This window comes from Mustelus asterias, chromosome 10 (assembly GCF_964213995.1).
Source record: "Mustelus asterias chromosome 10, sMusAst1.hap1.1, whole genome shotgun sequence".
NCBI lineage: Eukaryota > Metazoa > Chordata > Chondrichthyes > Carcharhiniformes > Triakidae > Mustelus > Mustelus asterias.
Genome location: NC_135810.1, coordinates 89331212 through 89882864, shown reverse-complemented (window position 1 = coordinate 89882864; position 551653 = coordinate 89331212). Strand labels below are relative to the sequence as shown.

General features: G+C 41.7%; 2 protein-coding genes across 2 annotated transcripts; one reads left to right on the top strand and one right to left on the bottom strand.

Moving 5' to 3' along the window:
* The first annotated feature begins 168642 nt into the window (after positions 1-168642).
* Positions 168643-498569, top strand: atp8a2 (ATPase phospholipid transporting 8A2). Its single transcript, XM_078221449.1, has 31 exons — positions 168643-168707; positions 173715-173784; positions 174342-174469; positions 179947-180058; positions 190895-191060; positions 195360-195487; positions 196233-196310; positions 197503-197591; positions 199616-199660; positions 203923-203995; positions 210809-210914; positions 215920-216002; positions 216406-216455; positions 219574-219643; positions 220549-220633; positions 223829-223968; positions 227137-227275; positions 229946-230010; positions 302397-302569; positions 378898-379081; positions 381161-381271; positions 404247-404321; positions 406322-406444; positions 421921-422005; positions 427814-427869; positions 430056-430112; positions 431193-431300; positions 458069-458157; positions 466975-467079; positions 482385-482473; positions 496578-498569. Exons 1-31 carry the CDS (start codon positions 168688-168690, stop codon positions 496673-496675), a joined length of 3000 nt encoding a protein of 999 aa, XP_078077575.1. The 5' UTR covers positions 168643-168687; the 3' UTR covers positions 496676-498569.
* A 7768-nt stretch (positions 498570-506337) lies between these two features.
* On the bottom strand, positions 506338-518498 carry LOC144499754 (protein shisa-2-like). Its single transcript, XM_078222151.1, has 2 exons — positions 518016-518498; positions 506338-509091 (listed from the first exon to the last, which is right to left on the bottom strand). Exons 1-2 carry the CDS (start codon positions 518350-518352, stop codon positions 508529-508531), a joined length of 900 nt encoding a protein of 299 aa, XP_078078277.1. The 5' UTR covers positions 518353-518498; the 3' UTR covers positions 506338-508528.
* Between the last annotated feature and the right edge of the window lie 33155 nt (positions 518499-551653).

Genomic DNA, 551653 nt, shown 5'->3' with positions numbered 1-551653 from the left:
GACTGAATGTGGTAACACTGCACAGTTTAGATCAGCTCAGCCTATTGAGTGTTATTTCTGCTGTTTGGGATGCAAATAGTCCTGTGTCGTGGCTTCTCCAGGTTGACACTTCCTTTTTAGGGTATGCCTAGTATTGCTCCTCGCATGCCCTCCTGCACTCTTCATTTGTACCCCCTCCCCCTCACACCCACCCCCCACCCCAACAGCTTGATGGTTATGGCAGAATGCTGGGCTGTGAGCCTATCTCATTTAGCGCCATACAACACGATGGAAGATTGTCATTGTCATGTTGCTGTTTGTGGGATATTATTCTGTGCAAATTGGCTGCCATGTTTCTAACATTACAACTGTGAATATACTTCAGAAGTACTTCATTGCTTTGAGATTTCAGGTATATAAATTCAAGTCTTTTGTTTTTAAGTATCATCATTGAATCTCCATCATCAACATCCTGGGTGTCACCATTGACCAGAATTTTAACTGAACAAAAAATACTGTGGCTACAAAATTAGGTCAGGGTTAGTATGCTATGGCGAGTGACTTACCTCCTGACTCACCACATCTTTTCCACCATGTATAAAGCACAAATTTGGGCTATGATAGAATCCTGGATGAGTGCAGCTCCTATAACATTCAAAAAGCTCAACCCCATCCAGGACAAAACAATCCACTTGCTTAGCACCCCAACCACCACCTTGAACATATACTCCAAGTGATGGAAATTGAAGTCCTCCACCCAAAGTGCATTCTGTTACCTTATTACCCTCAATGTTTCTGTCAATTGGTGTTCAACATGAAGGAATATTGACTTATCAGTGGAAGGAAGACAGTAATTCATAGAATCATAGAATCCCTACATTGCAGAAGGAGGCCATTTGGCCCATCAAAGCTGCACCGGCCTTCCGGAGAGCATCCCACCCAGGCCCACACTCCAACCCCATCCCCACAATGCAGCACACCCACCATAGCTAAACCACCTACACACTAGGGACAATTTAGCAGGAGTGTTCTTTGTTCTGATTCCATCAGGATTCATAGATTCCAGAGTCAATTTTGAGGACTTCCAGGGCCACTCCTTTCTACTGTATAATGCCATGCTGCCACCTCTAGTGGGTCTGCCCTGCTGGTGGGACAGGACATAATACACAGGCGTGGTGATAGAGGAGTCTGATTTTGGTTGATGTCTATGATTCTGACGATATCAGGCTTGACTGCTCTGTGGGACACCTCTCCCAATTTTGTTAGAAGGCCTGACATGTCAGCGTACTCAAACAGGTGCTGGAGTGTGGCAACTGGGGGATTTTTACAGTAACTTCACTGCAATGTTAATGTAAGCCTACTTGTGGCACTAATAAATAAAATAAATAATAAAATAAATAAATCTGCTCTGATGAGGGGTCGTCGGGACTCGAAATATTGGCCTTATTCTCTCTCTCCACAGATGCTGTCAGACATCAGCCAACATGATGAGACTCCTCCATGGCCATCCCTGGGTATTATGCCCTGAGATTTTCCAGCATTTTCTGTTTTTGAAAAATACATGATGCAACTGGGCAGTTTGCTTGGCCATTTGAGAGCGCAATGAGGGCGAACCACTTTGCTGTGGGTCTGGAGTCACATCAGTGACGGGTGGACCAGATGGAGATGTCAGATTCCCCTCCCTGAGAGAGTGATAAATGAAGGAGACGGGCAGTTCTCTGCCAGTCCGGCAGATGGCGCAGACACTGACACCTGCCGAGCTGTTGGGGTTTTCTTCTCGAGCAGTCAGGCTTGAACTTTGCTGCTGGGTTACCGCAGGGGGGCAGCGAGAGACTGTCCTGTCCCACTGTGAGTCTCTCATCTTATGTTTAGGGCACAATCCATCATACGGTCGTTATTTTAACAACATGTAAATAGTACATTGACTAATTAATTTTGGTGTTTGACATGGAAAATAGTTGTTCGACTAAGTGAGGGAGAGAGAGAGGCTGGGGAGGGGGTTACCCAGCAACTAGTCAGAGGAGACCTTTAAATTGGAGGTTTCATTGGTTTGTCTTAAAATTGAGTTCCCAAATTCCCTATGTTGTACCATAGGAGTTAGGCGTTTTGGATTTGCTGCGAATATTTTGTATCGAATTGTCTATGTTCTCACTCATCTTAATTCTCTGGAAAATTTCCTCAATGATAGATAGTATTGTTTTGGAGCTGTGCAACTGTTTTGACCTTGTCGCAAATGCAAGGTATCTTCTCTCGGAACTTTGTACGCCCGTGGGAGTGGCAGGTGCTGTTTTTGTTCATTTCAGGTTTTCCCCCTCCTCTCGGGATCCTTTCAACAAACTTGTCTTATTGACTTTTTTTTAAGGCGTCGGTTTGAGTTAGATTTAATAGTGAATATCCAATGCGGTTGCTGCAAAAGTATGTCAAACTGTGCCATCAACACTGCTTCCTAGAATATTCATAACTGCTAACAGTGTATAGGTGTTATTTTTCAGACAGATGTTGTCAGGGTTCATAGGAAGAATCAAGATGGCTGTTGAGTGGCCTGAAAACTCCTGATGTTTGTTTGTTTATTTATTAGAGTCACAAGAAAGGCTTACATTAACACCACAATGAACTTGCTGTGAAATGTGCAGATTCATAGAGTCATAGAGGTTTACAGCATGGAAACAGGTCCTTCGGCCCAACTTGTCCATGCCGCCCTTTTTTTTTAAACCCCTAAACTAATCCCAATTGCCTGCATTTGACCCATATCCCTCTATACCCATTGTACCCATGTAACTATCTAAATGCTTTTTAAAAGATCAAATTGTACCTGCCTCTACTACTACCACTGGCAGCTTGTTCCAGACACTCACCACCCTTTGTGTGAAAAAATTGCCCTCTGGACACTTTTTTGTATCTCTCCCCTCTCACCTTAAATCTATGCCTTCTAGTTTTAGACTCCCCTACCTCTGGGAAAATATATTGACTATCAAACTGATCTGTGCCCCTCATTATTTTATAGACCTCTATAAGATCACCCCTCCGCCTTCTACGCTCCAGAGAAAAAAGTCCCAGTCTATCCAGCCTCTCCTTATAACTCAAACCATCAAGTCCGGGTAGCATCCTAGTAAATCTTTTCTGCACTCTTTCTAGTTTAATAATATCCTTTTTATAATAGGGTGACCAGAACTGCACACAGTATTCCAAGTGTGGCCTTACCAATGTATTGTACAATTTCAACAAGATGTCCCAACTCCTGTATTCAATGTTCTGACCAATGAAACCAAGCATGCTGAATGCCTTCTTCACCACTCTGTCCACCTATGACTCCACTTTCAAGGAGCTATGAACATGTACCCCTAGATCTCTTTGTTCTGTAACTCTCCCCAATGCCCTACCATTATGGATGATATTGGAATAGTGAAGGTTAGATGGGCTTTAGATTGGTTTCACAGGTCGGCGCAACATCGAGGGCCGAAGGGCCTGTACTGCACTGTTATGTTCTATGAACTGAGTAAGTCCTGACCTGGTTCAATCTACCAAAATGCATCACCTCGCATTTGTCTAAATTAAACTCCATCTGCCATTCATCAGCCCACTGGCCCAATTGATCAAAATCCTGTTGCAATCGGAGATAACTTTCTTCACTGTCCACTATGCCACCAATCATGGTATCATCTGCAAACTTGCTAACCATGCCTCTTATATTCTCATCCAAATCATTAATATAAATGACAAATAACAAAGGACCCAGCACTGATCCCTGAGGCACACCGCTGGTCACAGGCTTCCAATTTGAAAAACAACCCTCTACAACCACCCTCTGGCTTCTGTCAAGAAGCCAATTTTGTATCCATTTAGATACCTCACCCTGGATCCCGTGAGATTCAACACAGACAATGGGCCAAGCTGGGAATCGAACCTGGGTCCCTGGCGCTGTGAGGCAGTAATGCTAACCACTGTGCCACTATATCGTCCCCTAATGTGCATCTTTATGTCAATGCGATATCAACCTTCGCCCTTTCTTCCCCAGTCTCTTTTCCACTTTTTAAATTCCCTTGGCTCTAATAGTTGGATGCCTGTTCAAACAGCTGCCAACCGTCTCCCAACCATGCTTGCTCCTTCTCTTAAATTAAGCTTCCAAATTATTTGCCTTCTCTGGACATTAAGACGATACTGTCTTTGATCTGTTGCACTGTTGCTTAAATTTTCAAGTAACTTTGATTTTCCCACACCGCTGCTGAGCTTGTGACTGGCCTATTGGTTTATCAGCTTTAGTTAGTCTGGTTCCTGGACAGAGAATAGCTTTGGAATCGTTAGTGGACCTCCAACTCTGCTGGGTTTTTTTTAACCTTCCCTGAAACTGATTCTGCACATCCCTGGATCTTCATTCCTACAAAATACCTTCATCAGTGAGTCTTCTCATGCTCTACCTTTTCAAATACCTTCTGGACTTCACTCATTTGCCACACCTGTACCTGAACATGTACAAAAGTAGTTTGCTCCTTGCTAGCTACCCTTCTCCCCTCACCCCAGCCACCATGGCACCCCAACCTTTAACTCTGAACTGCCTCATTTTGTTGCATCCCTGTTCCTTAATCCCTGTTTACTAGCAGGATGTGTGTATCCTAAGGATTGCAATGTATCTAGAACAAAGAGAATTACAGCACAGGAACAGGCCCTTCGGCCCTCCAAGCCTGTACCGACCATGCTGCCTGACTTAGCTAAAACCCCTACGTTTCCGGGGACCATATCCCTCTATTCCCATCCTATTCATGTACTTGTCAAGAAGCTCCTTAAAAGTCACTGCCATATCCGCTGCCACTACCTCCCCTGGCAACGAGTTCCAGGCACCCACCACTCTCTGTGTAAAAAATCTGCCTCGTACATCTCCTTTAAACCTTGCCCCTCGCACCTTAAACATATGCCCCCTAGTAATTGACTCCTCCACCCTGGGAAAAAGCTTCTGACTATCCACTCTGTCCATGCCTCTCATTATCTTGTAAACTTCTATCAGGTCTCCCCTCAACCTCCATCGCTCCAGTGAGAACAAACCAAGTTTCTCCAACCTCTCCTCATAGCTAATGCCCTCCATACCAGGCAACATCCTGGTAAACCTTTTCTGTACCCTCTCCAAAGCCTCCACATCCTTCTGATAGTGTGGCGACCAGAATTGAACACTATATTCCAAGTGCAGCCTAACTAAGGTTCTATAAAGTTGCAACATGACTTGCCAATTTTTCAACTCAATACCCCGGCCAATGAAGGCAAGCATGCCGTATGCCTTCTTGACTCCCTTCTCTACCTGCATTGCCACTTTCAGTGACCTGTGTACCTGTACACCCAGATCGCTTTGCCTATCAATACTCCTAAGGGTTCTGCCATTTACTGTATATTCCCTATCTGTATTAGACCTTCCAAAATGAATTACCTCACATTTGTCCAGATTAAACTCCATCTGCCATCTCTCCACCCAAGTCTCCAACTGATCTATATCCTGCTGCATCCTCTGATGGCCCTCATCGCTATCCGCAAATCCACCAACCTTTGTGTCGACTGCAAACTTAGTAATCAATCCAGTTACGTTTTCCTCCAAATCATTTATATATATATATATATTACAAACAGCAAAGGTCCCAGCACTGAACCCTGAGGAACACCACTTGTCACAGCCCTCCATTCAGAAACGCACCCTTCCACTGCTACCCTCTGTCTTCTAGGCCTATGGAACTTTAATTTTTCCTGTGCCCATTCATTTGCAGGTTTTTATTGTTGCTCTGGATCTTAGCCCATCACTTCTATTTCCACTTTTTCTGCATTTCTAAACCACTTTTTCCTTTGCCTCTCCTTTACCCCTCCCTCCTGTCATTTTTGCTTCTGTTCATTTTATTTCTTGCATATGCTGCCTGCCAAATCAGCTTGGTATGGCTCCTGCTCTGACCAAGACCGCAAGAAACTACAAAGAGTTTTGAGCGAAGCCTAGTCCATCATGCAAACCAGCCTCCCATCCATAATCAAGGACTCCACACCCCAGACATACTCACTTCGGCCTCCTTCCATCAGAAGAAAGATACAAAGGTCTGGGGTCAAGTACCAACTGATTCAAGAACAGCTTCTTTCTTGCTGTCGTCAGACTTTTGAATGGACCTATCCCTCATTAAGTTGATCTTTCTCTACACCCTACCTATGACTGTAATGCGACACTCTGTACCCTCTCCTTTCCCCCTCTATGAATGGTATGCTTTGGTATAGCGCGTAAGAAACAATGCTTTTCACTGCATACTAATACATGTGACAGTAAATCAAATCAAAATTTTGATCCTATTCTTCTGGTGTCATGTCAAAGTTTTAAGTTTATAGTCTATTTATTAGTGTCACAAGTAGGCTTACATTAACACTGCAATGAAGTTACTGTGAAAATCCCCTAGTCGTCACACTCCAGCACCTGTTCAGGTACACTGAGGGAGAATTTAGCATGGCCAATGCACTAACCAGCACGTCTTTTGAACTGTGGGAGGAAACTGGAGCACCCGGAGGAAACCCACGCAGACACGTGCAGACGCTGCACAGACAGTGACCCAGGCCGGGAATCAAACCTGGGTCTCTGGTGCTGTAAGGCAACAGTGCTAACCACTGTGCCACTGTGCTGCCCCAAGCTTAACTCTTTCTTGGATAAGGTAAGAGGTCTCACAACGCCAGGTTAAAGTCCAACAGATTGTGATCTGTTGTTGTGAAACTTCTTATTGTGCCCAACCCAGTCCAATGCCGGCATCTCCACCTCATGGCCTTGAGTGAGGTTACAGCTTCTCTCTGTGTCTTGCTTTGCATCCTTGTAAAAGCTTCCTGATAAGCAGCAACCCAATTTCCCTGTTTTACTCTCTTGCCAACCTTTTTAACTATGCCCACCAGCGAATAATCTTGCTAGTCTCCTCCATGTCTACCCACCTACCAGAGCAGACCCAGTAGGCTATCTGCTCTCTCAACCTCTTTCTGTAACTCTCTCTACATGTCCATTCACTTGTGAATGACCACTTTCCATCCCTGAGTCCATTTTGAATGTGTAGGGTTTTTTTCAGAGGCTAAGTATTGAGCTGAACTTTGGCTAATACAAAGACTTGCGACGACAGTATCCTGGTGAAAGACGTTCTTTATTGACCAACGCATGCTGGGAGAAAAGTGCTGGGCATTCCAACACTTCCCTAAAATTACATCACATTGGCAATATAATTCTACAATTTCCAAAAGTAATTTTACCCACCCACTGGTACATCCCAGCTGGACCTGAAGCAATCATTATTTGTAAATGTCATACACCTTGGCCAATTACATTTATTCTCTGACAGCATGGGAACATTGGTTACGAAGGATTTCTGACTGTCTTTCCTATGGCTACCTGTTGCTCACCCTAGAGCCTCTTATCTGGTTCATTGCTTTGTCTATTCATTAAGCTGCCTGGAATCACAACTTCGTCCTTGGCTGATGAATATTCTATTCATGAGGACAGTCTAGAGCCTATGTCAATAAGAGCTATGCTTCTGTGAGTGTATTGTTATAAAGAATGTGGTTCACTTTACTTGATTATTTTCCATGATGCCTTAGAACTCTGTGCCATTAGCCAAGATGTGTGGTTTTTCAATAACATACTTTCAGAAATACATGTTTAAATTCTCTAATTGTTGTTATATGTGTTTCTATGCAGACAGTACCTCTGTAAAATATATGTATAAAGCAGTCTGTGATTCTTATCCTAAATTAATCCACTCTTTTTTAATAGTCTTTATTAGTGTTTTAGTCCCAGGGTATTTTGAATCCCTCTGACAGAATGATTCGATTGATATCTTGGTCTTAATAGATACCTGCCTGAGGAATGATGATGACTCCTTTCCCTTAAATGAAATCTCTTTACCTTCAGACACTTAACCTGCCCAGGCCATCGTAATGGTGATGTGACTCTTATTACCAAATTATACCTTGGTCCTTCCCTTACGCATTTTCTCTTCCTTTTGAGTATCTCACCTTGTCGGCTCCTCTTGCCTCTCATTTAAAATCCTCATTCTCCGACGCCCACCACTGTTCTGAGAACATTTTCTCACCAAGATAACTTTACTGCTTTCCTTCCTTGGCCTTTGCAACAAATGACTTCTTATCCTTGGTGATTTCAATCTCATTTCTTCATGTTCTCTCTCCTGGGTTCGCTGCCCTCTTACCTTCCATTAATATCTTTCCCTCCATCGAAACTCCCCAACCCATATTCATGCCCTTGACCTTGTCATCAGATGGCGGATTGGTGATTGTTCTGCAGCTAGAGGGGGAGGAAAGTGATTGTTGAAGCCAAGAAAAGAAAGGTACAGATGTCCTTAAGATGCCTTTAACTGGCGTGATAGTCATTTGACCCAGAAGTTGAGACTTGGGGGCAAATATCCAAAGGTTGCATTATTTCTTTGTGGTGAACAAAAGCACTGCGGAGAAAAAATAAAAGGTGATTATAAAAATAAAAGGACTGATTAGTGACAGTCAGCATGACTTTGTGAGTGGAAAATCATGTCTCACAAATTTGATTGAGTTTTTTGAAGGTGTAACCAAGAAGGTAGATGAGGGCAGTGCAGTTGATGTTGTCTACATGGACTTTAGCAAGGCCTTTGACAAGGTACTGCATGGTAGGTTGTTGCATAAAGTTAAATCTCACGGGATCCAGGGTGAGGTATCTAAATGGATACAAAATTGGCTTCTTGACAGAAGCCAGAGGGTGGTTGTAGAGAGTTGTTTTTCAAACTGGAGGCCTGTGACCAGCGGTGTGCCTCAGGAATCAGTGCTGGGTCCACTGTTATTTGTCATTTATATTAATGATTTGGATGAGAATATAGGGGGCATGGTTAGTAAGTTTGCAGGTGACACCAAGATTGGTGGCATGGTGGACAGTGAGGAAGGTTATCTCCAATTGCAACAGGATTTTGATCAATTGGGCCAGTGGGGTGACGAATGGCAGATGGAGTTTAATTTAGACAAATGCGAGGTGATGCATTTTGGTAGATTGAACCAGGGCAGGACTTACTCAGTTAATGGTAGGGCGTTGGGAAGAGTTACAGAACAAAGAGATCTCGGGGTACATGTTCATAGCTCCTTGAAAGTGGAGTCACAGGTGGACAGAGTGGTGAAGAAGGCATTCGGCATGCTTGGTTTCATCGGTCAGAATGTTGAATACAGGAGTTGGGACGTCTTGTTGAAGTTGTACAAGACATTGGTAAAGCCACACTTGGAATACTGTGTGCAATTCTGGTCACCCTATTATAGAAAGGATATTATTAAACTAGAAAGAGTGCAGAAAAGATTTACTAGAATGCTACCGGGACTTAATGGATTGAGTTATAAGGAGAGGCTGGATAGACTGGGACTTTTTTCTCTGGAGCGTAGGAGGCTGAAGGGTGACCTTATAGAGGTCTATAAAATAATGAGGGGCATAGACAAGGTAGATAGTCAATATCTTTTCCCAAAGGTAGGGGAGTCTAAAACTAGAGGGCATGGGTTTAAGGTGAGAGAGGAGAGATACAAAAGTGTCCAGAGGGGCAATTTTTTCTCACAGAGGGTGGTGAGTGTCTGGAACAAGCTGCGAGAGGTAGTAGTAGAGGTGGGTACAATTTTATCTTTTAAAAAGCATTTAGATAGTTATATGGGTACGATGGGTATAGAGGAATATGGGCCAAATGCGGGCAATTGGGATTAGTTTTGGGGCTTTAAAAAAAACGGGCGGCATGGACAAGTTGGGCCGAAGGGCCTGTTTCCATGCTGTAAACCTCTATGACTCTATGATACTACTCACAGTCTGTGGCCCACAAACTTGCAGCCTAGTGAGAAACCTAACATCACCAGCACAATGTCCTTTGATCGAATAGTGGGACTGATGAAAGACTATTTTAGCCCCTGACCTTCAATCATCATGTTGAGGTATAAGTTTCATTTGGCTGTGAGGGAACCAGGGCAGATGGGCTCAGTGTATGTGGCCAGACTGTGACATTTAGCAGAGCACTGTGAATTCGGTCCAGCTTTGGGGGAGATGTTGAGAAATTGTTTGGTCTGTGGGATTAACGATACAAAAAAAGTTGCTGGCTGAGATTAAAATCTCTTTGGAAAAAGCTGTAGAGATGACCCACGCAACTGACTGCTGAGCAAGGCATGAATGAATTACAAGGCGTGCCCAACAAGGTGAACCGTTTGGCAGGAAATGGCTACTGCAAAGAACAGCCCGAGTGAGGGTGCAGCAGAGCCCGAGAGACCATAAGACATAGGAGCAAAATTAGGCTACTCGGACCATCGAGTCTGCTCCGCCATTCAATCATGGCTGATATTTTTCTCATCCCCATTCTCCTGCCTTTTCCCCATAACCCCTGATCCCCTTATTAATCAAGAACTTATCTATCTCTGTTTTAAAGACACTCAATGACCTGGCCTCCACAGCCTTCTGCGGCAGAGTTCCACAGATTCACCACTCTCTGACTGAAGAAATTCCTCCTCATCTCTGTTTTAAAGGATCGTCCCTTTAGCTTGAGGCTGTGCCCTCTGGTTCTAGTTTTTCCTACTGGTGGAAACATCCACTCCACGTCCACTCTATCCAGGCCTTGCAGTATCCCGTAAGTTTCAATAGGATCCCCCCCTCATCCTTCTAAACTCCAACGAGTACAGACCCAGAGTCCTTAACCGCTCCTCATCCGACAAGCTCTTCATTCCAGGGATCATTCTTGTAAACCTCCTCTGGACCATTTCCAAGGCCAGAACATCCTTCCTTACATATGGGGCCCAAAATTGCTCACAATACTCCAAATGGGGTCTGACCAGAGCCTTATACAGCCTCAAACGTGCATCCCTGCTCTTGTATTCTAGCCCTCTCGACATGAATGCTGACATTGCATTTGCCTTCCTCGCTGCCGACTGAACCTGCACATTAACCATAAGAGAATCTTGAACAATGAGTCCCAAGTCCCTTTGTATTTCTGGGGTAGCATGCCAGGGAGACAGAGCGAAGCATACTTAGGAGCTGAAAAACAAGATACCACCTGACGGGATAGTCCTTATGGTCAATGGCAGACCTCTGAAGATGGAGGTCAACACTGGAGCCACAGCCACGATCATAAGTGAACAAGTGTTCAGATAGCTCCAAAAAGTCTGCAACCCTTGAGGTTGAGTTGATCCAATGCCATTTTATTCAACCTATACAGGAGAGTTGCATTACTGGTATCTTAGGAACCGGGCAGCACAGTTAACAGTTTCAGTGATTGACAGTCACAGACCTTGTCTCATTGATCGAGGCTGGTTGAAGCAGATAAAATTGGACTGGCTCGAAATATTGAATGTCAGGGATGAAGGTTTTCAAGAGATCCTGTGCAGATACTTAGAGGTCTTCCGGAAGTAATTGGGCCAAATATAAGGGGCAAAAGCCAAAATTTGCTCGAATCCCAATGCCACACCCAAATTCTTTCAAGCCTGCCCAGTGCCTTTTGCACTTCACCAAAAAGATAATGTGAGGATGACATGTTATTCTGGAGGGGGGGGCGGGAGCTCGTGTTGTACTGCCAGCAGCTTTTACGACAGAAGCTGCATGATGCACATCCTGGGCAGAATAGGATGAAGGCACTGGCGAAGCTATGTCTGGTGGTTGGGCACCGGCAAGGAGATTGAAAGTGTGGTCAGTCAGTGCCCGACTTGTCATACCCAGCTGTCATTGTTGCCACCAGCAAATATGCAGTGGAAATGGCCGGGCTGGCCATGGTCACTTTGCACATAGGTTTCTCAGGGCTGTTCATGGGCATATGTTCCTCATCTTGATTGATGCACGTTCAAAATGGCTAGATGTGCAGCTAATGAAGTCTACCACAGCCACAATCAACAGGTTGCGGCAGATCTTTGCCATCCATGGCATCCCTGAGGTCTTAGTGTCTGACAATGGCACAGCATTTACAGCTGAGGAGTTTGGCCAGTTTTTCAGGTCAAATGGGATACGCCGTGTTTGGTCAGCCCCTTACCACCTAGCCCCAAAGGGCTTGGCAGAGCGAACCGTACAAACATTTAAAGCTTCTATGAAGAAGCAAGCTCAGAAGCCATTGACTTTACATTTGTCAAGTTTCTTGTAAATTATTACGCCAAATGCTCCCACTGGGGTTACGCCAGCTGAATTATTAATGGGGTGCCCGCTTGGATTTGGTGTTTCCAGATTTGTCGGCTTGGCTAAGGCAAGCCTCCCAGAAAGAGCACCATGACTTGAAGAAAAAAGACAGAGCATTCGAGGTTGATGACCTAGTCATGGCGAAGAACTTTGGCGGTGGACCAGCCTGGGTGTCAGGAAGAATTGTAGGGAGATCGGGACCAGTTTTGAAGTGCAAAGTCGCTGTGTGAAAAAACATGTGAATCATTTGAGGAAGAGAGCTGGGCCTGATCCAGAGGATGGAACAGGTGTGCCCCACTGTGGACTCGTGTACCAGCTACAGAAGCAGGGATACCTGCGACATTGTAGTGCCAAGGCATTCTCTGGCTTCTCTTGCTGAGGAAGTAGAAGCCACTCCGGAAGACATCGACGCAGAGCTGATGAGTTAGCCTTTTGCTTCTGCAGGAACAAATTCATTGGTTGCTGAAGGACCCTGTATAGAATTGCAGCATTCCCCAAGAGTCCGGAAGTCTCCGGAATGATTGACTTTGTGAATGTGTCCCTAATGTGATATTGTCTCTGTGCGCCTATGTCTAATGGTCTTTTGTTTTCGATCAGAGGTGATGGGGAGGAGCCAGTGGATGTGGCTTATTTGGATTTTCAGGAGGCTTTCGACAAAGTCCCACATAAGAGATTAGTGCACATGGGATTGCGGGTAGTGTATTGAGATGGTTAGAAAACTGGTTGGCAGACAGGAAACAAAGTAGGTATAAATGTCATTTTCCGAATGACAGGATGTATGTAGTTGGGTACTGTAGGAATCGGTGCGAGGACTCCAGCTATACACAATCTTTATTAATGATTTAGATAAGGGAGCTAAATGTAATATCTCCAAATTTGCAGATGACACAAAGCTGGATGGAAGGGTGAGCTGAATCTCCCTGCTGAAGGGCACACTCCAACTATTCCTTGAGCAGGAGAATTTATTTTTATTTTCAAATAATTAAGTTGCATTAAGAGTGCTGTGAAATGCAGGTAACATCAGTCAAGGGCATAGGTTTAAGTCAAAGGGGGAAGATTTAAAAGGGACTTGAGGGGCAACTTCATAGGCTGAATATTTATGTTCATTTATTTGGTTGTTAGATCCCACACACATTTACCCTGTATCTCAGAAAAGCTGTAAATTATATTCATTGATGTAAGATTTTTCCATGTAATGGGATGAGTTGCTCGAGCTGCTGATGCTCAGCCTTTTTTGATTTTCCTGCCTTCTATTGTCTAGGCTGACCACTTCAGGTAGGCTGGGTAAGTAACTGTATGATAATTTGTATCATGTCTTTCCAGTCTATTTAAAGACTGCATACAAATGATTGCAATACAAATTGTGCCAGTTTATGGAACAGAACACCACAAATGTATATTTGAATTGATGCAAAAATGTGGATTGTACATATTAGTGTCAAAGTGAAACATATTTTAACCAGATATTTGTTGACAATTTTGTGTTTACCATTTCACTTTCAGAAATGGGAGAGCCGGAGTCTGACAATGAGCTGTTGGAATATTCTGAAATGGAAGAGAGTGGTGAGTATATCTGAGTTATTGGCATGTTTTTGATTACCTTATCCCTTTCAGATAAACAGCTAGAATGTTGGAAGTAAAACTGTACTTTTTGTGCATAACTCAACCATTGTCACAAATTCGTGTGGGTCATTGATTACACTCTAAATACTTAATTATAGAATCAGCTGGTCCAATATCATTTACAATGAAAATGTATTTGTATCACGCCTTTAACATAATGAAAGGTCCCAAGGCACTTCACAAGAGCATCATAAAACAACACATGATTCCAAGCCACATAGGAGATATTCGAAATGACCAAATACAGAAAGGGGGTTGGGTAGGGAGTCCCCCTGGGGGACCATGAAAGTTGGGAGGAGGGTTGTCAGCAGTCTGATTGTTTGCATTAGTTACCCAGCAGAGGTTGTAATTCTTCTAACTTTCTTGGAGTAACTATTGATGTAGTCCTGGCAGAACCATCTGAATTTTCTGATTTTGTGCATTTTCAGATGGTTCGTAGCACAACGTAATTGCTCAGAGGAAAAGTTAGCACAACTGTCCTGTAGAGAAGGAAATCTGCTATCACGGTAGCACAGTGGTTAGCACGGCGGCACGGTAGCACAGTGGTTAGCACTGCGGCTTCACAGCTCCAGGGACCTGGGTTCGATTCCCACTCGGGTCACTGTCTGTGTGGAGTTTGCACATTCTCCTCGTGTCTGCGTGGGTTTCCTCCGGGTGCTCCGGTTTCCTCCCACAGTCCAAAGATGTGCGGGTTAGGTTGATTGGCTGTGCTAAAATTGCCCCTTAGTGTCCTGAGATGAGTAGGTTAGAGGGATTAGTGGGTAAAATATGTAGGGATATGGGGGTAGGGCCTGGGTGGGATTGTGGTCGGTGCAGACTCGATGGGCCGAATGGCCTCTTTCTGCACTGTAGGGTTCTATGATCTATGATCCTTACTTGGTCTGGCCTACGTGTAACTCTAGCCCCACAGGAATGTGGTTGACTCTTAACTGACCCATGAAATGGCCTCGCAATCCACTCAGATCAAAGGCAAATGGGGATGGGCAACAAATGTTGGCTGAGCCAGAAATGCCCACATTCCATGAGATTTATTTTTCAACTTCCAGGTAATTGATGTGCAAAGTTCCAAGAGGGATTCCCTCGTGCCTCTTTGGGGTAATTTGCAAATCTGAAGTTGGGGAGTCCAGATGTTATGGCCTTATAATTTTGCAGGTATAAGAAAAGCTCCACTTCTCTGCCTCAGGTGGCTTTTTCTCGATGGGATCCTTCCTTTTGCTGGGTGAAATATATTCTCTCTGAGGTTCTTGTTCCAGGCTACCTTCTCTGGGCTGTTCAGATCTCTGCCATCTCAAACCAGTTTCTGTCAGATGTTCACAGAATCAATGCTCCCATTATCTACACAAATTATTTGATGGCATTGGCCATGTCACACAATGGAGAATTAATAGTGGCCATTCAGACCTGTTTGTGATAAAGTGGTTCCTCTGTACCCCTTTTTGTTAGATTTGAAGTTTGCAAACACCCACGTCTGGGTGACCATTGAATTTGAGTTTCTGTAAACACCCAGACAATAGTAACTGCTAATTCCATAAGTTATCTGTTGTATCCTGATGTTCCTTCAACGGAAGGCCCTTCAAAGAGATGGCTACATTTTCAAGACTTTTGAGGCATGTCCAGACGTGCAGAAATCTCTCTGGAGTCCATTTGCTCAAAGTACATTATCTATATTTCATGTTGCACTTTTAAAAGTAACATATCTGCCTTTCTAATGAGTTTCATGGGCAGAGGATAACAGTAACCAGGAGGGTTCTGGCAGAAAATAGCTGAGATGGGGTGAAGTGATGCATTCTTACAGAGGTGGAAATAAGCATTCTTAATGGTGGCAGGAATATGAGGCTGGAACCTCACCTCAGGATCCAAAGTGACACCAAGGTTGTGAACTGATTTACTTAATCTCAGATAGTTGCCTGGGAGAGAGATGGATTTGGTAGCTAGTTTGGAGCCGGGACCGAAACAGTGTCTTCAGTCATCCCAATATTTAAATAGTGGGAATTTCTGCTCATCCAGTACTGGATGTCAGATACGCAGCCTGATAATTTAGCAAGAATGGTGGAGTTGAGAGAGAGGATGGTGAGGTAGAGAGCTGGGTCTACATGTGGAAATTAATGTTGTTGGTGATTCTCTGGCTACAATTGGCTAGATAATGGAAGCAAGTGAGAGCATTTCCATCCAGCAGGTGTGGTCAAACCTGTCAAAAGTTGCAAAGATCGAGAAGAAGAAGGAACATTTTCCTTTGGTCAGAGTCACATAGGATGCCATTATTTGGTTCAGTCCTCTGTTTCAGTAATCCATTGTTGACAGGTTATTTGAGGAAGCAGGGGGGCTGCAGAAGGACTTGGACAGGTTAGGAGAGTGGGCAAAGAAGTGACGGATGGAATACAATGTGGAAAAGTGTGAGGTTGTGCACTTTGGAAGGAGAAATGGAGGCACAGACTATTTTCTAAATGGGAAAATGCTTAGGAAATCAGAAACACAAAGGACTTGGGAGCCCTTGTTCAAGATTCTCTTAAGGTTAACATGCAGGTTCAGTCGACAGTTAGAAAGGCAAATGCAATGTTAACATTCATTTCGAGAGGGCTAGAATACAAGAGCAGGGATGTACTTCAGAGGCTGTATAAGGCTCTGGGCAGACCCCATTTGGAGTATTGTGAGCAGTTTTGGGCCCCAGACCTACGGAAGGACGTGCTGGCCTTGGAAAGGATTCAGAGGAGGTTCACAGGAATGATCCCTGGAATGAAGAGCTTGTCGTAAGAGGAACGGTTGAGGACTCTGGGTCTGTACTCATTGGAATTTAGAAGGATGAGGGGGGATCTTATTGAAACTTAGCGGATATTGTGAAGCCTGGATAGTGTGGATGTGGAGAGGACGTTTCCACCAGTAGGAAAGACAAGAACCAGAGGGCACAATCTCAGGCTAAAGGGATAATCCTTTAAAACAGAGATGAGGAGGAATTTCTTCAGCCAGAGAGTGGTGAATCTGTGGAACTCTTTGCCGCAGAAGGCTGTGGAGGCCAGGTCATTGAGTGTCTTTCAGACAGAAACAGTCTTTCAGATAGATAGGTTCTTGATTAATAAGGGGATCAGGGGTTATAAGGAAAAGGCAGGAGAATGGGGATGAGAAAAATATCAGCCATGATTGAATGGTGGAGCAGACTCGATGGGCCGAGTGGCATAATTCTGCTATGTCTTATGATGCTATCAGTTCTATCATATATGTATACAGTAAGTAGTCTCACAACATCAGGTTAAAGTCCAACAGGTTTATTTGGTAGCACGAGCTTTTGGAGCGCTGCTTCTTCATCAGGTGATCACTACTTACTGTGCCTACCCCAGTCCAACGCTGGCAACTCAACATCATATATGTATTAATTATACTAATAATAGTGTTAAATGTATTTTCTCTAAATATTTGAATGGAATGATGGTAAAAATCTCATTCAGGGTCATAGAGATTTACAGAGTGGAAACAGGCCCTTCGGCCCAACTTGTCCATGCCACCCCTTTCTTTAATCCCTAAGCTAGTCCCAATTGCCTGCATTTGGACCATATCGTCTATACCCATCTTACCCATGTAATTGTCTAAAGACAAAATTGTACCAGCCTCTACTACTACCTCTGGCAGCTTGTTCCAGCCACTCATCACCCTCTGTGTGGAAAAAATTGTCCCCCTGGACCCTTTTGTATCTCTCCCCTCTCACCTTAAACCTATGCCCTCTAGTTTTAGACTCCCCACCTTTGGGAAAAGATATTGATTATCCAGCTGATCTATGCCCCTCACGGGGTTGGGGGTAGGGTGTTAGTGGGGATTGGCTATCCGACAGGAAGCAGAGAGTCGGAATAAATGGGTGCTTTTCTGGTTGGCAGATGGTAACTAGTGGCGTGCCGCAGGGATCGGTACTGGGGCCTCAACTATTTACCATTTATATAGACGATCTGGAGGAGGGGACTGAGTGTAGGGTAATAAAGTTTGCAGACGACACAAAGATAAGTGGAAAAGTGAATCGTGTGGAGGGCGTAGAAGGTCTGCAGAGAGATTTGGACAGGCTGAGTGAGTGGGCGAGGATCTGGCAGATGGAGTATAACATTGACAAATGCGAGGTTATTCACTTTGGAGGAAATAATAGCAAATTGGATTATTATCTAAATGGAAAAAAATTACAACATGCTGCTGTGCAGAGGGACCTGGGGGTCCTTGTGCATGAGACGCAGAAACCCAGTCTGCAGTGCAACAGGTGATCAAGAAGGCAAATGGGATGTTGGCCTATATCGCAAGGGGGATAGAATATCAAAGCAGAGATGTCTTGCTGCATGTGTACAGGGCATTGGTGAGGCTGCAGCTGGAATACTGTGTGCGGTATTGGTCCCCTTATTTGCGGAAGGATATATTGGCCTTGGAGGGAGTGCAGAGAAGGTTCACCAGGTTGATACCAGAGATGAGGGGGTGTTGATTATGAGGAGAGACTGAGCAGATTGGGTTCGTACTCGTTGGAATTTAGAAGGCTGAGGGGGGATCTTATAGAGACCTATAAGATAATGAAGGGGCTGGATAGGGTAGAGGTGGAGAGATTCTTTCCACTTAGAAAGGAAGCTAGAACGAGAGGGCACAGCCTCAAAATAAAGGAGGGTCAGTTTAGGACAGAGTTGAGGAGGAACTTCTTCTCTCAGAGGGTGGTGAATCTCTGGAATTCTCTGCCCACTGAAGTGGCGGAGGCTGAATATGTTTAAATCACGGATAGATCGATTCCTGATCGGTAAGGGAATTAGGGGTTATAGGGATCAGGCGGGTAAGTGGAACTGATCCACTTCAGATCAGCCATGATCTTATTGAATGGCGGGGCAGGCTCGAGGGGCTAGATGGCCTACTCCTGCTCCTATTTCTTATGTTCTTATTATTTTATAGACCTCTATAAGATCACCCCTAAGCCTCCAGAGAAAAAAGTTCCAGTCTATCCAGCCTCTCCTTGTAACTCAAACCATCAAGTCCTGGTAGCATTCTAGTAAATCTTTTCGGCATTCTTTCTAGTTTAATAATATCCTGTCTATAATACGGTAACCAGAACTGTACACAGTATTCCAAGTGTGGCCTTACCAATGTCTTGTACAACTTCAACAAGACGTCCCAACTCCTGTATCCAATGTTCTGACCAATGAAACTAAACAAGCCGAATGCCGCCTACACCACCCTGTCCACTGTGACTCCACTTTCAAAGAGCTATGAACCTGTACCGCTAGATCTTTGTTCTATAACTCTCCCCAATGCTCTACCATTAACAGAGTAAGTCCTGTCTTGGTTCAATCTACCAAAATGCATCACCTTGCATTTATCCAAATTAAACTCCATCTGCCATTCGTCAGCCCACTGATCCAATTGATCAAGATCTCGTTGCAATCCGAGATAACCTTCTTCACTGTCCACTATGTCACCAATTTTGGTGTCATCTGCAAACTTACTATCCGTGCCTACTAAATTCTCATCCAAATCATTAATATAAATGACAAATAGCACTGGACCCAGCACCGATCCCTGAGGCACACCACTGGTCTCAGGCCTCCAGTTTGAAAAACAACCCTCTACAACCACCCTCTGTCTTCTGTCATCAAGCCAATTTTGTATCCATTTAGATACCTCACCCAGGATCCCGTGAGATTTAACCTTATGCAACAAACTACCAAGTGGTACCGTGTCAAAGGCCTTGCTAAAGTCCATGCAGACATCAATTGCACTGCCCTTATTTACCTTCTTGGTTACCCCTTCAAAAAACTCAATCAAATTTGTGAGACATGATTTTCTACTCAAAGCCATGCTGACTGCCCCTAATCAGTCCTTGCATCTCGAACTACATCCTGTCTCTCAAAATACCTTCTAACAACTTACCCACTACAGAAGTGAGGCTCACTGGCCTGTAGTTCCCAGGCTTTTCCCTGCAGCCCTTCAATCTTCAGGCACCTCACCTGTGACTATCGATGATTCAAATATCTCTGCTTGGAGACCAGCAATTTCCTCCCAAGTCTCCCTCAATGTCGTGGGATACACTTCAATGTGTCCCAGGGATTTATCAACCTTGATGCGCTTTGAGACTTCCAGCACCACCATGTACTTGTATGTACTTTCCTCAAGACATCACTATTTATTTCCCCAAGTTCCCTAACATCCATGCTTTTCTCAACAGTAAATATTGATGAGAAATATTCATTTAGGATCTCCCCCATTTCTTGTGGATCCGCACATAAATGACCTTGTTGATCCTTAAGAGGTCCTACTTTCTCCCCAGTTACTCTGGGCTCTGATCATTTGAGCTTAAATCCCCTTGGAGAAGCGCTACCCTTAATGGTGCAGTGGAAAGATTTCAGGTCAATGACCTTGAACCAATTCTTTTGAAAAGTCATTGACCTGACGCGTTGGGCTGGATTTTCCGGCCGCGCTCACCCCAAAACTGGAAAATGCCACCTGAGAACAGCGGATCTTTGCATGGTCCGCCCCCCTGCCCGCTATGATTCCCATGGCAGGCGGGACGAGAAAATTCCCCCCATTAACTTTGTTTCTCTCCATGGATGCTGCCTGACGTGCTGAGTAATTCCAGTTTTTATTTTTGTATAGTGTTCACTTCCTTTTAATATTTTATTCGAAGTGGTGATTGTTTTGTAAGTCTCTTATAGAATCCATAGAATCCCTACAGTGCAGAAGGCAGCCATTCGGCCCATCGAGTCTGCACCGACCACAAGCCCTATTCCTGTAACCCCACACATTTATCCTGCTAATCCCCTGACACTAGGGTTAATTTTACCATGGCAAATCAACCTAACCCGCACATCTTTGGACTGTGGAAGGAAACCGGAGCACCCGGAGGAAACCCACGCAGACACGGGGAGAATGTGCAAACTCCACACAAACGGTGACCTGAGGCCTGAATTGAACCTGGGTCCCTGGCACTGTGAGGCAGCAGTGCCAACCACTGTGCCACCATGCTGCCTTATGGCCATTATGGAACAAATGGCAAATGCATTTTTGTGGTAAATTCAAACACTGTGATTTCACATCCTCTATTTCTAAAGCTCGGATTCAAATGTAGCTCAGATTGAAAGTTTCATATCTGTGTGGGCTGTCAGCATTTCCCGTCAGATTACATCGTTTGAGCATTCTTGGTTTGGTACCCAGAAATTTCCAGTTCCACTTACAGAATTGCTGTTGTGGGAAGTGGGATAGATTCACACCGATGCATGGGGCAGAGCTATCTAACATTGTGAAGTAATGGGCCAGACAGTTATGAATAAGTTAATTAAGTGACAATGTTAGCATGGCAGCCCCAATGTCAATGGTATGGTAGATGTCCCCTAATTTTCTGCTCCTTCATTTCTGTCACTTCCCCAATTTGGTTTTACTTGTTTCTTACTCTTTCTATCTTTTTTTCCTTGTCTCTGTAACTATGAGTCAAGGGCGGACTAGAAGTAGCGGCAGTTAGAAATAGCAAGCTCAGGAAGATTGTAAACAGACTAGAGGTTTTCACCACAAAGTGAAGATTCTTGTTAGAAACATTGGTATTCAGCTAACTATTGAACTGAGCAAAGAGAAGCTTTCCAACCACTGGAATTCTTTGTTAGCTCAGCTAAACAAGGTATATTGCAAAACTGGCCAAGCACATGAGTCACAATCACAAAGAAAATACTCACGGTCTTTTAAATTTGACCCAGATTTATTTGTACGTGTACCCATGCTGCTGGCATCACCATGGTGCATCTGCAAGGTTGAGAGTTTCATGGCCCTACAGCCTTACGGTGTTCAGATAGAGAGGGAATTGAATGAGTGATTGCCAGACTGGAGCAGGAGTCCCTGAGTACATTGTGCGCTCCAACAATGGTACTCGGTTCTGAATATTTGTGAGAGTGTTGGTTGTTCTGGGGAGTGCAGCCAAAGCCAAGTCTACAACACTATAGCTGGCTCAGTGGTATGCTGGAGCCAGCGTAATTGGGAAATCAATAGCAAATAGGGGATTTGGTATTTAAGGAAATAGATGGACATATCTGCAGCCACATATATGAAACCCGGATGATTTGCTGCCTTGTCAGGAAACAGGTAGTTTTAAATAACCTATATTTTTACTTGTGGGTATTAGAAATAAGGCATAGCCCAACAGAGACAGGGCCAATTTCTTTGTGGGCGATTTATTCGTACTATTGGGGAGAGTTTAAACTAATTTGACAAGGGTGTGGGAACAAGAAGATAATGTTCGCAAGGCAAGAAGAGATACAGAGAACTGGGAAAGACAGACATCGAGCATTACATTAGGAAATAGTATTGCAAAAGCTGGGGTGAGAATAGGAGGGAACTAATAAGGCCTAAATTAGGTTTACTGTGCATGTATGTAAATCTCGGAGTGTGGTAAATAAGGTTGGTGAACTGTACCAAATTTTGGGGTGGGGGGGATAGTCAACAGTGAGGAGAACTGCAACAATAAGCTGAAGCAAATAGTATGGATGCATTTAAGGGGTAGCTAGTCTTGCACACGTCACATTACTGACTCGTCCCTTGTGTTTTTATGGTGATTCCTTTCCAGCAGTATTGAAACCTTTAAGAGAAATTTTCTGAGGTGTCCATCTGGGGGGTCTTGTACTTAATTGACCTCACTCAACCAATACAGAGACCATGAAAGACAGCATGTAGTTCAAGAACAAAAGGAAGTTTATTGCTAATGCATACATCAGGAGAAAAGATAGTCAGTGCCAACTACCCTCTCTGATGTAACAGTACATGTGTGAGATTGATATACTTTTTCTGAACACCTCGATCTCTCGCTCAGCCTGTCGCCCAAACAGGAGTGTCCAATTACAATATTACATATTATTTACCATAGCCAATAACACTCTACCGGCCAGCAGGAGCTCATTAGTCCAGAACAAAAGGAAGTTCTTCCCTCGTTACGAAGAAACCTAACTACATAAATCTGGTAGATTCAAGGATATTCTCTGACACCTGCAAATTTTAATTGGTAAAGGGAGTCAGTTCTCTTGCCTGAATCCAGCCCCCTTTATCAGCATGAGAAACTGTACCAGCCTTGCTCACCAGGAGTGAATGTACTCCTGTTCAATCCAGACCCCCTAATTAACTTGCAGCTGCCTAACCCAAGTTAAATATGGAGAACTGCTCTCTCTATAGTCCATTGTCTCAAAGAATTTGGTCTGTCCACTACTGCCTACTTCCTGTCATGCTGAGCAGTTAGATCATCGGTTGGCCAAGGTTCACAAGGCACACAAGAATACAGTTTAAGTTTGTAATACTTGGTTAATTTGTGCTTGTACAGCCGATACCTTTGCATATATTGCATTCGGCACATGGTGAATCCTTATTCTATATATAAGGCACCTTGTAATCTTCACCTTAACCTAGTCTACTTATTGTAGTAAATTTAAAATGAGGGCCTTTTATACTAGGAGTTTTATACTATCTTCTTTCAAAGCCAAATGGGGCACTTTAAGATAATGCATGCACATTGACCACATTTGCAGCTAACTGGGAAGAGAGAGATTGCAACCTGAAGTGTACACATTAATAAAACTGTCTAGTTTGTTGTATCTCCATAGCCTCCTAGCCTCAATCCTGTGAATACCAGACTTGTTGATACTGGTAGGAAACATGATGAAAACAATGAACAGAAAGAAACAAAGAAAGAACAGCACAGGAACTGGTCCTTCGGCCCACAGATGTCTCTCTTAGCTAATATTTTCTTGCCTCTATATGGTCTAATATTCCTCTATTCCTTGCCTATTCATGTATCTGTCCAGATACCTCTTGAATGTTGTAATAGAGTCTACTTCCACCACCTCCTCTGGTAGCAGGCAAAGGAATTCATTGTGATTTGCTAGAGAAATGGCTGGTCTGATACAGTGGACTGAATGATCACCTCAGTTGCTGTAAATGGGGGAGACAAAAGTGGAAGTGGAAGAGGAGAGATAGAAATGGTTGAGGAGGATAAGAAAGATGGTGGGGAGAAAGGAGGACTGACTACGGAGGAAGAGAAACAGTGGCAGTCGACTAAAGAAACAAAAGAGACTGAAAATGGAGGAGGAATATGTGTAATGGAATTGGTATTGGTGGTGGTGAAGAGAGTGGAGTGCATTTTTTTGCAGAACCGTGAACTACCTGTTTCCTTGGCTGTAGAGGTGGAAGAGTCTGAAAGTGGGCTTCAACTGATAAGTTTTGAGAACTGATGAATCGGATGATTTTATTTGAATTTGTTATCAAGAGCACAATTGATTTGAGTTTGTGTGCGTAGGCAGGACATGTTTCGAGTAGGGCCTCTATTCTTCAAGCAATTTGTCAATGGTTACTACTATTCGTCTACAGTTCGCTAAAGTATGAATAGTCACAGTAATTACTGCTGTTATCAGAAGGTGTCTTTTATGTTTTTCTTATACAGATACACTTGATGGCAAGAGTAAATGGCGAAGGTTTTGGAAGCGTTGCATTGATCATCTTGGTAAGCTCTGAGCTATCAGCTACCAGCACAGTGCTAATGATATCATTCCCCTCTCCAACTTCCGCTATTTGGTAAATACTAAAATGTTCTTATTGTGAAATACTTGTTTGTTTGAGCATGTGACATTCTCAGTTGAATATTTTGTTTTCAATGTTAGACACAGTGGAACAAAAGAGCATGAGCAATTTGTAAAAATAGTGACGATTTAGACTGATTTGTCTTTCAGTGGGTTACTGTGTGTGATGGTACAAATGGGTGAGGATTGTATTGAATCATTGTACTTCAAAAGGTACATAGGGTTGCGAACTCTCCAGGATCGGCCTAGAATCTGCAGGAATTGAAAATGAATCTCCAGGACACTGCCTTGTGTAACACTGGAAAAAACCCACCGAGACAGAGAAAATATAACTTTTTTTTGTAATTTTCTTTGAATGTTCTCTTTACCAGATAAAAAACAATATTGAATAGGATGGGGAGGGAAAGGTTGTTTGGCAGATAGTCAAGCACCATACAATTGGGTAATGAGTCTTTTTGCTTTCCAATTGGCATAGGAAGACCATATGTCACAAGGATGGATGTGTTGGCTACTAATGGCTGGATTGTCGGGGGGGGGGCAGGGGGGAGGGGGGGGCACGTCATGTGATGAAACCTCGAGGAATACATTTAATGACTATAGGCAGCCCTAGAGGTGCTATTAATGTATTGGTATTTAATTTTGAACTAATCAAAGGGGTCCATTAAACAATAGAGCTGCTCCAGGCTATATGTTGCTGCATCTGGCCTTTCTATTCCTATTGAGAAAATAATACTTATGCCAATCCACCTGATGTAAATTCAGATGGGCCTAGACAGTGTTACCACCATTCATGGAGGTTGATCAGTTCTTTCATTGAATATGGTTCAGCAAATATAACTAAATGTGTGAATTGTTATTTATAATTTCAATAATTGGTTTGTGGTGACTAAATGAAATTGATTTTAACACATGAAGCTTTTCCCAGTGTTTTGTATTCTGCACTTCCATTTGCTTGTTGAGCAATAAATTGTTCCATTTTTTTGTCACATGGAATTACAATATTCTCCGGGACTCTTTTTTTTGCATCCTGCAACTCTGTTTTACAGTTTTAAAAACCGCACACTCATGACCTTGCTTGTAGCCACATCCTGGGAGATTTCTTTCAGAACATCTTGTGTCCACCCACACGGTTATTATCATGCTTCTGTGGTTACAAATAATAATGTTAGCACCTTGTAAATTGCTTTAAATTGCAAGACAAAAGCCAGTCAGACTTTTGGAAAATTTGGGGCAATGTAATTAATGAAGTTAAAATTACAGGGTTTTCACAAATTTTTAAAAAGAGCTGAGGGAATAAAGCAGATGTGTAAGTTACCATAATGGAAACAAGATGGGCCAGAAAATGATAAAGAAGAAATTCAGTGTTTTAATTTGCAGATTTGTAAACTAAATATTCATAAAGAAATGTGAATAGTATTGGTAATAGTAAAAGTACAAAGTGTTTGGTCTCTTTTTCATTTAAATGTTTTGGCAAGCTTTTAACGAATCTAATTGCAGATGGTTCCTTGATGCTGCCTCCTTGAAATGTATTAATTTCAGACTCCACTTTTTAACACTTCATAACTTCCTATCCACATCAAGTTTACATGATTATATCTCATTATTATACCACATCCTGAACCTTTTCACATATCACTTGGGACAAGTTTCTGAAGGCAGATTAGTTATTATTAGTCCTGTTTTGCAGTAAAATATTACATCTTGCTTCCTTGATACTTTGGGACTATAGTTGGTTTACTTTAAATGGAACAAGCTTTGTGCCATCTATCTGCAGTATTTCTACATTAAATAAATTAATCGTCATCAACTTAAACAAAGTTGCAATAAAAAAATAATTGAATACTGAAGCAGATTCATATAAGCACAATAGAATCTCTTGACAGTTAACTGCTTGTGATTTTTTTCAGTCCTTAAGCCTAGTGCTTTTCAAATCTGTAAATCTTTGGCCTATTGAAGTCCTTAAGAGGAAGGGGATGGGATGGGTCCCTTATGATTAGGCATCCACTGGTCCATGGAAAGGCATCACAGCTGCATGCTATCCCCATTGGAAGACTCTTCTTTCTTTGCCATTTAGGATCTCTGGAGCTGAGAAGGAACGTTACTATTGTGGGAAGAAGATTGAACAGCATATTCACTTCTGCATTTTGTTGTTGGTGTGCAACTGCTATGAAGTTCCAGCATCTCTCGTGGTTTTGGCATGCTGGCTGGAAATTGCTGTGCACAGTGGTTGGTGTCTACTGACTGTACCATCATCATAGTTGGAGGTATTTGCTTCTCAGACTGTTGATCCTTCTCTGGGACCACTTCCATTAAAGATGCAATGGTAATCTTGTGTGCAGTAGGTTGGTCTGCCCATTGGGTACACTCTGGAATCTGGAACAATGTTGGACAAATCTGCTCCATGAAAAGAAAAGAGAGATCACAGGTGAAACCAGATCTGAATACTCTTTAGTGTTTGAGGATTCAGTACCTGTCCTATTCTGGCCGGCTAATAACTGTAAAGTCTTGGCAACTTCTGGCAGCTGTAGGAGATTGAGGGCTATGCTGGCATCTCTGCTCAGAGAAAAAGAGAGGCTGATTGCGGATGACATACATCCGCTCAAATATTTGTTTGTCACCATTCCTCAGTGGTTCAAGGATCCTGCTGATGCTGGAGAGTTGGACTCCCTCATTCCATACAGTGGAGTGTTTGTCATTCGAATCCAAAGTTCTTGGAGCCATGGTTCTTCATCTGTCAGGACTGTAATACTGGCACCTGAATCTAATTAAAAATTTGTTAGATGATTATTATTAATTCATTTCATGGGATGTGGGCATCACCGGCTGAGCCAGCATTTGTTGCCCATCCCTGAGGGCAGTTAAGAGTCAACCACATTGCTGTGGATCTGGAGTCATGTATATGCTAGACCAGATAAGGACAGCAGATTTCCTTCCCTAAAGGACATTAGTGAACCAGATGGGTTTCTACAGCAATCAACAATGGTTTTGTGGCCATCATTAGACTTTTAATTCCAGAGTTTTATTGAATTCAAATTGCAACATCTGATGCGGTGGGATTCAAACTCAGGTCTCTGGATTACTAGCCCAGCAACAATACCACTATACATATCAGTGTTCCCAAATGAAGAACTGCATTGTCAGGTGTCCCCCAAGAAGAATGGCAATGGCTGTGCGTTGTCTGAGTCTTCGGTCTCAACCTTGTGGTTGACCTTTGGAATGTCTGTGCAGTGCTGGGATTTTGACTTAGATAGTTTACTAAAACGGCCCTGTCTGTTGCAGTGGAAGCATTGGTTTGTACTTGCAGGATACTTATCTAACTTGTGAGGATGTTTCACATCGCAGCACACAAAATCACTCTTATGGGTGGTTCTGGTGTTGCTCTCCTGACTTGAATGGTCCCTGCGATTTCTTTTACATGATATGGTGGACTATGGGTTAGTTTCTGCCTCATTGTGTTCTCGCCCCTCAGATAGTTCTGTGTTCACATAGCTAAGGCTGTCTAGCTCGCTGGATAGGCTTATTGAGGTAAGGATCCTGTAGGAAGCCAGAGAGTGAATCATCTGCAACACCCACCATTATTCTGTCTCTGATGAGCTCCGTCTTTAAATCATTGTATACACATCCTTCTGACATCCTACAGACATCAGTAATTAAGGAATAGACAGGTTTCCCAAGGAGCTGGGCTGTCTTATTAAATTTAGCGCGCTCTCTCTCTCGTATTTTGTTAGATCTCAAATTGAAATAGATGTTGAAGGATGTCAAAAGATCATCAAATTTGGCAGGTGATTCATCAGTAACTTGTCATGCAGTGATGTTGTCTGCTATTGGCCCAATCAAGTAAAGAAGTGTATTAACTTGTTCTGCCTCTGATTTTTTTTATTTAGACTTGCAACAATAACAATCTTAAAAATCATGTCCTCCAAAGGCTCCCATTCTGTGACTGGTCTGGGCCATGGGTGAATCTTAATGGAGTTGCAAGAGTGAAATTGCAATCCATTTTTGATTATTTAAAAAAGTGTGGGTGTAGCTTTAAGAGTTTACAGGCTTCCAAAGTGAATCACTAGTTTCCACTAAACAAAGGACCTTCTTGCCCTTGCTGGTTTTGGCAGCTTTTTTCAAAATGGCAGCCTGAAGAAGAAGGGACCACAATGGCGGTGTAGGTCAACTGCTGCTAACGTAATTCATTTAACGGTATTGCGTTAGAAGTCAGGACTCATGGAAAAGAAATGTGGGTTTGTTTTGTAACTTGGATGTTTGTGAGGTAACCGGAATGGACAAAGTGAATTATTAATGCTTTTTTTGCCAGACCAGGAGCGACATGTTGAAACTCTGATTCGTGACTGATTGCTTTCAAGTGGCACTTCTGACTGAATTACCTAATAAAGATTTCTCAGGACAAGCCGGCCTAGAATTTACAAACATTTCACACCCTTGCAAGCTGCGAGGTCTGCTTGCTGAAACTGGACTTCCAAGGGGGATGCAATGGAGTCGTCTGCTTGAGTAAACCTTTAAATTTTGGTTTGCTTCCAGGTTCTTCTGTCTCTGGAGCTTTTTCTTTATTTTTTTATCTAGTGTGTTTTCTCAGCGTCTGCAGCTTTAGTCGTGAGTTAGGTTCATTACAGAGTCAATTGAAGCTGTCCTTTTTCAGTTTCTTAGCATTCTTGTGAGAATTAGGATTTTGATCTCAACGTTGACGCCATGAAATAGACTTTGTGGTCTCGGGTATGTTAACAGCAAGTCTTTATTAACAACTCATAACTATGTACATACTTAGAATGGAGTATGCAGGTATGGAGCTCACTCCAATCTAGGTCTTTACCATTCTCTGTTCATCTCTGGACTGACTCTGGCTCAGGATTATATGTCATCTTATATGTGGGCAGAACTATACTCAGTTCCACGTTAATCCTTTTATATATCATACCCAACTGCTACACGCTGCACAAAGGATCCCAAATGAATCGAGCCATTTAGATTGCATGCTCTGAAGAAACAAGGTGTGATGCCTGAATGTTTAATTTCCCAAACTGAAAGCAACAAGAACGAAATCTGGTGTATTGGGACTCTGCGTACATTGTTTCACAAAAATTGTGCTGTATCTTCTTGGCAGATTTGGAACAACACCTCAATCTTTAGTTCAGATGCCACCTAAATCAGTGTACCCAGATTTGGAGTTACCTTGGCAGTGAAAGCAACCAGAACCCAGAACTTCTGTTCCTGTGAAACTATCAAAAAACTATGGTGACATATAGTAGCCTGCAATACACTTGATTCCCAATCCTTTGGTTCAACACTGTAAACTGGGAATGAAGCCTCTTTGAACGCATGAATACTATTACAGATGGAACTTTTTTAGCAATGGAAAACCAGATCATGAAAACTAATGCTGGAACTCTGAAATTAAAACAAAAAATGCTGCACAATAGGTATGGCAGAATCTCCAGAGATTTACTGAGGCGGAGTTAACTTTTCAGGTTTGTGACCTTTGATCAGGATCCCTTCCAGTCTCATCCCTTGCCTTGTATTTGTGATACTCTGATCGCCCACTCCCATGACCCTAAACGATCTGTCCTTACCAAAGGCCTCAGTTTCATCCCCTTAAACGCTCACACTTCAATGAATTTCAAACTCAGCACAAAGCTGAGCTTTTCCTGTTACCTTTACCTCCATTCTTACTTCTTTAGACAGGAGTCTTTCTCCTGCAAACCAGACTCTTTTACAAATCTCCAGTATTCTCCCTTCATTTGGATCCCTCCCATGGGGGTGCGTTAGCTTAGTTGGTTGGGTATCTACAGTGTAGTAAAAATGATGTCAGTGGTGAGGTTCAATCCCTATACCAGCTGTGTTGGTTCATGGATGGCCTTGCTCCTTGCCTTGCCCCATGCTTGATGCAGAGTGATATCCCTCAAGCTAGAAAACCACTTGCATATGGTCCTTTGTGGACTGTGGCCAGTCACCTATCCCTCTACTCTTCTGGCCTCATCGAGAACTGCTCGTGTTGCATCGGCTGTCTCAATTTCTTTGATTCATTCACTTTAACCTACCTCTCTCTGATCCTGCTGCACTCTCTCCTCTCAGGTCCAACCCTCACTTTGTCAACAAATCTGCTGCATGTGGTGGTAGTATTGTTATCTGTTGTACCACTTGACAAAGGTTGAATGCCAACTCTTTGACACTTTCTCCTGTCCAATGTCCCCACCTCCAAACTTTAAATTATTGTTCCAACGACAGTCACTGACCTCCTCTTTGGAGATTTTCCTATAGAACCCTAAAACTAAAATCCACTTCTACCACCTTCACAAAATTCACAAATAGGATTGCTCTGGTGGACCAATTGTTTCAACATAGTCCGGTCCCATTGACCTGATTCCTTCCCATCCCGGCTGCTGCTTTTCTCCCCCAGTCCATGTTGTTGCCCTCCATTATTTTAAGTTTCTTGTTTCCTGGCCTTAACAATCTCTTTCTCATGGATGTCCAGTCTCTCAACACTTCCATCCCCCAGCTTGTTTTAAGGTTCTTTTGTTCTTCCTTGAACAAAAGGCCAACCAGTCTGCATTTGCTAAAGCCCTCCCCTCAACCTGGCTGAACTTGTTCTCGCATTGATAACTTCTCCTTTAACTCCACTCACTTGCTCCAAGTAAAAGGTGTTTTTATCGGTGCCCCCATGCATCCTAGCAATGCTTGCCTTTTATGGGATATGTGGAACATTATATTTTTCCAGTCCTACTGTGTTCCTCCCTTACCTCTTTTTCTGGTAGCCATGATGTGGAGATGCTGGTGTTGGACTAAGGTGGGCACGGTAAGAAGACTCCCAACACCAGTTAAAGTCCACCAACTTTATTTGATATCACAGGGACGGCACAGTGGTGAGCACTGCAGCCTCACAGTGCCAGGGACCTGGGTTTGATTCCCAACTTGGGTCACTGTCTGTGCAGAGAGTGCACGTTCTCTCCGTGTTTGTGTGTGTTTCTTCTAGGTGCTCCGGTTTCCTCCCACAGTCTGAAAGACGTGCTGGTTAGCTGCATTGGCCATGTTAAATTCTCCCTCAGTGTACCCGAACAGGCGCTGGTGTGTGGCGACTAGGGGATTTTCACAGCAACTTCATTGCAGTGTTAATGTAAGGCTACTTGTGTCAATCAATAAATAAACTTTTAAACAAGCTTTCGGACCAAGAGGAGCAGCGCTCCGAAAGCTCGTGATACCAGAAAAACCTGTTGGACTTTAACCTGGTGTTGTGAGACTTCTTGCTCTTTTTCTGGTACATTGATAGCTGTATTTATGCCGTACCTTGCTGTTGCCTTAAATTGGAGAATTTAATCAACTTTGCTTCTAATTTCCACCCCTCTCTTACTTAGCTTTATGTGGTTTATCTCTGACTCATCCTTGACTTAATTGACTTTTCTGTCTCCATTTCATTCACTGTGAAACCTCTTGTTTTGGCTGGTGACCTGTCAAGGAGAGAAGTTAGTGTTTCAAATGATGGGGAAAAGTTGTTGCATTTCAGGGAGCTGAAATGAATCTGTCCCTCTCCTTGGGGTAAATTTTCAGTTTCTGCCTGCCTTGGGAATCATTGGTCTGTCAAATTAACGCATTGAAAGGTCCCTTGACCTCGCACAGGGATTTCTGGTCTTGGAGCGGACGGGACTTGAAAAATCCCACTACGTGCCCCAATTGAGAAATTAATGAGATTAATCTATAGAGGACTTGTGGACTAATTAAATGAGAGACATTTCTGTTCTAGAAAGGCTGTCAAATTGAAAAATTCTCCAGCTGGGGCTGAGTTTGCAAAATTTAAAATTGTGTGTGTGTTCTGGTGCCAAGAACAGAAAACACATTTGAGTTAACAAACTTGGTATTGAATACTTTTATTCTAATTTTGATGCTGTTAATGTAATGAATGCAAGGTTTTACAGGATGATTATATTTTGGGACGCTCCCTTTAATCCATAGTACAATGGAGAAATGAAAAGTGTTGTGTGATCTGCTTTGAATTCTGCCAAACAACAAGCCTGAGTGCTTAGTTTTCATCAAGACCGGGGCCTTGGTTGAGACTTACTGTGAGCAAGGTGTCAAATGTCACACAGCTTCAAATTTTTAGGTGTCCACATTAACCAACAAGCTGTCCAGGTACCCCCATGCTGACACTATAGTTAAGAAAGCCCATCAACGCCTCTACTTCCCCTGAAGACTAAGGAAATTTGGCATGTCACCTACGACTCTCACCAACTTTTATAGATGCACCATAGAAAGCACTCTTTCCGGTTGTATCACAGCTTGGTATGGTTCCTGTTCTGCCCAAGGCCGCAAGGAACTACAAAAGGTTGTGAATGTAGCCCAATTCATCATGCAAACCGGCCTCCCATCCATTGACTCTGTCTACACTTCCCGCTGCCTCGACAAAGCATCCAGCATAATTAAGGACCCCACACACCCCGGACATTCTCTCTTCCACCTTTTTCTTTCGGGAAAAAGATACAAAAGTCTGAGGTCACGTACCAACCGACTCAAGAACAGCTTCTTCCCTCTGCTGTCAGACTTTTGAATGGACTCACCTTGCATTAAGTTGATCTTTCTCTGCACCCTAGCTATGACTGTAACACTACATTCTGCACTCTCTCATTTCCTTCTCTATAAACGGTATGTTTTGTCTGTGTAGCGTGCAAGAAACAATACTTTTCACTGTATGTTAATGCATGTGACAATAATAAATCAAATCAAACCTGAAAACGGGTAATAGCAACTGGATTAAGTACAGAGAGACTTTTGGTCTCCAACTTTTGGACAGAGGAAGTGAGAGAGAGGTAACACAGAGGCAAAAGTCTACAGCTGGTATGGTCAACAGGGAGAAGAAACTTGTAAGTCCTCTATGAGGTACAAGGTCGAATGCAGGAGGGACGACAGTCTGTGGTTGAAGATGTCATCTTGTGGCAATCTGAGGATTTGCCCTGGTGAAGATGGGAGGAGAAATAGTTGGAGAGGATCTTCCAGCCTGTCGGTTTGGAAGTTCTCTGAAAACGGAGGCAAGTGCCCTTTGACAATCACTCAATGTAATAACTCAGTGAAAGCGTCTTCCCAATGGAACAAAGAACAGTACAACACAAGAACAGGCCCTTCGACCCACCAAGCCTGCACCAATCACATTGTCCTATCTAGACCAAACCACCTGTATCCCTCTATTCCCCATCTGTTTATGTGTCTCTCCAGGTAAATGTCGCTAACGTGTCTGCCTCAGCCACCTCACTTGGCAGTGCATTTTAGGCGCCACCACCCTCTATGTAAAAAAAAACTTCCCCTGCACATCTCCATTGAACCTTTCCCCCCACCGCCCCCCCCCCCCCCCCCTTACCTTGAACTAGTGCCCCCTTGTAATTATCATTTCTGCCTTGGGGGGAAAAAGCTTCCAACTGTTCACCTTATTTATGCCCCTCACAATTTTATCAGGTCACCCCTCAGCCTCCATCTTTCCAGCGAGAACAATCCCTGGTCACTCAATCTGTCCTCTATAGCTAATACCCACCATACCAGGCAACATCCTGGTAATCATTTTCTGTACTCTTTCCACCGCCCCCCCCCCCTCCCCCCCCCAAAGCCTCCACATCCTTTTGGTGGTGTGGCGGCCAAAATTGGACACAGTATTCCAAGTGTGGCCTGACCAACGTTTTATATAACTATAACATAATTTACCAATTTTATGCTCGATTCCCTGGCCGATGAAGGCAAGCATGCCATATGCTTTCTTCACCACCTTTTCCACCTGTGCTGCTACTTTTAAGGATCTATGGACCCCTGTACTCCCAGATCTCTCTGTGTGTCTATGCTCCTGATGGTTCTGCCATTTATTTTATAGCCCCCACCTGAATTGGATCGATTAAAATGCATCACTTCGCATTTGTCCGGATTAAATTCCATCTGCCATTTCTCCACCCAATTTTTCAGCCTATCTATATTCTTCTGGTGTTCTCTGACTATCTTCAGCACGATCCACAACTCCAGCAATCTTAGTATCATCCACAAACCTGCTAATCAGACCAGCTACGTTTTCTTCCAGATCATTTATATGTCTTACAAACAACAGAGGTCCCAGCACTGATCCTTGCGGAACACGACTCGTTACAGACCTCCATTCAGAAGTTGACTGTGGAATGTTTCCTATAAAGACTGAAATCCTGTTTAAAGCGTGATAGAATACGACATAAGGGTTATCAATTGCATTAAAGTATTAATCAGGGTTAACTTTTCTCCAGTTTAGATTATTCCCTTACAGTTAATATTTAGTTGATGTGGCTTTTAGTTGGTTTGTTACAGTAAAAAATCTCAAAACTTGAAATTTTATTCTGCAATTCCAATAAGTTGGCCACTGGGAATTGATAGGTCTCTGGGGATCATAACAAAATCTGGGGGCTCTTGTGGGATATGAATCCAGAGGCTGGAAACAAGTTCAGTGGAATTTGCCAGAGTTTAAACGAACAAGATTTTACAGTTATTTTTGTCTCCATTTAAAAGCTACATCTTGAAAGAGAAGACCTATCTGTGAATGCCTTGTGACACTTAACAAATAGCATAAAAATTAGAAATAGAATTAAAAGTAGGAGCTAAAAAGGCAGAAATTGTTGAGGTATTGGCTCAACACCTGAACCTTCAGGAAGAGAAAAGTAATCCAGCTAGCATACAGGTTCATTAGTTGGAATTAAATTTAAAATGAAGGTACTTGAATTTGAGAAAGAAAGATAGGAAAAAGAGAAATGTAAAATCTTGAATTAGAATTCAAGAGGAATCACTGAATCCAAAGGGTTCTTGACACGGAATTTTTTCTGGGTTTGTGATATATATCTGCTGGTACCTAAAGGCCAGAGAAATTATCCAAAATGAGCAATGTTGTTCTTGACAAAGTTGAGCACACAGAATCAAATATCCAATTTTCTAACCTACGACATGGACAAGCAACATAACCTACACAAAATGAGAATGAAGATTTGCTATAACAAATACTGGAAAGTGAAGCTATCCATAGTAAAACTAACTTTCATTCGGAAGGAAATTTGAATTCCAAAACCTCCTATAAAGAACAATACAGCACAGGAACAGGCCCTTCGGCCCTCCAAGCCCACGCCGCTCCCTGGTCCAAACTCGACCATTCTTTTGTATCCCTCCATTCCCACTCCATTCATGTGGCTATCTAGATAAGTCTTAAACGTTCCCAGTGTGTCCGCCTCCACCACTTTGCCTGGCAGCACATTCCAGGCCCCCACCACCCTCTGTGTAAAATACGTCCTTCTGATATCCGTGTTAAACCTCCCCCCCCCACCTCACCTTGAACCTATGACCCCTCGTGAAAGTCACCTGGGAAAAAGCTTCCCACCGTTCACCCTATCTCTGCCTTTCATAATTTTATACACCTCTATTAGGTCACCCCTCATCCTCCATCTTTCCAGTGAGAACAACCCCAGTTTACCCAATCTCTCCTCATAACTAAGCCCTTCCATACCAGGCAACATCCTGGTAAACCTCCTCTGCACTCTCTCTAAAGCCTCCACGTCCTTCTGGTAGTGTGGCGACCAGAACTGGGCGCAGTATTCCAAATGCGGCCGAACCAACGTTCTATACAACTGCAACATCAGACCCCAACTTTTATACTCTATGCCCCGTCGAATAAAGGCAAGCATGCCATATGCCTTGTTCACTACCTTCTCCACCTGTGCCATCACCTTCAAGGATCTGTGGACTTGCGTATCTACACTCTTTATGGTTCTGCCATTTATCGTATAGCTCCCCCCTACGTTAGTTCTACCAAAATGCATCACTTCGCTGAACTTTTAATCCTAATTGTCACATGAGATTGATTATGATGTGTTAAGCTTTATATGCTGCAGAGGCAGACTGTTTAATGATGAAATGCGACAAGGCAGAGAATATCACTTGTACTGTATATAGTAACTTTGCTAAAGGTAATTACAATGGTATATTTTGGTAGTGTTGTAGAAAATTATTATTGTGGTAATCCTTTGGGGGAGGTGCGATGAATTCAATATTTTATAAGACTATTATGGTTTGGGACTCTCTTTAATTCAAGATAAAATGGAGGGGCAAAGAAAGTCCTGTGATCTGCTTCAAATTCTGCCCAACAACAAGCCTGGGTAGCTTATTATGGAGTCTGGAGCAGGATATGAAATGTTCACACCAGAAAACAAGGCATGAGCAACTCTTGAGAGAGGGGGAGAAGTCTCACGGAGACAAAAAGCTGCAGCTGGTATGGTCATCAGAGAGAAGAAGGCTGCAAGGCAGAATGTGGGGGTGGAAGCATGTCTTACTAAAGAGACACATCCTGTCACAAACCAAAAACTCTGGACAATTTGCCCTGGCAAAGAAATCTCTTCAGTGGGTCTTACTGTTGTAAGTTGGTTTGGAACTTCTCCAAAAACTGAGGGAAGGACCTTTTGATGGTCACTTGATATTACAACTTGGTGAAACTGGGAGATGTGAACCCGTTGGATGCTGGGAGTAGCTGTGGACTGTTTCCTCCAAAGACTGTCATCCTGTGGAGAGTGTGTTGCGTTGTTATGACCAGGATGGGAAACCCATCTAGACCAGTATCTATCCCCACCACTCCATAGGTCATACCATTAGTTCAAAAGTATAATTTATTAATGTTAAAGCATTAATAAGGGTTAACCTTTTTTGGAGTTTAGAGTATTATTTGCTTACTTGGTAATATTTAGTTGTGCTGATTTTAGTCAGTTTGTTACAGTAAAAGCATTAAAACTTGAAATCTTGCCTGCAATTCCTTTAAGTTGCTCACTGGGGATTCAAATCTTTTGTTTATAGTTATTGGTCTCTAACAGGATTGTAACATTCGCAAGAAGGTGAGTTTCATTTCCCTTGGGTGTCTGTAAGTTTTACTCGTAGGTGACATTTGCCAGTAGTAATTGAGTCTGGGAAAATTGAGAATTAGCAGCAATGATCTATAAATTGATGGTAACAAACAAAATCTGGATCATGAACAGAGTGGGGGAATTAAGCATAAGGAAGCTGACTGAGGCCTGAAATGCACTGTGGGTGGGGTTTTCCAGCCTTGCTCACCCCAAAACCAGAAAATCCCACCCCTGACCTCCCATTCCCGTGGCAAGTGGGATGGTAAAATTCCAGGCTGTATTTTCCAGTTTGGCCCAGATCATTTCACTGAGTTGAGGAAATCAGGCTCATTGGACTCGTATAAGAGGGTTCCTAAATTCAGTCTAACCTTGCATCAATCTGACTGTTGCTTGAAATGTGGTTTATATTTTGTTTATATGGCTAAAACTGACAAAATTATTTTCACAGTATATTAATTCCTCTAGCGGTTTTTAGTTATCGTGCACATCTATTCCTGTGCACTAATTGCACTGAACACTCAAGTCTAGTCAGATACATGAGCATAAATGTTTCAAATCAATCCTTTCCAGAAGTAGAAATGGTGTGTTTATATAAACTGTATTTTGTGTCTGTACAGCAGAAATATATTACAATGTATATACATATTTATGTAATTTACACGTATTGACTGCCAGTTGGCACTTAGGCATTTAAATGAGGAGATGTCAGGCATATGTGAAGTATGCAATTTAAATTGTTTAGAGTTCCAGATTAGGAAAGATATTTGGGGATAATGGATGGTAACGCAAAGTGCACAAGCAGTGGGGTGTGGCAATAGGATAGAAAATAGAAATTTAGAATGTATTGTGAAGGTTACAGAGTATAAAACTGTTTCAATTATGAGACTTAGAAGTCTTAGGATTTGCTTCGAATTGAGGGCAAAATTTTAAAAAGTCATGTGACTTGTTCTGAATTATGCTGGACAGCAAGCCTTGATGGTTTGATTGTTAGAAATTAAAGGGGACCCAGATTATTTTACTGGGAAGAAAGTGTTAGAGACAAGCAGCAGTTAGTGTGCTAACAGCAGAAAGACTGAGATTCTCCAAAGTCCCAGAGAATGTCAGGTTAAAAGCAATTGTGCTTTAGACAGTTCATTTCGTTCAAAATGAAAGAGAGTTGTGTGCTCAAGGACAGCTAATCAGCTTTTCTACCTGAAATAAAGTCCATGTGATTCACATTGCTATGAGGCTGGGCTTTGAGAGGGGAGGGCTTCTGAGGAATCCCTGAAGCTCTCATACACGGTTAGTTTGCCAGGATCCCAAGGCCGGAATGTGGGGATAAGGAGAGAAACTAGAAGCAAGAGTGCAAGTGGGAGCTCACATTTTAAACAAACAGACTGAATTTGTGAGAATTTAGAACAAAGCTGGAAGATTCGCCTAGCCTGGGCTAGCAGAAGCATTTCCAGTGAAAACCCCCACAGGAAAGGACCATTCTGGGGATCAAAGTTACCAGGCTGGAAAAGAATGAATGTAAATCCTCGGGTGCTGAAGGGTCACTTTGGACCGGTTCCAGGAAAATTGAATATTGACTAAAAGGACACCCATGAAATTTTTTTTTGGATATGTTTAAAGGAAAAGCGGAGCTTAGTTTTGTAGTATAAGGGATAGGCTGCCTATAAAAGTAGTGTTTCATCAGTAGTGCTTTGTTTGTTAGCGTAAAAGTCTTAAAATGTGAACTCTAGTCATGTCATCCTTTCTACTATTAACTGGATGTTCAAAGTTTATTTCAGTTACCAATCTCTGCCAAGATTGTAACAAAATAAGGAAAACTCTGACTTCATCAGACTTTGACACAACAAACTTCAGTTATTGAGTTCTGTTGTGGTCCCTGTACACAGTGAAGTATAGTGAGGATGTGCAAAGCAGAATTATCAGGTTGAGAACCCACAGTTATCTGAATAGATTCCAGGTTTCAGGTCATTTACATTTGACAAAATGTTTCTCAGGGTTATGATTCTGCTTTTCAAAAGGGTGAAATGATTGGATTCAGTCTGGCTGAGCAGGTATTTTAAGCTGAACAAAGATGGTGGACTAAAGGCACACATGTAAAATTATTAAGCAAATGGGGTAGATACCAGAAAGTACTTAATTTCACAGTCATAAAACTATAAACGTTCAGAGAAAGCCAATCTGTGCCTGTACCAACTTTGCTCGAGCAATCCAAAACTAGTTCTGAAGTCCCATTTCTTCCTTTGCTTTAAGTATTTAACTGCTTTTCCCTTGAGATGCAGTGGTCCCTACCTCAACCATTGCTTGTTGCAAAACAGTGCATGCTCCGAAAAGCACTTTTATGCAAAGAAACATTTCCGAATGTCTTTCCTTACTCTGGTGGATTTTTAAAATGTAACTTGATATTTTGTTATTGATATCACTGATATCCCTGCTAAAGAAAATAATTTTTCCCCATTCACTCTATCAAAACATGTCAGAATGTTAAAAATCTGATTAAATATGCTCTTGGCCTTCTCTGCTCTGGTGGCTACAGGATCGCTCTCCTCAGAAGTATGGTTTCCCATCCCCAACATCGTTTAATCATATACTTGTTAAGGTTCTTTAATGGGATACCCAAAACTGCACAAGCACTCTAACTGTACCTTAACTCATACCTTTGGCCTCTGAAGCACATTATCAAATTATATAGAAATACGGTGTTATTGCACATCTTTGAGAAAGCAATTGATATATTCGTAACTAAAAAGGATATGTTGGTTAGATGAGATAATGACTAATCAACTAACATAGTTTCAGTAGTCTACTTGATTATTTTACAGGGTAGAGAAGAATTTTCCAGTTTTTTTCTGAATTGATCATACCGTTTTTAAAATGTCTACTGTATGTTTCAAGAATGGTAAATTATTCTACTTTATGTGGAAGGGAGTAATTAATCGACCTGATGATGCCCCTCTGTTTTTTTTATGTTCGCAAATTGCTTTTTTTTAAAACTAAAAATGAAATAGCAGTGATATAGACTCTCTGCTTTGCAGATGTCATTTGCTGCTGCTAGACTTAATTGATGTGCATGTCCCAAAGATCTCCTCCCATTAACCACCAGGTATTCGCTTTGTTCCTGGTCCCTGTGCGACTTTCTCCATTTTGTCTCTCTCCCAAACATTTCTCTCATCTTATGTTTCTATTTAATGTTTTTGATCACACTTCCTTTCATGTTTGAGAGCTATCACTATGTCACTATGTCACTATGTCACTATCAACTATGATCAACTAGTCACTATGATCGCTACAAATATTAAGTTTTTATATTATTGTTTTGTTTTGGGACGGTTTCTTTAACTTAAAGTAACATGGAGGAATTTGGGGGTGGGGTGCCATGTGTTCTGCTCTGAATTCTGCCTGACAGCAACTGAACCACCCCAAGCTTTTTATGGATGTGGGGGGGGGGGGGGGGTTAACCACTCTGCCACCGTGCTGTCTTTGGTATTAGAAATGTCAGCTTTTAAGCAATTAGACTTTGAACTGCTCATCTCATTCCACTACAAAATGGATTTGGGGGCCCAGAGGATAACTAATTGGCATTTCTATGTGGATACAAGGTTCATATGATTCACTTTGGCATGGGGATGAGCTTTGGGAAGGAAAGAGTTCACAGCAAGCCATTGTAGTATCGAGTGACAGGGTTTCTAAGATATTCCTGAAACTCTTAAACAAGTTAATCTGCAAGAATCTGAGAGAGAAGCAGCCAGCATAATCAAGGACCCCACGCACCCTGGACATACTCTCTTCCACCTTCTTCGGTCGGGAAAAAAATCACAGAACTCTGAGATCATGTACCAACTGACTCAAGAATAGCCTCTTCCCTGCTGCCATCAGATTTTTGAATGGACCTACCTTATATTAAGTTGATCTTTCTCTACACCCTAGCTATGACTGTAACACTATATTTTAACATCCTCTCCTTTCCTTCTCCCCTATGTACTCTATGAACAGTATGCCTTATCTGTATAGTGCGCAAAAAACAATACTTTCACTGCATAACAATATGTGACAAGTCAAATAAAAAGAGAAAGAGAGAGCAGCAAAAGCAAATGCTGATGCTATTGTTCACTATGCAGAATGCGGGTGGGAGTGAATTGAAAAGGCCACATTTGTTAGGACTTCATTGGGGATGGAAGACTGGTCTATCTTAGGCTACAGGTAGGAACTACCTAAGTTGTGACTCTCGAGGCGAAAGTCAGTTCGGGGATTAAAAGTTATCTAACGGAGAAAGGCAGAAGGAAGCAGGCAATCAGGAGTGGGGAATAGCTTCAGACTGGTTGTGGAAGAATTACGTGCCCACTTAAGGGACGATGTAAATTATAAATGTGGCAGGGGAATTTTGGCATTTTAAAAAGCTAAATGGAGAAACATTGTTGTAGTTTTGAGTATGAGTCGCCCAAATAGTGTTTCATAAATGTTTTTAGTTTGTTTAATACAGTAAAAGTCTTAAAACATGAAATCTTATGTGATCTTTCAGTTGGTCACTGAAATTCAAATATCATTTTATAAGTTATCAGTCTCTATGAAAATTGTAACATCCTTGGGGAGGTTGGAAAGAAAGTGTACCTGGTACTTTGGCAGTCAAGTTGGCTCCATGATGATGTGTGGTAAAGAAAGACTGGAGTACAATTAATTAATACCAAGTAAGTCAGTTGTGATCCTTGGGAGAAGTCTGTTGTGGAATCGAGAATCTATTGACAGGAACGTTTACAATGTCTTGCCAAACTAAATTGTCATAATTAGCAAAGTGACACATGGGAGAATCCATTGATGAGCCAGACAGACCCATTCTACTCTGGGGTATTGTTAATGATGAATTGTTTTTCTTAGAAGACCTGTGAAGGCTGGAATTCTTCTCATTTGGCACAATAACCTTACAATTCAATGCCCTAACTGTCTTAGCTAGGCAATTAGCAGGAAGTTTATTAGTCCTATGTTGGGAAATTGCATGGTTTTAGTTGGTTAGACCCCAGCAGGACTACTACATTTAGTTGAGAAGTCCTTCAGCCTGCCAATGTGCACTGAAGCTCTTTGGACTAGTGGGGAAATTATGGTGTCAGAATGTGCGCTCCAGTTTAAGAAAACAGAAAGACTGGGTCAAATTTTCCCTGAGGATGCTGAGTAAACTAGTGTGGGAAGGCTAAAACTGCAGATGTGTGGATCTGCAATTTCAAACTTGTCAGGCCATTCCTGTTGGACCCCATTTTCCCCAGGATAGGAAACATGGAGTTGGCAGACATGTATTTAACGTGATGTTGGGAATGCCATTTCAGTGCCTGTTCCAAATACAATTTACCTTGAGGTTGGTATTTTCCTTCAGATGGGCAGGTTCCTGAAGGTTGTGTGAACCATGCCAAGTCAGTTTGTTATCCTTGGGAGAAGTCTGTTTGGAATCGAGAGTCTATTGACAGGTAAGTTTACAATGTCTTGCCAAACTAAATTGTCATAATTAGCAAAGTTACATTTATTTTTAATGCAAAGATTGATCATGGGGCTCTGTCCTGAGGTGAATGGGCATGGAAAGGTACTGAGGACAAGTAGGGAGTATAGAGGGGCAAAGGGAACATGAAAGTTACAAGGGATATGGAGGGAACATGGGAGATATGAAAGGGTATGATGGAGGCATGGGAAATACGAGAGAGAATGGAGGTGTCAACGTGTTGGATAGGAGGCTGGGGCAGGTGAGGCCTAGAGGCCTAACAACCATGTGGGCTAATGTCCCAGTGAATAGAATTAGACCTTCTAACCTGCCCACCTGCATTACCACCTTGCGCTTCATTGGGAGGCAGTAACTGCAACTCCAGCCTGAGCCTGACACTTGGAAACCCAAATTCTGGGTGAGTGGGCAGACTTTCTGAATTCAGGTACGTGGCTCTGAACTGAAGACACTGCTGTCTCATGTGGATTTCTCAGCTGCTACATTTGCAGATCCCTATCTGATGATGGATTATGGATTTTGGACATTGCAGTAAAGTAAAAAAAATCCATCCACTCCTGATATGAATTTTCTGTTCATCCAAATCATGTTCTTCAGCAAATATGCAAGTTAATGGTTGTTTTTCATGTGGTAAGTTGCCTTACCCTGCTGAGCTGAACATTGTGATTCATGTCTTTTCTTTCCATGTTTATTTCTTGTAGTCATTTACAGAGCTAAACTAAAAGAACAAATGTAGGTCACATTGTATTTGTCTTCATTGTAGGAGATGTGGCATTTGCATCAGTGCAAACTGTCCACAAAAGCCAACATGACAAAGTTACAGAAGAGATTCATAGAGTAAACAAATGTCTTGACAAGAAGAGTCCAACATAGAAATGGGTGGGACCACCCTGAGAGGCTGAAACCTTGTTCTATAGAATAGGCTTTTCTGGGAGCTCTATATTTTATTTTGATTAGCATTCCAGCTATTTAATTGAGCATATGGTATTCGGCAAGTGAACAGTATGAAACCTATTTGACTGACATATAGGACATTCATTGACAAAAAGTAGTTTTCAGCCTTGCTTTTAAGAGGACAATTTCAGAACTACATATAAACAACTTATTTTAATTTGCCCTTTACACCTTTACTGTGCCAAAGGTAAGTTACTTTATCCTAGTACATTCTGAAAATACCGGTGCTCCTGATGAGATCACTTGTCTTGCAATGAACCTGTTGATATGTTCATAAAAAATCAGGATTACCTTCTCCCTTGGGATTATGCTGGTCTTCACACTTGTGGACATCAGTTGATTTTAAAAGAAAACACCAAGAGCCCTTTTTTCTCTGCGATTCAGCCAATTTCCCGACTATGAATCAAAGTGTTAAAATCCTGAAAATTGGCAGACCCAGAGAAATGCACTTGGAGTACTGTGTGCAGTTCTGGTCCCCACATTACAGGAAGGATGTGGAGGCTTTGGAGAGGGTGCAGAGGAGGTTTACCAGGATGTTGCCTGGTATGGAGGGGAGATCCTATGAGGAGAGGCTGAGGGATTTGGGATTGTTTTCGCTGGAAAGGCGGCGGCTAAGAGGGGATCTTATTGAAACATATAAGATGATTAGAGGTTTAGATAGGGTGGATAGTGATAGCCTTTTTCCTCTGATGGAGAAATCCAGCACGAGGGGGCATGGCTTTAAATTGAGGGGGGGTAGTTATAGAACCGATGTCAGGGGTAGGTTCTTTACCCAGAGGGTGGTGAGGGATTGGAATGCCCTGCCAGCATCAGTTGTAAATGCGCCTAGTTTGGGGGCGTTTAAGAGATCCGTAGATAGGTTCATGGACGAAAAGAAATTGGTTTAGGTTGGAGGGTCACAGTTTTTTTTTTTAACTGGTCGGTGCAACATCGTGGGCCGAAGGGCCTGTTCTGCGCTGTAATGTTCTATGTTCTATGTTCTATGTTTGTAAAGAATGTGTTTATTTGTTTTCCACTCATAGAAAATATTAAAGCAATGAAAGTTGCATCTGCTGGAGCCTTGAGAGTTGTTACAAATTGCAGCAGTACTTGCTCAGCCTGTCAGTTTGACTGAGGTCAGGTTTGGGAGTTTCCATATGTAGCTTAGCAGAATGACATTGAATGAGTTCTTTACTCCCCTGATGGTCTCTGCATTTGTTTACTTTCATAAATCTGACCTATCCCCTATTTTAACTTTGGTTAGATATTGATGTTTGGCTTTCCTTCCCATCAGCATGTTTTATCTGTCCATTTCTTGGTGGTGGGTCTGGATTGTGGTGGCCTTGGATGTTCCTTTTTCTGGACTGTTCTTGTAGTTATCTTAGATTTAATTAAACGGCTGGTTTGTTGAAAATTGTTCATTTGATTGATCATATGCTTTCTTCATTTTGCAAAAAATATCACAAATTGAAGCAGGATGTGGTCTTTCGTGCCTACTCCACCATTCAATACGATTATGGTTGATCTTGGGCTTTCTCACCCATTGCCCACATCTCCTGATTTCCCGAGAAACCAATATTCTGTCTTTCTCAGCCTTAAATATATTCAGCAAGGAGAATCCACAACCCTCTGGGGTAGAGAATTCCTGAATATGTTATTTTCCTTGACATGTTTTTGTTCTTATTGTGTTGGTATATGTACATTCCACATGTTTAGGTCCTGTGTATATTTGGGAGGGAGAAGGAGACAAAAAAGTGATGGAATGGGTAGCAACAAGAGTTGCTCTAAGAGGCACTGCCTAATTATCCGAGTGGAGAACCAGTTTGTTCGGGGAGGAAAGCTTACTTTTTGGTGGAAACAAGTCATGATCAAGGCAGTGGTTTTAAGTAAGAACGAGTCATTTGTGGATTAAGCTCTTTGATGCCAGGGCGGGGGAAACCCTGTCAACCCTGTCTCAGCATTGATTATGACTCACACGCAGATATTTTGGACTGAACCCAAATAATAGCTTTGGTTAGGCTGGAAGTCCAACACGCTTTGAATTTTAAAAATATAAACGCAGGGAAACCTGGATTACAGGGATTACACTAATCTGTGCTCCCTGCAATGCTCTTTTATTTTCTACATTCGAATCCATTGTAAACAAACAGGAAAATGACAGGGCAGGGGATTGTGTTCCACTGATAATCCCTTTCAGTTTAGCTGCCTATCAATGGCTAAATGTTTTTTTCCCCGTGTTCTCCCCACTCGCTGTTATCCAATAATGATGCGTAGGTCCCATCAGAGACATGGCGCTGCTGCCTGGCGCCAGGGACCCAGCCATTAGCCCCAGAGAAGGGAAGCCGCAGAGAGGCCACTTCTGGAGGGCAGGAGCATGCCACTGACTGCCAGCATCAGCAGCACATCTCCTCTCGCCGCCGCCGCAAGATGTCTTTCCCCAGGAAATCCAAAAAAATCCATTCGACAGGAGGTGAGTGGGGAAAATCGGAGTAGGTGGGGCATCTTTCATCTGACAGAGCAGAAATCGATTGAGTCGTGATGGCTCACCTTGCAGGCGTCTGTTTTATTTTTATTAGCATTTGCTTTGGACCGAAGAGGTCGAGCAGTGATGCCTCAGCCCGAGACCCCTTTATTATTATTACGATTCTTGTTATCCTTTTACCGATCACTTTGGTCACGGATTCGCCCAGTGTTTGTGGGTTGGCAGCGTTAGCAGCTGCCGTCCTACCTGCACAGTGCCAGTGACATTCCGCCTGTGTGACAGGCACTCTGATACATAGAAATGCTTTGAAATGGTGCAGTGCGTGAGTACCGGAGATCTCCCTGGTCGGTCTTAAAAAGACTCGACTTTAATCCACTTCTGCTGCCTTCAGGCTACATACAACAACACCCATCCCCCGCTCCATCTGCTGTTAACGTCTCGGTTTCAGTTCCACGCCAGCTTTTTGTTCCTCCTTGCCGCCTACCTGCTTTGTTCGGTGGCTGTGCGGTGGTGTGGATACAGCGGATCTGTTGTGTCAGCCCATGCCCTAGTTTATGCAGTGTAATAAACTGGTTTGCGTTCTGATTCAAATGTCATCCTACTTCTCGGTCAGCTAATGAACTGGCTTGGTTTTTATCTGCCTCCTAACCATGAAATGCCCCTGGTTTCTATCGCATTTTCATTCGAAACAATCTGAGTGCAAGTCCCAGGCTGAACCCCAGTGTCGGAAAATTTAATCACGAGAGGAGAGCGGAGGAACTTGCGCTGCCTATCCTTGAAAGAAGGCAACTGACCGACTTTATAACGGCTTATTCGAAACAGTAAATGTTGTAGAAAAGGTAAATTCGGCGCAGTAGCTCACACCATGTCATGAACAAATGGGGCACAGGTTCAAACTGGCGAAGGGCAAGTTTTGGGCAGGTGGAAAGTTCTTGGTTCTTATTGCGAGCAGTTAACATCTGGGTACAGCAATCAAGGTCAAAACCTTGGAGTCATTTAATATGAGAGGGGTATCGGTTTTTGAGATGGGCGGGGCAGGATGGCACAATGGTCTTCAATGTCTATTTTTACCTTGTAATGATTCAGTTTTGCATTGGCGTTTTGTAATATTGCTCCTCAGTGGTGATTGCAAAGATTATTATAATTTCTAATCCAGTAATTAGCAGTTCCATACTTTCAATTAGGAATCATTATACCAAAAATAGTGCTTTCATGAGCCTGGTAATTAGAAGAGCAACTTCAAAATACATGTCAAAGGATTCAATAGTACCATTACCAGTGAGCTGAGATTGCCAACTCAGCTGACTCAGGAAAATTCACATTCTACCCCCATTAAATGGTTTTAATTTTGCTTCTCTGATTTTGCAATCACGGTATTAATTTTCTTGCAAATTATACATATCAGTGGCTCGTTGCTGGTCTATGTCTTAATATTAGGGATGATGGTGAATAGTTGGAGTCTGCTGTGAGTTACGGTGAACTCGATTTTAATGGTCGCAAAGGCAAGAAATCAGCGATACATCAGTGATATTATCTAATAGATGATTGGTATATAAACCAAAAGTGCTGGTAATATTCAGCAATCAGGTAGTTTGTGTGGCGAGAGAAACAAAGCTGACATTTCTGGCTGGTGGCATTTTATCAGAACTGAAAGTTTTACAGATGTAACAGGTTTTAAATAAATCCAGAAGCAGGGAAAGGGGATGGTGGTGGGCTGGGGGTGGGGCTGTTGGAGAGTATTGGGAGGCAGGAATAGAAGAGTAGGTTTGTGTTAGAGTGGAAGTAGGAGTAATTAAATAATAAAAGGGATAATGGCTGAAGACAAAAAAAGGCAGTGATGAGACAGATGAAGAAAGAAAAGATGGATCTAGAGAAACTGTAAATGGCAACAGCAGAAACATTATGAGCACCCAAATGGGATCAAAGCTAGGATTTGAAACAGTTTTAGTTATACTTTAATTTCAATATACTGTATTTGTTGCGGTTTCCTTTGCACTGGGGAGATGAAACACAGTTTGGGAAACTGCTTTGTTGAGCACCTCCAGCAGTATGCAATGTGTCCTTGAGTTTCGGTTACCTGCCATCTTAAGTCGCTCCTTGTCCGCCTACTTGGCTCCAATGAAGATCAATGGAAGCTTGGTAAAGCACATAATGTTTTGATTAGGCACTAGACAACTTTCCAGACTTTACAAAGTTCAGCTATTTCAGATCACTTACCCGCTCCTCCATTCTTCCCTGCCTCTGAGCTTTCCAAGGACCGACAGCATCTGTAAAAGTTTCCAGTTCTGATGAAAGATTATTGACCTGAAATGTTAACTCAACTTCTCTTTCTGCTGCCTGATCTGTTGAATATTTCCCAAATGTTCAGTTCATCTTTCAAACTTCCAACAATCACAGTACTTTGCCTTTGTAACAGATGACTGGTTGTGCATCATAATGGTGAAATATGCTTTGAATTTTTGGCCGAGCAATTTGATTGCTTTCTGATTTTTGTTTGGTTTGATGGGAATGAGAAGGAAAGTTGGATGCAAAAATTTCTGTTTAAATCTTATTGCTGAAGTTTGTTGCTTTTTACCAAAGGATTGAGACAGAATGGAGCATTTTACAGGGATATTGCGTGAATTACACAGGTACAGATTCTGTGGTGACATATATATTCTTTGACCAATTCTACTCAGAGTAAGCTTTATTGTAAAATCAGAGTGAACAGCTTAACTGAAATGTGATCTATCCTCTCTCAAAGAAAAATGTTGGTGAATGAGTTTTTTTGCAAAACGAACATGAAACTGCACACACAGGCAGGTGATAACATGCCCACTAGCACGAGAGGCAGATTTAGAGTACAGGAACAGGGATGTGTTGCTGCAATTATACATGACCTTGGTGAGGCCACACCTAGAGTATTGTGCGCAGTTTTGGTCTCCTTTTCTGAGGAAGGATGTTCCTGCTCTTGAGGGAGTGCGGCGAAGGTTTACCAGGCTGATTCCAGGGATGATGAGACTGATGTATGAGGAGAGATTGACTGGGTTAGGATCGTTTTCGCTGGAGTTCAGACGAATGAGGGGGGATCTCATAGAGACTTACAAAATTCTAACAGGACTAGACAGGATAAATGCAGGGAGGATATTCCCGATGGTGGGGGAGTCCAGAACCAAGGGTTGCAGTCTGAGGATTCAGGGTAGTCATGATGTGGAGATGCCGGCGTTGGACTGGGGTAAACACAGTAAGAAGTTTAACAACACCAGGTTAAAGTCCAACAGGTTTATTTGGTAGCAAAATATTTGCTACCAAATAAACCTGTTGGACTTTAACCTGGTGTTGTTAAACTTCTTACTGGATTCAGGGTAGACCATTTAGGACGGAGGTGAGGAGACATTTCTTCACCTAAAGAGTGGTGTGCCTGTGGAATTCATTACTACGGGAAGTAGTTGATGCCAAAGCATTGAATGTATTCAAGAGGCGGCTAGATATAGCACTTGGGGCGAATGGGATCAAAGGTTATGGGGGAAAAGCAGGATTAGGCTATTGAGTTGGATGATTAGCCATGATCATAATGAATGGTGGAACAGGCTCGAAGGGCCAAATGGCCTCCTCCTGCTCCTATCTTCTATGTTTCTATTTTTTTTTAGAAGGTAATAAAATGAATGGGTTTTTACAATCCACTCAGTTTGACTTTGGCAAAGATTTAAATATCTTTACCCAATGAGAAGAATATGGAGCAACTGGATAGAAACAAAATAAGAGGAAGATGGCCAATCTGTGTTTATGATTGTAAGTCCTTGCTAGTCTATTGCTTTTCTTTGAGGGTGTGATGAAATAACTTATTAGTGGTAAAGACAGTGCCCTTGGATTTCAGTAAAACATTCATGCAGTTATTCTGGAAAGGCTGGTACAGAAAATAAAATGGAAATCGGTGAATAATTCTGTACATTTATAGATAAGCTTACATATCTGGGTGATACGGATCAGTATACCTGACTCCAACTTGTGAGATGCATTTTCAAGATAGTACAGTTAAGTATATTGGTATCTTTATAAATAAAAGAATGAACTTGCATTTGTGTGACAACTTTTCACAACTTCACAATATCCCAAAGCTGGCAAACTATCTTTGAAAGTAGTTAGCACAGTTGTGTCATACTTGTTGATTTTTTTTCCCCCCCTCAAATAACTAAGTTTATTTTAAAAAGTTGTCTCTTGTATTCATTGATTCCTGAAACAGGGAGCTTAAATGCTTACAAAAGATATTTTGAATGATTCAATTGGTTTGCTTTCTTTTCCTTCATTTAATTGTAGCTGCTTGGTTTTCCTATCTGCTTGCCTTTTGTTTGTTGAAATGTTTTCTACTTGTTGAGTGATATTTCAAATAATTAGCATTGTTCGTTTGTTTTTTTGCTTTTATATGATTGATATTTGAGTTAGGTAAGCTAATAGGATGTGCAAATTGCATATGTCACATTGAGTATTTTGGGCTTTCAACTAAATTCTCTGCCGGTCACTTTTGTCAATGCTTTGTGAATTGTTTGGTGCGTGATGAGTGAAGAGGAAGCTGGTTAATTAACTCTTTCATAATAGGATTGAAAGCCATAGGATAGGCAGTGATGATCAAATACATCCTCAGAGCACAATAATTCATAGATGAATCATAGATGAAATGTTTATAGAAAGCAACTGACCAGAAAGTGCTGAGTAACATAGAAACTTTGCATCTTTGTTTCCTTTTATGGAGCAATTTCATAGAGGATAACCCGTACTTCCATTGGAAGTTCTATAGGTTGGGAGAATTCATGACCAAGCAAATTGTTTGTCAGGTGCTAAGGGACCTAGCCTTTTCCGATTGCTTTTCTCAACATTCTGTATGACAGTGTTTTAGCTTGTGTTCTAACATGTTCTTCATGTAATTTATTATGTTTAATAACAGCAGCAGCTTGTCAGACATTGACTTTAAGCAAATACAATAGACCAATAGTAATCCAGTTTGAAAATAATTTGGAACGTAGAAATTCCCATTAAGATGTTAAGTTATTGTTTCAACTTCATGGGAGGTTACTGAGGAGCCTACCACATTCAGATGTTCACAAAGCACAGGGTATGGCTTGATACTTTGTATTCTCACACCATTTTTTGTCAAGTTACTCTGTGCTTCAATGAAATGGATACAAATAGACAACAAAGTGAAGTATAGAGTATTAAAATGTTAAATTGTAATCTATATTATAATCTCTGTCTTAAACTAGATTTTGTCATCCTTTGATGAAGGAGCAGTGCTCCGAAAGCTTGTGGCTTGTGCTACCAAATAAACCTGTTGGACTTTAACATGGTGTTGTGAGACTTCTTACTGTGCTTACCCCAGTCCAACTCCGGCATCTACATTTCATGCCAAGAAGTACATTGAAAAACAATTTAAAATTGTCATTTGGGCTCAGCAGTGTGGCTCACTTAGAAATCATAGAAATCCTACAGTACAGAAAGAGGCCATTCGGCCCATCGAGTCTGCACCGACCACAATCCCACCCAGGCCCTACCCCCATATCTACCCACTAATCCCTCCAACCTACGCTTCTCAGGACACTAAGGGCAATTTTTAGCATGGCCAATCAACCTAACCCGCACATCTTTGGACTGTGGGAGGAAACCGGAGCACCCGGAGGAAACCCACACAGACACGAGGAGAATGTGCAAACTCCACACAGACAGTGACCCAAGCTGGGAATCGAACCCAGGTCCCTGGAGCTGTGAAGCAGCAGTGCTAACCACTGTGCTACCGTGCCGCCCGACTTGAGCATGCTAGAAGCTACAAATATTCACATGCATGACCCTGTCCTTTGCACTCAGAAGGAACAAAAGCTTAGGGAACAGTCATTCCCCAGGGCAATGCTTTAACCAATCAGAGTTGATTTGCCTGGTTTGAATTTGAACAGTGTTGGTAGTTAATTGTTCAATGCTGCATTCTCTCTGTCAATACTGCCACCAATCAGAACCTACTTGTCAATCATTTTGCACTCTCTTTTCATGCTGTATTAATTGTCATTCCCCCATTACAATTAGTAATTTCTTGCCAGCTAACCTGATGAGTGCAAAACCAAACGCTTGTTGATAGTGTGTCTTTTTGTGTTATAATTAGTTTTTTGTTCCTAGTGACTTCCGGGCTTTCAGTTTAAATACTAATTCAATATTGCACAGGTACTGTTATTAAACATTTGTGTACATAATTTAAGCAATTTATAAGCCAGTGCCTCAAAGAGTTGTGTATATGTGGAACAGAGTCAAAACTAAAACAGTTAATGCTAAGTATTTTTGCCCCTTTAAGAAACAAACTGCTCAGTATTGGTAAAAGCAAAATGCTGGAATCTGAAACAAAAACAGAAAATGCTCAGAAATCTCAGCAGCTCTGACAGCATCTGTGGGGAGAGAAGGGAGCCAACGTTTTGAGTTTGGATGACCCTTCGTCAGAGTTCTAATGAAGGGTCATCCAGACTCGAAACATTGGCTCTATTCTCTCTCCACAGATGCTAACAGACCTGCTGAGATTTTCCAGCACTTTCTGTTTTTGTTGGGTAAGTATTGGATTGGGGTTAGGATATGTGGTCGTAAAGACAAGTCAGAGAGTCATAGAGTCATATGGCACAGAAACAGGCCCTTTGGCCTATTGTGTCTGCGCCGGCCCATTGGATTGATAGGACATTAGAAATGTTCAAATGCTCTACTGACTACGTTGGTTCCTGTTCTGATGAGATTATGGACCTGTCTTCTGTGCAAAAGAGCTCTCCTGTGTTGAAAATGCAGATTGTAAGTTGATTGAAATTTGTTGGAAGCAGCATTAGAGAAATTTTGTGCAGAAAGGCCATAAGCAAATTGAATATGACCTCAGGAGAAACTGTGTTAACTGCCAAGCAATTTTGATCTTTCTCCCATGCTTTCTTATTTTATAAAATGGCTAACTTAGTCATAAAAACACAATGAATGGTTAGTATGGTGAGTGTAGAGATGTGGGTGCTTTGATCACATGTACTTTACGGGCAGACTTGAGGGAGTTTCCATTTTCTATCACCAGGTCAGAAAAAAGAGCTGATGTTTCGAGTCCAGACGCCCCTTTGTCAAAGCCCAAATTGGATTTGACAAAGGGTCGTCTGGACTCAAAGTCAGCTTTTTTCTCCTCACAGATGCTGCCAGGCCTGCTGAGATTTTCCAGGATTTTCTCTTGGTTTCAGATTAAAACATCTGCAATAATTTGCTTTTATCCGTTTTCTAACAATTCAGTTAATGTGATTCCTATATATAAAAGAAGAAATAGATCAATTCAAGGATACCATTGACCATTAGTTTAATGTAGTTGGTAAGAAAGATAATAGAAATCTCACTGTTATAGCGAAACTAATTGAGTTGGCAAGTATGGATATCAAAAGGGAAGGTCCTGTTTGATCAAATTTATTGAATTTTTTGAATAAGTAAAAAAGTATAAATATGTGTAGTGAAGTAGATGTGTTATATTTGGATGTTTACGTAAGGAACCACATGGTAAATTCATAACTAAGCTCAGAATATGTGGAATCAACAATTTGTATTTGTATTACACCTTTAATACAGTAAAATATTAGCAGAGCTGACCAAAAATGTGGTTAAAGAGAGAGGTTTTAAATAAGAACATAAGAACTAGGAGCAGGAGTAGGCCATCTGGCCCCTCGAGCCTGCTCCGCCATTCAATAAGATCATGGCTGATCTTTTCGTGGACTCAGCTCCACTTACCCGCCCGCTCACCATAGCTCTTAATTCCTTTACTGTTCAAAAATGTATCTGTCCTTGCCTTAAAAACATTCAATGAGGTAGCCTCAACTGCTTCACTGGGCAGGGAATCCCACAGATTCACAACCCTTTGTCAGAGAAATCAGAGAAACCCTACAGTACAGAAAGAGGCCATTCTGCCCATCGAGTCTGCACCGACCACAATCCCACCCAGGCCCTACCCCCATATCCCGACATATTCTACCCGCTAATCCCTCTAATCTACGCATCCCAGGACACTAAGGGGCAATTTTAACGTGGCCAATCAACCTAACCCGCACATCTTTGGATTGTGGGAGGAAACCGGAGCACCCGGAGGAAACCCACGCAGACACGAGGAGAATGTGCAAACTCCACACAGACAGTGACCCAAGCCGGGAATCGAACCCAGGTCGCTGGAGCTGTGCAGCAGCAGTGCTAACCACTGTGCTACCGTGCCGCCCAGTGTGAAGAACTCAGTCCTAAATCTGCTTCCCCTTATTTTGAGCCCTAGTCCCCTAGTTCTAGTTTCACTCGCCAGTGGAAACAATTTCCCTGCTTCCCTTCATAATCTTATATGTTTCTATAAGATCTCCCCTCATTCTTCTGAATTCCAATGATTATAGTCCCAGTCTACTCAGTCTCTCCTCATAAGCTAACCCTCTCAACTCCAGAAACAACCTCGTGAATCTCCTCTGCACCCCCTCAAGTGCCAGTATATCCTTTCTCAAGTAAGGAGACCAAAACTGTACACAGTACTCCAGGTGTGGCCTCACCAGCACCTTTTACAGCTGCAACATAATCTCGCTGTTTTTAAACTCCATCCCTCTAGCAATGAAGGACAAAATTCCATTTGCCTTCTTAATTACCTGCTGCACCTGCAAACCAACTCCTTGAGATTCCCGCATAAGGACACCCAGGTCCCTCTGCACAGCAGCATGCTGCAATTTTTCACCATTTAAATAATAGTCCATTTTGCTGTTATTCCTACCAAAATGGATGACCTCAGATTTACCAACATTGTGCTTCATCTGCTAGACCCTCGCCCACTCACTTAGACTATCTATATCCCTTTGCAGACTTTCAGCGTCCTCTACACACTTTGCTCTGCCACCCATCTTAGTGTCATCTGTGAATTTTGACACATTACACTTGGCCCCCAACTCCAAATCATCTATGTAAATCGTAAACAATTGCCGTCCCAACACTGATCCCTGAGGCACACTGCAAGTCACTGATTGCCAATCAGAAAAATACCCATTTACCCCCACTCTTTGCTTTCTGTTAGTTAACCAATCCTCTATCCATGCTAATACATTACCCATAACACCGTGAACCTTTAACTTATGTAGCAGTCTTTGGTGCGGCACCTTGTCAAATGCCTTCTGGAAATCCAGATACACCACATCCACAGGTTCCCCATTGTCCACTGCACATGTAATGTTCTCAAAGAATTCCACCAAATTAGTCAAACATGACCTTCCCTTCATGAACCCATGCTGCGTCTTACCAATGGGACAAATTATATCAGATGTCTCGCTATTTCCTCCATGATGATAAATTCAAGCATTCAAGAGTAGCATCCTAAAGCAAGAGAGAGAGGTTTTGAGAGGAATTTTCAAAGTTTAGAGCCTAGACAGTTGGCAGCATGGCCACGGACAATGGAATAATTAAAACTGGGGATGCACAAGAGGCCAGAGTTGAGGGAATTCAGAGAACAGGGAGAATTATAGGACTTATAGATGGGAAAAGGTCCGGCCAAGAACAAGCTTGAAAACAAGAGTGAGAGCTTTAAAATCATTCCATTCTTTGATGAGGAGCCAATGTAGGTAGGGTTGTGAAATTCAATGCAAATTATGGCACGTGCAGCAGAGCTTTTGAATGTGTCCAAACTCATGGAGGGTGCAACATTGAAGGCCAGCTCAGAAAGTGTGGGGCTGTCGTTTGGTGGTACAGAACTTAATCATTGCTGAAAAAAGACATTTTGTCAAAGCTTTTCATCTTGCACTCATCAGGACAATCGGAACAATATCAATGTCAGGAGAAACAACAACTTTACACTGTATGAGCGGAGAGTACCAATGAGTTGACAAGTAGATTCTGACTGACAGAAGCATTACCATGAAGAATGCACCAGTTAATGGTGACAGACAGTTAACCACCAAGCGTTGTTTGAAAATTTAAGCTCGAGTCTGATTGCTCAAGGCATTGCCCTGAGCGATCAGTTAGTGAATGACTCAATTATGTTGTTTCGCTCAAACAGGTGCAATGTGTGTACATGTTCTTTCTGTCTGCAAAGAACAGAGCCCTGTTTATTAGTATAGGTAGCTTCTAGTACACACTTCAGTGGGCCACTGAGAGCCCCATAATCTTAAATTAGCAAATCTTTAAGTGTTGGATGGTCAAGTGTAGAGGTAACTAAAGCATGATGAGCAATCTATAACTAAGGGTGGGTTGGAGACCAGTGATGTTACAGAGTGGAAGTAGATGGTTGGTGTTGGAGAAGATATAGGGTCAGAAACTGATCAACTAAGATGCAAAGTTTGCTAACAGTCTGGTTCAACCTCAGGCAGTGGTCAGGGAGAGCGATGACGTTGGTGGCAGATACTGAAGATGGCAGGCTTTGTCCTTCCCAATATTTGGTTGGAAGGAATTTCTGCTCATCCAGTACTGGGTGTCAAACAAGCAGCATGACAAATTGGAAACAGTGGAGTGGTTTTCAATAGTGGTGGTAATGTAGAGCTGGCTATCATCAGCGTACACATGGAACCTGATGTTTTGTTTCCAAATGATGTCGCTAAGGGACAGCAAGTGTTGAGAAATAGATATTCAAGGATACAACTTGGGGAGCTCCAAAGAATTCCACAGTAACTTCATTGCAGTGTTAATGTAAACCTTACTTGTGACTAATAAATAAACTTTAAATAAACTTTTAACTTGTCTTGTCACATTTTTACTGTTCTTCAGTACTATACTGAAGGTGGAATGATGGTGGTAATATCACTGGACTAGCAATCCAGAGGCCCAGGCTAATACTCTGGGACATTGGTTCAAATCCCATCATGGCAGCTGATAGAATTTAAATTCAAATAATAAAAGGATCTGGAATTAAAAGCTAGTCTCAGTAATAGTGACCAAAAAACTGTTGTTAATTGGTGTAAAAACACACCTGGTTCACTAATGTCATGCAGAGAAGATGATCTGTCGACCTTATCGGGCCTGACTTACATGTGACTCCAGACCCACAGCAATGAGGTTAACTGCCCCTGAAATGGCCTAGCAAGCCACTCAAATTTAGGGCAATTAGGGATGGGCAACAAATGCTGGCCTTGCCAGTGAAGCCCACATCCCAGTGGTTAGTACTGCTACCTCACAGCGCCAGGAACCCACATTCAATTCCAACCTTGGGTATCTGTCTGTGTGGAGTTTGCACGTTCTCACCGTGTCTGCATGGGTTTTTGCCGGGTGCTCCGGTTTCCTCCCACATTCCAAAGATGTGCGGGTTAGGTTGATTTGCCATATTAAATTGCCCCTTAGTGTTGGGGAGGGGGGGGGGGGGCGGTAAATAAGTGGGGATATAGAGAAAGGGTTTGGGTGGGATTGTTGTTGGTGTAGGCTCAATGGGCCAAATGGCCTCTTTCTGCACTGTAGGGATTCTATGAAAGACTACATTTTTAAAAAAGTTAGCTTGTGTTATTTTTAAACATGAAGCTTTTTTCCAAAATTTCAGAAGAACACAATTAACAATCTCCTGAATCATAATTTAATCATGAGTCTGTCCTATGTAGCTGATTTCCTGGATAGTCTTGGCACAGAATTCTGTGGCGTTGTGACCTCTGCGTACTTCAAAGATAAAATACATCCAAAATCTCACTCTATTTGCAACAAACTGCTTAACAATAGAGCTTTCCGTTGTAAGTTTGCAGTAAACGAACTTGCAGAGCAGCAACAATAACAGAATTATGAAGAATGTTTTTTTTTACAGGAGTATGAATGTAAATGTTGAATTTAGTTGATGTTTCTATTTGCATCTCACAGTACATACAAATTAAGTGTAATGCAGAGAGAGCTAAATTGACCAATTGCAGCAACATGGTAGTTCAGCCTTCATCTCAGAGAATTTGCCATCTTCTTCGTCAGTCTGGCCTTTCCACTTCCTCTGCACTTGAGTTAAAAGAGGGATTACTGTTTGTAGAGTCATAGTCTTTACAGCACAGACAGAGACCATTTGGCCTATTGTGTTCATGCTGGCTCTCTGACGAGGAATGTAGTCAATCCCATTCTCTCACTGTATCCTCTTAGCCCTGTGTTTGTTTCCCTCAAGTGTCTATCCAATTTTCCTTAGAAATTATTGAGAATCTCTGCTTCCTGTTGGCAGAGTGTTCTAGGACAATACCATTACGTAAAAAGTTCTTGCTTACATTCCCCCTGTATTCCTTGCATAAAATGTAAAATCTATGTTGTCTAGTCCTTGTAAGGTAAGATAATGGGAATTCCAATTTTTAAATCTACCTTACCTCTACAGATCTCTCCTGAAGTCTTTTTTGCTCCAAGGAGAATGCCAGTTTTGATTTGATTTATTATTGTCACATGTATTAACATACAGTGAAAAATATTATTTCTTGCGTGCTATACAGACAAAACATATCGGTCATAGAGAAGGAAACGAGAGAGTGCAGAATGTAATGTTACAGTCATAGCTAGGGTGTAGAGAAAGATCAACTTAATGCAAGGTAAGTCCATTCAAAAGTTTGACAGCAGCAGGGAAGAAGCTGTTCTTGAGTCGGTTGGTACGTGACCTCAGACTTTTGTATCTTTTTCCCGACAGAAGAAGGTGGAAGAGAGAATGTCCGGGTTGCGTGGGATCCTGAATTATGCTGGCTGCTTTGCCGAGGCATCGGGAAGTGTAGACAGAGTCAATGGTTGGGAGACTGGTTTGCGTGATGGATTGGGCTACATTCACGACCTTTTGTAGTTTCTTGCAGTCTTGGGCAGAGCAGGAGCCATATCAAGCTGTGATACAACCAGAAAGAATGCGACCTAACAGCTTCTCATACTTTAACTTGTAGCTAAATTCCCTCATTGAATTAAGGCCATTCAGCTTAGCCTGTTCATGCTGCCTTTCTACAAGCACAACTGAGCTCATCCTACTTGCCTTCCTTTTTTTCAGCAATGCTGCAAAATGTCTTCAGTGTCTCCCCATCTACTCTGTCCTGACCCCCTCGTGCTTTTAATTGCCTCTATCGAATCTCCCCTCAAACTTTTCTTTTCGAAGGAAAAGATTCCCAGCATTTCCAGTTTGTCTTTGCAGCTTAAGCCGCTCATCAATTGAGACATTGTTTTAAATCTTTCCTATTTCTCTCTGCTTCCTTCACATTTTCCCTCAAGTGTGGTATCAAGAATTGGACATAATAATCCAGTTGAGGCAGAGCCAGTGTTTTTAAAAGGTTAATTATAATCTCCTCTATACCTATTTTTAAAACCCAATATCCCATATGAGTTATGTGCCTTTCTTAACTTATGGTGCCATAAGTTATAGGAGCAGAATTAGGCCATTCGGCCCATTGACTCTGTTCCGCCATTCAATCATGGCTGATACGATTCTCATCCCCATTCTCCTGCCTTCTCCCTGTAACCCGTGATCCCCTTATTGATCAAGAACCGATCTATCTCTGTCTTAAGGTCACTCAATGACCTGGCCTCCACAGCCCTTTGTGGCAATGAGTTCCACAGATTCACCACCCTCTGGCTGAAGAAATTCCCCACAGTTTTAAAGGAGCGTCCCTTCACTCTGAGGTTGTGCCATCGAGTTCTAGTCTCTCCCACTAGTGGAAACATCCTCTCCACATCCATTCTATCTAGACCTCTCAGTATTCTGTAAGTATCAATTAGGCCACCCCCAACCTTCTAAAACTCTTATCAAGTATGGACCCAGACTCCTCAGCCGCTCTTCATATAACAAACCCTTCATTCCTGGGATCATTTTTGTGAAACTCCTCTGGACCCCCTCCAAGGCCAGCACATCCTTCCTGAGGTAAAGGACCCAAAACTGCTCTCAGTCTTCCAAATGGGGTCTGACCAGAGCCTTATACAGCCCGAGTATTCTAGCCCTTTAGAAATGAATGCTAACATTGAATTTGCCTTCCTAACTGCCAACTGAACCTGCATATTAACCTTAAGAGAGTCCTGAACCAGGACTCCCAGGTCCCTTTGTGCTTCAGATTTCCGAAGCCTTTCCCTATTTAGAAAATAGTCTACGCCTCTATTCTTCCTACTGAAGTGCATAATCTCACACTTTCCCACATTGTATTCCATCTGCCACTTCTTTGCCCATTCTCCTAGCCTGTCCAAGTCATTCAGCAGCCTCCCCACTTCCTCAACACTACCTGTCCCTCTACATATCTTTGTATCATCTGCAAATTTAGCAACCATGCCCTCAGTTCCATCTTCCAGATCGTTAATGTATATCGTGAAAAGTTGTGGTCCCAACACTATTCATCAGTTGCCATCCTGAAAAGGACCCCCTTATTCCCACTCTCTGCCTTCTGTCTGTCAGCCAGTCTTCTATCCATGCCAATACCTTGTCTCTAACACCATTGGCTCTTAGCTTATTTAGCAGCCTCCTGTAAGGTACCTTGTCGAAGGCTTTCTGGAAATCCAAATAAATCCCGTCCACTGGCTGTCCTTTGTCCAACTTCTTTGTTACCTCTTCAAAGAATTCTAACTGATTTATCAGACATGACGAAGTCATGCTGACTCGGCCCTATTTTACCATGCATTTCCAAGTATTCCGCAGTTTCATTCTTAATAATGGACTCCAAGATCTTACCCACAACCCAGGTCAGGCTAACTGGCCTATAATTTCCCATCTTCTGCCTCCCTTCCTTCTTAAACAGGGGTGCTACATTAGCCTTTTTCCAGTCCTCTGGGACTTTCCCTGACGTGGAGATGCCGGCATTGGACTGGGGTAAACACAGTAAGAAGTTTAACAACACCAGGTTAAAGTCCAACAGGTTTATTTGGTAGCAAAAGCCACACAAGCTTTCGGAGCTCCAAGCCCCTTCTTCAGGTGAGTGGGAATTCTGTTCACAAACAGAGCATATAAAGACACAAACTCAATTAACATGAATAATGGTTGGAATGCGAATACTCACAACTAATCAAGTCTTTAAGAAACAAAACAACGTGAGTGGAGAGAGCATCAAGACAGGCTAAAAAGATGTGTATTGTCTCCAGACAAGACAGCCAGTGAAACTCTGTGGGGGTTACAAATAGTGTGACATGAACCCAATATCCCGGTTGAGGCTGTCCTCGTGTGTGCGGAACTTGGCTATCAGTTCCTGCTCAGCGACTCTGCGTGTGTCGCGAAGGCCGCCTTGGTGAACGCTTACCCGAATATCAGAGGCCGAATGCCCGTGACTGCTGAAGTGCTCCCCAACAGGAAGAGAACAGTCTTGCCTGGTGATTGTCGAGCGGTGTTCATTCATCCGTTGTCGCAGCGTCTGCATAGTTTCCCCAATGTACCATGCCTCAGGACATCCTTTCTTGCAGCGTATCAGGTAGACAACGTTGGCCGAGTTGCAAGAGTATGTACCGTGTACCTGGTGGATGGTGTTCTCACGTGAGATGATGGCATCTGTGTCGATGATCCGGCACGATGCAACGGCCTCAGTGCTCACACCAAGAACAGGAAACTTGAGAAACTCGACATCACCACCAGCAGCAACCAAGCCTCCCCCGGTACCACAGTAGAAAACAGTACCACTGCAGGGAAGTCCATTGTCAACCTGTCCGACTACACACTTCAACCAGATGAAATCGAAGTTCTCAGCCGAGGGCTTAATTTTTGCCCCACCACCAAAATAGACCCCATCAGTCTCGCAGCAGACACAGAGGAATTCATCAGGTGAATGAGGCTGAGGGAGTTCTTCCACAAACCCCAAGAGGCCAACAACGAACACAATGAGACAGCCAATGAACCGGAACAGCCGACAGAGAGATCCGCAGTGCATCCGAAGAGGAAAGAGTCGAATTGGACTCCTCCGGAAGGCCGCTGCCCTCGACTTGACATGTATGCCCAAGCCGTCAGGAGGTGCGTCAACACCAAATTCATCAGCCGCACTCACAAGACAGCCCCGAACATCACCCAAGCACAACGTAACGCCATCCACGCTCTCAAGACCAACCGCAACATTGTCATCAAACCAGCAGATAAAGGAGGGGCCATCGTCATACTGAACAGAACGGATTACTGCAAAGAAGTGTACTGACAACTAAACAACGAAGAACACTACAGACAGTTAGCTGCAGATCCGACCAAAGAACACACCCGTAAATTCAACACTCTGATCAAGACCTTTAATCCGGACCTTCAGAACACCCTCCGTGCTCTCATCCCACGTACTCCCCGCGTTGGAGATCTCTACTGCCTCCCGAAGATACACAAGGCAAACACACCCGGCCATCCCATCGTATCGGGCAATGGGACCCTGTGCGAGAACCTCTCTGGCTATGTCGAGGGCATCCTGAAACCCATTGTACAAAGAATCCCCAGCTTTTGTCGCGACACGATGGACTTCCTACAGAAACTCGGCACACATGGAGCAGTTGAACCAGGAGCGCTCCTCGTCACAATGGATGTCTCGGCACTCTACACCAGCATCCCCCATGACGATGGCATTGCTGCAACGGCCTCAGTGCTCAGCGCCAACAACTGCCAGTTTCCAGATGCAATTTTACATCTCATCCGCTTCATCCTGGACCACAATATCTTCACCTTCAACAACCAGTTCTTCATCCAGACACGCGGAACAGCCATGGGTACCAAATTTGCACCTCAATATGCCAACATCTTCATGCACAGGTTCGAACAAGACTTCTTCACCGCACGGGACCTTCAACCGATGCTATACACTAGATACATCGATGACATTTTCTTCCTTTGGACTCATGGTGAACAATCACTGAAACAACTCTATGATGACATCAACAAGTTCCATCCCACCATCAGACTCACCATAGACTACTCTCCGGAATCGGTTGCATTCTTGGACACATGCATCTCCATTAAGGACGGTCACCTCAGCACCTCACTGTACCGCAAGCCCACGGATAACCTCACGATGCTCCACTTCTCCAGCTTCCACCCTAAACACGTTAAAGAAGCCATCCCCTACGGACAAGCCCTCCGTATACACAGGATCTGCTCGGATGAGGAGGATCGCAACAGACACCTCCAGACGCTGAAAGATGCCCTCATAAGAACAGGATATGGCGCTCGACTCATTGATCAACAGTTCCAACGCGCCACAGCGAAAAACCGCACCGACCTCCTCAGAAGACAAACACGGGACACAGTGGACAGAGTACCCTTCGTTGTCCAGTACTTCCCCGGAGCGGAGAAGCTACGGCATCTCCTCCGGAGCCTTCAACATGTCATTGATGAAGACGAACATCTCGCCAAGGCCATCCCCACACCCCCACTTCTTGCCTTCAAACAACCGCACAACCTCAAACAAAGACCATTGTCCGCAGCAAACTACCCAGCCTTCAGGAGAACAGTGACCATGACACCACACAACCCTGCCACAGCAACCTCTGCAAGACGTGCCGGATCATCGACACAGATGCCATCATCTCACGTGAGAACACCATCCACCAGGTACACGGTACATACTCTTGCAACTCGGCCAACGTTGTCTACTTGATACGCTGCAAGAAAGGATGTCCCGAGGCATGGTACATTGGGGAAACTATGCAGACGCTGCGACAATGGATGAATGAACACCGCTCGACAATCACCAGGCAAGACTGTTCTCTTCCTGTTGGGGAGCACTTCAGCAGTCACGGGCATTTGGCCTCTGATATTCGGGTAAGCGTTCACCAAGGCGGCCTTCGCGACACACGACAGCGCAGAGTCGCTGAGCAGAAACTGATAGCCAAGTTCCGCACACACGAGGACAGCCTCAACCGGGATATTGGGTTCATGTCACACTATTTGTAACCCCCACAGAGTTTCACTGGCTGTCTTGTCTGGAGACAATACACATCTTTTTAGCCTGTCTTGATGCTCTCTCCACTCACGTTGTTTTGTTTCTTAAAGACTTGATTAGTTGTGAGTATTCGCATTCCAACCATTATTCATGTAAATTGAGTTTGTGTCTTTATATGCTCTGTTTGTGAACAGAATTCCCACTCACCTGAAGAAGGGGCTTGGAGCTCCGAAAGCTTGTGTGGCTTTTGCTACCAAATAAACCTGTTGGACTTTAACCTGGTGTTGTTAAACTTCTTACTGACTTTCCCTGACTCCAGTGATTCCTAAAAGAGCACCACCAATGTCTCCACAATCTCCTCAGCTATCACTTTCTGAACCATGGGGTGTCGTCCATCTGGTCCAGGTGATTTATCCACCTTCAGACCTTTCAGCTTCCCTCGCACCTTCTCCTTTGTGATGGCCACTACATTTACCTCTGCCCCCTGCCTCTCTTGAAATTCTGGCATGTTACTGGTATCTTCCACCATGAAGACTGGTGCAAAGTACCCATTCAGTTCCTCTGCCATTTCTTTGTCCCCCATTACCACTTCTCCAGCCTCACTTTGCAGTGGTCCAATGTCCATTCTTGCCTCACTTATCTTTTATATATCTAAAAAATCTCTTGCTATCTTCTTTTATATTGCTAGTTACCTTACCCTCATATTTCATCTTCTCCACCCTTATTTTGTTTTAAGTTGTCCGCTGTTTGCTTTTAAAGGCTTCCCAATCCTCTGGTTTCCCACTATTCCTGGCCTCATGGTATGCTCTTTCCTTTGCTTTTATGCTATTCCTGACTTCCTTTGTCAGTCATGGTTGCCTCATCCTCCCTTAACATGCTTCCTCTTCCTTGGTATGAATTTATGATGTGCCTTCTGAATTATCGCCAAAAACTCCTTCAACAGTTGTTCCAGTCTTTCCTACTGGCTCCCTTTCCAATCAAATCTGGCCAGCTCCTCCTTGTAGTTTCCTTTACTCAATTGCAGCACCATTATATCCGATTCCAACGTCTCCCCCTCAAACTGCAAGGTGAATTCTACCATATTGTGGTCACTGTCCCCTAGGGGTTCCCTCACCTTAAGTTCCCTGATCAAATCTGCCTCATTACACATGAGCAGATCCAGAAGTGCTTGTTCCCTAGTGGGCTCTAGCACAAGCTCCTCCAAAAAACTATCCTGTCGACATTCCACAAATTCTTTATCTTGGGGTCTGCTATTAACTTAATTTTCCCAGTCCACCTGCATATTGAAATCCCTCACGATTACTGTAATATTGCCTTTCTTACATGCCTTTTCTATCTCCGAATTTATTTTCTGTTCGACATCCTGAATACTGCTAGTGGGCCTGTACATAATTCCCATCAAGGTCTTCTTCCCTTTGCGATCCCTCAATGCTACCCACACAGATTCTACTCCATCCGACCCAATATCACTTCTTGCTAATGATTTAATTTTGTTTCTTACCAACAAGGCAACGCCAGCTCCTCTACCCATCTGCCTGTCCTTTCGATAGGACACACATCCTTGGATATTCAGATCCCACCTCTGATCCGCTTGCAGCCACGTCTCTGTGATGCCCACAACATCGTACCCTCCAATTAGAGTGTGTGCTTCCAGGTCATTTACCTTGTTCCGTATACTGCATGCATTTAGGTACAGCACCCTCAGTGCTGTATTGACTGCACTTCCCAGCACAATCTGCAACCTCATGGCCTGATATGTTCCCCACTCAACAATTACCATCAAACCAGGAGATCAACCCTGGTTCAATGGAGAATGCAGGAGGGCATGCCAGGAGTAGCACCAGGCATACCTAAAAATGAGATGTCAACCTGGTGAAGCTACCAAACAGGACTACTTGCATGCCAAATGGCAAGAACAGCAAGTGATAGACAGAGCTAAGTAATCCCGCAACCAATGGATCAGATCTAAACTCTGCAGTCCTTCCACATCCAGTCGTGAATGGTAGTGGACAATTAAACAACTCACTGGAGGAGGAGGCTCCACAAATATCCTCATCTTAAATGATGGAGGAGCCCAGCACATCAGTGCAAAAGATAAGGCTGAAGTATTCGCAACAATCTTCAGCCAGAAGTGCCGAGTGGATGATCCATCTTGGCTCCTCTTGTGTTCCCAGAATCACAGATGCCAATTCGATTCACTCCACATGACACCAAGAAATAGTTGGAGGCACTGGATACTGCAAAGGCAATAGGCCCTGATAACATTCCGGCAATAGTACTGAAGACTTGTGCTCCAGAACTTGCTGCTCCCCTCGCCAAGCTCTTCCAGTACAGTTATAACACTGGTGTCTACCCAACAATGTGGAAAATTGCCCAGGTATGACCTGTACACACAAAGCAGTTCAAATCCAATCCGGCCAATTACCGCCCAATTAGTTTGCTGTCGATCAGTGATGGAAGGAGTCATCAACAGTGCTATCAAGCAGCATCTGCTCAGCAATAACCTGTTCAGTGACGCCCAGTTTGGGTTTTGCCAGGGTCACTCAGCTCCTGACCTCATTACAACCTTGGTTCAAACATGGACGCAAGAACTGAATTCCAGAGGTGAGGTGGAAGTGAGAGCCCCTGACATCAAAGCCGCATTCGACAGAGTGTGGCATCAAGGAGCTCTAGCAAAACTGGAATCAATGGGTATCAGGGAGGAAACACTCCGCTGGTTGGAATCATACCCGGTACATCGGAAGATGGTTGTGGAGGGTCAGTCATCTCAGTTCCAGGACATCTCTGCAGGATAGTGCAAGGATGTCCCTCAGGGTCGTGTCCTAGGCCCAACAATCTTCAGCTACTCATCAATGACTTTCCCTCCGTGATAAGGTCAGAAGTGGGGATGTTTGCCGATGATTGCACTATGTTCAGCATTATTCATGACAACTCAGATACTGAAGCAGTCAATGTTCAAATGCAACAAGATCTGGACAGTATCCAGGCTTGGGCTGACAAGTTTTGATTCCATTACCTTTCCCTTTTGAACGCACCCAACCTGTACTTGAAACATTTGTTTAAAGATTACCCATTGTTCTGTTCAGGTTTTTTTGTCATGCTTTGTTTTCATTTTACCCTGGTTATATCTCATGACATCCCTTTGAAATAAGCCTTTTTCCAATATAGAAATTCTACTTAAGATTGTTCCTTGCTCTTCTCTATTAGTAATCTAAATCTTAGGTATATTGTTTACTCTTACCCAAGTAACTTAGCCCAACAGATTCTTGGTCCACCTGATTCCCCAGCACCAGATCCAATGCCTCCTTCCTAGTTGGACCATGAATATACTCAGCAAGGAAGTTGTGAATGGTGGTGGACAACTGAACAACTAACTGGAGAGAGGCTGCTGATGGGAGAACTTAGCATAAGTGCAGAAGACAAGGCTGAAGCATTTGCACCACCCTTCAGCCAGAAGTGCTGAGTGGATAATCTTGGCCTCTTCCTGAAGTCCCCAGCATCACGGGTGCCAGTCTTCAGCCAATTCTATTACCTCAACATGATATCACGACTTGGCCAAAGATACTGCCCCATTCACCTACTCTTGATCATCAGCAAAGTGACAGATTAGGCCATCAGCAGTGCTATTAAGCAACACTTATTCAGACACAACCTACTCACAGTCAATTTGGATTCCACCAGGGCCACTCAGTTCCTGATCAAATAGCAGCCTCGTCCAAAGACGAAGAAAAAAGCTGATCTCCAGAGGTGGGGTGAGAGTGGCTTCCCTTGACATGAAGGCCACATTTGACCAAGCAAAACTGGAGACAGGGGAATTGGAGAAAACTTAGCACAGAGAGGATGATGGTTATGGTTGGTAGAGTTCAATCATCTAAGTTCCAGGATATCACTGCAGATGTTCATCGGGTAGTGTTCTGGGCCTTCAGCTGCTTTATCAATGACCTTCCCTCCAGAAGGTTAGAAGTGGGGATGCTCAATGTTCGGCACCATTTGCGGCGACTCAGATATTGAAGTAGTCACTGCCCATTTGCAGCAAAGCTGGACAAAGTTTGGACTTGTGCTGAAAAGGTAAGTAACATTTGTGTCACACATGCCAGGCAATGGCCATCTCTCATTGGAGAGAATCCAATCAGCAGTGCTATTAAGCAACACTTATTCAGACACAACCTACTCATGGTCAATTTGGATTCCACCAGGGCCACTCAGAATCCAATCCTCACTGAGTTTCCCAGTATTGACATCCTCAGGATTACCACTGACCAAAATCTTAACTGGACGAGCCATATAAATACTGTGGCAAAAGGAGCAGGTCAGAGGCTGGGAATTCTGTAGTGGTTATCTCACCTTTTGTCCTCTCTACTTTCCTGGATAAGTGCAGCTCCAACAACACTTGAGGCTCAACACCATCCAGGATAAAGCAACATTCTTGATTGGCACACCAGCCTTCACCTTCAACATCCACTCTATCCACCAACACACAGTGGCAGTAGTGTGTTTCATCTACAAGATGCACTGCACCAACTCACCAAGACTCCTTTGACAGCACCTTGCAAACCCACGGCCTCTACCACCTCGAAGAACAAGGGCAGCAGACATATGGGAATACCACTGCCTACAGGTACCTGTTCATGCCACTATCCTGACCTGGAATTATATCGCTGTCCCTTCACTGTCACTGGGCCACTGATAACTGTGTCGCTGTTCTATGTTTACAGGCAACAGGCCAGGAATATTCATGTCACTCATGGACTTCAAACAAATAAATTTCCCTATCTCCAGTCACACCTGTGACATCATTCAGACCCCTGCCATCAACAGAATTTCACCCATTTTTCCCCATCAGGGAAACCTTAGCAACAGGAGGAGTCATCGTCCAAACATCCACAGTCAGGATATCTTAGGGGAGGACCAGAATCTCCTCCTCCCAACAGGATGGTGCACTCACCGTACATTCCAGGATTCAAACTACCAAGTAGCTACTGTCACAATCCATGCAGCCAAGGAAAATAAAGGAAACCAACCCAAAAAAGGTTGGTCAACCAAGGATTGACTCTGTCTACACTTCCCGTTGCCTTGGCAAAGCAGCCAGCATAATTAAAGACCCCATGATCCCAGACATTGTCTCTTCCACCTTCTTCCTTCGGGAAAAAGATACAAAAATTTGAGGTCACGTACCAACCGACTCAAGAACAACTTCTTCCTTGCTGCTGTCAGACTTTTGAATGGACTCGCCTTGCATTAAGTTGATTTTTCTCTACACCCTAGCTATGACTGTAACGCTACAATCTGCTTTCTCTCGTTTCCTTCTCTATGAACGCTATGTTTTGCCTGTATAGCACACAAGAAACAATACTTTTCAGCCAAGGTACAGAGGGGGTAGGTTTTCATTCCATTTTTGTGAACTTGATTCATTTCTAGAACACAGATCTGACAGAATATTTTGTGCTACATGATCATCGGATATTAGTTTATTAATGCAGAAGCAAACTAATGCGGATATTGGAAATCTAAAATAAAACAGAAAATGCTGGGAATACTCAGCAGGTCTATGAGAGAGAAACAATTAACTTTTCAGGTCTGTAACCTTCCATCCAAATTCTGCACATTTAGTTGTAGTTAGTTCTGTTAGTTTATTAATATTTACTTTGGTAGGAAGAGATGGAATATGTGCGCTTGGTTGGATTAGGAACCTGGCTGCTTAATGAATGCTTCTTGGTGGCTCTCGTTCATAAAGTTAATAAGGGGGAAGCTGTTATTCCTGAAGTTATGTTTAGCATAAGGTTTACTTAGTTGACAATTATATCTTCTCATTTTCCTTGGTGGAGCACTGATAACTTCTCTGCATCAATTTCCTTCATGAGTTTAAAAACTTGAACTTCTGTCCAATGAGAGACAGTTTAGCTTCTTCACTCTTTCTCTATAAGAGGGATGATTTTTAGCGAGACAGTATCATACTTCAGAGCCTTCTGGGAACATTTCTTCAGTCTTTTTCTGTAAGTACAATAACGTTGGTTACAGTATATCATGTGCTTTCATCTATGTTTTATGAACTCTCACCATCATACCCATAAACTTGTCATTCGTGGATACTTTGACTTTGTAGTTCCTCTGGCAAATTAGAATTGTGCACTGTGATAATGCTTGGGATGTTAGATCAAATGAAACCCTTGTTTCTACACAGGCTGAACTTCCTGAAGTTAGCTGGGGTAGGACAAGGTGTTGGAATAAAGCTTCCACAATGGAGAAAGGAGAAATTAGAGAGAAAGACATTCGTTGGTCGTCTTGGTCATAGTGGACAGTGATGTGTGGTATTGGGATACCAGGAAGGACTTTTATTTATACTGTGTTTATCACATCCTCAGGGCATCCCAGTACTTCACTGAACATAGAATGTAAAGGAAACAGGGGCTGACAAATACATATTTTTTATCATAACTGTTTATTGTGTTCTGAAAAAAAAACAACCGCAAGGAACTACAAAAGGTCGTGAATGTAGCCCAATCCATCACGCAAACCAACCTCCCATCCATTGACTCTGTCTACACTTCCCGCAGCTTCGGAAAAGCAGCCAGCATAACTAAAGGCTGGACATTCTCTCTTTCACCTTCTTCCATCAGGAAAAAGATACAGAAGTCTGAGGATAGGTACCAACCAACTTGAGAACAGCTTCTTCCCTGCTGCTTTTTGAATAGACCTCCCTCGCACTAAATTGATCTTTCTCTACACCCTAGCTATGACTGTAACACTACATTCTGCACTCTCTCCTTCTCTATGAACGGTATGCTTTGTCTGTTTAGCATGCAAGAAATAATACTTTTCACTGTATACCAATACATGGGACAAATCAAATCAAACAATTTTAATAAGGAAAGAATATCTCCCATACATTGGGTCAAGCTCCTTGAGTTTTTCTACAGTTGTTAAGTGTTTTCCATTACAAATCCATTTGTGTATATATTTTATGGTGTAACATAAATATTTAACAGCAAATTACACAACTCAGTAAGGAAAGCATTATAAATGCATGTTGTTCTGGCGAACTAGTCACTGTTGATTACCTTAAACTGTGATGTACAATGTGACGCTTGTTCCTGTCAGTGTAGATATTTGGTTGATATTTAATACTTATTGTATTACTTCTGCCAAAAGTGAATGGGTTAAATGTTAATTTCAACCTATATTGTTTGTTAAATTCATTTGGATAATAAATGCCATTTCATTGGTGGTTTGTGCACCCTCCAACTACCTGTTCTGACATCACTTGAATGAGTGAAATTTCCTTCAGCTTAATATTGACCCAGTCAAAGTGGTTCATTTTGGTTTCTGTTGGTACATATGGGCTGGAATTCTCCCATCCCACCTGCCACAGGAATTGTAGCAGGCGGATGTGTGGACCATGCAAAGCCCATTGACCTCGGGTGGGATTCTCTGGTTTTGAGGCAAGCGTAGCCGAAGAATCCCGCCCTACGTCTTGTACTGTTATCCTCTGAATATTGTGAGTCCTCTAAATGTTGTGCCCAGTTCCCTTTATCTTGCCAATGACTCCCTATTTTTGAAATCTCATTCAAGCCTTTATCTTTGGTTATGTTCATTAAATCCCCACAGTGCAGAAGGAGGCTATTCGGCACATTGAGTCTGCACTGACAACAATCCCACTTAAGCCCTTTCCCAGTCACCCCACGTATTTACTCTGCTATCTCTCTAACCTATGCATCCCGGGACACTAAAGGGCAATTTATCATCGCCAATGCACCTAACCCGCACACCTTTGGACTGTGGGAGGAAACCGGAGCACCCAGAGGAAACCCACGCAGACACGTGCAAATTCCAGACAGGCAGTGACCCAAATCAGGAATTGAACCCAGGTCTCTGGAGCTGTGAGGCAGCAGTGCTAACCACTGTGCCACCGTGCCTCCCTTGTTTAAACCCTAGAAAAACACTGTACTTTTCCCTTTGCCCTTCTTATTGTTTATTGTTTTGCCTTCCTAATATTTGACCTGTTGACTTTTTTAGAAGTATGGTTTATCCTCAGTTCGCCATTGAAGCAAATTTATATTTGTGTATTTATTACTTTAAAACATGCAAATCAGCAGCAATACCTTTCTGGTTTTAAATGGGAAGATGGTGGCGTTGTGGTATTGTGGATTGGTGGTAGGCTTGTGACCCAGAGGTCTAGGCTAATGCACTGGACACATTCCAGATAAAAGCAAAATACTGCAGATGCTGGAATCTATAACAAAAACAGAAAATCCTGAAAAATCTCAGCCGGTCTGACAGCATCTGTGGGGAGAGAATAGAGCCAACATTTCGAATCTAGGTACCCTTCGTTAGAGCTAAGGGCAAGGAGAATCAGCAGAGATTTATACTATTGGGGTGGTGGGGGAGGGTGTGTGGAATTGGGTAAAGGGAATGTAAATGAGGATACAGATGGCTGAGAAGGTGCTAAGAGTGTCCATTAAGTGATCAGCAAGTTCGGGAGGAGCTTTTCATTGATCTTTTCATTAAGAACTGTCGGCGTGACATCAGCTGTTCTCAACTTCTCCACTTCTCTCAACCACTCTAACTTGTCTCCTTCCGAACTTGATGCACTTCGCTTTCTTCAGATCAACCTTGACCTTGTCATCAAACCCGCTGACAAGGACAGTGCTGTTGTTGTCTGGCGTATGGGCCTCTACCTTGCAGAGGCTGAGCGCCATCCTCAGATGCTTCCTCCTACCCCACCCGGACCACGACCCGACCACCGAACGTCAAGTCATTGTTTCCAGGACTGTCAATGGCCTCATCTGCTCCGGTGATCTTCCCTCTACAGCCTCCAACCTCAGTCTCCCAGGTGGTGGAGTTCTCGGGTATCTGCTGCTCTTGTTCTTCTAGATGGTAATGGTCATGGGTTTGGAAGGTGCCGCCTAAGGAACCTTTGGTGAGTTCCTGCTGTGCATCTTGTGGATGGCTTGCACAGCTGCCACTGTTTGTAGGTGGAAGAGAGAGTGAATATTTGTGGAAGGGGTAGCAACCAAGCAGGCTGCTTTGTCCTGCATGGTGTCAAGCTTCTTGAGCATTGTTGGAGCTGCAGTCATCCAGGCAAGTGGGGAGTATTCCATTGCACTCCTGATTTGTGCCTTGTAGATGGTGGACAGGTTTTACTCACTGCAGGATTCCTAGCCTTTGACCAGTGGACGTCTTAAAGCACTCACACCTAATTAAGTAGTTTTAAAATGTAGTCACTGTTGTAGGAAATGCGGAATACAGTTTATGCATAGCAAATGCTTACAAACAGCAACGTGATCATGACCAGATAATCTGTTTTTGGGATGTAAAGGGATAAATATTGGCGAGCAGACTGAAGATGATACTCCTACTCATTTTGGAAAAAGTGCCTTCAGATCTTTTATTGGACAGCTGAGACCTCTGTTTGAAATCTCATTTTAAAGACCATTCCTCTGATAGAGCAACACTTCCTCAGCACTGCACTGGAATGTCGGCTTTGAGCACATTTCCAGCACTAACCATTTTCTTTCTTTTTGTCCATTTCCAGCGTATATTTTCCCAGTGGTCACTGAACAAAAAGGCACACGAAAGGGATTGAGTGGCTTGTTCTTTATCTTTGCTCAAAGAGTAGTTCTGAGTAGTTGAAATAAAGCTAGAATGTACGGTATTTCTAGAGTGTCATCAGATTGTATTAGCAATGAGGGTCGAATGGTCAGATGAATTGCATTGGTGGCTTTTGTTTTGGGAGGGAGAAGAATTCACCCGCTTTTTGTATTGATCTTTAAAATGTTAACCTAAATTGGAGGCCAGATCTGGGTTTTCAGTAAATGTGTTTCTTGGTAACATGTCTGACACATGTAATAGTCCTTTTGCCTGGAGCGCAAAAGGGAAATCATTGTTATTTGTGAATTTGCTTCGACAGCAGATACATCAATGCATTTTTGCAAAGCTCTGCAAATGTTACCAGATCATTTGACAGCTCAGAACAATGAATAAACTGTCAGTGATACTGGTGAAAAATTTACAATTTTCCATTGCAAGTGTTGGTTCTGCAAAGCCTGTTTTACTGCCTGCAATGTTGATTAAACTATACATTGCTACACCATGATATTCTTCGGCCGGAATGAACATAAATATAGACAACATGACTATTAACGTAATTAGAGCACCAGAATTATGCACCACCAGAGAACTGATGGATTGGTAAATGAAGTACTATATGAAATGGAAATGGTGTAGCTATTTTACCCAAAGACCTCACCAAAAGTAGAGAGAGAAATGGCATGTGGGGTTGTTTTTTGCTGGTGTTAATTTAGGGAGGAAAGTGCCACATTGTCAGAAGTGTTTTTTGAATTAAATTAGTTTTCCTCCCACCTCTCAAATTGGTAGCTATGTATCCCTACCCCGACCAATATCTGATCTATGACTGAACCTTGTTCTCTGCAGCCCATAAACTTAAGTTTATTTATTAGTGTCACAAGTAGGCTTACCTTAATGTTGCTGTGAAAATCCCCTAATTGCCACATTCTGGCGCCTGTTTGGGTACACCTGAGGGAGAATTTAGCACGGCCAATGCACCTAACCACATCTTTCGGACTGAGAGGGGAAACCGGAGCACCCGGAGGAAACCCACACGGACGGGAAGAATGTGCAGACGCCGCACAGACAGTGACCCAAGCTGGGAATCGAACTCTGGTCTCTGGCAATGTGAGGCACCAGTGCTAACCACTGTGCCACCATGTGATGCCAAAACTTGTTTCTGACCTGACTCTTAGAGGAAGGAGTGTTTTTGCCTGGTGACTCACTGTTGCCAGCAACACCAACAAGCTGCCTGAAATATCAACCCTCCAGTTTTTCGGAATGTGTTAACCAGACAAAACATGATCATATTGCTGCCTTCTGCTTGGATTGGATTCTTTATTGTATACTTTTGGAAGAATTGCTCTACTTTCAAAATCAACCTTGCAAATATGGTGGTAAAGCAAAGATAGGATCCACTATCATAGAATCCCTACAGTGCAGAAGAGGCCATTCAGCTCATCAAGTTGGCACCAACTCACTGACTATTTTACCCAGGCCCTCTCCCCCACCCTATCCCTGTAATCCCACACATTTATCTTGGCTAATCCCATTTAACCTACTAATTGGGGCAGAAGAAGAGATTTTAAATTTCAGTAATATGCTGCCTTCCGACACTGGCCTGTACCCTACATTGAGCCCTGCAACAGAGCAGCACTTAACAGACATGTGAAAATAGACAGATTAATTGGGCCTTCAAGTTTACCATACATTCATGGTGAAGTATTTGCACACCATGACTTTCAACGTTTTCCCCAGCACAACAACCAGACCACCATGCATTTTCTTCACGGAGAGGCAAAAAGCCAGAGGAAAAACCTCATATGTTGCTTACATTCTCTTTTGAACCTTGAAAGGTGATTACACAAGTTCTCGGATTCTTTCTTCTCCTGTAAATCTCCTTGGACAGTAAATGTTAATATATACACCCTTTATTGATTTGTTGATTAAAGCAAAATCCTCCATTTAATTCCTCTCTTGATGATGTGGCCTCTCGTGTTTAGTTTTCAACTAATTTCAACAACCAGCTGACTTCTAATGGTGTTACTCACTCTTACTCCGCAATATGCGCTGCTGTGACGGAATAATTGTGAACCCAGATTGTCCCCTATAAGATCACAACTTGGGTGCTCCGTATGGTGGTGTGGCCTTAAGGTCCATCAGAATTCCATTGCTATGTGCAGAGCAAAGCTTTTAGGTTTCTAAGTTGTTTCAAATTTTCATCTCTCGTAAGACAATCATATTCATTTCTTAAAATAATTTTGATTTCTTGGAGTGCAAGTGATATTTGGAAAACCTTTATATAATCTACTAGATCTCATATAATCATGTGCTTGGTATGGTAGAGTTATAGAAATGGGAGTTGATATTTATTGAAGAGTTGATTTAAAAGTTAGCTGGAGAATTGTTTTTAGCTAAGATTGGAATTGATAACTGGCATTAATGCGAGTAGAAAGATTCAAATGAGTCAAAGTCCATAATCATACTCAGTGAAATAAGTTATATTTAGGTAAAGCAGGGTCTAAGTTTAGATTGGGTTGTCCTTTATTACTTCCGGGAATAGAAGTTTTATTTTGGAAGTGCACATTATCGTTCATGCCAATCACACGTCTGTTGATTTTGCTCCTTCGTCTGTGACTAAGGTTCAGAGCTAGTTCCTAATGTGAAGGTAGTCCTTCACTGCAAGATAAGGTTGGCTTGTTAATATTAATGGCTACGTAGGTATGTATAGTAGAATTTTCTAAAATTCCAATCAAGTTCTTGTCCATTGGCTTTTGAACGGAAATATCTATTGAATGAAATTAAAATAAAAATGCTGGATGTGAAGAATCCATAAGGCAGTCAGCATCTGAAAAGAGAAAAGAAGAGTCTATGACATTTCTAATGTTCTCTCCTAACATTTTTAGTTTCCATGTTGTATTCTGTAAAACTTTTGTATTTTATAAGTCCTTTTTTTAGCCTCACGATCTGCAATCACGTGAAGACTGATTAATGTAAAGCATGGAGAAAGTATATAAAAGTATTCTTGTCAGTTCTGACAATAGATCAAATGAAAACTAAAATCCTGCTTGAAGAAGGTGGTATAGTAGAAATAAAGGCGAAAGCGTCAAATGAACTGATTGAACACAAATTGTCAACAAAAAGATCTTATTTTGAAGACTAATAAGACTAAGATATTTTGGAAGAAAATCAATTAATTATACATTTAAATTTTTGTCAGGCATTGCTAGTTTTTAATTTTAAATGTTAGAGACTGTTGTCTCTCAAAACCTCTGATCTGTGATTAATATCACCCTACCTCACATAGTCGTGTCCAGGATACTATTTTAGTCCAGTAAACCAATTACTGCAAGTAAGGATAACCGTTAATCTTTGGATCATGCAATTCAGCCTCTTAATTTCAGGGAACTAGGTCAGTAACCTGGTTAAGGTTAATTAGGTAAATAGACTAAGAGGCATGGAGATAAATTAATTGTGGAAACAGTTAAAGAAGCAATTCAACATGTGCAGCAAAAATATGTTCTATTGAAGAATTAAACCTCAGCAAGAAGCATCCATCCATGCCTCATTCAGGAAGTTAAAGATAATTTTAGATCAAAAGAAGCAATTTACAATGTTGCAAAAAAAGAGCAGAAAGTCTGAGGATTTAGGGAGTTGTAGAATGTGTATTCATATACATATTGCCTAGCAACCTGTTCACCATTGTGATGTAGGGGAGGGCGCTGGAAGTGCACTCCCTCATGGCTGCAGTCACAGTAGGTATAAGCTGGAGAGTACTTCAGTCATGAAACCATTTAAGCTATTACCTGTGTTTTAATTCACACATCACACATGTTTCTATAGTTGAGGCCAAAACGTTGTCTGATTTCAAGAAGAAATTAGATATAGCTCTTGGGGCTAAAGGGATCGTGGGATATAGGAGGAAGGGGGGGAATCAGGATATTGAATTTGATGATCAGCCATGATCAAAATGAATGGCGAAGCGGACTCGAAGGGCCGAATGGCCTATCCTTCTAGTTTCTTTGTTTCTATAACCACACAACATTACATGGTGTCAGGAGCTTACTGAGATGGCATAGAGAATTCAATGCCATTGGCCTGCTTATTTTTAATAAGAATATCCCCGACAATGGGGAGATGATGGCCTAGTGGTATTATCGATTGACTATGAATCCAGAAACTCAGCTAATGTTCTGGGGACCCAGGTTTGAATCCTGCCACAACAGATGGTGGAATTTGAATTCAATAAAAAATGTCTGCAATTAAGAATGTACTGATGACCATGAAACCACTGTCGATTGTCGGAAAAATCCCATCTGGTTCACTGATGTCCTTTAGGGAAGGAAATCTGCCGTCCTTAACTGGTCTGGCCTACATGTGACTCCAGAGCCACAGCAATGTGAGCAATGTGTTTGACTCTGAACTGCCCACCAAGGGTGACTGGGGATGGGCAATAAATGCTGGCCAACCGGTGGTGTCCAGGTCCCATGAATGAATAAAGAAAACCTAGAAGGGATAGTGCGACTATTGGTTTCCTGGACTGTCCAACAAGTCAAAGAAAGTCCAAGCCCACTTGTTGCTGCACCTGACGGGCCCGGAGGCTGTGGAGAAATTGGAATATTTTGTGTTCCAGGAGGGGAAAGATCAAGAGGATCATGAAATTTCTGAAGAAATTTGAACAAATCTGTGCGTCTGTGACAAATATAATCACGGAGAGGCACACTTTCAATACTGCTCGTCAGAAAACCAGTGAATTGGTACAGTTGTATGTCTCAACACTGAGAATTCTGGCAAAACAGTGCAAACTCGGTGGTCTCACTGATGAACTTGTTAGAAACCGTGTAATGTGTGGAATGCACAGCGACAGTGTGTGCAAGCAGTTGCTCTGTAAGAAAAAAATGTTGGAATCTGCTATGAATATTTGCATACTAAATAAACAGTCCGAGAAGAGCGCACACAAATTGAGAAGCTGAAGTATTTTCAGTACAAAACACACCCGACTCAAACTGCAGCAGAAATGCATTTAGTGAGCGCTGTAGTAACTATGGTAAATGGAATCACTTTGCCAAGTCATAGAAATCATAGAAACCCTACAGTGCAGAAGGAGGCCATTCGGCCCATCGAGTCTGCACCGACCACAATCCCACCCAGGCCCTACCCCCACATATTTACCCGCTAATCCCTCTAACCTACGCATCTCAGGGGCAATTTTAACCTGGCCGATCAACCTAACCCGCACATCTTTGGAAGTGTTGCCGATCAAAGCAGACTGGCAGCTATGAGCCATATCAACCTGCTACTGTCACAAGACATGCTGCAGCCAGCTACCTTCCCAAGACTCAGCATGTGCATAAAGTGAATGAGCTGGAGATAAAACTAAACCTTTAGTCCCTGGAATCATTCTACTATCAAAGTGTGAACCTCATCACTGAAAAGGGTGGAATGTTCACAACACTCAATATTGTTCACAACAATGTCAGATTGAAAGTCAACATTGATAAGGGGGCAAAATGTTGAAACTGCTGCTGAAGGAAGTCGAGCCATGTGCTTCATTCAATTCTACAAACAAAGTGAACCTTATTGCCAAGGTCAACCAGGATGTTAAACCGCTGCTGGGTTTCCCTGACAATATTGCGCTAGGGTTTTTTTCTATTCATTCACGGAATGCTGGTGTCGCTGGCTGGCTGAACTGAGTGCTGAACCATTTCAGAGGGCATTTAATTAGTTACTTATCTGTTATATTGCTGTGGGTCCGGGGACACGTGTAGGCCAGACCAGGTAAGGATGGCAGATTTCCTTCCCTAAAGGACATTAGTGAACATTAATACAACAATGGCTTCATGGTCATCATGAGACTTTTTTAATTCCAGATTTTTATTGAATTTCACCATTTGTCTTGGTGAAAGTCGAACCCAGGTCCCCAGAGTGTTGCCCTGGGTCTCTGGATTATTAGTCCAATGACAACACCACAATGCCACCACTTCCCCTGTGGATTAATCCACTTTGGGCAGACTGTGATTAGTCTTTTTCAATTTCAAACTTTTAAAATTGAATTCAACTGCCATGGTGGGATTTGAATTTGCCCTCTGGATTATTAGTTTAGCCCTCTGGATTGATTGCTTGTCCAATACATGACTCTACCCCTAAATTCCTCACTTGATCTGTATTTCATCTGACGTCCTTTGTTCAGATAGTTGCAACTGTGAAATGCCAGTGTTCACTTGGAAGTTACTGTGCTTTACTGGATTGCACTTTTCATACTGTAATTAAATTCTGGTTGTCAAGAAAGAGGCATATTAAAATGTCAAAGGTAGAAGGACCATGAATTTGGGTCCCAATGTCAGGGGTCTGACTAATGAGGAAAGACTGAAAAAGCCAGAACTTTCTAGAAGCCAAAATAATAGGTTTCCAATGGGTTTTATAGAATTATATAAGATGGCTGGGAAAGTGAGAAAAGTAAATCCCGAGTATTACCTGTAACTAAATTGTGTGGGTAGGACGCAGGTTCAAACCAATGAGTAATGAACACTTTCAGAGAGAGTAGCTGAGACGTTTATTTGGATCTGACAATGGGAGAAGTATATCAGCAATAAGCTGCGTAATTTACATGTCTGGCACAAAACAAAATGTTAAATTGATTTCTGAGTTTTAAAAATGCCTAATAAAGTTAATTCACATTTCTAAAATGTATGGAATAAACTAGTAATTGTTAAAAATGCAGCAATTGTTCTGTGCTTCAGGTGCACATGAATTTGGAAAAATAATAATTTTGTTTTGTCTACTTTTATGATCTATGAATAGTTAACAACAGATAAGTAACTAATTAAGCCTCTTAAAGCAGCAGATGTTTCTAATTGCATACATACTACAAATTAAGCTGATTGAGAGCTGTTGAAGGCTTTTGTGTGAGGAGCGGGTCAAAGGACTGCCTGCTCGTAAAAAATATTCAACACTATCAATGAGTACAGGCTAACATTTAAAGTAACAAATGCCAACTTTTGATTATTTGGAAATGTTTTGTTTTTTTGTGCTAACCAGTTTACAGATTTTAACGATAATAAATATTTCCAGATTTATAAAACTGATGAAACACTTCGTTCAATTCTGATCAATTTCCAACCACAGCTTTGCCAAACAAGATTATCAGTGGCCTTGTAAAATGTTCTTGTTTGTAGGCGTTTGTTAAATAATTTACAACTGCCAAAGCTAATTTTAAGTTATAAAAAGTTTGTATTATAATTCTAGGTAGTTAGACACATGCTGTTATAATGTGGCATAAATACCATTATTGCATTGGTATATGTACTAAGCGAGTGTTACATCCTACAGCACCATTTTTTTCCTTTGTATTCTTTGTTGTGGCCCAACTCTCTTCAAACTAATTTATTTTCCATGATGGATTTTAATGGATGCAACCCAAAATTAAGGTTTGGAATTTTCCCCTCATTCATAATGAATGAGAGGAAAATCCTCATCAAGATATTGCATCTTTATTGATTCAATCTGTCAATGGAGCCTGACCCCTTTTAGATGCAAAATATCTAATTAGAGTGATGCATGTTGTGACAGGTTGGATATGTGATTCCAAACTATCTAATTAGATTTTCAGATACTCACTGCCGGGTTAAATTGATGAAGGTATGTGCTGTTAATGGATGATGTGAGTGTTTATTGTCTTAATATATTTCAGCAATCATTTTTATTTCTGCTAAAGTTCAGTAAACCTAATTAATGATAATACCCCTGTATATAGCATTATGTTGGATTTTTCATGTTGGTTAAGAAGAAAGCAAAAATATACAACTAAAAATAATAATTGAATGTTTAATACTCCTCCTTGTGGACATGTACAGAAACCAAAGGTGGCTAACGGATCTGTACTAAATAGCTCATTATTTTACCGCGGGACATCTTTCAGGCTGGTTGTGTGACAGGGTCCGATATTGGCACTAATCAGGTATGAAAAGAAAATAACTTGAGCTTGGTCTAGGAATTACAGCAGAATGCAAGATGTTTTAATTTCATACTCTGGAAACTGGGGAAATCATGGAAGTTTTGAAGACTAGGGGGGTTGGACTTAATGCAGTTCAAGTAGCAACAGTGCGAGTTTCAACAACTTGAAGTTGATACAGGGCAAAATCCAGAGATTGGAAAGGAAAACATTTCATTAGCTAAGAGATAACTCAGCACATTCACCTGAACAAAAAGCTTATTTTCTTTGTTGTTCCTGAAATTACATACATGAACCAAAGATTGGCAGGCAATGGAAAAAAGGATCAGTAGCAGCACAGATATAAAATGGTTGAGTGACAGGATTCAGCATGGTGTTGCACAGTTGTTTTCAGACTGAAGGAAAATTTATAATGTGGTTTCCCAGGGGCTTATGTTAGGACTGCTGCTTTAATGACCTAGACTTGTGGTTTGCAGGGCACAAGGTCAAAATGTAAGGATGGCACAAAATTTAGAAGTATTGGGAATTGAAAAAAATAGGTTATGGACAGGCTGGTAGAATGAGCAGACAAGGGGCAGATTAAATTTAATGCAGAGAAGTGCGAAGTCATTCATACAAATTAATTTTGGTAGAAAGAATGAGGAGAGCAATATAAAATAAAAGGGACAGTTCTAAATAGAGTGCAGGAGCAGAGGGATCTGGGGCTATAGGTGCACAAATTATTGAAGTTAGGGGTTATGATCTCGGTAGAGCAGTCACTTTTTAAAAGAAATTCAAACTCCCAGTTTGCTGCTACAAGATTCACATTTTGAAACAAAACATTTACTTTACAACACTTAAACAAAATAAATAATGCTGCCTTAATTGACTTGTACATTACTTTACACACAAATCTCAACAGCATAGACTCATAGAGGTTTGCAGCATGGAAACAGACCCTTCGGCCCAACTTGTCCATGCCGCCCTTTTTTAAAAAAAAACCCTAAACTAATCCCAATTGCCCGCATTTGGCCCATATCCCTCTATACCCATTGTACCCATGTAACTATCTAAATGCTTTTTAAAAGACAAAATTGTACCCGCCTCTACCACTACCTCTGGCAGCTTGTTCCAGACACTCACCACCCTTTGTGTGAAAAAATTGCCCCTCTGGACACTTTTGTATCTCTCCCCTCTCACCGTAAACCTATGCCCTCTAGTTTTAAACTCCCCTACCTTTAGGAAAAGATATTGACTATCTAGCTGATCTATGCCCCTCATTATTTTATAGACCTCTATAAGATCACCCCTCAGCTTCCTACGCTCCAGAGAAAAAGGTCCCAGTCTATCCAGCCTCTTCTTATAACTCAATCCATCAAGTCCCGGTAGCATCCTAGTAAATCTTTTCTGCACTCTTTCTAGTTTAATAATATCTTTTCTATAATAGGGTGACCAGAATTGCACACAGTATTCCAAGTGTGGCCTTACCAATGTCTTGTACAACTTCAACAAGACATTCCAACTCCTGTATTCAATGTTCTGACCGATGAAACCAAGCATGCCGAATGCCTTCTTCACCACTCTGGCCACCTGTGACTCCACTTTCAAGAAGCTATGAACATGTACCCCTAGACCTATTTGTTCTGTAACTCTCCCCAATGCCCTACCATTAACTGAATAAGTCCTGCTCTGGTTCAATCTACCAAAATGCATCACCTCGCATTTGTCTAAATTAAACTCCATCTGCCATTCGTCAGCCCACTGGCCCATGTTCCTTGTTCTACTTTTATTTCCCCCAAATGACTATACTTTGCAGGATCTTGGAGGTTCCTAAATTTCTCAAGGGACAAAGCCAAGGTATACCTCAGCTCTCGGTTAATTTCATGCTTTAGTGTTCCTGTTACTCTCGAGATATGAAATTTCTTTGGATCCACCCACTGGCATCAAGCTAGATGGCTCTACAATTCTCCTTCAGCATTTCATGATTCTGGGCTCCCCAGATCAAGCATCGGCCTTGTTCAGTGACTCCAAATCAGAAAACACTCTTGGTTTCTGACATCCCTCTGCTACTGGTCGGAGCAAATTCTTTCTCTGCTTTCCTCAAAGCTGCTCCAAAGCTGACTCAAACTCCAACTGATCACACAGATGAAAACCCAAAACCAAAAAAGCTTCCCTGTAATCTATCGCCATGGGAATGTGACATCCCTGAGACACCCAATAGAAATTTAAACTAATTATTCCTAACTTGAAACCTGTCACTTGATCTGATAGGTATATGGATTTTTAAGACTTCCCTTTGTTTACTACGAGCATTCAAACTTTTCTTTGATCGAGAAAAATTACATAAATTATGTAAACTACTTACTGAAACAGTTGTAGACATCCAGGCTCTATACTGAAGCATAGAATAAGGTCACCCATTGTTTAGTGTTTTCACATTTCCAATTCTAACCTTATCAAGTAAACGTAGGCCTCTAATTTGTGATTACTTTAGGTCTGTTTACTGGCTTCTCAAACTAGATGTATTCATTTAGCTTTCATTCAAAAAAATTGAATCTCCAAACTAAAAATCGCATTCCTAAAACATATGAATTATTAATTAGCATTTGAAGCACAGGGCAGTTTGAGAAAGCCATTAACGCATATGGGATCCTGGATTTTATAAATAGGGACAATAGAATACTGTACAAAAGTACGAACAATATGATAAACCTGTATAAAATAATGACACAGGCTCAGTTGGAATATTGTGTCCAATTCTGGGCTTCACACTTCAGAAAGGGTGAGAAGGCATTAGATAGGATACTGCAAAGGTTCAGGAGAGTGATTCCAGGAATGAATAACTTGAGAGGAGATTTGGTAGAAGTGTTCAAAATCATGAGTGATCTGGCAGAATAGATGGAGAGAAACTGTTCCTGTCGGTGGGAAGGTTGAAAACCAGAGGACACCGCTTTAAAGTTATTGTCAAAGAAGCAATATTGATATGAAGAAAACTTTTTTATGTAGCTGAGGTTAGGATGTGAAATTAACTCAGAGTGTGGTGGGAGCTGATTCAATCAAGGCTTTCAAAAGGGAATTAGAGAATTATATGAAGAAAAAAAGATTGTGGGGTGAAGGGGTAAAGGAGGGGGGAATGGGCTAAGTTGAATTGCTCCAGTAGAAAGCCTGCATGGCCATGATGGGCTCAATGGCCTCTTTCTGTGGTTTAACTATTGTATAGTTCCATGAGCTTACAATTTGTCCAACATCTATTATCCTGCTTCCCGAATGTTCTTGCATTTTCCTTTAAGTCTTTGTTCCAAAATGCATTGCATTCAACATTTTTGTCTTTGACTATAAATGGCTTCACCTTCTTGTTGTATCATATGTCTGTAATCTTTTCCAGCCTTGTGCCTTGGTGTGTACTCTCCATTTCTGTGATTTTTCACCTGCTGTTCACCCTCCCTCTCTCTGGTGCATGTTGTCACAGAGACTTGATTCATTTCGATCCCTGATTGAAGAATGTATCTCCAAACTACTAATTGTTTATTTAACCTTTATTTAGCTAGGTGAGTCTGTTAAGCACAGTTCTCATTTATAATAACGACTTGGCCAAGAGGCTAGCATCACAGCAACAGAAATTACACAATAATACAATTCATTTAAACACTAAAAGCAACAAAATACAAATCAGCACTGAAAGACAATTGACAGTTTAGCAAGTACAAGTATCAGTCGCCAGAAGCTTAACCCTTTGGCAATAGTCATCCACAGTAATAAAATTAGTTAGCTTTAGTTGTACCTCGTCCCAGTCATTGGCAGCCGCAAACTGAAATTAATTACAACCAAAGGATGCTCACTCTTGGAGTGACCAATTTGATCAAGTTAAATGACTTCTGATTATAAGAAACAGTAAAATGTAACAAACTTTTCAAGTAGGCAGACATTTTCCCGAGCAAGGTTTGATAAATTAACAAAAGCCAATGGAGTTGGTGTGCAATGAGGGCCAGTTAATCAGGGAGTTGTGGTGAACCATCGTTGGTTCCCACCAGGTAGTACTGAGCCAGGGTCTGGCCAGTACTATGAGTCTGTATATATGTTACTGTTGGGGTTAGGGTTGGGCTGTTCTACATGTTACTGTTGGGGTTAGGGTTGGGCTGTTCTACCTGTAATATAGTTATTATGGTACATCCCAGTCGGGCTCCGCCTCCTGGGAGAGGTATAAAGGTCACTGCTCTGTCTGGGACCCTTCAGTCTGGGATCGTGTATTATATATGGTAGCTCTATTGTAGTAGTCAATAAAAGCCTTTATTTCCTCGAGCATCTCTAGCCTCGTGAGTTATATCGCGCATCAGGAGTGTAGGTTATAATGATAGGTGTAAAAAGGGGCACCAATCACAAATCTAATTGCAGAGTTAAAGAGGATGTCTAATTTATCAAGAGAGATTTTGGAGGCCATTTTATAAATGAGGCCACCATAATGAAAAAAGGGCAAGATAGATCTGAACCAAGGTGCATCTCATAGAGCGAGTAAGCAGGACTAATTGTGAAACAGAAAACCAAGACTAGCCTGAACCTTGTAAAATGTCTGTGTGGAAATTAAAGGTCAAAGCATGGTCCAGCCTGGTCCTGAGATATTTGTAAATGGAAACTTGCTCAAGTTCAGCATCATTAAGCATTAGCGTTTTGTAATCGCTGGTAAAGATTTTTTTCCTATGAAACAGCATAAGTTGAGTTCAGCAGAAGGTGAGGACCGAAATAATTCCTGTTGTACATTGGCAAAACTGAGTTGCAGAAAAGGAATGGATGAATCTACAGATTTAAGATTGTGGCATCTGCATAGGTGGACAAGTGAGCTATCTATTGCTTAATCCTCATTGTTTACATAGAAAAAATAACCGGGCCTAAAGTAGAACCCCGTGGGTCACCCTTTTTAACGGCAAGAGCGCCAGAAACAAGCCTGTCTGACTTGACACACTGAACACAATTTGAAAGGTAGTTCATGAACCATGCAAGACTATCTTTATTAAAACCAATGTATTTCAATATTTTCATGTGAGTAGAATGATCAACAGTTTCAAATGTTTTTGATAGATCAGTAGAAACAGCAGCACAGTTTTGTTTCAGAGAGCATAGAACATTACAGCGCAGTACAGGCCCTTCAGCCCTCAATGTTGCGCCGACCTGTGAAACCAATCTAAAGCCCATCTAACCTACACTATTCCAATATCATCCATATGTTTATCCAATGACCATTTAAATGCCCTTAATGTTGGCGAGTCCACCACTGTTACAGGCAGGGCATTCCACGCCCTTACTATCTCTGAGTAAAGAACCTACCTCTGACATCTGTCCTATATCTTTCACCCCTCAATTTAAGGCAATGTCCCGTCGTGCTTGCCATCACCATCCGAGGAAAAAGGCTCTCACTGTCCACCCTATCTAATCTTCTGATCATCTTGTGTGCCTCCATTAAGTCACCTCTTAACCTTCTTCTCTCTAACGAAAACAGCCTCAAGTCCCTCCGCCTTTCCTCATAAGACCTTCCCACCATACCAGGCAACATCCTGGTAAATCTCCTCTGCACCCTTTCCAATGCTTCCACATCCTTCCTATAATGCGGCGACCAGAACTGTACGCAATATTCCAAGTGCAGCCGCACCAGAGTTTCGTACAGCTGCAACATGACCTCATGGCTCCAAAACTCAATCCCACTACCAATAAAAGCTAACACACCATATGCCTTCTTAACAACCCTATCAACCTGGGTGCCAACTTTCAGGGATCTATGCACATGGACACCGAGATCTCTCTGCTCACCCACACTACCAAGTATCTTACCATTAGCCCAGTACTCTGTATTCCTGTTACTCCTTCCAAAGTGAATCGCCTCACACTTTTCCGCATTAAACTCCATTTGCCACCTTTCAGCCCAGCTCTGCAGCTTGTCTATGTCCCTCTGTAACCTGCAACATCCTTCCGCACTGTCCACAACTCCACCAACTTTAGTGTCATCCGCAAATTTACTAACCCATCCTTCTACGCCCTCATCCAGATCATTTATAAAAATGACAACAGCAGTGGCCCCAAAACAGATCCTTGCGGTACATCACTAGTAACTGAACTCCAGGATAAACATTTCCCATCAACCACCACCCTTTGTCTTCTTACAGCTAGCCAATTTCTGATCCAAACTGCTAAATCACCCTCAATCCCATGCCTCTGTATTTTCTGCAATAGCTTACCGTGGGGAACCTTATCAAACGCTTTACTAAAATCCATATACACCACATCAACTGCTTTACCCTTATCTACCTCTTTGGTCACCTTCTCAAAGAACTCAATAAGGTTTGTGAGGCATGACCTACCCTTCACAAAACCGTGTTGACTATCTCTAATCAAATTATTCCTTTCTAGATGATTATAAATCCTATCTCTTATAATCCTTTCCAAAACTTTGCCCACAACAGAAGTCAGGCTCACTGGTCTATAATTACCAGGGTTGTCTCTACTCCCCTTCTTGAACAAGGGGACAACATTTGCTATCCTCCAGTCTTCTGGCACTATTCCTGTAGACAATGACGACATAAAGATCAAAGCCAAAGGCTCTGCAATCTCCTCCCTCGCCTAGAGAATCCTAGGATAAATCCCATCCGGTCCAGGGGACTTATCTATTTTCACACTTTCCAGAATTGCTAACACCTCCTCCTTATGAACCTCAATCCCGTCTAGTCTAATAGCCTGTATCTCAGTATTCTCCTCGACAACATTGTCTTTTTCCTGTGTGAATACTGATGAAAAATATTCATTTGGCGCCTCTCCTATCTCTTCGGACTCCACGCACAACTTCCCACTACTGTCCTTGACTGGCCCTAATCTTACCCGAGTCATTCTTTTATTCCTGACATACCTATAGAAAGCTTTAGGGTTTTCCTTGATCCTACCTGCCAAAGACTTCTTATGTCCCCTCCTGGCTCTTCTTAGCTCTCTCTTTAGTTCCTTCCTGGCTAACTTGTAACTCTCAAGCGCCATAACTGAGCCTTCACGTCTCATCTTTACATAAGTCTCCTTCTTCCTCTTCACAAGAGATTCAACTTCTTTAGTAAACCACGGTTCTCCCGCTCAACCACTTGCTCCCTGCCTGACAGGTACATACTTATCAAGGACATGCAGGAGCTGTTCCTTGAACAAGCTCCACATTTCAATTGTGCCCATCCCCTGCAGTTTCCTTCCACGTCCTATGCATCCTAAATCTCGCCTAATCGCATCATAATTTCCTTTCCCCCAGCTATAACTCTTGCCCTGCGGTATATACCTATCCATTTCCATCGCTAAAGTAAATGTAACCGAATTGTGGTTACTATCACCAAAGTGTTCACCTACCTCCAAATCTAACACCTGGCCTGGTTCATTACCCAGTACCAAATCCAATGTGGCCTCGCCTCTTGTTGGCCTATCTACATACTGTGTCAGGAAACCCTCCTACACACATTGGACAAAAACTGACCCATCTAAAGTACTCAAACTATAGCTTTTCCAGTCAATATTTGTAAAGTTAAAGTCCCCCATAACAACTACCCTGTTACTTTTGTTCCTATCCGGAATCATCTTTGCAATCCTTTCCTCTACATCTCTGGAACTTTTCAGAGGCCTATAGAAAACTCCCAACAGGGTGACCTTTCCTTTCCTGCTTCTAACCTCAGCCCATACTACCTCAGTAGACGAGTCCTCATCAAACGTCCTTTCTGCCACCGTAATACTGTCCTTGACTAACAATGCCACACCTCCCTCTCTTTTACCACCTTCCCTGATCTTACTGAAACATCTAAACCCCGGAACCTGCAACAACCATTCCTGTCCCTGCTCTATCCATGTCTCCGAAATGGCCACAACATCGAAGTCCCAGGTACCAACCCATGCTGCAAGTTCACCCACCTTATTCTGGATGCTCCTGGCGTTGAAGTAGACACCCTTCAAACCACCTTCCTGCCTGCCGGTACACTCCTGCAACCTTGAAACCTTATTCATGACCTCACTACTCTCAACCTCCTGTACACTGGAGCTACAATTCAGGTACCCACCCCCCTGCTGAATTCGTTTAAACCCTCCCGAAGAGCATTAGCAAATTTCCCCCCCAGGATATTGGTACCCCTCTGGTTCAGGTGTAGACCATCCCATTTGTAGAGGTCCCACCTACCCCAGAATGAGCCCCAATTATCCAGGTATCTGAATCCCTCCCTCCTGCACCATCCCTGTAGCCACGTGTTCAACTGCTGTCTCTCCCTATTCCTCTCCTCGCTAGCATGTGGCAAACCAGAGATAACAACTCTGTTTGTTCTGGCTCTAAGCTTCCATCCTAACTCCCTGAATTTCTGCCTTATATCCCCATCCCTTTTCCTACCTATTTCTTAATTAAGGCAGTTATAATTTAAAGCTGTTAATGCAGCTGTAATCCATGTCCCGAGCAAAAACCAGACTACGTATCTGACAGTGTTATTAGTGTCTAAAAAGAAGCTAGTTGCTTTTATATAATCCTTGCCATAACTTTAGACAAGTATAACAAAATGGAAATTGGTCTGCAGCTGTTTGGCTCGGAAGTATTACCCCCTTTAAAAGGGGGTAGGACAGTGAGAGCTTCCATTCTAAAGGAATTTCTGCTGTTAAATATATGACATGGAGGGACAGAAATTACATAAGCTGCCGTTCTGACAAAAAAGGGCCCAGGTCATCCGTACTAGTTACTTTGGTAGGGTCCAAGCTGAATAGTTCTATATGGGGTCTGTCTTGTCACCTTCAACAATCTTCCTTTTTTTAAAAAACGGGAATCTCCTCATTTTGTAATGTCTTTATCTATGCCTCTGGTCAGCTGCTCTAAACTCCCACCACTGCTCAATTTCATTTCTTGAAAATGCTTTACTGTACTGAAAGCACTATATAAATGCAAGTTGCTTTTATTGGCTTTCATATATTAGAAAATCAAATTCTTGAGCTTTATGGTATAGTCTTCAGCTTTTATGTCGCACAAATAATTTAGCCATTAATTGCCCAAACTGGATCGACCACATTAAGTGCAACTGGGACTGATTCTCCTCTGGTCATTACTCAAGAATCATTCAGAATGTAGTGATAAGCACAGGCTGCTTTTAGGCACAGACAGTCATCTTAAACCTCTCTCTTTGGCCTTCTATTTTTACCTGTAACAACAAATACCATGAACTTGTATTTCTTGGTTACTGAGATTGTAACCATCTGGTCAGCTGCCTCTACTGTGCATTTTTCTTGTTTTTCCCTTTGCCAACAAGCCCAACCAAGCTTCCCTCAATGTCCCTAGCTGCCCATGGACTGATTGCACATCTTTCTCCAGTTTCCATCCAATCTCCCCTATACTCATGCTTTATCCATGAGACCTACTCAAACTGTCTTGACGATATCCCATTAAACTGCTGGCCACCCAACTTCTCTTCCTCGCGCTCATGCTAGCGGGCATTGTAACTGGTTTTCTCTCCTCTGGTTCTGTTCCCCTTCCTTTCAAAGCTGCTCTCGTCACCCTTCCCAAAAAATAATCTTTGACTCCTTGAACATGTCTCTAATCGCCCTTTCCTCCCTCAAATCCTTGAATGTGTTGATGTTTTCCAAATTTTTGCCTGTCTTTCTGCAAATACAATACGTTTGAACCTCTCCCATCAGGTTTCACAACACTGAAATGGCCCTAATTGAAGTCACAAATTGCATCCTATTTGATGCTAGGGAGTCCTGTCTATGGTGGTGGCCCTCATCCAATCCTGGATGTTGGGCCAGCAGCATGACAAATTCATGACATCGACTTCAGGAAGCGTGAAGGAGAACATGCCCCTATCTAGATCAACAGGGAAGAAGTAGAAAGGGTCGAGAGCTTCAACTTTTTAGGTGTCCAGATCACCAACAACCTGTCCTGGCCCCCCATGCCGACACTATAGTTAAGAAAGCCCACCAACGCCTCTACTTTCTCAGAAGGAAATTTGGCATGTCAGCTATGACTCTCACCAACTTTTACAGATGCACCATAGAAAGCATTCTTTCTGGTTGTATCACAGCCTTGGTATGGCTCCTGCTCTGCCCAAGACCACAAGGAACTACAGAAGGTCGTGAATGTAGCCCAATCCATCACGCAAACCAGCCTCCCATTCATTGACTCTATCTACACTTCCCGTTGCCTCGGCAAAGCAGCCAGCATAATTGAAGACCCCACGATCCCAGACATTCTCTCTTCCACCTTCTTCCTTCGGGAAAAAGATACAAAAGTTTGAGGTCACGTACCAACCGACTCAAGAACAGCTTCTTCCCTGCTGCTGTCAGACTTTTGATTGGATTTACCTTGCATTAAGTTGATTTTTGTCTACACCCTAGCTATGACTGTAACACTACATTCTACACTCTCTCGTTTACTTCTCTATGAACGGTATGTTTTGTCTGTATAGCGCGCAAGAAACAATACTTTTCACTGTATGTTAATACATGTGACAATAATAAATCAAATCAAAAATCAAATTCGAGATAGTGTTGTTTGCGAGAGGTTGTGGTTAGGTAGACCTGTTCTCATCAGCCTACACGTGAATCATAATGCGTTGTTAGGTGCTTGCCTCAAAGAAGCCGACAACTGGATAGATAGAAATGGAATTGTGCAAGGACAATCCCACCCAGCTGGACAGTGGAGGAGTGGGTTGGGTAGGCTGGTGTGACCACTCATGCCAAAGATGGGTTGAAAGGATGAAGAGGGATGGTTTACCTCTTTCATAGTCACATTGGATGTCATTTGAAATTTCAGTGCGTTTCACTATGGCCTGGGAGGAAACTTGATTGGAGAGGTTCAAGTATAGAATAGGAAAGACTACTACAGTTGAGGAAAGTGACGACACATTTAAAAACTTTGGATAGGAAATGGAACATGGAGGTATGGTGGCAATTTACAGGAAAACTGAGATGCTTAGAAATCTTCTGCTTATCTAAAAAATACCTGCTTTAAGATAATGCACAATTTATAACGGGGAAGAAAATGTTCTGTCAGCCTTCGTTCTCTTTATAACTGGTCCGATTTGATTTGTTTGTAGTTACTGGAAAGATCTAATTGACAATTCCAGCGAGAAGGCAGTTTATTTCCCTTAAAATGCTAGTGATTTACATGTATGTTTAAAGAGTCAAGATAGTATTTAAGTATACTTTTAGAAGCCATTAATGCAGGTGACTACTTGCTTGATTAAGACCCAGATTGAAAATAAAATGAAGAAAATTTCCATTTTGTTGACTGAAGCTCATCGGACTAGTATTCCAACTTTCATTTCACAGCATGCATTGCATTTTGAGTCTTCCTTTGCTCTATCACCACTTCACATAGCAGATTATTCCATAATCACCTACATTTATATGGCGCCTTTAACATAATAAAGTGGCCTAAGATGCTTTGCAGAAAGATTATAAAATAGAATTGGACACTGGGCCACATAAGCAGCAATTTGGTCAGATGACCAAGAGCTTGGTCAAAGATGTAGATTTTACTGGAATCTTAGAATCCCACAATGCAGGAGGCCATTTAGCCTATCAAGTCTGCTCCGACCACAATCGCACCCAGACCCTCTCCCCATAACCCTATGTATTTACTCTAGCTCTATCCCCGACACTAAGGGACAATTTAGCATGGCCAATCCACCTAACCTGCACATCTTTGGAGCGTGGGAGGAAACCAGAACACCCGGAGGAAACCCACTCAGACACAGGGAGAATGTGCAAACTCCACACAGACAGTGACCCAAGCTGGAATTGAACCCAGTGCTAACCACTGCTACCATGCCACCCATTTCATGGTATTTCTGAATATTTGTTTCCAATTTATCTTTCACCAATTTAAAACGTGTTGTTCTTTTGTACATTGTTTATATTTCTGGTATACAAATACACTCTTAACAATTTTGTTGTTCAGTTGTTACGTTGTCCTGTGTTTTTCACTAAATTTCTCTAGCCTTTAAAACAGATGAGAATGTTTCCACATAATGCTTTGTCAAAGGCTTTCTGAAAGTCCAAATAAACTTGATCCTGGAGAGTTTGATAAATTACTTTATAGGTATCATCCTCAAGGAAATCAAGATGCATCATTCAGCATCTTCCCCTTCTAATCCATGCTGCTTATCTCTCATTATTATTTTGGTATTTATCCAGCACATCCCCCTTAATGTTTCCGTATTTTTATTGACCTTGTGCTTAAAGATTTGATAATCTAGAGGGGATATGTGTTATTAAATATGTATGATATTTTGTCATGAAATATTATTAATATTTTAGGAATTGTCCGCTGAGTGATGCTAGTACAGTTCCATAAGTTGTAGTCTATTGATGCAGCATGTGCAAAGTGAAGCAATTGCCTTCTGATAGTTTGTTACTTGCTTGAGTCTCTTTGTTCCAGTGTTTTGATACTTACATTACTTTGAGACTTGACTATTCCAGTGTACTCCTGGCCTGTCTCCTACATTCTTGGCCCAGATAATAGTCTTCGGATTGTCGAAGATCAGATGTATGACTGAAGATGTGCATCAGGACCCTGTGGGAGTCCTGATGTCCTGACCTCCAGGGGAATTGTCCAGAATGTTTCACTCTCTGATGGGCAATTACTCTGCTGCCAAGGACCCTCTGTGGATGTCTCCGACTATACTTTGGACAGTTTTGATGTGTTTACCTGGATAGTTACTCATGAAATGTTAGACAGGTCTGAACCCTTGTCTTCAAATCCCTCCATGGCCTTGGCCTTCCCTATCATTGCATCTCATCCAATCCCACAATACTTTGAGATATGGGTGGCATGGTAGCAGTGGTTAGCACTGCTGCCTCACAACCCCAGGGACCTGGATTCAATTCCAGCTTGGGGGGTCACTGTCTGTGTGGAGTTTGCACATTCTCCGTGTCTGAGTGGGTTTCCTCCGGGTCTTCTGATTTCCTCCCACACTCCAAAGATGTGCAGGTTAGGTGGATTGGCCATGCTAAATTGTCCCTCAGTGTTGGGGATAGAGCTAGGGTAAATGCATAGGGTTATGGAGATAGGGTCTGAGTGGGATTGTGGTCGGAGCAGACTTGATAGGCTAAATGGCCTCCTACACTGTAGGATTCTAAGATTCCATTAAAATCTACATCTTTGACCAAGCTCTTGTCATCTGACCAAATTGCTGCTTATGTGGCCCAGTGTCCAATTTTATTAATCTTTCTGCAAAGTATCTTAGGCCACTGGGGCGGCACGGTAGCACAGTGGTTAGCACTGCTGCTTCACAGCTCCAGGGTTCCGGGTTCGATTCCCGGCTCGGGTCACTGTCTGTGTGGAGTTTGCACATTCTCCTCGTGTCTGCGTGGGTTTCCTCCGGGTGCTCCGGTTTCCTCCCACAGTCCAAAGATGTGCGGGTTAGGTTGATTGGCCAGGTTAAAAGTTGTCCCTGAGATGTGTAGTTAGAGGGATTAGCGGGTAAATATGTGGGGGTAGGGCCTGGGTGGGATTGTGGTCGGTGCAGACTCGATGGGCCGAATGGCCTTCTTCTGCACTGTAGGGTTTCTATGATTTCTATGATTCTACTTTATTATGTTTAAGGCGCTATATAAATGTAGGTGATTTGGGAATTGGTAAAATTGTAGACACGGGCTTCTAATATAGGCTTGCAATGAAAAACTTTCTGAATATACTTGGAACATACAAAATCAGACTGTAGATTGTTACTTTGAATTGTTTTCTAATTTTAGAAACCTATTTATTGATATTTTATAAAATGACATGCCAGTAAGGCAATTTTTCCTTGCTCTTGTTTATTGCACTGTTTTTTCTGCTACCCTTGGTAATATGCTCAACCTCTTCACACTCTTTTCTGCAGATTAATGTAGCCTTTTATTTCCTGTTCTTGTTTTGATATCGCAAAATGTTGTGACCCTCTCTCTTTCTCAACACAGTATATCTATCCACATGTCTTCTTCCACGCACATTATTTCCCTCCCAAGTCACTCCTTCCTCTTCTGGGGAGTGTGATTGGAAAGGCGGGAATTTATTCCGATTCCTTTACAAAGTTTTTTGTTTTCGCTGACAGTGGTGTAATGGTGGAGGTCATAAACTCATAACAGCAGAGGTCCATCCCTGGTGATTATGTTTGAAATATCTGGATGCTTCTCATTAACTGACTGAGGATTGCCATATCTTCATTATACAGTAGAGCTTATTTATAGTTATAATTGCCTATCTAATAAATACTTGAACAGTACGTTAATAAGATTTGCAAAACTTGCAGGGTTTACTTGTTTATACTGTTATTCAAGCTGTGCTACTATTTCTTTTGGGAAATTAACACTGCTGTTGCCTTTTGTCTTATTAACATACCTGAGGTTCCTGACTGCTGCTTCCTCTGTGCCACTGGCACCTCTGTCTTTGAACTACTTCTGCAAAGCAAACTGAGCTTTATGCACTGAAGTAAACCAGCTCTATGATAACAAATTATTTTAATCCCCTCCTGCCCCTTTCTGCGACTTTGTCATTTTATTTGCAACTGAGCTATTTTGGCTTTGCGAATGAGCCATAGAATCCTTACAGTGCAGGAGGCTAGAATGAAGGAACACAGAACCCCAGCATTTATTTTATCTCCATCACCTGACTTTTAGCATAATGCAGAAGGCAAACAATCAACAGTGCATTCAGTGAATCTCACATTTGGCTAATATTTTTTGTGGCAAATAAGAGTTCATTATGTGGTATGCATAAGGTATGTTAATACTGTTGCCTGTAAACATTTATAAATTTTGTTTTGTAAAAATAATAAAAAATGATACGAGTTACAAATAAAAATAAATTAAGGGTATTGACAGCAAAATGTAAATACTGTTGTCAGCTGCAGTTAAAGAAAGGCCAGTACCAGCCTCATTTCCTCTGTAAATGAAATAGTCCTTACAAAAGAGTTGAGCATGAGCACATTCCCCAGGGAATTGCTGCGCATGCTGTCTGTCTATGATGCAATTAAAAAGATCCTGGAACCAATGTTACCTCCCTTGTGAATTAAGCAGTGTGTCAGTTCATGCATCGCCATACTGATCACCCTAAATCAACTTGAGCCTGTTAACCTTGCCACCAGATGGCTGGGTTTCCCATGCAGAGACACGTGTTGATTAATATTCATTTAATATCAAAATCAAAATGGTTGAAAAGTTCCAAAGGTTATAAGAGCCTATTGCATTGCTTCTGCTGTGGGGACGAATGACGACATGGAAAGTTATTTGAGATTGACTGTGAAACTTGTATCTATTCAACTACTAATGTCATGATTTTTCTTGTTAATCAAGTCAGATATAGATGTCAGTTCTCCTAGAAACCCTGAAGGTGTATAATATTCATTGAATGAATAGACTTCAATTTTCCACGATAATATGCTGTCACAGTTTGATATTTGTAATTCTGTCTGCACTTTATTTTGTAATTGGTGGCTGATGAACATCATTGTCCAGTGGGATTGCAGCTGCCAGCAGCACATTAGCAGTGCACACTGCTAGAAATTACACTGTTGTAAGCTCATTGTTTGTTTTCTCGAATAAACTTGTAATGTGAGCAATGTTAGGGCGAGCTCCAAGCTGTTGAGTTACTATCTCAGCTGCAGTGCTGCAGAAAATCACCAAACACAAAGTTCCTATTACATTTGGGGGAAAATATTGAAACGGCAGAACTGTTAGACAATTTTTGGATGGCGAGAATTTCTGGAAGCCAGTAAGCAGATTGCCTCGTCTTTCCATCTGCAGAACCTAGTCCAGAAAGACAAATGGCAAAAAAGTGCAAGACACCACGTGTAAATCACTGCAAAGAAATCAGTAGCCAGAGCACAGAAAACATTGCTTTTTTTTCTTACCTTGTCCAGAGCAATACCAACCTATGTTGGTATGGGATGAGTTCAAACCTATTCTGCAGAATCATTGGCCTAGACTTTCTGCAATGTCTCGATAACCCATTGATATTTTCCCTTTCTTCTGGGATTTTCTTCTACATCCATTTGACTTGCCATCCCCAATAACTCCAGTCAAATATTTATTAGCCTTTTGAAAGATAATTCACTTTTGGAGAGAGTGCAAAGAATGTTCACCAGGATGTTGCCTGGTCTCAAGGGTGTTGGCTATGAGGAGAGGTTGAATAAATTAGGATTGTTTTCACTGGAAAGACAGAGGCTGAGGGGAGACCTGATAGAGGTGTACAGTATTATGAGAGGCATGGGCAGGCTGGATAGTCAGAGGCTTTTTCCCAGGGTGAAAGTGTCAATTATAAGGGGTCACAGGTTCAAGGTGAGAGGGGAAAGTTTAAGGGGGACGATGTGTGGGGGATGTTTTTCACGCAGAGTGGTGGGTGCCTGGAATGCGCTGCCAAAGGAGGTGGTGGAAGCAAGCACATTAGCAACATTTAACAGGCACCTGGATGGGTACATGAATAGGGATGGGAAAGAGAGATACGGACCGAGTAAGGCAGAATGTTTTTTAAGTTTAGTTAGGGCATCATGATCGGCACAGGCCTGGAGGGCTTAAGGGCCTGTTCCTGTGCTGTACTTTTCTTTGTTCTTTGATCTGAGCATTACTTTGAAGGTTTGTATAGGGGTGAGCTTTTAAAAAATTCTCCCATGGGATATGTGCATCGCTAGCTGGGCCAACGTTTGTTGCCCATCCTCCCTAATTGCTCTTGAACTTAGTGATTTGCTAGGCCATTTCAGAGGGCATTTAAGAATCAACCACATTTCCATGGATCTGGACTCGTATGTAGACCAGACCAGACCAGGCAAGGACAGCAGATTTCCTTTCCTGAAGGACATTAATGAACCAGGTGGGTTTTATGATGATCAACAATGATCAACCAGTTTCATGGTCATCATTAAACTTTTAATTCCAGATTTATATTGAATCCAAATTTCACCATCTGCCATAGTGGGATTTAAACTTCGCTACCCAGATTACTAGTCCAATGACAATACCACAACGTCACCACCTTCCCTTACTACTTCCCCTTTCTTGAGCCTTCCACTTGCTTTTGGCAAGGTTTTTCCTTCAAGCCTCCTCCAGCCTTCCCAAGGTTGGAGACTCCTGGTTCAACATCGGCATTACTAACATCTTAATCACCTCATACCATAACTATCCTGGTCCTAATATTCTTTAGCTATGGAGTCTTGCATCTAAAACTCTGCACCCCTCTCTGAGATTGTGATGGAGGCTGGTTCAATCGAAACATTCAAAAAGGGAACTGCTATCAGAAAAGAAAAAAATGTGCAGGGTTGTGGGGAGAAGGTGGGAGAATGGCACTAAGGGAATGGCTCAGTTGAAAAACTGGTGCAGCAGTGATAATTCTGATCCTCCCAAAAGTGAAGGTTTGAAATTGATGTTTTTGTCCAGTGCAGGAAATGTTAACCGAATTTGGATTATGTAATATCGGCTTTGACAGTGCCCTCGGTTATTGTTTAAAACTGTTAATACCAACTTCAGACAAATTTCAATTGTTCCTTTTGGATAATGTTTCTATTCAGGCGTTTTCTTGAAAATGAAGGTGGAATCTGGGTGTTTTCTTAAATTCTCCCATGGGATATGTGCATCGCTAGCTGGGCCAACGTTTGTTGCCCATCCTCCCTAATTGCTCTTGAACTTAGTGATTTGCTAGGCCATTTCAGAGGGCATTTAAGAATCAACCACATTTCCACGGATCTGGACTCGTATGTAGACCAGACCAGGCAAGGACAGCAGATTTCTCCACATCATGTTTTCTTAAAAACAGAGGTGGAGTCTGGTTTTTAAGCCTAGTATCTTAACTCCTTGACTTGTTTGTTCCTCATTGGTGAAACACACCATGAATTGATCAGTGACTGTGGTGAACCATAGATGGTTACCACTATGGGTACTTGTACATATGTTACTCTTGTTACTGTTGGGGTTAGGGTTGGGGTGTTCCACCTGTTAGCATTGTTCTGTGGTACACTCCGTTTGGCTCCGCCTTCTTACAGGAGTATAAAGGTCACTGCTACTTCCTAGTAACCCTTAGTCTGGGATAGTATTGTTAAGCAGTATGCTCTATTCTTGTTGTGAATAAAAGCCTTTATTCCCGGGTACGTCCTAGCCTCCCGTCTGAATCAATCGCGCATCAGTGACCTAACCTTCATATTCACTGCCACTTTACGTAAGCCTCGTCATTCATAGTCCCTCAAACTCCAGGTTTGCCATGCACTGCAATGCCAGATCCAAAGACTATCCTATCCCGCTGAATGCCCAAATATCCCACCACAGTACTGGTAAACTCCAGAAACCTTATCCATGTTCTACCAAACATCAGTACCATTCCCCTCTTCTGATAATGCCCAGGATTATCCCTTTGTGTTGCCAAAGCTCAGGACTACCAGAATGCTACTGAAGCTCAGTATGTACAAGAACAGTCAGTCTCCATTCCTCATGACTTATGCCAACCCTTGATTCTTCATCCGTGCTCCCCTCAGTCCATGATGCTCCTTTCTCCCTTCCGCTGCCTCCATCACCCCCTTGCTTCCTGCTGCACCTTGCCCTCTCGCAGCCCCTTAATTCCCCTCTACCTTCTGCTTGCTATCTCCCCCTCTCTCTCCCTGCCCTCGCTCCTTCTCATACATCGACTCCTTCATGACCCTGCCCACTCCTTCACAATCTTGTCTACTCCCTCTTGACCTGCCTGCCCCATCGCAACCCTACCTGTCCTTCCTGACCCTGCCCCCCCTCCCCCACCCACCCTCTTTCCCTCTCACTGTCCTTTATCCTTCTCTCTCTCTCTTCCTCTGTTTATTGCCCCTTCTCTCCTCTATCTGTCTCTCTCCCTCCCTCTCTCCTTTCATCCTCTTTGGGAGGAATGTGCCATGATCAGTTGTGATCCTTAACTCTGAATGACGAATTTCAGACTGACCAAGAGAAAAGAGCAAACCTGGAAAGACATAAAAAAGCATAATATTCATTAATGCATTTATCCTGATATCAATTCTTTACTAGCTGAGAAGCAGATTGTTGCTTGCATTGTACAACTGAACATCAGATGCAATTGTTTGAAATTTGAGCCAGTATAATCCGGTAAGTCTGAGTAAGGGAAAATTATCTCGCAAGATGGATTGATGACCTGTAATTTCCATGTACTTAGCCAAAAGGGGGGGGGGGGGGGAATCACTCTTTGGTCAATATAATTTTACCTTTATATAAAAAAACTTTTTTATTTGTGGAGATTTGAAGCACGGGTCAGTCACTTCACTAATATAAACTCAAAACAGAAAAGAGGCAGAAAACAGCAAGGCAAGAAATTAGCCATAAGCCACGCAAGCATTCGGGCGATTATATAAAATCGTGCATTTCAGAGTATTTAACCTTTTTTATTACTTTTGTTTTGTAACCTAGTTAATACATGCTGGTACAATGAGAAACCAAGAACAAAATTTAATTTGAGACCCAGTTTCAAAGTATAGTATCTGAATTGACTTTCTGCATACAAACATTCCATCTGGTTTCACACCCTGTGGAATTCTCCACTACTCCTTCAACAGATGAGAGAATCTGCTTTGAGAGGAAAAGCTTTCCCATCTTTCCTTGTAAACAACAATTTTGCAATCATTTGTAACTGTGCTTTGTGCAGAAATGTTGTAGGATCAGAGCAATCTGGTGAACATTGACCATAAGTTAAGAAAAACGAATAGTCCCATGAAACTGAAATATTCTGCCATTATAATGGTCAATATTTATTGCTCAACAAATACCAACTGAAATATACTCTCTGATTGTTTGGAACTTTGTTGTGTGAAAATTGAATGCAATGTTTTCCTACATTTCAATAGAGACTGTGCTTCCAAAGTACTGCATTGGCTGTATTGCACTTTGTGTTATCCTTGGGACACTACAAGAACAGTATAAATGCAAGTTCGTTCTTTCTTAACTTATTGATGTACAAGTTAATGAAGTATAAGATCACCTTATACTTCTGGCACAGTGGTTAGCATTGCTGTCTGTGTCAGGGACCTGGGTTCAATTCAGCCTTGGACGACTGTCTGTGTGGAGTTTGCACATTCTCCCCAGTCTGTGTGGGATTCCTCTGGGTGCTTTGGTTTCCTCCCACGATCCAAAGAGTGTAGATTAGGTGGATTGGTCTTGCTAAATTGCCCCCGAGTGCCCCACGATGTGTAGGTTAGATGGATTGGCCTTGGGAAATGTGTGGCTTTACAGGGATAAGGTGGGGGAGAGGGCCTCGGTGAAATACTCTGTCAGAGAGTCGGTGCACACTTAATGGGCTGAATGGCCTCTTCTGCACTGTAGGGATTCTGTGAATAAGATCACTTTCCAGATGGCTCCTTGCCAATGTGAAAATCCCAATTTCTCAAGTCTTTTTGTATAACTTTTAAAACTAGGGTATTGATATGTAGCTTTATCTGTAATGTTTGAATATCTGTTTTTCATCTCAGTGTGGTCTGACCAGAGCACGGTACAGTTTTATTTTGTAAGAGTTTTAACAACACCAGGTTAAAGTCCAACAGGTTTATTTGGTAGCAAATGCCATTAGCTTTCGGAGCGCTGCTCCTTCGTCAGATGGAGTGGAAATCTGCTCTCAAACAGGGCACAGAGAGCAGATTTCCACTCCATCTGATGAAGGAGCAGCGCTCCGAAAGCTAATGGCATTTGCTACCAAATAAACCTGTTGGACTTTAACCTGGTATTGTTAAAACTCTTACTGTGTTTACCCCAGTCCCACACCGGGTGCATCTCCACATCAGTTTCATTTTGTCAGCCTGTAACTGTTTTGACCAAGTGGTCCAATTTATACTGGTTCTGTTCGTGGTTACTTTCTGTTGATTGGACATATTTAGAATTGAGTAAAACTCTCTGGTGTCTTTAATTGATTTTTGTAGTTTTAACACCATTCTTAGGTATATGTCTTCCTTATTTTTCCTTATTACATGGAGTACCTTGCACTTGTCTGCATTCAAGTTCATGTGCCATTGATATATGCTTGTATTTATTTCTGAGCTGTTTTCTCAGATTCCAGTGCCGATACAACCATTAGATTTGACCACATTGCATTGGGTTTCTTGATGCTCATTGCTTGCTATCTTATCGTTTAGCCACTCTTGCACATTTCTTAGCTCCCCCTGAAAACCCAGACCTTTGAATTTGACCAATAGCCTTTCACGTGGGACTTTGCTCAATGCCTTTTGATGAAAGTATTCAGTTAAAAATATGCCGACTATTTATTAAACATCAACAAATGCCTTGGTCAAGACGTGGAGGAATTGTCAGTGTTCCTACCCAATCAGGAATACACTAATATAAGCACTTAATGCTATTGTAGCTATCTTTTTTCCCTACAAATTTGACGATTGTATATTTTTGTCCAAAAAAATATTTTGTCAAAATTGTTGATATCTGGTCACATCACTATTATTCATGCTGTCAAGTTCCAATAAGGCAATCGCTTCTCTACATTTTAAAGAATAAATGGAGCAAACAGATTATGAATTACAATTAAAAAATTGAAAATGATTTCACAAATCATTTAATAGAAAAGATTGTTAATGTGAAATAGGAAATTGTAACTGGAAGTAGGGCATGTTCTTAATCTAGCATTTACATAACTGTATATAGTTACTGAATATTGTATATCGAAATGTCTGTTTTAATCATGGCTCCAGATTGTATTAATTACAGTTAGTATGTTACAGGTGTTGGATTAACTGCACTGTCACTGTTAATTCACAGAAGACAGATATTTGAACCGCCCTTAAAATTGTGATCATAGCTCTACTTGAACTTATTTTATTTCCTGAACGACTTATTAACCTAGAATCCTTCACGAGTAAACCTGTTAACTGCTTGACTCCTGTTTCTCCTTTTGATATATGTAACACAAGGAACTTCATGAATCATGATCAGAAATTTAACTTGACTGCCTGAATATGATAGAAGCTTGTCAGTCAAACTTGTATTTTCACCTTTTGTTTCATTATTGAATGATACTACTGTGTGGTTAAACTGAGTTAAAAGATAGCAGGGGACTTTTCCAACCGTTTGCGCCAGCGGAGTCTCTGGTCTCGCTGCAGTGAACAGAGATTTGGCTGAGCGCCAATTTCTCCGTCCTCACTTGTAGCGGCAGCGGGGTGTGAATGGCTGGAAATTCCCCCGAACATTTCCAACTGGAAATTAATTTTGGGTAAATCTGTCATCAAGGAATTGAAAATATATTTTCTCCTGAATAATGATTTAAATGTAAAAATGGAGGTGAATATACCGATGTGCTCTAACATAATTAACTTTCTGATTAAAAGTTAAACTTGATGTTATTTACTATTGTCACATGTGTTAGTATACAGGAAAAGGTATTGTTTCTTGCGCGCAATATAGACAAAGCAAACCATTCATAGAGAAGGAAAGGAGAGAGTGCAGAATGTAGTGTTACAGTCATAGCTAGGGTGTAGCAAAAGATCAACTTAATGTGAGATCGGTCCTTCAGAAGTCTGATGGCAGCAGGGAAGAAGTTGTTCTGGAGTCGGTTGGTACGTGTCCTCAGATGTTTGTATCTTTTTCCCGATGGAAGAAGGTGGAGGAAGAGAGAATGTCCGGGGTGCATGCGGTCCTTAATTATGCTGGCAGCTTTTCCAAGGCAGCGGTGTAGACTGTGTCAATGGATGGGAGGCTGGTTTGAGTGATGGTCCGGGGCTTCGTTCACAACCCTTTATAGCTTCTTGCGGTCTTGGACAGAGCAGGAGCCATACCAAACTGCGATACAACCACAAAGAATGTTTTCTATGGTGCATTTGTAAAAGTTGGTGAGAGTTGCAGCGGGAATGTCAAATTTCCTTAGTCTTCTGAGAAAGTAGAGGCTTTGTGGGCTTTCTTAACTATAGTGCTGGCCTGGGGAGACCAGATGTGGAGATGCCGGCGTTGGACTGGGGTAAACATAGTAAGAAGTTTAACAACACCAGGTTAAAGTCCAACAGGTTTATTTGGTAGCAAAAGCCACACTTTTGCTTTTGCTTTTTTTTTGTGGCTTTTGCTACCAAATAAACCTATTGGACTTTAACCTGGTGTTGTTAAACTTCTTACTGGGGAGACCAGGACAGGTTGTTGGTGATCTGGACATCGAAAAATATGAAGCTATCGACCATTTCTACTTCATCCCCATGGACAGGGGCATGTCGTACAGTGCAAGGAGGCCATTTGGCCCATCAAGTCTGCACTGACAACAAACCCAGGCCCTATCCCTATAACCCCACGTAATCCCCCTGACACTAAGGGGCAATCCCACCCAGACCTGTTCCCTGTAATCCCCACTAATCTCCCTAACCTATACATCTTGGGACACTAAGGGGCAATTTAGCATGGCCAATCCACCTAACATGCACATCTTTGGAGTGTGGGAGGAAACCAGAGAACCCGGAGGAAATCCACGCAGACATGGGCAAACTCCACACAGACAGTCCTCCACTACGTTTCCTGAAGTCGATGACTATCTCCTTCATTTTGTTGACATTGAGGTAGAGATTGTTGTTGTTGCACTGGTTCACCAGATTCTCTCTCTTTCCTGTACTCTGTCTTGTCATTGTTTGAGATTCAACCCACTATGGTGGTGTCATCAGCAAACTTGAAAATCGAGTTGAAGGGGAATTTGGCCACACAGTCATAGGTATAAAAGGAGTAGAGTAAGGAGCTGAGGATGTAGCCTTATGAGGCACCGGTGTTGAGGATGATCGTGGAGGAGGTGTCGTTGCCTATCCTTACTGATTGCGATCTGTGGATTAGGAAGTCTAGAATCCAGTCACAGAGGGAGGAGCTGAGTCCCAGGCCACGGAGTTTGGAGATGAGTTTCGTAGGAATAATGGTGTTGAAGGCTGAGCTGTAGTCGATAAATAGGTGTCTTTGTTATCTAGGTGTTATCTAGGCATCTGCTGTAGACTTGTTGCGGCAGTAGGCGAACTATAGTGGATCCAGGCAATCTGGGAGGCCGGAATTGATTAATGCCATGACTAACCTTTCAAAGCACTTCATAATGATGAATGTCAGAGCCACTGGACGATAGTCATTAAGGCACACTGCTTGATTTTTCTTTGGTACTGGGATGATGGTCATCTTGAAGCAGATAGGAACCTCAGATTGTTGTAAAGAGAGGTTGAAGATGTCTGCAAATACCCCCGCCAGCTGGTCCGCACAGGATTTGAGTGCTTCTCTGGGTACCCCATTCAGGCCAGTCACTTTCCGTGGGTTGACCTTCGTGAGGGCTGCTCTGACATCTGCAATGGTGACTTTGGATACAGGTTCATCCGAAGCTTCCAGGGTGCAGGGCGTGCTCTCGCTGACCTCTTGCTCAAAATGGGCATAGAATGCATTGAGCTCATCAGGAAGGGATGCGATGGTGCCGGCAATTCTTACATGCCTTCATCTTGTAGCCTGTTATGCCTTACAGACCTTACCAGAGTCGGCAGGGGTCCCTGTGGCTAGCCTGGGACTTTAGCTTGGTCTGGTACCATCTGTTGGCATCTTTGATGGATCTCCTTAGATCATATCTGGCTTTCTCATATAGGTCAGGGCCACCTATCATAGAAATCATAGAAACCCTACAGTGCAGAAGGAGGCCATTCGGCCCATCGAGTCTGCACCGACCACAATCCCACCCAGGCCCTACCCCCACATATTTACCCACTAATCCCTCTAATCTACGCATCCCAGGACTCTAAGGGGCAATTTTTAACCTGGCCAATCAACCTAACCCGCACATCTTTGGACTGTGGGAGGAAACCGGAGCACCCGGAGGAAACCCACGCAGACACGAGGAGAATGTGCAAACTCCACACAGACAGTGACCCGAGCCGGGAATCGAACCCGGGACCCTGGAGCTGTGAAGCAGCAGTGCTAACCACTGTGCTACCGTGCCGCCCTGATTTGAATTCCTCAGACCTAGACTTCAGCAAGCAGTGGATATTCCTGTTCATCCATGGTTTCTGGTTGGCAAACACGCGGATTTGGTACTTTGGCACACAGTCTTCTACACACTTACTGATGAAGTCAGTTACTGCAGTGGCGTACTCGTTCAGGCTGGTCGCAAAGTTTTTAAATACTGACCAGTCTCCTGACTCTAAGACTCTAATATATGGGGGAATGGTAAAAAGATCCAAAATAAGAGCATAGTGAGTTCTGTAATTGCATATCGCTATTAGTATTGAGTTTATTTTATACCTGTATAGTTCTAACTGAAAGTAGGTGTTCAATGGAACACTTGTCACTGCAATATGTCACGTTGAAAGCTAGATTTGTAAACCAATAAGTACCTTCAAATCAGATGTACAAGCACAGTGACTGTTTCTTGACATATGTTTCGTCTCAAGTAAATTGGACTACCTGGTGTACGGTTTCTTTCCTGTGATTATATAACCAGAAAGCATTAGGATTTGATGAAGACTTCATCAAAAGTTTGAAATGTTATTCCAAAACAACATCTCTTGTGCCATAGATCAATTTCTCTAAGCAAAATAATGGGAATTTCCTGGTGCCATCTGTGCAATAAGTTGCTTTGTTCTGTTGCCATATGGTGTTCCCTGCTGTTTGCAAATAGGTGACTCTTGCAACATATTTTGTGCCTTGTATGGTTCGTTTCCTCTTTCAGGATCAATGTTGGTAATAATGAGTGCAGCTGTGTGTGTAATTGAAAGATTCAATTGAGCTGTTGTCCCACTAGAATAGGGTAATATTTATCTCAATTGAAACCATAAAATAAATTTTAAATTCTCAATAACAGCAATGGTACAATGATCAGACTATCTGTTTTGGTGATGTTGCTTGACCTGGACACCAGGGAGAAGGTCCCTGTTCTCCACACAGTGCTTTGCATTATTTTCATTCAACTGAAAGAACTGAAAGTGGGCGAGATTCTCCAGCCTCTTCAGATGGCCTGAGGAAATGCCTCTGAATGGGGCATTGGCCAAAAATCAGGATTCCCGATGGACTTCAAGGCAATAGGGATTCGCCTGCCCCGCCCTGCTGGCTCCAGTCGAGTTCCAGTCCAAAATGGGCGGTAATCCAATTAATATGTGAGCACACTAATTGTAGTACAATTAGCAGGTTCGATGGGCAATTCACTGATCCCCTCCATTCACAAGACCCCCTCAGCGGGAACTGCACCGGGTGGGCTTTGTTGCTGGTAATCACAGTGTGGACCTGGCGTGCTAGACACCGAGGGTCTATGGGAGCACCACCAACTCCTTAGCATAGAGGGGCAACTTTACTCCACCCTCAAATAACAGCTCAATACATGCACGCTCGCTTGCTCTCTCTTTCTTTCTCTCTCACGCTCTCTCACACATTCACACTCTCGCACCCATTCACTCTCTCTCGCACCCATTCACTCTCTCTTGCACCCATTCACTCTCTCTTGCACCCATTCACTCTCTCTCACACCCATTCACACTCTCTCACACCCATTCACACTCTCTCACACCCATTCACACTCTCTCACACCCATTCACACTCTCTCACACCCATTCACTCTCTCTCGCACCCATTCACACTCTCTCACACCCATTCACTCTCACACACACCCACTCATTCTCTCACACTCGCACTCTTTCGCGCGCTCTCTCGCGCGTACATTCACTCTCTCGCACACACATTCACTCTCACTCTCTCTCGCACGCACATTCACACTCTCACTCTCTCTCGCACGCACATTCACACTCTTACTCTCTCTCGCACGCACATTTACACTCTCACTCTCTCTCGCACGCACATTCACACTCTCTCTCTCGCACGCACATTCACACTCACACTCTCTCTCGCACGCACATTCACACTCTCACACTCTCTCTCTCTCTCTCTTGCACGCACACTCACACTCTCTCTCTCTCGCATGCACATTCACGCTCACACACTCTCTCTCTCTCTCGCACGCACACTCACACTCTCACGCTCTCTCTCGCATGCATATTCACACTCTCACACTCTCTCTCGCACGCACATTCACACTCACACACTCTCTCTCATACACACATTCACACCCACACTCTGCAGGCGTGAGAGTGATCCAAACTGACCTCAGAACCCCCCCCCCCCCTCCAGGCAGCTCGTACCCTGCCATCCACCACTCAGCCCCACCTTCAGGCCAAGTGCCTTGCCAGTGTATTGCCCCCTGGCTTAGTGTCTTTGGCCTGAGGGAATTGGGGTGTTTACCTCCCCATTCTCTTCCTCTTTTGCAGACTACTTATTCCCTTTGAAGAAACTGGAGCTGTCAATCAGGCTGACTCCGTGCAGTTAGGAACAATGAAGGTACTTTAAGGGTGAAGTTTTCAGAGATCTAGAAACCAATTGCAAATTGTGATTATTTTATATATGATAATCTGCTAAATGAAATGATTTGAAGATGATGAAGGGAATGCACAATGCAGTTTACTGTTTCAAATTTGAGTGGGGAGGAGGCCAAAGGAGCAGAAGGTAAGTGTGACTGAAGAGATTGGACAGGACAACTATTTGCTCACTCAACTGAATTATTGAACTTTGAGAGTTCTGAAAGGAGCAGTATTGTAATGGGTTCTGACAAAAGGTCACAGACCTGAAACGATTCCTCTGGTGCTCTCTCCACAAATGGCGCCAGACCTACTGACTATTTCCAGTATTTCCAGTTTTTGTTCGAGTTCTAGCATCTGCAGTTTTGTGATATTGTAGTGGGTTTATGATGGGCCTGTTTTTTTTTCCGTAATTCCATCTATCAAGTTCATGTTTCATGGAATCAACTGCAGGACAATCATGCCCAGTTGCTATTTGGATTGGTGACATACAAGTCGTTTTTAAAATAATCTTCTGAAAATCAAGAAAATATTATTCTATTTGTTTCATTAAGGAATTGGTCAACTTTTTTTTATTCACTCAAGATATGGGCTTTGCTGGCCAGGGCAGTATTAATGACCCATCCCTAATTGCCCTTGAAGGTGGTCATGAGCTACTTTCTTGAGCTGCTGCAGGAGTTGCAGGATTCTGACCCAATCGACCGTGAAGGAACAGCAATATATTTTCACGTCAGGATGGTGAGTGGCTTGGAGGGGAACTTCTAGCTGGTGGTGTTCCCATGTGTCAGCTGCCCTGTCCTTCTCGATGGTAGTGGCCTTGTGTTTGGAAGACATTACCTATGGAGCCTTGGTGAATTCCCTGCAATGCATCTTGTAGCTAGTCCATGCTGTTGCCACTACATGTTGGTGGCGGAGGGAGTGAATGTTTGCGGATGGAGTGTCAAACAAGCAGGCTGCTTTGTCCTGGATGGTGTTGAACATTTTGAGTACTGTTGGCGCTGCACTCATTCAGGCGAGTGGAGCACATTCCGTCAAACTCCTGACTTGCACCTTGTAGATGGTGGACAGGCTTTTGAGAATCAGGAGGAGAATTGCTCACCACAAGATTCCTAGCCTCTTGACCCGCTTTTGTAGCCAGAGTATTTATGTGGCTGGTTCAATTTCTGATCAGTGGTAACTCTAGGACATTGATGCCTATTTGTGCATGCTGTTGTGATTGGGAGTGCACTGCTTGAAGAAGTAGTGAAAACAGATTCAGGGAAAATCAATAGATACTTGAAGGAAAGAGATTTGTCGGACAGTAGGATTCATCAAGGAATTGCATAAGTCACAATGGGTGGAATGGCCTCCTTTTGCATGGTTTTGCGTTCCATACTATTCATCACATAGCCACTTTCCTCTGACGCTCTGCTTAAGCTACACTGATGATCACTACATGCCTCTTGAATGCCACTATTCCAATCTAGGAGTCCACTGCCATTTCGTTCCTCATTGATCATAACCTTTTCTAGATTTTTTTTTAACTTCATGAGGTAATCATAACTCTTGTACAAAAATGTAACTAATTATCAGCACCTGTGTTATCTATCAAAGCAACAGATCTGCTGGATGATTTAGCTTCTAGTTCTGTTTCTGTTCATATGGTTTTAGCTTGAAATCCATCACATGGAATAACTGTTTTATTTGTCCTTTGTCTGAGCATGTTGATCCTGCATCATGCTTTGGAAGACAATCAAATGATGACATCAATCTCTACTTTGGAAGATTAAAATTCGCTTGCTCAAATACCAATAAACGTGATCTTTTAGGAAAGCAATTACACTGGTGGTCAGAAACTGTTGCATTTGGTCATTCTGGTTTGGTATTAGCTGCAGGTTCCTTGGCAAAAATTGAAATCATGTTTGAGTAACATTCATCAAACATTGGCGGCACGGTAGCACGGTGGTTAGCACTGCTGCTTTACAGCTCCAGGGACCTGGGTTCGATTCCCGGCTTGGGTCACTGTCTGTGTGGAGTTTGCACATTCTCCTTGTGTCTGCGTGGGTTTCCTCCGGGTGCTCCGGTTTCCTCCCACAGCCCAAAGATGTGCGGGTTAGGTTGATTGGCCGTGCTAAAATTGCCCCTTAGTGTCTTGAGATGGGTAGGTTAGAGGGATTAGCAGGTAAATATGTAGGGACATGGGGGTAGGGCCTGGGTGGCATTGTGGTCGGTGTAGACTCGATGGGCCGAATGGCCTCTTTCTACACTGTAGGGTTTCTATGATTTTATGATTCCAAAATACTGTTGATTTAACAGCATTCAAGACTTGAATCAGCATTGGAACATAGGGACAGGGGTAAGCTACTCGAACCCTTTCACATGTTCCACCATTCAGTTAGATCCTGGTTGATATTTACCTCAACTCCACTTACCCATCTTTGTTCTGTACCTCTCAATAGTTTTATCAATCTGAAATCTATCTGTTTCAGATTTGAATTTTTCAATTGACTTAACCTTGACAGATGTAGATTAACCAGAGCTTTCTATTACTGCAGCATAACTTCCAGACCTCTGTATTCCAGTTCTCTTAAGATAGAGACCAACACTTCTTTGAACCCCTTCACTATCTTTAAGTGATTCCTATATATGGGCCACTAAATATCTCTGCTCCTTCAGAGTTCCTGGTTTCTTCTTGTATGGAAAATGATCTGATCTGTTTTTCTTGGATACAAAGTGGATGACCTCACTGCCCCACCATGAACTCCCATTTTGCCCATTCACATAATCTATCAATGTCCCACAGTAGCTTTCTTCCTCCCATCTATACTACTTACTCTGGCATCTAACATAGTATTGTCAAAAAATATGGATATATGACTCTCTATTCCTTTATCTAAATATAGTGGTAAGCCTGAGATAATAGTGCAGATCCCTGGGAATGCTGTAAACTGCATCTCTTGAGTTAGGGTACATTCCCATCATTCCTACTCCATCTTTCACTTTCTAGCAATTCTCTACTTATCAGAATTTGCTTTTGCTCTTTTACAAACGCCATACAACAAGCCCTGGTCAATGGAATAGATAGACCACTTCATCGTCTGAGCTGATGTTATTCAATAGGAATTGATTAACAATCACCTAAGTTGACCCTCTATCCTCAGTTTTCTCCAGCTTTCTCAACTCTCTGCTCAGCTGAGATTGAGAAGTTATTGTTTGGAAAGAACAGCTTTAGTCATGGGACAGTGTGTTGATACACAGCTGGATTTATTGTACCATATTTTGTCATTTGTTCTTCCTGAACTAATCTTGTTTGAGCCATTACTCTGATCATATTTTGAATTAATATTTACCATTGCAATGAAAAAATTCTTGACTGCTAGGGATTTTAGATGTGTTTACTGTCGTAGTTGCTGATCCATTATTTGTTAGACATAATAGAAATGATTATTGAATCAGCCCCATAGCTCAGTATAATGCTGACAGATGGGCTGATTGGTATAAGCTGCAACAAGGTTACTGCCTGTGGATCCCCAGATACTGGGAGGGGAAATCCTTAATATTACATTAGTTGTCTATTTAAGTATTCTTTATCAGCCTGCATAATTCATTACACTCATAGAGTGAAAAAGTATTTGGTCAGGCATGCTCTTGCGAAGCGACTATTTATCTGGCATTGACACTGGCAGTCCGCGGATGCAGCTTGCACTTCCATCAATGCCAGCCTTCCCATTGGTCTGGCAAAATTATCTCTTTTGCATTAATAGCCCTTTTGTTGCCCTGAAGGTTATTTATTTTGGAAACCTGAAAGACTGCTGATAGCTATGTGTGTGTGCCCCACATCCATTGAACAAAGCGTGCCCGTCAGTCATTGTTTACAGAGCATTGTGCCGCTCTCGGCAGCTTAATTTATTGCAAGTGCAGCCCTGCTGTTTTATCAAACTTTAAACATCTGCCATTGGCAAAACATAAATTCTGCTCTCTCCAAGTTACTGAGTGTTTCTTTTCTGGTCTGAACACTAGGAACTGGTTGCTCATCTTCGGGCTACGAGAAAGCTGATGATGAGATGTCTGGAACTACATCTCCAGAGCCAGATCAAGCAGGCCGAGTTATTAATATCAACCTGCCTCCGATAACCAAATTCTGTGACAACCATGTCAGGTAAGGAAATCTCGTAAACTTATAAAATTCTATATGTAAAAGTAAGGATGTTCACAGTCATATTTTAAGGAGAGAGCTTCATTTCTTTCTCCACAGAATTGTAGAGTTTGAATTATTTATTGACTTTGTGTGTGCCTGATTCTAATATGCAGTGTTAATTAACAGAAAGAAGTAAGACTTTATGCCTGAGTGGAGGAAACCTAATTCCATGTTCTTCAAGGTGTACAAAATTAAGCTTGGTATGAAGATTGTTGAGCCAAAAAGTGATTTTAATGACTGAAGGAATGTCAGACGTTGCACTACATTGAAAGATATACGTTTGCATATTACTGAATTTCTCCCTGCCAATATGTACTATTTAAGTAAAATGTAACAGAAGGCCAAAGTTGCAGATTGTCCCCGAACTCCGTAATTATCAGATGTTTTAGATCAATTCTGGTTTGCGTTTGGGTGCAGTTAATTCTGCTATTACTTGGAGCACTATTGTAGGGAAATAGAATTGTGTTCCTTTTTTGAACTGGGTTATGGGGCTCAATAAGCATGTAATGTACTGTGAGCATGCTTGGAGAATTCTCTTTTTTTTACTTAGAAGCATGTTGTTTCTGTTGCTGAATACTCATTTCAGAAGATTTTTTTGGTAGTAATTCCTTTGAATAGCCTATGGTTGGGACAGGGAGACCTTTGAAGGTGTGTTAGTGTTGAAAGAGAGTATTACACGTGCAAGTCTCAAAACCACTGTTTTATGTTTACTGTGAATTGTGTTTTACGTTTGGTGAGTTTTTGTTGGAGATAGCAGGAGGAGCAACAGCTTGCTGTGGAAATGGGTATTGAACTGTAGACCTTGAGGCAACGGAAACATTTCAAAAGATAGATGACATATTGTAAGATGAGTGGAAATCTAAACACAAGGGATTTGCATTGTAATTTCCCTTTTGCAGATCTTTGAATTCCAAGTTCAGATTCATTTCCTTCAGTGGGAGACAGGCACATTTTGTTTCTGTGAGATGCTCAACAAGTTCTCAAACTTCTGATGCTGCACTTAGATATCTCCAGAGAGCAAATAGAATAACTTAGGTTAATAATTAAAGTTATAATGCTTGGAAAGGATTCCAAAAGTCATGAAATATAAATCCTCAAGACTAAGTCATAGGTTCCATGCTTTTTCTAAGTGTTAGATTATGTGTTGTACAGGGGAGTGAATATGCCCATAATGTGGCTTTCTGGGAATGATTACAATGCATTTAGTTGATCAAAGGCAAAAAGGGAAATCAAAATTACATTTATACAGTGCTCTTATTTCCTCTATCTTCAGCCAATAAAGTACTTTAGAAACATAGCCACTGGTGTAATGTAGAGAAACATCGCAGCCAGCTTGTGTACAGCAACGTTCCACCAACCACAGTGTGAAAATGACCAGATATGTTTTACTGGTGATGGTGGAGGAATAAGTATTAGCCAGAACCATCCTCCTGTTCTTTAGAGCATGTCAAGGAATCTTTGATGTCCACCTGAGAGAGTAGACATGCCTCATTTTAACCTCTCCTGAAAGACTGAAGCTCTGACAGCGCTGTACTGTATTAAAGTACTAACCCAGATTTTGTACTTAATATCAGGACTGAGGCTTGAATCCACAACCTTCTCACTATAAGGCAGGATTGCTGTCACTTAGACACACTGACACCTTATAGCTCAGTTTAGGCATTAGAACATATTGGTGCAAAGCATTTGAGTTAGAAACATCTAAATTGTAAAATCAGATTACAACCTTGACATTGTTTTCTTGGTGAACCTCATTTATCTTAATGATTTTATTTATTTGTAATTCATTTTAAAAAAAAGTCAGTTTCACCACAGCAAAGGTTCCAAAAGCCATATCTTTCTCCTAATGTGCTAGCAACATCATTACACAAGGAAATGTTCTGCACTTGTTCAATAAAATTCTTGGATGTGTGAATTATAAATATTTTAAAATCTGAAGATTATCAACTAAAATGAACCAGTACTATGTAATAAATTAAGTCCATCAAACCAATAGCAGTATAAACAATAGAAGAACTGCATAGAACTGATACATTACCAGAAAGGCATCCGTGACATCTCTATAAAAACCCTGTACTAAGCAGTTTGTTGCAGGAATTGGAGATGCTCGTAAAATTAAGTGGAACTAGCCTGAAGGAGTTTTAATGAGGAAGTGAACTGTGAAGTTGGTTGTGCCATTGATGATATTAGAAAAGCTAATGGTTTAGGAAATGGAAGTTTTGATGCAATCACTTCTGATTAAGTTGAAGTTGAGAGATAATGATCACATTATGGGTGCTGCGGTGTAATCACTTTATTTCTACAGTAGTTACTGTACAATGTGCAAAAGTGGATTCTCTGGAATTGCATGATTTACTAGAACTGATTTTAAAAAGAAAGGAACATTGCTAAATCCTTTATCAGCATTTGCCATTGCCTGTTCAGCATACTTTGATTTGATTTATTATTGTCACATGTAATAGCATACAGTGAGAAGTATTGTTTCTTGCGCGCTATACAGACAAAGCACAACATTCATAGAGAAGGAAACGAGAGAGTGTAGAATGTAGTGTTACAGTCATAGTTAGGGTGTAGAGAAAGATCAACTTAATGCAAGGTAGGTCCATTCAAAAGTCTGATGGCAGCAGAGAAGAAGCTGTTCTCGAGTCAATTGGTACCTGACCTCAGACTTTTGATCATTTTCCCGAAGGAAGAAGGTGGAAGAGAGAATGTCCGGGGTGCGTGGGGTCCTTAATTATGCTGGTTGTTTTGCCGAGACAGCGGGAAGTGTAGACGGAGTCAATGGATGGGAGGCTGGTTTGCATGATGGATTGGGCTACATTCACGACCTTTTGTAGCTTGTTGCGGTCTGGGCAGAGCACGAGCCATACCAAGCTGTGAGACAACCAGAAAGAATGCTTTCTATGGCGCATCTATAAAAGCTGGTGAGAATTGTAGCTGACGTGCCAAATTTCCTTCGTCTTCTGAGAAAGTAGAGGTGTCGGTGGGCTTTCGTAACCATAGTGTCTGAAATCAAGTTTTAACATTTGATTTATATCTGATTTTTTTTCAAAAGAACTGCTGTCACTTTAGAAAGAGTAGAAAATTGACTCAATTTGTTCATTTTGAAAGCATTGGTTACTTTGTATGTTTTGAAGCCATGTTTGTTTTGCAACAGTATCTATATTCAGGAAGTCCTGGTATATTCTTTAGATAAAGTGGCTTTAATTTTTCAGCGCAAGTAGTTTTTATTGTGTGTACTTTGGGATTAGCTGAACGTCCAGATATGTTTTGTAACACTATATAAATTCAGTACTGTTTTCCATAATCTGTGTCCTTGTTTCCACAGAAAATACTTTAGAGAATTGGAAACTCTATTGTGCTTGCACCTAGGCCCATAGTATCACCCTCAATAAACAAGGCAACTCAAAAGCAAATCTTGCTGAGATTCTAGTAGGAATGGCTAGAAAGAGTCACATATGGTTGATTTTCCCAGCCTTATTGAAAACCAGCAAGTCTATTGGTGTCACTGGCAATAACCTTGAAGCAATATAAAAGCAGTTAAACGTCACTGCCAAGCAGGATGGTTGAGCTCACAAGTTAACCGAGTTGCTTCTACCATTCCACGTATGTTGTTAAGGGATAAGTCGCCCCGGTGCTGGTGACCGTTCAAGTGGGGCACGGAGGTGGGGGTGCACAGGTTACAAAATTTAAGTGGTGGTGAAGCTTCAGAAATGATGATTATGGACAACATTAATTGATTAAGGATTAATTAAGGAAAGCCCAACACAGATTTGTTGAGGGCAAAACATGTTTAACAAACTTACTTGAGTTTTTTGATGAGCTGATTGGAGCAAAGGGACTTGGGAGCTGTGCTGCAGATATCATTGAAGGTGGCAGGACAGGTTGAGGGAGCCATTAATAAAACACACGGCATCTGAGGCTTTCTTAATTGGGGCATAGGGACAAAAACAAGGAAAGTATGTTAAACTTGTATAAGACACTAAATTGGCCTCGGCTGGAGTATTGCGGTCATTTCTGGGCACCACATTTTCGGAAGGATGTGACAGCATTAGAGAGAGCACAGGTTCACAAGATGGTTTCAGAGATAAGGAACTTCAGTTACATAGAAAGATTGGAGAAGTTTGAACTATTCTCCTTGGAGAAAAAAAGGTTGGTTGAGTGAAGATTGGAGGATTTCAAAATCATAAGGAGTCTGAACAGAATAGTCAAGCAGAAACTGTTCCCATTATGGGAGGCTCGAAAACCAGAAGACACCGATTTAAGTTAATTGGCAAAACCAGCAATGGCAACAAGAGGAATATTGTTTTCACACAGCAAGTTGTTAGGATCTGGAATAAACTGCCCAAGAATGTGGTGGAGGAAGCTTCAGTCAAGGCATTCAGGAGGGAATTGGATTATTATCTGAAAAGGAAAATATACAGAGCACAGTTGTGTGATTAGGTGAATTGCTCCTTCAGAAAGGCAGCATAGATATGAGGGGCTGAATGGCCTATTCCAATGCTGTAACCATCCTATGATTCCCAGTGACATTGGTTGGCAGAAAATCACGTTACTTAAGAACATAAGAACTAGGAGTAGGCCATTTGGCCCCTCGGGCCTGCTCTGCCATTCAATAAGATCATGGCTGATCTTTTCGTGGTCCCGCCAGCTCACCATAACTCTTAATTCCTTTACTGTTCAAAAATCTATCTATATTTGCCTTCAAAAACATTCGATGATGTAGCCTCAACTGCTTCACTGGGCAGGGAATTCCACCGATTCACAACCCTTTGGGTGAAGAAGTTCCTCCTCAACTGCATCCTAAATCCGCTACCCCTAATTTTGAGGCTACGTCCTCTAGTTCTGGTTTCACCCGCCAGTGGAAACAACCTCCCTGCTTCTACCTTATCTATTCCCTTCATAATTTAAATGCTTCTGTAAGATCTCCCTCATTTTTCTAAATTCCAATGAGTATAGCCCCAGTCTACTTAGTCTCTCCTCATAAATCAATCCTCTCATCTCTGGAATCAACCTAGTGAATCTACTCCGCACCCCCTCCAGTGCCAGTATATCCTTTCTCAAGTAAGGAGACCAAAACTGTACACAGTACTCGAGGTGTGGCCTCACCTGTACCTTACACAGCTGCAACTTAACTTCCCTATTTTTAAACTCCATCTCTCTAGCAATGAAGGACAAAATTCCATTTGCCACCTTAATTACCTGCTGCACCTGCAAACCAACTTTTTGTGATCCATGCACAAGGACACCCAGGTCCCTCTGCACAGCAGCATGCTGCAAATTTTTACCATTTAAATAATAACGTTTGAGGGGCTTGAGACCAGCAATTTCATCCTGTTCAAAATTGTTCCCAAATTACACTGCATGTGGCTATGTGAAACATTGTAGTTTGACGGGTAATTGGCCACATTACCTTCAGAATACGTTAGCGAGAAAGATAGAGGGGCTGAGGAGGTCCAAAGCCCTTCAGCTGGTTGGGTGTTCTCTTCCCCTCCTCACATGTCATGTTGGATCTTATTGAATAAGAGAAAGATAGCATCTATACTGCTGCATGTATTATTTATTCACACAGTCCTTCAGATATTTTCAGATAATCTACAACAGGCAAGTTTGGCTATAAAAATACTCTGTTACAGCAACCTTTTTATATATTACCTCAAGGCCCTATCCCCATAACCTCAATACTAATCATCAGGGACAATCCTTCCAGCATTACTCTGCCTTAACCCAAACTCCCCTGGCTATCCTATCCACCCGAACACACTTTGCTATAATTCTTCAATTTAAATGAGCAATCAAAGAGCCATTTCATACTGGTCATCTTTCTGGGCCTTCCAGCATCTAGTTTCACCATGCGAATAAATGTGCTCATATTTACAGTCACTTTTTTAGAGGGTGTGTGTTTTTTTTATATTATGTTGCATTGTAACTTACTTCAGCCATGTGGCAACGACCCCTTCCCCAGCATTGTTTTGTTAGATTCAAAGAATCAAACCTGTCAACCTCTACTTTGGGTTTTGATTGCTCTCTGTGGGTTCCATCTGAAACCACCTTATGGATGAAGGCGGGAGCAGTGAGGCTGTACATAAATGTGAAATACAAGCAGGGAGCTGTAAAACGAGACTCGAGTCTAGGCAGACTGCCAGCTTTGCAAATATGGGAAAAATACCATGCTGTGAAGAAAATATATAGGACACGGCACAAGCAGCAAAATTAAGGGAACAATCACCCTAGTTCCTAATAAGGGATGTTTCCCATGTTGTTTGGCTAAGATTCTCTTAGTACAATGAGGTTCAAGTCAATGGATAAAGTAAGCCATATATTCTCATCCATTTTCATTGAATAGTCAGTGTAACACATTAGAAAATATCCAAGATATGGTCTGGAAGTCATAGAATCTTCCAGTGCAGAAGGAGGCCATTTGGCCCATCAAGTCTGCACCAACCGCAATCACACACAGGCCCTATCCCCATAACCCCACATATTTACCCTAGTTAGTGCCCCCGACACTAAGGGGCAATTTAGCATGGCCAATCCACCTAACCTGCACATATTTGGACTCTGGGAGCACCCGGAGGAAACCCACGCAGACAGTGGAGAGAATGTGCAAACTCCACACAGACAGCGACCCAAGCCGGGAATCGAACCCGGGTCCTGGTGCTGTGAAAAAAAAAGAAAAAAAAAAAGTTGATTTCTGTTCGGGCTGTTCCCCCTCCTTTTTGGGTAGCTGCCCCTTTTACTTTGTCCTGACTTAATCTGAGTTTGTTTATTTGGTTTGACCTAAAAAGAGGGCAGCAGTACTAACAGTACAAAGAAAATTTACTATCAGGGTGGCTGCGTTGTCAATATTTGTGCTTTTCAAAAGAAATCCTGAAGCAGCAAGCAAGCAAAAGAAAACTTGCGATAGTGTTGGACTGGAGCTGAGGTAGTTCAGGTATACCTCGGCACAGTGTTGAGTTGTTTTTCTTTTGAGAACAATTCTGTGATGGAGACAAAATAAATACAAGTTCTACTAAAAATGCTTTCAGCTTGAGCAACAAACATTGGCCAGAAGCAGTTTTAAACATAATCAGGCAAGAAGCCGTGAACTTCGCTGTGAAAACTACCCTGCTTTTTCATCAGATCAGCAACATTTCATTGTGCAGTTTTTGGTCTAACAGAACTGTCACATTCTCACTGTAATGGTATGGTTGTTACTAGTTTGGTGGTTCTGATTTGTTGAAACACAAAGGGTAACTTCATGCAGCTACTGTAGCTGAGCAATTACTGCTACTCAAAGCAACAAGGTGGTATGGTGGGTCATCTGAGGGATTCTAGCTGGGTGGGGTGGAGGAGTCTAGAGGGGGTGAAGGGTCTAGCCAGGTTGGGTCGAGGGTCTAGCCAGGTTGGGTCGAGGGTCTGGGAAGGGCCATGTTTTTGCGAAGGGGGGGAGGGGTGGGGGTTGTGTCTGACTGTGGGGGAGATGAGAGTTGGACTCGCATGTTGGAGGAAGGAAGAATCTCGAGGGTGAGGGTTGTGGGTCTCTCGAGGGGTTGGGAATACCGGGGAGGATGGTTAATCAGGTGTCTGGGGGTGTCCTCTGGAGTGTCAGGGTGTGGGAGGGGTCTTGTGCAGGAATTGGTCTGGGTCTTTAAAATAGTTACATAGTTGTGCTGAAGTTTGACAAGGTTTTATTTCTTTCAACTTTTTCTCAGTAACTATTAGCATAACCCTGGTGGAACCATCCAAAGTTAGCTTTTTCTTATGGTTCTCAGCACAGCGCTGTTGCCCAGAGGAAGTTTGCACAGTTAGGCATTGCTGTGCAAACCCATACTTGGGAACCTGAGAGGGGGATTCTCCAACGCATCTTTGAGGTATTTCCCAAATCCAGTGCTGGTGAACCTGGAAGTTACGGCCTGTTGCCTCACTTGCATCACGTCATCTTTTACAGAAACCCACATTGATGCTTTTGTAAACTTTAGGTTCAACCATTAAATGGATATGAAGCTAAATTCCCAAATTCTACCCTGTAAACTTGGAAACTCTGCATTCCATGACATAACTTCCACAAAGTTCTGTTCACCCATCACCCCTGTGCTTGCTATATTGGCTCCCAGTTAAACAACTAGATTTAAAAAATTATCCTTGTTTAGAATCTTTGGTATTCTTCACCCTAGAGTCTGTGGATGCTCATGCATCGAGTATATTCATGGTTGAGGTAAATAGATTTTGGACTCTAATGGAATTGAGAACATAAGGAATAGGAGAAGGAGTGGACAACATAGCCCATGGAGCCTGTCCTGTTGTTCAGTATGATTATGATTTATCTTCTGCCTGAGCTCCATTTTTCTACCTGGTCCCCATATTTGATTCCCTGAAACACCAAAAATCTGTCTATCTCAACCTTGTATGTATTAAATGTTGAAGCATCCACAACCCTCTGGGGTGAAGAATTCTGCATATTGACAACGCTTGAGTGAAAAAGTTTTTTTTTATATCCAATTCAATCCAATCAAAGTCTCAAGTGAGACATTCCTGATCCAAGCTGACAAGACCGGCTCACCACTTCCTGTCTTGGGCTTGATGTACATGATCCAAGCTGATTGGAGCAGGCATTGCACCTCCTCCAAGGCTTGATCTCATTTGCATGTTAACCAAAAGGCCGAGATGCCACTTGTGTAACCTCATGACTTCAATCAAGTGCAAGACAACAAAACTACACTTGATCTTAGCCAAAAGGCCGAGAAAAGATTTTACTTCTGCTCTGTCCATATTGTTTGGTCCTGACCTGAGATTTGGTCCCTATCCAATTCAATTCAATCCAATCAAAGTCCAATTCAAAGTCTCAACAAGTGAGACATTCCAGATCCAAGCTGACAAGACAGGCTCAGCACTTCCTGTCTTGGGCTTGATTTACATGATCCAAGCTGATTGGGGCAGGCATTGCACCATCTCCAAGATCTCATTTGAATCTTAGCCAAAAGGCCTAGATGCCGCTTTAAAAAATTGCTTCAAATGAAGCCTCAGTGTAACCTCATGACTTCAACCAAGTGCAGGACAGCAAAACTAAACTTGATCTTAGGCAAATTAGGGTCTAAGATGTTTCAGGGAGACTGCCCCTCGTTCTTATAGTTTCCAGAGAGTTTGGCCCAATTTACTCAGCCTCTCATCCCATGAATCAACCTGGTGAATCTTGGCTGTACTGCCTCCAAGGCATATGTATCCTTCCTTAAACGCGAAGATCAAGGTGAAACCTTATTCCAGATGTGGTCTCACCAAAGGCCAATACAGTTCTAGCAAGATTTCTTAATTCTTGTACTCCAATCTCCTTGCAATAAAGGCCAACTTGCAATTTGCCTTCCAGTTGGTTGCACTGGATGCTACTTTTTGTGTTCCTTGTACAAGTACACCCAAGTTCCTCTGAACAACATTGGGAACTAAATTACATGCCTTTTGCTGTTGCTCAAGCTTGTGTTGAGTTCAGCAATTTTAGATCATCATCTCTGCCTCCATTTTGTTTCTGTTTGTTTGCTGATTTGTATCTTTATTCCTTCACATTGCATTCAGATGGCTGTTATACAGCCATTCATAACTCATCTGGAACACATCTTTTGTTTCTTTGTCACTCTTTTTGGCTTTGGTACAAATAAACCTTTTTCTCATTTAATCTCACCTACTCTCCACCCTATCACAGGCCTTTTGTTAATCTACACCCTTCCATTGCTGAAAGCCCGACCGCAATTCTCCCATCGCGACCCGCAACTTTTCTGGCGGGTCGCTGTGGGATTTGCGTGTCGCTGGCCTTGTACCGGGATTTGCGTATGCGCCGTGAATGCATGCGCATCTCCCAGAGCCAGCGAATAGTCGCCGGTCAGACCATGCTGGAAACCGGCTGGAAGGCAGGTAAGTTAATTGAGTCTTTTTAAAATGTAATTTAAATATGTTTAGCAGGTCATTATTGGGAATTTTCAGGTCCCAATTGAATCTCCCACCCCGTCAGGAGTACTTCATTCCAGCAGGGTTTAGACTAGCTCCCAACGTTCGGGGAACTAGCGGGAGACTCCGCCAGAATGAAGGGGGGGCAATCGGGAGCCACCCAGGGGGTTGGGCGGCAGCGGGTGGTGCCCCTGGGCATGGGCACCCTGGCAGTACCAGCCTGTGCCCCCTGGCATTACCCAAGGGGCAAAGTCCCCGTGCACCTTGGAACTGCCCATCGAGCAGTACCAAGGGGGTGGGGCCTATTGTGGGCAGGGCCTAGGGGTAATCAGTGGGGGGTCCTGCTGCCACTCTGCAGACAGGATCGCTCTGGGATGTAGGAAGGACAGCTATTGGGGCGGGCTGGGGGTGTGTGGTCTGCCGGGGTGGGGAGTGGGGGGCGATCTGACTCTGGGGGGTTGGGGGGGGGTGAGGGGGTAGGGGGATTGCCACTGCTGGGGGTGGGGGGGGGGTGGTGCTGGACTGTGCATCGGGGCGCTCCTGGACGGGTCGGGGGGGGGGTGGTGTCAGGGCTGGCCCGGGAATTATTGTGGGGGCTGGGATCGGGCTGTGGGGGCAGCAGGGTGGATGCTGGAGGGCAGCACTGTGGGGGTCCTGGCTGGCCAGCGATTGAGCCCCCCCCCCCCGGGTTTTTAATAATTTTCACGACTGGGACCTCTGCAGTGCACAGAGTGTGGAGATTCAGGTGAGACGCTGAAGTGACAAAACAGTTGGGATTTCGAACAGTTTTCCCGCCAATTCAGCACTTTTGGGAGAATCACGGCTCCCATTACATTTCTGATTTTCTTTAACTCTGATGAAAGGTCATCATGGCCTAAAATGTTAATTCTGATTATCTCTACATATGCTGCCTGACCTGCTGAGTACTTTGAGAATTTTCTGTTTTTATTTGAGATTTCCAGCATTGACAATATTTTGCTTTTGGCTAAGGTAGTGCTCGAGTTTCTCTGTCTCTTTCAACATTATCCCCGTTACCCCAGCAAGTTTGTGTTGCTTTCTGTCATTCTTTTGATCCCCCTCAGTTTGTATTGTTCTCTTTCTCTCTCCTAGCTTGTCTATGTCTCTGCCCCTCTCTTCCAGTCGTATTTAACTGCCTCCCTCCCCTCCTGGTTTGTGCTATTCTCTTTCTCCCCCAATTTCTCTCATCGGTCTCATGGAGTTTCTTGGTGTCTTTTGTTGGCACGCGTGCAAACCTGATCAGAGAGATTCAAACATGGGAGTTTCAGAAAGATGGGTATGAATTTGGAAGGTGACAACATGGTCAAAAACTTTGGCGAGGAAACACAGGATTAATTGGTTCTTTTGCCACCATTTTTCTAATATTGACAATATATTCTTACAGTTGAAATAGTTTCTTGGAATTTAATTATGTTAAGAGCAATGAAAGGTAATAGTCCAATCCTCTGACATGTCTCAAGGCATATCCTTCTGGTGGGCATCCTATATGTGAGACACATCTAACAAAACTCTTTTTTAGAATGACTGCTCTTTGAAATCGAAAAGAAATCTGAAGATGGACCCTGCATCTGTTAGCATTATTTTTTTGATGAAAGAATCAGGATTCTTTCTTTTTTAATTCATAGTTTCAGGGCTACTCATGGCCACTTTGACATATTATCAATTATAACATGCAATCCCAACAAATCCACATTTTGGACTGACCTTATGCAATGATAAATTTCATATGAGCTTCTGGACATGAATGTTTAGAGCCAATTTACTGAAAGGCATAAAGGATTTGGCTTTTAACACAGGTGTTAATCTAATTAACCTTGTGTGTGTAAAAAAAAAAGCACATTGAAATAATGACAACAGCCAACTACTTTTTTGCCCTAAGAAAGGAAAATACTAAATTCCCACTAAACAGGTTGGTTTGCTCATTAATTGTTTCCCAATTTTCTTGCCTTTTAGCTAAATGTCTGTTACACCCTTTCTATTTTGCTGATTTCTCACACATGCTGGTGTGCAGGGGAAGCTTACAATGGCAAATAAAACTAAAATTAATTTTAGATGAATATGGCCGATGGGAAGAAGTAAAGAAACAAATATAAAAAACATTTTGACAGGAGGCAAGGGCCATAATGTGAAGTATGAAGCAGCGGCTGACAAAAATGGGGCAAACTGAAATAAAGGAAGAATATTCTGAAGATTTTCTTAAGTCCTATGCAGCCTGTGAATTATTTTTGAAAATATTGTCACTGTTATGAACACAGACAATTTACCCACAGCAAGGTACCACAGAACAACAATAAGTTTTCTTTGAAAATTAGTTGGTGGATAACTGTTTGTCAGGACAGAAGAAATCACCTGCTCTTCAGACTTTGCTATTGACTCTTTTGCTTCCAGCTGAAAACTCTCAACCGTGAAAATCCATGGTACAATTCAAAGTCATAAGCATCCAATATGGAACACAACTGTTTATAAAAGTGCATTTTAAGAAGATAGGAATGGGTCATGCCCCAACAGTATCTCTGTTCAGGAGAGTGGGACCAGGAAAGAGGAAGGGAAACAGTGACCAGGAAAGGGAACAAGGAGCAGCACTTGGGAGAGGCGACTTAGAGGTGGAACAATCAGGAGAATGCATCAAGGAGTGCAATGGAACAGAGTATGACAGAAATGCCATATTGGTGAAAGCATAAAAAGATATCCAGAGTTCAAACATGATTGATGTCATGTAACGTAGGGCTATCCTCAACACACTTCATGCCACCACCCACAGGAGTTGGCCAGAATAACGGTAAGTTTTATTTTTGAAAAAAACCTTAATGCAGAGCTGGAAGGTACGGGAGAGCTTCTCTCCTCTTCACTAAAATGTGGAAGATGGTTGTTGGTTTTTTAAAATTCCAATTCAATCAAATCAAGTCCAATTCAGAGTCTCAACAAGTTGAGACATTCCCGATCCAAGCTGACTAGACAGGGCTCTCACCTCCTGTCTTAGGCTTGATCTACATGATCCAAGCTGATTGGAGTAGGCATAGCTCCTCCTTGTTGGTTTTTACTTAATTTCCTGATCATCCCCTTCCTCCTCGTGATTGTTCCACCTCTAGGTCGCCTCTCTCAAGTGCTGCCCCCGTCCCCTTTCCTGGTCACTGTTTCCCTTCCTCTTTCCTGATCCCACTCTCCTGGTGAGATGGGGCATGACCCATTCATATCTTCTTAAAATGCACTTCTATAAAACAATTTACAGTCAGCAGCAATGTGGAAGAACTGGTATAATTAAATTGTTTTGTACCTAGCATATCTCCAACAATTTGACAGGAAAGTATTCCATTGGTTATTTATAACACTGTTTGGATGATAGCATTGATTTTGGTGACTGCCACTGACCTCATTAGCATATTCTGCACATTGCACCATATGGACACGGTGCCAGTAAATTCATATTTGAGAGAATGAGTCAATACTTGCAACCCAGATAAAATGTACAAGATCTTTACCATTATGTAAAAGATCTAGAAGATTTTCTCTTGTCTGGATATATTGTATTCATCATCATTATTTCATGCAAGGAGTGTAATTGGATGCTACTTTGTCAGGATCACAGGGTATAAAATTAAATGACTCCTGAGCAACAAAGTAGAAGGAGTGAACCGCATCAGTCTTCACTATCAGAAACATTGGAACCCTTGCATTTCTGTGTACGATAGAATTTTTAAGAAGTCAAAGACTGTATAGTTCACAATTGTACTTGTTTTTTTAATCAGTAATCTGCTGATTGATGCTTCTCACTACAATACATTTTCAATATCTATTATTTATGATATTTCAATACCTCAATAGAAGCTATGGGCACCAAGACAGAGGGGAATAATTGGAAACTAGGCAAAAGGACAAGACTAAAGTCGATGGAAAAAATCTGTTGAGAATCATGTGCATTTTATAACAGGTCACTGATTCACTATGGGCCCATTGCACATGTCTTGGCAATTTCACCCCACAAAGCTCAGTAAACTTCCATTAGCAACAAAATAAATAGAATTCCAGCCATGGTATCATCTTCTGCTCACAACATAATTATGGATGGCAATGGCCTTTTATCCCAGCTCATTTGATCCATCCAAAAAACATATGATCATATACGTTAGGAGCAAGAGAGAGTCATTTGGCCCCTCGTGGTACTAAGCCTTAAAAGTGACCCCATCCCAGGCCACATACGCACCCACCCTCCACTGCCTCACCACCCCTTCACATCACCCTCCACACTTCACCCACACTTTCTGTATCCACAGGATGTCCATCTCTTCAATAGACTTGTTGTCTGAGGTTTTGAAAGAGCATGCAATTGTTTTATTATATTGTATTTTTTAGAATATGCAAATTTGCATTGTGCTACTGTTGAATTGACACTCCCAGGAAGGGACAGACTAACTGTTTATGGATCAAACGTATGGGGGAAGAAGGGAAGGAAGGAAAGGGAGAAATTATTTTTCAGTGCTAACCTCATTAATGATATCTTGATGACGATGGCAAGTTATTTATATGCAGAGTGTTTTACATTATTGTTCAGAGATTTCCTCTCTGGAAATAACAGGGATCACAATAACTGAATAGGGAGCGTGCTTTCTTCTTGTTGCCTTATCTGGAATTTCCACTGCTGCTGCTACTCGGTATTCTCCTCATGCTGCACGTTTTTAAATACCAGTCATCAAAGTTCATATAATCTTTATCCCACCAGTTATATGGTAATGCATTTTATTAAAAGAGTTTCACATGTGGGCAATCAGGAGCTGATTTCTTTCCTGTCTGGCAAAGCAGACATTAAAAGCAAAGGCTTGTGGTATCTTTCACGACCTCTGGATGTCCTAAAGCACTTTGCAGTCAACAAAATACTTTTCGTAGAATGATAGAATCCCTACAGTGCAGAAGGAGCCATTTGGCCCATCGAGTCTGCACCGACCCTCTGACCGTCATACCCAGGCCCATCCCCCTGCCCTATCTCTGTAACTCCACATATTTACCCCGCTAATCCCCCTAACCTACACATCTGGGACACTAAGGTACAAATTAGCATGGCCAAGCAACCTAACCTGCACAACTTTGTTCTGTGGGAGGAAACTGGAGCACCTGGAGAAAACCCATGCAGACAGGGGAGAATGTGCAAACTTCACACAGACAGTCACCCAAGGCTGGAATCGAACCGGGTCCCAGGCGCTATGAGACAGCAGTGTTAATCCCTGTTGCTGCTGTTATATCGGCAGCCATTTAGCACATGGCAAGATCCCAACAATAGCAAAGCTTAAAGTTTATTTATTAGTGTCACAAGTAGGCTTACATTAACCCTGCAATGAAGTTACTGTGAAAATCCCCTAGTTGCCACACCCCAGTGCCTGTTTGGGTACACTGAGGGAGAATTTAGCGTGGCCAATGCATCCAACCAGCACGTCTTTCAGACTGTGGGTGGAAACCAGAGTACCCGGAGGAAACCCACAAAGACACTGGGGGAACGTGCAGACTCCGTGCAGACAGTGAACCAAGCCGGGAACCGAACCCGGGTCCCTGGTTCTGTGAGGCAGCAGTGCCAACTACTGTGTCACAATCACATAAGGGCAAGATAATCTGTTTTAGTGATGTTAGTTGACGGATAAATATTGGCCAGGATTCTGGGATAAATGTTGTTGCTTTCCTTGAAATAGTGTGGTGGGATCTTTTACATCCACCTGAGAAGAAGCCTCAGTTTAATGTCTCACCCAAAGGACAGCACTTTGGGCAGTACAGCATTGCCTTAGTATTGCACAGTGGTGCCAGCCTAGATTTGGTGCTCAGAACATGGAATTGTACTTAAACCCACAACCAAAGATCTCTGTAAGCTGAGTGTCTGTACACATGATGTGGAGATGCCGGCGTTGGACTGGGGTGAACACAGTAAGAAGTCTCACAACACCAGGTTAAAGTCCAACAGGTGTATTTGGTAGCAAATACCATAAGCTTTCGGAGCGCTGCTCCTTCGTCACATTTCCACTCCATCTGACGCAGGAGCAGCGCTCCGAAAGCTTATGGTATTTGCTACCAAATAAACCTGTTGGACTTTAACCTGGTGTTGTGAGACTTCTTACTGTGTCTGTACACAGCCAAGCAGTAACCTGAAAATGAGAACACTCACAAGCTGTTCTGCTTATTGTGTGTTCACACAAAGAAGCTATGCATAGCAGGCACTCAAATGCGCAATCCACCACCTTCTGATTCAGAGGTGATGAGGCTAATTTGTTGCCTGGGTAAGGTCAAGCATGAGTACAGACTAGGAATTGAATCTGAGACCTTATGATCTGTAAAGCTTATTCCACTTTGCATCTAACAGCCAGAGGTGATTGAACTAGGAAAATGCTTAACTGCAGAAATAATGGGCGGAATCTTATCAGAAAATGGCAAAGTGTCAGGATCTGGAACAGGCAGGTTTTCTCGCCAGATCTTACGACACTTTGTCAAACAAAGGGGGTTTGGGGTTGGGGGTGGGGTGGGGGGGTGGCATGTTTCATGCTGTCAAATTACAGGATGGACCTAAGCACACCAGTAAAGCTGGCTGATTAAGCATGGGGTGCCCCCCGCCCCCAAGTACCCCTGTTTTACAGAAACAAGAAATTACTTTAAATTCATGTACGTGAGTAAAAAGGAGATTGGTTTAGCTGAGACCTTTATTCAGATATTTTCATCAGCTCTGATGAAAGTACCTGAAATGTTGCCGAATATTTCTCCTTTTCATAAAAGCATTTACTGCGGATGCTGGAATCTGAAACAAAACAGGTCTGACAGCAGCTGTGACGAGAAAATGGAGCCAACATTTCAAGTCTGGATGATCCCTCATCAGAGCTGAAGACAAAAAAATAGGATGAGATTTATACAGTCAGGGGGTTGGGGTTATTGACAAATTTTCTTTGTCTTCAGCTCTGATGAAGCGTCATCCAGATTCAAAAAGTTAACTCTATTCTCTCTCCACAGATGCTGTCTGACCTGCTGAGATTTTCCAGCATTTTCTGTTTCTTTATCCTCTTTTTCATATGGTGGCATATTTCGGGTAATATTTTCTCAATGCTAAGACGGTAATGGTCCTTGGTCTTAGTAGATTGACCGTTTTCTACTAAGGGATTACTCGAGTTGTAACTTTATTAATATGATGTGATTTTTCTAACGGATATGACAATATTCTTCACTTTATGATCAACAGCACAGCAAAATACAGCCTGATAACATTTCTGCCTCGCTTCCTGTATGAACAAATCAGAAGAGCTGCAAATGCTTTCTTTCTTTTTATAGCCTTATTACAAGTAAGTCTAACTTGGAGACGTTTGGGTAAGATTATGCTCTCATTTCATATTTCTATAGATGTTTTCTCCATCATTGTGTCTGAACTTCTGTATAAATTGCTCGTGGAAATGCTAATGATAAAAGGATTGGGGTGTGGTAACATTTTACTTAAGATCATTTTGTCATCACTTGCCATTGCAGCCAAACATGCTACTAAAGGGTGACTGGCTAACAATCAGAACAGGCAACCCCCAAAGGAGAGTACTAATATTCTTATCCTTCCCACTGACCCCCACCCAACTAAAGATTTTGAAACTAACTCTCGAGCACGGCTCACCAAATGTTTGAGATCAACTGATGCAGCAAAGTGGGATCTCCAGTAATTTAATGAGGCTAAAGCGGGGTTGTTATTATCTCCACTTCTCATGTGAAGTGAGCAAATTCAGAAATTAATTTTCCTTTCCTCTTTGGACATTGAAGCGTTTTATGATAGAAGCTTAAATAGTTCTGAAGGAAAGGTAAACTTTAATAGTTCTGGTGTGGGATTGCACGTCTCTTCTACTAGTTACCATTTCTTTTTCTTGAAATTGTGCTGAGTGCTGAACAATTTGAAGTTTTGAACAATTGGGCATGCTTCTTGAGTTGTATTTTTTTTTATTGAGAAGTGCTGATTTCCAGCAAGAGGGTTATGTCCACTTATCACTGCCTAACAATGGTTTGGGTTTGTGCTGATGTGAAGTGGCCTTTAACAACACTCACATTTATGATTATTGCTTTGAAAGCAGAGACTGAAATATGATCTGAAGTAACCTGCTATGTTATTGTATGCTCAGCAGAATTTTATTCGTGATCATTGTAATATCTGTTATTGCTCTTCTCTGTCTCCGGACTAGTCTAATTATGATGGGTCAGTCAGCATCTTAACAAAAAATACATGGATCAGCACTGAAAATAAGCATTATGATTTATGCCAAGTCACTCCAGTAAGATTGCTAAGGAAAGGATGTTTGGTAAGATGAGATGCTAACTCTCATTTGCTCATGTTGTTGTCTCTGTTGGGGCTTTTTTGCCTAATCCTAATTTCTTCCAATTCAATTTTTAAAATTGAGCTGGATAGATTAATAGATCCTTCATGAATAGCAATCAAGCTACCTCTCACTTTTCTTGCTCATTGAAATGTCTTAGTCATAGAAACTAGAAGCAGGAGTAGGCCATTCGGCCCTTCCAGCCTGCTCAGCCATTCTTTTTGATCATGGCTGATCGTCTAATTCAATATCCCGATTTCCCTCCCAAAGCCTGATCCCTGTTTTAAAGACAGCACCTTGGGTGGAGAAAATCCATAGGTAATTGACATGTATCCCCAAAATTGAATGTCGTCTCTCATGTACTTGTAAGTTATGCGCAATAAATTGGTGAATAGTTATACAATTTTGGACCAACATTTCTGCTCTGCATCTGAAATATTTTCTTTCTTGGCTGGAGTAAAAATGCATTAACCTCTTCTCCCTTTTCCCCCCTGTACGTGCAATTTAGAGGAGGCAGTGGCATAGTAATATTGTCACTGGATTAGTAAATCCAGAGACCCAGGGTAATGCTCTGGGGACCCGGGTTCGAACCCCACCATGGCAGATGGTGAAATTTGATTTCAATAAAAATCCAGAATTAAAAGTAAAGTTAGCTGATGGCCATGAAACCATTGTTGATTGTCATAAAAACCTATCTGATAATGTCCTTTAGGAAAGAAAATCTGTTGTCCTTACCTGCTCTGGCCTACATGTGACTCCAGATCCACAGCAATGCGGTTGCCTCTTAAATATCCTCAAGGAAGGGCAAGGAATGCTGACCCAGACAGCGACACCCACATCCCATGAACGAATAAGTAAAATTGCTTCAATTAACAACAAAAGAATATTTACAAACAAATCACAAGTTCGTTCCTAATTTTTTTTTACTTCTGATAGTTGTTTCTGATTCGGAATGCAACCTGGAAATGACAGTAATAAACCAAATCCTTGCTTCATATCTAAGCAACTTACGGGCGTGAAGTCACAGAAACTCCTGCCATTCCCATTCAACACTGACAGGCTGGAAATGATTGATTGAATAATCTCCACCACGGGGTTTAATAATTGTCTTGACTTTTCTTACAAGTTAAACTGATTTATTATAGTTTTTTGAGGGAGTAACAGGCACGATGGATAAAGGGGAACCTGTAGATGTGGCATACTTGAATTTCCAGAAAACATTTGCTAAAGTGTCATATCAAAGGTTATTACACAAAATAAGAGAACATGGTGTCATATATTGGCATGGATAAAGAATTGGTTAGCCAACAGGAAGCAGAGAGTTGGGATAAATTGGTCCTTTTTCCAGTTGGAAAGCTGTAATTAGTGGAATACCACAGGGATCAGTACTGAGGCCGCAACTATTTACAATCAACATCAATGATTTGGGTGAAGTGACCAAGTGTTTTTGATTTGATTTATTATTGTCATATGTTTTAGTATGCAGTGAAAAGTATTGTTTCTTGCATGCTATACTGACAAAGCATAACGTTCATAGAGAAGGAAAGGAGAGAGTGCAGAATGTAGTGTTACAGTTATAGCTAGAGTGTAGAGAAAGATCAGTTTAGTGCGAGGTAGTTCCATTCAAAAGTCTGTTGGCAGCAGGGAAGAAGCTGTTCTTGAGTCGGTTGGTACGTGACCTCAGACTTCTGTATCTTTTTCCTGATGGAAGAAGGTGGAAGAGAGAATGCCCGGGTTGCGACCTTAACTATGCTGGCTGCTTTTCTGAGGCAGCGGGAAGTGTAGACAGAGTCAATGGATGGGAGGCTGGTTTGCGTGATTGACTGGGCTTCATTCACAACCCCTTGTAGTTTCTTGCAGTCTTGGGCAGAGCAGGAGCCATACCAAGCTGTGATACAACCAGAAAGAGAGCCGTAGCTGCCATGCCAAATTTCCTCAGTCTTCTGAGAAAGTAGAGCCGTTGGTGGGCTTTCTTAACTATAGTGTCATTTGGTAGCTGAATTTGCTGGTGATATCAAGATAGGTAGGAAAGTAAATTGTCAAGAGGAGGTAGAGAGTCTGCAAAGCAACCAGTTAAGTGAGTGGGCAAAAATTTGGCAGATGGAGTATAATGTGGGAAAATGTGAACTTGCCCACTTTGGCAGGGAGAACAGAAAAGCAATATACTGTTTAAATGGAGAGAGATTGTAGAACTCAGTGGTAAAGAGAGATTTGGGTGTGCTGGTACATGGATCACAAAATGTTAGTAAGCAGGTGATTAGGAAGGCAATTGGAATGGTGGTGTTTATTTTAAGGAGAATGGAAGTTTTATGGCAGCAATACAGGGCCTTGGTGAAATCACATCTGGAAAACTGTATACAGTTTTGGTCTCCTTATTTGAAAAACATATAATTGCATTAGAAGCAGTTCAGAGACGGCTCACTCAACTCATGGAATGAAGGGCTCATCTTATGAAGAAATGTCTAGTGGAGTTTAGAAGAATAAGAGGTGATCTTTAATAGATAAATTTCTGAGGGGATTTGATATGGTAGAAACCAGGAGAACATACCCATTTGGAGGGGGGAAGGGAGACTAGAACTCCGGGGGGCAGGTGGTGGGGTGTGTTATAACTACCCTTTCATTTCTATACGATTCCTTGCATATTTCTAGATCTCAAACACTTACAGCATATTATACAATGGAGTATCAAACCAATGGGTAGGTCTGGTAGTCATGTTAGCTTTTTCGTTTGTTTTGTATAATATCAGTCAACTTAAGGAGCTAATAATCATCCACATTTTCATAATGCGTCAATTTGTTCTAATTCCAATTTTGTCTTTAAAAATTATTTACACATCACATGCAAAACCAGGATTATTGTTGATCCCAAGTTGCGCTTTAAGACGCTGGTGGTGAGTTGGCTTTTTGAACCACTGCTGTCCATGTGATGCAGGTACTGCCACAGTGTTGTTAAATTAGGAAGTTCGAGGATGTTGACCTAGCTGTGATGAAAGAGTGATAATGTAAGACTATAACACCTAGTTCAAGATTCTCAGTTAGGACAAATAGCCTCTTGGCATCTAAGCTATGAAGGTCACTCAGAATTGTATATCTTCATTGAGATTACCTCTCCTTCGAAGCCAATTCTACTTGATTTCTCTTCATTTGATTAACCTTTTATTCCAGCAATCAATTCGGCGAACTTTTGTTTGACCTCAAAAGGTGTAATGACTCAGGAAGCCCAAGCAGAAAGGAACATAGTTTATTACAGGATGGAAGGTAAAACTACCAGGTGGTGTATATACACTAGTGCCTGCCTGGGACTACAGTTCAGCAGGCTCAGTCTTGGGCCTGCCTTATAACATGCTCCGGTAATGAGTTTCGGTTGGATAGGACACTGTCCGTTATCAGGAGAACTCTGACTCAAAGAGCCCTGCAGGGAGATCAATCAGTGATTTCCCTATGGTCCTTGCGGGGGTTATCACACACAGACCACCCCCTGAATTTGAGGGCTCCCCCTTGCTCCCATAACGATGGTACCTCCTGCGTCTCTTTGCCCATGGCCTCTACTCCATTGCTTGTAGGGTCTGATCTGGGGGTATGTGATGGATAGATGAACACCTCATCCACAAAGAGCATCGAAGAGCCATTACAGGGAGCTTGTCCTTGGTGACTACCTCTGACTGGGTTTTGGTTGCCTCTGTCTCCATGTCCGTACCAGAATCTTCATCGTCCAGGTGACTGGCTCTTGCGTTTTTAGAGGACAAAGTTTCCCATCTGCAGGCCAATGTGAAGGATGCTGACCCTAGAAACAGTTGTCTCTGCGGAGGATTCCCTGTGACAGAAGTGATCTATCTGCATCTTTAAGGTCTTCTCCCTGGTTTTTACCTTAAAAGACACTCGTCCTGTTTTCTTGAGGATAACTCCTAGAATCCATGGAGAGCCATCGCCAAAGTTCCTCAAGTGGACTTCTGGTTTGAAGTCTCTATCCGGTCTCTGGCCATCATGTCCCCTTTTCTGGGCTTCACTTTCTCTTTGACAGGGTGTAATCCAAACTTGTCAACTCTGTATCCGGGATATGTCACCTCCTTGACTTGGAACACACATTTTTCCCTTTTTAATCAGACACTAGCATCAGAAAAAAATCAGAAAAATGTTTCTTTGCAGTAGTTCCTGAGATTAAAACAATACTCAAACAGACTGCCACTCTGGGCAACCCTTGAAGGATGTTCTCCATCATGCTTTTAAAAATGGCGTAAGCCGTAGACACCCCAAAGGGCAAATGAATATACTCATTCAGTCCTTTGAGTGTTTATGGTGACATACTTCTTGGATGACAACTCAAGCTCTCGATGATCGCAGGTGTGATTCATTTCTAATTTGGAAAATATGTGACCCGCAGCCAGCTTTGCACGCAAGTCTTCTTATGCGTGGCATCGGGTGTCTGTCTAATCTGGCGTCTCTGATGACTGTCAATTTATAATCACCACAGAGACGGGCCTAGTTGTCAGGTTTTAAAACAGAGACTACTGCTGTGGCCCATTCAGCAAATTGTACTGGCCACATAAATGCCAAGTTCCTCTAGACAATCCAATTTGGCCTCTACTTTGGCACATGCCTGTTTCGCTAGCCTCGTCTGGGGCAGACCCTATGAATACAAGTGCTGCATGGATGTACTGGCTCCTCGCTGTATTGTGGAGAGACCACCTGCCTAGTTCTGGAATGGGAGATGCGAGTGTTATCCGCTGGGGACTTGGTTCTGTGGTATGAAGCCCAGGGCTGTTGATACTGACTATGGACCCCTGAAGCTCCTGGACCTCTTTTTCCACGTTTTCTTGGGAAAGGAAAAATTCTTTGGCTTTCTTGAGGTTCGGGGTTGTTTCAGTCAATAGCTTCCTCTGGATCACAATATCATTAATTCCACATACTAAACAATCCCCAAAGTGCTGGCCTGTACTCAGTGTTCCACCAATTTCCTCAGTCTCATCAAGAATTCAGTGACTGATTCCCCAGGGTGTCTACTTGGCGTGTTAAACCTGTAATATTGCATTCTAACAGACATTTAGGGTAGTAGTGGTCCGATATAATATCTATCAATTCATCAAAAGATCTTGACTCTTGGGCTGCCGGGTAGGTTAAACTTTTTATGATGCTGAAAGTCGAGGTCCCACAAGTGGTCAGGAGGATAACTTTTTGTCGGTAGTCCCTTTCTATCCTGTTTATCCAAAAGAAGTATCTAATTCTTTCAGCATACTGGGACCAATCTTCTACAGCTGCATCATAAGTTTACAGTTTCCCAAACAGCAGCATCTTCAATATCTCCCTGTCACAGTCTTACTGGGTTCGTTGAAAAACAAGGCGGTCTGAAACTTTTCTTGTTTTTTGTTGCCAGTGTAATGACTCAGGAAGCCTGGCTGGAAAGGAACATAGTTTATTACAAAATGCAAATTAAAACTGTGATGTATACATACTAGTCTGTGCCTGGAACTACATGTCTGGGCCTGCGTTACAAAAAGCTCAGGTCATGAGTTCCAGCTGGACAGGCCACTGCCTTTTACCAGGGGAACTCACACTCAGCAAGCCCAGAGAGATCAATCAGTGATTCTCCATGGGCCACGTGGGGATGATCACACTAGGGAAAGTATATCCTCCTTTGGGTAAGGAGGCAAGCTGTGTACAGTTCTGTAGTTGTGGTCTCACCCATTAATTACAACATTCCAATCCAAAGCTAATGTTTATTCTACTCTGTTTTCTGTCTGTTACCTATTCCTCAATTCATGATAACATGGTGCCCTCAATATCATGAGATATTTATCTAAGACAGGATGATCTGGAGTGGAATTTAAAGCTGATAGCGTTCTCTTCTGGGTTTAGAAAGTGCTGTCAAAGAAACTTTGGCAAGTTACTCCAGTGCATCTTGTAGGTAGTATATGCTGCAGCCATTATGCGCTGGTGGTGAAGGGAATGAATGTTCAAGGTGCTAATCAAATGGACTACTTTGTCATGGATAGTGTTGAGCTTCTTAAGCAGCAGTTCCCAAACTATGGGTCACAATCTCAATTGGGGTCACAAACAGCAAATGGGAGAAATAATATCACACTGACCTCCTGCCCCTTTGTATTATAGAGGTTTACAGCATGGAAACAGGCCCTTTGGCCCAACTTGTCCATGCCATCCTTTTTTTTTAAACCCCTAAACTAATCCCAGTTTCCCGCTTTTGGCCCATATCCCTCTATACCCAACGTATCCATGTAACTATCTAAATGCTTTTTAAAGGACAAAACTGTACCCGCCTCTACGACTACCTCTGGCAGCCTCACCACGCTCTGTGTGAAAAAATTGCCCCTCTGGACACTTTTGTATCTCTCCCCTCTCACCTTAAACCTATGCCCTCTAGTTTTGGACTCCCCTACTTTTGGGAAAAGATATTGACTATCTACCTTGTCTATGCCCTTCATTATTTTATAGACCTCTATAAAATCACCCCTCAGCCTCCTACACTCCAGAGAAAAAAGTCCCAGTCTATCATAGAAAGAAATCATAGAAACCCTACAGTGCAGAAGGAGGCCATTCGGCCCATCGAGTCTGCACCGACCACAATCCCACCCAGGCCCTACCCCCACATATTTACCCGCTAATCCCTCTAACCTACACATCCCAGGACTCTAAGGGGCAATTTTTTACCTGGCCAATCAACCTAACCCGCACATCTTTGGACTGTGGGAGGAAACCGGAGCACCCGGAGGAAACCCACGCAGACACGAGGAGAATGTGCAAACTCCACACAGACAGTGACCCGAGCCGGGAATCGAACCCGGGACCCTGGAGCTGTGAAGCAGCAGTGCTAACCACTGTGCTACCGTGCCGCCCCTCGTTATATTATATTCAGCCTCTCCTATAACTCAATCCATCAAATCCCGGTAGCATCCTAGTAAATCTTTTCTGCACTCTTTCTAGTTTAATAATATCCTTTCGATAATAGGATGACCAGAATTGCAGACAGTATTCCAAGTGTGGCCTTACCAATGTCTTGTACAACTTCAACAAGATGTCCCAATCCTGTATTCAATGTTCTGACCAATGAAACCAAGAATGCCGAATGCCTCCTTCACCACTCTGTCCACCAGTGACTCCACTTTCAAGGAGCTATGAACATGTACCCCTCGATCTCTTTGTTTTATTCTCCCAGCAGTCATTTTTTTTCTCTTCCAAACTGCTCAGGAATGTGGCCACTTCTCAACATGCTGGCTATTCCATGACTTGTTAAAAATTAGCAGGGTACTGTTTGCAGTTTCACAGATTGCAGCTATCTCTGGTACACTGCTCAACTGCTGGTTCACAGGTGAATTTTAATAGTCAATATTGATAGCTCATCAACTGGGGGAAAATCCAACTTAGCACCACCTAATCACCTCTATAGAATATATTACAAACAATTTCAGGATATGCTACTAATTCTTCCTCTATTGATGAGAAATGTAAACTGATTTCTTAATGCAATATTTATGCATTATTCAAACTATTCATTTGTCTCCCTGTTTTGATACATACTGTCTAGCATGTACTGCTAGATCCTGTAGCTTGGATGTTAAAATACCTCAATGCCTGTGTCAGAAAGAAAACCCATACATGCGAGGAAAAATCCAGATTACAACTCCGCAACCCTGTCTGAAAATAAAAAGTTTATTTATTAGTGTCACAAGTCGGCTTACATTAACACTGCAATGAAGTTACTGTGAAAATCCCATAGTCGCCACACTCCGGCGCCAGTTCGGGTATACTGAGGGAGAATTTGGCATGGCCAATGCACCTAACTCTTTCGGACTGTGGGAGGAAACCGGCGTTGTGAGGCAGCAGTGTTAACCGCTGTGCCACTGTGCCACCCATTATGTGTTCCATGGAGGGGATTAGATGCTGCTGGGTTAGTTCCTCCCACAGTTGATGAATTATTAATACTGACTGTTAAAATTTGTAGGTGATCCAGTTGAGCAAAATACCAGAGATAGTCGCAATCTGTAGAACTACTATCCAGAATAAGGTGCAGTCTGTATACAAGTCATTTATTTATTAAAAAACCAAAATCAAGAACCGTGAAAATGAAGAATCCTTATTAAGTTGGGTTTGTCCTGGCCAGACACATGGCCAAAAGCCAGCCTTCTCTATACTGAGACCATGGGGTTTGGTCATAGATTTTTATATTTTTACGATGTATTATATATTGATCTATAAGGTGCAAACTTTAATAATCAGATACTGAATATTGCTATGCTGCTTTATTGCTTTTTTGATGTCTGGGGTGGCATTAATTTTTCAACTTAAAGTAAAATAGTATTGGAAACTAGTTTGGGAAGCGCTGTTGTTGCACAATGCAAGCATTCCATTATATTCTTAACCTGTATCTTGTAGATAATGGAAAGACTTTGGGGAGTAGGGGGTGGCGGGGGGGGGGGGGGGGGGGGTGGGGGGGGGGGGGGGGGGGGTGTGTGTGTCTCTTGTCACAGAACACACTGCCTCTGACCTGCTCCTGCACCCACAGTATTTATTTGGCTGGTCCCATTAAGTTTGTGGGCAACTGTGACAGCCAGGATGTTGTTTGTGGGGGATCCAATGATGGGAACAGAGTTGAACGTCAAGGGGTGATTACTCTTGCACCAGCGCTTTTATTATAGCAGGTGTCGCTCTCATTGATGTGGTTTAAGTGTAACTAAAATGTTCTTGTTAAAACTAAGAATTGATTGTTTGTTTTAGCAAATTCCAGATGTCTCCCCCACAGGAAGGTATACCACTTTGATGCCACTTATCTTCATCCTCACAGTTGCTGCCATCAAAGAAATCATTGAAGATTATGTGAGTATAACTTTGCTTCCATTAATAAAAGCATAAACTTTCAAGTGACACATTTTCAATAATTCTATCTTGGTAGGTCCAGGAAGTCCACTAGTCTGAAAGCCATAGTGGATATAATAATCTGTATTTTAAATATGATTTTTGGCTCTAACAATGGAAGACCATTTTAGTTTTGGTGCTTGGATATGAACAAGTTAATATGTACTAATCTTTTTACAAGTAATATTCAAAATAGTCAGTGCAGAATCAATAAAGTGGAGTTTGACTTTGAGTGCTCAGTTAGTGATTATTGGTAAAACAAGCTAAATTCTAAGGTATTCCTGTATCTTTTGAAATCTTTAATTATCTGGATAATGTTCAAAAACACGAAGAGCAGTAACATATATTTTTCAATGGAAATATACTTACCCAAGAACATACAGGTGAGGAGTTAATAACAAGTACAGTGATGGGAGGATGGGGGGGCTACTGTACCACATAGCAAGTCTGGATGCTGGGGTAGAGCTCAAGTTAAAGGGTATAAAAAAGGAATCGGTGTTCTGAGAAATCGGAATGGGTTTGGATTCTATTATTCATATGCAAATATGTAATGCATCAGAGAAAGTCTGGCAATGGAGCTGCAAATTAGAATGGAAGGATACAATGTTAGAAGTATAGCTTTTATCTGGAGTTAGACTGGACATTATATGTTCCTGTCTATAAATCTTGGTATACTTAAAAAGTTGATTACAGCTATGGAATCACATTTATTGCCCATCTCTAATTGTCCTTGAGAAGGTGGTGCTGAGCCACCTTCTTGAACCATTGCAGTGGTATACACTCACAGTATTGTTAACAAGGGATGTTTGAGGACTTTGACCCAGCAACAGTGAAGGTAAGGCAATATCATTCAAAATCAGGAAGTTGTATGATTTGGAGAGGAACTTGCAGGTGATGGTATTTCCATGCATTTTCCACCTTATCCTTTTGGTGATGGAGGTCACGGGTGTAGAAGGTGCTGTCAGAAGAGCCTTGGTTAGTTGCTGTTGTGCATCCTTTTGATGGTACACACTGTTGCCACTGTGCATTGGTGGTGGAGGGAGTGAATGTTGAAGGTGGTGGATGAGGTGCCATACAAACAGACTGCTTTGTCCTGGATGGTGTTGAACTTCAAGTGTTATTGGAGAGTTGCACTCATCTAGGCAAGTGAAGAGTATTCCATCACATTCCTGACTTGTGTCTAATAGATGGTGGACAGACTTGCCAGAGAATTCCCTTTCTCTGTCCTGTTATTTTAGCTACTGTATTTATATTGCTGTTTCAATTCCGTTTCTGGTCAGTGGTAATTCCCAGATGTTGAGAGTGGGGATTAATTGATGGTAAATGCAATTTTCACTAGTTTGACATGGTCATTGCCTGGTATTGTATGGCGCGATTGTTACTTGCCATTCGTCAGTCCAAGCTTGGATATTGTCCGAGTCTTGCTGCATATGGATACAGACTGCTTCAAAGAACAAAGAACAAAGAACAATACAGCACAGGAACAGGCCCTTCGGCCCTCCAAGCCCGCGCCGCTCCCCGGTCCAGGATTGAATCCTGAATCCAGGATCCCCGCCCAATTTTCCAGCCTATCTACATACCAATATCCTATCCACCGAGCTGTCCCTCACAGCTACGATGCTTTGTTCATTACAACCTATTAACTCACCCCCACTCCCCTATTCCAGACCATGTGATCCCCAGGGAGAGGCGAAAACCCAGAGTGAAAAACCCCAGGGCCAATATGGGGAAAAAAAAAATCTGGGAAATTCCTCTCCGACCCCCTGAGGCGATCGAAACGAGTCCAGGAGATCACAATGGCCCTGATCGGAAAATGCTTCCCAACCCTAGTCATTTCCACTTCCATGAACACCATATGAATTCCCTGCCCCCGAGACAGGTTCCCAACTATCCGCAGTCTCGCTCTGTACAATCACATTCAGTATCAGAGGAGTTGCAAATGGAGTGAATGTCATGCAGTCATCAGTGAACATCCTCATTTCTGATCTTATGATGGAGGGAAGGTCATTGATGAAAAGGCTGAAGATGGTTAGACCTAGGAAACTACCTTGAGAAACTCCTGAAGCAATGGTTATGGACAGGAGGTGGATTAATTTAAACAGCCTTAATTTAACCTCTCACTACCCGTCTGTAAACAAAAAGGTACTTTTGATTTTTGATTTCCCCCTTTAAAAGTGTTATCTCCAATCCTTAAATTTGGAGTCTTCCGATCCTCTATGAATAACTTGTACAGCAAACTTGAGATAAGAAAAAATAATCGGGTTGGTTTATTTCACATACACACAAAACATAGAAAAGGTGTTTCACAACATCTGTCCCTTTTGCACTCTTACAATAAAAAAGGGATAAGAGAAGGAAAAGGGTACAGGGCAAGGCCATGATAAAAATACGAGATATGGTTTCACTTGAGTCCAGGATCAAAAGTATCATGGCTTATTCCTTCAGATAGGTGGCTGACTGTATGATCCGTCTTTGCAGAGGTGAGGACATCCACAATGGAAAAAGGCACGTGGAGTTGAAATTAGTCTTGAAGGCAGAAGTTCCAGTAGTTCACAGTGTAGATGAGGGCCAGGCAATTGTAAACCTGGGCATGGGCTCTTTCTGCTTCTACTTTTGAGATGATAAGTTGTAGAAAGAGCGGGGCTGCTGCCTGGAGTCCCATTTCTTTTCTGAGGTCAAACTGCCATTGAAGACAAGATCCAAAAGCTGTCTGATTAAAGGAGTTCGGACAGGTTATTGCTGAATAATTGCTGCTAGATAGTATTGCCAACGACACCTTCCATCACTTTGCTGCTGATCGTGAGTGAACCCATGGGATGGTAATTGGCCGACAAAAGAAAAAGACAAACCTTGTCTTTTGCACTGATGAACTGGGCTCCTCCATCATTGAGGATGGGGATATTTGATTTGATTTATTATTGTCACATGTATTAGCATACAGTGAAAAGTATTGTTTCTTGCGTGCTATACAGACAAAGCATACCGTTCATCGAGAAGGAAACGAGAGGGTGCAGAATGTAGTGTTACAGTCATAGCTAGGGTGTAGAGAAAGATCAACTTAATGCAAGGTAGGTCCGTTCAAAAGTCTGATGGCAGCAGGGAAGAAGCTGTTCTTGTGTTGGTTGGTACGTGACCTCAGACTTGATCTTCGCCTTAACTCCACTTTCCAAGTCACTCACTATATCCTTTGATTCCCTGGATTCTCAAAAGGCATTCGATAACATACCACACAAAAGGTTAATACACCAGGTAAGGGTTTGTGGGGTTGGAGGTGATATATTAGCATGGATAGAGGATTGGTTAACAGGCAGGGAATAGAGTAGGCATACGTTGAGTATTTTCAAATTGGCAGGCTGTGACCAGTAGAGTGCTGCAAGCATCAGTGCTGGGGCCTCAGCTATTTACAATCTCTATTAATGACTTCAATGAAAAGACAATAATATATCTCAGTTTGCTGATGATACAAGTTAGGTCAGAATGCACACTGTCAGGTGGACACAAACAGGCTGCAAAGAGATAGCAGGTGGACTATAATGTGGAGAAATGTGAGCTTGTCTACTTTTGTGGTGAGGATAGAAAAGCAGAATATTGTTTAAAAGACGAGAAAGTTGTAAATGTTGTTGATGGGGAGATTTGGGTTTCTTGTTGAGGGAATACAAAAGATTAGCATGCAAGTACAGCATTCAGTTCGGAAGACAAATGGCACATTGACCTTCATTGTATGGGGATTGAGATACAAGAATAATGAAGTCTTGCTGCAGTAGTACAGGGCTTTGTTGAGATCACAATGACGACACTGTCCATACTTTGGTCTCCATGTTTAAGGAAGGACAGACTTGCACTGGGGGCAGTACAGTGAAGGTTCATTAGATTGGCCCCTGGGATGAGAGGATGACCTATGATGAGAGGCTGAGTAAATTGAGTCAATATTCTCTGGAACTTCGTAGAATGAGAAGTGATCTCTTTGTAAGATTTAAGATTATAAAGGATCTTGATAAGGTAGATACTGAGACATTGGGTGGGATTTTATGGCCTCGCTCGTTCCGAAACCGTAAAATCCCGCCCAAGGTCAATGGACCTCCCCATTGTCCACCCCTCACCCGCTCCGATTCCCGTGGCGGGCAAGGTGGTAAAATTCCAGCCTTTGTTTCCCCTGGCTGGGGAATCTAGAACAAGGAACCACGTTTTCAGGATAAGGGGCAATCATTTAGGAATGCGATGATTAATTAATACATTTAAGGCTGAGATGGGCAGATTTTGGTCTTGGGGAATCAAGGAATATGGGTACCAGACAGGAAAGTAGAGTGGATACCCATGATTGTATTGAATTGCAGTGTTGACTTAATGGCTGTATGGCCTTCTCCTGCTCCCAATTCATATGTTTTTGATTTGATTTATTATTGTCACATGTATTAGCATACAATGAAAAGTATTGTTTCCTGTGCGCTGTGCAGACAGAGCATACCATTCATAGAGAAGGAAATGAGGGATGCAGAATGTAGTGTTACAGTCATAGCTAGGGTGGAGAGAAAGATCAACTTAATGCAAGGAACATCCATTCAAAAGTCTGATGGCAGCAGGGAAGAAGCTGGTCTTGAGTTGGTTGGTACGTGACCTCAGACTTTTGTATCTTTTTCCCGATCGAAGAAGATGAAAGAGAGAATGTCCGGGGTGTGTGGGATCGTTAATTATGGTGGCTGCTTTGCCGAGGCAGCGGGAAGTGTAGACAGAGTCAGTGGTTGGGAGGCTGGTTTGAGTGATGGATTGGGCTACATTCACGACCTTTTGTAGTTTCTTTCAGTCTTGGGCAGAGCCGGAGCCATACCAAGCTGTGATACAGCCAAAAAGAATGCTTTCTATGGTGCATCAGTAAAGGTTGGTGAGAGTCGTAGCTGACATGCCAAATTTCCTTAGTCTTCTGAAAAAGTAGAGGCGTTGGTGGGCTTTCTTAACTATAATGTTGGCACGGGGGGACCAGGACAGGTTGTTGGTGATCTGGACACTTAAAAATTTCTACTTCATCCCATTGATGTAGACAGGGGCATGTACTCATCTACGCTTCCTGAAGTCTATGACAACTTCCTTCATTTTGTTGACATTGAGGAAGAGATTATTGTCACCATACCAGTTCACCAGATTCTCTATCTCATTCCTGTACTCTGTCCCGTCATTGTTTGAGATCCGACCCACTACGGTCGTGTCATCAGCAAACTTGAAAATCGAGTTGGAGGGGAATTTAGCCATACAGTCATAGGTGTATAAGGAGTATAGTCGGGGGCTGAGAACACAGCCTTATGGAGCACCCGTGTTGAGGATGATCGTGGAGGAGGTGTTGTTGCCTATTCTTATTGATTGCAGTCTGTGGGTTAGAAAGTTCAGTCACAGAGGGAGGAGCCGGAGTTTGAAGATGAGTTTCCAAAAACAAAGAAAATTACAGCACAAGAACAGACCCTTCGGCCCTCCAAGCCTGCACTGATCATGCTGTCCGACTTAACTAAAACCCCCGACCCTTCCAGGAATATATCCCTCCATTCCCATCCTATTCATGTATTTGTCAAGACGCCCCTTAAATGTCACTATTGTATCTGCTTCCACTACCTCCCCCAGCAGTGAGTTCCAGGCACCCACCACCCTCTGTGTAAAAACAAATCCTGCCTCATACATCTCCTTTAAACCTTGTCCCTCGCACCTTAAACCTGTGCCCCCTAGTAAATGACTCTTTCACCCTGGGAGAAAGCTTCTGACTATCCACTCTGTCCATGCCCCTCATAATCTTGTAGACTTCCATCAGGTCGCCCCTCAACCTCCGTCGTTCCAGTGAGAACAAACCAAGTTTCTCCAACCTCTCCTCATCGCCAATACCCTCCATACCAGGCAACATCCTGGTAAATCTTTTCTATACCCTCTCCAAAACCTCCACATCCTTCTGGTAGTGTGGCGACCAGAATTGAACACTATATTCCAAGTGCGGCGTAACTAAGGTTCTATAAAGTTGCAACATGACTTGCCAATTGTTAAACTCAATGCCCCGGCCGATGAAGGCAAGCATGCCATATGCCTTCTTGACTACCTTCTCCACCTGCATTGCCACTTTCAGTGATATGTGTACCTGTACACCCAGATCCTTTGCCTATCAATATTCTTCAGGGTTCTGCCATTTACTGTATATTTCCGATTTTTATTAGACTTTCCAAAATGCATTATCTCGTATTTGTCCAGACTAAACTCCATCTGCCATCTCTCCGTCCAAGCCTGCAACCAATCTATATCCTGCTGTATCCTCTGATGGTCCTCATCTCTATCTGCAAATCCACCAACCTTTGTGTCGCCCGCAAACTTACTAATTAATCCAGTTACATTTTTCTCCAGATCATTTATATGAATATATATTACAAATAGCAAAGGTCCCAGCATTGATCCCTGAGGAATGCCACTTGTCACAGCTCTCCATTCAGAAACACACCCTTCCACTGCTACCCTCTGTCTTCTATGACTGAGCCACTTTTGTATCCACCTTGCCAGCTCACCTCTGATCCCATGTGACTTCATCTTCTGCAACAGTCTCCATGTAGACAACATCCCGTGCCCTACTCTCATCAATCATCTTCGTCACTTCCTTGAAAAACTCGGTCAAGTTAGTGAGACACGACCTCCCCTTCACAAAACCATGTTGCCCCTCACTAATACGTCCACTTATTTCCAAGTGGAAATAAATCCTGTCTCTAAGAATCCTCTCCAATAATTTCCCTACCACAGATGTAAGGCTCACCGGCCTGTAATTGCCTGGATTATTCTTGCTACTCTTTTGGCAATTCTCCAATCCTCTGGGACCTCCCCTGTAGCCAATGAGGATACGTAGATTTCTCTCAAGGCCCCAGAATTTTCCTCCCTTGCCTCTCTTAGTATTTTGTAGGAATAATGGTGTTGAATGCTGAGCTGTAGTCAATAAATAGGAGTCTGACGTGGGCGTCTTTGTTATCTCGGTGTTGCAGGCTTGAGTGCAGGGCTGGGGAGATGGTGTCTGCTGTGGACTTGTTGTGGCGGTAGGCAAACTTGTGGATCCAGGCAGTCCGGGAGGCTGGAATTAATTTGTGCCTTTCGAAGCACTTCATAATGGTGGATATCAGAGCCACCGGACGATAGTCATTAAGACTAATTCTAAACTCCATGCTTGGCTCTTCTTTGGTACCGGGATGATGGTTGTTTTCTTGAAGCAAATAATGACCTCAGATTGTTGTAAAGAGAGGTTGAAGATGTCTGCGAATACCTCGCCAGCTGATCCGCACAGAGTCTGAGTGCTCGTCCGGATACCCCATCCGGGCCACTCACTTTCCGTGGGTTGACCTTCGATGAAGCTGCTCTGACATCTGCAATGGTGACCTCAGATACAGGTTCATCCAAGGCTTCCAGGGTGGAGGGCATGCTCTTGCTCAAAACGGGCGTAGAATGCATTGATCTCATCAGTGAGGGGTATGTTGGAGCCGGCCATTTTACATGCCTTCATCTTGTAGCCTGTTATGTCCACAGTCGGCGGGGGTCAGTGTGGCTAGCCTGGGATTCTAGCTTGGTCTGGTACTGTCTTTTGGCATCTTTGATGGATCTCCTTAGATCGTATCTGGCTTTCTTGTGTAGGTCAGGGTCACCTGACTTAAACGCTTCAGACCTGGACTGCAGCAAGCAGTGGATATCCCTGTTCATCTATGGTTTCTGGTTGGGAAACACACGGATTTGGTTCTTTGGCACACAGTCTTCTGCACATTTATGTTCTGAGGGATCAAAAAATCTGTCTGTCCCAGCCTTGAATATACTGAATAATGGAACATCCACAACCTTCTTGGGAGAGAATTCCGAAGATTCGCACTCCCTGAATGAAGAAATTTCTCCTCACCTCATTCCTAAATTATTGACCCCTTATCCTGAGACCGTGCCCCTGTTTTCTAGACTTCCTTGCTAGGGAACAACTTCTCAGTGTATACCCTGTTAAGCCCCTTCAGAATCTTTTATGTTCAGTACGATCACCTCTCATTCTTCTATAATGTAGAGACTGTAGGTCCCTTATGCCCTGCAATGTTTGCAGCTCAGACTTCAGCTAAACAACTGAACCAAAGTTACTGGAGCTGTAGATACTTACCACAGATATGGTTGTCTAGGGTCACAAAGCTCTCCATAAAATTGCCCCATGTTGCAGTTGCAGCAAGCCACCTGCCCTGGCCTGTCATTTCCCTTTAACCTTATTTATTTGTCTGAATAGCGAATTAATTAAGCTATTTAGAAAAGTTATGGTTAGTTACATTTCCGAAGCTTGGAGAGAAAGGAAAAATGTTCATCAGCTACTGAAAGTAAAATAAGAATAAAAAGGAGCACCGGCTTTTCCCTCTGCATGGACTTGCCACTTGAACTAAATTCCTGCCTTTAACAACCTCTTCACGAAGCACTCAGTTCTCCAATCACTTTCATACTTGCTTGTGTAGTTTGTCACCAAGATTTACAATGCAGATTCCCAATTTGATTCTACCCCTAATGATTTCCCAGTTTTGAGCTACAGCAACGTTTCACTCGAGGGGAAGGGAAGTCAAAAAAATAAATCTGATGCTCCAACCAATTCAAGAACAGCGCAACCTCAGTACTGGAATCTCAAACCCTGTCATCCTACCCTCTGCTCTTTGTTGAGGAATGATGTAAATCGTGAGACAAGCATTGAGTGATGTCAGAGTAAGAAAATAGGAGGTGGAGATGAATAAAGAAATGAATAATGCAGCTTAACTAGACATTCTTAATATCAATTTTGTGATATCATCGTTATTCATCAGCAACATCAGCTGTTGTGCCTGACAAAATGTGTTGAGAAATGGAAACTACTAAGCTCTTTTTGGCTGTTGTACCATATTCATTGGAAATATGTACCTCTCATTTGGTTTTACTGTTAAATGTAGTTGTAAAAATGGATTTTGATTCTAACTGAACTTATTGAATGAACTGTTCTTAAAAAAATCTACATCTATGCTACCTAAGCACATTTAATGGCTGATTCTATCTGTTCACTGTTGTATGGTTGTCCATTAGGATTCATCAAATCGATTTCTAGTTTCTTGAGTGGATCTAATGGATTGTGGCTGGATCTATATAAAAATGCTTGATCGATGGCTGGTAATATAAAACCTCTTTTGTGAGTTTGCCACTGCATTGAATAGCTTCTGTCATCATTTGGAATTTTTGAGAGAAAATTCACAGAGAATAACAGCAGTGCAATTATGATTTGTGTCCTTTTCTACTTTCCCAGCTTCCAAAGCCAACAGCATACATTCCCATATCTCAAGAAACACAACCTACAAACAGATACAGAAAGAAAATGAGAAAAAACGTTTTTTGTGCCAAATAGAGAAATCAGTGTCCTTTTTCATAGTTCCTTTCTAAATAGCTGAAGTTAAAATAGAAGCTGCCCTCCCTCGTAAAGTTGAAAATAAGTGACAGAAACCGGCTGCCTGTCAGAACCAAGCGTGATTGTTTGATTTGAAAAGCGATCAGAATAAAAGAGCTTTGTCATAAGTACAAATTGAATTGTTACCGTTTGATATGAGTGGGCACTCAAAAGTTAGACAAAATCGTGTGTAGTTGTCTGTTAGCATTCTGTGGAACTGACTGTACTTAACGATGGTTTTGGACATGAGTGATTCGCAGTGTTGACGTCAGAGATTCTGCACTGGAAAGAACTTGCCTTTAGTTTTGAGTTCTGGCAGGAGCATCTCAATTCCAAGTGTAAACTGGAACTCTCACAAAGTCACTTGCTGCATGTTATTTGTCTTGAAAGCCTTTATTTCCACACATGGTTGTTTGTCAGAGATTTAAGAAAAACACCAATGTGCTGAATATGTATTAACGACTTGTGGATTGATTGAAATTTTTTTGTCAGTGTTGCGCTATTCAGTATTTTGCTTCCGGTATTATCGCAGTTGTAGCCTATATGCAATGGTCTGTCTACGTGCTAATTTTCAACTACAAAGATTACTGTACACCATGTTGAGCACTCCATATATTTTTCATTAAGTTTGATTGTGGAAAGTCATGTCTGACCATGGAAATGGCAGGTACCCAAAAGGTATCCTAAAGCTTGCATTTCTTACAAGAAGTTTTACCATCTGCTTGAAAAAGAGTTACAAAAAGTTATCAAAGTACTTGTCACTAGGAGCATTTGATGTTGTCCTGTATCAGCTACTCATTTATACTATTCTGTGCCTAGCAATGTTAGCTTGTGTTGCAGTGTTGTTGTCAATGCTCAGTTTAATATCTAAAGTTGTTGCTGCTATTGGATTTATTTGAGCTTGTGTTTGGATATTGATGAGTTGCAGTATCACAGGCTGAGGGTAATGACAGGAATGTGAACAAGTGAAGATAGGGTCAAAAAACAGATTACCTGCTTCTTTACCTCCTCCCTCCTCACCGATCAAGGCCTCGTGCACTTTTTTCAGATGAAGCAACATTTTACTTGCATCTCCTTCGATTTGGCCTACTGTATTCTCTGCTTCCCATTCAACTTCTAAATTGGGGAGACTAAATGCAGACTGGGTGACCGCTTTGCAGAACGCCTTCGCTCAGTCCGCAAGCATGACCCCAACCTTCCTGTTGCTTGCTGTCATGCCCACGTGTCCATATTTGACTTGCTGCACTGCTCCAGTGAAGCCCAGCGCAAACTGGAGGAGCAGAACCTCCTCATCCAATTAGGTATGTTACAGCCTTCAGGACTCAACATTGAGTTCAACAACTTTAGACTGTGATCTTTCTTCTCCATTTTAACCTTTTTTATATACCCCAAATATTTTTCGTCCCAGTGCAAAAACCCTCCCTCCCCATCCCCCACTGAGCCATCTGTCACTTATTCTCAAGTTTTGCTGCATGATTGCCGCAATCTCATCTAGTTCCCACTAATCATTGATCTTCTATTCTGTTCCAGCTCTACCACCCCCTCTTATACAATATGTAATCCAACACATTTCTCCTGTCTTTTAGTTCTGAAGAAGTCATAGAGACTCGAAATGTTAACTATGTTTTCTCTCCCTACAGCTGTCAGACTTGTTGAGCTTTTCCAGCATGCTCTGCTTTTGTTTCAGATTCCAGCAAACACAGTATTTTGCATTTATTATATTGGATTGCTGTTGTTTCTAATCTCGTGGTCCGAGAGCAGTTGATGGCAGCGTGTTGATTGCCTATTCATTAATGGATGACGCCCAGTTGAGAATGTGCTTGAAGTGTTCTGCCCATTCTCTCGGGTCTGTCGATTGTGGTTTTGTCAATGAAGCACATTCCATACACCAGTGGTGACTGGTGTCACCTTTACTTTGTTTTTTGAGATTGAGTCATGACTACATTGATGCAATCCCTGCTCAAGGAAATTGGTTCAGATTACACTATGTTTTGCAGTGAACAGCACAAGCATTGCTGGCGTGCACCACCTTGTCAGTAAGTTGACCTGCCTTCCGAGGGTGTTAATGATTGTATTATGCAATCGCTGACAGTGGCAGCCTGTTGGTCAGGGAACATATAATGGTTAAGGCACCTTCGTTCATACTAAGGAGATGAGCAGTGTGGCCTTGCAAAGGGCTGCTCAGTTGCCCGGGGCTGCTGGGCTCCACTTCTGCTTTCTTCCAGTGAAAAATGCCTGTGTGTGCAGGTTCATAGCTACAGCTCCCACTGAGTCCATACCTGCTGCTTTGTGTCTCACCCATTGCCACAGGACTTGTGACTGACGAATGCTAGAAAGATGATGAACGTAACTTGGGTGTGAATTAGATTATAATGAAGGAGAGTTGCGCATCGTCGGCCTCACATTCTCTTCCTGACCTATATGGTCTAGTGACAAAATGGGTCTCGATGGTTGGCGATAGATCCAGATGCAGTAAGTGATCAGGACAGTCTTCTGTGTCTTGTTGAGCGCTCTGCATTCTACAAAGTGCTGACCCACCTTCAAGACCATTGGACCTTAGATTGGTCTCATCTGCCCAATCAGCTGGAATCAGTTTTCGCATGCCAGAGTACAAGCTGCCGAGGGTAGGAAACCCAATGACTACCCTCGCCCGGTTTAGCCCACCCATTGAAGCTATTTACTGGGGTGCAGTCTTTGTCACACGCTAACAGCTAATTGCAGCAACAGATGAGAATTGTTGAAGGTGATAACCTATACGAGATGAGTCACTGAAAAGAGTGTGATAAGCTTGCCCCTGAGAGATGCTACTCCATGCTTATACCACTCAAGCCCCAAAGGAAGGAGCCACAGCTTTTCAGATATTTGGTAAATGCTGCAGTCTCTTTAGAACAAAGAATATTACAGCACAGGAACCGGCCGTTCGGCCTTCCAAGCCTGCACCGACCATGCTGCCCATGTGAACTAAAGCCCCCTACTCTTCCGGGGACTATATCTCTCTATTCTCACCCTATTCATGTATTTGTCCAGGCGCCCTTTAAAAGTCACCATCGTATCTGCTTCCACTACCTCCCCCGGCAGCGAGTTCCAGGCACCCACCTCCCTCTGTGTGAATAAACTTGCTTCATACATCTCCTTTAAACCTTGCCCCTCGCACCTTAAACCTATGCCCCCTAGTAATTCACTCTTCCACCCTGGGAGAAAGCTTCTGACTATCCACTCTGCCCATGCCCCTCATAATCTTGTAGACTTTTATCAGGTCACCCTTCAACCTCCGTCATTGCAGTGAAAACAAACCAAGTTTCTCCAACCTCTCCTCATCGCTAATGCCCTCCATACCAGGCAACATCCTGGTAACTCTTTTCTGTACCCTCGCCAAAGCCTTCACATCCTTCTGGAAGTTTGGCGACCAGAATTTAACCGTATTTTCCAAGTGTGGCCTAACTAAGGTTCTACAAAGCAACATGACTTGCCAATTTTTAAACTTAATGCCCTGGCTGATGAAGGCGAGCATGCTGTATACCTTCTTGACTACCTTCTCCACCTGCGTTGCTAGTTTCAGTGATTCGTGTACCTGTGCACCCAGATCCCTCTGCCTATCAATACTCTTCAGGGTTCTGCCATTTACTATATACTCCCCATCTGTATTAGACCTTCCAAAATGCATGACCTCATCTTTGTCTGGATTAAACTTTATCTGCCACCTCCACCCAAGTCTTCAACCGATCTATATCCTGCTGTATCCTCTGATGGTCCTCATCGCTATCTGCAAATCCACCAATCTTTGTGTCGTCTGCAAACTTATTAATCTAATCAGTTACATTTTCCTCCAAATCAATTATATATATATATATGTATATATATATGTATATATATATATATATATATATATATATATATATATATATATTACAAACAGCAAAGATCCCAGCACTGATCCCTGAGGAACACCACAAGTCACAGTCCTCCATTCAGAAATGCACCCTTCCATTGCTACCCTCTGTCTTCTATGATCGAGCCAGTTCTGTATCCATCTTGTCAGCTCACCTCTGATCCCGTGCAGCTTCACCTTCTGTACCAGTCTGCCATGACGGACCTTGTCAAAGGCCTTACTGAAGAGCATGTAGACAACCTCCACTGCCCTATCTTCATCAATCACCTTCGTCACTTCCTCAAAAAACTTGATCAAATTAGTGAGACACGACCTTTCCTTCACAAAACCATGTTGCCTCTCACTAATACGTCCACATATTTCCAAGTGGGAATAAATCCTGTCTCAAAGAATTCTCTCCAATAATTTCCCCACCACTGATGTAAGGTTCACCGGCCTGTAATTACCTGGATCATCCTTGCTACCCTTTTTAAACAAAGGAACAGGATTGGCTATTCTCCAATCCTCTGGGACCTTCCCTGTAAGAGTTTTAACAACACCCGGTTAAAGTTTAACCTGGTCGTGTTAAAATTCCTACTGTGTTTAAATTTCCTCCCTTGCCTCTTACAGTATTCTGGGGTATATCCCATCAGGCCCTGGGGACTTGTGTACCTTAATGTTTTTCAAGACCCCCAATACCTCCTTTTTGATCTCAACATGACCCAAACTATTTGCACACTCTTCCCCAGACTTATCATCCACCAAGTCCTTCTCTTTGGTGAATACTGACGCAAAGTACTTATTTACTACTTCGCCCATTTCCTCTGGCTCCAAGCATTGATTCCTTCCCCTGTCCTTGAGTAGGGCAACCCTCTCCCTGGCTACCCTCTTGCTCTTTATATATGTATAAAAAGCCTTGGGAGTTCCCTTAATCCTGCTGGCCAAAGACTTTTCATGACCCCTTTTATTCTCCTGACTTCTTGCTTAAGTTTCTTTCTACTTTCCTTGTATTCCACACTTTGTTCATGTGTTCCCAGCCTCCTAGCCTTGACAAATGCTTCCTTTTTCTTTTTGACTGGGCTCACGATATCTTTCATTATCCAAGCTTCCTGAAACTTGCCAAACTTATCCTTCATCCTTACAGGAATGTACCAGTCCTGAATTCCTATCAACTTACATTTGAAAGCCTCCCACATGCCAGATGTTGATTTGCCCTCAAACATCTGCCCCAATCTACATTCTTCAGTTCCTGCCTAATATTGTTGTAATTAGTCTTCCTCCAATTTAGCACCTTCACCTGAGGACTACACTTATCTTTATCCATCAGTGCTTTAAAGCTTACTGAATTGTGGTCACTATTCTCAAACTGTTCCCTTACCGAAACGTCGACCACCTAGCTGGGTTCATTCCCCAATATCAGGTCTAGTACAGCCACCTTCCTAGTTGGACCATCTACATACTGTTTCAAGAAGCTCTCCTGGATGCTTCTTACAAACTCTGCCCCATCCATGCCCCGAGCACTGAGTGAATCCCAGTCAATATAGGGGAAGTTAAAATCACCCACCACAACAACCCTGTTACTTTTACACCGTGCCAAAATCTGCCTACATATCTGTTCTTCTATCTCCCACTGGCTGTTGGGAGGCCTATAGTAAACCCTCAAAATTGTGATGACACCCTTCCTATTCCTGACCTCCACCCATATTGCCTTGCTGTATGAGCCCTCTAAGGTGTCCTCCTACAATACAGCTGTGATATTCTCCTTAACCAGTAGTGCAACTCCCCCACCACTATTACATCCCTTTCTATCCCATCTGAAACATCTGTATCCTGGAACATTAAGCTGCCAATCCTGTTCTTCTCTTAACCAAATCTCTGTAATGGGAGCAATATCATATTTCCAAGTATTAATCCAAGCTCTAAGTTCATCTGCCTTACCTGTTACATTTCTCACATTGAAACAAATGCACTTTAGTCCACCAGACCCTCTTTGATCAGCAACCATACCCTGCCTGCTCTTCCTCTGTCTTACTGGCCCTACTCTTTAGTTCCCCTTCAGTTAATTCACCTTTGCTTTGGTTCCCACCCCCCTCCAGAACAGTCTAAATACTGTTCTGTGAAAAATTTAATATCAGAGCATGATTTTACAACAAAAGTTACCATGATCATCTTTAACCTTCTAATGGCACCCTTACATGTTGAAACAAATTATAACAATAAGTGGAATAAATGTAGAACTCCTGCAATTGTGCAACAAATTTATTCAGCCAGTTAACAATTTCTCTCAGCTGGTGCCACAACTGGTTTCAGTACCCTGACTTAGGGAGTGGAAAATGCAGATCACTATGTTGGACAGAAGGATACAGTTGGATAAACTTCTAACATAACAGGTATCCAACTTCATGGTGCTTTTCCGTTGCAATATCCATTAGGAAATAAGTTTATTAAGCTAAACATTCAAAATACTTTTTATAAAGGATAATAGAATTTCTTAATTTGATTTATACTATTGTCTCTTTTATTAATGTGTTTTTTTTTTGTTGAGACTACCCATTTTGCGCAATAAATCAATAAGAGAAATGGCCAAGAACAATGCACGAGAAACCCGTGTCTGCGTGGGTTTCCTCCGGGTGCTCCGGTTCCTCCCACAGTCCAAAGATGTGTGGGTTAGTTTAATTAGCCCTTCTAAATTGCCCCTTAGTGTGTAGGTTAGGGGGATTAACAAAGTAAATATGTGGGGTTACAGGGATAGGGGTTGGGTATAATTGTTGTCGGGGCAGGCTCGATTGGCCGAATGGCCTCCTGCTGCACTGTAGGAATTCTATGATAGAATTACAGGATTGTTGTTAGTTGGAATGGTTAAAAGGAATATGTACCCAGATATTGATTTACACTTTTAATATAAGGTCTGATGCCTCATTGGACTCATTTAGTCTTTATTTTTTGCCAATTAGCACAATATGACTTGTTTATTAGTTTAGCAAACATACACTCTAAAGGACAACAGTGAAAATTGTATGGTGTTTTGGCATGTCAAAATGAATGCAGATTTGAGTTTATATTGACAGAGTAACTCTGATATGAGGAGATTTATTGTAATCATCGCCAGTTTTATTCTCTGTTTAATACCTGATGTGGCCTGTTCATCGGAGCTGTGGCAATTATAATGTTCAGCTTGCCAGAAATATTGGTGTTAATCAAGTTGTGAATGTTTCTTACCATGGGTTTACCTATTAAGCCATAAGACGTAGGAGCAGAAGTAGGCCATTTGGCCCAATGAGTTTCCTCCGCCATTCGATGAGATTGTTACTGATCTAATATAATGCTCACCTCCACTTTTCCACTTTCTCCCTGTAACTCTTGATTCCATTACTGATTAAAAATCTGTCTATCTTAGCCTTGAGCATGTTTAATAACTCAGCCTCTACAGGCCTCTGCAGTAATGAATTCCACCGATTCACACACTCTTGAGAAAACATTCCTCCTCCCCTCTGTCTTAAATAGAAATTCCTCCTTATCTCTGTCTTAAATTGAATGCAAATTGTCAAACTTAAAATCTTATCAATGAACTTTATAATTCTGTCAGATAATTGATTATTTATTAAAGTTTATTTCAATTAAATCCTGATTTTAAAAAGGCATAGTTTTGTTTTCAATCTAGCATTTGTTCATTGCTGAAGGGATCAAATATCAGGGTGCATATTAAACATCAGGGAGGTGAGAAAGTTGAGCGGATTAAGCCATTTGTGGAGTAAGCTAACAAGAGATTGCTATTGAGGCAAATATTGGCCAGGATTCTCCGATCTCGTTTGCCCCACCACTGCCACCACAAATGGAGAATTTGGCTCTCAGCCAAAATTCAATTCACTGCAGCAGGACCGAAGAATCTCAGCTGCAGGCGAGGTTGGAGAATTCCAACCATTATGATAGATCAGAAGACAATCAATGGGATTATGGAGTAATAAAGGGATTGCGAAATAAGATTAAGATCTTGCACAAGGAGAGAGATCTCTTCTATCAATTTTTTTGTTTCTTGTTCCTAAATGTTTTCATGATCTGTTACTATCCTTGTACAACTCTACTGATGTGCATTGGCTGATAGCCATGGTTATTTTGCCAACTTTGTGGAGTAGTTCATCTGAAAAGAGAAGCCTCTCAATTTTGGCCATTAAACCGAGCGTGTAAAATAGAGGATTTATGTTGCAGTTTTGAACATGAGGTTTTAATCCGTTATCCTTTATATGTCAGAATGTCTAATGTACATTGTCAGCTCCAGGGAATTGGTGTGAAAGTCTTCTACTAAATTGCTTGTCGAATAGTTTGGCAGTATTGCAAACTGACAGCATACTCATATAAAACAAGGATATGTGATTTAAAAGTTGTAGAGAAACTTGTGTTTCATGGTGATGGAGGCAGTCCCCTCTGCTCCTGCTGCTGTCAACGTGGTTTCCCGTTGTATGCAGCCGCTGGGAAACGCATAGCGGGGGTTCGCTGTCGGTGGGACCGGAAGATCATGCCAACCATAAAATCTAGAGAAACTGTAAGATTAAAATTGGTGTCTTCAAAGTGAAACAGACCAGCTAGCAGAAAAAGTAGCAGTGCCCTGAATATTGAGTGAACCTGTCATTTTTATTGGGTTTTTAAAAATGTAGATTGGTCTGAGCTTTTCAGATACCACTTGCATTCCTTATGTTGCATCTTCTTTATCTGTTCATGAACACATTTTTGTCGACATCAAAATCTAATTCATACACAATTCAGATTTTTAGGAATAATATTTCATTAACACACCCACAATCTATAATGAGATTTCTGTGTATCCCCGTACAAGCAAAAAGCTTTGTCCAAAACCTAGATTTGTCTCCACCTGTGTTTTTTGATTTACCAACTGTAATCAAAGGACTTTGCTCATGCCACATCATTTAGTCAAGGTCTAGAATATATGATGACTCAAGCGCTTGATTAAGAAAGATATGTGTATTCTGTGCATGTGGTCGCACAAGTTTATCTTTGCCATTTCAGAAGTATTTACAAATGCACTAGTAATCAATGGCACATGCTGTGTTGACAGTAAAGTTCATCTAATCTAAAGAAATAAAGTTTTTTATATATGTTTATTATGAAAGCAGAAATACTGGAATTGCATAGTAATTATTCAGGGCCTATGCAAGTAAAATACAGTTAATTCTTGTTCTGAGAGTGTTTAAAGGACTGACTGAAGAAAGGGGAGATGGAGCCCAAAGTTTAAAGCGCAACACACTTTCACATAAAGACAACTAATGTGTTCTAAAACGCTGGTGGATGGATTAAGTTTACTCTATAAAGTCTCAAAAGTATGCGATTGATTTTACGTACCAATTATCATGTTATGTATGTATTTAATTGCCTTTAGGCAGAATTTCTAAATATTTTTGAGAGTACTTGAGAGCTAGCTCATTTGTCTGCAGCTTTAAAATATTGGGCACACTTGCAGTTGTGCTAATGACACAGTAAGCATTTTGAAAAATGAACTTGAAGTATATCAACAAAACTAATAATGTACAATTTATTTAATGGGAGGAAATCTTGGTGTCAAAACATTGCAAGGCGCCTATTTTAAAAAAATATTTAAATTCTGTTTGTTTTATTTTGTAACAGAAAAGACATAAAGCTGATAATAACGTCAACAAGAAGAAAGCCAAAGGTGAGTGCGTGAGAAGTGAGGCTCAGACTATTTGAGAGGTACTGGCCCGCGAGTAAGAGTAAAGTCCGCAAACTGAAAGAAATCCAAGCGGTATTTCAAATCACCATTGCCAAATTCAATCCAATTATTATCACATTCGAGAGGTGCATATATTCAGAAGGGTTTCCTTGGCGTATTTTCTGTAAACCATCCAGTGTGGTGATGAATTGTGGAAACTTCTGCAATTGATTCAGTAATAGTTTTTGAAAAGTGAAGATTGCAGTTCTTTATCCAACACCGCCCCACCTTCTGAAGCACCCAACTCGATGAAGATATTATGTTATAACAAAATACTCGCTCAGTAACTGTTAAAATACTGGAATATCTATTTAAATCATCTCTGGATGTAGTTCGCTGGCCAAAATTATGCTTCCAATTAAAAATAAATTGTCTAGTAGGGGCTGCAGTTGTTTTATGAATACCAGTTGTCAAGAAGATACCTCACTACCACCTTCCCAAGGGCAACTAAGGATGGGCAATAAATGCTGGCCAGTCGGAGACACCCATGTCCAACAAAGGAATAAAACAAAAGTGACCACAGTGGTGGAAAAAACCTCTGCTCATTGTAAGTTTATTATTTGCCTTTATAATAAAACTCAGTGTCATTATCTGGGTGCAGGATATGGAATTAACCTAGATGACCTTGTTAAACTGAGCACATTTGGCACTACATGAACCTGTTGCCACTTGAATTTTCTACATATGTGTGGAAAAAAGAAAATAATGTGCCTGTGTTTATCCAGTACCTTTTTTATATCTATCAATGTCACAAAGTGCTCCATGTGCAAGTAATTACTTTCAAGTATGTGCACAATTATTATGTAGGAGGCTTTTAGCAGTCATTAATGTACAATAATATCCCATGAACAGTAATGAGATGAATCACAGAATAACAGAATTGATACAGCATACAAGGAGGCCATTTGGCCTGTCATGGCTGCACTGGCTCTCCAACTGAGCAATGCACCTAGTGACTTTCCCCCACTCATTCTCCCTTTTTGGATAATAATGCCATTTCCTCTTGAATGCGTTGATTGAACCTGCTGTTCCACACAACTCTCAGACAGAGCATTCCAGATCTTAACCACTTGCTGCTGGAAAATGTTTCTCCTCATGTTTCCACTGCTTCTTTTGCCAATTGCCTTACATCTGTGTCCTCTTATTCTCGATCTTTCCATCAGTGGGAACTATTTCTATCTTCTGCATTTGTCCAAGTGACTGTTAATTTTGATCAAAATTATTGCTTCTAGAAAATTCCCCACCGACAGAGTTGAACTTACTGGCCTGTAGTTGTTGGGCTTATCTTCACATCTGTTTTTATACAAGGGTGTAACATTTGCAATTTTCTAATCCTCTGGCACCACCCCTGAGTCTAAGAAAGACTGGAAAATTCTGGCATTTTCTGATTTCACTTTCCATCATTATCCTTGAATGCATCTCATCCAGTCCTGGTGTGTTCCCAACTTTAAGTACATGTATTAAGTACATCTGTTTTTTGTCATTTATATTGATTTGGATGAGAATATAGGAGGCATGGTTAGTAAGTTTGCAAATGACACCAAGACTGGTGGCATAGTGGCCAGTGAAGAAAGTTATCTCCGATTGCAATGGGATCTTGATCAATTGGGCCAGTGGGTTGATGAATGGCAGATGGAGTTTAATTTAGACAAATGTGAGGTGAAGCATTTTGGTAGATTGAACCAGGGCAGTACTTACTCAGTTAATGGTAGGGCGTTGGGGAGAGTTACAGAACAAAGAGATCTAGGGTACATGTTCATAGCTCCTTGAAAGTGGAGTCACTGGTGGACAGAGTGGTGAAGAAGACATTCGGCATGCTTGGTTTCGTCCGTCAGAACATTGAATACAGGAGTTGGAATGTCTTGTTGAAATTGTACAAGACATTGGTAAGGCCACACTTGGAATACTGTGTGCAATTCTGGTCACCCTATTATAGAAAGGATATTATTAAACTAGAAAGAGTGCAGAAAAGATTTACTAGGATGCTACCGGGACTTGATGGATTGAGTTATAAGGAGAGGCTGGATAGACTGGGACTTTTTTCTCTGGAGCATAGAAGGCTGAGGGGTGATCTTATAGAGGTCTATAAAATAATGAGGGGCACAGATCAGCTAGATAGTCAATATCTTTTCCCAAAGTTGGGGAGTCTAAAACCAGAGGGGCAATTTTTTCACACAAAGGGTGGTGAGTGTCTGGAACAAGCTGCCAGAGGTGGTAGTAGAGGCGGGTACAATTTTGTCTTTTAAAAAGCATTTAGATAGCTACATGGGTACAATGGGTATAGAGGGATATGGGCCAAATGTGGGCAATTGGGATTAGCTTAGGGGTTTTTTAAAAAATGGACGGCATGGACAAGTTGGGCCGAAGGGCCTGTTTCCATCCTGTAAACCTCTGACTCTAGCCTGTCCAGTAGTTCCTCCTTATCAATCTTAAACTCCTTAATTATCTGATTAGCTCCTCTCTTATCATTTTCCTTAGAAATTACAGATGTAAAAGTATTTATTTAATATCTCAGCCATGTCCTCTGCTTCCGTGAGTAAATTCTTTCTTTGGTGTCTAATTGGCCCTTTTGCCCTTTTTTATTATTTATGTACCTACAGGAGACTTTGGATTTCCCTTTTACATTTGCTGCTCGTCTGTTTTCATACACTTTTAGCTTCTCGTATTTGCTTTTTCTTTTCCTCATTCCTTCGATTCAGCTTGGTTCTCTGTAATATCATTCGCCTGACATCTTTCATAAGCACATTTTTTTTTCTTCTCCTTCTTCATCTTAATCTCTCTCTCTTTCTTCACCCTGGGACCTCTGGACCTGTTGCCCCACCTTTCCACTTTGTGGAAATATACCTTGACTGTGCCAGAACTCCCCCTTTGCAAACGTGATTATTTGTTGGCTCGAACCAAAAGCTTGATCCAAAAGCTATCGTATTGTCATAAAAACCCAGCTGGTTCACTAATATTCTTCAACCCTTCAGTCCCTCATTTTGTCCCCAAATCAATGCCCGCAGAAACTCCAGTTTTTTTTCAAATTGAAAATCTACTGCCAACTTCTCTGAGCAAAATATGCAGCTTTCCTCTACCATTTATCATTTATACCCCCGGCCTCATTATAAAGGCACACAAGGAAAGCATCTGGTGCATGGAGGAGTAGAGCGTGGATAGAAGATGTTCAGAGATTAGACTCCATCAGGTTGTTTTACTCTGTGTCTCAACTGATGTTGACATGAAATGAACCCATCAGACAAGTCTGATTAATTCCAGCACAGTGCTGTTGATTGAGATGGTTTGTATTGAATGTTTTGTGTTGTATTTGAGTTGATGTTGTCAGTATAATCAACCAGTAAAATGCTCTGTGCTGTCTGGAGTTGTACATTTCATTTTGTTTTTCAATGAACACAGATCCAAATGACAAAGAGGTGATTGCAGTCAAAGATGATTAGAGTTTCACAAACCATTTTCAACTATTACGCTGGATGGTAGAAATTTCACAAAACAGTCTCAATTGTGTTGAAGCTGCACTAATTTAGAATATAACAAATTGACATTAAACTTGAAATAAAATGTGATTTATTGTCATATTTGAAGAAAGGCATATCATTTCAAGTATGCATGAGGCCCAAAATGCGAGACAGAGTAAGAATTATGTTGCATTTATGTTAAGAACCGTTGAATCAAGTTGATTTATAATTTGCACATGTCATAAGAAAGATATCAATAACTTAAAAAAGATAGGAAACATTATTAATAATGCATAGGCAAGCTATTCAATGAAGAAATAGCTCCCTGCTGTTCCTTCTCTCTGCCTTAATTAGGTCAGGTAAAATAATATCTCACAATATACATTACTGGTTTGTAGCTTTCACAGTGAAAGAAATCGTACAACTATTGTGAAGTCCTGCTGGAAATCCCATAATTAAATTTAATACAAACAGAGTTTCACTTTTGGGTCAGCCGTGGCTCAGTTGGAAGCACCCTTGCCGCTGATTGAGCTCAAAAAGTACACTTGATTGTTCAGTGCAGTTTTGAGGAAGTGTTGCATTGTCAGAGGTGCCATCTGTTGCGTGAGCCATTTAACTGAGGCCCCATCTTCCTGCTCACATGGATGTTAAAAGATCCCATGACATTTCAAAGGAGAGCAGGGGCATTATCCCTGGTGTTCTGATCAAAATTCATCCCTCAGTCAACATATAGAAAGAACAGGTTATTTGCTCTTTATCACGTTGTTTGAGGGAGTTTGAAGTGGGCTACATTACATAAATGGCTACACTTCAAAAGTATTTCAGTCACTAAGATGTTTTGAGTTGCCTGGTAGTTGTGAAAAGTGCCGTATTAATGCAAGTCTTTATTTTCTAAAATGTTATTTTTGTAGTAAATTGTGGTTGTGAATTTTTAAAATGTGTTTTGTGGGGTAGCTAGCTATAATGGTAACTGTTGAGAAATTATATGTGGTTATTTAACATCATTACATAAAAAATAATAAAATGCGCAGTTCCAAGTTTTTTATTCTAATTGATGGTAAGAAATGTTTGTTTCTTTTCAGTTTTAAAGAATGGCAATTGGAAGATCATTATTTGGAAAGAGGTATGAGATCCAGGTGTAAAAAATAAACTTTAAAGTTGTTACGGAGATCAACAATTAGAAAAAGTTCATAAAATCAAGTACATTTGGATCATTTTAAATTAAACTTTCAGAATGATCAAAAGATTATCACCAAATAACTATTGAGTATTCAATAGCATTTTGTAGGATCTCCAGAAGTATTTAACACTGTGAAATGATCAAACCTAATTGTTGCACTGCAGGGGAGTGGGGCTGTCCTTCAGACAGTGTTATATCTTCATCTGTGCATTAACCAATCCAACTTGGACATGGACCAGGGCTCCCCAGTGCTCTTGGGTGGCATGGTGGCACAGTGGTTAGCATTGCTGCCTCACAGTGCCAGGAACCTGGGTTCAATTCCCAGCTTGGGTCTATGTGGAGTTTGCATGTTCTCCCTGTGTCTGCGTGGGTTTCCTCTGGGTGCTCCAGTTTCCTCCCACAGTCCAAAGATGTGCGGGTTAGGCTGATTGGCCATGATAAATTGACCCTTAGTGTCCAGGAAATTAGCAAGATAAATACGTGGGGTTATGGGGATAAGGCCTGGGTAGGATTGTGGTAGGTGCAGACTCGATGTGTCAGATGGCCTCCTTCTGCACTGTAGGGATTACATAATACCAAATCTAAAAATTAGGAATTTTTAGAAAGCGACTGACACTTCAATGATGCAGAACATTGCAAATCAACGGTCCATGACTTCCTTCCACTAGTCTGATATTTCAACTTGGTTTATTTTGGAGCATCCTCACCAGAATTTGGCCAAACAGCTGATTGTAACAGTTGTGCTAGAATTTTAAGTTTGAACTTAATTTATTAGTACACGGTGACCCTTCTTTAAAATTTGGTAATATTAGGACCTAATGGTCATTCGTATTCATAGTGCCACATTTTATGATCCTTTTAAGATCATTTGGAGCTGTCAATTCTTCACTGTGATAATGATAGGTTGTGGAAAGAGTCGAGCTGTTCTAATACTATCATGATAACATTCAGGTCTATGTCAGCAAACATCTGTAAAATTATAAGCAACAATTTTTTTCCAACTGCAAGCTAGCTTTTTTTTCAAATCTTAAAGTGCAGGGGATGTAAATGACTTGATAGTTTGACTGTTCCACAGACCTTATCTACTTTTTATGTACTTTCATGTCTACTTTTAACAATTCCAAAGGACTACCTTACCTCTCCCAAATGGGAACCTGACTCTCCAAATAACTGCAGCAGGCTTCGATCTTTTATCTTTTCCTCCATTTCATGAATACTACTAGTTGTGTTTTAAAAATCATGGTAATGAAAATTGCTTCTGATTGAAGGCAGTTGCATTTTAAGTGTGCTGCTTCCTCTGTGAACCGTCGGTGTGTGAAATACCTCCCACCCCTGTTTGCATCTCCACCCCTCAAGTATAAATAGTGGGTGCCAGTTTCAAGGTCTTCCAGAATTGGGGCTCCACTGCTAATTTGGCTAAGGCGCAACCAAAAATGCAGAGAATTTCTCTGATCTGGATTTCCTTTTGTGCCATGGAAAAAATGTACTTGCTTTTAAGAAAAGTAAACGCTGAAAATAAAAAGCTCTGGCTATAAATCACTTTTTACACCCAAGTCAGTCCTTTATTTGAGTTCATTATAAAATACACTGGTCCTTCCCCTCTCTGAGGAGAGAATAACATGCATGGTAGTGCAACTGATGCACTAGAACTCGCATCAAGCAACCATTTAAAACACTAGTTGCGTTTGTTTATTCCTTGAGCTGTGGTAATTGAAGAAATTGAGAGAACTTATCAAAGCCCAAGTCTCTTGAATGTTTCTTATACATTTTGGACTAGAAATTCCACTGTGCCTCCGGGAATAACAATTGTAATAGAGGTCTAAATTCTGGGGAAACAACATAAACAGCGCAGCTTGTCAGGAAATTACTGGCAGACAGGCATTTAGTATTTTATGTGATGCAGTAGTGTTCTTCAGTTCATAAGATGCTAATTGGACCATTTTTCCAGCTTTGTATGGAAAAATGAGCATTGTTGAAGGTTGGGGTGGGCATTTGTGGGAATGAGGTTTCCACTTGAAGGCATGATATGAAAGTTGTTTTTAATTTTTTAACATTTGAAAAGAAAATCATGTGCTGTGACAGGCGCCTCTATCATCTGCAGTAAGATTGTCCTGAACTGAAAAGCTCTCTGGAGTTGCTGCTGACTGGAGCCCCTGGATAAAATCAACTACATTTATCCATATGCATGCCTTTTTATTCAGCTGGGTGACAATAATGAAATACCTGCTTGTTTCCCAGATGTTTTGTTTCCGTTACAGCAATTGACTTCCTAAAGCTTCGGAAACTTTGACAAAAAAAGCAAATAAATATGAGTCACAAGGACAATCATTCCATGCATGCTTTGGAAATAAATGTGAAGTACTTGAAGGCATGAATATTACTTTGTTCTGATCTAGGCCTTTTTATGTGAGGCAGGTGAATATTTCATGTAACTTAAAATGTCTCCTAGCCAAAAGAAAATAGGTGATCAAGATCACCAAAGTCTTGGTCACTTGGTTTTTCAATATCCTCTATTTAAAGCTGGTTCTAATAGCTCATTTCCAGTCGAGCAGGATTTATAAATAACAGAACTTGCCCGAAAAGTGCTGATTTCCTATGCATGGGCCAAGAACTTGCTTTGTGACTGCGCATGTCACACTGTTTAGACACACCATCGCTTCACTCACCACTTCACCCAACCCCATCGCTCCCTCCTGCTCGCCGCTTCTCTTTCACAACCCTATCACTCTTCCCTGCCTCCTGTCCACCGCTTCCTTCTCCTGTTCCCCTGCCATTTCCTTTCTCTGCCTCGCTGCTTCCCACCAGCTGCCAATCCCTCTCGCCCCTGTTCCCTCCACTTGCTGTTTCCCTCTCCTGACCCTCTGAATCCATCCTGTTCACCATCCTTCTTGCTCTCTCCTGTTTGCTGCTTCCCTCTCCTGACTCCTTTACTGTTTCCTGCCTCCCTCTTCCCTCTCCTGACTCCCTCACATTATCCTCTTGGTCTCTCCTACTTGTTGTTTCCCTCTCCTGACCCCCATTCACTCTTTTGTTTGCCACGGCTCTCTAAGGACTTGGGAGAGTGTTAGCAAGAAGAATGCAGCAAAGGAGCAAGAGGGTCGATAGAGGGGTGTGCGAAGTGGAAGGGAGCAAGCAAGGCAGCCAGAGGGGCAATGAGTAGTTGGGAACAAGGGGGTCAGGAAAGGAAAGTAATGACTGTAAAAGAGAGGAGAGCAGGACGAAGAGAAGAGCTGCATATGGGAGAGGGGAGGAGAGGGAAGTGGCGAACGGGAGGGGGAAGGAAGCAGTGAGCTGGAGAAGGAGGGAAGTGCCAAGGGGGTAGAGGAGGGGAGAGGGGTGGGAAAGAGGAAGGAAAAGGGGAGGAGGAGGAAAGCAGGAGGGGGAGAAAGTGGCAAGCAGGAGGAATTTGTCAGGAGTGGTAAGTGACGAGCAGGAGGGAGCAAGGGGATTGGGAGAGGGAAGCAACAAGCGGGAGCAAGAGGGAAGCAGTGAGCGGGTGGCAGGAAGCAGCAAAGAGGAGGTGAGTCGAGAGAATATTAAGTTGTTATGATTAGTAAGAGGATTTTTAGGTTCAAGGCAGCCTGAACCTACAGGTCTGGAATGTAGCTCACGTTTTGTAATTGGAAAGTGGTTTTCATTTTGTACACCATTATTTAGAAACACATTAAAAATGCTAAACTCAGGATATCTATAATTAAAATTATAATTTGTCTATAATTGTATTGGTTTGTTAGGAGTAAACTTATTTTGAACAAACCTGCAATCTGAAGTAACAATTTATCATTGGAAGAAGCAAAATACTGAAGATGCTGGAACTCTAAATTAGAAATAGAATATACTAGAAACCACTCAGCAGATCAGGCAGCATCTGTGGGGAAACAGAATTATAGACTGAATGATTGAATCTCCACAATTTAACTTTGTAAATGGAGAAAGAGTAAGAGAAATGGCCCTTGAATTGAGTTTTGTTTTGGCAAATTCCCAATGTCCTTCACCTTGAAGTCTTTTCATTCAAGCCAAAAAATCCCCCTCATTATAAATAGTTGCCCATTGTGGAGTAAACTAGAGAATAAAGAGCTGATTCTATCATCTTAAAGTAAAACTATCCATAAAAACAATTGCCAATAAAGCTAAAAGTTAATTTATAACTTGCTGAATAAGGAAGAATGGCTAATAGTGTACTGAATATACACCATGTATAAAATTCCTGTTATCTGGCATTATATCAACTGGCACTGTCTAGTGACTGGAGTTGCTGTGTTGAGTCTGTTTTCTGACTGGAGATGTCTCTCCTCCCTAGAATCTGGTGCCACCACTTGTTGCTGAGGGGTAATTTTCACTGTATCCTGTCAATCCCACTCTCATGCAACCACTAATAACGGTGAAACTCACGGGTGGTTGGTATTCGCGGCCTGCCTTCACTCTGATCTCACCTTCCAACTGTTCGGCAGAACCTTGTTTCCTTGGCTCCCACACCTCTTGTGAGACCTCAATAACCACGTCTCTGCGAGATCACCCAACCATTCACTGGACAATACAGAAGCTCCTGAATTGGATGAAAATGCAGACTCGACTCACACCATAGTGAACCAGTGCTTTTGATTGACCAGCGCCTCCCATTCTCAGTACATGCCATATAACAGAAATTTTCCTCATGTCTGGTGAATGTTTAGAAGGGCAGAAGATAGAGTAATTGAATCAGTGAAAGAAAAACACAATAGCATCAGATGGGCAAATTTTTGAAGTCCACAATTTGCTTTGAATGTCCTTCACAGTCTAACAATTCCTATAAAGAAAAGATCAGTTTGTCTTTAGAATTAGTGCACAGCTTTAAATGTTAACTCTCAACCATAAAGTTCAACATTTGAATTGATATATAGTTTGGGAAGTAAGGAATTGCAGCCAAGCTAATTTACTGAAAGAGCTAATTAACATGTTTAATTCGACGGTATTTTCAGTGTCAAGTCCAAATTTAAACTTTAATGAGCTGGATGAAAACAAAACTGAAGCTTGACATCTTCAAGAATGTAACTGAATTTCAGGTGCATGTGTTGGTTTTTAGTGTCTTCTGTTCTTTTCCTTCCCATATCACATTGTTCTTTTTTGAAGGTTGCAGTGGGGGATGTTGTGAAGGTGACCAATGGACAGCGTCTCCCAGCTGATATGATCATTATCTCCTCCAGGTCAGTCACCATTTGAGGTTGTTCATTGCAGGTTGTTCAGAATGAGGCTTTACGAGCAATGATGATTGTTTTCAATGCTGTCATTTTAACAAATACCTACATATTCTAAAACGTTTAGGTGTTGGTAGTTCTGAATGAATAAACAGACCTCCTGACATGTGACTAAGTATTTTGAGGGCTCAATAATGACATTGAACTATTTTTTAAAAATATAACAAGATCTCCAATTCTTAATTTATTCAGAGGCTAGTGATTTTTATATTTGTGCATGTTCCTCCTATTAATGTCATTAGTTTAAAAAATAAGTATTTCGATAGAGTTCATTCATATGAGAGGGCAACAGCCTTTGAAATGCTCACAAGATGACAACACTGTGCCTGATTTGATGTACATGAGTGCCCACATCAGTAGTAGAGATGAAACACCCATGAACTTCAGTTTGCTCAGTAGCAGAATTGTGGATTGGAAAGATTTGAAATCCGTTCTGTTGAAAACTACAGGACTTGAGAAGATGTGATTCATTGTGGTGCTAGGTTGCATGGCTAACGGAACAAAATTTTCAAACATGAAACCATGCCGAGCAGTAAGTTCCCTGCAGGAGTATTTGCACATGTCCATGACACTGGCTGGATGAATGAGGATAGAGTGAAGTTGTGGGTTGATAATGTGTGGATTAGGTGTCTCAGTGGCTGATGTAAAAATGCTGTTTATTAGTGTGGGACATATTTAGGTCCCATAGAACATAAAAAATCAAAAGTTGCCTGTGAAGAATTAACATGCACATTGCTGTTATATCAGAGGTCTAAGGTTCGTAGTTCAAACTTTGGAAGTGCACCTGAACAAGCCACTCAAAGATCATGTTCACACCAAATGGAACAGGTGAATCATTGACAGAAAAAAACAAAGGGTGGAATTCTTAAAAAAAAATTCTAAATGTTGAATTTGTGGGAAAACCATGGAACTGTAGAGTAAATTACCCTGGATTTTTCAGTGGGCGTTCACACTAGAATCTCCCAAACTCTGTGCAAAGCAGAGGCCACCAATGTGAATATCATTAGATTTCAGGGGGTGGGGCCTCTTCCTGCCCAGGAGGCTGAAACCAGCGGGGCTCCGCACATGTGCAGTGGCCCTGCACTGTCAGTCTCCCGTTTGCTGCCAGCTCAATCGCTGGCCAGTCTACTGCCCCCCAAGGCCCGATCGCAGCCTCCCGACCATTCCTGCCACCACCCCCCACCCCCCCCCCCCCCCCCCGGCAGACGCCCCCGCTCGCCCATTCCGATCGCTGGCTTCCCTTCCATCCCCATCGATCCCAATGCAGAGCGGCAGCAGAACCCCCCAACCCCACTAATGGGCCCCTAAGCCCTGCTCCTTGGCACTGCCCAGGGGGCAGTTCCAAGATTCCCCCTGGGCATGGGCACTTTGCCCCTTGGGCAGTGCCAGGGGGTGCAGGCTGCTGGTTCCCCGAAAGTGGGGAGTTACTGTAATCCCTGCTGGAGTGAAAAATTCTGGCAGGGGGTGGGGAAAGGCTAGTGGGCTGGGGGAAATTCTGTTCCGGGCCTGCTAATAGCATTTAAATGATCTGTAAAATATAATTTAAATGCTAGCCCCACCTCCCCGCCGATTTCCACGCCAGAAATCAGGTGTTGGGAGACACTAGCGGGGCGCAAACACTTGCGGGGATCTTGCGAAGTGCCCCCCACGTGATTTTCCTGGCCTGCTGCGCTAGAAAATGTGTGGAAATATGCGCATTGCCCCGCTTGATGTTTTGTGTGGTTTTGTCATCAAGTAGTGGGATACTATTAGTGCACAAACTGTCATTAGGTCATTAATAAAATGCAGAATACTGATCAGTGGATGGAGAGGAAGATGATTTGGTGTGGTGGGATGATTCTGAAGCCAAAAATATCACAAGCATGATCTTTCCGCCCTGTTATGCTAATCGACCAGAGCAGCGGGGCAGGAAATTTATGCAGGAGGATAAAATGGTGAACCGTGCCCGACGTCAGGCCATTTGCAATCCTCCCAGGCCATTTTTGCTGACTGGCGAGGCTGATTTAAATATTTATAACATAATTTAAATGCGATTAGTGAGCCCGGGACATAGTAGTCCGGGTTTCCTTAGCTTTCTGACCTCACCAGTGGAGATCTTCACCGATGAGGATCACAGATGGTCCCCACCAACGGGGACCTGATGTGATGGCCTCACTGGTGGGACCAGAGCCCATTGAGGCCCCCCTCAGGTGGTTGGGGGCAGGCACTTGGCACCCTGGCACAGCCCACCAGTTGCTGATTGGGGTGCGGGGGGGATGTTTCTGGGGTGGTGATCAGGGGAATCTGTGGGGGGTGGTGTTCAGAGAGGGGGTCTTTGAGGGGTTGGCAATCTGGGGGGGCAGGGAGGGTCTCCCATATACTATGTACACTTGTACCCAGCATATGAGAGATTAGGGTGCATGCCTAGCAGTCTGCAGCCGGCATCCCCGATTATCTTGGGCTCTGCATCAACCAACCACCCCCCCCCCCCCCCCCGCCCCCCGCCCAAACTAGCGTGAAACTGCCAAATAAATTGACAATGTGGGAAAATTGCGTGTGGTAGCTGGCTGAAAATACGGGAGTGCAACACTCCAATTTTTAAACATTTGTGATAACTTAAAATTTTGGGGGGGAAATTCCTCCCTACATCTGACCCAGAGTGGGATCCTTACAATGATGCCATAGCCAAAAGTGACTCTGAATGAATTCAATTTACTCTGCATCGAATATTGAAGACAATGAATTTGACAGGTTTTAAAACGCTCTTGATTATGGTTGAAGGTAACTTACAATTAATTAATTTAATAAATCATGCCACATTAATTCAATATAAATGACCGGTGGTGCTTTTTCCACATTTCAAAAAGGTCACAATCACACCCACGCCTTTGATTCACATTTTATATTTGGCGTATAAGTCACCACCCATTTTTGGAAGGGTTTTGGGAGTCTTCAAAGATCGACTTATACACCATGATCTATGGTAATTTATGGTAACTCTAGCTGCATTCTGATTCAAATTCCTAAAATTGAAAAAGTTAAACCTCTGCACGGTCAGTCCCTCTGAGAGGAAAATTTTCTTTTTTAAAGTACACACTGCTACTTTTATACCCTTATCCAAATATACTGTTGAGTACTGTCAGGATCAGTATCAATTTTATTCCAAGTGCATCTGCTAAATGTGTTTTCTTAACTTGCCACTAAATAACATGGTGGGTTCAACAGACTTCCCCTAAGGCCTGTGCTACTCTGTGCCTGGCCAATAGCTCTCAGACAACAGCATTAATCCCTAAATTTTCTTTGTATGTGTTTGCTGTCTCCTCAAATGCCTCCTAAACACCATGTGGGTTTTCCTAATGCTCTGCAAGGTTGCTTTGATAATGCCACCAGGCAGATGTTCATTTCCAGAGAGTACAGCTCCACAGTATTTAAAAGCATGTCCCTCATAACAGACGATAAGGATTTTAGTCTGCAAACTTTATAGAGTCGCAGAAGATATGTCTTTGTGAGGAAAATGACATTGTATAATAGAACAAATTGTAAGTCTTGATGAACATTTTAATGTCTTGGAACATTGAAGGTGATTGGGAAATTTTCAAAGTTGTTCAGGTTGTTTTGATGAACTCACTTTGGAGTAACCTTCAATTTGCTATTCAATTAAACCTATCAGAAATAAAGCTAGGCTGACATTGTTTTTATCCATTATCAGGGAAGTAGTTAGCCAATTACTGTCTGAGCATGCTTTCATTAATAAATAATGAGAGGAAAATCCCAACATTGTTGTTGAAAAGGTGCTGACATAATTGCATTTCACTTCCGTTTTTATGCGACCTTGAGTTATTTACTCAGCTTTGTTATCAGTTCAATTAGATCTGTTTATCAAATGTAACTTATGCAATAATTTTTCTTTATTTCTCAGTGTTGATTGTTTTGTCCACCAATTATTTCAGGTTATCTTTATCAGCTAATTTCTGTATTGATGAATATACAATGGCACCAGAAATCCTTGCATAAGTGAGACCAACATTTATGAAGTTAACGACTGATGCAAAAGTAGATAAACTCTGTATCTGGCTAAGCCTTGGAGCATATTCTGTGTGGAACAAAGTCAAGAAGAGCCCAAGTTCAGTCTGGTCTATGCCAATTAATCTTGGCCAGTGTAGAATTTAGGGTCTTCCCTGCTGCCATCAGACTTTTGAATGGACCTACCTCATAATATTAAGTTGATCTTTCTCTACACCCTAGCTATGACTGTAACACTACATTCTGCACTCTCTCCTTTCCTTCTCTATGTATGGTTTGCTTTGTCTGTGTGGTGTGCAAGAAATAATCCTTCTCACTGTATGTTAATACATGTGACAATAATAAATCAAATCAAAAACAATTGTCGAGAGGAAAATTCAGCTGATGTTCGCATATATTTATCCAATGAAACCTGCTGCAAGTTGTCATATGTAATGCTGAGAACACAGTTTGATTTAGTTGTGACGTCTCCTGCAACCTGCTGATACATCTTCTGATGTGTCAGGACGCTGTGCTGAGCAATTGAAGGGCTGCAAGTGCTATAGAACTGCAGCCAGCAAGCGGCAATGCTGTCCAAAGAGGAGGCAAAATTTGGGAGAGGCTTAGAGCATGGTAATGTGACTTTATAGTTGGAAGAGTAATGGGCAGGAACCTGAAGTGGAGAGGGAAGGGAATAAAGGAATAAATCAGGAATCTAATGGATTTTTAGATAAACTCATCTTCACAGTAACCAATCTGATTTTCTGCTTGAAGAAAGAAATTGATTAAAATCCAAGATCAGGCCTTGCATTGTCCATCACTGTCAGCTTTAATGGGTTCTCCTGTGTCATTGAATCATTTTTTAATGTTGAGTGCCCCTTTTTTGTTTATAGTTGCTTTCATGCAAAGGTGCACAGGATGTTTTTTTGTGATGTTTCTGTAGATCATTGAACTAATTGCTTTTTCATTTCCTAGTGAGCCACAGGCCATGTGTTATATTGAAACATCTAATCTGGATGGGGAAACAAATCTTAAAGTACGACAGGTAAATGAAGTTCCACTCCAACTTGGTGTTTTTGAGAAATATTTTATATTTAGGTCCTGATGGACAAATGGGCCTGTAATTTCCTGGCTCCCCAGCATTGGATTTGAGGGATACCCCAACGACGCACTGCGCAGTCTCTCAGATGTTCCCATGTAAGAGTTTACCTGGCAGTTGTCCAGAAGCACTGACTTCTCCTGGACAATTGCACTATGCTCGGAACCATCCAACAAAGCGATTTAAATTGCTGACTTTGGGTGGTTCTGCCAGTGATATGCTTATAGTTACTCTGAAAGAATTAGTAGAAATAAAAACACTTCTAACTTCAGCGTAACTAATTTAAATACCAAAACTGAGCCATGCACAGGACATCCATAACCTACAATAGATTAATTACTGATTAACAGTTCGTCACTGTCGGAAGATCTATTACCTGTAATGTTTCTGGGAGTTTTATGGGCATTTGTTTGGTTAATGCCTTGAGAAATATTTACTATGTTCCTAGAATTTCTTTGTAAAATGGAATCACCTAAATGCTATTTATCTTTCTTTTCTCTTAGGGCTTGTCCGTGACTAGTAATATTCTGTCTACTGCTGACTTAATGAAGATGACTGGGAGTTTGGAATGTGATGGACCCAATCGACATCTCTATGACTTCACTGGCAACCTCCGAATTGGGAGCAATGGGTATTGCAAAGTTTTGAAATACTTGTTCTTCTCCTCCATTTGTATAATTTTCTTTAACTTCATTAGGCTCTCTTGCTCCCCATTCTGGAGGGTGGGCTTAAGATCTGTGGCTCGGATTATGTCAGCGATTGGGCCAGAAGAAGATACGTGAGTAAATCTGGCCATATTATTACCATCTCATCTGTGTGCCAGTTAGGAAGCTGACCCCACAAGTGGTCATTCAGTCGAGGAGCAGAGACACACTCCACCATAGAGCAGTTAGAGCAAGCTTAACTCAAATCATTTTGAAGTTTTCTTCAAAAATACAAAAGGATTCAGGCTCGGTTCTGAAAATGGAGATATTAAAAAACATCAAAGTTCTTAACTTTAAAAAACACATAATATGAAGATGTGTTTTCCAAACTCCATTAAAATGGGTACAGCGAACCTATTGTAATGCTTTCTATGGAAACAATGCAACAATTTACACTTTAGGAGGGTTGCATTGATGGGTAATTTTATGTGCTTTACCAGTCCTGGCAACACATTGATAATTATACCTTTAAGCATTATAATTGATGGTCACTGTTGCCTTTCATTTTTGACCTTGATTATGTTATGGTCGGAACTATGGCATTGGGGGATTTAATGCTGTCAGTTCAAATCGGAGCTAGTCTTCACAAGATATGTGTTTCAAAACTGTAATTTTTCTCAGTAGTTAATCCATTACACACATTACTAAGTTTAACAGGAATTCATCATATGGTTACATGTCATTTTCAACTCGTTATTTTCCTCCTCTTTTTCTTTGTTCTATTCCACCCACCCTCCCGCAGCTTTTGATGTGGTTGAATGCAGTATTCTCCTCTTTTCTGTTCTTCAGTTGAATGGAATGGCTCCAGTCTTGTATATCCAGTTTTCAGTGGTCCTTTACTCTTCCTTATCTATATTGCCCTCAGTGACATTATCCAAAATTATGATCATACACATGACCATCACCCAACTTTATCTCTCCATCACCTCTCAACCTCTCCATAGACCTTGTGTTGTCATTCAGTCCTGGATGAGCTGCAATTTTCTCCATTTTAACATTGGGAAGACTAAATATGTCATCTTTTACCCTCATCATAACCTTCATACTCTCACTCCTAATTTCAGCTCTCTCCTTGGCTAATATCTCAGGTTGAAGCTGATTGTTCCCACCCTCAACATCGTATTTGACCATGATCTGCATTTCCTGCCCCCATTCCCCCTGCATCATAAAGCCTGCTGACTTTCACTTTTACAGCATCGTCTATCCCCACCCTTCCCTAAGTCCATCTGCTGTCAAAATTTGCTTGCAGCCCAGACTAAAGTTCTGGGGACATGGGTTCAAATCCCACATTGGAAACTGGTAGAATTTAAATTCAATTAATAAATCTGGAATTAAAAGCTATTCTCAAGTCATAGTGAACATGTAATCACAGTAGATTGTCGTGAAAGCCCATCAGGTTTGCTATTGTCCTTGAGGGAAGGAAATCTGGGGGACCTTGGAGCAGCATCACTGCAAATTCCAGTTTAAGTCCCACACTATCCTGGCTGGGAACTATTGTTGTTCCTGGAACTCCTTTCCTAACAGCAGTGTATGTGTACCTGCACCATATGGACTCGGGTTCAAGAAAATGGCTCACTACCAAATTTTCAAAGACAATTGGCAATGGACAAATAAATGTTGACCAAGCCAGCAACACCCAAGCTCTCTGAAAGTATCAAAAAGAGTGCTATTTCGTGTCTGTCACTTCCAGACTTGACTGTTCCAAACCTTTCTTGGATGCAATCCGAACCTCCATCCTGATGAATTTCAGCCCTGCTGTATGTATCCCAATGAACAGCAAGTCCTTCTCACTCATCATTCTTCTGCTGATCTACATTGGTTCCAGTGTCCCAAAGCCTTCAATTTTGAATTCTTCTTAAGTTGAAATCCATTCATGACTTTGCCGCTCCAGTTCTTTATAGCCTTATGATAAATTTGCAGTTATCCAAATCTGGCTTCATGCGTCCCCTGTTCCATCTCGCCCCTATTGGTGATGGTTCTTTCAGCCATCTAGGGCTAAAGTTCTTTTCCACTTTCTCACGACCTCAGAATATCTCAAAGCCAATGAAGTACATTTGAAGTGTAGCCACTGTTACAATATAGAGAAAGCAGAGCAACTGATTGTGCACAGTTGGATCCCATAAACTATAATGAGATAACTGACCAATGTTGCTGTTTTGATGGTACTCAGTGAGGGTAAGTTGACAAGTGTTACAGTCAACATGTTAACATTTAAAGAGAAATCGGAACAGCCTATAATTAACTGACAGAACTATGCCACAGGATTTGATGAGTTTAAACAAAAACAAACATTGTATATAAGAATTAAACAAATTGAGCACTTCAGCACCATTAACACTATGGCTTGTGATTACATATACTATGAACTCACTTCTACTTTTTACAACCGCCCCCCCCCCCCCCCAACCATTTCCTTTATACAATACAATCATTCACTTCTTTAAAGACCAACCCCCAAGGCATGCTACAGCCCTCTGGGATTCATTTCAATTCACCTCAATGTTCCAGCAATTCTCCATGGCCATATTTGGGGATCCTTCTATTAGCTTTTTGCCGACCATCTAACTTTTATTTAATACTGCAACTGTGGATGCCTCAGGTCCGCGTTCTGGTTGCCAGCAGCTATCCACCTGCCTTCTCTCAGCTTCCAAGCTAATTCTGCTGACTCCTTTCTGCCAATAGACTTTCAGAGGTACATCATAGATTTTTGTCTTGTAGCTGCAAACTAGGCAAATCTTCCAGTTGTTTTTTCCTTCAAAATCCAAACTGAGCTTGGACCCCACCCATTTTCTGCATGGTGAACAATAGGATTAATATTTTCCTCTGCCTGACTGGCAATCGGCCCCTATTGGCTCTCTCAATCCAGTTAGATGCAAACTACACCAAAGCAAAATTTCTTGCTTCGTGAGCAAACACCCAGTTAACTTAAGCAAAAGAACCTTCCACTCATTGCAGTGCTAATGTAAGCCTACTTGTGACACTAATAAATAAACTAAAAACTCCTATATCTCATCTCAATGACAACATGGCATACTTTGGAATGGTCTCAAACAGAAATATAAATTAATCATTTGCCTTCAACACAACTCTTTGATTATGTAACCCATATGAATTTATATTTCTAGTGGATGTAATTGCCCTCTCATCAGACTCATTCCACTAAGAGGTCCAGAGAGTGGTCACACATTGTTTAACTTTATTTTCACTATCAACTCTGACCTGTATGATGAACACAGGTTAACCAAACCTAGGCTATTTGATTTGTTTGATGATTGTTTATCAGTTTCTCAATCAGACTTTTCCATTTGTCTTGCATTTAACCCTTCAATTCACAAAACTAAAAGTTATATTCTAAAACATATGAATGACAAACTAGATATTTGCAATACTAGAACAACATATGAACTCTCCTGCTTGTCTTTGAATCCTGTCATGCAATCTTTTATATTAACATGGCAAGTATATTGACTCAATAGATGACATTTTCTACAGTGCAGCACTCTTTTCAGTACTGCACTGAAGAGTCATTTGAGATTTTGTGCTTAAGAACTGGAATGATCTTTGAATACTAAATATTATGATTCTGTGCTAAGGGTGCTGTGACGTTAGTGTACCTTTCAGAAATGTTTTTTTTTATCATGTTCTCTGCAGTTGTAAGCAGACCTTTTCATTTTTTTTCTCATTGTTGCAGGGCCGTCTGCTCGAAGTCCTTTGTTTTGCTACTTCAATGGCTTAAGTGGGGTTTTGGTTATTTTTACTCTGGGATTTTTTATGACCTTGCATTATGAGAGGGAAGATTGATTGACCAGTTAAAGCCAGGTGGTTCCACCCCAGGGGAAAATCTAAGGATTCATTTTCAGTTTTAGTTTAAAAAGGGGTAGACATCAAGCTGGAAAGCAGTGTTTCTCTTCCTGGTTTTGAAAAATCTGCTTTTGGTGGTTAGCTTGCCTTGAGTCTCTCTCTCTCTCTCTCTCCCTGATGTTTTGGGAAGCTGTTCTGACTTCAAGCTGTTCTGGGTGTATATCCAGAGGGCTGCTGGAAGTTACAAGGCTGAGAAGTCAGAGTTTCAATTCTCCAACCAAAGGACTCCGTTCCAGTATCACGTGAGCATTAGTCTTTGCTGTGTTAAACCTGTGGCAAAGGTTTCGTTCATGGGGTTTGTTTCATTGGAACGGTGTTTAGTTGTTAAGGTTATACAATATCATGATTTTTCTTCTTGTTTGTAATTGGTAAAGGTTATTGCTACTTTTCTTTCTATACATGTTAACTGCATTCTTAAATAAACTTTGTTTGATAAAAGCTCCTTAGTGGACCATTTGAATCATACCTGAAGTGAAATATCTCATGTTCACGCTAGCCAAATTCAAAGTGCAAAACTTATGATCCAGGCGGACTTCACAAAACACTTTGGAGTTTCTGACCTGAATTATAACAATGCTATCACTGAGACAAGGCTGTCATCCTCTGAGAAGCTTTTCCTCACCCCCTCCTATTATTTCCTCCTTCAGCTTTTGTCTGATTATGTTTCTGTCATTGCTTTGGGATATTCTTATTTAAATTGAGTTGTCTACCTAGTTTGGTTTTGTGAGACCATAGCCTATTCTTTTGTCAAGAGAATAGATAAATGAACCAAGTCAAAGGGCTTGGGATCTGACCACTGCAGGGTAATGTAGGAAGGCACAAATCCTCCTGCTTCATTGTAAGGCTCATCAGATTATCCAACCAACTGCTGCCCTGTCACCATTCATAGAATCCCTACAGTGCAGAAGGAGGCCATTCGGTCCATTGAGTTTGCACCAACCACAATCGCACCTTGGCCCTATTCCTGTAACCCCACATATTTACCCTGCTAATCCCCCTGACACCAGAGTCAATTTAGCATGGCCAATCAACCCAACCTGCACATCTTTTGACTGTGGGAGGTAACCGGAGCACCCGGAGGAAACCCACGCTGACACTGGGAGAACGTGCAAACTCTACACGGACAGTAACCCAAGCCGGGAATCGAACCTGGGTACCTGGCGCTGTGAGGCAGCAATGCGAACCACTGTGCCACCGTGTTGCCCTGACTCTATGAATAGACCTCTGTTTGCTCAATTTTAGTTTGGATCTTTTCCCATTTTTCAGAGAGATACTTGTACTTGTTTCTGCATTTTTGCTGAGTAGGGATTGCATAGACGACTTCATGGGTGTGATTGATGGACAAGAGGAGCACTCCCTGTAATTTGGGATGCAGCTGCTGGAGTACAATTTTTCCCATTTTCTGCAACATTGTAAACACAGTTGCTTGTGGCCTTTGAATTTACATCATTAAAATTGCAGCTTTGAATCAAATAGCTGTACATATATGTAGTGTGCAGAGTTTGGATTTGAGTATATAATTGTTATTATTATCCTGCTGCAGTCCTGTTCCCGTGGGACCTGATCAAATTCTGTTGAGAGGAGCACAGCTGAGGAACACGCAATGGATTCAAGGCCTCGTGGTCTACACTGGACACGACACTAAACTAGTGCAGGTTGTTACCTAATTTTTCTTGTTTATATTTCATTAATTGTGTTTTGTACTATCATTTTGAAAGTTTGTTGGTGAAAATACTTGTTCCAAATCTCTCAGTTGCATCTGAACAAAAGAGAATTAAAAAAAATATTTGCACATTCTGCCCGTGTTTACGTAGGTTTCCTCCGGGGGCTCTGGTTTCCCCTCTCAGTCCAAAAGTGTGCGAGTTAGGTTGATTGGCCATGCTAAATTGCCCCTTAGCAAGATGTACTAACTTCATGGATGTGGATTAAACTCACCATAAAAGTTGGGGCTTGTTCATTCCAGTGTACTTAACTTTTCATGGCATGGTAAGTCTTAAATACTGCCAAACAACCTCTTTGGCACTGAAAATGAACTTTTACAAATCTTATTGCTTCAGTTTTTAATTATTGTGGGAGCTTTTAATTATTGTAAAAAGAAAGACTTTCTTTGTTTCTTTCTTCTTTCACTCTGAATCCAACATTTCTTTTTCCCTCGTTTGCTTGCTTTTAACCTTTGAATTCAACATTCTAATTTATACTACCTGACTCAAGCTGCATTGCCCATTTAGATAAGTAGGCCATATGGCCCCTCCTATCTGCTATGTTATTCCATAGATCATGGCAAATCTTCAATCTCAATTCCAGATTCATATTTGATACCCATTTTTCTTGACTCCCTTAGAATCCAAGAATCTAATGATCTTGGCCTTGAATATATTCAACAAATGGGATAGAGAATTCCAACGATTCACAACTGTTGAGAGACGAAATTTCTCCTCAACTCAGTTCAAAATGGCCAACCCTTATCCTGAGATTGTGATCACTTGTTCTAGACGGGAGATCACCTCCCAACATCCTCCCCCTCAGAATCTTACATTTCAATGAGATTTCCTTTTTATTTTTCTAAACTCTGGGGAGAAGGCCCACCCAATTCAATATCTCCTTATTGGCCAACCCTCTCATATCAGGAATCAATCCAGTGAATCTACATAGCACTCCCTCTAAGGTAAGAATCATCATTTTAAGTACAGAGACCAAAACAGTATGCAGTACTCCCAAGTGTAGTCTCCCGAAAGCCCTATACAGTTGCAACAAAACTTCCTTACTCTTGTACTCTGAACCCCTTACAATAAAGCCCAACATGCAATTTGCCTCCCTAGTTGCGAGATGCACGAGCATGTTAATATTTTCATATGCAAAGTTCAAGGACATCCTCTGAACAGCAACATATAAAAATATACCAACATTTTTTTTAAATTCCATTTTTATTTTTCCTACTAAAGTGTATAAGCTCACATTTTCCCACACCTGCCATCTTCTTGCCCATTTGCTTTATCTATCTATACTCCTTTGCGGATTCCTTGGGCAGAATTTAATATTCTAGGCAAAGTTCACATCTACCGGCTGGTAAACCAGCGGGAACCCTACATTGAACATTTTCAGAGGCCCAAAGCAATTTTGTGAAAATCAGACACTTACCTGATTAATGATTTAATTAATTAACAGTCATTAGTCAGTAGAATTCTCTTCCCCAGAGAGCAGTGGAGGCTGGGTTATTGAATGTGTTCAGGGCTGAGTTAAGCAGATTTTTCATCAACAAGGGAATCCAGGCTTATGCGTGACATACAGGAAAGTGGAGTTAAGGCTGCAGTCAGACCAGCCATGATCTTATTGAATGTGGAGCAGGGCTGAGGGCCGAATGGCCTATTCCTGCTTGTAACTCAGTGTTATTGTGTTCATCGGGCATCCCGTTGAATCAAACCCCATGCAGAGTGAAAATATTATCCCTGTATTTTGCCAAGTAATCAGAGGTAAGCACCTCCCCAGTATTGACAGTGCCAATGCCGGTAGTGGGCCTTTACCAGGTATTGCTGATGGATACCTGGAGAGAGGTCTGTGGGACAGGATGGACATATCAGGGAAGAGGGTTACAGGAAGGGTGGTATCATCTTGTGGGGTTTCCCTTCCCAATGCTGGTTACCTTGATTGGGCACAGGTGTGTGAGTATAAGGGACCCTTGCCCTCAATTAAACCATAGGCAAGTCCCGATAGGGTTTGCTGTCCTGTTGTCCGACACGGTGAGTTCCCCAATAGTCGTTGGTAGAATTTCAGTTGGTGCGATGAGGCCCTTAAGTGGCTACATAAGGGCCTCAATTAGCTTGCAGGTGAGGAGGCCGCCCTGCACTCTTGCTGCCCAGAGCCGTATTGGAGGAATTCAGAAATGGCTGAACCTTCACCCTGCACTTTATCCCCGCCTTCAAATCTGCCTCCGGAAGGGGCGGGGTGTATACAATTCCACCTCTTGTGTCCTCCTTGCAACTAACTGTCCTACTGAACGTTATATCATTATGAAATTGAATATATTGCACTTGCTCCCTTCACTTAAGTCATTAATATAGGTTGGACTGAATGGCCATCTCCTGTGCCATAAAATTTCTATATATGTGGCTGAGGCTGCAACACTGCTTCTTGCAGCACCCCTCTAAGGTTCTTCAATCTGTTTGGTTAGGGAGATGCACAGTTGTTCACAGCTCACTTTGCAAAGGTCCCAGATGCTCTGTAGAGGGTGTTGTGATTTTTGGCTGCTAACTGACAGGAGCTTGCCATACAAAAGTCCAAGCCTGTGAGAAAATGCAAGTCTCCGACTCAGTCGGCACTGTTCATCACTGCTCATAGCAAAATGCGGCCCAATATAATGTTGGTTTGAGGAGGAAATATTTGTACATTCACCTTGCAAACCATTTCCACTCATGGACATGCAACAGGTCAAGTTGTCCTTTGGTGCTTGTTTCTAAAGCTGTCAGCATGTGAACAAAATGTATCGGTTCATAGTGATACCTGTGTGCCAATTCTATACTTGAGTCAATGCACTGTTGCTTGGTCAGCATAGTTTTAGTAATCTCCCCAAAATTTCAAACAATCCCTCAAATGGACAGAAGACAAAAGATCAGGTTGGATTCTTTGTATCCTGTGCTGTTGTGTGCACGTGGAATGTGATGTAATTCAACGTGATAAAGGTTCTAGAATTCACCACTACGTCTCTCCATTGTTGTCCACTTGGTGGCTTGTGAATCACTTAAACTGCTGCTAGAGCAGCACTTTCACTGCAGGGAGAAGAACGTGTAATATGAATGGAATGCACAGAGACATTCTGGCATATTATGGAAAATAAAAGTACTTGTTGCACGAAGCAACTTGAGATAAAAGCAAAATACTGCGGATTCTGGAATCTGAAACAAAAACAGAAAATGCTGGAAAATCTCAGCAGAGTAAGAAGTTTAACAACACCAGGTTAAAGTCCAACCTGGTGTTGTGAAACTTCTCACTGTGTTTACCCCAGTCCAACGCCGGCATCTCCACATCAAATCTCAGCAGGCCAGAAAGCATCTGTGCAGAGAGAATAGAGGCAACATTTCAAGTCTGGATGACCCTTCGTCAGCGCTCACTTGAGTTTGTGTGAGAAGTTTAAGTGAGAAATAATTTCAGATTTCATTACAAAATATATGTACGATCCCTGGAAAATTGTGTTATATTTGTTTGATGAGGCTGAGAATATTGAAATGATCAAATCTTTAAATCACTTGGTGCGACATGTGATGCGCCTTGAAAACTGATTAATTTTGAGATGTTTTTTAAGCTTTATGCATCTGATGTTAATATTGGCAAATAAATTCCCTCCATGGGGATTTTTGACCGTTAGGATTGATATCAAATTTTATCTCACAGGATCTCCTAGGAATTCCATTTCCAGATTGCACTGATATGTGTGGATCTGATGGTGTCCCTGCTTTCCTGTTATCTACAAGGTGCCTGCTGATGGGGTGACCTGTTGTATGGTGTCACTTTATACTGTTACTCCAGTCCACCTTTTCTTGTTCTTGAAAATATGATTTTGTTTATCCCATTCTTTGGATGTCTTTTGCTGCTAAATGTAAATTTATAGATCAGCATGAAAACTACAGGCTCAGTCCCTGATTGTCAGTTTGGTTTGTGGGTTGTTCATTCCAACGGTAAAATCCTTTTATTCATTCTTGAGATTTGAGGGTTGCTGGCTGGGTCAGCATTTATTATCCATCCTGAGGTGCTTTTCAGGCAGTGGTGAGCCGCCTTACTGAACTACAGCATCCCATCTGGTGTAGATGCACCCATAATGCTGTTAGGAAGGGAGTTGCAGATTTTTGACCCAGCCACATTGAAGAAGCGGCGATATATTTCCAAGTCATGATGGCGGGTGACTTGGAGGGAAACTTGCAGGCAGTGGTGATCCATGTGTTTGCTGATCTTGTCTTTTGAAGTGATATAGGTTGTGGGGTGTTAAGGAAGGAGGCTTCGCAAGTTGTTGCTGTACATCTTGTAGATGATGTACACTGCAGCCACTTTGCACCAGTGGTGGAGAGTGTGAAAATTTAATGTGATGGGTGGGGTGCTAATCTAGTGGGATGGCGTCATGGATGGTTTTGTCCTTCTTGAATGTTGTTGGAACTGCACTCCTTCAGGCAAGTGGAGAGTATTCCAGTGCATTTCTGACATGTGCCTTCCAGAAGATGAACAGGTTTTGGGGAGGCAGGTGATGTATTAGTCATGGCAGAATTCCCAGCCTCTGAACTGTGTCTCTATACTTGGTCCAGTTAAGTTTCTGGTCAATGGTAACCTCCAGGATATTGCTGGTAGGAGTTACAGCGATGGTAATGCCATTGAACATCAAGGGGAGATTGTTAGATTCTGTCTTGTTGATGGTCATTGCCACAGCACTTGTGTTGAAATGTTACTTGCCATTATCAGGCCAAGCTTGAATATTGTCCAGGTCTTGCTACATATGAACACTGACTACTTCAATATCTGAGGTGTCATGACTGGTGTTGAACATTGTGCAATCATCAACAAACATCCCCACTTCTGACTGTAAGTTGAAGGAAGGTCATTGACAAAGCAGTTGAGGATGGTTTGGTCCAGGACACTACCGTGAGGAACTTCAGCAATGTTCTCAGCTGAGATGATAAGCTTACAGCAACCACAACCATCTTCCTTTGTGTTAGGTATGATTCCAACTAATGGAGAGTTTTCCCCCTGATTTCCATCAGCTGTGGGGCCAAATGCTTCCTTTGCCCTCAAAAGCTCTTAACTTTTATTGTCAAAGTCTGTACAAGATTTGAATAGTGTCCACAGCTGGGGAATCTGTTCTTTTGGACAGGATGGCACGGTAGCACAGCTGCTGCCTCACAGCGCCAAGGACCTGGGTTCAATTCCCGGCTTGGGTCACTGTCTGTGTGGAGTTTGCATGTTCTCCCCGTGTTTGCGTGGGTTTCTTCCAGATGCTCCGGTTTCCTACCTCAGTCTGAAAGACGTGCTGGTTAGGTGCATTGACCTGGAGTGTGGCAACTAGGGAAATTTCACAGCAACTTCATTGCAGTGTTAACGTAGGGCTTACTCGTGACTAATAAATAAACTTTTTCTTTACTTTTAGGATACTATTGTTAACCTTTAATGCCATGCAGTTTGGACCTTGCTCCTTCTCCTGCCTTTTTCAGCCTAAAAGACGACTCCTCAGTTCAGGGAGCTGTGTTTTCTCATTGATCTTCAATCAGCATAGAGAATGGTTATGTTATACATTTTGGTGGTGTTGAGCTAGCGGAGTCAGGTTCTTGTTACTGTGAATCTGATCATCTTACCTAGACTTACCTTAAACTGATCCATTTCTTATAAAATAGCATCATGGATTAGAAAGTGCCCAATGCGTGTTTTTCTTTCTCGGTGTGGAAAATCAATGATTAGTGTTATCCTAAAGTCAAGTGGATGAGCCAGAAAATCCGACATCAGGAATCATAGCAGCAGGCCTGTGTTCCACTAACCTATTCAGTAACACTGCCATTTCGTGCTCCTTCCTGCTTTTATATGGCATGCAAATTATTTTTTGTAGCACACTCGAGAGTATTCATTGGTGATTCAAGCTGTTAAACTAGAAAAGAACAACTTATACCAGATCTTCCAAAATGCCCTCAATATGTCACATATAAAGTGCTCTTCCTAGACAGTTCAGGATGTCAACAGCACTGAAAAGAAATAACATAAATAGAATTGGAAACATTTATAATTTACACTTGACCCAGCCCTTGGGCAAATAAGCAGTAATTGGAGTGCATGCTGTTTTTAATATTCTTAATTATATCATGAACACAGAGTCACCTTCTGCTTTTCTGGAAACGGAAAGCCCATCCTATGGGCTATTACTGTATGCAGTCTAAAATTCTTATCCACGTTATTTTGGGAGACATCATTCCATTTATTTCAAAGCTGCTAACGTTTATAATTGTATCTGCTGGTATCCGTCGGTATAATTTGGAGGTCAGATTTTCTTTTTCCTCCTCCCTGCTGGTTAATGGAATCTGTGGTTTTTGCCTTTTAAAAATTATTTCACAGGATATGAGCATCACAAGCCGGGCCAGCACTTTTTGTACATCCCTAATTTATCTTAAGGTGGTGGTGAGCTGCTTTCTTGAACCACTGCAACCCAGGTGATGATGTAGTTATATTTACGGTGTTGTTAGGGAGGGAGTTGCAGGGTTTTGACCCAGCAACAGTGAAGGGATGGTGATATAATTCCAAGTTAGAATGGTGTGTGGCTTAGAATGGTTGTTGCAGGTGATAGTGTTCCCATGCATCTGCTGCCCTTGTCCTTCTAGGTGGCAGAAGTTGCGGGTTTGGAAGGTTCTGTCGAAAGAACCTTGGTGAGTTGCTGCAGTGCATCTTACGGATGATACACGCTGCTGTCGCTGTGCATCAGTGGAGGAAGTGAATGTTAAAGATTGTGATGGGGTGCCAATCAAGCAGGCTGCTTCATTTTGGATGGTGTCAAGCTTCTTGAGTATTGTTGAAACTGCACTCATCCAGGCAAGTGCAGAATATTCCATGACACTCCTGGCTCGTGCCTTGTAGATGATGGGCAGGCTTTTGGGAGGTGAGTTACTCTACTTAGAATTCCCAGTCTTTGACATGCTTTGTAGCCACCGTATTTATCTGGTGGTCTGGTTCAGTTTCTGGTCAGTGGTAACCCTCAAGGGGAGATGGTTGGATTCTCTCTTTTTGGAGATGGTCATTGTCTGGCACTTGTGTTACTTGTCACTTATCACCCAAGCTTGAATATTATTCAGGTCCTGCTGCATATGGACATGGGCTACTCTAATATCTGAAAAGTCGCAAATGGTGCTGAATATTGCACAATCATCAGTGAACATCCCCACTTGTGACCTTATGTTGGAGGGATGGTCATTGATGAAGCACCTGAAGATAGTTGGGCCCAGGACAGTACCTGAGGAATTCCTGCGGCATTGTCCTGGGACTAAGATGATTAACCTCCAACAATCACAACTATCTTCCTTTGTGCTAGGTGTGATTCCAACCAGTGGGATGTTTTCCTCCTGATCCCCATTGATTTCAGTTTTGCTGGGGCTCCTTGATAACACGTGGTCAAATACTGCCTTATGCCAAGGACAGTTACTGTCATCTCACTTCTGGAGTTCAGCTCTTTTGTCCATGTTTGAACTACAGATGTAATGAGGGCCCTGGCAGAACTCAAACTGAGATTTATTGAGCAGGTTTTTACTGAGTGTGTGCCACTTGAAAGCACATCGACGATCCTTCCATCACTTGGCGCATGATTGAGAGTAGACGGATGAGGTAGTAATTAGTTGGGTTGAATTTGTTCCACTATTTCTGAACAGGACATACCTGGGCAATTTTCCACATTGCGAGGTGGATGCCAGTGTTGTACCTGTACTAGTACAGCTTGGCTAAGAGCACGTCTTTAGTGTTGGAATGATGTCAGGGCCCAATGCTTTTGTCATATCCAGTGCCTTCAGCCATTTCTTGATATCACGTGAAGTGAATCGAATTAGCAGAAGACTGGCATGTGTGATGCTGGGGACCTTGGGAGATGGTTGTGATGGGATCATCTCTGCACTTCTGATGGAAGATGGTTGTAAATGCTTCAGCATGGTCCTTTGGCCTGATGTGCTGGACTGCCCCATCATTGAGGATGAGGATATTTGTGGAACTCTATCCTCTTGTTGGTTGTTTATGACTGGGTGAGACAGGACTGCAGAGCTTAGATCTGAACTGTTGGCCATGAAATCACTATGCTATGTATTGTACTTTGAGTCTGTTTTTTTGTGTGTAAGCAGTCCTGTGTTGCAGCTTCACCAAGTTATCATCTTGCCCTCCTGGACTGTGCATTGAACCCCGGCTTGATGGTAATGGGGAAGTAGGGGATGTGCCAGCCAGCAGGTTACAGATAGTGGTTCTATGCTGTTCTGCTGCTGCTACCGGCCCACTATGCCTTATGGATACCCAGTTTTGAGTTGCCAGATCCATTCATTTAGCATAACGATGATGCCATACGACACAATGGACAGTGCGGTGTTCACTCCTACCACTACTGCAATGGACAGGTGGTCTTGGAAGGTTTTTTCCTCTAGTTCCCTTACTACTTGCCGCGGACCCAGTTAGCAGCTATGTCCAATGGGCTTGTTCAGTAGAGGTCCTACCGAGCCTCTTTTGGTGATGGATATTGAAGTCCCCCACCCAGTGTACATTCTGTGCCCTAGCCACCCTCAGTGCTTCCGCCAAGTGGCGTTCAACAGCTGAGGGGGGCCAGTAGTAGGCCAGTCGGGGTGACAAGGTGGCACAGTGGTTAGCATTGCTGCCTCACAGCGTCAGGGACCTGGGTTCAATTCCTGGCTTGGATCACTGTCTATGTGGAGTGTGCACATTCTCCCCGCGTCTGCATGGGTTTCCTCCGGGTGCTCTGGTTTCCTCCCACAGCCCAAAAGATGTGCTGGTTAGGTACCTTAGCCATGCTAATTCTCCCTCATTGTACCTGAGCAAGCGACTCGGGGATTTTCGCAGTAACTTAATTGCAGTGTTAGTGTAAGTCTACTTGTGACACTAATAAATACACTTTAGATAGTAATGAGCAGGGTGGTTCTTTACTGATGCCATGAGAATGGATCCATTGTACTGCCACCTCTGGTGGCTATGTCCTGCCAGTGGGCAGGACATCTCCAGGGATTGTGTATGAGGTATATTTCAGTGAGTATGACTATCCCAGGTCTGCTTGACTAGTTGTGGGACAATTCCCCCAAGTTTGGTACACGCCCCAGATGTTAGTAAGGAGGGCTTTGCACAGTTGACAGAACTGGGTTTGCCATTGTTGATTCTGGTGCCTAAGTCAATGCTTGGTGATCCGTCAGGTTTCATTCCTTCTTGTAGACTTTGTGGCAGTTTGATACAACTGATTGGTTTGCTAGAACATTTCAGTGGGCAAAAAGGAGTGAACCATTTTATCTGAGCTAGAGTCACAGGTTTCCTTCTCGAAGGGCATGATGAACATGATGGGTTTTTACGATGATCAGCAATGGTTTCGTGATTACTTGTAGCGAGACTAGCTTTTAATTCCACATTTCTTAATTGAATTTAAGCTCTCGTCCTCAGAGCACTAGCCTGACCCTCTGGATTACTAGACCAGTGACAATTACTAATCCAGTGACATTACAACAATGCCACACCTCCCCTTAAAAAAAATTATATCAGATTGTACTTGCATATTGTAATTGTAAATATTTGCAACCAGTATAAACTGAAGGGGTTGCAAAATTTGGATTCCAAGTCGGTACACAAAATTGTTCTTCTGATCGTCTAGTAACACTTAACACGTGAATGCTGTTGAGCTAGTCAAAGCTTTTTCTGTTGCATTATTGTCACTGTGAGATATGCTGAAGCAACAACTGTGGATGTTTGATGTTCGTGCTGTCACAGACTGAAATGTTCTGTTACAAAAAATTAACCATGAAAATTGGTATACACTGAGTAGAACATTTTCCAAAACCTTTGTCTGCAGGAGTCAAAATTTGCTTGAACTGAATTTGTATTTAAAATATCCTGTAGGTAGTGGATGAATATGTGCCACCAGTGTAAATTGAAGATAGAAAACAGCGTAATGTGCCTTACTCAATGTAGTATAAGATTGAAATGATCAACACCCTTAATGCCCAAGTCAGTTGATACTGGAAAAGATGAAAATAAATATATATAAATTAAATAGAAGTAGTATCATCCATTGGTTCTACCAAAGTTGTATTAGATACAGTGGTAAGGTGCAACCTCATACCCTCAATACAATAAAATATATAGCCCGACTGCTTTGGTGGTTGCGTAATTGGGAAAGGAATCATAGTACAGATTTTATTGTATAGATTTAAAGCTTGATCAGTGAACGGAGAGTGTGTCAAATAAACCAAACTTCAACACTTGGGTTTTACCCAGCAATTCCCTAAACATTTATGAGAATAAAATTGTTTTGTGATGTGGATATTAGAGTAAATGGGCATCATTTGCTCATAATGTCGTAGGTACAGAATTTTACAGGCTCATGCTTCACAACTTTGCCATTGATTTGGAATTCATGTTGTACCTGAATTTTTTTATTTTCATTTTCAAGACTGCCTAAATGTCAGATTTTCTGGGACCGAATTTCATTTTACCAGATTCATACAGAATATTATGGGGCCAGAATTACGTGCTGCGAAATTGAAGAGTGCAAATTAATAGATTTTTGGAATGGTGAGACAAGAGCTAATGTTTTATTGCCTGAAGTTCTGGTCTATTTAGCTCATTGGATATTACATAGGTATATGTTAAAGAAGTTTCATTTTGCCAAAAGATTTGAATGATTTTATAAAGTCTATTCGCCATGGGGCATAAATTCCAAAATGTGAACGAGTTCAAAAGTTTGATCATGCATAAATTATTTTTGTTCGGTGTGTTTGCTCAAAATGTAGAATTCTACGAAGGCACCATTGAAGAGATCCAATGTTGAAAGGGTTACAAATGTACAGATCCTGGTTCTATTCTGCATTCTTGTGGCCATGGCTTTGGTGAGCGCTGCAGGTGCTGAGATTTGGAACAAGGAACACACTGATTCAGATTGGTACCTCAGCTCAATTGGTAAGAATTATTATTACCATCAAACTTTCCCATCCACAGCATAAGCATTAGTTTGAAAGAACAGTATTATTCTCTAAACACCAGTAATTTTCTGACATGTTGAAAAACAATTCACTGATGCAAAATGCCTCCTCATTAGGATTTCTGTAGAACTCCATTCTGAACAATGGTTCATTGTAACTCTTAATATTATTGAGGAAATAGAAGTTCAATTATTTCCTAATTGTTTTCCATTATTTAGCAAATGCACAAAGATACAAGATAATATATACCTATATTAAGGGGGAGGGAGAGGAGCCGAAGGTCGTGATGCATATAGGTACTGCTGACATAGGTAGGAAGAGGGAAGGGGTCATGAAAAGAGAATATAGGGAGTTAGGTAGACAGCTGAGAAAGAGGAATGCAAAGGTAGTAATCTCGGGATTGCTGCCTGTGCCGCGGGAGAGTGAGAACAGGAATCGGTGGAGAATGAATGCGTGGCTGAGGGACTGGAGCAAGGGACAAGGATTTGGGTACTTGGATCATTGGGACCTCTTTAGGGGCAGGTGTGACCTGTTTAAAAAAGACGGGTGGCACTTGAATCCCAGGGGGACCAATATCCTGGCGGGAAGGTTGGCTAAGGCTACTGGAGAGACTTTAAACTAGAAAGGTTGGGGGGAGGGAATCGAAATGAGGGGACTGAGAGCGAGGAGGTTAGCTCGCAAATAGATAAGGAATGTAAACAGGGTAAGAGGGAGGTTAGACGAGTGATGGAGAAGGGAAGTGCTCAGGCTGAAGGTCTGAGATGTGTCTATTTTAATGCCAGGAGTGTAGTGAATAAAGTGGATGAGCTTAGAGCGTGGATTGCTGCTTCGAATTGTGATGTGGTGGCCATTACGGAGACTTGGATGTCTCAGGGACAGGACTGGGTGCTTCAGGTGCCGGGTTTTAGATGTTTCAGGAAGGACAGGGAGGGAGGCAAGAGAGGGGGGGGAGTGGCACTGTTGATCAGGGATAGTGTCACGGCTGTAGAGAAGGTGGACGCCGTGGAGGGATTGACTATGGAGTCTCTGTGGGTGGAGGTGAGGAACAGGAAGGGGTCGGTAACGTTGCTGGGTGTTTTCTATAGGCCGCCCAATAGTAACAGAGATGTTGAGGAGCAGATGGGGAAACAGATCCTGGAGAGATGTAGGAATAACAGAGTTGTCGTGATGGGAGATTTTAATTTCCCAAACATAGATTGGAATATCCCTAGGGCTAGGGGTTTGGATGGAGAGGAGTTTGTTAGGTGTGTCCAGGAGAGTTTCCTGACACAGTATGTGGATAAGCCTACTAGAGGAGAGGCTGTACTTGATCTGGTGCTGGCTAATGAACCTGGACAGGTGGAGGATCTCTCAGTGGGTGAGCATCTTGGGGATAGCGATCATAATTCTATCTCCTTCACGATAGCATTGGAAAGAGATAGGATCAGGCAGGCTAGGAAAGTGTTTCTCTGGAGTAAAGGGAAATACAGTGTCATCAGGGAGGAAATTAGACGGGTAAATTGGAAGGAGGCATTCTTGGGGAAAAGTACCGAAGGAAAGTGGAGGATTTTCAAGGAATGTTTGTCTGGAGCTCTGCATGACAATGTTCCGATGAGACAGGGGGGTGTTGGTAGGGTACGGGAACCGTGGTGCACGAAGGTTGTGATGAACCTGGTGAATAAGAAAAGAGAGGCGTACAGAAGGTTCAGAGAGCTAGGAGGTGTTAAGGATTTAGAGGAGTATACGGGATGTAGGAAGGAGCTTAAGAAGGAAATTAGGAGAGCGAGAAGGGGTCATGAGAAGGCCTTGGCGGGTAAGATTAAGGAGAATCCCAAGGCTTTCTACAAATATGTCAAGAGTAAAAGGATGAGATGTGAAGGCATAGGACCCTTAAAAGGTGAAGGGGGAAAAGTTTGTGCGGAACCGTTAGAAATGGCGGAGCTGCTTAATGAATACTTTACCTCGGTATTCACGGTGGAAAGGGATCTGGGTGGTTGTACTGCTGGTTTGCGGTGGACAGAAAGGATCGAGCATGTGGACATAAAGAAAGAGGATGTGTTGGAACTATTGAATGGCATCAAGGTTGGTGAGTCGCCGGGACCGGATGGGATGTACCCCAGGTTACTGTGGGAGGCGAGGGAGGAGATTGCGGAGCCTTTGGCGATGATCTTTGCATCGTCGATGGAGACGGGAGAGGTTCCGGAGGATTGGAGGATTGCAGATGTGGTCCCTATATTCAAGAAAGGGAACAGGGACAGCCCGGGAAATTACCGACCGGTGAGTCTAACCTCAGTGGTTGGTAAGTTGATGGAGAGGATCCTGAGAGACAGGATTTATGATCATCTAGAGAAGTTTAGTATGATCAAAAGTAGTCAGCACGGCTTTGTCAAGGGCAGGTCGTGCCTTACGAGCCTGGTTGAGTTCTTTGAAAATGTGACCAAACACATTGACGAAGGAAGAGCGGTGGATGTGGTCTATATGGACTTCAGCAAGGCGTTCGATAAGGTCCCCCATGCAAGACTTCTTGAGAAAGTGAGAGGGCATGGGATCCAAGGGGCTGTTGCCTTGTGGATCCAGAACTGGCTTGCCTGCAGAAGGCAGAGAGTGGCTGTGGAGGGGTCTTTCTCTGCATGGAGGTCAGTGACCAGTGGAGTGCCCCAGGGATCTGTTCTGGGACCCTTGCTGTTTGTCATTTTCATAAATGACCTGGATGAGGAAGTGGAGGGATGGGTTGGTAAGTTTGCTGACGACACCAAGGTAGGTGGTGTTGTGGATAGTTTGGAGGGATGTCAGAAGTTGCAGCGAGACATAGATAGAATGCAAGACTGGGCGGAGAAGTGGCAGATGGACTTCAACCCGGATAAGTGTGTGGTGATCCATTTTGGCAGATCCAATGGGATGAAGCAGCAGTATAATATGAAGGGTACCATTCTTAGCAGTGTAGAGGATCAGAAGGACCTTGGGGTCCGGGTCCATAGGACTCTTAAATCGGCCTCGCAAGTGGAGGATGCGGTCAAGAAGGCGTACGGCGTACTGGCCTTCATTAATCGAGGGATTGAGTTTAGGAGTCGGGAGATAATGCTGCAGCTTTATAGGACCCTGGTTAGACCCCACTTGGAGTACTGCGCGCAGTTCTGGTCACCTCATTACAGGAAAGATGTTGAAGCCATTGAAAGGGTGCAGAGGAGATTTACAAGGATGTTGCCTGGATTGGGGGGCATGCCTTATGAGGATAGGTTGAGGGAGCTTGGTCTCTTCTCCCTGGAGAGACGAAGGATGAGAGGTGACCTGATAGAGGTTTACAAGATGTTGAGAGGTCTGGATAGGGTAGACTCCCAGAGGCTATTTCCAAGGGCTGAAATGGTTGCTACGAGAGGACACAGGTTTAAGCTGCTGGGGGGTAGGTACAGAGGAGATGTCAGGGGTAAGTTTTTCACTCAGAGGGTGGTGGGTGAGTGGAATCGGCTGACGTCGGTGGTGGTGGAGGCAAACTCGTTGGGGTCTTTTAAGAGACTTCTGGATGAGTACATGGGATTTAATGGGATTGAGGGCGAGAGATAGGCCTAGAGGTGGGGATGTGATCGGCGCAACTTGTGGGCCGAAGGGCCTGTTTGTGCTGTGGCTTTCTATGTTCTATGTTCTATATGTGGAGAAAATTAAAGTACACTGAAATGCTGGTTTTGTAAGACAGAGCCTAGATTTTCTGTTACTAGTAATGTTATGCTGGGATGGTGTTAAAGCTATATGAAAGTATGCAATTTGCCCCCAATCTTTTAAGGTCAGTTCAGTTAATGCAGCTTCGGGTCTAGTTTTGGATAGATCCAAGAAGGCATAACTTGGTTGGAGGATTTTATAGCAACTTTGCAGAAGATGAAGTTCATGACATTTCAAGTGGCTTCTAAAGATTGCTGTCTGTGGGGGTTTCAGTAGCGCACCCTGTGGAGGAGCTAGGCAGTGCTGACAGCAATCTCTGCATTAGTGCATTTAACTGTGATGGCTGGAGACCAGAATTTGACAGTTTCACAATTTTTGTGATGGTGAACTCTGATGGGTTTGACATCATTACAACTGCAAAGGCTGCGCCATTGCAATTTGTTGGTGACACCTACAGTAGATGCTGGAGTCATGTTGTGACTAAAATTTGAAACAAACACTCCTGTATTATTCAAACTTGTTAATGAAAGCCTAAAATTGGCTAACTGAGCTATAAAACTATAAATGTTGTCATGTGATGCATTTAGATTTGGTTCTAATGTCTGTGTAGGGCAATTAATTGTATCGTTGTTTCTTTTTATAGGCACATCCTCAGCTAATTTTGGGTACAATCTTCTTACCTTCATCATTCTTTACAACAATCTTATTCCAATCAGTCTGTTGGTAACATTGGAAGTTGTCAAGTTTACTCAAGCACTCTTTATTAACTGGGTATGTGTCTTTTTTAAAACATATTTATGTAAGATTATGTATTCAAATATTTATAATTCTGTTGCTAACTTCCATACTGGCTCAATTAGTTTATTTAGTGGCCAAATAGACCAGAGTGTTTTAATTCTTGGTCTGTGCTGACTAACCTAGAAATGGGAAAACAGCAACTATCAGTCATGCCCCTTAATTAGAAAGAAATTGCTGCACTTGATTGGTGTCCAGTGATACCAACTGGTGTGAGCGAGTGCGAATATTAGCTGGACAGAATGGATTATCATCTTTGATGTTTCCTCACAAATGAATGACTCATACATGAATAATGATCACTTTCTAAAGTACTGGATGACTCCCATGGACTTATACTTCAACAAGCAATGAATTTGAGGAAGGAAGCAAAATCGTTCAGAAGGGAAGAAAAATGTTGAATGATATCTTGGTAAACATGAAATGAATGTTTGGGTAATACTTTTATCAGTTTTTAGTAATTTTCTTTGTTGTCCAGTTGCAATTTTTAGTGTATTTAATATATTTTTCTTGTGCCTAAGGGAAATAATAAGATGCATAATATTTGATAATTATCTTCAAGCAATATATCTTTAGATATGGAAACAAATTGTTAGTTTTGACCATTCAGTTCTAGAATGTTTACCTTGTAAACTAAATTTTAGATCCATGTTTAAATGGTAGTACATGTAAGGATCTCTGAATTGGATTTAGATGTCTCATTTGTCTTTGGATACTGTAGGATATGGACATGTACCATCCAGAAACGGACATGCCTGCAATGGCTAGAACATCTAATCTGAATGAAGAACTTGGCCAGGTGGGAGTCATCTATAGTATTTAAATAGCAGAATCGTTTTCCAACATTGCTTTCATAAAACAAAAAACGGGATATAATTGACTTTTTTGCTTTTATTTCCAGGAAAATACTTCATTTGCTATTTGCCATGAGTTAATTTAAAATGTTAAAATATATAAGACTTTGACTTAGAATTTTGGGATCTGTGTTATAAATGCTGTTCCCTACAATGAACATTTTTATATTTATGGCTGTATGACTGTCAAAAATAACCATACGTGATTCTTGCAACATCTATCAATAAGTTCTTAGACACCACGGCCGGAATTCTCCGACCTCAGCTGCAGCTGATATTCTCCAGTCCCGCTGACGTGAATGGAAGTTTGGTTAAGCACCAAAATCTTAGTTGTCACTGGCAATGGTAGCGGGGTGTGCGAGTCCAGAGAATTCTGTCCCAAGTTTCTAGTAGTGTACATTAGATATTCTCATGGAGCTTTAATTGCCCTCTTCATGAATCGAGTTGTAAATGATAGAAACGGAACACTCTTCAGAAAGTTATCTGTGTTATAAGGATGGTTCCAACTGTTCTCTTCTGCAAACCCTATCCCTTTCCCTCCATAATTCATAACCATTCTCTCAGCTGTTCAATGTAAATTTTCCCCATCCCTCTCCTGAGTTAACAGTGTTCAAAGTGAGTTAACAGTGTTCAAAGTAACTTAACGCAACTAATAACCAGCCAAATCAATACCATTCACAGATGGACCCTTACACCTTCTTGATCGCTATGCCTAAATTCTTAACCATGAGAGGTTTGATCTTATTTTTCTTCAGCCTGAAAATTTGTGTCATAGCATCCTGTTTATAATCTGTTTGCAGGGAGATGCAAAGTATTATAAAAAGTTGTTAAATAATGGACAACCCAGAAAGAACTTGGTAATAAGAATGTGTTATTGCAAAGCAAGTTGAAGAATCATGTGCCCTTCAGCAATTTCACCGAATAGCAGGGTGTAATCTGGTCGTTTGATCAGTCAGGTTAGGTTATCATCTAATCAAGTATAACCGTATCTGAAGTTCAACCTAAAAATCAGGATCTGCAAAGAATTGGAATGTGTACATCAGCATTTCTTGCTGTGAAAGAAAGCTCCATCTGTTCTTTTATTTTAAACACACAGATTCCTGAAAGATTTAATTATTTCTGGTTCTTTCTTTTCAGGTCAAGTACATATTTTCCGATAAAACTGGCACCTTAACTTGCAATGTCATGCAGTTCAAAAAATGTTCCATTGCTGGCATTACATACGGGTAAGAGCACAAATGAGTAGTCCAGGCACCTGCTTATTTTTAGATTCTGGTTTATTTGAATTACCTGGCTATCAGGCAGATTTTTCCCAATAATGTAAGAGGAAAAGTAAAGCAAAGTGATGTAAAGCACCTAAATAGTCTACCAGTTTACTGCACAAAACCAGTAGTACTTAACGTGCAAAACACATGGACTCACTTATTCTCATACATTTGGTCTAATTTGTCCTCATTTGTTGTGTTGCACAAGCTTCCCTGATGTTATCCATGTTATTTGCTATAATTGTTGTGCGTGAAAAATATACTCCTCTCCCAAAAATAATGAAAACTTTCTATGGATGTAAATTCATGGACAAATCAGAATAGCTAAAAATATTTAGATGATAGTAAAATTTCCTGTGATCGGCTGGTTTTAGCATTGAGTCGCTCTGCTGTATAAACTAGGTACGATCCCTAGTCTGTACTGAGCTAGCATCTCAGCCAGGTAGTAATTGTGGCACTTGCTATGCCTTAGGGAGAGTAAAGTAAGCTGGCATTATCACATTTAATCATTATTCATCGATGGCTGTGGAAAATAGTTTTCTTTTCGATGTTTAGTAACAAACATGTCTGTGGTCTCCTCATAACATAAAAAAATCCTAATGATGTTTACCATTAAGATTCAGAGGGCCCAGTTGAATGCATTGTTAAGGTACAGATCAGAAACCCTAAGTATGTTATTAAGCCGAACAGTTTGAGGATAAGATGTTTCATTCCAGGTGTGAATCTATTGACACACTGGGAAGCTTTTATCAAAACAAACTTTATTTAATAATACAGTTTAACTATAGCAAATGAATTAATATAACTTGTACCAATTGAAATACTTAAACATGACCAGATATAATTCTTAACTATCTCTATTAGTTACAATTCAAGCAACATTCCTCTTAAAGACTTAAACCCCTCTTCAAAATCAGTAAGCAACGCATGGGCTTACTTGCTTGTACTTGGGCTGCCAGTCATAGAATCATAGAATCTATAGTGCAGAAAGAAGCCATTTAGCCTATCAAGCCTGCACCGATGACAATCCCACCCAGGTCCTATCCCCATAACTCCACATATTTACCCTCCTCATCCCCTTGACACTAAAGGGCAATTTATCATGGCCAATCAACCTAACCCGCACATCTTTGGAGTGTGGGAGGAAACAGGAGTACCCGGAGGAAACCCACGCAGACACGGGGAGAATGTGCAAACTCCACACAGACAGTGAGCCGAGGCTGGAATTGAATCCGGATCCCTGGCGCTGTGAGGCAGCAGTGCTAACCACTGTGCCACCGTGCCGCCCTCGAGCCTCCAGAACACCTCTGGAGAGAGAGAGACCTATTTATTGTAACAGATCCCAAGCAGCAGCCGCCATAGAGACAGAGACACCTCTTGTTTCTTTCAGAACCTGGCAGTAACTGCCTGCATTTCCCTGTGCTCTTAGCTCCTCCCCTTCACAATACTCAGCCTCTATCAATCAACCTAATCAAAACCCTACTCTGAAACCCCAGGGGAAATAACCAAATAAAAAAAAATGCATTAACTCAGATGGTAAGGGAATTGTAGCCAAACCATGGCCACAATTTGAGATAATATCAGAATTTAAGGAAGAAGTATGCAAATTGGCAAAAAAAAACAATAGGTCTGAGGATTGGGAGCAGTTTAAAATTCAGCAAAGGAGGACCAAGAGATTGATTAAGAAGGGAAAAATAGAGTATGAAAGTAAGCTAGTGGAAAAAGTTTCGATCGTATGTAAAGAGAAAAATTGTTAAAGATAAGTTAATTGTTGTTCACTTTTATTGGTAATTTGTCATTTGCAGAATCACATCAAACAGTGTACATAGTTTTCTAGAGGGTGAAAGACTCAGAAATTCATTATAAAATAAGATCCACAAAGCACACCTTCTCTTGTCCTATGTGGGTGTATTATGGTTATTTGTATTTTAAGCACCTGGTGTTGCTGCGCTGTATAAAATAAAATTTTCATCCCTTTCTCACAGTCATTTTCCAGACTCAGATACTGAACGCTCTTCTGATGATTTGGGGTAAGAGAACCTTTTTAAATATTCTATCAAGTTTCATTTGCAATTTGTAACTTCTATTGCACATTACATTTTGGCACTGAATATCATTCACTGAGTTGCTTTAGGTTTGGCATTAAAGGTCTCCAATATCCACAATTGACTAGCAGAGGTTATGCATTTTAGATGAACCATAATAATAGCACTTAATGGACAAGAATGAATACTGATTTCTGAAAACATAAGAGTATAGATACATGTTACTGCTACTTACTCCACATCAAGGACAGAGATTAATTGCACACCCCTGCTATGATGGCAGAGGAACCATCAGAATTGGATCAGGGAGCCATTACATCATGGTAATATCATTGGATGAGTAGTCCAGAGGCGTAGGCTAATGCTCTGTGGACTGGATTCAAATCCCACCATGGCAGCTGGTCGAACTTAAATTCAATTAATAAATCTATAATCGTCTCATTAAAAGTAAAGGTAATAGGTAAAGTCGCCATTATCTTAAATGAGGTAGCTCTCCCCTTTGAGGGACAAGATCACCACACCTCAGGTGAGGGTCAAAATTGAGAAGGTGAGCCTTCATTAATAACCTTAGCTGTTACGGGAATTGAACCCACATTGTTGGCATTGCTTGCATCACAAACCAGCCGACTGAGCTAACATGAAATGATTGTCATAAAAACCCATCTGGTTCATAGCCACCCTTAGCTGGTCTGGCCTGCATGTGCCCCCAGACCCACAGCAATATGCTTGACTCTTAATTGCCCTCTGAAATGGCCTAGAAAGTCACTAAGTTGTATCACATCACTATGAAATATAAAAGGAATGAAACCAGATGGACCACTTGGCTTCGACTAAGAAGTGGAAACGACAACAGTAAATCCACCCCAGTTGACCCTGCAAAGTCCTCCTTTTAACATATGAGGGCTTGTGCCCAAGTTGGAAAAACTGTCCCAAACTCAACAAGCCACAGCCTGACATAGTCATACTCACATAATTGTACCTTACAGATAATGTCCCAGACACCACCATCATCATCCCCTCCTACTGGCAGAAAGATTCACCAGAGGTGGCAACACAGTAGTCCACAGTTGGGAGGGATTTGCATTGGGAGTCCTTAACATTGTCTCTAGGTTCCATGAAGTTTCACGAAATCAGGTCAATAGGCTAGGAAACCTGCAGGTTATCAACTAATGCTTCTCAAGTAAAGAGACCAAAAGTGTATACGTGAAATGTACTAGTTATGCTAGGGGGTTGTGGGTTTTACACAGAAAGAAAATATGTGGTTTGCACACTTATTAGAAAAAGTTTATTTATTAGTCACACTATTATTATACTACACTACATTACTACACACTGCATTAACACTGCAATGAAGTTACTATGAAATTCTCCTAGTTGCCACACTTTGGCACCTGTTCGGGTCAATGCACCCAACGAGCACATCTTTCAGACTGTGGGAGGAAACCGGAGCACCCGGAGGAAACCAATGCAGACATGGAAAGAATGTGCAAACTCCACACAGACAGTGACTCAAGCCAGGAATCGAACCCGGGTCCCTGGCGCTGTGAGGCAGCAGTGCTAACCACTGCTACCATGCCGTCCACGTAGGTTCAAACTAACACACAACAGATTTATTGAAGAGTTCCACTTTACTTCTGTAGTCATGACAACAATAAGGCATCTTCAGTTTGAACTGTATAAGAAATTGGACCTGATTTGCTGGTACCCATTTCTCACTTGTGACATAATTATGTGAAGCAAAAGCTATTGGTTGTTCTTCTTCCAAAGGCATAAGATTGAAGCTACTGCCTCTATTCTATAAGGTAAAGTGTCACAAGCAAGCAGCAATGGTAGCTACGGATTAGAATGAACCAATACTTCAGACTTGCGCAAAGCATCTTTGATGTCCTTGTGTGCTTTCTCATATTCTGTTGTCCAGTCCTGTGACTGTAAATTATACAAAAGCTTCAATAATGTAGCTAAGTTAAGATCAAATTTGCCACAATAATATACTAATCCTAGAAAGGACCTCAAATGCGTCACATTTGTTGGATATGGAGCTTTTAAAATAGCGTGCATCTTTTTTGGTTGTCCACTTAACTTCGGAATCACCAAGAATATATGTGATTCACCCTGTATAGATAAGACATTCAGTTGATTTCTAGACATTCTCTTCTTTGCTGTTGTAATTCTTTTCTTCCATGTTGTAAATTATTTTTTAGAATGCAACTTGTTCTTCTTGAATGTACCCCGATTCTTTTGAATGTTCTTCTTGGGGAAGCTGGTCTGGCCCAATGAGCATTTACAGTGTGACCCATTTTTGATAATTCTTTATTGGCTATCCTTGCTCCAGCATTCACTCGCTGAATGGCTCATTTTGGCACATCTATGACATGCTTGTTGCTGTTTTGACTTCTTGTGGGTCTTCATTCCTGCATCAAATTGTGAAGTCTCTTGAGCAGCCAGTTCCATTGACACTGCGATTTCTACTGCCGTCTTTAAAGACAAAGCCCGTTCAGTAAGAAATCTTCTTTGGATAGCCTCCATTTTGGAAACCACAAACTAGACAATCTCGGAGAATCTTGTAATAGAACATAGAACATAGAACATAGAACATTACAGCGCAGAACAGGCCCTTCGGCCCACGATGTTGCACCGACCAGTTAAAAAAAAAAACTGTGACCCTCCAACCTAAACCAATTTCTTTTCGTCCATGAACCTATCTACGGATCTCTTAAACGCCCCCAAACTAGGCGCATTTACTACTGATGCTGGCAGGGCATTCCAATCCCTCACCACCCTCTGGGTAAAGAACCTACCCCTGACATCGGTTCTATAACTACCCCCCCTCAATTTAAAGCCATGCCCCCTCGTGCTGGATTTCTCCATCAGAGGAAAAAGGCTATCACTATCCACCCTATCTAAACCTCTAATCATCTTATATGTTTCAATAAGATCCCCTCTTAGCCGCCGCCTTTCCAGCGAAAACAATCCCAAATCCCTCAGCCTCTCCTCATAGGATCTCCCCTCCATACCAGGCAACATCCTGTCTCACCAAACTGACAATGTCTTTTTAAGGTTGCCACAAACTGAGCAATACTTTTGCATTCCACTTGATTCCTTCGGTGGAACCTGAACTGCTCCGCGATGATCAGTGGATTTGGAGAGTAGTGCTCTTCAAGGATGTTTGTCAAGTCATCATAAGTTTTTGTTCCTGGAACCAAGTTCTGGAGCAAATAGGTTTTACATCCTATTGCACTGAAAAAAGCTGGTTTGAGCAATTAGTTCGCAATTTTATTTGCTTGTACAAAGTACTCTGCACAGGAACTTCATGATTCATTTTCTTAATTGAAAGGGCCCACAGATCCTAACAGACCTACCATTTCCCTTGCAGGCACAAGTGACTCAAGACTGCTCAGTATATTATTTTACTGTCTTCCAAATACTCTCCTTTTTACTCTAGAATGTATTCTTATTTTCAAATGACCTCAGTCTCACAGCAAAGCATCCACCCTCAACAGATACCAGTGAAAGAATCACATAGGGGAAAAGACTTATAAGAACACTCTGTACTCAAAATGTCAGTCCGTAACCACACATGTATGGTACTTCTGAACTTTAACTGAAGCACTTGATGGGGCAGAGTAGGAGGAGTAATGCTCTTAACAATGATAACTCACATTTATATAGCACCTTTAACATAATGAAACGGTCAAAGGTGCTTCACAGGAGCATTGTAAAATAAGGCATGACACTGAGCCACATACGAAAATATTAGGTCAGATGACCAAGAGCTTGGTCGAAGAGGTAGGTTTTAAGAAATGTCTTAAGGGAGAAAAGCGAGGTAAAGAGGTGTAGGGAGAGAATTCCAGAGTTTGATGGAGAGTGGTTGCTGCTATCTCAAGCCAAATGGCTTTAGTCTAAATTTAAGATTATTTCTCACAAAAGGCAGTGGATGGTGGGGTGAATTAAAACTTTAGACAAGGGATATGGAACTAAGAGTTCAGATACTGATATCATTGTATGATAGAAAATAATTAAAGGGCTGAATAGCCTGCGGCTATTTCTGTGCCCTTTATGGATGTCCTATGATTCAGTCAAGTCCAAACCTTTCTCATTCTTAGCAGATCATTTTTGTTTATCTTTACCTTACTTTTATGGCTACTAAAAATTATATTGGGGCAAGAAGAAAAGGAAAGAACTGTGAAATATTTGTTGTATGGAAAAAAGATTATGTGTTGCATTAAATTTTATTTTTCATTACTCAGGCCTTTGGCTTCCTCCAAGGATTCTTTTGAATTTGACGATCCAACATTGTTAGACAACATCCAGAGTGAACACGTAAGTCTTTATTGAACCACATGATGCTACTCATGTTTTAAGATATAACAATAATGTGATAAAGACTTGAGTTTGCATAATTTATCGTAATTCTCAGAAACATCCCAAAGTGTTTCACATAAAATGATTTATTTAGAACTGCAGTGATTGCTGGTATACTGGTAAAGACATAGTTAGTTACCCCAATAACACAGATGGACCAGACAAGCCTCCGAGTACAGCAGGTAACTCATCATTTTGAATTTTTGTTGTTTGAATTCCTGTATGGACCTGTAGAGCATTCTGTGGGGGCCAAAATAAAAGGCTGCTCTTTGGAATAAAATTCCATTTAGTTTCGCCCTATGTGCAAATTAATATGTCGTGTTTTTTGACTTTCAAATTGACATTTCTACTACTTTCAATATTTTTTCAATTTTTGTAACTCATTTTATTGGTGCTCCCTCCTCAGAATGTGCTCAATGATTCTTTGCTTCGAGGCCCCAATCTCAGTTGCTCTTCAATTAACCATCAGGTGGTGCACAAGAACAACTTGGACAGAAATGCCCTTCAGTATTACAGGGAGGTGCCTGTGATTGTCTGCTCAACAAAAGGGGTGCCTTAGGCATAAACTATTTTTCTGTGGCACTGTGCTCCATCACTATACTCTCCCATAAGTTTAAATGTTTTCACTGTGCCATAAAATTGTTTATATACTTAGTTGCCTGACTTAAAGAAATCCAAATTGCTTCAGATCAAGAATGGCAACTGATCCTGATGTTTTTAAAACACAACCTTTGTAGGAATCCTTCAAAGTGCAGAATCTGTAGTTGCATCTTCTGAAGTCGCTATGAGTGTGCTGCAGTGGGCTAATGCGTCTGACATGCGGTGAAATCCTGCTCATGTCACCATAAAGTTTGCATTGTGTTTTAAAATGCATATCTTCTTAAGCACCACTTGTAAGTGAGAAATGCCTGGTTACATCTGGGCCAGTCAGTTATTCAAGAATTGTTACTTACAATCTCTTTCACATCACTTTTGTGCTTTAAAATCATCTTGGCATAATTCTGGTCTGACATGCTGATGTAATGATTGCATCACAACAAAGCATGTTCATTTATCACATTTAAAAAAAAAAATCAATGCTAAATTTCTTGCATGAGCCCTGCCAACTTTCCAGTGGCTACTCACGATGTACTCTGCTTGGATGCCAAATGTTGCCCCTTCTTACCCAGGTGAAATGGTCACTTGAATGAGATACTTATAAAGATTAACTGCACCCAGATGCATACCCTAAACTGAGTTAATGTATGTAAGAGAAAAATGCAAGTGAGACTAAAGCTGTTCCACATTTATTTTTTAAAATTGGTTTAATCCATGATGTTAACGTCAAAATTGTCCAACACCTGCATTGTCTTGGGGATGGAGGAATGTCACGAACAAACATGCCAGTTTCATAAATAACATTGCCTGTAACTAATATCACACCACTCTCATGAGAAATGTCTACAACAACCCCCAAGTTGAATGAGATAAACAAGTCATTAAATCAAGTTTCATTTAACACATGGCTAGAGAATTCAAACAGAGACCAAAAGATTCTGTACCGTGATGCAACTAATTGTGGTAACCCAAGCTGGTAACATGATACTCTATTGTGCTATAATTTTGTGTACATGAAATGGTATAGTTTTATTTGGTTTATAACAGTTTTAGGTTGAAAGCTTTAACAAAATAGATCAGAATATGTTTCTGCACAAAGTAGTTGATCCTGTTGGTAAAGTAACAACTTTGTGGTCCATGCACTCATTAAAAATTACTGCAATCAAAGCTGTGTTTTATAAATGTCAGGATCAATTGATCTGAAGCAATTTGGTTGATCCTCATTGAAATGCTGACATTTGCTCCCCTGCATCTCTTTCACAATGCTTCAGGATTAAGGTAGTAATACTGGTGTTCAGGTGCGGTTACAAAAGATGTTTTCCTTTTTTATAGGTCATGCAAACACTGAATTTGGTCAGTTGTATTATATTTGCCTAGTAACATACAACTAAGAAAATAGTACTGCTTTTGCCATAGATTTAATGGGAAATTAGTTTGTGGGATTGAATGGCTGGGCAATTGAAAATAGGAGCAAATGTATAGCTTGGGAAATTGTGATTTGAAGGAGTGTGTTCTTGGTCCTTTATTGGTCACACTGTTAGTCAGTGATTTGCATAAATATATTTAAAGCAACAAAAACATTTCCGTGGTTAGTGATAAAGTAAAGTAAAGTTGATTTATTAGTCACAAGTAAGGTTTACATTAACACTACAATGAAGTTACTGTGAAAATCCCCTAGTCGCCACACTCCGGTGCCTGTTCAGGTACACTGAGGGAAAATTTAACATGGCCAATGCACCTAACCAGCATGTCTTTCGTACTGTGGGAGGAAACCAGAGCACCTGGAGGAAACCCACGCAGACATGAGGAGAACATGCAGACTCCGCACAGACAGTGACCCAAGCCGAGAATCGAACCCCGGGTTCCTGGCACTGTGAGGGGCAGAAATGCTAACCACTGTGCCACCGTGCTGCCCGATAAGTTAACCATATCGGTGAAGGAATCATTAATGTTGAAAAACAATGGTGTTCAGGATACCAAAAGTGTGTATGCATTGAATTGCTGGCCATTGGTGAGTGGAGGAAAAAGGAAGAGTGAGATTTAATTAAACATGGTGGTAGAACATGTGGATTGTGGTTCAATTGGGAGCCACAAATTATATGTGGGTAATGTACATGGGAACTATACATTTAGTCACCTGTCCAGGTAACTGTCAGCATTCATGAGGGTAGCAGCTGAACGATTCAGGTGTGTCTTATATTTAACTGATGGGAAGAAAAAGCATGGAATTTCTCAACTCCTATGTGAAGGAAGTGTAGTATAGCCGCTTTTATCTTGGAGCTAAAGAGATTGAGCTGCATTTTGTAGCTGTTGTGAAATTAAACCAAATTATTTATTTTTTTTAATTCTTAAATTAATCTGAAGTAGTTTGTTTTGGTTTGTTTGCAAATGTTATCATTGGTCTGGAAATAGTTGATATCTACGTTGTATATTGGGCTATTTTTTATGGCCAGTTTGTCTCATCATTAAGTTGTCCTCCATCACCGACGTAATAGCAAGAATGCAGCTAGCAAAGTTCAAGTTTTGAACAAAATAGAGCAAAACACTGTTCAAAGTACAAACACTATTGGACTTGCCACTTTAATCCTTTCAAGGATAAGGTTAATCATTTGAACAAGCAATTTGGTTTTGGAATTAACAGCAAAACACCATTAATTGGACAAAATCAAGTCCAGTTCAAACCTACAGTGTTACACCAATGGTTTAGTTTGATGTAATACAGTGTGACAAGGGAGTGTGATAAAATTAGCTCTTATTAGTTTGTATCAGCCTTCTTGCTCACCCTGTTCGCTTCTACTTGTCAGGTGATAATTTAACTGCTACATCAAAATAGTTCTGAACCTGCTATGCACTATTTCCCATCTCTCTAAATTACATGTTGTAATTAATTTTCTAGATTTGCTGCTATCATCAAACTTCAGTTCGTACCTTCCCCATAAATGTATCTACATTTTTAATTATGACAATTACAATTGTTTCTTCTGAACTGAGTTGCAAATACAAATTAGCAGTATTATGTATACACAGGAAGCCAATCAAAGAGCTCCTGAAATGAAGGAAATAGGTTGAAGTTCAAACTTTTAGTTTTTTGGATTAACAGCTTAAATGACCAAGTTGTATCTCAAATGGGAAAGTTGATGCAACAGTAAATCTGGAATATAGATTGGAAGATGTGCAGCAACCAGGATTGTTAGAAATGCTTGTTTCCTTTGTGGATATGATCTGTTCCTCTTCAGGCGCCTTAATTGTGCATGACTGTGCACATTTGTACTTCAAATTTAGCATTGTTGAAGAGCATTTTCTGCTTTGAGATCAAGGCACTAATCTAACTCTAGTCAGGTTTCAACTTGCCTCAAAGAGGAAAGGAACATCCAATCAGGACTAGACCACTTAGCACCTTGAGCCTGTCCCTGTCATTTAGTAAAATCATGGCAGATCTGTAACCTAACTCCACTTTGCTCCTACATCATTTAATTCCTTTGGCTAACAAAAATCGATCAATATTTATATTAAAATTTACAATTTACCCTTAGCTGAAGGGTCAGTTACAAGGGGACACAAGTTAGAAGTGAGGGGTGGGAGGTTTAGGGGGGATTTGAGGAAAATATTTTTACTCAGGAGATGGTGACGGTCTGGAACGTACTGCCTGGGAGGGTGGTGGAGCCGGGATGCCTCACATCCTTTAAAAAGTACCTAGATGAGTACTTGGCACACCATAACATTCAAGGCTATGGGCCAAATGCTGGCAAGTAGGATTAGGTGGGCAGGTCAGGACATTTCATGCATTGGTGCAGACTCGATGGGTCGAAGGGCCTCTTCTGCACTGTAGTAATCTGTGAATTGATCCAGCCTGAATTGCCATTTGTAAAAGAGAGTTCTAAACTTCTACCACCCTTTGCATGAAATGTTTTCTAATATCACTCCTGAAAGGTCAGATTCTAATTTTTACACTATGCCACCTCGTCCTATACTCCCATCTAGTGGAAATAGTTTCTCCATTTTACCATATCTGTTCACTTATTATCTTGTAACCTTAAATTAATCTACCATTAACCTTCTAAATTCCAGGGAAAACAATGCTGGTTTGTTTAATTTCTTCTTGTAGCTTAACTCTTGCAGCTCAGGTATCATTCTGATAAATATGCACTGCACACCTTTCAATGCCAATATATCCTTCCCAAGGTGTGATACCCAGAACTGGTCACATTTCTCCAAATATAGTTCGTACAACTACAGCATGGCATCTACCCCTCCTCTAAATACAAGGGCCAATATTTTATTAGCTTTCTTGATTATTTTCTGTACCTGTTCTTCATATTTTAATGATCTGTGTACTTGGACCTCCACTGTTTTCTAGTGTTTCACCATTTAGAATATATTCTATCCTTTTTAGATCCAAACATTGATAACCACACATTTGCTTGCATTGAAATCCATTTGTTACAGTTTTGCAAATTTACTTAAATTATCAATATCACTTTTTAATTTTATGGAGCTTACAATACTGCTTCTGTGTGTCATTGAAAAATTGGTCTACAGAGCTTCCTATCCCACCTAATTTGTAAATAGTGAATAGTTGAGGCACCAACACGGTTCCTAGTAGGACACAACGGCCCAAAATTTCCCAACTTGAGATAATGCCCTGGGAGTAAAAATCTGGCTCCACTAGTCACATGCTGTCTATTAGGGTACTGATAAAGAACTTTGCTGCTTTTAGCAAAACACATACTTCGCACCCTCGATAGATGAAGCTTTCAAAGTTTGTAATCGGCCTTTTATTCATGCTATGGTGAGGAAGTCTGCCATCCACTAGGTGGCGTACAGACTTCCTGAGTGATACATGGCAGTTTGCGGTTTCGGCCTTTGATCTTCGGGTAAGCGTTCTCCAAGGCGGCCTTCACGACACAAGACAGCGCAGAGTCGCTGAGCAGAGACTGATAGCCAAGTTCCGCACAGATGAGGATGGCCTCAATCGGGATCTTGGGTTCATGTCACACTGTCTGTAACCCCCACGACTTGCCTGGGCTTGCAAAATCTCACTAACTGTCCTGGCTGGAGACAATACACATCTCTTTAACCTGTGCTTAACCCTCTCTCCACTCACATTGTCTGTACCTTTAAGACTTGATTACCTGTAAAGACTCGCATTCCAACCATTATTTTGTAACTTGAGTTTGTGTCTTTATATGCCCAGTTTGTGAACTGAAATCCCACTCACCTGATGAAGGGGCAGTGCTACGAAAGCTAGTGGTTTTTGCTACCAAATAAACCTGTTGGACTTTAACCTGGTGTTGTGAGACTTCTTACTGTGATACATGGAGGGCAGATATATTTCTGCTTCTCTTGCAAGTGATTTGCATATACCAATCACAAGTATACATTTGTTCTGAAGTCATTGGTATCTAATTACAACCAGTAGTTCTAATTACTTCATGCATATGGTTAACTAGTTACAGCCCCTATATGCTTGTCTAATTATAATGTTAGTTCACTAATGAAACTCACCTACATGGCTTCATCATCCAAATATGACACTTGCTGTTGTGGCTATTACCCTGTGGCTATCAGAGTTCTCACACCACCCCTCCCACTGTCCTTTGGTCAGCTTGGTTTTGCAGTCCATCTGTAAGTGTGAGAACATATTCATACAGCTTCGCAGGGAACTCTATACTGTACTCAGTTCACAAGGGAACTCTGCAGCATTCAATGACTTTAGTGCTTTTAACCCTTTCAGGGTTTATCCCTACTCTCTGTTTCCTACTGCTCAGCCTATTTCCTAATCAGTGAATAATTTGCCTCGAAATGGCAGTCTTGCAGCACTTGTGTTTGAAACTGTGCACCATTTCCAAAGCTCTGGTGGCCTATTGGATCTGTTGGGCACTGGAAATTTACCTGGAGTTAACATTAAGGTGCCAGTACTGATGTTCCTGCTCATGTTACCAAAACTTTTAAGTTTTAAGAGGAGCTATGCACGGGCATAAAATCACGCAGATTGCACTATAAATACAATTGTGCTATAATGTTGATGAGAGTAATGTGAATTCTCAATAGTATATGAAATTTGAACATGTGTATGATCAATTAAATAGATTTTGAGACTGTAAGACAATATAAAGGAACATAAAAAGCTCTTGACTTTGGTCGTTCACAGTGATTGTACATGCTTCATTTCAGCCAACAGCCGCTGAGATCCGGGAGTTTCTCATTATGATGGCAATTTGCCATACAGTAGTTCCTGAGAAAGATGGTGACGACATTAACTACCAGGCTTCATCTCCAGGTGAGATAACTAGGATATGATTGTGAGAGACTGCAAGGTATAATTGTAGAATCATGATTACAGTGGAAGCAATACCTGCATTTATTGTGCACCAACTCCTTGAATACTTTTGGTGTCTTCAGTGGAATTTAATGACTTCAAAGAGCCACAATCCTGAACAATGCCTTCCTGAGGAGTCCCGCTTACAAAATTAATTCAGAGCCATTCCATGTGCAATAGCTTTAAGTTGTACTTGATCACTTTCTGATGCTATTGTTATCTTCTAGCAAAAGCTATTAACAGTTAGCTGTTCCTCTACTGTGTGCCTCAAAATCTGTCATTTGACCTGGGGATTGAGCAGCATGGTTCAATGTATCACAGGCAGGAATTGCTGACAAATAGAGAACCTTGAATCCTTCAGAGGCAGGAACTGATTTGTATCTTTGTCTATCCATTGAGTGTTTTAATCGATTTATACTCAAGTGTTTTAGATATTTATAGTCATATATGACTGATGATCTTAAATCATTGTGACTCATGGTGCATTTCATCTGCTGAGGTAGTCAGTCAGGTTAAGCATAATGTTTGTCTGTCCAAATCTATTGCACATGCTTAGGCAGTTGGTAGTCAATTGCTGGAAAGTTATATTACTCAAATTCCAATCAGACCTTGTGGTCTAATTTGTTAAAGTGTGGGTGGGCGATAGAGCGGTAGGCATGTTTGATATTTGTGTAGCAGTGGTCTAGGATGTTTGGACCTCTGGTGGAACAGGAGACGTGTTAGTGGTAACTTGGTAGCACGCTCTTGAGTTTGGCCTGATTGAAGTCCCCGGCCACGATGATCAAGGCCTCGGGATGTTTCGTCTCAAGGCCGGTCTCAGGCAAGACTAGGAGAGGTGGGGTCTGCTTCCTAATCAATACCTCGTGGTGCCTAGCAACACTGGCAAGTTTCTGCTCCCCAGACCTAGAATACCTGACGCTAAAATGCCACCCCTACTACCTTCCGCGGGAGTTCAACTCCGTTACCCTGACGGCAGTTTACATCCCATCCCATGCGGACGTGAAGATCACGCTGGACGAAATAGACATAACTACAAGATTGGAAAACAGATGAGTAGGAAGATGGGCTACATAGAAAACTATTTATGAGTAAATTGTTGTTCAGGTAAATATTGTATTGCTGAAATACAAATCGATCAAAATGGTTGTCAGGTATTAATTCTATATTGGGAGTCCTGATGTTTGTAATTAATTTTCACACCAGTACAAACATAATGCCGAGAGAATTCGAGTTATAAGCAATATAAACAGGGAATTGTCTCATGAGCTTTATCAGTCATATGAGAAACAGGGGGTGTTAAAGTATGCTTTTCTTCCTTTTCACCTCATGCTTCCAGCATTTTTCTAATGTGCATCCTTTGATTCACAGCCAGCCTGGCCATGCGATTGTTGCCTGACATAATTTCCACTGTTTGTCACATACGTGTGTATGTGTCTCTCAAATAATTGTTTGTTACCATTGCATCACAGAGCATAAGTTCATTGTGGTAGAAATGGGTTGATGTGAGTGAGAGAATAATAGAGTATCAATAGAAAAAGTGAAGTAATATAGAAAAATATGATTTGGCACTGCAGCGATACTAGATTTATTGAGCAACACATTTATGAGAAATAGACATCTATGTAACCTATCTTCTCAATTATCTGTTTTGTAGTTCACATTAATTCATGAACAAAGAACAGTACAGCACAGGAACAGGCCCTTCGATCCACCAAATCTGTGCCGACACAGATGCCTATCTAATATTTTCTTGCCTCTACGTGGTCCACATCTCTTTATTCCCTGCCTATTCATGTATCTATCCCGATGCCCCTTGAATGTTGTTATAGAATCTGCTTCCACCACCACCTCCAGCAACGCGTTTCAGGCATTCACCACCCTCTGTGTGAAAAGCTTGCCCCTTACATCTCTTTTAAACTTTCTCCCTCTCGCATTCATCCGATTGTCCCCGAGTAATTGACCCTTCAACCCTGGGAAAAAGACTCTGACTACCTATATCCAAAACTGTTATAATCTTGTAAACCTCTACCAAGTCCCCCCTCATCCTCCGATGCTTCAATGAAAACAGTCCAAGTTTGTTCAGCCTTTCTTCATAGTCTATATCCTCCAAACCAGGCAACATCCTGGTAAATCTCTTCTGCACCCTTTCCAATGCATCAACATCCTTCCGGTAGTGTGGCGACCAGAATTGTACATAATACTCCAAATGTGGCCGAACCGAAGTCTAATACAGCTGCAGCATGATTTTCCAATTCCTATACTCAACGCCCTGACCAATGAAGATCAGCATGCCATACGACTTGACCACCTTGTCCACCGGAGTTGCCACCTTCGGGGAACTGTGGATCGGCACGCCGAGATCCTTCTGTATGCTAATATTTCTAAGGGCGCTACCATTTACTGTGTACTTTCCTTCTGCAGTACACCTTTCAAATCGCATCATCTCACATTTGTCCGGGTTAAATGCCATCTCCCATCTTTCGGCCCAGGTGTCCAGCCGATTTATACCCTGCTGTATCCTATGACAATCCTCTTCACTATTCACTACTCCCCCAATTTTTGTATCATCTGCAAATTTACTAATCAGACCACCTACATTTTCCTCCAAATCATTTCTATATATTACAAGCAACAGAGGCCCCAGCACTGATCCTTGTGAAACACCACTTGTCACAGTTAGAAAAGTACCCTTCCACTGCTACTCTCTGCTTTCTATGCCTAAGCCAGTTTTGTATCCATCTTACCAGCTCACCTCGGATCCCATATGACTTCACCTTCTGTCTCAGTCAATTCCTCAAAGAACTCAGTCAAGTTTGTGAGACACAGCCCCCCTTCACAAAACCATGCTGCCTATCGCTAATAAGCCTATTCTCTTCCAGATGTGAGTACATCCTGTTCCTAAGTATCGTCTCCAATAATTTCCCTCCCACTGATGTCAGGCTCACAGGCCTGTAATTTCCTGGATTGCCTCTTATTCCCTTCTTAAGCAGAGGAACAATGTTAGCTACTCTCCAATCCTCTGATGCCTCACCTGTGGCTAACGAGGATACAAAGATTTTGGTCAAAGCCTCAGCAATTTCTTCCTTCGCCTCTCTCAGTATTCTGGCATAGACCCTATCTGGCCCTGGGGACTTGCCCACCTTAATGTTTTTCAAAACCTCCAATATCTCCTCCCTTTTTATCTCAACATGTCCTAGAATGTCAACATCCTCCTTTCTACACTCACCATCCACCATATCCTTCTCTTTTGTGAATACTGATGCAGAGTACTCATTAAGGACCTCACCTGGCTTCACACACACATTTTCTCCACTATCCTTGAGTGGACCCACCCTTTCCTTAGCTACCTCTTCCTCCTTATATATGCATAAAAAGCCTTGGGATTCTCCTTAATCCTGCCTGCCAAGGACATTTCATGTCCCTTTTGTGCCCTCCTAAGACCCAGTTTAAGCTCTTTCCTGCTTTCTTTGTATTCCTCAAGTCTTATCCATTTTCAATTTCCTGAAATTTACGTATGCCTCCTCCTTCTTGTCATCCAGGGTTCCTGAATCTTGCCATCTTTATCCTTCATTTTTACAGGGACATACTTGTCCTGAATTGTTAACAACTGACTTTTAAAAGACTCCCAAATATTGGATAGGGATTTACCCTCAAACAGCCGCCCCCAGTCTGCATTCCCTAGCTCCTGCCTAATACTGTCATAGTTAGTCTTACCCCAGTTTGGTGCTTTCACTCTGGGCTATTTCTATCCTTTTCTACAAGTATCTTGAAACTTATAGAATTGTGATCACTGTTCTCAAAATGGTGCCCCAGTGAGACATCAATCACCTGTCCGTGCTTGCTTCCCAGAACCAGGTCTAAGATAATCCCTTCCCGAGTTGGACTATCTACATATTGCCTCAAGAAGCACTTCATGAGGTTAATCATTTCAATAAATTGTGTTTACCTTCCATCTTTAATATCGAAAATGACTCGAAGTGCATCTGAGGGGAAATGAGTTTGGAGCAAAAGTTAGAGTTAGGAGGCAAGACAGAAAACAGAGAAGATAAGATAATGTTGTGAGGAAGTAATGGAGGAAGATGGCAAAGTCGGAGGATTCCAGAGTAACTAAAGCTGGTAAAGCGCGAAACTGTACCATCAGTAGAGGGAGGAGGAATGTAGAGAAAGATACCGCTTTCATGGATTTGAAGGCTGCAAAGTGCAACATAAAACCGGAGGATGTTGCAGAAGTCTTTGGCAATGGATATAGTGAAGCCAATGAGGATAGGCTGTGGGGCACTGCAGTGTAACAGATACCTGGTGGAATTTTGAACCAATCGATCAGTTGAAGTTGGTGCTTGGCAGGCCATTGAGGAGCAAGGACACTGATCACATCCAGTGAAAGAAAGAACTCAGTTTATAAAACCTTTGTACCCAAAAACTTTAAAGTCAGTTAATTACTTTTGTAATATATACTGTGGTTATTAGAGTAACACAGCAACTAATTTGTGCTGAGCAAGGTCCATAAACAGATGGTCTTTGGTGGTTCCTGTTGAGGTATAAATATTTGCTAAGGCATCCAGAAAACCCCCCTGCTTCATTTTGAAGAGTACTGTGGGAACTTTTACATCCACGTGAAATGGCAGACAGACAGGACCTCAGCTTAACATTCAAATGAAAGTGCATCAATCATTCAGTACTGAACAGGAATATCAGCCCAAATTCTGTGCTTCCATTTCTGGAGTGGGAATGTAAAACACAGCTTTCTGTCAAAAGAGGTCAGTTGTGCTGCACTGAGCTGAGGCTGGCACCAAAGCTGATTAAATTATGAATAAGGCTGAAAGTGAAGTCCTGGAGGAGGCATGCAACATTTTGCAGATGGAGGTGAGTGGTCTTAGAGATCAATGCAGAAGAAAGGTCACCAGTTGCTTCTTTACTATTAATCACGGTGGCGATCCTACTTGCTGACAGATGTGTTTTTGTGCAGATGAAAACTCACTGGTAAAAGCTGCAAAGAAGTTTGGTTTTGTCTTCACTGGAAGAACACCTGATTCTGTCATTATAGAAGCGGTAAGTAAACCTATTGATTGATTTTGCTGGAGGTTGGATGGCTGAGAGCGGGTGGGGTTTGATCGTCTAAGTGCTTTGAATGTTTTGGGATGGGGTTGCTTGGAGGGCTCCTTGGGGCTTTTCCTACTTAGGTTTATATATTCCCTCGTTATTGATTGCAGTACTTCATTTCAAACATTGAAATGTTTAGTATTTTCTAGGTTTGCTATTGAAGAACTGAGGAACTGTGTTTTTCCTTTTTCTGGAAATATCGACCTGAAATATTTAAAACTGCAGTATTTGTTCTGCCAAGTGTCATTCGTATTTTGATTTCTAACATTTACCGAGAACTACCAGTATGTAACTGAGAAGTTAGAATTGCAAGCCATACAAAAATAACTTGTTTTTATATCTCATTTACCAGATGGGAGAAGAGCAGACCTATGAGCTCCTTAATGTTCTGGAATTTTCCAGGTAGTGTATCTATAATTTAGTACCTCACAATGACCAGTCACATTAAATTAATTGCATGAAAAGAAACATTTATAATGTACCTTATTATGGCATCCAATATCTCAAAAACCTTCACACAATGAATTTTAAGCGTGATAATTGTTGTGCAGGAAAAGCAGTGCAGATTGGGCCAAGACTAGATATTTGTTGCGATCTAAATTTAACTGTTCATTATGAAAATAATGGTTCAGGTTTCTCTTTACCTGTTTTTATATGAGACTCTGTAGTGGACGCAACTGATCAAGTCTCAGTTTGAGAGAATGAAATGGGGCTAATTCTAAAGAAAATGTCATGGTAATGCTGGTCAAACTTTCTCAAAATTGATGTGGCTGTTAAAATTTGTAAAGTTTTGAGCTTTTAAATATTTCAGGGTAGTTTAATTTAAACTTCTGAAGTGATAACTTTTAAATGGCCAGTTTTTACAAATTACTCACCTTTTCAGTTTTGGTGCTGTCATGATAGTCTTGTCTCTCATCAAATATCATTTTTGGTCTTGAATGATCTCTGGTAACAGTGAGCATCTGGAAGGAAACTGGGAACACGAAAATTTTATTTTCATTCATACATCCTTATAACACCCTCATTGTATGCAGAAAAGAACAAAGAAAATTACAGCACAGGAACAGGCCCTTCAGCCCTCCATGCCTGCACCGACCATGCTGCCTGACTTAACTAAAACCCCCTACCCTTCTGGGGACCATATCCCTCTATTCCCATCCTATTCACGTACTTGTCAAGGCGCCCCTTAAAAGTCACTACCGTATTTGCTTCCACTACCTCTCCCAGCAACGGGTTCCAGGCACCTATTACTCTCTGTGTAAAAAATCTGCCTCGTACATCTCTTTTAAACCTTGCCCCTTGCACCTTAAACGATGCCCCCTAGTAATTGAATCCTTCACCCTGGCAAAAAGCTTCTGACTATCCACTCTGTCCATGCCTCTCATAATCTTGTAGACTTCTTTCAGGTCTCCCCTCGACCTCCATCGCTCCAGTGAGAACAAACCAAGTTTCTCCAACCTCTCCTCATAGCTAATACCCTCCATACGAGGCAACATCCTGGTAAATCTTTTCTGTACTCTCTCCAAAGCCTCCACATCCTTCTGGTAGTGTGGCAACCAGAATTGAACACTATATTCCAAGTGTGGCCTAACTAAAGTTCTATAAAGCTGCAACATGACTTACCAATTTTTAAACTCAATAGTCTGGCCGATGAAGGCAAGCATGCCGTATGCCTTCTTGACTACCTTCTCCACCTGCATTGCCACTTTCAGTGACCTGTGTACCAGTACACCCAGATCCCTTTGCCTATCAATACTCTTAAGGGTTCTGCCATTTACTGTATATTTCCTATCTGTATTAGACCTTCCAAAATGCATTACCTCACCTTTGTCTGGATTAAACTCCATCTGCCATCTCTCCGCCCAAGTCTCCAACCGACCTATATCCTGCTGTATTCTCTGATGGTCCTCATCGCTATCCGTAAATCCACCAACCTTTGTGTCGTCCGCAAACTTACTAATCAATCCAGTTACATTTTCCTCCAAATCATTTTTATATATATATATATATATATATATTACAACAGCAAAGGTCCCAGCACTGATCCCTGAGGAACACCACTTGTCACAGCCCTCCATTCAGAAATGCACCCTTCCATTGCTACCCTCTGTCTTCTATGATTGAGATGTGGAGATGCCTTCTTGACTAGTCGCAGCCTTCGCGACACACGACGGCGCAGAGTCGCTGAGCAGAAACTGATAGCCAAGTTCCGCACACACGAGGACGGCCTCAACCGGGATATTGGGTTCATGTCCCACTATTTGTAACCCCCACAGAGTTTCACTGGCTGTCTTGTCTGGAGACAACACACATCTTTTTAGCTTGTCTTGATGCTCTCTCCACTCATGCTGTTTTGTTTCTTAAAGACTTGATTAGTTGTAAGTATTCGCATTCCAACCATTATTCATGTAAATTGAGTCTGCGTCTTTATATGCTCTGTTTGTGAACAGAATTCCCACTCACCTGAAGAAGGGGCTTGCAGCTCCGAAAGCTTGTGTGGCTTTTGCTACCAAATAAACCTGTTCGACTTTAACCTGGTGTTGTTAAACTTCTTTCTATGATCGAGCCAGTTCTGTATCCATCTTGTCAGCTCACCTCTGATCCCGTGCAGCTTCACCTTCTGTACCAGTCTGCCATGACGGACCTTGTCAAAGGCCTTACTGAAGAGCATGTAGACAACCTCCACTGCCCTATCTTCATCAATCACCTTCGTCACTTCCTCGAAAAACTTGATCAAGTTAGTGAGACACGACCTCTCCTTCACAAAACCATGTTGCCTCTCACTAATACTTCCACTTATTTCCAAGTGGGAATAAATCCTGTCTCGAAGAATCCTCTCCAATAATTTCCCTACCACTGATGTAAGGCTCACCGGTCTGTAATTACCTGGATTATTCTTGCTACCCTTCTTAAACAAAGGAACAACATTGGCTATTCTCCAATCCTCTGGGACCTCCCCTGTAGCCAGTGAGGATACAAAGATTTCTTTCAAGGCCCCAGCAATTTCCTCCCTTGCCCCTCTCAGTATTCTGGGGTATATCCCATCAGGCCCTGGGGACTTGTCTACCTTAATATTTCTCAAGAACCCCAATACCACCTCCTTTACTAGGACTGCAGACTTTGTGCTTACTTTTGAAGTGTCCACATTTGGGGTTATATTTTTCATATACTTTTACAGTATTTGAGGACAGATGGCAGAGGTGTGCTCTGTGCAGCTGAGAGTGATCATATGCACAGTGAAAAATTAATGATTGTGACGTAACTCTTCAAGTTTATCAGTTAGTAATCCTCAACAATGAGGAAGTTGCTTATTATGAAGAAAACAATCACTTGAAATATAACATTTAAGGATTTGGGATTAGTGCAGGAAAATGGGATTAACGCGACTAGTAGTAGTTTTTGTCAGTGCAGACTCAGTGGGCCGAAGGGCCTTTTCTGCACTGTATGACTCCATGTGGCTTAGCTGGCATATACTGTTTTTATTCACAATTGCGTTTGTTTTTGTTTATCCGATCAATAGCACCAGGAAACGAATGTCAGTGATTGTTAAGATGCCATCAGGAAAGATCCGACTGTACTGCAAAGGAGCAGTAAGTGTTATGTTTAACTTGCTCAACCACACAAAGAAATGCACAAATTTGTAAGGCTGTTCGCAACTCTGATTACTGTTGATTTGAATAGTGTTTATTTTTAACACATTTTGTGTTCAGGGAGAATTCAAAGCATTTGTGAGAGATGTAAATACTGTACATATAAGAAATAAAACTTATTCCATTCATGTTTCATTAAGTCCCGAATGCAAAATTCCTGAAAAGCTTCATATCCTCTGTGCTAAGACAGTTGATATCAGCTGGGATGCCAATTTACATATCTTTGTCCCAGAATTAGCTTCTCCCTGTGGCCAAGCTGTTCTAGTACAGCTACAATATTGGCATCTCCCCAACATTGTGAAAATTTCCCAGGATTATCCTGTCCACAAAAAAAAGGACAAATTCTATCAGACTAAGTATCGCCCCATCAACCTCCTCTCGATCATTAGCAAAGTAAGATGTCTCTCAACACCAAGGTAAAGTCCAACAGGTTTATTTGGAATCAAGAGCTTTCGGAGCGCTGCTCTTTCATCACCTGATGAGTGGCCATAAAGTGGTCACTTGAGGGCCTGAATGGGGGAAAAGGTGGGTTTCCTGCCCAACCGTGAAATGTAAAATTGTGTCCGAGTCAGGGTGAAGCCGCCCCCACCTCACAACCCAATTGGGGGGAGTGTAAAATCCTGCCCCAGCACTACATTGGATGTTTTTTAATATTTGCCTTTTGACAATGCAGAAGTATAGATCCTCAATCTGAGTTTTTCAATCACATGGATAATAGTTTTCAGTTAGATTTCCCAAATGCCAGAAAATAGTTACCATTTTCAAAACAGATCATCTTGCATCCCTACAAAATTTAGGTGCAATATTTAAAAGGTAAATCAAATGAATATTTTGCTACTTAACAGGATGATGTCATTTTTGAAAGACTTGCTGAATTGTCACAACACAGAGTTCAGACATTAAATCACCTTGAACAGTTTGCTACAGAAGGTAAGAAAACAATGAAATAAAATGTACTTGGTGTTGTAGATGAGTGTTTGACCATAACCAGCCATGGGATAAAATAATGGCAAATTTACTCCAATAACAAACTAAATAGTGGTTCATTTTATTACCCTATATGGTGAGTTAGTATTAACGATCATACCATTAACGGTTCTTTACCCAGAGGGTGGTGAGGGATTGGAATGCCCTGCCAGCATCAGTAGTAAATGCGCCTAGTTTGGGGGCGTTTAAGAGATCCGTAGATAGGTTCATGGACGAAAAGAAATTGGTTTAGGTTGGAGGGTCACAGTTTTTTTTTTTAACTGGTCGGTGCAACATCGTGGGCCGAAGGGCCTGTTCTGCGCTGTAATGTTCTATGTTCTATGTTCATACCAGTTTCTATATTATCAGAATCTTAAATTCTTAAATCCCAATACAGTTAAGTATTGCAGATGTTTTATATTTTGGAATTTGACAAATATCTAGAATATTAAATGTTCCTACGACTCCTGGTTAATAAGGAAAATTGCTGAAGAAAGCCTTGAGACCGTAACATTTAAGTACTCTTGGTGTCATTAATGAGCAGCTGCACTGGAATCTCCTGTTGATCAAACAGCTTCACTACACATGGAATCCTTTGTGTTGCTAAAAAACATTTTTTTTAAATTCATTTTATGGCTTTTATTTATACATTAATACCCTTTGGAAGATGGTAGTTAGCCATCCCCTTTACAAACCACTACAGTCCATATGGTGGGAAATCCACAGTGCTGCTAGGGCATTCCAGAATTTTGACCCTGTGACAGTAAAGGAACAGCAGTCTAATTCTAATCCAGGATGATGTGAGGCTTGGAGGGGAACTTGCAGATGGTGGGTGTTCCCATGTGTCTACTGCCCTTATTCTTCGAGGTGGTATTGGAGCCTTGGAAGTTGCTTCAGTTCATCATGTGGTATTAACTGCAACTGTCTCCCTTATCCTGACATTATTGTGGGTTCCTACGCTACAACAGTAACTAAAGTTCAAAAAGTACTTAATTGGCTGCAAATTGCTTTTTGAAAGTGCTATATAAATGCAAGTCTTTATTTTTTTTTACAATTCTTGGAAACTGGGCTGTTAATATGGTATGCAGCCCTTGATGGGATGCAGTTATGTGTGCAGTTATCTACATTCCTGTTATATGAATATGAATTTGCGTGAGAAGGTGCTGCATAGTGGAGCCGTTTGTCTGACTACTTCTCTTCAGTTATATCCGCTTTGGGATAACATGATGAGCGAGGAAATAGAGTAAAGAGAAACTGCCATATGCTTCATTTCAAAGCATTCAAACATAGTGGGCAGAATCTTGTGGAGGCAACAGGGGTTTCAGCCATAGGCTGGAGAGCTGCTAAGAGCCCTACATCATCTCTTCAGGAAGGCCCACCGCATCTTGTGCCAATCCAGCCAACCTTGTCAGGCAGCAGTGCACCTTCCCCTCGGATCAAACACTGAGAGCAGCCAGCCAGGTTGAGGCAGGCAGCCCTTCTGTACTCAGCAGCACCACCTGGGAGGTGCTGGCTGCTGCCGATACGGCTCCAGCAGAGACTTGAATTATGGAAAAACTTAGGCCACAGGTGAGTGATGTCAGGAGAGCGGGGATGGGGAGTAGTATTGCAGGGTGGGGGTTATGGGGGAAGGGGGATGGGGAGGATTGGCAGCAAGGCAGAGGGGTGGCTCTCTGCAGGCTCCCCCATTCTCAATGAGTCCTCTGACCCGGCACTGAGAGCCTTTGAACAAGAACCCATCCCATACTCCCTGGAGGTAACAAGCAAACACACTAGGATTTTCTTTTTGTGATCCCTACTTGGCAAGCCCCTGCCTGCAGGTGGATTAATGCAGCTTGATGGGATGTGCACCTCAAGTGGGCATTAATTGCCCACTCAAGGGTCTCAGTTGGTGGCAGGCAGGAAGATCTCCACTGGCTTTCCCACCACAGACTTAATCAGGTAACTGAGTTCCCATTTGCCTGATTGAATATCCCCTACCACCAAACTCACCATCTTCCGCAAGCTTCCGCCCAGTGAGAAGAAAAGAGCAATTAAAGAGAAAAAGAAAATGTGACATGAGTGCAAGAAGGAGCTGATTTGTTTTAAGTTTAAAAAAAAGATGATTTCATCCCATCACCCTTGTTCCCCAGCCCCTCTACAGGAGACATTAGTTATTGTACTTCTGCTAGAGAGTTAAAGGGCAATAGTTAGCTCTGTCAGCCGGACAGCTGGTTCATGATACAGAGTGATGCCAGCAGTGTGGGTTCAATTCCCATACTGGCTGAAGTTACTCATAAGGCTCCCCCTTCTCAACCTTGCCCCTTGCCTGAGGTGTGGTGACCCTCAGGTTAAATCACTGCTAGTCAGCTCTTCCCCTCAAAGGGGAGAACAATCTATGGTCATCTGGGACTATGGCGACTTTACCTTCCCTTCCTGTTAACTGTCCAAGCTAAAGCCAAGCGGTTAGATGATGGCAGGCATTTTTAAAAACAGCTTGCCCTTGCAATTATTTTTGTGTACATGTTCTCTCATACTTGTTGTAGCCATTTATAATGTTCATTTATAATGCTCATGTACTTTCTTCACAGTCATTTGTTTTTGTGCTCTTTCTTCCCTTACCCCCTCATAGTAAAATAATTTAATTTACTCTCCGGGCAGAATTTTTGTTTTGGGGTCGAGGCCATTCCAATGTCTGTGACCTGATGTGATTTTTGAACTGCTGTCTTACCAGTCCTGAGTGATCTGTGGTCCTGCCATAAGAGCTGGTATTAGAGAGAGGGCGCCTAAAGATGAAGCCACCCATAAAGATTTGTTAATAAAAATGAGCAAACAGAGGTGGCCAGAGGATAGGAGATGGTTGCGGTTAAAAAAACGATTTTGGATCACTGACTTCTCACTCTGTTGCCAGGAGGCCACCTGCATGCAGTGGCAAGGATTTGGCCCTCGGCCACCAACTGGAAAATTATAGTTGTCTTTGTCTCCCCAATGTCCTTATTAGAGCTTTTAAGGGCCTTGATTGACTACCAACTGTTTACAGGCAGGTACTCCATTTTCACATCTGACACAGATGGAAAAATTCTGATCTTGGTCTCTCAAATTGAGTTCGATTAGGTTCACTGCACAAAATTATTTCCTTAATTGATAATTTTGTGTTGAAATGGTTTCATTCCTTTTCAGGTTTAAGGACGTTGTGTTTTGCATACACTGATCTGGAATTGAATGACTACATGCAGTGGATACAGACTTATAGCAAAGCCAGCGTAGCTCTTCAGCACAGAACCACCAAGTTGGAGGAGTGCTATGAACTCATAGAAAAGGTGAGGTCTGATTACTGCTATGTTACATGTGCCACAGTTGTGCACAGAGCCTCAATATGTACGCACTGGAAAAGGAGAGCGAGCATGGAAGCAATTGACATGGCATAAGCCTGTGCTAGTTCACCACAGAGCTTCTTTTATATTGTCTTGAAACTTCAGCTAGGTCCCAACTAAAATGCAGATCTCACTTCACAAGCTATAACCTAAAAGTGAATTTACTGATCTATTTAAAAAGGTCTTGCTTTGAGAAGAAGGACCAACTGCCTCTGAAAAGGAAACAGCCTTTTTACAGTCCAGAGCCTGTCCACAGCTGGAAATGAATCTAAATGAATAGAGTTCTGATGTTCAGGTGTTCCATGAGTCTGCCTGTAAAGCAGTGCAAGAGTCATATTGTTTCACAGATCAACTCTGAGACAACAGCCATATAACCTGGACACTATTCCAGTGACTCCACCATCTTTCCTTTTCTCTTGAACCATTGACTTTTAACCTTTAGCAGAATTCCTCTTTTTTTTATGATCTTATGAGTGTATCTCAAGAGTAATTAGTATACTTTCGTATTTCATACTGTGTGTTAATCAGCTTTGCCTTTCAATTTGACAAGACTGATATTATAATAAACTAATAGGTTGGAATTTTATTGAGAGAAACCTGGTTAAAGTCTCTCTTATTTTGGGTAACAACAGTACAAGTAAACAATTGACAATTTTGGTATATGATTCAAACTTTCAAACTAATGGTGCGACCTGTGGAGTAGTGAGACTAATCAAACTGTGCATTTCTCTTATCCTGGTCATAACTGGATAGAAAAAGAACATTCAGATAAAGTTAGGATGACAGGTTGTGTGGTGGATTGGTTAAGCCAAATGGCCTGTTTCCATGTTGTAATTTCTGTGTAAAAAAAGTGTTACTTGAATTATATCCAGCAGAGTGCAGCACTGCTTAAACATCTGAAGCTGTAAAAAAAAAGTATTTATTTAAACAATATGTTATAATGTTTAACTGTATGAATGCTAAGCGAAAGAATGAAATTAGAGATTAGTAAAGAAAATCTGTTCATATGGGGAAAAGTGAGCATATTAAATTTAAAATACTTTCATGCTTGTTAATTAACTTTAGATCTAGAATTAAGTAGTGCTCCTCTTGGATGTCTCAGTGAATATATATTGTACAATGTGATATGGCACTAAGTCATGCAAACATGAAGCCCTTGATTGTCTGTACTGAGTTAACTAGTGGTAAGAATTGGCCTCTGTGCTCTCTGAATGCAAAAACAACTTGCATTTAAATTGTTCCTTTATTGTAGCAAAATGTACATGAGCAATTAAACAGTCAGATTATTAATATGTACATTCTGTATAATATTGCTGAAAAAAGAGACATGCTTTCAAAGATTTTTTGTCTTGCACTCACCAGGACAGCTGCAAGAATGCCAAAATTTCAAAGGGCACAACAATTTAAATTGCGTGAGAATAGAAGTCCTGATTGATTGGCAAATGGGCTCTGATTGGTTGAGGCATTGCCATGGCAACTGCACCAGGAAGCTATTGACCCAACATGTTTGTTCATTCAAAGAAGGTGCAACATTTGGACATATTCCTTTTGTCGGTAGAGGACAGGTCCTTGCATATGAATATCTGTAATGTCTAGTAAACATAAGTTACATTATGAGCCCAAATGATAATTGTGTAATTCTCAGCACATCTGGATTGTTTGGTAAGCTCTGCCCAATTGTGGAATCACATCTAATCCATTAGTTTAAAAGTTTGATTCACATATCAAAATTGTCAATTGTTTACTTTTGCTGTTGTTATCCAGAATGAAAGAGACTTTAATTAGTTTCTCTCAATAAAAATCAAACTTATTAGTTTATTATAAAATCATTACATTCTGAGTTTTGCAAACACAGATTGGCTGAGAATGGCCAGTGTTTTGCCAATTGCAAGCAGCTGAAAGAGCTGTTTGATATGATCTGCTGCCGCCAGTCATGGCAACATACAGCCTACATATCTAGCATCACATCTACACTGAAATTCATGTACCACATTACGGCATTTGTGTGGTTTGTCTTCATAGCAGCATCCTGTTGCTGGAAAACACCACACGTTGCCGCTTCATGGTAGCAGTATGAAACGGCTAGCTTCAGCCATTGCCTGAATGTTTGAGAGAATTTACCCTTCCAGAGCAATTTGAGATCGACTGGACACTTTGCAGGTCTGAAAGTAGTGGCCTTGGGCCCGTTTGTGAGTGTGTAATACACAGCTCACTTTAAGCCAACAGTGAAGCTAGCCATTCCATGCTGCTACCATGTGGTGGCAACACAAATGGCATTTTCCATGACCCGAATGCTGCTGTCAAGCCAAAAAGGCATTCTGCCTACCGTACAGACTTGTAATATGGCAAATGAATTACAGTGCCAGTGTAATGCAAGGTACATAGGCCATACATTCTAACGATGGTGAATCGTACCAAACAGCACACCCCATCGACTGTTTACAATAGGCAGAGAGTACTGACTATATTCAACCAGTCCGTGCTTGCAAAAATCTAACATTACATGTAATACTCAGTTTGGGCTGCTTCGCAAGTATGTTGAGAATTACACAACCAATTTAAGATTACTAGTCAGGCTCACACTATAGCTCACTGATGCTTGCTAGAAGCTACGTATATTCAAGTGCGGGCAAAAGGAATATGTCCAGACATTGCACATTTTTAAATAAACAAAAGCATGTGGGACAATAGCTCCCTGGTGTGTTCACAATGGAAATCATTAAATGATTTCAAGAGGAGATAGACATATTTCTGATAAATAAAATGGATTAAAGGGATATGGGAAAAGGTAGAGAGGTGGTTTTCATACCAGAAAGAGATCAGCCATGATCTGATTGATTGGCAGAGCAGGTTCGAAGGGCTGAATTACCTATTCTACTTCAGCTTCTAATTCCAATGTTTCTATGTAATGTCTCGACCAATCAGAGCTAATTTGCCAACCAATCAGCACCCCTTTTCTCCTGCAGTATAAATTGTTGTTCCCTTTGAAATTTGGCTTTCTAACCTGATGAGTGTAAGAGGAAAAGCTTTGACAACATGTATCTTTTTTTGCTTAGGTTCTGTTTACCAAGTGACTGTCTGCAGAGTATCTTTTCTCATAAACCTGTCTTTCAGAATCTGTTGCTGCTTGGAGCAACTGCCATTGAAGATCGTCTTCAAAATGGAGTACCTGAAACCATATCAACACTAATGAAAGCGGAAATCAAAATATGGATCCTGACAGGCGATAAACAAGAAACTGCAATCAATATAGGTGTGTCTACCTTCTACTCCACCACATTCACTAGTGCTTTTAATGCCTAAAAAGATTGTAATATAAAATCAATATTATTACATTTGTGCAATCTGAGTTCCTGGGTATTTTTGAAATAAAGGTTCAAGATTAAATTGGGAAAGCTATGAAGGCACAGATAGGAAAATTGTCTTGAATAGATGCTTCATTGCCCGGATTATGGAATGAAGGGCAGCCCAATTAAGATTATTTTGACTATAATCATTCATGTAATTACATGCAAGCAGTCTTTAAAGAGGTAGAAAGGAGTTTGGATGCCTTACTTGGGCTCTGATTTTTACTGCTGTGCCAAATTCAAACTATAGAGTCTCTCTGGTGTTTGTTAGAGGTAATTTTCTCAGAGGGTCCAAGGACTGAGTCTGATTTATGAATGCTAATCTTGTTAGTACAACACTTAGAGGGATTCTTCAAGGAAAAATGTTTGGACTCATTCTGTTCCTGTCTTCAATAATCTGGAGAAATGTCATCTGAAAGGACAGGTTGTTCAAAAATGTTGCAGTTGTGTACAGAGTTGAAAATGTCCAATGCACACGAATGCACCTTAATAGATCATTCTGGGCAAAATTGAACAATCTGGGAACGCATGTTATCTTTAACCAAGTCAATATGATCCAAAAGCATTTGTTGCCCAGTCACTTGTGCTCTAAGTGACTTACCATCTTGGCAAATACCAACATGATTTGTTCAGTAACTATGTCTGATCAAATGAATGTTAAAATCAGTTGGAAAGATGGTGGGGAATTAGGAATTCTCAAGAAAGTTTAGAGCTAGTTCTGCCCATTATTGACTGCAATGTCTAAGAAAGCATACCTTTGTCCAGAAGTGAAATTGTTGAGTGCCATTTATATATGATGCCAAAATAAATGAACTTGGAACAATTCTAGGTTATCCAAATGAATGGTTTTCTTAAGGTAGCCATACCATATCCTAGGCCAGGTCTCTGGAACATCGAAGACCAATGGATGTTTTACGCCAGTTATGACTGATACGAGTCCTATAATAATGGATTTTTTAAAATGAAGTTTCTTATTGCCTCTGAGAATACTGCTGTCGGCATGTTGGAGTTATCTACTGAAGTTTTGATTAGAAAGATTGGTTCAGTTTAGAAGACAATGCACATCTTGTTTATGTGAACTACTTGCAACATTTTATGTTGAAGGGATTAAATAAATGAAACTGTTACAAAAATAATTTAACAGAAACTGACTGAGGTGCTGATGTTTTGTGTTGATTAATGTGACCAATGTCGAAAGAGATGGTTTTCACTCAGAATTAATTATTATTACACAAGTTGAAGCATGCTAGAAAACGTTCCTTGGCTTGTGTTCATTCAGTTGTGTAACCTGCATTTGCTTCACTTGTATGGCCATCAGCCTGCTGGTAGAATTTTGCTGATAATTATTTAAATTCCAAATGATTGGAGTCATACGAAAGGAAGAAAGTTATGGTTGTTGGAAGTCACTCATCTCAGCTCCAGGGCATCACTGCAGAAGTTCTTCAGGGTAGTTAGTGTCCTAGGCCCAGCCATCTTCAGCTGCTTCATCAGTGACCTTCCTTCCATAATAAGGTCAGAGGTGGGGATGTATGTTGACAATCGCACAATTTGCGACTCCTCAGATACTGAAGCAGTCCACGTCCAAGTGCAACAAAACCTGGAAAATATCTAGACTTGGGCTGATACGTGGCAAGTAATATCCATGCCTCACAAGTGCCAGGCAATGACCACTTCCAGCAAGAATGAATCTGATCCTTGCCCCTAGACATTCAATAGCATTACCATCACTGAATTCATCCACTATCAACATCTTGGGGGTTACCATTGACCAGAAACTGATCTGGACGAGCCATATAAATACTGTGGCTGCAAGAATGTTACTTGCACTTGTCAGCCCAAGCCTAAATATTGTTCAGGTCCTGTTGCGAGTATAACAAAAAGCACCTGCATGAACTGCGAGGGCAAGAGATAAAGGCTGTATCTCTTAAGAGGTAGATGAATTGTTTGCCTTTGTAAACTGAAAAAGGACAGCTGGATATGTGCAACTAAGTTTTGAGGTACTTTTAGTTATTTTGGCCTCATAGACACCACTAACAAGCCCAAGTCATATTTGTCCAGTGTCCACAAATGCATATATCCTAACAGGATTCACTGGAAAGCAATTAGAACTTTTAGCTCTTTCTTACTAAATCACCACTCCCCATCCCACTCCCCTTCCCGACCTCCCACCCCCTCCCCACCTCCCACCAAGCCTAGGAATACTGAAACTTTATAGCATTGGCTGACAGCTCACTGAGCATGCTTTCAAGATTGAACTTGGGCACCTTCCCCATATGTATGGCTCGGTGCCATGCTGAACAATGACTTTACCAACTGAGCCATTTGAAGGTTTCAGTTGAAGCTACATGGTTAGGATAAAGCTGAAAGTTGTTTCTTTGGTCCTGGTGGCTTCCATCAAATCTGAACTTGGAGTTTTATCCTCAGCATTTTTTCAAAATATTCGTGCTTGTGGCTGGAATTTGGAGTAAAAGATAAATGTAGTCCAAGTATTATTCTGTGACTCTTGTACTTGTCAGTGTTGTATGTAGGAAGAGATTGTGTTTTTCAACTGTCATTTGCTTCTGTTTTTTTGACAGGTTATTCCTGTAAGCTTGTGTCCCAAAGTATGTCACTCCTGATGGTGAATGAAGATTCTTTGGATGTAAGTCATTCCATTCTTTTCAAATCTTGTACAGATTATAAACCTTAAAATGTTTATCTTTGTGAGCATTGAAGCCTTTCATTTAGTATTATAATTCCATCATTCAATATCTACAACATTGAACTGAGCTCCCTTCTATTCAACCTCCTTGGTTGGTCACAACAAATGTTCAAGTTCTTTCTTTACAAGGATATACCTTTTCCCAATCGGAATGTATTTAATTAAGCTGTGAGCAAGAAGGAGCCAATCAAACAAGGTTTTCTTGAGTCAATGAAAGAGCAAATTTATTAATCGCTAAACCCAAGAAAAATAATAAAAATGCAACATTAAGCATTCAACACTCATGCTATCACTAAGGTGCAAACAGGTATCGAAAATAAGAGGCATTAGAGTCCAATTTTTTAAAAAGTAAAAGAATATACATTTAAGTGTCCTTTGATTATCCTTGAGGTATTGATTTTTAAACGTTGTGGTGGATTTAGGTTAACTGGTATCTTAGATGCAGTCCAATGAAGATGATGTTGCAATTATTACAAGATCTCAATTTGCTGATAGGTTTTCTGGTGGAGTTGACCTTTTGAAATGGGTCACACACTTATTTTGAAAGAGGGAGGGAGAGAGAGAGGGCCCTGAAGTTGTTTCCTCTATTAAAGACTTTCTAGACACCGCCTGTCTCTTTTGTAATTTCGCTCTCGTGGCTGGCAGCCTTGCCTTGGAGTTCTTGACCCATTGTGTATTTCCAAGAGGTTTTGCGTGGGTCTGTCGATGGCAACCATTGTTTCAATCTCCAGAACTTTGCATATTTAATGTCTCTTCCTTAGACAGTTATGAGTTTAGATTAGTGTCTGGAATATAGGAAATGTTTCCCTCTTTGTGTGATTTGATGGTTTCGCACCTTCAAGCTAAAACGTTCTACAATGTCTCAGTTCCAGTTGCAAATGTTCCTCTCAGTTGAAAGTTGAAAAAAAACGATATTTTCAAAAATAAAGGGACATAGCCTTGTGACATATACCATCATACAAAATCATGCACCAATATGCCATTAGAGAGAGGCTATAAGTGGAGACTAGACACTTCTCCACGTGCAGAGAAGGGAAAGGATTTACTTTTGATCTGATTTGGTGTCTAGTGGTTGATTCCAAATCTTCACGTCTCAAGTTTGAATCCCGATTTGATATCTAGTCAGAATTACAGACCCTTCAGCAGATTCTCTTCCCACCTCTCGACCCTGTCTTTTCTCAGTTCTCAAACTGAATCTTGTCTCATAGGAATGTACAAATAGAAATGAGGTGACTCCCTGCATTTAGAAGGGAAAGTTGGTGCAAAAATCCTCAGTGAGTGCTGTTAGGCAAAGCTGAACTGAGACAACTACGTAAGTTATTCCCCAGTCCTCAGCAATACAATGTAACCTAGGAATTGATCAGTGCTGGGTGTGTAGGGGAAATTAGGTGCAATAAAACATGTAGGTATTTGTTCTTTAGTAGAACATAAATTTACTCAAATACAAGTATAATGACATGGCCTCAACAAATGCATTTTGTTGGAATCTAGATGAGTTTTACAGTAGAGGACTCCACCTTGGGAGGAGGTGGAATGTTGGTAATTATGAGGAATAATTTCACCATTATTGGTCATGGTGAAATTGGTGTGACTTTTCTGCTTTTCTGATATTTCTGACAAGGAAGTGGTGTAAAGGTAGGATATAGGAGCTATATGAATCAACAAAAAATGGACATTTGATACCAGAAATAAATAAAGGGCCAATAAAGTAGATATTTTGTACAAGAAGTATAACAATCTGCTGTTGGTGCCAAATGGTGTTCATAAATTGTTTACTTTAAGCTGGGTGAAGAAGTGAACTATTATATTTGGGTGAACTGTTATATTTTGACTGACAGGTTAGCCTGTGTAACTGGCTAGTATAATCACTGTCTGTGAGCAGTCAGTGACTGAGACAGGTGCAGATAAAGCTCAGATATGCAGATTACACACCCATATACTTGATAAAAACAATCCTTGACCTGCATGATCATTTTATCCTCGTTCCTTTCAGATGTTAGATTAATGACACCAGAATGTTAAGAGTTGTTTGACTCTTATATCTTGGTGTTAAAATAGTTTAATCTGAGTTTATAATTTACTGCTAGAAAAGCTGTCATTTAAAATTATGACCAGATAACTGTGGCAATGTTTTAAAAAGAATATACTGTGGACGGTCACAGATTATTTTAACGGCTGTTCAGTGAATCAGCACTGTAGACTGAAAAAGCAGAAGGCATAGTTTACTGACTTGTGCATGAGCAACCACAGTGTGTGTTGTTGAGGCTGGGTAGCCATGATTTCATAGTGACAGTCATTTGTCGCATGGTTCATATGTTTGGCATCTAAACTGAGGGGCATAATAAAGAAAGTTGGTGATCATGAACTCATTCAAACACTAGGAAACTTGAACTTCACTCGTCAGGCCAATGATATGAATGCAGAAGCACAGAGGGAGCATTGATTATTATCATGTATCAGTATTCTCAGAAATCATTCAGGTTTCAGCCACGTAACATAGCTAGTTGGTGCTGGAGTGATCAGCGACATGAATCCGTGATTCTCTGCATAGCGAATTTTTAGTTGAGACTATGAACGAACGGAGGAATAAAAAATGAGATGTCAAGTCAGCTGTGCATGCCTCATAAATCTTGGTAAAATGTCGGAGCCAATGTGTCTTTTCCATCTATCTTCTAACCCACGGAATAGCCTACAGTTCGGGAGACATACTATAAGAATTTGTTTTCAAATGAAATAAATCACTTAATTTCAAAGTATTTTGATGGTTCCACATGACAATAAATGAACATAAAATGTTTGACTTTATTTCTTAAAGACTACATTAAATGTATGGTTGAATTGCATGGAAGCCATGAACAAGATCACCCCTCCAGCAAACTTTATAAACTAGTGTATTAACCACACATGTCATCAATATTCCAGTGCACCACTGATTGAACCTGGCTCAGCATTGGAACTTGGAGACATGACCAAAAAAAACAAAAGTAACTTGCATTTATATAGCACCTTTAACACAGTAAAACTTTCCAATGTGCTTATCAATCAATATATGACAGTGAGACCCAGAAAGAGCAATCAGGGCAGAAAGTCAAAAGCTTGGTCAAAATGGTAGGTTTTAAGGAACATCTTAAAGGATGAGAGATAATTGGAAAGAAGGTGCGGTTTAGGTATGGTATTGTAAAGCTTAGGACCAAGGCAGTTGAAACGCAGCTATCAAAGGTAGCATGATTAAAATTGCGAATGTAAAGGATGTCAGAATTGGAGGAGCACAGAGATCACAAAGACTTGCCGGAGGTTACAAAGCGAGGGAAGGGTGATGCTTTTGGGATGGAATTTTTTACGACCACTGGCCGTCAGGCGTTTGCAACTCCCAGATAATTCTGGAAGCCATTGCACCAGCAGATAGTTTGATTTGAGTTGATTTATTGTCACATGTATTAGTATACAGTGAAAAGTATTGTTTCTTGTGCGCAATACCGACAAAGCATACCGTTCATAGAGAAGAAAACAAGAGAGTGCAGAATGTAATGTTACATTCCCCATAGCTGGGGTGTAGAGAAAGACCAACTTAATGCAAGGTAGGCCCATTCAAAATTCTGCTGACAGCAGGGAAGAAGCTGTTCTTGAGTGTAAAGTTAGTTGGACTCGTCCAAAAACAGCCTTATTAATGCAGCTCTTCAGGTGCTTAAAACACCTGAAGAGCTGCAAAAGTACTTCTACTTTTGTCAATCTTGTCTCAAGCTCGTGGCTTTGTATGCATGGGGAAGTTTGCTTACTCCATGTCAGGCAAACAGTCCAATGGCCGGGTATAGATTTCTTAGTAACTTGATTTATATACTGTTGAACATCTCTGACTTTCAGTTGCCTGCCTTATCAGAAGGAAAATTGCTCATTTCGCAGACTTGTGGACTGGAATTTTTCAGCCGTTCACTCTCCACTGCCGCTGCAAACGAGGATGGAGAATTTGACGCTCAGCCAAATCTCCGTTCACTGCAGCGGGACCAGAAAATCTCGCTGGCGTAAACTGCCAGTAAAATTCAGCCTGTGTTGTTTAGAACAAAGCAAACTAAAATTTAAAATACCTTGGAAACATTAGGATTTTCTAGTTTATCTTTAATTGTACAGAGATCCAATGAAGAAAATGTTGGGGAATGCCACACTGTGATGCAAGTTAAAGTCTAATCCTCGAGTCTTGATGATTTCTGATTTATAACTTTCTGATGCGCGAGTGAAGAAAATGCAAGATTTCATGGCCAGTCACAGTTGCTTATCATGAGAAATGTGCACTGTGCTAACCGCAGATATTTTTTTAACAAGACTGTATTTTATACTTGAATTTTACATTCGAAGTTCTGTTTCTCTTGACAGTTGATATGAGGAAAACTCCAAAGATATTCCTAGGAATGGAACAGCCCAAAAATCTTGTAATGGCTGAATTTATCATGCTCATGGTTCGTGTAATTTTACAAGCCTGCCAGTATTCTGTAAACAACTTGAACATTGTATGTTATTCTCAGTTATTCCAGCACATCGAAACGTGATGAAGTGTGCCACGTGGCATTGAGGTTTAAGCTGTCTCAAATAAACATTGCAAGAACCATGAACAGTGCAAGTACACAGGCTTGTGAGGCAGTTTCCTCTGTGTCAATATAATTGCAAGTAGATAAATCCCTAAGAAAGGTCAATAGAATTTAGCATTTTATAAAAATAGGCTGAAGGGTGTAGGTCATTTGGTCCTTCGAGCCAGCTCCACCATTGAACAAGGTCATGACTGGGGGTCCGTGAAGGGTCTCCAGGGTGTCCGTGACACTGGTGGCTGCCATGTGACCGGCAAATGCCGTTTCCAACACTCAAAAGTTTTAAAATAATTAGAGAAAACGAATAGGCCAATCAAAGCAAGACTTCTTGTCGCACTGGATTCTGATAGGCTACTTATCAACATCCAATGCTCCGAGAGGCCTTGTTCTGATTGGCTCATTTGATCTATTTGACCTCACTGTTCCTGGGTAGAAAATTCCATGGCCAGAAACAAAGGTGAGCTGGCAGGTGATGAGAAGCAGAAGAGAGTCAGAGTCTGATTTGGCAGGTGAGGCAGTGGCAAGAAGAGGTTACGTACAGCATCACCTATTGGCGGCTGTGTGGCCTCAGGAAAGGAATTACAGGTGTTTGGGCCTCAGAGGTGCATTCATGTGTGTGAGGATGAGTGTGTTTGTGTGTCTGAGGGAGGCGGAGAGAGAGAAAGAGACTCCCCTTGGATAGGGCATCTAGAACCGGGGTCACAATTTCAAAATAACGGGATGCCATCAAGGACTGAGATGGGGAGAAATTTGTTTATACAGAGGGTTGTGAATCTTTGGAATTCTGTACCCCAGAGGGCTGTGAAAGCTCATTGTGTATGTTTAAAGAGAAATTGATAGATTGCTGATTAGCAATAGCATAAAGGGTTATGGATAGTGGGTGTAAAAGACATTGCAATGTCTGATCAGCCATGATTGTATTAAATGGCGGAGCAAGCACGATGGGCCGAATAGCTGCCTTCTTTTCCTATGAATACCATTTGCCATCTTCTTGCCCACTCACCCGCCATGCTAGATGAGGAAAATAGCACATAATGGAGAAATAAAACACTTCCATCATACATGCCTATTTAACAGTGTTAAAAATGGAAACATTTCACTTTGTTGTTTTCCAGATTATTTTACCGTTTGTGGAAAATGCATATTCATTGAAATTAAAGTTGATTATTCTGCTGAGGTTGGATGTAGGGGAGTGGTGAGCATTTGTGGTGGTAATATCAAGCAACCTGAACCCTTAAAATGGCTATCCAAGTGTTAATCATTGCAAATGTTTTATAACATTAAAAAAGTGTAGTCTTTAGAAGAATATTCTCTTAGTTTTCAAACCCCTCAAGAAAAGCTTTATTGAGATGATGACATGGAATTTTCAATTCAACAATCTCTTTGGAACCTGCTTCCTGGACAGTTCATTTACATTAGCATTTTTAGGTTTGCAGGGTTGAAATTCTGGCCAAGTATAGTACCTTACAAGATGGGATTGATTCAGTGATGAGTAGCAGATTAAAGAATATGGGCAGAATTATCCCGAATATCGGCAGGCCGATAATGGGTGGGAAAAGTGGCATTTGTCGGTGGCTTTCTCTACGGTTTTGTTCAGGACGTAAGTGCAGAAAACCTAAAGGGGCGGATCCCACAACAGTATTCCCTGTCAGCAACTTTGTTTTTTGAAGATCAGGGCACCATTTTTAAAGGCTGTCCCAGTGCACAAATGTTCATATAGAGTCCCGTCAGCAATGTCCCCGAGCACTGAGCATGAATCTCTCCCCCTTGAGCAATGCACTCATCTGAGCTCCTCTGGGAGGTCTGCCCACCAGATGCAGCCTTGGAAAATCAGTTGTAATTCACGCTGGTCAACTCTCACGCTGATGTGAATGGACTTTCTCATGGGGAAGGAATGATTTGAGCATTGAGGCCTGATATGTAAATGTATGGAAATAATGTTCCTGACATTGAACAGCTATGTTACTTGCAGGGGGCGGGGACATTCACATCATGTCTTTACATTGGCGTCAAATACCATTTGAATATCACGCAAGATTTTCTGCTCCCGTTGCCAATCCCGCCTGACGAAAACTGGAGTGGAAATCCCCCCTATTTTGTTTTAGCTTTCTAGCATTTGCAGGGATTTTTTGCTCTTTATATATGCTTCATGGTATATTCTGTCAGAAGAAGTTGTGTCAGCATGCTGTGTAAAATGGCATGACAGAATCTTCTCAATTTGTATTTCAGTTGAAATCACTGGAAACTGAATTTGGGTAACGTCTATAATGGAAAGTCAGTTTGCACAATAAGTTTTGCACCAAGGCAGAGAGTCAAAAATCCACCCCCACCTTACTTGCTCAATAACTTTATGGAGGTCTCTTCATTCTTAGATTTTGAACTTACGGATTCCTGTATAGGTCACTTTTTTATGATGGTGGCATAACTCCAATTCTGTTTGTTTTGCATGAGATTGTTACCAGTCTTTTGGCCTCTATCTGTCCCCATTTACTCGTGTTAAAAGGTGGTATAACTTTCAATGGTGACTGGTTAGCTTCCATTTTTCTTTCGTGTCTGAGGCAGCCTTTTTTGTTTTCCTTTCTTTTTCATTGCCAAATCTTCTTTATTTGTGCAGCTTGCTTCATGTTTAGATCTTCCTCACAGAAATACAGTACCATCTTCTGGTCAGTCTATTCAGACATGTTCATGCTGGTGTTTCCTGATCCATTTAACACTTTAGAGAACATCAGCAAATGGTACTCATCAATCTTTATTTGAGATATTTTTATTTTGACAATTCATTTCATGCTCGTTATGGTGAGAAGTTGGAACTCCTTTCTACCCAGTGGCAACATTAGCACCTCTCCTGGTCAGATGCAGAGTAAAATTTCCTCCATAAATTTTACTATTGACTCATGAAGCATAGTGACAGGAAAAATTTAATTTTGTGCTTCAGAAGATGATTATAAGTTACTCAAGCTTTACTCACGCACTTTGATACAAAAGTGTGAACTTCTACCTTATTAGTTACTTTTAGGTATTTTAAAACCATTTATAAAAGTAAGATACATTCTATTGTTTAATGACTACTTTTTGTTTACAGTGATTGACAGACTTTCAGTATATAGAACATAGAACAGTACAGCACAGAACAGGCCCTTCGGCCCACGATGTTGTGCCGAGCTTTGTCTGAAACCCAGATCAAGCTATTTCCTCCCTATCATCCCGAAGTACTCCATGTGCCTATCCAATAGCTTCTTAAATGTTCCCAAAGTTTCTGACTCCACTATCCCTGCAGGCAGTCCATTCCACACCCCAACCACTCTCTGAGTAAAAAACCTACCTCGGACATCCTTCCTATATCTCCCACCATGAACCCTATAGTTATGCCCCCTAGTTACCGCTCCATTCACCCGAGGAAATAGTCTTTGAACATTCACTCTATCTATCCCCCTCATCATCTTATAAATCTCTATCAAGTCTCCTCTCAACCTCCTCCGCTCCAAAGAGAAAAGCCCAAGTTCCCTCAACCTTTCCTCATAAGACCTGCCCTCCAAACCAGGCAGCATCCTGGTAAATCTCCTTTGCACTCTTTCCAGTGTCTCCACATCCTTCTTGTAGTGAGTTGACCAGAACTGCACACAATATTCCAAATGTGGTCTCACCAAGGTCCTGTACAGTTGCAGCATAACCCCACGGCTCTTAAACTCAAACCCCCTGTTAATGAACGCCAACACACTATAGGCCTTCTTCACGGCTCTATCCACTTGAGTGGCAACCTTCAGAGATCTATGGATATGAACCCCAAGATCTCTCTGTTCCTCCACATTCTTCAAAACCCTACCTTTGACCCAGTAATCCACATTTAAATTTGTCCTACCAAAATGAATCACCTTGCATTTGTCAGGGTTAAACTCCATTTGCCATTTTTCAGCCCAGCTCTGCATCCTATCTATATCTCTTTGCCGCCTACAACAGCCCTCCACCTCATCCACTACTCCACCAATCTTGGTGTCATCAGCAAATTTACTGATCCACCCTTCAGCCCCCTCCAAGTCATTTATAAAAATTACAAATAGCAGAGGACTAAGCACTGATCCCTGTGGCACTCCGCTGGTAACCGGTTTCCAGTCCGAAAATTTTCCATCCACCACAACCCTCTGTCTTCTGTTAGATAGCCAGTTACCTATCCAATTGGCCAAACTTCCCTCTATCCCACACATCCTTACTTTCTTCATAAGCCGACCGTGGGGGACTTTATCAAACGCCTTACTAAAATCCATGTATATGACATCAACTGCACTACCTTCATCTACACACTTAGTTACCTCCTCAAAAAATTCTATCAAATTTGTGAGGCAAGACTTGCCCTTCACAAATCCGTGCTGACTAACCCGGATTAAGCTGCATCTTTCTAAATGGTCGTAAATCCTATCCCCAAGGACCTTTTCCATCAACTTACCGACCACCGAAGTAAGACTAACCGGCCTATAATTACCAGGGTCATTTCTATTCCCTTTCTTAAACAGAGGAACCACATTCGCCACTCTCCAGTCCTCTGGCACCACCCCCGTGGACAGTGAGGACGCAAAGATCAATGCCAAAGGCTCTGCTATCTCATCCCTTGCCTCCCAAAGAATCCTAGGATATATTTCATCAGGCCCAGGGGACTTATCAACTTTCAGTTTATTCAAAATTGCTAGTACATCTTCCCTCCGAACATCTACTTCCTCCAGCCTATCAGCCTGTGACACCATCTCTTCCTCAAAAACATGGCCCCTCTCCTTGGTGAACACCGAAGAAAAGTATTCATTCATCACCTCTCCTATCTCTTCTGACTCCATGCACAAATTCCCACTGCCGTCCTTGACCGGCCCCAGCCTCACCCTGGTCATTCTTTTATTCCTCACATAAGAGTAAAATGCCTTGGGGTTTTCCTTGATCCGACCCGCCAAGGACTTCTCATGCCCCCTCCTCGCTCTCCTAAGCTCCTTTTTCAGCTCATTTCTTGCTAACTTGTAACCCTCCATCGAGCCAACTGAACCTTGTTTTCTCAACCTAACATACGCTTCCTTCTTCCTCTTGACAAGACATTCCACCTCGTTTGTGAACCATGGTTCCCTCACTCGGCCATTTCCTCTCTGCCTGGCAGGGACATACCTATCAAGGACACGCAGTATTTGTTCCTTGAAAAAGTTCCACTTATCATTAGTGCCTTTGCCTGACAATTTTTGTTCCCATCCTATGCTTCCTAATTCCCGCCTGGTTGCATCATAATTACCTCTCCCCCAATTGTGTGCCCTGCCGTATGGCCCTCTCCCTCTCCATTGCAATAACAAAAGACACCGAATTGTGGTCACTATCTCCAAAGTGCTCTCCCACAACCAAATCCAACACTTGGCCTGGCTCATTTCCCATTACCAAATCCAATGTGGCCCCACCTCTTGTCGGCTTATCCACATATTGTGTCAGGAACCCCTCCTGCACACACTGCACAAAAACTGCCCCATCCGAACTATTCGACCTATAAAGGTTCCAATCAATATTTGGAAGGTTAAAGTCCCCCATGACAACTACCCTGTGACCTCCACACCTATCCATAATCTGCTTAGCAATTTCTTGCTCCACATCTCTATTACTATTTGGGGGCCTATAGTAAACTCCTAACAACGTGACCGCTCCTTTCCCATTCCTAACCTCAGCCCATATTACGTCTGTAGGCAGATCCCCTTCGAAATGCCTTTCTGCAGCCGTTACACTCTCCTTGATTAACAGTGCCACTCCTCCACCTCTTTTACCAGCTACCCTACACTTACTGAAACTTATGTTCTCAAAATTTCTACAATTTATACTTGCATTCTTCATAGCTTTTTATTTCTCCAGTATACTTTGTTTACTCTATCGAAATGCTACCAAAGACGCCTATAACCTTTAATTTCACATACCCATTGTAAATTTCTATTTCTAACACCACACACGCCTTGTTATATTTCATTGCTGATTTTAATATCAGATGTAATCTGGTTGCGGTGTGATCCTGAATGTTTTGGGGGAAACATGAATGCAGCGTCTATCCGTTGAATATGCACATCTGAGAAACCGGAATAAATGACAAACATATGTGTGGTCCTAATAATGAACTGTGTTTTCACAGTATGCACAAAGCTTTTAAATCAGAAACCAAGAACAACAATGTTTGCAGCAAAAGATTACTTAAATCAACAAGTAATAATTAAGTAGCCTTAAAGTTAGGTTTTGTTAGGATGAGATTGCTGGAGCAAAGGAAGTTTCAACAGGCCCAATAGCTTTGAAGTCCTAAAAAACGTGAAGAATAAGAGTGATGATAAACCTATTTATTTGTTTTCCCTAGCTGTGCCTTATGGTTTTTCTAATGCCACCAAAAGTGGGTTTGAAACATTTGCACAGTTTACAACTGTGTGATTATCTCATATAAGGAATCTGTCAACTAATTTAGCTCCAGTATATCAACAGAAAGAGATCCTTTATAATATCATCTAAATGATCTGGAATCCTTGAATTAACTAAAGAGCGCAATTTATCTTGGGTAACAAAACAAGCTAGCACCTGTTTACATGTGCTTTGTGTTATGATGGTCACGGGGGATCATCACTGGATCTCCCCTTGGGCCTTGTAGAATACATGCTCCCCTATTAGGTGAGTGGAGATTAATAAGCCTCCCTCTTGGAAAAAGTAGTTGGAACTGGAATGTCTGGAAAAGCTGGGCATAATAAGACCTGTACAATTCGCCGAGTGGGCTCCACCTGTTATTCCTGTCCTTAAGCCGGATAAGTTGGTGCGACTTTGTGAAGACTATAAGCTTGCTGTCAATAGGGTTTCTAATTTGACAGATGCTTCGTGTCCCAGATTGAAGATCTGTATGCCAGGTTAACTAGGGAGCTGAGCTTTTTCGAAATTGGACATGAGCCATGCATATCTCCATCTTGAATTAGAAGAGCCTTCCCAAAAGTATGTGACAATTAATGCACGTAAAGGCCTATGCAATTACACTTACCTGCTCTTCGGGGTCTTGTCTGCATGTGCCATTTTTCAATGGGTCATGGAGAACATACTCCAAGCGGTGTACCTGGACAAAATGTCTTGGTCCCAGGAATTTCGGATTGCGAACATCTAGTAAACCTGGAAGAGGTCTCATGGTGATTCTCAGAGGTCGGCCTGAAAAGGAAAAAAATGTCTTCTAAACAAGTGCTGCGACCTACTTGGGTGGATGGCAAGGACTTTTATCTGGTGGAGGACAAGGTGAGAGCCATTAAGGAGGCGCCAACCCCAAGGAACCCCACGGAATTGAAATTTTTCCTGGGGTTAGTGAATTATTACAGGAAGTTTATTCTGAATTTAGCCTCATTCTTGGCCCCCTTGCATACCCTACTACAGAAACATCAAAGGTGGTCTTCCAAGGGTCCACAGCTGGAGGATTTCAACAGCATTAAAGAGACATTTTTGTCCTCTAATTTATAGGCCTATTTTGACTACAAAAAGGACCATGGGTGGGATTCTCCCAAAGTACATGCTAAGTGTCGAATTTGTGTAAAAACTGGAGTAAATCCCACTGAAAACAACAGCATCTCCCACACCCTGTGCATCACAGAGTGCCCTAGCATGAATCACACTAAGAATCAGTGGGCTATTCCCATTGGAGAGGCTGGCAGCATAGCGCTGAGCGGGCCACTGCGCATAAGCCGATCTGTCATAGCGGAGATCGGCGCATGTGGAGTAGCCCCACACTGCCGACCTCCCGATCGCTGGCCATGAGATCACCCCCCCATTGCTGGCTTCCCTGATGTGTCCAGGCCAGGCCTGACTCTCCCTCCCCCTCCCTCCCCTCTCCCAGGCACATCTTGATTTCCCCCCCTCCCCGCCCGGCAGTGTCAGGGGGCCCGGCTGGCACTTCCGAGCTGGTAATGCCCAGGGAACAACCCCCCTTATCCCGAGCCCCTGTGGGACCTCGATGGCCCCTCTTCACTCCAGTGGGGTTGGGCCACCAGTTCCCCACAAGTGGGGAGCTATTGTAAACCTGCTGGAATGAAACACTCCCGGCGTTGGGGAAGAGGCTAGCAGGCCTGGAGACTTCAATCCGGGCCCGCTAATTAGATGCAAATTTGCATTTAAATAAATTATGCAGCTCCATGACGATTTCTGGCGTGGAGCTGACGGTGCCAGAAATCCAGCGCCCAGAGACTCACGGAAGCCGTGGCACCGAGCGGAGAGCGCACTAAACAGCCTCCGCTCGAGTCTCCCAGCCCGCTGCACTACTAAAGCAGCACAGCAGGCTGGGGGAATCACCCCCCATATCTTCACATGTGATGACTCCCCTTACAGGGTGGGGCTGTACTGGCATATCACTAGAGTTATGGAACAGAGAAGCCGATTGCTATGCATCTAGGACCCTCTTAGATGCTGAACAGAGGTTTTCCCAGATCAAGAAAGAGGGATTGGCAGATATCTTCGGTGTGACGAAATTCCATCAATACTTCTAAGGTAGATGCTTCATCATAGTAACTGACCATAAACCATTGCTGGGACTTTTTAAAGAAGACAAGACAATACTCAACATTGCCTCCGCCCAGATACAGGTTTGAGCCTTGTTACTGTGGGCTTATGAATGCCTCCTAAGGCACCGTCCCGGGACCCTGATAGCTAACGCCGATGCACTGAGCCGTCTGCTGTTGCCCAAAATCCAGCCTTGTTACCAGTTGTTGAAGAGGTTGTGATGACCCTCGGTTTTATGGACACCTTGCCGATGTCTGCAAGGCAAATCAAGGTCTGGACGCAAAAGGACCCAGTCCTATCTAAATTACAACACATTATACTACATGGGAGATTCAGAGGAGAGCCCTCAGATGAAACAAAACACTACTTGACAAAGAAAGACAACTTCAGTGTTGAGGATGGCATCATCCTTTGGGGCTCCCACATAGTTGTCCCTCGCCTAGGACAACATCCGATACATATGGAATTGCACCATGGCCACCCTGGGATTTCAAAGATGAAAACGCTCGCCAGGAGCTATGTATGGTGGCCCAGTCTTGATGCAGACGTTACCAACTTGTACAGACAGTGAGAGACCTGCCAAGAGAATCAAAAACTCTTTCCCCCTCCACCTCCCTACATCCATGGGAGTGGCCTGGTATGCCCTGGGTCCGAGTGCATGTGGACTTTGCCAGGCCTTTTCTGGGTTCCGTGTTCTTAATTATAGTAGATGCACACTCCAAATGTTTCTAGATACATCACATGAGCTCCATTACTTCCCAAGCTACCATTTGAGAAACTATGACAAAGTTTCTGCATGCATGGGATACCTGAAATCCTGGTCTCTGACAAGCATCGAATTTCAGACCTTCATGCTTTCCAATGGAATCAAACACATTAGGACAGCACTCTGTCACCTAAGTTAGCTGAATGGGCGGTGCAGACTTTTAAACTCAGCATGAGGAAGCAACCCGCAGCAGAGACCAAACTGGCACGCTTTTTATTCAACTACAGGACTACCCCTCACACAATGACAGGAATCGCCCCTGTGGAATTGTTAATGAAAAGGAGGCTTTGGGCAAGATTAATCCTACTGTTCCCAAACCTGGCAGGGAGAGTGGAGTCCCAACAAGAAAACCAGAAGAACTGTGATTCTACAAGGATAGAGAAAATGTTCAAAACCAGTGACCCAGTCCATGTGAGGAGCTTCGGGGACGGTCTCAATTGGGTCCCTGGGATCATAACGGAAAAAAAGGGCCCATGTCTGATAAGGTCCAAATGCAGGACAAAATTGTCAGGAAGCACCTGGACCATCTAAGGAGTAGGGAACCCATTACAGTGCAGGCCTCATTACCAGCCATGGGGACGACCACTGCCAGTGTTAAGCCATGATTAGAAGTTGACCCTAAGCCTGCCCCTCCGAATGATGAGGACACAGATTCCGAGATGGAAACAGAAGAGACCGGCGCCTCAACTGAAACACGATCTCAGGAAGAACCAGCGTCAGTGGCTTGACGACACTCACTTTGGCAGCAAAGGTCGCCAATCCATTTCACACCCTCTGATCCGATCCTGCCTCCAATCAACCCCAGGTCAATCACTAAGCGGCGGAAAAAGCTCTCCCATGATGGGGGTGTTAGGGAAGAAACAGATTTGAAGGGGGAGGAATGTTCTGATGGACATGGGGGATCGTCAATAGATCTCCCCATGGGTCTCATAGAATATGAGTTCCCCTATAAGTGAATGGAGGCTCGCACAATGTGGAAGGAGCAGCTGGGGATTTACATCCAGCTGACTCCACTCAGGCCAGCAATAAAAAGATTTGGGGCTGACCTGTACTCTACCGCTGAGCGGCACTTGGAGCGTGTTGCAAATAAAGGGTGATGGTGACAGAAGACTGGTCTCGGTCAGATTATTACACTGTACTTTGAGAGGGACATTTAAGCATGATAAACTTTGCATTAAGAGCAGTGCGACCTGAACAATCGTTATTATCATGATTGAAAGATATAAGTTATGATGGTAGATATACAAGCTTTAGGAGATTCTATTTACATTAGAGATTGTGGCCAAAAATGAAGATTGCAGTTTGGAGACATTGTTAGGCATATGTCTTTCTATGAGCTGTGAAATTACTTGAACCTTTCTCATGGAAGTGAGAAATGAGCCTCTGGTAATTAATGGTTTCTCCTGCATTTTCAGACAGGCTTTCCCTTGGGAATATATGCTTAGTTTCAAGTGAGGTATGCTTAAACCATTATAGTATGTGTCCTTAGAGATGAAATACCAGAAATGTGAGGTAATCACTGTTTGCACAGAGTAGCAATGAGTAAGGTTCTTTTTGGATGGAGGGGGCGGGGGGGTGGGGATACAGGAGTGGCAGGGGAAATGGACATTAAGTCTACCTTGTTGTATTTGCTTGTGCTAATTCTCTGCCTTGAGTTCCCTCTCTCGCATGTTCTCTGACTGTTCAAATGTTTTGTTTGCTTAAGAAGATGGTGTGATGGTTCATTGAAGTCACTGCTTCTAGTTATTTATGGCACTGGATTACAGAAATTAATGCTTGTTTATAAAAATGGCATAAATCTGCTGGTAGTAATATTTCCAGATAATCTTTTATCCTGTAAATTATCGTAGTGATGTCACCTCTTAATCTTTACCGTACCATTATTCTTTTTGTAACATACCGACTGGGCTTTAGAAGCCCTGTTACTTTTTCTTAATGCTTCAATAGCTCTCTTGGTGCACTGAAAGATCCCACCTTGTATCTCCCATTTAGAACAAGTTAGCTGATCTGAGCTGGGACTGCAATTGAGGAATTACTGGGGTGGGCACATCTATTTTTAGGAACAAAATCCTGAAACTGTGAAACATAAACTACTTTATTTTCATCTTTTTAAACACACATCGACCTGTGACTCACTCGCACAATAAGTAAGCATAAGCAAATACCACAGTTCTCAAATTGATTTTAAAACCAACTCTTAACATGAGAAAATCTGTTGAGTTGCTCATGTCTCTGTAGCTAAGAATGCAAATACTAGTATTTTTTTTAAAAAAGGTTTGTCTCCTTTCCTTCCATGTCTTCTTGTGGTTTCAAATGAAGTGCCCAGTTTGTTTCAGTGGTGACTCCTAAGACGGTAGTAACGGGGGGAACTTGGTATTAGTGGTTAGATTCAATGCCCGAGAGAGATGGCCGAGTTTTCTTTTGTTTGTATCTTTGAAAGCATGATACATTTTTATACCTTTTGCACAGAAATTACAACAAAGAAACGAGCCAATTGCAACTGGTGCTAATCCTCCACATGAGCAGTAGTCGGAATCTTATGTGCCTCTCCTGTTGCAAATTATTTTTATTCGTTCTTAAAAGTCGATATGGTTATTTTTTCCAACTCTAACTCTGGTAGTGCAATCCATAGCCTCAGAATCCTTCATGTCAAAAATGTTTTTCCTGCTCTGAACTCCATAACTGTCAGCATGGTGTGTGGCTGTCTGTCTGACAGATGATTCCGGCTACGCCTGAATGGTCTTCAGTTCAGTGTTGTCAAAATGGAAACCATTTTGTTTGATTCCTGCCAGAAATGTTTTCCTTTAGTCGCTGATCCCAACCTTTACTTCAGTACATCCTCAATGCCCCCTCCACCCTGAAGTGAGCATCAAATCACCACATCTATTCAATTACAGAATTGTTCAGATTCATTCGGAGGCCATTTGTCCCATTGTGTCTGCACCAGTTCTCTGAATGAGTAATTCCCTAAATGTCATTCCCCACTTTCTCCCTACAACCCTGCACATTCTCCCTTTTCAGATAGTGGTCCAATTACTTTTGAACTCTGGGTCTGTACTCGTTGGAGTTTAGAAGGATGAGGGGGGGATCTTATTGAAACTTAGGGTATACTGCAAGGCCTGGATAGAGTGGATGCAGAGAGGATGTTTCTACTGGTAGGAAAAAGTAGAACCAGCGGGCACAACTTCAGACTAAAGGGATGATCCTTTAAAACAGAGATGAGGAGGAAATTCTTCAACCAGAGAGTGGTGAATCTGTGGAACTCTTTGCCACAGAAGACTGTGGAGGCCAGGTCATTGAGTGTCTTGATCACTAAGGGGATCAGGGGTTATGGGAAAAAGGCAGGAGAATGGGGATGAGAAAAATATCAGCCATGACTGAATAGCAGAGCAGATTTGATGGGCCAAGTGGCCTAATTCTGCTCCTATGTCTTATGGTTTTATGGAATGCTTCAATTGAACCTGATTCCACCACTGTCTCAGGGTGCATTCCAGACATTAACCACTTGTTGCGTGAAATAAAAAATTCTCCTATCACCTTGTTTCTTTTGCCAAATTAAAAGCCGTGTCACAGAGGGCTATGCCCTGTGATTCTCTATCCTTTCACAGGTTGGAACAATTTCTCCCTATCTCCTCTGTCCAGACTCCTCATAACTTGATATCTCTATCAAAATTCCAGATCTCCTCTCAACCTTCTCTCCTCCCAGGAAAACGGTCTCAATTTCTCCAATCTATGTAACTGAAGTTTAACATCTCTGGAACTATTCTTCTGAATCTTTTCTGAACTCTCTCCAATGCCTTTACACCCTTCCTAAAGTGTGGTGCGCAGAACTGAACGCAATATCCCAACTGAGGCCAAACCTAATGTCTTGTACATGTTTGTTTACTTGCTCTTTGAGTCTTACAGTGTACTTTATTAACCCAGTCTCTTAAACTGCCCTGCCACCTTCAATGAATTATGCACACATGCATTCAAGTCCCTCTGCTTCTGCACCCCGTAGAGTTGTACCCTTTTTATTTTAATTAGGATTTATTACTCCTACCTCTGAACCTTCACCTTGTTTTGTCTATATCTCAACTCATCCAGTGCCAAAATTCTCCTCTCGCACGTTCACCAAAACTTGAGTTCTTGTAGTGCCTAATGTACAAATTCTAAATGCAGTGTTATAATTGGAAGTGACTTAAATTATCATCCAAGATTGACAGCTGTTCTGTAATTTTCCCATATGATAACTTCCATACAGTTGTTCTGAATTCTACATTCTGCTTTAAGATTGATCAAGAAGGGTGTTAAGAGTACTGGCTCATTAGTAAGGAAGGGGAAAGAACTTGGCACATATGTAATGATTTTCACATTCTTGGGCTGCCCCAAACTGTTTAGTAGCTAATATTTCTTCTGAAATTCAGTCACTGTTACATGAGAGGCCAGACAATACGCACACTGTAAGGTCCCACAAATAGCAAAGAGATAAATCACAGATTAATCTATGTTTGGTGGTGTTTGTTATATCAAAATAGATTATCACTCTCCATGTTAAGGAAATCTGTACCATGTAGTGTGACCATTTACTTAACTTCCAATAGACATCAAGTTTTGCCAGAGTAATCCTTTGTTTTACCCTGCCCACTTCAGAAATAGGATAGCCCTCCAGAATGGTAATTGAAGATTGCACAGCAGCATGGAAGCCTATTGTGTTCAACCATTGTGATTGAAATAATACATACTTCATGATAATTTCCTTCCACTTCTAATATTACAGAAATTACACGCAATTGGGGTTAGTGTTTCTAGCACATTGACAAATTGATGCAATGTGTTTGACTTCTCGGAGCAGTTATTTAGTTTAAATGTTATTTATTTAGTTTGCAATCACACGGGTAAATATATCTGGTGTTTTCCTGTAACATATCTAGTATTTTGTTCACATTTCAAGCTGTGTGACAAGACTGACTTGGCCTCTTAAAAGCCCGTATTAGTTTATTAGGTGAATAGAGTTTGAATTATGGGTACTGCACCTGTTGCCCAGAGACTAACTGTTTCTACAGCTGACCTTTAATGAGTCCTCCTACTACTGGGGGAGGGAGGGGTGCAGACATACTGTTTGACTAACAATTTTCCATTATCTTAACATGGATTGATTCTGACATGCGAGTCCACCACATTCATCTTTTGTCAGCTTTATTTGAGCATGCTTGAGAACAGGTTTCTACGAGGATAGTGCACATTGAGGCTGCTGGCTTGAATTTCACTACCTTTCCGGAGTCTGGTGCTTAATTACCAATTAAAAAGGTTTTTTGAAAGAAACAAGTGTTGTGGTCCTTGAACAGCTGGAACACCTAGTTCCTAATTAACAGAACAAGTAGCACATCTACTTTGAGAGAAAAGATTAAAATCGATTGCATGAGAGTTTAATGGAAAAGTCATACAAATAGCCTTAAATGCTAACAATGTGAATTGTGGTATTGACTTTCCATGCATTCATGACAGTGTACTATTGTGTTTTAAATTCTTTCAACTACTGAGTAAAGGTTCTACACACCTGTTTTGTATTTTAATCCTTTACCCACTTCTATTCTCTAGGAGATAGCCGCCTTCCTTTCTTTTCTAAACCAATGCACTGAGCTACTCCTCATCCTCAGTGATGTAAGTCTCCACCATAGTTCACCTTGCCCTCTGTTCTCTTGTTTCATTGATATTCTTCCCTCCCTAACAACCTCTCTCCATATAAACATTCTCATTCATATGCACTGACACCCCTTAATTTTGTGATTGCACATGGACTCTACTCCTTTTGTATCTATCACAGGCAAAGCCACTTCTGACCACTTCTCTGTACCCTTACTAGCCACATCCCTCTCTACCTGCGTCCATTCCCAATTTCATTTCATCAACTGCCACAAAAGCTTTTGACAAATCAGTTGCAATTGCTTAGTCTTTGACCTTCTATTCATTACAATATTTATGCAGCTGTTCATCCACTCAGCAACTCCTACACCTCCACTTTTGGTGCTCTTGTTCAAGCAAAATCTTTTATCCCTTCCATCCCATTTATCACTTCTGGTATGGCTGCAATCTTTGTTTCAAATCCATGAGGTGTGTCGTATATCTGGCATACAGCTGCTTTAGCTATCCATCATATAATCTGCCTCGACCACGTAAAGAACTATTAGCTCCCCTGCCAAAATCATCATTACGCCGGGACCATCTGGGAGAGCAAAGATAAAAGTTTTTTTTGCTCCGTATCAACCAGCCCCTTCTCCAATCTCTTTTCCATGCCCCCTCCGCTCTCGCCTCCAACAATAAGTATGAAAAGCAAGTGAACTTCTTTACACTAAGATTAATACTATCCATTTTGCTACTACTGCTGTCTCTCCATTTCCCCTACCCATTTCCACTAAACTCCTGATCACCGAACATCCCTTACCTGCCCCCATGCTACCTGACATGTTTAATGGCTCCCTCTTCTTTCAGTGACTTCCCCTACCCCTTTCAAAACCAGGAAGCTTACATATTTACATTACCTGGCTGCTATCGCTATCTATTTATTTTTACAGGTACAACTCCTCAGCCAGCTCTGTTTTAATGCATTTGAATTCAAGTCACAAGCCTGGAATTTGTGGTAATAATGATGGTAAACTGTCAGCAGTCACCATCATTATGCCACCAAAACCTATAGCAACTTCCGGAGTTTGCACAAAACACAGAGTAATGCAGAAATCCAGAAATTGCTATCAGTGATTCTAGCCTTCTCCAGGTAGTTGCAGCACCCCCAGAATGCAATCATTAGGAAAATCTATGAATTGACAAGGACCTCCAATCTTGCTGTAAAAAAACCCCTGATAACATTATACTTGTTGAATGAGATGTAACTGGATTTTTAAAGGGAATCATCATCTTCACAACTACTTTCTCCTTGGCCTTGAAAAGCTAATGTTGTGGAATGTCTAATTTCTCCATTATGATCAAAACTCCACATGTTTTTAGTTTGTTTATCGTTATTTTGCTGGCTGAAAATTTTGGAGTGAAGGTAATTAAGTGCTTTTAACTTCCTGGCTTGCTGTGTGTGAATAACTTGGCTGCTTACCTGCTTGCTGAATCACTGTTGCTGCATGCCAAGAGATCATCTTGACTTGGTGCCAAATTATCATCAGGAAATCCTTGCCACAGAAATTGCTAGGTCTTTTGCAGGCTGCTCCCTTCAACATCAGGAGTGAGCACTGTTGCTTCACTGCTGACCCCAAAATCCAAACTACAACCTATATTCTCAGTTCAAGCCACAGCTTCCAATAGTATCCTGATGTGGCTATAGACAACTTTTATAACCCTTTGTGACTTGGTAATTCATGAAATTACCCAGGTAACGTCATTATCTTTGACCTTTTGAATAGAGCTCTCAGTCCTTCAGTTACTTTTGAAGTGCCTTGGTTTTATTTATCTTACTTTGCAGTTGGCTTTTCTCTGATCTGATATGGTTAACTTGAATTCTTCTTTTTAACTATTTTTGATTAGAGAACACAGATTTAAAGTTGTCACAGCTCGATGAAATGTCATCACTAGAAATTCATGTAATTACAGATTTTGTCACTTTCCGTCACTAACACTGGTCCTGATCATGAGATTTATCAGCTGATCCCTGCAGCATTTCAAAATCCCTGTCCTGGCCAGTTGAAATTAATAAAGTGAAAGCCATCTATGATGCCCACTATTGGGGCTGTTAGATGCAGGACTGGCCACACCAAAGCAGATACAACACACAAGTAAGGAAAGATAAGTAAAATGCAGAGAGGTAGACTTGTTATTGTTGGATTATTGTAGACAGATTTCATAATTATTCCCTTTTATTTTTCTCCCTGTTGTGGGAGTACAAAGCAAGTGGCCATGAATACAAGATAAATAAGACTAATAAATCTAATAGAGAATTCCAGAGGAATTTCTTTACCCAGAGAATAGTTAGAATGTGGAAACTCGCCAACACAAGGAGTAGTTTAGGTGAATAAATAGGTAATTTCGGGGAAACAAATGCATAGGTAAAATATAAGTGAGAAAGGGGTAGTAGGATATGCTGGTAAGGTTAGATGCAAAGGGGTGGAGAATGTTTTTGATAAATTCTTTCATGGGATGTTGATACTAGAAAGGCCAGAATGTATTGCCCATCCCTAATTGCCCTTGAAACAGTCCATGTTATGTAGGTACATCTGTTCAGGTGGGAGTTCCAGGATTTTGACCTAGTGACAGTGAAAAAAATAACAACATAGCACCAAGTCTGGATGGTATGCGTCCTGAAGAACTTGCAAGTGGTGGTGATGTCCATGTCTCTGCTGCCCTTGTTCTTCGAGGTGGTAGTTGCGGGTTTTGGAAGTGCTGTTGAAGGAGCCATCTTGACTTGGAACCATATCGCTGTCCCTTCACTCTTGCTGGGTCAAAAACCTGGAACACCCTTCCTGGCAACACTTAGACCAGATGGACTGCAATGTTTCAAGAAGGTGACTCACCACTACCTTAAGAGCAATTGGGAATGGTCAAAAAGTGTTGGCCTTGATGGTGACACTCTCATTCCAAGAAAGAATTTAAAAAGATTTGGAGTGATGAACAAAGAGAAGGTAAAGCAACAGAGGCAGATTTAACAGGTGATTTTGGTTTTAGTGACACAGAATTTCATGAGTTCCTCAGCTGTGTTTTTGAAGATAAGGTTGGTGAGTACTGGGCAGAGGGTTATGGTGATGCATAGCAATAGGAATGGGGTAAAATGCTGGAGGTATCTTTGTTTTTCAGAATGGCCGTGAAGTAGTAAATTGTGTTGGTAGAGAGACTGAGGGCTAAAATAGTGCCTGTTGCGGCCCAACCAGATTTAATAATAGATATCTAAAGCAGTTGTTATGAACATATGAACAATGAGCAGGAGTAAGCCCTTCAGCCCCTCGAGCCTGCTGCGCTATTTAATAAGATCATGGCTGATCTGATAGTAACCTCAAATCTGCATCCCACCTAACCCCGATAACCTAGATTCTCCCATAAGAGGAAACATCTACATCCAATCTGTCAAGTCCTCTCAGGATCTTCTATATTCCAATCACGTCATCTCTTACAGTTCTAAACTGCAGTGGATATAGGCTAACCTATCCAACTTTTCCTCATAAGATAACCAACCCGTTCCAGGTATTATTCTGGTGAACCTTCTCTGAACTTCTTCCAACACATTTACATCCTTCCTTAAATAAAGTGACCAGCACTGTACACAATACTCCAGATGTGATCTCATTATTGCCCTGTATAACTGAAGCATAACCTCCCTCCTTTTGTATTCAATTGCCCTCCGTAACAAATTATAACATTCCATTTGTTTTCCCAATTGCTTGCTGTACCTGCATACTAACCTTGCAATTCATGCACTAGGAAACCCAGATACCTTTTTACACCGCCTAGTTCTGCAATCTCTCACCATTTAAGTAACATGCTTCTCTTTTATTCATGCAGCCAAAATAGACAATTTCACATTTTCACATTATACTCCATTTACCACCAAATCTTTGTTCACTTACTTATCCATATACTTTTGTAGCCTCTTTAAGTCCACTTCACAACTTACTTTCCTGCGTATCTTTGTATCAGCAGCAAATTTGGCAGCCGTCCCTTCAATCCCTTCTTCCAAGTCACTTATATGAGTTGTAAACAGCTGAGGTCCCAGCACTGATCCTTGTGGCACACCACTTGTTATGTCTTGCCAACCTGAAAAAGATCCATTTATGCCTACTCCTTGCTTCCTGTCAACCAATCTTCTATCCATGCCAATATGTTACACACATACCATTTCACAGTAACTTCATTGCAGTGTTAATGTAAGCCTACTTGTGACACTAATAAATAAACTACCATGAGCTTTTATTTTCCGCAATAACCCTTGATGTGGTACTTATAAAATGTCTTCTGAAAATCAAAGTATAATGCATCCACGGGTTCCCCTTGATCCACAACAAATGTTACTTCTTCAAAAAACTTCAATAAATTAGTGAAACATGATTTCTCTTTTACAAAACCATGTTGACTCTCCCTGATTACCTTGAGCTCATCAAAGTGCCCTGCTATAACTTCTTTAATAATGGCTTCTAACATTTTCCCTATGACAGATGTTAAGCTATTTGGCCTGTAATTTACTGCTTTATGTCTCCCTTGGTTTTGTTGGTCAGATATCCTCCATCATGTGTGATGGGAGCACTGTGATAAATGAGAAAAATTCTGAACATATCTAGCAGTTCAAAGAACGCATCAGTGAGGCTTTGTGTCATCACCAGCTGCACAATTGTATTCCATCACAATCACACAGTCAGAGAGAGCAGACCTCAGGGGTAAAAAATTGCTGATGATCAACAGGTAAAAGTAGCAGTGGGCAGTCAGCCAGAGTGAGTCTGAGAGGAAGCATACCCTTGCTTTCAGTAGTTAAAACTCATGCTCTCTTGTGTTTGTTCTTTCCCCCTTTTTCCTTCATGATTTGACTCTGTGCACTCTCTCCTTCATGTTTTTGTTTTCTCCATCCCTCTCTCTTCATCTAATCCTCCTACTGTGTGCCTCTCCTTTGTTTATCTCTCTCTTCCTTCTGATTTTTATTTATCCGCTTGTTTAATTTTCACTTTTCCTCTCTCCTTCCAATATGTTCTCTATCTCCTTGCTATTTTTCACTTCTCTCTCTCTCTCTCTCTCTTCAATCTGCTATTATATATCACCCCATCACTGATAGAATTGTTGGAGAGTCCTGGACAGAGAGATTATGTGACGTATGGCAGTGAGAAAAAATAACTGGAAGTTATCTTTGTTTTTCAGAATGGTTATGGAGTAGTGTGTTTGTTGCCAGGGAGACTTAGGGCTGATGCTGCTTACTAGATAATGGATATCTGAAGCAGTTGTTGGTTAGGTATGCTCAAGTCTGTACTCAATCTTGAGGAGGCCATACAAATGAGAATGGCTGAAATGGGAGAGATTAAAGATTTTTGTGAGATAAGGGCATCAAAGATGGTGGTAAATAAATGGTTCAACAAATAGACAGTTTCAGAATTACTTTGGAAAAGACAAGCTAAATGCTAGGCAGTTGGGAGTTTTGAAGTTGAATTGTGACAGGAGAATATTTTTAAGTTCAAATGGAAAGTAACATTAGCGTTGAAGGGAGTTTATGTAATTGTAGGTGTTGGGAGATACAAGGAAGTATACATGTCTGTGAATAAGACCAAGCTAGTAGAGAAGGAAAATTGAATTGAGATGGAGTTTAGAAGAATCAGTGCTGATGTCAATAAAACTTGATGATTTCCCAGGGAAGATGATGAGAGGCTGTTCTAAGTGATAGGAGAGTTTGGGGATCATACTCTCCGGATAAGGGATAGGCCATTCAGAACTGAGTTGAGGAGAAATTTTGTCAGTCAAAGGGTTTTTTCTCTATCCCAGACAGCTGTGAATGCTCAATCTTTAAGATCCCTTAACAGATTTTTGGATACTTTTTGGGTGGCATGGTGGCATAGTGGTTAGCACTGCTGCCTCACAGCATCAGAGACCCGGGTTTGATTCCTGGCTTGGGTCATTGTCTGTGTGGAGTTTGCACATTCTCCCTGTGTCTGCATGGGTTTCCTCTGGGTGCTCCGGTTTCCTCCCACAGTCCAAAGATGTGCAGGTTAGGTTGATTGGCTATGCTAAATTATCCCTTCATGTCAGGGGGATTAGCTAGGGTAAATACATGGGGTTATGGGGATTGGGACTATGGTCGGTGCAGACTTGATTGGTCGAATGGCCTCCTTTTGCACTGTATGACTCTATGTTCTATACTAAGGGACCAGAGGGAGACTGGCATAAGATGGGAAACTGAAGTTGAGCTAGAAGATCAAATGTGAGCTTATTGAATAATGGAGCAGGCTCAAGGGGTTCTGTGAATTATTCAGTTCCTATCTTTTGTTCTCACGGAGATTGAAATCATTGAGGACGAATAGTCACTCGATGCTGAGATTGATGAAGGATTTCTCAATGAGAAACTTAGAATAGAGTTTGGAAGATGGCAGTCAGCTGGATTGTGAAGCAGAGGCAAGGGGGTAGAACAAATTGCGAGCTTGGAAATGGGAAAGGTACCATAAGACTTGGAAATGAGACCAAGATGCAGTTGGGGATATGAGCGACACTGCCACTGTCATATTACAGCTGAGGTAGATGGTTGAAATTATAGTCAGGCTTCAGTAGGAAACTGTTGTTGCCGTCTGTGAACAACATTTCTACTAAAGCCAGGGTGGTGTCAGTTGTGCCTCAGTTGATAACATTCTGGCCTTTAAGTCACAAGGTTCCAGGTTCAAGTCCCACTCCTGGGCTTGAACACAAAAATCAAGACTAACACTCCAGTGCAGAACTGAGTCAGTTTTGCCCTGTTGGAGGTACCTCTTTTAAGATGATGCGTTAAACCGAGATCCCATCTTCCTGATTGGGTAGATTTAAAATAATGCATGGCACTATCTCATAGAAGAACAGGGGAGCTATCTCTGGCGAACCTGGCCAGAAAACATATTCCTTGATCACACCTACTCCTACGAGATGCTGATCCACAATCAGAGCTTGGACCATGAAACTTCAAGCAGCTGAGGCAAAAAGCTGTTTATGTTGGCTGTAGGTGACCTGTTAATGGCAAGACAGTTTGACAAATAGAGCAAATCCTGAATGATTAATAATCTTGTTCAGGCTTTCGTTTGCTGCCAAATTGTAAGTGTTATACTAGCTCTCGTACGTTTATGGAGAAAGTAGATTTTGTTGGCATTGGCTTTTCCTTTGGGCTTTGCCCTAATTGCAGTAGATTTCAGTGAAAACACTGGCATTCATTCAGTATCCATCATCACCTGGCCTCCCTTAAAACAAAAGTGCAAAATTCTGTTTATTGTTCCATGGTGTTTGTCTTCCATTCAGTTAACAGATTTCTACTTGAATAATGGACTTGCCAAAGATTTTCCCAGTTTGCTTCAACTGGAATGAGTTGACCATTTAGTTTTTCAGCAAAGGCGCAGGCACTGTAAATAAAAGCCAAAAGAAGTCAAAAAACCAAATAACAGACAACTAAAAAGCCGAAGGCACTGTCATATTTAGTATTTAAAGTCATGCACGGGTACTGTTTATAAACAGGTCTATCTGTTGAATTTGTCATTCCATTTCATGTGTGCATGAGAAATAATTTATTTTGTGTTCTGTCCCCCTAACTTCCTACTCTTGAGTGAGGACAGTCGATGCTAAATTGTAAATGAATGGTACCATTGCAAGCTGTTGGTTTACCGGGAAATTTCAAAGGAAAAGCCAATTCCTGCAGGCCTCCCATGGGAGGGGCCGGCTCCAATGCCTTATCCAAATGTTCTTTCTGAGTGAGCCTGGGTCAGTGTTCGCTCTTGCTAGGGATGCCAGTCAAGCCTGATTCTGTACTTAACCAACACTTAAACCTGTTCACTTTCCAGCAACAGAAGCCAGGAGTCAGAACCTTTAGCTGATGTACTACAACAATACTCCAACCTACCCCTCGCCTCCATTGTCCAGGAATACTTTGAAAAACATAATGACCTAAATGTTAGTTAAAATCAACTAGTTTAACTCAATCTGGGGATTAAATCTGGAAGCTTCTTGCTTCAAATTGTTTATTACGTATCGCAGGATGCTTTTGCCAATGAAGGCCAAGGAGGAGCAATTCAAACTAAATGTGATGCTGAAACTTTTCAAGTGAAACCACTCTAACAAACTAGATCAGAGCACTACGGGAATGGCTTTGCGATGTCTGTTCTTTGTTCCCTACATCCATTATCTAATGGGTTGTGAAAGATCATAATACCACAGCTCGGTAGGAAGCTCTGTATTGGGCCCAAGAAATGGAGGTAATTGAAATTTGAGTTTAGATGATTATACAAATGAATAAACATAAAACATGTCAGGGGAGGAAAACAATTAGCAAAAGTGGTATGCACTCTAACTACACTGATTCTGTGCAATAATTTGAGAGTCCAACTTCCTGACTTTTGTTTGTAGAAAACCACATCCCTGATAACATTAATAGACAGAATAGACACCATCTAGGAGTTCACAAACATCTATAAACCATTTGGATGCAACTCCAAGCTACTAATTGCAGGGGAGAAAAAAGTTATTTGCTTATTTCCCATCTATGCTTTAAGTGTTTTCCTAATCTATGGTTTATTTGTCGTTTAATACTCCTGCATAAGACCTGGTATTGGTGTAACCACCTGAGTCATTTTTAACTGTCTAGTGGAATTTTCACAGTAACTTAATTGCAATGTTCATGTAAGCCTACTTGTGACACTAATAAAAAATAAACTTTATAATATAAACTTATAATTGGAAGGCAAGAAATTTATCATTACACAGGTGAGGTTGGTAAATCCAGCAATTTTCTTTAGGTGTTGGAGTCGTACAGTATTTTCCCAACATAGCAAGATTGTTCTTTTCAAATGAACTTTGCACAGGACAAGGTTTTGTTTCAGATGTAAACTGAAATCTGTGTTCGGTGCAAGAAGCTTCAATTCTTTAACAGAAATGTTACAAAGATTGAAATAAAAGTGAATATTTTGATTTTTTTTAACCCAGTCTTAATTTGTCTCTAAGCGCCCTCTTCTTATCCTGCCGAAATGGCAGAAGAATGGATTGTGAACTTCATATTAAATATGTGATGCTGTCAGTGCTGAGATAGAATCATAGAACCACTGAGGTGGTTACACCAATACCAGGTCTTATGCAGAAGTATTAAACTACAGTATAGAAGGAAGCCATTCGGCCCATCGTGTCTGTACCGACCGCAATCCCACCCAGGCCCTATTCTCGTAACCCCACACATTTACCCTGCTAATCCCCCTGACACTAGGGTCAATTTAGCATGGCCATTCAACCTAACCTGCACATCTTTGGACTGTGGGAGGAAACCGGAGCACCCAGGGGAAACCCACGCAGACAGAGGGAGAAAGTGCAAACTCCACACACACAGTGACCGAGGCCGGAATTGTACCCGGGTCCCTGGTGCTGTGAGACAGCAGTGCTAACCACTGTGCCACCATGCTGCCCATAATGAAATGAATTGATGCTCTGGGTGATTATTGTACTTCTGGGGCCAGGGAAAATGTTATCTGTGGGAAAACTATCAACCAGAGCTAAGAAATGAAGCTTGTAAAATTGGATAGATTGCAGGCAGTTCTGGATAAATTTTTGTCAAATTTACCCTTAGAGTGGATAAGTGTCTCTATATGAAAAATTATGCATGTTATGTGGAAGATAGAATTTAATAGACAAATGGCCTCTTTTCATTCTTTACTCCTTTATGATCATTGTATAAATGTTGTCAACAGACAGAAAGTTCGACCTAAGGATCATGCTTGGTGTTTAAATGTTACTATGCGGTTGTTTTATGGTATATTAGGCTAGTGTAGAATCAGCAGCTTGTTTTTTGATCAATTTTCACCATGTAAACTGCTCTGAATAAATAAACTCATTTAAAATTTGAAGGATAAACCTATGTAATAAAATTCCAGCAGTATTATTTGCAATTTTAAATTGGCAGTCCTAGTTGCAAGCAAACTATAGACAAAGTGATAATTTTACATAAACAAAGGTTTAAAGGGGCCTGATGAATTACAGCTAGTGCTGCACACTCTGTACCTAATGATATCTGAGTGACCTTGTCAGATACCAGAAAGCATGTGGCTTACTCGCCCCTTTGATCAGCGAATGTTGCATGCAGCAAGAGGAGACATGTTTGGTAAACACTTTTTTTGTAAGGATCTTTACAATATATGTATTTCGTCTTAGTTGAAACTGGGGTATATATGGTTTTTATATTTTTTAATGAAAATGTGCTATTCCTGTTGCTTATTTCTTTCTTAATTAGCCCAGGTTACTTATGAAAATGTAACACTCCCTTCAAAACACAGGCAGATATAAGGTTGCTGAAGATTGAAAGAATTCCCCCTTTATATCCCTAAACAGCTGTCAGGAAGAAAGGAAAGCTTTGTCTTCTTTCTCAGAGTTGGATACTAGAGGTGAAAGATGATGCTTCAGATTAGGGTAATTGTGCACTGTGCCCTACAATGCCAAAAACTATTTGCTGAGCCTATACATCAGGTTTAAGACAAAGTGTCAACCAATATCCCTCCAACTACAAATAAATATTTTCTTTAAATCTTAAAATAGACATACTCAATCTCAAGAAGTTGGGTCAATTTGTGGCACTACACAGGCTGCCAGTGTCACCAGTTCAGTCTTTGAATTGGACAATGTGGTCTGATGCTGATTTTTGGGAGCGAAGAGAAAAACATTTTTTTCCATGTTGTTGCCAGTGTTCCTTATCACAAAAAGAAGTTGATAATTGTGAATAAGATAAAGATTCCACCTTTAACAAGCACTCCGGTATTTTGAGAAGCTAGTTTTAGCATCAAACTGTAATTAAAAAAACTTGCTTTTATATGGCACATTTTCCAAGTGTAGTCATTGATATATAGGAAAATGTGGCATTCACTTTATGCACATATTCAATTAGCTTCTTTTTCGTAGTGTTGATTGGGTTAAGAATATTGACCATAATGCACAGGAACACTGTTTCATACCCAATATATCATAGATCAATATTTGTTAGGCCTATTGGCTGGATAATTGTTTATATTGAAATGTGTTGGTTCCTGTCAAATGGCATATTTCCACTTTAAACAGCTGGGGTAAATATGCAGTTATACTGTTTCTCATGAGAATATAAAAACAGCAAAAGGGCATGAGCCTATCCCACCATTCTAATAGATCACAACTATTTTGTACTCCAGCTCCATTTCCCTGCTATTCCAGTAAGCATTCCTTACCTAATCTACTGATATCGGTCTTGAAAAATTTCAATTGCCCGAGCATTCACAACCTTTGAGGAGAGTTTTAAAGTTCCATTAACTTTTGGGTGCCACACAACAGGTTTGTGAGAAAAATTACAGTTTGTGGAATAGAAGGGACAGTAGCAACGTGGGTAGAAAATTGGCTGAGCAATAGGAAACAGAGCAATGGTCAATGGATATTTTTCAGGCTAGAAGAAGGATTGTAGTGGAGTTCTCCAGGGTCAGTATTGCGACCCTATCTTTTCCTGATGTATATTAACAATCTAGATCTTGGTATGCAGTACTCTCTGCATTGCATCTGGGGCCTGTATGAAAAGGACAAGCAACAGTGTGTCTATTTAAAAGTACTGTTAATGAGTATGAACCAGGAGGTGTAAATTAGAATAGTAATTTTGAACTCAAATCAGAAAGCTAAATAGAGAGGGAAAGAGAGATTAGATTAAAAGAGCAAAAAGACAAAGAAAAGCAAAAAGTGAATTTGAGTTCATTTTAAAAAAGAAATTTCACCAGCAATTAAACGCTGAAGGAATGAGACACACACCTATAAAATTTCATTTTCAGTGGCAGAAAAATTGCTTGGCATTAATTAAGATTTGCAGCAAGGTTAAAAATAGTACTTTGAACCGGATAAGTCTTAACTTTCAGTGGTGAGTTTCGTCTGTAGCTACAGCGTGAAATACGGAAACTTCAAGCTGTCCAATAGATTCAAACGAGGAGCCAGACAGAGTGCTGTTGCTTTTGCATGTTTGTGAAGGTGCCACATCTCAGACAGCAATTTAAGATTTTCACATTTATCTGCACTTTCCTAAAGTTGCCCGATCTGTGCATACATTAAGCAGCATTAGTGTCACAGTTATTTTTAAATAAATTCTGGCCCACTCTCTCTGTTGCCACTTTGTAAAAGGATTTGGCAAAAATCTGGAAGCTCTATTTGATGTATTGATTTTATACTTAATTCTTTGACTTTTGACACTGTTAGCACTGAAATGGTTGCAAGAAGAATTCAAGTCTCCACTCTGGAATAAATCACCACTGCTGATTTATTTTTCCTGTACAAAGATTCATTGCAATGAGGCAAAAGCTGAGGATTTATGTCATGCAAAAAATGACAGAATGGAAGTTCTTGCTTCAAAAATGCAGCATTAACTCCCAGTGGCTTTTCATTTCCAGGCTAACACCAGATTAAATATAATCTTTACAGCTACAGTGATTGAGATTATTTTCTGTAGCTGGGCACCTAACCTAAGACTGGGTTCTAATTAAATCTAACAACAAGTAATTGTCTTTTTATGGTGCTTCTATTATAAAAGACATTCCTCAACTTACAGAAAATAAATGCCAAAACGGGAAAGATGAGATTTGGAAGGGTGATCAGAGACTTAATCCAAGAAATGGGATTTAACATATTTGAAGGGAGAATGAGGGTGTTGGAGGCGAAAAGGATTTTGGAGAGAATACTGAACAGGAGCAGAGAGGTTCAAGGAAGAAATGAAGGAATATGTAAAAGAGCAGAGTCAGAAGAATAGAGTGTTATGGAGTGGAGGAGGTTGCAGCAGGATAGTGAGGAAAGGCTATGACGGGATTTGAAGATAAATTTTAAGGTGTTTGGGGACATGGGTCAAGAAAGACTGGAGTGATGGGTGAGTGGAACTGTATGTAGGAAAAGTTAAGTGCAGTAGTGTTTTGGACCATACGGGAGTTTATGTACTGTGGAGGAATGAAGGCCAGCAAAGATGTATAAAAGAAGGAAGAAAATTGTGACTACTTCTTTCTTTGATACATTTGGGACTTAATATGGCATTTAACATATTGACCTGATCGAAATATTTTTCCAAACTGGCCATTATTATCTGTTATGAAATTAAATCTCTTTTAACTTAAATTTCATTGTAGTACAATGGCAATTAACATCTTTACACTTTTTGGTTTGAGCACAAAGTATGGCCACCTGTGGAATGTGCCTTGCTGTTAAGATTTACACATGGATGAAGTATCTAAGGGCTGCTGGCACCAGTGGAACTGAATGCCAGGTATGATGAGGGAATAGTGTAGGGGGGGAGAGGAAGTGTCAAAACATGTCACAGAAATGAAATAATCAATTCACAAATTGAGACGAATTGCGAGAAAGGACAGGTCCCAGAAGCAAAATGGAGACAAATAGTACAGTCTTCCCCCGTAAAATTGACTTTTTTTAAAAAAGCAATAACACACTTCTATCACCAGAATGAATCAAATTAACCATGAGAGCTTGTTTGAAGGAACTTGATTGGCATTTTAAATTAAACTGTTTTTTCAATACAATCTAGACGTTGGGGAATGTGGCTTGCAGCAAAATTTCACATTAAATTAACATATAAAGTGGCACAAGTTTGAGAAGGTGCAGAGACTGAATCTCATGGGAAACTTTACAGGTAGGAAAGGGTAAAAAGCGGAATGAAAATGTTAAGCCTGGAAACATTAGAATAGCACTTTGAGAGCCCTTGGGTATTTGGAAGTGTAGAGAGGCAGTGTTCTGAAAGCTACAGAAAACAGCTGCACAAAGTATGAGGGAAATGGCAGTAGGGTGAGTGAACTGATACCACCTTACTGTGTGACCAGATGAAATGGGGCTTCCTTGCCAAAACAAATTTGAGCGCAATAAAATGTGTGATAATGGACTCGCTGGATTTGCCCTTTTATTAGATTAGTACACCCACTCTCTCAATTCACTAGAATGCATGTGGAAGTCATTAAAGTGTTGTAGGAGTCAAAGGGAGTGCTGGACGATAGCTGCTGTATGACTGACGATGGATTATTGGACACCAAGATTGGAATGTCTTGAAAATATCATGTGGAACTTGCACTCCTTTTAATATCTGGGATTTTGAGAAGTTGCCACATACACAGGTGGAGTAATTTTGTCAGAATTAAGAAATGTTTTGTGCTTTTCAGAGTCTATGTAAGTAAAAATTCACAGTATATTCTTAGAACAAGTAGATTTGAATGTAAAGTATGGAAAGGTTTGTTTAGTAGTGTGCTGATCCAGGACCTATGGTACTTAAATTTCAGTTTTAAAATTGTAACTATGCCAGGGTTGCTGTGATAGGCCAGTGGTAGGTAGTTTTGTGGTTTCTCAACACTGCACATTCCTGATCTTAGGTGTTTAGACAGTGTGTGTTTTTGAGTACAGTCCAGACAATTGCAAATTGCAGGTGGGTGAGTGCGGAATTCCCTCAGCTGGTACAATTCAAAGACATCAGATCTGACACAGAGTGTCATAGAATGATTCAAAAGGAAAGACATTTGGCCCATTGTGCCTATGCCAACTCTGAAAGAGTTATCCAATTCGTCCCATTCACTGCTTTTTCTGCATTTTTTACCTTCAAGCATTTATCTGATTCACTTTTGAAAGTTGTTTTTGAATATGTTTCTACCACTCTTTCAGGCAGTGCATCCTAGATCACAACTCATTGTTTAAAAAAACTCCTCATTTTGCCTCTGTACCTTTCTGCTAATTATGCCAAATCTGTGTCCTCTGGTTATCAATCCTGCCACTGGAATCAATTCCTTATTTATTCTGTCGAAGTCCTTCATGATTTCCACTTAAATCCCCGATTGACCTTCTCTATTCCAAGGAGACCCAGGAATGGAAGCTGTATTTCATAAAGAATTTGTTTAATATAATTTGTTATTTTTGACATCAGGAGCAGTAGATTCATTGCAATCCCATATTTATCATCACTTTTCATTTCTTTGTTCTGAGTTTGGATTTGCAAGTTCTGTTTTAATAATTTGGAATTTTTGGTGTTGGATTTTCTTTGATGAACTATACAAGTGGTATTGATTTCACGTACTTTTTTTAAAACCCTGAGCTTTTACCCCTTAACCTTTAAAAAAAAATCCTCCTCATGGGCATGGCCCTATAAGGTGGGGCTTGACGCACTCCTCCACACAACTGACATCAGAATAAGAATCAAAATGATAATTTTTTCCATTCCTTTCCTCCTAATGGTACTGATTCAAGTTGAGATAAAATTCCATGTATTCCTCCTGGAACAATACAGCAGATGCCTTGCAGTTGTATGTTCATGATCTATTATTAATAAAGTTGGTTTACAGTAATGGTGTCGGTCACCCTGCAACTTAAAAACAAGACATGGTGTCGGAAGTGAACTAAATATAATGACGGAGGTTCTGAAACCACCAATAGAGCTCAGTTTGGAGGGCAATCTTAACGAAAACTGGAGGAGATTCCGGCAGCACTTTGAGCTGTACCTCACAGCGATGGGCAGTGATGAGAAAAATCCGCAATTGAGTTTTCCATCTTCCTTCACATTGCAGAGGCAGAAGCCCTGGAAGTTTATAACACATTTGCATTTAAAGGTGATGAGAAATGAAATTACTTGAAAGAAATAATGGAAAAATTCAAAGCTTACTGCACTCCTTAAAAAAAAATCACGCATGAAGGATGCAAATTTTTTTACATGCACACAAGGCAGTGACAACATTAGTCAGTATGTTGATAAAATGAACTAAATCATGTGAATTTGGAGAGCTTGAAGAATCATTCATCCAAGATAGAGAATCATCTGTGGTCCTGCAAATTATTCTAAGAGAGCAGTTTTTGGGAGAAGTGGATTTCATGTTGGAGAAAGCAATAAATATCTGCAGATATAACAATAAATATCTGCAGAGATAACAAAATGTCCGATTAAACATAACAGAAGAATATCACTACACAGTAAAGCAGTTATATGCAGTTAAACAGAAGCAGCAAGAGAAAAACAAATAGCCTCAAGGTAAAAATAATTAAAATGCTATCAAAACATATTGGGCTGCCATTCTCCTGAATTGGGTCTAAGTGCCTACGCCAGTGCGAAACCTGGAGGTTTTCCCCGCTGGCGTTAGCATTGTCCATCAGGTGAGATTCGGGTAAATGCTAATTTATTCATGGCAGACAACCTCACCACTCTCAGTTAGGATGGGGTGTTGTGGTCGGACTGTCCCTTCTAGACCTGGCAGAACTGAAGATCACTGCTGGCATGGTGATTTCAGGCAGCCCTGTGAGCAATATCTGTATTCCAGCCTGTCAGCTGTGCAAATTCTTAAGTTGCAAGGTACCTTTAACCTCCATGCCCCTTGTCACCTGGCAGGATTTTAAATAATTGCAGCACTCCATTCTGCAGCAGAGATTTTTCTTTCTCCCTGTCAGAAGCTTCAGGTGAGAGCAAACCCCTTTTAAAGTCCTCTGCAAAGAGATGTCAAGGGGCAGTCTGCACAGCTGTGCACTCAGCTCCAGTGCATGCACTCAGCTTTGATTTGAAGTTGCTGAGGCTTCCCAGCAAACTGAAATTGTTTAAACCCTCTCCATTACACTTGAAGCCTTTGATCTGTTACAAATTCAATGTGCAGTACTTTGTATAAGCTTCCGCTGCCAACTCAATGGATTTCTATCATCCTCCAGCCACCTGTGTTTATTTTTATTTTCCTTCACAGTTGAATGCACCTCAAGTACCCCAATGATCCTGACTGCAATGTTGGCAGAGCCTAAGACTGATCGACAGTCTGTGGTTTCACTTCCTTTGTTGCAAACCACTTGAAAGAGGAAGTTAACCATTTTTGCACTGACGTCCAATTCTCCAGGCTATTGCAATTCGTGATCGGAACTAGCAGGCCTGGAAAATCCCCCCTATAAATACAGTTGATGTGGAACAGAGCATTTACCACATAGTTATCCAGCCTACAAAATCACTGTAAGAACTGTGATAAACTATGTCACTTCACTAAGACGTGTAAACAAAAAAACTGCATAAGATTGCAGGAAGACAAAAACCATTACTGTAAATTAACTTTATTAATAGAATATGAACACACAATTGCAAGGCATAACCAGCCTTGTTACAATCTTACATGTTCTATCTATCCTTTGATTCCAGGTCAGGTGACCCCATGAAGTACAGCGTACCATATTGTATCTAATACTGCCTCTCCATGCCCTTTCCCCTTTCTATCTCTGTAACCACTTCCAGTCCTACAACTCTCAGATCTGTGCGTTCCCCCAATTCTGACTTCTTACGTATTCCAGAATTTAACCGCTCTACTTTTGACAGCTATACTTTCAGCTACTTTGGCCGTGAACTCGGGAATTCCCTTCCTAAAACTCTCCACCTTTTAAACACTCCTGAAACCTATCTCTATGACCAAGCTTTTGATCATCTGTACTAATATTTCATTGTGTGGCTCAGTTTGAAATTTTGTTTCATAATATATGTTGGTACTTCTTACTGCACTAAAGACACAATATAAGTATAAGTTATAGTTCATGTTGATTCAATTACAGAATAAATCATGAAATAAGTTGAGACATAAATATTACAAATTAGTTACTTTACATCCTGATCCTGTTAAATTAGTTTCTGGGCCCAAACAAAGAATTACTTTTTCAGTTGTTTTGATTTTGCATTTAGTATTTTGCCATCAGAGACTAAACTACATACTGAAATACCTGCCTGGAGGGTGTCACTTTGGTGAGATGAGGGCTTGAGTATTCATTCTCACAACAGGAATTGAGAGTCGGGCCATCTCTTGACCTCACAATCCCATCTCCCGACAATGCCCACCCGCACTATTTGCAAGGCAAGATTGCAGAGAAAAGTTGCATCAGGTTTGTCACTTCCAGAAGCAGGCCCGAGGTGGGAACAGAGGTAGATGGATGCCAAGGCAAACAAGTGAGAAGGTCCACCTCCATTCACTGGGACTTGGTCCAATTTTGTAAATTACTGTTTGTAAATTACTGTTAGGCACCCCTAATCCATGCTCCAATTCACTTCTGTGATGGAACAGTCTAACATGCTCTCTTTTCTTGACATGCTAGCTGATAAATCTGCTAAAGGTTGCTCTACTATTGTCTACTGCATGCTTACCTTCATTGGTCAATATATGCCTTGGGATTCATATAGCTCCATGTGTTACAGTCTTGTAAATAGAGCCCTAGCCATTTGCTCACCTTGCAAGCTCAATGCAGAAATAGCATGCATCAAAGCTTTCCTGCAGCACAGTGGCTATACTGATCAGATTATAGTTCACTAAAGCAGCGCAGCGGGCTGGGAGTCATTAGCAGAGGCTGCTTTGCGGGCTTCCCACTGGGTGCCTGGGTCTCTGTGTGTCTCCCAGCTGAAGATCATATGGAAATCCAGATTTCAATGTCATAAGCGGGCCCGGGACTGAACTCTTGGGGCCCGCCATCGTCTCTTCCCCTGCCAGGAGTAGTTCACTCCAGCGAGGTTTCTGGTTGTTCCCCACTAACAGGGAATAGGCGGTGACCGGCTGGAGAGAAGAGAGACCATTGAGGCCCCCCAGGAGGACGGGGGTAAGAGGGACAGTGCCAGCCTGATCCCTGACAATGCCCAAGGGGCTAAGGGGCACTTTGGCACTGCCCACCGGGCATCGGGCTGCCATGGGGGTGGAATCGGGAGATCGGGGCTGGCTGGATTTGAGGGGGGGGGGCGGTCGGGGAGATCGGAGCTAGCTGGGGAGGGGGGGGATCATCGGGGCTTGCCCGGGGAGGTCCAGGAGGCCAGCAATCGGGGGTGGAGAGTTTACAAGGCCAGCGATTGGGGGGGGGGGGGGGGGGTTGGAGGGCTGGCCAGCAATCTGGAGGCCAGCAATGCGGGGCCACTGCGCATGCATCGATCTTGGTATTGACAGACCAGTGCATGCGCAGTGGCCCACTCAGGACTATGCTGCCGGCCTCCAGGGCAGGAATAGGACTTGCCCCCTGATTTTTAGAGGGAATCCTGCTATGGCACTCTGTGATGCACAGAGTGTTGGAGATTTAATCTGAAAATCCCGCAAAAATAAATCGGCGGGAATTACTCCCATTTTCAATTGGGGATTGAGAATTTTTTTGGGAGTATCCCAGCCAAGCTATGATAAACCCAGATCTCTGAAGAATATTTTATTCTGCAGTAATGTGATTTTTCCATTTCCTAACCAGTCACTCCTTATTGCCCCTCTCACTAAGATTGCAATTTAAACATTTTGTGGTGAGGTTGCCATGACATGGACTGACCCATCTTTCACTTTGCTTGCCCCACTCACCAATACCAGCTTCTCTGGTTGATGCAGCTTATCTCATCTTGCACCTGGTAAACAGGAATTGAGATTGAGTGAATATACTTTGGCTGGACTATTACGGCCGTTCACGCCAGCGGGATTTTCCCATCCCGCTAAATTCTCCAACCTCGCTGCAGCGGGAGTGTGGTGTGAATGGCCAGTAAGATCGTGCCCCTCAAGCACTGTCAGAGTCCAGTCTTTTGTTGGTTTGTTTTAAAGCAGCTGCCAGTATTTGAAAATGATTGTCTGAAAACTGATTTTATTTCCTCTTACTGCTGAGATTTCAGCTATGGAAGTGTTTTATTACTCTGACAGCCTCTGCTGATTTGCATAAATGTGCCCTGTATTCCAGAATACCTCAATCTTAAGTAACAATTGTGTGTTAGAAATCAGACAGTATTAATTGCAACATTTTAAAATCCTTGCTGACTTTAGGCATTTTGTACTGTAAAACCGTTGTTAATGCATGGGGAACATTGAGTAAAGAAGTGGAAGAAATCATTATATTCTAACTCAAAGTTCTGTTTGATAATTTTCTGAACATGCTTTATATGAACAAAATCTTCTCGAGAACAGCAGTTTGTACTGCAGCACCCTCTTCTCATGCAAGAGTAACAAATCTAAAGAGAACAATTTATACTGCATGAGAAGGCAAAAAGCTTTGACAGCATCTCTTTTTATCAACAATACTTTTCCATTTTTGAACTTCTCGGTCTGTTTTGCACAGGGTAGATACAAAGTTAAGGTGTTCCTACTCTAACCTAACAATGTACCTTAACCCAACTCAACCACAATGGCATTTTCAATCTGTCAAGAAATTGTAAATATTCTTTAGAAATAAACTGATTATATAAAAACAGTATCTGCAGAAAGTCTTTCTCCCAATGTACTTTAATTGAAACTTCTAGGGCACTTTCTGTCACAGGAATACGGTTTGATATTTTTGGAGCCATTATTTGTGCTTCTCAGAATAAGCTAATGTCTGCAAAGTGCGATGCCAAGTCTGGAACTATGCAATTGTACCCTCAAGAAACTAATAATGGAATTGCTGTACCATATTTACACCATTTTCAAAAAAGATTTGAATATATTCCAGCTTGAAATAGCAGAAATTAGTTTCTGCTACGCTGTTATGACCACCAGAGTTTAGATCATCACAGATTCCTGAGCCTGGACTATGATCAAAATGCTTTTGTTTGTTGTGTGTTCTTAACAAGGTCGTTATTTGCTTAATTTTATTTCCTAAAGGCGATGTTTATTCATTAGTGCAATAATGACTTTGAGGTATTCCAAACTGTAGCCTGTTCTATTGCATCAAATGTTGACCATGTGGATTGAGCTGCGAGAAAGCTCCAAATTATCTTTTGCAAGCATTTGATTATTTAGTGTGACCCAGTAATATGTTTGTTCTCTGCTAGTGTTTAAGAGGTATTAATGATGGCTATAAATCTGATTATTGACTCAAACACATTCTAACAGATTCCACACAAGAGTGCTATACTGTTTGCTTTGATACACTTTAAGAGCGTTCTTTTGATGACTTTCAAATGTCCTCTCCAGTAGATCTTTTGTGCTGAAACACATACCCTGAATGAAGCTTCACAAATCAACTTTGTCTGGCATGGTTAATGCAACTGAATAATTGTAAGTTTTAGAGCTGGTGCAAAGGGAATTGTAGTTGGCTACAATCAAAAATAAATTTTCGACTGCTTACCAGGTTTTTGGTCATCAGAAAATCGGGCATTTAAAAATGGAGGTTTCACTTCATTCTATGAGTAAGATTTTTATCAAAAAGCACAAAACCCCGAGCACTGGAAGTCTGAAATACAACTCTAAAAAAAATGCTGGAATTATTCTGGAGACTGGGCAGCGTCTGTGGAGAGTGAAACAGAACTAACATTTCAGACCTTGCATCAGAACTGGAAAAGTTAAATTTGTAACAGGTTTTGAGCAATGGGTGGGACAAGGACAGAAGTAAGATCCGTGGGAGAGATTGAATTACAGAAAAGTCATTACAGGACCAAGGGAAATGGCCATGGGGTAAGAAATGAAAAGATGTGGCTGGAGCAGATGTGGTAATGTCAGAAAACAAAAATAAGAGAAAAACCAAAACATGCAAAGAAATAAAAGCAAGATGGGGATGGGGGAGCGGGGTGGGAAACAGAATTTACGGTCTGAAATTGTTGAACTCAATTGAGTTCAGAAGCCTGTAAAGTGCCTAACTGAAAGATGTAGTGCTGTTCCTCAAGCTTACATTCAACTTCACTTGAACAATGCGGAAGGTTAAGGACAGAAATGTCAGCATGAGAGCCAGTTGAAGAATTAAAATGACAGGCCACCAGAAGATTCTTTCAGACTAAACAGAAGTGTTCCACAAAATATCATCAATCTGATTTTTATCAAGTTTGTTGCTCTTTCTTAATTGTATCAAATAATTGCTTTTATGACTGAACAAACATATAGGCACAGCATGTGAAAGTGTATGACTATCCTAAGGCAACCTTAATGATAAGTAATATGACTGACTTGTGTCAGCTGTAGCTCTCGCCCATGAGTTTCAAAGTTCAGAGTTCAAGTCCTAACTTGGGGCTTGAGGATAAAAGTTGAGGCAGACACTCCAGTGCAGTGCTGAGAGAGAGCTGCACTCTGAGGTGCCATCTTTCGGATGAGATGTTAAACCGAGGTCTCATCTTACCTGTTTGGGTGGGTGCAAAAGATTTCATGACACTATTTCAAAGAAGAGCAGAGGGGTTATCACCAGTGATATGGCCAAAATTTATTCAACACCAGTAAAACAGGCTACGTGCTCATTTACTTCAGTCCTGTTTGTGGGAGTTTGCTGTGTGCAAATTGGCAGATGCATTTCTTACATTAGAACAATGACTACACTTCGAAAATAATTTGTTGAGCGTCGAGTGGTTTGATTGTGAAAAGTGCTGTGTAAATACAAGTCTTCTATTTTTGATTTCATAAGTATCAATTTGGCAATAATTGTCAGTACAACACGCACAGTAAGAAACAAAATTATTCAGGTGAGTTACAGCATACATGCCAGTAAATTACAGCATCAAAGAGAGAACTTCAATTTATTTGGCACTTTTTGCAATTTCAGGACATCCCAAAATGAAATGCCTTATAGTCAATGAAGTGTTTTTGAAGTGAAGTGCAGTTACTATTGTAAGGTAGGAACACAGCAGTCAACTTGCACATAGCAAGCCATTAAATGGCTTTAAATTGAGGGGGGGTAGTTATAGAACCGATGTCAGGGGTAGGTTCTTTACCCAGAGGGTGGTGAGGGATTGGAATGCCCTGCCAGCATCAGTAGTAAATGCGCCTAGTTTGGGGGCGTTTAAGAGATCCGTAGATAGGTTCATGGACGAAAAGAAATTGGTTTAGGTTGGAGGGTCACAGTTTTTTTTTTTAACTGGTCGGTGCAACATCGTGGGCCGAAGGGCCTGTTCTGCGCTGTAATGTTCTATGTTCTATGTTCTATTACATTATAAATGTTGGTGCAAAATGGATTTGTCTTTTATAGCAATGGAAGTAAAATAGCCTGGAATGTAAGATTGATGTTCAGGTATGAACAGTGTGAAGTGAATTTGCTTTGGACTTATACTGTTATACTGTTAATGCATTCTAAGAGCTACATTGTGATAATAGTGAGGGATACCTTTATTATTGAAGAGATGAGGAAAAACCAAATGGTGTAGTCATCTTTTGTAAAATCAGATAAGTTTGTGATGGTAATAATTGAGTTAATCTTGAACACAAACTGTGCAATGGGGTGACATATTTCATTTGTTTTAATGTTGACCAGTGTTGACGACTAATATTAAAATCAATGACATCATTGATCATTAATAAAGCAAAACTGCCTGGCGGGAGAAGTTCTAATGAGGACAGCGCCATAAACTAAAAAAACATTTATTTAAATGATTGAAAGAGACTTTGAACAAATTATTGATCAAGGGAACTGCAAAGAAGTGCATCCACGTTGCAAGATCAAAATTTAAAAAGACAAAGTCAAAAGCTACTTAAGATTGGAAATCCTGCAGGGTCAGTTATGAATTGCTGAAGACACCACAAGAGTGATTGAAAAGCTTTTTTGTGACAGTGAAAGAGACAAAGATTAAAAGTGGGACAAGTGGGTCAAAATCTAGAGGATCAGGAAATGGCAGATGTGTTAAATGAATTCTGCACATCAGTCATCACAGATGAAGATCTTGGGCAAATTCCAGGTCCAAACAACAGATATAACAGATGTGAAGGTCACTAAAGCATGTGTTATGAAGGAAATCAAAGCATTTAAGTGCCCACAAGGCATCTGGAGCAGATGAAATGCACCTTGGGATCCTGAAAGAAATGAGTGGGGGTGGGGGCCGGTGAGGTGCTGAACAAGGCACCAAGTAAAAGTTTTACAGCCTTCAAAGCACTTAGTTCACCTGATATAACTCATTGGTAGGCCTCATATGGAATATTGTGCAGTTTTGGGCATGCTTTATTTCTGTTTTGTTTCCTAAACTCATCAATAGTCAATTTGGCTGCACCCTCAATCAAATCAAAAACTTGGTTTTAATGCAAAAAAATTGCATTTAGTAGAATTCGAAGGTTCCTGCATCCAGTGACTGATGAGGCAGACAAATCACTTGCTTATATCTGTTTCCGTAGTGTAGGGATTTGGTTTTATATTAAATTCAGAGTTAAATTCAGAGTTAAATTCTTGTTGAGGCATAACCATATTGACAAAAAGGACAAGCATAAATTTAGAATGCAAACGAATGAAGTCTATTTGACAATAAAGATTGATGCTTAACATTTCACTAGTTGAGGCATGGCACAATTCTCAACTTCAGTGTCCATGTCTTTCTCACAGATCCTGGGATTTTTGCAGTCTTCTCTTAGTTCCTTGAACCTGGTCTCCTGACTCACAATGTCCTTAGATTTTAAACCATCTTAACTCTAACATACCTGCAATTTTAAGACTTCATCTCAAGTGGATCCTTTTCCAAATCACAACTTTCCAGTCTAGCTTTACTGCTGAAGCTACATCCTTCACATCTTCCTGCTGGAAGATTGCTGTCGCTCTCGCTCTGTCAAGGCAATTACTTCAGCCTGACAATTCTGTCTGCACAGGATTCACTGATCTCTATACTGGAATCTTATGGCAATCCTCAAACTGTGATAAATACTTTAGTCACTGACTGAGACTGATACTGGGTAATTACAGCAACCACCTCACCCTCAACCTGTGACAAATTCCCATCAGCTGCCAATATACTATCCAAATGTTACCTTTCTGGCAAGTGCCCTACTTCTGGCAAGAGTTCCCTCAGCAAATTCCCTACTCTTAACTCTCTCCCAACAAATGTCCTTCAAGTGTCCTGTGACAAATGCAAACTCTTAGCCAGTGCAAACACCTCAATGATGCACTCCTATTCTTATACCCATTTTGTAGGTTGCTTGGCAACATTTAGCTCAAATATATACAACTGGATGCATACAATGAACAACGAACCCAAAATTTCCAACTCTTGACCAATGGGAAGAGTACTTCTAGTTCCCCCACAGCAATCTAGTCTTAATTTGTTCCCCTAACGAGAGGTCCTGGAAGAGTTCCCAGACCATTCTTCTGGTCAATCAGCTTTGCAGCCTTGGCATTCCTTCTAGCTGCAAGATAAGTAAGCACAAAGGCAGTAGCTGGTTACTATGTGTGGGTAGTCACAGATGTGAATTTGGTAATTTGATGAATGAGGGATTTGGTGCTGACAACTAATTTGAGATTTTCAGTTGTGTTCGCAATGTGGCGCATTTGCGTGTACTGGAAGTTACATATATTAATGCACAGAGCCCTGTTCTTTGCAGACAGAACATGTACACACGCTATGCCTGTTTCAGCTAAATAAAATAAGTGACAGTTATTTGCTGACTCATTGCTCAAGGAAATGCCTAGACCAATCAGGGTCAAGCTGCCTGGTTTAAATGCCAAACAACGCTTGGTAGTTAACTGTTAATTACCTGGTGCATTTTTCATGACCTCTACCAGAGTCCACTGGCCAGCCAATCAGCACTTTTGTCTCGTACAGTATACATTGTTGTTTTCCCCTTGCATCAGTTGTGTGGCCAAGTGTCTTGATTAGTGCAAGACAAAAAGCTTGGACATAATCATAGAGGAATGCAGCACAGAAAAAGGCCCTTCGGTCCATCGTGTCATCGCCAGTCAAAGACAAACTATCCCATTTTCCAGCACTTGGCCCATAACCTTATGTGCCTTGGCATTGCAAGCGCACATCTAAATACTTCATAAATGTTATGAGGGTCTCTGCCTCCACCACTCTTTCAAGTCGTGAATTCTGGTCTCCCACAACCTTTGGGTGAAAAAGCTTTTCCTCACATCCCCTCTAAACCTCCTGCCCCTTAGTTTAAATCTCTCCCCCCTCCCCCCCCACCCCCCCAGTCATTGATCCCTTCAAGGAGAAAGGTTTCTTCCTGTCTACTGTATCTATGCCCCTCATAATTTTATACATCTCAATCATGTCCCCCCCCCTTAGTCTCGTCTACTCCAAGGAAAACAGCCCCAGGCTATCCAATCTCTCTTCACAACTAAAACTCTCCAGCCTAGGCAACATCCTGGTAAATCTCCTCTGCATCCTTTCCAGTGCTATCACATCCCTCCTATAATGTGGATTCCAGAATGGCACACTATGGGTGGGATTTTATAGCCTTGCTCGAGTGAGATTGGAAATTCCCGTGATGAGGTCAATGGACATTTCCGTTGTCCGCCCCTCACCCACTCCGATTCCGTGGCAGGTGGGGTGGTAGAATTCTGGCAAATATTCCAGCTGTGGCCTAACTAACATTTAATGTAGTTCCAACATATCCTCCCGGTTCTTAAACTCTATGCCTCAGCTAGTAAAGGCAAGTGTACCATATGCCTTCTAAACCACTTTATCTGTTTCTTTCAACAATAGACAAGTTCTTTTTGGCTAAATAACTAGTTGTAAATAAGAGTTAAATTTGTGATTCAAAGATTGATGTTGGAAAAATGGGTTTTGATTCATTGGGTACTAGCACCAGTAGTGGGAAAAGTGGGAGCTGTGTTGTTGGGATGGTTTTCACTTGAACCATGCTGGGACTAGTGTTCTAGTGAGTATTGTAACTAGAGTGGTAGAGAGGGCTTTAAACTAAATAGTGGGATGAGGGAGCAAGTGTGAGAAAATGTGATAAAATAAAGAGAAAAGACAAGGCAAGTCAGCAAGATGACAATAAGGGAAATGATAGTCAGTGTGTGGCAGGAAAGGACAGAGTGTAAAACCTAACAGTGTGCCAGCAAATAAGGCTAGAGGTTGCAAAAATAACAAAAGGGTAAAACTAAAGGCTCTGTATCTAAATGCCCGTAGCAGTCATAACAAGATGGATGAATTGAGAGTGCAATTAGAAATAAATATTTATAATCTGGTAGCCATTTCAGAGACATGACTGCAAAGTAACAATGGCTGGAACTTGAATATTCGAGGGTGCATGACATTTTGGAAGTGCAGGAAGCAAGGAAAAGATAGAGGAGCAGTTCTATTAATTAAGATGACATTGGTACAATGGAGAGAAAGGACCTTGATCAAGATGCAGAATAAGTTACGGTAGAGATGAGAAATAGTAAAGGTAGGAAGTCACTGTAACACCTTGTAGGATGGGGTATATCGGAAGAAATAATGAGGGCTTATGAGAAGGGTACAGCAATAATTATGGGTGATTTGAATTGACATATAAATTGAATGAATCAGATTGGCAAGGGTAGCCTGGAAAATAAGTTCATAGTGTTTTCAGGATGGTTTCTTTGAGCAACGCAATCTACAGCCAATCAAAGAGCATGTTGTTCTGCATCTGGTAATGTGCAACAAGACAGGATTAATTCATGATCCATAGTAAAGGAGCCCTTAGGCAACAGTGATCATAGCATGATAAATTTTGCATTCAATTCAAGGGAGAGAAGAGTGGGTTCAAGAACAGTATTTTAAACTCAAACAATGACAATTATGAGCATATAAAGACAGCTGGCTAAAGTGAACTGGAAAATTCAGGGATAGGTCAGTTGAGATACAGTGGCAGACAGTTAAGGAGATATTTCATAACACCAAGTGAAGATACATTCCAGTGAGAAAGAAAGACTCTAGGGAAAGGACGCACTTTTGCTAACTATGGAAGTTAAAGATAGTATTGAATTGAAAAAAAGCTGTACAACTCCACAAAGGTTGGTGATGGGTTGGAAGATTAGACAGTGTATAAAAAAAATCAAAGAATGATGAAAAGAATAATGAGGAGCGAGAAATTAGAGTATGATAGAAAACTAACTAGGAATATGAGAACACATTGCAGCTTCTGCAGGTATTTAAAAAGGAAAAGACTAAGATAAGTGAGCCAGTCTTGGGAATTAATAATGGAAGGAAATCGCAGATGAATTGAACAGATATCTTACATCTGTCTTCACTGTAGAAGATACAAATAACACCCCGGAGATAATTGTGAATCAAGCGCTGAGAGGGATGGAGGAACTTAAAACAATTACAACCACCAGGGAAAAGGTACTAAGGAAATTATTAAAATTAAAAGCTGACAAGGTTAGATTCCGATGGACTTCATCCTAAGGCCTTAAAGGAAGTGGCTTTTGAGATAGTAGTAGATTAATGAGAACTAGGAGCAGGAGTAGGCCATCAGGCCCCTTAAGCCTGCTCCACCATTCAATAAGATCATGGCTGATCTTTTCGTGGACTTAGCTCCACTTACCCCCCCACTCAGTATAACCCTTAATTCCTTATTCAATGAGGTAGCCTCAACTGCTTCACTGGGCAGGAAATTCCACAGATTCACAACCCTTTAGGTGAAGAAGCTCCTCCTCAACTCAGTCCTAAATTTGTTCCCCCTTATTCTAAGGCTATGTCCCCTAGTTCTGGTTTCACCCGCCAGTGGAAACAACATCTCTGCTACTACCTTATCTATTCCCTTCATAATTTTATATGTTTCTATAAGATTCCCCCCTCATTGTTCTAAATTCAAATGAGTATAGTCCCAGTCTATTCAGTCATTCCTCATAAGCCAACCCTCTCAACTCCAGAATCAACCTAGTGAATCTACTCTGCACGCCCTCCAGTGCCAGTATATCCTTTCTCAAGTAAGGAGACCAAAACTGTACACAGTACTCCAGGTATGGCCTCACCAGAAACATAACCTCCTAGTTTTTAAACTCCATCCCTCTAGCAATGAAGAACAAAATTCATTGTTTTTAGTTTTCCAAAATTCCCTAGATTCTGGAAAGGTTAGAAAGGTCAGATTAGAAAATAACTAATGTAGCTCCTTTACTTAAGAAAGGAAGGAGACAGAAAGCAGGAAACTAGAGGCCAGTTAGCTTAGTATCTATAATAAGGATTCTGCTGGGATCTATTATTAAGAAGGTTACTCGGAAAATCTCAATGCAGCCAGATGGAGTCAGCACGGTTTTGTGGAAGGAAAATTGTGTTTTGACTAATTTCTTTGAGGAAATAATTAGCAACGTAGATAATGGGGGACCTGTGAATGTAGTGTACTTTGATTTCCAGATGGCATTTGGCAAGGTGCCACATCAAAGCTTGCTATATGAAGCAAGAGCACATGGTATAGGGGATAACAATTAGCCTGGATAGGGATTGACCAGCTGACAGGAAACAGAATAGGCATAAATGGGTTATTTTCAGGCTGACAGAATGTAATGAGTGGAATGACACAGGGATCAGTGCTGGGGCCTCAACAATTTACAATGTAGATCAATAATGTGGATGAAGAGGCCAAGCGTTTAGCTACTAAATTTTCAGATGACACAAAGATGGGTTGGAAAGACAGTTGTAAAGGGAACATAAGGGGGGGGGGGGTGCAATTCTCGCAGCTCGCTGCGCAATGGGGCCGGGAGATATCAGTGGAGGCCATTTTGCAGGCTTCCCACTAGGCGCCATGGCTTCTGCACATCGCCGTGGCAAAGATTTTCAGAGTAATCAGCCCGCACCGGAATTTGGCGCAGCGCTGATTACAATATGCTAATCCACAGCTCCCCACTAACGGTGGACAGGTGGCCTGACCTGGCTGGAATAAAGAGAGGCTAAGGAGGCCCTCTAGGAGGTTGGGAGTAAGGGGGGTGCCACCTGGGCAGTGACAGTGCCAGCCTGGCTCCCTAGCATTGCTCAAGGGGCAAAGTGGCAATGCCCATGGACATTGGGCAGTGCCAAGGGGGTGGGGCTTATTGGGGGTGAGGCCTAGGAGGGAGATTGGGGGGGCGGGTCCCGCTGCCACTCTGCACTGAGGATTGCTGAATCAGTATCAGAAGGAGGGAGGATGGCGATTGGAGCAGGCCATCTAGGTTTGGAGGGTGGGGGGGACTGCTGGGGGTTGGAGCTGCAGGGGTGGGGGAGGTGTTGGGACTGTCGGGGGTTGGGAGGGGATCGGGAGATTGGGGCTAGCTGGGTGGGGGTGTCGGGAAGACCAGAGCAGGCCAGGAATGGAGATATAGGGGCTGGCCCGGGGAAGTCCGGGATTCCAGCAATCAGGGCTGTGGGGGTCGGAAGGCCAGCGTTGGGGTTTGTGGGACTGGCAGCGATCGGGATGCCAGCAGTGCGGGGCCACTGTGCATGTACAATCTCAGTGCTGTTAGATCGGTGCATGCGCAGTGGCCTGCTCAGCACTATGCTGCTGGCATCTTGGTGGGAATAGGCCCCACCCACTGCCACGAGGGCACTCTGTGATGCACAGAGTGTGGGAGATTCAATCTGGAAGTCATGCTGAAAAAAGCAGCGGGATTTACTCCCATTTGGGGACTTAGAATGTTTTTGGGAGAATCCCAGTGACAAAGTCTGCAAAGGGATATGGATAGGTGAAGTGAGTGGGCAGTTGAATCTGGGGAAATGTGAATTTTGGCAAGAAGAATAGCAAAGCAGCATGTTATTTAAATGGAGAAGGATATGGGTGTCCTGGTATCTGAATCACAAAGACATTAGTATGACGACTTCATTAGAAGTAAGATTTCTGAACAAATATCCCGAATTTCATGTTATCCCAAGAATACATGCAAATTAAGACTTTTGTTCAGAAGCCTATGTACAGTCCAATTTGATTGCTCCAGGCTCCGAGGCAGGGCCGCTACCCACTGCGCCACAAGACCTCTCTTAGTAGACTTTACAATCTATTGAAAAGTCACCACAAATATTGTGTGGATGCTCAACCTTTGTTGAACCAGGCATAAATTGTTGAAGTTAATGAGTTTAGACATGGTGTGGCAACTCTAATTGATTACAGTGATTTGTGTGGCTCAGTATTGTCAAATTTGGCTCACAGATGAAAGATCCTTTACTTGCAGTCTGAGGTCACTGTGGATGAAATATCCATTCTTAACCTATCCTGTGGTCACCTCCTAATTGTTTTGCTCTTAGATCCAGATTAGTTGGTGCATTGCATGTTCTTGCTTAATTGAAAAACTTCAGCTTTTTGCACAATTTGAAAGTTTGATTTCTTGGCTCTGAGAAACTTTATTTTAACCTTATTTTAACACGTTCCTCCTTCCTTTCTGAATAATGTTTATTACTATTTACTCATTTTAAGGGATTACTTGAAGTTCTGTACAGGAGAACTGTGTTTATAAAAATGTGTGAGCTTAATGTCAGGAAGGGTTGTGGAAGGAGCTGGTCCTGCACCTACTTCTGTTATCCATTCTGTTCTGCCCTGCGCGGAAGTTACTTGATTTAAGTCTATAAAGGAAAATAATTTTCAAAATATGACAAAGTGCAGTTAGCAGAAATCTGCTTGACATTTCTGTTTCATTTTGGAAAACCATTGTAATGGGTTCCTGCACCAATCTACACTGCTGCATATTAGCTAATCAAATCAATATTAAATCAGTGGCCAGGAAGAATAATTTCATATTGTAAGCAAACCTAAAAGAGTGCAAATATTGTGCTCTTATTTAATATAACTTTCAGAAGAATCAAATCTAGTTATTGGAATGGAAAAGGATCATCAAAGCACATTAAGGCATTTCATTCAAAACACATCCGTGATAGAAATGTGCAGTGGTCGGTAAGAAAAATACTAATTATAAAATCCCAATTGTAAGTGAAATGAGAAGAAGGAAATGTAAAAGCACACTTGTTAATACCTCTCACATTTAGATGTTCAGATTTAGCTAGGCAAGACTTAATAGATTTGGCATGCCTGCCAATTACTCAACATGTATTCCCTTTCTTTGGGGGAAGAAAGATTGGATTTGTGAAATATACCATGTGCAGGTTGCAATACATTGATATTTCACAAAACGTGCTTAAAATAATCACCAAATGCCTTTAGGATCTTCCCTCCAAAAGCATTGTATAACAAATGGTTTCAGGATGTTGATTCATCATCAATCCACCATTTTAAATCACAAATTGTTAATTCGATTTCTAGCATTTCTCTATATGTCATGGACCTGTTAAGGTCAGTACACTGTTGGCATATCCTGTGTATATATGTTTGGTAGCCCAGCCTGAAGAATTAAGTTAACCGTCATGTATAACTGGTGAATATCATCTCAGACTAGGGATGGAATTTTATGGCCCCATTGCGGTAGGTGCGATGCCATAAAATACATGAGCTGTTCAAATGTCCGTTGACTTTGGCAGGACATTTAAGATGTGTGAAGTAGATCGGCAGTTTGCTCAATGGGACCTCCTAGCCCACTTCCCCTATAAGTTCTTCTGCTGTGAGGAGTTGTCTTTAACCCTGGCACCGGGCAGTCAGGGCAACCTTCAGGATTCCTGGGTGTAATTGAGAAAACAGTATCTATTTTCCTGACTATACTCTTTCTTACCACTTAACACATACTTAAAATTCACTGAGTTCATTCTAGAGTGAAACGGGGTTTCCATAATGAAATTCTCTCTCCTAATAGAAACCAGAATGCTAATCCTATTTTGATTTTATATTAGGAGTGCAAATCCTTTTTGCCCTAGGAAGTGTTTGTACAACTTGTATTCAATTATTCCTTCTGAAAACATAATTGATTGTGTCAGTTTTAGCAATTTTGTTTGTAATGGTTTTGTTTAAATTCTCAAGTTGGTTTCCAAGGATTCTTTGGCAGATTGCTCCTGTGTTGCTGCATCACATTTCTGAAGCAATTTGTGTGCCATTTTTCATTGTACGATTATTCTTCTAACGCATTTTCCTCTGCAGCTGTCTTGAATTTACTGGGAGTCCAGCTTCAGTCCCTGTTTGTTTTTAATCTCATGTCTAACTGCGCTCAACCTGCTGATCAATCAGCCAGTCCCTGATCGCATGAAACTCCTGATATATAATTCCTTGTGAGTAAGATTTAATTCCAAAGGATTTCACTCAGGTTGTACACTATCATCACTGAGCATGTTCGGTAAAACACATTTTGTGAACTCTAATCTCTAGCATATTTGGACAGCAGTGCTCTTGGAACTGTGATATTTCTGAAAATTAGAGGGAAAATATTTTATTATGCAAAGGCTGTATCTTTCTCCTGTAATGTACACTAATGTGCCTTATTATTAGCAATTTGTGTGATTTCACGGGCTGGTAAATCAATCTTAATGTGCCTTGACCTGTAAACGGCTGTTTTTCCTCCATAAATTGGAAATTAGTGAATGTTGATAATGGCAGGGGCTAGGTCTACAGTTCAGAAATAGCTGTGCCTTTCAAACAGGGAAATAGTATTATTGAATGAATAACTTAGTAACACTGTCCAATATGGATCGTCTTGTGTGCTGACCCAAGAGTCAGTTTGATTTTAAAGTCAGTTTCTTCAGACCACCACAAAGTTGTGCACTTTTCAGGAGTTTAGCTTAGTTAAAATTGTGCTGTGTTTGTGTGGTCATGCAGCGAATGATAAATGTTTTAATGCTATATGAAGTAGAATTTTGCAAAAGCATCTGTGATTGAGGAAATTGTTCCTTGATTGTTCTAAATGTAGAAGATGAAATTAAAGTTGAAGACCTCAGAACGTTCTCCTGAGGAACATCATCAGTATATTTTTTACAGTGGTAGAAAGTAAATCCAAAAAGGATGTCATATAAATCTGAGTTGCAACCATGTTAGGAATGTGTGTTTTGTAATAAACCAGGTTCAATGGAGAGTGCTGAAGGGCACCGGGCATACCTAAAAATGAAATGTCAGCCTGATGAAGCTACAACGCAGGACTATTTACATTCCAAACAGTATAAACAGCAGACAGAGCTAAGCAATCCCACAACCAATGGATCAGGTCTAAACTCTGCAGTCCTGCCACATCTAATCATGAATGCTCATGGACAATTACATAATTAACTGGAGGAGGAGGCTCCACAAATATCCCTATCCTCAATGATGGGGGATCCAGCACTTCAGTGCAAAAGAAAGGGGCGAAGCATTTTCAAACATCCTCGGTTGAAAATACGGGATAGATGATCCATCTTGGCATTCTCCTGAGGTCCCCAGCATCACCAGATGCCAGTGTTCAACCAAATTGATTCACTCCACATGATATCAGGTCACTGAAGGCAAAAGCTTTGTGCCCTGACAACATTCTGGCAGTAGTACTGAAGATTTCTGTCCCACAATTAGCAATGTACTTAACCAACTGTTCCAATGCAGTTACAACACTAGCATCTACTCAATAGAAAATGTGGAAAATTGCCCATGTATAACATGTCCACAAAAAACAGGACAAATCCAACCCTTCCAATTTCTGTCCGATCATTCTACTCTCCGTCAGCAAAGTGATGGAAGGGGTTACCAACAGTGCAAAGCGCATTTGCTCAGCAACAGCCTGCTCACATGCTCAGTTTCGGTTCTGCCAGGGCCACTCAGCTTTTAACTTCATTACAGCCTTGGTGCAAACATGGAAAGAAGAGCATAACACCAGAGGTGAGGTGAGAATGACTGCCATTGATATCAAGGCAGCATTTGACTGTGTACGGCAACAAGGAGCCCAAGCAATACTGGAATCTGGGGTCGGGGAGGGGGTTGGAGTCATGCCTCACACAAAAATAGATGGTTGTGGTTGTTGGGGGTCAATCAACTCAGTCCCAAGATATCACTGCATGAGTTACTGAGTTACTCAGGGTAGTGTCCTAGACCCAACCACATTCAGCTGCTTCATTAATTACCTTCCCTCCATCATAAGGTCAGAACTGAGGATGTTCACTGATGATTACATAAAGTTTAATAGCACTTGCAATTCTTCAGAAACTGAAGCAGTCTATTTCCGAATGCAGCAAGACCTGGACAACATTCAGGCTTGGGCTGATAAATGGCAAGTAACACTTGTGTCACACAAGTACCAAGCAATGGCAATGACCATCTCGAACAATGAACATCTAACCATCTTTCCTTGACATTCAGTGGTATTACCATCACCATAAATCCCGCCTACAACACACTGGGGAAACCACTGATCAGAAACTGAACTGGACTGATCGTATAAATACTGTGGCCACTCGAGCAGGTCAGAAGCTGGGAACTCTGCAGTGAGTAATTCACCTCCTGACTCCCCAAAGCTTGTTGATCATCTAGGAGACACAAGTCAGGAGTGTGATGGAATACTCTCGACTTGCCTGGATGAATGACGCTCTAAGAACTCTCAAGAAGCTTGACATCATCCAGGACAAAACAGTCTGCTTGATTGGTACTCCATCCACATCCTTCAACATTTACTTGCTCCCCAGTGACCCACTGTAGCAGCAGTGTGTACCATCTACAAAATGCACTGCAGAAACTCACCAAGACTCCTTTGACAGCATCTTCCAAACTCATGACTTCCAGCATCTAGAAAGACAAGGGCAGGAGATGCATGGGACACCACCACCCGGAAGTTCCTGTCCAAATGACACAGCATCCTGACTTGGAATTATATGGCCTTCCTACAGAGTAGATAGGTCAAAATCCTATAACTCCCTTCCTAACAGCACTGTGGATGTACCTACACCACAGGGATTGCAGTGGTGCAAGAAGAGCATCTCACCACTTCTTTCTCACAGGCAATTCGGGATGATCAATAAATGCTGGACTGGCCAGTGATAGCCACAACCTGCGAAAGTGCAAATGAATAAAAAAAACTGCCCAACATCTGACTATCTAAAAGCCGGACATTTTTCTCTCGGGTGCGCATTCTCCTGGAACGAAGTGAAGTAAAGTTAAGTTTATTTATTAGTCACAAATAAGGCTTACATTAACACTGCAATGAAATGAAATACTGTGAAATTTCCCTAGTTGCCACAGTCCGGTGCCTGTTCGGGTCAATCCACCTAACCAGCACATCTTTCAGACTATGGGAGGAAACTGGAGCATCCAGAGGAAACCCATGCAGACACGGGGAGAACGTGCAAGCTCCACACAGACTGTGACCCAAGCTGGGAATCGAACCCGGGTCCCTGGCGCTGTGAAGCAGCAGTGCTAACCACTGTGCTACCATGTCGCCCTGTGAAGTGAAGGAATGAAGAGGCCATTCTCTGGCTGATCCCAGAGGATAGAATTGGTGAGAATTATGCATACACAGTACCGTAGTGCTTCAGCTGGTACTTTAATAATAAGCCTAAATTCAGTGAATGGTTTATGCTAATTTAGCTGATCTTGGAAGGCATTGCTACAGGAATCAGACAATTGACCTCAGGACCTCTGATAATAAACATCAATTCAGCTAGAGTTCTCCTAGTATATGTGCCCATTTACAAATGTCAGCATTTCCAGGGAGACTTGCAGGGCCCGCCATGTGGTCTGTGGATTCATCCAAAATGCAAGTCACTGACTCACAATGTCACGGTTGAGGATGTAGGAGAGAGCAGACTGGAACCATCATCTCCTCATCCCCCCCCTCTTGTGATGTCACACAACTAGACTGGCTTCTGAGAGCACGGCACGAGTTGTCATAAATGTGAGCGACAAAAACGTAGTCTTGGAAGCAAGATTTATGTTACTATTACACTCTACAACTACTTCCTCAGTTAACATTTTCAGATCGTAAAGTGTGACGACGATAGCTGGGCAACGCAAATATACAGATATTAAAAACAGAAACTTCAGGAAGAACTTGACAGATCTGGCAGCATCTTTGGAGAGAGAAACTGTTTCTGTCTTCACGAATGCTGCCAGACCTGCTGAATTTTTCCAGCATTTTGTTTCTTTATCACATCTCCAGCAACAGCAGCATTTTGCGTTTATTTAGATATACAATTTTTTTGTTTTATAACATTAAGAATCATTAAGTAAAATTTAGAAGCATGAAGTAGGAAATACCTTTTCTGTGTAACCCAAACCAACCCAAAAGTTTGATTCAAGTGTTCTTGATGAGTTTACTTGTCCTCAAGTCTTCCACAATCAAAATAACTTAAAATGCAAGTTTCTGCATTTTTATGTGTATGGAGGAAACTCGCTGTGGAACCTAACTCCAGTTTATTCTAATGGGAAAATCTGATTCACTTAACTTTGTTTCCTTAAAGTTGTACTTTTAAAGAAAGCAACTAGGACTTTAATGGAGGAAATACTGTAGTGCTGCACAGATTCTCACTGGTCACTGATCCGTAATATTTACAGTTCTAGGAATATTGGAACAGAAGTAGATCACTCCACACTGCAAGCCTGTTCCTGTTATTCAGTAAAATCATTGCTGATCTGTGGCCTAACTCCATGTGTTTCATCTTAATACCTTTGGTTAACAAAAATCTATCAATCTTAGATTTAAAAATAACAGTGATCTTGCATGAATTGCCTTTTGTGGAAGAAAGTTTCCAATAACCTTTCCCGTATCCTCATACCATTTGTGTGTAGAAATGGTTCTTAATTTCACTCCTGAAAAATCTGGTTCTAATGTTTAGACCTTGCCTCCTTGCTGTAGATTCCTCGGCTAGCAGAAATAGTTTCCTTCAATCTGTTCCCCTTAAGATCTTGAAATTTTTGACCAAATAACCCTTTACAAATTCCAGGCTTTTAAATTCCAGCCCTAGATTGCTCCCTGCAGTTTAACCCTTGGAGGAGTCCAGGCATCATTCTGGGAAATCTATGCTGCACTCCTTCCTTCCAAGGCCTTCCTAAACTGCGGTATCCAGAGCTGCTCACAATATTGCCGGCTGTTCCAATGCTGTATAGGTGTGGCATTCTAATACTAGGAAGGGGAAGGTGATTGGGTTTCTGAAAAGAGGAAATTGAAATTAAAAGTCGGGAAAGTAAACTATTTGTTTCCTTGGAAGTGCCTTAATGATTTTTCAATAATCACAGTTGTAAATTAACCAGTCTATTCTGCACTAAGCAAATAAAGTTGGGCAACTGCTGATTTATCTCAGAAAAGGTTGCTTGTAAACCTGGATTGTAAAACCACTATCCATCCGTGACCAAAATGCTAATCAAAAACGCCAGTAGCTTACGTTTTTAAAGGCAGCACTGATACTTAGCAAGAAATCCAGAGCCTTAAAACAGTGACCTGGAATTAGATGCTTTCCTGTATAATAATCAGCATGGCATGACCTTGCATGACAAAAGCAAAGGAGGCAGATGTTGTTGCACATGAATGATGTACATGGAGCTCACATTTTACAACCAAGAATCCATAAATGTCAAGCAGTTAGTTCAACTGACAAGGCAAAAGAAAATGTGTCTGGCTTAATTTGTTGTCTAAAGGTCATAGATCAGTAGTGCTACTGTAGCTGCAATAACAGGAGAAAAAGAAACAGTGGTAGGTTTGCTGTTGAAATATTAAATTGAAGATCTTCAGCTATTGACATTTATGGAAATACTGACTGACACTTTTAGTAGCTGAAACCACAGTTAATTTTTTAAAGCCGTGCGCAAAGTGAGGTATTTAAAGGCAAAGTGCATGGCTGCTAATTGGAGTTGCTTTCAATTATAGCCCATATCACATGCAGCCGTAAGATTCACCATTTCACTTCAGCTCTCTTCAAAGTCCTTTTTTGAGATCCTCAAGATTCAGCTAAATTCTTTGCAGTATCATTCCACGGCTCCCACCCCTACCCCCACCCTCAAGTGTAATTCCAAGCAGTTCACAAATACCTGCACTCACTCAAAGGCCAACTTATTTTCAGACTTGCCCTAAACTGTCATGCAGACCCACTTCACACCACCAGAACAAAACATCTTCTCCGGCCAGGTCACTAATTAATAACCTCTCGGGACGTTAACAGCTGAACATGTCACTAGTAATTTCTGCAGTTCCTGACTGCTGATAAACTTTATTGAGAAAATCTTGCTCCCGTTCATGCCAGCAGAATCTTACGCTCCCACTGACGGTACACCCCGTTGCAGGTTTCCCGGCAGCGAGGGATGCATTCAATGTGAAACTCTGGTGACAAAGGTGGGACCATACAATGCTGCCACCAACAAGTAGTGTGTTGCCTCCCGCCGCTGCAAAACACGCTGTGGAGTGGGAGAAAAATCCCACACCATATGTGGTCCAAAGTATACACGCAGTACTAGCCACCTATTAGTGAATTCAGAATAGGGTCCAGTGCTTCTGTATAATTTGGTGGGAATTTAGAAGTTCCTTTGAACAGGAATTACGAATGAGTTTGCTGCTTGGATCCAAGTGTACTAGAGTGAAATTGAGGTGTAAAATGCAGGTTTGACCTCGGGCATCAGTTGACATCTTTACATTCAAACATGAGGAGTCCAGAACCTTTGACTTTCATTGTCCATTTACTAAGATTTATAGATTTATTTTGTCAGAATAATACATTTATTTTGGATCAGTATTCAGGACATTCTGTTAATTGATCATTTCAAGATCTGATTTTTCTATTTTGAGGGAATCCAAGGCACTTCCTTATTGTTGCTTTGATGTCTCATTACTATTGTTTGTTTCCGTATTCCAATATTTCTGAGAGTTTTAGCGGGCTCCTTTCCATCTGGTTGTCACAAATAAAGCAAAAAGTGTTAGTAGTAAAGCTTTCAAAATACCAGAGATTCCATGCTGTTTTGATGTTACAGATGTGAATCAATTTGATTGATAGAAAAAAGAATAGGCCCTCTTGCTCATGAGTGATGTTCTGTCAACTGTGCAGGAGTGATGATAAATCCATTTGCGTGTGTGTATGTTTAGCTAAATAAATCTGAAAACAGTTAATGCATGTACCTTTTTAAAAGATGATGTGGAGAACAATTTATTGTTTACAGAAGTCACACTGGATTTGTTGGAATAGTTAATTGATTTTGTCTTTGGGCCAGAAGAAATATTACAAATAATTAGTAACTAGGAAAGGCAACTAACAAGGGTGAAGGGATTTAATCAAACTTAAAAGAAATTGCCACCCTAACGGCTTATTAAGTCAAAACTCCAGCTACGTGGTCCTGGTTCAAATAAACATCAAAGGTTCTGTAATTAATTACTAGTCAATGGTAAGTCAGTACATGTAATTGAACAAATGTTAAGAATTTCTGCACCAAAAGAGCGGAAAAAAATATTCATTCCAACTTTGGAGCGAATATCAATGTGAAAGCAGTTTAAAGATTTGCCTATGCAATTTTAGTTCATATTGTTCAATCATTGCTGGCACCAGCATTTGTGTTCGAACAAAGTTTTATGTTCCTATCGCGAACTACTTGGACAACCACATGTAAACCTGCCAGATGCTTGAAACTGAATAGTTCTGACTGAGCAGTACTCAATGTACTGCAAAACCACTAACGGTGGTTAATTACCTAATGTCTTGAGGCTCGATTTCGCTGCTTATATTTTATTTAGCTGTTTAGTCCCAGAGAAGATAGAACAAAAATGGTTTCTATATTTAATGGTGAATGAAGAGACCTATCCAGCACCCCGGTTGGATTTTTTTTCGTGGCTAATAAAATGTTGGTGTTAATATGCAGCTTTACAGAACTACTGTGACTGTCGTAATCCAGGACGTTTGAAGGTGAGAAAATGTAAACGACATGTCATTACATGATTGCTTACAGAGCTTTGGGGTGCAGCCTGCAGCTAAGACCACCCAAAACACTGGGCCTATAGGCTGTTCTGATCAGATACTTACAAAGGGGCCATGTTCCAGTGTGCAGATTCACAATGGTAGCTATTGTATCTTTTGTTCCTACCTTGTACTGTAGAGATTTAATTTATTTAAATGGTACACAGAAATGAACAATACTTTTAACACAGATACATCTGTCAGCTGTTGTCTTAAGAATTACTATTCCTTTGGTTTGTTGAAATGTCCTATATGTTCACTGTGTACATTAAAGCTGACGAGATCTTTTTCTATTTTTGAATTAATGTGGCAGAAGGTGTCCGACAAATATTTATCAAAACAAACAGCCTATTCCATATGTCCGTACCATTTGTAGGAAATATCACAAATTGGTATGTGATGTGATGAACTGTTACTGTCATTTTTATATGGTTTGTTTTATTTGCGTAATATTTTGATCCTTTTGAAAATTATTTAATTTCTAATTAAGCTCTTTCCCTTGCACTCTCTGAGAGGACGGGTTCATTTTCCAGAGATTGCCAGTGACACTCTGAAACTATCTATGACAACCTTACTAAGGGAGATTGGGGTAGCTCTTTTCCCCAACTTTTCCTCCTCTCTTCCATTGAAGTGTCACTTGACCAGACTTCGGGAACATGGATAAATCAGGGGCTCCACTTAAAGGAATGAAAAGCCGCCTCACAGTAAACTTCACGTTGCACTTCTATCTTACAGGCCAGGGAGAAATCTTACAGTTCCAAATGGACCTGGAAGGCTCACCTTCTGTTAGAGAAAATAAACTGGGCAAATGGTCAATGGTCTGTGGAAGGAAAGGGATTGAATTACTACTTGCGGTTCCACTTCTGTATTCTCACTTCCTGACTGCAACCAGCTATTTCCGACTGAAACCATCTGTTAACCTAACTCTTTTCTCATCCTGCCTCCAACTTGGGTACTCACTTAAGCTCTACTAAGAGCTTCAAATCCTACATCCAGTTCATCACCAATAGTATCTACTTGTAGCTCAGCCATATTGTCCATCTCTTTTCCCTACCTCACCTGCACCGAAGTCTTCACTCATTCTGAATTGACATTTTCAGCATCTTCCTTTTGGGGCTCCCAAGCTCCACCTTATTTCACTTCCACTGATCCAGAGTTCCACTGTGCGCATTCCATTCTGCACAAAACCTAGTTCATCTGATCTATTTTTTGCTGATTGGCTCCCATCCCACAAAACATGAAATTCCTGTTCTCATCTTCCAATCCTCCCACACTTCTCCCTAACTTTGCAACCTGTCTGTGTTTTAGTTTATTCTTCAATGGAATGTGAGCTTCGTTGCAAGGTCAGCATTTGTTTCCCATCCTTAATTGCCCTTGAGACGGTGCTGGTGAGCCATCTTCTCTGTATTCCTAACTTTGGTCTGTCATGTATTTGTCCTTTCCATTTAGACATACCTAGCAGGGGCATCAATCATTTTCCTTCACACTCTGGAGCTCCAACCTTAAAATTGTCTATTGTCATGCCTAAATGTTCCCCACCTTCACAGGAGTGTTAAAAACCTAAATCTCTGACAAATCCTTCAACTGCTTCTCCTGTCCACATCCAATCCCCAGTTATGAAAGTTTGCAATGTTTCTTTATGTTAAAGGAAGTGTATAAATATTTAAAATCACTAAATGGCAAGTTTTTTTTATTTCATGTTTTAGAGGAAATGAGCAATAGTTCATGAATGAAGTAAAGCTTGAATGCATTTCAAGATTATGCGTTGGTTTATTTTTGAGTGGTTATTAATAAATAGAAGCTGAGAGGAAAGTTGGCCACAGTTGGATATTGAACAGGAGGCTAGACGAATACTCTGGAGTTTTACTTTATTACCTTTGGATCCGGAAATACGTATACAGAGCCTTCCGTAAAGGAGATTAAATGAGTGGAGTAGAATACACAGCAATAAATTGCAGCTACTTGGGACTACAAGATTTGATGAATACAATCATGTTATATCCTAGTATGGACAGCATCCATATCCTACTGTGAACAATATCAAACAGTTGGTTGTTGAAAGAAGCGCCAAGTTGACGAAATAGGACTGTAATGGTGACCTTTCAAATCATAAAGCTTGAGGTGAATCCAATTAATCTCCTAGTCCTCCTCATAATTGATGAAGGCAATACAAAAGTTATCAACTTTCATGTTATGAAGTCTCAAGTATTGCCATCAGAACTTAATGTTTGAATGAACCAGCTGCTTCTTAACAAGAGACTTGGGGATCGCCCTACTGCAAAACAACTATAGTCATAAGTGACTGTAATGGGCAGTTTAAACATGAAGCATGCTTTGTTTCTGTTAAAGGCAATTATAAAGGCACCCTTTAAAAATGTCAGATCATAATTTTGATAATGCAAGATATTTTTCTTGCCCCGTTTATACCTCATGGGAGGAAGTGTAGAGGTGCCATTTACACTGAGGTAATTTTGTGAAAGAAACAAGTTATAGCTATTAAATTTATGTATGGCTGAGCTATAAAGCGGACAATATCTGAGATTATCATGAAGTGTTAATGCTGGATGTTCTGTCCAGAGTTTGCTTTCCCTCAGCAGCATTGGGTGCGAACAGCTACTCTAGCCAGATGCATGATGTCCAGGAAAAAAAAAACTTGAAATCGTTCAGTTGTTTCTGTTAACTACAGCTTGCAATTTATATCTCCTCTATTGCTTGCACTTTGTAGTTAGGACATTTTTTAATTCATCTCCTTAAACTGAATTCTGGCTGGTTCCTTGTGTTCCCTGTTAAATTAGTTTCCATGCACTTACTGGCAGATTTATGTGAGACTCCAGGTCTGTCAGAGGATTATCTTTGGAGGCCTTTCAAGGTCGGATTGGGGCAGGGTGCAACTTTGCCTCACCAGTGAGTGAACCTGGTTGAAAGAGCATGGCTAGAAAACCAGTGGTCAGCATAATTTGAATGAATTGAACAGACAGACACACCATTGATTGTGCAAATGTGACACATGCCTGAAAACATTTGGAGGCTGACCAGCAGGAATTGAAGAGAAATGTTTTGGCTTATTTAGTGTGCCAGTTTCTATACTGATCGTGCTGTTATCAAATGCAGCACAGAAACCCCAATCTTTTACAATTTAAAAACCCCTGATGCTGAAAGCAACACAGGATATATGACAAGTGTCCCTTGTACTCAGCAATGATATTTCTGAATTTTTATGCGTCTGCCCATTTGGTGGAGGACTTGCTTTGCCCCAGAATTTTTACAGGTGAAAGAAGAGCTAGGAACTCTGTATAAACCAGTTTTCCACCAGTGCTCTCCACAAACATAACTTCATCTCACCAAAGACAGGATACTAAGTTCTCATTCTCATGTAGTGAGTTCTGAGGCCTGTTTCGGGAACTCATACAGAAGATACAGTTCTGTTCAGTTTCTGTTGATGGTTATTTATGCAAAAGGCTTCTGAAAAGCAGTGTTGGTAAAATTTTATCCTCTGGTAAACCAAAATTCTTCTAACCTTTTGTGTTGTAGGTTTTGTTTTTAGTATTTAGAATTCCTTTGCTGTGTAAAAGTGTGAGAGTTCAAGTTTACACATTTCTTTCCCTGTTAAGAACGCTACTCATTAATCTGTGCAGTGTAAAGAAAATTAGGTTTTTGTTAATTGGTCTATTAATCAGTCACCTATCTGTTTCAAGGAACTTTTTTTGTATCTTGAGCTAAAGAGTCAATGTGATGTCTTTGAAGTCTCAATAGCTCAAAGATTTGTTACATAGTAGTTGTGAGAAGCACGATGGAGGTTTACTTATTCATGTTTAACTTCCTGAATAGAGATGTTTTCTGTCATGTATTTACATAGCACTTCATTGTGTGTCTTGGGGCAAGTGTTTCACATGCAACAAATCATTTGATGTCACTATTGGTGTGCTGGCAGACGTAGCAATCATTATATGGACAGCAATATCCCACAAATAGCAATGCAATGCATGACCACTTAATCTCTATTTGATTGTGTTGGTTGAAGAAGGAATGTTGTTGAGGACTCTGACAGAACTTCCTGCTTGTCTTGAAATGGTGTCATTGGATATTTAACACCCACCTGAAACATTGGGATAGGTTTAATGGACAGAATTTAATCCAGCCTGTTGCAGTCGGAACAATGGCAGCTGGGCCCATTTAATCACAAGAGAGAACTCTGATCAGTTCCCCAGCAGTGGCGAAACCTGCCCCTCAAGGGATGGCAGGTGCTGATGTGGGATTTCCAGCCAATGCCAGAGGGTTGTCAATGAGGCTCCTTATCCCTGAATCCATTGCAATTCAGTGGTGGCTCAGGGAATAAGTGGGAGCCATGTGGTTTTCCTGTCCCTCCCACCTGCCGCCCAGTGGGCTGGTGTGCCAGTGACCACCTAGAGAGGGATTCCCTCATTATCAGGCACTCAACGCCCAATTGAGGGACTCGGCATCGGACGGAGGGGGGGTGCAGGTGGTAATGATGGCCACCCGCTTTCCCGTCACCCACATCCCCCACCTGTGATCCCCCACCCAGCCCTCACTCATCTTTGGCCTGGAGCAGGCTCTCTCAACAAAATTGGACCTCTGGTGTTTGCATTGCCACCTGCTGCCACTGCTGTCCATGATGTTGATGGCAAGAGAGAACTGCTGGTCTCTGGCTGGAAGCTCTTGGCAGCAGGACTTCCCCATCAGGGTTCTGAATCAATTAGCCCAAAATTCTGCTGACGGATTCAGTTTCGATGCCTGTGGCTGAGAGTTTGCAAGCAGGTTCATCTTGGCACTGGTTGATTTTAAATCTTCACTGGCAAATCTGAGGCTTCAGGATGATTTCAATTTCAGAAGTTGGAGTTTTTCACTCTTTAGGTATTGGTTTGTCACAAGCTTCACTCACTGGTACAGCATTTTCTGGAGAAACACTAGACAAGCTTATGATAGCTAGCTTTTAACTTCCAACAATTGACTTTCACATGCCCATCTTATGGCAAAAGTAACATGTTAGTCTCCTTGAATCATATTCGTCACCTACACTGTCTCTTTCACATTCATGACTCTGAGAAGTATCTATATTTTCAGTTTTGCTATCCCCATTGTGGTAATTATTATTCTGTTCGTTATCAACTTGTTTATCTCTCCAGCTTCTCTGTGGGTTTTCAAACCAAGGCTTTCTGTCCTCTGTGTTTGTGGGATAGTTTAGAACAGGCTTGTCCAAACTTTGCATGTTTTCATGGTTTTCTCATTCAAGGGGCCAATGAGCAAATTTCGGAAAGATAAGAGGGGCAATTCTCCCAGCCCGCTGCGCTGCTTTTGTAATGCAGCAGGCTGGGAGACTGGCAGTCTCCCTATTGGGCACCATGGTCTCCGCGCATCTCCAGCAGCCGGATTTCCAGCGCCGTCAGCTCCATGCCGGAAATCGACACAGAGCTCATAACGTATGCAGGCTCTCAGCGGGCCCAGGACTGAAACTCCTCACTTGTGGGGAGCTGGCGGCCTGACCCCGCTGGAGTAAAGGGGGGGCAATTGAGACCCCCCAGAGGATCGGGCGTCGGGGGGGTGGTGCCCCTGGACATTGCCACCTTGGCAGTGTCATCCTAGGCCCTCGGCACTGACCAAGGGGCAAAGTGCCAATGCTCAGGGGGCACCTTGGCACTGCCCACCAAGCAAAGGGCAGTGCCATGGAGGCAGGGCCTAATGGGGTGCGATTAGTGGGGGGGGGGGGGCGGCGGGCGGTCGCACAGCTGACGATGTGGGGCTGGCCAGCAATCGGGAGGCCGCAGCCAGGGGCCACTGCGCATGCACTGATCTTGGGACTGACAGATTATCGGCACTTGCACAGTGGCCCACTCAGCGCTATGCTGCCGGCCTCTCCAGCGGGAATAGGCCCCACCCCCAGCTTTCTGGACTGATTCACACTAGTGCACTCTGCAGTGCACAGAGTGTGGGAGATTCATTTTGAAATGCCCGCTGAAAAACCAGAGTGATTTACTCCAGTTTTTATGTAAATCCGACACTTAGAATTTTTTTGGGAGAATAACCTGCAAGACTTAGCACAACAATAAACTGAATTTCAAAAGAAATGTTGGGGTTTTAAGGAAAGAAACAACTGCTGAACAAAAGTACTGCAATATCTTAGCAATAAACTAAGTTAAAAAGAGTAAGTAATAAGAATCAGAGTAGGAGCAGGTTAGTGTATGTGGGTGGGAGTGGGTGCATGTGTGTGGTGGTGAGAGTGAGTGAGAAACCTGAGATTGGATATAAGGCAGACTCAAACACACCTGCACTCGCACTTAAGCCCCACTCACTCAGTTTGTTGCAATCACACCAGCATTTTCAGTCTCATGCACTCACCCCCACACACTCACCTCTGCACACCCTCAGTCCCACTCACTCATTCCCCAACGCTCACCCCCACGCACTTTTCAGTCTGGTATATTCACCCCACCTGCTCACTCAGTGTCTTGTGCTCATCCCCATGCACACTCTTTCTCTCACACTCCCCTCCACACACTTAATCACTCAATCACTCCCACACATTCTAGCTTACTCACCCCTACACACATCCATTCAGTGGTTTGATGGCACAGTGATTAGCACTGCTGCCTCACAGCGGCAGTGATCTGGGTTCGATTCTCGGCTCGGGTCACTGCCTGCGCAGAGTCTGTATGTGCTCCCCATGTCAGCGTGAGTTTGCTCCGGGTGCTCCGGTTTCCTCCCACAGTCCAAATGATGTGCTGGTCAGGTGCATTGGCCATGCTAAATTCTCGCTCAGTGTACCCGAACAGGTGCCGGAGTGTGGTGACTTGGTGATTTTCACAATAACTTCATTGCAGTGTAAATGTAAGCCTACTTGTGAAACTAAGACATAAACTTTAAAAAATTCTCTCCCTCTTGCACTCCCATGCAGGTGTAGCCCCCTAAAGAGCACAGGGATCAAGATGCTGGGGCTGAGCAGGTTGGGAAGGTACAGTGAACACCAGGCATAGCAATAGTGTCACATGGCTCCTGTCTCAGTCAGCTGGAGTGTCGGACGGGACAGAATGAGGAAGCGGTTAAAGGGGGCAGCTTCATAGCTGTCCCAAATTCTTCCTCAGTGGTAAAATGTCCAAAGCTCCCAGGCCTGGGCAGTGAGTGATTGAGTCTGTGGGGGCATGCTCACTTTTACTAACTTTTTAAAATTATCAACTTTTTGAAAAGATACTGAATGGTGTGTCAAACCTTTTCTTTCATGAAATTTGCTCAGTAGTCCCATAAGTGAGAAAAAAAATTGAAATGTGGTCCGTCATGCAAAAAGGTTGGACCCCTCCCTGTACCATTGATCAAACGCCATTTCTTTTTCTCCGGCAAATTCCACAAATATTTGATTCTGTCTCTTCCTCCAATTTCTAAAACTTTGCCTTTGGATACTGGGACTAACTCAGATGCATTAAGATTGTATCATATTATACAGTAAATGGCAGAACCCTTAAGAGTATTGATATGCAAAGGGATCTGCGTGCACAAGTACACAGGCCACTGAAAGTGGCAATGCAGGTGGAGAAGGTAGTCAAGAAGGCATACAGCATGCTTGCCTTCATCGGCCAGGGCATTGAGTTTAAAAATTGGCAAGTCATGTTGCAGCTTCATAGAACCTTAGTTAGGCCACACTTGGAATATAGTGTTCAATTCTGGCCACCACACTACCAGAAGGATGTGGAGGCTTTGGAGAGGGTACAGAAAAGATTTACCAGGATGTTGCCTGATATGGAGGGCATTAGTTATGAGGAGAGGTTGGAGAAACTTGGTTTGTTCTCACTGGAATGACGGAGGTTGAGGGGCGACCTGGTAGAAGTCTACAAGATTATGAGAGGCACGGACAGAGTGGATAGTCAGAAGCTTTTTCCCAAGGTGGAAGAGTCAATTACTCGGGGGCACAGGTTTAAGGTGTGAGGGGCAAGGCTTAAAGGAGATGTACGAGGCAGATTTTTTACACAGAGGGTGGTGGGTGCCTGGAACTCGTTGCCGGGGGAGATAGTGGAAGCAGATACGGTAGTGACTTTTAAGGGGCGTCTTGACAAATACATGAATAGGATGGGAATAGAGGGATATGGTCCCCGGTAGGCTAAGGGGTTTTAGTTAAGTCAGGCAGCATGGTCAGTGCAGGCTTGGAGGGTCAAAGGGCCTGTTCCTGTGCTGTGATTTTCTTTGTTCTTTCTTCATAGTCTGCGGACTCTTCATTGAAAAGAGCCAAATGCTTTTCCTACCAAAACAACATAATAAAATGGTCTAAGTTTCTTTTGGCCATTTGTAACTTTGTAGTAATTTTCTCAAATGAGACATAATACATTTCAACTCCTTCCGCACTGAATTTAGGCACTGGGAGAATATTCCTTGCCAAACCAGAACTAGAAGTTAAATCTGATCCATCGTTAAGCCTGCCTGCTACTCTTTTTGTTCACATAACCAAAGCCTTTCCCTATCCAGCTCAAATTTCCTGGCTTCCCCCTCTCTTTGTAATTTAAGACTTTCCCTTTCTCTTAATCTTTGAAACTCTAATTCAAGTCTTCACATCTCGCTTTCTGTTTCCCTTTCTTTCTCTATCTCTTTCGAGTTCATTTTTGCATTTGTAACTGAATCCTAGCCAACTCAATTTGCATTTTATCCGGATTACCTTTTCCCTCCAACTGTTCCAACTATTTTCTGACTACTTTGTGCCTACTTTTGAATCAATTTCTGCCACCTCTTTTAAATTTACCTTTGTTAATTGTTGTAAGCTACTTACAGATAAATCCTCTCTTTCAAGGAACGCTTCAGCAATCTATGTAGACATTTTAACTTTTCAATAAATATGGCAAAAGCCACTGTGTAATCTTCTTTGTTTAAACTCTGGCCAAAGTGTACTCCTCTCAGCCCACAGGGGTGAATTTTACAATTAAAAATCAGGCATGTGCCAACTCTGGCATGATGACACCGGCTTGCTTACCCAATCTCATCATGCCAGTCTTCAATAATACAGAAGTCGGGCATGTGCTGAAATCGACAGCCTGTCTGCCATTTAAAAAAGACTATTATCAAGATATTAAGCTCATTAAATTTTGCGTATGCCATTCTTTGGTGACACACCTTAGAAATGTTCAGAGGGAGTCACTCTAGGTATCAAGATGTGTTGCAAAAGTGGATATAGGGCACGGTTTTCTTGGCCCGCTGTGCTGCTTGAGTAGTGCAGCGAGCCAGAAAATGTCAGCGGGAGTCGCGACCGGCATCCAGCTGATTGCAACTTTCCCAGGCCCTCTTTTTCAATGTAATAAGCCTTGTGCCGGCTGATTACAATATACAAATTGCCATTTTCATATGTTTCCCCTGCCGGGAGAGGTTCCCGCCAGCAGGCAATCAAGCTGGACCCCATCAACGGGGAACAGACGTGATCACCCTGCTGGTGGGAACAGAGGCCATTGAGGACCCCTGGGAGGTCAGGGGCAGGGGGGGCTGCTCCTTGGGCAGTGCCAGCCTGGCACCCTGGCAATGCTAAGGGATGAGCCCTACTGGGGGGCGTGGCTGTTTGGTGGTGGTCAGGGGGGACTCACTGTGCACTCTGCATTAGGGATCGGTTGGGTTGGGAGGGGGAAGGCATTTGGGGCTGGCCATGGGAGGAATCGGGCTAGCCATGGGGAGGGGGAGGTGGGACAGCTGGCAGCCAGCGATGGGGGGAGGAGGGGTCACAGAGGCTACGATCGGGGAGGGGGGAGTTGTCACGGAGGCTGGTGATCAGGGTGGAGGGGGTTGGGGGATCTCCCCACTGACAGATAGGTGCATGCGCAATGGCCCACTTAGCGCGCTGATGTCAGCCTCTCGGGCGGGATTGCCCCCCCCCCCACTTACCGGTGTGAATCCCCCAGCGGCTTCCATCCCACTAAATACGCCTAAACAATGGCGGGAAAATCTCTAGTTTTCACCCGTTGAGCAATTTGATTTTGTTTTGGAAAATCACTCCCATAAAATCTCAAAGCAGTACAGTGGCTGAAAGAAGGTGGGAGAATTTCATGCTGTTCAGCTTGATATTTTAGCAAGGAAGGGGACATTCAGAAACTGCTACTATTAAGTTTATGCACTCCAGCATTGTTCATTCTGTGGGGGACCATTGTTCAGGTGCACCCTATGGTTCAATCTGCTGCTGTGCAGGAGATGCAGAGGGCAGACGCAATGTCAGGCAGGCAGAGGTAAGCAAAAGGACTACCCTGCTAACTGACTGGTCAGCGTGAAGATGACATAACTCCAGGGGGGCAATTCTCCCAGCCTGCTGCACTACTCGTGTGGTGCAGCGGGCCGGAGACATCAGGGGCAGCCGTTTTGTGGACTTCCCGGTGGGCGTCGCATCCTCAGCACGTCTCCACGACCAAGATTTTCAACGTCATCACATCTGCACCAGATGTCGGTGCGGAGCTAGTTTCAGTATGGAAATTTGAATTTGCATTTGATTAGCGGGCCTGGGACTGAAGCCTCTGCACCTGCTAGGGCAAGGCCAATCAACCTAATGCGCACATCTTTGGACTGTGGGAGGAAACTGGAGCACCCGGAGGAAACCCACGCAGACACGGGGAAAATGTGCAAACTCCAGAGACAGTGACCCAAATCTGGAATTGAACATGGGTCCTGGGTGCTTAGAGGCAGCAGTGCTAACCACTGTGCCACCCTAGCCACACACCCACTGAACCATTGATCAGCTTAAAATGCACTTTAGGTGTTTGGACTAATCAGGTGGTGTTCTGCAGTATGCTTCTGCAAGAGTCATGCTCTACTATGCCTTCATATTGACCTTGCAGAGAGGAGAAGCCCTAGCAGAGGAGGATCTGATGGGCAGAACCACATTCTCTGATGATGTGGAAGGTGAGCCATGCCAACCAGCTGCGCAAAACGGTGCATGAGATGCTTTTGATGCCCGAGAGATGTAAACTTTTTGAATAGAGCCAAGGATCACGAGCTCTGTGTCACCTGCTCAACTAAGGGGCTATATGCCCCTTTCCCTTGTGCTTGAACACCAGGGGGGGCTGTGCTTGCCCCAGCATATAGGTACCACATGGGGCCACTGGGACCCACATGAACAGAAACTCCCTTGTCAGCAGGCAATTGAAACCATCACATCACATACAGAAAATTCAAATGCAGCCAGCGCATCAAGTGAAAAGACCTATATCACACGTACTGCAGCGGCTTTAGAAGGCAGCTCACTATTGCCTTCTCAAGATCAATTAGGAATGGGTAAATAAAATGGGCAAATAAAACATTAATCAACAATTTTCTTAAGTCTTGGTACTGACCAATCATCCTTGTGAACCTATATTTGACTAATGTGTTTTTTAAATTGTTTATAGGTGCTACAGTGTGATGCTCTGCACCCCGCCCCCCCCCCCGGCAACTGACAGGTTGCTGATTCTTATGCCCCTTTGATGTGAGCATCTCAGCATTGTGGGAGTCACCTGCATAGTGGCAGGAGGCTATTTCTGTCAGCGCAGCACTCTGAGGCATTTTGTATCAATGGAGAAGAGATGAAGGGGAGGCTCCCCCCTTAGAAGCACCCAAGAGATGTCCCTCCCAGTGGAAGCTACGTTCAGTTTGCCCTCCCTGTTTTCCTGAGAGGAGCCAAGGCCTGGATGTGACTTCAGGCTCCTTGCCATGCACTGGCTCTGGTTCGAGGCACTGGAGATTAGAGATGAGGCAAAGGAGTGCAAATCGGAACACATACCTGACATCCAGCCGCTGGGTTTCGCTTTCCACAACAGACGCACGTCTCAGTAGAGGAAGCCATGCGTTCTGAAGATCACTGTAATAGTGTGGATGTGTTCGCTGTCCATGTTAGTGCACGCAGTCTCAGCCACCGCAGTCGTCTGACCAGCGGTAAGAGACCAAGATAGAGCAGGTCTAGACCAGTCATTGGAATACTGAAGGAGAGCTGAATGCTGAGTCCCAGGCTGATGAAGAGCCTCTGGAGAGGTCCGTCAGATGACTGTGATGTACTTGTATTGTGTGTGTGGATCCCTTAGGGCCAATTCATTCATACCTACTAAGGTGTATGCATCTGCGCTTGCGCTAGGTGCAGGACAAGGAGGTGGCGCTGCACTCTCTAAACTCTCCCTTCCTCCTCCGAAGTTAACATTGGTCCCTCAGGGTTAGTGGCTGCAGCTCCCAATGCTTTACTTATGGGGGAAGAAAACAAAGAGAATGAGTGGCACCATCATCATTGAGATGACTTCACAAAGATACACTTCCTAAAAACATACACTCTCAACGTTGGGAGATGGTAACCAGGATTTGAATCTTAGACCCTTCAACATTGGGACACACGTTCCTCTCCAAATTCTGCAAGCCTCCAAAGTCAACAGAAATCAATGTAACCTCCCTCACACCCCACTTTGTTATTATTTGCAAGAGAGAACTATGTGCCCTTGGATTTGCACCACTTGGAACCTTCCTCCAACTTCACTTCACCTAGTGGTTGAATACCACTCATTTGCTGACAACTCCAGCACTTCTCCCTCTAATGTCAAGATTATTCATAATGTGTTTGTTTATTTTTCAGGCAACCAGGGAAACACTTACTCGCCATTGTGAGGACTTGGGTGAGTCCTTGAATAAAGAGAACGAACTTGCCCTCATTATAGATGGGCACACGTTGAACTACGCACTGTCTTTTGAAGTCCGTCGCTCGTTTTTAGATCTGGCTTTGTCTTGTAAAGCTGTCATCTGCTGCAGGTAAGATTATTGACTACATTGACAGCATGACTTCAGGATGTTTTTTTAAATTTGTCCATGGAACGTGGATGACAGTAGCAAGGCAGTATTTATTGCTCATTCCTAGTTAAGTTTAAGTTTATTAATGTCACAAGTGGGCTTACATTAGCACCGCAATGAAGTTACTGTAAAACTCCCCGAGCTGCCACACTCCGGTGCCTGTTCAGGTACACTGAGGAAAAATTTAGCATGGCCAATGCAGCTAACCAGCACGTCTTTCGGACTGAGGCCATCAAGAGTCAATCAGCATACAATGTGACAAGAGGCATGGCACAGCCAGAGCGGGTAGCTCTCTTTCATAAATTACATTAGTGAACCAATTGGTTTGTCCGACAACTTGCCAACTTTTGCAAAGATATGACAAAACAAAAGTCATAGTAAAAACATTCTAATATACCCAATATGTGTGATCACAGTGTGATGAATGATGTGATGATGAAAATGTCCCTCGTTCCAGCCCTTTCTAAAAATTGTCACATGCTTTTTCATATATACAGTTCCTTTGAGGAAATGAATTTCTCCTGAAAGTTTCACGCTGTCCCCTATTATTAATGAAAGATCAGTAGACAATTATTTGTGTTCAAGGTGATAATTTTGTTACCTCATTTGTAGCAGCAAAGCGTTTCCACGGTGCCATGGTGTGGAAGAAATTGGTTAGCTTTTAATGCAGTGAAAGAAGCCTTCAGTGAAAGGATCTTGCCCGATTGAGTCAATTATGCCACCTTTCAGGAGTGGCAGAGCTCAGGCCAGATATATCTAGGATGCCCTGTTTGTTATGTGAAAAAGGACCTGGTCTCTAAATGGATAGATTAGGTTGACCTTTGTGTTTTCTTAATGTGTGTAGAGCAGATTCCTGATGCTTGAGCAGTCAATCTTCCTGGCATTTCGGCAAAATATGTGGACATGGATGTCCAAAAGTTTAAACAATAATAGTATCTGACAAGAGCCACACCACGGCCAGAGTGAGTCATTCCCTTTCATAAATTACATTCCCAAAATGACTTCTTATGCTAATACCTTGACATTCGAATGCTGTTCTGTTGATTCCAGGTATCCCTAACTGGGGAATTCGTTCTATTTCTTGAAATAAGTTGGATTAAATGGGCTTCTTCTGTGCAAACAGGCTGAAATTCTATGTAAACATTAGTAGAGAATTTGATATGCTTCCTTTCACTAACAAGTGATAAAAATCCAAATCTGTCCACATAGTTATGAACAAACCTATGTGAACTTTTTAATTACTCTAATGTGAATATGTTTGCATGGTCAAACTGATATAATCAGATAATGGGAACATTATCAGCTGCTGTTGGAAATGTTTGAATATCTGCTGTAATCATTGTGTCAAAGGAGACATTGCTTTGATGGGTCAGTTTATAGCAGTTGTGTTTGATATTTTTTGTTGGTGAGACAATGCATTCTTGGGTATAAGTATATGTTGTTAATGCTTTCCTTTTAAAGCAGGGTGGTGCAGCTCCACTTTGTACTTGATGATACTATTGAGTTAAGGTTTATGTGATTGACCCATCTTACTCCGGTTTCTGAGCAGAGGTAGAGCTCATTATTGGGATTTGCTTTTTTGTTGATCTACATTGAGGCATCGCTGATATATCCACATTCCCTGCATATTATATTTGACACTGGTGACAAGAGGTTTTGAATTATCACCGATTATTTGGTGTGCCATTTCTATCTCAAAAATGCAGAAGGCTGCATAATTAATGAGTGAAAATAGCAAAAGAACTAATAATTTTCCTCAAGTGTATTGGCTTGCATTATTTCACCCCTTTTCAGATGTTTCCCAGTGTTTTACGCTGAACAGGAAAAATGGACACAAAATATTAAAGACAATGGGGCAAAAACAATGGCACCTTTCAACAAATAATTTGATGGTGAAATTTAGGGTAGTACAGCATTTCTGGGTGGATGAATTAAGATGAGCGGAATGGTGTCTCTCATCCATAATTATCTTGTGAAACATAATGAACAATGCCACAGAGGAGCAACATCGGGATTGGGTAAAAAGACCAACATCCATCTTGTTCATCTTCTATCATCCTGGTAGTTGCATGATACAATTATAATGAGTTGTTGACTAATCTCTATCTCATGATCGACTGCAGAGCCAAAATAACAGAAGAGAAGCCACAGTGCTGGAGAACATAGGTCCAAACTTATCTGTTACACCTAACCATAGCACACTTACCATGTCATGTTTCAAGTTACTCATTCGCTGTATCCCAAAAATGTTATTTCTGGAAATAAATCTTCAGCTTTGTTGCACAAATGAGAATATTTGAGGAGGATATTGAGGTTGCAAGGCAATAAAAAGCAAAAAGAAACTACTGCCACAGGCACACGTTACAGTTTATAATTGGCCAACGAGATATTGGTGCTTTGGGTGACGGCATAAGCCTGATTGTGGTGGTATCTCAAACAAAGACTGGTGGCAGAACAGTAAAATGGCAGGCTCCATGGATATTAGGAGAAAAGAAAGGCTGCACATAGGAGGTATTTGGGAAATCTGAATGAGTTGGGAGTGGATATTTTCAGGTGAAGATAACGTTCATAGAGAACAGATAAAGATGACTTTTTGTTCCTATTGTTGGAGCATCTTAACTCTATATGTTCCAAACAAATGACATTTGTTCCCACCCCAATTTTTCTTCATTTCTCTTTAAGGCAATAGCCTTAGGAATTCTTCACTACCTCATTTATGTGATGTTCTTAATGCTTTAGCTTGAATCACCAATGCCAGCAGTTTACTGAGCATCACAGCTAAGTTTCATGTTGTACTACAAGTTCAAACCTCAGCCTTTTACCAGCAGGAATTGTCATGTGAAGATCACTGGCTTGAAATCAACATAATATATCAAAGAGCAGAAGGTTCAATGTAAACTCTTGATTTTATATAGTTCAGCTATTCACAGTCCATTTCCGATGAGCTATCAGTAAGTTCACATATATGTGTTTCCTTTTTAAACACTTGGATTTAAATTTTGTCAAGAAATTAAATTGGTAAAATTAACACTTTACAGAGGCGTTGGATAATCATCAATGGTTGTAGAGTTGCCAACTCAGATGGACATATTCCACAAGGCATCAGTGGAAGTGACGTCATGAAAAGTCATTTGCATGGTGCAAGTTGATTCTAGATTAGTGAGTTGGCTGTACAGGGAAAATACAAATCATGCCCCACCTACTCTCACTGCCCTCGATGCACAATAATTAGGGAGGGGAGAGAGCTACTGGAAACATCAATGACATTGGAATCTCAATCTCAACTGAGCTGCTGTTTGCCCTCTGACATAGCTATATCTCACCCTTTTATGTCAACGCCTGGTGTTTCACTTGACAAGTCACATCACTGGACTGTCCCCCTACCCTGGCCGCAGGTTCCTCTGGGATTTGTGGTCTGTTCTGCACTCGGTTCTGCAATACAGGAATGGAGGGACTCCATTTCCCAGCCAGTGCTGTGCAATCCTCAGACTTGGTTTTGGGGTGATGACGTTTGTAGACCAAACGGACCAAACTTACTCAATTACTGGAAAGCTTGCTTTGACCACCAGGAGATTGATGCCAATTCCAAGAGACTCCTGACTATTCTGGGAGGGTTGGCAACCCTAAATAGCCAGCATAAATTTATAAAAATGTAGTTATGCTTCAGTAATTCAAATTTTCTGAGCAAACCAGAGTGTATAGTTAAGAGTAAAATAATGAACATTGAAGCACATGGGGTTAAAAGAAATCTATCCAAATAGATAGACATTGGGCGGGATTCTCTGACCTCATTTGTTCCCACCCCACTGCCAGCCAAAAAGGAGAATTTGACACCCAGCCAAAACTCCATTTGCTCAGTGGCACTAGAGAATCCCAGCTGCAGGTGAAGCTGCAGGTTTCCGGCGATTATGTGCAAGATTATTTTCATTGGCTGGTGAAGAGACACAAGTTGAGGATTATTACTATAAGAACAGAGAGAGGAAATTAAAAGGATTTGATGCCCTTTCTGTGGCGAGTTTGATGGCATTTAGTGGGGTATTTAATCAAGTGGTGAGTGAGGACTGTGCTGCCTTCTCACCTTCACCCTGATTAAGTCTGTGACGGGAAGGCCCGTGGATAGCACAATTGAGGCTTTTAAAGACCTCAAACCACCGGTGCTAGTAGGCATGGAGCTCACCATGCAGGGAGTATAATAAACAATTCCGTGCACAGTTGCTCCTGGGGTGACCCCTCATTTATTCACTCGGTGTCTGATTGAGGGACCCAGTATCAGAAGCAGGGGTGCTGGGGACCGCTCAGAGCTAATCCCTTCTCATGCTGCTGCTCCTGTTCCCATGAAGCCAACCCTAATACACCTTCCTCCTGCTATTACTCACCTGTAAGCTGGGATCCAGATAAGATATTAGGCCTCCAATGGGTGTCGTGTGGACAACAATCAAGCTGCCAGTCCTTAATCTGGAGAAGGCCCGTCAATGTCCAGCTAAATTCCCGATTTGCATGTAATTTGGCAGGCTTTCCATAAAAGTGACAGCACAGGTTCTCACTGACTTTCCAACTGACAGAAAAGAACTTTCCATTAAATACCACCTAATATTTTTTGAGTGGCTATTGAGATATGGAATATATTGTTTTGAAAGCAATTTAGAAAACTATTTGTGAGGTAACTATAGAAGGATATAGTGAAAGGACGAGAGGTGGAATTAAGGTAGATGGTTTCACTTGATGATTTTCCAGAGACTACAGCTTAAAAGCGTAGATAATAGGAGGAAGAGTAAGCCATTCGGCCCTTCGAGCCTGCTCTGCCATTCAATATGATCATGGCTAGTCCTCTATCTCAACACCATACTTCCACGCTCTCCCTATATCCCTTGACATCTTTAGAGTCTAGAACTGTATACAGTATAATAACTGTATTAATCATTTAGTTTTACTTGGAACAGTAGATGGTGCTCTTCCAGCTGTGAAACTTAAACTATCCTGCTTTGCAGCCATTGCAGCCATTGTCTTCATGCAGTCAGAGCTGATGTGATGTGAATTTCAACGACTGGGAGCGTTTTCCAGATTTGAAATTATTACATATTTTAACACACTCATTTTCCAAATTCTCATCTTAATTTTGCTTGGTTTACATCCAGTAAAATCCATGTGTTAAACCACCAGATACTGCTTAATTTAACAAAGTGACATTGTAACTGATGTGGTGAGGAAGTTCAGAATGTGTTACGTGTCATCCAAGACCTGTTTAAATTGTGATAAATGGTTTATACTGGAAAGCTGAAGCATAAACAGTGGAAATGGTACAACACAGGACAAATTCTGATCAAGGGTCACACGTAAAATAATAGAGTTGCACGGGAGGAATTGCATAGAAGGAAATCATTTGGCCCACCATGCCGGTGCCAGCTCTTTGAAAGAGCATTCCAATGTGACCCAATGCCCTTTCCCCCATAGCCCTGAAAATATTTCTTTTTTAGGATATATCGCATAACGCCTATGATATTAATTGGCTTTTGTCTTTCAGATGTTAATTAACCTGCTGTACATGTTTAGCATTTTCTGTCTTCATTTCAGCTTTTGTCAATGACCGGGTTTTACATTTTATGTTAGTTCATTGGCAACTTTTGCAAATAATTATCTGGCAAGTTGTTTTTCATGATTAACAGTTTAAAGGAAATATTCATAAAAGCTTTTCTTCCAATAAATCTTGCATTCCCTTGAGTATAGAAGATTAAGTGGGGGATCTAATTGAGGTGTTCAAGATTTAAGGATTTTACTGCCAGGGTAAATAGAGAGAAGCTATTTGGAAATTCCAGAAGAAGGGGGCATAACCTTGAGAGTTGAGCAAGGCAAGGGTGATGTTATAAAGCACCTCTTCACACAGAGGAAAGTGGCAATCGTCTCACCCCCAAAATGTTGTTGAGGCTAAAATTTCAGAACTAAGATTGATAGATTTTTGGCAGATAGGAGTGTTGAGCGGTATGGGGTTGGATTTTACACTGCCCAATGGCTAAACATATGGATGATATTGGAATAGTGTAGATTAGAGGGGCTTTAGATTGGTACCACTGGTCGGCGCAACATCGAGGGCCGAAGGGCCTGTACTGCGCTGTAATGTTCTATGTTCTAATGGGTGGGTTTGAGGGACATTGAAAACCCAGTGGGTGGCCTGACCACTGCCTACCCCCCTTTCCCTGCCTGCATCACAATTTTACCAGCGGTGGGCTAGCATTATGAAGTTTAGCTGCCAGTGGGCCACTTGAGGCCCTTAAGTGGGCAATTAATACCCACTTAAAGGCCTCATCCGATAGCTGCTAGGCCTGATTGACCAGCAGCTCTCTGAGGTGGGCCTTGCTGTACCTGGGAGTGGAAGTCCCACCTCCAAAAATTAACAGTTAGCCGGCTGTTAAATGACTGAGGGGAAACTGCCCCTGCCCTGGAAACTGTGTTTTGTAAACGCCAGCCAATGGAATATAACCAGGTAATTGGAAATGAGATACTGATCAGTCTAGATCTTATTAAATGGCAGAATATGGTAGGTTTGAGGAACTGAAATGTCTACTCTTGTCTATTGTTCGGGAAATGAATTCTTTTCACCAACAACTTGACTATTTTGTTTTCCTGGAGACAAACCTTTCAATCTGTGTATTTAATTTAGATCAGGCTAGTTTCATGCTGCCATCAGTTGGATCAACACTTTCCAGACTTAGAGTTCATCTTTATTTCTAAAATGGACTTAAGATCACCTGAAATTCGCATCTCCACAATTAGGCTACCTTCATGCCAATATATTAGAAGAGTTTGATCAAAGTCACTTCTTAATTGTGTGATTACTCCACTTTGAGGCAATGATTAATGTTATGATATTGATGGCAGCGATGAGGAAATCGTGATCCGAGTGCCAGCACCATTGTGACTGAGGGAGACTGTGCCAGGTTGAGCTGCTTTGGGAAGGAAGGGGATGTTGGAAATTTATTCAGATTTGCAAACAAAATGTCTGTCAAAATCCTTATTGTTTGCTGAACTCATGTTTTAATTCCTTACTGCTAAGGCAGGGGCCCATTGTACTTTTTCTGTTTGAATGAATGAAAATTGCAGCTGCACCACAATTGCCTTTTGCAAAGACAAGAAAAATCATAGTTCAAATGAATTCAATAAGGTGCAAGAATATAGAGTTAAGATGTTAATTACACAATAAGAGGCATTATTGTCTGAACCTTCCACGTTTAATATTTAAACCACAATGTTATGTCTAGGCTTGGCACCTGGCAGCTTAAAGGATACCATGATACCATAATTGAGTGTTTTGATTATGTTATTGTATTGCATTAAAATACAAGTCTCTCAAAGATGGTAACATTTCCATCTCACTGAAAGTTGCTGAAATTTTGACTTAGAATCGTGGAATAGAGTCATAGAAAGGCTGCAGAACAGGAGGAGGTCCATTGGCCCTTTATGCCTGTGCCAAGTCTGCAAAAGCTATTCAGCCAGTTCCATTTCCCTGTACCCTGCAAACTTTTTCTTTTCAGCTAATTATCCAATTTCCTTTCGAAAGCCACAATTGAATATGCCTCAACCACAATTGAATATGTATTCCAGATCGTAACCACTCACGGTGTAAAAACATTTTCCACTTGTCGCCTTTGATTCTTTTGACCTTAAATTCACCTTAAATTGGTGTCTTCTGGTTCTCGACACTTCCATCATCGGGAAATGTTTCTCCCCATGAACTCTGCTCTGGAGAAACTGGGGCTGTTCTTCTTAATCTATCCAAATAACTGAAGTTCCTGGAACCATTCTTGTAAATCATTTTTGCACCTTCTCTAATGCCCTCACATCCTTCTTTAAGTGTGGTGCCTAGAATTGAACACAATACTCCTATTGAGACTGAAACAATTTTATGAAGGTCATCATAATTTCCTTGATTTAGTATTCTATGCCTCTATTTATAAAGTGTATGCTTTATTAACCACTTCCACAACCTGCCCAGTCTCCTTCCATAACTTGTGCACATATACTCACTCTCTGCTTTAGAATTATATACTCCATTTTATATTGCCTTTCCTTGATCTTTTACCAAAATGTATCACTTCATACATCTTTGCATTAACTGTCATCTGCTTTCATATCGCCTGCCTATATCTCTTGAAGTCTATCATTATTTTCATAGTTCAAAATACTTCCATGCTTTGTGTTAACTGTAAATCTTGAAATTGTGTTCCGCCCATCCAAGTTGAGGAAGATTAAGAAAAGCAGTGATCCTAATACTATGTCCTGAGGAACCCCACTGTAACCTATCTCCAGAAAGAAAAAAGTTTATTCATTAGTCACAGTAGGCTTACATTAACTCTGCAATGAAACTACTGTGAAAATCCCCGAGTCGCCATACTCTGGCGCCTGTTCGGATACACTGAGGGAGAATTTAACATGGCCAATGCACCTAACCAGTACGTCGTTTGGACTGTGGGAGGAAACCTGAACACTCAGAGGAAACCCATGCAGACCTGGGGAGAATGTGCAGACTCCGCACAAATAGTGACCCAAGTCGTGAATCGATCCCAGATCCCTGGCACTGAGAGGCAGCAGTGCTAACCACTGTGTCACCGTGCCGTCCAAAATCCAGGCATCTGCGCTGCTTGCCCGGTGTCAGGAATTGAGACGTCTGTGCTGAGCTGGAGAGAAATTTGCAGTGGGAGGGGGAGGATCCCATTGTCATGGTCCTCAATGATGTAACTGGAAAGAGGTTCTGCAGAGTGTGTTTGAGGAGCTAGGCACTAAATTTAACAACAGAACCTCCAAGGTTATGGTCTCTGGATTATTAGCTGAGCCACATGAAAATTGGCATAGAATACATAAAATTTGAGAAAGGAATACCTGGCTCAAAGACTGGTGTGAGAGAAGTAGGTTTCAGTTCGCGGAGCACTAGCATCAACCTGGGGTCTGGACTGTTGGGACAGCCTGAACCATGCTGGGACCACTGTTCTTGCAAACTGCATAACTCGGGAAGTAGAGAAGGCTTTAAACTCAATAGACAGGGGGATGGTCTGGAGAGGAGATAGGTAGATTAACAAAGCAAAAGGATGTGCAGCATTGCAAGACTGCTATTTAGGTAATAGCCTAAGTCTGCCCAGAGTGTGACAGGAATGGACAGTGTACAAACATTAAAAAGCAGCAAATAGTGTCCAAGGGAGAAATAATGGTAAAAACGCAAAATTGATGGCGCTTCACTTAAATGCACTTTAGATTCAGCACAAAATAAATGAATTAATGGCACAAATGAGGTTAATGGATTTGATCTTCTTGCCATTACAGAGACGTGGTTACGAGGAGATCAAAGCTGTGAACGAAATATTCAAGGGTATATGACTTTCCATAAGGACAGGCAGGAAGGAAAGGATGGTGGGGTAACTTTGTTAGTACGAGATGAATAAGTATGATAGCAAGAAATGATTTTGGATCAGAAGATGTAGAATCCGTAAGGGTGGAGATAAGAAATAACAAGGGGAAGACAACATTGGTGGGAGTAGTCTATAGGCTTCCTAACAATAGCTATACTGTAGGACTGAGAATAAATCAGGAGATAATGTGTGTATGTAAAAAAAAAAAGTACATTAAGCAGGCATGACTTTAATCTTTATGTGGATTTGGAAAATCAAATTGGCAGAGGTAGCCATGAGGAAGAATTCTTTGGGCGCGAGCTTACCTGCCATTCACACCATGCTCCTACTGCAGCAAGATCGGAGAATTTGGTGGCGAGCCAAATCTCTGTTCACTGCAACGGGATTGGAAAATCCTGCCAGCGTGAATGGTGATAAGGTTCTGACCATAGGGTGTATTTGGGACAGTTTCCTAGAACAATATGTTGTTGATCCAACCAGGGATCAGGCTATTTCAGATCTGGTAATGTGCAATGAGACAGTTTAATGAACAATCTCAGAGTAAAAGATCCCCTAGAAAACAGTGACCATAACATGGTAGAATTTAGCATTTAGTCTGAGAGAGAAACTTGGGTCAGAAACAACTGTGCTAAACTTCAATTAAGATAATTACAAAAGAATGAGAACAGAGTTGGCTGGAATGGACTGGAAAAGAAGTTTAGCAGAAAAGATGGTTGATCAGCAGAGGCAGAAATTTACGAAAATGCTTCATGACCCACACAAGGATATACCCCAATGAGGAAGAGGAATTCTAGGAAGGAGATAAATCAACCATGGTTAACCTAGGAAATTAAGGATAGTATTAAACAGAAAGAAAAAAAACCATCCAATGCAGCAAAGATTGGTGGTAAGCCAGATGATTGGGAAATTTTTAAAAACCTACAAAAGATTACCAACAAAAAAATAGAGAAGATAAACTATGAGAGTAAACCAGCAAATAAGATAAAAATGGACAGTGAGAGCTTATTTAAATATATAAAATGGGAGAAGCCAAAGTGAACATACGCCCCTTAGAGAATATGACTGGGGAAATAATAATGGGGAACCAGGAAATTTCAGAGGAATTGAATACATACTTTTCGATCGTCTTCACAGTGGAAGGCACTAATAATATGCCAAAAATACTAAATAATCAAGGGGCAATACGAGGGGTGGGGGGAAACAAATATAGAGTTATCACTAGAGAAAAACTATTAGGCAAACTAATAGGACTAAAGACCAAGAAGTTCCCTGGACCTGATGGGTTGCATCCTAGGATACTAAAATAGCCATAAAGATAGTGGATTCACTGATGGTAATCTTTGAAGAATCCTTAAATTCTAGAGAAGTCCCAGAGGATTTGAAAACTACCAATGTTCAATTATTCAAAAAGTGAGGAAGACAAAAAACAAGTAACTATAAGCCAGTTAGCTTAACAGGTGATATTGGAAAAAGGTTAGAGTCCATTATAAATGGTGTAATAGCAGAGCATTTAGAAATAGATAATATGATCCAGCAGCACCAGCACGGCTTCATGAAGGTGAAATCATGCCTGATAAATTTATTAGAGTTCTTTGAGGTGATAACAATCAGGATAATTAAAGGGGAATCAGTAGCTGTAATAAATTTGGATTTTCAAAAAGCATTCAATAGGTACTGCATAAAAGGCTACTTAATAAGAGTCATGGTAGCATTGATAGAGGATTCACTAAGTAGCCTTACAACACCAGGTGAGTTGACTCACCTGATGAAGGAGCAGCTCTCCAAAAGCTCATGATACCAAATAAACCTGTTGGTCTTTAGCCTGGTGTTGAGACTTCTTACTGTGCCCACCCCAGTCCAACGCCGGCATCTCCACATCATTGAAAGAGGATTGGCTAACTAATAGAAGACTGGGAACTAGGATAAGAGGGGCATTTTCAGAAGGATTTGCGCTGGAGCCACAGTTATTTATAATATATATTAATGACTTGGAATGAAGGAAGTGGATGTACTGTTGCCAAGTTTGCAGATTAGACAAAAATAGGTGGGATGGCAAGTGGTGAGGATGACACAATAGTATACATAAGGACATAGACAGGTTAAATGAGTGGGCAGAAAACTTGGCAGATAGAATATAATGTAGGAAAATGTGAAGTTATGCACTTTGGTAGGAAGAATAAAGGAGCTGAATATTATTGAAATGGATAAAGACTGCAGAAAGTTGCAGCACAGAGGGATTTGGGACTCCTCATGCATAAATCACAAAAAACTGGCATGCAAGTTTAGCAGGTAATAGCAAAGGCAAATAGAATGTTGGCTCTATTCAAAGCGAATAGAGTATAAAAATATGCATCTGGAATACTGTGAAACTTTTGGACCTCTTATCTAAGGAAAGATATACTGGCATTAGAGGCAGTCCAAATTCCTGGGTATGGAGGAATTTTCTAATGAGGCGTGGTTGAGTAGGTTGGAGCTGATTTATCGGGATATGTGTAACAATTTCTAGATTTGATTGTCGATTCAAGATTACTACCTACCTATGCTGCTTAATATCTCAGCTTATTCATTGCCCTGAAATCCTGACTTCTAATCTTAAATTCTCCTTCGATCTTATCTATAACAAATTGCTCAAATTTCACAGAACCTCCCCATAGAAAACCATCGACATCCATCATAAAGATGCCTGAGAATTCCTCTTTTTGATACTAGTAGAACATTGCTGGATGTGCTATCTGTTGAGTACAGCTTACTTTCGATAAGGCAGACCTAACCAAGAAATACCATATCCTTAATGCATCAATTAACCAATAAGCACATTTGTTTAGTTTCAATAGCTTCCCTTCGACATTGCTTGCTTCTTTACATGACTTCAAAAACACTTTTTAAAATTGTCACCCATCAAAAATTCAGCTTTCCTTTTGATTAACCTACATTTCCATGAATATATGGTCAACAAAGCCAAGACGTTTCTCAGGATTGCTTTTACTGCCATGGGAATTCCTCTCTAACATCTTGATCTTCAAGTCTGTCTCAGAACTCCCAGCCACTAGTCTCACTTTAACCTTTTATGTCCCATCTGTGGGAGTACTTTTTCCATGCATATCCATCTATGTAATAAGGTTGGTCATCCCCTAACTGACACTTCTGCGTGGCCACCAACTTCCTCCCAACTATCCGACTCTCTTTGTTTTTCCTCTCTTATTAAATTCTTATAATTTGCTCTCAGCCACCAAAATTTTCCGATCAAAGGGGCTTCTACTTCATGTAGCATTCCGAGATTGTTTGATATACATTCTAGTTAAGATATGATCTCTACTTACCCTCCTGTTTCTTTATGGACTACCATCAGAGGATCTCTCTCATTGATGATCAGAGGTTCTGTCACCAGTGTGTGTTTGTTCCTGAGTGCCAGAATCACTCCTAGATCCACAATGAGAACTCGCACTGCATTTTCTTGTGTTGTATCATTTGATCTCATTTTGCCAGCTCATAGCTCTTATGCCTTGTCCATCATCTTGGATATTTAGGCAAATTTTGAATTTGCTAGTGGTTTTTCCTGCTCTCCCTACAAGGGCAACATCCTTTCTTTCATTGGTCTGTTCTAGTGTGTATGCTACCCTAGTAAGACTTTAGGCAGTTGGCCTCGTGAACAATAGCCCTGTTTTGTGCATCGGTATCACTTTGTTTATCGTTGTCCGACCCCTTAGCTGCCATATTCTGCTCCTCTTAACTATCAAACATTTGAATATGGGATGTACAGGGTACCTCATCGTCTTCTATTAATTGCTCAGATCCTGAAAGTTTAAAATCAATCCGAGTTACTGAGCTGAATGGACCCTGAGGTTGACTATCATGTTGGACAACCACTGTCTTCCCATCATACCTTGTCACTTTAACCGGATCTTTCCACTTTTTCTGCCCCTCTCTTTTGAAGTACACTAAATCCCCCAGGATTAAAGTCAATGCCATAATTCCAGCCCAGTTTTCTCTGAGACTTCTGCCTTGATGAATGCCCTTTTCCCCACATGTAGGGCATTCAAGTGTGCAGAAAAAGTGAAACTCTTATAGTTTCTTCTCGGGCCAGTTAATTATCATACAGCCCAAAAGGTATTTTTGGTTTGTTACCATTGGCCAACTGACGTGGACTATAGGCCAAGTGGACTATAGGCCAGCCTGATGTTAGCCTGCAGTTTGAATCATCAGCTCGGTTCTTATGGAGCATCTCATCAATTATTGCATTATTTATTTTACAGACTCCATTGCTAACAGGACTTCCAGTTCATCACTATGACGTTCATATCTTTATATGTCTCTGAACTCCACACTGGCAAACTTTCCCACCCTCCAAAGTCAGGCAGGAATATAGCTGGCGCTCCCATTTCAATCTGTGCAATGAAATGAAATTCAACTAGTATGGTCATTATGAGACTGAAGCTTCTTGTGAGTAGTACAGTTCTTAAAGTCTGATCGATATCATCATCTTCAAACTCTGAACTGTCAGGATTGCTTCAAAAACCCGATTGTTCCATTTCAGATCATTTGCATGCAATAATATTTTGAGACACATCTGAAACACTTGTTAACAGCTCCCTGCGCATTCCTGAGGTTCATTCCTCTATTATTATTACTCCAACTCTGTCATCTGCCAGATCTGCCAAAATTGTCTTCATCTTTATTTCTTTTGTTGATGATTTCTTCTGTCATTCTGATGCCTGCGCCCCTTGTCTGAATAATTGTAAAAGGCAGTAATCATTGAGTCGTCCATCGTTTGTGACACCACCAAATGTCCTGTTTGTGTCATGAAGGCTGCTGGAAATGACTGCATTCCCAGGAATCTTGTTTAAAGCATCAGACATCTGATCCAAAAGTATTTCTCTTTCTGAGAATCTCACTCCAATTAAGACCAGGAGCCTTTCCATGTGAGACACTTGAGCACAATCCAACAATTTGAAAGCAAGCACTAAACGAGGAATTTCCAAATGGAATTTTTGCACTTTATGTAGCTTATTAAAGTCCATAGTATTTTCCTGTATGGAATAATCATCCATATTTCTAAATCTATTAAATGTTGATCATGACTTATGGGTATGATAGATCTTTCAAGTTTCATGGATAAAATTTATTAGGATACTTAAGCCTTCATTAGTATTCAGTTTGCAAAATACTTGGCTTTTGTCAGGAAATGACAATGCCAAAGCCATACCTTGTTTTCTCTTTAGTTGAGCTGTGACCCGTGTCCACATTTTCACTCAATTATTTCACTGGTCATAATGTTCAGATTCGGATAACAGCAGTAGGTAATCAATCCCTGACACTTCATACCATTTCAGCCATTTCTTCACAAAACTAGCTCATTATAATCTTTTGTCAGTAAAAAAGTTCCTACTTTACCAATCTTCCACTTTAGGCAGTCAACCTCTGCTACCATGTTAAATCGATGGCAAGCGAGATGGTGAAGTATGAAACTAGACATCACTACCTCTCTTGATGTTGGGTTCATTTACAAAATGCAGAATTATAGATGTGTTTGCCTCGTCCCTACTCTGTGTCCGAGCAGTGTTTCCTTACAGGTGCTCTAGGTACTTAATTAAATAATGCCCTTCATTTATGTATCTTAACAAAGTAATTAACATACTGTCATGGACAATTTTAAGGTGTTACCTTTTATTAACCATGATCTTTTAATTTTTTTGTTGAAATGTGCATATTTCTTACTTTTGAAGTGAGTGAGAAAATTTTAAATAACCCAGCACCAAGCTTTTTATCTTCAAAAAGGAAAAATTTGGTTAACCTTTTGCACCCTTGCCCTACTAGAAAAACTATGAATCACTCTCTCTCATGCACACAGTCCGAAACGAGGTACGAATGAAGCTTGGTTTGATTTGATTTATTATTGCCAGGTGTATTGGGGTACAGTGAAATGTGTTGTTTCTTGTGCACTATACAGATAAAGCATATCGTTCATAGAGTACATAGAGGAGAAGGAAAGGTGAGGGTGCAGAATATAGTATTACAGTCATAGCTGGTGTAGAGAAAGATCAACTTAATATAAGGTAGGTCCATTTAAAAGTCTGATGGCAGCAGGGAAGAAGCTGGTCTTGAGTTGGTTAGTACATGATCTCAGACTTTTGTATACTTTTCCTGATGGAAAATTGTGGAAGAAAGTATGTCCGGGGTGCGTGGGATCCTTGATTATGCTGGCTGCTTTTCCGAGGCAGCGGGAAGTGTAGACGGAGTCAGTGGATGGGAGGCTGGTTTGCGTGATAGACTGTGGGCTATGATCACAAGCCTTTGTAGTTTCGTGTGGTCTTGGTCAGAGCAGGAGCCATACCAAGATGTGACACATCCAGAAAGGATGCTTTCAATGGTGCATCTGTAAAAATTGGTGAGAGTCGTAGCGGACATGCCAAATTACTTAACGAAATAGAATGGGTCCCAGTCTCTCTATTGATACAGGCTTATTATTTCAGTCATATTGTTATGTTGTTGGAAGTGCAGGCTTTGAACTTGCAGAATGGTTTCAGCAGTTGCGATGACCCCTTTAGTCGATCTGCTGGAGGTTGGTTTCACAGGTAAGTGTGAAGAAGATGGAATCAGGAGGGGAGCGAGAGGAGATTCTCTATTTCCCTTTCAAAGAACTATGGTGATATTCTTCTTTAGCCTAATTGATTATAGCACTTTGTATTGGTCCCTCCCTCTTACCCGAATATCAGAGAGCCTCTGATATTCGGGTAAGCGTTCTCCAAGGCGGCCTTCGCGACACACGACGGCGCAGAGTCGCTGAGCAGAAACTGATAGCCAAGTTCCGCACACACGAGGACGGCCTCAACCGGGATATTGGGTTCATGTCCCACTATTTGTAACCCCCACAGAGTTTCACTGGCTGTCTTGTCTGGAGACAATACACATCTTTTTAGCCTGTCTTGATGCTCTCTCCACTCATGTTGTTTTGTTTCTTAAAGACTTGATTAGTTGTAAGTATTCGCATTCCAACCATTATTCATGTAAATTGAGTTTGTGTCTTTATATGCTCTGTTTGTGAACAGAATTCCCACTCACCTGAAGAAGGGGCTTGCAGCTCCGAAAGCTTGTGTGGCTTTTGCTACCAAATAAACCTGTTGGACTTTAACCTGGTGTTGTTAAACTTCTTACTGCTCTTTTTTCATGCCAGCAATTTTCTTTGCTATGTGCTGGCTTACCACAGTGGTTGTAGACAGGTCATGGCCCTACATGTTTGTCTTCTATACCATTTCTTTCAAATGTTGGGGATTGCTTTTTCCTGTCTTCTCTACTCCTATTTTCCCTGGGGCCTGCTTCTGTCATCCTTTTGTCTCTCCTTTGCTGATATGAGCTACCTGAGCTGAATCTGCGATGGTTTAGAGGTTTCTTATTTAGTTCATAATCATCAGCCATAGCTGTGACTGTGGTAACCCTTTGTTCCTCCATGAACATTTTTAGACTTTAGAAGAGGCAGTTTATAAACTCTTCTAACAGTATCACCTCCTTATCCCTTTATAGGCAAGCTCTATTTTTGAAGTGGAGTTTAGCTTTTGACAGGTTGGGCCTGTAGTCATTGGAGTTTAGAAGAATGAGAGATGATTTTTTTTGAAGCATAAGATTTTGAGGCTTGATGCTGGGAGGATATTTCCTCTCATGGAGGAATCTAGAACGAGGGGGCACAGTTTAAAAATAAAGGGTCCTGTTTAAGATGGAGATGAGAAGGAATTTCATCTCTCAGAGGGTCATTACTCTGTCCTATTAACTCTGGCATTTACCCAATGACAGATTCCGGCCTCAACTAATTTTTCTAATAGAATATTTCATAGAATCCCTACAGTGCAGAAGGAGGCCAGTCGATCCATCGAGTCTGCACCGACTCTCTGACAGAGCATCTTAACCAGGCCCACCCCTGCCCTTTCCCATAACCCACACATTTATCTCGCCAATCTTCCTAATCTACACATCTTGGGACACTAAGGGGTAATTTACCATGGCCAATCCAGCTAACCGGCACGTCTGTGAACTGTGGAAGGAAACTGGAGCACCCGGAGGAAACCCATGCAGATATTGGGAGAACGTGCAAACTCCACACGGTCACCCAAGGTCGGAATTGAACCCAGGTCCTTGGCGCTGTGAGGCAGCAGTGAGGCTGCCCTATTGATCTGTTCCAGATGTTAATCATCCACTGTATAAATATTATTTCTTGTCGTCTTCCATAAACTAACCCTCCACAACGCTGACCTTGTATTTGTTGCTCCAGTATATTGTTCAGATTTACTTTTTTGTGTTATTAATCACCTTGTGTATCTCTTTTGCATCCCATCTGATGCACTATTTGCAAGGTTGAAGAGTGCCAGTCATTCCACATAACTTATCCCTCCAACATGGATCTGTCTCAACCTTCATCATGTTTCATGTGAATGGCCCTAAATGCTGCTGCAAGTTCTGTATTCATTCAGAATAACTTGCACGAATTTGAGTTCAAAAGTTTCTGCGTGCTATCCTCCTTGTTTGTTGCCTCTTTCGACTGTTTGAGCAATAATCAACATGCCTCATTCTCTCTCAATTTCTTCTTGTCAATCGCCATTCCTCCCATATGTACATACTCATAGAAACTAGAAGCAGGAGTAGGCTATTCGGCCCACCTAGCTTGCTCTGCCATTCATTTTGATCATGGCTGATCATCGAATTCCTGATTTCCCCCCCCCCCACCCCCCCTCCACCCCATATCTCTTGATCCCTTTAGCCCCAAGAGCTATATCTAATTTCTTCTTGAAATCAGATGTTTTGGCCTCAACTACATTCTATGGGAGTGAATTCCACACATTTGGGTGGACAAATTTTTCCTCACCTCAGTTCTAAAAGGTTTACCCCTTATCTTCAAACTATGATCCCTAGTTCTGGACTCCCTCACCATTAGGAACATTCTTTCTGAATCTACCCTGTCTAACCCTGTTAGAATTTTCTAAGTTTCTATCAGATCCCCCTCATTCTTCTAAACTCCAGTTAATATAATCCTAACCGACTTAGTCTCTATGACAGACCTGCCATCCCATGAATCAGCCTGGTAAACGTTCGCTGTATTCCCTCTATAGCAAGGACATCCTTCCTCAGATAAGGACACCAAAACTGCACGTAATACTCCAGGTGTGGCTTCATCAATGCTGTATACAATTGCAGCAAAACATCCCTATTCCTGTTGTCAAATCCTCTCACTATGAAGGCCAACATGCCATTTGCTGCCTTTACTGTCTGCTGTACCTGCGCGCTTACTTTCAGCGACTGATGCATGAGGACAACAAGGTCTCACTGAGTACCCATCTCTCTCAATTTACACCCATTTGAGTAATAATCTGTCTTCCAATTATTGCTACCAAAGTGGATAACTTCACGTTTATCCACATTATACTGCATCTGCCCTGCAGATGCCCACGCATTCAGCCTGTCCAAATCATGCTGAAGTATCTTTACATCCTCCTCACAGCTCATCCTCCCACCCAATTTTGTATCATCTGCAAATTTTGAGATAATACATTCAGTTCCCTCTTCCAAATCATTAATATATAATGTGAACAATTGGGGTCCCAGCACAGATCCCTGCGGAACCCCACTAATCACTGACTGCAAATCAGAAAAAGACCCATTATGCCAACTCTTTGCTTCCTATCTGCTCACCAGTTTTCTATCCATCGCAAGACATTACATGCAATCCCATTTTTATATAGAAGTCTGTTATGTGAGATCTTGTTGAAAGCCTTCTGAAAGTCAAAATAAACCACATCCACTGGTACTCCTCAGTCAACTCTACGAGTTACATCCTCAAAAAATTCCAATAGATTCGTCAAGCATGATTCCCCTTTTGTAAATCCATGCTGACTGTGTCTGATTATACCACTGCCTTCCAAATACTGAGTTATGAAATCCTTGATAATAAGACTCTAGCAACTTCCTCAGTACCGATGTTAGGCTCACTGGTCTATTGTTCCCTGTTTTCTTTCTACCTCCCTTTTTGAAGAGTGGGCTTACATTAGCTACCCTCCAATCTGTAGGAGCCAGTCCAGAGTCCAAAGAATTTTGGAAAATAACCACCAGTGGATCTACTATTTCCAGGTCCACTTCATTAAGTACTCTTGGATGAAGATCATCAGGACCTGGAGATTTATCTACCTTGAATCCCATCAATTTCTCCAAAACCATTTCTCCACTAATGCTGATTTCCTTCAGTTCCTCACTAAAACTTGTTTCTCTCAGAACTCCTGGTACATTATTCATGTCTTCCTTTGTGAAGACTGAAGCAATGCATGAATCTAATTCCTTGGCCATTTCTTTATTCCCCGTAATGAATTCTGCCGTTTCTGACTGTAAGGGGCCTACATTAGTTTTTGTCGATCTTCTTCTCTTTACATACCTACTCATTAATACTCACTACATAGTAGCTTGTGTTTGTAGAAGCTCAGTACTTTATTGACAGTTAAAGCGTTTTGGGACATCCTGAGGTCATGAAAATTGCTAATCTTTTATTCAGCTTCATATACCATGATGAGCCCAGATGCAATCTCTTTCTTTTAGCTTATTGCTGTCTCCCTTAAATCCCAAGTTCCATGTTAAAAATTGAGATTTCCTGTAGATACCTTCTCAGGTTCAAAAGCTTCTGTAAAAGTACCTTTGTGAGAATTAACTGTTCTGCTCCTTGTTTACTCGTTCGTATAATAGTGTAACTCAAGGTTATAAGAATAGTATCCCATCGTGACTGAGCTTGAGTGTTTCTTTAGTGAATCCATATTGGAGTAATCACAGCAGAGGAGGATCTAGTAAATATTTGGTGAGGGATGCCAGATATGAATTGTTCAGCTAATTTATTTCACTAAGTGAACACACGGTAAAGCAATCATGCTCTGAATCAGTTAATTCAATCCGTACAGTTAAATCTCACTTTTGCACACTTTAATTCACATTCATCTCACTGATTATGCATCAACAACCACCTGCATTTATGTAACACACAATCATCCTAGAAGCACCTGAAAATCATAAACCTCATGTAGGATTTCTTGCCACATTGTGCAGCTGGGTCACTTCAGTATTACGAAGTGGAAATTGATCAGTGCTTTTTCCATTTATTGGCATTGTGCCCACTTTTCAAAAATAAAATCAGTACACAGCTTATAAGTAAATTCAGCCCTCCTGTACACTGTGTTGGATAGATCTCGATTGGAGTCTGGTCAGAGATGGGCTACAATGCTGTAGGCTTAAGATTTGTCCTTTGTTTCCTTTTGAGCAGAAAGCTGAATTACATTGTGATTTACAACTATAATTACTTAATTTACACAGTGATCACCATTGTAAAGCTACTTGTAAGTAAATGTGGGTTAGAAAGTGCAGGATTTGGTTTTAAAACATTGAATTTAACTGTGGCGCCTATTTGCATATTAAACTTTTAAATTTTAAGATGGATTTACTCGTGTGTTGTTATGAGATAGGTTGAGTTTTTTTTTAAATGCTTATGTTCTTTGTTCTCTGCTGAAGAAATTTATTTTAGCCAAGCTAAACAAAGAGGTGATACAATTAGTTTCAATATATTGCCATTAACTGAGGATGGGAAATACTGGTCATTTTCCTTATTCCTGATCATTGTCCAGAGACCTCTTCTGGAAAATGCATGAGTGCACGTATTGGCTGACTAGAGGATTGAATATTCACTGTTTCCGGTCACGTAAATAAGGACTATTTAGATGTGAACAGAGGAAAGTCGTCAAGGCCTTTGAAATTGTAACCCAGTAGGGAATTAGCACATTTAGAGGAGGGGAAGATAACATAGTGGGTATGGACAGTTCCTGAAAACTCTGATTTGTAACAGTAAAACACATTCCATGTACTAGTCCTTGTCCTGAGTTCATATGAAAAATCTGAATAGTACTCTTGAGCTAATTTTTGTTTAGGAATCCGAAATTGCTGGGGAAGTGTGTTGTGACCTGCTGGATATAAGCTATATTATACATTCATACCAGAGCCTCCATGAAGTAGTATGTTTGCCAATGTAGCGACAGTTATTGAGGAAGCTTTTTGGTATGTCTGATATTCCTGTACAGCTGGCTTTCTTTTGCCCTCTGTCTGTGACTCCGCTAATTCACCACAAGGGCTTTGGTTCTATACAAGGCAACTGCAGCAGCTGGTTCACAGTGGGGGGGCCGGCTGCTTAGCTAAAGAGGACTGACTTCATTCTCAGTCTGAAATAACACAGCTGCTAACAGTATGGTGGCTTTCCTCTGCAATATATAGCCTGCCTAATTATACAGGAAGCCACTTTGTAGTTTTTAATAACTCACTAGTGTAGGTCAAAATTCTTGGACTTCATCTGGAGAAATGCAGTTGCAACTTACTCAAAGTACAGGAAAGGTCCATACTGTGTTTTCACCTTGACTGCAAACAATAGGTGTTGCCGAACCTGACCATTGAACATTTTCTTTATTCATTTCCATTTTAAATCAAAGATGATGAATATTGTGTTGAATTTTGCACATCATTTGCATTAACACTCAGTAATTTTAAATTAGCTAAATTCACTGAAACAAAACCAAAATGGATACTGAAAAAGATAAAGAATGAAGATGTACGAGCTTGTGTTCCCAGTGTTCTACTTAATTCAGGCATACCAGAAGAGATTGGTATACTGGGAAAATTCACAGTGTCCGCATAACATTATATCTGAGACTGAATAGAAAATAAGATATTTGATATTCCATGCTTTATATATTCAGTGGTCTCCAGCCTGCAGGGTGTAAAGGGCAATCTTCCATTTATGCAAATATGTTACTACTTCGGTTTCACAGGACACATAGGTAGGATATCGGATTGCCAGTTCATAGTGGCTGTGTGAGAGAGATGCCTGGCAATGGGCAGGCTATAAGGTGCTTAACACAAATAAAGGGATTGATAAGGTTTATCAGAAACAATTCTTCTTCCCAATTGAAGAATACAGAGTTAAGGAACTTAATTTTAAAAATAGAGCTAACCTGATTAAAAGTGAATCCAGGAAATAATTTTCCAGGAGAGAATCCAGAAAATGGGCTTGTGATAATGTGAAATGTGGTGCTGCAGAAAGTCACAGATGTGGAATAAGTTGGTATATTTAGAAGCAATGTAGATAATTATCCTGGAGGTAAAGATATTAAGTTGCGGAGAAAGGGCAAATAATTGTGATTAGACAGAACAGCATGGTTAAACAAGATGGTAGCTCACGCTCAATAGGCTAAATGGGCTAATCCTGTTCCTATGTTTAACCAACTATACAATTTGATATGATATAGAGGTTGAATGACCTGAAAACTTCCAAGAAATGGGAGATTAAAATAAGCTATATTTCGTTAGACTCTTCTAAATGGATAAATGCATCTTAGAAAATGATTTCGGAGGAGGTGACCAATATAGTTGATGAATATGGTTATATGAATATAATAGTGTGGAGAAAGTTAGAATGTAACCGGCGACACTTTGTATCGGATGTAATGTGACCATTAGTAACAAGCTGTAAGGGTCAGCTGACCCAGTAAACCATGGAACCTATTACAAAAGGATGTGATGGTCAGCTGACTCACTATAAATAAGAACCTTTGGGAATTGTGGGGAGGTTGGATTGGCCCAGGGCAAGGCCCCAAGCTTGGAGTTATGAAGTTTCTTTATTAAACCCTTTCTTTGATTTATAAGTTGGAGTAAGTTTTGTTATATGTTTATTGTCTGCATTTGAAGAGTTCCTTCTGAGGAAACAGCGAATATGGTTTACATGGATGTTAGCAAGGCTTTTGACTCTGTTTGTATGCCCAGTGATCATATGGCCTATTAACACTTGCTATCTGCTCTGATTAATGAGACGCACCCCATAAAAGTCACTCCATAAAAGAGACTGAAGAATGTGATGGAATGTGTATATTTTTAAATCCCAGAAACAATTCAATTAGAAGTGAATTGGGAGAAAATAATCTTTCTAAGTGTAGAGCATTGTTCCTGAAATAGCAGCGGCACGGTGGCACATTGGTTAGCACTGCTGCCTCACAGCGCCAGGGACTTGGGTTCAATTCCCGGCTTGGGTCACTGTTTGTGTGGAGTTCGCACATTCTCCTCATGTCTGCATGGGTTTCCTCCGGGTGCTCCAGTTTTCCCCCCCCCCACACAGTCTGAAAGATGTGCGGGTTAGGTGCTGTGACCCAAACAGGCGCCGGAGTGTGGCAACGAGGGGAATTTCACAGTAACTTCATTGCACTGTTAATGTAAGCCTTGCTTGTGACGAATAAATAAACTTTACTTTAAACTTTACTTTACTTTACATTTTGGACTTGAATAAAATTATTTTTATTAAAATTATGGCAGCACGGTGACACAGTGGTTAGCACTGCTGCCTTACATTGCCATGACCCAGGTTCAATTCTGGCCTTGGGTGACTGTGTGGAGTTTGCACGTTCTCCCAGTGTCTGCATGGTTTTCCTCCGGGTGTTCCAGTTTTCTCCCACAATCCAAAGATATGCGTGCGGGTTAGATTGATTGGCCATGCCCTTTAGTGTCAGGGGGAATTAGCAGGCTAAATATACGTGGAGTTACAGGGATAGAGCCTGGGTGGGATTGTTGTCAGTGCAGACTCAATGGGCCAAATGGCCTCTTTCTGCACTGCAGGGATTCTATTGTTCTATGAAAATTCAATTTTCAGTCTAGAATAATGTACAAACTTCAAGAACACTGCTAATTTTGTTTATTCAAGCATTTATTTCAAAATTGACATTCAAGTCTGTCAAGCATACAATCATAGTGTTGGGATTGTAGCCTGGAAATTGTATTGGATGCTTATTTTGGTTGGCCATGTTTCTTAAATTTATGCTGGTATACTTATAAAACATTATTGCCGCATATGGTTAGGCTTTTACATGTTATAGAATTGTAAAGCATGGGTTCACTATTGTCAGTTTTTTTGTCACTTGTATGCACAATAACAAACTCAAGCAAAAATGAGTTATTACGTTGATGTGGACACAAATTGCACACTGCCTCATCCCTCAGTTGTTAGATGTAGAATGGCATCTGTCAAAAAATGAGCGCAAGTTGAGTTCCTTGGTGGTGTGCCTGACATCTGGCAGCTTGCTTGTATGGCTGGTTTTCCCAGATGCATTATCGCTGAGTCGGATGAGAGGTACTCAACTGTTTTTGATGTCTCTTCACCAGCAGGGCTGGAAACTTGAAGTTCAGGAAGTCAGTGTTTACATGGAAGCTGTGTTGGTGCTGTTTGTAATGATGCATAGGTTAGTTTCAACTCTTGTAAAACAAAACCTGAGAATTCTATAAAATTAGAAAAACATCTGTACATTGGAGTGGTTGCTCAGAAGAGTTTTGGTTTTGCTATTTTGGTTTGCTTCTGTCATACGGAAATTGAGCTTTTGCTCTCTTGAGGTGTTTCCGCGCCCCCCTCTCCCAACGTTTGAGCTAAAATTATTATTTCAGTATCATTTACTGAACATAGATCTGGCTTTATCAGTGATTGTAAGATGAGGCAACAGAAGTGTTTTTCAGTTCATCCATGAATCCATAGTTTCATTTGCCCTGCGTATTTAAAAAAAAATCATTTAAATTTTTAAATCTGAGAATAAAGTTCATACTTATTAAAAAGAAACTATATTGTTGCAGGAATGTCAAGCTCCTGTAGCAGTACTCACACAATTAGACTTTGCATTGTTTCCAGACACAGATTGCAGTTATGGAGCCTGTTTCCAAATTCTGCTGAAGCTGCTTTCAACAACTGAATTGGTTGTGCTGGTGATGTAAGGCCAACATGCCCTCCTCATTCCATGGGAGGAAATAGTCCCCAAAAGCCAGGCCTGAGATCAGAAACTCACTATGTGAAATTTCAGAAATGGAAATAAAGTAGAAGCTGTCCACACCCCTAACTCAGTACATTAATGTATTGATGTAATGCGCTGTGGCACCCAGGAGGTTTTGCATCAGTTATATAAAAAAAGCACAATTACAAAGCATTGCAAAATTGCAATACCTGACACCACTAACCAAAATGTTTTCAACAACCACAACTTGCATCTTCAATTATATACCCATGGAGGGATTTGAAAACAAGGATGAGAATTTTAAAATTGAAGTGTTGCTTCACCAGGAACAACATAGGACAAATTGCACAGGGCTGATGCATGAATCGGACATCATACAAGTTCGGATATTGAACCCAGAGTTTTGGATAACCTCAACTTTAAGTAGGGTGGAAGATGGGAGGCAGTCCAGGAGAGTGTTTAAGCAGTCAAATCTAAAGGTACCAAAGGCATAGATGAAGGTTTCAACAGGTGTGTTGAGGAGGAGCAGAGTCATACAATATTGCGAAGGCTTTCTTACTGATAGTTTGGATATGTGGTTGTAAGCTCATCTCGGTCAAAGAGAACATCAGAAATCTCACACAGTCTGGTTCAGCCTCAAGCAGTTGCCAGGGAGATAGAAAGAGTTGATGATGAGGGAACAGAACAGGAACCGAAGACGATGCCTTTGGTCTTCCCAATATTTAGTTTGAGGAAATTTATGCTCCTACTGTACATGTCGGGCAAGCAGTCCGAGAAATCAGAGGCAGTGAAGGGGTTGAGGGAGGTGGAGGTGAAATAGAGCTGGGTAGCATCAGCTTGATGTGGAATCTAAAGTGCTCATGAAAAATAGAATACCAACAAGGACATAACTTACAAGTTAATGAAGCATCCATGTGTAACCTTTTTCAATTTAATAAAACAAAATTATTTTTTTCTTGGGCTGTATTTTTGAGGTCAAGGACAGAGGTGGACTCTGGATCTTGAAAATACCGACACCATGCCAGTTTCCTCACCCTCGTCCCGTTCCCAACATCAGCTATTTTTACCTAGGCAGGATCGGAGCTGGCAGGGCTACTTATCCCCATGAAACAGGTAATTATTTAGAGTCTTGTTAGCCACAGTTAAGGGAGGCTGACTGAAGTCTTGAGAGTGCAGCTTAACTGCCTGAAAGCAGTGACCCAATAGCAAGACAGGGTGCCAGTGCTCCAGGCAGGCCTACAGATCCTGCCTCCCTGCCTGCATAGGTGCAGCCACAGAACATCCTGTCGGAATTTCTTTGCCCTTCATGGTTATAGCCTGACTGCTGAATCTTTTTTTAATCTAACATTGCAAAAAGGCTTGTGAGAGGCACTTCCATGTTGAAGCACCCTCTCAAATTGTTTACCCACCATTGGAGGTTGCCATTCCTCTCGAGCGAGAGAACCTCTGGCCATCAGGCTCCAAGAAGGATGAATTCAGAACCTGAAAAAGTCCAAACTCCTGATCCTGCTTGTGAAGGGAAAATTCAGCCAAATGGAAATATATAGTTAGAATCGATAGGACAGGATCACGTGCCTTTCATCGAAGCAAATGAATATTATCCCCAATTAATTTGAATGAAAGGAAATCAGGTGAGTTCTGCAACCGCCATACATTCATTCCACTGCACCAGATTTTAATTTCACACTTCTGCCCAAGTGATACTTAAGGCCTTGGCAGTGAAAACACAAATATACCTGTTTTTAAAACTGACTGCCGTTATCTGAGATTGATACACAAAGTTATTTTATCTTTGTGGTCGGGAGAATTCGCTATGCTGAACTGTCAGGAGTGTAGTGAATAAAGTGGATGAGCTTAGAGCGTGGATTGCTGCTTCGAATTGTGATGTGGTGGCCATTACGGAGACTTGGATGTCTCAGGGACAGGACTGGGTGCTTCAGGTGCCGGGTTTTAGATGTTTCAGGAAGGACAGGGAGGGAGGCAAGAGAGGGGGGGGAGTGGCACTGTTGATCAGGGATAGTGTCACGGCTGTAGAGAAGGTGGACGCCGTGGAGGGATTGACTACGGAGTCTCTGTGGGTGGAGGTTAGGAACAGGAAGGGGTCGGTAACGTTGCTGGGTGTTTTCTATAGGCCGCCCAATAGTAACAGAGATGTTGAGGAGCAGATGGGGAAACAGATCCTGGAGAGATGTAGGAATAACAGAGTTGTCATGATGGGAGATTTTAATTTCCCAAACATAGATTGGAATATCCCTAGGGCTAGGGGTTTGGATGGAGAGGAGTTTGTTAGGTGTGTCCAGGAGAGTTTCCTGACACAGTATGTGGATAAGCCTACTAGAGGAGAGGCTGTACTTGATCTGGTGCTGGCTAATGAACCTGGACAGGTGGAGGATCTCTCGGTGGGTGAGCATCTTGGGGATAGCGATCATAATTCTATCTCCTTCACGATAGCATTGGAAAGAGATAGGATCAGGCAGGCTAGGAAAGTGTTTCTCTGGAGTAAAGGGAAATACAGTGTCATCAGGGAGGAAATTAGACGGGTAAATTGGAAGGAGGCATTCTTGGGGAAAAGTACCGAAGGAAAGTGGAGGATTTTCAAGGAATGTTTGTCTGGAGCTCTGCATGACAACGTTCCGATGAGACAGGGGGGTGTTGGTAGGGTACGGGAACCGTGGTGCACGAAGGTTGTGATGAACCTGGTGAATAAGAAAAGAGAGGCGTACAGAAGGTTCAGAGAGCTAGGAGGTGTTAAGGATTTAGAGGAGTATACGGGATGTAGGAAGGAGCTTAAGAAGGAAATTAGGAGAGCGAGAAGGGGTCATGAGAAGGCCTTGGCGGGTAAGATTAAGGAGAATCCCAAGGCTTTCTACAAATATGTCAAGAGTAAAAGGATGAGATGTGAAGGCATAGGACCCTTAAAAGGTGAAGGGAGAAAAGTTTGTGCGGAACCGTTAGAAATGGCGGAGCTGCTTAATGAATACTTTACCTCGGTATTCACGGTGGAAAGGGATCTGGGTGGTTGTACTGCTGGTTTGCGGTGGACAGAAAGGATCGAGCATGTGGACATAAAGAAAGAGGATGTGTTGGAACTATTGAATGGCATCAAGGTTGGTAAGTCGCCGGGACCGGATGGGATGTACCCCAGGTTACTGTGGGAGGCGAGGGAGGAGATTGCGGAGCCTTTGGCGATGATCTTTGCATCGTCGATGGAGACGGGAGAGGTTCCGGAGGATTGGAGGATTGCAGATGTGGTCCCTATATTCAAGAAAGGGAACAGGGACAGCCCGGGAAATTACCGACCGGTGAGTCTAACCTCAGTGGTTGGTAAGTTGATGGAGAGGATCCTGAGAGACAGGATTTATGATCATCTAGAGAAGTTTAGTATGATCAAAAGTAGTCAGCACGGCTTTGTCAAGGGCAGGTCGTGCCTTACGAGCCTGGTTGAGTTCTTTGAAAATGTGACCAAACACATTGACGAAGGAAGAGCGGTGGATGTGGTCTATATGGACTTCAGCAAGGCGTTCGATAAGGTCCCCCATGCAAGACTTCTTGAGAAAGTGAGAGGGCATGGGATCCAAGGGGCTGTTGCCTTGTGGATCCAGAACTGGCTTGCCTGCAGAAGGCAGAGAGTGGCTGTGGAGGGGTCTTTCTCTGCATGGAGGTCAGTGACCAGTGGAGTGCCCCAGGGATCTGTTCTGGGACCCTTGCTGTTTGTCATTTTCATAAATGACCTGGATGAGGAAGTGGAGGGATGGGTTGGTAAGTTTGCTGACGACACCAAGGTAGGTGGTGTTGTGGATAGTTTGGAGGGATGTCAGAAGTTGCAGCGAGACATAGATAGAATGCAAGACTGGGCGGAGAAGTGGCAGATGGACTTCAACCCGGATAAGTGTGTGGTGATCCATTTTGGCAGATCCAATGGGATGAAGCAGCAGTATAATATGAAGGGTACCATTCTTAGCAGTGTAGAGGATCAGAAGGACCTTGGGGTCCGGGTCCATAGGACTCTTAAATCGGCCTCGCAGGTGGAGGATGCGGTCAAGAAGGCGTACGGCGTACTGGCCTTCATTAATCGAGGGATTGAGTTTAGGAGTCGGGAGATAATGCTGCAGCTTTATAGGACCCTGGTTAGACCCCACTTGGAGTACTGCGCGCAGTTTTGGTCACCTCATTACAGGAAAGATGTTGAAGCCATTGAAAGGGTGCAGAGGAGATTTACAAGGATGTTGCCTGGATTGGGAGGCATGCCTTATGAGGATAGGTTGAGGGAGCTTGGTCTCTTCTCCCTGGAGAGACGAAGGATGAGAGGTGACCTGATAGAGGTTTACAAGATGTTGAGAGGTCTGGATAGGGTAGACTCTCAGAGGCTATTTCCAAGGGCTGAAATGGTTGCTACGAGAGGACACAGGTTTAAGGTGCTGGGGGGTAGGTACCGAGGAGATGTCAGGGGTAAGTTTTTCACTCAGAGGGTGGTGGGTGAGTGGAATCGGCTGACGTCGGTGGTGGTGGAGGCAAACTCGTTGGGGTCTTTTAAGAGACTTCTGGATGAGTACATGGGATTTAATGGGATTGAGGGCTATAGATAGGCCTAGAGGTGGGGATGTGATCGGCGCAACTTGTGGGCCGAAGGGCCTGTTTGTGCTGTGGCTTTCTATGTTCTATGTTCTATGTCTAGAGAAAGTTACATTTTGGAATCATTAAAGTATTTTATATGTCAAATACTGTTCTTCTAATCATTTGCTCTGTGTTTTCCAGTACAGGTGTAATTAATCTACTTTTAATTAAACTTGATAATTAGCTTTTGCCTAAACACAATGACTGTATTTTTCCAAATTTATTTTCAAAATGGGTAGGAAAGCGTGGTTTGCATCCCAAATAATCTTTGGTGCAAAGTGCTGTTGTAAAAGCATAATAGCTTTTTGGCATGCTCTCCCATTCACGTCATTCATACTGTTACAAGTTCCAGTTCATTAGAGACGTGGATCTGCTGAGTGCTAACTGCCTTTTGAAGTGAACCGAGGTTAATAGTGTTGGGAAAAAACTGAATTAGAACACCAAGTGTAACATAATAGTAAAAGATAATGAGGTCCTATAGTTTAATTACTGTTAACAAGTTAATATGTATGAAGTATCCATGTTACGTAGTGGGATATGTTAGACTTCTTCCAGTTTCACTTTGATAGTATGTAATAAGCAAAAAATTGTTCCAATTATTAAAATAATATTGCCCTTAGTAATTGTTGACGTCACGTTGTGCCATTCCTTTGAAGTTCAGTGGGTGAAAAGTGCAGAGTTGTCATAATTACTGTGTCTTGAATAACTGCCAATTCTAACATAAGGTAAATGTGCAGTAACAGTATTTAGCTAAGGCAGTGGAGTCGTTATTATCCCTTTTTCATTTGCCATGCATTTTCCTGACATTTTGATGCATTTTTGAAGAATTTTCACATTGCTGTTACACTCTCTCAATACTCATTTCCTCTTTTTCTATTAGTTCTTCTACTTCAGACTTTCAATTCTTACTAGTGTGCAGTTATTGGAACACCAAAAACACAATACCGCAGGAACAGGAGTACGATAATCAGTCTGTGGGCCTGTCCTGTAGTTAAATCAGATGATGGCCGATCTGTATCTTAGTTGCATTTAGTTTATCTCCCTATCCCTTGATACCCTTCCTGAAAAGGTATATCGAAAATCTTTAAAATTTTAAATGATTCAGCACTTATGGCCTTTCGGGGGTGAGAGTTTCAGACTTCCAGTATCCTTTATTCTCACCCAACGCCAACATCCACACAAGTGCACTTGCAGTTAGCATTCAGGAGCAAGAACACTGCCCATTATCTGCTCTTTAAATCACTATCCAAAATGAGATTAGCAAACTCAGGGTAGATGGGATCAAACCTAGAACTTCCATATCTGCTTTTCTCAAGTCACTTGCCTCTTTATCCAACTAAGCTTTTGACAGAACTGATGCACCATCAATCAAGCAAAGACTAGTTTGTATGCAAGAACAAATAGGCTTTTATTAACAAGAACTTGGAGCCATCCCTGTCGGAGATCTGATCTGTACTAAAGGCTAGGGGGAGGAGCCATCGCCTTTATACCGGACCAGGGGGAGGAGTCTTGGGCGGAGCCGGCAGGGATGTGCCACATATACAGATAATAACAGTTACTAACTAACAGTGGTTAACCACAACAGATAACAACTAACAGTGGTTTACTGCAAGAACCTCCACCAAGGAATTAGGTATTGCAAGCATTACTTAGATTTTAATACTTTTATTCCATTTTTTCATACGCCAGGTTGGAGACTTTTACAAATCTCTATGATATAATGATTTAATGGAAGCTTCACAGAAGGGGACTCCTGCATGCTTTTCTATTTGTTTATCTGATAGTAATGTACATTTTTTAAAAACAAAAGTTTATTTTATTATAAGATCCTGGCCATAAAAACTGCTGTTTAATTTTTAAGGGCAGCTTTGTTTATGTTTTTTGAGATTCACTTTGGGCACTGAGTGTCGTAAATAAGGAATGTCAGTTACGAGGTAAAGCTCTGTGTACCTGATGTGCCAAATCTCCAATCTCCTTCCCATAATCTACACAATCAGGAGTTGTTTTCACTTGACTTCAAGGCATTCTTCTGTTTTTGAGTGAGGAAACTAATAAATGCTGATCTTTGACACCCTGTGGTTTCACTTTTGCAAATGACTTCAAAGAGGGAGTTAAACCATAGACTATCAATGAGGTTTAGACTCTGTCAACATTGCAGTTAGGATCACCTAAGGGCGGCACTGTGGCACAATGCTTTAGCAGTGCTGCCTCACGGTGCCGGGGACCCAGGTCACTGTCTGTGCAGAGTCTACATGTTCTCCCTGTGTCGATGTGGGTTTCCTTCGGGTGCTCTGGTTTCCTCCCACAGTCCGAAAGACGTGCTGGTTAGGTGCATTGGTCATGCTAAATTCTCCCTCAGTGTACCCGTACAGGCGCTGGAGTGTGTTGACTAGGGGATTTTCACAGTAACTTCATTGCAGTGTTAATGTAAGCCTACTTGTGATACTAATAAATCAATGGGGTACTTGAGATGCATTCAACTGTGAAGGAAAATAAAACTAAACACAGATGGCTGGAGGATGATTGAAATCCATTGAACTGGCAACCGATTCTTTTACGAGGCACTGCATGTTGAATTTGAAAGCAGATCAAAGGCTTCAAGTCTTCAACTTGAACTGTGCATTTGACAAAGTCCCACATGGCAGGTTGGTTAAGAAGGTTAAGGCTCATGGGATACAAGGAGAAGTGGCTAGATGGGTGGAGAACTGGCTTGGCCATAGGAGACAGAGGGTAGTGGTCGAAGGGTCTTTTTCCGGCTGGAGGTCTGTGACCAGTGGTGTTCCGCAGGGCTCTGTACTGGGGCCTCTGCTATTTGTGATATATATAAATGATTTGGAAGAAGGTGTAACTGGTGTAATCAGCAAGTTTGCGGATGACACGAAGATGGCTGGACTTGCGGATAGCGAAGAGCATTGTCGGGCAATAGAGCAGGATATAGATAGGCTGGAAAATTGGGCGGAGAGGTGGCAGATGGAGTTTAATCCGGATAAACGCGAAGTGATGCATTTTGGAAGAAATAATGTAGGGAGGAGTTATACAATAAATGGCAGAGTCATCAGGAGTATAGAAACACAGAGGGACCTAGGTGTGCAAGTCCACAAATCCTTGAAGGTGGCAACACAGGTGGAGAAGGTGGTGAAGAAGGCATATGGTATGCTTGCCTTTATAGGACGGGGTATAGAGTATAAAAGCTGGAGTCTGATGACGCAGCTGTATAGAACGCTGGTTAGGCCACATTTGGAGTACTGTGTCCAGTTCTGGTCGCCGCACTACCAGAAGGACGTGGAGGCGTTAGAGAGAGTGCAGAGAAGGTTTACCAGGATGTTGCCTAGTATGGAGGTCTTAGCTATGAGGAGAGATTGGGTAAACTGGGGTTGTTCTCCCTGGAAAGACGGAGAATGAGGGGAGATCTAATAGAGGTGTACAAGATTATGAAGGGAATAGATAGGGTGAACAGTGGGAAGCTTTTTCCCAGGTCGGAGGTGACGATCACGAGGGGTCACGGGCTCAAGGTGAGAGGGGCGAAGTATAACTCAGATATCAGAGGGATGTTTTTTAACACAGAGGGTGGTGGGGGCCTGGAATGCGCTGCCAAGTAGGGTGGCGGAGGCAGGCACGCTGACATTGTTTAAGACTTACCTGGATGGTCACATGAGCAGCCTGGGAATGGAGGGATACAAACGATTGGTCTAGTTGGACCAAGGAGCGGCACAGGCTTGGAGGGCCGAAGGGCCTGTTTCCTGTGCTGTACTGTTCTTTGTTCTTTGTTCAACTGTGTACCGTTCTGGTCACCCTATTATAGAAAGGATATTATTAAACTAGAAAGCGTGCAAAAAAGATTTACTAGGATGCTACCGGGACTTGATGGTTTAATTTTAAGGAGAGGCTGGATAGACTGGGACTTTTTTCTCTGGAGCGTAGGAGGTTGAGGGGTGATCTTAGAGAGGTCTATAAAATAATGAGGGGCTCAGATCAGCTAGATAGTCAATATCTTTTCCCAAAAGTAGGTGAGTCTAAAACTAGAGGGCATGTGTTTAAGGTGAGAGGGGAGAGGTACAAAAGTGTCCAGAGGGGCATTTTTTTCCCCACACAGGGTGGTGAGTGTCTGGAACAAGCTGCCAGAGGTAGTCGTAGAGGCGGGTACAATTTTGTCTTTTACAAAGCATTTAGACAGTTACATGGATGAGATGGGTATAGAAGGATATGGGCCAAATGCGGGCAATTGGGATTAGCTCAGGGGTTTCAAAAAAAAGGGGAGCATCGACAAGTTGGGCCGAAGAAGGGCCTGTTTCCATGCTGTAAACCTCTATGACTCTAAGTGGATTGGAGTGGATTTCAACAATTTCAGCTTGCTGGGAAGCCTCAGCAACTTCAAATCAAAGCTGTGTGCATGCACTGGAGCTGAGTGCACAGCTGTGCAGACTGAAACCCACCCCCACTCTGGTGAAATTGACATCTCTTCTCTGTCAGAGGGCTTCAAAGGGATCTGCTCTCACCTGCAGCTTCTGATAGGGAGGAGGAAAAATCTCTGCTGCCGAATGGAGTACTGCAATGATTTAAAATCCTGCCAGGTGACCAGGGGGCATGGAGGTTAAAATGACCTGGCCACTTCAGAATTTGCACAGACGACAGGCAGGAATACAGATATAGATCACAGGGCTGCCTGTAGTCTCCATAGTAAGAAGTTTAACAACACCAGGTTAAAGTGTTGGACTTTAACCTGGTGTTGTTAAACTTCTTACTGTGTTTACCCCAGTCCAACGCCGGCATCTCCACATGTAGTCTCCATGCCAGGGGTGATTTTCCGGTCTGCCAGGGCTGGGGGGATCTGTCCAGCCACGACACCCCCATTCCAGCAGAGGGTGGCAAAGCCAACTCCTTGCCCCCAGCCTGAGCCCACCCAATTCTCAGGACCCTTGAGGGACTCATCCTTTGAAGCCTGGCAGCAGCAGAGGGGCAAATGGCCACTGGACCTACCTCCTGGGGCCCCCTCAGGGCCCAAGGTGCCATGCCATGGTGTCAGTGCCAGGGTGCCGGGGGCAGTGCACTGTTGGCAAAGGTGTGTGGCCTGAATGGAGGCTGAGTGGGTTGGTCTGAGCGGAGGGGAGAGCTGGGTGGGGCTGTGGGAGGGAAGGGGGCTGTGAAGGAGGGTCTGAAGGAGAAGAGGGAAGTGTGGGGGGTCAGAGGGGAGAGGAGGCCTGAGTGGAGGGATGGGTTGGATAAACCTCATGCCAGCTTTGTGTGTGGTGGGGGTGGAGTGGATGCCTATCATTGTTGAGGGGTTGGTGGTGCTTTCTCAACCCTCGGTGTCCCAACACACCAGGTCCACTCTTGTGAGGACTTGTACCAAAGCCCACCCGGTGCAGATCCCATTGGACAGTCAGGTGAACAGCGAGAACTATTTGAAACCTGCTTTAAACCTGCGAACTATATTTAAAGTTGAGAATTTGAATATGTATCTGGTTCCTGCCTGCTATGGGGAAATGCAAAGCAAATGTCGGAATTCACCATGTTCCTACCTTCTGCCCTGATTTTTTCATGTTACACCTTCACATAAAAAAGTGCCAGTTTTACTGAACTGTGACTTTTGTGCTGACTGGCTGCTATTGGTCTGTAAAGATTTGTCTTTAACCCCCCCCCCCCATAAAAGTTTGTCTCCATAAAATCTTGAAACTACCTTGTTCGTTTTTTCACTAAATCTAATGAGTGATGTCCTGTAAAATGAGGCCTGTTGCAAACTGCAACTCTGTGCTTGATCCATTATAAATTATTTTGAAATCTGACGGGTGACCTTGCTCCTCGTTACTGTGCTTCTGTTTTAGCAAAGTGTTTTCAATTCTGCATGTGTCATAGATGTTCAAATCGAATACCTCATGCACCTGACAGCTGGAATAGCATTTACAAATAGCGGGTGAACCCTCAGTTGGAGTCATATAGATTAATCAATAAAAGGCAGCGAGGTCAGATACTGCAGTTAACCCGGTCTTAGCAGCATCAAACATGAAATGGCATGGACTTGTTGGAGCTGGCAGTTTTCAGTAAACCAGTTGAAATGTGGAGAACAGGACGAGGCTTTCTGAGTGTAGCTCTCAGGATTTCCACATGTATCATTTTGTACACCACATTAATTTCCAAGGCCACCACCATCATCTCATTTCAAGGACCCAACACATTGCTAGTTTATAGATTGTAGACCAAGTTCTCCTCATGTTGAAATTAATTGGATAAGCTAATACTGTTGTGTAAAATTCATACTGTACTGAGAGTGCTGTTGATGCCACACATGCAGTGCCACCACTATCAATGGCACTCTCTCTAACAAAACAGCTGTTTCTCTCTGCTGGGTCTTTTGGTTCTCTACTTATCTGTGTATACATGCAATTGGATTTCAGTCGCATGCAGTTGTATTTCTGCAGATCTGTACAGAACCGGTTCTGGGTTCAGAAGTTTCAGCATCTTTTTATCCTTTCCAAGATGTCATTTTACATCCACTTCATGATTCCTCACATTGGCATAAAACTAGGTCCTAACTGGGCTTAATTGATCTGGTTGCAAACCAAAAGATGCAGAGTCGTCTAGGTCTGCATCAAAACTTCCCAGGAAGCCAACAACCTGTTCTGGTCCCCCCATGCCAACACTATAATTAAGAAAGTCCACCAACACCTCTACTTTCTCAGAAGGCTAAGGAAATTTGGCGTGTCAGCTACGACTCTTACTAACTTTTACAGATGCACCAAAGAAAGCATTTTCTCATTGTATCACAGCTAGGGATGGCTCCTGGTCTGCCTAAAACCGCAAGGAACTACAAAAGGTTGAGAATGTAGCCCAATCCATCACGCAAACCAACCTCCCATCCATTGACTCTGTCTACACTTCCCGCTGCCTTGGCAAAGCAGCCAGCATAATTAAGGACCCCATGCACCCCGGACATTCTTTCTTCCACCTTCTTGCATCGAGAAAAAGATACAAAAGTCTAAGGTCACGTACCAACCGACTCGAGAACAGTTTCTTCCCTGCTGCTGTCAGACTTTTGAATGGCCTTACCTTGCATTAAGTTGATCTTTCTCTACACCCTAGCTATGACTGTAACAGTACAGTCGGCACTCTCTCGTTTCCTTCTCTATGAACGATATGCTTTGTAAAGCGCGCAAGAAACAATACTTTTCACTGTACCTTAATACATGTGACAATAATAAATCAAATCAAAATCAAAAGTGTGAGGTCATGCATTTTGGTAGAGGGAATCAAAAGGCAGAGTGCTATCTAAGTAGAGAGAGAGATGAGTAAAGTATAGCAGGAGTAAAGTATAGCAGGTGAGTAAAATATAGAGGGAGCTAGGTGTTCTGGTGCATGAATCACAAAAAGCTAGCAGGCAGGTCCAACAAGTAGGTAAGAAGGCATACTGCATTTTGGCCTTTACTGCAAAGGGGTTGGAATTTAAAAATAAGGAGAATTTGTTGCAATTGTACAGGGTGTTGGTGAGGTCTCACCTGGAATACTGCATACAGTTTTGGTCCCCTTAACTAAAAAATTATATAGTAATATTGGAGACCATCCAAAGGAGATTAACCAGACTAATTATTGGGATGAGAGAGTTGTCCTATCAAGAGAGATTAAATAGTCAGTGTCCGTATTCCTTGGAGTTTCGAAGGGTGAGGGGTGATCTTATTCAAATATATAAGTTCCTGAGGGGGGCTTGACAGGGTAGATAATGAGATGTTTTCACGAGTGAGAGAGTGTTGAACAAGGGGACATAGCTACAAAGATAAATGGCTGGCCTTTTAAAACTGAGGCGTGTAGAAATTTCTTCTTGGCAAGAATGGTGAATCTCTGGAATTCTCTGCCTCAAAGGATAGTAGAGACTGGATCATTCGAGGTATTTAAAGTGGAGGTGGATAAATATTTGATAGATTGAAGAATAGGGGGCTATGGGGAAATGACACAGAAAAGAAGTTGAGGCTGTCACAGATTAGCCATGATCGTATTGAATGGCTGGGCAGAATTGAAGGGCCTGGTGGTCTACTACTGCTTCTATTATTTTTTGTGTTGTTGACTAAATGTCAATTGACACTACGAACATGCTTACACTTGTTGAAAATAAAGCAACTGTTTCATATTTCCACTTTCTACACAAATGCTTTTGTTAAAAATAGCTTGTTTTAAAAGTCAAGTGGTTAAAAAGGATTCATTTTCACATACTTTTTTGGCATTTTATGACACTTGAAATGACTTTTTCCTGGAGCTGATGGAGAATTTACTGAGTCAGGTGTTTATATTCAGCAGTGCCTTCCACAACTACAGATGTCCAAAAGTGCTTCACAGCCAGTGAAGTTCTTTTGGAGTGTAGTCACTGTTGTAAGATAGGCAGTGTGGCCAGATAATTTATACATAGCAAACTCCCACAGCAATAGTGAACAGATGATCTGCTATTATGTGATGTTGATTGAAGGATAGATGTTGGCCAGGTTACCAGGGATTACTCCCCAACTCTTTGAAATAGTGTCATGGAATCCATTTACATCCACCTGAGGCTTCATCTCATCTGAAACATTATCAGTAGTCCACACTCACTCAGTACAGCACTAGAATGTCAGCCTCGATTTTAGGGCTTAAGTGGGAATTGAACTAGGAGCCTTGCAATTCAAAGCGCATTTGCTTCAATTAAGCCACGGCTGACACGTAACCCAAGTTTGTATAATCTCTCACTGTAATTTAAACACTGGAATTCATAGATCATTCTGGTCAATCTATACAGTATTGTGCTGATGAATATTAACTCAATGTTCTAAAATCAAACTGAATCGAGGATATTGTTTGAAAATATTGGCAAAAGTTAATAAAAACAATTCCATAAAAACGTTCATTTTGAAAACAGTATTGTGAATTTTGTGCCCATATGTCAGTGCTAAAGATTGAACACTTTCCTTTCTATCAGTCTAGTGTCAGGATCAAACACTCCGCAGGTCAAAAACGACAATTTAATGCAGAGTAAAACTCCCAAATGTTTTCCCCATCACTGGTCCCTGAACCCAAGCTTGTTGGTTTGATTACCTTCCATGTTCCGGAGCAGATGGAACTGTTTGTTGGACAGATTGGATAGAGAGAAGAGGCTTCAGTTAGCAAAAGAAACAAGAAGCAGAAGACGCCAATTTAAGATGATTGGCAAAAGAAGCAATGCAGTGCATGAAAATAGATTGAGACCGGAATTTTCCTGTCTCGCCCACCACGGGAATCATAGTGGGCAGGGTCGGACCATGCAAAGGTCTATTGACCTCGGGCGGGATTTTCCAGTCCTGGGGCGAGGGCGGCCGGAAAATCCCACTCTGAGAGCTTGTTATCAAGAGGCACAAGAACAGATTGTAAAAGTTCCTATAGGCATATGAAAAGAAAGAGGTTAGCAAACTAGGGATTCTATGAAGTAAGCCTGGACTTTAATAGACGCAGACAGGAGAAATTATAATGGGAAATAAGGAAATTGTGGAGACATTAAACAAATACTTTGTACCTGTTTTCACCGATAAAACGTACAAAAAAAATCTAGAGATAGTGGGTGAAGCACTATGAGAATGAGGAACTTAAAACTAGTATCAGTAAAGATATATTTTAGAAATTAATGAAACAGTAGCACAGTGGTTAGCACTGCTGCTTCACAGCTCCAGGGTCCCGGGTTCGATTCCCGGCTCGGGTCACTGTCTGTGTGGAGTTTGCGCATTCTCCTCGTGTCTGCGTGGGTTTCCTCCGGGTGCTCCGGTTTCCTCCCACAGTCCAAAGATGTGCGGGTTAGGTTGATTGGCCAGGTTAAAAATTGCCCCTTAGAGCCCTGGGATGCGTAGGTTAGAGGGATTAGCGGGTAAAATTAGCGGGTTAACAAAAAGGGATTAGCGGGTAGGGCCTGGGTGGGACTGTGGTCGGTGCAGACTCGATGGGCCGAATGGCCTCCTTCTGCACTGTAGGGTTTCTATGATTTCTATGATTCTATGGTTAGCAAATTCCGTAGACCAGATGACTTTCCATCATTGATTTTTTAAAAAGGTGGTTGTATAATTAGTGGATGCATTCATTTTAATGGATTCCCTAGGTTCTAGAATGGTCCAAGTGGATTGGAAGACAGCAAATGTAACTCTGTTATTCAAGAAGGGAGAAAGAAAACTGAACTATAAGCAAGTTGGCCTGGCAATCAATAATAGAGCAACTGCTAGAATCTGCTATTGGAGATGTGAGAAAATTATTATGTGAGTCAACATGAATTTATAACAGCAATTGTGTTTGACAAACCAATTGGAGCTTTTGAAGGTTGAAACTAGCAGTGCAGATGAAGGAGAACCAGGAGATGTAGTGTATCCGGATTTTCAAAAAGCATTTGAGAACGCACCACATGAGGTCATTGTACAAAATTAGATTTCATGAGATTGGGGGTTATATATTGGTATGGATTGGTTAACAGACAGAAAACAAAGAGTAATGATAATCAGATTATTTTTATTTTGGCAGACTATAACTCGTAGGATGTCAGAAGAATTTAGTGTCAGCTTTTTACAATCTCTATCAATTACTTAGATGAGGCAACTGAGTGTAAGATACCCAAGTTTGCTGACAGTGCAAAATTAGGTGGGAAAGTAAACTGTGAAGAGGTTTCATTGTGGTTGTATAAGAATTGAGAACAGGATAAATTAATGTATAAGAATGTGGCAGATGGAATATAATGTAAAGTGTGAAGTTCTCCATTTTGGTGAAAAATGGACTGAATAGAGAATTGCAATACTTTTTAAATAGCAAGAATTGGGAAATGATGGTGTTCATTAGGGCCTAGTTGTCCTTGCATATTAACATACAAATTAGGAGCAGGAGTAGGCCAGTGAACCCCTCAGATCCTCGCTGCCATTCTGTGAAATCATGGCAGATCTGAATACGGCCTCAACTCCACATTCCACCTACTCCCTTGTTAGTCACGAACTATTTAATAACCCTTCCCTACTGCTCTCTGGGGAAGAGAGTTCCAAAGGCACTCATCTCTGAGGAAAAAAATCTTCTCATTTCCTTCATATTTTTTTTAACAGTGTCCCCTAGTTCTAGTCCCTTTCACAAGAGAATACATCCTTTCAGTATCCAACCTATCAAGTCCCCTCAGGGTCTTGTATGTTTCAATATGATCACCTCTCATTCTTCTTGTTTCCTTGTACACGAATCATTAAGTTAGCATGCAGGAACAACAAGCAAATTATATGTTAATCTTTATTGCAAAGGATTTGGAATATAAGAGTAAAAAAGTCTTAGTGCAATTGTATATTATATAAGGCCACACTTGGAATAGTGTGTGCAGTTTTAGTCTCTTTATCTAAAGAGAAGGTTCACTAAACTGGTTCCTGAGATGATGAGATTTTCCTATGAGGAGAGACTGAGTGGACTGGATATGTATTTGCCAGTGTTTGGAAGAATGAGAGGTGATTTCATTAAAACGTAGAAAAATCTTAAGGGACTTGATAACATTGATGCTGGGAGGCTGTTCCCCTGGCTGTGACGTCTAGAACTAGGGGTCAGAGTCTCAGAATAAGGAGTCAGCCACTTATAATTGAGATGAGGAAAAATTTCTTCATACAGTTGTAAATCTTTGGAATTCTCTACCCCAGAAAGTTGTGGATGCTGAGACTGAGATTGATAGATTTTTGGATGCTAAGGAAATCAACAGACCTGGGGATAGTGCAGGGAAATAGGGTTGTGATAGAAGATCATGTCTGATCTTATTGAATGCGGGAGCAGTCTTTTGTTCCTATTTCTTATGTTCTTCAGCGTGATTTACTTCCATGTGACTTTCAGTGGCCGTTTGATTGCATGTCAGAACAAAAATAATGTTTCCTTTGACATGGGCTTGTTTCTGGTAATGCCTAGGTGCATGAGATAGAGGCACTAATTTATTTTACAGTAGCCGCAACCTCACTGGCAATAACAGTTACAGATTTCTTCGATCAGTGTGCTTCATATTGATTTTTGTTGTCAGGCGTATGAGAGAAAGATTAAGTAAATACAAGAGTTTGAGAGTTTCTCAAGAGGCAGAACCACATTTTTCTGCAGCATGTTAACGAAATCAGAGTGTGCCCCTGTGGTTTTTACTGGAAGTAGACTATATCCTGATGTCCCTGCAGACACATTTCTCTCTCTCTCTCTCTCTCATTCTGCCTCAGTAGCCTTTTGCTGCAAATGGAGAAGATGTCTTATTTTCCTGACCCACTAAAACATAAATTTATTATGAAAGGAATTTCAATTGCTCATAGTTTCTTTTGTTTAAATTCAGAAGTTCCAACTTTTACACTGGAGTATTCAAGAAAATGTTTATATTGGCAATGATGAACTGCAGCCTGTTAATCACTTGCACATAGTGCACGGTACAATAAATATTACTTTTTCTTGTACTTAAAGTGGTAGTGCTTTGTTTGTTAAGATTAATTAAAATTCACACTTTCGGGAAGATATGGCATTAGAGAGGATGCAAAAAGATTCACAAGAATGGTTCCAGGGATGAGAAACCTCAGCTTTCTGATAGATTGGAGAAATGGGGACTGTTTCCTTGGGGAAGAGAAGGTTGAGATGAGACTTGATAGAGGTATTCAAAACCATGAGGCGTCTGGACAGAGGAAATAGGGATAGATACTGTTCCCATTGGAGGAAGGATTGAGAACCAGAGGGTACAGATATAAAGTAATTAGCTAAAGAAACTATGGCGCAAAGGTTATAAACGTTTTCAGCTGTGGTTAATGCACTGTGATGGAAGGAGGTTCACGAAAGTTTATTGGATCATTATCCAAAAATAACAAATGTGCAGGGCTATGGGAAGAAGGCAGGGAGTGGCACCCAGATAAATGCTCCTTCAGAGAGCCAGCACTGACACGGGCTGAATGGTTACAGCCCAGAAAGAGGCCATTCTATGATTCTGTGAATTATATCTTGAGTCAAAATGAAAATGCTGTAGATGCTGGAAACCTGAAATAAAAATAGAAAATGCTTGAAATACTCAGCAAGTCAGGCAGCATCTGCAGAGAGAGAAAAGTGTTAATGGGGTAATTTTATCAGGTCTTTAGAGGTTAGCATTTGGGGAGTGAATTAGAAAGCCTGACAGAAATGCCAGCATTTATTTCTGCCTCCTCTGACATTTCCTGGTGGTGTCTTCCCTGCGCAGATGTCAAACTGTTTGGCTGCAGTTTGAAGCCAGTCGTGATTGATAATGGAGCATTTTGCCATCTTCTGAGGACATGAGAATTTTTCTGGCAGTGCATGGGATCCCACAGTATCTACAGCTCATCAACTCACAGGAGATGAGTGCATAGTGGGAGGTTCAAGCATCATGCAATTTGCATGTTAAAGTTGAAAACTGGCAACCCCGAGGACATCTGCAAGTAGAGATTTATAATTGCGTGATTATCTCTTGGACATTGTTGGCATGGATAATGCTGCTGGTGATGTTTACTCCAGTCCTTTTGTCCCACCCTCTGCAACACTTTCACCATAGACACAGTGAAGGCTGCCATCTGCCCTTGCAATCTGATGTGTTGAATCCCTATCCCACTTCTTCAACCCACCTATTTTCCCTAATTGGACAGCGACCCTGGAAGTGCCCACTTTATTGGACATCTGCAGAAGATTGTACCAGGAATCCTGCTGCTGCACTGATTCAAAACTGATCCCACCTTCCAGAAAAAACTTAGGTGGCAAACTTTAGCTCAGGATTTCAGATTGATGACCTTTCATCAGAATTGGAAAAAGATAGAAATGTAACAGATTCTGAGCAGATACAGAGACTGAGGTAGTGGAAGGGGAGGTCTGTGAGAGGGTGGAAGGGAATTCCAACCCTTGACTGAATTTCTGCTTCTTGCATTAATGTCCCTCAGCCTCTGCATGGAACAACTTCTTATCTTTGGTGATTTAAACTTCCATCTCAAGTCATTATGTCCTCTCTATCCTAAATTCACTGCCCTCTGTCTTATCCTCCCTTAACTCTCCTTCCATGTAAATTCACTAATCCATTTTCAAGGCCACCCTTGATCTTGTCATCTCTTGTGGTCTTGCTCATCCTATAATATCACCCACAAATAAGGCCTTCTCTGATCGCTTCTTGGCATCACTCTACACCCACTTCCACTACCCAACCATTCTTCCTATGTATCTGTCCCTGGAAAAATCTATCCCACATTCCATTTAGAACTGCACTTTCAAAGTCCCAATTGTTCACTTGGGCTCTTAATCAAGCAACATCATGATTTTAAAATTCTCAACCTTTCTTTCAACCCTTCCTATGTCTGTTATCTCCTCTAGCCCCACTGTCCTTGAGATTTTTACATTTCTCTAATTCTGCTTTTTGATCCTAATCACTGCATCATTGGGGTCATGCCTTCAGTCGCCTAGGCCCTGACTTCTGTAATTACTCTACCTATACCTCTCCGCCTCAATTTCTTCCTTTAAGACCTTAAGACATCTACCCAAATAGCTTCTTGTGTACCTATATTGCTGCTGTGAAGTACCTTGGAACATTTATGTTGAAGCCTGCATAAATATAGCTTACTGCCGTTGTTGCTGCCTAGCTTTTGCCCTTCCATTTGCTTCAATGTTTCTGTTGTGATTTGTTCAACTGCATCCTCGCCTCTTCCTTAGATGCCATTCTCCCATTCAAAACCATTAATCTCTCTCTCTCTCTCTCACCCATCCATTCTCCATGCTATGGCCTTCATGTTTCATATAATATCATAGAATTCCTACAGTGCAGAAGGTGGCCATTCAGCCAATTGAGTCTGCACCAACCCTTCAGCGGAGGTCGTATCCTCACCCAGACTCTAGCCCCATAACTCCATGTATTTACCCCGCTAATCCCCCTAACCTACACATCTTGGGACTCTAAAAGGCAATTTAGCATGGGCATCTTTGGAAATCAGAGCACTTGGAGGAAATCCACAAAGACAGTCACCCAAGGCCAGAATTGAACCCAGATCCCTGGTGTTGTATGTCTCCTTAAGGAATGCAGGCTTGAAAGAATATAGTGAACAACAGGTTTAGTCATCCACCCTAGATCTGACTGGGTGACAGAAATAGTTTTGGGTCTGCTGAAACTGTGCAGTATTCCAGGGTCATTCTGAAATGCAAAGATAACCCTTGGCTTCTTTTCTCCACGGCTGTTATCTTAATCCCCTCTCTCTGTCTTCTCTATCTTAACCTTCAACAATATGTGCAAGGAGTTCCAGGACTACTTTATCACTAAAGTCAAGACCACTGGGATCATCAAGAAAAGCTGTCTTTCACTTCTACTCATTCACCGGGCTAAATTTCCTCTTACTTTCCCTGCTGCCCTAGCCCTGAACTTGCATCTTTATTTTCTTTCCTATTCTTGATCAACTTGATTGAGTCTCACCTTTTTTCTCACCCTATTCCCACTAAACTGCTGACGACTCAACAGGCAAGCTCCTGGCCACATCACTACGATTGCCACCTCCATAATATTGCCCAAATTCAGTTCACCTGCTGCTGGAACCCTCATTCCTGTCTTTGTTACCTCTAGACTTGACTATTTCAGAGACGTGCTGACTGGCCTCTCGCATATACCTTCCATAAACCTGAAATCAACCAAACCTCTGCTGTCTATCAATTACACTAAGTTCCATTCACCTATCAATTGGTAGGATGCTGGGGTCAGGCTCTACCTCAGTTAAACAACCCTTACTTTTAAAATTCTCATAATCCCTCCATGGCTTTGTTACTTCCTATCTCTGTAATTTCATCCAATCACACAACTGCACTCATGTAATCCTGGCCTCTTCAGCATTCCTGATTTTAAGCACTCCACCAATAGTGGCCGTAGTTTCAGCCGCCGAGGACCTAAATTCTGGAATTCCCACCCACACCTCTTCACCTCTTCACCTCTCTACCTGGCTTTCTGCCTTTGTGATGCTTCTTAAAACCCACCTGTGGTCATCTGATCTAACATCGCCTCCTGTGAATTGGTATCATATTTTATCTTATCTTACTTCCTGTGAAAATACCTTGGGGTATTTTTTGATGTTAAAAGGCACTGTATGCATGTAAGTTGTTGCAATGTTAAAAGCCAGTGGTAATGAGTGCAAGACCAGTGATGATTGAATGGTTCTGGCAGCTGTTTGGAATACTGTGCTAAATTGTTACTTGTATTTCTAATAAAGAGAGCTCAAAATCTGGATGTAACTCACTCAGCTGTGACATAAGGTAAACTATTGCCCGGGTTGATTTAAATTTGATACTGTTTTTCTCTCTCAAAAGGAGAAATTAGAGCAGATTCTCATTTGAAACAGTTGCTGGAATGTGGCTGCTGCTTTACAGCACCCAGTTCAAAGTTAGAATAAGTCGAGTGTCAGTACTTCAACATGGGAGGATGTTGGGGTCAGGCCTGTGGTTCTAAATATGGTGAGTTCCCATTCTGAAGCTCATAGTTCATTCCAGCAGGCAAAATAAATTCAGCTAAATTACATGCATTGAATTATCTTATTGCTCCCTGGCAGCTGCCTCTGTAGCCTCCAGGAAAGGAACAGCCAAATAAATTTGAAACTCATGATTATTTTAATATTAGCAAGATTGTTCACAATCTTCAACGGTAATTTTTCCAATTTTTCCAGTATCCATTTGAATTTCAATCTTAACTGACTTTAATAAGTAGAGTTTCGCTATGGACTGCGTCTGGCTGACTCATCAGCTCACATGAACTACAAAAACTTGCATTTCTCTAGTTCCGACAGACATTATTTACAATGTTCCCAGGCACTTCACTAGAGTATTATTACAAAAGATTTGACAGCCACATAAAATAATAGGACACATGACCAATGTTTTGGTAAAGGAGGCGGGTTTCGAGGAACGTCTCAAAGGATGAGAGAGGATCAGAGCAGCAGAAAGGTTTAGACGTAGGCAGCTGAAGACATGGCCGCCAATGTTGAAGCGAAGAAAACTGGGGATTCACAGGATTGAAGAACCTGTCAGTGAGTGAAACCCAATCAGAGAAATTTCTTTCCTTTGCTGTTGAAACCTGATACCATTTTTGACTCAACCAAAGACCGGTGTTGGCCAGTGGGACAGGCCATACCCAGGGATGGAGATGGTGATAGTGCTGTCTGGGACATTGACTGTAAGATATGATTCCATGAATATCACTATGGTAGGGTGTAACTTGATTCGTCTGCGGGTCAGCTCTCCCAGTTTTGGCACAAACCCCCAGATGCTGAAAAGGATGACTTTGAAGGGTCAACAGGGCTGAGTTGGCTATTTTTGTTCCCGGTGCCTAGGTCAATGCCGGGTGGTCCATCCGGTTTCATTCCTTTTAGAGTTCCTAGTGATTGTGATACAACTCAGTGACACAGCAAAGGCTTGCCAGGCTGTTTCAAGGGGATTCAAGAGTCAACCACATTGCTGTCGGTCTGGAGACATGTAGGCCAGACAAGGTAAGGATGGCAGATTTCCTTCCCTAAGTGGCATTACTGAACCAGATATGTTTTTATGACAATTGACAATAGTTTCATGGTCATCATTAGACTTCTAATTTCAGATTTTTTTTTTATATTGACTTCAAATTCCACCATCTGGCATAGAGTCATGGAGGTTTACGGCATGGAAACAGGACCTTCGGCCCAACTTGTCTATGCCGCCCTTTTTTTTTAAAACCCCAGAGCTAATCCCAATTGCCCGCATTTGGCCCATATCCCTCTATACCCATCTTATCCATGTAACTATCTAAATGCTTTTTGAAAGACAAAATTGTACCCGCCTCTACTACCACCTCTGGCAGCTTGTTCCAGGCACTCACCACCCTCTGTGTGAAAAAATTGCCCCTCTGGACACTTTTGTATCTCTCCCCTCTCACCTTAAACCTATGCACTCTAGTTTTAGACTCCCCTACCCTTGGGAAAAGATATTGACTATCTAGCTGATCTGTGCCCCTCATTATTTTATAGACCTCTATAAGATCACCCCTCAGCCTCCTACGCTCCAGAGAAAAAAGTCCCAGTCTATCCAGCCTCTCCTTATAACTCAATCCATCAAGTCCCAGTAGCATCCTAGTAAATCTTTTCTGCACTCTTTCTAGTTTAATAATATCCTTTCTATAATAGGGTGACCAGAATTGCACACAGTATTCCAAGTGTGGCCTTACCAATGTCTTGTACAACTTCAACAAGACATTCCAACTCCTGTATTCAATGTTCTGACCGATGAAACCAAGCATGCCGAATGCCTTCTTCACCACTCTGTCCACCTGTGACTCCACTTTCAAGGAGCTATGAACATGTACCCCTAGATCTCTTTATTCTGTAATTCTCCCCAACGCCCTACCATTAACTGAGTAAGTCTTGCCCTGGTTCAATCTACCAAAATGCATCACCTCGCATTTGTCGAAATTAAACTCGGTCTGCCATTCGTCAACCCACTGGCCCAATTGATCAAGATCCCATTGCAACAGCCCCCCCCCCCCCCCCCCCACCCCTCCCCCCAACAAAATGGACAGCTTGTTGCTTTGAGCCTGGGCATCAAAGTGGTTCTGGCCTCTTCATCGCCAGAAAGAGCAGCGCATCGTACCCATTGATCACCCAAAAGTTAAATTTACCCTGATATTTCAGGATAAATAGATCTACTTTTACTTTGGTTTGTATGATCTACAAATCTGTAAATGCAAGTGAGATGTTTTCTAAGTTGGATAAAGTTATGGTAATTTAGTGTTATCCATAATTTTTATTTCATCATTTCTGGACATGCTCCAGCATAAAGTAGCCCACTTGATCGGTATCCCATCCAGCACCTTAAACATTTACTCCCTCCAACACTAGCACACAGTGGCAGCACTATGTACCATGTACAAGATGCACTGCACCAACTCAGCAATACCCCTTCGACAAGCAAGAAGGTCAAGAGCAGCAGATGATGGGAATACCAGCACTTGCAAGTCCTTCTATAAGCCAAGAATCTAGAAACCCAAACAGCATTCTTCTGCACTAGTTCAAGAAGGCATCTCACCACCAGCATAGAATCATAGAAACCCTACAGTGCAGGAAGAGGCCATTTGGCCCATCGAGTCTGCACTGACCACAATTCCACCCAGGCTCTACCCCATAGCCACCCACTAATCCCTCTAACCCTCACATCTCAGGACACTAAGGGGCAATTTTAGCATGGCCAATCAACCTAACCAGCACATCTTTGGATCTTTCTTGAGGGCAATTAAGGATGGGCAACAGGTCTTGGCCTACCTGCCAACATGCAGAACCCATGAAAAAGTATTTATTTTTTAAATCATTACAGTTGCTGCTGTTTTCCCTCAATCCTCATTGCATTCTAGAACATGAAAGTTTGACTTTGGCCTCAACAAAAATGAAATACTCAACTGGAACAAAACTGTCAAATGACGAAGACACAGGCAAAGTTGAGGTGAGCCCATGGTGAAATGCAAGCATGGAAGTTCTGAAATAGCAATGCACGCTTAAGGCTTACAGTAAAGTAATAATGGGGAGGTGATTAGTGCTGAAAAGTAAGAAAAAATAATTTGTATGTCAAAAACGGAACCGTACCAAAGCTTGCCAAACGCTCTTCACGTTTACTCAAAGTGCTGCCTTCTGAACAGGGATAAAATGGTACGTGACACAGATATCTGGTAACTGATTGACTCTACAGCTTGTGTCGGCTCTCAGTAATCAGACCCCTCTTTAGACACGGAATCTAGTCTCAAATTCTTGCACAAAGATGCATACAAAAATAGTCCTGACATCTTGTGGCCTCAGTTATGTTATTGATGCCACACTTGCAACATATACATTACATTGTCTGTCTTGCTGCAAATTGGCAACAAAATCTCAATACTTACAACTCGCTGCTTGCTCTTATTGTATACATGCCTTTCAAATATATTTTGTTGATGGAATATTTCCACTTTGGATTGAATATTTTTCATTGTATCAGAGCATTTGGAGGAAGATATTTCTGTGCTTTACTCGATCTAATTTTGAAGTGATTTTTACCTTGAAGATTTTTCTCAGCACTTTCCATACTCCGTCCAAGGCATCTATCCGAGCACCAGTCTTCAATCTCCTATCAGAAAGTGGATTGGAAATGACACATTCTGTGACTTTGTTTCCTGTGTGTGTCTGACCTCTGTTCATTTCCTACCACAATAAAAGCTAAATTCAGAAGCACATTGTGCACCCAGTCAATCCAGAACATGGCTTCCTGCGGCACTACCTGGGTGTTCAAAAATAGAGTGTACAAATTTGCTAAAGGTGTACATTTTTATTATTTTAAATTGAGATGAAAAATAGACTAGTGCTTTGCATTGGCCATGCTAAATTCTCCCACTGTGTACCCAAACAGGCACCAGAGTGTAGTGACTAGGGGATTTTTACAGTAACTTCATTGCAGTGTTAATGTAAGCCTACTTGTGACAATAATAAACAATAGGTGTTGGAGGAAATAATAAGCAGAAATTTACATGATTGAGCATTGCCTACCAAAATGGTACAAATATGACAGAAGCACAGGCATCATGTAAATGTTAGAGATTATTTTGGGCAAAGGGTGATCTCCAGCACCAGATGGATGCTAGTAAGAAAGTCTGCGGATGACACAAAGGTGAGTGGGAAAGTGAGTTGCGTGGAGGATGCGGAAAGTCTGCAGAGAGATTTGGATAGGCTAAGTGAGTGGGCGAGGATCTGGCAGATGGAGTGTAACGTTGGTAAGTGTGAGGTTATCCACTTTGGAAGGAATAATAGTAAAATGGACTATTATTTAAATGGTGAAAAATTACAACATGCTACTGTACAGAGGGACCTGGGGGTCCTTGTGCATGAATCGCAAAAACTCAGTTTGCAGGTGGAGCAGGTGATCAAGAAGGCAAATGGAATGTTGGCCTTTATCATGAAGGGGATGGAGTATAAATGCAGGGAGGTCTTGCTGCAATTGTACAAGGTACTGGTGATGCAGCAACTAGAGTACTGTGTGCAATTTTGGTCCCCTTATTTGCAGAAGGATATATTGGCAATGGAGGGAGTACAGAGAAGGTTCAACAGGTTGATACCGGAGATGAGGGGGTTAGCTTATGAGAAGAGATTGAGTAGATTGGGCCTGTACTCGTTGGAGTTTAGAAGGCTGAGGGGAGATCTTATAGAGACATATAAGATAATGAAGGGGCTAGACAGGGTAGAGGCAGAGAGATTCTTTCCACTTAGAAAGGAAACAAGAACTAGAGGACACAGCCTCAAAATAAGGGGGAGTCAGTTTAGGACAGAGTTGAGGAGGAACTTCTTCTCTGAGAGGGTAGTGAATCTCTGGAATTCTCTGCCCATTGAAGCAGTGGAGGCTACCTCGTTAAATATGTTTAAGTCACATGACATGGGCGGCACGGTAGCACAGTGGTTAGCACTGCCGCTTCACAGCTCCAGGGACCTGGGTTCGAATCCCGGTTTGGGTTGCTGTCTGTGTGGAGTTTGCACATTCTCCCTGCGTCTGCGTGGGTTTCCTCTGGGTGCTCCGGTTTCCTCCCACAGTCCAAAGATGTGCGGGCTAGGTTGATTGGCCATTCTAAATTGCCCCTTAGTGTCCCGGGATGCATAGGTTAGAGGGGTTAGTGGGTAAATATGTAGGGATATGTGGATAGGGCCTGGGTGGGATTGTGGTTGGTGCAGACTCAATGGGCCGAATGGCCTCTTTCTGCACTGTAGGATTCTATGATTCTAAATAGATAGATTTCTGACCAATAAGGGAATTAAGGGTTATGGGAAGCGGGCGGGTAAGTGGAACTAAACCACTATCAGATCAGCCATGATCTTATTGAATGGCGGGGCAGGCTCGAGGGGCTAGATGGCCTACTCCTGCTCCTATTTCTTATGTTCTTATGACTTGGTACATGATTATTGTTCTAATTTCTAATTATCAAAAATGTAATCTGTTTGGAGATACTACCGGACACCTGTAGGTTTGGCACTCAGATACTGACTGGGTGCTATTTTTGTGAAGTAGTGTGTGTGGGCTCCTTCTCCCCACTTCCACTGAAAGCGGGGAATGCACTGCCCAGTAGCTGGCACATAGTAACATGTTCCGGATAACCCAGGAACTGAGGGAGAGGCTGTTCTCAAACACAGAACTGGAGATGCTGGTGGAGGAAAATCAAGGGAAGTGGGATGTCCTGAACTAACAAGAGGGACAAATGTCACCTCGCCCTCCTGTCCCTGCTACTGCAGCAGCTAGTGCTGTTGTTCCTGATCTCCTCCCATTCCCTGCCCAGATGAAGGGGGGCTCTTAACCAAGCACTCTCTTTCTCTTGGGTACTCCTATAATAGCACGGCACTTTCCATTACCATTTGAAGTCTTCAGAATTTCCAGAATAGATCTGCTAGAGTGTTGCTGAAGTCCTGATGAAGCATCCCAGAAAGTTTCTGGATGTGTTTCGGAGGTCGTCTTCACAATTCCAGCACCAAATGAGCATGAGATTATAAATATTCGTTTCGGTAGTGCTCAGTAAGGAAACTGCAAATCATTTTGGTGACAAGTGCTTGAAATCCACATCAATGCCATGTTTACTATCAAACAGCTAGTCACTGTTCGGGGAGGGCATTGGGATAGGTGCTAACCACAAAATGTTTTGTAACCTCCTTTAGTGAGTGCTAGCAGACATTTTAAATAGCAACCAGCCCCTTAATGAGCTTCGAATGAGTGCCCATTCTAAGCACAGGCTTCTGACATGTTTCCACTGTCTCTTCCTCCCTTTCCTTTTTATGCTTTTATCTGGACACACTTCTTCTGTGTTCTTCCATGCCCCTCCAATTGGACGTGCTTCTATCATTTTTGTGTGTAGATCATCTGACAATTTTCTGTTGAGCAGCTTAGAGGCAATTAACACATTTAAGTGTCAATCTGTAATTAGTGTGTCAAATTGATTCTCCTCTTCTTTTGATTCTTTTTTTCAACCTTACTGAAATGCTTGTTGTGATGAAGGTCACATGCTTGAAATCCGTTTTTTCCCTTTTTCAAATGTGTTCTGTATTTTCCAGCATTTTGTACCCCCTTACAACCAATTCCTCATTTTTATTGGAGGTCACGTTGTTGGGCTTGGCGACGCATATACTTTCTACGGTGCTGTGAAACAAAATGATAGGGACCCGTGAACACAGTTACTTAATTCCATTCCAATAATGGGCTACAAGGGAATATCCTAAAACCAAATTATTTTCTGTTTATTTACCCAATCCAATCTGAGAAAACCGAATAATATTCGGTAAAATCCTGCCGATAGTCAAATTTTGGGCTTATAACAAATGTTGTGCGTCAGTGCAATGTATCAGATCAGCCATGATCTTATTGAATGGCGGAGCAGGCTTGAGGGGCTAGATGGCCTACTCCTGCTCCTATTTCTTATGTTCTTATTCTGCCTCATCTTCATCAAACCTAGCCTGTTTATGCTAGCATATGATCAAAATCTTATACGTATTCATATTTGTTGATTGCAATACTCTTAATTGTCTACAATTATTTGACATTATGACCTGAGAGTTTTAATGAGGTTTATAAACTACATTGTCAATCTGTTGCCCAATGATTAAATGTGTCTGATGAAGGAGGGAGATTTTGAAGCAATGTGCTAAAGTAATATCTTGCTGGTGCCTGCAGTTATGGAGGTATGAAGCATTCCCAAATGGAATTCCAGCTCGAGAATATTTGGTGTTCTCAGTCTTAGATCTTCATTGAATTCTTGTCAGCTAGTAAACCCAATGGACTGTGCAGAGCAAGCCTGCACTGAAGTAAACTTGCACTAAACAAAACTGATGGTGTTAGAAGTTATGTTTCTTCAGCTAGTTTCTTAAATCTTGGTACCTTTTTTATCTTTATATTTAACGACTCACTTATTTGGATGTACCTTGAACTCTCCAAAGAAATTTTGCTTGTCAGCAGTCCTGATCGCTAGTTATTTCCGATGTTTAATTTGAAGATAAATTATTTAGTTTTCATAATCTTTTCAGTGACTCAAATGCATTTTTTTTGGCAAAGTCTAGTTTGGGAACAGTAAATAGGAAAAGTTGCACTTGTGCCAAATGCAATTGAGTACCTGCCCTGCTGCTGGTGCACCATTAATTTTTCATGTTCAGTAACTTTTGATGTTTTTCACCAGTTTTACCTGGTAGTGTGTTTACAATGAGACGTCTTAAGAAAGTGTCAAACTGATCACTCTTCTGTTTGCTTGGTGCGCTGACTCGGTGCATTGTGATGATCTGTTGTCAGATGAATGTTCTCATCTGGTGAATCCAGCTGTTTGACCCACTGTGGTTGGGATGTTGCTGACAACTAATAAGTTATAGCAAAAATGATATATGTGTTCTGCTTAGATTTAGACATCTTGGAGCCACAAAAAGCTTCATGGAATTCTCTTCCACTGACTGTAGAGATGCGTCTTGGGTTTCTTTTGGAATCTTGAGTTCCATGTGAAAAAATTGAGTGTGCTGTTTTGGAGTATTTTTGTATAACAGAGTCAGTCTGCTGTAATTAATACTTTAGACTTTGTTAGTGCTTTTGCCCCATTTTTAGCAATAGACTAAAATATTGTTTTATTTCATCTGGTTCTGACCACAAGTGGCCATTATTTGAAAGGGATCTGCATTCCTCACACTTGAAATAGAGTTAACCGAAGGTTTACAAGTAAAAATTAAATTATTAAGCAAACATTTCCTGTTTTAGTTCAGATTTTGTCAGTACATTTTCTTGATGACCATTTCGATAAGAAAATTGTATGCCCTGAAATCTACAGCTTGTGTATTTATCTCTGTCACTTGGTTGATAAATCACAGTGAATTACTTGCTGGAGAATACCGAGAAAATGAACAGATCGGACGCTTACCATATCTCCTGTTAATTTAGACTTTAGTGCTAAGCAGGAGTAATGCGGTCTCAGGAAAATGTGTGCTTTCAATAATTATGTGGCTGATCCAAAAATATTGTTAATAGTCTTTCATGTTTTTACAGAATTTTGAGTCTGTTTCACTAAGGAGCAGAACAATATGTAAAGAACAATACAGCACAGGAACAGGCCCTTCGGCCCTCCAAGCCTGCACCACTCATGTGCCCACTGGACCATTCTTTTGTATCCCTCTATTCCCAGTCTGTTCATGTGGTTATCTAGATAAGTCTTAAACGATCCCAGCGTGTCCGCCTCAGTCACCTTGCTCAGCAGTACATTCCAGGCCCTCACTACCCTCTGTGTAAAATACGTCCCCCTGACATCTGTGTTGAACCTTGTGATGCGCTATCAATAAGGCGAAAGACTACCGATATGCCAATATAAGTGTAGGCTTTTATTCACAACAGAATCAGGAGCAGATCCCAACAATTAACAGACCTGGACTGAACAAGGGGGAGGAGACAGCCACCTTTATACTAGGTGCTGAGGGGAGGAACCAAACTGGAAGGGGATGTGTCCAGGTATGACAAACACACACAACGGTGGTCCATATAGGACAAAGGCACAACTGAGGTCCACCACATTCACCCCTTCCTTTTAAAAAACAACACGGGGGTGAAGCGGAAACAATATCACAAGTCCAGACGAACCGGTGGCTTGATCCGTCGTCGCGATCGTCGTAGTGCAGGTCGCAGAGTCGACCGAGCCGGGAGCGATGTCGGCCCAGGCTCCGTACAGTGAGCGTCGAGAGAAGGCGCTGGGTGGTGTGAAGCGGACCGATCCGTCGTCCCGTCCAGTCGTCGGGTACTGCGTGGCGACGGCTCCGGCGACTCAAGCGAGCTGTACATAGGGGCGAGAGGAATGAGCAGTGGCCCTGGTGGCGTATGGGGAACAGTGGGAACCGGAGCTGGGGGGTGGGGGGCTGCAACAGGCTCTGGGCACACTACATTGGGGACAGGGACTGAGGGAGGAAGAGGCGTAGCAGTCTCCGAATGGACGACACCAGGGACCGTGGGGCGGAAGGACGTGGTGACCTCCGGGGCACCCGCGGGTGCCAAGTCACGGACAGAAACCGTGTCCTCCCGCCCATCAGGGTACGCTACATAAGCATATTGGGGATTAGCATGGAGCAATTGGACCTCCTCGACCAAGGGATCTGCCTTATGGGTCCGGACATGCTTCCGAAGCAGGACGGGTCCCGGGGACATCAGCCAATCCGGGAGCGAAGTACCCGAGGAGGACTTCCTGGGAAATGAAAACATCCGCTCGTGAGGGGTCGTATTGGTCGCTGTGCACAAGAGTGACCTAATGGAATGTAATGCGTCCGGAAGGACGTCTTGCCAACGGCTGACTGGAAGGCCCTTAGACCGTAACGCTAATAGAACGGCCTTCCAGACGGTTGCGTTCTCCCGCTCTACTTGACCATTGCCCCTGGGGTTATAGCTAGTGGTGCGGCTGGAGGCAACGCCTTTGGCGAGCAGGTACTGCCTCAGCTCGTCACTCATGAAAGAGGACCCACGGTCGCTATGAATATAGGCTGGGAAGCCGAACAGGGTGAAGAGCTTGTTCAGGGTCCGAATCACTGTAGCCGTGGTCATGTCCGAGCAGGGGAAGGCAAAAGGGAAACGTGAGTATTCGTCAATGATATTCAGGAAATAAACATTGCGGTTAGAGGAGGGGAGGGGGCCTTTAAAATCTACGCTAAGGCGCTCGAACGCGCGAGTGGCCTTTACAAGGTGCGCCCTACCTGGCCGGTAGAACTGCGGTTTGCACTCAGCGCAGACCCTGCATTGCCTGGTAATCGTCCGGACTTCCTCAAGGGAGAAGGGCAGGTTACGGGACTTGACAAAATGGAAAAATCTGGTGACACCCGGGTGACAGAGGTCGTTATGGAGGGACTGTAGCTGGTCTAGTTGGGCACTGGCACATGATCCACGGGACAGGGCGTCTGGGGGCTCATTGAGCTTCCCAGGCCGGTACATGATGTCATATCTGTAGGTGGAGAGCTCAATCCTCCACCGCAAGATCTTGTCATTCTTAATCTTGCCCTTTTGCCTGGTGTTAAACAGGAAGGCAACTGACCGCTGGTCCGTAATTAAGGTGAATCGTTGGCCCGCGAGATAATGGCGCCAGTGCCGGACGGCTTCCACGATGGCCTGGGCCTCCTTCTCGACCGAGGAGTGTCGAATCTCAGGGCCTTGTAAGGTCCGGGAAAAGAAGGCTACCGGACGGCCCCTCTGGTTAAGGGTGGCAGCGAGGGCAAAGTCAGACGCATCACTTTCCACTTGGAATGGGATGGATTCGTCCACAGCGTGCATCGCGGCCTTCGCGATGTCCGCTTTGATGTCATCGAAGGCCCGACAGGCCTCCTCCGCCAGGGGAAAAGAGGTCGATTTTAGGAGCGGACGGGCTTTATCTGCGTAACGGGGAACCCACTGGGCATAATAGGAGAAGAAGCCCAGGCATCTCCTCAGTGCTTTGAGGGTAGTAGGGAGGGGAAGCTGCATAAGGGGACGCATACGGGCTGGGTCGGGGCCAAGGACACCATTTTCTATCACGTACCCAAGGATGGCGAGGCGGCGTGTCCGGAAAACACACTTCGCCTCATTGTATGTGAGGTTCAGGAGAGTGGCCGTACGAAGGAATTTTTGTAGGTTGGCATCATGGTCCTGCAGGTCATGGCCGCAGATGGTGACGTTATCCAGATACGGGAAAGTGGCCCGTAGTCCGTGCTGGTCCACCATTTGATCCATGGCCCGTTGGAAGACTGAGACCCCATTGGTGACACCAAAGGGGACTCGGAGGAACTGGTAGAGGCGGCCATCCGCCTCAAAGGCAGTGTATGGGCGATCCTCCGAGCGGATAGGGAGCTGGTGGTAAGCCGATTTCAAATCGATCGTTGAGAAAACCCTATAGTGCGCGATGTGGTTGACTATGTCCGCGATACGGGGAAGAGGATATGCATCTAGTTGGGTATACCTGTTTATGGTCTGGCTGTAGTCAATCACCATGCGGTGTTTCTCCCCCGATTTAACTACGACCACTTGCGCCCTCCAGGGGCTGGTGCTGGCCTGGATAATCCCTTCCTGGAGCAAACGTTGTACCTCGGACCGAATGAAGGCCCGGTCATCCGCACTATAGCGCCTACTCTTGGTGGCTATAGGCCTACAATCCGGGGTGAGGTTATCAAATAACGGGGGGGGGGTGATCTTGAGGGTCGAGAGACTGCAGGTGGTGCGCGAGGGGCGCTGCCGTGACAGCGCCTTGCAGACGGAGAGCGGGGGATAAGGGCCATCGTACTGCAGGATGACGCTTCTATGATGGCTGAGGAAATCTAACCCCAGCAGTACAGCTGCGCAGAGTCGCGGCAGCACGAGGAGCCGAAAACGCTCGTAGACTGTGCCCTGTACTGTCAGCGTCACCAAGCAGCACCCGAGGACCTCCACTGAGTGAGAATTCGAGGCCATGGAGATGGTCTGGCTCCAGGGTCGCACGGGAAGGGCATATTGACGCACTGTGCGAGGGTGTATAAAACTTTCCGTGCTCCCACAGTCAAACAGGCAGTTTTCTGCATAACCATTTACCTTGATCTCCATTATGGACTTGGAGAGTTGATGTGGCTGCGACTGGTCCAGGCAAATCGATGCCACTGTTGAATTAAAGAAGAATCCATCTTCGTCGCCGTCTGATGACGTCACGGTTGAAGCTTCCTGCTCAGCTTGCCTTGATGCCAGTCTCAAAGATGGCGACTCCCGCACTTCCGGTGACCGCATCAAAGATGGCGATTCCCGCACTTCCGGTGACCGCATCCAAGATGGCGATTCGCGCGCAGCCGCCGCCTGCATCAAAGATGGCCGCGCCCTCGGAGCACACATGGCTCCACGAGTCTTCAGAAGCGGCTTTGCTCTGCAGACTTTAACAAAGTGGCCTAGCTTACCGCATCCGGAGCAAATCGCGTCCTTTGCCGGGCAGTGACGCCGAGGGTGCTTAGGGAGGCCACAAAAGTAACATTTGGGCCCTGCTGGAGCAGCCGTCGCAGTGGAGCCGTCGGTGGAACGGGATCCAAGGTAAGACCCGAGATTATGGGAGGCTGCTTCTAACGTTTCAGCCATCGTGGCCGTTTTCCGGAGGTCTAGGTCATCTTGTTCCAGCAGACGCTGCTGGATGTATGTAGACTCAATGCCCGCAACGTAGGCGTCGCGGATCAGATCCTCCGTGTTCTGAGCTGCTGAAACAGCCTTACAGTCGCATGCTCGGGCGAGGACTCGCAGGGCACGCAGAAATTGGGCGCACGATTCTCCTGGCTGCTGTTTGCGGGTAGTTAGGAGGTGTCTGGCGTAAACCACGTTAGGGCTCTTTCGGAACTGCCCTTTTAGGAGTTCGATAGCGTCCGCGTAAGTAGCAGCGTCCCGGAAGATTCCATAGACAGTTTCGCTTACCCGGGCGCGGAGCACGTGGAGTTTAGCAGCGTCGGTGTCGATGGCCGTAGCGGTGTCGACGAATGCTTCGAAGCAGTCCAACCAATGATCAAATTTATCAGAGGCTCCAACCTCTTGAGGGTCTAATGCTAACTTGTCGGGTTTTAGAAACTGCTCCATACTAGTAACTGTTGTGAATAAAATTGATGCGCTATCAATAAGGCGAAAGACTACCGATATGCCAATATAAGTGTAGGCTTTTATTCACAACAGAATCAGGAGCAGATCCCAACAATTAACAGACCTGGACTGAACAAGGGGGAGGAGACAGCCACCTTTATACTAGGTGCTGAGGGGAGGAACCAAACTGGAAGGGGATGTGTCCAGGTATGACAAACACACACAACGGTGGTCCATATAGGACAAAGGCACAACTGAGGTCCACCACACCTTGCCCCCTCACCTTGAACCCGCGACCTCTTGTGTTTGTCACCTCCGACCTGGGAAAAAGCTTCCCACTGTTCACCCTATCTATGCCCTTCATAATTTTATACACCTCTATTAGGTCGCCCCTCATCCTCCGTCTTTCCAGGGAGAACAACCCCAGTTTACCCAATCTCTCCTCATAGCTAAGACCCTCCATACCAGGCAACATCCTGGTAAACCCTTTCTGTACTCTCTCCAAAGCCTCCACGTCCTTCTGGTAGTGTGGTGACCAAAACTGGACGCAGTATTCCAAATGTGGCTTAACCATCGTTCTATACAGCTGCAACACCATATGCCAACTTTTATATTCTATGCCCCGTCCAATAAAGGCAAGCATGCCATATGCCTTCTTCACCACCCTCTCCACCTGTGCTGCCACCTTTAAGCATCTGTGGACTTGTACACCCAGGTCCCTCTGTGTGTCTATACTCCTGATGGTTCTGCCATTTATTGTATAGCTCCCCCTTACATTAGATCTACCGAAATGCATCACTTCGGAGGGAAGTTTGATATTATATCCTGTAGCAAGCAGATTACTGCCACCAACATTTTAGTTTGTCAGATCTACTTATTAGTTAAATGTAATTTCTAATGGATTGTCCATGATTATACCATAATGCAAACATAAAACTTTTGGATTGGGGTGTTAAATGAATAATAATTTGGCAAAATACACACCTGATAGCACAGTGATTTCTTTGTCCTGAAGTAACATATTTTGCATTGTCACAAAGTCACCTGAAGGCCATAATCATTATTATAACATTGACAATATAATAATATAATTAAATGTGACACAGAGGATGAAATGAAATAAATTGCAACTTGATCATTAATCTCTAAATTGATTTTGCTTTAACTAGATTTGATTATCTCGTCATTGTGTTACTTGTTTTCAAAAGTGGAGTTTCAAGCAAGAACTATTCTCAAGCTATATTCGCACAAGATGTATTGAATACTTAAATAGAATGATGATCAATATCTTCACCATTTCTTAACTAGTTCAGCTTGGGTTGACAGCATAGCAGACATAAAATGAGTTGCATAGTCATCTGTGGTATAACCCCAGGCTCCATCACAGGCCCCTTTCTTCTCCACTGATTTCCCTTGGTATGGAGTCAGTTTTAAGATGGAAACTGCTGACAGTCTACTGTACCTCTCCACTTCCTTTATCAATCCCAGAATTGTCACCAAGATATCTAACCACCTCTCCAATTTTGAGTCGTGGATGAGCCTTTTCTTAACCCTCCTTTTTCCTTTGTGCTCTGTGTTTCTTGATTGTCCATTACATGACGAAGCATTCCAGGACATGTCATCAGGAATCTTGTAGTCAGAGGAGGATTTACAGTTCATGAGGACCTATGCTCACCTTCACTTCTGGGTGCTCCCCTCTGTCCCCCAAAACACCAAGGCGGAAACCATAATAACAAATCTATTGATCACTGCTTCCTCACTTATAAAAACATGCCTGTATGAATAATTGTTTTGCTGAAATCCAAGCTTGTATGAAACTATGATTCTGATAATGGATGTCCTACAACACTTGCTCTCGCTCTGGCCATATCCCTCGCCCATCCCCACCTAGCTCCGTCACATGCTCCCACTCTCACTTTGCTCGCATCTGGAGTGCTCCGTCTGCTCCACTGCCTCACCTGGAGTCAGCTGTCCCTCAGCTCCCTCTCCACTTGGGTCCACCATTTGGTTTGCTGCTCGCCTCTGTCCACTGCCTCATCTGGGGCCTTGTCTGCTGCGGGTCTGGGGTCTACAGCTTCACCCCCACCTTGGGGCGGCACGGTAGCACAGTGGTTAGCACTGCTGCTTCACAGCTCCAGGGTCCTGGGTTCGATTCCCAGCTCGGGTCATTGTCTGTGTGGAGTTTGCACATTCTCCTCGTGTCTGCGTGGGTTTCCTCCGGGTGCTCCGGTTTCCTCCCACAGTCCAAAGATGTGCGGTTAGGTTGATTGGCCAGGTTAAAAATTGCCCCTTAGAGTCCTGGGATGCGTAGGTTAGAGGGATTAGCGGGTACATATGTGGGGGTAGGGCCTGGGTGGGATTGTGGTCGGTGCAGACTCGATGGGCCGAATGGCCTCCTTCTGCACTGTAGGGTTCCTATGATTCTATGGTGCTTGCCACAGCCGCCTCTCTTTCAGCTCGATGCTTCCCCCCCCCGCTGAGCTGCTCATGTCCAACTCTTCTTAGTACCTTCCCTCCCATTCTTTGCTTCTCATCCAATCACAGTATGATTTCACTCTGCATTTCCCCCTCCCCCAGGGGTTAGTAATGTCAATTGTCGAGTCTTTATGCAGCCTTTATTGCAACAAAGTGGAAAAAGAGATTATTTTGTGTGAAAACGCAGTGCTGCTTTCTGTCACTTCCCCTGATGTATTATTCGGCAGACTTAAGAGGTCTGGCCCTGAAATTCCATAAAGATCTACATCTCCAGCCCTGCCTTTGGAAAGAAGTTACCAATGACCTTCCTTCCATCATAAGACCAGAAGTGGAAATGTTCGCTGTTGATTACAGTGTTCAGTACCATTCACAACACCCAAATACTGAAGCAGACTCTGCTGATATGCAACAACACCTGGACTACATTCAGGTTTTGGCTGATAGTGGCAAGTAGCATTCACTTGCAGCCAATGGCCATCTCCAATAATGGAGATTAATACATTTCCTTGATGTTCAATGGCATTACAGTCACTGAATTCCCACACCATCAAAATCCTGAGAATGACCAGGAACTTTACTGGACAAGCCATATAAATGCTGTGGCTCGAAGAGTAGCTCTGGGAATTCTGACTCTTCAAAGCCTATCCATCATCTCCTCGGCACAAGTCAGGAGTCTGAAGGAATAGTCTCCACTTGCCAGCTCCAATAATACTCAAGTTGCTTGACACCATCCAGGAACAAAATAGTCCGCTTGATCTGCACCCCTTCCACTGCCTTAAACATTCGCTCCCTCCAACATCAGTGCACACAGGCAGTAGTGTGTACCATTTATAACAAGGCTCCTTCAACAGCACCTTCCCAACCAACCGCCTCCATCCTCGAGAAGAAAAAGGGCAGCACCATGGATATACCTGCACCACGTGGACTGCAGCAATTCAAGAAAGCAGTTTGCAACCACCTTCTCGTGGGGAATTAAAGATTGGCAATAAATGCTGACCTTGCATAGCACTCACAACCACAAGCTAATAACAATAAAAACAGTGGAACCCTAAAAATGATGGAAATGGCTGGAACCATTAATTTTAGGGACACCATCTCTTGCTAGTTCAAAGTATTGCAGGCCAGTGGATTTGATGAAGATTCATGCTGGAGTCCATCTACAACATTGAAGAAATATTGATAATCCGGAGTTCGCTAAAGATGATGCCCAAAAGAACACACAGAAAGTTGCTATTTCTGAAGCAAGAAGGCCATGTTTACATGATGGACCCAAGAACTTGCTGCAGGACAAAATGGGAGAAGGACAGCTCAAAATCAGAACATATCACATATAAATTAGATCCTTCCCTGATGTACTAATGTTGCAGGGACTGAGAGTAATTGCAAACATTTAAATAAAAATGTAAATAAAGTAATTGAGGATGTAGTTAGAGGCAAGAAATATAACTATTAAAGAAATGCATTCTGGCAAAGCATTTGAAATATTAGCTGGCACAGTGGTGGAAGTGAACAATTAGTGATGTAAATGCAAATTGTTCAAAGTTTGAATGGGATCCCTTATCATGATGGGACATGTACAGTTCAGCATTTTCATAAATCTTTTACTAGGCGATGTAGCTGATTGCTTCTTGAGTGTAGCAGTTGGGAAGAAAATAGCAGGCATAAATAGTTCAGTGGAAGATGCGTCAGGCTATGGGACACTAGACTGCTTGGGGATATGAATTAACAATTGGCAAATTTAATTTAATGTAGAAAAATGTAAATCCAGAAAGCTTAAAGGATAATGTGAAATATGGCTTAAAATAGGAGTGGAAAGTGGGATAAAAACAAGGTGCCAGACAAATGCGGCATATTTGGCAGCATCTGTGGCAAGAGAAACAGAGTTAACATTTTGAGTCGAATATGGCTCTTCTGAAGATAAACTGTGTGCATTTGGAATAAACAAAGAGCTTATGGCCCACTACTCTGTCCTTAATGAAAGAGGTAATGCAGCTACTTTACCCACCATAAAACTATGTAAAATTTTCTGCTATGAAGAAAATGTGCAGTTGTTTTAGATTTTGGATTCCAATGTTAAGAATTCTTTCTGTGTGCTTGCAATCAGCATTTTCTGCTGTTCAGATAGCATTTTTAATGCAATAATTTATTAATAGAGGCTTATATTATGACCATAAGGTACAACAAATTATGGCGCAGTTGGTGTATAACTAGATTTTTCTGGTTTTGTTTTGACAGAGCACAAAAAGTAGATTTAGCGCTATCTCTGCTCCCAGTGCTGCTAGCCCTGCGGGTCTATGGTATAAATCTGAAACTTCAGCCTGTGTTAGTCACTGACCCTTCAGCTAATTATATCCACATACAATATTCTAAACTGCTGAGGAATTGGGATAAAGGTGCTCTCTTTCCAGCATTAATATGAATACACTACATGTTCGAAGATTTTGTGCTAAGAACTATTTCTGCTATTTGTATTGATTATAGTTGCAAGATAAAGTGTACTTTGGTGCTTAAAGATGCAATCTGTTATATTGGCAATATTAAACACACATTGCAAATGGATATCCGTATAAAATAGCTAACTTACAGAATATCATTGCAACTGCTTTGTTATTAGGAACAGATAATTATGCAATATTTATCTTCCTTGTCTCTCCACATGGTTATGAGTAATAATTGTAGATATAAGTCAACATCTTAAGCAATTACTGGTGCCCTTGGCATAGAGCTTTTTAAAAGTTAAAGTTGGCTATTGTCCTCCGTGTGAAAGATTATGCACTTGCCATTTTCCAGAGAAGTGAGTGGGCAATGGTTTTTGTGAAAAATGATTTGCAAATTATGTGATTCAATGCAATTTATCAAATCCTTTTTCATAAAGACATAGCGGCTTCAAGCATAATTTTAGCAAATAGAATATCAGGGTCAGGGATAATGTCCCTGTGACACCACTACATTAGCACTTGTATCTAAAGGTAGCTGTGGCAAGGTGTCATATTCTGGGGGTTACATGTCCCAAAGAAAGAAAGATTTGTATTTATAAAGCACCCTTCAGGATATCAGAGCATCCCAAAGTGTTTTACTTTTTAAAGTGTGGTCACTTTTACAATGTAGACAACTTAGTCACCAATTTGCATACAACAAGCTGCCACAAACAATAATGTGATGATGACTGGATAACCTATTATAATGTGGAGATGCCGGCGTTGGACTGGGGTAAACACAGTAAGACGTTTAACAACACCAGGTTAAAGTCCAACAGGTTTATTTGGTAGCAAAAGCCACACAAGCTTTCGGAGCTCCAAGCCCCTTCTTCAGGTGAGTGGGAATTCACCTATTATAATGCAGTTGGTGGAAGAATGAATGTCGGACAGGGCACTGGTGATAACTTGCCAGTTATGGATTGTTCTTTGTCCTGTTCCATAGTCAGCCTAAACCTTATGATACAATGATGACTAGCACAGTATTGCACAGTAGTGGACTCGCCAACATTGAGGGCATTTAAATGGTCATTGGATAAACATATGGATGATATTGGAATAGTATAGGTTAGATGGACTTTAGATTGGTTTCACTGGTCAGCGCAACATCGAGGGCCGAAGGGCCTGTACTGCGCTGTAATGTTCTATGTTCTATGACTGCTCCCCTAAATGGTCTTCTACTAACACTTTTTTAAAATCCAATTCAATCCAATCAAGTCCAATTCAGAGTCTCAACAAGTGAGACATTCCCGATCCAAGCTGACAAGACAGGGCTCTCACCTCCTGTCTTGGGCTCGATCTACATGATCCAAGCTGATTGGAGTAGGCATTGCACCTCCTCCAAGGCTTGATCTTATTTGCACCTTAGCCAAAAGGCCAAGATGCCGCTTTTAAAAATTGCTTCAAATGAAGCTAAAATGTAACCTAATGACTTCAATCAAGTACAGCATGTCGATACTACACTTGATCTTAGCCAAAAGGCGGTCTTCTACTAACACTTGATCAAAGAGATTATGTTGAACTTGTATGAGACTCTAGTTCAGCCTTAGCTGGAGTATTATGTCCAGTTCTGGATGCTGCACTTTAAGAGGGATATTAAAGCTTTGGAGAAAGTGCAGAAGAGATTCACAAGGATAGTTCCAGTGATGAGGAACTTCAGTTATGAAGATAGACTGGAGAAATTAGATCTCTTGCTTAGAGAAAAGAAGTCTGAGAGGAGATTTGATAGAGGTATTCAAAACCATGAGGGGACTGAACAGAGTAGATAGAGTGAAATGTTCCCACACGTGAAAGGATCGAGAATAAGAGGATACATTTCATGTAATTGATAAAAGAAGCAAAAGCGACATGAGGAAAAGCTTTTTCATGCAGTGAGAGGTTAATGTCTGGAATGTACTGCATACAAGTGTTTGTGGAGGCAGGTTCAATCCAAATATTCAAAAGGCAATTCGACTTCTATCTGTTAAGAAAGAATGTGCAGGGTTATGGGGAGAAAGCTGAAGAATGTCACTAACTAAATTGCTCATTTCGAGAGCCGGTGCAGATACGATGGACTGAATGGCTGCCTCGTGCATCTTGTGATTCTAAGTATACCCTATTGGTGTAAACCAGTACAAAAGCTTGTTTCTCGAGTTGTGTTCTTTCAGGCCTCAATTATTTTTGAGTTCCCTATTTCACATGGATCTTGCAGAAAACAACAATATTTCTTTTGTAAGAGTGACCATAATTACAAGATTTTTAGTTGACTGAAAGCTTGAGAAAAATTCAGGACATGGGAAGAGTTGCATAATAAAGTACTGAGAATAAAATGAGGCCAGCAGCTTTGGGCCATCGCACCCTGAAATCCGCAAGTCAAGACTGACTTAAATCCACAATACATTTAAGTGTTCATTTTTACAGTATTGATAGGTTCATGGAGCTGCTGAATAATGTGTAATTTTGGAATCCAGAAGTACATAAATCAGTTAGACTGATGGTATTTTGTAATGTGCCATAGAACGTTGACTGAATATTCAAACAGATTTGTTAAATTCTGTTTGTAGGTATTTATTTACTGAGTATATTCTGAGACATTTGTGGAATATAAAAGTTAAGGAAAAGTGTTGGAAGAAAATTGTCCACTGAAATTATGTGAAGTGTTTGTACTGAACCATGCAATAGAATGACTTGATGGTGTGTAACTGAGTCACTAAGTCCTGGCTTCAATTTCCCACTTGTGCTGATATCAATTGGAAAGACAGAATTGATAATGCAGATAACAGCTGTTTGAAATATTTCATCCAAAAACCTAATGTCATGTTATAAGAATGAAGCCACAAAGATGGAAATCAATTTTCATGGTTTTGAAATTATCCATAAGACATAAGGAGCCCAAAGTAGTTTCATGATTGTAATGATAGTGCACCCTAACACAGTGCTATCAGTTGGCTTGTTAATTAACTATTTTCATCCACTCTTCAGCATTGTGCTAGGTTACCTGCAGTTCCCTTACTGAGCTCAATTGCAACAACCTCTCATTCTACACTTAGTGAAATTATAGCTTTTCACCTTCCCCGCGCCAGACAAGACCTCTTGCAAAACTAATTGTTGAAATGGATTGTGCTTCTCCATCTTAACTGAACAAATTTTAGTCCAGCCCACCCAGTCTCCCCACTCATCTCCCTTCCATTGAGACATATTTTCAATTTTGCTACTTTGGACACATTCCAAGTTCGCAAATGCACAAGTTTGCGATGGTCCTGATAGTTGCCCCATTTCACATTTATATATTGATTGGATTTGCTTTTAACATATCACAGTCATGAGTCAGAGTTCTTCAACAACTGCGTAATGAAAATTGGGACTCTCCCTTTTCTGTCTCAAAGCTATATATCAGATTCGGTCATATGGTCAGTATTTGCAAAATGTTCTATTTCCATTGCATAATTGTATTTTGTTACTCATCATTAAATAGAGCATGTTTGTTGGTTTTAAAACACTGTTCTAGAAAAATATCCCAAACAAATTCTACAAGTTTTACTACTGAAGCTGTTCTGCTCCTTTCAGCATATCTGAAAATTTCAACGTCCCATTATTATTACATTGTTTTTGCTACATGTTTCCCTAATCTTGTATTTATACACTCCCTGCTGAACACATCACTACTGTTAGGAACTCTGAAGATAACTTCAAGAGTCTTGCGTTCTTTGCTTTCCTTCAGTTCTACCCACAGTGTTTCCACTGCCTGATCTTCCTGACTGAAATCCCTTCTTTTTACTGCTGTAATTGTCCCTTTTCATCAAACTGCTACTTGTACTTTCCCAATTATCCTGTCCTTTCTGTTGCTTGGTAGATTTATCTCTTGATCATGCCTGGACTGTAGCCAAATCTCTCTGTAAGGACTACTGCATCATATCCTTTGTGCTGAATTTCGGTTTCTAACTCAGTTATTTTGTTCCTTATGCTACATTCATTCATGTACAAAACTCTTTCTGGATAATTGTTTCCACCCTTTCTTTATACCCTGCTGACCTTTTATGCACTTTTTAATCTACTGTGTGGATTTTCCCCATCTACCCTCCTGACTAGTTTAAATCTTTCTCCTCGGCACTCTGTACTCTTTCCACACACATGTGAGTGCCTGCCTGACTAGATGAAAAGCAACTTGTCTATACGTCTTTCCCTGACTCCAAAAGTGGTCCTGGTGCTCCAGGAATCTGAAACTATCCCTGCCACACCTTACCAGCCAAGCATTTGACATTTCTATTTTATCTCTCCTTAAATGGTGCAGTGTAATCCAGAGGTTATTATCCTGGAAATTGTGCTCCAAAATATATTTCCTTGATTGTTCACCAACCTTTATCTTTTATAATTACTGATTTCCTGAACCCTGGCACCTGGCAAAAACCATTCTGAAATCTGGATCACAGCTACAAAGTAACTACTCCCGACACCAGAATTTCCAACAATTGCCACTTACCTATTCTTACAACCATATTGTTTTCCCAATGATAGCCACTTGCCTTGTACTCACTTATGCTTACCCTTCTCTGGAGCACTTTTTTGTCCACGTTACTGGTTCCAAAATAAGTAGATAAAATCATATCCATAGATTGATCCTATTGTAACCTGATCTGTTGTTTCCTGCCCTGTTGTCAGGTGGTCTCCAAATCTCCCTCTTCACAACCTGCGACATTACCATCTTCTTTGACATTTGCTCCAGAAAACTTTCTCCTTCCTGAATGTTGCACAGTGTGTCTGGCTGATTTTCAAGCTGTGCAGCTTTCTGCTCAAAGAGTGCAATCATTGTAAACTTCACGCATATATATATTGGCCATGCATGATATCCAAGTCTGGGCAGGTCAACATTATCATGCATGATGCACACATCGCTCCCAACTCTGATCTTGCCAGATCTGTTTATACGTTTAATCTAATTAAATTTCTTTTGAAGTTATGGTTTATAGAATTATTTCTATTTGTTCACTCCAATTTATTATTTGTATTTGAATCCTGCTCTTTATCCTACTCTCTAAAGCTATCCTGTAGTTAATTATTTACATTTTTAACTTCTGGCCATCAGTATTCCTCGCTTGTAGGCTATTGGGGTTTTTTGATTTGGTGAGGTGAATTGTTGGGATCTTTGCTGTGAGATAAAAGAAAGTCAATTTAACTGCTAACATTTTCAAGTGTTGATCACTGTATTAAAATTCCTGGTCTGTAAATCGCACTGTTTCCTAATTAGCAAATCTAGAGTTTTATAAAAAAATGCCAATTGTGTACAATTTTGGTCTCCTTATTTAAGGAAGGAGTTTTTTCTTCTATTCATTCGTGGGATGTGGATGTCGCTGATTCTTGTACGTCTTTAATTTGCCCTTGAACTGAGAGGCTTGCTAGGGCTAGGCTATGTCAGAGGTCATTTGCTGTGGATCTAGTCACACAGGCCAGACAAGATAACAATGGCATATTTCCTTCCCTAAAGGTTATTAGTGAACCACATGGGTTTCTATAACAGTTGACAATGGTTTCATGGTCTTCGACTTTTAATTGCAGATTTTTATTGAATTCAAATTTCACTATTTGCCCTAGTTAGATTCAAACCCAGGCACCTGGAGCAGTACCCTGGGTCTCTGGATTACGATCCAATAACAGAGTACAATAGAAGTTCACCAGACTAATTCCTGAGATGGCAAAATTGTCTTATGAGGGGAAATTGGGCCAGTATTCTCTAATGTTTCGAAGAATGAGAGATGATCTTATTGAAACTTATTCCGCGCTTACCAATCATGACTGGATTGATGTGGATAGGATGTTTCCCATGGCTGGTGAGTCTGAAAGCAGGGGACAGAGTCTCTGAATGAGGGGCAGGCCATTTAAGACTGTGAGGAAGAATTTCTTCACTCGGGTGAATCTTTGGAATGCTGTACCCCAGAAGGCTGCAGAAGCTCAATCATTTGATTATGTTCAGGACAGAAGTCAATAAAATTTCTGGATACTAATGACATCAAGGGACATGGAGATATTGTAGGCCAGACCCAGAAACGGGAAAATGGCAAAAGAGGTTGATGATCAGCCATGATCTGTTTGAATGGTGGAGCAGGCTCGATGGGTCGAATGACCTACTCCTGCTCCAATTTCCTATGTTCCTATCCATATGTTTAGACGTATGTCTATAACTTCAAGACCAAATCAGGAGATAATGCTTGGTGAGTCTTTTGTTGGGGAGATAAATGGTTAGCAGAGCGATGGTTGAGGAGAGCATTCCTGAGTATAGAACTATACCAGATGAACAGGTCACTTAAAAAAAAAATGAAGTGGCAGGGGCAGTGTAGAAATGACCAAGTACCAGTAAAGAATGCACAGGAAACTAGTACCCATATCTTCTATTATTGGGCTCAGTTGTGTATGATATCAGAACAAAGCATCTTCTGAATTCTAGGACATGTTGCTAAACCGTTGAACCATAGACCTTGCAGTCAGCCCAATGGAATACACACAACTTTGAAGAGAAACTAATTCATTCTGCAGCAACTGTTCATCTTCCAAAGATAGAGGTTGAAAAAAATTTATGAAATATTGGGGCGAATTTTCCCGTTCCGCCCGCCATGGGAATCTTAGCGGGCAAGGGGTGGACAATGGAAAGGTCCATTGACCTCAGGTGGAATTTTTCGGTTTCAGGGTGAGTGCAGCTGGAAAATCCCGCTGATAATCTCTAGATGTCATATAATTAGTAACAATGAGTCATTTCTTCATCTAAACATGTTTTGATGTACAGGATAAATTTGCTAGAGGTTATTATACTATTCAGAGGCTTTTCAACCTTTGTTTTTAGGTGAAAACAGCTGATATAGAATGGATTTACATAGAACTTGTATAATTGTTTTTTATCAGCCAGCATGAAGAATGTGCTATATCCCTTGACTAACCCAGAATAATTCATGATGGTTTTAAATTACTGTGATGAATTCCAACATAGAATAAAACTTTTTTGAAAAATATTTATTGAGACAATTTGATCCATTGCTAAATTTAGAAATTGATTATTTTCACTTTCTTCATTCTTTGCATTTTGAGGCATCAGCAGTTTACCCAAATGACCATTCTTTATCTCAGAGTGCTGGTTGACCCAGGCCTTCACAACTGAGGCCACTCCTGCCCTTAACTAATGTCTCAAGGGAAATCTGCCACTCTTACTGGGTCTGGCCTACACATGTCTTCTGATTCACCGCAATGTGGTTGACTCTGAAATGATCTAGAAAGCCTAGAAATTCAGTTGTATTAAATTGTTACAGAAAAGTTCAATAAGAATAAAACTGGACACAACATCTAGCATTGACCGAGGTACCGGAAACAACAAAGGCACCTTCTGCCAAGTCGACCCTGCAAAATCCTCACCAACATGTGGGGACTTGTGCCAACATAGGAAAGGGCTATCCTACAGAGTAGTCAAGCAACAGCCTGACAAAGTTATCTCCCTGCCTTACAGCTAATGCCCCAGATTCCTGCATCAATCCTGAATATGTCCTGTTCCACTGGCAGGACAGACTCACCAGTCAGAAGGGAGTGGCAGTTAGAATCCTCAGCATTGATTCTGATCCCCATAAAATCTCACGGGCATGGAAACCTCCTGCTAATTGTCACTGACTGCCCTCCCTCAGCTGATAAATCGGTACTCCTCCATGTTGAAAACCACTTGGAAGAAGCAATGAGGGTACATAGTCAAGGGCACAGAATGTACACTGGGTGGGGGACTTCAGCATCCATCACCATGAGTAGGTTGGTGGCATCACTACTTAGCAACCTGGTCAAGTCCTGAAGAATATGTCCTGAAGGGCGGCACGGTAGCACAGTGGTTAGCACTGCTGCTTCACAGCTCCAGGGACCTGGGTTCGATTCCCGGCTTGGGTCACTGTCTGTGTGGAGTTTGCACATTCTCCTCGTGTCTGCGTGGGTTTCCTCCGGGTGCTCCGGTTTCCTCCCACAGTCCAAAGATGTGTGGGTTAGGTTGATTGGCCATGTTAAAATTGCCCCTTCGTGTCCTGAGATGCGTAGATTAGAGGGATTAGTGGGTAAAATATGTAGGGATATGGGAGTAGGGTCTGGGTGGGATTGTGGTCGGTGCAGGCTCGATGGGCCGAATGGCCTCTTTCTGTACTGTAGGGTTTCTATGATTTCTATGATATGTCTATCAAACAGATGATAGGAGGAGGAAGTCTACTTGATCTTGTCTTCATCAACCTACCTGTTGCAGATACATCTGTTCATGACAGTACTGGCAGGAGTGACAGGTGAGGAGGCGAAAGTCAAGTGATAGCTTAAAAAAAGTCTGATTTTCAGACATCACAAGTTTTCAGATAGCCAAACTTGAGACCTTGGCCCTGATTTTACTGCGCGGCCGCTCCCAAATTGGGGCAGGCGAGGCTCACAGAACGGCATTCCCCGTGGGAGTGATCTTACAAGCCTTGGGTGGCCGTGCCAGTAAAATCAAGTCCATTGTACCTGTACAATGTCAGAATGAACCTCTGCTTCCCTACATTGGGAAATTCAGACATTGTTCTTTCATTACTTATCATTACCTTGATGGAAACATTGCAACATAAAACAAATTGTCAGGGTTAATGCTATTCTTATTAACAGTAAAATAAATTCAGTTGATTACAGAAATAAATACGAGATGTTAAGAAATTTAAGGCTGTTATTTGATCCTGAGCTTTGAACAGTTATACAATATTTGTTCTTGCAACCCAGACAGCTTGAATTTGATTTGATTACAGCCTTAGAATTAAACCACAGCCATACAGTATTGTAAATTCCTCATTGTGGAGTTTATTTCATTATTTAAGTGATAGTTTACTTGGGGGGGCTGCTCCGATGACAGGAAAGACCATTTTTGCATAGTCAAGTGTATACAATAATTAGAATTAGAACAATTTGAGCATGTTAGTGACCCACAATAAGATAGAAACTTAATCAAGCAATTTGTGCTAAATCCATTCCGATAACAGTGTGAAATATTTTTAGCAAAACCTGTAAAACTGACATTAACGGGAGTTGCTGCTTTGTGGATGTAATTTCTTTGATTTTTAGAGTTAAAAGGATGTAATGGAATGTTGCTATTTTCCAAGTTAATAGCAATAATAATTAAAATATTTGACAAACACGGTATGCAAGCTTCTATTAACATTATTGTCGTCTTCAGTATTATGAACTTGAAAAACTGGATCATATAATAAAGGCTTGCTTGTGTGTCAGATGATCTATTCCGAAGGATACGCAGAACAAAGCCTTAGACATGCAGCATTTGTCACTGATTGGACATGTGGCTTGTCCAGATTTCCACTTTGGGGATAGACTGATACCAGATACTTGGTGTCTGGTAGAGTCAAATGGCCTTTGAACATCCAAGCATTAGACACGTTTAAAAATTCCCATATAAATACACAGGCAGTAGACATGGTCTGTTATATAATTACACTGGGATTTAAACAGCAGTTCTTTCACACTGGCAGGCACAAGTGGGCCAGAGTGCGTTTTACCATGATTGAGAAGAGGACCGGAACTTGGCCTTGTTGGCGAGATGTTCTGGAAGAATGTCAAAACAGTCGTCAAATGAATTGTGAAACATATCTTGAAAGTGTTTACTGTCAATTCAATAATTAAACTGAGTAGTCAAAATGTAGTTTTATCTGGAAATTGTAGAGAAAACAGACTTGCATTTATATAGTGCTTTCATAACCATTGAACAGCTGTAAAGCACTTTGAGACGGTGAAGTACGTTTGAAGTTTGATTGTAATGTAGAAATGTGGCAGCCACGTTCAGCACAGCAGACTCCCACAAACAACAATGTGGTAATTTAATGAATGACCAGATAATCTTGATGTTGACGAGCGGTAAATATTAACTCCCCTGCTCTTCCTTGAAATAGTCTACCGAAGTATGCAGATGGGGTCTTAGTTTAACGTCTCATCTGTCACCTCTGATAGTGCAATACTCCCTCTGTACTGCTCTGGAGTGTCAGCAGGGACCTTTGTGCTCAAGCCTGAAGTGGGAATTCTACCTGAAACCTTGTTACTCAGACATGAGATTTCTGTCAACTGAGCCAGGCTGATATAGAGCCATCAAAAACTGTGAAGATGTGTACAATTGAGATAAGAATGCTCCTTGCGTGAATCATTTACACATAGTGTTTGATGTTTTCTTTGTATTGTCCTGCACTGTGTTTACAGGATCACGATTGGAGACCTGGTACTGAGGCCTTGGGAATGCAGTTCATGAAACTCTGGCATTTCCATAATCTTCAAAAGATATTATCAGTTACAAGGCCAAGGACTAACTGATGGGTGACATTTGGATTTCTCGCCAACATGGGCCATTTATGAGAACTGAGCTAGCTATTGTTTTAATTTCTAAGCATTCAGTACCACATCTGTTGGTTCATATTTTTTATTCACTCAGGCCAGGGGCATCACCTGGCAAGGCCAGTGTTTATTACCCATCCCTAATTGCCCTTGAGAAGATGGTAGTGCCAGCGTCTTGAACTGCTGCAGTCCGTGTAGCATAGGTATATCCACAGTGCAATTAGGGAGGGAGTTCCTGGATTATATTATGTTACATTGTCTGAAGAGTTACGAATAGGTCTGAACAGTGCGCATTCATCAGCGAACATCTCCACTTCTTGCCTGATTTTGGAGGGAAGGTCATTGATGAGGCAGCTAAGGATGGTTGGGCCAGGCATCACCCTGAGGAATTCCTGCAGTGATGTCCAGGAGCTGAGATGATTAGTCAACAGCAAGCACAGACATCTTCCTCTGGGCTAGATCTGACTCCAGACAATGGAGAGTTGTCCCTGATTCTCGTTGACTTCAATTTTGCCAGGGCTCCATGATGCCACACTTAATGAAATGCTGCCTTGATGCCAAGGGCAGTCAGTTTCACCCCATCTTCGGAGTTCACCTCTTTTGTCTGTATTTGGATTAAGGCCATAAAGATGTCCGGAGCCAAGTTGCCATGGCAGATTCCAAACTGCGCAATGGCGAGTAAATGCTCCTTGATAGAACTGTCAGCACCAGCTCCAATCACTTTGCTGATGATTGAGAGTAGACCAACATTAATTGCAGAATTGGATTTGTCCTGCTTTTTACGGACTGGACATACCTGGGCATTTTTCTACATTGTTACATAGATTACATTCTTGTAGCTGTACTGGAACAGCTTGGCTAGGGGCAAGGCTAATTCTGCAGCACATTTTCAGCACTACTGCCAAAGTGTTGTTGGGGCTCCATAGCCTTTGTTGTATCCTGTGTGTTCAAACGTCTTACAAAGAGTGAATCCAAATGGCTGAAGATTGGCATCTATGATACTGGGAAGCTCAGAAAGAAGCCAAGTTAAATTGTCCACTAGGCATTATTGGCTAAAGCAGTTTGGAAACTTTTGCTCTGGCGTGCTGGCTTCAGCCTTCATATCATTTTATGAATAACATTAATCATTGTTGTTTCAGGCTATATGGGTCAACTGTTCTCTTTAGTATCACTGTATTTCCTAGTTTTATAGCAGATCAGCTTTTAGTTTAAGGCTAAAAGTAAAGGAATCTTGATTTAATTTATATTTATGTTTCCACTGTTACCACCTCTTCTTTTCCTCCTCACTCTATCCTATCCCCGTTCCTGCACATATAAAGCGTCACATGAGTAGGCCTCTAACTTGCTTACCTCCAAAGCCAACCATGATGATATGTGCAAAGACATTGCAAATTGGAATTGTGTCAAAATTTGTTCTTTCCTCCCCTTTTGGGGTTGTGCCCTTTTGAACTGCAAAATACTTGATGCTCAATCTTTTATGAATATTACTAGTCACCTTAACCAGATTGGTTACCATATCATTGATCAGCTGATTAAAATGCTGCCGCATATTAGTATTTGTTACATGAAATGGGAGTCTTTTCCACATGCAGAAAAACTTGTGGATCTAAAGATGATATAGTGATTTACATATTATTTCATTTCAGAGTTTCTCCTCTCCAAAAATCAGAAATAGTAGACATGGTGAAAAACCATGTTAATGCTATCACCTTGGCCATCGGAGATGGAGCAAATGATGTGGGGATGATTCAGACTGCACATGTTGGTGTGGGGATTAGTGGCAATGAAGGCCTGCAAGCCACAAACTCCTCTGATTACTCCATAGCACAGGTTAGAGGCTTTAAATATTTTGTCTTTTTAACCATAATCAAAAATGTCCTTCATTTTTTGTAAAATGTGATCTCTTGCACAAATGCAGTCAGTGTTTTGCTGCTGTACTAAATTTGGTAAATTTCCTTCCCAATTTGTAAACTATGGAAGTTAACATGGTCACATAAGCAAATGGTTTATTTGAAGTTGTGGCTATTACAAGTTCTGCTGTCAAGGAGGAGAGAGGGCAGGGTGCAAAAGTGCTTGACTGACAGTATAAGCAAACCAAAATCAAAATAGTATTTTTATAAAACCTTTATTAGAATTGTTGGGACATCATTATTAAAGAGATTGTGATATATTGTGACATATTTTTGAGAGCTTTTCTTGTCATTCTTCACTGATAGTCCAGCCAGGACCACCCTACTTATAGGATAAACTCTTATCAATCTGACTTGTGGGCCTAGTAAACCTCAGCAACTTCCTGGAATCTTTGAATCATCCAGCAAACACCAAGTATCAGATTACAGACTTGGTGACGTGTTAACTCAGTGCCATCTCTGATAGCTAGAAATATCCTCACGGTGATGCCACTTAATTCTCCACTCCTTTTACCACCCTCTCACCTCTCCAAGAGTGTTACTCACCAATTTTTGTCAAGGTGGTTATTCATCACATGTTTTGTTCATGGAACATTCTAGATCATGCACCGTGCAGTGACACACTACAGAATCTACATAGTGTTTGTGGGTAGTTTTGAAATAAACAATGGGCATTTAATTACATGGTGAAGAAAATAAGAGTACCAATAATTTAGTACCAAGCTTTAAATAACTTTTTGCCTGATATATGGAAGCTGAGTTAATATTCCTTTCTGCTACTGAAGAGTAAGAATGAATGAGAGAGAACAATGCAGCTCAGTAAACATTTACCAGAGCTGGAAAGGTAGTGAATGGAGTCCCAATGGCAATAAGTCAGCCAAAAGCCACAGGTAAAAAGGAGGTGGGCTGAAAATATCATGTTATAGTCTAAATTCCACTATATCAGAATGATTTCAGGGGCTGAATTTTCCAAGGGGGATAATTGCTTCCCCTCCCCCACCCCCTGGAAGAAAAGTTGGTTACAAGTTGACCAACCTTTTAAAACTAAAACGTCACCCTGTGATGTGGGTGACAAAAACGAGTTGAAGGTAGAGCTTCCATCCTTCAGTGGAAGGAAGTCCTGCCCTTGAGAACTAGCGGCCAAACAGATTGGCAATCAGTTTTCCCATTCACAGCAGTGTCAAAAGAGAGTAGTGGGCCCTTTCTGAGACTACAAGGCGGTCCACCAAGAAATGTGTTGGACACCACATAGAGATAAGTGGGGCCTTTTTGGTGGTAGTGGGGGGGAGGGGGGGACTGAGGAGGAATAATTGAGCACCCAAGGGTGGGGGAAGGGGGGTTTGGAATCAGACGCCAATGGTGGGGGGTGCAGGTTCTAGGTGGCCATGGGGGAAAGGCACAAAGGGATGGAGTACAGTCTTGAGAGGATGCCCCTGATACACACAGGGCACACGCCCAATTCCTCCTGCCTTCTCAACGTCTTTGGTGAAAAAACTGCCTTCCCTCTCTGGCCTGCCTTTCACTGCCCAGCATGTTATGTTAGTGGAAGTGGATTTATGTCCTTAAGTGGACATTAATTGTCCACAAAGGCCTCGATAGGCCTTGGGGCAGACAGGCTAGTGAGTTCCTTACCCCCCACCTCATATTATGGAGATCAATCAGGGGTCAGCAGGAAAGCAACGGCCTACCCACACATCATAATTTGTGTGCAACCCCTGCTGAAAATACGCCTAGCTGGCTGGGTTGTGGGGAGGTGGGTGACATAAATTCCAGCCCCAGTTTGTTGATGTAGAACAATTCCAGGTTTACAACGCTGAGGAAATATATTAATTGTGATATGTTGATCTTTGATATTGTAAACGTGATTTTCATTGAGCATTACAATATTTTTAATATCTGAGCAATTTTAGGTGAATTAATCACCCTGTGCATTATTTGCTCTTTAGTGTGGTTTAAAAAATTCTTTGTGGTATTGATAAAGGCTTTTTTCTTCTTTGAGTTTTCATATTTAGAAAAGCTTTTATTAGTCCACGGAGCCTGGAGTTATATCCGAGTGACAAAGTGCATCCTTTACTGCTTTTACAAAAATGTGGTGCTGTACATAATCGAGGTAAGAAGTCATATCTGTGTCTCAGTGGTAATTTTGTTTGAGATGGAATACAGAATACCTTGATGACTTGCACTATGGTTCAGGAATAGCAGCTATTCCCTATCCACACATCATACTTATCCAACCTCATACTTAAGAATTTTTTCTTTATGAATATATTTGTAAGATATTTTGAGCTGAATTTTAATTCCAAAAAATGAATAGGTTGGGATTGAGTAAGTGGTTAAAGTGGAAAAATGTGGAACAGGAATTAAATCCAATTCAAGTCTGCCTACTTCCAATTCCAGTGTTGATGAAGCCCTGCATTTAAATTCTTAGGACATTCGGGAACCATTTTTTTCAGGTTTACTGGCCTTACAACAGTCTCCATCCCTCCTCCAATGCATCCTCCACCACAATGTGCCCCGTGTACTCTTTTTTAACCTTGTGTATCCCCGCCTCAACTTTTAATTTTCTCCTTTTTTTTCAAAAACGCGCATTTTTATAGCACCTTTAACAAAATAAATCATCACAAGACATTTTGAAGTGTTATCAAGCAATATTTGACACTGAGTCACATAAGGAAATATTAGGCCAGGTGACCAAAAACTTGGTCAAAGAGCCATATTCATAACAGCTTCTCAAAGAAGAAAGAGAGGTAAAGGGGCAGGCAGATTTATTTTATTAGTCACAAGTAAGGCTTATGCTAACACTGCAATGAAATTCCCTTAGTCGCCACAGTCCAGCGCCTGTTCGTGTCAATGTACCTAACCAGCATGTCTTTCAGAATGTGGGAGGAAACCGGAGCACCCGGAGGAAACCCACGCAGACACTGGGAGAGTGTGCAAACTCCACACAGACAGTGACCCAACCTGGGAATCGAACCCGGGTCCCTGGTGCTGTGAAGCAGCAGTGCTAACCACTGTGCTGCTGTGCAGTCCCAGAAGGAGGGAATTCTCGTGCTTAGGGCCTAGTCAACTGAAGGAACAACCACCATGGTGGAGCTATTAAAATTGGAGATATTCAAAAGGCCAGAATTGGTGGAATGCAGAGATCCTGGGTGCTTTAACGTTGGAGCAGATTACAGAGGGCGGATGAATTTTGACAAAAAGAATGAGAATTGTAAGATTGAGGCTTTACTTAACAGGGAACTACTACATGTCAATGAGCACAAGGGAAATAGGTGAGCACTGTTGCTGTGCTGTCCTGTGTGCCATTTTGCTTCCACCTCACCTCATCTAGGTTGCTAAGCTTTCTAAAGCGGTCATAATCCAGTCTGGTGTTCTAGTTTCCCTTTCTAATTAGAGCTTAACTCTACTACATTATACTCAGCACTCCCAAATGTTATTTATTTCAACTAGTAAGATCCACCAATGTCTCTGGTCTTGTATCCTACTCATGTGCTGCCTGAGGAAGGAGTCCTGAACTCGTTTTAGGAATTCTGTTCCCTTTTCTCTATTTACTCCCCTTGGCCAATCAGTAACTGTACTGTATTATCAAAATCTTCCAGAACAATAATATTGTTCGAACTCATCTCTAATAACTGCATGTTACATCTTCCATTGGCTTGAGCGAAAGCCATTTCAGCCAATTCATTGGAACCACTGAACGGCCACTGCCTTTGATTATTTTTTGTTGAGTTTTTTTTAAAAAATGAAAGGGCTCATGACAAGTGCAGGCTTACTTATTACTAACACAATGCAAAACGGATTAAATTCGAGCTGGTGGCCTCACCAGCTTATCTTTGCCTAGGTTTGAACCAAGTGCTCTCCAGCTGGCACTATTTCAGTTTATCATCTGTACAGAGTTCTGCTGCTGGTAGACCAGTAGCATCAAAAGTGACTCACAAGGTCAGTCAATAGGGTAAACCTGTAGTCTTAACCATTATAACAGTATGCAATGTTGCTGGCAAAAAGACTCACCTTTCCAATCATATTCAGTCAGTCCAGTGTAAATGCACATCTGGATCAATACCAGAGTTCACCTTTGACCTAGGCAATGGAGAGAGGGGAGACAAGTGTTGAGATAGGAGGTCAATGAAGAAATTTCTCAGCTGACAGCTAAGAAAGTGTTTTTCAATTGGACATAAAACCACTCAACAGAAAGCCAGGTCCCTAATTTAGACATAGCTTTCACATTCTACTTTAATCCAGAAAGGAATTTTCTCATTCACTTCTTATTGTTAATGCTCTGTTGCAGTTTTGGCTTTGAAATAAAATAGTTACAATACTGCTGGGGTATGCAGTTCAGAGTGGTGCTGCACAAAAAATGAACAACTATTACTTTAGATGCTTGATGGTGTGAGTAGTGAAACACTTATCAAACCAAGTCACGAAACAGAGACTGGTATTAAACATTAATTTCATCACTTCCTGCTGCTGACTTGTTCTTTTCTGAGTCTTTTGGCACAATAATGCAAGGGGAAACAATGTGCAAATGAACTAAAATATATTTTATTCTAGTATCAGCATGTAACACACTGGACTACTGGGGGTTGGGAGGGGCAATGCACTATTCTTTTGGAACTGTTGTAACTGCACTCCCCTATTAATGGATCCTGTATCCCTGATTATGATGAGCATCCCTTTCTTGCTCAATGTTTAGTTTTATGATGGTGTACCCTGGGGGGAATACAACATGAACTTTGTACCATAATCTTCCTCCAATGTACTTCTCCAGAGTTTTCTGTTAATTGAACTGCAGTGTGATAAATTTCAGTACAAATTGTCAAATTGTTTTAATTTACAATCCCTCCTTGTGATATAGAAAATGTCGTAAAATGCATCATATTACTTTGTTATCGGGCTAACAACTTTTTCTGCTGAACCTTTTCTCTGAATCTGACCCATTTCAAACTGGGAAGAGCTTTCATTTATTTCTTCTGGCTCTCTATCTAGACATTGCTGAGCCGACCCTGGACGCTGTGTTTCTCTTCTTTTGTTCCATACCCTTGGAACTTGGCAATTGGTCTTCTGACTGCTTCCCTGTCTGAGGATTGGCCAGTACTGTTGCCAATCAAAGCAGATACCACATCGCCCTAAATGGGGGCCCCATAATGTCCACAACTTTATGCTTGAATGGAACTTGTCTGTCTCGCTCAGCATCTCATGTGAATGCCTACTAAAAATGTCTCAATGATGATCCACTTATTATCCATGACCACTTCAGTAGCTGGTTTGTTAACCTTGGACTTGGACTACACGTGGCTCACTTACAAACAATACAGACATGGGGGCAGCAAGGTGGCACAGTAGTTAGCACTGCTGCCTCACAGCTCCAGGGACCTGAGTTTGATTCCCGGCTTGGGTCACTGTCTGTGTGGAGTTACACGTCCTCCCCATGTCTGCGTGGGGTTCCTCCAGGTGCTCCGGTTTCCTCCCACAGTCCAAAGATATGCTGGTTAGCTGTATTGGCCATGCTAAATCAACCCTTAGTGTCTTGGGATGCGTAGGTTAGAGGGATTAGCTGGGTAAATATTTGGGGTTACGGGGATAAGGACGAGGTGGGATTGTTGTCAGTGCAGACTAAGGCTGAATGGCCTCCTTCTGCATTTTAGAGTTTCTATGATTTCTAAGAAGTGTGAGGGGGTGTGGGTATGGCCAGGTTTGAATCCTACCACGGCAGATGGTAGAATTTGAATTCAATAAAAGTCTGGAATTAAAAATCTAATAATCTAATGATAACCATTGTCGATTGTCAGAAAACCCCATCTAGGTCACTAATGTCCTTTAAGAAAGGAAGTCTGTCACCCTTACCTGGTCTGACCCACATGTGACTCCAGATCCACAGCAATGTGGTTGACTCTTAAATGCCCTCTGAAATGGCCTAGGAAACCACTCGGTTTAAGGGCAATTAGACATGGGCAATAAATGCTGGCCCAGCCAATGACGTTCACATTTCCTGAACAAATACAAAAAAGGATAGGACTCAGCTGTAATTCCCCCCATGTGCAAATTATCTCTTGACGCATATGAGAAGGAACAAAAGACTTGCTAACCATCACAAACTGTACTGCACAATGTGCCTCTGTTCAAAAGGGGAGATGAAAAAAAGGAACGAATGTCGCACACACTGATGAGATTCAACTCGTGTTGGAGTTCCATCAGCAGCCGATTGACCTCATCCTGTACTGGAGTTTGCAAATGTTTGCAGTTCTTCGTAAAGAAAAACATTTGGAGGTTATAATATTCCAGATATGACATTAAAACCAGTTTCTTAAATTTTTAAAAGCTGCACTTATGTCTGGGGTTTCTGTAATCTTCCTTTATCTCAGTATGCACATTGCAAATATATAATACTGATATCATCAAAGGAAGTTGAGGTGGGGAATGGATTGAGCTAAGAACTTTTAAAATCACTGACAAAGGGAATGACCAGGTTTCTTGTCTGATGGTAAACCTGTATGTTCCAAATGTTCTCAACTCTTTAAGAAAAAAGATTTAAAAGTGTAGATAATCTCCAATACAGGTGTTGCAACATATAAACATGGAAAATGTTTGTACGCTTTGGAAAATTTCAGTCAGCAGCAGTATCTCTTTTTGATGCTTAGCATAGTCCAACTTCAAAACTATTAAAGGTATGTTACACAAAAGCTTCATTGAATGCAGTGCAGTCTCCCGTTAATCATCCAAGCATGTTTTGTTTGTCTTGAGCAGATTACTGTCTTTAGAATAATTCTGCTTTTAAGTATCAATGTTTACAGGTAACTTTCAAAATAACTTGAATCAGTTTTATGCCCCAGTGTCATAAAACAGTGAGGAGGAAGCGCGTTCAACTATTATATTGTCCTCTACTAATGTTCCCTTCATGTTTCTGCATCCATATTTGTTAACGTTATGCAAGATACTATTCATTCTCGAAATTTGTGTCTTCTTGAAAGGTCTGGCCTGATGGACCTTTTCCCTATTGCCCAGCTCCAGAATTTTATTATTAAACACTTTGATCACTCCTCTATCTTTTCCATAGATATCTTCAAAGCTTTTAATGATCTGGCACCATCTATTTATAAACAAGTTACAAATATGTTGGCCTCCCAACAAAGAAAGCTATGTTCTTGAATGGTTAGTTTTCTTTCTCATCGTTCCATGTGTGTGACAGTTGTTAGTTTCTTTTCTGTTTGTTTTCCCAATAACTCAGGAGTGCCCCTGAACTCTTACTTTATCATGTTAGTAACCTCCTGCACATATTGTCGAATCCTGTGCACTCATTCATATTTCCACCTCCATAACATTTTTGACTTTGTCCCAGCTCAATTGCTGCTGAAACCATCATTCATCCTCCGCAATCTCTGGACTCGACTATTCCAACACACTCCTGGCCAGTCTCCCACATTCTATCATTTATTAACATAAGTTTGTCCCAAACTCTGCTGTCTTCTAGCTTTTAGCAAACATAAGTAAGCTACATTGCGGGCCTTGCAATCTTAAATTGGTTGTTGGCATAACCCTTAGCACACTCGGGATTGTTCAATAGATGTTGCCCAATCATGGAATCACATCTAACGCTAGACATTGGGCAGAATTCTCCCAGAAGATTTCTGTGGACACGATCTTATAACCTCATCCTGCCTGACGTTTGGCGAGGCGAGGTGGTAAGATTGGGTGGGAGGTGAAAAGTCAAGTTTGCACCCAGTTTTTCGCCTCCCTTGATCTTACTGGCAATATTTTGCCAGCAAAATTGATTTACATGTTAATGACATGCTTTGCATGAGTCCTGGATTCTATCGCCCAGGCTCAGTTACCCTTACCAACTTAATGGCCAAGGTTCTCCCTGACAAGAATCATGTATGGTCTCCATCAATGGGGATGGCCTTGCGAGGGGGATCAGAGGCCATTGAAGCCCCATGGGTGGTTGGGGGCAAGGCTGGACAGTGCTCAGGGGGCAGTGCCACCCTGACAATGTCCACCTGGTACCCTGGCACTGTCCACTGGGCACCTTGGCACTGGACACCATCCCTGCCAGGGGTAATCCCAGGGGGTGGAGCCAGAGCCGGAGGGTGATGAGTGGGGAGCTCCGCAGGGGTGGGAGGAAAGTGGAACTCTGCTGTGTGGGGCTGATCCGCAATCGGGGATGGAGAGAGGGAACTCTGCATGGGGAGGGGGAGGCATCAGGGAGGGAAAGAACTCCTCATGGGGACGATCTGCGATTGGGGAGAGAGGGAACTCTTCATGGGGGGGCAATCAGCAATGGAGGGAGGGGACGCTGCATTGGGGGGACAGCAGGAGGTCGCCTAGTACCCTGGGAGATGAGGTGCCTGCGTAATGACACCCTTAGAGCTCAACAGCCAACTTCACTGGCGAGCTTAGGCTCCACGCCCTCTCCTGCTGGCGAGAATCACATCCTGGCACTTTTTTTTGCACTGAGTGCCATAAGATTGCATTTTCAAACTCGCCCAAAAAATGAGTCTGAACCTCTCCCGTTTTCTCTCTCGTTTGGCACTTCGAAATTATATTCGTAAAACTCCACCCTGAGTGTCAGAATGGTGAGAACCATGGAGTGATCCATACTGGTCTGTTCAGCATGCCCCGCACCACAATCCACAGACATTTAATGCCCTGAGAGAGCCGCCAAGTGAAAGACGCCGTTATGGAAAGTGGCCGCAGCTGTGCATCATTAACAAGAGGGAGCTGAATTTAAACGTTTCCCCCACACTCTCAGCCAGTCACACCAAGAAGACGGCACCGCGCAGACTAGTCCCATGGTTTACGAAGGGCGAGCGCGGACGCCTGCTGGACACTGTGGAGAAGAGGTAGACCATTCTGTACCCTCGGGAGGGAAGACGACCCAGGAGCATGATCTCCAATGTGGCCTGGGAAGCGGTGGCATTCAGTGCCCACGGCCTGACACACAGGACTGGCGGCCAATTGACTGTTTGGTGGGGGGATCCGATGCCGCCAACACTGACTGTTGATGGTGGTGGGGGGTGGTCCGATGCCAGCATTGACTGCTTGGTAGAGAGGGGCAGGGGGGAAGGAGTCCAATGTCAGCAGCGACTGATTGGTGGGAGTTGGGAGTGAGGGTAAGGGACCAATATCAGAGTGACTGTTGGTGAAGGTCGGGGGATACTGGTGCTGATAGCGGGCTGGGGAGGAAATGCCATCTTTGATGGCAGGGGGCAGGTGGACACTGGCTTTGATTGTGGTGAGGGGGAGCGATGCCAACTTTGATCACAAGGGGGGGGAGCCCCTGGGACCTTGATGGTGAGGTGTGGGTGATGTTTGTTTTTTGCTCTGATCGGGGTGCCTTTTAAAAATGGCACCCCGCTCTCAGTGCAGCCGGGCTTTGCTGGTGTGTTTAGGCCCTGCCCCTCAATATGATGGCGTGAAACATATCTCCCCGCCCACCCATATATTTTGAAGAAACCTCATACGATCTGGCTGGAAAACTACCTATCTCTCTGGAGAGAAAAATGCCAGTTTTCAGTCAGACTCTGCCACTTTGCCATTTTTGATAAGATTCCGCTCCTTGTTTTTCTAGTCATATGACTGCACATATTTGACAAATTTAACAAAGGCAAGCAATTTTTCTTCTGCTGGGCTTTACCATTGTTCACCTAAATATTGGAGCATGTTCAGTGTCGTGCCCATTCACAGATGTGTCATGTAATGAACTTTCTCAGTACTGTTAAAAATTGGACCCAAAAACACGTTAACATGGCTACCACAAATCAAGTGACTTGGCATTTAGACTAAAGACAGTATCAAATCTCTGGCGAATATCTAATTAAATATGGATAGAGAGGAGGGTACCCTGCAACCATTTGTGAAATTCACACATCTCATTGTTTTCGGATGGGCCAACAAGTAAAGACTGGACTTTCCAGTCTGTCTGCCTGCCTCCATGTTTCATACTCGACAAAAGGAAAGATCAAAACTCAAACTATCAACTTCCCCTCATAATAGTGGTCTCCCTGTCCAAACTAAACTGAATGGGCCGCAAAAGTGTTAACCTAACGGACTTGCGACCAATGCTGGGTTTCAGATACTGCACACTATTTACCCTACGACCAAGCAGATCATCAGAACCATCAGTCAACAGCTTGTCTGAGAAACAGATTCTGAAACTAGCTGCAAGTCATCAAGCAGCCAAAGCATTTAACTTGTTCAGTTTCAAAGTTCACCTGAGAACAACCTGCTAGGTATTCAACTACATAAACCTTGCAACATATTGTCAACACTTGGTTTTGCAAAACCCGCAATTCAACTTTAAATCATCAAATCCGTTCAAGAAAACTCAAGCCTGCCATGTGGCCAACCAGAAATCATAAACCAAAGACTGAATTAATTGTAATCTGTAAAAGTGCACAACCTTTATCTGTATCCAATCTTTGTGTATGTGTGTAAAACTGAGTGAGTGACATTCCATTAACTAGGGGTAAACGTGTGAGAATAAATAACCTTTATTTTTAAACTCTCAGAAGCTGAAATATTTAATTGGACCACACACCAACAGTTTAAAAAAAAGACACATTTTTCCATATAAAATATATTTATTGCAGGCAGGAAGAGAACAAAACTAAATTCTGTCTGTGACAAACATAATGGGCGGGATTTTACAGCCTCCTTCATCCCGAATCCACAAAATGTCACCCGAGGTCAACGGACCTCCCCATTGTCCGCCCCTCACCCGCTCCGATTCCTTTAGTGGGCGAGGTGGTAAAACTTTGGCCAATATGCTGGATTATAGGAAGTCTGTTTAAAGGAGTGTTCACTAACACTAAACCTCAGTGTAATATGTAACATAATAGCCAAAAACGTAATACTGATTTTAAAGTAAGGACTGTAACTATAAATCTACAGTTTGTAAAGGAGAAATTGTTGCATATAAACTGGGACTAATCTCGGTGATCTAGGGCATGGACTGGACAGAAATGGCAGTAAACATGTGCATCTGTTGTACTAACTATTTCAATAATGTGTTGATCACATCTGTGAACATTATAGCAGGTGTGCATATTTACTGTATTTTTGTCAACAGGCATGCTTGCAAGCCTTCAATGTCTAATAGCAGCAGTGCTTCACTTCAACATAATATCCTCCACTGGACAATGTTTTGTTCAGACAGTCTACACTTTGAACCTATGCACATTAAGTGGAATAAAAGCAGTGTAAATTAAAATTCTTCTGTAAGCATGTTTTTGAGCAATAAAAGAGTGGTGTTGATTGATTAGTTGATGTAGTTTATGATTCTGTTGAGACTGAGTACATTTGAGCTTTTTTTTAAATTGCCCTGCATATTATCTCTTTCGACGGCTCACTCTATGTGTGCACATTTAAATGAGTAAACTTTTTAGGAATATAGGAACTGAATTGCCTATTTTTTTATATATTCGTTCATGGGATGTGGGAGTTGCTAGTTAGCCAACATTGATTGCCCATCCCTAATTGCCGTTGAGAGATGGTGATGAGCTGCCTTCTTGAGCTGCTGCAGTCCATGTGATGTTGGAACACCCATCATGCCATTAGGAAGGGAGTTCCTGGATTTTGACCTGGCAACAATGAAGGAACACTGCCATTCAGTGATATCATGGCTGATTTGTAGCATAACTCCGTACACCTGCTTTTGTCCCATATTCTTTAATACCACTGATTAAGCAAAAAACTGTCAGTCCCAATTTTACATTTAACAATTAATCTCACCTGAATTTATGTTTGTGGAACAGAGTTCCAAACTTCTCGAGGTCAATTAAGGATATACAATAAATGTTGGCCTAGCCAGCAATGCTTACACCCTATGAAAGAATATTTTTTTAAAAAAACTTCTGCCATATTTTGCGTATTGAAAAGTTTGCTAATTTAATTCCTGATAAGTCAGGTTCTTATTTTTAGACCATGCCCCTAGACTAAGACTCCCTAACCAACAGAAGTTGTTTCCACCTACCCTAATGCTTCCTTTAATCTTGAAAATGTCAATCGAACTACATCTTCAAAATTCCAAGGAATCCAACTCTATTTGAGTAATTTCTCCTTTCAATCTTGGGATCGAGGTATAATTCTGCTAACTCTATGCTGCAACTCTAAGTCCAATTTCTCCTTAAGGTGTTGTATCCAGAATTGCTCACAGGTTTTATATAGCTGAGGCATTACTTCTACACTGTTGTATTCTAGCCCTCTATATATAAAGGCCAGCATTGTTGTAGCCTTTTTGATTATTTTCTATACATGCTCATGACATTTCACAGATATATGTAAGGGAGACTACATAGGGAAGGCAATGGCATAGTGTCATGTCACTGGAGTAACCAGCGGTCCAGTCCAATGCTCTGGGAGCATGGGTTCAAATCCAACCATGGCTGCTGGTAGAATTTAAACTCAAGTGGTAGATCTGGAATATAAAGCTAACCTTAGCAATGGTGGCCATGACAATCATCACCAATTGTTGTAAAAACCGTCCAGTTGGTACGATCGGGAAGAAAATCTGCAATCTTACCTGGTCTGGCCTACATGTGACTCCAGATCCACAGCAGTGTGATTGACTCAACATCCTGCTGAAATGGCCTAACAAGCCACTCAGTTGAAGGGCAATTAGGGATGGGCAACAATGAGATAGTTAGTGATGCCCACATCACACGAAAGAATAAAGAATCGATGTATCTGCACCATGAGACTGTTTGGATCTCCATGGTTTCTAGCTTTTCGCCTTTTGGAAAATGTTCTGTTCTATCTCCTTTTTCCTCAAATTTGCCATCATTGAAATCTATTTTTTACCCATTCAGATAATCTATTAGTATCCCTTTGTAATGTTACACTTCCATCTACAATGAAGGACCTCAAAGGGCTGAATGGCCTACTCCTGCTCCTACATCCTATGCCGCTTACAATGCTGCCTATCTTTTTGTCATCAGCAAATTTGGATATGTGTCTTTCTATCTGAACATCTATGTTAATAAATAAACTGAATAGTTAAGGCCCAAACAAAGATCCGTGTGGGACACCATTTAGTCACTTCCTGCCAATTGAAGTACCTGCCCATTATCCCTGCTGTCTGTCTCCTGTCCTAACCAAGTCAATAATTTGCCTTAAATTTCATGAACTCCACTTGAGTTCTCTCTTGTGAGGGACTTTAACAATTACCTTCTGGAAGTCCATATGAATAATATCCATAGATTGGACATCCCTGTCCACAACTTTAGCCACATCTTCAAAAAATTCAACCAGAACTGTCGGACATAATTTGCCCTTATATACCACTGCTGGCACACTCAACAGCTGATAAATATTGCCAGTTGTTCCACCCATTCAAGTTAATGTAAACTTTTTCCTGACAATCTAGTGCTGAATTCTGGGATCTTAAAATGCTAGTTATTTTAATAATTAATTTTAGGAATTAATTTGGTGGGGCAAAATTCCAGTGCCAATCATTGCTGAATTAAACAGTAATTTAGTACCGCAATGATGTTCAAAAGGTTTTATGTAGAAGAAGGTATCTCATCTCCTAAACATTATTTTGCCGCATTATTTTCAACCGTGTAATTCTCAAATGTTTACTTTCTAATGTTTCAGGCTGTTTCAATTTTTCCATTCTCAAACTAAGACTCCATAATGATCCGTGTGACAATTGCTCAAGCTGCTTCTGTTTACATGCACATTCTCAAACTGGATAGCATGATGTGATAGACTTAAATATTGTCAGAAAATTCTGAAAAAACACAGCAGGTCTGGCAGCATCCATGGACGGAGAAACAAAGTTAATGTTTCAAATCGAATGTCATATTCAAGTCAAAACATCAGCCCCGTCTCTCTCTGCAAATGCTGCCAGACCTCCTGAGTTTTTCCAATACTTTATTTTTATTTCAGATTTCCAGCATCTGCTTTTCTTTTGTTTATATCCATTTATGTTGCGCCTTATCATGTCCCAGAATATGCCAAAATGATTCACAGCCAATAATTTTGTTCTGAAATGTAGTTACTTTGTTAGGCAGATTCAGCTCCCGATTTGCACACAGCAGTACCCCATGCCCAACATTTTCAGTGAATGACCAGTTAATTTATTTTTAGGACTGAAAATTGCTGCCGCTTTGAATAATGGCATGGGAATTATGTCCACCTGAACAGACCTCAGTTTAGCTCCCTCAGTGCTAAGTTGATTGAACTGTCAGTCATTATTTATTTAAATTCACTAATTGAAGTGAATGGGTAGCACAGCATTTGCTGCTACCTCAGCTTATTGCTGCTCTGTATAGAACTGTGCATCCCAGGTTGAAATACATTAATTTTGGGGAGGGTTATTATTTCCATTCTCAAACTGTTAAGACTCCGTAATGATCCGTCTGACAATTGCTCAAACTGCTTCTGTTTATAGCTGGTAGGATTGAACATCAGGAACTCTTGGGGGTCCTAGTCCACAAACCTTTGCCCACATGGATCAAATTCACTGCTTTAGGGATCGATGGCTGGTGCCTTTTGTTTTTGTTACTGTTCCTTGAAATGGCTGATGTGATTCATTGTTCAACAGTAATTGCTGCATGTTTGACAAGTCTACCTTGTGACGTATAGCAGAGTAAAAGCTCCCATCCATATAACTGATCTCCACTGTCAAAAATGCCAATAACAGCATTAATCAAAAGCTAGAGGCTTCTGGCTAATTTTTCCCAAGCTGTCAAATCCCAGTTACTCATTATTTATACAATTATGCTGAGTCTGTACTAAGCATACAGAACCTTTCCAATGTATAAAAGAAAAGCTCAAATTACTCGGCTCAATTGAAGTGAACACACACTAATATAAACCTTAAAATTCTGACGGAACAGGGAATTCTCCTGTACCTTGACAATGTTGGGAACTGTTGTTTCTAAAACAAATTGCACTCAGACTTGCCTGTCATTTATCTTCTGTCCAAAGTGATTTATATAGCTAAGCTCCAAATATCAGTGAGGTCTTCAGCCTGTGTACTGTTGATCTCGATCCTTTGAAGTCCAATCACATGGCAAAGAAACTGTCGGTGTTGCAGGAGCTGAAGTCCTCTCATTGGCATCTGCATTTACCTTGAGATTCATAGAAGTTGAGTCTGGAGTTGGGCCCTTGTTTACATTGGTATACTACTGATGTCACCCTATTTCTCCTTGCATTTATTTGGTGCTTAATCACAACAAAATACCTCCAGATGTTTCACACAATGAATTCCTTTTTGAAGTACAGTGAGTTTTTATGAAGGCAGACAAAGCAGCCTTTCTGCAATAGCAATTCCTTTCAAACAGCCAAGAGATGAATAATCAATTCCTCTATTTATTATCAGTATTGATTGAGGAAGTAATGTTAGCCAAAACTTTAAGAAAACTCTCTTCCAGTTCTTCAAATATTGGGATCATCAATGTCCACTTGAGCCACAGCAGCTGGCAAATCTGACATCATCCAATGTATGGTGCCAACAGAATTCCCTCAATACAACACTAGAGCAATGCTTAGCTGAAACTCCAAGTATGGAAGTCAAGCCTAGGTCCTTCTGAATCAAAACTGAGAGTGTTTTAGCTGTGTGGTGTTGGTGACTGAAGGATTGAACTGTCAATTTGATTTTTTTTTGGGCGAGGGGACTTGTGTTACAGAAATAGCACCAGACGATACTCTAAAGAACATGTCACCATACCCAGCAGAAACATGGGGAGCAAAAGTTAATGCAAACTCTGGCATTCTCATGGGCAGCACTAATGAATTAACTAAGACGCGATGTTGACACCAGCATGCGATCAGGAACGTGACACCATAAAACCCTGTAACAATTCACCTGAATACTGGAATTGCATATTTGTAACTTATGTTCAGCATGAGTAAATGAATTGGGAGGTTTTTTTTGTGTGTTCATTGGTTTTGCTTATTTCAAATTAGGAATCTTTGATTCTTAACCAGTTAGATGCTGATGATGGCATGTGAAAGTTATCCTCCAACAATAAAATGCTGATTTCATATTTGTCAAAGGAAGCACATTACAACCCATCTTGCAATGTGTAAGTTTTGAAAAATACATTTGTAAAAAACGTTGATTTTTCCAAACCAAAAAAAGCTACAGATTAATGCAATAGCCAGCATCATTCCAAATGAAAGCATGAAACAACAGGTCACATGGCCCATCAATCAGTGAAGGATAGCTGAGATCAGATACTCGCAGTGAACACTGAGTAGACTGCAGTTCAGGGATTAAACCAGGATATACACAAGCCAAATCATTGGTCAGGGGTTAGAAGAGTTAAACTTGCATCAACTGAAATGGAAAAGGCTTAAATGACAAGAAGATTTATGTGAACTGCCAATTGGACTTGTGATTAAGTTTATGTTGGCAGATAATGGCATGTCAGAAAAATAAAGGGAACAATACTAAAGGCAACAGAGAGACCGGGGGCATATCTGTACAAATCATTAAAGGTGGCAGAGCAGTTTGAGAAAGTGAATCCTGGGATTTATAAATAGAGGCATAGGTTACAAACACAAGGTGGTTCTGACAAACCCCTATACAACACTGGTTCGGGCTCAACAATTCGGGACACTACACATTAGGAAGAATGTGAAGGCTTTAGAGAGTGCAGAAATTTTTTATGAGAATGGTTCCAGGCATATGGGACTTGAGTCACATGGATAGATTGGCAAAGTCTGGGGTTGTTCTCAGAAAAAAGAAGATTGAGAGAGTTGATAGCGGTGTTTAACATCGTGAAGGATCTCCAGACAGCGCAGATCAGCGGAAAGATTGCGAATCAGCAACCTCTGCAAGACGTGCCGGATCATCGACACGGATGTCATCATCTCACGTGGGAACACCATCTACCAGGTACACGGTACCTACTCTTGCAACTCGGCCAACGTTGTCTACCTGATACGCTGCAGGAAAGGATGTCCCGAGGCATGGTACATTGGGGAAACCATGCAGACGCTACGACAACGGATGAATGAACACCGCTCGACAATCACCAGGCAAGACTGTTCTCTTCCTGTGGGGGAGCACTTCAGCGGCCACGGGCATTCAGCCTCTGATCTTCGGGTAAGCGTTCTCCAAGGCGGCCTTCACGACACACGACAGCGCAGAGTTGCTGAGCAGAAACTGATAGCCAAGTTCCGCACACAGGAGGACGGCCTAAACCAGGATCTTGGGTTCTTGACGCACTATCGGCAATCCCCAAAGCTTGCCTCCTGGACTTGCAGACTCTCACTGGCTGTCCTGTCTGGAGACAATGCACATCTCTTTAACCTGTGCCTAATGCTCCCTCCACTCACATTGTTTGTATCTTTAAGACCTGATTAGCTGTAAAGATTCGCATTCTAATCAGTATTCTGTAACTTGATTTTGTGTCTCTGTATGCCCTGTTTGAGAGCAGATATCCACTCCATCTGACGAAGGAGCAGCGCTCCGAAAGCTAATGGCATTTGCTACCAAATAAACCTGTTGGACTTGAACCTGGTGTTGTTAAAACTCTTACTGTTCTTGCAGAGAGCCAGCACAAATGCAACAGGCTGAATGGCCATCCCCTGTGCTATAACTGTTCAATGCAAAATAGAGTTTCAGTCCTTAAAATGAATTAAGTCCAGTCAAACTGCTGTGTGTGTGCGTGTGTATATATATAATCAATATGATTAGTAATATAAATTATAGAACAAACCCTAAAATATGATAATACAAGGAGAATGGAATAGTTTGCACTTCCAACGTCATCAATATCAAACACAGAGGATGTGATCTTACCAAAATAATTCTAAGTCCAGGACGGGTGTGAAAACAGGAGAGTTTCTGATCTGTTTTTTGGGCAAGTTCAAATTTGCTATCCTATGTACTTAGAATTTTTTTTAAATTCTCAGAAATGGTTTCTTGCCTGTACAGGGAGGGGATGGGGCTTAAATTGCCCGAATGCTGGCTGAGAGCAGCAGAGGTGCCATTGTGCATGTGCAGATCGCTAGCAGCAGAGGTCTGTCACTCAGCCTCTGCTCTTCTCATCCTGCCTAAACAAAGCAACCCTCCTACCCGTGGCCTATTGCGCCTCCCCCCACCCGGATCGATTCTCCCTTCCCTCAACCCTGCAATCACCAGCCTGACCCCACCTATGGCCAGCCCCAATTGCTCCCCTCCCTTCCCCCACCAATCCCTGATGCAGAGTGACAGTGGACCCCCCCTCCCTCACCACCACCGACCGGCCCCCCCCTGGTCCGGCCTTGGCACTGCCAGGGTGTCACAGTTCCAGGCTGACACGGCCCAAGGAAATCATAGAAACCCTACAGTGCAGAAGGAGGCCATTCGGCCCATCGAGTCTGCACCGACCACAATCCCACCCAGGCCCTACCCCCACATATTTACCCACTAATCCCTCTAACCTACGCATCTCAGGACTCTAAGGGGCAATTTTTAACCTGGCCAATCAACCTAACCCGCACATCTTTGGACTGTGGGAGGAAACCGGAGCACCCGGAGGAAACCCACGCAGACATGACACCCCTTGCCCTGGCCTCCCCATGGGGCCTCAATGGCCTCCAGTTCTACTGGCGAGGCTTTCACAACTTGTCGCAATTGCTGAGGACCAGTTGTGATTCTCTCCAGAGAGAACCTCTCCCGGTGAGGTCACAGAGGCAAGTGAGCCTGGGCGGTAATGTCCTGGGTTCATTATTCAATTCAAAGGACATTTAAATATAATTTAAATAAATTATTCAGCCTCGCACCAGAAATAGGTGTGAACCTAAGACTCTCGCACAGTCTTACCGGCTCACCCCATCCATTGACCAGTGGGACACAAAGGTAAATTCACCCCCACAAGATCAGTTTTTGATTCAAGTAATGCTACCTCAGCTCTGTCATAGAATGACTTCAACTGAACCTCTCAAACACCTGCACATTACTGTGGTATTCAGTCCATTTCCTGCACCAATTGTGCTTAGACCTGACTGAATGATATTACCAATTTGTGTTGACCTAGCGACAGTAGTGGTTTGAATTAGGGCTGTCTTATGCCATACCAGAATGCCCAATATGAGCTGAATTGAAACTGGAGCCCAGGGTAAAAGCCAATATCTAACCTCTTCCATCAGTGTGACAGCCAGTCGTCAGCCATGTGTTGCAAGTCTCAGCTGCCTACTGAGGTTGTCCTGTCAGCTCACACTCTATCCTTTTTACTCTCGCTGGTGGTGATAAGTGGGGGGAGGGGGAGAGGGGAATGCAGTGAGGGCAGAGTTTCTAGTATCTACTTCTGAAGTGTTAATTTGCCAGTAAACTAGGCGATAGCTAGCCCAATCAGTAGTTATTCCTCATGCGTCTTTTAGCAATTCTCCTCTGAGGAACAGTAAGCATGTTTAATGCCTTCTGTCCTGCAGAAATACAGCTATTATGAATGTAAGCCATATGACTTAACCACTTGAGCATGCTAAGTCCTTGCCTATGAGTTTTCACGTGCACGTGTACAAAATTAAAACATGCTAAAACAAAAAACTGTTTAAACAAAAGAATAGGTCATTTTCCTATACGTTATATGACTAAGACTGCTGTAATCAACACACACTGAGCTCTTAGAGTGACTGCAGTGCTTCACTGAGAGACATATGTTAGAAAATAGCTACCATTATATAAACACCATTCTTCATATTTAAAACTTGGACTAGAGGAACCTAGAAATCCCACAAGAATACTTGATGTGGCAAATGGAAAAATTCACATTTGTGCGGAAAGTGATCTCTTTTCAATAAGAGTTTAAGGACTATTGTGGTAGAGTACAAGGGGCTTTGCTTTGCACCTGACTCTGTTTTACCTCGACTTGATGTGTATTTTCTAACAATATTGTCATTTCATTGAACCATAGAATCCCTGCAGTGTAGAAGGAGGCCATTCGGCCTATCGAACCTGCACCAACAACAATCCCACCCAGGCCCTAACCCGTAACACCACATATTTACTCTGCTAGTCCCCTGACACCAAGGAGCAATTTATCATGACCGATCAACCGAACCCGCACATCTGTGGAGTGTGGGAGGAATCCGGAGCACACGGAGGAAACCCACGCAGACACGGGGAGAATATGCAAACTCCACACAGGCAGTGAACCAAGGCTGGAATTGAACCTGGGGTCTCTGGCGCTGTGAGGCAGCAGTGCTTGCCACTGTGCTCCCCGTTTCCTCTCCTGAAAGCATTGGTTTATTCTTGGAGTGCAGATGGATTGCATTTATTTCTTGTTTTTAACATTAAAAGACACTGGATTAAATTTCAAAGTGTATAAGGGAGTAAAACTATTGGAATATTGGATCAGTCACATACCGTATAACCCACTTGATCTCACTTTCCACTGAAGTGGGTATTATGACAAACCTTTCCCTTCTAAGTTTTACTTCAGTCGCATAAGTATGTGAAATGACTAGTTGCTGGGTGCACAAATGTGTCTTTTTAGATTGAGATTACCTTTACTACCTAGTGCCAACTCCTGAGGTAGGACTGCACCATTTATGTTAGGAGGGCTCTCATCTCAGGTGCTCCTTTGGAGTTGTGTGGCAGAGGTCCTCTCTTCAGGTTATAAATGCAACCAGGTGATGAAATAAGTTACAGAAATAAAAGTTTTAAAACGGATAAGTTTTCAACAGATCCAAAACAACACAATTTAGCACTTTTAATGAAGTAAAATGTCCTGTGCTTCACGGGAGCATCAACAAACAGAAAGAATTTAGGACAGCAATTGAATAATATTTTGTTTCAGTCAAGTAACACAACCCAATGATATGGGAAAACATAGTGGCCAGAAGTTTGCCGTCCCACCTGCCACAGAAATCAGAGCAGGCAAGGGGCAGACCATGGAAAGGTCCATTGACTCTCGGGTGGGATTTTCCGATTTTTGGAGCGAGCAAGGCCAGAAAATCCCACCCAGTGTGTTTATTACAATTCTTGTATACTATACAATGACAAGTTATACTGCTTGAATTAATTAAGTGAACCCAATCCTGACTGTTGCTGTTTATGTCCACTTGTCATGAAATGAATCAGCTTATCTGGCTTAATTTACCAAATCTTGATGTACCTTCAAAATATTTGGAAGGAAAGTTAGATAAACAGATGAGAGAGAAAAGCGTAGAAAGACATGTTGATGAGGTTAGATAAAGTAGAATGGGAAGTTCGCTTGACACACAAACACCAGCATGAAACAGTTGAGCTGAGTGACATTTTCTGTGCTGGCATGTTCAATTGACATGACTATCCAGTTCAGATCACCAGAGGATGCTGTTAGACCCCTGCGTTATGCTATGGTGCTGTTAAATATTGAATTGTAAAGGCACACCATTAAACATAAAACATTCAGATTGCTTACAGGAGTAACTAGCACACTGTATTTCAGATAGTAATAGTCAAATTCATGAGTTGATTTGAAAATAGAATGCACTACAGATGAAGACTTATTTGTGGAGTGCATGGAGAAAAGGCAAGCCAGTGCATTTAATCATGTAGCATATATCGAAGGTAAGAAATGAACAACCACAGTTTTGCAAAACTACTCTGCAAGGGTGAACGGATGCAGCTAGTGGACTTTGCAAACATTCTGCCATTTGCACCACACTCTTTGATACAGACCTGTTGCCTGCACTCATGTTTAATGCATTCCATAAAACCCTGATATCCCACGGTCTTTCTGATAAGAGATTCTACATATATAAATGCAGATTGTTGTAAGTAAAGTGATTGTCCAGTTTGCACTCAAATCATTCTCAAAAACAGATTAAATGTTATGTACAATGACAGTATTTCACTTTTTCATTAAGTAATCATTTAGATTTCAGAAGTAAACAAAAACTGCTCCAGATGTTTACTCAGTAGGCTTCCATGATTGGAGATGGCCTGTTTCTCTCTCTCATACAGACACACCCATGTGCTTTAAAAAGACAAATGTTACAAAATGTAAACATCTCCTTTGTAAAGCTTTTGTCAAATTTCCATTAGATTTTCTTCAAAACTGAAATTAATAGTCAGAAGAGAGGCATTATACCAGTCAGACTCAATTCTAAGGAAGTTCTTAGAAAATGATGTAAAGTATATGTATTCCGATTAATGGATCTGCCTTTAGCTAACAATTTGCATCTATATATCACCTTCAACATAGAAAAAATAGTTCAAAAAAACTTAACAGAGGAGGAGGGAAAAAGTTGAATCAGCAAATGAATATATGCTGAGAGAGAGCTGAGGAGAAATGACTAGAATCTTTGTCAAAATTGAGTTGTGAGGAGGTTTTCAAGAGATAAAAGAGGATAGGCAGAGGTAATTACAGGAGGAAGACCTGAGGCTGGACCAATATTGCTGAAGGCTCTGACAGGTGAAAGAAAGGAGGATGCGCAAAAAAAAGTTTAATTGCAAGACTGAAAATATGGGAAGCTGCGGGAACCTGCAGAGAGCAAAGGAAGACAGGTAGGAACATGATGACATTAAATAAATATTTGTTGGAGCACTGAGAGCAGTCAAGTTCAGTGCAGGCAGGAATCGTGGACAAGTGTACAAGCTGCTTGCATTTTGGGCCATTTGGAATTTATGGAATGAGAGTGCTGGTAGGCCAGTGAAAACCTTTGAGAAAAATGTGATTATAATTTCAGTTGCTGAAAAAAAAGTTACGATCGAAGAAACATTTCTGGGAACGTTAGAAATAGAGTAAGGCGTTTAACCCCTTGACCCTGCCCTGCTGTTCGATTCAAGGATTTGAAAGGCTACATAGGGAGAAACTCTTTTCTCCGATGGGGCTGTCCAGAACATGGGGATATAACTTTAAAATTAGAACGAGAGCATTCAGTTGTGGGGTGGTGTCAAGAAACGTTTCTTTGTGCGAAAGATAGTGGAAATCTGGAACTCGCCACCCACCCCAAGAAAAAAGCCTCTGAGACTAGGTCATTGAAAAAGTGAGATAAATAGATTTTGTGAAGCAAAGATGTTGAGAACTATGGTACCAAGGTGGGTAAATGGAGTTAAAACACAGATCAGTCATGATATAATTGACTGGTAAAAAGGATTAAAAGGAGGCTGAATGTTGCGATTTCTTATGTTATGTACTTGGATTCTAGCTATTCTGCTCCTCAACTCCATTTACCTGTCTTTGCTCCATACCGCATGATACTTCTGCCTAATAAAAATTGAGCTATCTCAGTCTTAAAACCTGCAATTGTCCTAGCCTTATAGAACATAGAAATAGAACAGTACAGCACAGAACAGGCCCTTCGGCCCACGATGTTGTGCCGAGCTTTATCTGAAACCAAGATCAAGCTATCCCACTCCCTATCATCCTGGTGTGCTCCATGTGCCTATCCAATAACCGCTTAAATGTTCCTTATAATGGGATAGTTTCAAAATTCCACTATGCTTTGTGTGAAAAGTGTTTCCTAAAGCTTTCTTTTATTGATAGGTTCTAATGTCATTGGCATTCAAAATTGGATCCCTTCAGAAATTCATAGTAGTTTCTCCTCAGCCTTGAATTCATTTTTATCCTATCTCTTTTCTGATTTATTGTTCTTTTGCTTTGAGCCAATCAGCAGCATGTGACTGGAAAAAGGTGTTAGTAACAATGTGATATTACAGGAAGTAAAAGTCATCCAAGAAATGTGCTTTTTACCAGACTTTTAATTCAGAGCAATTGAATTAAAAATGGACATATAACAAAGATGTGCAGGTTAAGTGGATTGGCCATGATCAATCTGTGGTGTTACAGGGATAGGGCCTAGGTAGAGTGCTCTTTTGGAGGACTGGTGCAAACTCGATGGGCCGAATGGCCTCCTCCTACAATAGGGATTCAATGGATTCTAATACTTCTCCAGTGACAGTACGTTATACTGTTATCTTCATTGCCACACCTAATAGCTGGTCAGAGTTTAATCATTGTACAGTAAGGATTGGAAGATGCTGGTAATTTTCAGTCTCTGACCAGTCGCAAGCAACTAGAATATTTTAATGTCAAAAACATTGATGGACAAAATGTGCATGCACCTTGGTTTTATATAACTACACAGCTAGATATTATTAGTGTGAATAGCTAGTTTATTTGTTTCTTCATTACAGTTTCTTTCCTATGGTGGGTTAAGTGAAATGTTTCTTTAGTGACCCAAGGAAGTGCCATGAAATATTGTTGCAATGCAAACTAACTTATTGGTGCTGTGGAGCAGTAGACGATCAAAATGTGATATGTTGTAGATGTGGTGATAGTCTATCACTTCAAGGCATTGAAGCCCAAATTTATCATTGTTTATATGTGTGATTAAGATAATCTTTTTAAACTTGTAATTGACATATTTATTCATTTTGTTTAATTCTGTTATTGCACAGCCTTTACAGAATGTTAGCTGCATGTAAAGAAAGACTTTGCATTCATATAGCACCTTTCACACATTGGGACATTTTGAGTTCTTCAAAACCGGTCATTCTTTATTATGCTGGCAAACATGGCAGCCAATCAGTGCAAAGCAAGATCCCACAAACAGCAGTGAGATAAATGACCACATAACACATTTTGTTGGTGTTGATGGGATGAAATTAAATGTTGACCATGACATTGAGAAAACTCCATGGTTTTATTTATATAATCCTGCAAAATCTTATGTCAACTTGAACAGGTAGAAGCTTTATTTATTGTCTCATCCAAAGAACGAGTATAATGATCTGAGTGGCCATTCTCATTGGCGTGGTGATGATATTTTCCTTTTTTTTGCCTATGTGCAGCTAACATTGTATCCAGCATGGGAGTAGCATGGTAGGGATATGATTTTTCTCTCTTCCTATTTCCTGGTTCCTCTGTAAGTAATGATGACTGATGCTGGCTGTAATTCCTCAAGAGTTGAATACATTTTCCTTTTGAAGTTAGTGACCTTTCTTTAAAAAACAGAACAGAGATGGAAGAGGGTATGTTTTGCAAAGTTATAGCTGAGTCCAAATGATGTTCCCTTAAGATGGAGAAAATGGTTTTATTGGAAAAAAAAGTCTTGTTTTATTGGGAAATAATGTCCTATTTTCTAAGTGCCTGTTATCTTAATGATGGACAATTTATTGTTCTATCAGGAATAAACTGTTGATTTTCTTTGTCTGTTAACAGCTTTGGTTTGCATTTGTCAATGGATTTTCGGGGCAAATTCTCTTTGAGCGATGGTGTATTGGCCTGTATAATGTGGTAAGTACATATGGACATTGTTACATTGCAGAACAATACCTAACAAAGTTTATTTACTCTTGCTTGGCCAAAAAAATACTTTGATTAACTGTCTCTTGTGCACCAAAACGTAACCTTGGGCTGGATTTTTCAGGGTGCGGTAGTCCCCCTTCCCACCTCATGCCCCCCCAACCCCCAGATAAAAAAGTCAGTGGAGACCCGCACCCAGGGGATGAATGGTTACCCTGCTGTCATTTAATGGCCAATAGGCTGCAGACAGGATTTCCAGCCCTTAGGGAGAGGAAATCCTGCCTCTCAGGCTTTCAGCCAGTCAGGTGGTTGGCAGCTCTGTGGTGCCAGTAGCGCCAGGTGGGAGTGGTGGCCACTGCTATGATTACAAGCAGTCCCCAATGGAAATAGTTGCTGGAGCTGGACCCCCACCCCCCATGCCCCCTCCCCCAGAGGTGGGATGAGATCCTTAATTGCCCAACTAATTACCACAATCATAACTAGGAGCAGGAATAGGCAATTTAGCTCCTCAAATCTGCTCTGCCATTTAATACGATCATGGCTGATCTCATGAAAGCCTCTACTTTCTCAGGAGGATAAGGAAATTTAGCATGTCCACTACAACTCTCACCAATTTTTCACAGATACACCATAGAAAGCATGCTTTCCAGATGTATCACAGCTTGGTATGGCTCCTGCTCTGGTTAAGACTGCAAGCAACTACCAAGGGTTGTCAACGTAGCCCAGTCCATCATGCAAACCAGCGTCCCATCCATTGACTCTGTCCACACTTCCCGCTGTCTTGAAAAAGCAGCCAGCATATTCAAGGACCCCACGCACCCCGGACATTTTCTATTCCACCTTCTTCTGTCGAGAAGAAGATACAAAAGTCTGAGAACATGCATCAACCAACTCAAGAACAGCTTCTTCCCTGCTGCCATCAGACTTTTGAATTGTCCTACCATATATTAAGCTGAACTTTCTCAACACCCTAGCTATGACTGTAACACTACATTCTCCACCCTCTCCTTCCCTTTTCCCCAATGTACTGTATGAACGATGTTTTGTCTGCGTAGCATGCAAGGAACAATACTTTTCAGTGTATCCCAATCCATGTGACAATAAATCAAATTAACTCCATTTTCCTGTCCATTCACTATAGCCCTTCAAACCCTTACTAATTAAAAATCTGTCTGTCTTTTCCTTAAACTTCAAGTCCCAGTATCCACCATGCCCTGGGATAGTGAATTCCGCAGACTCACGACCCTTTGAGAGAAGTAATTTCCCCCCCCATAAAATTTCATACAGGTTAAGAATGGGCAGGTAGGCAGTGGGAAAGCCACATGCTAGATTTTACGAGCTTTCCCCTTGCCTTCAAATCCGCTGGTGGGGGAACCTCTGGTGTGTAACTGAGTGCAGAAGCCCTCCGAGTTAACGTGTATCAAAATAAACAGTCATGACTTGGATTTTTCATTTTATTCTGAAAGGGTGGCTCCGGCAGCAATGCAGCACTCACTCATTATTGCACTGGATTATTGGCTTAGATTACAAACTAAAGCAATGACATCCCACCCTATGCCTACAGGCAGGAGTGTGAATGCTACTATCTGAACCAAATACGTTGGTGCCTACTATTTCCTCTGAAATCTTGTTTCTTAATATCACCTTGTCTCCACTTTTAAAAATGATCTCAAAACAAATTTTCAACCATACTTTCAATCAGCTCTCCTAATTGCTGTCCTCTCTTGTATCCCTTTCCCTTGCTTATCTCCAGTTGTGTAGCATTTCTGGACCCATTTTACATTAAATGTGTTATGTAAATACAAGTTATTTTTCACCTTGGTATTTGTGAAATATGTATAATTTATCAAATGCATACTTTACCCTAAATGTCCTGGGCTTTAGTAACTTTTAGTCCATACTTTATGGTTTAGTAACTGAAAGGAACTTGAAGCCTCCACTGCTATGTTTTTAAAAAAATTCATGGAAGTCTTTTTCATTTCCCCCTCTAGATTTTCACAGCCCTACCTCCTTTCTCACTGGGCATTTTTGAAAGAACATGCAGTCAAGAGAACATGCTGCGATTTCCACAGCTTTATAAGATAACCCAGAATGCAGATTGCTTTAACACAAAGGTAAATATTATGGAACCCCAGTGATCTGCAATGCACATAAGGATACCTTCAGTATGATGCTAAGAGTAAAAAATTATAGTTTGCTTGTGTTACAGTTTTGGAGCTGGAATTGGATATTCTTTTAGGTTGAGAACACTTTGTTATGGGAGCTGGATGCCGTAAACTCAAATGAGTCACCATATGCATTTTTTCATCTTCAAAAGTCAGAATGATTGGTTTCTTCGTGAGATAAAGTCAAATATAAAACAACAGAATTATTTTTTATTTTTGAAGAAAAATAAAACTTGCGAAGAATTAAAACTTAGGTTGCAAAACGCGTTGAACCGCGAAAAAAAGTTCAAAACACCGTTCAATCAATTTTCTGGCTAGCATTTTGATTGAATCTAATCAGAAATGTACTTAAGGAGACAGCTTCCTCATGTGAGGTACAGATTCTACATCACATCTTGCCACACACAATATGATTCTTAGTTAGGAAGAGAGCTTGAGGTTTGACTTCTTACCCACTCCCAATTCTAATCCTTCAACAATAACTTGCATTCATCTGGCACTTAACAAAGACATTACAAAAAAAATAGATGCAGAGCCAAATAATATATTAATTTAGGTGGCCAAAAGCTTTGCATGGATGTTAAGAACAAGGATTACTTGTATTTCTAAGCACCATTAGTAAAGTCAAACATTAGGGCGGGTGACCAGAAATTGGACCAAAACGTTGGTATTAAAGTGCTTTTTATTTAAAAAAGGAGTTCAAGAACAAGAGATTTTAGAGAAGAAATTCAGAGCTAGGATTTTGGCAGCTGAGGGTATGACGAACAATGTTGGAGTGATTAAAATTGAGGATGAGCAAGGGGCAAGAATTGGAGAAATGTTGGTATCTTGGTGAGGAGTTTACAGAGATCAGGAGAGGAAAGGCCAAAGAAAGATGTGGAAACAAGGACAAGAATTTTAAAATTAAGGTACCATTTAACTGCGAGCCACTGTAAACCCAGTGAGCAAAGGGATTGATGAATGAACGGGGCTTGATGTGAGGCAAGATACGGGCAGCAGAGTTTTAAATTACCTTGCATTTATGAAGGTTGCAAGAAGGAAGGCCAGCCAGGAGAGCATTGGAATGTCAAGTCTGAAGATAATAAAGGCATAGATAATTTCAGTAGCAGATGATCTGAGGTTAGGGTGGAGTTGGGCGATATTACAAAGGTGGAAATAGATGGTCTTGGTGATGGTACAAACTTCACATTGCATATCATACCAAGATTGTGAACAGTTCCATTCCACTTCTGACAAATGCCAGTAAAAAGATGGCGATGATAGCTAGGGAATGGATTTTGCAGCCAATGCCAAAGGCAATTGCTTCAATCTTCCCAATATTTAATTGGAGTGCTTAAAGGCATATAGAGAGTTCAAGAGATAGAGGAAATTGGCAGTCTCTGTGGCCAGCCTTCTGACTTGGACAGCTGGGGAACATCTCATAGAATCATAGAATCCCTACAGTGCAGAAGGAGCCCATTGAGTCTGCACCGACAGCATCCCACTTAGGCCCTATCCTCATAACCCCACATATTTACCCTGCTAATCCCTCTAACCTACGCATCCTGGCACAGTAAGGGGCAATTTAGCATGGCCAATGTACCTAACTCGCATATCTTTGGACTGTGGGAGGAAACCGGAGCACCTGGAGGAAACCCATGCAGACACGGGAGAATGCACAAACTCCACACAGACAGTGACCCGAGCCAGGAATCGAACCCAGGGCCCTGGAGCTGTGAGGCAGCAGTGCTAATCTGGGGTGAAGTCTTTGTCTTCCTATCTGATTGCAACACAAAACTCAATCTGCAGAGGTTAAAAGGGATAATGATCATAAGGGGAGATACCTTCTGGAGGTTAGAACTGATTGGCTTTAAAGATTTTCCTAATTCATACAATGTATTTAGCTTACTAAATTTTATTTTAAAAGAAGCATTATGAAATAGGCTGAAATTCCCTGTCTAATGTATTCTGTTCATTCCTAATATTACATATAAACAAAATTAAAAATTGGTTTATATTTGATATTAGGTGGATTTGATATTAGGTGGAATTTTTTCATCCCGCCCGCCACAGGAATCGTAGCAGGCGGGACACGGACCACACAAAGGTCCATTGACCTTGGGCGGGATTTTCCGGCCTTGGGACAAGCGTGGCTGGAAAATCCCTCCCGTTGTTTCACTAAAGTATTTATCAGCTCACCTTCAAGAAAATTATAAAAACACACTATGAGGCAAAGCCTCCACTTATGAGAGAGACTGGTATTATTGACCTCAAATTAGTATAGAGTGCAAACCCATAATTTGAAACAATTCTGTGCAGTATGTATTTAGGCCTTCTGATTTTATAGTTTGATCTTTTTCTCTGCATTGGTATACAAAGGGTGAAATAAGCAAAATTCAAACAAAATATAATTATAAAACTTGGGTTTTAAGACAATACTCTAAACACTTCTCAGGACATTTGTGAGAAAGGACCTGTGCTCAGAAGATTATGAAGTAGAATCAGAATGGGTGGAGATCAGAATAGCAAGTGTCAGAAACTAATGGTAGGGGTAGTTTATAGGTTCCCTAAGGTAGTTGGGTCGAGCATTAAATAAGAAATAATTGGAGTGTGTGACAAAGGCAATGCAATAATTAAGGGGGACTTTAATCTTTAGACTAGAACAATCAAATTGCTATGGGTGATCTAGAAAATGTGTAGAATGGTTTCATGATGGCTTCCGGCATGAACAGCTGGGAAGTTCTGACCTTTGTGTCTGCCTTTACTGTAGAAAGTTGCATGTCAGAAATAGAGGGTAAAATAGGAACTAAAAAGAATGAGGAAATTAATATCAGCAGAGAAAAAATAGTGGAGAAACTTGAAGAACTAAAATCCAACAAATCCTTGGGACTTGATGGCCTACATCCTAGGGCTCTAGAAGAGATAATTATTATGATAGTGGATGCTGGCTATGGTTTTTCAAAATTCCTTAGACTTGGGAACATTCCCATTAGCTTGGAAGTTGTAACACTGCTTTTCAAGAAAGGAAGGAGAAAGCAACTAGGGAACTACAAGTCAGTTAGCATGACTTCAGTAATCAGGAAAAGCTGGAAACTATTATTAAGGAATGTACTTAAAAAATAATCGTATGATTAGAATCAGTCAATATGATTTTACGAAGGGAAAATTATGTTTGACACATATAGAGTTTTTTGAGGATGCAATTAGTAGGGTCGATGATCAGGAGCCAGTAGATGTTATATACCTGGATTTCCAAAAGGCTTTTATGAAGACTTTAAAAGTGGACCTCTGCTTTTAGCTGGTTTGCTGTTAGATGTTACCCTTGCCTGTCAGTGAGATATTAAACTTGCCTGGCTGCTTCTGCAGGAGCTGACAATTATACCCCGGCACTCTTTGATTCTGCTCACCATATATTGGGCCATCTGTCTCTCCTACATTCCTGATTTTCGAAAATTAGCTTCTGTGTGCCTCCCCTGATCTCTCAGTTATCTCAGTAAACTGCTTCCTGATGATAGGGCCATTTACATCTGATCTTATCTAGATGTCTGCTAACCACGTTACTGGAAAAACCAGTCCCTTTGAATGTGGACTGCTGGCAGATTCTCTCTTGTTGCTAGGTAGATTACATCCCATCATTCCCTTTGTTAATTCTGGGTCTTGTTACCAGGAAAATCCATGACAAAAGTATAATTATTAAGCCTGTGGAAGGATAGCAAGCAGTATTTTGCTTCAGCTTCTTTCCCCAAGTCTTTTCGATCACTGCAAAGACAATCAATTAAACACTCCAGAATATCAATCTGAAAATAAAATGCACAATGATGGAGGGAAGAGGCAATGGATGGGAGGCAGTGTTCTGTGGGTTGAGAAAGCAATTTTTTAAATCTCTCCTGTCCTGTAGGGGATTTGCAAACTTTGTATTCATATACTCTCACATTGCTACCACAGTTCAACTTCAGTGATCCGTTTTTAGTGGAACCTGACCAGCTTGTTAATGGTTCCTCAGTAATACAAAATTTGATCGTGTTAATCCACTACAAAGGTCAGAGACTGTGTTCCCATAGTCCTTTAATAAATCCATTAGCCTTTTAGAACAGTCATTGTCCAATTATTCACTAATATCATGAATCGCAGCCATTTTTTTGTAATATCCTCAGGCTTGTTGCATAGTTGCAGCTATTATTATCTTTCAGAGGCACATCTAATTAGGGTCAAAGCACTAAACTGGATCGACTTAGTTTCAGTGCATAGTCCTGATGTCTTATTTACGTAATCTTTCACCACATGGAAATCCTCTAATCTGTATTCATTTCGAGTCATCAGTTGATTTTTTTTTACCACAGTGCTTAAATTATGACAAAATCCCTGCCCCTACTTCTATACTGTTTTCCTTAGGCAGGACTGTCGAGCAGCAGCCATCCACAAACACAGTCAGTTCTGCTCTTCGGTTCACCCGGTTTTGAATGGTACAGGAAGGGTTCAAATATTCTCACAATGTGTGTTTTTATAAGTGTTAAACATAGATTCAAAATTGATCAGCACTCTGGCATGAATATATATAATAGCTAAAGAGAGACGACTTATTCATTACCTTGTTGTGCCTTTTCTTGTGTTCAAGAATATAGTCAGTAAAATTATTCTCTGATTTCAACATTTTATTTCCATTGAAATCTGTATCCACTGAGATTTAGACCTTTACAGCAGCCAATAACAGTTATTGTTTATATTTCTGGAGTGCAATTGTTACATAGTTTGCTTATTGGGCTAATCTGCTATGCTTTACCAATAGTAATCTTACTGCCTGCTTCGTATGGGTAGGCGTAAGTAGACACAAAAATCCAAGGATCCTGTGCAGTCTCAACTTGGGTAACAAAGTGCTCTCTTAGCATTCCATATTGCAACAGCAGAAACCACCAAAGTGGACGGATTCCAGTTGAGTTGATTACTTGGGCTGAGTTTGCAATCTCAATGATTTTACATAGAAATATTCCAGACAGTTGTGGACTGAGGGAATGAAAAGGGAATGACGATCAGTTGTGATGTTTTTATTAAGACCATAAGACACAGGAGCAGAATTAGACCACTCGGCCCATCGAGTCCGCTTCACTATGTAGCAGATCTTCTGAAAGCTGCATATTTGAGTATTGTTTATTTCTATGGATATTGTTTAATGCAGGCTCCACAAAGAATGGCAACAAATTAAATATGTCACTAAAATATAAACCAAAGGGCCAGAAATTTCTTTTAAAAAGGTCTCTGAGCTAACTGCCTTCAGAAGCATAAAAAGAAAGGGTGGAGAAATTACAAGGTATTAATTTATTGGTCCACATTCTGACTTCTCATTTATGTTTTGCATGCAATTTTCAGATTTTTTAAATGGGAAATAGAAGATTTTGCTAATAAAAAATGACTATAAATAGTTATGTGGCAATTTAAGAAAATAAGAATTGGAATTTATTTTTATATTTAATGTTCCTGCCCTATAAATAAAGGAAGAAAAGGAAATTGCTTCTAAACAAGTTACCTTTGACTGATTTAGAGGCGTATGCAATCATGATATTGCGGAAACAATAAAAGGTGTTAATTTTCATGCTAAATGACTCGAGGTGACCTGGCATTCTTTGTGCACAGGGAGAATGTGTGGTAGTTAATGTTTTTGTGACATGGCTGATCAATGATCCAGATAACCTGTGTGCAACTTTGCTCCTTGTGTCCTATTAGGGTTTACTGTAAGACCCATGATTATCTGCATTTATTATTATGAACTTCATGTTATTCTTACATGTGCCAATGGGAGATTTAGTGTAAGCTGTCAGTGCTTGTCACTATACAATGTTGTTTATATATAATTCTGGTGGTTTTCTTGTCCCAAATCTGCGGGTTTGTCCACAAGTCTTTTCAGATAAAGGAGTTTTTATATTGAGTTTTATTTGCTGGTCACTCATCCTGTGGTGCGAGAGTCTGTTTTTTTTAATCGGCAAAACATCACCTAATTGAAGGCCATTTAACTTACAATGAGGGATTTCAAGAAGAAATTAGATATAGCTCTTGGGGCTAAAGGGATATCGGGGGAAGGTGGGATCAGGATATTGATTTTGATGATCAAAATGATTGGCTCGAAGGGCCAAATGGCCTACTCCTGCTTCTATTTTCTATGTTTCTGTACTCAATTTTCTCTCTTGCTGTCATCTGTATTCCCTTTCTATCCCCCATCCTTTACCTCAGTCTCATGACTCCCAGGACTGAGAGTAGAGTTGTCAGTGATTTTTCATCACGCAACTTCTCCCATGCTCCAGACAAGTCTCCTGGCCCTGATGGAATGCCTCCCAGGGTACTAAAAGAGATGGCGGGGAAAATAGCAAATGCACTAGTGCTAATTTACCAAAATTCGCTGGACTCTGGGGTGATTCCCGCAGATTGGAAAACAGCAAATGTGACGCCATTGTTTTAAAAAGGTGGTAGACAAAAGGCTGGTAACTAAGGGCCGGTTGGCTTAACTTCTGTAGTAGGGAAAATGCTTGAATCTATCATGGAAGAAATAGTGAGACATCTGGATATAAATTGTCCCATTGGGAAGATGCAGAATGGGTTCATGAAGGGCAGGTCATGTTTGACTAATTTGGTGGAATTCTTTGAGAACATTACATGCGCAGTGGAGAATGGGGAATCTGTGGATGTGGTGTATCTAGATTTTCGGAAGGCATTTGACAAGGTGCTGCACCAAAGACTGCTACATAAGATAAAGGTGTTACGGGTAATGTATTCGCATGGATAGAAGATTGGTTAACTAACAGAAAGCAAAGACTGGGGGTAAATGGGTGTTTTTCTGGTTGGCGATCAATGACTAGTGGTGTGCCTCAGGGATCAGTGTTGGGACTGCAATTGTGTACGATTTACATAGATGATTTGGAGTTGAGGACCAAGTGTAGTGTGTCAAAATTCACAGATGACACGAAGATGAATGGCAAAGTGTGCAGAGGATGCTGAAAGTCTGCAAAGGGATATAGATAGTCTAAGTGAGTGGGCGAGGGTCTGGCAGATGGGGTACAATGTTGGTTGAGTCATAGAGGTTTACAGCATGGAAACAGGCCCTTTGGTCCAACTTGTCCATGCTGCCCTTTTTTTTTTAAAACCCCTAAGCTAATCTCAATTGCCCGCATTTGGCCCATATCCCTCTATACCCATCGTACCCGTGTAACTATCTAAATGCTTTTAAAAGATAAAATTGTACCCACCTCTACCACTACCTCTGGCAGCTTGTTCCAGACATTCACCACCCTCTGTGTGAAAGAATTGCCCCTCTGGACACATTTGTGTATCTTCCCTCTCACCTTAAACCTATGCCCTCTAGTTTTAGACTCCCCTACCTTTGGGAAAAGATCTTGACTATCTACCTTGTCTATGCCCCTCATTATTTTATAGACCTCTATAAGGTCACCCCTCAGCCTCCTACGCACCAGAGAGAAAAGTCCCAGTCTATTCAGCCTCTCCTTATAACTCAATCCATCAAGTCCCGGTAGCATCCTAGTAAATCTTTTCTGCACTCTTTCTAGTTTAATAATATCCTTTCTATAATAAGGTGACCAGAATTGCACACAGTATTCCAAGTGTGACCTCACCAATGTCTTGTACAACTTCAACAAGACGTCCCAACTCCTGTATTCAATGTTCTGACCGATGAAACCAAGCATGCCGAATGCCTTCTTCACCACTCTGTCCACCTGCGACTCCACTTTCAAGGAGCTATGAACATGTACCCCTAGATCTCTTTGTTCTGTAACTCTCCCCAACGCCCTACCATTAACTGAGTAAGTCCTCCCCTGGTTCAATCTACCAAAATGCATCACCTCGCATTTCTCTAAATTAAACTCCATCTGCCATTCGTCAGCCCACTGGCCCAATTGATCAAGATCCCGTTGCAATTGGAGATAACTTTCTTCACTGTCCACTATGCCACCAATCTTGGTGTCATCTGCAAACTTACTAACCATGCTCCCTATATTCTCATCCAAATCATTAATATAAATGACAAATAACAGTGGGCCCAGCACTGATCCCTGAGGCACACCGCTGGTCACAGGCCTCCAGTTTGAAAAACAACTCTCTACAACCACCCTTATTAGATGTGAGATCATCCATTTTGGTAGGAATAACAGCAAAATGGACTATTATTTAAATGGTCAAAAATTGCAGCATGCTGCTGTGCAGAGGGACCTGGGTGTCCTTGTGCAAGAATCACAAGGAGTTGGTTTGCAGGTGCAGTAGGTAATTAAGAAGGCAAAGGGAATTTTGTCCTTTATTGCTAGAGGGATGGAGTTTAAAAACAGCGAGGTTATGTTGCAGCTGTATAAGGTGCTGATGAGGCCACACCTGGAGTACTGTGTACAGTTTTGGTCTCCTTACTTGAGAAAGGATACACTAGCACTGGAGGGGGTGCAGAGGAGATTCACTAGGTTGATTCCGGAGTTGAGAGGGTTGGCTTACGAGGAGGGACTGAGTAGAGTGGGGCCATACTCATTGGAATTCAGAAGAATATGGGGAGATCTTATAGAAATGTATAACGTTATGAAGGGAATAGATAAGATAGAAGCAGGGAAGTTGTTTCCGCTGGCAGGTGAAACTAGAACTAGGGGACGTGGCCTCAAAATAAGGGGGAGCAGATTTAGAACTGCATTTAGGAAGAACTTCTTCACACAAAGGGTTGTGAATTTGTGGAATTCCCTGCCCAATGAAGCAGTTGAGGTTACCTCATTGAATGTTTTTAAGGCAAAGATAGATACATTTTTGAATAGCAAAGGAATGCCTGAATGCACGAAGCATTCGAAACAAAGTAAATTAGTTGATGGCACAAATCCATACAAATGAATATGATCTAGTGTCCATCACAGAAACGTGGTTGCAGGGTGACCGGGACTGAGAACTGAATATACAGGGTTATCAGGCATTTAGGAAGGATAGACAGGTAGAAAAAGGAGGTGGGGTAGCTTTGTTAATAAAGGATAATATCAGGACGGCAGTGAGAGACGACATAGGCTCTAAGGAGCAAAACGTGGAATCGTTGTGGGTGGAGATGAGGAATAGTAGGAGGAGAAAGACACTGGTAGGCGTGGTCTATAGGCCCCCAAATAATAACTTAGAGGTGGGGAGGGCTATAAACAAGCAAATAATGGATGCGTGCAAAAGTGGAACGGCAATAATCATGGGGGATTTTAACCTACATATTGATTGGTCGACTCAAATTGAACGTGGAGGGCTTGAGGAAGAGTTCTTGGAATGCTGTCGGGATTGTTTCATTGAACAGTACGTTACAGAACCTACGAGAGAGCGAGCTATCTTGGATCTGGTCCTGTGCAATGAGACAGGTAGGATTAAGGATCTTCTTGTGAAGGATCCTCTTGGGGATGAGTGATCATAATATGGTGGAATTTCTGATACAGATGGAGGGTGAGAAAGTAGGGTCCCAAACCAGTGTCCTCTGCTTGAACAGAGGGGAGTACGATAGGATGAGGATGGAATTGGCTAATGTAGACTGGGCGAGCAGACTGGTAGGTAGGACAGCTGAGGAACAGTGGAGGATTTTTAAGGAGATTTTTTTAAGTACTCAGCAAAAATATATTCCGGTGATAAAGAAGGACTGTAAGAAAAAGGATAACCGGACGTGGATAACGAAGGAAATAAAGAAGAGTATTAAAATAAAATCAGATACGTACAGAGTGGCCAAAAATAGTGGAGAATTAGTGGATAGGGAAAGCTTTAAAGAAAAACAAAGAACGACTAAGAAAGCGATTAAGAAAGGAAAGATAGATTATGAAACTAAACTAGCTCAAAATATAAAAAATGATAGTAAAAGTTTTTACAAGTACATAAAAAGGAATAGAGTGGCGAGAGTGAATGTTGGACCCTTGGAAGATGAGAGGGGGGATTTAATAGTGGAAAACGAGGAAATGGCTGAGACTTTAAATAAGTTCTTTGTGTCGGTCTTCACGGTGGAAGACACAAATAGTTTGCCGAATATTAGAGATTGAGAGTTGGTGGGAGGGGAGGTCCTTAATACAATTACTGTTACTAAGGAGGTGGTGCTTGGTAGACTAATAGGACTGAAGGTAGACAAGTCCCCGGGCCCGGATGGAATGCATCCCAGGGTACTGAAAGAAATGGCTGAGGTAATAGCAGATGCGTTAGTAGTAATTTATCAAAATTCGCTGGACTCTGGGGTAGTGCCGGCTGACTGGAAAACAGCTACTGTTACGCCGCTGTTTAAAAAAGGAAGTAGACAAAAGGCGGGTAACTACAGGCCAGTTAGCTTAACGTCCGTAGTTGGGAAGATGCTAGAGTCCATTATTAAAGAGGAAATAACAGAGCACCTGAATAAGAATGGTTCGGTCAAGCAGACACAGCATGGATTCATGAAGGGAAAGTCGTGTTTGACGAATCTACTGGACTTTTATGAAGATGTCACTAGTGCAGTTGACAGAGGGGAACCGGTGGATGTGGTGTTTTTAGATTTCCAGAAGGCATTCGATAAGGTGCCTCACAAAAGGTTGCTGCAGAAGATTGGGGTACACGGAGTTAGGGGTAAGGTGTTGGCGTGGATTGGAGATTGGCTATCAAACAGGAAGCAGAGAGTTGGGATAAATGGGTGCTTTTCTGGTTGGCAGTTAGTGACCAGTGGCGTGCCGCAGGGATCGGTGCTGGGGCCTCAATTGTTTACCATTTACATAGATGATCTGGAGGAGGGGACTGAATGTAGGGTATTCAAGTTTGCTGATGACACGAAGGTGAGTGGGAAAATGAATTGCGTGGAGGACGCGGAAAGTCTGCAAAGAGATTTGGATAGGCTGAGCGAGTGGGCGAGGATCTGGCAGATGGAATATAACGTTAGCAAATGTGAGGTTATCCACTTTGGAAGAAATAATAGTAAATTGGAATATTATTTAAATGGAGAAAAATTACATCGTGCGACTGTGCAGAGGGACCTGGGGGTCCTTGTGCACGAATCGCAAAAACTCAGTCTGCAGGTGCAGCAGGTGATCAATGTGCAAACTCCACACAGACAGTGACCCGGTTCAATTCCCAGCTCGGGTCACTGTCTGTGTGGAGTTTGCACATTCTCCTCGTGTCTGCGTGAGTTTCCTCCGGGTGCTCCGGTTTCCTCCCACAGTCCAAAGATGTGCGGGTTAGGTTGATTGGCCAGGTTAAAAATTGCCCCTTAGAGTCCTGAGATGTGTAGGTTAGAGGGATTAGCGGGTAAAATATGTGGGGATAGGGCCTGGGTGGGATTGTGGTCGGTGCAGACTCGATGGGCCGAATGGCCTCCTTCTGCACTGTAGGGTTTCTATGATTTCTATGATTCTAAGAAGGCGAATGGAATGTTGGCCTTTATCGCGAGGGGGATAGAATATAAAAGCAGGGAGGTCTTGCTGCAACTGTACAAGGCACTGGTGAGGCCGCAACTGGAGTACTGTGTGCAGTTTTGGTCCCCTTATTTGCGAAAGGATATATTGGCCTTGGAGGGAGTGCAGAGAAGGTTCACCAGGTTGATACCGGAGATGAGGGGTGTGGCTTATGAGGAGAGATTAAACAGATTGGGTCTGTACTCGTTGGAGTTTAGAAGGATGAGGGGTGATCTTATAGAGACATATAAGATAATGAAGGGGCTGGATAGGGTAGAGGTGGAGAGATTCTTTCCACTTAGAAGGGAAACCAGAACTAGAGGGCACAGCCTCAAAATAAGGGGGGGCCGGTTCAGAACAGAGTTGAGGGGGAACTTCTTCTCTCAGAGGGTAGTGAATCTCTGGAATTCTCTGCCCATTGAAGTGGTGGAGGCTTCCTCGTTGAATATGTTTAAATCACGGGTAGATAGTTTTCTGATCGATAAGGGAATTAGGGGATATGGGGAGAGGCGGGTAAGTGGAACTGATTCGCTTCAGATCAGCCATGATCTTGTTGAATGGCGGGGCAGGCTCGAAGGGCCAGATGGCCTACTCCTGCTCCTATTTCTTATGTTCTTATGTTCTTATGAATTAAGGGTTATAGTGAGCGGGCGGGTAAGTGGAGCTGAGTCTACAAAAAGATCAGCCATAATCTTATTGAATGGCGGAGCAGGCTCGAGGGGCCAGATGGCCTACTCCTGCTCCTAGTTCTTATGTTTTTATTAGTCAGCCGTCATGCCCATCCTTGGACACAAGGTATCTTTCTATATCAATTGGAAAGCAAAAAGACTCATTACCCAATTGGTATAGAAGATCCTGCCGGCATTAGCAGCTGCAAAATTCCAGACTAATGTCCTTTTATACTGAGATGAATTTCAATCAAGTTGTTTAGTTAACAGTGTAAATTGCATGAGAACTTTATAAAATCACCAAAATGAGAATACCTTTGCACTAATAGCCGTTTTAGTGGAGCTGTGCATTTAGAGTAGGAGTATCCCACCTCTTGATTCTGAGCCTTGGTAAGTCAATCCTATTTGTGGTTACTCTGTCTTTGCTGATTTGTCGTGTTTAAATTGTATGTGCTTGGAAGTCAAGAAAGGGCTATTCTTGTATCTGTTGCATTACTAGTGAAAAATTCTAAATTGTAACACCAAAGTCCATTAATATCAGCAACCTGAGATAGATACAAATCAATGAGAACAATGATTTTAAATTTATATGTGCCCTTTGAGAGAATATGATACAGATGTATTTGTCTCAGAAAGCCAAAGTCTAGGACACTAGAAAAAGAGCACTAAAATGCAGCATTGTGGTATCACAAGCTGGAGTTGTGATTTTGTCATTGCACTGATTTCTCAGTCATACTGCTGGCGGGGAAGTATATTGGAGACACGGTCATTCCAGGGCTGCTTCCATTCTGTGGTTTTTGCATTTTGGAGATCCCCTAATAAGAGGCCAACCATCTGGATACTTTGGATACTTGTTGTCTCCAGGTGAAATCTAATTCCCTTGCTGAGAGCTGATGGTACCAAGCATGAGGATCAAGGTTCAGATCCAGTCAAGGGGTCTATCAATATCACGAAGTCAAAAAGAACTGCAGCCCATAGCGCTTGAAGTCATTGTTCACACTCTTGAAGGACCTTGGAAGATTATTTAATTTGTGGTTCATACCGAGGATTCAACCAATTGTGGTAAAACGAGAAGTGAAGGAGACCCAATTCTAGTCTCCCCACTGGAGACAAAACCGGCATGAAATGATTGCTGAAACATAACACAGAGTCCTACAATAGCTCCCCATCCCCCAGTGAATTAAGAATTCTTGTTATCTATAATTATCCCTCGCCACACCAACTTCTGCAATCTCCTTATGGCACACTATATTTCCCCAATTCTACCTTCTTTCTATCCCACCATTGATAACAGAATTTTCAGCTGCCTTTGTCCTACTCTTGGAACTTGTTTCCTAAATTTGGCTACCTTGCTCTAGTTTCAAAGATATTGTCAAGGTCCATCACCTCAACCAAGTTGTTGCCACTTCTTCTTTCCATTCCTGACTAGGCACTTATTTTCATTATGCCTATTTGTGAATTCCTTTGGGATGTTACTTTAAGGGCATTCTATCAATGCAAGCTACTGTTGAGTTGGACATGAAAGCTATTTTTCAGAATTAACTGTATAATTAGAGCTCCGAAGAACTTTAGCCAAGTAAATAAATGTGAGGTGAAGCATTTTGGTAGATTGAACCAGGGCAGGACTTACTCAGTTAATTGTAGGGCATTGGGGAGAGTTACAGAACAAAGAGATCTAGGGGTACATGTTCATAGCTCCTTGAAAGTGGAGTCACAGGTGGACAGAGTGGTGAAGAAGGCATTCAGCATGCTTGGTTTCATTGGTCAGAACATTGAATACAGGAGTTGGGACGTCTTATTGAAGTTGTATAAGACATTGGTAAGGCCACACTTGGAATACTGTGTACAGTTCTGGTCACCCTATTACAGAAAGGATATTATTAAACTAGAAAGAGTGCAGCAAAGATTTACTAGGATGCTACCCGGACTTGATGGATTGAGTTATAAGGAGAGGTTGGATAGACCTGGGACTTTTTTCTCTGGAGCGTAGAAGGCTGAGGGGTGACATTATAGAGGTCTGTAAAATAAGAGGGGCACAGATCAGCTAGATAATCAATATCTTTTCCCAAAGGTAGGGGAGTCTAAAACTAGAGGGCATACGTTTAAGGTGAGAGGGGAGAGATATGAAAGTGTTCAAAGGGGCAATGTTTTCACACACAGGGTGGTGAGTGTCTGAAACAAGCTGCGAGAGGTAGTAGTAGAGGCGGGTACAATTTTGTCTTTTAAAAAGCATTTAGACAGTTGCATGGATAAGATAAGTATAGAGGGATATGGGCCAAATGCGGGCAATTGGGATTAGCTTAGGAGTTTTTTTTTTAAAAAGGGCAGCATGGACAAGTTGGGCTGAAGGGCCTGTTTCCATGCTGTAAACCTCTATGACTCTAACTGGCATAAGAGGGAGATAAGTGGATGAGAGTTTTGCATGCTTCAGGGCATACATGTGTTGATATGTTCTGCTGGAAACCTGCACAAACATCCTTCTGTTGGGCAGACTCTGCGCTCAGAATGAAACAGGTTTTTTTATAAATAGGATAAGTGGATGCTTGGCTAAAAGACAAAACCATTGGCAATACAGCAGGAGAAATGGTTGAGGCTCCAGAGAGCAGGGGAACAAACCATTGTGAAGTAGTGATTTAGGTATTAAAAGATTAGATTTTCAGCAACCCCAGAACTATTTCTATTGTTCTGTTCATTCAGTTAGAAAAGCTAATTTTAGGGATATTTAGTTCGGTGGGTGAGAAACCAACATGATCACTTAAAGGAGTTTGAGCATTTATGCACTTCATTATTTCTGAGGTGGTTATGGTTTATTGGTTCATTTTCTTAAGCAAATGTAAAACGTATCGCAGAATGGTTACTTTTAGAGATACTGATAAACCAATATTACAGACAGGTCATTTTCTGATCAATGGAATATCTGAACGAGTCGCATCGTGTTGGCACATTGGACATTTTTCTATAGGAGATAGATATTTCAGGCAGGGGAATGCTAGATATAAAATTTGTAATGGTCAAAGATATTACAGCTCAAACGCATTATGATTCACTGTCCATTAATGGATGATATGTGGATTTTAGTTGGTTTGTAAGTTTCTCATTAGCTATAATTTTTTTTGAGGATAACTCAAAATATCTTGAGCTGAAAAGCTTTAGATAAAATGTGAATTCACAATGCTGACTCTTTGAAAATGCATTTAGTTGCACTAAGCTATACGCGAACAATGTTAAGCCATTTTGAAATGTTTCCATTAATTGAAAATGTTACTGGTTAAGTTAAACAAGTCCAGCACATTTACATTCTGTATAACTGTGACCAATGGAGGTTAGGTAAAATGGAGGTCATGTCTTTGGCTGATTTCCTGACTGTGGAAATTTGTTTTCCCCATAGGTTTTCTGGGGTCACTGCATTAATGCCTTGGTTCACTCCATCATCCTTTTCTGGTTTCCACTAAAGGCACTTGAACAAGGTAAATGTTCCTTTATTATTAATGTAACTGGAGCACAAATGCTTTCTTTCAAATATGCTTGTTTAGAAAGAATATCACTTTTCATTAGTCTACTGGGACTTTATTGTTAATATACATAATGAAAATAAAGTAAAATAATATTTACTTATCATAGGTTATCATCTAAAAACTATGATAATTTAAAACGTGTGTGAAAAGTATTTGCGAATACAGATTTTAACAAAATTGTGTTTTCCAATTGACAGTTATTTAACATGGCTATTATGTACATTTTATGAGGGCATTCCGCTGCATTTCAATTCTGTCATGCATGCTAGCAATCTTTCCATCTTCTAACCAATGTCTGTCTGTCTTCTGAAATTGCCTGTTTGATTAAGTCACCTAAAATAATATGTCCTTAAGTTGTTCAGCATCAAATTTTGTTTGCTAATGCTCCTGTAAAGACAGTATGAGGAGCAAAGCACCAAATTAAGAAGCAGAACCTCAAAGGTAGTCATCTCTGGATTCTTTCCTGAGCCATGTGCAAATTGGCATAGGGCAAATAAGAACAAAGAGATGAGTGCGTTGTTCAAAGTCTGGTGTGGGAGAAGTGGGTTCCGGTTCGTGGGGCACTAGCATCAGTTCTGGGAAAAGTCCATTGGGATGGTCTGCACCAGAACCATGTGGGACCAGTGTTCCAGTGAGCTGCATAATTAGGGAAGTAGAGCGAGCTTTAAACTAAATAAAGGACGTGAACGATCCAGTCTGGGTAGATATTGCAAATCACAGACTAGCGGCAAAGCAGGGGAGCAAGATAATAATGTGGGCAATGAGGGTCAGAGAATGACAGGAAGGGAAAGAGAAAAAAAACCAAAGAATACACCAACAGTCAGGACGAGATGTTACAAAGATAACAAAAATGTAAAACTAAAGGCTCTGTATCTAAATGTGTGTAGCATTCATAACAAAGTAAATGAATTGATAGCACACATTGAAGTAAATAAATACAATCTGATAGCCATTACAGAGATGTCTGGTTCCTGAATATTGAGTATACAACATTCAAAAAGAATAGGAAGCTCGGTAAAAGTGGAGAGGTAGCACTGTTGATCAAAATTGGCATTGGTGCATTAGTTAGAGATGACCTTGTAGAATGTAGAATCAATTTGGGTGGAGATGAAGAACAGTAGGAGAAAGATGTCGTTTGTGGGAGTGGTCCATAGGTCCCCCAACAGTAACCGCAAAGCAGGGCAAAGTGTACAAGAAGAAATATTGGATGCTTGTGACAAAGGAAATGGGATAATCATGGGTGATTTTAATCTATGTATAAACTGGAAAAATCAGATTGGCAGTTGTAGCCTGGATGAAGAGTTCACAGAATGTTTGCAAGGTTTCTTAGAGCAGCACGTTCTGGAACCAACCAGTGAGGAGGTTATATTCGACTTGTGCATTGTGTAACATAGTTAATGATCTCAGAGTGAAGCCACATGTACGTAGCAGCGATGGCAATATGATTAAATTTTACATCCAGTTTCAAAGGGAGAAGAATGGATCTAAGGTTAATATTTTAACTTAAATGAGGGCAATGATGTGGGCATGAAAGCTGAGGTAGCTGAAGTGAACTGGAATAATAGGCCAGATAGATTAATAGAGGAGCAGTGGCAGACATTTAAGGGGATATTTCAGAACATTCAGAATAAATATATTCTTACTATAAAGGAATATTCTAAGGGGAGGACCCACCATCTGTGATTAACTAAAGTTAAAGAAAGCATCAAACTTAAGAAAAAAACATATAGCTGCACAAAGATGAGTGGTAGATCAGATGACTAGTCACAATGCAAAGAATGGCAGAGAATGACTAAAGGGTTAATCAGGAGTACAAATTTTGAATATGAAAGGAAGTGAGATAGAAATGTAAAAACAGCAAGAGTTTCTTCAGGTATTTAAAAAGGTAAAAATGTAATTGAGTAAAGTAGTTAAGAAGGCTAATGGAACGCTATCCTTTATTATGCGAGGAATTGAACATAAAAGTAAGGATGTTATGTTTCAGTTGTGTATCTTGAATATTGTGTGTAGTTTTGGTCTCCCTATTTAATTAAGGATGTAAATGCGATAGAGGCGGTTCAGTGGGGGTTTATTAGATTGATACCTGGAATGAGCAGTTAGTCTTCTGAGGATAGATTGGACAGACTGGGCTTGCCTCCACTGGAGTTTAGAAGAGTGAGGGGTGACTTGATTTAAGTATATAAGATCCTAAACAGTCTTGACAAGGTGGAAATTATGTTTCCTCTTGTGGGTGAGTCCAGAGCTATGGGACACTATTTTCGAATTAGGGGACACGCTTTTAAGTTTAAGTTTAAGCTTTTAGGACTGAGATGAGGAGAATATTTTTCTGAGGGTTGGTGTGACTTTGGAACACTACCTTGGAAGGCAATGGGACGAGGTCATTGAATATTTTTAAGGCGGTGGTAGATAGATTCTTGTTATGCAAGGGAATCCAAGAGTGAGAAGGGAGTAAATGAGAATGTGGTTTTTGAAACACAACAAATCAGTCATGACCTCATTGAATGGTGAGGCAGGCTCGACAGGCTGAATGGCCTACTTATATTCCTAGTTTGAATGTTCATATGTAACACCTCTCTCTCCTCCCACCACCATGAACAATACCATATATGACACACTAGTGGATCACCTCTCAGGCTACAGTTCATGCCCCGCTCTATCTCACTAATCTCTTCCAGCCCGAAACTTCTCCATTTCTGGCATTTTGTGTATACCAATTTCTTTCACCGTGCCATTATCTGTCCCAGCCCGAAGCTCTGGAATTCCCTCCCTAAAGCTCTCTACTTCTCTATCTCTGTCTTCTCTTTGAGATTGCTCTTTAAAACTTACCTGTTTGATTAAGTCACCTTAATATATTCTTAAGTTGCTCAGCATCGAACTTTGTTTGATAATGCTCCCGTAAAGCACCTTGGGATATTTTTCTCTGTTAAAGATGCTATATAAATACAGTTTGTTTTTGTGCAATAACAGGGTGATGGACAGTATTTCCTTACAGTATCCATTTTCAGAAGCACTTCTGGTAATCAATATGTGTATTCAAATAACAAATCCAGGAGGGACTGGGTGATGCAGAGAATTAGAAAACTCATATTCTCCTTTGGGACACAGATTTGAATCCAACCCAGACTGAGGTGATGAATACTGAAAGCAAAATTAGTCTGGACAGCCTCAAATCCCCATGGACGAGAACAGTCTGCACAAAACTGCCAATAAGTATACACTAAATTGGCAGTTTCACTCCAATGGGTCATAAGAATAGCTGATGTTGGAAATGGAAATGTCCTTGGCACAGTTAAGTGTTACCCTTCTGAGACTTGAGTTAAAACCCGTCTGTGGGAAAGAGTGGAGCAAGCTTTAGTTGTTTCTAACCTATGCAGTGGCTGACTTAGAAATGTATTATGCCGAAGCTAGTGCAGGAAACTGGAGAATATATTCCATTACCAAGCATTACCTCACCTTAATTAAAACAAATTCACTTCAAGCTATAAAAAATCACTATACCGGAACAAAGGATAGGAAGGTATATTTGTAATCCTTAAGTGCTAGCCCCTCTACCTAACAAATCTCAGCAGTAACTTGACATCTCAGAGCTCATTACACTTCCAGCTATAAGTGGCATGACATCCTTCTCCAGAAATCAAACCTGCAGACTGCAGCAATGGAATCGGGCAATATCTCCCCTTTAGATTGAAAGAACATTTTTTAAAAAGAAATTGGAATAAGTGGAATAGGGTAGGTATTCTTTATTAATCTGCCTGCTTGCAGTCAAAGTGGAGGGAGAGAAACTATCTACAATTGCTGATGCAGAGTGGAGTATTCGATCACTGAACTCAGTACCTGTAATCTTGTTAACTCTTGCTACAGCAAACATTTTTCTATTATTTGCTCTAGCTAACAATAACATGGGCGGCACGGTAGCACAGTGGTTAGCACTGCTGCTTCACAGCTCCAGGGACCTGGGTTCGATTCCCGGCGTGGGTCACCGTCGGTGTGGAGTTTGCACATTCTCCTCGTGTCTGCGTGGGTTTCCTCCAGGTGCTCCGGTTTCCTCCCACAATCCAAAGATGTGCGGGTTAGGTTGATTGGCCATGCTAAAATTGCCTTTTAGTGTCCTGAGATGCGCAGGTTAGAGGGATTAGCGGGTGAATATGGGGGTAGGGCCTGGGTGGGATTGTGGTCGGTACAGACTCGATGGGCCAAATGCCCTCTTTCTGCACTGTAGGGTTTCTATGATTTCTAATAACTTGTATTTATATATTGCTGACACCAACCACCATTGAAGAAATTTGGATTCTTCCGATTGTGATTCTATAAATATCACATTTAAGTTTTATCTGAAACCAAATAATTGTTTTCTGATTTTCAAACATTTTTGCCTCTTCTCAAAAAAAAACAATTGCCATCAGTATTTTTCTGAGTAACTAGTAAATTGTGGACCAAAAAGCCTCCACTGATAAAATACTTTTCATTCATCAGTTCTGATGAAAGGTCACAATCCTGGAATGTTAACTCTCTTTCTCCCTCCACAAATGCTGAGTATTTCCAGCATTTTCTGTTTTATTTCAGATTTTCGGCATATGGGGTATTTTATTTTCATATCTTAGGCTTGCTGCTGCACTAACTTCATTTTGAATTATGAAGAAATTAGAAGACGTGCACTGGAATAAGCACACAGATCAGGTTATAAGCAAAAGTGACAATATAGGGGGGGAAAGGGCCCATTGCAAAGTGAGTTTGATTGGTCCATTTACTATTCTGCACTCTCACTACCTGATAGGAAGTTCCTTAGAATGCTCCTTGTTCCAGTCCTACTCAGAACCGCTACCCCAATTCTTTTTCCATTCCATGACTATATTGATGCTGCTTCATGTTTTCGTCTAGACTTGGAAAAAATTATCAAATTTGTTTCTAATTTCCATCTCTCTCTCACCTTCGCATGATCCATCTCTGACATTTCCCTTCCCTTTCTTGACCTCTCCATTTTTAATGATAGAAAGATTACCACCACTATTCATTACAAATCCATAGAATCCCATAGGTAACCTTGACTACAGCTCCTCACACCTGACTTCTTGTAAGGACTCAATCCCATTCTCCCAATTTCACCACCTCCATAGCATCTGTTCTGATGATGTCACCTTAAAAACTAGTATTTCTTAAGTGTCAGCTTTTTGTCTTAACCAAGGTTACTACCTCCCCCCCCCCCCCCCCCCCCCCCCATCCTTCACATTCAAAGGATCGTCCTCCGCCACTCATTACCATATCCGGTGCCTCAGTTGATCCCGGATGGTCCATTTGATTTTATCGTTTTTCAACTTTCTACAGTAGTTTGATACAACTGAGTGGCTTGCTAAGCAATTTCAGAAGTTAAGAGTCAGCCACATTGCTGCAGATCTGATGTCAGATGTAGGCCAGATTAGTTGAGGATGTGAGATTTCCTTCTCTAAACCCAAGAACTAGATGGTTTTTTGCAGCAATCAAATTGTTTCCTGATTGTCAATATCAACATTAGCTTTATTTTACTCCAGATTTATTTAATTAAATTTAAATTCCTCCAGCTGCTGTGGGGGATTTGTACTTGTGCCTCTGGAGTGTTATTTCAGGAATCTGGATTGCAATTGCTGTAACATTACTGCAGTGCTACCATACATCACAATACCATATTAACATGAAGTTTCATGTGATGTTTAACAATGATGAAGGAGCAGCAGTATCTTTTGCACGAAAGTATCATAACCACATTTTAATTGTGCCTTCTTTTAGATTCAGTTTTAATGAACGGACAAGCTGTGGACTATTTATTTCTTGGGAACATTGTTTATACAGTAAGTAAAACGATTCCTGAAGCAACATGAAAAACAAATCTGGAGGTAGGAGTGTTGCCAGTTGTCTTTGATAAATTAAATTTGTGTCTGCTAGCATACGTATCTAGTTGAGATGCAGATTGTTAAATTGATGACATGCTCAATTGCAACACTGGTAAATTAGCATTTGGCATTATGGATATAACATTACCAGTAGCACAAACATTGTCAGTCCACAGCAGGCTCATTGCAGTTCTGTTCACCGAGCTAGGAAATTATCTGTTTGATTTGAAACAGAAAGAGAAAATGCTGGGGGAAAGAAAACTCAGCAGATTCGGCAGCATTTGAGTAGAGAGAAAGACAGAGTTAATGGCTGGAATTTTACCGCCTTGCCCGCTCCAGAATCCAGGCGGGCGAGGCTCGCAGTACGGCATTCTCCATTGGCCTCGGGCGGGATCATACGAGTCACAGGCGGGCGAGGTGGTAAAATTCCGGCAAATGTTTCAGGATGGTGACCTTTAATCAGAATTGGAAAAGGTTAGAAACTTAATAGGTTTTGAACAAGGAGTGGATGGGCCAAGGACTAAAGGAAGGTCTATGATATGGTGGAAAATAGAATAGATTAAAGTTAGTCCTCCAGGGCCAAAGAGAATGGAGATGTGGCAAGAAAAGAGAAATTTCCACTCCACCTGACGAAGGAGCAGCGCTCCGAAAGCTAATGGTATTTGCTACCAAATAAACCTGTTGGACTTTAACCTGGTGTTGTGTTCACCCCAATCCAACGCCAGCATCTCCACATCAAGAAAAGAGATGACAGATGTGCCTAGAGCAGCTGCTGCTGGCTGAAAGACAAAAACTGAAACAAGCAAAGAGAGCTTATGGTCTGAAATTGTTGAACTCAAATGTTGAGTCCAGAAGGCTGTAAAGTGCCTAATTGAAAGATGAGGTGCAGTTCCTCAAGCTTATATTGAGCCTCACTGGAACATTGCAGCAGGTCAAGGATAGAGATGTAAGCCTGAGAGCAAAATGGAGATCACTGACAGATCATGACAGATCACTGGAAGCTTGGTGTCATGCTTGCGAACAGACTAGCGGTGCTTGACAAAGTGGTCACCCACTCTGTAATTGGTCTGCCCAGTGTAGAAGAAACCACATTGTGAATATAGTAGACATCATTAAAAGAAGTACTCTTGAATCACTGCTTCACCTGGAAGGAGTATTTGGGGTCTTGGAGGAGTGAGGAGTTAAAAGAGCAGGTGTTCGATCTCCTGTGTTTGCATGGAAAGATGCTCTGGGAAGGTGGGGATGATTGAGGAGTGAGCCAGCTAAAAGAAATGGAGAAGATGTGTATAGTGGTGGCACCATGCTGAAGATGACAGAAACAGCAAAAAATGACCTGTTCAATATGGAGGCTGGTGAGGTAAAAGTGAGGACAAGGGGAACCCCATCATAATTCTGGGATGGAGGGGAAGGGGTGAGAGCAAAAGTGTAGAAAATATGGCAGATACAGCTGAAGATCCTGTCGACCACAGTGGGGGAGGGGGCGGGGTGGGGTAGAGGGGGGAGGGGGGCGGATGCAGAATTCTCAGTTGAGGAAAAAAGAAGACAGCCCTGTTGTGAAAAGTTGCATCACCAGAACAGAAATGGCGGAGACTGGGAGAATCAAACAGAATCCTTTCTATTTGAATTTAACTTGTCTCCAACCCAACCAGTACCATCTACTTCTTTCTGACAACTCTTAGAACACATTGTTTGATCTGTGCAGCAGTTTGAGTAGGCTCCAGCTGGTCTACTTCGCTGTTTACAAATCAACTCTTATTTGGAAGGAAAAGCAGAACATTATTTCACTTCAGAACAAATGTTTCTACATGTGAAAGTGAAAAATACATGTTAACATTTTAGGTGGGGATCTTTTTGAACACCAATTAATCTAACCAGAGCATTGCAAAAAGAGCTGATTAATAAGGAACATAACTGGGCTGTTGCCATGTACGGCTGGCACCTTCCAGAAAAGATAATTTGATGGGGTTCTATAACATTGTTGATGATAATTGCAGTAAAACCACGATCAAACTTCATTAAGTGTACATTTTAAAAATTTAATTCCAGATTATCTAAAGTTTTATATTCCTATTACATTATAACATATTATTTTGAAAATCACCTCTGATCTTTTTGTCATAGCATATTTCCATCTTTTTCTACAGTATGTTGTTGTAACTGTGTGTTTGAAAGCTGGCTTTGAGACAACAGCATGGACAAAGGTAGGCACATACTTTGTTGTGAATTTAAAACTTTTACAAAATACCTTTTAAAAAGCAATACCAATTTAGGTTTGTCATTGGAATGCTGGAAATTTAAGGGCATTTCTGGCTTTCTGTAGCTGTTTTATTTTTCAACTTTTGTATTGCACATTCTCTAATCATTAATATTAACCACCTGACAAACTTCCTTTCCCCATTCTCACTTCCTTATAGAAGTTTTACTTTTTCCTTATTTCTAACAAATATGCTGTATTCTACATGATGTTTACCAAAGTCTGTAAACATTAAAAAAAAATCTTTACTGCTTAGTTCCAACCATCCATTTTGGAAGTGGGATTTACACTCATAAATGTGGCTTTGAGTGGTGGAATAAATGCTTCAAGGCTGGTTTGTGTCAATTATGACCTAGAAGTCTAAAGATTGATTTGGTTGCAACATTAAATTTGGTCAGAGCAACATTGCAGTCGTTTTGAATGTATAAGCAGGAAACACAATCACTTCGCTTCTGAGGTCAGTTTGATCAGTTATCTAGATGGCTAGAATATGGTACTGAAGGACTCGGTATGGATTCAATCCCTATACCAGCTGTGGTAGTTCACTGAGGCCTGCTTCCTTGCCTTGCCCCATTCTTGATGTGGAGTGGTGCTCCTCAAACTGTATAATCAATTGTCTCTAATGGCAGGAGATGTCTATGGTCCTTCATGGATATAGCTTTATCTAATTACCTGGCAATTGACACATTGGTATATTGGTTAAGTAATGTTGCAGCTCCACAAAAGACTTTTGGCATGTTGCAGTGTGTGGTGAACCATCGTTGGTTCCCACTGTGGGATTGTTCTAATGTTGTTGTTGGGCTAGGGTGGGATTGATGCACCTGTGGTTGTTACTGTTGTGGCACATCCCAGTCGGGCTCCGCGGGACCTCGTCAGTCTGGGATAGTGTGTTTACGTTCTATTAGTTCCATTGTTAGACAATAAAAGCCTTCTGTTACCGAAGCTTCGTGCCTCGTGTTCAATTGATGCGCATCACAGTGTTATTAATTTGTTGACCCATTTAATAAACTATTTATTTCCTTTTTAGTTCAGTCACTTGGCTGTGTGGGGCAGCATATTGATGTGGTTAGCCTTTTTAGGAGTCTACTCGACCATCTGGCCCGCCATACCGATAGCACCAGATATGCTTGGTCAGGTAAGCAAGAATGTTGCTTTTATACTAAATGATAGCCAATGGAATATGCTATCAATATTAAACTTTTACAAGGTTGTTTAGAATTAAGGTCACATATGTTTTTAAAAAAAAGAATGAGCTATGATGTGACTATGTGACTATGAGACCAGGAGATGGTTGTATGACAGAAATGACAATAGTATCAGAATTTTAAAAAGCATGTAGAGAAATAAAGCCCCCAGAAAATGTGTGAATAGTTAAAGCAGGTTAACTAGGTTGAAGAGGGACACAATGGAATATGGTGCAACATCTGGAGTGCTGACCACAAGGCTGGTAGGGTATCTTCCCAAGCAACAACCCCTATACTCTGAAAACTGACGTACTCATCATATTTCTGTGTCAAAATGGTAATGGATATTTTGGAAATCCAGGGAATGCATCCTTGAAAATCTTTGGATGTTGACATTAAAACTGTTGTATTCTTGTTCATTTTAAACCCTTGTATTTTTCATAATTGACAGATATTTGATTTTTAAAAATAGTTGAATTTGGATTTTAGCAAATCAAACGGACCATTATTTGCCCAAATGTTATCTCAGCAGATCTAACCACTTCACTGTTTCCATTCAAAAAGGCACTCAACCCTCTCCAGACACAGCTCAGAGATATTGTACCCATGCGGCTCCCAACTCCTGTATAAACATTATCTTCACCAATTCTCCCCATTCATTCTGGCACTCTTCTCCCTCTCCAATGCAGTTAAACTGGTAATCTGTCTTCCACTAGGGCGGCACGGTAGCACAGTGGTTAGCACTGCTGCTTCACAGCTCCAGGGTCCCGGGTTCGATTCCCGGCTTGGGTCACTGCCTGTGTGGAGTTTGCACATTCTCCTCGTGTCTGCGTGGGTTTCCTCCGGGTGCTCCGGTTTCCTCCCACAGTCCAAAGATGTGCGGGTTAGGTTAATTGGCCAGGTTTAAAAAATTGACCCTTAGAGTCCTGGGATGCGTAGGTTAGAGGGATTAGTGGGTAAAATATGTGGGGGTAGGGCCTGGGTGGGATTGTGGTCGGTGCAGACTCGATGGGCCGAATGGCCTCCTTCTGCACTGTAGGGTTTCTATGATTCTATGATTCACTTTCCCAGTTCAAGTTGGTGCTTTTCTCTGCCTCTCCCAGAGTTCACGCTGACACTCCTTAATCTTTCAAATTCATGACAGCACTTGCCTTTCATTCCCTCTATTTATGTTAGAAGTCTCCCTTTACTCCCCACCTCCCTTTGCCCCACAAAAACCTATCTTCCAACTTCTCCCTCCCAAATGCCGTGCTTTGCTTCTATTGTCTACTTTTGACAACACCTGTTTCCCTCCAATTCCCCTTTTTTCTCTTACCTTTATTGCCATCTATTTCGCTCTTCTACTGGCATCTCCTCATTCAACATCCCATTCGTTTTGAGACTCCAAACCCTGTCTCAGTGCTGAGAGAAGACAAAGACCTCTTCTGGTATATCAGCCACTGAATTTGGGAGGGGAAGAGAAGCTGGGTGTCATCATTTCTACCTGGAAATGCTGACTGGGGTCCCTCAAAGTATCGACTGTTGCCAGGTATTAGAATACCTCAAAAAGCAAACCAAACATTTATGACCAACGCTTTTGTAGAATTTTCTGTCATGGAGTGTAAATCCAATTCCATTGTAACACACTGGAAAAACATTTAATAAATGAATAGAATCTTGATGACATCACTGAGCCGAAGGATCCCCTCTCACACTCAGAAATGTTGATCTCAGGTACAATATTGTTTTACTGAATTATTTCTTTGAATGTCTTCCTTTATCCTCTCCAAATACACTCCATTCTTCTCACCAGCCTGATCAGCATAGCCAGAAATTTTTAAAATTCTTTCCACTTCAGGACCAGTATTATAAACGGTTGCCACTTGTGAATCGATTGAGAATGAGAGGGCACAGATGTAAAGTAATTGGCAAAAGAAGCAAAAGCTACATGAGTAAAACTTTTTCATGCAGTGAGTGGTTAGGGTCTGGAATGCACTGCCTGGGAGTGTGATGGAGGCAGGTCCAAGCAAGGCATTCCAGAGGGAATTAGATGATGTTGAAAAGAAACAATCTAGATGGCTACTGGGAGAAGGCAGGAAAGTGGCACCGAGGTGAAATGCTCGTTTCGAGAGCTGGTGCAGACTTGATGAACCAAATGGCCTCCTTCTGTGCCATAACAATTCAGTGATGATTCATAGGCCAGAATTTTACCGCCTCGCCTGCCCCGATTCCACCAACGGAAATCTCATTTTGTTCATTTTAAGCCCTTGTATTATCTCCGTTGGCCTCCGGTGGGATTTTACAATTTCAAAATCCCACCCAAACTGCGAGTAAATGCCGTCAGACATATATAATATGGATTTGGTGCTAAGATTAATACTGGAGTTATCAAAACTCATGGATATAAGGAGTAAATTGGGAAACAACTTCCTGCATTCACACATATGCAATTAAACAAGGAAATTTGAAGATGAATGTCTGATTTGCCCTGCTCCACCATACTGGTTTCTCATCACAAGTTGCGGCATTCAAGCAGATTGAAATACATGGAGTTGCAGTACTTACACATCAGATAAGCACCAAAAACACCAGAATAATTAGGGCTTGACCATTAAAGAGTAAGTGAACTGCAAAATAAGTCTTAATTACAACCAAACGACCTCTCTAGCACTGAAAAATTACTTTGACAAGCCTAAAGTCAAATTCCTTCAGATTTGATATGTTGTCGGCGATTTTGTTAATCAACTTAAAATTTAAAATATGTTCTTATATTTTCATTGTCTCTTTTATTTCTCCTAATCCGATCTTTCGTTTGCTCTCTCTTTTGCTTTTTGTATATGATTTCATACTGAATCAAATATTCACACTTGCATTAACTGAATTAAACTCTGTATGCCTCAGTAATGATTCTTTAATCTGTTTAGTTGAAGAACTATGCAGTTGCTTTTCTTGTTCTCCCAGACCTCAGATCCCCTGCACAGGGAGCCACACTATATCAGACTCTCGATGACTGTAATTTGCCGCGGAAAGGCGTGTGAAAAATCTGTGGACAGCTGTAAGCATAATGAATGGTCAATTGTTGCTGGTCACAAAATTCGATAAGAAGTCTCACAACACCAGGTTAAAGTCCAACAGGTTTATTTGGGAGCAAAATCCACTAGCTTTCGGAGCGCTTGCTGCTCCTTCGTCAGGTGAGTGGGAGTTCTGTTCACAAACAGGGCATATAAAGACACAAGCTCAATTTACAAAATAATGGTTGGAATGCGAGTCTTTACAGGTAATCAAGACTTGATATCCACTCCATCTGATGAAGGAGCAGCGCTCTGAAAGCTAATGGCATTTGCTACCAAATAAACCTGTTGGACTTTAACCTGGTGTTGTTAAAACTCTTAGTGTTTACCCCAGTCCAATGCCGGCATCTCCACATCATAAATAATGAGAGCAGGTTTGTTGTACTTATGACTGCAGGTGAAAGATGGTCTTTGTTGGCTTGGGATATAAACTACTGAAGCTCTTGTGGGAGGCAAAGTTTTATTATTGCAGTAAAAAATCATGCCAACATTCTTGAATATGTAGTTCAATCTGAACTACATTGGTACGAAGGATTGAACAACCTTAAAGCCCTTTGAATATTTATTGTGGTGGTGAAAGTTTTTTTCTCTATAGGAAAGATGGTACTGAATGAAACAAAGATCCATGAATTATTTTTATCATGGCTATAAAGTTTCTGTTAGGACAATAATCCCCTTCTACACAAAAGTGTGCCACTCACAACAAATACAAATAACTGTGGATTCTGTTGGTTCAGACCTTTTACAACAAATATACTGAGGAACTGAGGTTTGGTAAATTCTACCTAGTCACCCACCATAGTGCAGGTTCCACAATACATACAGCAATGTTTGTCATGTTTTATTATTGCTATCATAAAATGTTTCCCTTTCAAATACTTCAGTAATTCAATTTCCCGACCAACAGAGACCACCTTTTATCTGCTGTCATAACAACAACATTTGCATTTATGCAAATGTCTTTAATGTGGTTAAAATATTCTAAGCCACTTACATTATTGAACAAATTTTAAATAATTATGACAAATTTGTCTCAAATGTACAGGACAGTAAAACTGCGCCATAAGATCCAATCCCAGATGTTGAGGAAGATCCAAGGTTAGAAATTGAAGTCACACTTACAACTTTCTTTGGTGCTTTTTGCTCTCTCATTGGGTGTAGTAAAAATAATGACTCTACTCGAAGAGCAGTGGAGTTTTCCAAGTGACCTGCCCAACACGCATCACGTGACCGACATCATTAAAACTGAAATAGAAACAGAAAATGCTGGGAAGAAACTCATCAGGTTGGGAAGCATGTGTGGAGACAGAAACAGAGTTAATAGGCTTTTCATCAGAACTGAGAAAAATTAGAGATGTGATAGGATCTGGGCAGCAGCTGGGTTGGACAAGGATAAAAGTAAGGTCTGTGGTGTGATGGAAAATAGGAGAGTTTGAATGACAGAAGGGTTAGTCCTCCAGGGCCACAGGGAATGGAGATGGGGCAAGACAATAAATAAAGAAACAAAATATATGCCTAGAGCAGATAAGGTGCTGAAAGAAAGAAACAAGCAAAGAAAATGAAACAGAATGGAGGCCAGAGTTTACGGCCTGAAATTGTTGAATTCAATGTTGAGTCCAGAAGGCTGTAAAATGCCTAGTTGAAAGAATGAGGTGCAGTTCTTCAAGCTTACATTGAGCCTCACTGGAACATTTAAGTAGGTCAAGGATAGAGATGTCGGCCTGAGAGCAAGGTGGAGAATTAAGATGATAGGCCACTGGAAGCTCAGGTTATATTTGTGGATAGAACGGAAGTGTTCCACGAAGCAGTCATATGGTCTCCCCAATAAAAGAGGGGACCACATTGTGAGCAGCGAGTACAGTAGCTAGATCAAAAGAAGTACATGCAAACCGCAGCTTCAACCGGAAGGAGTGTTTGGGGCCTAGGACAGTGAGAAGAGAGGAGGTAAAGAGCAGGTATTGCAACTTCTGCAATTTCATGGGAAGGGGACACAGTGTTGGGGGTTTCGGAGGAGTCGACCAGGGTATCTTGGGCAAACGGGCCCTTCAGAATACTGAAAAATGAGGGGAGGGGAAAGATCTTTTTGGTGGTGGCATCACGCTGAAGGTGGCAGAAACTTGTTCAACTTTTTAAAAAATTCATTTTTGGGAGGTTGGCTTCGCTGGCTAGGCCAGCATTTATTGCCATCCCTAATTGCCTTTGAGAAGGGTTTTCATCAAAACTGATGTTTGTAAGCTCAAGTTGAGTGAGTAGCTGCATCATTATTGAACAGATTATGATAAATTGATATTATTTGGAGCCCTAATACTATTTGTAATACATTGAAACAGAACTGCAGTAGTTGTGGCAATGTCCCGTGCCAGGATGGTACAGCATAAATCTGGGTCCATTATGGACGCTATCCAGTGATCCCTGTTTGAAAGTGTAGGTGAGGACAGGATTGGGCTCAACTGTAATCCATTTCAATGGTTGAATAGCCTAATGCCACTCTGTCGGCATCCATTTATGAAGAATGTGCATTTGGGCATGGAACTGTACTTCACACTGTCTTCAGCAGAGGAGAAGGAAAATTAGGAAAGACAATGATTATTGAATCACTGTGTCCCTTTCCCATGAGCTTCTACAAATACATAAAGGGCAAAAGAGTAACAAGGGAGAGGTAGGGCTTCTTAAGGATCAACAAGGCCATCTATGTGCAGATCCACAAGAGGTGGGCGAGATCCTAAATGAATATTTCTCATCAGTATTTACTGTTGAGAAAAGCATGGATGTTAGGGAACTTGGGGAAATAAATACTGATGTCTTGAGGAGTGTACATATTATAGAGAAGTCTTAAAGCGCATCAAGGTAGATAAATCCCCGGGACCTGATGAAGTGTATCCTAGGACATTGTGGGAGGCTAGGGAGGAAATTGCGGGTCCGCTAGCTGAGATATTTGAATCATCGGTAGTCACGGATGAGGTGCCTGAAGATTGGAGAGTGGCAAATGTTGTGCCTTTGTTTAAAAAGGGCTGCAGGGAAAAGTCTGGGAACTACAGGCCAGTGAGCCTCACATCTGTGGTAGGTACATTGTTGGAAGGTATTTTGAGAGACAGGATTTACAGGCATTTAGAGACGCAAGGACTGATTAAGGACAGTCAGCATGGCTTTGTGAGTGGAAAATCATGTCTCACAAATTTGATTGAGTTTTTTGAAGAGGTAACCAAGGAGGTAGATGAGGGCAGTGCAGTTGATGTTGTCTACATGGACTTTAGCAAGGCCTTTGACAAGGTACCGCATTGTAGGTTGTTGCATAAGGTTAATTCTCACGGGATCCAGGGTGAGGTATCTAAATGGATACAAAAGGTGGTTTTAGAGGGTTGTTTTTCAAACTGGAGGCCTGTGACCAGCGGTGTGCCTCAGGGACCAGTGCTGGGTCCACTGTTATTTGTCATTTATATTAATGATTTGGATGAGAATATAGGAGGCATGGTTAGTAAGTTTGCAGATGACACCAAGATTGGTGGCATAGTGGACAGTGAAGAAAGTTATCTCCGATTGCAACGGGATCTTGATCAATTGGGCCAGTGGGCTGACGAATGACAGATGGAATTTAATTTAGACAAATGCGAGGTGATGCATGTTGGTAGATTGAACCAGGGCAGGACTTACTCAGTTAATGGTAGGGCATTGGGGAGAGTTACGGAACAAAGAGATCTAGGGGTACATGTTCACAGCTCCTTGAAAGTGGAGTTACAGGTGGACAGAGTGGTGAAGAAGGCATTCGGCATGCTTGATTTTATCGGTCAGAACATTGAATACAGGAATTGGGACGTCTTGTTGAAGTTGTACAAGTTGATAAGGCCACACTTGGAATACTGTGTACAGTTCTGGTCACCCTATTATAGAAAGGATATTATTAAACTAGAAAGAGTGCAGAAAAGATTTACTAGGATGCTACCGGGACTTGATGGTTTGGGTTATAAGGGGAGGCTGGATAGACTGGGACTTTTTTCTCTGGAGCGTAGAAGGCTGAGGGGTGATATTATAGAGGTCTATAAAATAATGAGGGGCACAGATCAGCTAGATAGTCAAGATCTTTTCCCAAAGGTAGGGGAGTCTAAAACTAGAGGACATAGGTTTAAGGTGAGAGGGGAGAGATATAAAAGTGTCCAGAGGGGCAATGTTTTCACGCACAGGGTGGTGAGTGTCTGGAACAAGCTGCCAGAGGTAGTAGTAGAGGCGGGTACAATGTTGTCTTTTAAAAAGCACTTAGATAGTTACATGGGTACGATGGGTATAGAGGGATATGAGCCAAATGCGGGCAATTAGGATTAGTTTAGGGTTTTTTTTAAAAAGGGCAGCATGGACAAGTTGGGCCGAAGGGCCTGTTTCCATGCTGTAAACCTCTATGACTCTATTATTGTTTATAATGTCCATGAGATGGCAACATGAAAGTCTCTGATTAATATGTTTCAATGCAGGACTGTGTTCAGTGCCTCAATGTAATTAGATCTGAACAAAGGATTCCAGTTTGCTGCTGTCTGTCTTACAGAAGAGATAACATCCTGTCAGCTGTTGGCCCTATTCACTCAAATGTCCTTGTATTGAATAGGCTGTAGCACGCATGTGAGGGTACACATCAGCAGTGATTCTCGAAAAATGAGCCTGTAGATTATAACTCTACACCAGTGAGTAATATGGCTTATGTCACTCAGTGGGTGGGATTTTATGGCCTCACTTGGGCGAGACCGGAAATTCCCGCCTGAGGTCAAATGGAGATTTCCATTGGCAGACCCGATTCCGTGGGGGACAGTGTCTTTTTTAAAATTCTAATTCAAACACATGTAGTAACTGTGTTGCGAGCAATGGCTTTTGTTTGTACATTTTTAAAATCACTACTCAGCATATGTTTCCTGTCTGTGTTTGAATTGAGAATATAATTTTGAAAAGAACATGAAAATTAAATTTCACCAAGTCTTTGCTGACTTTGGATGAACACATTATTGCAAATGTCCTGCAACTAAAAATCATATGTTCTGAAGAGAATATGAAAATTCTAAATTCAAAGATATAAGGTATAAAACTGGTGTAAGCCCAGTATAAATTAAACTCACACTGTCCAGAGTACATTTCTCTCTGAATACAATGTGAACTGTTGCTGTTCAAAAACTCCATCATCCATTTCACTTTTTACTACTTACAAGCACATTGATTATGGAGTTTATTGTGGGCATTCCAGAACTTGACACGCAGTTTGCAATGTTTGCCTCTTTCTCGGCTTTACATAAATTTACCTAACTAAGAAGCACCTTAGGTGATTTTTTTTTATGTTCACGGTGCAAGTTGTTGGTTACTATGGTTCTGCTGATGTTTAAACAGAATGGTGCTTCTGAAGCAATTTGTACATGACTAACTCATGCTAAAATATTACATTCCTTCTGATGCTGTAAAATACAGACCTAAGAGACAATGGGCCTTAGCTTCCGCTGGAGTGGAGTGGCAATTGAGTCAGATCGCCACTCCACTCAAAAGTTTTTAACTTGAAATTCAGGTCATCCCGTTGACCTCGGGCGGGTATTTTCGGTCTTGCCGAGCGGGGCTGTAAAATCCCACCCTATGTGTTCACTTCTGGAGTAGAACTTGAACCCATGACCTTCAGGCTCTTGAGGCAAGAGTACCTACACTGAAATAAGAGCACAAAATTCTGGAAAAGCTCAGTAGCTCTTGCAGTATCTGTAGAGAGAGAGAAACAGAATTAACATTTCAAAGAATTAACTCTGTTTCCCTCTCCAAGAATGCTGCAGACGTGCTGAGATTTTCCAGCATTTTTTGTTTTTAATGCAGATTTTCAACATCCACGGTATTTTATTTTTATTTTAGTACGAACACTGATGCAAGGCTGACACCATGCTACAGAACTTATACCTCATTCCACCTATTTTTGTACTCAACCAGGACAAATTTCAGGCACGGCGACTGACTCCGAGAGCCATGCTGCCATATTATGCTCTAACAAGAGTTGATTGGCTTAAGGCAGGAATTCTGCCTCTCACTTGGGAGGAAGTCTCGCCAACAATCAGAATGGCCAGCAGCTCTCCAGTCTCTCCAGCAACAGTGGCTGGAAGAGGCATTGTCCGGAGCTGCCAGAACCCAAGTCCTGGGAACCGCATGCCCTGCACCTTAGTTCAACCAATTCACTGAAACGTTCTGACCTCCTGTTGCTGGAAACATATAAATTGTGAATTGACAGAAATGCAAAGAGCTGGTTTACTGAGGCAAGATCCAGTTGTGGGAATGAGATCCCACAGAGCAACTCTGGAATTCTCTCCATGGCCAGAGGACGAGTTCTTTCTTTGTTATGCAATAGTTAATTTAATTGTTTTTTTTACCCATAAAGGTTTGAAACTTAGAACAAAAACATGCTGTCCACCAAAGATGGTGGAAATACATTGTTGATATTGGGGTGGGTCATTTTGCAGGTGTCCAGTTGGCTGTCTAAATCAGACATTGGCACTTCATTAGCGTTGCATTTTTTTCAGATTCCTTTGGGAAATTTGAATTCCCCGTGCGGAGTCGGTGCCAGGTCTGGTGAGCCAAACAAGTGACTGCAAACAGGACTGAGTCAAAAATTTTCAAAATTTTGACATGGCACAAGTTAAAACAGGAGCACTCTTCCCAGTTCCAGAGCACTCTGGAGATGACCAAACACTCTAAGTGCGGAGCACTATTACTTTTAAATATACCCCCACTATACTTTCAAGAACTGTAGTCCAGAAAATGTACACTCTTTTTACAAAATGGAAGTGTCAAATCTTCACTCTCAAGCAAATGTCACCTGAGTAGAACTTTCTTAGTTGCTTTTGGCTGCAGTGTGACTTTTTGCAACATGCAATGTGGAAATAACCAGCACTCTTAAGGTGTATTAAGGCTGAGACTTTGGACCGGTTAGTGAAACAATCTAGAATGACCCAATCCAGAACAGCTGTCTGTTGTTTTTCTAAGAATCTGAGAATTTGGGATAAATCATCAAATCATTGATAAACCTATGAGGTATATTTGCAAGCTGTCTCTTTTGCTGCAGTTATAGAATGCTACGTAAAGTTTTTCCCACTACATTTCTCTTTTTCAATTTAGTGCAGTCATTGTCGACTAACTTTTAGCTGGACTAAAGAAAGCTGATGGGACAACTGCCTTGTGGTTAAAGAAAAGCAAAAACCATCAAATGCAAAGAACATTCCCCAGCCAAATTACTCTCATTAATTCAATTAGTGTCAGAAATCCATGTAAATAAATCCTGACAGCTGCAGCAGGTTTCATTTCGAAAGGGCTTTGACAGGAATGTGGGGACCAGTGAATTGTAAAATCTGCCTGTGTAAAATAGAACGAACCGTTGGCTATGCAGGGAGGGAGAAAAAAATACTTACTGCAGTGGAACATTGTTCTGTGGTGACCTACCAAAGTGAGACTCTGGTGCATGCTCCAAGAATCTGTGCTACCCCCGAAAAGAGCTGATGACTTGTAAGGGGATGTGTTGAACAGCTGGTACATTTTAAAGGGTTGTCCGCACATTGCAAATTCCAGCCCCCCCATACCTAATGCAGTTGGTGAATAGTGAGGTTTAGGGTCTGTTCACTACAAGTCTCATGAGAATTTTGCTTTGCATGGCTTATTGTTCCTACAGCGAGTACTAAACATAGCAAGTGTTCTTAAAACTTTTGAACATCATTCTTAAGTTGTAATTTGGTTTGAGTAATGTTCCAAAGCTGGTCAATTACAGAGGGGAATTTTGCAACAATTTTAATGTGTCATCTTGTAAATGTAAACAAAATACATTAGTATGAATTGCTGATTTTTTCCCGTGATAGTATAATTTTATTACACTACTGCACAATTATCATGATCCAAATCAGATAATGGTAAATAAAATGCACAATTGCTATTAAACTCCAATATTCAGAAGCATACTGGTAAAGTGATAAACTCACTTTTCTCTTTGATTGTATTTGAGACCTACGCTGGGTTCTCAAGAGGCTGTCCACAAAAAGGTCACTAAACCTTCTGTAGTTGCTTTGTGTTGGTTTCTCACGGTTTTTCAAGCAATCCAAATAGGAACATCTTGACAGTGACAAATGATGGAATATTCTGTTTATTTCCTTTGACGAACATCCCTGTTAGCAATCACTGGGCTTGAGCACAGGATTAGTTTGGCAAACAAGGCTCAATAAAGTCAATGATCACCTTGTGCAAATACCCATCGATTAAAAATAGCTTGTTATTTACATTACACAGATATAATGGTTTTACTCTTCTGTGTAATACGTACGCAATGCTTCATAAATGCAATCGGGCCTCGAAATGACTCTGAGTCCAGAGTGCTGCGCTTACCAGGTGATTCCTCGCCATACTCTGTAATGTGTTCCCTGGGTCACGTGGCTCTTACTCTGCAGATTAATCCTTAAAAGGACAATCGCCACATTCCTCCCCCTCTAAGTCCCTTTATACAAATGTCAATACTCAATTTACACAGTCTCAGATAATTAACCCTCAAGTCAATTATAAACCAAGTCTTTCAGGGGTATCTGAGTCCTTGTGAAGTAGCGTAACGTCTCTGCCTGGGTGCTTCCACCAATTGTTGTCAGCCGAAACCACAATGACAGGTACCCCTTCAGGCACAGGCAGTTCTGTTCTACCTGCTTCCATGGAGACATTGATTGTGCCTGACACAGGTTGACCAGGTACTTCAGTGTTTAAAAACATCAGCAACATTTCCTGTTTGCAATATACTTCCTGATGGTAAAACTGGTAAAGCGGGACTCACAAATGATATGACGGATCTTGCTAATAAGCGGTTTGGGCACGAGGCCGACTTTGCTGGCAGAACAAGGGCCGGTAAGATCGGGGGAGGTGAAAAACTGGGTGCGAATCTGATTTTTCACCTCTTGCCCAATCTTACCACCTCGTCTCGCCAGATGGACCCCCCCTCCCCTCCCCCCCCCAACCACCACATAAACATGAGTCGGTGGCATCAGGGAATCAGGAACTTCCTGGAGGACCTCTGATCCCACGCTCTCCGTCACGACTCCTTCTCACCCCACCCCCACCTTGCATAGACCCCCACCCACATGACCCTCCTCTTGCACAGTCCCCCTGTGCACAACCCCCCCCCTTGCATGACCAGCCCTTGCATAGCTCCCCCTAGCCATCCACTCCCCCCTTGAAGAGCTTCCTCCTGCCGACCAGCCCCCATTGCATAGCTCTTCCTGTCCTCCCCCCAAGCTTGTTATAATGAATTAAGTACCTTTTGAAGTACTGTAGTCACTGGTGTCATGTACCCAGCAAAGTGCAATAAGCAGCAAGTCAGATAAATAATTAATTAATCTGTTCTTCGTAGTTTTGGATGTGAGCAAAAATGTTAGCTCGGAATCTCTGAGCACTTCCTGCTCCACTTTGAATCGTATCATGGAATCTTTACATTCACCTGAACAGGCACACAGCCTCACTTTAACATATTATTCTAAATACAGCATCTTGGGCAATGCAACACTCCCCAAGTGAAAGCGTAGATTATGTGCTCAAGAACTGGATTGGGGCTTAACCCACAAAGGTGAGTGTCCTACTACATACATGAATATATTTTGAAAAATGTATGAGACAGTTCAGAAATGTAGATGAGCTGGTCTTGCTTTCCTGTAGTGAAACAATGCACATACAGTTGCTGTTATAGTTGCAAGTGATGGAACCTTTTATGATGAGCAGCCCCTGGTGAGTGTGCTTTTGGAAAAATTAAATAAGCATACTGCCAGCTAGATAGAACAATGCCATGGGCTTTGCTTTGTGTAGGACTGCTCTAGAGAACTTTCTGTGGCCTCTCTTTGTTTCTAGGCACGAAGATCTTTTTCTGTGCGTTTCATTAGTTCAATACAGGACAATCCTAGAGGAAGGGATTGCCTCATTCAACTAATTAGCGTGAAAGCATACATCTGGCTTTCTAATTACTGCTCTAGGCTTGCCGAGACCCAAGCTGTTACCATCATTAAATCGTAGCGCTGTCTTTTAAGGAACTTATACATGAATTCCTGTAAGAATTGTATCTAAATTAGTATCTGACTGGCCTCTTTTCATTCTTTACCGATACCAGCTGACAGAAATTGGCAAAAGAAGCTAATTGGTTAGGCCTAGTCAAGAACAATAAGTCTGCCTAATGTAACAAAAGGACTAATGTGTCATTCAGCACCAAGCAGATTGTGTAAGTACCTTGTGTAATTACTACAATTATCATAAGATAAAGACAATACCATAATTGACCCTAAGCAGCAGGAGTGTGTCGTTAAATTAATAATGACACTGGGCTGATTAAAAGAGTAAGTAAAAGGTGATTTTTCACAGGTTTTTTCACCTTTGTTTTAAGCAAACACTGTAAAACTGCAGGGCTTGGTGCAAAAAGACACATTTGATTTTAAGTGAGACAAAACTTAGTAAATCTCTTTCGCTAGGTCATGGGATAGTAATAACGCAAAGAAAACAATATCAGGTTTAGTAGTTTGGCAAAAGGAAGACAGATGGTGCTTCTGTGTGAGGATTTTGTCTGAAAGTACAATTTTTGTAAAGACCATTTCCTAATCCAAGGAGCTGAACAAGTAGTAAATAATATTTGTCACTTCTTGAAAACAGTCTTCCTACTTTGCTGTACTACTTGAAGATGTTCAGCTGTATTGAAGGCAAGCCCACAAACCTTTAATTAAAAACCAGTCGTTTAAAGTTTGTTTCTTTTTGCCCTTTTATTTTATTTCCCTTGTTTTTAGTTAAACCTCCAGATGTTTATCCTTTCTGGAGTGAGTGGAAGAGTGACTGCCCTTACATTAGTGGTTGTAGATTAATGCTGCTTTGTGATTGGCTGGTAGGAATTGTGGGGAGATCCCAATTTCCCCTTCCTTCAGGAGTGTCTTTTCTCTTTTAATGTCTAAAGCCGTAGAGGTTTACTGCATGGAAACAGGCCCTTCAGCCCAACTTTCCATGCCACCCTTTTTTTTAACCCCTAAGTTAGTCCCATTTGTTCACGTTTGGCCCATATCCCTCTATACCCATCTTACCCATGTAACTGTCTAAACGCTTTTTCAAAGACAAAATTGTACCCCCTCTACTACTACCACCTCTGGCAGCTTGTTCCAGACACTCACCACCCTCTCTGTGAAAACATTGCCCCTCTGCACCCTTTTGTATCTCTCCCCTCTCACCTTAAACCTATGCCCTCTTTTAGACTCTCTTACCTTTGGGAAAAGATATTGACTTTCTAGCTGATCTATGTCCCTCATTATTTTATAGACCTCTATAAGATCACCCCTAAGCCTCTTACACTCCAGAGAAAACAGTCAGTCTATCCAGCCTCTCCTTATAACTCAAACCATCAAGTCCCACCAGCACCCTTATCCTTTCTATAATAGGGTGACCAGAACTGTACACAGTATTCCAAGTATGGCCTTACCAATGTCTTGTACAACTTCAACAACAACTCCTGTATTTAATGTTCTGACTAATGAAACCAAGCATGCCAAATGCCTTCTTCACCATTCTGTCCACCTCAAGAAGCTCAACGAGCTATGAACCTGTACCCCTAGATCTCTTTGTTCTATAATTCTCCCCATTAACTGAGTAAGTCCTGCCCTGGTTCGATCTACCAAAATGCATCACCTCACATTTATCTAAATTAAACTCCATCTGCCATTTGTCAGCCTACTGGCCCAATTGATCAAGATCCTATTGCAATCCTAGATAACCTTCTCTATTAATGTCAAACACTCCACAATAAGTCAATTTAATTTTTTTAAATGTCAGATTTTAAAACATTTTTCCTTAGTGCACAATACTGTCTGGCCCTTTCATTTTAAAAAAATCTAACAGGCACTAAACAAAATCTTCACACTGGCGAGACCTTTCGTTTCCACCGATGATGTCCCTCACTATGGGTTTCCTGGTGGCGAGGGGGTGGGTTCAATGGGAAACACTGTTGACAATGGCGGGCCCATAAGATCCCATCGCCAGTGAGCATGTGTCACCTCCCGCCACCACGCAACATGCCGCAGAGTGGGAGAAAAATCCCACCCACTGTCACCTTTGTGTTGTACAATCAAACAGGGCATCAAGCCACATGAGGCAAATAAATGCGTTAAGTAGATAAGAAAATGCAATAATTGTTCAGAGCATTCCAAAACCTATACAACTTGTATTTGATTATTTTTCTTTCAAATTGATTTTTCAAAGTCAGTTTCTAACATTTTTATGAAGCAAGATATGGTTGCTCTAAATCTTAACTGCGAGGAGTAGCTCGCTTTCATTTTAAGTAGAGTTACCCAGTCTCGGGTAGATCCCTACGGTGGGGTGTTAAAGATGAGAAATCCAGAAATCCAATTTTTAGAAGACTTGCAGCACCACTGAAACATCTTGCACAATTGTTTTTCAGTATTTTGTAACTGTAACATTTTTCAGGAGAAACTCCAGGGACTGAGAGAAATCAACCCTTTTTAAATTTACAAATCACTTTCATCTAATATTTTCTGTTCTGTTTTCTTTAAAGCAGTGGGTCAGGTGCTCCAACATCCTCCTCTTCCTCAGCATAATGTTTGTTCTTAAAAGTATGAACCGACATAACAGCGAATGTCAAAAAATGTGGCAAAATTTGAGCATCAAATCTGAGGCCAATTCCCCCTCAGTATGATGATAATGCACATGACTATCCATCAAGGATCTTAGACAGTGAACAGTAGATTAAATCCTGGCCTGTGTTTGTTTATCTTCCTATTGTTGGACAACTGAGATAAATTGTAGCAACTCTGCCAATGCACCAGCTGAGACCAGCTCAGCCTGGGGATTGAACCTGTGTGACTCAATGCGAGACCAGGGAGCACATTCTTTTTGTGATCCGTGATGAGGATTCCAACTAATGTCTCCTGATGCTTCGTTTATACTATGCTTTGCAAATTTGCCCTTCCTACAGTTAATCTTGATCAGCCCAAGTGCAATACAACAGAACATTAACAGTTTGTAACATACAGCATAAATCACAAGGAGGCACTTGCAATTGTGCAGTGTTTTTCCATTTGGAAGTTTTTCACAGATGATTAAGTACTTTTGAAATATAGTGAAGTGGGTGATTGGCTAGTTTTAACCACCACGGATGGATTGGTTGAGGTGAATGGAAAGGTGAAAATTTTTGAATTCTTAAGCCTTATTCCTTGCCCACTAATAGTTTTATAGGGGGCAAGTGACCAAAATTAACTAGAGGATGTCATTTAAAATTTTGCACTAGGTTTCCTACCGGTTAATTAAGTGTTGTAAGGATCCAAGCCGCATGTCTCTATTTTAATTGGATTTTTGTTTTTAACTTATGCAAGCTCGGCCTCTGGAATCCCAGCAGTCAAAAAGTGGAAAGAACTGGATCCATGAGGATAAGTGCCCTCACTGAACTGCTTGTGGAACTAAAGGAACACATTTCCTTCCCAAGCCTAATAGTCTCATATTCATGTGGTCATACCCTTGTGATAGGCCAGCCCCCACCCTCCGTAGAATATCCCCCCACCCACATGCAATGTTAGATTTACCTGGTAACCACAGTCCAGCTGCTTTCCCTCCTTGGAGGCAGTCAGGTAGGAAACCTGGTGCAAAATTTTAGAAGACATCCTCTAGTTAATTTCTGCAGCATGTTGGGGACAATGGATTTCCCTTCCAAAAGCTTGATTAAATATTAAATATTTGTACACACACAAACTGCTTGGATGGTATTGGTTGAGGAATGACTGTTGGCAAGGAAATCCAGAGAATTTCTGGTTCTTCAAAAGGCCCCTGGGATGTTTTATACCTGAGAGAGCAGAAAGAGTCTTAGTTTTAAAAAATAGCAGGAGTGATTCTCCCAAAAATATTCTAAGCTTCGAATTTGCATAAAAACTGGAATAAATCCCTCTTTTTTTTCAGTGGGAGTTTCAAAATAAATCTCCCGCACTGTGCACTACAGAGTGCCTCAGCGTGAATCTCGCTGAAATTCAGGAGGCGGGGCCCATTCTTGCTGGAGAGGCTGGCAGCATAGCACTGAGTGGGCCACTGCAAATGTGCCAATCTGTCAGTGCCGAGATTGGAGCACGCGCGATGGCCCTGCATTGCCGGCCTCCCAATCGCTGGCCAGCCCCGCAACGCCTGCATCGCTGCCCCTTGGTGCCCCCCATAGCCTGATTCCCCCCACCCCGAACATGCCCAGGCCAGCCTCGACCTGCCCCCGGCCTGCCTCGATGTTTCCCCTCACTCCGCACCCCCGATCTCCTGACCCCCCCCCACCCCAATGCCCAGCCACCCCCTCTGTCACTCAGCCCGATTGTAGAGTGGCAGCAGGACCCCCCCCCCCCTCACCCCCACCCCCACTGATCGCACCCCCTATCAGGCCCTGGCCCCATTAGGCTCTGTCCCCTTGGCAGTGCCTGATGCTTGGTGGCGGGGGGGGGGGGGTGGAGGTGCCATGGGGCCCATGCTGGCACTGCCCAGGGGCACCTTCCCTCCCCCCAACCCTCTGGGGGGCTTTGATGGCCTCCCCTTCATTCCAGCGGGATCAGCCTGCTAACTCCCCGCAATTGGGGAGCTATAGTAAACCCAACTGGAGTGAACATTCCAGGGGCGGGGGGTGGGCAGATTTCAGTCCTGGGCCTACTCATGATATTTAAATAGTATTTAAATTAGCTTTTACATAAATTATTCAGCTCCACGCCGATTTCTGGTACGGAGCTGATGGCGTCAGAAATCCTGTGCTCAGCGACACGAGTCGACCTTGGCACCCTGCAGGAAGCCTGCGAAACAGCTTCTGCTCGAGTCTCCCGGCCCCCTACGCTACAAATGCAGTGCAGTGGGTGGGAGAATCGCCCCCAGCATCTCTAATGGTGCAGCACTCCCTCAGTTACTGCACTGACTTGTCAGCCTACATTATGTGTTCAATTCTGGTGTGGGATCTAGTACCCATGATGCTCTGCACAGAGCATAATGTACTAAGAATGAGCTGAGGCTAGTAACAGCTACCAGCAATGCATTAACATTCCTGGTCAAGCTAAAACATTACTCCCTTACACACTCAAATGAGTGTCATTAGTTACTATTGGATAAGACTGAGTGCTTCTGCTGGCATTTGCCAATTGATGTCGCATTGCTGCCTTTAATATTGACTCCACTAATAGTGAAGCAAAGAATTAATTGCGCTGGATTTTTAACCTGTTCAAGTATTGTGTACTCATGGATGCTTAAGCACCTTCAGAGAGTAAATAAATCAATGTACATTGTCACAACTTTTGAGTCAACTGCCACCTTTGTGCTTTTGATAGTTATGCATGTTGCTTGTTATCCATCCAAGACTCTGATAACCCGTCCCAGCCATTGCTCCAGATTTCAGCCTTAAATCCCAACAGCCCATTTGGATAAAAGCAAATTACTGTGGATGCTGGGCTCTGAAACCAAAAGAGAAAATGCTGGAAAATCTCAGCAGGTCTGACAGCAGATTTCAGCTTCTCTGCTGTTGAATCATTCACCACTTCTATTCTCTCTATGGACTGGCCATTCACAGCCTTTCCCCTTGTTTTTGTGGCTATGACTCATCTTTCATTCCCTCACCCTACAGTATAAATATTTCCCGCTTTCTATGACTTTTAGCTTTGACAGAGGGTCATCTGGACTCGAAACGTTAGCTCTTTTCGTTCCTTACAGATGCTGCCAGACCTGCTGAGATTTTCCAGCATTTTCTCTTTTGAGCCCATTTGGATCTTGCAATTCTGGCCATTTTTCCCTTGGACCAATTGTGTATATTTTAGAGTTTTAAATTAATATACCTGTTAATGCTAATATTGTACTGTAAAGGGTTAATTCTTATTGTCTCCTATGCTAGTAAGACAGTGTACATTGTCACAGAAAGAGATGCAATATTTTACAAGCTTGCTCTCTTTTGTTGATCTCATGGCAAGATGAAGCCACTGTAAGATGGCTTTTTTTATCCTTTTCATGGGCCAACATGTATTGTCCATCCCTATTTGCCCTTGAGAGGGCATTTAAGAGTCAACCACTGTGCTGTGGACCTGGAGTCACATATAGGCCAGACCAGGTAAGGACGGACAGATTTCCTTCCCTAAAGGATATTCGTGAAATAGATGGTTTTTTCGACAATGGTTTCATGGTCATGATTTTAATTCTAGATTTTTATTCAATTCAAATTTCACCATCCGCCCTGGTAGGTTTCAAACCCTGGTCCCCAGAGCGTTATCCTGGGTCTCTGGATTGCTAGTCCGGTGGCAATACCACTATGCCACTGCCTCCCCTTCTGGTCCATCGTTTTCATGCTGGGTCTCCAAGAGCAATACACATACAGCCACTCCTCCACCCTCTGCCCACATTCCTCCTTTTCAGATACTTAGAAAATGTAGAAACATTTATAGCACAAAAGGAGGCCAATCTGCCCATTATCCCTGCACTGACCAAAAATGAGCCACGCAGCCTGATTCCATTTTCCAGAACTTGATCCGTAAGACTGCAGGTTATGGGACAGCACAATAACCACCAACATGTGTTCCAGGAAAAGAAATGATTAATCTGGACGAGTAGGGAGTTAAATATTTGTGAAAATATGAAGAGTTAGGCAAGTTAAAGTCAAGAAATTTGACATCACAAATCTTTAAAATCCAACTTGAACGAAGATTGTGTCACTTATATTAGTTGAAGGAATACTCTATGAATAACATTTTAGGAGAGTCTATTCCTTTATCATGCCTTTATTTGATGTAAAATTGTTTTTGGACTCCTAGTTCTAGGTACGTGGTTTTTAGTGCACTTTTAGGTTGGTTGCTTGTACTCTGACGCAGCCTGTGAGCATCTATTTCCATTTAACCATTCTAAGTAATTCCTGCTCTGTGGTCAGCACTAGTTCCTTCATTGTTGTTCCAGACTGTGCTAAAGACATTTAGATCTGCTTCTTCCCAATGCTGGCAGACGGGTGCAATCCTAACAGGAGATATCATTAGAGCTAGTGTTGTCAATCAAAACGTTGATCCTAGCCAGACTGAAGATGAAAATCAAGCATTTGGAAAGCATTCTTTTCTTCACTTCTGCTGGGAGGAAAAGATAAATTGCATTTAAAATGTTGTATTGACCCTTCTGCTGCAGTTCCTTTTAAGTTAATCTAATAAGTAGCTTTATGTTTAGTGTTTTATATAGAATAAAACATTTAGTGGGACAGCACAATAAACCATCTATTTATTCTAGAATGTAATATCTTTGATGCAGTTGAAAGTCCTGGGCCTCCCTTACTGCCATTTGATTAAATTCATTAGTTGAATCTCAGTCACTTCAGCACCACTGTTTCCCCAAAGCGTATCGCTGTCAGTTGAAGTTTTAACAGGATCATTGTCTGCTGAGGGATATAAGGGTACTGCAGATTGCTCTTTGGGGCTCAAACCTGTCTAAGACAGACAGCTGTGCAGTCTTGTTGAAAGATGTGTTGAAGGAGAATGTTTTGATTAACCAAATCCAAATCCCAATTTCCCACACTAAATTTCCATACCTTTTGCTCAGCATAATAATTAAATTCAGTGATTGAGGAGAGGGTATTATCACAGTATTTTCCAGTTCAGTATTTCTTGTAAAATGTTGTAGCAAACGCCAGTTTGCTTATGATTAACTGCTGCAGTTTTCATTTTTCTTCTTGGATCTGAATGAGAGTTTATGCTTTATTTCTAGACATTACAGTCTCATTGAAGTGTTTTCAGTAGACTTGAATATTTTTCCTTCTAACTAAAGATATATTTTCAAGCACATCTGTTGAAAGATGTGTCCCTTTTCACTATTATATTTGATTCTAGTTACTAACAAATGAGCATTAACCTTATTTGAAAAACAGTTCTTAGATTATATTTGGTTCTAATACACTGTGACAATTTTTTCTCTAGTGATTAAGTGATCTAATCAGCAGTAATGACACACAACAAGATTCCTCAGAATGCGCTTCATGATTAGTGTGCAACAACTTTTTTCTGGCTTTGCATAGTTAAAATTCTCGTGAAAAATGGAACTACGACAAAAACAGAAGAAAAAAAGTCAGTGATTATTGCTTAGAGCTTTTATCTGAATTGTACCCCAGAGTGCTCATTATTACATAGTCTTTTAGAAAAGCATCGAGTCAGACAACAAGACAGTTGCTTGTTAGAAAAGTGAATGTGCTGAGGGCACAGTGTGTTTGTAATGAATTACAGTTTTTATTTAGTTTACACTCAGGAATTTGCTGCAATTATGATACTTTCTCTTGTACAAGTGTGTTACTGGAACTGCTGTCTTACTTACAGATTGAAACTGCAATTAAGAACCTGTTTCTTCAAACCTCTCTGAGCAGCCTAGCATCTGTAGCAATGAAATCATGTCCTCTAAACCATGAAGATATAAGTTCAATGTTCAGCTTTGATAGTTATTCGTATTCATTGTCTTCACTGCTGGAATGAACATTGCCATCTTTTGGGCTGAGCTGCTGAATGGAGTAGTTAGCGAAATGGATCATTTGAAAAAGACTGATGACTCTAACCCTGACGTATAAAAATAATAACCCCTCTTGAGTGAACTTAGGAGTTAAAGGGCTACAACTCCATTAAAGATAATAGCTTGGGCCACCATGTACTCATAGTTAAAAGACAAAGCCAAGTGGCAGAATGTAACAGAAAGAGGATGAACTGAGGTGGAGACTTTTTTTGTACTTATGCCAGGATATGCTGAAGAGGCATGAAACAGCTGCTTTCTGTGCATTCTGAAACCTGCTAGTCAGAGCACAGTTCCTGTCCAGAGTTTCCAGCTGAAGTCACTTGAGACACAGATACTGCCTATTGCATGTTTACTCATCTGTGAGAATGCTGACAGCAGGCATTTGTAAATTCCCACAGTTGGCCAGCATTGGACATAGAACAGATGCAGGGATTATTCGACTGATTTTGCAAGGCTTTTAGTGTCTGTGGTTGTAATTCATTCTATGTCATGGACAGAACTTCTGAAATTCAGTTCAGTTAGGAGTCACCGACTTTGCAAGTTTCATTGGAATGGTGTTATATAAATTTGCCTCAAACTGGATATTACCATTCTCATAATCTCACCTTTTTTTCAGAAATCAAATGAACAGTTTAATTGAAGAGAACAGCAGTAGGTCTATGAAGGAGTGGGATGGGGGGGGGGTTGCTAAAACAAGTAACTATTATGTAGCAGACCCACAGCTGATTGTTTTAAAGCTTAGGAATGATCAGGCTATATGCAGTATTCCTACTACTTTGCTGTAGTTTGAAATTAAACCTGAACTGATTTCTCTTGTACCAAGTGAACCACATGCAGAGCTTAATCCTATCTATGAAGGGGCTAGAGTTGCTGGATCATACAAAGATTCCACACCAATCGCTTGTCAAGAGGTTGTGGCTATAAAGTAGTTTTTTTTCATAGAATTGCCTATAAATTAAATATCTTAGATCAGTTTTTGATTCCTTTACCAATACTGATGAAGCGATTTCAAAGAATTATGACCTGGACTTGGTTGTTTTTGAATTTGGTCATGACTTGATAGAGCTTCACAGTTGGGGAAAAAAAGCCCCGATCAACTGTTACATGCATCATTTACTCTGCGTTATGAAATAATGCTGAGTATAGCCATTTACTCTCGTTCCAATTGCCGGAAATGTATATGATGAGAAGGGGGTAATAGCATGCCAATGATTCATAACATTTCATTTGGGAGAGCTTGTGAGCATCGGAGAAACATCTACAATCATCAACAGCAGATTTTTGAAATTTATTATAGAGGATTCTGTATGGTATCCCGAGACATTATTTACTTCCTGGTGCTCTATCAAAGAGTTAATGAACTGACAGTGTTAACAGGTTAATTTAGACCTGGTTCGATTCTTAACTATCTAATCATAGCTAGAGTATCACTTGCAATGGCTTTTCTTCCTGCCCCTCACACCATTACCTTTGGTGTTAATCAAGGATCTATCCTTGGCCCTTCCTATTTCTCAGTTACTGTACCTCAGCAATGTCATCTGAAAATAGAGTTTGTTTCCACACGTACGCTAACAACACCGAGCTCTACCGCACCCTCACTTCTCTCAACTCTTACACTTAAAAAATTATCAGACTGCTTATCCGACATCCAGTACTGGAATGAGCAAAACGTTCCTCCGATTAAGTTTTGGGAAGACCAAAGATTGTGGGTGGAATTTTCTAATAATTCATCAGAATGTCAAGCTCTGACTGAAAACCAGCATATATCTCTCCAGAGAAAAAGAAATTGCGGGGGGGGGGGGGGGGGCGGTGCAGTATGGCTTACACCTTCACTCTGGCTGGCCAGGGCCTGATGGGGCTGAAAGGTCAGCTCCACAGAGATCGGGGCACTGTTTTAAAAGGGCATGCCGATCAAAACTGTCACTAAGCTTCCCCCAGCCCCCATGAAGGTATTCGGGGGCTCTCCCCCTATGGCACACTTATTAGGGTCTCTTTACCCTCCCCCCACCCCAAACTATACGATTATTGGGGGTCTGTCTTTATCTCCACCCCCCCCCCACACCCACCACCACTGCACCACACAATTATCAGGGTCTTCTTCCCCCCCACCCCCAAGCGCACAATTATTGGGGTCTCTTCCCCCCTGTCCTTCCCACAGCACAATTATTAGGATCTCCTTCTCTCCCCCCGCTGCACAATTATCCGGTTCGGGGTCTCTTCCCACCCTCTCCACAATGAGATTCCCCCTTTTCTTACATCACCGGTGAGGGGGCAGGAAAATTGGGAAACAAGATCTTGCTGGCGAGAATCTCGTTTCCCAACTGTCGCGGTATTTTGTACCTGTGCTGCCATTCTCTCTGACGGAAAATGTGGGCACAAAATTGTCCCCATTGTCTTCGGTCCCCACTACAAACTTCATTTTGAGTCTATCCCTCTCCCTGGCAATTGTCTGAGGCTGTATCAGATGGTTTGCAACCTTGATATCACGTCTAAACCCAAACTACGAAAAAACCCAAGCGGTCATCTCGACTCTCAACTTTGGCTCTACTCTCTCCCCACAGATGCCGTCAGACCTACTGAGACTTTCCAACATTTTCTGTTATTCCATTATTCAGACTGCCTGATTGTGTCTCTGCATCAGCCCATCTGCTGCTGAAACCCACTTCCATACCTTTGTTACCTTGAGGCTTAATTATTTCAATGCAGTCCTGACCTGCCTCCCACATTTTACCCTCTTTAAACTTGAGCTCACCCAAAGCTCTTCCCCCTCTGTCCTCGTTCACACCAAGTTCCATTCACCCATCACCCCTATGTTTACTGTCCTACACAGACTCCCAATTAAGCAACACCTTGATTTTAAAATTCTCATTCTTGTTTTCAAATCCCTCCATGTCCTCACCAGCCCCATAACCCTCGAGGTATCTGAGCTCATCTAATTAACTCTTGCGCATCCCTGCTTTCAATTGCTTTGCCATTGCTAACCATGAACTGCCTAGGCCCTAAGCTCTGGAATTTCCTCCTTATATACGCCTCTCTACCTCTCTTTCCTCCTACAGAGGCACCTTAACATCAAACCCTTTGAGCAAGTTTTTTGCCATCTGCCCTAATATTATCTTTTCAGCGCAATGTCAGATTTTGCCTTCGAACATTCCTCTGTAGTGCCTTGGGATGCTTCATCATGTTGAAGATACTATATGAGTACAAGTTCTTGTTATTGTAGCATTGCAAGTTTTATCACTAACAGACCAAAGAGATAATTCAAATGTAAACAATATCATTGGATTGGTTCTGTTTGTGTATTGCTGGAAGTTCCTTTGAAATTTGACTGGTGGGGAATTCAAAGTTCTGGCAACACATTTCTGGGATATAAAAAAGGAACGATTTTTGTTCAAGTAAAACCCTTGCGAGCCAATTTGAAACTCCCGAAAGAGAAAGTAATTTATTTGAAGAAACAGTGTAGATTGATCAGGTTGTCATGTTGCTAAGAAATATGAAGAAAATAAAAAATCATAAAAAAATGTTTGCAAAAGCCAGCTTAGTTCTTAAAATCACTATCTTTTCATTATTTTATCCACTTTGGTGGCAAATGTCTGCAAAACCATATGTCGTAACTTTGTCTGTTACTTAATAGAATCATAGAATCCCTACAGTGCAGAAGAAGGCCTGTTGGCCCATCAAGCTGCACCGACAACAATCCCACCCTTACCCTATCCCCGTAACTAATACCCCTGACACTAAAGTGCAAGTTAGCGTGACCAATCAACCTAGCTCACAGGAAACTGGAGCACCCGGAGGAAACTCACACAGAGACGGGGAGAACATGCAGACTCCACACAGACAGTCACCCAAGGCAGAATTGAACCCGGGTCCCTGCTGCTGTGAGGCAGCAGTGCTAACCATTGTGCCACCATGCCACCCTTGTTTCTTCATCTTCTGTTAAATTAATTTGCTGATATATTTATCTGAAAAGAAAGTCTGATCTGGTGCGTTGCTGATTTCAAAGACAGACACAGAATATTTTGGAGTCATAAGTCCCCTTTGCTAAGAGTAATTACCAGATGGATTTCGCTGTTTTCCTCAAGTATTGAAAGCTTACCTAGAAATCAAGACAAGGAAACACATTCTTGAAATTAAACGGATGTTGGCCTCAGCCATTGAAGTGATGCAGAACACAAGAGTTACAATAATCTTAAGATAAGTTTAGAAAGGATCAAGAAGGCACTGAATATTTGTCAATCGATAATTAGAGAAGGCACTGGATCTGCTTGCCTTCTGAGTTTTCAGCTTTTTTGCAGCCAGGCATTGCAACTACTATTGATATTTCTGTCACTGGGCATCTACATATGATCTTTTCACAAAGGTCACTGGATTTGATTTATGGGGCTATCTACTGACATTTTTTAAGTGAATCAGAGCATTATCACTGTAGCTTTAATATTGTTCAGCTAATTTAGCATACACCAGCAACTGAACCTGGGCCCTTCTTAAACTGTATAGATGAGCACCGCAGCAGTGCACCCACTTAGCTGTGCCTGAAATAAAAGATAACTTTGCTATTGTGAGGAGTTGTGTAACTTAAAACGGACTATAGCTTAATAACATCTGCTGCATCTGAAATTATTGCACAGCCAACAATAACTTCAGTGAACTGTTCTGAACACGATGTTCCCGGATCTTAACCAGCTTAAATTCTACAGCGTGGTAAGAACTGCAAATAGAGGGTTTTGATAACTCACTGTAAAATGTGCTACTTGTGGCTTTTACTATAGGATGGCCCATATATCTTCAAGGGCTTAGTCGCAAAGTCTTGGGTATGGAACATCATGAAACAAACGTCACACTGTTATCATTCAAAGATTTATCACCTTAAAACTGACAAATGAGCATTTAAGACACCTCATCAGCATGGAGTGAAATAGTTAAAGCTACTTTGTGACTAAATTAGGATAAGTGACCTTTCAGACTGTGTGAAAGAATAGTCCTTTCTAGCAACTCGCAGAACTTGTGCACACATTTCACTCCTCGCTTTCTGTAATCTGTTCCATTAACTCCCCCTCCCCCCCCCCCCCCCCCTCCCCCGTATAATCGCCCACACACACTATTTTTGCAATGCATGATTAATATTTCATATTTTATTCTTTCTTTTGCAGGCTGGGATGATAGCGAAGTGTGCAACATTCTGGCTTGGACTGATTGTGGTGCCCATTGCATGTCTGCTGAAAGATGTGGTTTGGAGAGCGTAAGCATTACTGAACTGTAACAGCAACACCTTGCTTTTATGTAGTTTTTTTTAAGCATAGTAAAATGTTCCAAGATGCTTCACCGGAACGTTACGAAACAAAATGTGACACTTGTCCACATGGGATATTAGGATAGGTAGCCAAAGGTTTGGCCAGAAAGTTCGGTTTTGAAGAGTATCTTAAAGAAGGAGGGAAAGATAGAGAGGCAAAGAGATTTAGGAAGGGAATTCCAGAGCTTAGGGCCTAAGCATCTGAAGGCACGTGGCAGCCTGTGGTGGATTGATAAAAATAAATCAAGGATATGCAAAAGGCCAGAACTGAAGGAGCACAGAGATTGCAGAAGGTTGTAGCACTTGCAGAGATAGAAAAGGGAGAAGCAATGGTGAGATTTTTGAAAACAAAGATGAGAAAGTTAAAATTGAACTAAATAAAGATTTGACTGCGACATGAAGCTGCTCTGAAAAGTCATTATTATGCTAAAAAGAGAGACATGTTGGCAAAGCTCTTTGTCTTGCAAGAATACTAAATTTCAAGCGATCACAACAATGTGTACCTCATGAGTGCAAAAAGATACACTAACAACCAATTAAGATAATCAATTGAACTCATAACATGACTCATTTGTGCTTTCTAGAAGCGACATATATTCATACGCAAGGGACCGTTCTCTGCAATAAAAATGAGTATGTGCCTATTTTGAATAACCTGGAACCATGAGGAGCATATAATTCCCCACTGCTTTCTCCATGACAATGCCTTTTGTGAGAGTGTTCCAGCCTAAAACGCTGGTTTCGTATGATGTATTTTTTTGCATATTAGTGAAAAACATTTGCAGAAACAGTGAGAACGCAGACAAATAAAAGTATTTATTAAAGTGGAAGAAAGATAATAAAATGTTACAAAGAACTGTCTGATACACTGGCAAATTACCTAAACTCTGCTGAGACCCTGTTTCCCAAACAACAACCATAAACCTATTGGTCAAATCTAGCCAGTGATTACCACACCGTACCGCTTAAGTGACCAGGACTTGGGAATGGTCTTCAGTTCAGTAAAGAAAACAAATTGGCTTGTCTTTAGCACTTCACCTCAAGCTGGGCTGTTTCCTGAAGTTGGATGTTTCTCTCTTTCTTGCTGATGCTTCTTCAATACCTCATCTGTGTTTACATTGCTTCTTGATTCACAGCACTCTTGATGACTGATATCAATTGCAAAGAACACACTGTCCTCTATTCTTTCATTTCTCTTAGGCACTGCCCAGACATGGTTTACAAAATACATGGCAGTTTGATTTTACTTGTATAAGAGAAAATTCATTTTAATAGCATCCTATCATTTTGTGACACACCCTCTTTTAGAGAAAATGAAGTGTCTAAATTTAAAAAGGCGCTTTCATTTTAGACAAGAATCTGTTTAGTTTAACACTATTACAAAAATTTTAGCATGCTTTAACAGAACAGTAAACTCTAGTAAACTTTTATACATTTTTGACCGTCTTTTCACGTTTGATGGAGCAAAGCTATCACATCTTCTTGACCAGCGACATAACATTTTTAAAAATTAAAGGGCTGCAGTAATAGTCCAGTGTTGTGGTCGCAAATTTTTTCCAAGAACCATAATGGATTATGATCTGTGTACACGACTGCCTCTGTCGGATTACTAGCAATGTAAATTTCAAAGTGTTGTAGTGCCAATACTAAGTTTAAGGTCTCTTTTTCAATGTTGGAAGATTTTTTCTGATGGCTGTTCAGTTTTCTGGAGAAATATCCCACTGGTTTTTTGATTTCTTGGCCAACCTCCTGCAGCGTAACGGCCCCCACATCAATGTTGTTAGCATCAATATCCAATTTGAACTGTTCCTCATAGTTTGGCGTAGTTAACACTGGTATGGTGGTTAAGACAGTTTTTAAGGGTCTAAATGCTGCTTTACAGTCCTCTGTCCGTTTAAATAGTTTGTTCTTTTCCAGCAGCTCGGTGAGTAGATATATGACACTGATTTGGCACAAATTTGTAATAGAATCCATTGATTCTTAAGAACCTCACAATCTCTTTCCTTGATGTAGACTTGGGAAAATTCCAAATGGCCTGCACCTTTGCATCCCATGGTGCCATTTGCCCATGTCCCTCGGTATGTCCCACGTATGTAATTTTTCCCTTGGTGAAGTTGCTCTTTGCCAAATTCATGACAGGTCCAGCCATTTCCAAACACTAACAGCTCCTTCAGATGTTGTAGATGGTCCTGTCAATTCTGGCTGAACCCTACCAAATCATCAATATATGCTGCACAGTGACTCAAACCTTCAACCACCTCATTTGTAAATCTTTGAAACATTGCAGGCGTGTTCTTCATGCCAAAAGGCATTACCTTGAACTGATAGAGTCTATTGGGTGTTATAAATGTACTTGCCAGTACCATTTCAGCAAGTCAACCTTAGTAATTAACTTAGAATATCCAATATCCAATATCTCAATACAATTGTCCAAGCACAGAATGGGAAATGTCTCTCTTCTGGTGACAGCATTCACTTTTCTGTAATGCACACATGCTCTTTGTGTTCCATCAGGCTTTGGCTCCATCATGATAGAGAGCACCAATTGCTAGAACTTAACTCGATAATATCAATTTTCACCGGGCAGCACGGTGGTACAGTGATTTGCACTGCTGCCTCACAGCGCCAGGGACCTGGGTTTGATTCCCGGCTTGGGTCATTGTCTGTGTGGCGTTTGCACAGTCTCCGCATGTCAGTGTGGGTTTCCTCCGGGTGCTCCGGTTTCCTCCCCCATTCCAAAGATGTGCGGATTAGGTGGATTGACCATGCTAAGTTGCCCCTTAGTGTTAGGGGGACTAGCTAGGGTAAATGCATGAGGTTATGGGGATAGGGCCTGGATGGGATTATGGTAGGTGCAGACTTGATGGGCCGAATGGCCTCCTTCTGCACTGTAGGATTCTATGAAAAACTCAATCTCCTTTTGTACTTATGTTAATTTAGCTGGATTAAACCCATATGGATATTGTTTGATTGAAACGACATCCCCCAAATCTACATCATGTATGGCTACCTTGGTTTGACCTAATTTGTCTCCACAAATAGCTTTGTGTGACTGTAGTAATTCTTTAAATTCCATCCGATTCTTGTCTGAAAGATATTTTAACCAGGATTGTCCAGGATTTTCTTATTACCCAATTGAATTTGAGGGAAGTCACCATCAGAATTTAGCCCCTCATTTTCTCCTTTCTGCTTCATTAATGATTAATTTTTTCCTCATCTTCTGTCTCCCAAAACTTTTTAATCATGTTGATGTGACATATTCTTTGCAATTTGCCTCTGTGTGGTGTGTGTATCAAATAATTTACATCACCCAGCTTCTTTTCAATTCAATATGGCCCACTAAATTTGGCTTTCAGTGGTTCCCCTGATAGTGGGAATAAGACAAGTACTTTCTCTCCTGCTACAAAACTTCTAACCTACGCTTTTCTATCAGCTATTGTTTTCATTCCTTGCTGTGTTGTCTGCAAGTGTTTCTTTGCAAACTCACACAGCCCATTTAGTCTTTCTCTGAAAATTGAGATATGGGGTGAATTTTACCGCCCCATCCGCCACGGGAATCAGAGCAGGCAAGGGGCGGACCGTGGAAAGGTCCGTTGACCTCCGGTGGGATTTTCCGGTTTCGGGGCGAGCGAGGCTGGAGAATCCCGCCCATAGTCTAGAAATATACTTCCTGACTTTTTATTTAGCAGTTTTTCCTGAATTAATTTGAGTGGTTCTCTAACTGTATGTCCATAGACTGGTTTAAAAGATTATTTCTTAGTGTCACAAGTAGACTTACAGTAACACTGCAATGAAGTTACTGTGAAAATCCCCCAGCCACCACACTCTGGCGCCTGTCCGGGTACACTTTTAGCATGGCCAATGCAACTAACCAGCACGTCTTTCGTACTGTGGGAGGAAACTGGAGCACCCGGAGGAAACCCACACAGACATGGGGAGAACATGCGGGCTCCACAAAGGCAGTGACCCAAGCTGGGAATCCAACCCATGTCCCTGGTGCTGTGAGGCAGCAGTGCTAACCACCGTGCCACCCATTAAAAGGACTAAATTTAGTAGATTTGTGGATTGTAAACAGTAAAAATTGAATCCCTTTGTCCCAATCATGAGGGTAACCTTGATCATATGCTTTCTTCATGGTTTTTATAGTTTGATGCCACCTCCCTAATGCTGCTTATGATTCTGGATGATAATCATAGAATCCCACAGTGCAGAAGGAGGCCATTCGACTCATCAAGTCTGCACTGACCACAATCCTACCCAAGTCCTATTCCCATAACCGCACATATTTATCCTGCTAATCCCCCTGACACTATGGCCATGCTAAATTGATCCATCGATCTAACCCGCACATCTTTGGATAAGCTAACAAATTGTCTTTTTTTTATCTCCAAATTGTTCATTTCCTCTCTAAATAATTTTGACATGAAATTCGACCCCTGATCAGGTTAAACTTCTTCTGGTAAGCCATAATGGATAAAACATTTGGTCAATTCCTCAACCACTCTCTTAGCTGAAATATTTCTGAGTGGGATGGCTTTAGGAAACCTAGTTGATATATCCATGATAGTCAACAAATATTGATTTAGACGGCGTGTTTTTGGTCAGGAACCCACATAATCACCAAGAACTTGTGAAAATGGTTCTTCAAAAACTGGAATAGGGATCAAAAGCACTGGTTTAATGACAGCTTGTAATTTCACCACTACTTGGCAAGTGTGACAAATTTTGCATAAAATAGTCACATTTCTGTATAATCCAGGCCAGTAGAAATGTTTTAGTGTCTTGGCTTTGGTTTTCCTTATCCCTAAATGTCCCCCAATGATATCTCATTAGCTATTCTTAGAATTGCTTTTCCAGAGGTAGTACAATCTGATGTTCTTCTGCCCATGTGTCCCTTGTGCTCTCATGTGGTGGTGTCCACTTTCTCATCAGGACCTTATCCTTAACATAACATTTAGGAGTGCACTGTGCTTCCAGTGTTGAATAGGCTGTTTGATAAATTTGGAGTAATTTGGAAACTTTTTACTCTAGCTCAATCAATCTGTGAAAATCATATCTGATAAGTTAATGTCATTTGTTTCATCCTGCTCCTTCAATTCTGATGGTTCTCCAAGTTTATGTGCCTGTGATCTCGTCCACACACAGTCTGGGAACATTCCAGGAAATTTCTTTTGTATGGATTCTGTAGCTAGATTGTATATAGGCTGTTCAACTACTATGGGAATCCCCACTACCTGTGATCCTGCCAGATCATCCTCCTGCAATAACTACTTTCTCCACCAATTCTACAGTTACTTCTCCCGTCTTAAAACTGCTCCTTAAGTTGATCTTCGCTAGAGGAATTTTCCTATTTTCCCCATGAATGCTTGTGATCAGAACAACTTCTTTTAGCATCCCTTTGGGACAACAAATATCTTTATCTCACATTAGGGATTGACTTGCTCCTATATCTCTCAGAATGTTAATGTCCTTCCCCATTCTATCCTGTCCACATGGAAAACGTTTTCGACATACGTAAAATCCTTCAAGACATCCGCCACCCGCTGGTCACTTTGCCCCTGTACAATTTTTGTACACATGTTCTCTCCACTGAGGGCTTACTTCATTCATAAATACTGCCTGCTTTTCTTCTCCATTCTCTGAATTCATTTTTCCCTTTTCAAGATGGATAACTCCAACCAGCTATCCCTTTAATAACCAACATTCTGATTTAATGTGGCCCTGTTTATTACAATGGTAGCATTTAGCCCTCTTTACTTCTTCTTTCAGAAGAGGTGAAACCTCTTGAGCTCTATCTTTTCTCTGTGGTGGTGAAAACTCTTTATGAGTTTCAGCCATTCCCTCTTCTCCTTGGCTGCCTTTCCTCACGCCTTTCCAGTTTATATCTTTTTCCGATTTAAAAGAATTACAGAAAAAAGGTTTGGTTCTATACATAGTTCCTAATCATCAGCTAGCTCTGTTGCCTATCTAAAAGTCTGAATTCTCTGTTCCTCCACATATATCCTAACAATCAGAGATTGAATTTTTAAATTCTTCTCAAACGATCATCTCTCTAAGGGCTTCAAATGTTTTCGGGATCTTTAAAGCCCATATACAACAGTCAAAATAGTTTTTCTTTAGTCTTTCTAATTCAAGATGAGTTTGCCCAGGCTGTTTACTAGTTTTTTGAAACTTCTGCATGTATGACTCAGGAACCAACTCATATCAACTGAGGATAGCTCTTCTGGCTGTCTCATAGTCCTTGGATCTCTCCTCATCCAAAGATGCATTTACTTCAATAGCCTTACCTCTGCGAGAGTATTGTCCAGTTCTCTTGTGGCCATTTTAATTGTTTAACTACCTTTTCAAAAGGTATAAAAAATGCTTCTCCATCCTTCTCCCCAAATTTTGGAAGTGCCTGTACGAATTTTAACATCTCCCCACTAAGTTCATGTCTAGAGCTACGTTCTCCCTCGCCCTGCTCCAGTGTCTCTAATTTGCTGCTTTCTAGGCTTAAGTTCTCTCACTTTATCCTTTTCTCTGTCTGCTATTGCTAACTTCTGCATTTTCAATTCCCTTTGAAAATCTTTCTGTTCTCTTTATCTAATTTCAATTTTCACATTTCTGAATTTGCCATTTCCCTTTCTCTTTCAGCCTGTATGTGTGCTAATTCCACTGCCTCACTTTTTAGAGAAGTGGGTTTGTCCTACATATCTGGCAAGTTCAACTGCTCTGCTAGTCTTTCCACAATCTCAGATTTCTTTAACCATACAAGTCAACTAGCTCCAATTTATCTGACAATTCCAACAGCTTAACCTTAGGCACATTTTTCAATTTTGCCATGATTATGTTATGCAGTTCCAAATGGATTTGGCCTAGAGTGAGTGCCATGTCTTCTGCAGTCTTTTACTTTGAATAACAAGTTCTCACTTGCTTTCCATGTTTCTCACACTCGTTATCTTTAAAAAGTCAAATTCTCTACGCTAAAAGAAGTACATTTTTAAAATATCCCAAACAAGCCCCAATTTTATATGTTACGAAACTCTGCTAATGTTATGTGCAAGAGTGTACCAACCTAAAACATTGGTTTCCTTTGGTGCATTTTTTTGGATATTAACAAGGAACATTTGTGGAAACAGTGAGAGACCTCCCATTCATTAAACAAACAGACAAAAGTATTTATTAAAGTGGAAGAAAAATAATAAAGCATTACAAAGAACAATTTTATACTTTGGCAACTTAACAGTGAGCACTTAGTCCCTCAAAGACAGAAAACCCAAAAGTATCTGTTTCCCCTGTACATAAACTCTGCTGAGACCCTGTTTCCCAAATAACAACCATAAACCTGTTGGTCAAACCTCGCCAGTGAATACCACACTGTACAACTTAAATAGCCAGGACTTGTGAATGGTCTTTAGTTCAGTGAAGAAAATGGTCTTTTACACAAACTGGCTTACCTTTAGCATTTCATTTCTAACTGAGATGTTTCCTGAAGATGGCTGCCTCTCTCTCTCTCTCTCTTTTACTGTTGCTTCTTCAACACCTCATCTGTGTCTAAACTGCTTCCTGACTCTCTGCACTCTGATTACTAATTATATCAGTTGCAACAAAAACGCTGTTCCCTATTCTTTCATTTCTCTTAGGTACTGCCCAGACATGATTTACAAAATATATGGCAGCTTGATTTTACTTGTACAAACCAAAGTTCCTTTTAATAGCATCCTACCATTTTGTCACACTTAACCAATCAGAATTGACTTGCCTCTTTTCTCCTGTGGTATAGATTGTTGCAATTATTTGAAATTTGGCATTCTTACATTTGTCCTGATGAGTACAAGATGAAAAGTTTTGGCAGCATATCTCTCATTTCAGCAATATTCAAGTTCTGTGCTACCAAGTGAAAGTCACTATTGTCATTCATTTCATTGCTGCTTTCGTCACCACACTATGCATAATTTTGCTGTCACATTTTCCTGCAGAACAACATTAATTGTACTTTAAAAATTATTTGACTGACTGCTAAGTATTTTGGGTTGTTATGAATCGTGCTAGAGAAAGACATTTGTACCTTTTTATTCACTCTTTCCTGTTGTCATCTGAGCTATGACTTAGCCATCTATCACCAGAGGTGGCGGAATCATGTCATTCTCTACAGAACTTTTTATTTTTCGTCAAAACCACCTTGATATCCTTGGATCTTCAAACCTTTCTCTTGCAGCTTTTCTCGAGTTACATGGAGTCTCCACTTTGCAGATTGATTACCTTTCATATCAACTGTTGCTTTTTTTGGGCTTGACAGGTGGTTTTGCAACCAGATGCCCTTCCAGCTGCTAATTCTCCCCATTTATCTGGATTGGGGTCCAGCACTGAGATGCCCTAGCTAACCTGCACCAGAGGCCAGGTTCACCAGATACTCTGGGATAATTCTCAAAAAGCAGGCTAAATTCTGATTTATTTTGGCCACTACCAAACATTAGACTGGATTCTCCAGTCTCACCCGCAGCCAGGATTCTGCTGTCCCGCTGCAGCGAGAATGGAGAATTTGGCACTCAGTATAAGTGGATGCAATTTCATGTTAACAGGAATAATATTCCAATCATGGTAGGTGATTTGGGATTTTGTTTCACTATATCCTACTTCATTGACGATCTGTTTCAGGTATACAACTTAGCGACAAATCATTCTAGTTAAGCTCTACAAGTTTTCTCTCAGCTTTTAATATTTCATCTGTTTTCTGCCTGTTTGTTTTGTGAAATATTGAACTCTTGAAATTTATGTGCTCTCCAGAGGCTGGCATTCTTACCGTAAAACTTTGCTGGAGGAGGTTCAGGAACTCGAGGCCCGATCGCAGGATCCATCAAAGGCAGTATTGCGTGGTATCAGTACAAAGAGGTAGGACAAGTAAATCAATAATACAGGCACTCTAAATAAGCAGACCAGCAATTCTGAATGAAAGGTTTATTCGAAAGAAGCAGGATCTGTGCCTAAATTCCTGCCATGGCACAGGGGCATTTACTCTTGGGAGCTATGAAAACAGAAAAAGCTGGGAATACTCAGCAGCATCTTTAGAGGGAGAAACTGGAGTTAACATGTTAGCTTACTGACCATTCATCGGAACTGGCGATCCCAATTGGTGCTGTTTTTGGAGAGTTGGGAAATTCTAATCCACAAACAGTTTTCCTACCTCAAAAATGTACAGAAGCATTTATGAGCAAAGTTGAGAGAGGAATAATTCTGAGAGCATGCCATTACTTATATTTTGATCTGTTCAGCACAGGAACTTAGCTTGGGTCACTCTTTACCTTAGTTTTGCCTGCTGGTTACCAAACCAGTTGTATTGTGTTTTACCTTCATTTAATCAAAGTATTATTTCCTCGTGCGTTAAATTGTTAAAAAATCTGCTCTTTTTTTTCCACAATCAGCTTGTTCAGTATGCATTTATTCTTGGGAATGCAATTCCAGATTCCTTTCCTCAAGTTGTTGTTGTGACAGTTAATCATTTCACTACCCTTTACAGTTACATTTATATATTGCAGTTTTTTTTATTACTTTGCTCAAAGTTGGTGTATGGTGCAGTAAACTTCAGGAGCTACATTGACTTTCTTGATGTCTGTGTCTCTATACGTGCACACGTGTTTGCACATATATCTATGTTTGTGTGGTTGTATAATTTAAAATAGGAATGCTGCATTTTGAATCATGAACAGTGCATTTTAAGCAATGTTCCAGGAATATGCCACCTAAATTGAGTCTGGCCACTGTGTAATGGAGTGATAGAGCACAGGGTTTATGTCTGCAATGTTCATGAGTGTACCATGTGCAGACGTCCGAGCAACTTCCCCGCAAACATGGGCAGAAAGTTAGAGAGACAATCTCTCTGCTGCACCTCTTAGCAAATGCGACAGAAATGGTTAAGGAGAAAAGGAAGAATATAATGAATCATGCCTTAGAAGCTATGTTAAAAATAACTTGAAAGAAAAGACCTTTTATTTCTTCCTCCATCTTGGATTCACTGAACTGTTCAAAACACAGGAATTTCTTGTGCACAATTAATCTAATCACCATCCTTACTAGTTATTGCAATAATTAAAAAGGCAAGTCTCGCTTTAAAACTCAAAGACATCTCTTTGCTAAAATACTTAATAATTCTGCCATAAGTACCAGGGTATTTTGACAGAAGGATCAGTGTCAGTGATACCATGTTTGGCACACAAGTATGACTGGCTTCATAAAATTGCGATGTGGAGATGCCGGCGTTGAATAGAACTGCATAAAACTACACCAGTAGGTAATGTGGAGTTACTCTCAAAGTCTGATAAATGCTGTATTGCATTACACATTGTGGTTGTGTGTTTGTTTCTTTTAATTGTCTCAGTTCCATAATGTTGAAACATACAAGTGCCAGCAATTACATAACATCAGATAAAAGTAGGGTTTCCAAAACAAATTCTTGTGTTAGTCAATTTGTGATGTTTCCATTTCCACCGCAATTGAACAAGTTTAGATATGGAATAGTTTTCTATTTATTACTCGTGAGTTGGTTTGGGTTTGTAAGAGAGCCCTTAATGAGAGCCAAATAAAGCTTAACTGCAGCCTTTAACCTTCTTGAAAAAATGTAAAGGAACACTGATGATACAGTTGTAATTTAGTTGAGTTCTATCAGGTTTTTTTTGACTGGCCATCATGAAATTGACTGCTTAACATGATTTAACCCTGTCACCATGGGAATAATCACTAACCAAGTAATTGAGTGCCGATAGTCTTAACAGGTTGTTACAGGTGTATCCTATGTACAAGGATTATAAAGGCATAAAAAGTTGCAGAAGCCTTAGATAAGATTTGATAGGAAATGATGTAGGTCTGATTGAAGGTATGAGTTCCAACTTCAGCAGTAACTTCTTGAGAGATTTAATATGGTTATTATTAAAATGCTACACATCGTTTTACTATTGCTTGGGAGAGTGAAGGCAGGAACATGATTTTATGTTGTAAACCCACCGATTAATCCTTTATTGATTAGTACTACATGCTGCAAATGTTTAATTGTCCAGTAAAATGTACTTGCATAGAAACTAAGCACTGCTATTCTGTGGCAAAGTTTGAATATTTTTGGCTGTAAAAATGGCTAGACTCAAAATGTGTGCTAAATTAAAGTATTTGATTTTCTGGTATACTGTTGACAAGTTTAAAATGAGTCAGGGTTTGCTCTGCTTTATTACCTTTGATTGTAATTAATGTCCCTCTGGACAGAATTAAAGGTGATTAGACACTAGAGCAGACAAAACCTTGCCCGTAGATATCAGAGAGTTTTTGATTGAGGTTAGAGGTTAAGCTTTTCCAAATTGCTCCTTGTAACTGAATAGTAGTAGCCAGTTCACAGTTTCTCACAATGAATGGGAACTTTATGAAGGGACCTCTTGAAATACTGGTTTATTTTTCTTTCTTTCATTGGTAGTGTTGAATTGAGCTCTAAGTGCTATTTTGTTAGAAAGTATTTTACAGTTTAATTTCTAAAACATATACAAAGAATTGTTTGAAGCCTATTCAAAATCCAGTTACAGTCTTCTGGGCCTATTTTAATCTTCTGTGGCCTATTTATGTTAAACTCATTAGGGCTCTCTTGTTAGCATCCTATTTTTGTGCAAGCTATATGAAATGTTTAGCAGATGAGCTTTAATTTTTTTGCAGTTGGAATCTTACTTGTCTTAAAATATGGTTAGCTACAATTTTAGCATGCAGATTAAATTAATTGTAATCTTAATTGGTAGTCAGTTATATTTGACATGCTGATCAGCTTCTTTAGGATTTGCTTAGAGTTCTCACTAAAATTTCCGTTCAGTTTTGAGTTGAAAAATTGTGTCATTCATTCGTCCATTTATTTGTTGGAAGTTGAGTTTAATTTTCATTAGGTATACAGTGGTAAGATCATAAATTACTGTGGATGAATTTTCAACCCTCCAACCAGTGCAAAGGGACAACAGCACCTCAAAAATAATGACCTACTCCATTGTCGCTATTTCCCATGGCTACTACTGGATAGCCAGAACAATCTCCTGAGTCAGGCAGTGGGCAGTTCAAATGGTAATCAAAATCCTATGACATGCGTAGAACCTGAATTGCCACTTTTGGACTGCAGTGAACACAATGTGTATTGAGCCCTTCTAACTAGTAGCAGCTATTGGCATGGCCGGCTGAGGAATATCCTGGAGATAAGTCCCTATTTATGCTTATTGGTCAGGCAGAAAGTGGTTTGGACCTACTTTCCTCCACGTAAAGGTTGTCCGCTGCCTTGAGGTGTCCCATATCCACATTCAGCTTGGCAACCCAATGCTAAGGAGGCCCAGCCCACACATTGGCAAAATGACCTGGCAGTTCTAATACAATCAACCGCCCAAAGTTTGCTGGAGGGAGGGGTCAAACCACCCCTATATCTTGAACGAAGCAATTTCAGAAGTCTCAATTTTTTTTTACTCTGGTACAAATTGTTGAATCATACAATGTTGACAAGTTTAAAAGGCCTCTGTGGATTGTGGGGCTGACCCACCTAAAGCCTCCCCCACTGCGTGTAAAATTGTGGTGCGTTAAGTGGGCAGGCAAGCAGCAGGCATGTCAATATGGCAATCTACCCTAATTTTCAGGCCCACCCACCTGCTTTCCACATGGGTGGCTGTAAAATTCAGTCCAATGTTATCATTGGTATCTTTTGTATTTAGTCAGCTTCTAATCTAGGTATTTGAATGTGTTTGCTTTTCTCTTCTTGGTGACTAAATTGTTAAATGGTCTCAAATGTTTCATCAATTTAATGACATCAATTTAGGTGAAATTCTTAAGCATCTTTTGCACGCATGCAAAGTACATCATGTGAGTTCACCAGGTGAATTGTAGCTGTGACAAGAGGCTGGTGGACTAAAATAGTCTGAGCCTGGAGGCAACTTCCAGAGAATTCCACTGCAACAGCTGATGCAACCAAAACACTTTTTTCCAATGTGTATTTTGCTTCCATATAATTATATCCTTTTGACAGTTGAGGTCTTTTTTTTTAGATTGAAAAAGGCGAGACATTGCTGTTCAACAAGATATCACCTGCAATGTACATTGCAGAAGCCCCAACACAGCACTTTATTTTAACTGAATGCAGTTCCATCTTAGCTCATTAGCTTAAATATACAGGGTATACTTACCATGATTAGCCTTGGTTTTGATGGATCTTGGCAAACTCAAGTGTGACAGTTAAGGCAGATTTTAATCCCAAGGCAGTTTCACTCTCTTCATTGGTCACAAAAAAATGCCTTACAATTAGAAAAGTACAGTTATAAAATCAGAAAATTCTAATAAAATTCAGCAGTTCTCGCAGCAGATGTGGAGAGAGAAACAGAATTAATGTTTTGAGTCTTTCTGAGCCAAAAAGAGGGAAATATGTGCTGGTTCTTACACTGTTTAAGAGGAGGTGGGCACCAGTAGAGCAAAATAGATCAGGAATAGTTTAAGTTTATTTATTAGTGTCACAAGTAGGCTTACATTAACACTGCAATGAAGTTACTGTGAAAATCCCTTAGTCGCCACACTCCGGTGCCTGTTCAGGTACACTGAAGGAGAATGTTAACATGGCCAATGCACCTAACCAGCACGTATTTTGGCCTGTGGGGGGAAACTGGAGGACCCGGAGGAAACCCACACAGATATGGGGAGAATGCGTAGACTCCGCACAAACAGTGACCCAAGCCGGGAATTGAACCCAAGTCCCTGGTGCTGTGAGGCAACAGTGCTAACCGCTATGCCACCGTACTGGATGGGTGGAAGCTCAGGAGAGATTTGACAAAGATGTCATGGAACACAAGTCACAGGGAGTGTTAATGGTAGTGTTAGCGACTAAAAAAAGGTGCTGATAGAAGCACTAAGGTCTGATAGCAGAATGTGTTCTGTGTAGCCTGGTTATTCCATATATATTCAGTAATGTTATACAGGCATGTTATATCCTCAAAACAAAGAATACTTGAACCACCTGCAGTTCAATGATCTCTCCAAACTGAATTCAAATAGATTTCAACCTCAATTCTCCCTCGGTGAGAGGCACTCCAGGTAAACACATTATGCTGGTGAGAAGGTTATGTTTTTGGACCATGCAATATCAGAGATTTTAAGAGAGGGTGTTCATTACATGTTCATATTTTGAATACATTGTTGGAGCTTCTGTGTTTGTTTTTGATCTACAGGGCTTCTGTTTCAGAGCTTTATCGTTTCATCCAATATTGCAATAATCTGCTCAGCCTTTCATAAATGCAATGATTACTAATTACGTGTGTTCTCTCTGTTCCTTTTGTGTAAGCTGCTCCGTTTAACATCCAAACCTTAGGAGGGATGAAATGCAGGAGCAATTGTAGACTGGCAGTGTTAGTAAACACTGGTCTTCCCAGTGACTTCAAATGTACCACTCCTATGCCTTTTGTTCAATGACGTCTTTGTCATTTAATCTCCTCTGCTTTCTACCCTATCCCAAACCCTCCCTTTTGTTCATCCTCCCCCTCCCCCATTAGACTTAAAGTGTTAACTCTGTTTTTCCCTTCACAGATGCTGCCAGACCTGAGTATTTCCAGCACGTTCTGTTTTTAATTTCAGAATTCCAGCATCCACTTTATGTTTGCTTTTATTTGTGGCAATTTCAAATGTGTGTTGAGATTTTTGAGGGCATCCAGTTGCCACGGAAGCTGCAGAAACTCACCATCTATTAGCATTTTGGACTCCATTTTCCTCATTCAGTTGACCTTGGGGGAGAGTGCACTGCTTTAAAAAAAAATCAACAATATGAAACCAATCTGTATTTCTTTCAGGATTAAAAGTTGCGGTTGAATTTGATTGTTTAATTATTGTAGGATATTTTTGTGTTCCAAAGAATACTGCAATTGGAATAAATCCTATAATGCTGAGAACATTCAGCAGGTCAGGCTGTATCCGCAAAAAGAGAAAAATGGTTTCATACTAGAACAGCTGATTTCACAGATGTAGTTGCATTGAAGATTTATTCTTCACCATGGAGATGTTTGCATCACTTTTGACCTTGATGTTATGCACAGCACTAAAAGGAAGTCTTCTATATGCAACTCTTTGTCTCATCGGGGGAATTAATTTTATTTTGTTTTAATAAAGGGGCTTTATTAAAACATTTGTTACTATTAGCAACGGAAAACATTCAGAGATTGAAACCTGGTTCCATGAAGCCCAATTGTTTTATCGTTTTCCTTATTTCTCCTCTACCTTCCTCTAGAAGGAATATCAGTGAGTTTTTGTACAGTTTGTTTATATTTCAAAACTGTTTAATATTTGAAATGCTTGCCCTGAAAGGAGTACGTTATATCAATGCATTTTATTTCCTTTCAGTGACTTGGTAATCAAGAAACTTTTAAAAATATATTTTCAAGTTCATTTCACAACTGTAAACTGCTCGTTTGTGTCGGGTCTGCATTGTTCAATTGCCAATTCCTTAGCAACAGTGACAAGGGAGATCCAATATGGTCATTTAAATGTTCTGAATGCAACTTTCATTGTCTAGCCACATACTTCTCCCAACAGCGGAGGCAGATCCAGACCAGCGTTGTGAAAAAAACATTGTTTGCCTCTATCAACAAGCTGAGTGGTCAGTCTAATCATGACTGGCAAAATGGAATCCTGTGGCGTGACCAAAATTGCACCCTTTGGTGACCATATGCTGCCGGCAGTATTGCTGCTTCTAGAGAAGCCTTTGGTTATGTCCTGAGATGATTTGTGCATCCTTCAGCAGCAGCTCCTTAGGGTAAATAGTGTACGAGTCCCAACAATCTGATTGCTATCCCAGTCCCATTACTTTTCTGACTGTAACTGTTCAAGACTCTCACCTGAATATATTGGTTAGCCATCAAAAGGCATATCAGTTTTCACATGTTTCTATAGCAATTCTTTGACCCTGTACCATCATACTTGTTGTTGTGTGCCCTTCTGATACCATTCAACTCTCTGTGAAGCTGAATTAATGGTTCTGTACAACAACAACTTATATTTATAATAGTACTTTTAACATAATAAAAGGTCCCAAGGCACTTCACTAGAATGTTATAAAGCAAACATTGACAGCAAGCCACATAAGAAGATATTAGGACAAATGACCAAAAGTTTAATTAATGAGGTAGGTTTTAAGAAATATCTTAAAGAAGGATAGAGAAGTTTAGGGAAGGAATTCCAGAACTTAGGGCCTCAGCAGCTGAATGCATGGCCACCGATGGTGGTGCTGAAGAGGCCAAAATTGGATGATTGCAGATACCTTAGAGAGTTGTGCAGCTGGGGGAAGGGTACAATGATGGGGAGGGGTGAAGCCATGTAAAGATTTAGAAACAAAGATGGAAAATTTAAAATCAACACTTCTTGCTTCACCGGGAGCCAATGTAAGTCAGTGAGCACATTGGTGACGAATGAACAGCCCTTGGTACAAGTAAGGACATGGGCAGCAGAGCTTTGGATGAATTGAAGTTTATGGAACACAGAAATTGGGAGGCCAGCTAGGAGTGTGTTCAAATAATCAAGTCGAGAGAGAACCGAGGCATCCATGAGGATTTCAGCAGCAGCTAAACTGAGGTAGAGTCGGGTGCTACTATAAAGGTGGAAATTGGTGGTCATGCAGAAATGTGGTCGGACACACATCTGGGGGCACTAAGCTTCTGGACAACCTGATTCAGCCTCAGACTATTGCCAGGATGAGGGATGGAGTTGATGGTTAGGGAACGGAGTTTGTAGTGGGGATCAAAGACAATAGGTCAGTCTTCCCAATATTTAATTGGACAACATTTCTGCTTATCCAATACTGGATGTCAGATAAGCAGTCTGATCATTTAGAGACGTGGAGATACGAGCCATTTTGGTTCTATAGCAGAGGTGGAAAGGCAATTATAGGGAATTAAACATGGAGTTCCCAAGAAAGATGGACACTGAGTTGGGAGGCAATAATGTGTTGAAAGATTTTGGGAAAGTGAAGTTAGAGTTTGCAAGGATGGTGGAGTTTAAGTTAATTTTATGAAGCGGGTAATGATGGCAGATTTGAAGGCAAAAGTGACATTACCTAAGGAGAGAGGACCATTAATCAGCTAACATGGGAGCTTGGAAGGGAAGCTGGGTGTTTAGTAGTTTGATGTGTATGAGGTCAAGGTAACAGGAGGTGGGTCTCATGGGCAAGATGACCTTGGTGAGGGCGTGAGGGGAGCTAGGAGAGAAACTAATGAAATTTGCATGTTCTGGCTAGAGCAGGAGTGTCTTTACAGAGGGTTGGTCACGTAGGTTGGGAGAGGGAGGGATGTGACAGAGGAGCTGTTAGGACGGACTCAATCTCAGTGACAAAGAAGTGCATGGGCTCCTCACGAGTGTTGAAGATGAGGACGGAGGAAGTGGCAGGGTTTAAGGTCATTTTCAGTGGAGAAAATAATCCAGACAGTCATTTTTGCATTCCAGGATAAAGTGAACATTTTTGACAGATGAGAACAGGACTTGATTGTGCTTAATGAGGTCCCCAGCCAGATTTGCTGATGAATATCTAAACCTGTTGTCGTTGTTTAAGTTCAAAGTTGGTATCTCTTGGACTTAAAGGAGCAGAGATGAGAGCCATATTGGAGGGAATGAGTGAGAAGGTGAGAAGCAGTAATGATTTTAATGGATCTTGTAGAGCTACGGGCCCTGACAGTATTCCGGCAATACTATTGAAGACTGGTACTCCAGAATTTGCCGCACCCCTAACCAAGCTGTTCCAGTACAGCTAAAAAAAAACTGGCATCTACCCAGCAATATAGAAAATTGTCTGAGTATGTCCTGTACACAAAAAGCAAGACAAATCCAACCCACAACAGTTTACTCTTGAATATCAATGAAGTGATGGAAGGGATCATCAACAGCACTATCAAGCAGCAGATTAGCGATAATCTGCTCAATTTGAGTTCCATCAGGGCCACTCAGCTCCTGACCTCATTATAGCCTTGGTTCAAACATGAACAAAAGAACTGAATTCATAAGGTGAGAGTGACTGCTCTTGACATCAAGACCACAAAATATGCCATCAATGGACCTTATCAAAACTAGAGTCAATGGGATTCTGGATGAAAACCCTCTGCTGGTTGGAATCATACCGAGCACAAAAGGAAGATGGTTGTGGGAGGTCAATCATCCCAGTTCCAGGACATCACAGCAGGAGTTCCTCATGGTATTGTCCTAGGCCAAACCATCTTGAGCTGCTTTATCAATGACTTTCTTTCCATCATAAGGTCAGAAGTGGGGATGTTCACTGAAGATTGCTCAATGTTCACCAGTCACAACTGCTCAGATATTGAAACAGTCCAGGTCCAAATGCAGCATGACCTGGACAATATCCAGACTTGGACTGACAAGTGGCAAGTAACATTTGCACCGCGTAAGTGCTAGCCAATGACCATTCCCAACAAGAGAGAATTTAACTATTGCCCCATGATATTCAATGGCTTTACCATCACTGACTCCCCTATTATCAACCCGGGGAGTGCTAACCAGAAACTGAATTGGATGCACCATTAAATACTGTGGCTACAAGAGCAGCTCAGAAGCTAGGAATCCTGTGGTGAGTGACTCACCTCCTGATTTTCCAAAGCCTGCCCACTATCAACAAGGCACCAGTCGGTAGTGTGATGGAATACTCTCCACTTGCCTGGATGAGTGCAGCTCCAACACTCAAAAAGCTTGACATCATCCAGGATAAAGCAGCCTGCTTGATTAGCACTCCTTCCACAAACATTCACTCCCTCCGCCATCAACACAGCTGTGTGTACCATCTACAAGATGCATTACAGAGACTCAGCAGGGCTGCTTAAGCAGCACCTCCCAAACGCACAACCATTACCGTCTAGAAGAACAAGGGCAGCAGAAACGTGGGAACATCACCACCTGCATATTGCCCTCCAAGCCACTCACCTAACAACTTTAATGAACAATTCATCCTCCATGTGCTGAGTTTCCAATCAGCATCAAGAATGTCGAGGAATTTCTGGTAATTCCTTCACTAGCACAAGACTATATACACAAGTGAGCAGTGAAATGGTCTCTTGGATGCCTTGAAACTATCAGCTTGATCTTCCATCGGATTTTTTTCCATGTCTCCATAGCATCCTCAAACCTTAAAAAATGCACTATACAACACGCACATGTGTATTTTCAATCAAACAGAACGTATGCATTGAAACCAAACATGCTATAAATGCCTGTTTGACTACGTTAGTCAGATCCTTTCAGAACAACTTTAAAAGAGATGCCTTCAGAGAAACTGACCGAAGCCTAAAGAAAGGTTATGGAATTGTATTTTATTCAAGTTAAAGTTTATATCTCTGTTTTTAGAGAATCTCTTTTGTGTTCAAAAATTTAAGCTAGCAGAAGAGAACTCTGAGGTAAATCTGTTAAGAAATATGTTTTTTTTGGCCAGTTATTAAGCTGGAGTTTTCTGTTAATATATTTTATGGAGAGAGGGGAATAAGTCCAAGAACTTGTGATTTCCTAAATTGCAGCTGGTGGAGTATAGCCTCCTGACAACATCATCTGAAGCTGCAAAGCACTTAATGGATACTGTCTTGTTAAGTAGAAAAGCTTCACTTTGAAGCTTTTTAAACTCCACAGATGAAATAAGAAAACAAATGTGCCTCTGCAACTAGTTATTGAGAGCCTATTGTGTTAATTGTATGTTCTTTGGAACCTGAAGTTTGCTTTAAATTTTATTTACTGCCCTGCAGAAATTCTTTGTAAAAACAATGATTCTATACAAATCATAAACAGATTTGCATAGAACTTCAAAGTAGCTATTTCTAGTGCAAACTATCATTGCCAAACATTGTCTTTGTTTCTGTTATCACCACCATTTTATATATTTTGAAGTGCTAATGCTTCTGTCTAGTGTCAGTATGCCAGTATAGGAATTCATGATAAACTCTGCTCCTTTTATTAAGCTGCCATCGTGTTTTCAGCACATTGTTTAATTGCTGCAAAACAAAGGGTTCTACATGGATCTGATTTTCCCTGTGCATAAGGGCATGAATAATATCACATTCACAATAATCTGCCAACGCCCCAGTGTGCAGAACAATTTGTTTTGTAAACATGCAGAGTGCACATTAGCCCACACCTAACCCATTTGGTAATCACATACAAGAGGAATAGATATGTTTAACCCGCAATACTATATTGTTGTTCTCTCATGCAACAAATTAAGGAGTTAAACAAATTTGACATCTTCTGGCGAGGACAGGAAACATTGAAAAGGTCTGAGCAGCATAATTTTAAAAAACCTGACTGCAACCTGCAACAGCCATTATCTGTCCACCAGAACCTCTTTTACGCACTTCAGGAGAAGCTGGTTCATGTCCAAAATGAGCAACAGGTGTGAAGTTTGAGAAACCACACCCCCTGCCCGCCTCTGTACAATCTTCCTTATACTGCTTTGCTCTGAAGTGGGGATGGGGGATGTAAGTAGTACCAAAATACTTGAAAACCCCTTTTTATTTAAGGGGTATGTGTTGCACAGATGCAAAATGTGGCCCCTTGTGTACATATCTATGAGGGAACGTCTTATTCTAGCTGGGCACATGTTTTAGTTGCTATGTTTACATGTTCACTTAAAATCCTTTTTCATCTACATGCTTCCGTACAGACTCGCTTCACTATCAAAATGCTTTCATGGAGATCATGTAAGATTTGCATCCTAACCGCCCAGTCCGGCCCTGTATTGTTTTTATTTCACTAATTGCTCACAGATTCTCTGGGTGGTCCATCTGTGAACTAGATAATGGTGTGGCTAAATCTGTCAAAAGTTTTCGTGTCTTTTTAACTTGTGGTGCTATGGTTTCCAACTGGGTCTAATCACTGTGATGTTCCTTTCCTTTGTTCTTTCACAATTCCTTCACACCTGCTTATACTCTGCTGTGGAAGAATTCAGACAGGCTTCTGTTGGTTTTCTCCTGCCCTCATTTAGAAGATTCTCTGAATTCTAAATGACACAGAGGTCAGGGAAAGACATGGGCTGCATTGTCTGTGGTTTTTGTGTGTGTGCGTGTCCCACATGCAGCCCTCCTTTCCTTCAGTAGTCTTGCTGGGCATTCCTGCTGGCTTCTGTGATATTTTGTGTGTAGCCCTGCACTCTCTCTGAAGATATGTAACTGTAGTCTGCTTGTTTCTAATTGGTTAGGGTTACTGTTTATATTGGTTGGACTTTACAGGTTTCTGTAACTTTACAACTGGTGGTAAATCAAAGCATCATATTTCCCATGTAAAATATAAAAAATTACTTCGAATGTAAACAAAACACCACTGTCTTTTTGACACCTTTTCAGTTGTTCTGGATAATGTAATTTATACATGTTTGGGGCTTTGTCAATCCAGACCCACAGAAAAATGCCAATCCTGCTGATCTGTATATAAATCTTGGTCAGTTAGCTCATGAATACCAAAGGGGTATCTCACTTTTTCAGTGGCTCTGACCCCCAACAGTGACCTACCCACTACTCTGGGTGCTCTTGTAGCGCTATTTTCTGAAAGCCCTTATTGTGTGTGTATAGGGGGTTGACTACACAAGCATTTTTCTCAAGGCCCGTACAAAACGGTGGTATTAAAGCTATTTTTAAAATCTTTGTTCATTCAAGGTTTCAGAGCTGCAGTTTTCATGGTGGAGAGGGTTAGGGGAGGTAATTCCCTTTTAAATGTTGTAAATAAATAATTACAGTTAAGCAAGTCCCTGACACCAAATTTAAATGAAAGCATTATTTATTCCCATCATTTGGCCTACGCAGACAGTATTCAAAAGCTATCATCAACCCTACACAAGTTTTTTGTTATGCTATGCAGTAGATTTTCTTTAACCTGTTTCTGCACGTTAAAGTGATTCATTGTAATACATGTCTTTGACTAAAATGGATACTTATCCTTGAAGTATTTTTTAGGTTGCTCAAAATCCAATTAATTTTTCTCTGTTGTCCCTGTAATTTAATAATGTTGGCAAAGTTCGGCACAAAGAAATTGCAGAATGTTGTCGTACCAGCTTTGTCGCCTCCCCCCCATCCCCACTACAAATAGAAGATGATGCTGAAAGACCTTGGAATTACAATAGATTAGGTTGTGAATTGGTGAGATGCAGGTTTGCATCTGTGATTCTGGAACAGTCAACTCCCAGTGCTAAGCAGCAGTGATGTGGAATTTTCTCAGCAACTTCCTCGAGACATTTTCCCTTTTAATTTTCTCTCGTCTGCACTTGAAAATCATGATTTACATTGAGATATGGTTCCACGGGCACCCTGCTAGTCTTATCAGGACAGTTATGCTGCATGGTTTGAGCCTTAACGGTACATTTTGGTGGACAATTTGATTTAAGGGAGGCAGGGTTGTGTCCAGTCCTGCGACTAATTCTTCCCGTGCACATGTGGACACTTCCAAACACGAGTCACTGATAAATGATCAGGAAAGGGAGGCTCAAATGAATCTCCCTCCCCCACCCCAGGCCACCTTTCTTTCACGAGCTCATAGTCACTATAGTTGGTTGTAGCACCGTAATTTCTGTCCCTTGTTAAAATCAGCCAGTGTGCTTCCTGGTGCCTGATTAGAGAAAGACGTCAGTAAAAGCCTACTAACTGGTCCCCATCTCATTCTGTCAATAGCATATCTGTGGAGAGAAGGGTAAACCTGTTTGGTGAACAGCAATAGAATAACATTTTTTTTAAATGCTCCAATTTTCTAAAAATACTCCAAAGCAATGCATTTTTTAAAAACTTAATCATTGTCAAGAGAAAGTCAGCAAGATAATTAATCTCTGGTATTGTTTTGTCGATGCAGCTGAATGTCAGCATGATAATTGAATGAAATGTATGTAAAATAAATGCAGATCAACAGGAATTTTAACAAGGGTAAATAATAGGAGTGCAATAATAGATTAAAACAATATTCAAAGTATCTTAGCAAAAGATTGAAAGTTAATTTATCGCAAGTAATGACTGAACTAACAGTAGGAATGTTTATAATGCAGCTGATGCGAGTTTCTAAGGACATTTCTCATGCACAATTGACTCCAAATGAAGAGTGTGGGACTTGGTTTAAAGAGAATTTGAAATATTGAGAATGAGTATACAGCCAGATGATTGTTAATTTGCTTTACATGAAATCTGTTCAAATCATCTTTGTGACTGATTCCTTGATAGTGATACTGTATTCATCCAATTAAGTTGCTTGCTGGACAATGATTCCTCTAAATTTGCATTGTTGTGCATTGCCTGTTTATTTTCAAAACACAGTACCTTTATAAATGCTCTTGCACAGCCACGCACATGGTATCTTAAGGAGGGCAGCTTGTGTGATATCTTGAAGATTGTTGTCTCAACCCTCAATAGCGACAGTTCTCCGTAACATTCCACAAATAGGATTGGTGTATTAGAAAACTGTTGCACTCTTTTTAAAACTTTTTTTTTCCATTTGCTGAACATAAATAATGGATCATAACTCCTTAAATAGATAAATCTCACTGATGATATTGCTACAGATTATTTTAAACTTTTCTGTCAAAAATAATACAGCAAATGGTTACAGTTCTTGTGTTAAGGCTGCCCTGTAACAACAGTCTGATCAATGGGCTGATTTTATATTCGGTGTAACTGGCTTTATATTCATTTTTTAAAGGGAAGGATCCTTAAAGAGCAAGACACTAATTGGGCTGTAAAAATATACTTTTGATTTTGATAGGATGATACAGTTTGAAATCCTTAAAAGATTACTTGTTCTCGGTTGTAACCTTTGTCTGTTTCATAAAGTAATTAACAGCAAATTATTTAACTGATTTCGTGAACCAAATCAGTGTGCACATCAAGATCTTTAAGTTTTACACTGAAGAGTTGTTTACTTGTGGTCAGCTAATTAACAGAAATTGTGCTCATTGTTAACAAGTGCTAATTACTCCTGGTATGTTAATTGCTGACTAAGGAGATTTACTCTTTTTAATTGCAAACCCAGTGAGTCACCTGGACCTTGCAGCTAAGTGTGAACATTTCTCTTGGTTTTATGCTCTTTATGTGAATTTGTATGCCAGATGTTTTCTCATATAAGTTAAGACCTATATGCTGATCTCAAAACATGTCAAAGGCCTGGCTTTCTACTTGCTAGCGTGTGGGACTGACATGTGCTTTGTTTTGCTCTAGTCTGAATGAACGTGCTTATCTGCTAAAGAGAGTGTTTAAGAAAACCCCTTCAAACCTCGTCCGGACCCATTCTGTTCATGGTCTGTCACGTAAGTATTCCACTACCTTGTGCCACACCAATTATATTTACATGGAAAGATCATTTTCTTTCCATACAAGTGTAAACTGGAAGCTGTCCTAACTTTCAGTGATTTTCTTTTTAACCACACGCTCAACTACCAGTCAAGCTTTTCCTGATCAATATTTTGTATACTCCATAAGAGAGAATATCCATGTGTAAACTTCAGGAAATACAAGTTAAAATATGAGAATCCACAGACTATTAATTTATCTTCAACATTAGAAATGAATTTCTTTGAAAAATCTTTGTCCTACTTTTAATATTTTCTTCTGGCACTTTGATATCTAGTTGAATTGTGTTGGTCTCTCTAGGGCTCTTTTCTCCTGTTCCACTTTCCCTCACCAGTTATGCCATCTTTCTCCATCATTTTGTTCCCCAGTATCATCAGTGCTTCTCAGCCTTCCTTCTCTCCTGCTTCGCTAGGCTCTCTGTGAAAGACCTGTTTTGGCCTTTAAGGCAGACAGAATTGGGTGGTGATATGGAGTGGAAACAAACAGTTCTAGTGATTTGAAAGTTTACCTCCGTGTCAAATATGACACCAAAGTTGCAAACGGTCTGGTTTAGCCTCAGAGATGGACTTGATGTCCATGGAATGGAGTTTGTAGTGGGGGCTGAAGGCAATGACTTTGATCTTCCTAATATTTAAATTAGAGGAACAGACTGAAGATGCCGAGAATTTGCAAATTGTTCCAGATTTCAGAAGAGCAAATGTCTTTAAAATAGGGGCGACTAACTTGACAGTGTGGTAATGAGGCCAGTGTAACATACAAATGGAAAGATTTAAGACAGGAATAAAAAATCTGTGGAAAACAACTAAGTACCCAAAATCAAAAGAAAGGAGTGTGACAAGAAAACGCTACGGTGATGCACAAAGACAAATAAGATGTATCCTAAAATCTAATTGTATTTTTTTGAAGCAGATACGAAATTGGTGGACAAGAGAAGCACAGTAGATATTGTCTACTTAGACTTCCAGAATGCTTTTATATAAACAAATGATTTAGATGAAGGGGCCAATGGTATGTTTGCTAAATTTGCTGATGACACAAAGATAGGCGGGATCGTAAGTTCTGAAGATTTTTGATTTGATTCATTATTGTCACATATATTATCACACAGTGAAAAGTATTGCCTCTTGCATGCTATACAGACAAAACATACAGTTCATAGAGAAGGAAACGAGAGAGTGCAGAATGTAGTGTTACAGTCATAGCTAGGGTCTAGAGAAAGATCAACTTAATGCAAGGTAAGTCCATTCAAAAGTCTGACAGCAGCAGGGAAGAAGCTGTTCTTGAGTCGGTTGGCACGTGACCTCAGACTTTTGTATCTTTTTCCCGAAGGAAGAAGTTGGAAGAGAGAATGTCCGGGGTGGGTGGGGTCCTTAGTTATGCTGGTTGCTCTGCTGAGGCAGCAGGAAGTGTAGACAGGGTCAATGGATGGAAGGCTAGTTCGTGAGATGGATTGGGCTACATTCATGACCTTTTGTAGTTCCTTGCGGTCTTGGACAGAGCAGGAGCCATACCAAGCTGTGATACAACCAGAAAGAATGCTTTCTATGGTGCATCTGTAGAAGTTGGTGAGAGTCGTAGCTGACATGCCAAATTTCCTTAGTCTTCTGAGAAAGTAGAGACGTTGGTGGGCTTTCTTAACTATAGTGTTGACATGGGGGGACCAGGACAAGTGGTTGGTGATCTGGACACCTAAAAACTTGAAGCTCTCAACCATTTCTACTTCGCCCCCATTGATGTAGACGGGCATGTTCTTCTTTACGCTTCCTGAAGTCGATGACAATCTCCTTCGTTTTGTTGACATTGAGGGAGAGATTATTGTTGCCGCACCAGTTTACCAGATTCTCTATCTTATTCCTGTAGTTCTTTGAGAAGGTGACCAAAGAGGTGGATGAGGGTAAAGCAGTTAATGTGGTGTATATGGATTTCAGTAAAGCGTTTGATAAGGTTCCCCGCTGTAAGCTATTGCAGCAGATACGGAGGCATGGGATTGAGGGTAATTTAGCGGTTTGGATCAGGAATTGGATAGCTGTAAGAAAACAGAGCGTGGTGGTTGATGGGAAATATTCATCCTGGAGTTCAGTTACTAGTGGTGTACCGCAAGGATCTGTTTTGGGGCCACTACTGTTTGTCATTTTTATAAATGACCTGGATGAGGGCGTCAAAGGATGGGTTAGTAAATTTGCAGATGACACTAAAGTCGGTGGAGTTGTGGACAGTGCGGAAGGTTGTTGCAGGTTACAGAGGGGCATAGATAAGCTGCAGTGCTGGGTTGAGAGGTGGCAAATGGAGTTCAATGTGGAAAAGTGTGAGGTGATTCACTTTGGAAGGAGTAACAGGATTACAGAGTACTGGGCTAATGGTAAGATACTTGGTAGTGTGGATGAACAGAGAGATCTCGGTGTCCATGTACATAGATCCCTGAACGTTGGCACCCAGGTTGATAGGGTTGTTAAGAAGGCGTACGGAGTATTAGCTTTTATTGGTAGAGGGATTGAGTTTCGGAGCCAGGAGGTCATGTTGCAGCTGTACAAAACTCTGGTGCGGCCGCATTTGGAGTATTGCGCACAGTTCTGGTCACCGCATTATAGGATAGATGTGGATGGATTGGAAAGGGTGCAGAGGAGATTTACTAGGATGTTGCCTGGTATGGTGGGAAGGTCTTATGAGGAAAGGCTGAGGGAATTGAGGTTGTTTTCGTTAGAGAGAAGAAGGTTAAGAGGTGACTTAATAGAGGCATACAAGATGATCAGAGGATTAGATAGGGTGGATAGTGAGAGCCTTTTTCCTCGGATGGTGATAGCTAGCATGGGGGGACATAGCTTTAAATTGAGGGGTGATAGCTATAGGACAGATGTCAGAGATAGGTTCTTTACTCAGAGAGTAGTAAGGGCGTGGAATGCCCTGCCTGCAGCAGTAGTGGACTCGCCAACATTAAGGGCATTTAAATGGTCATTGGATAAACATATGGATGATATTGGAATAGTGTAGGTTAGATGGGCTTTAGATTGGTTTCACTGTGCGGCGCAATATCGAGGGTCGAAGGGCCTGTACTGCGCTGTTATGTTCTATGTACTTTGAGGCTACAAAGTAATATAGATAGGTTAGGTGAGTGGGCAAAGGTCTAGGAAATGGAGTATAGGGTGGGGAAAATGTGAAATTGTCAGTTTTGGGAGGAAAAATTTAATTAAATTATTATCTAAATGGTAAGAGTTTGCAGAGTTCTGAGATGCGGTGGAATACGTTTATCCCAGTGCATGAATTGCAAAAGGTTAGTATGGAGGTGCTAATAGAATGTTATTGTTTATTGTGAGGGGAATTTAACGCAAGAGTAGGGAGGTTATACTTCACTTATATAAGGTATTGGTGAGACCACATCTGAAGTACAGTATGGGACAGTTGATTTTTCTTATTTTCATTGATTATCTGGATGTAGGTGTAGGGGTCAGCATGTGCAGATGATACTAAGGTGTATGCAAGTTGTTCGAAATATATACTATGCTCGCTGCTTCAGGTAAATCTGAACATTTTGGGCGATTGGACTTATGATTGGCAAATCATATTTAATTTGGTTAAGTTCAGTGTTACGTATGAAAACAGGTGAATGCTTAATATTCTTGCACCCTTCAGGAAAAATAAATTTGAGCATTCTATCATATCTAGCAAGGTGCATAAGCAATGCCACAGAGTGATATTTAGAACAAACAGGATGTTGGATGCATTTATAAGACAATTGGGTATGAAATGATATTTTGTCCTGTATAAAACATCAGCCAGGCCTCATTTGGCCACTGTATCCAGTTTTGGTCTTCTCACATGATGGGTGATATTGAGGCTTTACAAGTGCAGAGAAGGGCCATTAGACCAATTCCCGGTATACAGTATCTTAGTTAATAAGATGAGTTAGAAGAGTTGAGAATCTACACTTTACTGAGTCCTAGATTTAGAATTGATCTAATTCTAAACCGTCAACTGGAACTGGGTTCCAGTTGACAGTTTGACCCCCTCAAATAAGTTATGGAGGACAAGTGATCACAATTTTAAGTTGTAGAAGACCAAATCTAGGTTACATGTCAGTGGGTATTTCTTTTCCCTGGGAATATTTGATCTCTGGAACAAGCTGCCATCTTGAGTGCTGAATGCCAATTCTCTGAATTTCTTCAAGCAAGAACCTGGGCCTGTTTCTGGCTTGGGTGACATCTCTTCTTTCAAAAAGTCAGTACTTCAGAGAATTCAATGCCAGAGTGATTTTTTTAAAAATGTTTTTGTTGCATGCGTATCGCTGGTGAGGCCAGAATATGTAACTCATTAAGTGAGTTGCATTGGTCAGGATGGTGTTGAGCTCCTTGAGTGTTATTAAAACTGCACTCACTCAGGAAAGTGGAGAGTGTTCCATCACACTCCTGACTTGTGTCTTGTAAATGGTGGACAGGCTTTGGAGAGTCAGGAGATGCGTTATTCGACCTTTTATTGTATCCAGAGTATCTAATTAAATTTCTGACCAATGGTAACCTCTGAGTTGATTGTGGTGGGGGGATTCAGTCTTGGTAATGTTGTTGAAAGTCAAAGGGAGATGCTAAGATTCTCTTTTGTTGGAGATGGCCATTGTCTGGCACTTGTGTGATGTGAATATTATGTACCCAAGCCTGAATGTTGTCCAGGTTTTACTGCATGCAGACATAGACTACTTCATTCCCTGAGGAGTTGCAAAAAGTACATTGTACAATCATCCACAAGCATCTCCATTTCTGACATTATTTTGGAGGAAAACCCATTAATGAAGCAGTTGAAAATGGATGGGCCGAGGACACTACTCTGAGGAACGGCTGCAGTGATGTCCTGTAGCTGAGGTGATTGACCTCCAGCCACTATAACTATCTTCCTTTGTGCCGGGTATGACTCCAACTTTTGGAGAGTTGGACAGGAATTTCTTAGTTTCTTTTCCCAATTTGCCCTGGGTTTGTATCTGTTTTTTTAACTCTCCCAGGAGATCACATGGTTTCAGAATGGGTGGAGAGTATATATTCCGACACAATGTATCGGAATTCTGCAGGGCAGACTGGATAGACCAGAGGGTCTTTATCTGAGAGAATCATAGAATTCCTACAGTGCAGAAAGAGGCCATTCTGTCCATTGTGTCTGTGCTGACTATCCCAAGGAGCATCCCACCCAGGCCCTATCTCCATATCCTACACATCACAGGACACTAAGGGGCAGTTTAACATGGCCAATCCACCTAACTGGCAGATCTTTGGAGTGTGGGAGGAAAGCAGAGCCCTGGAGAAAACCCATGCATACATGGGGAGAATGTGCAAATTCCACAGAGTCAGGCGCCTGGAATCAAACCCAGGTCCCTAACACTGTGAGATCTTTGTTTATTGTTTTCAGTATCATTATGAATGATTCATATTGACACCTAGTTCTGACTGATAAGTGGCTCGCAGGTTGCAACATCCTGTCCCTTACTGAAGCCATCCATAGCCTCTTCAAATTAGCTCAATGATAGTCGGGCTCTTGATACCAAGTTGCACCTTGGCCAATCTCTATCTGCATCTCCCCTTTTCTCTGCTAACCTTCTGAGTAAAAGAGGTTCAGGGCTCAAGTGCAAAACTTAAAGCTGACATTCCAGTGCAGTACTGAAGGAACACTGCACTGTCAGAAGCGCCGTCTTTCGAAAGATCCCATGGCACTATTTCAAAGAGGAGTAGAGGAGTTATCCCCATGTCCTGATCAATATTTATCCCTGAATCAATATCACAAAAGCAGATTATCTACTCATTATCACATTGTTATTTGTGGGAGCTTGCAGTGGATAACTTGGCGACCATTATTCCCACATTACAACAGTGACTCCACTTCAAAAGTAATTAACTGATTGTGAAGCTCTTTGAGACCTCCAGTGATCGTGCAAAGCACTGTATATATGAATGTAGGTTTCTCTTTCTTTCTATGGCTTTACTCCACCATTGGTAGCCAAACCTTCAGCCGTCTTGGTTGCACTTTGTCTCCTTCCCCACCTTCCTCTCCTCCTTTAAAAACCACCCAATTTGACTGAGCTTTTGATCACCCCTCTTAACATCTCCACTGGCTCAGCATTTCTTGTTTTTCCCTCTATCCTCTGACTCAGACTCTAGCATGCTAACACTGAGCTACAGCTGACTTCTCAGAAGGTTACTGGTTCGAGCCCCATTGCAGAGATGTAGCCACATAATCACCAGTGCAGCAGTACGGAGGTCCAAGAAATCCAAGAACCCCATTTGCTTTGGATTTTATCTGTCGAATGTGGAATCCCCTTTGAAGATTGTTTTTAAGCACCCCCTACCCCCCCCTCCTCCAAGGTATGGTTATGTACCTGTTGGAGAATTCGCTTTGTGGATCCTTTATGTTGGTGATGCACATGACATGGTACTTTTTTGTCCCATCTCCCTTTTTAGGTGTAATTTTGTTACAAACTGGGTATTTTGAGTAAACTGTCCAGTTGGAATTGAATGAGCATTCAGTTTGAATTATTGAGTGTAGTGAATGTTCTGAAGTCTATAAACCAGTGTAATGGCCTATTAAAATGATTATAATCCAGTGAGAAAAAACTGATAGTACCTGGAATGTCCATCTAAAATTGAGTTTAAGTTCATTGATGTTGATTGATGGCAAAAAATCGAAAATCCTTAAGGCAGATGCAGAATCAACAGACCATGAGGACTATTCTAGGGTTTTCTCCCCCATGAATGGTGCTGTAGAGGAAAAACCATTGCTCTACAAAATATAACAATAAAACATATTCCTTTGAATGGCATAAAGCACCCAGACCCTCAAAAATAATTATCTGACAATCCAGAACTCCCAATAAAATTGGCAGCTTTCCATACTTTATTTTGTTGAATGGGGAAACAGGTGCTAAACTTCATCAATCATTGGCTGAAAAAATTTATGGTGACAGTGATTTTTTTTGTTTCCTTTCAGTAGTCTCTTCCCTAAATTCAGGGATATGTTATTATTGATTGTGATATAGGCATCCTGCCCCACATCCCTTATTAATATCAAGGGCTTAGAGAAGTCTTGTTGTTTTGTAGTCCCAAAAAGACTTTAGGCCAATTGTATGTTCAACCCAAAGAAACTGCTCCAAAACTGTCAAATTTAAAAACAATCTTCAATGGGGATTCGGCAGATAACGTCCAAAGCAAACAAGGTTCTTGGATTTCTGAAGGGGAATCTTTAGTATTACAACAGAAATATTCGTGTTATACCTTACCAAATATTTGTTTGTCCAATCTATGGTCTCACATAATTTGCCCAGGAGCCTATCAAGGAGCCCTGAATCGATTAATACTTATTTTCACTTCGTAATTGAGTAAACTTCCTTCACTCCATTTAGCTGCTGGGCATTTGCTGAAAATGCAGCTGCTGTCCTTTCGTCCAGTTTCAATTCCCTGGGTAGTATTTTTAAAAAAACCTTTCAGTGATAACTGCCTGTTTATCTAAACGAGCCATATATTCGTACCTACATACCTGGCTCGTGGAAGCCCTCCAGGATATTGTCAGGACAGTGGCTTGTTAAAGATCATGTGGGGAGGGGGTTAAAGGCAAGCTCAGTCTTCTTGGCCAAAACTTCCAATCTTGTACTCTCCAGAAACGACATTGGATAGCCTTTGGGAGCAGGTCACCCTACACCCCTCCACCCAGTGCCACCACACCCTGCTATATCTCTGGCTTCCCAGCCTACACACCTCAAAGCAATTCTATTAATTTTATGTATTGCTGTTAGCAGTAAGCACATCTCATCACAAACCTTGGACTTTCTTGATTTATATAATTCACCTCCACACCATGAGTTGCATTTTCCTACTGACCCATTGGAACCACATTGAACTTTATTTTCCAATCCTCCAAAAACAAAACTGGGTGTCTGCTTTTATATATTTTTTTCCCTTTCCTCCTTTTAGAAAATGTTTTCTTCAGTAGTCTAAGCTGTGTAATGATAGTTTTGTGATTATGCTTTTGGATAGCCTTTCCTTTTGGTAAGTTTGGAGTTTTTTTTTCTTTTCTCTGTTTGATAATTCACAAATGTTAACCTCTCATGCTAAGTGCAAATTCCAGACTGTTTGCAGAGAGGCCATTTAGTTTTAAGTTTAAAATCAAGGAGGAAGAAAAACAGTAATAGGTGCAAACTTGTGCCCTGCTATTTAGGATTCAGGAAGGGAAAAGAGTTGCATAGTTCCTCTGGAAAAGTTTTCTAAGGAATAGACATCCCTCAAGATTTACCACACCTGACCTCACTAATGACATTTGAAGGATAGCATCATTGAAATACTGAATGCTGGACTAAAGTTGCATAATGTATCTTTATTCCACATTCATTCAGGATATCCATTTCAAATAGCCCATAGCATCACAGCATGATACATATCAGTTTGCATCCTGTAAGGGTCTAAGGCCAAGACGCCAAGCCTGTCCAAACCTTTAGCTAGTCTCTAACCTGTAATAATGACACCACTAAATGACTGATGGTAAAAGAAAGCATGTATACACACATGTATTCTATTTTGATACAAAAAATCCATTCTCTCTCTGATATGAGCTTATTAAGTAATTGAGTTAGTAGTTTGCTGCACCCATATTGCTGAAGATGATGACTGGGTATTGTTGTTTGTATGCACTGCCTTATTTGCTACTTGGTTATTGATAGCAGAAATCAGTGTGAGACAAATTGAATAAAACAATTCTAAAGCAGTAAGAATTTTCTTTATCTGGTTAAAGATGTAAGGCATTTGACGGAGAGAGAGGGGAGGAAAGGATATTTGGGTGCTTTAAAACATGAATAGAATTTTATAGCTCAGCAATCCTATTATTCGGAAATGCATTTGTACAGTAGATCCTCATTATGCTGCAGTGTCTGAGAACCAGCTCCAAAGTCATATTGATAAAAGAGATGCAGTAAAGTCCCCTGTTTATATCATTTGCATTTTGCTGCATTGCTGTAAAGACCAACAATTAAAAGTGATGTTTTCAACCTCTGAGTCAGAAACTGCTACAAAATGCAACGTTTCGTTCTCATAGCTTTAGCCGCCTTCTTAGGCAATCCCTCAAATTCAAGGATGATTTGCTTCCATTCCAGTTTGATAGAAATCATAGAAACCCCACAGTGCAGAAGGAGGCCATTCGGCCCATCGAGTCTGCACCGACCACAATCCCACCCAGGCCACATCCCTACACATCTACCCGCTAATCCCTCTAACCTACGCATTTTTTAGGACTCTAAGGGGCAATTTTTAACCTGGCCAATCAACCTAACCCGCACATCTTTGGACTGTGGGAGGAAACCGGAGCACCCGGAGGAAACCCACGCAGACACGAGGAGAATGTGCAAACTCCACACAGACAGTGACCCGAGCCGGGAATCGAACCCGGGACCCTGGAGCTGTGAAGCAGCAGTGCTAACCACTGCGCCACCGTGCCGATAGATTCTGAGATGATTGATAAGTCCAAAGTACGATCTGCTGACAAGATGGGCCAGTGGTACTTGAAGGGTTGGACAGATGAGTTGTTGGGAGATTTGTGTGTTCTCTCTGACTTCTGCACGCTACCAACTAAATCTCTTGATATGTTTGATGCCTCCCCAATAAACCTTCATATTGGTTGGTCATAAGCCAGGAACTCCCATGAGTCGGTGGGGATGGGATAAATTTGAGGATATTCATGAAGTGTTTCTGCTATCCTCCTTGGAATCCCCTGTTGTCATTGAGTTCCAAATAGAGCAGTTGCTTTGGGAGTCTGGTGTCAGGCATATAAATGACATGTCTCATCTTGTGAAGCTGGCTTTGAGTGAATTATGCCGCTATGTGGGGCATATTGGCTTGGGACAGGATGCTGTTGTTGGGCTGCCTTTCTTGTCACTGGATTTGGAAGATTTTGTGAATGTGATGGTATTTCTCCAGTGCTTTAAGGTGCCTACTATGAGGTGTCTAAGTCTCCAAACATAAAGAAGGACGGGGATCACTGCTGCCTGGTAAACCATGACCTTAGTCTTGGGTTTGAGATCCTCGTCCTCAAATACTCCTCTTCAGTTGATCAAAGGCCAAGCTGGCACTTTGGAGGCAATGATGAATAGTTTTAGTGAACTATTAGCAAATATAACAAACCGTATTGTGAAAAAATATTGTCTGTGTATCAGGAATTGCATTGTTATTGGATTCATTTTATGATAATGAACGAGCATTGCAGGTACCTGCAAACTAAAATTGGCTTTTCAATGAATTTTGGTTTTAGAAAAATTCTATATCAAGTTTTAATTTTTTATTAAGGGGTCTAATGTCCACAAGGTGAGGATCTCCACTCTGACCCTTTCCGTTTTATAAATTGGAGCGTTGTATATGTCACCTGTGATCAGCTGTTAACCTCATTGCTGTTAATTAGGTGTGAAATATCAATGGAATAAAAAGTGAAACAAAGCTTACTGTCCAAATACGCACCAGCCCAAGTCCCCAGGGTGTGTGCTTCAAACTAGGACTATCCCTGTTCAAGGGAGGAGTATTAGTTGTGGATTAAATTGTAGTTGCTTTCTCCACAACAAAACTAATATCTCAATTAGGTGGTCAGTGCAGAGGAAGATCAAAAGGGTGGGATAGACATTCTGTGGTCAATAGTAAGAAAAGAGCATTGGCGAAGGGCTGTGAATTGGTTACCTGCTGTCTTGGTTAAGGTTAGGGCTTAAAGAAACAATCAAGAAGAATAAAATTCTCCAGATACTTCTGTGTTTATGGAATTGATGCAATAGAGGTCAGAGAGGCTCCAGGTTTGGTACCCAGTCTGTACTGTGTTAGCCACTCTTATTCCAAGAAGCATCCATGGTGTGACAGTTAGTTCAGCACCTTTGAGTTAAGGATGGTAGATCAAAGTTTTTATAGCTGTCAGTGACTAGTCATCCCTAAAACAAAGGCTTGCATCAAGAAAGCACATTATTACAAGTTTTAGAAGCATCCCAAATGTATACCTATACTCTTAATTACTTTGAAGTTATCATTATGTTTGCAGACACGGCAGTCAATTTGCAAATAGAAAAATGCACAGTTACCAGATCAATGACCATTTAATTTATTTTTGTCTATATTGGTTAAGGGAAGAATGTTGATGGATTGACTGCTCCTGCTTAATGTTCATGTTGAACAAATGAACAAAAAGATAGGTCCTCGGCTTCATCCATAAGGTGGCACTTTCAACAATGTAACCCTCCCTCAGCACCGCACGGAGGTATCCACCTACCTATTATGCTGCAGCCTGGAGGGTGGATTGAACTCACAATCTTTGAGCAAGATGATGGTTACCAACTAAACCAAACTACTCCTGCTGGAAAATGGAATTAGGTTAGGACAGGATCAGCCTGGTAGACTATCAATACTCACCCACTCTTAGGTGAAGAGTAGCCACTTAGATGAGACACCACAGATTGACTGGTACTTGACTTGCATTAGTCACCACTTACAGGTGAAAGGGGAAGAAAGAAGCAAATAATAAATAAAGGAAAACAGTAACATAGAAGCTGGAAAAGGGAATGGTGTGCTATACAGCATTGATGCTGAAACAAAGAGAAAGTCTGTTTCTGAAAAAAATTACATTGATAGGAACAAGAGCAGGCCATTCAGACCGCGAGCCTGTTTAAATCACAAACACCCTCTCACCAGAAGTTTCGTACTGATACATGGCATTTATTATCCATTCATTACATGGCTAAATGTGGGGTCCAGTATTGTTTTCAGTTTGGTTAAATCAGCAAAAGAAGCCTTGAGTTTAGTCATAATTTATCCATTTCTGTTAATATTTGTTTTGAATTGATAACCGAATTATCATTGATCAAACCCCACTGGAATTGAGGTTTATAAGATGAACTGTGCACTAAATTATACACAAGTTAACTCCTTGCAAGTTTTTTTTCCACAATTGTTCAATGTAAATTACAGTTCTGACATTGAAAAGATTTTGGGACAACCTACAACTAGACAGTGGTTGTAAGTGGGCTATTTTGAAGTTCACTTAAAACTGTATTTACATTAAGTTCACACAAAGTGAGATGGCACTGTTGCTGCCAGATATCATATGGACATCAAAGGCAGACTTATTGTTTGGTCAGTAGCCAGATGACCTGCTTAGCTTTTCCACACAAGCCACCAGCACACTTGGCAAATGCTAGTTTGCGTAACATTTTCCTCTGCCACATATAAAGTAACTGGCTTCCTTAGAAACTGCCCCACAACGTACGCAATCGATTTGAAAAGCACAAAGAGCCTAAGAATGACATAACAACAGGAAGGGATTGATAGCCCAAGCAAGCTTTTCCTTTATAATTTAACCCCAGCTCTAAACATTTTATACAACACCTTGAACACAGTAAAACACCCCAAGGCACTTCACAGTAGCATTACCAAACAATAATTTGACACTGAGCCACCTATGGTCAAAGACATAGGTTTTAAGGAAGAGAGAAAGGTCTATAGGTAGCAAGGAATTCCACTAATTAGGGCATATGCAACTGAAGGCATGGCTATCAAAGGTGGAACAAGTGAAATCAAGGGTGTGCAGGAGGCCATAATTGGAGGAAAACTGATATCTTGGAAGCTCATGGGCTGGAGGAGGTTACATAGATGGGGAGTGTCAAGGACATGGAGTGAATTGAAAACAAGGATTAAAAAGTTTAAAATTGGGACATTGCCAGACTGGTAACTAATTTGGGTCAATGAACAGAACAGTGAAGAGTGAACAGAACTTGATGCAGGTTAGGTTATGGGCAGCAGACTTCTGAATATTTATGGGCAGAACTTTACAGCCCCTGCGCAGCAGGTTTGGCAGCAAAGGAGTCTGTAATGTTCCCAGGATAGCTTCTTAGCCCCTGACCAATTTACACATATACAGCAGGTGGTGAGGCCGTGGCCAGCCTGCCCAAGCCCCTAACGAGCAAGAGGAGTTCAAAGACCCGGGTAAAGCCCAACAGGGGTTGGGAGCCTCAAGAACCCCCTTCCACATTGGATGCCTCCCTCCTCCCCCCGGCCTCACCCTCCCCTTCCCTTCCTGCCACAAGACTCCTCATAATTACTTGGTCCTGGATTCCAGGACTAAGAATCTGGAGATTGTTTGTAACCCCAGACCTTGCCACATACTAGGACTACAGAGTTGAGATAGGGCTTCCACCTTGGCATTAAATGGCTGCAGGACTGTTGTTATTGGCAAGTTGGCATTCCGTGCCAACTCTTTTGGTGATGGAGCGGGAAAACCCACCATCCAAAAAATTCTGCCCTCTAGGGTAAAAGGTGGGAGGCTGGACAGGACAGCACTTGAATTGTTGAGGGGTAACAGGAGGCCTGGTGAGGGTTTCAGTAACAAATAGGCTGAGGCAGGGTTGGAGACATGCAGTGTCGTGACAATGAAAATAATCAGGCTAGGTGACTTTGCGTAAGAATTTCAGCTCAAAGTCAAACAGGGTGCTAAGATTGCAAACAATCTAGTTTATTCTCAGGCAGTAGCCAGGGCGATGGATGGAATTGATGTCTAGAGAATTGAGTTTGTTTGGGGGACCAATGATAACAGCTCTCCATCCCCTCTCTCTCCATTAATGCTTCAAGAATCTTTGAACCTGTTTAAAGGTTTCCCTTCCATTGCTATTCTGCCTGGTTTGCTTCTTATAACAAACTTCCTAATTTTAACTTTTGTCTTTGTTATTTAAATTCTTCAATATAAGAAAGTAATTGGTTGGCACTTCTTTGTCAAATCTCTTTGTATAATCTTGAACATTGCAATTGGATCACCTTTAAGTCTTGTTTCCATAAAATAAAATTGAACATGCGTTCATTAAGCTTTCTTTATACCTTAAACCCTTAGCATCGTGAATCATCTTTCCATGAGGTACAGCCGACCTCGGTCTATATGAACCTAGGACATTAGATTGCTGCAGCAGCTAATGCTGTATGTTGCTGTATAATTTAAGATGGATCGTTTAACTGGACCTGGAAGTGGTTTCAAATACAAACATACCATTAGATAATCATATCAGTCATGTTTAATAATTCTGTCCTATTTCAGATGGCTACGCGTTTTCTCAAGAGGAACATGGTGTGGTTTCTCAGAGTGATATGATCCGGTCATATGACACCACCAAACAGAGAGTTGCTGCAGACTGAACAGCATTATTTTCCTCAAGTATTGGACTGATGGAAATTTTTATCAGACATTTGAGCATGCTGACCAAAAATAGCGGCAGCCAAATTACTGGATTCCTCATTTCTGTGGCCTTAGCCTACTAGCTTGACTTACATTAATTCTCGCACTGACTTCTGAGATCTAATGCTGTACCTAAAACTATTACTGTGTTGCTGTTCTGGTCAGAGTCTAATAATGTAAAATTGTAGGTGCTTGTGAGAAGTAATTGTTTAAAACAGTACTGTATCTAATGTGGAACAGAATGAACTGCCAACACCGCCCTTCCCCATACACAGTCAAAACATATTTAATACGTTCATTTTATTTGAACTTGAGCAGGTGGATGAGACAATTGTATATTTAACTCATTTGTTCCACGTAAGCTGAAGATTGTTCTGCATACGCCTCAGGTAGTGCAATATTTTGGGAAGGGTTGTGAATGCATTTAATCCCCCAATGGAAGTCGCTGCCCATGTGAGATCTTGTGATTATTGTAAAATACAAGTCCAAAAGCAACTTGGCAATTTGAAATAAAAAGATGACATCAGAACTATTCAGACGTACTTCAAGAAGGCCATCAAAATGTGTAAGTATTTGCGACTCATTCTTCTCAAACCATTTGGAATTTGGTGGGTTTGTTAAATGCTTTTGTTGTAGTCTCATGTATTATAACATTTCCCCCATTTAGCATTCTAATTACTCAATACAGAAACATCCCTTTGTTATAGACTAGTCATTTGGTGGTTCAGCAAGTTGGTGTGCAGGGGTTGGAGTAGTACAATGCAAATCTCCACCCTCATGCAATAATCACCTGATTTCAGCTTCCTTCCCAGGGAGAGACAGAGAGATTAGGTGCTGCCTTGCATGACATATGCACCAATGTAGGCTGCTGGTCCACCTTCTAGCTGGCCATAGGATGCCATGCCAGAGATTTTGCATTAGGTTACATTTTGCAGAAGCTTCCAGTTCACCCAGCTCAATCTGTGGCCCCAGGGAGACCATGAATAAAGGAGAAAATGAATATCATTACTTTTTCTCCGAAGTATGGAACTCCTTTAGGATTTTGGTTCAGGGATCAGCTGAAGCAAGGCAAAAGAAATCCCGTCTGTGCCATGGTTGGTGTCTGCAGTTTTTTTTCATTAGTTGAAAGGACATTCAGAAAAAGGCCCAAGTAGTATCTCCTTAAATATATTGTATAAGAATTGTAAAAGAAATACATTGTATAAGAATTATCAAAATGTGCAAATATTTAAAGCAAGGAAGGTTACACAATTTGCATTGTCTGCGCGTTGTCTAGTTCTTTTCATCACCATTAACCGTTTTTCTATTTAATGTAATAATATGGTGACTGCACTTTTGTTTCATATTAACCATGGGATTGAAAATCTCTTGTGTATAGAGAATTACAATTTCCTTAATAGAAATATCTGAATACAAGGGACAGTTACGAGCTGGTCTACTGACAAATTCTGGATATGTTACTTATCAGCAGATGAAATCGTGCATTTTGTGTGTCATTTCTAAATTTGATCCTTTTAGATGCAACTTTGTAATTTGTGTCTGCAGAATGGAGTGATGCTTTGGAGAGTAACGTTAAATTAATTCCCTGCAGAGCAGCGTGGCCTCCATAGAGCTGCATATTTTTCTAGCAGTGCTCCAGTTTCCTTTGTCCTGTTAATGTTCAATGGTACTTTTAATACAAGAAATAAATTGCAGCGGTTCTTTCCATCACTTGGAGCAAATTCCTATTAACTATTAACTGCTTGGCAGTGGTGTTAATGGATGCTGTAGATAATCATTTAAGAGCTTTTGGAACAGTGTGGACCTGCTTGTATTACACAAAAAGTTGCAAATAAAAAGTTTTATAAGCTGTCTACCTCTGGCTTGGGTTTTCTTCTGTTTTCAAATCACAACATGAAAGCTTCACTTAAAAGAAAAACTTCGACTTATATTTATTTAATTATTGATTGTTTTAAATAAGCACCTGGGGATTTTAAACACTAACATTACTGTAATATATTTTAGGCCAAAGTGACAGAGAAAATATTATCTTTGGAGCTGTGATCCACACTCCACTGTAAGCTATAGAACTGCATCTTTCAAAGTTTTAAGTCAGATCCTTTCAAAATGACTATGTTGGAACAGAGAAGAGCCAGCGTCTAAATGTATCTTCATATACCCTTTCAGTGACATGGCCAAGAAAGAGAACTCTGTGTGTCTCAGGCCATGAATTTGCAATTCTTAGCATTGTTGGAGCAACATGCTGTGTCAGCAGGCTACCCAATTGTAGAATAAGTGATTCATAGAATCCTAGAATCCCTCCAGTCAAGAAGGAGGCCATTTGGCCCATCGAGTATACACCAACCTCAATCCCATCCCGGCTCTATTCCCGTAACCCCACATATATCCCTGCTAATCCCCTGATATCAGGGTCAATTTAGCATGCCCAATCAACCTAACCAGCACATCTTTGGATTCATGTCAAACTGATTTTTACCCTTGCCTTGTTAATATTGACCCCTCACCCATTCTTGTAGATGTTGTCCATTTGTTGGAATCTAGTTCTATTCATTGTTTTTATCATCTGGTTTCTCACCCAAATGTCCAGTTTTTCTTCACGAGCTAAGCAATAACTAAACTATTCAATCATGGGAGTATGGCAGCCACAATTGAACCCATCCTCACACACCACCACATGTGTGTTTTCATCAGGTGGCTGCTTTGTGAACCTAAGGTATTGAAGCTAATTGGTGAACCCTTTCCCCACCCCGACAAACCCATTTAACAGCAAAATCGGGAATCAAAACTGAGACCTTCCAAATATACTTGACTTACCCTCACTAGATAACACTGATTCACCTTAAACAATTTAGAATCCGTGAAGTTGCATGTGATCAATTATGCAATTTGCCTTTGTGAAAATTATTTTCTAATGCAATACTGTTCAGTATGTTGCCTGGTAAATGCAAGTCCAGAACAAGCTCTGAAATATTTTGATCAAAAGGAGGATATTCAAAATACATGCTCTTGTATTTCAATTAGCCATTGTTGGACTGTTGTAATGTGTATATTTCACGTTGGGGAAACAAAATATTTGCATAAAGTTGATGGCCAAATGGCCCTTTCTTCTGTGTAAGTGGTTCTACATTTACAAGGCACTACACCACATCAAACTTCAAATCATACTGTACCTTTAGTGAGTCCTGTGAAACATCAGTGATATTAAGAGATCATAGCACTTTAACTGGCTACTCACCCTGTCACTAGGTTGATACTGTTTCCACTGTCAATTAATACTTGATGCTTAAACCAGGTCTTAAACCAGTTTCATTCATTACTATAACAACAATTTATGTTTAATTCTCTTGTGACATTTACAGAATCATAGAATGGTTACAGGACAGTAGGAGGCCATTTGCAAGTATGAGCACTTATTGGGATATTTTTGCAAACCTTTTCATGGTTCACCTGATGTATACAGTATAAGTTGTGCACACTGATGCATGTTGTCATCTGAACTCTAACCATGTTGCACCTTGTGGCAGCGTACTTCTTGTATCTGTTATTCTAGACAATGTATTGAACGATCATTATAACACAATGACCTGGGAGTTAAACTTTATTAAGAGATATGTGACAAAGTGAACATCCTTGAAACATTGTATTGAAGGATTACCTGTAAGTGGGGGGAGACTATAAGTTTAAATAGTTGCCTTATAAGATGCCCAGATTTTGCAATAAAAATGATGAAGCTAACAGCACTCATCATTGTTTACATGAAAATCAAACTACACATCTACAATAAAACACCGAAATCAATAAGTTTTTATCCAGGTTCACCTCCAAAAGCTGTGCAATATTGGAATCTCACTGACATGCTTGCCATTCAGATTTAAATTAACTTGTGTTAAATTGCTGCTCTTACCTGATGTATACAAGAAAATAGTGTTGTCCATTTGAGTACAAGAAGCCTTCTAATGGCATGATTAGTCTTAAATGACTTTACAGGTGCTGAAAATTAACTTGTATCAGTGGAGAATCTCATTCCTAGAGATGTTAGAAATTTTAAACATTAGGGTTTTTTCTATTGTTCTCAATCCAATCCTTATTCTCTCTCTCTCTTGCCTTTTGGCATTAAATATTATAACTTGAAAACTTATTCAGAAATGATGCTTTAATTTGATTGATAAGAAGGATAACACAGTTGTTTGAACTGTTTTCATAGGCCTCAGATGCTCTGGAGAGGGTACTACACTTTTTGGGTGGATGGTTAAAAGGAGCTTCCAGCATAAAGTGCAAGTGTTCACTGCTGACTGCAAAATGCCTATTGTATTAAAATGGAGAGCCTGGTGGTTAAAGGGTGTGTACAATGCAGGGGTTATTGATTTCCTAATAATCTGCCATACTTTCATATACTTAGCAATTTTATTCAAAATGCAAGATTAACATGATTAAAGTAGTGAATCATCTGGCATCACGCTGTGGGAAAACAAATATTGGCAAATCCTCTCAGACCTAGGTTTGTCATACTTGTTTCAATCACAGAAATGTTAATAAAAGCAAAAACCACAGGTCATCTAGCATTTCTGAAGAAAAGGTTAAATAGGTTCTGAATGTGACTCAAGTAATTTTCTCCTGATTATACAATTTGAAATCATTCCTAATTTTTAGGCCCATTTCAAGAGGGAATTTTTATTTTTGCGTTTTGTCTTTTTTGAGATACTCACTCATTAACTTGTGTATTTCCCAGTTTGCTCTGTTTTCACTTCCAATTTCCAGCATTTTTCTTGTTAAATTTGCCCTTGTTGATGTCAGTCCACAAACAGTTATGTTTCAGGTGGCAGGAGCACACGACTTTCCACAGATGAAAATGACTCAAAATTTCATATAGTGAAAATTAAGGCTAGAAGGAAGCCCAAACATTCTAATAGGTTTGATTTTAGAAGCTCCTAATCTTAAAAGAAAATCCTGCTTGAACTAACGGAAAAGATCTATTTCAAATTGGGCTATTTATCCTGGATATGTCAGGAGATACTGGATAGGTGCAGGAAAAATAGGGTTGTTGTAGTGGGAGACTTCAATTTCCCTGGTATAGACTGGAAATCGCTGAGGGCAGGGACTCTGGATGGGGAGGAATTTGTAAAATGTGTACAGGAGGGTTCGTTGGAACAATATGTAGACAGCCCGACTAGAGAGGGAGCTATACTGGACCTGGTACTGGGGAATGAGCCCGGTCAGGTCTTCAAAGTTTTGGTAGGGGAACATGGGGCAAATAGTGACCACAATTCTGTTAGCTTTAGGATAGTGATGGAAAAGGATGAGTGGTGTCCCAAGGGTAAGGTGTTGGATTGGGGGAAGGCTAACTTTAGTGGGATCAGGCAGAAATTGGCAGCTCTTGATTGGGAGAGGCTGTTTGAGGGTAAATCCACATCTGATATGTGGCAGTCTTTTAAGGAACAGTTGTTAGGGCTACAGGACAAGCATGTGCCTGTAAAAAAGGATAGGAAGGGTAGGATTAGAGAACCGTGGATAACCAGGGAAATTGAGGGACTGGTCAAAAAGAAAAGAGAGGCGTATGTTAGGTCCAAGCAGCTAAAAACGGAGGGCGCTCTGGAGGAGTACAAAGAAAGTAGGAAAGTACTCAAACGGGGAATTAGAAGAGCAAAAAGGGGTCACGAAATGTTCTTGGCAGACAGGATTAAGGAGAATCCCAAGGCATTTTATTCATACGTTAGGAACAAAAGGGTTGTTAGGGAAAAAATCGGACCTCTCAGGGACAAAAGTGGGGACTTATGCTTGGAGCCCAAAGAAGTAGGGGAGATCCTAAATGAATACTTTGCGTCGGTATTCACAAAGGAGAGGGATGTGTTGACTGGGAGTGTCTCGGAGGGGAGTGTTGAACCGTTGGAGAAAATCTCCATTACAAAGGAGGAAGTGTTAGGTTTGTTAGAGAATATAAAAACTGACAAATCCCCAGGGCCTGATGGAATCTATCCAAGGCTGCTCAGGGAGACGAGAGGTGAAATCGTTGGGCCTCTGACGCAAATCTTTGTCTCGTCACTGGACGCAGGTGAGGTCCCAGAGGATTGGAGGATAGCTAATGTGGTCCTGTTATTTAAGAAGGGTAGGAAGGATAACCCGGGTAATTATAGGCCGGTGAGCTTGACGTCCGTGGTGGGGAAGTTGTTGGAGAAGATTCTTAGAGATAGGATGTATGCGCATTTAGAAAGGAATAAACTCATTAACGATAGTCAGCATGGTTTTGTGAGAGGGAGGTCATGCCTCACTAACCTGGTGGTGTTTTTTGAAGAAGTGACCAGAATGGTTGACGAAGGAAGGGCCGTGGATGTTGTCTATATGGACTTTAGTAAAGCGTTTGACAAAGTCCCTCATGGTAGGCTAGTGAAAAAGGTTGGATCTCATGGGATAAAGGGGGAGGTGGCTAGATGGGTGGAGAACTGGCTTGGTCATAGACAGAGGGTGGTAGTGGAAGGGTCTTTTTCCGGCTGGAGGCCTGTGACTAGTGGTGTTCCGCAGGGCTCTGTATTGGGACCTCTGCTGTTTGTGATTTATATAAATGATCTGGAAGAAGGAGTAACTGGGGTGATCAGTAAGTTTGCGGACGACACAAAACTGGCAGGACTTGCAGATAGTGAGGAACATTGTCAGAGGCTACAGAAGGATATAGATAGGCTGGAAATTTGGGCAAAGAAATGGCAGATGGAGTTCAATCCTGATAAATGCGAAGTGATGCATTTTGGTGGGAATAATGTAGGGAGGAGCTACACGATAAATGGCAGAACCATAAAGGGTGTAGAGACGCAGAGGGACCTGGGTGTGCAAGTCCACAGATCTTTGAAGGTGACGTCACAGGTGGAGAAGGTGGTGAAGAAGGCATATGGCATGCTTGCCTTTATAGGACGGGGCATAGAGTATAAAAGTTGGGGTCTGATGTTGCAGATGTATAGAACGTTGGTTCGGCCGCATTTGGAATACTGCGTCCAGTTCTGGTCGCCACACTACCAGAAGGACGTGGAGGCTTTGAAGAGAGTACAGAGGAGGTTTACCAGGATGTTGCCTGGTATGGAGGGGCTTGGTTATGAGGAGAGATTGGGGAAACTGGGGTTGTTCTCCTTGGAAAGACGGAGGATGAGGGGAGACTTAATAGAGGTGTATAAAATTATGAAAGGCATAGATAGGGTGAACGGTGGGAAGCTTTTCCCCGGGTCAGTGGTGACGTTCACGAGGGGTCATAGGTTCAAGGTGAAGGGGGGGAGGTTTAACACAGATATCAGAAGGACATATTTTACACAGAGGGTCGTGGGGGCCTGGAATGTGTTGCCGGGCAAGGTGGTGGAGGCGGACACACTGGGAACGTTTAAGACTTATCTAGACAGCTATATGAACGGAGTGGGAATGGAGGGATACAAAAGAGTGGTCTAGTTTGGACCAGGGAGCGGCGCAGGCTAATTGTTCTTTGTTTCTCGTTTCAAGGCTTCATTCTATGATCATCTTGCTGGTGCCAGTACAGAGCGAGACTGCGGATAGTTGGGAACCTGTCTCGGGGGCAGGGAATTCAGATGGTGTTCGTAAAGCAGAAGTGGAAATGAATAGGGTTGGGAAGCATTTTCTGATCAGGGCCAGTGTGATCTCCTGGACTCGTTTCGATCGCCACAGGGGGTCGGAGAGGAATTTCCCAGATTTTCTTTTCCCCATATTGGCCCTGGGGTTTTCACTCTGGGTTTTCGCCTCTCCCTGGAGATCACATGGTCTGGAATGGGGGGGTGGGGGTGAGTTAATAGGTTGTGATGAACAAAGCATCGTAGCTGTGAGGGACAGCTCGGTGGATAGGATATTAGGATGTAGATAGGCTGGAAAATTGGGCGGGGATCCTGGATTCAGGATTCAATCCTGGACCGGGGAGCGGCGCGGGCTTGGAGGGCCGAAGGGCCTGTTCCTGTGCTGTATTGTTCTTTGTTCTTTGTTTGAGTGCAAAACTGACGTAGTTCAATCTGCTAGGAACAACTGCAATTTAATTGACCAAACCTTTCAAATGTGGGATATCACCTAACCAGCCCAGAGTGCAGATTGTCCACTGTATCCAGGATTTCCAGTTTTGCATACTTGCGTCACAAAATATGTCTTTGAGTAATCTGTCACTAAAGGAACCTCATTAGTAGATCTAAAAATTAAAAAGGGACAAATATCCTGTAGGCCCTACTTCCAGCTTGGGAAATTTCCCCATTCAGCGGATCCGCCTGGGTAGGGAATGCCCCAATTTTCATTCCAGGGAGGAAGCAGCTGCAAAATAAAATTGGGCCTACCGGTTCCTGGAAGCAAATCAGAGGCAGCCATAGCAGTGGCCAAGACGGGCTGTTGAAAAGGCACGCTCTCTGGGACTTCACCCCAGTTGTTTGTTTTAGTCCTCCAGCCTTCACCTCACTTCCACATCTGAGTTCTGCCCATTTTGCAAGCTCCACGGAGTGTCCACAACTCGGGCAAAAATCTGAGCCAATTTCTCATTTAAACGTGAGATAAGAAATTACGTTGCCACATAATTAATAGTTTATTATGAAAATGTAATTTTGATTCTCTATCAAGAAATACATTTAAATGTCCTTTGGAATATTACAGACTTGTCTGTACCTTAGTCTGTGGTATATTTTACACAAAATGTGTACAACATTAGTTTAAGGGAAATGCACTGTACAATTCAGTTTCTTTTTCACTCGCAATATTTCTACACAATAAAATTTATCTTTCTTATTTCTATATTACAAAATAAAGCTGTAGCAAAGAGTTTAACCTGAGAGGTTCAGAGAAATCATTGAGCATAATGTGAAATGCACACTGATTACTGTAGTTCATGAGGCTCTGTACTTCTGCAGCAAGTGTTCAGTTGGTCCAACTTTCTAAACTGAACAGAAAATTGGGCCAAAGCCAATCAAGTTGCTCCAGTTCCAAAGGCTAACAGAAGCTCTACAGTCTCCTGAGCCAAGAATTTCCTGTTCGTTTTGGGTTAAATCAAAAGACTGTGTTAGTCCCTGATCATTAACACATGCATTCTAGCATCGCTACACTTCAAAATACTAACTTTTCCCTGAATTTACAAGTACCCACAAGTAAGAGGCAAGAGTCCAAGTTGTGCAGCGTGATGGAGCATCAGCATACTACCCCAGTCCAGGTTTGACTTGCTCTTGCCAATTCCCACTGCTGATTTCACACGTTGTGGATAGCTCATACAACACTCAAGACGTGGAAAAGGTTGGGATCACAAAACCACCTGACCGCACATGGTGAATGGATAGGGTGGAGTGAAGAAAGTGGAATGATTTGATAACCTTGTGAAAATCAAGAAGAAGAAAAGTGTAGGCCCTTAAGCCTGAATTCACATCTATGTTTTTTACTTAGCTTTCCCCTGTAGGGAAGAATTATAACAGCGTTAGTAGGAGGATGGAAAAACTGGAGATGGGCCTTATACTCCCAATAGTCAAATAAATCCTGGAAGAACAGTAACTTTTTACAAAGGGCAACCATGTGGGCTGAACGGTTCCACTGAACAACTGGTACGGGTTCCAATAAATACAACCATCATCTAGTAAAATTCTTTGTACAATTTCTAAGTTATTTGAAACAAATGAGAATGAACTAAACACCAGATTTTATTTGGAAAATTATCAGCATTAACTGGGAATGAAGGTCAAACTAAATTTACTGAGCTGGAGACGGACACAAACTCACAACGTAACTAAAATTAAATTTCAGATTAATTTATTCTTCCTTCAAAATTTGTACAACTGCAATTTTAGACACATTTAGTTGTATGAAATGAAGGCAAGTGTGAACTCCATACAATTTATTAGAAAATCATCGGTGATGAATCTGATAAAAAGATTATGGCACTCTTCCTCCATTGTTGTATGGATTGCTGTTAGTAGATTTGGCCAAATATAGGCATTTTTTTTACACTGCTGCAGCCAAGGTATTAGCAAACTTCAGAGTTCAAGTTTGTATTCAAAGTAGCTTAAGATTTAAGTATACTTTGATTAACATTCTGTATGTATTTGAGTTTTCCCTTTTTTGGATTGAATTGTGATCCTGTACCACAAACTGAAATTTGGTGTACCCAGCACATTCTCTTACTGAAGGAATCAATTGACCATTTTTGAAAGCAGCAGTGTTGAGGCTGGCAAGTACAAGGCATTCTTGACAATCAGCACATGGTTTTAAGAAATAGAACTGTTTTCAGTAAAGAGGAGGGATAGACAGACAGTGTAGTCACTTATCAGATCAGTTGTCTTATTTAATATAATGACCAGGCAGGATACAGGCTCAAATCTTCCAATCAGGAATCTGACATCGTCCTCCAATTTTTCTGGGCAGTCTGCTGATGAAGGATCCTTCCAAACTGACTCAGCACAGGAGACCAAAGAGGGAGCAGGACAGCGAATCCAAGTAGAAGCCACCCACACTCCCAACTTTTTTTTTTACAGCACGGGCTATCGTATTTTGTAAGAAAAGAGTTTAAATGTCCCAAAGCTGCTTTGAAAAACTACAGAGAAGGTAAGTATATAAAAGGGTAGGGTGGGTGAGGTAAGGGGGTGGGATGGCAGCTGGGTAGAGTGGTGCAGTTGGGTCGGGGGAGTCAGGTGGCCGGGTTGGGGTGTCAGGAGGAAGGTGGTAACGGGGTCAGTTGTATAGTTACCCAGCAGTTAGACTAGGATTTTTCTATCAAATGTTTCCTAGATAACTATCCATGTAAGAAAATCTGAACTGTCCAAAGTCTCTGACTCAAACTCAGAGTTGCAGATTTTTTCAGAGGATCCCTGGTGATTAGGGAATTCCCACTGAGACACTGCATTGGAACCTCAGAGGACTTCCGAAGCGCTTCTTTGGGCTACATCCGGTCTCCAACTATCTGGAGCCCAGAAGATCTGGCCTGATGTTTTACTGCTCACTCCCACTCTGAATTCACATATGATCATCAATCACACTGTTGCTTATAAGCAATGAACAGGAATAAATGCATGGACTTGAGGGTGGCACGGTGGCGCAGTGGTTAGCACTGCTTCCTCACAGCGCCAGGAACCCAGGTTCAATTCCGGCCTCGGGTCACTGTCTTTGTGGTGTTTGCACTTTCTCCCAGTGTCGGTGTGGGTTTTTTCTGGGTGCTCCAGTTTCCTCCCACAGTCCAAAGATGTGTGGGTTAGGTTATTTGGTCGTGCTAAATTAACTCTAGTGTCGGGAGACTAGCAAGGTATATGAGGGTTACAGGAATAGGGCCTGGGTGGGATTGTGGTCAGTACAGACTCGATGGGCCAAATGGTCTCTTTCTGTACTGTACGGATTCTATGACTTCCACAACTATCAATGAGACAATACTGATTATCATTTACATCCATGGGTTTCAGTGGGGTAGGACTCAGTGAGCAACAGTGACCAACATATACTCCCATCATTGTGCATGTTATAGTATTCAATACCAAATGCTTCCAACAGTAACATTGAGCAGCACTGACAAGAGCATTCATTGGGCAGCACCGAACACCAGATATTTCGAGGAATATCAATAAGACAGAATTAACCATCAGATCCTCCCATAAACATCAACATGCCAACACTAACCTTCAGATAGCCACAGGATCACCAACAGGGTAGCAAATTTAAAAAACATTTTTTTCCATGTATACATAAAAGATTTTTTTTTGCCATCTCACCCGAGATAAATTTGACAAAAGAATTGCTTACAAAAGACTCAAGTCGAGTTAAGTTTCTCACGTTTCAAAAAAGTGGCCCTCGCAGGGCAGATACCACAAAAATTGAGAAGCATCTCTCTAAACAGTTACTGTTGTATACACTATCTGTTCAGTATTCCCACTGACGTGAGGGAAGGGAGTCTGCATTTGTCGAAAACCATTCTGCAGTCCATCTATGTAAGGCGGCGTAGGGGTCATTGCCAAAGAGTCATGTTGAACAGCATAACCCAAATACTGAGGGTGTAAAAACTGAGCCTGATGCGGCATCATCTGTGGAGCTTGCTGGCAGTTCATCATTGAGAAATTAGCTGGCATATTCAAGTAAATATTATTCATTGTCCCTTCTGTTGGCAGACAGCAGTTTGTCTGTGTTCTTAGAGGGGGAGCCCTAACCCCTGAGTTGGCGCTGGAGCTGGAGCTGGCAGCGGTGCTGGATTGCCGTGATGAGGATCCTCTGGGATTGCCGGAACTGGAGATCATAGGGATAGTTTCCATAAGGCGGTTTTCGGTTGGAGCTCGGCTCTGTTGTGGCTCTTGCTTGGGCTTGAGGCACCTGCAGCAGCAAACTGCCACAAACGAGCCCACGATGACAAAGGCCACAAACACGGAGCCAACAATGAGGAAAGGCACATAGATTGGCACTGGAGGAAAACAAACACCATGTTATTAACAAACAGAAATTACAAGAGGAAATAAACACAGCTGACAATAGATGCAGAATACATTAGCCACAGTTATAGTCTACCAGGAATGATGTTCTCCTAGCCTCTGTGTAAATGACTAACAGTAACACTGAACAAACATTAACGGGTGGATGTAGAAGTATAAAACACAATTTTCCAATTGTAGCATAGCCAATGATTGGTGCAGGTTTAGTATTGCTTTTGTATGTTGGCAACTTTCCCAGTTCTCAGGTGTGTTTCCATTCTTTGTACAAACAACAATGCACAAATATATTAAGATGACACATGGAACAGTATACTATGTAATACAGAATAACATTTCCATATATTTCAAAAGTTAAGAGAACTATATGTGACCCATTGGAATAAACGAGAGATCCTTAGATGCACCATTTTTACAGGATTGCTGCATATTATGTAGGGACTTCAGGATCAGAAAAACTCTTACAAATCTCAATCACTCATGAGGCTAGTTCTGGTTATGGACATTTATGAAATTGACTCCAGACTCCTCCACCATCCTGTCTGCAGGCAGTAGAATACATGAAAGGTACAACACAAGGCCAGGTCATTGGGCTCAACAGGACCAGGCTAGTGCACATCCTGCACACAAGCCACTTCCTACCCCTCTCCATCTGACTACCAACTTAGCCTTCTATTCTTTTCTCCCTCGTGCTCATTCATCTTCCTGTTCTACGTCATTCGCCTCAACTACTTGTGATAATATGTTCCACATTCTAACCACTCTCTGGGTGAAAGGAATTTCTCCTGAATTCTCTATTGGATTGGTGGTTACCAATACTCAGGATGCAACTGGAAAAGAACTGTGACAGGAATTCATAGACATCCTATTACAGCTAGAATCCACTGCTTGTAACGAAAGCAATGAGTTCCAAGACTCATTGAACATTTATATATTTCCTGCTATTTCTGACTGCCTTGTGAAATACAGAATTAGAAATAATTTCAAAAAAACTTTGATTATACAGTATTGTTACTCAACCATTTTAACATGTTTTAGACTAGGTTTACTTCAGAATGCAAGCTGCTCGGATGTTTAGTCAGTTGATTTTTATCCCTGCAGTGAAACAAGTTTGATAAATTGCCTTTCTGCTAGCTGCATAGTCATTGCATCAGTGCACACACAGAGTGCATTACACTGTTCCCATTTCAGTTCTTTGATTTGAGGTTCAGATTGGATTTCATTTGATTTACAGAATGTATTCAGAGTGTTCTCCTGGTCAGAAATATACATTATTTATTACCCATGCCCATATGACCCTTTGTGTCCATTTCAGCATAGGTTATGGCTGCTGCTTCGGACCACAGCTCATTACTTCTCGTTCCTTTTTCTTTTCTTGGCCCCTTTCCCCTTCTCTCTTAGCCATTCCGCCTTTCCTTTCTTTCCTCTCTGATATTTTGTATCCCCTCCTGCTACATTGTCCCTACTCAAACCAATCACTACTCTTCAGCCTCTTGTCCCCACAACATGTTGAATCCCCCTAAAATTAGCACAGGTGCCCCTCTAGGCATAGGCCAAAAGGCCCACAGGTGGCCTAGTCAGTAGCAACCCCAAATGTTCCATTTTCCTGTTTGTTCACCTTCCCAACTCACCAAACTCATTCCCATCTCATTCACCCCACCAACTGCTTTGGGCTCTGTCAGCAGATGAACCCTCTCCGATTTTCCTTCCGAATACCCTGAACAATAGAATCCCTACAGTGCATGAGGAGATCATTCGGCCCATCAAGTCTGCACCGACCCTCCGAAAGAGCATCCCACTCAGACCCTCCCTTCTGCCCTATCCCCATAACCCCAGGTATTTACCATAGCTAATCCACCTAACCTAAACATCTTTGGACAGTAAGGGGCAATTTAGCACAGCCGATCCACCTAACTTACACATCTTTGGATTGGGGGAGGAAACCGGAGCACCCAGAGGAAACGCATGCAGACATGGGGAGAATGTGCAGACAGTCACCCAAGGCCAGAACTGGACCCAGCTCCCTGGAGCTGAGAGGCAGCAGTGCTAACCACTGTGCCGCCCTGAAGCGTAAGTATAATCTGTGCCTTATTTTCTTTATTGACTATTATCTCTTTAAACTCCAAGCTCCTACCCCCACCTTTAAACAAGAGTGAGGAGCTTGTGGAATTATTTGTCACCATGGTTGAGGCCACCCACTCAGCTTCCTCTACTGCATCTCTCCTCTTCCCCAAGCCCACCAAGCCAATTTGCCACCTTGCTAGTGTTCCCATCTCCCTCCAATGTCTTCCAAGACCCTTTTCAAGTTTATCACAAACCTGAGACCAACCTCAGACAATCAGGCAGGGACTATAACAGAGTTATATGCCTGATCCTGGCAAACTGAAAACTGGACAGTGACTTTTGTTTGTTGCCGCCATCTTCCTCTGGCTTGGAAGGTGATCGAATCCACCTGCCCACAGACAATGTCACTCTCTGACTGACTGGCAAAAGTGACATGTTCCTTCCCCCCCCCCCCCCATTTTAAAACATTCATTCTTTTGAAATCTGTATGGATTCTGCGTCCAGTACTGATACAGCATTTCATGTTCCCGATGTTAAAAAATTATCACAACCCCTTTGTTCTTTTTGTGACAATTTTAAATTAAAATGTAATTACCACCTCTATTACCACTCATCCTCACTCCCTTTGTTGCTCTGGCCTCTTAGCACCAACATAGAATATTGGACACAATATTCCAATTGTAGCATAGCCAATGATTGGTGCAGGTTTAATATTGCTTTTGTATGTTGTCAACTTTCCCAGTTCTCAGATGTGTTCCCATTCTTCCTACAAACAACAATCCACCAAGAAAAGATTTACTAGGATGCTACCAGGACTTGATGGTTTGAGTTATAAGGAGAGGCTGGATAGTCTGGGACTTTTTTCTCTGGAGCGTAGAAGGCTGAGGGGTGATCTTATGGAGATCTATAAGATAATGAGGGGCACAGATCAGTCAATATCTTTTCCCAAAGGTAGGGGAGTCTAAAACTAGAGGGCATAGGTTTAAGGTGAGAGGGAAGAGATACAAAAGTGTCCAGAGGCGTAATTTTTTCACACAGAGGGTGGTGAGTGTCTGGAACAAGCTGCCAGAGGTAGTAGTGGAGGCAGGTACAATTTTGTCTTTTAAAAAGCATTTAGACAGTTACATGGGTAAAATGGGTATAGAGGGATATGGGCCAAATGCAGGCACTTGGGATTAGCTTAGGGGTTTTAAAAAAAAAGGGCGGCATGGACAAGTTGGGCCGAAGGGCCTGTTTCCATGCTGTAAGCCTCTTTGACTCCAAGAGCTCAGACCAGCAGTAACGATTCTGGATGAGAGGCAGCCCTAGAATTTCAGCCTTGATATCTAATTGAAAGTCAAATGACCACCAGTCCAGCTTTAATAAGAACTACCGTATAATCACAATGGAATAAGATAGTGGAAATTTTTCAGAATTTATGCTTGGTGTCAGAACACAAATGTGGAAAGATAACTTCTTGTCGCTGCCAGTTATGGCAAGTTCGAGTGTGAGAGCTCTGTGTGAGTTGCAAAGGGCTTTCTTTTCCACACAAGTGAAACAAGACCCAGTGCTCATTATCACTGTCAACAAATATTCTTGTTTGTTTTAAAAGCTCACATGTCCTGATAGATTCCCTATGCATGTTGTCATAGAAAATCCCTCTACATGAAAGGATTTATGCCACAATGCACATGAATGCCAAAAGTTAAGGCCCATTTATTTATCACAGAGCTATAATTAGCTTTACATTTTAATCATGCAAGTATTCACGCTCTGTGAGTAATGTTGTGGGATTGGGTATTTTACCCAGTCTAAAGTCAGCAGTATAGCATGCAGAAATGCCCATGCACAAGTTTCAGTACATGTTGGGGCTGGAATGAATGACCTCAAAGTCCAATCCTCGAAATGCAGCACAAATAATACCATTACTGACATTTATATGGCACTTTATCACGTTGCATGGCATTTTTAGATATTTCAGTGAATTAATTACTTTTAAAGTGCACTTACATAATGCAAGTGCACCTGCAGCAGCCACTCTGTGTGAACAATGCTCCACAAATAGAAATGAGATAACTGAACATCCAGTCTGCCTACCCGATGATGAATTGTCCATAAATGGAATACAGAAAAACAGTAAAACACATTGGTTTTCATTCTAGGTCTGGCAGCATCAGAACTGCAAACAATTTGGACTCGGCACCCAGTGAGATTTGCACAGCAGCTTGATACATCTCAGCTGATGGAGGCGTGTTGGAATAAAATAATTTCATTGAGCCAACGTAACTGGCCCAAATTACAAAATCCACCTCAACATGGGTGGAACTGAATTATCCTCGAATCTGAGCACCAAAAGCCAAAATAACAAATGTGTCAATCTAAGATTTTCTTAATCCCTTAGCATTTGGATTATATTCTAGGTTACAACCCAGTTATTGCTTTAAATTTTGCTACAATACATGAAACCCAGGAGAGACGGACTGGGAATCTCACGCTTGTTTCTTTTATCAGACTAATCAAATCACTGGGCCTAAGTTATTCCCTTTCCATTCATTTACTAGTGTAGATTAATTTGTTGGTATGGGAGGGAAAATTTACTCATTTTATGTAAGACTAGTAATATCAACTTTAACAGGTCTTCCTCAACCAAGGTAAGAGTAACAAACTTTAATAGGTTAGGAAGCCTAAATTATCTCATTTGATTAAAGGGGAAATATGCTAAATAATATATTTAAATTATTGTATTAACATTTAGTTAATGACCCTTCGAATATCATAGCATTTTGGATGAACATCTTGGGCGACTACTGGTGTGTCGCTTTATCAGTGTTTAGTGGACTTAATTTTCTAAATTACTCTGGCTCAGGAATTCATAGAACCGTAAAAGATACAATCACAGTAAGAAGTCGCATAACACCAGGTTAAAGTCCAACAGGTTTATTTGGAATCATGAGCTTTCGGAGTGCTGCTCCTTCATCAGGTGACTGAAGGAGCAGCGCTCCGAAAGCTCGTGATTCCAAATAAACCTGTTGGGCTTTAACCTGGTGTTGAGAGACTTCTTACTGTGCCCACCCCAGTCCAACGCCGGCATCTCCACATCATACATCACAGAAGGAGGTGATCTAGCCCATCGGATGTGTGTTAGCTCTTTGAAAGATCTGTTCAAGTAGTCCCACTGCCCTTTCGCCAGAGCCTGTGATTTGTTTTTCACCTTTTAAGCATTTATTGAATTGCCTTTTGAGAGTTAGTGCTGAAGCTGTTTTCACTACACTTGTGGGCAGTGCATTTTCAATCACAACTCACTGAAATGTTCTGCCCAGAATTGACCTTAAATATTCCAGTTTAGGACCCTTTAGGAAGGGTCATCCTGACTCAAAACATTGGCTCTATTCTCCTTCCATAGATGCTGTCAGAACTGCTGAGTTTCTCCAGTATTTTCTGTTTTTGTTTGTGCTAATATTCCCATTGAAGCCCAAGGTGTTCCATATTTAGACTCCTTGCCCCATGATAAAAATGATAGATGCCTTTCATGGTTGCCTATTCTGTTGTTTACTACATTTCCGAGTTTCATGTCTTCTGCAAACTTTGAAATTATGATCTGAATGCCTAAGTCCAGGATAATAGTATATCAAAAGGAGCAGTGAACCTACTGACCCCTGCAGTACATTACTGTGCACATCCCTTCAGTCTGATGTTCATCATTACTCTCTACTTTCTGTCCCTTAGCCAATTTTGTATCCCTACTGCAACTGTCCCTTCAATCCCCTGGGATTTAATATTCCTTACTAGCGTGGTGCTGTGTCAAGTCCTACATATACATCATCAGCAAGCTTTGTTATGTCACCAAAGAACTCAATTAAGTTAGTCATATGGTTCAAGCAATGGATCTTTCATTGTTTGAAAAAAGTAGTAAGACTTGCAGGCAACATCCTTACAGCAGTGTGATGGCTGACACTTATTTCAGTTGACATGAATGCGTCCATGCTGGAGTACAGAAAACAAAGTGTTTCAGATGAACTAGTTTTATATTACAGAAAGGTGCTCCTGGGCTCACGATGAACAAAGCCTTTGGACAGAACCTTACATTCAGCTGGGATATGAAACATAAAACACGTTTATACTAGCCCTTTGATCAAATCAGGGTGTTGGGCACATTTGCATCAGTGTCCCATATCTAACTTCCTTTTACTGGTGATAAAATCATAGATCCTCTTCATGTTTCTCATTCTGTGTCCAGGAATCAGGTAGGTTATTTGGGCACTGGGAACCAACACCCAGCCTCCTGGGATCTAACCAAACAAGTGCTAGTGGAAAAGTACCTTCCCATCCAATCATCCCATCTCGATTTCAAGCCAGTTCCCAAGAAGTAAAGTGATATCTTACAAACTCAGTCCATTATCTAGTCCTTTAATGTTTCTATCATCAATAAAGTATTCCTAACTTGTTGTTTTATTTAGAAGTTCGCCATTCCTCTCCTTGCTTTCATTGACATTCCTACACTAATATGCACTCTAAAGGACAATTCCCTATAATCAGATGTGTGTCAAAAAGTTGCTGATGGGTTCCAGAGTAAGAATTGCGTGTCAGATTTTGTGGCTACTATAGTTTATTATTTAATCACCTCATTAAAGCTTTTACAGCTTCTGGCCCTGCTTCATGCTCCCATAAAAGGTGACCCTAATATTTCTAGTGAACTTCTGTTTTCAATGCCAGTAAGTGCTGGATGAATGTGCCAAGCAGTATTCAATGCTCATAAAGAAATATCGAACTGAAAAGCTTTTTCTTTCATTGTACAGATTACCGGGTTCAGTGAAATTATACAGGACATGGTGGATAGGGAGAAGTTTGGAGGGTGATATTCAGCAATGAAAGCAACTTGAGTTTGGTTTGGGGGAGGTGGGGGTAATAATCTTCACCAATCTCTTTATCCAGAGGTTCAGATGTAGGAGTCGAATCAGGATTTATGTCCCGAGTATTGGCAGTAAAACCCCGAATGGACCAAACTGACAGTGAAACACACAGAGTTAAGAGGGACTCAACATGAGACAGGCGGCTTGCTTCACTGCTTTGACAAAATAACTTCTGGAGCATGTGGACATTTCAGGCGCTGTACCACACAAGGAAGTAAATCCCCAGCGAGTTAAAATGATCTCGCTCCAAATAACTTCCCGCTGGGGCTGGAAGCCATGGGAAAGTGACGATGCCGCGTTATTTATTTTGTCTGGTTAATTTGTTGTGTTTTTGTCTGGATGTTTTTGAGGCTCGGTGAACTTGTGTGGTCTTTGAACCGTACTGAGAAGTTACAATAACCCGCTGAATTAGCTTAATGTTGCCGCAGTCTGCACAAAGTTTAACTTTGCGATGTAACAAGTTACTGGACTGACAATCTGAAGGTTGGGGCTTGTTTTTTTTTGCATGTTCACCTTCCGAGACAGAATCAATAAGCAAAGTCCCTTCCTACACTGATACATCTGTGACTCTATGGTAAAAATGTAGCCGATTATCCGTTCTGCAGATGAATAGGAATTCGCCCATTAATTTAAAATTGGGACTGTAACAACTCTCCAGCTGTTACTCACAGAGCAGAACTAACGTGTGACTATGCCCATCTTCTTTAACATGCACACGCCTGACCTCCCGACAACCAATTATCCGGCACTCTGCCTCACTCCAACAGCCCGGATACACTGTCAGGTTGGTGTGGAGCTGCTGTCCCGCAGTGAGTAGCCCACATTGCTGAGGAATGACCCATACTGACTGCAACCTCCCGCTATATCTCGGCCTTTCAGCTAAAATCAAGCGTCAGATTAAGCCCGAGATGGGGTGCAATGCCTTACCCTGTCAGCTAGGATCTTGTCTGCCTCTCGTGGGGACCATGAATTGGATTCAATTGGATTTTGAAGCAAGGGATGGGGTTGGGATTACCCCGGTCACTCTGAGCATTGGCAAGAATGAAGATTTAAAAAAATAAAAATTCTTTGTCTTTTGGTTAAGATCAAGCACTTCTTATCAAGCCCAAGATGGACAATGCCTTTTCTTATCAGCTTAGATCTTGTTTGCCTCTCTTGTGGGGACCTTGAATTGGATTTTGAATTTGGATTTTGGAGCAAGCAAGGAATGGATTTGGGTTTGCCGGGTCCATTCTGAGCGTTGGCTTTGTAACTGCACAGTAACTTCGTTGTTAATGTAAGCCTTACTTGTGACTAATAAATAAAAATAAACTTAAGAATGGAGTAGTTTTTTTAAAGTCCCCATAACAGCTCCGAAAGTTACCGGGCTGATCGAGAAGTTTCCTGTAGTATTTTAACCCCTTTACACGGGATTGTATTAAAATTGAAAGTTTATTTTATTTTCTGGAGAATCGCAGTGGGATCTCGCACGCAGCAGATATGCAGCCTGATTTTATCTACAGTTTCCCCGGTTCTTTATAATCTTGGAGAAAGATTAAAACTTCCTGGGGCACAAACTTTCCTGGGACACATCAACTTTGTGACAACAGAAACCCGGCTCCCTCTCCCTCCCTCTCTGTTGAAATCTCCCCATAGCACAGATTTCATCAGGTTTCTGTTCTGGTGATGGTGCAAATCTGACCAGGTTTTGCTGCCAACCTGGTGAGGAGACAGAAAGGAGGAAACTCCCCCCATAAAACTGTCCCTCTTTACATCGAATTTACAGCAGGAACAGGCCATTCGGCCCAGCAAGTCCTTACTAGTGTTTATGTTGCCACACTGACCCTATATCTTCCCCTTCTGTGTGTTTAGTTCCCTAAATGCATTGATCTTTCATCCAATATTGACACAAGTTCCTCTTTTAGAAAGTATTTTGGATGTGAACAGTGTCCCTCCCTCTCTCTTACCTGCCGAGGAGTTGCTGTTGTCTCTGCCCTCGCTGTCGCCTTGCTCCTCGCTGCTGACCGCCGGCTGGTCGTTGTTGCAGTGGCCCTGGTCCAGCCTGGCCTCGGTGCTGGAGCAGCAGTAGCGCAGAGAGCAGGAACCGCAGCAGATGGTGGCTGAATCCGCGTCGAAGCGCTCGGGACACTGGAAGCCTTGGTGCCAACTCCCCTGAGAGTCCCGCCAGCCGTGGCAATACTCCCCGGTGGCACTGAGCGGAGCCGGGGCGGCCAGGAGAGCGGCGAGGGGCAGCAGCAGCCAGGCCGGCGGCAGCCTGCACCTTCCCATCACCATCAACCCCATCCCAAAGTGGCAACTCAAACAATAGACACAACACCCGCGGTCACCCTTCACAAACACCCCCCCTCCGCCTCTACAACATCTTCATCCAAAGTGCCGAGGTCAGAGGGCAGAGAGGTGTCCCAGCCAGCAGAAAATATCCTTAAACAGCAAACCAAACTGCAGCCAGACAGAACTCACTCCCCATCTTCAGCCAGTTGCTCCAGGGCGGACAGAGTCAGGCTTCTCATTGGAATTTAATTGAGTTTTTGGTTTGCCCGGGACAGGGAAGGTGACACTTTGCCATTTGCCAACATTTCCACGTTGCTTCCTGGCCCGAAGCAGCAGCCAGGAGAACCCAAGACAGAGAGAGAGCTCCTTCAGCAAGGAATGAAGCGTCGCTTTAACCCAACTCTGCTGCAGCCACTGAGGATCGGCTCCGTGTGCATCACCTTTAACTCCTGCTGCAATGCTCACAATTATAATCCGCCAGAAACTGTCGCCACTGCATTTTCACACAGCCTGTCCGAGCTACATCTGTGCACAAAGGGGGACTGACAACTTTTCTTGTTGTTGTTGTTGCAAAAATAACAAACAAAACGCCCGTTCTGTCCACAGGGCTGCCTGTTAACACCGGGCTCCCGGGGGAGATTTCTCTCCTTCTTTACTATCGGTGTGCTGGGACAGGGTGGGCGATGCTATAGCGTCGCCCCCTGAGCTGAATGTAACCCCCGGAGCTCAGTACCCCGGTCTCACACGTCCCCCCCTCTCTGCCTCGCCTCAGGCTCTCACCTCCCTCCACTTGCTGCTCTCCAATGTCTCTCCAGCCTCCTCCACTGGATCATATAGGGGACTCGAACACAGATCTGAGTCTGCGTGGAAAAAAAGCCCAGCAGCGTCCCATGGGAATTGGAGTTTTTTTCTCAATGGCCAAACTTCAATTGTGTCTGAATTTAATCACCTGCCTTTTATTCGCTGAGGACATTTATTAAACAGCTGGTCCTCACGCTGAGGATTCACTAGAAATATATGCAGTGTTCTTTTTCAAATATGTTTGACCACTGTACACAGGTAGAGACAGACTGAATGACGCCTTGCTGCTTTTACACAGCAGCCTGCTGGCGGTGCAAGTTCAGTACAAGTTGCACACACAGGGAGCAACTTTGCAAACGCTTCTCTTGGTTTCCTAACTCACTCCCGTGTCTGAGCCAAAGTATTGTTGGGTATTACATCTCCCTGGAATGAAGGAACTCCCGTAGGGTCAGGACAGGTATCAACTCTAACGCCTGGTTAAGCTAAACATTTTTGTTTATGGTTTAAATGATTAAAGCCACAAGACACAGATTAAAGAAAAGGAACAAACACTGGGAATCACGAAAGGAAACTGGAATTGTACCGCAGGTTGTTCAAACCCAATCTCTGGTCGAGTTGCACTTGCTGTTTGTTACTATGGTAATAGCAACCCATGTTCCGCAAGTTAAAATGGAGACTTCATTGTCAGGCAGGAAATGGGAACTCGAGGATTTTCTAATTTATTTCAACACATTAACGTGCTTCGATAATTTATTACCAGAATGCGCCAGTCGGATAAAGTTATAACATCTATAGAGTTGTGGCAATGTAGAATAGGGTGGAATGTGTTAGACAGTTGGTATTTCACAGAGGAGGCAGTTTCATCATTGTGTTTGGAAGCTGTTACGATGTCCAAAAGTACAATTGCAGCCATCCAGAACCAATGGGAAGGAGCAGGCAGGCTGACGTTTCTCTCATTGTCAGTATGTGCGCAAATGTGATGTTAAAAAAAACTTTTAAGAGGAGCTCATAGTATCTGGGAATTACAGTGACAGGTGTTGGTATTTACAATCTGTCCCCAGAGAAGTTGAGCAGAACAAATGATTTGCTTAAATGCAAGTTTAACGTTTCCCTTTTGAAGGGACTTTTCTGAGAATGAAGAAATCATAGAAAGAAATCATAGAAACCCTACAGTGCAGAAGGAGGCCATTCGGCCCATCAAGTCTGCACCGACCACAATCCCACCCAGGCCCTACCCCCACATATTTACTCACTAATACCTCTAACCTACGCATCTCAGGACTCTAAGGGGCAATTTTTTTTTTAACCTGGCCAATCAACCTAACCCGCACATCTTTGGACTGTGGGAGGAAACCGGAGCACCCGGAGGAAACCCACGCAGACACGAGGAGAATGTGCAAACTCCACACAGACAGTGACCCGAGCCGGGAACCGAACCCGGGACCCTGGAGCTGTGAAGCAGCAGTGCTAACCACTGTGCTACCGTGCCGCCCCGGAATGCCCAGGAATATGGAAACGTTCTCTGCTATGAATACATGAACTGGCTTTCTTCACCGTCCCTGTCACTCTACTGGGGGAATTGCCAAGATTTGGAAACAAAGAATGACAGGAAGAAGTGGCAATTACTTTTATTTAACGTAGGCAATTTAAAAATAAGATTCCTATATTTAGGAGTTCACAGCAATGCACCACTGTGATGTGCAGGAGAAACTTAGCTTGTTTTTGTGTGGTCAACTCACAATAACTTCATTGCAGTGTTAGTGTAAGCCTACTTGTGGCTAATAAAATAAATAACTCCATTCAATAAGCCGAATCTTCTTGGAAAAATAACAAGTTCATGCCATTGTTAATGTATAAATCAGTAGCAATTTCAGTGGAAGAGAAATGCCATGAGTTGTGAATCTCCAGAACTTGTTGCATGATTTATGCCATCCTCACGCTGTTATTTTTAAGAACCTATTGGATTTGCACATTAATTGACCAATAAATTCACTACAGAAAATAAGGGTATAGAATTGACAATATAGGTAATGCAATTCCCATCACACTCTCTAGGCCAGTAAGGGAACAATTTAAATCATTTTTTTGAACGAATAACTTACTTTTAAAAAGTCAACTTTTATTTTTTCTTTCCTGTCAGCTGTAGCTAAGTGGCTAGCACTCTTGTCTGTGAGTCAGAAGGTTGTGGATTCAAGTTCCACTCCAGAGACTTGAGGTGGAGATACTGATATTGGACTGGGATGGGCACAGTAAGTAGTCTCACAACGCCAGGTTAAAGTCCAACAGGTTTATCTGGAATCACGAGCTTTCAGAGCGTTGCTCCTTCATCAGATGAATGAAAAATGTTCTCTGCTATGAATGCATGAACTGGCTTTCTTCACCGTTCCTGTCACTCTACTGAGAGAATTGCCAAGATTTGGAAACAAAGAACGACAGGAAGAAATGGCAATTACTTTTATTTAATGCAGGCAATTTAAAAATAAGATTTATAAATTTTTTACTCACCTGATGAAGGAGCAGCGCTCCGAAAGCTCGTGATTCCAAATAAACCTGGTTGGACTTTAACCTGGTGTTGTGAGATTGCTTACTGTGTCCAGAAACTTGAGCATTAAAATCTATGATCAAACACTATTGCAGTACTAAAGGAGTGCTGCACTGTCAGAGATGCTGTCTTTCAGTTGCAACATTAAACTGACGCCCTGTTTGCACTCTAAAGTCGATGTGAAAAATTCCATGCCATTATTTTGAAGAGCAGCTGGAGAGTTGTCTCCAAAGGAGCTGGAGGTTGTAGTGGTGTTCCCCAGGGATCTGTGTTGGAACCCTTGCTTTTCTTGATATATATTGATGAATGCGATCACAGAATTGTTACAACACAGAAGGAAACCATTTGGCTCATCATGTCTACACTGGCTCTCCAAATGAGCAGTATTGCTTAGTGCCATTCTCCTGCCTTTCCCCATACTCCTGCACATTGCTCCTCTTTCAAATAATCATCTAATGCCCTCTTGAATGCTTTGATTGAACCTGCCTCCACCACACTTCCAGGCAGTGCATTCCAAACTCAAACTACTGGTGTGAAAACGTTTTTTCTCACATCATAGGTGCTTCTTTTGCAAATCACCTTAAATCTGTGTTCTCTTGTTCTCAATCTTTTATGAAGGGGAAGAGTTTCTCCCTATCTGTCCAGCCCCTCATGATTCTGAACATCTCTATCAAATCTCCTCTCAGCCTTCTTCTCTGTAAGGAGAACAATTCCAACATCTCCAATCTATCTTCATAACTGAAGTTTCCCATCCCTAAAACCATTCTTGCAAACCTCTCCTGCATACTCTCAGAGATGTTCACATCCTTCCTGTAGTGTGGTACCCAGAACACAAAATTCCAGCTGAGGTCTAACTTGTCTCTTGTATAAGTTCAGCTTAACCTCCTTTTTGTACTTTATGCCCCTATTAATACAGCCCATGATACTATATGCTTCATTAACTGCTCTCTCCACCTGTCTAGCCACCTGCAATGATCTATGCACATTTACACCCAGGTCCCTCTGCTCCTGCATCTCTTTTAGAATTTTACCTCTTATCTCTCTCTCTGTCTCTCTCTGTCTCTCTCTCTTTCTCTGTCCCTCTCTCTGTCTCTCTCTCTCTCTGTCCCTCTCTCTGTCTCCATTTCACCACATAAAATTTCATTTGCCACCTATCTGTCCATTCCACCAAATTGTCTGTGTCCTTTTGAAGTTCTACACTGTCCTCTTCATAGTTTACAGTATTACCAAGGTTTGTATCATCTGTAAATTTTGCAACTGTCTCCTGTACACCAAGATCTAGATCAATAATACATATCAGGAAAAGCAAGGGTCCTAATACTGACCCCTGGGGAACATCACTACAAACCTTCCTCCAGCCCAAAAAATATCCATTGACCATTACTCTCTGTTTCCTTTTATTCAATTTTGTATCTATGTTCATTTAACTTTTCTCATAAGTGTGTTGTGTGGCATTGTATCAAATGTCTTCTGAAAGTCCATGTACACCACATCAATGGCATTATTCAGGAATAGGAGCTGTGCAATCACACTGTTGGAGTTGTACTACAGACCTCCCAACAGCCAGCATGAAATGGAGGAACTGATATGTCAGCAAATTATTGGAAGATGTAAAAACAACAGGGTTATTGTAATGGATGATTTTAATTTTCCCAACATAGACTAGGATTTCTTTAGTGCCAGGGGCTTGGATGGGGCAGAATATGTGCAGTGTGTCCAAGAGTGCTTCTTGAGGCAATATGTACATAGCCCCTTCCCGAGTTGGGCTATCTTAGACCTGGTTCTGGGAAACGAGCCTGGACAGGTGATTGATGTCTCAGTGGGAACAGTGATCACAATTCTATAAATTTCAAGATACTTGTAGAAAAGGATAGAAGTAGTCCCAGAATAAAAGTACTAAACCAGGGGAAGGCTAACTATGACAGTATTAGGCAGGGGCTAGGGAATATGGATGGCTGTTTGAGGTAAATCCACATCCGATATGTGAGAGTCTTTTAAAAGTCAGTTGTTAACAATTCAGGACAAGTATGTCCCTGTAAAAATGAAGGATAAAGATGGCAAGATTCGGGATAACAAGAGAGATTGTGAGCTTAGTGAAAAAGAAGGAGGCATACATAAATTTCAGGAAATTGAAAACGGATAAGGCTCTTGAGAAATATACAATAGCAGGAAAGAGCTTAAACAGGGGCTTAGGAGGGCAAAAAGGGGCCATGAAATGTCCTTGGCAGGCAGGATTAAAGAGAATCCCAAGGCATTTAATGCATATATAAGGAGGAAGAGGGTAGCTAAGCAAAGGGTAGGTTCACTCAAGGACAGTGGAGGGAATTTGTGTGTGGAGCCAGATGAGGTGGGTGAGGTCCTTAACGCGTACTTTGCATCAGTATTCACAAAGGAGAAGGATGTGGTGGATGGTGATGTTGAAATTCTAGGACATGTTGAGATAAAAAGGGAGGAGGCATTGGGGGTTTTGCAGAACATTAAGGTGGACAAGTCCCCAGAGCCAGATAGGGTCTATCCCAGAATACTGAGAGAGACGAGGGAAGAAATTGCTGAGGCCTTGGCAAAAACCTTTGTATTCTCTTTAGCCATGGGTGAGGTACCAGAGGATTGGAGAGTAGCTAACATTGTTCCTCTGTTTAAGAAGGACAGAAGAGATAATCTGGGAAATTACAGGTCCGTGAGCCTTACATCATGGTGGGGGAATTATTGGAGAAGATTCTTAGGGACAGGATGTACTCACAGCTGCAAGAGAATAGGCTTATTAACGATAAGCAGCATGGTTTTGTGAAGGGGAGGTCATGTCTCACAAACTTGATTGAGTTCTTTGAGGAAGTGGCAAGAAACATTGACCAGGGCAGGGCAGTGGACGTTGTATACATGGACTTTAGTAAAGCTTTTGATAAGGTTCATCATGGTAAGCTAATACAGAGGGTGAAGTCATATGGGATCTGATGTGAGCTGGTAAGATGGATACAAAATTGGATTGGGCATAGCAAGCAGAGAGTAGCAGTGAAAGGATACTTTTCTAACTGAAGGTCTGTGACAAGCGGCGCTCCACAAGGATCAGTGCTGGTGCCTCTGTTGCTTTAAATATATATAAATGATTTGGAGGAAAATGTAGGTGGTCTGATTAGTAAATTTGCAGATGATACAAAAATTGGGGGAGTAGCGGATAGTGAGGAGGATTGTCAGAGGATAAAGCAGGATATAAATTGGCTGGAGACCTGGGCCAAACGATGGCAGATGGAATTTAACACGGACAAATGTGAGATGATGCGATTTGGGAGGTCTACTGCAGATGGAAAGTATACAGTAAATGGTAGAGCCCTGAGAAATATTAGCATACAGAGGGATCTAGGCGTGCAGATCCACAGTTCCCTGAAGGTGGCAACTCAGGTGGACAAGGTGGTCAAGAAGTTGTATGGCATGCTGGCCTTCATTGGTTGGGGCGTTGAGTATAGGAATTGGAAAATCATGTTGCAGCTGTATAAGACTTTGGTTAGGCTGCATTTGAAGTATTGTGTACAATTCTGTTTGGCACACTACCAGAAGGATGTTAATGCCTTGGAAAGGGTGCAGAAGATATTCACCAGGATGTTGCCTAGTTTGGAAGATATGGACAATGAAGAAAGGTTGAACAAACTTTGATTGATTGTTTTCATTGGAGTGTCGGAGGATGAGGGGGGACCTGATAGAGGTTTACAAGATTATGAGAGGCTTGGATAGAGTGGATAATCAGTGTCTTTTTCCCAGGGTCGAAGGGTCAATTACCCAGGGGCATAGGTTGAAAATGAGAGGGGGAAAGTTTAGAAGAGGTGTAAGGGACAAGTTTTTCACACAGAGGGTGATGAATGCCTGGAACGCATTGCCAGAGCAGATTCTATAACAACGTTCTGGATAGATACATGAATAGGCAGGGAGTAGAGGGATGTGGACCATGTAGAGGCAAGAACATATTAGATTAGAGAGGCATCTGTGTCAGCACAGACTTGGTGAGCTAAAGGGCCTGTTCCTGTGCTGTCCTGTTCTTTGGGGGGGGAGGGGGGAGGGGGAGAGGGGGGGGGGGGGGGAGGCGGCGGGTTGATGATGTAGCTGTATTATTGCTAGACAATTAATCCAGAAACTCAACCAATGTTCTGGGGAGCTGGGTTTGAATCCCACTGTGACAAATGGTGGAATTTGAATTCAATAAAAAAAATATCTGGCATTAAGAATTGACTGATACCATGAAACCATTGTCAATTGTTGGAAAAATCGGTTCATTAATGTCCTTTAGGGAAGGAAATTTGCCATTCTTACCTTGTCTGGCCTCCATGTGACTCCAGAGCCGCAGCAATGTGGTTGACTCTCAACTGCCCTCTGAACAAGGGCAACGAGGGAGGAAAATAAAAGCTGGCCAGCCAGTGATGCCCATGTCCCATGAATAAATAAAATAAACCCTGTTGCCTCCTCAAAAAGCTCCAGAAAGTTAGTTAAATGTTAGGTAGTGGTGTACAGGGCACAATTTCAAGGTTTGCGGATGATACCAAACTTGAAAGCATGGGAAAATGTGAGGGGGACCATGTTGAAGTTCAAAAACACATTAACAAGTTTGTGGAATGGGCAGATAGACAGCAGATGAACTTCAGTGTGGAGTATTGTGAAGTAATTCATTTTGGTTGGAAGAACATGGATAGACAAAATAAGCTAAAGATTACAATTCCAAAGGGGATGCAGGAGTAGAAGGACCTGGGTGTATATGTACACAAGGCATTGAAGGTCACAGGACAGGTTGAGAGAGCAGTTATTAAAGCAAAGAGTATTCTGAGCTTTACTAAGAGTGGCATAGATACAAGAACAAGGAGATTACATTGAACTTGTATAAGACACTAGTTCGGTCTCAACTGGAATGCTGTGTGCAGTTCTGGGCATCACTCTTTAGAAGGGTGTGAAGGTATTGGAGAGAGTGCAGAAAAGATTCATGAGAATAGTTCCAAGGATGAGGAACTTCAATTATTAAAGTTTATTTATTAGTGTCACAAGTAGGCTTACATTAACACTGCAATGAAGTTACTGTGAAAATCCCCTAGTCGCCACACTCCGGCACCTGTTCCGGTACACTGAGGGAGAATTTAGCATGGCCAGTGCACCTAACCAGCACGTCTTTCAGATTGTGGGAGGAAACTGGAGCATCCAGAGGAAACCCACACAGACATGGGGAGAATGTGCAAACTCCATACACACAATGACCCACACCAGGAATCAAACTAGGGTCCCTGGCATTGTGAGGCAGCAGTAGAACATAGAACATAGAAAGCCACAGCACAAACAGGCCCTTCGGCCCACAAGTTGCGCCGATCACATCCCCACCTCTAGGCCTATCTATAGCCCTCAATCCCATTAAATCCCATGTACTCATCCAGAAGTCTCTTAAAAGACCCCAACGAGTTTGCCTCCACCACCACCGACGTCAGCCGATTCCACTCACCCACCACCCTCTGAGTGAAAAACTTACCCCTGACATCTCCTCTGTACCTACCCCCCAGCACCTTAAACCTGTGTCCTCTCGTAGCAACCATTTCAGCCCTTGGAAATAGCCTCTGAGAGTCTACCCTATCCAGACCTCTCAACATCTTGTAAACCTCTATCAGGTCACCTCTCATCCTTCGTCTCTCCAGGGAGAAGAGACCAAGCTCCCTCAACCTATCCTCATAAGGCATGCCTCCCAATCCAGGCAACATCCTTGTAAATCTCCTCTGCACCCTTTCAATGGCTTCAACATCTTTCCTGTAATGAGGTGACCAGAACTGCGCGCAGTACTCCAAGTGGGGTATAACCAGGGTCCTATAAAGCTGCAGCATTATCTCCCGACTCCTAAACTCAATCCCTCGATTAATGAAGGCCAGTACGCCGTACGCCTTCTTGACCGCATCCTCCACCTGCGAGGCCGATTTAAGAGTCCTATGGACCCGGACCCCAAGGTCCTTCTGATCCTCTACACTGCTAAGAATGGTACCCTTCATATTATACTGCTGCTTCATCCCATTTGATCTGCCAAAATGGATCACCACACACTTATCCGGGTTGAAGTCCATCTGCCACTTCTCCGCCCAGTCTTGCATTCTATCTATGTCTCGCTGCAACTTCTGACATCCCTCCAAACTATCCACAACACCACCTACCTTGGTGTCGTCAGCAAACTTACCAACCCATCCCTCCACTTCCTCATCCAGGTCATTTATGAAAATGACAAACAGCAAGGGTCCCAGAACAGATCCCTGGGGCACTCCACTGGTCACTGACCTCCATGCAGAGAAAGACCCCTCCACAGCCACTCTCTGCCTTCTGCAGGCAAGCCAGTTCTGGATCCACAAGGCAACAGCCCCTTGGATCCCATGCCCTCTCACTTTCTCAAGAAGTCTTGCATGGGGGACCTTATCGAACGCCTTGCTGAAGTCCATATAGACCACATCCACCGCTCTTCCTTCGTCAATGTGTTTGGTCACATTTTCAAAGAACTCAACCAGGCTCGTAAGGCACGACCTGCCCTTGACAAAGCCGTGCTGACTACTTTTGATCATACTAAACTTCTCTAGATGATCATAAATCCTGTCTCTCAGGATCCTCTCCATCAACTTACCAACCACTGAGGTTAGACTCACCGGTCGGTAATTTCCCGGGCTGTCCCTGTTCCCTTTCTTGAATATAGGGACCACATCTGCAATCCTCCAATCCTCCGGAACCTCTCCCGTCTCCATCGACGATGCAAAGATCATCGCCAAAGGCTCCGCAATCTCCTCCCTCGCCTCCCACAGTAACCTGGGGTACATCCCATCCGGTCCCGGCGACTCACCAACCTTGATGCCATTCAATAGTTCCAACACATCCTCTTGCTTTATGTCCACATGCTCGATCCTTTCTGTCCACCGCAAACCAGCAGTACAACCACCCAGATCCCTTTCCACCGTGAATACCGAGGTAAAGTATTCATTAAGCAGCTCCGCCATTTCTAACGGTTCCGCACAAACTTTTCCCCCTTCACCTTTTAAGGGTCCTATGCCTTCACATCTCATCCTTTTACTCTTGACATATTTGTAGAAAGCCTTGGGATTCTCCTTAATCTTACCCGCCAAGGCCTTCTCATGACCCCTTCTCGCTCTCCTAATTTCCTTCTTAAGCTCCTTCCTACATCCCGTATACTCCTCTAAATCCTTAACACCTCCTAGGCTCTCTGAACCTTCTGTACGCCTCTCTTTTCTTATTCACCAGGTTCATCACAACCTTCGTGCACCACGGTTCCCGTACCCTACCAACACCCCCCTGTCTCATCGGAACGTTGTCATGCAGAGCTCCAGACAAACATTCCTTGAAAATCCTCCACTTTCCTTCGGTACTTTTCCCCAAGAATGCCTCCTTCCAATTTACCCGTCTAATTTCCTCCCTGATGACACTGTATTTCCCTTTACTCCAGAGAAACACTTTCCTAGCCTGCCTGATCCTATCTCTTTCCAATGCTATCGTGAAGGAGATAGAATTATGATCGCTATCCCCAAGATGCTCACCCACCGAGAGATCCTCCACCTGTCCAGGTTCATTAGCCAGCACCAGATCAAGTACAGCCTCTCCTCTAGTAGGCTTATCCACATACTGTGTCAGGAAACTCTCCTGGACACATCTAACAAACTCCTCTCCATCCAAACCCCTAGCCCTAGGGATATTCCAATCTATGTTTGGGAAATTAAAATCTAACCACTGTGTCACCATGCCGCCCAATATTTATGAGGATAGATTGGGGAAGTTAGGACTATTTTCCTTAGAGAACAGAGGGCTGAGAGGAGATCTGATAGAGGTATTCAAATCATGAGGGGTGTAGACAGAGTAGGTAAAGAGAAACTGTTCCCACTTGTGAAACAATCAAGAACGAGAGAGCACGGATTTAAAGTAATTGATGAAAGAAGCAAAGAAGAGATATGAGGAAAAATATTTTCACACAGTGAGTGGTTAATGTGTGGAATGCACTGCCTAACGTGTGGCGGAGACATTCAATTAAAGCAAGAGAATTAGATTATTATCTAAATAGGAAGAATGTGCAGAGTTATAGGGAGAGGGCAGGTGAACGTCACATTAGTGAATTGTTCATTTAATGGGCTGAATGGCCTCCTTCTATACTATAACAATTCTGTGCTTCTATGTCCTGGCCAACATTTATCCCACAATCAATATCATAAAACAGATTATCTGGCCATTATCACATTGCTGTTTGAAAGAACGTGCCGTGTGCAAATTAGTTGCTATGTTTCCTGCATTACAATAGTGACTACACTTAATAAGCACTTCAGTGGTTGTAAAGATATCACACAAATTCACTTTCTAATTGACCTCGCCTTCTCTGTTGTTCCACTGTTTCTTTTTCAATCCTTATATCTCATTGCTCGAGGAGCTAGACTTGGTCCCACTATTCACTAAAGTTTTCAGCTTATACCATGCAGCAAGATATGGTGCAAATTATATTCAAATTGAAAGGTACAAGAAAAACATATTAATGTCCACACCATGCAATGCCCTGCTCCAGTAGGATTTGACCCTATCACTTATCTGTTTTCAGTTTGTTTATGCACACATGCTTATGTCCCTTGGTCACTTCATTTAAGTTATTAATATTCATGGGTATTTTTGAAGAGTAACATTAATAATCTTTAGGAGTTTAATAGGTGTCCCAGACTGCAGCGAGAAGGATGGCGGCATCTGAGAGAGCAAAGTGCAGCTCCCTGCTACTGAATTCCATGTTTTTGCGCATCATGTTTGAATGAATGAAGTATATAATATTTTTTATTTTAAAGTAGGGAATAAATCATTTATGATAGGCTTAAAAGAGCAAAATAGGATTAAAATTACCATTGATAATACTGGACAAGTTTGCTTGAAATTGCCTTTTATTTGAAAAGATGTTAACCCATTTATTTAGGCTTACTGAATTCTTTATAACTATTTTTATATTTAAAATATCTCTAGTTTTTCAGGAGAAATTATTTTTGGCTTGAAAATCAAATACTCAAATCCAAAATGCTGGAAAAATGACAAAGAACCAACTGATCAAAACATTCCTCTAAAGTACTTGCCCAGAATCAGGATTTTGGGGAACTCAGTGTTTGATAACACAGAGCAGTACAAATTCTGTTTGCTCCCAACATGTCCTGCTCCATCTGAACCAGATGGCTTATATCAAGGATAGGCCCTGCTTCTCCTTTCTACATTGCTCCCATAGTGGTCCAAATTGCCACCTCTGTATTACTGTACCTATAATTCTGGAAACATGTGAAGAAGCAACATGGGACTTATCTGATGTAACAGGCACCTAACTTTGAGTAGGGGCTGGGTGGAGGAACCCAGATCCCATGGGGAGAATGTATAGCAAAGGAAGGAACAGACTTGGAAAGGGGTGGGGGAGGCAGTGTAGAAGACAACATAGAACATAGAGCATTACAGCGCAGTACAGGCCCTTCAGCCCTCGATTTTGCGCCGACCAGTGAAACCAATCTAAAGCCCATCTAACCTACACTATTCCAATATCATCCATATGTTTATCCAATGACCATTTAAATGCCCTTAATGTTGGCGAGTCCACTACTGCTGCAGGCAGGGCATTCCACGCCCTTACTACTCTCTGAGTGAAGAACCTACCTCTGACATCTGTCCTATATCTATCACCCCTCAATTTAAAGCTATGTCCCCTCGTGCTAGCTATCACCATCCGAGGAAAAAGGCTCTCACTATCCACCTTATCTAATCCTCTGATCGTCTTGTATGCCTCTATTAAGTCACCTCTTAACCTTCTCTCTAACGAAAACAACCTCAAGTCCCTCAGCCTTTCCTCATAAGACCTTCCCACATCCTAGTAAATCTGCTCTGCACCCCTTCCAATGCTTCCACATCTATCCTATAATGCGGCGACCAGAACTGTACGCAATACTCCAAGTGCGGCCACACCAGAGTTTTGTACAGCTGCAACATGAACTCCTGGCTCCGAAACTCAATCCCTCTACCAATAAAAGCTAACACTCCGTACGCCTTCTTAACAACCCAATCAACCTGGGTGCCAACTTTCAGGGATCTATGCACATGGACACCGAGATCTCTCTGTTCATCCACACTACCAAGTATCTTACCATTAGCTCAGTACTCTGTAATCCTGTTACTCCTTCCAAAGTGGATCACCTCACACTTTTCCGCATTGAACTCCATTTGCCACCTCTCAGCCCAGCTCTGCAGCTTTTCTATGTCCCTCTATAACCTGCAACAACCTTCCGCACTGTCCACAACTCCACCGACTTTAGTGTCATCTGCAAATTTACTAACCCATCCTTCTACGCCCTCATCCAGGTCATTTATAAAAATGACAAACAGCAGTGGCCCCAAAACAGATCCTTGCAGTACACCACTAGTAACTGAACTCCAGGATGAACATTTCCCATCAACCGCCACCCTTTGTCTTCTTACAGTTAGCCAATTCCTGATCCAAACCGCTAAATCACTCTCAATCCCATGCGTCCGTATTTTCTGCAATAGCTTACCGTGGGGAACCTTATCAAACGCTTTACTGAAATCCATATACACTACATCAACTGCTTTACCCTCATCCACCTCTTTGGTCACCGTCTCAAAGAACTCAACAAGGTTTGTGAGGCACGACCTACCCTTCACAAAACCGTGTTGACTGTCCCTAATCAAATTATTCCTTTCTAGATGATTATAAATCCTATCTCTTATAATCCTTTCCAAAACTTTGCCCACAACAGAAGTAAGGCTCACTGGTCTATAATTACCAGGGTTGTCTCTACTCCCCTTCTTGAACAAGGGGACAACATTTGCTATCCTCCAGTCTTCTGGCACTATTCCTATAGACAATGACGACATAAAGATCAAAGCCAAAGGCTCTGTAATCTCCTCCCTAGCCTCCCAGAGAATCCTAGGATAAATCCCATCCAGCCCAGGGGACTTATCTATTTTCTCACTTTCCAGAACTGCTAACACCTCCTCCTTATTAACCTCAATCCCATCTAGTCCAATAGCCTGTATCTCAGTATTCTCCTCGACAACATTGTCTTTTTCCTGTGTGAATACTGATGAAAAATATTCATTTAGTGCCCTCTCCTATCTCTTCAGACTCCACGCACAACTTCCCACTACTGTCCTTGACTGGCCCTAATCTTACCCTAGTCATTCTTTTATTCCTGACATACCTATAGAAAGCTTTAGGGTTTTCCCTGATCCTACCTGCCAAAGACTTCTCATGTCCCCTCCTGGCTCTTCTTAACTCTCTCTTTAGGTCCTTTCTGGCTAACTTGTAACTTTCAAGCGCCCGAACTGAGCCTTCACGTCTCATCTTTACATAAGTCTCCTTCTTCCTCTTGACAAGAGATTCAACTTCTTTAGTAAACCACGGTTCCCTTGCTTGACCACTTCCTCCCTGCCTGACAGATACATACTTATCAAGGACAAGCAGTAGCTGTTCCTTGAACAAGCTCCACATTTCAATTGTGCCATCCCCTGCAGTTTCCTTCCCCAACCTATGCATCCTAAATCTCTCCTAATCGCATCATAATTTCCTTTCCCCCAGCTATAACTCTTGCCCTTCGGTATATACCTATCCCTTTCCATCACTAAAGTAAACATAACCAAATTGTGGTCACTATCACCAAAGTGCTCACCTACCTCCAAATCTAACACCTGGTCTGGTTCATTACCCAGTACCAAATCCAATGTGGCCTTGCCTCATGTTGGCCTATCTACATACTGTGTCAGGAAGCCCTCCTACACACATTGGACAAAAACTGACCCCTCTAAAGTTCTCGAACTATAGCTTTTCCAGTCAATATTTGTAAAGTTAAAGTCCCCCATAACAACTACCCTGTTACTTTCGCTCCTATCCGGAATCATCTTTGCAATCCTTTCCTCTACATCTCTGGAACTTTTCGGAAGCCTATAGAAAACAGGGTGACCTCTCCTTTCCAAGGAGAAACAATACATGGTAAGAGATCGTGGGTGAGCAGGAACAAATCTGTGGTTGTCATGCAAGAGGGGGAAATGGATGGCAATGAAGGGGTGAAGGAAAGAGGCAAAAGTTGGCAATAGCACTGGGTGAGGGAGGAAGCCATGATGTGGAGATGCCGGCATTGAACTGGGCTCTTGGAGCGCTGCTCCTTCATCAGGTGAGTCCACATAGCAATCATCAAAATCTTACAATAGATCGATGTGCAGAGCATCGCACTCCCATATAACACAGCTTTTGCGCCAGTAATGATATTAGATATGCAGCATTTTTTGATGGAGGAGAAGCGTTTCAAAAGCTCGTGATTTCAAATAAACTTGTTGGACTTTAACCTGGTGTTGTGAGACTTCGTACTGAGGTGGGTAGAGAAGTAACTGCATTGACTGAAGGAGTGGGGCAAGAAAATGCCTGTCTGATGTAGGCAATGGGATGGAGTACCAATTTAAACAGGAGAGTGTGGAAGAAGGGTAGCAGCTTAACTAAGTTGCAGGAGACGGGGATCAAGAAAGAGGGAACAAAATGTCAACATGAGCTGTAAGAGTTAGAGGAGAAAAGACCGTCTCTGTGGATGGGGTGTAGCGTTAATCGACTCAGCATCTCTCTGAACTCAGTCTGGAGATGGTACATGTGAAATTTAGCACTGAACGGTTGGATGTGGGAAAATGGATGTTGAGGTAACCTTTGGATCTGTTGTGAAGTATAGAAATTAAAATGCTTGTCCATTTAACATTTGCATTTTCCCATTATACTTTCACGTGTGAATTTTTTTTCTTCCAAAGCACACCTATCATTTAACTACCTACCTTTACATATCAAGCCCCTGCTTACGCAGCCAGATCTTTACAGGTGCACAGATATTTCTGAAACAGTTTATCAGCTTTTATCAGTTTTCTGAATTGTCATTTAATGTTTCCTGATCTCTGACCTATTTTTCTCCACCCCCATCTCACTTTGACAGCATAAAACACATCACATTTCCACCTCTTTCCAGTTCTGAAGAAGAGTCTTACGATCTCGAAACATTAACCCTGTTTCTCTCCACAGGTGCCGTCAGACCTGCTGAGTTTTTCCAGCATTTTCTGTTTTTATTCTAAATGAGCATGTTTGGTAACAACAGGTTCATTTGTATTTCCTCCAGTGTGGCATTATTCTTATAGTTAAAGTTTGACCTGTCAACTACAAAATGACAATTTTTAGTCAATGAATTCAACTGGGCACTGAATCAGGCTCAGTCACAAAATAGAGATGTAGGGATGGCTGCAGGTTAGAGGGGTTGATGTTAACTAAGTTCTTAATTGTAATTGCCGGTGATAAAATCACTAATATTGCAAGTATATTAACAGCAATATGTACAATTGAAGGAAGATTGCACTGGTCCTGCCCTGACAGCAGTTTGAATTAGCACATTGAATAGATTATAATTGTGTATTCCACTATAGAGCAGCACAATGGTTAGCACTGCAGCCTCACAACTCCAGGGACCTGGGTTCAATTCCAGCCTCGGCTCACTGTCTGTGTGGAGTTTGCACATTCTCCCCGTGTCTGCATGGGTTTCCGCCAGGTGCTCCGGTTTCCTCCCACAGTCCAAAGGTGTGCGGGTTAGATGGATTGGACATGCTAAATTGACCCTTAGTGTCAGGGGGATTAGCAGGGTAAATGCCTGGAGTTACAGGGATAAAGCCTGTGTGGGATTGTTGTCAAAGAACAAAGAACAATACAGTGCAGGAACAGGCCCTTCGGCCCTCCAAGCCCGCGCCGCTCCCTGGTCCAAACTAGACCATTCTTTTGTATCCCTCCATTCCCACTCCGTTCATGTGGCTATCTAGATACGTTCCCAGTGTGTCCGCCTCCACCACCTTGCCCGGCAGCGCATTACAGGCCCCCACCACCCTCTGTGTAAAATACGTCCTTCTGATATCCGTGTTAAACCTCCCCCCCTCACCTTGAACCTATGACCCCTCGTGAATGTCATCACCGACCTGGGAAAAAGCTTCCCACCGTTCACCCTATCTATGCCTTTCATAATTTTATACACCTCTATTAGGTCTCCCCTCATCCTCCGTCTTTCCAGTGAGAACAACCCCAGTTTACCCAATCTCTCCTCATAACTAAGCCCCTCCATACCAGGCAACATCCTGGTAAACCTCCTCTGCACTCTCTCTAAAGCCTCCACGTCCTTCTGGTAGTGTGGCGACCAGAACTGGACGCAGTATTCCAAATGCGGCTGAACCAACGTTCTATACATCTGCAACATCAGACCCCAACTTTTATACTCTATGCCCCGTCCTATAAAGGCAAGCATGCCATATGCCTTCTTCACCACCTTCTCCACCTGTGACGTCACCTTCAAGGATCTGTGGACTTGCACACCCAGGTCCCTCTGCGTATCTACACCCTTTATGGTTCTGCCATTTATCGTATAGCTCCCCCCATCGAACCTGTCGGTGCAGGTTCGATGGGCTGAATGGCCTCTTTCTGCACTGTAGGGGCTCTAGGATTCTATAAATTCAAATTCTAGGATTCTATAAATTCACTTTTGCATCTGTCACTCTCGTTAATCTGTAGGGAGCTAGGATCAGCTGGGCTGGGGTGCGTGCACTAGACAAACTACTAACAGTTGTTAACTAATTCATAATTAGAATAACAGTACTCTCTAAGCAGGTGGGGATATATTAGTTTCTCATTCAAGAAAGACTTGTTGCACCTACCTGTATTAGTATTGGTTTGGGAGGTTTCCTGGCAGTTTTCTCCAACCTTAAAAGTAGTTGTTACATTGTCAGTTATCTATAGTGGTTAGGTTAGCTGACTGATGCTCAGCGCATGGAACCAACCTGATTCCTGGGAGCAAAAATGGATGTGCCTCAATGCAGCAATGATGAAGATTGGCTTGAGTGAAGTCAGTAGTTGGATGAAGAATGCTGCGTGCTCCTTCACTGCTGGAGGGAAAGCTATAACTCAGAAACATTTGTTCAATGGGTAAGTGAAGAATGCACTGAATCATCATATTATTGTCAATGACTTCAAAAAAGTCTGCACTTCTAACATCATTGCTGGCACAAAAGCTGTGTTATATGGGAGTGAGATGCTCTGCACGTCGGTCTATTGTAAGATTTTGATGATTGCTATGTGATAACCAAGGACAACTTAGATCATATCAATTTCAAGTTTAATGAATTTAATAAATGTGATTTGAGGATTTCTAAACATTTTTCACCATTATTTTCCACTTGTTGCCAAGTACTATTGCCAACTTAAGTAATGCATTTAAGTGGTTCAATAAAGGCTCCCAAAGCTCCCCATCATTAGGGTTTTCTTAAAGTCTTGTTTGGGTTGTTGCGATTAATTGATAGGGATTGTTAGCTGTAATTAGTCAACATTATCACTGCATCATGTGACTTTCAGGATAGTAGATGGAACTTAGAAATTGCTTGATGGAAAATGATTGGTTCAGTCAGTGTAAGTCGAAACATATCATTTTGTGTTGTATTTGAAATTATTTATTTTTTATGATTAGAGTTTTATTGGTGTCATGACTCAATGTAACCAGTTCATACATAATTGAACAGAAATGGTTGATTTGATATTTTACGCAGAAAATAGGAGCAGGAGCAGGAGTAGGCCATGTGGCTATCGAGCCTGCTCCACCATTCAGCGTGATCATGGCTGATCCTATATCTCAGTGCCATACTCCTGTTCACTGCCCATACCCCTTGATGCCTTGGGTGTCGAGAAATCTATTTATTTCTTATTCAGTGACTTGGCCTCCACAGCCTGCTGCGGTGGAGAATTCCACAGATTCAGCACTCTTTCCGCAGGTGTGTCAGTTCTTTAATGAATACACAGAGCACGCTTGCATTATAAAGATAACACAAAAGCCACAGTTTGTTACGCTAAGGTCTGTCTGTGTAGAAGAAGAAAACCTGAACTAGGCCTAACAAGTGAAAGAAAAAATCTGCAGCTGGGGCCTGATGTCAGTTCATTGTTCCTATGAAGAGAGAGAACTTTGACATCCGAGCCATTGAATCTCCACTAAATGCCACTAAACGTCACCAGCAGGCGAGCAGTACTGGGTGTGGCCTCCATGTTCCCTAGACACCAGCTACTTCTTGCTTATTTACAGAGCAGGTCTGACCTCCGTATTCACTAGGTCACAGTGCCTTGTCATCTCCTCCTGTAGCAAACCTTAAAGGGAAGAGTGATAAGCAGAAAAACTCCTACTTTGGAGTAATTCAATACCAGCCTCAAGTATAATTGGAATTGCCTTGATCTTACAAGCTGAAAAATCTTTAATGCTTATGGAGCTGTTGTGATCCAACAATGCCTAAAGCCCATCAAGTAGTTATTAAACACTCCATTTGGCGAACTGGTTTAAGTTTATATATTGAAAATCAAAATCACAACTTTCCTTTTTATTAGGGAGTTACTTAATTTAATTAATCAACACATATTATTTACTTTGAATATTATAATGTAATACCCTGCCTATTATAACAGACATAATGTAATCATGGACTGGATTATGTAACCAGTGGCTATTTAACAATATATTAACAAAAGAATTACAAAAGGCAAAAAAACATGAAAGCCAAAAGGGGTCTTCTGCCAAAAGGAGTCTGAGTTTCATCCCCACTTGCTCCATTTCCTCAGCAAATGAATAAAGACTGGTAAAACTCAAAAGTGAAAAGAAAATATTTGACCATTAAAATAAAATGGTGACAAGCATCTGGAATGTTAGTATGACAACAACAACAATAACATGCATTTATATAGTGTTTTTAAACTGTCAAAATGTTCCAAGGTGCTTTATAAGCATCATCGAACAAACATTCAACATCAAATTATGTAATGAGATATTAGGCCAAATGACCAAAAGCTTGGTCAAAGAGCTAAGCTTTCAAGAGAGCCTTAAAACAAGAAAGAGAGGTAGAGAGAGGCAAAGATTTAGGGAAGGAATTCCAGAACTTAGGGACTGGCAGCGGAAGACATAGATACCAATTAGTGGAGCAATTAAAAATGGACAATGGTGGGCAAAAAGAGACACTCTAACCACCATCCCTTTACATTCAATGGTGTTACCAAAACTGAGTCCCCCACTGTCAACTTCTTTGGGGTTACCAATGACCAGAAACCCAACTGCACTCGCCACATAAACACTGTGGCTACAAGAGCAGGTCTGAGGCTGGAATACTGTGGCAAATAACTCATCTCCTCATTTGATTTGATTTATTATTGTCACATGTATTAACATACAGTGAAAAGTATTGTTTCTTGCATGCTATACAGGCAAAACATACCGTTCATAGAGAAGTAAATGAGAGAGTGCAGAGTGTAGTGTTAGAGTGTTACTAGGGTGTAGAGAAATATCAATTTAATGCAAGGTAAGTCCATTCAGAAGTCTGACAGCAGCAGGGAAGAAGCTGTTCTTGAGTCGGTTGGTACGTGACCTCAGACTTTTGTATTTTTTTCCCGAAGGTGGAAGGTGGAAGGGAGAATATCCGGGGTGCATGGGGTCCTTAATTATGCTGGCTGCTTTGCCGAGGCAGCAGGAAGTGTAGACAGAGTCAATGGATGGGAGGCTGGTTTGCGTGATGGATTGGGCTACATTCACGACCTTTTGTAGTTTCTTGCGGTCTTGGGCAGAGCAGGAGCCATACCAAGCTGTGATACAACCAGAAAGAATGCTTTCTATGGTGCATCTGTAAAAGTTGGTGAGAGTCATAGCTGACATGCCAAATTCCCTTAGTCTTCTGAGAAAGTAGAGGCGTTGGTGGGCTTTCTTAACTATAGTGTCGGCATGGGGGGACCAGGACATGTTGTTGGTGATCTGGACACCTAAAAACTTGAAGCTCTCGACCCTTTCTACTTCATCCCCATTGATGTAGACAGGGGCATGTTCTCCTTTACGCTTCCTGAAGTCGATGACAACCTCCTTCGTTTTGATGACATTGAGGGAGAGATTATTGTTGCCACACCAGTTCACCAGATTCTCTATCTCATTCTTGTACTCTGTCTCGTCATTGTTTGAGATCTGACCCACTACGGTGGTGCTGTCAGCAAACTTGAAAATCGAATTGGAGGAGAATTTGGCCGCACAGTCATAGGTGTACAAGGCGTATAGTAGGGGGCTGAGAGCACAGCCTTGTGGGGCACCGGTGTTGAGGATCATCATGGAGGAGGTGTTGTTGCCTATCCTTACTGATTGTGGTCTGTGAGTTAGGAACTCCTGACTCCAGTGCTGGATTTAGACTTGGTGAGGCCCTAAGCTATATAAAGCTTGGAGGCCCCTGGTTAAAAAGTTACACCAAAACGTCTCACAAAGGTGCGTACCAAAACAGGACCTTGGGTCGCCACAAAAAAATTGAAAACATAATTATGCCTTTTAATTATTTAATAGCAAGGTATTTAAAGTGAAAAATACAAATTATTTTCAAATGAATGCATTTACCGATTACATATTTATCATTTGGCTGGCTTGATCTCTCTCATAGATTTTGGTAATTTTTTGAGTTGCTCTTCAAGCTGGTGCTTTCTTTTTCTTTTCTGGTATCCGCTCTTAAATGTTCTCTTCATTGTAAACCTTCTGAAATTTTGTGAGGCCCCTGCGGATTGTGAGGCCCTAAGCTGTAGCTTGTTTAGCTTATGCCCAAATCCGGCACTGCCTGACTCCCTAAAGCATCTGCAAGGCACAAGTCAGGAGTGTGATGGAATACTCCCCACTTGCCTGGATGGGTGCAGCTCCAATAACACTCAAGAAACTAGACACCATTCAGGACAAAGCAGCCCATTTGATTGGCACCACATTCACAAACATCCACTCCCTCCATCACCGACACTCAGTAGCAGCAGTGTGTACTAACTACAAGATGCACTGCAGCAATTCACCAAAAATCCTTAGACAGCACCTTCCAAACCCATGAACACTTACATCTAAAAGGACAGGGCAGCAAATACATGAGAACACCACCACCTGCAAGTTCACCTCCAAGCCACTCACCATCCTGACTTGGAAATATATCTCAGTTCCTTCGTAGAGTCAAAATCCTGGAATTTCCTCCCAAACGGCATTGTGGGTCAACCCACAGCACATGGACTGCAGTGATTCAAGAAGGCAGCTCATCACCACCTTATCCAGGGCAGCTCTGGACAGGCAATAAATGCTGGCCAGCCAGCAACACCTATGTCCCATGAATGAATAATGCTGTAATGTGTTCAAAGAAGTTAGATGACCCAGGAGACATGTTATTTTTCCAGTCCCTTTCACTCATCAAGTGTCACCCACATGGACATCAAATTCCTAACGATGGAGAGAAAATTAGAACAAAGAACAATGCAGCACAGGAACAGGCCCTTCGGCCCTCCAAGCCCACGCCGCTCCCTGGTCCAAACTAGACCATTCTTTTGTATCCCTCCTTTCCCACTCTGTTCATGTGGCTATCTAGATAAGTCTTAAATGTTCCCAGTGTGTCCGCCTCCACCACCTTGCCTGGCAGCGGATTCCAGGCCCCCACCACCCTCTGTGTAAAATATGTCCTTCTGATATCTGTGTTAAACTTCCCCCCCTTCACCTTGAACCTATGACCCCTCGTGAACGCCACCACCGACCTGGGAAAAAGCTTCCCACCGTTCACCCTATCTATGCCTTTCATAATTTTATACACCTCTATTAAGTCTCCCCTCATCCTCCGTCTTTCCAGGGAGAACAACCCCAGTTTACCCAATCTCTCCTCATAACTAAGCCCCTCCATACCAGGCAACATCCTGGTAAACCTCCTCTGTACTCTCTCCAAAGCCTCCACGTCCTTCTGGTAGTGTGGCGACCAGAACTGGACGCAGTATTCCAAATGCGGCCGAAGCAACGTTCTATACATTTGCAACATCAGACCCCAACTTTTATACTCTATGCCCCGTCCTATAAAGGCAAGCATGCCATATGCCTTCTTCACCACCTTCTCCACCTGTGACGTCACCTTCAAGGATCTGTGGACTTGCACACCCAGGTCCCTCTGCGTATCTACACCCTTTATGGTTCTGCCATTTATCGTATAGCTCCTCCCTACATTATTTCTACCAAAATGCATCACTTCGCATTTATCAGGATTGAACTCCATCTGCCATTTCTTTGCCCAAATTTCCAGCCTATCTATATCCTTCTGTAGCTTCTGACAATGCTCCTCACTATCTGCAAGTCCTGCCAATTTTGTGTCGTCCGCAAACTTACTGATCACCCCAGTTACACCTTCTTCCAGATCGTTTATATAAATCACAAACAGCAGAGCTCCCAATACAGAGCCCTGCGGAACACCACTAGTCACAGGCCTCCAGCCGGAAAAAGACCCTTCCACTACCACCCTCTGTCTTCTGTGACCAAGCCAGTTCTCCACCCATCTAGCCACCTCCCCCTTTATCCCATGAGATCCAACCTTTTTCACCAGCCTACCATGAGGGACTTTGTCAAACGCTTTACTAAAGTCCATAAAGACGACATCCACGGCCCTTCCCTTGTCAATCATTCTGGTCACTTCTTCAAAAAACTCCACCAGGTTAGTGAGGCATGACCTCCCTCTCACAAAACCATGCTGGCTATCGTTAATTAGTTTATTCCTTTCTAAATGTGCATACATCCTATCTCTAAGAATCTAAGAATCTTCTCCAAGATTACTGTAATCTTGGTGACTATCTCCAGAAAATATTCATTTTAGATATTAATAATTCATATTTTCAGATTCAGTACCTTGTTTATCTTTTTGAACTCTAACTTCTCCAATTATTTTATCTTTTTAAAAAGTGCTTTCCAATCATATTTAGCACTCTCGTCTCTTGGACGTATTGTTATACCTATCTTTCTTAATCTGTTTAGCAATTTCTTGTATTTCGGAGAGTTAACTCCATCATTTCCCTTGTTATTTTGATAGCAGTTTTTTGGGAGGCTGCGTAGTATTTATTTATTTCTGTGGATGTACTTTTATGTTGGGCTGTTTGGTCAATCATGCCTTTAGCCCAGCAAGCACAGTTTGAATTCTGAGGCTTAATGATGTTTCACACCCAAACTTTTCTCTCAATTTTAGTTCTTTTAGGCTATTTCTTCTAACTTTAGTGCTGAAAACAGGCATCCAAAATAATGCCTTGATGCAAACTTTGATTTTGAACAGTAAATCACAATCTGATTGATATTGTTTGTCTTTCAGTTAACTGACAGTTTTTAATAGCTTCTTCAGATTGAAAAAAATAATCTAAGAGTTGTCAAGGTTCAAAAACTGAACTCACCCAATCATCACAAGTTTGTTTTACTGAGGACACTTGGCAGACCAACATGGCAGAGATCAATAGCTCACAGATCTCATCTGGAAGAACTCACAAGCTGCCTATCAAACAAGGTTTATCTAGCCAAATACTTTACTGAGTGAATGCTTCTTGACTGATGTAGTAAAAGCAAGTGTTCCATCGCCATTTGATCTTTCCTCCCTCCTCTTAACATCAACACTTAAACATCATCAGCACAGTTGCTTTGGATTATCTTGTTTTGGAAGGGAAATCAATAGGCATGATTATAGAATATTACTGTAACTTACAATTGTGTTAACATATGAAATGGTTAACAAGTACCATTTCAATTTGATCTATGTATCACATATTATAAAAGCTTTTGTTTCGGCACATCCAATGCAGAACTGGTTTAATTGGTAGCGACTTTCAAGAAATTGTCTCAATGCCACCTATGATTTCCCTAATATGTGCTTCCGTAGTTGCAAAGCCCTGTCGGGCCTTGAGTGTGTTTTGCTTTATATCAGCATTCACTTAGAACACAGGAAACAAATTTAATTTAAAGGCTGAACACTCAAACTAAATCACAAATTTACCATTCCTTTGTTACTAGTTGATCCATACGTGGGTACAGAAATTGAAAATGGTTCTTGACTGGAAGAATGTGATAAAACATTTTTTTGAAAACAAGCAGTGACATATTTCTCTGGGAAAAATCTTACATTTTTCTCCAAAATTAGAACAAATTTGCATATCAGTATTTTGGAATAGTAAATTGTCTGACTCATCCAGTATGCTTACGCGCTGGATTGACTTAAACCTTCCTCAGACTTGTTTTAACTCGTAAAGCAACTCAAAGAGTCCTGGAGCTCACTGGTCACTTAATCTAATGGACATCAATTTGGCAATACCCTTACACATTTTTACCTGGTTTCTATTGACACGGATTTTTCTTTAAAACTCAAATTTTCCTTTCAATTCCAACATAGTGGTCAAGCTCAGGAAGAAAGATATTACACGGAGGATCATGGGGTTGTACACAAGGGGCGGGATTTTCCGGCTGCGCTCGCCCCAACATCGGAAAATTCTGCCCGAGGTCAATGGACCTTTGCATGGTGCCCCTTCCCCCCTCCCGCTACAATTGCCATGGCAGGTGGGACAGGAAATTTTCCCCCATGAAGTAGGCAAGATATGATTGTGCAAGAATATTAGCCGTTAAAGAAAAAAGTAAGCTCCCTTTCCTTCACAAAATGGTAGGTCCGAATATTAGATTTCTGAATATATAAAAATTGAGACCCCAAAAGCAGGAACCCCATATACGCAAACATACCACAGAAGACTCCTCCCCTATACAGAAAAATGTGAGGCCATATGGAAAAATGATGGGCCGGTCACTTCTATGTTCAATTTAGTCAGTGGTATCTTCAATTAACATTAATTTGAATACTTTAAACTGAAACTATTACCTTCCAATCTGTGTGCAGAAGGGTAAGGTTGCTCCAAGGATACGGAGATTCTTTCTTTGGATCACTTCCAGGTTGTCATGAGGCAGGAGAAAAAAAGCTTTGAAAAACAACAATTACATTTTGGCTTTGGATTGTGGTTTCTGATTCAAAATAAAACAGAAAACCATAAATTATATGGGTAATGCAGATAAAGACCAGCCAAACCTTTGATTTCCACATCCACACCCCTCAGGATTTGTATGTGTCAAGGATGTTTGCTCTAGTGGGAAAATCTAGAACTAAGGCGTCAGTATTTAAAAGTGAGGGGTCACCCATTTAAGACAGAGATAAGGTTTTTTCTCTCTCAGGGGGCATCTCAGGAACTCTCTTCCTCAGAAGGTAGTGGAAGCAGAGATTTTGTATATTTTTAAGGAAGTGGTGGGTAGATTCTTGATAAGCAAGGGGGGGGTGAAAGGTTATTGGGGGTGGGTAGGTAGGAATATATTACAATCAGATCATCCACGATCTTATTGAATCGTGGAGCAGCTCAAGGGTCTCTGTGGTCTACTCCTATTCCTTCTTCATATGTTCATATATAATATAGTCCATGCTGATGAAATCCAAACATGTAGGGACACATTACATGAGTTATTCTGGGATATTGAATATATCCTTTAATGTTATTATTTAGGTTCCACAACCTAGTTCCTCTTAGAAGTGCACTGTTTATTAATTTTGTGTAACTTTTTGGAAGTGATTCTGCAACATTCCGCAACCCTTCAAAATAAAATTTTGATAGCTTAGTAGAAACACAGTTTAGCACACTAAAGGATAGAAGCATAAAGTGGTAGGTCATTAAGAGTACCATAAAATATTTCAGCTAGGTATCAGATGGAGTAACACTAGCAATATGTTGGAGATCAACAAGAGAATCTTTTGGGGTCCACCAGATACTTTACATCTGGACTAGGCATAAAACAAGCATTTCAAAAATATTCCATACGTGTTGACTTAGTGTTAGGATATATGGATAAAAAGGGTTAAGATGCAGAATCCTGACCCCTGTATTCTAAAGAGAAATTTAGACAGGTTAAATTCTCTGACTAATTGGCATTCTGAAAAGACAGATTGCACCAACATTATGTGAAGCATTGTAAAAGTAAATCCATGTATGGCAATTGTACTAAAAAATTAGAATATCTGGAGACCTAGGGAGAAACAACTAGGGAGAAGCTAAATAAGAGAATCTTGCTTACTTTGGTTTGTAGGAGGGTAGATAACAGAATTATTGAAGGCTGACTCAGCTTCACTCAGATCAATGGACCATTGTATCATGTACACTGTAGCTTAGAAATACATAGCTAAATGTGAACCAGGCATGATTAGGTCATGCTGCAAGGCTGGACATGCCATTTAAGGGAAAATTTTTGTAAGAAACTAAGATATTTATAAGTGTTGTCAAATTTTGATTTGACCTAAAAAGATTGAACTCAAGAATTGTAACTCAAAGGGATTTTTTTTCAGGAAGCTTGGTTGGTTGTAAGTATTTAACTTTAATTGAGATTGTAATGCTTCGAATAAATCAATTTTGCTTGTGAGCACATTATCTCACTGTTATTCATTAAACTTGCATTACTATTTAACATTATTTCTGTTACTATATACCAGCGACAATTTGGGTATTTTTGGAAAGGACAGAGGTCATTGGAAGAATGTGACTATTTGGTAAGATCCCAATTTAGTATTTGATCAGCATCCTCATTAATTAGTCAATCTTTTCTTTTGCATGGAATCCCCAAGTTGAAAAGTTTGAAAGCCACTGTTTTATGGGGGACATGTTTGGCAATAAGATTTAATTGATATTTCTTTTTTGCCTCTGGATTAGTAGACTGCTGTTTTGAGCACCAAGTCAAAGTTTGAGCTCATAATACATTACTGCTGGACCTGAAGGTAGATTGGCATATGAGAGCTCACTGTTTGGAACAATACTAAACTGCAAAGCCATCTTCCTGATTCAGTAGCTAATGAAGACATTGTCAGCCATTGCTCAGCTGGTAGCACTCTTAAAGTCATAAAGTTGTGCATTCAAGTCCCACTGAAGAGACAATCAGCAGTGGTTTGCCATTCTGTAATGACTTAGGCACTTAAGAATTTTAGCGCAGCTGTCTTGCCCGGCCTTCCTGATTCAGGCCAAGCTGGATTCAAGCAGCGTGTCCCCTCCTCCAGTGTTGAAGTGTAAAAGTAGAACAATGGAGGACATACCTCTTCTTTTATGGCATCAGCTGCTGTAAAGCAGGCAAGTTCAAAATGTCTCATTGAAAATGATAGGTTAGGGAGCAGGCAAGTGTCTCAGTGGATGGGATGTGCAGGTGTGGGGGATGTCCTACAGGGAGCTTGGTCTGGGTAGTTAAAACAGTTATGTTGAAGTTACAAGTGCTTTTATTTCGACTAACTCTTTCATATTAGTGCAACATTTTGCGATTTAAATGACTTTGTCAGACGGTTCCCAGCGCAACACATTTGTCCAGGGAAGTTGGCATTTCTGTAAAATTGTTGCATAAAATTTTACTTGGGAATTTCTGAGAAGAATTCCCCAATGTATCTTTGGGGTAGCCCCCTTCCCCCCAACCCAAACTGGGGAGCCAGGAAGATATGAGCCAATATCTAGCTAACATTTTATAGCTCAACCAACATCATGAAAAGCAGATCATTTGATCATTATCATGTTTCCATTTCATGGGGCTTGCTGGGTGTAAATTGACTGCTGTGGTTCCTACATTTAACACTTTCAAATTATTTCATTGATTGTAAAGTGCTTTGGGAGGTCAAAAACTAATTGAAGCAGAAAGCCGTATTCTTCCAGCCAATATTACTCCCTCAATCAACATTACCAAAAAATACTTAGCATGTTTGTTTACATAGTCCAGGAACAGAGGTGAAAGCACGATAGATAGCTCAAGCAAAATAGAAGAAACAAGGAAAGCATTTGGGAATATATTTAATCTCTCTCTGAGGTGGTTGCAACTGAATCACTGTTAGAAGGTGCAATCTCTCAAAGAGCAATGCAAGTGTGATGAATCAAAAGGCCTTCTTCAGTATTGTAAAGTTTTGATGCATTTTGGCATGGCCAAACAGGTGCAAGTATTAGTTCATTAAAAAATAATCTTACTGCAGTAAACTATTTTGCAGTCAACCTTAACATTCATGACCATGAAACTTGGATAATTTCTACTCTCCTTAAAATAGTACCAAGGGATTATTTACATTCACCTGGGTGCTTTGGTTGGCATCGTAAGTAATGTCATCAGGCAGTGCAGTTCTCCTCAAGTACTGAAGTAAGCACTGAAGTATCAGCTAAATTACATGCTGAAGTCACAGACCAAGGTATGTTGGGTGTTTGCTTTGTTGGCATATCTTTATGGATGGAAATGTGGCAATGGCTCCATAGTTTACTGCAAGCTAGAAAGTTTGCTTTTCAGCTCTATTTGATGCATGTGGACATATAAAACATTCATCTTTTGTATGTGCTCTTAAGTTATATGAGAAAACCCTGGGTTGGATTTTACAGCTGCAAATTGGGCAGGCTGCCCTGCCATTCCCATATAAAATTTGGCATGATGACAATGGCTCGGGAATCCGACATCATCTCCGCCAGTTTCCAACAATTCAGAAACTGAACAAAACAGAATATTCCCTTTTATTTTTTCAGCATAACTGAAAACACACCACAGTTTTACTTTGCACTGTCCTTTAAGCAGACATTCAATTCTTCCAGAACCATTCCAAGATGGTTCTTAGTTCCAGAGGGTTTACTTCTGTCATTTTGTGAAACTGTTTTTCACATTGGAGGTTCTTCCGCCACCTTCCACCCCCCTCCTTGAGAGGTTCGTCCTCTCACACAAACTAGACAACCTTCCAGTCTTGTTTTAACTCATGAATCTCGTCTTCTCAATCCAAGCATGAGGTCCCACCCGCATTCCTGTGTGGTGAACTACGTCTTGCTGCCTACGGCTGATCTCCTTCTCCCAGATTAATCTTGTCTGAAAGTTTTCAGCCTTATCTTAGAAAGCCCATCACCATGGCAACATGAGCTTTGTATCTAGATAGAAATGCTGATTAGCTGCCTTGAGACACTAACTCGCTTTTATCCTGGCTATGAATGGACAGTTTAAAGTGTAACTTCTTACAACCAGATATTCACAACATTTTTCTAGGACTTGAGACTCTCAGTCTATCTACTGTTAATACACCGGCTGCTGCCATTGTCTGCAAGTGTAAACACCTAGCACCTTTTTCCCAGTAAAACCACCCGCACCCCCTTTATAATCTCTAACAATCAAGCCACCTATGCTTACTGTCTCACAGGTCACATGACCCCCTCAATTTTTACCTTAACGTTACAGTCCCAAGACATCAATCTTATAACCTTATAGCTATAACACATGGCAATTCATATTACATGAAAACAAATGCTCATATTAATCCAACATTATTGTTTTCAAAATTATGAACCAAAGCCAATATTCTTGACCTAAGTTCTTTACTAAAGTAGTGAGAATTACGTTTTCTGGGATTATTTTTAAAAAGTCCCCTCTCAAAACCATCTCCATGGCTCACAACTCTCAAATTGCTAAATTCACATCGAGTGATTTGAAAAGAAATATCAGGTGGCTGCATCTTATAATGCAATTATTTGTTATTGGACATGAAAGATACTGTAAGTACTTTGCAGCCAGTGAATCAGGTTCCCGACAGTGCAGGAGGCGGCCATTTGGCCCATCAAGTCTGCACCGACTCTCCGGCTGCATTTTACCCAGGCCCTATCCCTGTAACCCCACATATTTACTCTGCTAATTCCCCTAACCTATATACCCTTGGGGCACTAAGGGGCAATTTGGCATGGCCAATCCACCTAACCTGCACATCTTTGGATTGTGTAGGGAAACTGGAGCACCAGAGAAAACCCATGCAGACATGGGGAGAATGTGCAAATTCCACACAGTCACCCAAGGCCGGAATTGAATGCAGGTCCCTGACACTGAGGCAGTAGTGCTAACCACTGCCCTGAATTACTTCTTAGTCCATGTACACAAAGGTCGTGCAAATAGTAATGGGATGAATCTGATTTTCATAATATTGGTTGAGAAATAAATCTTGGCCAGAACTCTCTTGCTTTCAGAGTAAAACAGTGAGATCTTTAAGCCTACTTGAGCAGATAGACGGGTATAACATCCTATCCGAAAGACAGCCCTGCTTGACAATGCAATTCTCCCTCAGGACTTAAATGTCAGCCAAATTAAATATACACAAAATCTAGGGATGGAGCTTGGATCCAAAATTATGATTTAAAGGCAAGACTGCCAGAACCAAGTTAAGGTACCCAAGATTACTGTAGGTAATACCCAAGCTGCACTAAGCAGTGGCGATCTGCAGAGCCTTTTCACTAGATGTTATAATGCTGCTGTTCAAAATACAGGATTTTCTACATTAAAGACATAAATGTTGTATTTGTTTCTCCAGTTATTAAAACAGGTGCAATATGGAGAGGAATGACAACCTCAGTTTGCTGCTGTAGCCAAATAGATGTCAGATGGTTACACTTGCTTGGAAGAGAAAATTGAAGGAAAAGCATCAACAACTTTGGAGGAGTCCCGGGACCTGGTCCTCTTGTGTCGACTAACTGGAAGATCGAAGAAATGCTGCATTTATGAACCGTAACATTCTGATGTAGACAGTAACTATGACTTTGAATCCAACCAGGAAATTTATTTATTTTTAAATAACCAGCAAATGTTCCTGGTCCTAGAACCATGCATGATGTGTTGGAAGGTTTCAATCTAAATAAAAACTATATTTATCTAGTGCTCATTTTCTTTGAGATTCTATTGCAAGTCAATAATTTAGATAAGTAAAAGGTGATATATAGATGAGTAGAGATATATTTCATATTAATCCCAGAGACTCAAAATGAAATCACAGGAGAGCCCCTTGTGACGATTGCACGTGTCTGCCATCTAGATCTAGGGACAATTCTTATAGTTTGCCACAATTTTCACAGTAACTTCATTGCAATGTTAATGTAAGCCTACTTGTGACACAAATAAATTAAACTAAAAACTAAACTTTAAATATGCAGAAACTGACATTTTAGACCTTGGCTTCCAGCCAAAGCTTTGCCCAAACTCTTTGGAGGCTCACGATGAATAATTTGACCATCTGGTTTCTTCTGTAGGGGCTTGATTGGGTTTCTTATTTCCATAACAGGCACAATCTCACTTTTTTCTTTGACAATTACAATATTGATGCTTTCCTACTGTCATGGCAATTTTTCTGTAGTTTAGAAGCCTAATTAAATATCTAACCCTTTTCAACTTTAAAAGTTCAAGTCCTCTTCTCTCCAGCCTCTCTTGCGCTCCACACCCGCAGTAAAAAGGATGGGACTGACCTGCTCTCAACATCTGTCAATAGGTGCACTTTAAATAACCACTTGGAGGGAACAAATAGCAACTTGATTATGCTTTTACTGGATTTACCTGCCTCAAAAGTATCAGTCTGATGCTTCGTGCTTTCTTCCATTATAAATAATCTACTCAGCTCCTGGGGAAACAAGCTTACATTTCCCATAACTTTGGCAGTTCCAAATGGTTAAGCATACAATAAAAATAATGAAGGCACACATCCTGTGATTCTTGAAATAATTTTCTGATATTTTGCTCCAGGGTCGAGGGAACTGCTTGCTGAGCAGGTCTGTATGTTTTCCCATAGAGAGCAAGGAGGAAAATGCATGGCAGGGGAGAAAATTCTCTGCAAGGGAAGTTGTTCATAACATGCGGTACCGTGATCATTTCATTTTGGGAATTAGCTTCACAATGATCCCATTCCCTTATAATAATTTGGATTTCTCAAGTTTACCAGCCTTTCTCCTGCTGTGTCTTAATCTTGAGTCAACAAAGGAGAAAAGAAAATCAGCAACTGATGTTCGTCACCGAACTGCAAAATTCTCTAACCTTCTTACGGAGTGACTTAGATATTTAAACCCTGGATTCAAGATACTTTTGTGGAAACAGACTACTTGTGACCTTTTTGTAGATCTTGAGTGTAAATTCTGGGATGGCCTTCAGAATTTCCAATCCAAACAATCGGTCACTAACTGTAACAGGACAAATGCAAAAGCATGAGCAAGATTTGTCTGCATCAAGTTATACCATTGTGGCAATCCAATGAAAATGTATTAAG

Coding starts and splice junctions, on each gene's coding strand:
- atp8a2 (XM_078221449.1), top strand. CDS start 168,688: ATGATCATTATCTCCTCCAG. Junction 219,644..220,548: donor GACTGTACTGCAAAGGAGCA/GTAAGTGTTATG, acceptor GCTACTTAACAG/GATGATGTCATTTTTGAAAG. Junction 430,113..431,192: donor AGACAACAGCATGGACAAAG/GTAGGCACATAC, acceptor TTTCCTTTTTAG/TTCAGTCACTTGGCTGTGTG.
- LOC144499754 (XM_078222151.1), bottom strand. CDS start 518,352: ATGGGGTTGATGGTGATGGGAAGGTGCAGGCTGCCGCCGGCCTGGCTG. Junction 509,092..518,015: donor CAACAGCAACTCCTCGGCAG/GTAAGAGAGAGG, acceptor GTTTTCCTCCAG/TGCCAATCTATGTGCCTTTC.